A 576,716-nucleotide genomic window follows, 5' to 3' on the forward strand; every position below is an offset into this window, starting at 1 on the left:
TTAGAGTCAGTTGGCTGGGAAAGGCAGACCCACTGAATCTGGGTAGGCACCATCTAATCAGCTGCCAGTGGGGCTAGAATATAAAGCAGGCAGAAAAATGTGTAAAGGCTAGACTGGCTAGGCCTCCCAGCCTACATCTTTCTCCCATACTGGATGCTTCCTGCCCTCGAACATCAGACTCCAGGTTCTTCAGGTTTGAGACTCAGACTGGCTTCCTTGCTCCTCAGCTTGCAGACAGCCTATTGTGGGACCTTGTGATTGTGTGAGTTAATACTACTTAATAAACTCCCATATGTATATATATGTATATATGGGAGTTTATGTACAAGTTTATATATAGATATGTACATATATATGTATCCTATTAGTTATGTCCCTCTAGAGAACCCTGACTAATACAAGTTTATCTACATAATAGTTTATCATTCTATGATTATAACATATTTTCGTATCAGTAAGTATGAAAAAATGGTAATCAATACTTTGAAAAGCAATTGAACACAACCTTCACCAGGAGGTGGGAATTGAAAGTAGAAGATAACAGTCCACTTGTACATTTTGGGGGGAAAAAGGTTGAAGCAAGTGACTTTGTTATTGTATAATTGAAAAATACCTTATTATAATTAATATATATTATGTAATAGAATATTTCCTAAATACACAAACTAAAATGTACTGTTTTAAATGTGTAATTCTGGTAGGTATGTAAGCTTGCTTTATTTCATTTAATCCTTCTAAAAAGGTGGTCATTATTATATTAACTTTACAGGCAAGGAAACTGATGCCATGGCTAGGGCCAGCCCTGGATCTAACGGCACAACTGAGAAGATTTAGTCAGACACTTGGCTTTCCTGTAGCTCATTCCCTAGATTGTTTTCACCCAGTTCAAAAGCCCTAGTGCCTATTTTCAAGGAGGCTTATATGGCTCGTAACTGACCTTTGCTAACTCCTGCACCCTTCACCTGGACTCCTATACTGAACCCATACAATGCATTCTGCTACCAACTCTGCTCAGCCCAGCCCCTAGTTTCCATCCTGCTCAGCTCCAAGGCCCAGGAGCTTGTCCAGAGATCCACCACCATCTCCTCAGAACCTGGAGCTTTGCTGGTCAGTGATTCTTTAGGTAAGTTAATGAGGGGATGAGCAAATGAGTGTTGTGGGCTGGAAAGGGCTGCTTGTATCGTTGGTGTCTGTGTCGTGGGTTGCCCAAGGACCATGGGCAGGTCTGGAGAACTTTACTAGTTCTGGAGATAGAGAAATTAAAATAAAGTTGTAATTAATTTGCTTTTTCTCAGCAGTTGACTTTTAGAATAAGGAGATGTGAGTTGTATGAAAACAACTCAAATGAGCAAATATTTATTTTTAAAAAACCCAAACTCCAGAATATGTTTTAGACAGTTTTGTTAATACATAATTCACATATAAACAATTCACTCACTTAAAATGTACAGTTTAATTTTTTTAAGACTATTTATAGGGTTTTGCAACCATCCTTACAATCACATTTTGGAGCATTTCTGATTCCCTTAAAAAAAGCCTGAACACAATTAGCAATCACTCCCCATTCCCACCTCTCCCCAGCTCCTGAAAACAATGAATCTGGCTGGGTGTGGTGGCGCACGCCTGTAATCCCATTATTTTGGGAGACCAAGGCCAGTGGATCACCTGAGGTCAGGAGTTCAAGACCAGCCTGGCCAACATTTGATTTCTTTTGTTTGCTATCCTGTCTTCCCTCAATACTCTAATCTCAGTGATGTCTGTCTCTGTTAAGCATCTATACAGTCTAAGCTATCTATTTTTCATTTGCTGGGTTATTATATTAACTTTCTTAATCTCTCCCCACTACATTATTATGCCATTCATATCCCCACCACAACACAGAGTTTGCCCTGTGTAGCCCCTGTTGACAGTGTGCATTGCTTAGTCATCTTCAACATGATTTCCCTGCAGTAGTATAAGATTCAGAAGCCTCCGAAGAGAGTCATGGCTCTCAGAAGCCGGATGTGGATTGCATTCCAAGTTAGAAACTTTTCAGGTGCTGAAATGCCAGATGGAGGAAGCCAAGTGGAACATTGGTGGTGTGAGAAAGAAATAATAAGCACTCCCAGGATGACACTTGGGTTTGTCTCTGTAGCAGGATGCTTATCTCTCTGCAGTGGTGACTCACTGGCCGTAATTGACAGCTGGAACAATTGTGGGTAGGAGAGATAGGCTCACCACCCAGCTAGAGACTAAGCAGCTGGGTTTTGATTATTTTCAGGGAATGTGTGAGCAAATCTTATGGTTTGGTGAGTTTTATCATCAGTGTTTGTCGGCCTTTCCCTCTCTGCTGGGACAGTGAAGCTGCAGCTAAATTGGTTGTGAATTGTCAGCCGTCATTTTGGTCACAGTGTAGAGAAACATTTTCTTTTTCTTTTTTTCTTTCTTTTTTTTTTTTTTCCGAGATGGAGTTTTGCTCTTGTTGCCTAAGCTGAGTGCAATGATGCAATCTAGGCTTGCTGTAACCTCTGCCTCCTGGGTTCAAGTGTTCTTCTGCCTCAGCCTCCTGAGTAGCTGGGATTCGGGTGCCTGCCACTATGCCCAAGTAATTTTTGTATATTTTTAGTAGAGACAGGGTTTCACTATGTTGGCCAGGCTGGTCTTAAACATCTGACCTCAGGTGATTCAACTGCCTCAATCTCCCAAAGCGCTGGCATTACAGGCATGAGCCACTGCGCCTGGCCTGGATAATCATTTTCTATTGGAAATGATCACTGTGCTTTCAGCAGAGTCCTGAGTGAGCACTTGTGCAAGAATTGTTTTGTGGCTTAAGGCACTGTTTATTTGGGCCATTGTTTCTCCATTTTGAGGGCTTTAGATCTCAAGGATTTAGGTGTTTCTGCCAGATAAAGCTGAAACCAGTGACTTGGTAGAGTTGTTCTGGTCTCTCATGTGTCACCATTTTGAATTTTCCCTTAAATCTTCTCAGTCCCCTCTCTTGGCGATGGATACCTAAAGCTGACCAACCATTCTCACCATTGGATTACAAATATATGAGTGTGTGTGTGTATGTATACATTTGTAGCTATTATCCTTGCAGATGTAGTTGAATATAATTATTTTTTTCTTAGAGCGAGGAGATGAAGAAAGTGAGATCTAGGACAAAGCCTATTTATAGACCAAATACAGGCAAATTTTTCAATAGCATGAGATACTGGGTATTTTTTTTTTCCTTGGGTGGACCAGGCTGAGGGTGAGATAAAGATGGAGACAGAAAGGAAAGATCCAGAAGGATGTTGCTGTGGAGCTCTAGTCAGTGGAGCCATCGTGGATATCTATCATTTTTGCCTGCAGTATCTATTCTGGCTAGAGTACTCTGATTTTACTTTGGGAAAAACCACTGCCTCTCACTGCATTTATGTCTGGCAAGAGTCAATCACGGTGCCTGTCCTTCCCTGCTCAAAGCTGGAGCAAGTGAAAACACCCTCCCTATGTTTGAATCCTGGAAGAGATGCAAAGAAACAGCTAGGTCCCATTATCCCAAGGGCAGCTCCCTCCAGAGTCTCTTCATTAGGTCCTGACACCAGGATTCCCAGGGCTGCTCTGGTTCCTGTCCATTCTGAAGTCCAAGTTCAACTTTTCTTTAATTATGTGAGTTACCCCATATCCTTCTAGTTGTTTTTTTGTCTAAGTGACCCTGAATTGTTTTTTGCCAGTTGCAACCAAAGGATCTCACTGATGCTGGGGTGCATCTGTAGGAAGGCTTGGGTAGGCAGGAGGCAGCAGACTAGACCTCAGAGACGAAGGGCTCGGGGTGAGACACCCTGGGAGAAGGCAAAAGGCACTAAGAAAAGAAAAGGGAGGCACCAACGACACCCTTGTCCACCTAGAATTTGCTCCAGGTGACAATCTCATTTGCTTTTTAAAGCTTCCTCTTTGTCAATCAAGGAATCACTTCCATTTCTGCCTGGCCTGGAGTTTCCACTGTGGAAGTTCATCTTTTGAGACAACAAAACCTGGATTTCTACTAAAATCACTCATTCCAAAAATATTCACCCAGCACCTACTGATTGCCCACCCCTTGGCTAAGTACGAATGATTCAAAGGTGAGCAAAACACAGCCCTTGTGCTCAGGAGTTATAATGTCTAGACCTGCGTGGTCCAGTTTGGTAGCCACTGGCCACCTGTGGCTTTTATATTTAATTATATTTAAATATTGTAAGTTAAGTTTCCTTCCTCAGCTATACTGTCCACATTTCAAATATTCCAATAGCTCATATGTGGCTGATGGCTACCATTTTGGACAGTGCAGATATAGAGCATTTCTATCATGACAGCATTTTCCACTGGACATTGCTGGTCTAGACAGGTACAAAGAGAGAATGATATAGATGATATAAACCAGGGCATTGGGGATCACATAGGATCTAACTCAGACTTTTATGGAGTCAGGGTAGACTTCCTGAAGATAATGACATCAAAACAGACCTGGAGGATAAGCTGGAGTGTCCAAGCTAGGAGGAGAAGAAGAATTCCAGGCAGAGGAAACAGCATGTACAAGGGCCCTGAGTTGTCTGAGGACAAGCTGAAGTGTACTTAAGTGACCAGATGAGAAGAGAAGGCCTTTGCACCATCAACCTGCTCATATGCTTTGTTACTCAGATTACATTCTCTTGATTTCAGATGTTGAGGGGCAGGGACCTGAGGGGATTGGCCATAGGAGCCACCTATTCTGGCCGGCTAAATTAAGGGAGCTGTATGCCTCAATTTTGGAGCACTGAGGTCATATGAAAGATATTTGCTAGATGAGAGAAGCCAATGGATTTGGAGAGAGGCAATGACACATGAATAAAGAGGTCTAATTTAGAACTCTGAAGATTGGCCACTGTGACCCCAAGTAAACCATCTCTCACATCTCAATTCCTTTTGTACCTAAAATCAGTTCATCTTTCTGAGCAGAACCCAAGTTAAGGAAGCCAAGAAATGTGTTTTACACATGGTGGATTTCCTATTCCAGTTGAGAGGACATATGTTGAACATAATTGCAATCATATTTGGAGACAACTAGTCAAGTCTGGGCTAATTTGATAGCTCCATGTTATGTTTAAAGTGTAATTCTGTGCACATGGGAATATTAGATGAAAATGTGTGGCTCAAAAACTAGCTTCTGATTGAATAATACTCTCTTTAGGAAAGACTACTAAGAGGAAGACCCCCTGAACCCAAGGGTTGGGGCCCCTTTGTCAGGAAAGGATAAATGGACACTTGTTGGGCACCTCCTGTGCCCCCAAAAGCTTCATCAATTTTCTCTCTAATCTTCCCAAAATTACCCAGGGAGAGGAAGATACAGAGGGACTGAGTGGAGAGCTCACTTCTTCCTGCTATGTGTTAATCTTGTAGCTATGAGAGGATCAGAGAGAACCTGATTTCAGAGCCCTGCTTTGCTTAGGAGAACCAGAAGGCTGCCGGGGCAGTGGTGAGTGATGGGAGTACCTCTGTAAGTGACAACAGAAGGAAAGTGTAATGGTCAAGCCAATGTGTCAACTTTACCAGGCTAAGGGATACCCAGGTAGCTAGTATAACATGATTTCTGAGTGTGTCTGTGAGGGTGTGTGTCAGGAAGAGATTAGCGTTCGAATCAATAGACTGAGAAAAGAAGATCTGTCCTCACCATCGTGGGCAGCCATCATCCAATCTTTGAAGGACGCAAATAGAACAAAAAGGCAAAGGAAAGTCCTCTCCGTCCTTTTAAGCTGAGATATTCATCTTCTGTCCTTGGATATTGGAGCTCCTGGTTCTTGGGCCTTCAGACTCTGGGACCTAGCAGCCTGCCTGATATTTGGGACTTCAGCCTTGGACCGTGAGTTATACCATTTGTTCCTCTGGTTCTCAGGCCACTAGACTTGGACTGAATTACACAAGCAGCTTTGCTGTTCTCCAGCTTGCAGACCACATAGCATGGGACTTCTCAGCCTCCACAATCACATGAGCCAATTCCCACAATAAATCGTCACGTCTATGTCTATATATTCCTATTATTTCCATTTCTCTAGGGATCCTACTAATACAGAAGGGAAGGAGGCCAACCTGGATTTACAGATAAGGATCTTTCAAAGAGCAATTACAGTCAATGCCTGACAGAGCTCCTGCTGAAGAAAATGGTTCCTTAAGCCCTGGGGCTTTTCAACATCTCAGAGACCTTAAGTTAAACAGTTAATAGTCTTTTCTTAGAGGAAAAAAATGGAAATGAAAGATACATTATGTTATATGATGTATATATCTGGATCACAGAATTTTAGAACTGGAAGGGGTATTAGAGAGAATCTAATTTAAATGTTTCATTTTGCAACAGAGGCCTTGAGAGGTGGAAATAAATTGCCCAACATAGCTCGTCAATGGTAGAATTAGACCTAGATTTATTAATTCCTAATGAAATGCTCTTCATTTTGACTTTACTCTAGGTGTTTGTTTTAATTTCAATAGGATTTTATGGAACAGGTAGTGTTTGGTTACATGAAGAAGTTATTTAGTGGTGGTTTCTGAGATTCTGGTGCACCCACCACCCAAGCAGTGTACACTGTACCCAATGTGTAGTCTTTTATCTCTCATCCCCCTCCCATCCTTTCCTCGAGTCCCCAAAGTCCATTGTATAATTCTTATGCCTTTGCATCCTCATAGCTTAGCTCCCAAATCTAAGTTTTTAAATATTATATGTTTAAATTGTTCCTTTACTTAAAGGGTAATATTAGGAAACCACTATTTTTTAAATTTCTGGATTAAATGTAGGGAGACCTGAAAGCTGCTCTTAGTTCTCTACCCCCAGCAGGTGGACTGGCTCATCTGATGCTAGAATAGCAGGTAGAACACCTGGAAAGAAACAATCATGGATTGAAAATCTTGGCCTCTCTCAAATGCAACCCACCACAGTGCATTTGCATGCTTAAAGAGGCCACACTGTTCAGTGGAAAAAGCAGGGGATTTAAAGAAATCCCTGGTGTCAATACTTTCTGCTAGTTTTGTAATTTTAGACAAGTTATTTAAATTCTCTGTATCTAAGTTTCCACATTGGTAAGATATAAAAAATATGATCAACAGTCTTCTCCAGAGACTGTTCTTCTCCAGAGGTGGGTTTTTAAGGTCAGAAGGTCACTCTGTGGCTGGAATGGGAACGCTCTTCAAGTATGAGCTAAGTGCACATCTGAAACCCCAGCCCTGGCACCTGGCATCAGTTAGTGTTTGTTGAGTGACTGACCTACTGACTGAAAGATGCTAAAACGCCCACTGCAGAACCTGGCTAGGAGGCGGAGGTGTGGCTGTTGAGAAAAGAGGAAGCCAGAGAAGGCAACTAGCTCCCTTTCTCTGGGGTATGGCCTTAACACGAGACTAAGCCTCTTTCTTGTTCCCCATTTAAAAGAGTAAAAATTACTGAGGAAACAACAGACAAGTTAATAATGAAATGAAGTCAAGCAAATACAGCAAAAAACGAAAATGGTAATAAATATTCTGTTAAATGATTCCATTTCTTTACAAAGATCACTCAGATCTGTTGATGATAATGAAGATGGTTGAAGCTTGCCTACCATGACCTGCTCAAGCCACATGACTGTGATGGAGTTCTGGAGCAGGGTTACTTCTGAGGGCAGCACTGAAAGCCCAGAACCAACTCTGAGGCGCAGCTCAGTTTGGAGAGCTGAGGGCAGGGGTCCTGGTCTCCTGCCAGGGCTGGTCTGCTGGGGAGAAACCAGCAAGCTACCATGAAGGAGCACATACTTCACTGATTTCTCTCCATCCCTATTCCATTCTACTCCCTTTCCCTCCTACCTCCCCGCCAGCCAGTTCCGCAGCTAAAGTAGCCACCTTATAGCCCTGAACAAGCTGCCTACCCCACCGGACATTCTCTCATGTCACTGCCTCAACATTCCTGCAGATTTTGATGAGGGATGGACATTTAGAAGCCCGAGAAACTGCTGCTTCATCAAAGTTGTATCTCCTACTTTAGTTTGCTGTTGTGGACTAGAGTGAAAATGACAGAATTTATACACCTCAGTCATCAAGCTGGGACAGTTGGTCTGGAAGGGCTGTTACTCTAATGGTTGGCCTCTATAGACAGCCCAAGCTGAATGGGACATAAAAACGTGTGACCAGCCAGAAAGTGAAGTCTGAAGGCCAGGGGAAACATGTGGGCATGGTTTGTAGTTTGTGTAATTGACAGGGCATAAAAAGAAGACAACGTTGGCAACTAGAGTGAATAGTGGTAACTATAGTTTTCGCCTGCTCAACAAGCTTTCCAATCCTCTTCTGCTGCTTCCTTTGTTGAACTCCTCCTCTACTCCACATAGTCTGAGTAAGGCTGTTAATCAGAGTACATCTCTTCCATACTCCATCCTCACCCTGCAGCACTACAAAGCTCACAGGGATGGGCAGATGGCCATGCACCTAGGTCAGGCCAGTGTTCTCCTTGGAATATCTCTGTGGGAGTCAGCATGGAAGGCTGCTGGGAAAACATCACAAACAGCAGAGACAAATGGGAGAAAGAGAAATAGGTGGGTGGGAAGAGAGAGAGAGGAGACAAAGAGTGAAGTGATATTGACATGGTTAGAGCTTCTGGATCCAACCATGCTAGATCTACCTCTTGACTTCCCAGTTATTTGAATCAATAAACTTCTTTCCCCTTGCATAAGATAGATTGAGATTGATTTGGACCAAATGTGTCCTGATGAATTTACCAAGGTGGGCCAGAGGACAAATGGAGCAAGATTAGATGATTTAGGAACTGATGAATCAAATACTGGGTGTGTTTAGGAATCTCTACTGTGAATCAGAGATAACTCACCAAAGGAGCTCTACTTTTTCAGACAGAAACAAAGCTTATAAAACCCAAGACTGTGAATAAGGAAAAAAAAAAAAAAAAAAAAAAGAGGTGTTCAAAGCTTATTCAACTTTTGTTGAATTCTTCCAACAGTGAAATCTATCTATACCAACTGTCTGTGTCATAGGACATTGTTTTGACCTATCATACTGAAAAAGACCCAGCAAAAAAAACTAGGGCTGGTGTGGGATCTCTGGGTGAAATGGGTGTCATACACTGCTGCTAGAAGAATCAATTGGCTCACTTTCTAAAAGAGCATTTTGTACTATGTACTAAAATCCTAGAAATGTACCTATTTTTGGCCTAATAATTCTCATGTTTCAGGTCTAGTATAGGCTCCCATCTGCCCAAGAGGGACTTTGGAGAATGAATTTCCAAGTTAAAAGAATCCATTTACATAATGATAACAAGAATACCTAAGTTGAGAGCACTCGTGCCATTTGTTACCACAATTCCACTTCTATGTTGGAGGGATCCGGCAAGCACCGCTCCTTATTATTATAGCAAAGGTCATTGCTTTTGTAATTTTGGCTTGCACTTTAAGTACTAAATGTACTCTGGAGAAGGTATACACTGCAATCAAATGAATAAACTACGCCCACCTCCCCTCCTCAAGGACCAGGATTTGTGTTTAATTTGTTTACTATTTTGCCCCCATTACCTGGAACAGTGACTGCAATAAATATTTGTTGAATGAACTAATGAATAAGCATTTTTAGAAAATGACTGGGAAAGAAGAAAATCACTATTGTACTTCCTTTTTCCTGTGAGTGTTGTGGCTATACAGTACTATAAACATTAGTGCTTTATACATTTTAACTCAGAATTATGTATATGGATTAATACAGTAACAAGTAGAAGGTTAGAATTTTTGAACTTGACATGTTTCTGGAATGTTTACAGTTACTTATATGTTCACAATTTTTAGGAAAAAACTAAAACTCTTCCTCCTCTGCAAACATTTCTAGGAATATTATATTGGGTTAATAAATATGACAGGTTATTGTCCTTGATTGTAATTAGGGTACATGCCTCAGGCTTTTGTGCAGGTGCCAGTCAGTCAACAGAAGGCAGACAGTCGGCTCATTACGTATGCTCATTTCAGGGGAGCTGCTGATATTTCATAGGAGACTAAGAATCCAGTTTTAGGTGTTATGGATACCTAAGCCTTTTAGTTAAAGAAATATACCCTTAATGGCAAGCTTGTAGGTAGTCTAACTGCAATTACTGGCAGAAGTCTCTATTAAATGTTGAATGCCTACATTTATTTAATTTCAGTTTCAAATCTGCTTGGGCACAGAAAGTGAGATTCTATTTCTATTTAAGGCCTCTCCCACCCTGGTTCTATATATACAATGAGCTCTTAGTAAGTTGTAGTGGGTAATTTTACTTTGAAGCTCTATGATATTACAGTTTTCTCCACTTCCCAGACAGCTCTTAATATTAAGTGTAACTATATATTCTATATTTTGGGGACAATCATCAATAAGGTTCAAGTCACTCTCTTCCAAAAACAAGTTTCTGGGTGGTGAAGGTGGGAATGGGGCTGACTTTACCCTCCACTGGGGTGATCCAACACAAGGAACCTGTTGCCTTGGCCTGGCACTATCTGTGGATCTGAAAATCCAAGACAAGACATTTCCTGGCACTTTACCAAGGATGCCTGTTACTTTCTGGGCAGAAGAAATTTGAAAAATCATCCCATAAGGGGGAGAAAGGAATGACATAAATGGTCCCATTAAAGGGAAGTCACTATCTGAGATGATTGCAGAACAACTACAGGCAATCATCACAGAGATTAAACTCCTGAAGGCATAATACCACCGACCTCTTCACGAGCTCCTCAGAGTAAACAGCCTGCCCACCTCTTCCTCCTCCTCCAAATGTGTAGCGTATGCAAGATGCATTTTAAAAGACTGCAGTATAGAGAGAACTTCAATGTGATGGGGAAAAAAGTCCATTCAGCACCTATTCTGCAGATGAAGAAAGCATCAGGCAGCGATTCTTTACTTAGAGAAATAGTTGTTTCAATCTTTCTTTCTAAAGGTTGAGCAAAACATAGGTAAAGTCGATCCTTTCTGGTTGACTCTAAAGTGAACTGTTGGAATCTTGCTTGAGGTAGTGCAGCAAGAAAAACAAGTTGATCATCCCCATCTGTTAGGCAATCGGACCCGGGGTATCAGTAGCTGTCATGTTCATTAGGCATTCAAAGATAGCCCTAAAATAGCACAAATAAATTATTCTATTGATTCAAAAGGAAGCTATTTTGTAGCTCCTCCATCAGGACACTCCACATTCACCAGGGCCCCAAGTGCATCCTTGAGTCTGGAGCCTCACAGAAACAGTTTTGTCCGTCTAGTTTAGACTCTTTTTTTTATTTTATGGGGCACCTGAACTGATTCAATCTTATTCTCAGCTGTACTGATTGACTTGACTGCACTATAAGGCTTGTTGAACTGTTTTGATATCAACAATTCTCTCTTCTCAGTAGAAAGTCCAAGGCTTTTATTTAAAGCTTGCTTTCTCTGTCAGAGAACACCTGAGATATTAGGCTTCTTTTTTCTTTTTTTGTCTTATCTAGTATCAGTTCCCTTGTTCTTCAGACAACTGTAGAATCAGACTTAGCCTCACACAGACCCAAATTCTTGCCCTTATGGTAAATAGCATATTAGGAGCAGCTAGCCAGATGCCCTTTGTGCTGGCGTCAGGCAGTTCCTCACCAGTTTCTAACATGGGTAACTGCTTCCCTTTGGGCTTTCTGCTGGCCACCTGAGCTCCCAGGCTGCTAAGATCAATGCTTGATTTGTGCGTAGCTAGGGACTGTGAATTTGTTTACCATTATTCTTTGCATTTATTTGTATATAGTTTACAGTTTATATTCCATTTTAACCGCTTAATGTTAAGTATTTTTTATTTTATTAAAACATCCATAATATTTTAATTGGCTCAATTGATTTTTATCTTATGAATATTTAGGTGATAGCTTTCTAGTCTTTTCCTATGTACATAGTAGAATATTGTACAATGTGAACATGAATTTCATATAATGTGAATATTTTTGGTGTTAGTAAATGTTAGCTGGATCATTATTTTTAATGACTGCATCATATGGATGTGACTTACTGGTCTTCAGTGGTTGATATCTAGGTTATTTCCAATTTTTCACTATCATAAATAATACTATATGTATTATACTTACATAAAGTTTGCATTTCATATTATTATTTGCTTATGATAAGCTCAGTTTTGGAATTATTAGGTCAAAGGGCCTAAACATTTTAAAGACTTTTCATACTACATTGCCAAATGGCTTTTGGATAAATCATACATACTTTTGGGTAAATTATATATTACATTGTAATCTTATCAGGATTCATATTATTTTGATAATTCAATAAAGTAAAACCATATCTAATTAATGTTTTTAAATCACATTGTGAGATTGACTTTTCATTTATTTAGTGGATATTAAACTTTTCTCTTCTGTGAATTGCCTATTTAGATTCCTTGTCAATTTTCTGTAATGGCTTTATGTTTTTCTTTTCAATCATGAATGAAGTGTTTAATATTTTAAGAATACTTTCCCCTCAGCAGCAATTTCACTGCATATTTATTTCAGTTTGTTGTGTGTAGCATCATATTTTGCAATATGCTTTGATGTGCTAACAGTTTGAGTTTTTGTGTGTTTAAATCTGTCACTCTTATGCTTTCTTTTATTGCTTTTGCACTTGGTCAGTTATCCCTTGTTCAAATATAAGATAAACATTTATTTGTATTTTCTAATTATTTAATCACCTTGTACCTAATTTTTGGTAAATAGTAGCTCGAAGTTGATTTTTTTCTGGAAAATAAAAAGTTTTCCTAACAACTTACATGACATAACCTATTTTTCTGACACTGATCATTAATGAATTTATTTTTTTATATAGCACACATGCTTAGATCTGTTTCCAAGATATTTTTTCTATTCCATCAATTATTCTATCTCTACTTATGCCAGAGGCATAGCATTTTGATTATTATACTTTATAGTAGTTTTAAAGAAAACTTTTCATTATGGAAAATCTGAAGCATATGCAAACATGGTTATAAAAATTCACATATACTCATTACTCAGCTTCAATAATTGTCAACTCATGGGAAATCTTGTGTCATCTCTGTCTCTCCATCTACTTCTCCCTCCCATATTTTTTGAAACAGACCTCACACATCATGTTTCATCTGTAAATATTTCAGTATATATCTCTAAAAGCTGGATACTTTTAAAAAACATAACCACATCCTTTTATCACATCCACAAATTAATAGTGATTTTTAAATATCAATATCTAGTAGGTGTCCAAAATTCCAATTGTCTCATAAATATCATAAATGTTCTATTTATGTTATACTTTATCATTTGAATCAGAATCCAAAGTCTACACTTTGAAATTAATTAACATCTTAGGCTGGGCGCAATGGCTCATGCCTGTAATCCCAGCACTTTGGGAGGCTGAGGTGGGCGGATGACCTGAGGTCAAGAGTTCAAGACCAGCCTGGCCAACATGGTGAAACCCCGTCCCTACTAAAAATACAAAAAGTAAGCTGGGTGCGGTTTTACACCTGTAATCCCAGCACTTTGGGAGGCCGAGGTGGGTGGATCAGAAGGTCAGGAGATCTAGACCATCCTGGCTAACCTGGTGAAGCCCCATCTCTACTAAAAATACAAAAAAAAAAAAAAATTAGCTGGGCATGGTGGCGGGCACCTGTAGTCCCAGCTACTTGGGAGGCTGAGGCAGGAGAATGGCGTGAACCTGGGAGGCAGAGCTTGCCGTGAGCCGAGATCGCACCACTGCAACTCAGCCTGGGCGCCAAAGCGAGACTCCATCTCAAAAAATAAAAATAAAAGTAAAAAATAAAAAAAAGTCGTCAGGTGTGGCATTGTACACCAGTGGTCCCAGCTACTCAGGAGTCTGAGACAGAAGAATCGCATGAATACGGGAGATGGAGGTTGCAGTCAGCCAAGATTGCGCCACTGAATTCTAGCCTGGGCGACAAAGTGAGACTGTCTCAAAAAACAAACAAACAAACAAACAAACAAAAAACAAAAGAGAAGGAAATTAATTCACATATTTTAAATCTCTTAATCTAAAGGTTTCACTATCCATATTTCTCTCTTTTCTCCTTGAAATTAATTTGGCTGAAATTGGTTTATTTGTCCAGTAAAGTTTCCCTAGCACATACTAGTATCATAAGTTCTCATTAAGTCTCAGGTTCTTCTTTTTTCCATAAAACTTTGAAAATAATAATTCATATCACATGGTTGTTATGAGGATTAAAGAGATAAAACATGTATATCACTTAGTGAAATCTCAGGCAGATAATAAATGCCCAATAATGTAACTAACAAATGTAATTATAATTATTAACTCATTGATATGGTGCTGAGACTGTTTGGAAGATAAATCTTGGAAATTTTCTTTGTTTCTTGAATAGTTACTAAGAGCTAAGAGCTTTTTCTTGGATCTATTCTTTGGATTCATATTTCTTCATTTCATTTTGATTTCTATTTTTTCAGGAAACCATCAATTTCATTATGATTTTCAAGAGTTTTAGCAAATAGTTTAGCTATTTTGCATTATACTTAATTATGATTTCTTTTAAAATGCCTTTAAATCTGTCATTAAATCCATACGGTTTTATTTTTCTATTTTGGATTAAGTTATCCAGAGATAGTTTGTTCCCTTTCTTCCTCCAAATAATTATCTCTTTAAATTGATCAATTCTACCATCAGTTGCATTTAAGTGTCTATAGCAGGCAGCATATGCTACTTAGCAAAGTAAGCAAATGGAATATGCCTGCTATTAGAGCCATAGATGTGTCAGCTAAATTCCCTTTACTTCTTCCACACCTCCTTTATCTAGTTCTCTACTTACCTCTTTAAATGGAATGTCTAAGGAGTAACCAAATAGATGTCTTCAGTTTGAAATTTTCCATTTTTTAAGCAGAATCGGAAGTAAACCTTTTCATTTGTATTCTGGAATTTTATGGCAGCATAACTGCTTCTCAGAACAGTGTGGTACTATGAACATTATAATTAGATTAGAAATTGAATTGCTAGAGTTCCTTTCTAAAATATGTGTATTAGTCCATTCTTATGCCATTATGAAGAAATACCCGAGACTGGATAGTTTATAAAGGAGAGAGGTTTAATTGACTCACAGTTCTGCAGGGCTGGGGAGGCCTCAGGAAACTTACAATCATTGTGGAAGGGGAAGCAAACACGTGCTTCTTCACATGGCAGCAGCAAGGAGAAGTGGCAAGTAAAGGGGGCAAAGTCTCATAAAACCATCAGATCTTGTGAGAACTCCCTCACTATAATGAGAATAGCATGAGGGTAACCACCCCCATGATTCAATTACCTCCCACCTGGTCTCTCCCATGACATGTGGGGATTATAGGAACTATAATTCAAGATGAGATTTGGGTGGGAACACAGCCAAACCATATCAATATGTGTGTGTGTGTGTATGTGTTTGTGTGTGTGTTTGCATGTGTGTGTGGGGGTGTATTGCCCACACCTCAGGCTTTAAAACCCATTAAATCTGACAACAAATGAACAATTATCTTCCCATTTATTGCCTGTACTTTTTCAATGAAGTCTTGACCAAGTGCAAGTTATGACCATTGGGAATGACACACTAGTGATGGGTGTGCTTGGGCGATTGCTGTTGCCTGCAACCTAGGTTACAACCAACACATAGACAGATGGAACCTGTGGTTGTCCTGCTTGCAACAGTGAATACTCCCCATCTTTACTAAGATTCCTGATGTATTCCTATGTCAAGTACATGCCAAAGATCCTATTTATACTGCTGGAATCTGTGCTGGGCCACTCTCACTCTTCAGAGAGTGAGAAATGTATTTCAGATGCTCTTTTATGCTGACTGTCATGTAGAATAAGTTCTCCATCCACAGTTAAAGAAATTTTCTAGGAACCTGACAAAGGAGCAAAGATCAAATGCCCAATTATAGTGCTTCTGTCTAATTGAGGCCATCACCCAACTGGGTTACAAATTGGTAGACAGAGCAGTTCTTGTTTTATATATATTTGTTTTTCTAATTTTTCTTGCCAATCAATAAAGTTCTTTTGATTCTTTTAATTGAATAGTAAATAGTATACATTGGAGCATATATGCGGTGTTATTTCTAAAACCTATATATTCCTATTTTGCCTTCTTAATTTTAACTTTTGGTTCTCAATATAAATACATAGGAAAAAATATGCCAGTGCTAATGTTTAACATTTTCTTCCTCATAGCCTAGCCTATTAAGCATGAGGCTAACATTTTCATGCTATTTTACTTATCAAATCCAAACCTGAACTGCAAAGCAATAGAGTCACTAAAATGGTAAAATATAATATCTAGGACAGTGGAGCATTATGGGTCAAAGTAGGTAATATTCGCAATGGCTCTTCACCATTTGGACTACATGAAACTGTGGTAAACATTATTTGCTTAGCTTTTCTTATTTAGTCTGCAAAGGGAAGGTCAGAGTAGGGAGTCTGAAGCTCTCTGACTTACAAAAGTATCTATACAATTTACATAGTAGTGTGTTAGTTGACACAAGCTGGTACTTACATTTACAGTTTAAATGAATAACTTCTATTTCCTATAATGATCATCTATAGATTAAATGCCACAATGTTTTACAAGCTTTGTTGTTATTATGTGTGTTGCAATAGGAGGTTCATCCCTGGAAGATTAAACACTACTTTTGTAGTTAAAAGTTGATGATTTCAGGAGGTCTCTTGCTTCTCCATGAACATAACACAATGATAGAGTTCCTTCATGTTTACATTGTTTCCTCACTTGCCCAGTTTCTGAACAGGGCTGTTTGTTTCCTCTGGTCTGGTATGCAAGGGATGTAAATATTATCTAGCATTCTATTTGTTTTCTTCTGAGAGCACAACTAGTATACTTCCTTGAGAATTTAAAGTGCATGTAACAAAAGGAGTCTTCTCTCCTACCTTTTATCAAATATAACTCTAATTTGCAGTTTTAACACAGATGGAATCAAAGAATATATGCTTTATAATTTTTCTCTATTATCTCAGTCTTCTATTTCTAACTGTCTTCCTTCATTCAACCACAATTGCCCAGTCTCCAGAAAGGAAGGGCTTCTCTTTCTTTTTCCATCTAATTCATGGTCTCTTTTGCTCTAACTCCAGATTTGTGGCTAAGCTTTGGTGAGAAGAACCCCATACACAACTGGGAAAACTGTATCATCTTATTCTTCCTGGTTTGTTTTGTTTGTTTTTGTTTTGAGACGGAGTTTTGCTCTTTTTGCCCAGGCTACAGTGCAATGGCACGATCTTGGCTCACTGCAACCTCTGCTTCCCGGGTTCAGGCGACCCTCCTGCCTCAGCCTCCCATGTAGCTGGAATTACAGGCGTGCACCACCACGCCCAACTAATTGTATATTTTTAGTAGAGATGGGGTTTCACCATGCTGGGCAGGCTGGTCTTAATCTCCTGACCTCAGGTAATCTGCCTGCCTAGTCCTCCCAAAGTGCTGGGATTACAGGTTGGAGCCCCGTGCCCGGCCCCAGGCTTAGTTTTTAGTATGTTAAAGGAATTAAAGATATATTCTTCTGCCAAGGACCATTTTTAAGCATATGACCCTGCTCAGGCATGAGAGAGGATGTCTAAATCCTCTCAGTGTACCTACTTTATTCTGCGCTGGGTCTTTTTTGACTTGGAGTCAAAAGTGGAAGAATGAAGTGAAACACTTTTTTGAGAGGTAAAATGTATTGATCTATTGTTTGCTAAAAGATTCTTTTCTCAGCACTAAATTCTGGTGGTATTTTCATCTTGAAGACCTGATAAACATCATTCCTCAGTTCATCCCAATAGCTGTTTGGATTTTCATTGGAACTGTGCATGCCAGGGAAGGTTGTGCATTTGATGCAGGTGGCCCTTCTGTTCTCTTAATTACATGTAGACCAGCTCTGAAGAAGGAAACATCACTTGGGAGATGTGGGTGAGTCTAGGCCCATTTTACAAATTGGTGATCATTTTTGGTCCCCTAATAAATGTTTTTATCCTCAACTTCTTCGAAATGTCAAATCCTAGCATGATTTATATTAATATAACACTGTCTTAAGACTTTAAAATTGCCAGGCACAGTGGCTCACATCTGTAATCCCTGCATTTTTGGGAACCGTGGCAGGAGGATTGCTGGAGTCCAGGAGTTTGAGGAAACAGTGAGCTATAATCATGCCACAGCACAGCAGCTTGGGTAACAGAGCAAGACCCTGTCTCTTAAAAAGAAAAGAAAAAGACAAAAAATTCAAAATTACAAAATAAAATAGAGGAAAAAGGATAGTCAGAAGTAGTATTTCTAAATTATAGTATTCATTTCTAATTCTAAAATAAACTTTTTGAAATTAGATTGGTGTTAGAAAAACCACACATTTGAGTAATCTTAAGCATCCATACTAATTGTAGCATTCTAGTTTACTTTATGAAGTGCTCCTTTACTTGTTCATTACTTGGAAGACCTTTGGCATAATTCAAACATATTGTTTCCTCCAGAATTAGAGTCTTCAAATAGGAACCATTTTTGAAGAGCTTATCTGTGTCCATCTTGGGACATTAGTATTATATCCCAAGGGTAAACATAATATTTACCCTAACATGTATACTTTAACATGTATATTATACTTTTTGTTATATTTTAAAAATACTTTAGTTTGAGAACAAATGTGTCTAGAATATTTACAGTGAGCCGTGCCACAGAGACTGAGTTACCTGACCTTGTGACAGAGTCAAAATTCAAACTCACAATTTGTTAATCATGTGGTATAATTCAATTTTTGGCTGCTTTTGGATTTCTGGTTATTCGGAGGCTGTTTGATTGTTAGTGATGGCTACAAATTATAAACTGCTTTCATGCTTGACTATTAATCTGTATATGCACACAAGTGATATAATAAATCATCTATATCTGGAAGAGATAAAATCATTTCTCCAAGCCTTTTATTTTCTAGGTGGGGCTGTTGACATACAAGTGGTTAAATGAGAGGCCAGGAAGAGACTGAGCCAGGACCAAAACCCAGATTCCTGGTGTCTAGTCTTCATTCGTATACTCCATTCCCTCGTGGTATAGTCTAATTTCATTTGTTCATTCATCCATCCCTTTCTTCCAGTGCTCTTTGTACCCAATCTGGACTATGTGAGTTCAGATCTTCCTGTGAATTATTGGTGAACTGAGTGTGAGTTTGCAAAACATTTCTAAAGCCTTTGCAGTGGGATACCATTCTATCCGAATACATACAGGCAAAAGGACAGATATTCTTATGTTAAAGTATAAGTATAAAATGCTGAGCTTTTTTCCCTAGAAATTCAGCAAACAGATACAGGACACCTTTGGCAGTCCCGAGAACAGGCCAAGTCATTCTGCTCAGCTATGAGGCCCATAGGCCGGGCCTTTCCTAAATGTCTCCTGACCCGAAGGGCAGCATGGCTCAGTGCCAGCTGATCTCTGCTCCTACAAGGGTAATTCCCCAGCTTGGGGCAAAGTGGAGGGGAGGCCAGCTTCAAAGCCTCCTTTGGCTTGTGGAAAAGCACAGTCTGGAGTGGGACAGCTGCCAAGTTCACCATATGAACGTTCATTTCGTTTGGCTTATAGTCAAGCAACAGCAAAAAGAAAAAAAAAAAAAAAAACCAAAAAACAAAAAACCCACAACAGCAGCTTGGGAGTGAGTAATGGGTTACCCTGGCTCTTGGAGTTTGTCATCAGACTGGGAGAGATCTGGCCTGGAGTGCTCCATGGGAGGCCATAGGGTTCTCAGTTGTGGATTTGTTTTCCAAGCCCATTTGTGACCCTGAACATGGATGCTTTATTGATGCCTATCTGCAATAGATCTAAGGCAATGGTTTTAGACAGGCCCTTGATTCCTTCTTTGTGCCACTGAAAGATCACTTAATTAATATTCAACTGCAGTGTTACAGGCTGGCCATCTCCTCTGTGGGCTAGAATGGACTGAAATTTGCGATGGCAGAATAGGTCAGGGTATTATTATTATTATTATTATTATTATTAATTTCATTACTGATAGCAGCAGTGGCAACTGCAACAGCAATAGTATTAAAGAAAACACACAGTAGTGCAAAATGAAGGATTGCAGAGAAGAGACTCCATCTAGTACTGCACAAAACCATGAGGCTCTGTATTTTCAGCTGCTGCAACCCAGGTGAGCTCTCAGCTAGCTTGCTTTTGCTGCCCCCTTTAAGGAAACCTGGCCTGATGTTAACTCCAAGCTGCCCATCTTCTCCTATACTCCCTCACTATGGAAATTTAAACTTAGGGTAAAAAAAATTGCCCTCTTAAAATATATGTGGATTTGAGAGGTGCTCACACAAGGCTGAGGCAGGATAGTTGAAATCTAAACTTGGGATTTTTTTTTATTTATTTATTTGCAGAAAGGAAATAAGTCAGGTTTAAAACATGCTGACATTGTGTACTAACTCTTGTGCTAAGATAATGAGGTCTGGAGAGGTCTTTTATGAGAAGGTAGGAGTTAGAAGCTCCCAAACCATGACTGAAGAAAGAGGATTTCTTTTGAAAGAAACTTTGTATGCTTTGAGGAAACAATGAAATCCAAAAAGAATGTGTGAATGTGTAAAGGAAGGTAAAGGAGTAGAATGAAGGAGAGGAGTGGCTTCTCTCAGATCTTTTTGAATACCAGGAAAGAGGAGCTTTTTCAGAGATTTTTGAGACTCGGGTGAAATATGGGAAAACCATAATTTGGGATAGATTTGGTCCCAGATAGGAAAGACTGTTTCCGTAGTGTACAGGTGGTTAAACGAAATCACTCTGCTATCAGTGTGGAAATAGCAGTAAAGGTAGATTCACAAGGCAAGCCTTCCCTGTGAAATCCTCCCTTATTTTCCCACCCACATCCTCCTCTGTATTCCTAGAGCATCTTTGGTGTACCTCACTTATTAGAGGATATTATACTTAATTAGAGTCATATAGTACAATGTTCAGAGCATGCTCTGCAGTCCCACAGTCTGGGTTCAAATTCTAGTTGTGACTTTCAGATATTGATTTCTACAGACCATTGCCTACTAAAGGGAGTCAGAATTCTTTGGGGGAAGTGGTCAATTCCGGGTGAGGAGTATAGAAATATGCTTTTGGAATATATTATTGTGCTGGAAAGCAAGACATGCTCAGAGAATCATGAAGAAATGACCAATGGGTAAGGAACTGTCTTGGGCTCCCTTTGGTTAAATTTGGGAAACATTTAAGCTTAAAATAATAATAATAATAATGAATTGTAATATATTGATTTTTAAAAAATAATCAACAACTCCATAGGGATGTTCCGAAGAGAGACAAGAGAAGCAGAAAGAAATTTTGTTTTGTAAAAGAATGACAGCTGATAAATGTAAGAGAGATGATAGAATTTGAACATTTTCTATTTTTCAGCCATCAATATAATAAATTATTCTAAAAAGGTCAATGGATACTGAAACCATTGGATAAAAGATTGCTAGAGAACAGGATATAGTATTTCAAAACATCACCCTGAAGATTACTTGAAAATTAAAAAGGAGAAAAAGGTATTCTTGCAATTAAAATATCTGATGGACACTACTTCAACCAAGGAATTGGAGTTAACCTGTCCAGTATTGGGTCTAACTGATATTAGATTCCTGATGTGACATGAAATGAAATATACATCATTACTGTAAAAATTCTTTCAAAAATGAGATCATCAGCCATATCCAAAATGTAAGGAATTTTCCTAAATAACTATCCTAGATTCTTCAAATGATGCCAATGTCATGAAGGATTAAATACAAAAAAAGCAGGGGAGCTATTAAAGAAAACTAAAAGTGAAGGAACTTGATAACCACATACAATATCATGTTCCTTGATTGGAACATGATTTGTTGGAGGTGGGGGAACCGGCTATTAGGCTGTTTTTGAGTCAACTGGGGATTACAAAACATATTATTATATCAATGATAAATTTCTTGGATTTGATAAAGCTGTTGTGCTTATGTAGAAGGATGTCTTAAAAGATACATGATGATGTATTTAGGGATGATGTATTAACAATTGTTGAATCTAGATGAAGGCTATAATCATTGTACTAGTCTTTCAACTTTTCCATAGGTTTGAAATTTTTCAAAATAAAAAGGTGAAAGAAAAAAAACATTCCCAAGTTTGGGCAAGTTGTTGACCTCACTAAGATTACCTTTCCTGTAATATATGGGTTATGATGGTGAAAACCTCATTGAATTGCTTTGCTACATGTTATCTCATGTACAGGGAGCACATAGTAAGTGTTCAGTAAATACTGGTTGCATAATTCTCTTCTCTTCTCCTTCTTCTGGATTGCTGGTGGAGCATGAGTTGCAGAGGATGAAGTCTTTGTCATCTCAATATCCCCAGTGCCTGATACATGGTGGAGGCTCAGTAAATGTTTCTTGACTTAAGAAATGAAATAAAACTATGAATAAAATCACATTAAAATTTTGGTTTTAAATGGGAGATATCACAATAATGTTTGAAAAGATTGCACTGTAATAACCTTTATGATATATGGTTCATACCAGCAGATTGTTATTCCACTACAATAGTTTATTTTACTCCCCAAATGGCTGATTGTGCATGTCTGTACTGTAAAGCAGAGATTCTTAACTTGGGGCATGCACAAGAATAATCAGGGGGCTTATGACTCACTCCCAGAGGTTCTCATTCGGTGCCTCTCAGGTGTGTTCTGAGAATTTGCATTTCTAACAAGTTCCCAGGTGACGCTGTTGCTAATGCTGTTAGTCCAGAGGTTTTGCTTTGAGAACCATTACTGATGAGGAACTCGTGGAGTAGGAGGAGCCCAGCAAATGCAAGGGAAATGCTGTAGCTCCCTAGGCAGACTCTGCAGGAGAAGAGCTTCCTTGATCTTTGTGAATATGTCTTTGGAAAGTAACCAAAGAGGTGAAGGGAGCTGGTTTCTGTCACTCTGCATCAACATCTCCCTGGGGTAAAATGGCCTTTCAACATTTAGACAATAACATTGCATAGAGGAAGTGTGATTTTTTTTTTCTTTTTCTTTTCTTTTCTTTTTTTTTTTTTTTGACGGAGTCTTGCTCTGTTGCCAGGCTGGAGTGCAGTGGCGTAACCTCGGCTCACTGCAACCTTTGCCTTCCGGATTCAAGCAATTCTTCTGCCTCAGCCTCCTGAGTACCTGGGACTACAGGTACGTATACCAACACGCCCAGCTAATATTTGTATTTTTAGTAGAGACAGGGTTTCACCATATTGGCAGGATGGTCTTGATCTCTTCACCTCATGATCCGCCCGCCTTGGCCTCCGAAAGTGCTGGGATTACAGATGTGAGCCACTGTGCCTGGCCGTAAGTGTGATTTTTAAACATCTACAACATGATTGTATATTATATACTTTCATCATAGACAGTATACATACATATTCATAAATGTATACATAAAATCTAATTTCCTAGTTTGAACCTTAAAACTAGATTTAAAAGGTACAAGTGCCATTCCATTAATATATTGTGTAGTGGTGAAGTCTGGACTTTTAGGGTAGCTATCACCCCCTAGTTTGAGTCTTTATAAAGCAAAATAAGAGAGAAGGAGAGAGAGAGAGAGAGTGATAAAGAGAGAGAGAGAGAGAGGATTACCATTGCTGACTACAAGAATGTAACCACAATAGTAAATTCCCTGCATTAATGTACACTTCAACAGAGAGACAAAACCAAGCTCACAGAAGTTAGGACAATGATGTGGCCCAGATAGCAGCAAAACTAGAAAAGAATACCAGGTGTTTGGGTCTACAACTAGGTCACACTGCTTGCTGCAGTTCCTGGAGTGTGATGGCTTTTTCACTTCCTTTCCAGGTCTCTTTCAGTGCATGGAATAGAAATGCTGCCCTACTTTTCCTCCGAACCTGAGAACTTTGGGCAGAGTCCATAGTCAAAATTAATAACATTCAGAAATTAATTCTTATTGAAAATGCAATGATGAGAGTAATGAGATTTTGATTTTGAATTGTATAAAGGAATAGCCCTTATGAATTATAATACTTGCATTTACTATTCCACAAAGGAAGGAAAATCACAGTTTTACAGCCTTCCAAGACAATTTTAACTTAACTTCTGTTTTCTGGCTGTTTGTAATAATGACCTTTCTCCTTAAGATTTGTCATCAGTGAGTAATAGAATGGAGGAACAAAGAGTCATGTTCTAATAATTAATATATGCAATGTGTAGAATCCCTTTAAGCCTGTTGCTCCCGGTTCTCCTAAGAGGGAAATGTCCCTGGCATCTCTTAAAAGAATCATGTGTTCCAATCTGGCTAGACATCCAAAGTTCTTTTCTATGAGCCCTAATTTTAATTTTCCGATGCGCTAGTATTTTTTAAGAAAATCTAATAAAAATCATGAAAGAGTGAATAAGAAATGGAATGATCATTTCGTATGAAAGCATGTACCTACCATGAGTATTTTAATGAAAGGAAATGTACCTTCCAAATCCCAGGAGTTCCTGAGAATGTGAACCATTGTCCATGATCTGTCTTTGGGATCTGGACAACCTGAGAGCTCCCAGGACTGAGCACCTATCATTGCTAATTATATAGATTAAGTATATATTCCTCTTAACTTTGCAACACAATGAAAGCCACAAACTCCTTTTTCAGCTCCTAAATACAGCCTCCTTAATATAGCACAGTAAGGAAAACAGTATAAGTAGACCAGTTAGGTCACATGCTAATTCCATTACCTTAAGTGCTTCCCCATTGTATATTGAATACCGAACCCATATATGGGCTTTATTAAGTGCTAGGCACTGTTTGAGGCATTCCCACACTTCAGTTCTTTTTAATGTCACAAAAGAGGCTAAGTAACTTGCCTAAGTTCACATGGAGCCAGGATTCACACTTAGGAAGTCTAGCTCCAGATTTCATGCTCTTAATTGTTAATATCAGAGTGAAGTTCTGTGGCTTTGGTGTCTTGTCTCTTTTCTTTTCTTTTCTTTTCTTTTTTGAGATGGAGTTACGCTCTTGTTGCCCAGGCTGGAGTGCAATTGTGCAATCTCAGCTCACCGCAACATCTGCCTCCTGGGTTCAAGCGATTTTCCTGCCTCTGCCTCCCAAGTATCTGGGATTACAGGCATGTGCCACCACACCTGACTAATTTTGTATTTTTAATAGAGATGGGGTTTCTCCATGTTGATCAGGCTGATCTCAAACTCCCAACCTCAGGTGATCTGCCTGCCTTGGCCTCCCAAAGTGCTGGGATTACAGGCATGAGCCACTGCACTTGGCTTTTGTGTCTCTTTCTAATCTTGATTTCCACTACATTCCTCAAAGTCCTAATGCTGCACCCATACGGATTTACTGATTCTGGCCCACATAGATAGATCCTGTCACTGGGTCTGGACATATTGCTGCTACTCAAAAGCTTAGGCCTTCTTCCTTGTCTATACACATTTGCACACACATTGCCCCATCAAAGACCTACTCTTTCTTGAGAGCTCAGATAAAGTCCTATCTTTTCTGAGAAATCTTCCCAGATTCTTTAGACAATATTAAGTATTCCTTTCCTACAGTCCGGAGGCATTACTGTTAGAACCACTGTCATTGCACCTAGTGGAATTGTTTATATTTCTGTTTTCCTTGGTAAATGAAATAAGTGGTGTGCTCCTAGAGGGGCAAAATCCTTTCTTTTCTACCTCTATATCCCACTCAGCACCAAACACACAGTAAACATTTGCTATAGCACTGAATTGAAGGCAAATATGATGGGTATTGATGTATGAATGTTCAGTACATGTATGTTCACATCTCCTGTGTAGACTCTCTATGAGCATGTAGTCATTTGCCTATGGTTATGTTTAGTCACTATTCTGAATATATGTGCTTTTCACAAGGGAGGACTGCAGAGCAAATACCAAATACAATCTCATGTCCAGTGTGGAGGCTAAGGAGTGTTCCATAGATCATCACCTTTGTTTTAGCACAACTACTGAAATAATGAAAAAGTTAAATAATTCTTGGGGAATCCTGTAGTGCCCTGCTCATACTGACCATTGTTGCTTTCCTTTGGCTACCTTTGGCAGTTGTGTAAATGTCAGATTTCCCCTTGTGAGCTCCTTGGAAATGACTGAGTCTTTCTTTTAGGCATAATCACTATGCCTAATAAATATGTAATATTGATGAGTGTCAAGATGGTATCATAAAACATTGAAACATTGTATTTATGAAAATATTTATATTTGTTGAATGAATGAATTCATAAATGCACACCTCAGGCAAGGACTTGGAGATTATCTTATTCTAATTCATTATTTCATTGCTGCAGCATCTGATGCCAAAGACATAAGGTCTTGCCATTGGTCTCAAGGCTGACTAGTGATGGAACTGGGATTCAAATCCAAGCATTTTGCCTCATTGCCCATGGCAGTTCTTTTTATCTGCTGGTAAATTTTGGTGTTGGGAAGGAAATGATGTTTTCTTTTTAATAATTACATAGACTAACCTACACAGTCAAGGAACTATGTGATGGAGTTTTCTAGATAGTCCCTTCCCCCCACCAAAAAAAAAATCAACTTTTTTTAAAGCTTACTACCTAAAAACTTTGGGAAATGAGTACATTTCCCTGCCTAAGTAGGATATCCTAAACTTAATTGAATCTTTCCTCAATAATTTAAAATCTCACAATGCTTTGGGTTTATATCAGAAATCCTTGTTACAACAGTGTAATGGAATCGATTAAGGAAGTTAGGCTAATTATTTTACCTCATGGCAATTTAAAACATTAAAAACAATCACAGGTCCTAGTTGTTTTGTCACTATTTGTTATCCCTACAGGCTGAGAATGTGATGGTGGCAGAGAATGGGAATATGGTAGAGAAGAATCATTTAATTCAATATTTTAAATAGTTGGGTTCCAGCTAGTTTAAATTTAGTGATTGGTGACTGGGGGTGGCGGGGGGTGCAGCTTGGAGGCAGTCTCATTCTCTTACCCAGGCTAGAGTGCAGTGGTGTGATCTCAGCTCACTGTAACCTTTGCCAAGGTTCAAGTGATTCTCCTGCCTCAGCCTCCCAAGTAGTTGGGATTACAGGCATTCCTACCACGCCCAGCTAATTTTTTTTTTTTTGTATTTTTAGTAGATATGGGGTCTCAGCATGTTGCCCCGGCTGGTCTCGACCTCCTGAGCTCAGGCAATCCATACACCTCAGCCTCTCAAAGTGCTAGGATTACAGGCATGTGCCACCACACCCAGCCAAATTTTTCTATAATTTATGTATTACAGAGTAATCCCAGATACAGATGCATGTGAAGTAAAATAAATACATGCGAAATTTGGAATAGAAAGAACAGAGGTTTTGGAGTCAGACAGCCCTGGCTTTGAATACCAGCTTCACACTGTGAGACAGAGAACTGGTTATCTAATTTCTCTGAATTTTGTGTTCTTTCATACAAGGTAGAGATAACTATAAGAATCCCATAGATGCAGATGAAATAATATGCTCAGTTCACATTAGGAATTCTGTAAGTTTTGGTTCTTCAAATCCTCCACCCCTTGTCTTCCCAGTAAAAGATAAGGTAGTTTTACAATGTAATGCCATACACTGTAAATAATAGGAGTAATATCATATTGATTTTCTATATAATGGATTGCTCGACTAGAGTGCTCCTTAAATTAATATTGCTTGATTTTTTTTTATTTTTAAGGGAATTACAGAGACTTTTAGATATTTGTAGAATTAAGATGAAATGTTAATGGTATATATTCTTTTGGTTCCATTGATATTGTCATTGACTGAAAATGATGAATCTTACAAAATGGGAGATATTGAACAAAATTAATTCTACTTAACTTTTCTTTAGCAGATTTGAGGAGCTGCCCTTGGGAGCATGTGTGAGCTGCTAGCAGAAGTTTCAACGCTGGATGAAATGAAGGGTGATACATATTTTTACTACCAGGCACAACCATCCCATCTTGCTGTGACCCTCCATGGGTTGCCTCTTTCTGGAAAGGTGTTAAAGGCACAGGATTCCAGCTTGAGGGAGAAAGAGAGTCATTGGCAGCCTAATCCATCCTGGATCAGCCACGTGGAATTTCTATGTGGGGGAGAGAGGAGTCCAGTTTCTATGACAATCACAGCTGCTCGGCCAAGACTGCCAGTCAGGGTGCCGGCACTGCTAATTGCTATGCAGACATCCGTTCATTAGACTTTGACCTGGAATTACTGTTGTCTTTCACAAGGTAGGCAATGAATCATTGTGTTTGGCCCTTGCTTTGTCTCCCTCAGCCTAGGTTTCATTAGGATAAGAAATGCAATCTCTGCAGGTCCTTACCTATCTTAGGAATGTTCCTAAAGTGCATCTTTTACAAAAGGCTAGGGTTTTATTAGAAAACAGAATATTAGTTACCAGTCTAAGGGCTTAGAGGCAGCTGGTTGTAATCCAGCTTTGCCACTCAGTGGCTCTGTGATCTTGGGCAAATTGCTTGGCTCCTCTAACCCAATTATCTCATCTGTAAAATGAGGATAGCAATGTGTCTATTCTCAGGGGATTGCTATGAGGTATGAGCAGGGATGAGTTGGAAAGATTCTCTGATGCCTGTGTTGGCAACTAGAATGAGGAGGGGAAACAGGACAGACTGATACCTAGATAACTGGCACTCAAGATCCACTCATGGCCAGCCACCATTTACATCACTTGGCTCTCTCCATTAATGTTGCATCCTTAGTAATTCAGTTTACTTCTCTTCATCCTTTATCCCAATCTGTGAAGAAACTTGTGACAATCAAACAGCAATGTGAATTCAAAACAAGTTTTGTTAGTTCTCTCAGTAACCAACAAAAAAGGTTCATTTTATGTTTTTGTAGAACTCCTATTTTAGATTCCAACCTTACTCCTAGAATTCTAGAGAGAGAACTACAGACGTGGAGTGCTTCACTTTGGTTATGGAGTTGGAATACACCAGGGGGAGGTAAATTCAGGTGTGTCCTACTTAAAGAAGTAAAACCAATGACAAGAATAAACTTTTAGGGGGGCTTCTAATAATATGTGCCAGATACTGTGGACATAGAGAGAGTTATAAAAACTGGGGTCTTCATGATGAGGAAACACATTCGTCTAACTCTGTCAAGGTCACCTAAGATTTGCAAAGAAGTGGGTCAGGTTTGAATCCCAGCTTCTCTACTTACCAGCTCTCTGATGTGAACTTCTCCCACGTTTGTTATCTGCAAAATTAGACGACACCTGTAAAGTGCTTAGCACAGGGTCTGGGACTCCAGGTAAGCAATATTTTCTTATCCACGTACCAAATGTAAACATTGTTATGAGATTCATATATGAAGCCACTGGAAATGAGTGCTAGAGTTCCTCCAGGGAACTTTTAAGAGTGAGCTGAGAATTCAGCACCACTAACCTCCTGTGGACCATTTCTGGAGGGGCAATGTGACGGCAGAACAATTTCCAAGTGGAATTTTGTTGATGTTGAAAAAGCAACTGGACATGAGCATAGAAAAATATCTTTGGAAATTTCTATATTTTAAAAATTTAGTGCAAATACCCAAAGGAAGTTTACTTTTTTTGCTGAAGTTATATTCTGACTTTGAATGAAATCAGTTAATTTTCATTGTGTCCATCATTGTACCCCTGATGCTGGAGCCAACATTGCCCCAACCATGACTCGCTGGAAGCAACTGTACAAGTGGAGGGATTGAGCCTTGTGTTGCTAACTGTTGCAACTTGTGATTTTTGTTTTTCTCTGTGAACATGGATCTACTCTAAACATGAGTATTTTATCTTGCCATAATACTATATCTACCTAAATGTCAAATGTATCTTTTTCTCCAGCTGCATCAAAAACAATTTTTAAACTCCCCATACCCCTTTTCTTCTGCTGCTGTTCTCTGCCTCTTACGCAAGGGACCAGAGCACAAATCCTAAGAGTGCTAAGAAGAGGCAGCAAAGTCTCAACATGTTGATGGTGTGGGAGGAGATTCTGTGGGTGAGTTGTCTGCCACATCTGGGGGAGGCCTGGATGATGAAAGATGGCAGCTGTGATGATTAGAGAGGAACCAGTTTCTGGGAGGCAGGGACAGGCTTCTCTCTTACTCCTTCCACCTCTATCCAAATACCATTTGTGTGAATCAGCTGCCACTTGGCTTCAAGGGACGTCGCTGCCAGATGCTCCCATTCCCCCTTCTTGAAGCAACAGCCACCACCCTTCTGACCCCTCCACCTGCAGTAGAAGTCTTCTAGGGCCACTTGATGGTCTCGGGGTGCAAGCACAGCAGCAGGCTTTTTTCTTCCACAGAATGTGTACAGGACTTTGATAGTGACAATGAAGGAATTGGAGCAGTCCCTGGTTGCGTCAGTGAGCATCTTTGCTGGCACTTTCTCTAACTTTGTTGAGCACTTCATGCGCGTGGGACTCTGTGCTAAATGCATTATGTGCAACATCTCATTTATCCTCACAGCAACCCTGTGAAATGGCTACTGGGCATCTCTGGGCTTCGCAGCTGTGGCAAAGGGGAAAGGAATTCAAATTCCAGGCCGACTGTGCTGTATGGCTTCCCTTTACAAACAATTACTCCAGAATGTGAGGTCCTGGAAGATCCTGCTGTTTGTAGGTCTGAATATGGAGGTTGTAGAAGACCCCGAAGAGTCCTGAGATTAGGGTCTCTTCCCAGCGATTGGAAGTGTGAAAGTTGTCAGAATCAAAATGAAGTCACTTGTGTTGAAAAAACCTTGACAAATAGAGCTGGGAAAGGCTACAAAGAGAGAGAGTTCTCATACATAAATATTTGATAACCAAAACTATCACAAGAGACTCTGAAAAAAAACAACTTTGCACAGAGGCCATTGCAAACTCACACACGAAAAATTTCTATGAGAACATCTGCCCAGCGACTGCCTGCCCAAACTCAAACTGCTGTCACCCTTGTTATTGACCCTTTAGCCAAGGATAATTATCTCAAAACTATTATGTAATCATCTTCATTTTTCTTACCTCCCTGAATACACACATTGTTTACTATGGCTCCTGTACTGCAATGCCCTTTTCCTGAGTAAGCACTATTTTCTTTTAGAGAGGTGTTCTCTGTTGGTTATTTAGGTTGATAGAGGGTAACAGCAGTGACACAGAGGAGCCTCTGAGGCACCTGGATTTCCCTTAGAACACTCCCATTCTCTCTGGGAAAACAGCCTGTGAGGACACCAGGTCAGAAATGACAGAAAGCCTCCTGCAATGGCTGAGCAAGTAGCCCTCAATTCTGGCACGTGCTGCAGCCAATACTTCCATGTCTTCCCTGGTGGCTGCGGCTGGTTACTCCAGGGTGCTCTGCCTCATCCATCTTATATTGCCCTAAATATTTCCTGAATGGCACCTTAGAGTATGGACTCCACCTTATTATTCTGCCTTTTCCTGAGTCATGGCGGTGACTCAGTTTGTCCATGGTACTGCCCTCTGACTGCTGTGCCTTTCTCATAATGCTTCTTATAACCTGAATTAGTGCCCAAGAGAGCCTCCACTGGCACATGTTTGCAGGATTTTCCATTCTATACGGTCTTCCACTACCCATTTCCTCTTCCTCATATGCCATTTTGAAGCAACTTGCAAATTCTAGTGAGCTTTCTAGAAAGCTATAAACTTGGTATCTCTGTCCAGGTTCCCCTCATCTGTCTTACCCTTGTGGCTGCCCTCCTGATGGTTAAACTAGATTCACAAGATACTGAGATGCATGAACTGCCGTATATCATTTGGGATTTTTTTTGTTGCAAGCAATAGAAACTATTCCTGGCTAACTTAACACAATGAAAAGGAGACAGATGGAGGGAAAGAGGGAGGAAGAGAGAGAAAGAGTGAGAAATAGAATCAACCCCAACAATTTCCTATACTTCTGTCATATCCTACTCAATATTTAATTTTTAAGAAACAGAGAAGTTTAGCTTGATCCATGTGTCCTTGATAGGACACTTTTGCTGACCATCCCACCAAGACTGCATGCCATGAGGATAGGACACGCCCTAAAGGAGCCATTAGAAGAAGAGGAAGTGAGTGCTACACAAGAAACAACAAACACCCACCAAAGGAAAGAGGAGGTTCCTTGAGGACCTTTTAAAGCCTCTCTAGACATCACTGTGAAGCCTTCTGTTAGGTTTAGTTTCTTCACAGCCTAGAGTTCAACTTGGGTTATGAAAATACATAATTTTCTCTAACAACAAAAGTTGCTCATGAATCATAGTTGTAACTCAAATTTTAATGAGGCCAGACATTTGTTTTTATGTATTTATTTATTTTTATTTTTAACTTTTATTTTAAGTTCAGGTTGACACGTGTAGGTTTGTTACATAGGTAAACTCATGTCACGGGGGTTTGCTGCATGGATTATATTTCGTTATCCAGGTTCTAAGCCTAGTACCCATTAGTTATTTTTCCTGATCCTCTCCCTCCTCCCACTGTCTACCCTTTGAGAGGCCCCAGTGTCTGTTGTTCCCCTCTATGTGTTCATGTGTTCTCATCATTTAACTGCCATTTATAAGTGAGAGCATGCAGTATTTGGTTTTCTGTTTCTGTGTTAGTTTACTAACGATAATGGCCTCCAGCTTCATCTGTGTTCCTGCAGTGGACATGATCTCATTCTTTTTTATGGCTGCATAGTATTCCATGGTGTGTATGTACCATGTTTTCTTTATCCAGTGTGTCACTGATGGGCATTTAAGTTTATTTCATAATTTTGCTATTGTGAATAGTGCTGCAGTGAACATACATGTGCATGTGTCTTTATGATAGAACAATTTGTATTCCTTTGGGTATATACTCAGTAATGGGATTGCTAGGTTGAATGGTATTTCTGTTTTTAGCTCTTTGAGGAATTCCCACATTGTTTTCCACAGTGGTTGGACTATTTCACACTTCCACCAACAGTGTACAAGCGTTTCTTTTACTTCACAATCTCACCAGCACCTGTTATTTTTTGATTTTTTTAATAGTAGCCATTCTGACTGGTGTGAGATCGTATCTCGTTGTGGTTTTGATCTGCATTTTTTAATGATTGGTGATGTTGAGCTTTTTTCCACATGCTTGTTGACCACATGTATGTCTTCTTTTGAAAGGTGTCTGTTCATATCCTTTGCCCACTTTTTAATGGGGTTGTGGAACTGTACGGTAGCATCTATGTTCCGTAAAGAGTCTAGAAGAAGAGGGACTTGTGAGAACCTGTGCACTCCGGGGCCACATGCAGAGGGTTTTTGTGTATCCTGTTAGTTTAGATAGCATTAAAACGTTTAAACTGACATACTTAAGGCTGAGCCTTATACCTCTCTTAAGTGTCCATACACATTCATTTGCATTAGTACTTTCGCATGGGGCAGGTATGGCCTTATGCTAAGAAACTAGTAGGCAATTACCCTTCCTGAAGTCTCCAAGGATCTTGGATCTCTCCATCTCTGTTTTTATGAAGACCTCTGTTTCCCCAAGTCAATTATAAAAAGGTCTCTTTAACAGCTTGGTTTTTCCAGCTTTCTTCATCTGAGAAGGCAAGCATAGTAAGGTCTTATGTGCTGTATGTGTTGTCTCCTCTGAGGTAGCTATGGAATCTTGTTCTAACACATTTCATTAGGAAGTGAAATTTAGGCCGGGTGTTATTACACGTGACTCACACCTGTAATCCCAGCACTTTGAGAGGCCAAGGCAGGTGAAGTGCTTGAGTCCAGGAGTTCAAGACTGACCTGGGAAACATGGCAGAACCCCATCTCTACATAAAATACAAAACATTGGCTGAGACTGGTGGTATGTGCTGGTATCCCAGCTACTTAGGAGGCTGCAGTGGGAGGATTGCTTGAGCCCAGGAGTTAGAGGCTACAGTGAGCCATGATTGCACCACTGCACTCCAGCCCAGGTGACAGAGTAAGACCCTGTCTCAAAAACAAAAAGAAAAAGTGGAATTGAGCATAAAGTTTAAATTCTGCTAAGGGTCCTCATTAGTAAGATGTCAAAAGAATCTAATTGTAGGGTGGTTTCACCTAACAGGAGTGAGTTTTAGGGCAGCCTTCTTGGGAGGCTCCAGGTTCTTTCGTGGACCTTTTATAGTCCATCCCTGTCTGTCTTTCTGGCCATTTTCAACTGTTAGTTTCACATAAATCTCTCCCTTCACTTCATACATCAAAATTTTGGCCCCTCCACAAACCTGACTGATCTCTGACTATGTGTGTGTCCTTGGCCTTCTGACTTTTTGTGTGTGCTGTTCTAATAATACTCATCCACCTACTCTCCCCTGCAGGTGAACACCTTCTTGCACCCCCTGCTTTCTCCCTTCTTGTGATGATTAATACTGAGGGTCAGCTTGATTGGATTGAAGGATGCAAAGTATTGTTCCTGGGTGTGTCTGTGAGGGTGTTGCCAAAAGAGATTAACATTTGAGTCAGTGGACTGGGCGAGGCAGACCCACCCTCAATCTGTGTGGGCACCATCTAATCAGCCGTCAGCGGAGCTAGAATGAAGCAGGCAGAAGATGGAAGAACAGACTTGCTGAATCTTCCGGACTTCATCTTTCTCCCTTGCTGGATGCTTCCTGTCCTCAAACATCAGACTCCAAGCTCTTCAGCTTTTGGACTTTTGGATTTAAACCAGTGGTTTGCCAGGTGCTCCCAGGCCTTCAGCTATAGACTGGAGACCGCAATTTTGGCTTCCCTACTTTTGAGGTTTTGAGACTCAGACTGATCCACCACTGGCTTCCTTGCTCCTCAACTTGCAGATGGCCTGTCGTGGGATTTACTTTGTGATTGCATGAGTTAATTCTCTTTAATAAGCTCCCTTTCATATATACATATATCTTATTAGTTCTGTCCCTCTAGAGAACCCTGACTAATACACTCCTCCTCTCCATCCCAGGCAGCAGGTCCTTCCCTCCCTCTGTGCCTCTGTAGCAATATGAATCCACCTCTACCCTGCCACTTCTTTGTTTACAATCATACTTTTGGGCTGTCTTCCCCACTAATGAGCCTTGGCACATAGTACATGATTAGTAAATTTCAGTGACCATAATGAGAAGTCGTTTAGGGAAAATATCATCAGCATAAATTCCTAGAGGTTCTGAAGGATCCAAGTTAATTATCAGAACCTAAAACTATTGACAACAGTGCTTTGAACTGAGATGCTTTGATTATGAAGGGCTTGGGGTTTCCTGTGTTAATTTTTTTTTCTGGTAATAAGTAGCATTTATTAAGAACTCTGTTGGCTTATATCACATTAAATGAGTCTCTTGTTGGATCTGTGCTTGGAGGCCGAGAAACTAATGGAAACAAGCTCTAGCTATTGGTACCATAAAGGTCATGTTGATTATGCTAAAATCACATGTACTATTAAAGAGAGTGAAAAACATATTGTGATTGTACTTCTCACTCTGCTATTGGAGCTAACCCATCACTTTGTGGTTTACTACTGTGCTCTATGAAAGGAAAGAGAGCCCCTAAAAACTTGTTAGACAGAGACAGCTCAAAGCATGAAAATGCAGAGAGCCTCTGGGTTAAATTTTGAAAACTGCTTCTTGAAATTTATCAGAAAACCATAGCTTTAGATATAAAATTTCAGTATCCTCAAAAGGGAAGGAGAGATCTAGTTTAGGGATTTACTATAGCAAAAGGGAATTCAGAGTCCTGTTTTGTTGTTGTTGTTAATCTCTGATTCTCACATTTCTCAATATGACCTTCGGAAAATATTTTGTTGTCCTCATTTTAAAATGTAACCACTTTGAAAACACTAAACTATACCATTTAAAAAAATGTCATGCAAACTAAAAACACATTTATACTTTTTTAATTCAATTGTAGATTTCCTTCTCAAACTAGGAGATTCAACAGTTTGTTAGTTGGAATTATAACTTTTGAGTATTAAGACATCTGATGTGTGGCTCCCATTTGTACACTTGCTCAGGCCCCAAAAATATACCAGGCAAGTTTGCTTTACCTAAAAATATTTTCCTTCTAGTTGTTCAGACTATAGCAATTTTTCCATCTCCTGACATGTGAGTTTACTTAAAGCAGGATATCCCGGGATTTAAGAGCAAAGTGGAGGGTTATAAATAACCAGAGTATCTTGATGCTGCTAAACTAATTGTTTTTAAACAATGACTATTGAGACCTTTACATATAAGATACATTAAAAATACAAAATAAAACTATTGGTTTATATCACATTAAATGAGTCAAGCAGGTTTATATAATGAATAATAAAGATTATATAAATTGAAGAAAACTATAATGAATGTTAAATGAAAAACTAAGTTATAAAATAGGGTGTATAGTAAAATGCCATTTTTATTTTTAAAAGTATATATCACAAGAACAAATGGAAAGAGTACACACTAAAATGTAAAAGGTAATTATATTACAAAGATGGAATTCCTGGTTATAGATGGATAAAATATAAAATATATAATTATCTTTCTGCATTGAGTGTATGTTACTTTTGTACAAATGAAATTTAAATAATTATACAGGAGAAAAATATTTGATTGCTACAGTGGTAAGAGGCATTGGATTTCTTTTCAATCTTAACTATATGATTATAAAATGGTTATATTTTGTGCTATGTTCCACTCAAAGAAAATCTTTTTATAGAGTCAGATCTGTGGGATCCTAGGAGGTTTCTGCTGAGTTTTTATAGTGTATGTTTAATTTAATTTTAATTGTAAGGAAGGTCAAAGGATTGAGTCAACACAAATATGACAGAATAAAGAGAGCTTTTGCTTTTGTCTGGACCTCCTATATTGGGAGGTTTGCTTGCTTCTTTATGAGGAAGTTAGTGGACTCAGATCGAATTTCACATAGCATAAAGAATATCAAGGTTTCCATCATATTTTGTTAATCTTGTGGTCATTAAACAAAATGCTGAAACATTTTTAGATGGGTGTATTTTCTGTAACTGTTTCACAGATTTTTCTGAAATTTGGGCAAAGGTTATAAAGATGTTATTTATTGAGTTCTATAGTTCACAGACCCACTAGCATTTTCGTGAGTGGTTATCATAAACAGATTGTTCATCAGTTTTCCATTGTTTTTATTAAGGGTATTAAAATACTTAGATTTAAATTTTTTGACTAATCATCTCTACTGGCCCCTAATAGAGTTCATGCACCTTTATAAATTAGTAACATCTTCAGTCATTGCATTTATTGGCTAAATTATTTTTTATAAATTGGATTGTCTATGAACATAAAAGATTTGATTCCAAATAAACCAAAAAAACAAAAACCTGAAAAGTTCTCAAAATTTCCTGATAGACCCTTACACTGGCTCTCCTGTTAGAGACTCCTAAACTGGCTGACACATGGGAGAACCAAAAAATTTATTAGTTATTTAGTTTATTAATGTTGATCATTCCAAAAAAAAAAAAACATTTTCCAACTTCCCCTTGAATCATTGCAATATTTTAAATTGTCAGTACTTTCTTTTTAAGCAACCAGCTCTTTGTGAATATCTAATGTTCCCAAACTGGGCCTGGTTGGAGCTCTCAGTAGGTGTCGTGAGTACAAAGCAACAAGAGTCAATCATAAGGAGAAATTATGCATGTGTTGTGGGTTGATCTTAGATTCTGGCATCAGATAGACCTGGGTTTGAATGCCAGTACTGCTACTTACTGGCTTGGGTGCATGACTGTGGCCAATTTAACTAATCGTTATAAGCTTTAATTTAAAAAGCTTAATAAAACCCGCCTTCCAGAGTTGTAGTGATGAATCTGAATAGTGCATATGACTGCCTGGCATGTGGTTAAGGTAAGCCAGGCAGTGGGACCAGAATGAGAATCACATAAAATCAGCTATGGAGAGGGAAAGGAAGAAGAAAGGCTATGGTAAAAACTTAAGGCAGTTATAGTCAAACGTGAACAGCAAACAATTACCAGGGGGGTTTCAAGGGCACTTTGTATTTTAAAGATCTTTATGTAAGTAACTGTCATCTTTTCTTTTCTGGGGTTATTAGTCCTTGTTCGTTAGTCTTTCCTCCTAATCATCACTTTCCATACCTTTAATAATCATTATGGCTTCTCTCCACAGTTTCGTATTTCTCTCTGGTTGTAAACCCCAAGAGTTTGAACAGTACTCTGTGCCCATGAAGAGGGTGGGAATAACAGTGGTATCATTCTTGTTCTCCCCTTTACTTTCCAACTATTTAAGAGAGATAGAAGTGAGTGGTAGAGGACAAGTAAATACATGTGTCTTGGCCGACGCAGTGGCTCACACCTGTAATCCTAGCACTTTGGGAGGCTGAGGCGGGGGGATCACCTGAGATCAGGAGTTTGAGACCAGCCTGACCAACATGGAGAAACCCCGTCTCTACTAAAAAAATACAAAATTAGCTGGGTGTGGTGGCACATGTCTGTAATGCCAGCTACTCGGGAGGCTGAGGCAGGAGGATTGCTTGAACCTGGGAGGCGGAGGTTGCAGTGAGATTGTCCCACTGCACTCCAGCCTGGGTGACAGTGAGACTCTGTCAAAAAAAAAAAAAAAAAAAAAAACATGTGCCTTAATGTATGCCACTGACCAAGCATGCCACAGGGAGCTGGTGTATTGATGAATGCAAACACTTTTAGAGTGCCTACTGTGTGCTGGCCACTGTTCCAAGTAATTTACACTTATTAACTTATTAACCTCATAGTGACTCAATCCGCTAGGTTTCAATAGGGGTCTATTTTATACCCACTCTGTAGACCAAAGCACAGGGAGATTAGATAATACATCCGAATTTCCAGAACTAACAAGTGACAGAACCAGGAGTTGAACCTAGGCAATCTGGCTTCAGTAAAGGCACCTGTAACCACTATGCTATGCTACCTCATACTAGTTGAAGGCAGGAAGTCTTGAATAGTTGAATAAAGAGCTTGAAAAACATGCAGAAGTTTATTTGACAGGCTAAGAATGGAAGTGAGAATGAGTAGTTTTGAGATGAGAGACAACGGCAAGTAGAAGGTTGGAGTAGAGAAGAGTCAAGGGTCTCTGCTGTATTGGAGAAGTGCAAAACAAGGTCAGATTGATGAATTGGAGCCAAGTTATTTCACACAATGTATTATATTATCATCTTTTATGAAGAGTCTACCATAGGGTAGGCTACGGGGAACACTGAAGATTCAGAGTTAGGAAATCTGATGAGAAGTAGATGGCATGGGAAGAATGAATTTAACAGTTACAGACCATGCCTAAGAGGATAAGGCAAAGATGGAAACAAACAGACGATGCTTGGTGATAATTTGGATGAAAACAATGTAGTCAAATTTTCCATAGTTTTGAGTCTAATGGACTGAGAGAGAGTGGGAGTGCCTATAAAATCAGAATTTTGCATTGGGATGAACTTTACAAATAATCTAGTCCCATTTACTTAATTGGTAGAAAAACAACAAAACAAAACAATACAAACAAACAAAAACCCACCAAGATCCAAGAGATTATCCCATGTCACACAGCCAGATGTGAGGGAGGCTTAACTAGAGCCCTGGTTTTCTGCTCTCAGTCTCCTGTGTTTACCATTACATTGAGCTGGTGGACACTAGCTAGAACTTACGACATTGCTTCAGCAAACAAACATCATTAAGACCAGCTATTTGGCTAAAATGGGAGGGAAATTGAGAAGAGGAGCCATTTTGTGGGAAATTTCCTGGGTCATTTTTGGATGGAAAGGGTAGAACTGGGCTGTACACAATTATTTTGTACTTACAATTTCTCTGAATATAGAAAGGGAATGTCAACTGTGCTGTTAAAGTTCTTTCTCAGAATTTAGCAGATTTGGATGAATTCTGATAAAAACCAGTTTATTTTTAATTTGTATTTATTTGTTTATTTATTTATTTATTTGAGACACAGTCTCACTCTGTCACCCAGGCTGGAGTGCTGTTAAAGTTCATTCTTAGAATTTGGCAGATCTGAATGAATACAGTTTGTTTTTTATTTTTGTTTATTTAAATTTTTTTTTTTTTTTTTTTGAGACAGGGTCTCACTCTGTCACCCAGGCTGGAGTGCGGTGGCAAGATTGGAGCTCACTGCAACCTCGACCTAACGGGTTCAAGTGATCCTCCGGCCTCAGCCCCTTGAGAAGCTGGGACTACAGATGTGCACCACCACACCTGGCTAATATTTGTATTTTTAGTAGCGTCGGGGTTTTGCCATGTTGCCCAGGCTGGTCTTGAACTCCTGTGCTCAAGAGATCTACCCACCTCAGCCTCCCAAAGTGCTAGGATTATAAGTGTGAGCTGCTGCACTCAGCCAAAACCAGCTTATGTTTAAGGGACAGCAGTTTTCTTTTCACTTCCAGAGATTCTGAACTTTAGATATTATGCATGAAATTTCACTAAGAATCGAAATAATTATTCACATAGAAACTGTGCAAAATTCACTTTCATTTAGAGAGTACATTAATTACTAATCACTGTATATCCTGATAATTGTTCATAACCCTCTGTTGAATTTCTGATGCACTTTATATTCTGCGATAATTAGGTACAGTCAGAAGATAGCAACGTGTAATTTTTGTTCTATGGGATTAATTTATGACTTTCCTTCTACATAGAAGCCTCAGTGTTTAAAAAACTTCATAATTGAATATTTATTGCTTATTTAATTGAAGTTACAAATTCCGCATCTAAAATAAATCAAGATAAGGTAATCCATATTGACATGAAAGTTTTCTTTAAACATGTGTTGGTGGGAATTTGGGGGGCACTGGTTTTACTTTACGGGAACAAAATCCTTTTGCTCTCACTCCGTGAACTTTATACATTGTAACGTGAAAACATGTTCTTGATGAGAGCCTAACTGCTGTAGAGCCACGAGAGCTACAAAATCGATTTTTACATTTCAGTGAAATGGATTTTACTTTTCTTGACCATAGAGCAAATCTCTCTGTTCTACATTGAAATGAAATATATTATTTGGTCCCTTCCTTTTGCGGTTGAAAACATCTCTGCGTCTCATGAAAAGCAGTTTTGAATAGCAGAGGAATTGCTTTCTTATTATACAAAATGTATGAAAGATAAGAGGAAGAGAAAAAAGAAAATAAGATAACAGCAATTGCCATATACATTTTTAATAAAAGATTTAAACTTCTGACTCTCGAAAAATTAGAAAAAGAACCAAGCTTCAAACTGAGAGCAGCATTTATTTCTAATATTAAACATCATGTCTGTGGGTAACTCTTTTTCCCCTGCAAGCCTCAGGGAAGCAAACCATTTACTTTTCATCGGTGCTTCTTGAAAGGAAATATTATTTCTTTTGAAATCATTCATTTTAAAAATATTTGACTTGGACTTTAGCCCTGTTATTTTTGTACAATAAAATAATATTTTTAAAGAAATATTTTTAAGGTTTGATTTGATTCATCATTTTCATAATTGAAAAGATTCCTTATAATTTTATAATTAATGTTGGTTAAAAAAGAAAAGAAGATGTCTAGATAGCTTAAACAGGGAGTCTTCCCTAAATGAGGGTGAAATTATTAGCTCAAACATTATTAGGAAAATAATAGAAATGCTTATGCCTAAAAGTATATGACTCAAAAAATATCCCTACCAAAAGTGTATCAGCAGAGCTAGGTAGGTATCCCTTTAAGCACGATACTTTTCTTGAAAAAAACATTGTCTTAGATAAACAGAATCCAATTGACTACAAGTGGGAATATTTCTTTGGTTTTTAAAAAGGAACGTATAGAATGGTTTGCTCTAGCTTTTCATACATGACCGGGGACAGTGTGAGATGGCACCAGAGGACCTGCCAAAATAGAGGTGAGTTCTCTGAGTCCATCACCCTATCTTTCTTGAAATTCTCTCCTATCTTGATTTCTGAGCTACAGTGTAACCTGTATACTAGAGGAAAGAAATAAGTATTTTCTGTGCTGCTTGCAGTCATAATTTTGATTTTAAATTCTCCTCTCTGGGCTCAGAATTTGAGATGGGTTTAAAGAGAAGTGCAAATGCGTATGGAGATGGGCGAGAGTTTCTTGGAGGCGGGTGTCATTCTTCCTAGTGGCACTCAGAGAGTAAGACGAATTGTTCCAGCAGGGAATAGCGTGAGAGCAACTACAAGGGTCGGGGCCTTGGGAGGGAGGAGAGAGCACTGAGGTCTAATAGCAATGAGGGGGTTGGTGTCATCAGTCTTAACAGGAAGAGAGGCTGCTCAGGGAACTGGAAATGTGGCTTGTAATGCCACTGACCCTGTGGCTATTTAGATAAATCTAGGTGCTTTCCTTACCAGGTAGGGGAGAAAGTGCAGCTTTGGACACAAAGTTCCAATGTGCACATGGCCCAAAAGGCAATTACAAGGATAGCAAATACATTCTCTACAACTAGGAATAATAGCATGCTTTATTTTGGATGTGTACTTTCACAAAACATTAGATATTGAACAAAGTCAGAAGGAAATTGCGAACTCCATGAAGAATAAGATTTTTGTCTGTCTTATTTACTCCTAACTCTCTAGCAATAGAAAAAAAGGGTCATCTATAAATATTAACCCATAAATGAAGTAATTGTCACAAACTAATTTGGAATCCTAGAAGGGGAACGAATGGATTCAGACAAGGAAAATCAACCCTTAAAGCAGAATCGAGACCTGTTTATAGCTGCTGCTATCAGAGATCTGCTAATCTCTGCAGAGGAGGAATTATACTTCAACAAGACCACGCCTGTATGAAACCTATGTAATAGGCCTAAATAAATATTTCACGAAGCAGGTATGGTTTGCCACTAAGTTGCCTCAAATGTTTTTCACTTATTTCTTTTTTCCATTAAAGATCAAATTTAAAGAACAATTTTGGGCTCTATAAGTCAGATATTGAATCAGGATTGGCCCAAAGTGATTATCCAGAAATTGCTACAGAAATGACATGGCAGTGTTTTCTGCCCACTTAGCATCAGTCAAAGCCAGTTGTATAAAGGGCGTCCTCACAGGGACTGACACTAAATAATCCTCTGGTGGGCAGTGATCTGAATTAGGGTGACACCCAGTGACAATCCCTCTAGGGTTTTCATAGCTCCTCTGCCTCCTCTTCTCCTCTCACCCCTTCACTGTGAGCAATCCTCAGAATCTCAGTTATTATTTTCCAACGAGTCTTACTAACTTTGATCATGTGGCTATCACCGTTTCAACCATTTCCTATGCTGATGACGCTGAACGTAGCATCCCCACACTAACTCTCACCCAAGCACTGATCTCATATCTTCCACGATTTTCACTAAAACTCAATATTGCTGAATTCTTCTAGCTACCCAGTTACAAAACCACAGTCATTTTTAATTCATTCCTCCCTCTTTTCCCCACCACATCCAGTTGATCCTATGTCTCCCAGATCTTGATTCTTTTCATCTTATGCCTGATTTGGTGTAGTCATTTCTTAGCTGATCACCCTGCCTCTTGAATCTCTTTTCCAAATATACTGTGGCCAGAGTTTTCTTCTTTTTTTTCCCCCCCTGAAACGGAGTCTTGCTCTGTCACCTAGGCTGGAGTGCAGTGGCGCTATCTCGGCTCACTGCAACCTCCACCTCACGACTTCAAGTGATTCTCCTGCCTCAGCCTCCCAAGTAGCTGGGACTACAGGCACGTGCTACCACGCCTGGCTAATTTTTTGTATTTTTAGTAGAGATGGGGTTTCACAGTGTTAGCCAGGATGGTCTCGATCTCCAGACCTTGTGATCTGCATGCCTCAGCCTCCCAAAGTGCTGGGATTACAGGCACGAGCCACAACGCCCGGCCCAGAGTTTCTTTCTATATTACCACCTTGACCATATTTCTCTCCAATTTAAAAACTCCTGGTGACTTTCTGTTACCCTCATTCAATCTTGCCTTTGAGAGTTTATGTGATCTGATTCCCCAAGCAATCCAATATGGGCTTCTCTTGTCCAGCCAGTCTGCTTTTTATTCCTGAGCTCTCCAAAATTAATTTGTTGATTCTGAATATTATGTTTTCGTTCATGTTATTCTTCACTTGGAAAGACCTTCCTTGCTGAAGGTCCAGGTCAAGTTGTGTCCTCCATAAAGACTTTTAAAACTGTTGCATTCTTTGATCTCCTGCTTTTTAATATATGGTTGTACTTGTTGTCTACTTTTTTCGCCTTTTTTTAGAGACAGGGTCTTGCTCTGTTGCCCAGGCTGGAGTGCAGTCGTGGCATAATTGTAGCCTGCTGCAGTCTCAAACCCCTGGCCTCAAGCGATGCTTCCACCTTGCCTCCCAAAGTGCTGCAGGATTGCAGGCATGAGCTACTGTGCCTGGCCCTACTGTCAACATTTTGGTCCTTTCTCACAGGCCACTTTGAAATATGATTTATCTAGTTCATCTTCTTGTTTTAGTTCTCAGCTTAATACTATATGAACATGAAGGACCCCAATAAATATATATTAATGCAATGAATACAACTATGGTTAAATGGAAAGCAAACCCTACTTGGAGTTACGTATTTCAGATTTGGTTGCCAGCTCTGCTGCTCCACGGGTAAATGACAATGAGAAAGTCACTGTTCCTTACTGGTTCTCAATTTTATTATTTTAAAGAATCACCTGGATCAAGGGCAAAGTCTGAACAATTAAAAAGATACTGCAACTTTTGTTGATACCTGTTAAAACTGGGTGATGGGTACATGGGGATTTAGTAACTATTCCATCTACTTTTGTATAAGTTTTAAATTTTAATAATAATGGATAATAATAATAATCACCCAGGAGCACTAGTTAAAAATGCAGAAATTACGATTTAATAGATTCCTAGATAATTCCTGTAAATTCTGATTTAGTGGTTTGAGGTAAGGTTTCAGGAATCTTGTTTTTATAGCTACAGTGTTATAAACATTGTCTACCTCCCTGAACTTTTTTCCTAACCTGTGAAATAGGGACATCATATCTACCCTACAGATCTATTGTAAAAGAAATAAGATGTATAAAACATGTAGTTCAGTTCCTAGCTCATAATCTGAAGTCCAATACATGTTCAAAATAGCAGAAGTCTGGACCCTGCAGAAAGGACTCATGCTTTGATAAATAACTAGTGACCATTTATCCCTGAAGATGAATTTAGACACCTGAAGCCAAGAATGAAAAAGAATAAAAGAAGTGAAAGAATTTGATTAAGAGTAGTAGTGACACATCCTCTCATTTTCACGCTCTGCTAAGTGATTTGACCCCTTCTCGGAATGAACTGCAATGCTATTTAATTTAAAGAGCTCGGAGGTAACAAATTGCCAACAACCAGGGTATTTCATGGATGGCCTCACTAGACTGGTGACTAAGCTAATTTTGAACAGCTGGAAGGGCTTATCCCGCTCACACAAATCATGTATAGTTCAGGCATTGTGGAGAAAATCACTCTGAAAAGTAAACAAAACACACCTCTTCTAAGCAAAGTGTAATTTAGGATTATTGAAAAAGGAATTCTTAGACTTCTAGTAGACACATTTTTGTTTTAAGCCACATACATATTTGTTTATAGCAATTGCTTATGAATACCTAAATAGCATTTAACACAACAACTGCACTTCATTTTCTTTAGAATTTTGAAATGATTTTGTTTTCAGTTGAATGAATCATACCATTCTGAGTTATATCTGTCCCTTGCTTCGACCCACACCCCTGCCCCCATCCCACTTGATTCCTCATGGGGTCCTTCTTATACTCTTCTTCACACTGTCAGAGAAAACTGTTTCAATAAGGTAAAATCTGGACAGCAGAAGGTTAAATAAGCACAAGAATGCTGGAAATAATGCTACTTAATAAGTTAAGCTATTTTATGTGGCTTAAAATTGGAGGTAGCATTGGCCATAGTAATAGGTTTGACACCATTCATTGATTTGTTCATTCATTCAATAAATACTTAGTGAGCTCTTGGGAATTCTCAGATGAACCAGACACTGTATTTCCATAGGATACCTCTTAAGACCAATACAAATAAGATAAGGTTGAAAGTAACGCAGGTGGGCATGGGTGGCTGCTGGTGGTGGTGAAGCCAGCCAAAGTTATCACTCATCAGGATAGGCCTACCTGAGGACGAAGTCTTTTACCTGGGCTTGCAGGAGTCTCATGTGGGCTGGGGGAGCTGTCCTAACCTAGCTGAGCCCTCCCAACTACCCATAGTATGCGTTGGCTACAGATATGGTTTAGGTTAGAGCAATATTTTGTAGCCACAGAGAATAGCAAGACTTACATTAGCATGGCTGATGTAGAACCGAGTCCACTGGCAGCATGTATTAAACAGCTGCTCTAATTTGCCACAGTGTGGAACTTGAATGAGATGCTAATTTAGTTTTTAATCCTGTTGTAAATTGACCATTGCTTAGCTCATTCCTGACAGACCCTTTGAAAAGCAGAATTCAAGGCTTAGATTTTTTTCCAGTTTATCTGAAGAGTATAGGAATATTGCGAAGAAATTTTGAGTGGAGAATCCGAAGGAAAAGACAGATCAGACATAGACAATATCTGAAAACTCATATATTGGATAGGTTTTTCCAAACAGTAAAATATTGCCTATATCTTTAAATATAGAGCAGCAAAAAGTGGTAGTTAAAGCTGACTTCAAAGATAATTAATTTACTTAATTTCAAAAATAATTACATTATTTTAAATAATATGAGTCTTTACTGATACTAGTTTCTGGCTATTTAGAAATGATAAATGTTTTAAATCTATAATGAAACTATTGCCACATTCATATATGCTCCACAAGACATTTGTAAAGAATTAAGCTTTTAATGTCTGAATATGAAAGATGTAGTGAGCATTAGAAAAGCAATTATTAGATACATGCCTACCATAAAATGTTCAAACTGGATGTAGCAGCAAAGAAAAGACCTTTCTAACTACCCTCAGTTCAGAATCAGAGACCCACAGGCTCTGTGATAGAAATGTCTGTCTCCTTCTCACTTTTACTAAAAAGTAAACTGTGGGTCCAATGGAGGTGTTGGGGGCACATCCAGATCCCAGGGAACAGCCTTAAGAAGAAATCTCAGTCAGTGGCTACATCTTCCCAGACACTTCCAAATAAGAGACAGATCAAAATGAAAGGCATTGATAGCAGGCCAAGAGCAAAATCTCATTCACTTTGATGCCCGTAACTCAATTCCTCCTAAGTGTGATCAAGATAGACTGGGAGGCTACAACCCTTGTAGTGTGGGTATTGATCACCTGTCTTTCCCAGTGGCTTCTGGCAGCCCCTCTCCCATTGTATTGTGAGAGAGCTGAACCACTTGGGAGATTACTTCTGACACTTGGAAGGCAAGGGGCTTCATTAGTCAGGATTTTCAACATTTTGAAGTATTTTTCTCTCCCAGTTTTATTAAGGTATAATTGACAAATAAAAATTACATACTTATAGTGTACAGTGTGATGTTTTGATGTACATGTATATTGTGAAATGATTAAGTCAAGCGAATTAATATATCCATCATCTTACATATTTTTTGTGTTTGAGAACATTTAGGATCTACTCTTATAGCAATTTTCAAGTATGCAATACATTATTATTAACTATAATCACCATACTATACCACAGATCTCCAAAACTTATTCATTCTGTTATACTGTAACTTTGTACCCTTTGGCCAACATCTCCCCATTCCTGCTTCCCACCCTGCCTCAGCCCCTGGCAACCACCATTCTACTCAGTCCCTATGAGTTCAACATTTTTAGATTCCACGTACCAGTGAGATCAGGCAGTATTTGTCTTTCTACGCCCAACCTCTTTTACTTAGCATAATGGCCTCCAAGTTTATCCATGTTGTTGCAAATGAGAGGATTTCCTTTTTTTTTTAATAAAGGCTGAATAGTATTCCATTATTATTATAGTACATTTTAAAATCTATTCATCCATTGTTGAACTAGGTTGATTTTATATCTTGGCTATTGTGGATAATACTGCAATGAACATGGAAGTGCAGGTATCTCTTGACATAATGATATCATTTCCAGAAGTGGGAATACTGGATCATATGGTAGTTCTATTTTCAAATTTTTGAGGAACCTCCATACCATTTTCCATAATGGCTGTGCTAATTTATATTCCCACCAGCAATCTACCAGGTTCCCTTTTTACCACATTCTCACCAACATTTATCTTTTGTCTTTTTTATGATAGCCATTCTAACAGATGGTTTCAATTCCATTTCCTTGACAATTAGGTATTGAGCATTTCTTTCATATCCCTGTTGGTCATTTATATGTTCTCTTTGGAGAGATGCCTATTGTAGATCTGTGGCTCATTTTAAAATTGGTATTTGTTTTCTTGTTATTGAGTTGTTTGAGTTCCTTAGAACATTTTAGAGTTTTCAACTAACGCCTTCAACTCATTTTGCTTTATCAAATTGCATGGCTGTTAACATTTTTGTGCCTGGAGCCACCCCGGAAATTATTCCTGGTTCCTGGCACTTAGAGTGATTAAGTAGACAGAATGAAAGGAACAAGAATATAGATGTATTAGGATTTCAGAAGATGGTAGTTTTGATTTAGCTAGACGCCCTCCTAAGACTACAGTGGACTTTCTGTGTTCTGCCTGTCCAGCAATCCCTCCAGCTCATGCTGGTTCATAAGTTTCCCTGTTTCGAGTGCCGTAAGACGTTGACATTGAACACTCCCACACAGAAAGAGCTGGGGTGCCTATAAGTTTCCTCGTTTCGAGTGCCATAAGAAGTTGACATTGAACACTCCCACACAGAAAGAGCTGGGGTGCCTACTTTGTGCCATCTTTTCCTACTCTCATCTTTAAGTGTTAAATACATTTTCACAGGGATTTGGTTTGGGAACACTGTTTTACTTTCACGCTGTAACCCCACACAAAATGTAGAAGAGAGTTTTTATTTTTTGGAAAGTGCAAAATTAATATTTACTAAATGAGGTAGGTAAATCAGATTTTATAGGTTAGAGCAGATTGGGCATTTACATATATATGTAAATTTTCCTATTTTCTTCAGGCCTACCAATTTCATCCTATTCTCTCTTTAAAATAATCTGAATGATTATTGTTCTCCCAGAGATATCCTCTTTAGCCTTATCTCTTTCTTTCTTGTACCCCAATGATATATTCTGATTTAAATAGCCTGAGAAATTAGCTCCCGAGAAATGTCAGCAAAAGGAGAAACAAAGCTAGCAGAACATATGAGTTATTCCCTAAATCTAGGAAATTTCCGAAAGAACAGATGAAAAGTTGTAGCCAGTATCAAAACAAACGACGAAGCAAGAAAAGCTACTGTGTTTTCATCCTGACCAGATGAGAACTCTTGGTGTGGCCAGTGAATCTTACTTTTTCCATTCATGTGTGCAACAGAAACCAGTTTATGATTTTACAGGTAACCTAATGCCAAGATTGCAAAATGGAGCATAAATAGTCTGCAAAAATATATAATTGTCTAAGTGTCTGCTGTGTGTGGACATATGTGAGATTAATATGGCACATTAGATTTCCATTTTAGTGCTTTTTAACTTTGTCCTGTCAGTTCCCAGAAAAGCTGGTCAAGCTTTTTTTGAATCACTACTACACTGTTATGATTCTGATGATCAAAAAAGATACCCACAGGTTTTCTAAAGCACAGCATTTCACAACCTTATGTCAGTCTGAAACAAAATGAAACAAAACATAGCAAAATAAAACAAAATGCTTACGTCAGAAAAGAGTAAATGAAATGCTTAAAGAAATTTAGAAACATTTAAAACTGGAATATTTTAAGAATTAAAAATAAATTAAAACAAAATTGCTTTACCAAACAAATCTTGATTCTTTTCTTGCTATTTGAATAGCAATGGGGGGAAATTTCACTCATGTAAATAAAATGTAAAACAGTGTTTTGTTAATGACTTTCTGTAGGGTGTGGAATGTTAAAAATTGGCTGTGTATAAAGCCATCTTGTTGGTGTCTGCTCTTAGGGATCCCTCTGTCTTAAATCTCCAGGGAGGCAGAATGACATCATGGTTAAATGCGTGAATCTTGGCATCAGGATGTTCCAGGTCCAACGCTAGCTTTGCTACTTATTGGCAAAGATAGTTGCTACTTAGGAAAGATAGTTGAGCTTTCTTAGAGTCGGTTTCCTCATTTACAAAATGAGGTCAATAATAGTAACACCTCAGAGAGGTTACGAGAATCAAATAAAAGCATACATATGAAGTAGGTAGTTCAATAGCTAGTTGTCAGTGCTCATAATATACTCAACAAATAGGTAAACCCGATCTATCCTTCAGAATCACTTTATTTTTCCAAGGACATTGTTGGTGGCAGGAATAAATCTGAGTGACATGCCAAAATGGTAAGTGAAATTTTCTCCTCTCTCATCATTACTATAATAACATGGTTTACATCCCTTTTCATCTCATTTGTTCATCCACCCACCCCTTCATCCATCCAGTTATCCATCCATCCTCTACTAAGTGCCAGGCGTTGGAGTAATGACATGAATACGGTACCATCTCTGTTTCCAAGGACCTCAAAGATAGTCAGGGTTGGAGCAAGGAGGATGGTGGTAGTTGTGGTCTCAGACTCTTAAAGAGATAATTATTCTGCAAAAAACTTAGTCTAATGATTGTGATATACACAGGATTGTGTGGAAAAAGGGACATCAAGGACTTTCCACAAAAGTTTCTTTGCATTGGATTTTAAAATTCACAATCTCTGTATAAAGAGCTTTCTCCTTGGTAATTTGTTTATTCCAACATGCAAATGGATTTAAATATTCTGCAAATTAGATTAAGGTCCTTAGTTGTTGACAGGAATACATAGAGCTCTTTAGCTTTTCCCTGTAAGTTTAACCTCCTTAGTTATCTTTAAAACATAACATATGTGTGTATCACCGCTAATGTTCTGAAAATGGACTAATATCTAATCATGGCTTGAGAGCTGCAGAATGTTTAATGTGAACCAGACTTTGAAAAGACCCAGCTGAGGTGCAATTAGCTCAGTGAAGTAAATCTTTGGAGCCTAATTTTCTGTGTGCGTGTGTGTGTGTGTGTGGGGGGGGGGGGTATATACTCACAGAGTGGGAAGAACATTTGTATTTCCTTTTATTTCATTATTTCATTTATTTGGACATCAGTTAGTCAGTCTTTTATTAATCCATCCTTTGTAACACATAGACTTACAGTCATGTTCTAATCCTCCTTTTAAAGCTGCTTCTTTGGAAGCTTTTATTTATTTATTTATTTATTTATTTATTTATTTTTAATGGAGTTTTGCTCTTGTCGCCCAGGCTGGAGTGCAATGGCACAATCTTGGCTCACTGCAACCTCCGTCTCCTGGATTCAAGTGATTCTCTTGCCTCAACCTCCTGAGTAGCTGGGACCACAGGCAATTGCCACCACGCCCGGCTAATTTTTTGTATTTTTAGTAGAGGCGAGGTTTCACCATGTTGGTCAGGCTGGTCTTGAACTCCTGACCTCAGGTGATTCACCTCCTCGGCCTCCAGAATTGGAAGCTTTTTGTGTCATAAACTATCTCAAGTAAATTTCTTCTGTTAGATGGTAAGTGCCATTTAGAGTAAAGGTTATTGTCACTATTGTTGTTACTGTTATTATTATAATCAAGGACTTGAACATGTCAGAAGAGAAAAGAAATCCTGTGATCCTAACAAGACCCTGCTCAGTTGTACCTAATTCCAAAATCTTTAAATTCACACTGATTTGCATACATTTATTAAAGGAATGTTATAGAAATCTTATTCTATCCCTCCAATACTTTTCTGGTATTTACTCTAAAGACAGTATCAAATGACCAGAAATGTAAAGCCCACATCCCTAATGTTTATGTGAAACCAAACTACATTTGATTGTAGTTGAAGGAAATTAATCCAGCAGTCTGGATTTCAGTTTGCAGTTTACAATATTTATATTTCTGCATCTTTAATTCTTTCATAAACTGATTTATCTTCGATAGGTTATGTACCATCCATGATTTACTTATGACATAAAATAAGAAATACAATGAGTAATAAAGAAAAAGGCTGGGCGCATCGGCTCACGCCTGTAATCCCAGCACTTTGGGAGGCCAGGGCGGGCAGATAACCTGAGGTCAGGAGTTCAAGACCAGCCTGGCCAACATGGTAAAACTCTGTCTCTACTAAAAATACAAAAATTAGCCAGGCATGTGCCTGTAATCCCAGCTATTGGGGAAGCTGAGGCAGGAGAAATCACTTGAACCTGGGAGGTGGAGGTCACAGTGAGCTGAGATTGCGCCACTGAACTCCAGCCCGGGCGACAGAGTGAGATTCCGTCTCAAAAAAAAAAAAAAAATTGTTTTTCTGACTTTCCTGGTGGTAGGTAGATCTTAATGTCTTTGTAAATTCAAGAGTTGGAAGAATAATAAGAAAAAAAAAATCAGTAAGGATTGGAGTGACAATACACATGGAGCAGGCAATGAATTGATGTGGCTTTCAGATCCTTTACTTCACAGTTTTTTGGTACATTCGGCCTGATGTGGAACATCCTATGACATAGGACATAATTTTGAACATGGCAAGGGACCTAGTATGTGATATCCATAATCTGTTGTGCTTGTCTTCCTGCAGCTCAGGATGCCACTTACTCCATTTCCCGTTTCTATACAGTGTAGAGCTGAAGCCAAGATCCAAACAACACTGTGATACAACAGAGAAACAGAGGGCAGCCTGCTCATCTTGGAGGGCCCAGAAAGACCAGTGAGACACACACAAAAAAAGCAGGGCCAGGCACGGTGGCTCACGCCTGTAATCCCAGCATTTTGGGAGGATGAAGTGGGCGAATCACCTGAGGTCAGGAGTTTGAGACCAGCCTGGCCAACATGGAGAAACCTGTCTCTACTAAAAGTACAAAAATTAGCCAGGTATGGTGGCAGGCGTCTGTAATCCCAGCTACTCAGGAGGCCGAGGCAGGAGAATTGCTTGAATCTGGGAGGCAGAGGTTGCAGTGAGCCGAGATCGTGCCACTGCACTCCAGCCTGGGTGACAAGAGTAACACTCCGGCTCAAAAAAAAAAAAAAAAAAAAAAAAAAAAAGCAGATCTTTTTTCATGTTGCTCTTATGCCTTGTACAGGTAATGCTGGCAAATCCTTCCTGATCTTTTCACCGCCAGAAAGGCAGGATAGAAAGGCAGACAGGGGATGGAGGGAGAGCAAGAGGGTTAACATAGTTTATTCATTTATTTACTCACCAAACTAATATTTATTTTTTGTTATGTGACAGGCACCAAGGTTGGTTCTGGGAATTTGAAGATGAATGAGTTACCACCCCTGCCTTCAAGGTGTTTCAGTCTAGCAGGGAGAACGATGTTTAAACCAGTAATTAGGGCCGGGCGCGGTGGCTCACGCCTGTAATCCCAGCACTTTGGGAGGCCGAGGCGGGCGGATCACAAGGTCAGGAGATCGAGACCACGGTGAAACCCCGTCTCTACTAAAAATACAAAAAAAAATTAGCCGGGCGCGGTTGTGGGCGCCTGTAGTCCCAGCTACTCGGGAGGCTGAGGCAGGAGAATGGCGTGAACCCGGGAGGCAGAGCTTGCAGTGAGCCGAGATCGCGCCACTGCACTCCAGCCTGGGCGACAGAGCGAGACTCCGTCTCAAAAAAAAAAAATAAAAAAAAAAAAAAAAACCAGTAATTAAGCTTGATAAGGCAATTATTTTAATGGTGAGCCACAGCTCTGAACAGAAGCACAGATGTGGAGACACAAGCTCATCCTTTCATCGAGTTCCCTAATAAAGAGCAATATGCTTAACTCTGTTGATCTCTAGCTTCTTCATTAAAATGGGTGGGAGAGCATCTTCTCACTCGCAGACAGTGCGTGTAAAGTGCCCAGGAGAGTGCTTCACACATAGTGGGCATTCAGCAAATGATAGAGGGTGGATGTGCTACAGGGGCTATGAAGGACTCAAGGGCAGTAGGACCACAGGACGGGTCCTGAAGTCCACGTCAGATACGCAAGAAAGGCCCTCTTGCACGCCACAAGAACACTAGGTACTACGATTAGCGAGGAGTTGCCACTGACGAGTTGGTCTCTATTTCCCAACTTGCCTTCACTAGGTGGAACATTTCCTTTAAGATTGCAAAGGGAGGCCAGTGCGATGGCTCACACCTGTAATCCCTGCACTTTCGGAGACCGAGGTGGGCGGATCACTTGAGGTCATGAGTTCAAGACCAGCCTGGCCACATGGTGAAACCCCGTCTCTACTAAAAATACAAAAATTGGCTGGGTGTGATGGTGCATGCCTGTAGTCCTAGCTACTGAGGAGGCTGAGGCAGGAGAATCGCTTGAACCCAGGAGGTGGAGGTTGCAGTGAGCCGAGATCGCACCACTGTACTCCAGCCTGGGTGACAGAGCCCTGTTACCTGCACTGGACCCCACTCTCTCTCCCTTGTCCTCCCCAGCTTCTGCCTCCTGCTCTCACCTACTGCTCTGATGACCAGCCAGGGCAGACCTGGAGGCCAAGGTCAGTGGTTTGTTGGGACAAGGGCTGGGCCCCAAAAGGTCCCACAAAAATTAGCCAGGTGTGGCAGCATGCCTGTAGTCCCAGCTACTCAGGAGGCTGAGGCAGGAGAATAGCTTGAACCCGGGAGGTGGATGTTGAAGTGAGTCGAGATCTACTGCACTCCAGCCTGGGTGACGGAGTAAGACTCTGTCTCCAAAAAAAAAAAAAAAAAAAAAAAAAAAAAAAAGGTAAAGGGAAAAGACTGCAATTTTTTCCTTTAGTAAGGATAACTCAGGTGAGAAGCCCATTGCATTTTTATTGCACCAATTTCTGACACTTAAATGTCTTCCACATGAGTCACCTATTGGCACTTAGCTCCTTGTTTACATGAAGAATCCCGTGTCTCCACTAACCTCCTTTTCTTCTAGGCCTTCCATATATTTTCCTGTTCCCCTTCTATCAGCTCTGTGGTTTACTATATTTGAGAAGCATTATGTTTTGAAGTCATATATTATATTATATATAGAGAAGTGAAATAGAATATTTGGTCATTGTTGCCACTTGTGAATGAAAAGTGGCTACTATTGGGTAATATTTACTGAGCTCTTATTATCAGGCACCACACATTCTATGCATTGTATCAGTGCTTCTTAGGTTTCGATGGAAATACAGGGGATATGGAGATCTTAAAATTCAGGTTCTGGTTCATTCAGTATGAGAGTAGAGGCCAAATGGCTACAGTGCTGACAAGTTCAAGGTGATGCCACTGTCCACAGGCTGCATTTTGAATAGCAAGACCTTGTATCATTTGATCCTGACAACAACCCTATTAGTTAGAAATTACTTCTTATGGCCAGACGTGGTGGTTCACGCCTGTAATCCCAGCATTTTGGGAGGCCGAGGTGGGCAGATCACCGGGTCAGGAGATTGAGACCATTCTGGCTAACATGGTGAAACCTCATCTCTACTAAGAAAAAAAAGAAAAAAAATTAGCCAGGCCTGGTGGGGGGCGCTTGTAGTCCCAGCTACTCAGGAGGCTGAGAGGGGAGAATGGTGTGGAGGCAGGAGAATGGTGTGAACCCAGGAGGTGGAGCTTGCAGTGAGCCGAGATAGCACCACTGCACTCCAGCCTGGGCGACAGAGCGAGACTCTTTCTCAGGAAAAAAAAAAAAAAAAAAAAATTCTTATTTCATATCTTCGGAAACTGAAGGGTAGAGAATTTGTCCAAGGTCATGTTGCTAGAAAGCAGTACAGCTCCGGCTCTAAATTCAGATTTGCGTCCTGGGATAGTGTATATAATCTGGATTTTGGAAATATTCTCCAATATCCAAAGGTGATCTGATGCTACCTGAATCAAAATTCATAGTTTTAGTGTAAATTTCGTCCCAATTAATGAAATTTCTTTCTAATTTCTCTTTATGAAAGACTCTGTTAAGTGGTGATTCAGATGTGTTGGATTTTGGTTCTAAAGGTATGTAGAGTTTAGTATGATTTACTTGCCAAATTTATGGCCTAGGAAACGACGTGCTATTGATGGAATCCGCACTGAACACAAGAGGAAATTGCTAGGGAAGGATGCGTGTGAGGAAAGGAAATCCTCAGGCTGATTTATTGTTCAGCGCTGAGTGTACACAGTGTGCTATCCTTGTCACAGCCAAGTGAAAAAGGACGCAATCCCTGTCCTGAACAGATCATTCTTTTAAAAATAATATTTTGGCCTGCTTATAAAGTATGGTTCGTAATAAAAAAGTTGGGCTACAGAAATATAATTAAATTATCCAAAATCCCATCTTTTTTTTTTTTTTTTTTTTGAGACGGAGTCTGGCTCTGTGGTCCAGGCTGGAGTGCAGTGGCTCCATCTCAGCTCACTGCAACCTCCGCCTCACGGGTTCAAGCGATTCTCCTGCCTCAGTCTCCCGAGTAGCTGGGACTACAGGCGCGTGCCACCACGCCCGGCTAATTTTTTGTATTTTTCGTAGAGACAGGTTTTCAGCGTGTTAACCAGGATGATCTTGATCTCCTGACCTCGTGATCTCCCCGCATTGGCCTTCTAAAGTGCGGGGATTACAGGCGTGAGCTACGGCACCGGCCTATTTTCTAATTTTAAGTGAATGCATCTCAAAAGGTTGACGAAGGACCACATTCATATCGCACAGCAAGAATTCAATGTGGCAATATCTTGCCACAAATAATTTAAACATTAATTGTGGTTTTGAGGGGCAGTGTGCAGTGGGAGTAAAAGGGGTACGGTTTAGAGTCTCCAAAAGATTTACTTAAGAAACACGAATGCACTGCTTGTGTACTGCGCAAAAGTTCTCGGGGTCTACTTCCAACTTTCACTAAAGATCCCAGAACTGCCCGCCAGGAGCTGCCCAGGGCGTTTTGCTCTCAAACCCGGCCGCCAGTCGCCGACGCATGCGCAGTTTAGCACCGTGGCACAGGCCTTTCTCAGGCAGGTTTTTGTGGGGTCAGCAAAAGAGCCAGAACTGCAACGGCGAACGGTTCCGAGCCTGACAGGGGAGGGGGAAACCAGCTCCAAGTGAAAATCACCTTGCGAGGAAATAGGCTCAGGGATGGGGGCGGTTTCTGCAGGCGTCTCCACACACGCACTCTCACTCACTTTTAGGGTGCCAAAACACCACCAGGGGCAACTAGGAGGAATAGGTTGAGGAATCAGCTATAGAGAATGGAGGGGATAGAGCTGCAAGGGGCGAGGGGGCGACGATCTCTAAAACTTTAAGCGCCGTGCTCTACTGATGCTTTGGGCACTTTTTTCATTTCTCTGGGGAGTCTGGGTGCACCAATTAATCGGTCGCTCCTTTGAGCATTTGTTTATAGGGGTTCCTGGGGGACCCTATCCTATTCCAGTATTCAGCCACACTCCCCTCAAAGCCGGGAAACCGCCCCGAGAGAAGCCCCAGGACGCCGGGGGTTGCGTGAGCCCCGTGAAGCTGCAGGCGGGGGCGCGGGATCCCCTTTGTGGCCGCCGCCCCCCTCCGCCGGCCCCTCCCCCGCGCCCCGCCCTCGGCCACCGACCCCAGCCCTGGCCGCCGGCGCGCTCCCACCCGCGCCTCTGGGGACTCGCGGACCGCAGCGAGACCGGCCGGCGCGCTGGGCATGCTCAGTGGCGGGCCGGGCGCTGGAGTCGGAAGCCTGTGCGCGGCAGCCGCCGCCGAGCCGGCCGGGGCGCACGGAGAGCGCGCGGGACTCGCTGCAGCGGCGGCCGGGTCGCGGCGCACCCGGGCCGGGACCGGAGCCGAGCCCAGCGCGGCGCCCGCGACCCGCCGGCCGCGGCGCCTGCTCCCTCGATCCCGCTCGGGGAAAGGGCAGGCGGCTGCTGGCGTCGGCGGGGCGCGGAGGAACCGCGGCGGCGGCGGCGGCGGCCGCATCCTCGCCGCCCGCCCCGGCCGGGCCGCGTCCCAGAGCCGTCGGGCATGGAGCCGTGGAAGCAGTGTGCGCAGTGGCTCATCCATTGCAAGGTGCTGCCCGCCAACCACCGAGTGACCTGGGACTCGGCGCAGGTATTCGACCTGGCGCAGACCCTCCGCGATGGAGTCCTGCTCTGCCAGCTGCTTAACAACCTCCGGGCGCACTCCATCAACCTGAAGGAGATCAACCTGAGGCCGCAGATGTCCCAGGTGAGGAGGCCGGCGCGGGCGCCCCGCCTCCAGCCGGCAGCTCCCATTAATCATGCGGCTAATTTCTTTGTGTAAATGCAAACGTCTAGGTGCGCTGAGCTTGCTCTGCCTCCCAGCCTTCTGCTTTGGGACCACTTCGGCACCACTTTGGCTTTTCCTACCTTGACTTGAAATGGTTTAGCTCCTCAAGCTGAATGCGAAAGCCTTGCGTCCGGAGATGGTGTGAGGATTTCGTAAAGGCTTTCTGTGAGGCGGGAAAGAAATAAGTTGTCTTAGGGTGCCCTTCACCTACTCTGTGTGTGTGTGGCGCGACAAAGGGAATTTGATCAAGCTCTTCTATAATAACGAAGGGGAGGTGATGGGGTAATTTGCTTTTAGTCTTTTCTTTTGCTTTGCGTCTTGTACTCATGTTTTCTTGAAAGAGGAACCATGACATAAATGAGGACTCGAGGAAGTGAAGGGCGTTTGGTCCCGTTATCTGTCCAGGAGTGACGCTGGTCAAAGGGAAGAACAGGGAGCAGAACCCAGAGGCCGCCCCCAGGACCCCTGAGCTGGTGGCCAGACGGCAAGCTCCGGTTTACAGCTCTTCCTAAACCATGTGAGAAGGAGCGAGTCCAGCCTCTCTCAGCAGTGACAGGAAATGAGAAGTTTCACTAGAGATTCCGCTTTCCTTCCTGCAGTGCCCTGCTCAGGTGCTGTGGTGCCGGTCGGCTCCTGGGACTGGCGCTGCCTCTTTGAGGGGTAAGCCAGGCACCTCTGGAAAGTTGGGTGCACCCTAGAGTCAGCTCAGAAGTCACAGTTCAGTGGAAAAGTAGTTTATTTTTCCTGTCGGAAAATTTTTGTAGAGAAGGATGTTAAACTTGGTTCACAGCCTCTTTCTCTTTCAGAATGTTAAAACAAAAAAAACCAAACCGCTTTCAACTTAAAAGGGAGAGGACAGAGCCCTCTCCATGACACATTTCAGCACTAATCCTCTATGACGCAGAGCCTCAGCTACTTAGCAACCAGAGCAGTGCCTTTTAAGAAGGAACGGACTTTATATGATTTAATAAGTATGTATTTAAAGTTAGAGCACACACAGTCATCTCTGATTCTTGGTGTCAGTGTTTCATCAGGGTCTCTGCACTTCAGATTCTGCATTCCTTGCCTGTTTGCCTTCAACCTGCTGCTGGGCAGTCCCTAAGAAAGAACAAGCATGGAAGTAGGGAGAGCCATATGTATTTAAAAGTGAGATAAATTATTTTATACCCCCGTAAACCTCCATGGTGATTGCTACCTCTCGGTACCTCTTCAGAGTTGTCTCAACTCTGGATATTCCTTTGAGGGGTTTAGCAGACTTTTCTATTATGGTGGGAGCTGCAATCAGTTAGCTACTCTTACACATTCCCATTTTCCACTTGGCCTGTAGCCTCAGGAGGCATCGTGGGTCAGGATGCCTTGGCCCACCAAGCAGGGAATACAGTACTGTGCACATTTCCTGGAACTTGTTTCCCGGAACTCTCAGCAGTTGCTCTCAATAATCACGTTTTCTGGACAGCCGAAGAGCCCTTTTTAAACCTTGAAGCCTTTATTTTAATGCTAACAATGGATGAGAATTGTTTTGAATGTGTTTCGCTCTTCTCATCTTATAGTATGTTAGATGCAATTTAATCTTTCTGATGACCAAAGGTTGTCATTACAAGCATCATTAATGAAAATCGAGCACATACAATGCTCTAAGGGTTCTGTTCCCTACTGGGGGTAGGTAGCACAATGAGCAAACCAGGATACTTGCCCTAAAGGAATTATTACACTATGCCATCAGATGATAAATCACTGGGTTATAATAAGGTAAGTAGGACAGCTGATGACCTTCTTTGTGCCGTTGCACTTTTGATTTCTTAAGTTTGTTCAACCCTGAGGTTTCTGGTTCCAAATTAAGTACAGTTTCTCCTGTAATGTCCTATGAGAGGGTACTTCCCTCAAATGTGAATCCTAGAAGGCTAGTACCTGAACCTGGTGATGTCTGTTTTTGCTTTCCTCTTGGTTCTTGGCCTCATTGCAGAGAGGCAAGGCTGCTGAACAAGTGGATGCTAGGCAGATGAGTTTGTATCATGCAGGTTCTCATTAAATCCTTAAATGAGATTTATGAAATGATTTTATGAAACAACTTGACATATTTAACATGCTTATAGTGCCTAGCACATGTACTTAATATGTACTTAATAAATGTTTACTATTAGCAAAATTATGTAAAACATTTTTTCTGCTATTGTTATACTAAGAGTGATAGATTTCAATAGAAATTTTAAAAGAATTGTAGAGGCCTACCGGTTCCTTTGGGCTGATATCCCTAAACATTTTGCCTCTAACTACTCATAGCTTTCTTGGAACAGGTTCTAGCTGTAGTGAATAAGCTATTAACCTGGTACAAACCTGTCATGTCCCAGGAGAATGTATTCCCCTGGCATTAGAGATGTCATTACTAGTAGTTGTGGCTTTTTGGTGTGTCTGAGAGTCATTCTGTCTACTTGACTTAGGTTCTGTTGAAGGTATTAATTTGAAATAGACTGTTTTTTATAGCACATGATCTCCTAAGCTGAGAAATAACTGGAAGCTGTCACTTCAGACTTTTGTGACATATTGAGACTGTAAAGAGCAGATGTTGACAAAGGAAATTTTAATTTATTGATGTTTTGTTTGTAGGCTGTTTAGCTTTCCTGAAAGAGGCTATAAAATGACCAGGCTTTTAAAATGAGTGTTTATTCCAGTGAATGGGATGCCTTTCTATTATTTGTTAGCCTTCTGCCTTGTTTGCATTTAAAAAAATAAATAACTGCAAATAATGACTGCTCAATTATAGGTCTGATTCTTGGAATCTTAACAAGTTAGTTGATTATCTTTCAAAATAAAAGCATGGATGGGATCCCAGTTTTCTTATTTATTGTTCTTTCTGGCTGTGGACATCAGTTTGTTTTTGATCTTGCCATCCTGGTAAGAGGATGATCTTCAGTTCAAAAATAATAATTTGTTTTCATGCTGATTTAGCTTTTGTTTTTATTTATGATGGGTTAAAAAGGTAAACATTAATCACATTTAGTTATACATTTAACATGTTCTTCTTATTATAGAATACAGTTAAGTAAAATGCAGTTGGCCAGTAAATATCTAAGAAATTTGGTGTCTGAATACGTTAGATTTTAGTGTCTATATTTGAGATTTATTTTTCATCCCAAACAGTATTCTAGCCAGGACACAAAGCACGTGAATGATTCCGGAAGAGAAGAGCCTACTGGTGATAGCTGTACTGGGTGGGCGGCACATGCTGGGGTTGGGGCAGGGTGGGGGGTGTGCCTGTGGAAGAACATGAGTTATTGGCTTGATGTCACTTTTAGTGTTTAAGAAGATCTTCATGAATGCCTATAACCACCCCTAGATCTATCATGAATGAGAGTACCTTAGTCTTAGTTTGAAACTTAAAATTTTGCTTTATACTATGCTTTATAGTAGGGGTAATACATTCAGTGAGTTTACTGGCCACTGTGGACAGTATATGTAAACTATGAATTGTCTAAATGAATAATTCAGACTTCAAGGATTCCTTCAATGAATATTTACTTGTTCCTACTATGTTCCAGGGACTGTTTTAAACACTGTCTTGGACAAACTCAACAAAGTCCCTGCCCTAAAGGGATTTGGATTTTAGTAGAGTTGAACCATAAATAAATGACTATATAATGTATTTATATATTTATAATTTTATATATAATTATATATATATTTGTATATAATGTGCTATGAACCCATTTGAAGCTGAGTTAGCTAGAAAGAAATGTAATACAATTTTATAGAAGGTAGTCAAGAAAGTCCTCTCTGAGGGAGTGACAATTACGTGGGACCTGAAGTGAGTGAGGGAACACGGGAATGTCAATGTTTGGAAAAAAGAATATTCCTGGCGGAGGGAATACCAAATGCAAAGCTCCTGAGGTCATTAAATGGCAGGCATACTGGAGGAACAGCAGGGTCAGTATGGCTGGAGGAGAGTGAGTGTGGGAAAGAGTGGGAAACATGAAGTCAGAGAGAAAATGGAAGCTCGATTTTTAGGACTTGTCGGCCACTTTAAGGACTTTGGATTTCACTTTGAGTGAAAGGAGAGGTCAACAGAGGGTTGAGCAGAGGAGTGACATGGCCTGATTTACCTTTTCTTTTCTTTTTTGAGATGGAGTCTTAACTGTGTAGCCCAGGTTGGAGTGCAGTGGCCCGATCTCAGCTCACTGCAGCCTCTGCCTCCCACGCTCAAGTGTTTCTCATTCCTGAGCCTCCTGAGTAGCTGGGACTACAGGCACGTGCCACTACTCCTGGCTACTTTTTTGTATTTTAGTAGAGAGGGGGTTTCACTGTGTTGCCTGGAGTGGTCTCCAACTTCTGAGCTCAGTCAGTCCACCTGCCTTGGCCTCCCAAAATGTTAGGATTACAGGTATGAGCTGCTGCACCCAGCCCTGATTTACCTTTCCTACAGTTACTTTGGCTACCACATTGAGAGCAGACTGGAGAGCAGCAAGGATAGAAGTGGCCAGGCTAATACATCATTCAGACAAGAGATAATGGCAACTCTTACCAGAGCAATAGCAGGGCAGATGGTGAGAAGAGTAGGCTCTGAATATATTCCGAAGGTGGAGCCAGCAGGGATTTATTGATGGACTAGATTAGGGATGTGAGAAGAGAGGAGTCAAGTTTGTCTCCAGAATTTTTGACCTGAGAAACTGGATGATGAAGTTCCCATTCACTGAGATGGAGAAGACTAGAGGAAGTATGGTGTTGGGGTGTATGTGGGGAGATGGGAAGGAATATCTGGAGCTAGTTATGATTGAAATGCCTAGTAGACATCTAGATGGATATGCCTAGCAAGGAGTTGGAGATGTAGGTATAAAGTTTGAAGTCATCAAGGTGAAGATGGTATTTAAAATCATGAGACTGGGTGATACCATGCAGGAAGTAGTGAAGAAAGAAGAAAAAGTCTGAGTGAGCCATTGGGGCATGCCTATTCTTGAGGGTAGAGAGATGGGGAGAACCTGTGAAGGAGTTAAGAGGCAGTGGCCATGAGGTAGGAGGGAAACCAAGTGAACAGAGTATTTCTGGAAGGAGTGATGACATGTCAAATGCTGCTGATCAAGTGAAATAAGGACTGAGGATAGAAGATTTAAACAATGTAAGGTTCCTTGGTGACCTTGACAAAACCAGATTTGGTGATGTGGTGGGCAAACACCTGATAATAAGAGAGGGTTGAGACAGCAATATAGACATCTATTTAGGGAGTAATTTTGCTGTAAAGAGAACAGGAAAATGGGGTAGTGGCTACTAGGGGAAAAGAAATCAAGATATGGGTTAATTAATTAATTAATTAATTTTAGAGACAGAGTCTTGCTCCGTCACCCAGGCTGGAGTGCAGTGGCGATATCTTGGCTCACTGGTTGAACCCAGTGGCGAGATCTGCCTCCTGGGTTCAACCAGTTCTCCTGCCCTAGCCTCCCAGGTAGCTAAGATTACAGGTGTGTGCCACCATGCCTGGCTAATTTTTATATTTTTAATAGAGATGGGGTTTTACCATGTTGGCCAATCTGGTCTTGAACTCCTGATCTCAGGTCATCAGGCCGTCTTGGCCTCCCAAAAGTGCTGGGATTACAGCTGTAAGCCACTGTGCCCAGCCTAGATATAGTTTATTTTCTTATTACACAATTCTTATTTTATACCTATTAAAAGAGCTCCTTTAGATGGACAGATTTTCTCATCTGGTGCTCTTGTGTAGATGTGTATGTGTGTGAAAAGGTATCTCTGTGTATGAAGAATGAGAACACACGGGCACAGGGAGGGGAACATCACACACCGAGGCCTGTCGGGGGTTGGGGGACAAGGGGAAGGATAGCATTAGGAGAAATACATAACGGAGATGACAGGTTGATGGGTGCAGCAAACCACCATGGCACATGTATACCTATGTAACAAACCTGCACGTACTGCACATGTATTCCAGAACTTAAAGTATAATAATAAAGAAAATATAAGTAAAATTTAAAGTGTTTTAAAGTCTTCTTTTTGTTCAGATTGTGACTATTCTGAATACCACTGGAACTTAGAGTCATTGATTGCCATGTGTTTTCATAGTGTTGCCCTTTGAACACCTAGTATTGGTGATGCAGCATTTCTAAAATGATTAATCACTATTGCCTGTGAGATTTCCTTCTAAATTGAGTTTTGATGCTGCTGTTATTATTTTAAATAAAGGGTTAAATAGTTTCTGCTATACACAACCATACATTGTTTTAAACAACTATGATTATTAGTTTTAGCATTGAGGTATGCATTCCAAATACATGTCTACACACTCCCTCCTCCCATACAAGGTGGTGTGACTTACAGATTTTTGGGTTATACAAAAGGGAAGGAGGAAGAACTGTCATTTTCCAAAAAGAATGGTGTGCCTAGTAACATTTTTAGTCAGTTTGTTCAGAATAGTGTCATTCCTTAGTCTTCTCAGAAGTCAGTAACCTCTTTGCAATTTGTTAGGTTATTTTCTTGGATAATCTGCCAGCATAATTTTAAACTCAACACCAATCAGGATCTTTTCATGTAAAGTAGTTATGGCATCTTTAGGCATCTTAAGCACTTGTTCTGTCTGCACGATGGTTAGCTTAACCTAGATTCTCTAGAAAACAGAGCCTGGGGTAAGGCACTGAAGTACTGAAACCCTCTTGGTGAGGTACAATTCCATGGCTTGCCAGAGTGAGGAAATGAGACGGTGTCTTTTTTTTTTTTTTTTTTTTTTTTTTTTAAGATAGAGAAAATTATATCATGTTTGCAATACAAATGGAGTTGATCTAGTATAGATCACCACATATTTTCTAATTTTCAAATACAGTGGATTGTTTTTATTATTCTCGAATCCTCTGTGGCAATTGACGTTAGTGATCATTCCCCTTCTCCTAAAACTCTCTCTTCCCTTTACTCTCACCACACCATACTCTCCTGGTTCTCTTGTACCTCTTATTATTCCTTCTCAGTTTTTGTTTGTTTGTTTGTTTGCTAGCTTCTCTTTATTGAAAAATGTCTTAAACATTTTAGAGTTTTCTCTTTAGTTGTGTTTTCATTTCATATTCGCCTCCCTGTAGCATCTCATGATATCTGCGGTAGTACCTACCTTGCTGAATCCCAAATTCATACTGACAGCCTCAGTCTGCCTGTTTTACACCTCTGCCTCTATAGTTACAGTTGCTCCATAGGTATGAAGTCTGATCATTGTAGAAAGTTCACTCCCAATAGAGAGGGGGGGATTGGATGGGATGAAAGTAGGTGTGAGCAGGACTGGTACTGAAGTCATTCAACAGAAGATGAGGCCAGAGAAAGGAGGCGAATAGAGGGATTATGAGGAACAAAAAAGATTAAAGTGATAATTATGAGTTGGGATGGATGGGACTTTGCAACCTTTTAGATACAGGGAAAGACTGGAAAGTATCTAGGCTGAGACCCAGGTTTCAGTATCAGGTGACAGGAGTGCCATAAAGAAGGGGCACATTTTAGTGAGAAAGGGAGCACATTCTGTCTTGGACTCTGAGTTGGAAGTTATTACCAGTTACCCTCTCTCTTCTCAGTTTCATGCATCCCACTCTCTTAATACCCCTTTCTTTCGGGTTTATTCTACTAATATCTAAAACCCAACAATCCTTTGAACTCATTGCTTCTACCACCTCTTAACTGCCTGCTTCAGTTTTCATTTTCTTCCTACGTAGCTTAAATGCTATAGCCATTATAATTCCCTGATTTCCCTTGATTTGTCCTGCTTGTTTGGATAAACAAAACCCTGGTTAAATTCAACTTATTGAATTACTTATTTCCTGCTTTCAACTGAGCTGCTGAATGTAATGGAGGAAAACCCGCATTACACTTTAAGTTCACGATCCCTAACCTCAAGTGGGCATCTTGGGCCATCCAGTCATCTGATTACATTTCTCTAATGCTCCCAAATGGTCTAGAACTACTGGCAGTCCCTGAAATGCTTTTAGGGGTCCCACAATTTCAAAACTCTGTTTATAGTTTTATTTATAATTTAATAATGATAGATTATTTCCCCTCATTCTCATTTTGTAATGTGTGTATAGAGGAGTTTTCCAAAGGCTGTGTGATAGTGCCCATGCCGTTGCTGTGGTTGACTGTAGAATATATGCTTGTGTATGTTTCAAAGGCTTATCAGTTTAGAATTCCAATAAGTTAAACATTAATAGCTATGAAACCTCAAACAAAAGCTGCTGAGGATTCTCAATCACGTTTTAAGAGTGGAAAGGGGTCCTGAGGAAAAAAAAAGTTTGAGAACTGCCTGAGACCATTTACTTTTTGACTCTCCCAGGTCATTCTGTAGTACCTTTTTTTTGTTTCCTTAAACCTTCATCACCCATTTCTCCCTTCTTTCTCTCAACTTGTAACCTTACTTCCTATTCCACTGAGAAAAAACAAAATTGGAGGAGAGCTTCCTCAGGCTCCCACCTTCCTGCATCTGTGCTGGTAGTTGATGCCTTCTCTCCTGCACTATGAGTTAGTTAACAGTGCTCCTGGCCAAGGCAAGTTTCTCCTTCACTGTTACCCCGATGCTCTTCTGCATCATCACTTCTCTCTTGGATCTTTCCCATTTGCATGCAGGTATACCATTCTCCCCTTCATTTGAGGTAAGATATATTTTCAAGGTAGAGATAGAAACATGTGGATGAACATTGAGTGTGATGGAAAGTGACTAAGGATGCCTAGGGTTTGAACTGAGCTACTGGGGCAGGTGATCAGACAACCTCCTTATAACTTTAGTGGTTCCTGATGGACCATGGGATAAAATCCAGCCTCCTTAGTATGCAAGAGCTCATGGTCTTGTCCTGCTTCATCTCTCAAACCTCTTCTCCACTCTGTGCTCCTGAACTTTTTGCAGTTTCTTGAAAACACTATGCTGTTAAATGTCTCTGTGCTATTGCATATACCTTTTTCTGTACTTGAAGTTCCTTTTTCATTTGTCTACTCGAAGATTCAGTTCAAGAGTCATCTTTGTATTGTCTTCCCTGACTTTTCTCCCAGGTGTGGCTGAGCACATGCTGCTTTCTGCCACAGTGTCTGGTGGAATGCAGCATTTCTTGCTGTTTTGCAGTTTTTTTTCCTTATCTGTCTCCCTTCCAGGCTTTGACTTGATTGAGGATGCCATAGGCTAATTCCTTTATATACAGCAGTAGAAATGGACACAGGGAGTCATACTTAATAGGCGTACGTAAATAGGCATAGATTAAATTCATCAATGGGATGAAAATGGTGACACTTTATTTACTACTTTTTCAAACGTATACAAATTTAAAAAAAACACAGTCAGCACTGACTGTCATTAAAAACCAAAAATACTTGTTAAGTGCCATTACTAATAATAGCAGGTAACATTACTTCACCACTTACGAACTGAGTGACTCTCAGAAAGTGACTAAACCTGTCTTATCTGTCTGTTCTTTAGCTTCCTCATTGCTAAAATAGGCCAGATAAAAGAACCTACCTCCTAGGGTTCTTGTGAGGGCTAGCTGAATTAATTAATGTGACTGACTTAAAACAAGTGCCCAATAGATGTTAACTATTTTTTACTATAATGATTATCACTGCTTCTGTGGAAGCATACAAGGCAGTTACTAAAACCTTCCATGCATTGTCTCATCTAATTGTCCAACACCATGAGGCAGGCACTGTTATTTATCCCCATGTGGTGGATACTCTGAAGCTAAGAGGGATTTAGTAACTTGCACTAACAAATGGTTTGTAGTAGAGCCAAACTTAGAACATTAAGAGTGAACTGAATTCTTGTCACAAGGCTATCGGCACATCTGAATGTGAACTGCAATGAGGACTGAAATGAATTTTTCCCCTGCATTGTATTTTGCTCTCATGTGGGGCTCCCTTGGAGCAGTGTTCTGATTGGCCTTGTGGCTGTTGTTAATAGCACCTCCTTACTAGTCGGATATTGAGTTAAAATTTTGCCTCAGGACAGGAGAATAGTTTGAACCCGGGAGGTGGAGGTTGCAGTGAGCTAAGATCATGCCACTACACTCCAGCCTGAGCAACAGAGTAAGACTTCATCTCAAAAAACAAAACAACAACAACAAAAAATTTGCCTCAGGATACTGATCTGGATGATTTCATACACATTTATCACACTATTCAGTATAAAATGGGTGTTAGACTTTTGACAGGTATGTAATGGGAAAAGGAAAGGAAATCAGGAAAACTAAGGAAAGTTAATGAGGGGAAGAGACAAAGTGAGTGTAGCTGTTCCTTTTTGGCCTTTTAATGTTGTGCGTTGTGACAGCTGGTCTCAAGCACATGGTTTAATGCTCTATTCTGGAGTTAGGAGTGCCTACATTTCTCTGGGAAGCAGGAACACTGTTGTTTAAAATGATGTGCTTTGATATGGCATTTTTTTCTATTATAATTTTTTTTTTTTGTAAATTCACAGACAACCTATTGTTAGCTATTATTTGGAGCGTTATTTTATCATATTTTCATCCTCTGTTAACATAGACCCTGCATGGTGTTAAAGCCAGTCACAAGTTGACATTCTGGTTTTCCTTAATCTTGGGCATTTAGTAGATAGAACCATCAACAGCAAAGTAGTTCCTTTTGATTTCCATGTAAAATTATTTTTTAAATTGTATTTTGTGCTGCTGTCTGAATGTACTTTCAAAATCTGTGTTGCAAGAAGCGTAGTCAGCTTTCGAGTTGCTTGCTTAACAGGAAGCCAGCAGCGCATGCTACTCACATAAGAGTTCTTTAAAGGGTCAATTAATATGGAATATTTAATGATACATTTGATACTCACCTTCCATGGTTTTCAAAGTGCCCATCTTAAAATAGATCTGTAACAGCTGGTCTGAATAAACAAGCGTTGTGCTTCCCTATGCCTTTTCCTGGGAGCATGGGGGCAGCATGGTTTAATGGGAACACTTAAGGTCAGGAGTCAGGAGACTTGGGTTCTAGTTCCAGCTCTGTCTCTGACAGGCTGTGTGACCTTCGTGTTTCCTTCTCTTTGCCTCTGCCTTCTGTACTTATAGCAATAGCAGTGGATGCTTACATGTGCAATAATACACCAAATAGCAACTAAAATGTTTTATACATCTAGGCAGCATTATGGTTTCATGATCAGGGATCAGGCAGAAATGATTGAATCCCAGCGCTGGCACTTAACAACACTGTCCCTGGGAAAGTTACTTTACTTATTGAATCTGTTTTCTCATCTGATAGGCAAGAAATTGTGGAATTTCTTTGCAGGATTGTGGTGAGAATGAAAATATTTAAATGCCTGGTACATGGTAGGTACTTGGTAAGATTATTTCCTTCCTTCTCCCCACTGCCTCCCCAATCCTCATGTCTATGAGACAGGAAGAATAAGATCTTATCACTGCTCTACAGAGGAGGAAATGGAGATGTGCCCTGGCTAAAGGGCTTTTCTCAAGGTCACACAGACAGGAAGTGGTGAAGACAGGACTTCAGTCCAACTGTCCTAATTCCAAATTCGGCGAAGTTTCCCATTCCTGCTGCCAGATTCAGTGGATAGATGGCAAATTGCATGAGGAAATGACTGGAAGAGTGCTTTCAAAAAACAAGGCATGGCCTGGAAATGTAAAATGAGATTGTATTATTTTGCACTGAAAGTTGTTCTATTAAAATGAAACATCTAAAATAACAAAACTTGTTTTCTGTTATTTTATAGTCTGATTAGTTTGTGGATTATTTGCTTTTTGGTAATTTTATAGCCCCTCTACTTTCTGTTTGGTTCTGTTTTCATGGAAATTTGTGCAAGTGAAGCAGTTATTTAAATCATCACGTTGTCTGCTAAATGTTGGACTTTGCGGTAGATGCTGGGTATTCAAATGTGAATGAAACTCAATCTCTGACCCTGTGTTCCTTTTAGGCTATACAGTATGGGTTTTACTTCATATTTTCCCTTATAAAAGAGTGGATGGGAATGGAGCCATTTGTGTTAGAGTGAATGGGCATGGCTAAAGTTTGGTAGGTGGGTAATGCTTTTCTGGATACATAGTTAATTTTGCTGATGTGTACATTATGCCACTAATGTCACAAAACGAATTTTTTTATGTGAGTGCATGGCTCAAGGTATTTCTCTCTTGTCTTTCTTTTTTTTAGGTTGAATTATATATATATACACACTATATATATGTGTGTGTGTGTGCGCACATATATATATAACTTTTATTTTAAGTTCAGGGGGACATGTGCAGGTTTGTTACATAGGTAAATGTGTGTCATGGGGGTTTGTGGTGCACATTATTTCATCACCCGGGTATTAAGCCTAGTACCCATTAGTTATTTTTCTTGATCCTTTCCCGCTTCTCACCCTGCACTGTCTGATAGGCCCCAGTGTGTGTGGTTCCCCTCTATGTGCCCATGTGATCTCATCATTTAGCTCTCACTTATAAGTGAGAACATGTGGCATTTGGTTTTCTGTTCCTGCATTAACTTGCTAAGGATAATGGCCTCCCGCTCTATCCATGTATCTGCAAAAGACATGATCTCATTCGTTTTTTATGGCTGCATAGTATTCCACAGTGTATATGTACCACATTTTCCGTATCCAGTCTATCATTGATGGACATTTAGGTTGATTCCATGCCTTTGGTATTGTGAATAGTGCTGCAGTGAACATATGTGTGCATGTGTCTTTATACTAGAACAATTTATATTCCTTTGGGTGTATATCCTGTAATGGGATTGCTGGGTCAAATGGTATTTCTTTCTTTAGGTCTTTGAGGAATCACCACACTGTCTTCCACAAATGTTGAACTAATTTACACTCCCAACAGTGTATAAGTGTTTCTTTTTCTCCATAACCTTGTCAGCATATTTTTTTTTGACTTTTTAATAATAGCCATTCTGACTAATATGAGATGGTATCTCATTATGGTTTCGATTTGCATTTCTCTGAAGATCAGTGATGTTGAGCTTTTTTTCATATGCTTGTTGACTGCATGTATGTCTTCTTTTGAGAATTGTCTATTCATGTTTTTTGCCCACTTTTTAATGGTGTTTGTGTTTTTCTTGTACATTTGTTTAAGTTCCTTGTAGATGCTGGATATTAGGCCTTTGTCAGATGCACAGTTTGCAGAAATTTTCTACCATTCTGTAGGTTGTCTTTTTACTCTGTTGAGAGTTTCTTTCACTGTGCAGAAGCTCTTTAGTTTAGTTAGATCCCATTTGTCAATTTTTGCTTTTGTATTTCTTTCCTTTCTATAGACATTTGTACAGGGTACAAAAGCATAGAGATAAATCATATGAAATTCCCATTTTCAGGGGACAAAGAGAAAATGGGGTTCATCTGGGAGTCAGGCTTTTGCAAGAATGCAAAAATAAAGTTATTGGATGTTATAAGACTGGTACAAAAGTACATGCAGCTGGGTGAGAGAGATGAGACCAAGAAGAGGACAGAGACATGAATGGTTACTACAGAGGAAGAAGGTTTGAGAAATAAAACTGAGTGGAGAGAGAGTTATGTGAGATGAAGAATGTGAAAAGATATTCAGATCTCAGTGATGTCTCTAACAAAAAGCTATTCTGAACAATGATGTAGGACCCTTAATAACGTCAGTACTGGAAATCTGGCCGTACCATTTGCATTTGTCAGGAAAGATATTAAAGTACCTGTCTTTGGTGGATAGGCTGGAGCATGAGATGATGTTCTATTCTCTTGAATATCTTGAAAGTTCAGGGAGCAAAAACTATAGAATCAAAATGCTTAATGGGCATCTAAAGTGCTGAAAGTAAAGATGCTTGCTCTCTCTCCCTTCTCTAACCTCTAGACTTGCTACTTCTCCCTCCCTCACACCTACTGAGCCGTTATCCTCCCTATGCTCTTTAGTTGACTGATACCTCTCCTCTCCTGGTCCATCTGGTCTTGACTATACTCCTGAGTCCTGTCAGAATTTATGGTCAGCCTTTCCATTTTTACTCCAATTCCCTGCACCTTCTGTAATATGAGATATGCCAGTCACCGGACTCCTAGAGCACTCTCCTTCTTAGGCTTTGCTGCCCTTGCCCGTGAGCAGCAGAGAGCTGTTGGAGAAGGTGGCTCACCACCCGGCTTTTACTGTCCATGTTCACTGCAACTTGACGCTGCTTTCATTCACCTCTTTGCAGTGCCTCATAACAACACCCTCTTGGCTTCCTGTCATTCACCTGGTCATGTTCCAACCCTCCAAATCCCAGACACCCTGAATCCCTAACTCTCCCTTCGTACCAGCAAGCTCAGCTAGTCCTCATCATTACCACCCAGTCCTCCTGAACCCTGACTTGTCCTCAGTTCACCCCATTCCACACGCTACTATGATGACTATTTGTTACTAGAAGTAGCAGTAGCAACTGTGCCAAACTTTACAAGTTACATTTGTATGCACATTTTTGCCTTCTGATTCCCAGAGAGAGTTTTGGGTCTTGAAGTGGATGTTTAATAAATTAGAATCTCAGAACCAGGTGCTATGAGAACTCTAATTCTCAGAAGTTGGACACTATAGAGTAGAAGTACCTTTTTTTTTGGTTTCTAGTTTCCAGAAACCAGTGGTATGCTTGGGGAGCATTTTCGATGAACCAAAAGCTCTCAAGTCACATTTTTCAGTTCCCAGCAGCACCCAGGCTGTTTGTCCCCTCTTGCAACCAACTCACAGCATCTGCTTATTTTTGCAAGCCTGTTTTCAGTAATGTTGTGGTTCACTAGTGCAACTTTCTCTTAATCATATAGGCCATACCTCATAGAGAAAGTTGGTCTAGTGTAATTCCATCACTTATCAATACTCCAAAATGTAGGTTTAGCAGAAAACCTTCAAATATGAGAAAGCATTTGTTGGCTAAGGAAAGTTAGTAAACTTAGTTCAGTCAGCCACACAAGAAATGCATAAGTTCAGATTATTATGACAAATAGAACTGTGTGTGTGTCCATACGTGTACTTTGGGATTCCATAAAATATAGCGATTAATTCATCCTCAGTAAGGGGGAAGCAGGAATTGAGAGCTCTGGAGCTCAGAATGAGTGGTAACACAAAAGATTTGGGTGCTTCCAGAGACACTGTTTAAGAAAAGAATGTTCAGGCCTATAATCCCAGCATTTTGGGAGGCTAAGGTGGGCAGATAGTTTGGGCCCAGGAGTTCAAGACCAGCCTTGGCAACATAGAGGCTCATCTCTACAGAATTTTTTTTTTAATTAGCTGGGCACAGTAGCACATGCCTGTACTCCCAGCAGCTTGGGAGCCTGAAGTGGAAGGATCTCTTGAGCCTGCAGGGCCAAGGCTGCAGTAAGCCATGATCATGCCACTGCACTCCAGCCTGGGCAACAAAGCAAGACCCTGTCTCAAAAAAAAAAAAAAAAAAAAAAGATTTTTCATAAGTAATTGTTGAAAAATAAATGAATTAGATGTAAAAAAAAAAAAAAAAGGGAATGTGACATAAAATGTTTCTTAAACTACATATAAATGCAACAAGCTAAATTTCATTTATGCAAATGTTTAGAGAGTTTCTAGATTATGACTTTGAGCCTAAGGACTTTTAATTAATATGCTATTCTAATAAGCTTGTGAGGCAGCATGTTATAGTAGAAATTGTAGTTTCCATTTCTTTTCATTAAGCCTGTTTAAGTCTAAGGGGATATAGGTCATAAGTTAAAATGGGAATGAAGCATAGTTGAAAGCTAAGTTTGCAGTAGTAAATATTGTAAAACATGGGTTCAGTAACTAAAAAACCATATTAATCTTGGACTAGAATGGTCCTATTTGAATGAACCATTGTGGCAATTCAGTTTATTGTTTTGTTTTTTTTGTTTGTTTATTTTTTTGAGATGGAGTCTCTCTCGCCCAGACTGGAGTGCAGTGGCGTGATCTCAGCTCACTGCAACCTCCACTTCCTGGGTTCAAGCGATTCTCCTGCCTCAGCCTCCTCCTGAGTAGCTGAGATTACAGGCACATACCACCATGCCCAGCTAATTTTGTATTTTTAGTAAAGATGGGGTTTTGCCATGTTGGCCAGGCTGGTCTTGAACTCCTAACCTCAGGTGATCTGCCCACCTCTGCCTCCCAAAGCGTTGGGATTACAGGCATGAGCCACTGCGCCCGGCCAGCTTTATTGTTGAAAGAGTGATATACAATTATAGTGCTGAAAAAATCTTACAGATAATTCTAGTTCAGCAACTTGGTTTTAAAAATGAGCAGTCTAAGTCCTCTGATGTGTATATAATGGTTTGACCAAGGTCACTTGGTTTGCCAGAACCAGTCTAAATGCAGGTTTTCATTACAGAACACTAATGACCTGGGCCCTTAAGAGAGGTTTAAATCATGTTTATTCTCTTAAACTTTTTTTTTGTGTGTGTGTTACAAGATTAGGAAGTACTTCAGTTCAGAATTTCTCATGTGAAGCACTTATTATGAAGACCTTATTTTCTCTCACTCATGTATGTTTTTTGGATGCAGTATTTTAGGGGAATCTGTAAAGGGGGGGGTACAGGGTCTCAGACTTTGGAGCTTAGAATGTCCTGGGAGAATTGAAAAAGCATTGCAAAATGATTAATGAAAATTATGAAATCAAAGATCTGATGCTTAAAGGAGTAATTCCGCAGCTATCCAAAACTTGGCCATTCAGCATTATTCAGTTCCTAAGAGAGCTGTTTTGCTATTTTAAGCCGGATAACAAAAATGTGTCCCAAATTCCCAAGAGTATGAGTATTCATGTATGTTTAAGTGTCACCATAAGTTATTACTCCTAGGTTGTGAGTTCCATGAAATTAGGGACCGTTTGTTTGTCAGTTTCCTGTTCTTGGCTCAGTACCTGGCACAGAGTGACTGCTCCCATGAATGGCCATTGAGTGAATATTTAATGAGTCCTTCACATTGACCTTAATGTTGGTTGCATGAGAATGCTAGATGTTATTTTTTAATCATAGGATGAAAAAATTATGATATTCTGCCAGTTGTTCTGCAGTGGGTGGCAGCATGTTCTATTGGAAGAATATGGACTTTAGGATTGGCCAGACCTGGGTTCAAATCATGCACCATTAGGTGAATGACTGTGGGCAAATTCCTTAATCTCTCAACATATTAATTGTCTTTCTTATGAAGTGGGGATAATTCTTACTGCAGAGTGTTGTGAAAAGTAAGTGAGCTCAGATGGGCCAGATACCTAGCACAGCACCAGAGACGTAGTGGACAGTTAGTAATCATATGAGATTCTTTCCCTTCTCCTCTCCCACTCCATTACCTGATCTTCTCATAGTACAGGGCGTTCCCCACAGTTCTTTTGGAACTCTGTGACTTTGCTGGTCTATGGCAAACTTTTCTTCTCTGTTGTAGTCACCTTTGTGCAGATGTTTTATTAGACTCATTGAATATAAGACTTGAAATATTGTGGCTTTAAAAAATGATATAATTGGCATATTTTAAGCTGTCGATTTGTCTGTTGACAATTTCATATGTGTAACACTCTACCCAAAACTGGGAGACCTGCATTCCACATGGCTCCGTTGCCGATAAGCTCAGTGATCTCTAAGTCTCCATTTTTTCTGTGATCACGGGTGGCATTTTATAGTGAAAAGGATGTAGGCTTTAGAGTTCAAATTTTGGATCTGCTGTTAATTAGCTGGATGATCCAGGGCAGGCTCTTTTACTTCTGGGTTCCCTTGGCTTCCTCTGGAGGCCACCACTGTCTATGCTGTAGGCTGCTGTCATGATTTGATAAGATAAAATATGACAAATTCCTGCCTCAGAACTTTGAACGTTGTAAACTCTTAATAAAAGAGTGGCAAAACACCTTTCACTAAATACTATTATGGTTAGTATTATTAATGTCTATTTCCCTTAGGTAGCTGAGGGATCCAGTAATAGAACATAATTATTATAGCTGAAGAATTTTAGAAGACACTGAGCAATTTCTTCAAGGTCACATAGGAAGTGATAATGGAGTAGCATGTAGTTGTAAAAATGAGGAATAGTCTATCTTATTAATATGCTCTCTGTTTGTGGAATCAGTTATTTGGATTATTTCCAGTTCTTCTCTTTTATGGATAGCATGACTGTCCATGTCCGCCAAAACATTAATCTTATTAAGGGAACCCCTTTGTAACTCTTAGAATGCTTCCCCATGCTTGGAGTGTGGACCATGCCGCCCTTCCCAGCCTCAACTCCCTCCTCTTGCTCATTCCATAAACAGCCATTCCCAGAATTTATCACACAATTTTTTTCTTCTAGAGTTGGAACTTGCCATTTTCTTTTGTTTCTTGGTCTCCAAATACCCCTTGTATACATCTTATCCTTTTAAATATTGTTTTTGTGACTGATTTTTCTTTTCTTTCTTTTTTTTTCTTTTTTTTGAGATGGAGTTTCACTCTTGTCATCCAGGCTGGAGTGTAATGGCACGATCTCGGCTCACTGCAACCTCTACCTCCCAGGTTCAAGTGATTCTCCCACCTCAGCCTCTTGAATAGCTGGGATTACAGGTGCCTGTCACCATGCCCGGCTAATTTTTGTATTTTTAGTAGAGATGGAGTTTCACCATGTTGGCCAGGCTGGTCTCGAACTCCCTACCTCAGGTGGTCCGCTCGTCTTGACCTCTCAAAGTGCTGGAATTACAGGCGTGAGCCATCGTGCCTGGACGTGACTGATTTTTCTACTAGATCTAAGCTTCATGATGGCAGGGGCCACTTACATTTTTATTCACTGTTGATTCCTGGGGATCAGCACTAGTGCAATGACCAGCACTAGTGCTCAATAAATATGGAAGAATGTATAAATAACTATATAACCACTGTTATTAGTAGCAATAAACAAGAGGGAAATAATTTTAGATATTTGTTAAATGCCTTTGTAAGTTTAAATTGCTCTGAAATTAAATATGTAGGTGTTTTTCAAGGGCCTCTAAAAATTCAAATGTATCTTGTAATTAAATAAGACCTTGGTTTTTTCTTATATAATCTTTCATGTTAATGAGGGCAAGTCTGAAGAGAGGGCAAATAAACATAGTTTAATATCTGGCAGTCTTTCATCTTAGCCAACATTCTTCACCCAAGACCTATAATAACATTTACCTAAACTATCCAGGTGGCTGGGCACAGAGTCAATCTTGAGCCAAATAGCAGAAGGATTTAATGATGAAGTTGAACATTCTTAAAAGATTAGATTATGCCTGGTACATTTCCTTTCATCCGAGACCTCCTACCATTTTTGGTTTGCATGCCCCAAAAGTGCAAGCTATTTCATATTCCACTCTTCTGCAGGTTCCAAACTGCATTTTGTGGCTGGGCGCAGTGGTTCATTCCTGTAATCCTAGCACGTTGGGAGGCCGAGGCAGGTGGATTGCCAGAGCTCAGGAGTTTGAGACCAGCCTGGGCAACATGGTGAAACCGTGTTTCTACTAAAATAGAAAAAGTTAACTGGGCGTGGTGGTGCACGCCTATAGTCCCAGCTACTCGGGAGGCTGAGGCAGGAGATTTGCTTGAACCTGGAAGAGGGAGTTTGCAGTGAGCTGAGATTGTGCCACTGCACTCCCGTGTGGGTGACAGAGTCAGACCCCATCCCAAAACAAACAAACAAAAAACTGCATTTTGTTTATTCAGAAATAGAGTTCATTCTTTCATTCATTCAGCATTTATTTCACACCTACAGTATTCAAAGCCCGTATTAGGCACTGAAGATATAACAAAGAATTCAGGTTCTAAGAGAGGTATATTTTGGAGGATACACTCTCCCTATAGCTCATGTTTACCTATGGAAGAACTTTTGTTAGAGTATTAGTATATACCTGGGTGTGTATATGTCACTTAGTTTCTTCTGGGTCTTCTCTTTGAGACATACTTACCTGCAAAGAGGGTGGTGGTTTTCATTTGTATGACAAGCTAAGCAGAGTAGGTCATGTCTCCAAGGGAAAGGCTTACCACATGGGGAGAGGGTAGTAGAAGATGAGAGAGGGTCCTGCATCCTTAAGCCACGGTTTCCAATATATGTTAAGTTTTGTTAATAAAAACACCTACATTTCAATCTGTTTTCAGTATCTTTGCTCCTTGGGTTTTTCACTCAGGAGGAAAGAGGAGTATTTATTATTTTGCCCCGGGAGACTGTGAAGCTTATGGCAGCCTAGCCCACAGGCAAATGACTGTCAAAACCAGGCCCAGCTGTTTGTGATGGGTGTTCAGGCCTTAGCAAGTGCAGGATGCGCTGGTCCTGGCAAGTGGAGCCATGCTGGGCTTTGTGGGTCGGCTTTTTGGGTTTTGTGGGTACTGCTTAGACTAGACTCATGTTACAGGTGAGGCTGAGGAAGGGGTTTGACATTTTTAGTCATCTGGGGTGGAATAGCATTTGCTGTTTTTACTGTATTTCAGTCAAGGCTCTAGGCCAGGACTTCAAACTATAAAAGCCACAAAGGTTTTTTTTTTTTTTTTTTTTTTTTTTTTTTTTTTTTTTTTGACAGTCTCGCTCTGTCACTCGGGCCGGAGTGCAGTGGCACACCCTCTGCTCACTGCAAGCTCTGCCTCCCGGGTTCACGCCATTCTCCTGCCTCAGCCTCCTGAGTAGCTGGGACTGCAGGTGCCTGCCACCACGCCTGGCTAATTTTTTTTTGTATTTTTTAGCAGAGACGGGGTTTCATCATGTTAGCCAGGACGATCTCGATATCCTGACCTCGTGATCTGCCTCCTCGGCATCCCAAAGTGCTGGGATTACAGGCGTGAGCCACCACACCTGGCCAATTTTTGTATTTTTAGTAGAGATGGGGTTTCACCATGTTGGCCAGATGGTCTCAATCTCTTGACCTCATCATCTGCCTGCCTCGGCCTCCCAAAGTGCTGGGAAGTTTTGAGAGTGCTATTGTGCGAGGTTCTTTCTTTAAATTGTGAGAAACAAGCCAAGGAAATGATAAATTGGCTTCACCACGTTCACTTAATTTTGTTCTAGGCCAAATGAAGGCCCTGGAGGGACTAATCTTATGTAATTTTGTAGTTTATCTACAAGATCTTAATAGGCCACCTGTGATATGACCAACCTCAACTGACTAACCAAGAGCAGACCAAGAAAGCATCCTCTGTATACATATATCAAAACATCACTCTGTATCACGTAGATATGTACAATTATTACATACGAACTAAAAATAAAAGGGGGAAAAAAGATGGCCAGAAGTGACTGGCCACCAAGACTCTAAGAGTAGGCGATCTGGTGTGCCAAGGAAAAAGGAATTGAATCAGAACTAAGTCAAAAAGGAATGCTTCCTCTCTGCAGATAAGCAGGTCTCAAAGACAAGACCTGTGAGAAGCTGAACTCTATATTGCCTAGGGGGACAGAAGCATTTGTTCTCATACCCCAACAGAAGTTCCTCTACAAGAAAACATGAGTTTTATTTGCTCTGGATTTGATAACTAAGTTCTGGCCATTAGATCATGGAACTGTAGCTGTAAAATAATTGTTGGATTTTGTTATTTAGCAGATACAAAGGAATGGGGGTGACCCTTAAGAAATATATGGCATATTCTTGGGTTGAGATAGACAAACAAGTCAGTAAACTTATTGCAAACTAAAAAGTTAATAAGGTGAGTAAAAAGGCCTGGGCTTGGTATGGATTGTAGAGATCAGGTTTTCTTAGAAAATCAGGGAGAAACTAGAATTGGTTTGAAAAATATGTTTTTTTTAATGATCAGAAAAGAAGCAGTGGTAGACTGAAAAGACTGAGCTAGGAGAAATGTTCACATTTCATGAGAGGTATGAAGGGAAAAATGAGATCTTAAGACAGAATACACAGATATAAAAAGGAAAAGAAATTCTCTCTAATGATTACCAATTATAAAGTGTGATGGGCCTGAAGAAATGAGACAAGATCTGAAATTTTTTTACCAGGTTCAGAAAATGTTGACAAGTGTCCCTTTAAAGATGTAGTGAGAGTCTGAAGTATGATTTGTAAGACCAAGGGCTGGATATGGTTTTGCATTTTGTACACTGAGTAAAGATTTCTGCTAGTAGAGGTTGAATGCAACTGCTCTCTTCTCGCTGTGGGATCTCACCAGGGTTTACATCTGCCCTGGAGGGATACTTTCTCTAGTTTGTATAAAATATTCATCATCTCACTAGGCTAGTGGTAGTGACCCTTGGATAGCAATATCAAGTGGCTACAGAAAAGTTGCATTTGCAGGGGAAAGTCCAGAGATGCCAGCATAACATACTGAAGAATTCATTGAGTTTCAAGGTGTTAACATTACTGTGATTGGGCAGGCAGGTGTCACTTGCACCCTGAAGGAACATTCTCAGAGTTTTTTGGAGTTCAGACTCTAAGGGGAGGCAGGAAAAGATGAGGGGCATTCTAGGAGGAGACAGTCTAGGGCTGGCTGGATGTGGCCTGATGAGAGTCACCTCCTGGCTGGGATTATGTAACTTGGGAAGTGAAGGTTGACAAGATTTATTTAAATAATGAATGCTTTTTTTTTTTTTTTTTTTGGTAGGGGAGATCATATTCAAAATCTTAAAATTCTCTGTCATCTGGGAGATTTTATGATAAAACATTGAGGAGTATGTTAGAAAATCAAGTATCTGGTGCAGGAAGTTAAAGAGAAAGTAAGCCGTTTATTTCTACCCAACACTAATAGCTCTAAAGAGGAAGAGATGGGAAGATGGGAGGAGCCTCTGAAGTTTTCTCAAAAGAAAATGGGATCAGTGTATGAAAATTAAACATGAGGGATATACCCTACTTCTGGCAAAACAAACAAAACAAAAGTACTGAGGACCTGGTCATTAAAATGTACAGAAACTCTAATCTCTTCAAATGTCCATAAAAAGGTGTAGATTGTCACAGGCCCCCAAGGATATAGACCTCAGAAATGGTTCTGGAATCAAAAGAAGGTCTCGAATCTTCTGGAGTTCACTTGGAAAAAATGAGAAGGCTAAGAGATGACCTTCCTCAGGAAGCAGTTTTTACAGCCCAAAGCAATTACACGGCAAAAAGCCGTTGCAACAGATGCTGTTGCCCAAGACTAAAAATTTCTGCTTGTAAAAGATTGTGAAGATGATGACTGCACTACGCAGAGACCACATTCAGTTTAGTCCTTTAGTGCTAGAAACATGGGACTCAGAAGTAGAAGACAGGAAATTTAGAACATGCGGCTGGGAAAGAAAGGTTCTACAAATAGAGCCTGGAGGGACTAGGGCTGCCACCACTGCAGATTTCTGAATTTTGAAAGAAGTGAGTGATGCCCCAAATGCCAGACTTTGAGAGAGAAGACACTTTGCAAAGTTAGATTTTTTCCTGCCAGTATGCATGGGGCCACAATTAACCTCCTGCTTGAAGATGTCTCCTAGTTGAGGGTTCTTTTTAAAATTGTGCTAAAATATACATAGCATAAAACTTACTGTTTTAACCACGTTGAAGTATATTCACACTGTTGTGAAATCATCACCACCATCCATCTCCAGAACCTTTTCATCTTCCCCAACTGAAACTCTATACATTAAGCAACAACTCCCCCTCAAGCCCCTGGCAACCCCCTTTCTACTTTGTCTCTCTGAATTTGACCACTCTAGATACTGCATATAAATTGACTCATACAGTTTTTGGCAGTTTGTGACCAGCTTATTTTATTTAGTTTAATGTCCTGAAGGTTTATCCCTGTTGTAGCATGTGTCAAAATTTCTTTCCTTTCTAAGGCTAAATAATATTCCGTTGTACAGACACCACTTTTTGTTTGCTTTTTTATTCATTGATGGATACTTGTCTCCTAATCGAGTTTTAAGCTTTAGAAAATCAGCATAGTATTGCAGGCATTGTGGCACGGCTGAAACCAGGAGGACTTTGTTTTTATTTGTAGAGCCTTCTGTGTCTTTCAAATGTCCTGGAGTTTCTGCTGTTGTCTTTGGAAGCAATTACATGGCTCTGGGTTATGTCAAATTCTGGATTCTGGGAACACTGTCTTGCTTGTTGTGGTAGCTACTTCATGGCCTGAGGATTAACTTTCCTTTTAAATATGGTGGGTGTAGGGCAGATGATAGTCTTGCCTGCCCATGTAACTCTTTGGTCTCTTTAAAAGTGGAGGATGTCAAAGACTTGAGATAAAGTTGAATCAACATCTGAGGCTCTGAAGGAGCTATACTTTTTTCATTACAGCTTGAAGCTGTTTCAAAACAAACAAACAACAACAACAAAAACCTCTACAACTCTACGCAGGTATCAAGAGCTCCTCCAGCTGAGAATATAGAATAAGAAATTTGAGAGAGTAAAGTTGACCTTTAATATGGTTGGACTTTGTATTGGACATCTTTTGTACATCACTTCAAAATCCTCTTACTTGGCCTCTTGTTGCAACCACAGCTGCAGTAGCCAGTTCGGTGCAAGCTTCCAAGAACTTCACAGGTACACCTGGAGAGCACCTCACCTGGGGCCACACTCTCTACCTGTCCTGTCTTACTTTTCCTCCTCTGGGCTTCTCTCTGGTGCATGGGTTCGGGGGAGATATTAAGTATTCCCCAATAGCAATGGTCAGTTTAGTAATTAATCTTTGTATTTTTCTTCCTTCCTTCCTTCCTTCCCCATTTTTAATCTACTGCTGCTTAGGATCACTTCACAAACTAAATTCCTGCATTCAGGGTTTTGTCTCAACTTCTACTTTCTGGGAAACTCAGGCTAAGACAGACTATGTAAAGATGCTCCATGACTTAGATGGGGTTATGTCCTGGGAAATCCGTCATAAGTTAAAAGCATTGTAAGTCAAGACTGGGTGTTTTGTAGACATGATGGGATGCAAAACCAAAAAACACTATATCCAAAAAATGCCGGCATCACAGTTACATTGTAGAGTATCAGTTGTTTACTCTGATGATCACTTGGCTGACTGGGAGTTTTTGCTTGCTGCCGCTGTCCAGCGTTTCCAGAAAGTATGGAACTGCATATTGTTAGCCTGGAGATAGATCAAAGTTCTAAGTACAGTTTCTACTGAACGTGTACCTCTTTCACATCATCGTGAAGTGGAAAAGTTGTAAGTTGAACCATAGTAAGCCTAGGACCATCTGCGTAAAGGCAAGAAAATCTGAGTCCAGATTTTAATTCCTTTAGAATTTAACATTTCTGGACTTTAACTTGCAAGGAGATTTAGTTTCTAGTCTTTAATATCTTAATGGAAAACTAAGGTTTATTTTTTAAATTGGCGCTGTTATCTTAGCGTTTAGGAAAAAAAAAAAAAAAACCTGGACAAATTTAACATAGTTTAATGAAGCCAAGAACGATTTGCAAATTGGGGAGCCCCCAGAACCAAAATAGGTCCACGGCAACTCTGGGGCTGCCACGTGGGAGGATAACATTTATGGTCAGAAAAAGGAAAGTGACAGAAAATGGAAGTGAGGTACAGAATCAGCTGGATTGGATATAGCTCAGTGTTTGCCTTATTTGAACACAGTTTGAACAGCTGGCCACCTGTGATTGGCTGAAACTCTGTGATTGGTACAGGAGTAGGTTGTGGTCTATTTACACATCCCATTAGGTTACAGTTCACTCTGTCCATATGTACAAAGAAATCTTTAGGCAAAAATTCCTTTTTCATTGTTCTTTTGTTCTGTAAGTGTTCATTAAATGCCCAGTACATTAAGAGCCTTTGAGGTAATCCAAGCTACTTGGCTACGTGAGAATATTTGAGTACTTCATGGGTTTAGTGTCGTGAGATAATAGCACATAAACTGGGCTTAACCAAAACAGGAAACATGGAGAGAAAGGACAACCAAGTCATCCACTGGGCACATCTGAATTGTTCTGACATCCTAATTATGTCCCCAGGCTGCAAGCTCTTCCCTCCATGCCTGCTTCCTCTTCCATTTCTCCCCCTTTCTTATCTACATCCCTGCTTCTACAGGGAACAGATATTTCAGTCTTTGGGAATTTATCCCTATTCCCTGGCCCCCCAATAACTCACCCCCATTTTCCTGATAGTTTCCTCCCTTGAGAATCTAGATCCCTGAACACTCCTGCCTCTGGCCCTCACGGTCCCATCTGGCAGCTCCTTCCTCCTCAGCTTTCCTTGAGCTTAGGGCTGGCCCTTGGCCTTAGTGCCTGAAGGATAGAAGGTGGGGATTTCTCCAAGTTGGTAGCCAGTTTTCTGGCTCAGTGATCGCCTCCTCTTCTGTAGGATCATGTTTTCCCATTTTCATTCTTGCCTCTCCCACCACCTGTTTATATATGAAGGGTCCAGAATACCTGTAGCCCTGAGTCCATCCTCCCTGGGTCCCCAAGAAGGTTAGGCTCGATTCCATGCCAGGCATGTTGAGAAGACTGCAGACATGTTCTGTGTGACAGAGCACATTTTATGATGCTTCAAAGCAAGGAGGTAAAGCCAACATGATTTCATTTTTCTATTTTCAGCTTTTTGAGGTGAGGGCTGCTGGCCTATGAACTTGATCACAATAGCCTTATTTATTTGGAAAAATGTGTTCTAAGTTCTAAGGACTAGACATGTTAGTGTACTACATTCTAAAATTTTTCTTAAATTGGGGCCTACCTATAGTGTATAGGTATTAATGCAATCATTATATTGTGTTAATAATTGGGACATAAGCCTTAACCAGAGTCTTAGAATTTTATGAATTTTAATTTATAATTTTATTTTCAGGTTGCCACTAGAAACCTTGTGATTAAGGGGTTTTTGGCTGTAATGACTGTAATTAGGATAATTATGCATACTTTCTTTAGCATTATGTCAACATGGTAGTGAGGACATAAACAGCCAAGAAGCAGTTATAGGTATTCCCTGCTCATTTTGCATTCATCACACATTCATTGAATGTTTTGTACTTATCTCAAATAGTAGAGGATACCAATAGTGTCAGTTTAAGAATTACATGGTTCTTGTCCTCCAGAAACCATAGAGTCCAGCAGGAAGGAAATGACATACTGGTATTTGGCAGGCAGAGATGGAAGTTTGGTTTGAAGAAAACCTTTTGTGCTGATGTTACAGCTGCTGCAGTCAGTAGCCACATTCATTGTGCAAAGGCTGGAGGATTCCACAGTCAGCATGGAATGGACCAATTAGTCATGCGTGGGTTTCATCCTTGCCTCTGTAAGAAGTAACACCTCAATAGTCATGGTGGTGCTTTGAATTTAAATAATCACACATATTTCTTGGTATGTTTTTCAGATCTCCAGGTACTGTGATTTTGTGTCACATGTGCATTATTTGTTAAAACAGGATTATGGTGTGAATGATGGAGCTGTTTTTTGGGGTGGCGGTGAAGGGTGTTATGTTTAGACTCTGTCACTCTTGCTAGGCATCCTTGGTCTGACTGTGTGTAAGGTGTGGCAATCTGAGTAGTCACACTGGCCCTCCCATTTCCCGTAGTCTTTAGAAATCTGACCGGCAGCATTGAGAAGTAAGTAAAAGGGGTGCCCTCTGAGATGTCCCTTCCTTTTAAGGAATGATGTGTGTCAAGTCACGAGATCAATTGGGGAAGGAGCAGCGTGACACAGGTGTATCTTTTCTGTGGTTTGGGATGAGGCATAGGTGCATAAATTCCAGCCAGGAAAGGAAGTGCAGGGAATCCTACTCTCAGGACATCCTTATGGTCCTGACAACTTCTTTGGCAATGTCAGCAGCCCTTGGCATTTTGTCATGCATTCTTCTCCGACTTGAAATTCAGGCTTAGTGCATGCAATATGCCACAGTCAGGCTTGTGGCTCCTCCAGGAGGGGAGCTGTGACTCATTCTTGAGTCACTTGGCCAGCTTTGGTTTCTTTACAGTCAATTAAGCAAGTGAATGAAAACAATTAAAAACAGAAGTTGCAGACTAAGGCTAATCAAAGGGCAACAGTAACTTTTGTCTACTGTCACTGTTGTTTCTCTAGATTGTCATATCTTTAAAAACTCGGTAAGACAAATCTGTTAGTGTTTGATTTTAGATCTCTTGTTTATAATCTAAAAATCAGACCCAGAATCTGATTTACCTTTTTGGTTCTAATCTAGTTATATTGTAATTCTAATACTATGCACAGCTAATTTATGTATTAAATATAGAATTTTTCATTGTCTAAATGCACTTTCCTCAAATTTGTAAGAGGTTTTCCACTATTCAAAAGTGTTACAAGTTGCATTGAGGCATTGTTGATTATTCAAATTATTTTCAGATTTATTTTCCAAGTATTAAAAAAATTGTGGGTATATTTTCAGGATGTTTTATCTATCAATTCATATTTTTGAGCCCCTCCTCACCCTTCTCAATTCACATTTTAAAAATTATGAATCAAATCTAGGAACTGTAATAAATGTCCTACGTTTACTTTTCTCTCCAAATCATAAAATTACAGTAAAGTTTCCAAAAGGGGCATAAATGTGTCCTCATCTCTCACACACTAAAAAGCAAAATTCTTCAACTGATCGGGTATTTTCACCTCTTTGATGTCTGTGTGCCTCTGTCGTGGGTGTAGTTCAGAGCCTTATTTCCCTTCCATTAGGCCACGGCCTGATATACCATGGTTTCCTTCATCTCCTTGTCATTGTAATAGGAACACCTTTCCCTTTGCTGGTTAACTCCTATTTCTCTCCAAAATGCAACACAGGTAATGGCCTTGGTTGGCCCCTCTGTTTTTGGTGCCTCTCCTGTGTGCCTCCCTAGCACTCCCCCTTTGTCATGGTGCACACCACTGCACCCTGTTGTCCCTTTGCCTCTCCCTACCTGGCTGTGAACTTATTCGGGGCACAGATGGTTTCTTACACATTTCCGTAACTGCAATCGGTAAGTGAGTGAATGAAATGTTCGTCCTCATTATTCTGATGAGGAAACTTATTTCTGATTTTAGGGACTGAGAACCAAATTTGTGTATTTGTCAGACCCTGGTTTTTCATTTCCTCCAACCACTGAACATTTCAGTGCTTGTAACACTGTAGGAGAGGGTAGGCTCTGTGGTCTCTGTGCGATAGGTGCTGCTGCTCCTTTCTTCCTGGGGAATTATATATTTACTTCTTTGATATACCTTATCACTGTGAATTTTATTTGCTGACTGGCAGTGTAAACTCTGGCTTTCTAGAGGTTTATCTTAGGAAGAGTTCAGTGTTATCAACTTGAATGAAATCAAATAACATTTGGCTTAATTGCTTTAAAATGAAGGAATAATTAGAAGCAACTGCTTTGCTTTGGAGAACTATAGGAAACTGGAATCCTCCAGCTGTAATTGCCCCCAAATGGAGAAGACCTTAGGAATTTATGTTGAAAGTAGAACACTGCCAATTGTTCTCATTGGCAAATTGGCTGATATGAAAGTTTGCCAACCGGAAACTTGCCCTGTCGGTTCACTTAATCTGTGGGAGGTGAATATATTTTATGAAGAAAAGTGATAGAGGGAAATTAGAGGCTATTGTTACTAGTGTGTGGTGGTTCATGCACTACTAACTCTTCTCTTCAAAGCCGCAGATAGCCTGGTCATGCAAGAATTTGTTTCTTGTAGCATGTCTCCTCTCATTTGCCTCGGTGTGCCACTGTATTTTGTTTAGCATGTGCTTTTCTCTTAATAACAACCCAATGATTCACAAAATTCCCCAGAGTGTGTGTTCAGTCTGAAATTTTCTGAATGTGATAGATAAAAATGCTAAATGCAGCATATAATTAAAATTTCAGTGGTTACGTTTTCATCATAACTTATTTTTGGAACTTCGAGTTTCCTTTTCGAGACTTTTGATATGTAAAAGGGTACAGTTTTTAACAGAACTATCTGTGTTTGTTAGAACTATACTTTTTTTGGTTACAACTATACTTTTCATAGGAGCCATTCCTCCTGGAGAGACACATCTTTGTCTAAAATATTTAGGAATTCTTAAGTAATTGTTACTAATACTCATCTTAGTTAAATGGCTTAAAAACCAATTCTACATATGAAAGATACACACACACACACAGCCTGTTTAGTTCTATTTCTGTTTTCACAGGAAGAAAAAGTGTGGCAAAATATATCTTCTGCTGTGTTCTAAGGGTTTTGGTCCAGACCACAAGTCTCAGGATTCTTAGTAGCAGAAAAGTTTATGAGTTTAAGTAGAGGTGCATCTGTTTCTTGTTGTAATATTAATAGATGACATCCAGGAAAGTCTTGGGTTTTGCAATATTTTTGTCTAGCCATTTCACAGAATAACTTTAGAGAATTTATTTCCTTATTCTAAAGGATATAAATATTTAAAGAATAAACCATAGCATTCTTATAATTCCAAGATAATTTGCGTATAAGGCTGTTTTGAAATTTCCTTGAATAAATCCTAATATCTTGGATTAGAATTAAGAAACAGCTTTTTGAGTATGGTCACTGATAATGTCAAAAACTGTTTTGCATTCAACAAGGCAGGCCAGAGACCAGTGGTAGTGCTTTCATATTTTGATCTGATCACTGTTGTGAGCCAAGCTCCTGCTAAGGGCCAAAGAAGAAACTGTAACTTCTGCGCTCCTCTTAGGATTGTGGAAACATTGCTTTACCTACAGATAGCTTTTTAAAATCACAATTTTCAAGTAATGAGATTTAATTTTTTTTTATTTTTTATTTTTTTGAGATAGGATCTCATTTTGTTGCCCTTGCTGGCATGGAGTGGTGCAATCATGGCTTACTGAAGCCTTGAATTCCTGGGCTCAAGCCATCCTCCCACCTCAGCCTCCTGAGGAGCTGGATCTACTGGGTATGTGTCACCATACTCAGCTAATTTTTAAACTTTTTGTAGAGCTAGGGTCTCAGTGTATTCCCCAGTCTGGTCTCTAACTCCTGGGCTCAAGTAATCCTACTGCCTTGGCCTCCCAAAGTGCTGGGGAGATTCAATTTTCATATGTCAATTAAATTTGCAGAATTTGCAAATCCAATTGCAGGAAATGGGTAGACGAGCTTTAATTTTTTTTTTCCTTCTAATCGCTAAGTTTGAAGTGAGCTAATTAATGTAGATGGACTCTGAAGACATATTCAGAATTTGAAATGGTCAGATTTTAAAGAGCAATGAGTCTAAGATAACCTTTGCTTATAAAGTGTAGAGGAGGACAAAATAGTTTCTGGAGAAAGATTATCTTTTGTAGTGAAAAAGCAAACAAAACACCCCACCACACCTCCACCAACCGAATTAAACCTAAACCTCTGGCAAATATGAGTGTTGTAAGCAAAACAAGACAATAAACAAAATAACCCACAAAACTGAATAATTTAGAAAGAAATTGTTTACACTGTACTGTCATTTAGGCCTCAGAATAGTAGGAGATTTTTAATATAGTCACACACATTTCATTATTTGGCATAAATATGCCTATGTATAAGAAATTTACTGGGGAGATACATTCGTTAACATTGGGATATGTATTAGTTTCCTATTGCTGCTGTAACAAATTGTGACAAATTTAGTGCCTGATAGTAACCCAAATTCAGTATTTACCAGCTCTGGAGGCCAAAGGTTCAGAATCAGTTTCGCTGGGCTAAAGTCAAGATGTTGGCAGGACTAGTTTTTTTTAGAGACTCCAAGGAGGAAATTAATTTTCTTGCTTTCTTCAACTTCCAGAGGCTACCTGGATTCTTTGCCCTGTGGCCCCTTCCTTATCCTTCAAACCACATCACTTTAATGTCTGTTTCCATCATAATACTGCTTTCTCCTGTTCTGTGGTCAAATCTTACTCTGCCTCCTTTTTATAAAGACAGTTGTGATTATATTTAGGTCACACCCAGATAATCCAGTATAATCTTCCTATCTCAAGATCTTTCATTGTGTCTGCAAAATCCCTTTTGCCACAGTAAGATATTATTCATGGGTTCCAGGGTTTGGGATGAGGACATCTTTGGAAGCCATTATTCAACGTACTAGAGTACTTTTGCCAGGTCCTTGCAGCATAGTCCCTGTGGGGCTGTGTTCTGTAAATCATACTGCATAGTTATTGCTTTGTTCCCAGCAAATCACCTGAAGTCTGACATGTTTCTGCATAGTCTCTTCCAGGTGTTGTCCATGCAAACTACTGTCGCTCACTCCTGGGCAGAGGACTTCTGCCAGTTTCTCCATGATTGCTGCGTAAATCACTGAATCATAGTCTTCTCAGCTACAGCCTCTAAGGTGTCATTCACCTTGAACTCTTGAGAAGTATGTCTTCATGCCCACTCTTGAACTTGTGTGGCATCTCTCGTGCTGTGATTTGGGTGCCTTTTGTTAGGTGTTGTGATGAATTAACATTATTACCAGCACATAAAGTAATGTCAGATAAAGTCAATGAACCAATTGACATATGCCACTGAAGCCGAGGAAAACACAAGTGTGGGCACCAGGAATGCCCAGTGCAGTGCGCCAAGCTGGCTCTTGTTGCCTGTATGGGTATGAGAGCCATCGTTGTGCTGTGCTGGTTGGCCACAAGAAAAACATTTATTAGCTGTACTGTTAAGATTTCTACATTTTTCATATAGAACTGTTCTCAGATTAGTTACATAAGGACAGTGTTTAATGTTCAAAGCACAAATTTGAAATAAAATGGTGAGGTATTGAATTACTGAGAGTTAGTCCCTTCAGCAAACCCTCGAATCAATGGTATGGAATTAAGGCTACTTCTATGGTGTAATGCTAGTTGTTTTTACTCTCAGCATGAGCTGACTGTTAATAATGGCTGTGTGATTTTGAGCAGACCACTTAAGTTCTCTGGTCTTCATTTTCTTTATTTGTTAAGTAAGGAATCATTTGACTAAAATTCTTTATGACAATATTTCAATAATGTGTTTTAATATCCATGGATAATCTAAAATATGTAAAGTATAATCTGTACCATTTGAATAGTCTAAAGCTATTTATACTGGAAAATTTTAGACATGCACAAAGAGAATATGAACTCTCATGTACCCATCACCTGGATTCAACGGTTATCTAGTTTATCACATTTGTTTCAACTATACTCCTTTATTCTTTAAAAATGTATATATTTTTATTTTTAATTGGCACATAATTGTACATATTTGTAGGGTTCAATGTGATATTTTGATGCATATATTCAATGTATAATTATTATTCTGCCTGTGAAGGCAAATCCCAGGCATCATGCTGTTTTTGTCCTTACATGCTTTGATATGCATCTTTAAATTTTTAAACATTTTCTTAAATAGTCAGAATGCCATTATCACATCTAACAAAGGGAGCAATTTCTTGTTATAATCTAACATACAGTCTATATTCAGATTTCTTAGATTGTCTCAAAATGTTTCCTCTACATTTGGCTCCAAAGAAGAATCCAAACAAAGTCCATTTGGATCCTGATTGCATTTGAATTTTACCTGTGAGTCACTTTTAATCTAGTGGTCCTTTTCTCTAGGTAGTAATGTGATCAGGAAACCTGGTCACCTCTCGTAGATTATCTCACATTCTGTATTTGTTGTCTTGCTTTCTCATGGTGTCATTAACTTGTTTCTCTCTATATTATAATACTTTAAAATTGAATATTAGCTCTGAAGGCATGAACAGATTAATATTCAACTATTTTTGCTAAGATACATCATAGGCGATTCATTTCGTTCCACATCAGAGGTAAATAATGGCTGGTTGCCCCACACGTAGATTCACTAAGATTGATCAGTAGGTTTAGGTGGTGACAGTATCATCTCTTCAGTATAAAGTTTTTCATTGACTTTTCATCAGTCGTGTCATTTATTATTAATCTTTGCCTAAAACAATTTTTTAGGACTTGCAATATGGTGGTTCAAAAAAGACGTCCTTAGTTATTTAACATTTTTTGGCTGGAATTCTTTTGTAAAGAAGAATCTTTTCTTATAAGTAGGTAACCCTGAAAGTGTAATACATATGGGAAGGGCAGATGTAGTTAGGTAATTATTTTCCTTTGTTTACCAATTTTCAGAGTACGTCATTTCTAGTAATGACTAATTGATTGTTTTGGAGGGCAGGGGCAGACTTTCTATTGTTTTAAGTCTCATTCTGAGCCAGTGGGTCTTTATATATTCAATGTGTTTTTTCATCAAGGCTCATAATTCTTTAAAAAAATCTTAGTTTTAATTTTTGTGGGTACATAGGTATACATATTTACGGATTACATGAGATATTTTCATATAGGCATGCAATGTATAATGATCACATCAAGGTACATGGGGTATCCATCATGTCAAGCATTTAAGCTTTTTGTTACAAACAATCCAGTTATACTCTTTTAGTTATTTTTTGGTTTTTTTTTTTTTTTGAGACGGAGTCTGGCTCTGTCGCCCAGGCTGGAGTGCAGTGGCTGGATCTCAGCTCACTGCAAGCTCCGCCTCCCGGGTTCACGCCATTCTCCTGCCTCAGCCTCCAGAGTAGCTGGGACTACAGGCGCCCGCTGCCTCACCCGGCTAGTTTTTTGAATTTTTTTTAGTAGAGACGGGGTTTCACCGTGTTAGCCAGGATGGTCTCGATCTCCTGACCTTGTGATCCGCCCGTCTTGGCCTCCCAAAGTGCTGGGATTACAGGCTTGAGCCACCGCGCCCGGCCTTACTCTTTTAGTTATTAAAAAAAATGCACAATTATTTTTTACTATAGTTACCCTGTTGTGCTTGCAAATAGTAAATCTTATTCTTTTTTTTTTTTTTTTTTTTTGGTACCCATTAACCATCCCTACTTCCCCTCCAACCACCCACTACCCTTCCCAGATTCTGGTAACCATCCTTCTATTCTCCATCTCCATGAGTTCAATTACTTTAATTTTTTAGCTCCCACAAATAAGTGAGAACATGCAAGGTTTGTCTCTCTGTGCTTGGCTCATTTCACTTAACATAATGACCTCCAGTTCTGTCCATGTTGTTGCAAATGACAGGATCTCATTTTCCTTTGTGGCTGAGTATACCCCATTGTGTATAAGTACCACATTTTCTTTATCCATTCATCTGTTGATGGGCATACAGGTTTCTTCCAAATCTACTTTAAGCTGATAACAACACTGTTTGCATAAGCAAACAAATAAGCAAAAAGAAAACTAATAAAACTCTACACTTTAACTTCATCCCTCCATTTTTTAACTTTTTATTATTTCTGTTTATATCTTATTGTACTGTCTGTCTGGAAAAGTGGTAGTTATTATTTTTGATTAGTTCATCACTTAGTCTTTCTACTTAGGAGTAGTTTACATACTAGTTACAGTATTATATAATATTCTGTATTTTTCTGCGTACTTACTGTTACCAGTGAGTTTTGTACCTTCAGATGATTTCTTATTTCTTATTTATGTCCTTTTCTTTCTGATTGAAGCATTTAACATTTCCTGTAGGACAGGTCTGGTGTTGATGAAATTCTTTAGCTTTGTCTGTTTGTTTCTTTATTTCTCCTTCATGTTTGAAGGATATTTCCACCGAATATACTGTTCTAGGGCATAAGTTTTTTTTTTTTTTTTTTTTTTTTTAAAGACGGAATCTCACTCTGTTGCCTAGGCTGGAGTGCAGTGGCACGATCTTGGCTCACTGCAAGCTCCGCCTCCTGTGTTCACGCCATTCTCCTGCCTCAGCCGCCCGAGTAGCTGGTACTACGGGCGTCCGCCACCATGCCTGGCTAAAGGGCATAAGTTTTTCTCCTTCAGCGCTTTAAATATGTCATGTCACTCCTTCATGGCCTGTAAGATTTCCACTGAAAAGTCCACTGCCAGATGTACTGGAATTCCGTTGTGTGTTGTTTCTTTTTTCTTTCTACTTTTTGGATCCTTTCTTTATCTTTGATTTTTGGGAGTTAGATTTTCAAATACCTTGAGGTAATCTTCTTTGGGTTAAATCTGCTTAGTGTTTTAGAACCTTATTGTACCTGGTTATCGATACCTTTCTCTAGATTGGGAATTTCTGTTTTATTATCCCTTTGAATAAGCTTTTTGCCTTATCTCTTTCTCTATTTACTCTTTAAGGCCAATAACTCTTTGATTTCCCTTTTGAGCTGTTTTCTAGATCCTCGAGGCGTGATTCATTGTTTTTTTATTCTTTTTTTCTTTTGCCTCCTCTGTGTATTTTTAAATAGCCTGTTGTCAAGCTCACTAATTCTGCTTGATCAGTTCTGATAAAGACTGTTGCATTCTTCAGTGTGTCATTGCATTTTTAAACTCCAGAATTTCTACTTAACCTTTGAAAATTATTTCAATCTCTTTGTTAAAATTACCTGATAGAATTCTGAATTCCTTCTCTGTGTTATCTTGAATTTCTTGAATTTCCTCAAAACAGCTATTTTAAGTTCTCTGTCTGAAAGGTCACATATCTCTGTTTCTCCAGGATTGGTCCTTGGTGCCTAATTTAGTTCATTAGGTGAGGTCATGTTTTCCTGGATGGTCTTGGTGCTGGTGGATGTTTGTCTGTGGCTGGGTATTGAAGAGTTAGGTATTGTAGTCTTTGAAATCTGGGCTTGTTTGTACCTGTCTTTTTTCCAAAGGCTTTCCAGGTATTCAAAAGGACTTGGTTGCTGTGATCTAAGCTGTATCTACGTTAGGAGGCACCCCAAACCCAGTAACGCTGTGGTTCTTGTAGAGTTGTAGAGGCACCGCCTTGATGGTCTTTGATAAGATCTGGAAGCATTCTCTGGCCCACCAGGCTGAGGCTTTTGTTCTCTTCCCTTACTTTATCCCAAATAGAGTTTCTCTCTCTGTCTGAGCCACCGGGAACTGAGGGTGGAGTGACACAAGCACCCCTCTGGCCACCACCACCGGGACTGCACTTTGAAGCCAGTACAACACTGGGTCTCACTCAAGACCCACTGTAACCACTCCCTGGTTACTGCCTATGTTCTTTCAAGGCCTTGGTGTTCTACCATCAGCAGGTGGCGAAGCCAGGTTTGTGTCCTTCCCTTCAGGGCAGCAAGTTCCCCCAGGCTCCAGGTGGGTCCAGAGGTATCATCTGGGAGCCAGGGACTGGGGTCCAAAATCTTAGAAGTCTACCTGGTTTTCTGTTCTACTGTGGCTGAGCTGACATACAAACCACGAAACACAGTTCTTCCTACTTTTCCCTCCCCTTTCCACATGCAGCAGAGCCTTACCCCGTGGCCAGCACCACAGGCCCACAGGGAGTACTGCCGGACTACCACCAATGTTCCATTAAGGGCCAAGGGCTCTTCAGACAGCTGGTCATTAATGCTGCCTGACCTGGGAGTCCCCTTACAGGGCAGTGGACTCTCCTCTGTCTCAGGGCAGGTCCAGAGCTAAGCCTGTAATTGGAGACCCACTTGGTGCTATATCCCCCTGTGGGTGAGCTGGTACCTAAGGTATAAGACAAAGTCGCCTTTGCTATTTTCTCTTCTTTTCTCGAACAAAAGGCGTCTCTCTCCATAGCCATCACAGCTGGGAATGTCGTTGAGTCTCGCCTGAAGCTAGCAAGTCTCAGAGTCTGATCTGAGGCCCATGGTGTACTACCTGGGTACTGATGCTGGCTATTCGGGGACCAAGGGTACTTTAGTCAGAAGGTGATTGGTCCTGCCAGAACTGAGCCCATCGCTTCTTGGCAGTGGGTTCCCTTGTGGCTCAGGGTGTGTCTGGAAATGTTGTCCAGGAGCTAGGGCCTGGAAAGGGGACCTCATGACTGTGGTGTCCTATCCTGCTGTGGCTGAGCTGGTATCCAAGATGCAAGACAAGTTCCTCTTGACTCTTCCATCTTCTCTGCTGAAGCAAAGGGAAGGATTCTCTTTTAGAGCTGTGAGCTGTGCAGCATGGGGTTAGGGGAGGGGTGTGGTATAAGCACTCCCTTAGTCGCCCAGCTGGTGTTTCAGTAGGCCGTGTTCCCCCACAGTCCCCTGGCTCTGAGCCCAGTTCAACACTAGGAATCACCTAGGAGTTGCAATCCTTGTGGTCTAGACTGCCTTTCAAGTTTATGTTGGGCCCCAGAGCACTTTAGCCTGTGGTGGTGAGGCTTGTGGGAACTCAAGTTCTGACTGCTGAGATGGGCAATTCTCCTCTGGCCAGGGCTGGTTTAAATACTCCCTTCATGGGCAGACTTCAGCTGAGTTCCGCCTGGTTTGGATTTCTGCTGTGATGGGGCAACACTGAGTTAAATGCAATGCCTCGCCCTTGCTTCACTTTTTCTCTACCATGTGCACGGATTCTCTCTCTGTACCACACAGCTACTACCAGGAGATGGGGGAGGGGTGGCATCCATGATTAAAGACTGTCTTTCCTATCCTCTTCAGTGCTGCTTTCAGTGATGTGAAGTTAAAACCAGGTACTGTGAGTGCTCACTTGATTTTTGGTTCTTATGAAGGTGATTTTTTTGTGTAGTTAGTTGTTAAATGGGTAATTCAAATATCTTTGAAGGAGACAGTTGGTGGAGCCTTCTATTCCACCATCTTGCTCTGCCCCCTACCCATTATTCTTTTTGAAGTCCAACTTGTCCTGTGTTTGGCCAATGGGAGCCCCTTGTTGATTCTTTTTGTTTTGTTTTGTTTTTATTTTTGAGACCCAAGTCTTGTTCTGCCACCCAGACTGGAGTGCAGTGGCACGACCTTGGCTCACTGCAACCTCCACTCCTGGGTTCAAGCCATTTTCCTACCTCAGCCTCCTGAGTAGCTGGGATTACAGGCACCTGCCACCAAGCCTGGCTAATTTTTGTATTTTTTTTTAGTAGAGATGGGGTTTCACTATGTTGGCCAGGCTGGTCTTAAACTCCTGATCTCAGGTGATCTGCCCGCCTCGGCTTTCCAAAGTGCTGAGATTACAGGCGTGAGCCACGGCACCTGACCCCTTGTTGATTCTTGTAACAATTTTTTACATTAGTTTTTAAAAGATGTAAGAGATACATATCTGTTTATATATACATATATATGTTATATATAATGTATATATCTGTTTCTATATATTATATATAACATCCATTTATATATACATATATGGTATATATAACATTTTTCTTTGATCTATTTCTACTTACGTAGTTCAATAGCATTAAGTATGTGTCCACATTGTTGTGCAGTCATCACCACCATTCATCTCCAGAACTCATCTTCCCAAATGTAAACTCTCTAACTCTGTAACATTAAACAGTAATTTCCTATTCCCCCTTCCCCTAGCCATTGGCAGCCTTCATTCTACTTTTTGTGCCTATGCATTTGACTATACACAATACCTCATGTAAGTAGAATCATACATTTGTGCTCTTGTGACTAGCTTATTTCACTTAGCATAATGCTTTTGAGGTTTATCCATGTTGTAGCATATGGCAGAATTTCCTTCCTGAAATTTAAGATTGAATAATAGTCCATTGTATGTATACACCATATTTTATTCTTCCACTTATGTATTGATGAATACTTGAGTTGCTTTAATCTTTTGGCCATTGTGAGTAATGCCGTTCTGAACATGAGTATACAAATTCAACTTTTAAAGTATAATATTGGTGTACATACCTTCTTTAAATAATTATACAGCTCACTGAATTTTCACAAACTGACTCTCCTATGTAGTTAGCATAGGATATTACCAGCACCCTAGAATCCCACTTTGTTCCCTCCCTCAGGCCCCAAAGGTACTTCTCTCTTGACCTTCAACACGATAGATTAGTTTTTCTGATTTCTTTTTGCAATATCATGTTTTGAGACATATCCACATTGTCCCATGCAGCAATATTTTGTTCATCTTATAAATCTACCATATTTTATCCATTTTTCTGCTTCCAAGTTTTAGTATTACAAATAATACTGCCTTGACCATCCTGTACATATCTTTTGCTGAATGCATACATATCTTTTGGGACACATTTCTGTTGTGTGTAGAACTAAGAGTGGCTTTTAACTGTGTCACTCTAGCTGTATTACACAGCATTTGCTAGAGTTTCCCTAAATATTCTTAATGTCTTTGTGTTGTTCTGTGTTTCATATTTAATATGCCAGTGGTTCTCAACGTATGGTCACAGTTTTTTTTTCCCCAATGGCATCTGTAAAGAAACAGGATAAACATTTCACCATAGCATCAACTTTCAAATAGATATGAAGGCACTATTTTTAGCTACTGTCAGTTAAATCAGTTTGGTCATGTATGCAATACATTTACAGCTTCTTAAATTTTCTTAGTGTATATTGTATTTGCATGATCAGAAATTCTAAATGCCATAGATATTTTTGGTGGTGATATGCTGAGAAGTTGACAGAAGTTGAGAGGTAACCAGGAAATAATATTTCTTTTTTGCTGATGTGGCCACTTTAATGTCATTAAAGCCCTGTCAGCAACCCAGAGAACCAGCTATTTTTTTTTTAATTGAGTGTTTACAGGGTTTATATTTTTTGGTCATAATATTAACTGGAGGGTAAAATTGGTTATCAAGCTGACACCATTTAGTAACATTCAAAATTCTTTATGTGGAAAGAATTTATAACAATTGATTTGTAAGTTAGGCATGAACATTTAGTTTTAAAATAACAATGACATAGATTTACTTATTTTTTAATTTTTTGCCTTCAAAACTGCAATGGGCTGTTGACAAATTTCTGTCACTTCTCACCAATAAGATTCTATAAGGAACGAGAGAGAAGAAAGAGGTTGTATCCATGGCTATATCCCTTCTCCAACGTATGGAATTACATGTTCTAAAAACTGTTAAAAGCTCCGGAGTGAAAAGTCCCAAACAGTACTGTTTTAGTTGATTTGGGCTGCTATAACAAAATACAATAGACTGGGGAACATATAAACAACAGGAACTTACACAGTTCTTGAGGCTGGGAAGTCCAGGATGAAAATACCAGCAGATGTGGTGTCTGGTAAGGGCCTGTTTCCTGATTTATAGATGGCACCTTCTCAGTGTGTCCTTACAAGATGGAAGGGCAAATGAGTCCCCTTAGGCCTTGATATGGTTAGGCTCTGTGTCCCCACCCAAATCTCATCTTGAATTGTAATCCTCAAGTGTTGAGGGACAGACCTGGTGGGAAGTGATTGGAACATGGGGCAGTTTCACCCATGCTGTTCTCATGATAGTGAGTGAGTTCTCATGAGATCTGATGGCTTTATAAGCATCTAGCATTTCCCCTGCTTGCACTTATTTTTCCTGACACCATGTCAAGAATGTTTTTGCTTCCACTTCACCTTCCTCCATGATTGTAAGTTTCCTGAGGCCTCCTTAGCCATGCAGAACTGTGAGTCAATTAAACTTCTTTTCTTTATAAATTACCCAGTCTTAGGTGTTTTCTTTGATAGCAGTGTGAGAACGGACTAATACAGACCTATTTTGTAAGGTCACTAATTTCATTCATGAAGGCTCTGTTCTTGTGACCTGATCACTTCTTAAGAGGCCTCATTTCCTAATACCATCACCTTCAGGGTTAGGATTTCAACATATGAATTTAGGATGGGAGGAAGACACAACCTTCAAACCATAGCAAATTCTGTGGGCAGGAAGATCAGGCCTGATGCACTGGGACTGGTTATTAGTTGGGGGTTAAGCAATTCCAAAACAGAACCCAAACACACAGAAATATACCATATGAGTACATTTAGATAAAGCTTTATAAAATGCAAATTAACTTACAGTGACACAGTAGATCGGTAGATGCTGGGGACAGGAAGGGATGGATGGAAGACAGACATGACGAAAGAACATAAAAAACTTTGGAAGCTGTTGAGGGTGATGGAAATGTTCACTCCCTTGATTGTGGCCGTGGTTTAATAAATGTATACACCTGAGATAACTCATCAAATTGTGCTCTTTAATATGTGCAATTTATTGTACCTGAGTCACACTTCTATTAATAAACAGCAATGATGTAAAATGTTTCCTCTTAATATTCTTAAAAATTAACTTGGTGATGGTTAGGAAATTACTGTTTTTTAGGCCATGTTGCAAGAGCAAAAAGCTAAGCTAGTATACTTTATACAATATAACTTGTATAGATATGTATTCATATAAAACTTTAAAAAGTGAAAGTCACAATATAAATCTCACAGTGTACTCAGGATATTGCTATTTCTGTGAGATAATAGACTTTCAGTTTTTAACTTTGGTAAAATGTGCCTAAAAATCCCTTCTACTGCCTGGATAAACTGAGTGATTTTTTTTTTCTGGATACTGAGACACAGAACAAGACATTAATTTCCTCCTTATGGAGGTTTTTTTTGGCAGTCAGTTATATAAATATGTATTATGATACAGCTTGATGTGGACAGTACTCGAGGTGTGTGTAAGGTAGAGTGATGGATGAGCCCAGAGGAGGAAACTGTCAATACTCTGGCTGGAGTGGGGTGATGTGATATATGAGGGACTGGTTGTTTTCCTGAATACAGTTTTGACAGATCAAGTAGAAATATAATCTAATTCATGCATTTCACAAGTACTGAATCTTTCTCAGAAGAACTTAGTGTCTATTCCTTGGGTCATGTTTGTGAGGCAGGTTGAAGGCCTGGTTTACACAAAAAAGCTGAGAAGACATTAAATAACTAGGTTAAGGTTATCCTCCATGAACTAGTGTAATAGCAAGCAATAGCACTAATATTTTAATTTCTCATACTTTTAATACCTTTTTTCCTGGTTTTTACAGATTAAGAAAATCAAAACCATATATTTAATGCCTTCCTATTTGCAAATTTTCTTACAATGTTACAGTAGGTAATTTCACTTTAGGACTCAAGATTGGGAGGAGTTTTAAATAATAAGGAATTTCAGATGTTAAGAATGTTTACCACCATAATTTCCATTTGAAACATTTTCCTCTGGATGCTTTGTTGAAATTAGGAAATGCATCTCTAAGGGATGGCTGGTTATGGAGTGATGACTTGGTTGTCAGGCAGGTTTCATGTTTGGGTAGAATAAACTTTCCTACCACTTTCCAGAACTTTACTGTGTCTAGCCTTATGTGTAGTTTTGGGATGTAGCTTTTTAGGCAAACATTCTTGTAGGTGGTTTCTAACTTTTTATCACCAGGAACCTTCTTACAATTTAGAGGGGGAAAAATAGCCATGTTTACCTTTCCCCAGTTCCTTACGCTCTGCAGTATGAGAAGTGCTATAGGGCAGACGTAAGTGAAGTATTATGGAGTGTGTTTCACAAAAGTGTGTGATGCAGTTTAAAGATTGGAGTAGAGTGTTGATACATGGCAATTAGCCTGGTGGATCAGGTCGAGAGTGAAGGCATAGAGGAAGGATACATAGATCCTTAAGGCCAGGCTTTCGGATATCTGCAGCAAGAGATGAGAAAGCGAATGGGATTGCAGTAGCCATGTATGACACACAGATGAACTAGCAGGAAGCCACTGAAGGATTTTAAGTAGGAAAATAATTTAATTGGAGTTTTGTTTTAGAATAAGCTTGCAAGGAGCAGAGTGAAGGTGAATTGCAGTAGAGAGGGAAACCAGTTAAAAAGTTTTGTGATAGTATCTGTACAAAATACAATATTAATTGAAATACTAATAAGTTTTATTTTATGCTATTTATCTGTTTATTTTGTATATAACACAATGTGAGATGTGAGGAGAATCAAGTGTAAATAAACCTTTTGTCTGTTCTCAGCTAGCTTAAAAGCTACAAAGGAGATATATATATATATATATATATATTTATATATATGCGCCTCATTTATACACACACACAAATAATCGTAAGGGAAAATATGTTGATCACTGTAAAAGGTACAAACAAGGTTCTAGGAAATTCAGTAGGGGGAGGATCCCTTGTCACTGGAGGAGAAGGAAATGTTTGTATTTTCTTTGAGCTCACTTTGATTTTTTAAAAAAGTATTTAAGAAATTACATAAAACAATTTTGCAAGAAAATATAAGGAATAGGTGGAGAACTTTTTCATCAAAGAAAGGGTTTAGAGAATTCAAACTAGTAGGGTAGAATTTCCTGATTTGGAAACAGATTATCCAGCGATATATACATTTGTGAGATATCATCATTTCATAGTGTTTTAGATGAGCAAAATGCCCTCTCTCTCCCTCCAAGGCAATAGTTGGTAGACATGCTTACCACCCTTAAGTTTTTGTTTGGTTTGGTTTGGTTTTAGCCTCATTTAGGGGAAAAGAATTTTGTGCCTATTTGCCCCGAAGTTTCGTTAGTGGATGGTCATGTTTATATCCTGTGTGTGGTAATGATGAACTCCTATGCATTTTATCTAGCTTTTCAACTATTAAATGAAGCTTGGTTTAAGAAAATCTTTAGATGGTAGCATTGTGCCGGTCCTGTTCCCATTTTATCACATGCTATACATTAAGTCTACTTCAGCAGAGCATTATGCTACATTCCCTTCTCAGTGAATTATGGATCTTGAAGCTTTCACACACTATGTTCTGGAAAGTATAACTGTTTCCTGTTTGGTTGAAATGCAAACTAAAGATATTTCAGCTGCTTCTGTAATAAAGAGATAAGGTCAGACATTATGAAAGAAAAGATTACCACCGATTTTTTCCCTTTTATTCAAGTGATTTCAAGGAATTATTTAGTAAGAAAGTCACCTCAACTGATGAAAACCAGTGTTAATTTCCTCTTTCATTTTTTTTTAAAGTTATCTTTATTAAGGTAATGTTTTTCATGTTTCTGAGTTCTGTTTCTGGGACATTGATTCTGTTTTTTAAAAATTTTCTTCCTGTTCTTATTAGATACCACATGGTTTATGGTGATTTCTTAAGATAGTTTAACTGCTAAGAAATTGTTTTTCCATATTTATGTAAATATTCTATAGGTCTTTATATAACATGTTAGTATTTATATATTTACCTCTGTAACTGTGATAAAATATGCTTGCAATGTTTTATAATACTCAGAGGAAATTATGCATAATGTATATATTCCCATCTCTATCTTCCCTTCCTACCGGTCTGTCCGTCCGTCCATTCATCTATCCATCCATTCATCCATCCAAAGTTCAGGTCTGTCAGCTTGAGCAAGCCATTTAACTTCTGCTGGCCTTGCTTTCTCATATTTAAAACAATAGTCTTGTAGAAGATAAATTCTTAGACTTTTTGTACTTGAGTTGTCTGATTTATCCAGGGTTTTAGACAACTTTCCAATTTATATTAAGAATAGGCTAAAACGTAAACTATCAGAACTTATCAGCCACATGGAAATTTCATTAAAATAGGCTCACTGGAGCCATGTAATAGAATTAGTCCAGATTCAATGCATTTATATTACTTTCCTCTAAATGTAATCACATGCTTAAATTGATGAGCAATAGTATAATAATTCCATAGTGAATTTGATTCAAGCAATAGTTATATTAAATTTTCTCTACAAAAATTCATATCCATTCAAAAAAGCTTTAATATATTGTCATCTAAAGGTAGATATAAGTTTTGTTTTTAGAATAACTATTAAGTATATTTCAAGTCATTGATTTGTTTTCTTAATTACAAATTTATAACCAGTGACTAATGATTTATTAATTTTATGAATGGTAAATAAAACATACATCAGAGAATAACTTGAGTGGTAAACTATATCCAGTTCAGTTATAGATACAGGTAATTTGAGGCATAATTTTGGTATTTTTTCATTTGGCATATGTAACTGTGAAAATATATTTTAAAGTATGCCTTGGCCCAGCGGGGTGGCTCACGCCTGTAATCCCAGCACTTTGGGAGGCTGAGGTGGGCGGATCACCTGAGGTCAGGAGTTCAAGACCAGCCTGGCTAACATGGTGAAACCCTGTCTCTGCTAAAAATACAAAAAATTAGCTGGGCATGGTGGCGGCTGGGCATGGTGGCGTGCGCCTGTAATCCCAGCTATTTGGGAGACTGAGGCAGGAGAATTGCCCAAATTCGGGAGGTGGAGGTTGCAGTGACCTGAGATTGCACCATTGCACTCCAGCCTGGGAAACAAGATGAAACTCTGTCTCAAAAAACAAAACAAAACAAAAATACACACACACACACACACACACACACACACACACACACACACACCTTAAAAAGTATTTTTTACTTTATGGTTCATTTTCATGGAGTGGTTTATTTTTTCCATCAAAATACCTAATTAATTCAGATACTGTGAGAAAATGCTTCTGAAATAGAATGTGTCAAAATATTCTTGGTTTCTTCTGCCTCTTGCATCATTTATCCACAGTCCCTCCCCCTTCCCCCACCTTCATTGACCTCGGCTTGGTTTGTGACAGTCCAGGTTTACATTTTTGAAACATTAAATGCTCTCAGAGAGCTAAAGACTTGTCTGTATTGGGTTCAGATTTGTAGGGACCTCCTGAGCTCCACAGTCCCATTTACCAGGTCTGCTATTGGTAAAATCATTGCCACCTGCACTTTGGTTTTTAGTTCCACTGCTTTGTTGAAATCATGGTATTTGGGTTTTTCATCTCATTCTGTAATATTTTCATTTCCAGCATGTCCCTTTCTTACTGTGTTATTTTTCCCAACCTTGCCTGTGAGTGTTCCTATTCCCCAAAGGCGCTTTTCACACTGTATGTTCAGACCTGGACATATATTAATTCCCTTCCTTTTGGCCAGTCTGAAAGCTATTGGAGAGCAGAACCTTTGTTTTATTTCCTTCTCAAGTTAGCTTTGTGGTTCACATGGGAAAGGTATTCACAAAATATTTGTTGATTAAATAATTAACTGTTATTCTATTCTATTATTACCCCTTTTCAGTTAATTCCTGGGTCTGTGCATCTCAGCCCTTAATTCATACAGGTTGAGCATTCCTCGTCTGAAAATTCAAAGTCTGAAATACTCCAAAATCTGAAACTTGTTGAGTATCAATATGTGGCTCAAAGGAAAAGCTCATCAGAGTATTCTGGATTTCAGATTTTTGGATTAGGGAAGCCCATGCAGTATGTAATTTGAAAATATTCCAAAATCGAAAAAAATTCAAAATTCTAAACATTTCTGGCCTAAGCACTTCAGATAAGGGATACTCAGCTTATATTCCAACTTTGATCTTAGACTTTTTCATTTTTGACTGTCTGCCGGACAATTCTCCTTGACTACTCTTCTGTAACTTATAACATGTCTGAGACTCAATGTCTTTCTGGTGTTTTGTTTTTACTGGTGATATCATCATTCTTTTAGTCAGTCAGGTTTGAAAAAGTCTAGTATTTTTTTTTAAAGTTGTGGTGCCGCTTTATGATCCAGGAGTATGGTGGGTCAGATCTGTAAGCTGAGTCAGATAGACCGATGGCTAGAATTCTGGCAGTTACTTAACTTGTTGAATCTTAGTTTCCTTACCTATAAAATTCCTGCTTCTTGGACTTGTTTTGAGGATTGTGCCAGAATGTCCATGAAAGTGCTTAGCGTGGTCCCTGGTGTGTGATGAATGCTGAGTGAGCTGTCTGTGACTCCCAGTGTGTCATGAGGGGCTTCTGTGATGCTTTTCAACTGCCTCACTACTTTGGTGAGGCTGCTGCTGCTGCTTGAGTACAGGTTCTCATCTCTTGCGTGGATTCTTGCAGCAGTGACCTCTGCTCTAGCCCATGCAGGACTCCACCAATAGAATTTGATTATTTCCTTTGCTTCAGAAACCATAATGACTTTCTGCACCCAGGTTGATCAAGCCTGTGCATACCTCAGTTTGATATTTAAATTTTTGGACAATCTGATCTTCACCAACATTTCTAGCCTTAGTTTGGTCTCCTCTGCATGAATTTCCAGTCACTGTCTTCACACTTTCCATCTCCTCAACTTGTCTTGTGCGTCACATGGTTTTGTCTCCTCTCCTTTGTGTCTAGTTTTCTCTAACCATCGTTTGTGGCCCCTGGTTCTTGCTGTCCATGATGTTTCTCCTGAACCCTTTCTTGTGACATTGTTCTTCCTACTTAATCCATGAATCTTATTCATTCATTCATTAACTCACTGCCTTGTAAGGTAGTGATTCTGGACACTGTTCTAGTCATAGGCACTTGGATACACTAGTGATCAAAAAGAGACACTCCAACCATGCCAGAACTTATGTTGTTTGCCAATATTTATTTTACAGGGAATCATGTTTTGTGACATCTTTGTGTAATATACATTTATTTATTGAACTCCTATAAAATTTTTTTCCCTGTACAAATTATAAATTACTTGATAGCTAGGCATTTTATAGCTTTTAATATTTCCTTCAATGTCTTATTTGATATTTTACAGAGAGAAGGAACTCAAATATTGGTTAACTTCGGAGGGTCACATTCATGGCTTGAGGTTTGAAACTACACCTTCAAAGTAAAAAATATTACTTGCAATATATTTGAAATCAGATTTGTACATTATGCTTTAGGTATATGTTTCTTTTTAAAGACAGATCTGTAACAGCATAGATTGATTGTAGTAATTAAGATTTTTCTGATCAAAATTTGGCCATGAGTGAACAGTATGCTTCTATTCTTACCAATGGTAGGTAGAACACATTTGGTATCACTTGAACTTACCAGGAAGTTTTTTTCTTCTTTTCTTAATTATTTATTTTTTTGTGCAACACTCCCCTTCCCTTTTAATGTGATGTCTGAATCAACATTTGAAAAAAATTCTATATTTAGAGCAACAGGCAGTTAAGTATTAATAGTTTTTGTTACTGTGGAAAATAATAGAAGTAATTGATGATTGTTACTTGCATGGCTTGAAGGCCTTCTCTGACCATCTGTGCTGAGTTAAATGCTCCCCTCATTGCTGTTAACATGCACATCCCCTGTGCTTCCTGTTTTGTGATACTTTCCAGAGTTATTATGATTTGTACAGTGTCTCATTTTCTTACTAGACCACATACTTCATGAGGGCAGGAGCTCTTTCTGTTTTCTTCACGACTGAATTGCCAGGACATAGTAAGTCCACAGCACATATAACAAGTGCTCACTAAAGATGCATTGCAGTAAATTTGGCATTCACTCACTGATCAAAGACTTATTGCATGTCTCTAGATGTCAGGGACTGGGCTGGGCTCTGGGTTTGCACTGGAGAATAAAACATAGCCCCTGTCCACAGGGTGCTCATCAACTAGCAAAATGTGCTAAGTCTTTCTTATTTAACTGACATTTATATACTGCTTAAAGTTTCTAGATTTTTTTTTAAGCCTCAAAATAACTCTGTGAAGAGGTATTGTTTCCCTCTCTAGATGAGTACCTTGAGGAACAGATCAAGTAACTTACTCAGATTCACACAGGATTGGAACCTGCCTCTGTCTGATCTCCAAATCCTTCACCTGTGACCTGTGCTACTTCCGCCAGTAAATCACATGGGGATGATAGTTGTAACTTGCACCTGGCTTATCAGAAATTAAATCTGTTTCTCTTGGCTCATGTGTTTTTGGGTTTGCATTAAAAAATGGGGCAAGGAATTAAGATTTGGAAATGAGCCCACGACTGACTGAGGCTTTTGCATTTCATTGAACCTTTTCTAGTCAGTCTTACCCTCTTTTCTTTGAGACTCTTTTCCCATCACCACAATTTTTCATGGTGATATTTTTGTTTGACTTTGGAAACTCACTAGTCTATATTTTGGCCCTACTGGATTAAGTTTAAAAAATCTTTTCTTGGTATTTGGGTTCTCCATAGTCTGAACAATTTCTGCTCCTTTTAACCCCTCACTATTCAAGTGAGTCCCTAGTCAGGCCTGCAGATACATTCCTACCTTTATACCTGTCTTAGGCTCTCTCTGTCTGTAATGCCTTCCACAAACTTTTGGCTAATTAAAAAATGAGTTCTTCCCTTTAGGTTTCAAAGTTCCACCTGCAGAGTTTAGTCCTGTGCTAGCCTCCAGGCCTTGCTGCTGCTTTATGTGTGCTGGTTTTGTTCCCTAGTGAGACTTTTAATTTCTGGAGCAACAGGACCAAATCTTGTTTTTCTTTTCTGTCTCCCAGAGTGTCTTAGTAGAGTGCTGGGCATAGGACCATGCCTACTAAGTAAGCACTAAAATGTTGGTTGAAGTAAATTTAATTACGGAGTTTGTTCTTCCTAATTATAACTGCAAACCTCAGTGTTTTCCAGACATTATGGCACACTGGAGAAAGGCAGCTGGAGGAGGCACAGTCTTCTATGAGAACAGAGACACTTCCCATTTGTGTTGTGCATGACAGGTTATGGATTGCTTTCATGGGCATTAGCTCACTTAATCCTCAAGCTAATTTTATTGGAGAGAAATTGTTTAATCCTCATTGAGGAGTGATGGCATTAGGACTCAAATAATTCGCCTGTAAATCACATGGCTGGAGCTAGGACTTGGTGCCAACTCGTGTGACTCTAGTGCCCTGCCACAGGAGAGACAGGAGCAACTAGGCTGCGAGTTCCAGAAGGCAGGGCCCAGTAATGCTTATTGCACATCACTGTTGCAAGATAAAATTGAGGTTCTTGTGTGAGCTGCCCTTTGAATTTTCTCATGTGTACATTTCTGTCTGGCTCTGCTGGCACAGTTGAGTTTGTCTCCTCTATTGCTGGGATTTCTCTACCCATTAACCATTTACATTCATCTGTCTGTCATTGGTCTGCCTATCATCTCTTTGTATGCTTGTATATATACAATAAGACATTTGCAGTCATATAAAAACCAACCATCTGAAGTCTTAAAAATAATTTGTGCACTTTGGGAGGCCAAGGCGGGCGGATCACCTGAGGTTAGGAGTTTGAGACCAGCCTGGCCAACATGACGAAATCCCGTCTCTACTAAAAATACAAAAATTAGCTGGGCGTGGTGGCAGGTGCCTGAAATCCCAGCTACTTGGGAGGCTGAGGCAGGAGAATCGCTTGAACCTGGAAGGCGATGGTTGTAGTGAGCTAAGATCATGCCACTGCACTCCAACCTGGGCAACAGAGCAAGACTCCACCTCAAAATAATAATAATAATGATAATTATTTGTGATGTTGTAAATTGAAATTTTTGTTAGTGCCTCCTTAATACTCCACTCTGCCAAGGTTGATGATTCCTGTGTATATGTTGGTGCATAACTGTATTGGCAGCATTGGGCTAGATAACTCAAATAGTATGATTTTGAGAAAGAGATTCTTTTGTGTACTTATATATTTCATGATTGTTTAAAAGCCTTGATCATCTCTGGAATTTGTCCTTGGAAATTTATGAATACTTTTAAGGTCAATGCATTTCCTTCCTTTTGCCTCATGGGTTGAGTTCTTGCTATGGGAAAGGAACATATTTTTCCAGTTATCTGATTATAATTTAGAGCATTTAAAATTTTTATTGCTGTTGCTATGAGTGATTAGCAGTGTACTTTCAGTTTTGTACCCTTGGTTGTGTATACACCCTGGGCACAATGGCATGCCAGAGGACCGTCAAACTGGATAGTTCACACTTAAATTGACTACATCTTCCATATGGGCATTTTATGTCTGTGGCCTTCTGAGATTTCTCTGGGGAACATTAGCTTGTGGAACTCATCTTAAACATTTCCTTTGCTTTTGGTTTGTATAACCTGATGCCAGACCATTTAAAATATGATTAAAAATTTAAAACTTTAAATATAGATATGGATTGCTGTAGACAGTATGGACTCTACAAAGAAAAGACAGTCTTATATTTGTGCTCTTGATGGGATATAATCTTTTTATAGTTTTTAAAAAACCTACATGAAAAAGATTACAATAGCTTAGTTTAGAGGTAGTATAAACATGAGATTGCCATCTTCATATTAGCCCTGGAGAGAAATAAACAAGAAATACGCATGCTGACTTCCTTGATCCTAAGGATATGACCACTGTACCAAGTGGTTTTGATGCTGTGGAAAGTGTGGTTGTGGAAAAAGTGTCTGAGATTTTTTTTCAGTTCAACCAGAGATGAGTAGTTGAGACTTCTTTTCCATAAAGGAATTTGCTAGACAGATGTGGTTCCTAAGGGTCAACCAAGTTTGCAGTTGCCCAGTAGTGCACCTGCTATTCCAGAAGAGGTGCAGATGCAGGTATCTAGTCCCTGACCTGGAGGACCTAGTTTATATTTTGGTGAGAAAAAACTTAAGAAAATTAGATCTAACTTACATGGTGCTTAATGTTGGTGAAGTGAGAGATCAGAGAAGGGAGAGAGTAGTGTAGGAGGAGAAGCCAGAATGATAGGTTGGGAAACTGGATCTCAGGCTTCTCTCTCTGCCATTTGTCCCCGCAGGCCAGAGTCCTGAGGTCCTGTCCACTCTCAACACATGCCTTTAATACTCTTACAATTTTATTTTCTAAGACCTTTTCAAAAATCAGAGGCTAAGCCTTTAAGTTGCTGGTATAGGGTTGTTAGGGAAAAAAAATCAGTGATGCAAATATTAAATATTAATCACGATCTGTCTTTGGTGGTATTTTCTTATGCATTTTTAAAACCTGAGGTTATTGGAGGTTTCTTCCTCAAAACTACAAAACAAAAAAGCAGTAGTTTTGTTTAGTATTTTTTAACTGATACATTCTCTTTTGAAAACATTAGTTTGCCTTTGAAGTTTTTTTGTGTGTGTCAGAGATTTTTGTCAAATGTCTGCTTTTTAGAAAGTGATAGTCCTAGGTATGTTTTCTGTATGTTCTACAAATTTCACAAAGCTTTCATTCTTCATAGGAAACTAATGTGAAAAAAACAAAACAAAAAACACTTGGTATTTACTTTCTTTTAAACTTCCAAGTCATGTAGTCTCTGCCTGGCTGCTCTGTGTCATTACTACATCATGGCACTTGACACCTTTATCTATATGCACTATATTTTTGTTTAAATTAGTGCTGTTTGCAGTAAGTCTATTTTGTTTGCTTCTAGATAATGTAATTGATGGACAGAGGAATCTAAAGGACCTGTCCAATTGTCTGTGCTAAATTTGTGGGTCAGAGTATTTAAACACAGGCTGATATGAAGTTTCATTTTACATTCCCCTTGATATTATATCCCAGTTGAGAACCTGTTTCATTCTCACTTGGCCAATCTGCTAACAGTTAATTCTCCCCTGAGAGATAATAATGCTACTTCTCTTGCTCTAGCAGCAGTCTCTATGGTGGCCCACTGTCCCATAGAACATTTTCTCTTTAAAATAGAATGAAAATACTGAGCATACGTTTAAATGACTTGATTTATGTTTTATGTATTTATCTATCTTAATTATTTTGTAGATTTAAAAATGATTCAAACCATTTTCAGAGTGGGTTAATACCCTGCTATATAACACATTCAAAATTTGACTGTCTCCAGTAGTGTTTATGGGAGACACAGCATTTTTATTCTATTAAGCATCACTACATGGGTGACCTACTGTCATTTTGAATGTTTCTCCTGTGTTGAACACATTATTTCTTTGTCTGCAAGTTACTTGTATTAAGCTTATGTTTTATACATAGTTCGTAAGAAAGAAAAAGGAATACAATACACAGATATATACATGTTATTGTGAGTAAGGTTACAGGTAACTTTTGTTTTGTAATTGATGCTTCTTCTTTGTATTTTCCAACTTTTAAAAGCTTAGAAATACTCTTCTCATAATAAGAAAATAACTGTTTAAAGTTTCTAACCTTATGTGCTGTTTTTTTTTTTTGTAGAAGTTGGGAGGTGGCCGGGCGCGGTGGCTCAAGCCTGTAATCCCAGCACTTTGGGAGGCCGAGACGGGCGGATCACGAGGTCAGGAGATCGAGACCATCCTGGCTAACACGGTGAAACCTCATCTCTACTAAAAATACAAAAAACTAGCCGGGCGAGGTGGCGGGCGCCTGTAGTCCCAGCTACTCAGGAGGCTGAGGCAGGAGAATGGCTTGAACCCGGGAGGCGGAGCTTGCAGTGAGCTGAGATCCGGCCACTGCACTCCAGCCCGGGCTACAGAGCAAGACTCCGTCTCAAAAAAAAAAAAAAAAAAAAAAAAAAAAAAGAAGTTGGGAGGCAAATGGAGTCTGCTTTATTAAGCAATTGAATAATATTTTATTTGTTTGGTGGTGTTGAATAGAGAGAGATTCTGCCTAAGTAAATTTCATATGACTCAAACCTACCTTGCCTTTTTTTTTTTTTTTTTTTTTTTTTTAATGAGACTGAGTTTTCTCTGTGGCCCAGCCTGGAGTGCAGTGGCGTGATCCCGGCCCACTGCAACTTCCGCCTCCTAGGTTTAAGCGGTTGTCCTGTCTCAGCCTCCTGAGTAGCTGGGATTACAGGCGTGTGCCACCATGCCTGGCTAATTTTAGTATTTTTAGTAGAGATGGGGTTTTGCCGCATTGCCCAGACTGATCTCGAACTCCTGAGCTCGTGTGATCTGCCTGCCTTGGCCTCCCAAAGTTCTGGGATTACAGGCATGAGCCACCATGCCTGACCTCCAGCCTACCCTTTAAAAGCTGAGATTTTAAAGTTTTCAAACTTGGGATGAAAACCTTATGTTATTAGTATTACATGTTTTAAAATCCATTGTGATGAAATACAGTATACTGAATTGATTTTGACCTTATCCTGGAATCAGGATCATTACTGTGACCTTCATTATTGTTCTTTTGGCCTTTCCCTTGCTGTCACCTGTCACTGCAGCAATGCTAATTGGGGCTTTTAATCATGGAGCTTAGTGAAAACAAATAGCATATACTATTTTATGTAGACTGACTTACTAAATTCTGAAGACTCTTCTGAAAGCTTCCTTCTTGGAGTGAAAAGTATGTGGTTGTCTTCTTCAGGACACGGAAGAGGGGATTTTATCACTTATGTTCCTGTATTTGTTTTAATAACTGATGACCCATGGCGTATGTTTATTTTTGCTTTTATGTTCTTATCCGTGTATGGAAAAGCTTAGATTGGGTATTGGTAAGGCCTTGGAATTAGATAGGAGGCCTGGATACAAATTCCACTGATACCTCTTAGTAGCTGTGTGATCTTGGGCTTTCAGCTTAACCTCTTCAAGTTCATTTCCTCTTCTGTAAAATGAGGATAATCATGCTTTTATTGTAGAGTTGTTGTGAGGATTAGATGAAGATTTCATGCAATGTGCTAGCATAGTGTCTGCACATAGTAATTGCTCAATATTATCAATAATGATAACTATTTTCATTATTAATTTGGCTTTGACTGATGCCTGCCACTTCTTAATTTCATTGTTCAAATAACCTGTAACTAATTTGGAATGTGAAGCTGAGCAAGCTTGATAGTTGAAATAAAAGATTATTATGAACTATTTAATGTATTTTTCACTGATTAGAAAGATTTCTCAGCTTCCCATAAAGAAGGTAACACAATTAAAGAGTGTCTATATATGGCAGAGAATCTGGATACCCACATTACATTATGATATTTAAAGGAATCATTGCAAACTACCTGGAAGAATCCTGAGAGGTTAAAACTGAGTTTATAAATATATAGACTTGGTCATTTGTTAAATGCAGCAAGAAAAATAAGGTTACACCATAAGTTTTTAGGAAATTTCCCATGTTTTAAATAAAATTGTCAATTCTATACTTTGCCGTAGGTGACGGGTATGGAATTTGTCATTAATCTGTAGCAATTGGATTAAAATGGGTTCAGCAGGTTTTTAAACTTATTGTTGATAATGGAAATATAAAGCTTGGGAAAAATTGTGGCCAGTTTTTTTTCCATTGTCTACTCATCTTTCATTTAACTTTTATTGATTTAAAATCCTTTAGTGCAGTTAACTGCTATTATAAAGTCTATTGAAGTAAATACTCATATAACAATTTTTTACCATGACAGTTGCTTTTGGAGTAGCCGGAAGAGCTATGAGGTACTCATATTTCCTTTTTAACCATTTGGAGGATAGTTTTCTATGTGTTAAATGTTCACTTAATCAGTACCATAGCTCTTTTTGCTAAAAGTCTTAGAAATGAACAAGATAGTATAACCACTGAATGCAAGATTTTAAAGGTGTTACTCAGTGAAAGGTTTCTAAAAGGCAACACGTGAATTAATCTGAAAAAGCAGTTATTTTTAGAGAGCAGATAAATATTTTTCTTTCAGTTATTCATAGGAACATCAATCTATCAAAGCTTTTCCCTCATGTCTTTAACGGGATGTAAAGTATATAATTTAATGGAATAATTAATGTGTATAGCAGTTGTTGTACTTACGTAGCAAGTATTTGTTAATTTGCTGAGGTACAGAAGTTTCTCCCTATACTGAATACTTCCAGAATGTTTTATATTATGTGTGTGTGTGTGTGTGTGTGTGTGTGTGTGTGTGTGTGTTTGAGTGGGGCGGGGGTGTTGGGTGATGGTTATGTAAATTTTTTAAAAAACTGCTTTTTCTTACTCCTTTTCTATCAGCTATCACATCTTATTCCTGTTGTTACATTTTCTTCAGTAGCCCTTTCCTTTTAACATGAAAAACAGGGAATCAAGGTTTTTAAAATTGTGCAAGGAAAGTATGCATAATTTAGTGTTTACCAAAGGCCTGAAGAGTGAACTAAAATCTCGAAACCTCCTCTCATATTACAAATGCAGTACACATTTTAAAAAGCCAGAATATGTTAATAAGAATAAAAAGGTCACTTATCATCTCACATACTACAGATCATGTCTTTTTTGAGCTAAAACAGGAAAAGATAAATTGCTACAAGTATTTTAGCAGGAAGAGCATTAATACAGGGAAAGAAGATTGGTAATAACGTATCTTACTTTGAGGATATCAAGAAATAGTAGAATCATAGGAAGCCACCACCTATGATATCAGCCACCTATAGCCCTACAGTGGGTGATTACTAGGAGCTTTACCCAGAAGCCATGTATACATCACTGTAACATCTATCTCCACTTCTACCAGCCACTGCTGGGGGAAGAATGTGGTTGCTTCTCTCCAGTGTTCTTACTTTTACATGAGTGCCTTTCATCCACAGAGCCTAAGCCAAAATCCTGCCTACAAGGAATCTGGGAAATGTAGTTTCCAGGCTTCCAGGCACTGTGAAAGAGCTTGAAAGGATAGGGATGATGTTGACAATTCTGTCATCAACAGATAATATCCCCTGCAGCATCTTTCCAAATTCATTCCTCACCACACATATGCTACTTACAACTGAACACTTAATCAGGACCATAGCTAGATAGATGCTGTTTGGTAATTTGCTTTTATCACTTGATTTAGTGTAATGCCTATCTTTCTAAACTCTCTTGGTTTGTTTTCTGTTGCTGTAACAGAATACATAGACTGGGTAATTGTTAAAGAACAGAAATTTATTTCTTATAATCTAGAGGCTGGGAAGCCCAAGATCAAAGGGCTGCATCTGGTGAGGACCTTCCCATGGTGGAAGGTGGAAGGTGGAAGGACAAGAGAGTAAGAATGAGAGAGACAAAGAGAGTGAGAGTGAGAGAGAGGGAGGGAGAGAGCGCACACACGAGAGCAAGAGGGGTCAGATTTGCTTTTATGACAACCACTCTCATGGTAATGAATCCACTCCTTCGATAACAGCTTTAATCCACCCATGAAGGCAAAGCATTCATGACCTAATCACCTCCTAAAGTTCCTACCTTTCAGTACCGTTGCATTGGGGATTAAGTTCTCAATACATGAACTTTGGGGGACACATTTAAATGATAGCAGTTATACATATATCTTAAAATTTTTGTGTTAAAAAGGAATATATTAATCTTTTTTTGGTAAGCTGCTTTTATCACTTATGATGTTGTCAACATCTTTTTGAATGGCTCTTTAGAATTCGGTTGTTGGATTTATTAAATAAGCACCCAGTGCTAGACAATTTAGATAGTTTCCAACTTCTTGCTATTATATCAGTAATTTGCTATGCATCTTTATGATTAAAACTTTGTATATGCTCTTTTATTCTTCAGAGAAAATTCCAAGAAATATAATTTCCAACTCCTATGGCATAGTCCATGGCCTTTTCTGACTTGTATTTTGCTTCTTCCTGAGTTCTTTTTGCTTACTTCCATTTCTCGGGTAACTGGATACTAGAAAGTTGTTATGGAGATACAAAAATCCAGGGTTTTAACTCTTAGGCCCTTTTGCGTTGAGAGTCCTTAATCCTCAATCATATAAGATACTCGGACCTCCACCCATGCTTCATATAAACACTAAATGTGCCTTAAACTAAGAAAGCCTAAGAACTTCTGCTAAAGATTAATTCTAACTTTCCAAGCCAAAGAACAAGAGGCTGGACCAAGGGTCTCTAGAGACTTTACCTCTTTGATTTTACACTTCTTCTTTCCTTCTTCCTTCTCTCCCTGCTTTTCTCCCTTTTTCATTCCATTCTGTTGTGATCATAAAAAATCATTAAGGTATTTGGTATTTAGAGATGATCTGTTATTTTATACAAGACTTCCCAGTTTTGAGGCTTAAGTTGACATGTGTTCCTTGCTGGCCATTTCAGTCTGGGTGATAGAGTGAAACCTTGTCTCTTACAAAACAAAACAAAACAAGACAAAACAAAACAAAAAAGCCTTGGCTTAGGGTTGTGGCTTCTGGCTACAGTTACAAGCCTTCTGCATTTCTGTAAGTGGCTGTGATAAACAGGCGATGCTGGAAGATCTCCTCCTTGGGGGATCATCAGTGGATCCGCCAGTAATAAGGATTTCATCATTGGCAGGAAGACCTTAGGTAACTGGAAAATGATGAGCAACTTTAAATTTAGGAGATTTTTCTTTTACAATATAGGAATAGTTCCTTGGTAATCTCAACATTCTGGTGGTGCCCTTTCCTTCTGACCTTATTTAATAGACTCTTCACTTGTGTTGAAAGCAATTCTACAAATACCAGCTTTTATCTAGTGTTTATATGGGTGGTCCTGCTTGACTTTGAATTTATTTATTAGTTTTTTTGATTATTACATGTATCTTTAACATTTTCTAACTAGAATAGAATACTTTTTTCTTTTAGAAATGGCTTAGTTTTATTAGAAAGATAAAAGATTTTATGTCTTAGCAATATTGAAGCCAGCAGCAAAACTTAATTATCTGAAATGAAATACAGATGATTAAATTATTTCCTAAAATCAATAAAATTGAATCAACTGAAAAATCAATGTGCTATATAAATATGCCTTTTAAAGTATTCCCCATGTCTTTGTGGAATATTGGCTCAGAGGTTTGCAATCTGGGTGGCAATGTAAAGTTTCATTCATAAAAAGTATTCTGGATTTCTTTTTTTAAGATGTCAGAGGCCTTTAGCAGTGGCTTCCATAAACAGCTACCATGGGCCTACTATGTACAGGGCATGTTGACAGGCATTGGGGAAGCATTATGGCTCTAGAGAGATTTCCAATTTGGTCAGATATACAAGCAAGACACATAGTTAGAAGGAACAAATACTTGTAAATATATGGTCGCATATACCAGTCTTTAACCATGTGCAAACAGGAGTTTAGAGAATTTGATGATGGCCATTATTTGGAATGGGAAATATTCCTTGAGGAAGTGGTGTATGAAGTGAAGGGCAACCTAAGGCAAGTATGGAGAAGCAGGAATTCTAGGTGAGGCTGACTTACCAGGTTGTGCAGTACACATAGGTCCTGTGTGAAATATGGAAATGTTCTCATTCCTGCCAGATACCACAGACTTGTATACATTTTGTAACAGTTTCAGATAGATAATCTGACTTCTCAAGCCACCTTGGCTCCTTGATATTCCTTGATTATCCCAGGAAGATTTCTTCCTTAAGGCTTTTCACTGGCTTGTTCTTCTATCTGTAATATTCATCCCTCAGATATTTCGTATTTACTTCAAGCCTTTGCTTAAATGTCACCTTCATGATGAAACTTACCTAATGTACCCTATTTAAAATAACTATTTCCCTCACCTGCATATAACCATGCTATAGCATTTATCAATAAATATTGAATATAATGATAATTACATGTAATTAATAAGTTCATTATTGTGTGCCTCTCTCTACACCCTCTTACACCAAAAGATAAAGTCTCATGATGGAAGAGAAATTTTTCTTCTATGCATTTTTAGTTTACTGATCTATATTCCAAGTGCCTAGAATATCGCCTTGCTATATAGTAGGTACTCAGATATTTGCTGAATGAATGTGTGCATGAATGAAGATGAGTAACATTTATAGAACAGAAAGGGCAGGAGGCAAAACTGTCACACAGTAGTTGGGGGCAGGAATAAATGCAGGAGAAAATATTATCTGAAGACTGTAGAAAAAGACAGTGACCACAATGCAGAAACATGGAGCAGTCAAATAAGAAAATAAATTAAAAAATTCAGTCATCAGATTTGGCAGTTGCGAGGTCATTGGTGATTTTTGTTTCAGTTGGATAATGTAGATGATGAGATGCATACTAGAAAAGAACCAAAGAAATGAAGACATCATTCTTACATAAGATTGTTCATGTTTGGTACCCACCTGCTGGACATCATTCAATCACATCATACATATACATTTATCTAGAGTGACAGCTTGGCATCTAGCAGTAACATGGCATTCTTTAACGAAATCAGCATTTTAACTCAATTGAGGAAGGAAGGAAGGGTGCCTTTCTTGATTGATACAAAAGGGTCATTTGGCCAGTGTCTACTTAGTGGCCCTGAGTGGAGGCAATTCCACAAGCTCTTTTGGGAACTGATGTTTGATGGAGGAGGAAGAGGAAATGATGGAGGATGTAAGGTGGAAAGTTATAGAACAGGTAATGGGTAGGATAGGTTAGCCAGTAAGAAGCCAAGGACAGAGAGACCAAGTATTAGAGTATCCAGCTGCAGATTGACAAGGGCATGGGAATGGCAGGCAAAGGAGTAGTATGAGACAGGCGGCAGAGGGTTGAGAGGAGCTGCTGATGGATTGGGTGTGCCCAAGAGAACAAGGGGTCAAGAATGACTTCAAGGCCATAAGGGTGGGAGGTGAGGCAGATTATTTACACAAATGGAGGTGTCAGTTCTCAGAAATATAAACTTAGTTTTAACTATGCTTAATTTAAGATGGCTGGGGAATGTTAAGATAGGAATTTCTGGTAGATGGAGTTTTTCAACAAACGTAAAGGGGAGGACTCAGTTTTGTTCGGTTTTAGTGAAAATCATGCAGTGCGGATAAAGATGCATACTCAGCTTCTGTAGTGAGTATCTTAGGTGAATGCCCTTATTACTCTCTTTGCCACCCTGTGAGAATGGTATTGTTATCATTTCTACCTGAGGTTAGAGAGATCTCATCATTTATCTGGCATCTTGCAGCTTATGAATGATAGAGTTGGAGGTCAAATGCAGGCCTCTCTGCTTCCAAAGCCCTCAATCTTAACCCATATTCCATTCTACTTTCTGCTTGCACCTTCAGAGGTCGCATTTGGGGATGACTAGGAAGTCTGGGATTGAGTAGCACATTCTGGCAAATATGGTATTTTTTTATAGCCTTTGTTTTACATTCATTACTTCAAAGATTATTTGGTCTACTTGGGTCAAACATTTGTTCCAGCTGCAGAAGCTTCCTGCTGTCTAAATCCTTTTTGGAGGTGCTGGTTTTCTTCTGAAAGATTTATGGTGCTTTTTTCTTACAAACCAACTGTTCAGATTTTTTTTTTTAAAATCAAATATCCTGCTACCTCACTTTTTTCTCTATATCACACTCCCATGTCTTAACTTTGATGTTTTTCTTTCCTTTTTGTGTATCACCTGACTTTGTTGAGAAGGCTGGAGATACATTTTAAGCCCTTCCTAGTCACTTAAAATTATTTCTTTCACACTAGCAGATTATCTCATTTCAATTCTGCCCTTACGGTTTAACCGAAACCTAGTTTAATAATCCAGCAATGTTAGCCATTGGGATTTATCCTTTGGTATAATAACATCAGTATCCATGGCTGGGAAATTATTAGGTTCTCTATTTGTTATGGCAAATACAGGTATAGATATAGATAAACGAGTTGCCTTATATCAAGAGACTCCACAAATAAGTCTGTAAGGTTTTTTTTTTTTAATTCTTTAATTTTATTGGTATCCTACTGGCCTTCACTCTACCTCCCCTCTCTTCTTGATACATAGATGCAAGATTTATATCCTCGTGGCAGGTGTCATACTTTGTATAACTTCATAAATATTTTCTTAAAGGTTTAAACATGTAGGACCTCGGATTATTCTAAAATGTGTAAAAAAAAAACAAAATCATAAGTAAATGTAAAGAATAATGCATACTATGGAGAAAATTCACCTAAAATCCCCTACATAAGACTATCTAGCAGTACTTCTTAGGTGCATGGCAATAGTGAAAGGGCAGAAAACAGGGGATGGTACCAAAAATAGGTATGTTATTCTTCCTGAATGTGAAACATTATATAATTGCTTACAAAGCAATCATCATATGTAGACAAATGACACAGAATGGAAGATGAGTAAAGTCAATGTAAGATTAAAAAAAAAATTGAAACAATTACATCTCCATCTGTTACATTGATAATGTAAAAAGATATTGTACATTCAATCACAGATGGCCTTTTAATCACTTTATAAACTTAGCACAGAAAACTAGGCAAAGTCTGTAGAGACCCTTGGTCCAGCCTCCTGTCCTTTGGCTTGGAAAGTTAGAATTCATCTTTAGCAGAAGTTCTTAAGCTTTCTTAGTTTAAGGCATGGTTAATATTTCTCTGAATTTTTTTATTTTTTATTTTGCAGGCCAAAACAATAACAGGTTTTGTTTTGTTTTGTTTTGTTTTTGAGATGAAGTTTTGTTCTTGTAGCCGAGGTCGGAGTGCAGTGGCACAATCTTGGCTAACTGCAACCTCTGCCTCCTGGGTTCAAGTGATTCTCCTGCCTCAGCCTCCCGAGTAGCTGGGATTACAGGTGCACACCAACACACCTGGGTAATTTTTGTATTTTTAGTAGAGATGGGGTTTCACTGCATTAGCCCGGCTGGTCTCCAACTCCTGACCTCAGGTGATCCACCCGCCTCAGCCTCCCAAAGTGCTGGGATTATAGATGTGAACCGCTGTGTCAGCCCAGTTTTGTTTTTAAGTAGTTATCTCTAAACAATTTACTAAATATTTATGTCCCAACAACATAGTAGTTGGTTGAAAGAAAATAATACAAATACATTGAAAGGAAAACTATTTTTATTTTTATTTTATTTTTAAATATCCACAATTATTACTAATGGGATGTGTTTTCCTGTTGGGCACTACATAACTTCTCAAATCTTGGAATAAGATTACATACCACCACACCCTCATTTTTTGTTTTACATTGATTGTTGTACCGTGTTGTTAATCATAGCATCTGCTGAATATCTAGCTTCACAAAGATACACTATTGAAAGGAACTTAGTGGGATGTAATGTTAAAACTACACAGTAATTTGAGCTAGTAATTCATGCAATATCAGATGCTGAATATTCCTGTGACTTTCTGGTGAAAATTTAAAATATCCTGCAGTGTCTCTGAGTTTGCTATGGTGTTCCAGGATACCTTGGTACATAATTTAGGAACCACAAACCAATACTCTTAAACTAGTAGATTATGGGACACAGACTAGAAATTGTTTGCTTCCTAGTGCTTTTTAATAACATAGGTAAATTGTCAGCCACAATACCTGGGACATAGCAGCTCCCCAGCTGATGTAAATTATTTTTCCCTTGCCATACTGTCAGCTTTTATAGCCATATCTTTCCATGGTGGTCTGATTTATATTTACAGTCCAGTAATCTTTAGTAAGTACAGCCTTGCATATCTGATTGCCAATTGTTTGATTTTATGTGGAAGTGGACGACACAGTTATTACTGAGTCTCTTTATAAAAACCTTATTTACATAAAACATACAAGGTGAGGAAATGCATTCATTCACAACTGAAGACTGAGTGAGTAAAGAATAACTTGTGGACACTATTTTCTTGTATAATTAAAAATTATACACCACTACCACCACTACCACAAATAGTTTTGTATAAGATACGTCTGGTAAGTTCACAAAGACCACAAAGTCCCTATTGTTTTGCTATAACCTCGGTTAACTGAGCACATCTTCTCCATGTCCTGGTGAGGACAGCTATTTCAGAAGATCATTTATAGGACCATTTGCAAAAATACAGTATCTATCACACTGCTTATTTTAGCATATTTAGAGGCAGTGATCTCTCTGTAACTGGACTGCACTTATCAACATGCTCTCATGGTTTACAATGATCTTGACAGCAGATTTACCGGATTGAATATGGGTCTGATATGATATGGCCTCCTCAAAGTCTAGACTTTATAAGGTGTAACATTTCACTTTGCATGTGAAAGAGAAACTTCTCATGTTCTCCCTGTTAGGAGTTGAAGGCCTAAAAACAATTTGCAAGTACTGTGTTGATGATTTAGTTATTAACATATTTTCCAAAAGCATGTAGAGAAAATATCAAATTTGCATGCAGTGGTGAGAGGTGCATAAAGGTAACTTCCTCTTGACATGTGGCTACAAAGTATACCATGGATATACTTTGTGACTGCACTGTACCATGTTTTCACTTCTCATATCCTGTTAATTTTCAGTGGATTTCCTAAGTGTTGAAGCTTGTAGTCTCTGTAGCAAATGTATTTCTATCCATGTATAACTGTTTCAAATTATTGAAAATATCCAACTTTGAGCCTTGAGCTTTACTTTGTAATGTTTTTAGTGCAGGATTGAGTTCCTTGGAAAGTGAGGAAGAAGAGATAATTTTAGTGAGTTACAAATGCCTGCTGATATATATTAAGTAGGCTGAAAGTGTATGAATATGAAAACAGGAATTTTATGGAGAAAGAATAGTTGAAAGACCTAAGGAGATTCTTGAAGAGGTCAGGTTTCAGGAAACTAAAGAGCCGCCCAGCAAGATACAAATCAAAGTAAGCCTTATGTTTATTGCTTGTCTGTTCTGGGAGAAGCAGAGGCAGCCAAGTAAGACTTCTGATCTGCTTTCAAAACCTAATTCACTGGTTATTATTAGTTTGGCTTTAGGCAAGTTACTTCATCCTCTAACCACATGTACCTCACCTAGAACAATACCCAGGTGGGAATGGGAACAATACCTATTTCATAAAATAATCCTGAAGACTAGATGAAGTAACACTGCAAAGGACGTAACTCAGCCTTGGTACATCATGCTGCCTTAGAGAGTTCCAATGAATGCATTCTCTTTCCTGTCCTACGGAGCTCACGTGTGGCTGGCTCCTTGTTTATTAAACCTTCCCTCAATGTGTAGTTAACTGTGCCATCATCTGTGGCTTTGTAGCCATTTGCAATGTATCCCATTATAGCACTTACCAAATTGTATTATTTATTCCTGCTTCTCTTTCCTAGTGGGCTATAAGGTCGTTGAACATGAGGGACCACATCTTATTCAACACCTTGCACAGAACCTAATAAGTGCTCAAAAATTGATATGCAGTGAATGAGATGATTGGATGGCCGCTTACTGCTGTTGGCTCAGTCCAGACTTTTTGTTATTAATATATCTCTATGACTGTGCCCTTGACACTCTCTTCTATGTTTCTAGATGTTTAGTAAAATAAATAGGTACTTTCATAATTTATTTTTAGGAAATAATAACTACATTGTGAAAAAAGTCATCTAGAGAACTTTTCTGGCCCCACCTTTCTAGGTAGGACAACCATTTTTATTCTTTGTGCCCTCTCAGAACCAACCACATACATACTTTCATCATCTTCATCGTATACTTGAGCCATTTATTGAACTCATTTGTTTGTTTTTCTAATTTATAGTAAGCTTCTTGAGTGAAGGCATTGCATCTAGTTCATCTCTACATCCTTAGTACTCAGAGGTGTTCGTTGACGGACTGGATGTATCCCTTTCTTAGACTGAAATGTTATTATTTTTTAGAATGAAGAATCTTTCCATTACTTAAATTACTTTGTTTTTAAATGGAACTACATTGCTTAGAATAGTTTAAAAGGTGTTTTGTTTTTTATATTCATGTATAGTATATAATCTGTTACATGAATATTTTACTTTCATATTTTATGGGAGATGTGTTTTCAGTAGATATGTTTTTATAGGAGATACATTTTTAAATACTTACAAAACTCCCAGTACTGTGAAGTATCTGTGTCATTAAGTGTAATAAAACGTATTATAGTAACAGTAATCTGCTGAATGCTTCCTATTACCCTGCAGGGACCCTAGAGATTGAAAGCTTTATTGTGGAAAAGTCATCTTTATGGTAATAATGTAAATGGACGTATTAAATAACAGAGCACTTATAAAGAGATCCTTGTCTAAAGGCTGGGTATGTAGGGCAGAAAACCATGCTTCACTCAGAGGGCCACTGGCCATGGTGGAAACTCGCTGTTTCTTCATGGAGTTGATGACAAATGTTTTTTCATCTGATTTTTTCTCGCATTTATTTTTCAAAGTAAAAACATTTATTTTTCATATTTGTAGAATTCTTCTATTTATAAAAGTAATTTCTACTTATGAAGAGAGTAGAAATAAGAGGAAATCTCACTACCCAGAAATAACCGTTGTTGAATTTGTTGTGTGTAATTCCCTAAATGTATACATGCAAAATATATATATGTATTCACGTGATGACACTTGTTTCCCCATATTTTCCAAAATGAGGTCATAGAACAGGTGCTGAGTTTTGATCTGCTTTCTTGTTTTTTTTTTTTTCAATTTAATAATGACATTCTTTAACCAAAGGAGTAATAAAAGCTATTTTTTATCTAAAATCTCTGGAGAACAAAACATTTTACCTAATAGTTCTCAAGTTAGGTAAAGGTTTTCATACTCATATTTTAAACTTTTTAGCTTTTAATAAAAAATCTTTTAAGATGTGGCACACTCTAGTGGTTATGAGACTGGGTTTTATTGAACAGTGTAGGGGAAAGAGTGAGAGGGGATTTTAGAAAGTAAGGACAGCGATAAAATTTCATAAAATACATCTTAACGTGTACTATACCTTTCATTTCATAAAGGAGAGGACGGATTCTAGCACCATACATGAAGGAAGAGTGTAATCTCAGAATGCCAGGCTGCCATTCAGGAAGTACCAGCATGCTGTCTCAGATAAGCGGTTCTGAGGAACTGCAGTCCATGGTTTATGCACTTACTGAGTTACTGTGGTGTCATGGGCAGGATGAATGCGCATGAGGTGGTACAGGAGGCCAAATAGTGTAACTACAAGTCCCAGAGGAGGATAAAGCCTTCTTGACTTAACTGCGACTGTGGGATCCCTGGTGCTGTGTGGGTAGCTCCTTTCCTGCCTCACTTCCTCCCTTTCCTTCCCTCGTGGCATTCTCAGCTTTCCATATGCTTTTGCCGGGTCCTGGTTGCTCCTCTTCGCTCTCCTGTTGCTTCTGATACTCACCTCTTCTTGTCTTTTCTCTCTTTCTCCCTCTGCTTTTTCAATTCTCTTGATTTTCTCTGTAGAGAAAAGCTGATCTTTTAAGACACAGTCATCTTTTGGTATGAAGTATGTCTTTGACTACTACATACATATACCTACATATGAAAGTAGTAGTAGGCATATGTATGTAGTAGTCAACGGCATTTATTAATTTAGTTGTTCATTCAATATATATTTACTGCTGTATCTCTAGGCAACAGATGCAAGGCCAAGCCAAACCTCCTCCCTTGGGAATTCTCAGGACAGTGGCAGTTCCTTTGGGTCTTTAGCACTTATGGCAGGTGTCAGTGCTGCTCTGGCTCCTTGTGTTGCCATCTGGGTACTGTTTAAACTTTATTATGGACTGTGGATTTTTTTTGGTGAGAGTCTGTTTTTCTCACCCTTCTATCTGTTGAGTGCTGAGCAGAGTCTTGTACAGAATCGATTTCTGTTCCTGTCTATTTCTGGAGAGGGGCTTTTTTTTGAAGATCTGATCAATGATTGGAGTCAAACTCTTTAGTCCCACATGGTCGTTTGTAAACTAACTGGCAAATGTTTCAGATTTCCCCTCTAATACGTAACAAGAACATATAGTCTGAAAAGTGTATAAATGGAACAGAACATGACATTCCTGTAGCCATTGTTTTTTTAAATAGAGATTATATCCCTGATTAATAACAAAATGCCAGTCTTTTAAAAGATGAAATTACAATGACCATATAGAATCACACACCTCCAACTTCTGCTGATCTTGATCTTAGTACATTAGGCTTGGGTTGTGTTTAGATTTCTTGTGGCAGGTTTTGTGTTTGAGGAACTAAAGGACTTTCTAGTAAACATAGATGCAGGAGAGCAAATTTGTGAGTAAATACCTTAAAGTCTTTATATAAGTTTTATTGTTGTTAAATTCACTAACATAGAACAATAATAACAGTACAATAAATACAGAGAATGTACATGACATTTTAGATATCAAGTTGGTAATAATGGCTGCTGTGCGATTAATTTGGTGAAAGAGGGCAGTGATGATCCTGATTGGAAGATTGATAGTTCTTGGGTGGGGTGGGGATGGGGAGAGGCACTCCACTTGCTTTTCTTCTTCTTAAGGCCAGTTCTTAAGGACTTGCTCAAAGTAAGTCTGTCTCTAAGTGGAGAGCTTTATCAATTGATTTCTTTTTAACATTTGATATATGTCCAGTATGTTCTGCCAAACGTAGGTTGTCAACCAGTAATTTACAGAAATGGCTCCATGGTTCTGCAGTGCTCTGGCTTCCTAAATTGAACATTATGTATCTGTGCTGTCCTGATGGAATTAGAGTCCTGCAGGTGCTTGTGGCCATGGAAGAAAGTGTGTAGCAGCACCTCTCGCAGGGAGAGTTACTTCCTGCAAGAAGTCCAGGCTGAAAATGGATCCCCGCTGGGCCACGTTTCTGATGCCACTTCATTGAACACTTTCTGTGTAGCAGCAGTTTCCTGGTGTTACTGCTGAATTATTTCAGAGGTAATTTCCTGTGAGTTCCATATGCATAGTAACAATAAAGAATTTTTATATTGCTATATGATTCATGTTTATTAAGTATAAAATTTCACAGTTGTGTAAAAATATGCAAAATTTATAAATATTTGATTTTTGAGCAAGGACACAATATTGGGGTGGGATTACTATTTAATAAAAATGCTACTCTATTATTTATTGTAAATCTTTTACAGGTATACCGAAATCAGTGACATGGCCCATAATACCAGTTTTTCTTTCCCGTGTCATTGGGTAGTCTAAAGGTATAGTGAGGTGTTTAGTAACTTCATAGTTTAGTAACTGTGAAGCCAGGCTCCCTCAGTTTGAATCCCACCTCCTCTAACTATTGGCTGTATGACATTGGGCAAGTATTTAACATCTCTCTGCCCCTGTTTCCTCATCTGTAAAACGGGGATAGCTGTGAGAACTGGATAAGATTGCTTAGAATAGTGTCTGACAGAGTAACACCTTTATAAGTGTTATTTCTACTAATTATTATTTTTCAGATTCCTGCATTGTTTTTTATAACAGCAGATGACAGGCATTGTGAAAAAGTACCTTTATAAGTACAATGTAAGTGGAATACAAACGTTAGCCATGATTTTCTACACTTTTGAGGAAATAAAATTGGCTTTTGTTCCCCACTCACGTCCTGTGGGTGAGAGTCCAGTTCCTTTTCCAACAAATTTCTGAAGGCTTGGGGCTTACATTGTCATGGTCATTGCAGCCCTGTGTTCCTGCTCCTGCTTCCCATAGCTCTTTTTTTTTTTCCTCTTGGTCCCAAACTGACTTGGACAAGAAACTCAGTCTCTTCCTCTTGATTTCTCCTCACTCCCCCAGCTTCTCTCATTAAGCATTTGGGTGGACAGCGGAATTCATGGGAGGCTTTGGCAGTGGAGGTGAGAGGGGCTGAGATCTGTTGTAAATGATTTACAGCACCTTTTGTGTTAAAGCACACATGACTACCTGATAGAATAGTAAGCAGAATTTACATATGATAAAGAAATTCTAGCTGTGTGATAGACCAGGCCACTTCAGGCAACCAGAACACCAGGAATGCGCATTTATTCTCCTCTGTTATTAGGGGTACTTCTATGTGGGAAATGTTTGGGGAAGTACATTTGATAATTGCATCAAATAGTGAGCAAATAGTTTAAAATTTGTCTTTCAGTCACTGTTCTACAGTTTGCAGGTAACACCCTGTAGTATTTATATCTGCCATTTTTAAAAGTTAAGAATTATTAGGAAAGCATTTATTGTCTTTAATTATAGAGAGAGTAATATAACCATATTGTCTCTTTATGTCTTTCTTTTTGGGAGCTGCCTGCCAAGATTTAGGAATCATGTTGTTTTTCTAAACACTTAATTTCATCATAATGACATTTCTTGTCTAATGAGATTTGTATCACTTCCCTTATTATGAGATTTCAACTTGTTTTAATTGTGATGTCTGAGAACTTATACTGAAACTTGCTGTAGTCAGGAAGATATCTGTCCTAAGAGAAAGACATTTTACTTAATAAATTGTTGCCAGTTTACATTTCTGCCTTTTTTCCTTCTACCTTTTCTTCTTTGAGTAGTGAAAATTGCATTTTTATCTAGCTTTAAAATTTGCTCTCTGCAGCGAGATCTACTGAATGAAATCTTTTCTCAAAGTGATCTGCATGAAAATTTAAATTAATAAACATATACCATTATTTGGAATATGAGCTTTAATGAAAATTCTTGCCTAGGTAAGGAGTGTCCATTTACAGTCAATTATAGGAAATAATGTAACTATTTACAAGGATGCTTTTGAGGGATGGCATTGGTAGTCATTGATTGTTGCAGCCCCAATCAGTATTCTGTGTGTGCTTTGAGTGATACTACTTACCTTCACTTGCCAGGAGTCTTTCTTTACAGAACTGATGTGTTGATGGCAAATCATGATGCCCTGTTCTTGCACAGAGGTAGCCCTGACATTTATTTCATGAAAGAGTTTTCCTGTTTTGGGATCTTATGGGGATATTCATGAACATAATAGCCTACCTAGGAAAAAAGTTAGATATGGTGAAGAAGAACAATGCCATATTTAATGCTTGATCTTTAAAAAATAAGTTTCTTATAACCTTGCTCAGAAGAACACTAATATAGTTTGGCTGTTTCCCCACCCAAATCTCATCTTAAATTCCCACATGTTGTGGGAGTGACCTGGTGGGAGGTAATTGAATCATGAGGGCAGGTATTTCCTGTGCTGTTCTCATGAGAGTGAATAAGTCTCACGAGATCTGATGGTTTTATAAAGGGGAGTTTCCCTCCACAAGCTTTTTTTGCCTGCTGCCATCCATGTAAGACGTGACTTGCTCTTCCTTGCCTTCCACCATGATTGTGAGGCCTCCCCAGCCACTTGAAACTGTAAGTCCATTAAACTCTTCTTGCTGCATAAATTACCCAGTCTCAGGTATTTATCAGCAGCATGAAAACGGACTAATACAAACACACAGGCTTGTAAAAGTAGATTAGTTTTAAGTAAACACTTTAACCCTGTGATTTTTATTATAAAGTTGGAGATGGGTTCTTTGGGGAAAAGTATTTTCCTAGATGTGTAAAAATCAAACTTTAAAAAGGAGCAAATGTTTAAAATTGAGTGTAGCAAAGTATTTATAGAAAATCATTTTAAATGTTATATAATCTTGCTGAAAAATAAGTCACTAAATAAAGTTATACTGCTAAAAATGAAAATGTTCGTGACAGAATAACTGGCTATAGGAACATCTCACTGTGTATTGTTATTTTTGTAAGTTGACACTGGAGCTTTAGCAACTTGACCAAGTTTTTTACTCTGTGTATATTTTTAATTCTTGCATTCTCTGATTTTAGTTGACCTATTTTAACTGTTTCCAGAATCATCTAGAGGATGATTTTTATTAGTCATGAGCTGGAGGCCAGTTAGTGCTCAGCCTGATGTTAAACCCCATACAAATGGGCACATGGGAAAGGAGTGGGCAGTTATTGTTGAAATATTATTGCTGAATTCAAAATGGATATAGGAATAGGGGGAAATCTAGCCAAGAAAAAGGTTATCTTTGTCTTCTTTAGACTTGAGGGCATGGAGACTATGACATGAGCAAACTTAATACTTGATTTTCAGAAATTCAGGGAAAAATATTCACTCACAAAATAATTTTAGAATGCCTATAATTTTTAACGGATACATGATGATGTAGCAAATTTATTGTAGTCTTTATATATAGATATAGAGGAGTCTACATCATTTTTTTTTGTAACTAATTTTTTAGTTTTTGCCTAAATTCAGGTATCTAAGATGAAATGTTGGTTAAAGAAACTAAAAATAAAAAAAATAAAAAAAAGGGCAAGGAGAATCAGAAAAAATCAGAAAAGGAAATTTACAGGGGAGTGAGGAGATGGCAATGATATTTGCATTTGTACAACTCCTTCAGGTTAAATGCTGCTCGTTGGACTGTGAACTCCTTGGGAAATGACCTATCTTCTCTTTGTATCTTTAGCATCTAGTCTTGTACTCAGCCTATGCTTAAAGTGGCACCTAGTACATAATGGGCACTTAGTCAGTGCTTAATGAATGCAATCAATTAATGAAACTTAGATTTCTCATAGGTTATCTCACCTAATATAAGTCCTTTAAGGAAAATGTAATTTTCCCCATATTATAAAAGGATAAACCAAGACTCTCATGGGTTAAACGATTGCCAAATAGTGACAATTCTGCTAACAATGGCATGCCATTATAACATATTAGTCACATAAAATTAGAGATATATTTTTATTTCATGATTTATCATTTTATTATCATTAGCAATAAGTAATATTTAGTGAAAACTTACTGCTTCTTAAAATTACGCTTGACATTCGTAATTTCACTAGACTAAATACTATCCTATGAGGAAGAGAGAATCATCTACATTTTATAGTCTGGAGCTTAAAAGGATAGGTTACCTTTCAAGTTTACCTAGCTAGTGCATGAGTGACTTGAAAGCAGCCTGGTCTGACCCCTGAGCTCTTTTTTTTTTTTTTTTTTTGAGATAGAGTCTTGCTCTGTCCCCCAGGCTGGAGTGTAATGGTGCGTTCTCGGCACATTGCAACCTCTGCCTCCTGGGTTCAAGCAATTCTCCTGCCTTAGCCTCCCAAGTAGCTGGGCTTACAGGCGCACATCACCACATCTGGCTAAGTTTTGTATTTTTAGTAGAGATGGGGTTTTACCACGTTGGCCAGGCTGGTCTTGAACTCCTGACTTCAGGTGATCCACCCGCTTTGGCCTCCCAAAGTGCTGGGTTTACAGGCATGAGCTACCGTGCCCGCCCCCAGTGAGCCCTTTCTTAATGACTATGCTAAGTTACCTCCTTCTAGTCACACAGTTCTTGGTGGCAGAGCCAGGATTTGCATCCAGGTCTTTTGTTCCTAGTTTTCTTCACCTGTATGTTGTGTGTGTGTGTGTATGTATCTCATTTACCTTGTAGTAGACCATGATCAGGACATACAATAATGACCAAAAACCTCAATTCTGTTAGTATAGAATTTGGTAGATTTTGTGAAAGATATTGATTAAAATGATACAACATCTGAGAGGAGAGAATGACTATCGCTACCTGGAGTTGCCATGCAAGGCTTAACACAGAAATGTAACGGCATGAAGAATAAGGGATACTCCAGGTAGAGAAAAAAGAATTGAAGAATGACTATGCAATTTATTGTCCAAATGAGATTTTTTTTTTTAAAGAAAGGGACACTAGCAATAATTGTGGTAGGACAACAGGGTTTGAACCAGGACCATCAGTGGAAACTGGGACAGTGGCAACAACTGATAATACAAGCATGGAGGGTATCTAGGCTAGAAATGGACTGCCCTTCCAAGGCAGAGGAGCTTCAGAACGGCACACCAGCCAAGAAAACAGCTCCCTATGAAGCAGGAAACAAGAATCGCCATGCATGCCTCGCCCCAGGAGGAGGGGAGCTGGGGTTGTTCCTCATTAGTGGGGTTGTTACTCATTAGGGTACAACATTCAAAATGAGGGAAAAGTCTGTGGTGATACATAAGTCTGTCGCTTTTATTTCTTTTATTTTTATTTTTTGAGATGGAATATTTTTCCTTAACTGGATAATACTGCTATATGATATGCTAACAGCAGACTAATGCTAATGCTACATCAATTCACTAAATGAATTCTGTTATACTGTAATTTGAACTCTCCTCACCACAACTTTTTTAAAAAGTACTGTTAAAAAAAAAAGAAAAATACAGTAAAAAAATTACATTTTAATTCCTCATGAGTAAATTGATAAGTAACTGGAAAATCATCACTGGGAGAACATGGAATAGTCAAGCATAACAAACCTACAGAAAGATAATTATCTACAAATGTAGGAGGTACATTTACCTGCCTACCCACCTCTTCAAACCTAAGTCTCTTCCTCCTCATTTAACCTGCCCTTGTCTTGTAACAGTACTTACCTGTATCAGGTAAGTACTGTTACAATTCCCATTTACAGACAAAGCCACTGGGGCACAGCCAGTTAAAACAATTGACCCTACGTCACATAGCCAGTAAGTGATGGGGCAAGGTTCTAACCCAGGCTGTTGGCTCCCAAACCATGCCTTTAACAACCATGTCTCCTATATGGCAGACTGTCCCAAACTAGGGAACTGGGAGCTACAGGTTCTGTCCTGAAGGGGATGATAATCTTGTGAAGGAGAGAAACACATGAGCAGGACATGTCAATCCCAGTGTAACACTAGGTTTAGTTCCAATGAAGGAAGATTCATATCTCCAAGGAAGTGGCTGAACTGCACATCCAAGGAAGAACAAAAAGGTCATGAGAAACAGTATGCTGAGAAGCAAGGGGACTAACACATGCAAAGGCCTGGCCAAAATTTTGGAGGAAATGCAGTAATTCAACTGGAAGTCAGAATTAATTTCTCCATAAGGACAAGGTAATGCCTCACAGCAATGACCCTGCCTCCTGCAAACAACTTACAGTATTGACATATGTCCCAGGTATGACACTAAGAACTTGCCATGGAGTATCTCAGTTAATACACATAGTCCGATGAAGATGACGCCATTATTCCATTCTGTCCATAATGAAACTGAGATGCCACAAATAACCCAAAGCTATGGAGCTAATAAGTGTAGAGTCAAATCCGCTGCCCCTGCCGGCACCCCTCCCTGCCATGCTACACAGCCTCTCAGGGAGGGGTTCTACAGCAGCCTTAGGACTGGACTGCAGGCACCTGCCACTTATCCAGACTTGTGTTCCACTCTAAGAAACGCCTGGCAGGGCACCATTGCTTGGGAAAACATGCTACAACCAACTTAAATTGTTGGAACAAACAAAGTTGAGGACTTCCTTTATTTGGTGTTACCCCCCAAGCTTTAAGAATTCTAAGTGGATGGGTTCTGTATAGTGGGTAGTTTCCAAAATAGCTTTTCTCTTCCTGTGAATCTTATTCATCTACATTTGTACAAACTTGTACTTTCTTCCTTCAATTCCACTCATGCTGGAAACGTCCGTCAAACTCCTCCATTCCTCACCCTTTGCTCTCCCCAGCAGCACACCCCCACCCAGGAGTTCATGCTTTTATATCTGCTGCTGATCTGCAGTGTTTAGAATAAACTCAAATTTGCAAAATAAAAATGAAACGAAAACCTACATTTGTCATGGGAAAGAAAAACTATTAGAAAAAGTTTTTTTTTTTTTTTTTTTAAATACAACAAAAACACATCCAAAAGCATTACATTAACAAACGTTCTGCCAATTGTATTTCTATTCAAAGGCAAGGAAACAAAGTAAGTCTGTAAAGTAAAACAAGAAAGTAAATATAAGTTGTTAAGTTAAACTAGAAATAGATGAAACACTTGTTAGTATGTTTTCACTAGTCAAAGAGAACTTCTCCATGGTTTGCTCTCAACTCTAAGGCTGTGGGCCAACCCAAGCCCCAGGCCCCACCCTTTACTCGCGGAGACTCTGTCCAACCTGGCAGGGAGCAGTAGCCATGAGGACTGCGCTCTTACCCGCATGGCAGACACACTTCAGTCAAACTCCAGGAAGTCAACTTTGATCTTAATGGCTTCAATCATGGACTGAATTTAGTGTTTTCTTTTGGCTACAGTGACCCACCAGTGCATGTTGTTAAAAACAGCAATATCAATAATACTCTCATAAATAAATGTAATCTGATTTTAAATCATTGCATCACAGTTTTATCAAATATCACAAGAATTATTCTTTGGGATAGAAATCTGCCCGATACGTAAAATCAGCAACCATTCATTCTGGCTTTTTATGAATCTTCTATGAAATGTAAATTCCACTGTTTGGTCCTTCTATCTCCATGATAAATGCCCCCAGAATACCCATATTTGAATATTCAAATTACATCCCTCATATTGCCTTTCATATTCAGAAAGTTTAAAAAAATCTTTTATTAAGCATGTGTCTTAATTTTCAGTTCAAAACCCTCGGTTACTGTTCACAGAAAGCCAGGGTGTATAAGTGCCACTTCTGAATGGTACCACTATGATACCCCAACCCATACACCAACACCAACCCCTGCTCAGATACTTGGCCCTCTCTGATGTTTCATGACCCACAGGTGCTTTGATCTCCTTACCCAAACTAAATACATAATAATTTTTCTGGCACATATTTAATTTTTTCTAGTTCATTTTCTGCTTTGTCATTTTTGTTACAGTTAAGTTGGAAAGATGCATCATTAAACTTGAAATAATTATTAATTTTACAAAATAACAATTTTTCTGGCCTCCAGCTGGGCTGTTTTGGTTCTATCCAAAAATTGAGGGGGGGTGGTTATTTTGTAAAGTATCATTAAGATCAGACTTAGGAATACTATGTTAATTCTTCTATATAAAGTAAAATGAAAGGATTAATAGTTACTTTATAATCTTGTATTATTATGCCTACTGGCATAATCAAATACATCAGAGAATGCTGTTATTAACCCTATACTGTGATATCTTCTTTATTGAATGAGGTAATCTGTAGTCAACTAAAAACAAAGTGCAGCATTCCCCACAAGTGATTTCAACTTCAGAAAAAGTTGGCCTGTATAATTTCTATGTAGAAATAACCAACGAAACCAGTGTTTAAACTGCTGCTCAGATCAGCAAAACACCTAGCACTAGACTAGGCAACCTACCCTCCCCTCTTCCTTCTCCCAACTACAAAGGAGAACACTACTTTCTTTCTCAATGCCTTTCAGCAGGCTTCTTCTCTACCCTGTTACCCTGAGTCACTTTTTTTTTTTTTTTTTTTTTTGGAGATGGAGTTTCTCTCTTGTGGCCCAGGCTGGAGTGCAGTGGTGCAACCTAGGCTCACTGCAACCTCCACCTCCCAGGTTCGTGCAATTCTCCTGCCTCAGACTCCCGAGTAGCTGGGATTACAGGTGCCCGCCAACACACCTGGCTAATTTTTGTGTTTTTAGTAGAGACGGGGATTCACTGTGTTGGCCAGGCTGGTCTTGAACTCCTGACCTCAAGTGATCCAGCTGCCTTGGCCTCCCAAAGTGCTGGGATTACAGGTATGAGCCACTGGGCCCGGCCTACCCTGATTCACTTTGAAACAAAATTATTTCATATATATCAGTCACTGTTTCTCTGTACTAAATTACATTCTATTTTCTGTCTGTATTTCTACCTAATTGATATTCTCTCTGCATGCACACGCCTCTGAATTTAACATCATCTCCAAATTTTATGTAAATTTAAAGATAGGACCATCTACATTTTACAATCTGGGGCTTAGAGAAGGTAAGTAACCTTCCTAAATTCACCTACCCAGCACCAGTGGGTGGGTCTGACTCCTGGGCTCATTTTTAATGACTACAGTAAATTACCTCCTTATGGCCCACAATTCTTGATGGCAGAGCCAGGATTTGCATCCAGGTCTTTTGTTCCAAGTTCTCCTGTGTGGTGTGGTGTGGTGTGTGTGTGTGTGTGTGTGTATGTGTATGTGTATGTCACTTGCCATGTAGCAGGCTATTTTCAGGGCATATAACAATGCCCAAAAAACCTCAGAAATCTGTTACTGTATAATAGTATGCAATTGGGTAGATTTTATGAAAGATGTTTGATAAAAGTAGTAAATATCTGAGAGGAGAGAATGACTATCACTACCCATAGTTGCCATGCAAGGCTTAACACAGAAATGTAATGGCGTAAAGAATGAGAAATACTCCAGGTAGAGAAAAAAGAAATGAAGAATGACTATATAATTTATTGTCCAAAACAAATGTTTTTTAAAGAAAAGGACACTAGCAATAATTGTGGTAAGACAACAGGGCTTGAACCAGGACCATGTGTGGTGAACCAGGACAGTGATCTTCCTACAGGAAAAAAACTGGTTTAGGCAGAAGGAGCTATATATACTGTTATGGCTGTTTAAAAATCAGATTAAAAGCCTTGCATTAATCTGCTACTGCTAGTCCAATTATTACCACTACTTCTATTCCACTGTTATGTCTATTGCTGACATTACTATTGCTAGTAATTATTACCACCACTGCTAGTCCAATTATTACCACTACTTCTATTCCACTGTTATTTTTACTGCTGACATTAATATTGTTAAACCACCACTATTTCCACTGATACCAAAATCCTCACTTTAGTCACTGTATTCTACTACTTCCTTATCGCGTGTGTAGAAAGAAATGCTTATTTTCCATACCCTAAGTAGCGAACCTTGCAAGCTTTCTTTGGAATGTAGATTGTGCCATATTTTTAAAAATTTTTATATTTTTATATTTTTTATATTTTTAAAGTGACTCAGGGTAGAAGGGTAGAGAAGAAGCCTGCTGAAAGGCATTGAGAAAGAAAGTGGTGTTCTCCTTTGTAGTTGGGGGAAGGAAGAGGGGAGGATAGGTTGCCTAGTCTAGTGCTACGTGTTTTGCTGATCTGAGCAGCAGTTTAAACACTGGTTTCATTGGTTATTTCTACATAGAAAGTATACAGAAAAAAATTTTTATATTTTTTATATTTTAAAAAATTGTTTAATTTTTTGGGCCAGGCATGGCTTATAATCCCAGCACTTTGGGAGGTTAAGGTGGGAGGATCATTTGAGCCCAAGAGTTCAAGGCCAGACAGGGAAACACAGTGAGACCTCATCTCTACAATAAAATAAAAAATAAATTAGTGAGGCATGGTGGTGCATGCCTGTAGTCCCAGCTAGTCTAGAGACTGAGGTGGGAGGATCACGTGATCTCATGAGATCAGATTGAGGCTGCAGTGAACTGAGATTGCACCGCCACTCCAGCCTGGGCGAGAGAGCTAGAAAGACCCTGTCTCAATAATAATAATAAATAATTTATTTTTAATTTTGGGGGGTACACAGTAGGTGTATGTGTTTATGGGGTGCATGAGTTATTTTGGTACAGGCATGTAGTGTATAATAATGGCATCATGGAAAATTGGGGATCTGTCCTCTCAAACATCCTTTGTGACATAAACAGCCCAATTGTACTCTTCTAGTTATTTTAATATGTACAGTTAAATTATTATTGACTATAGTCCCCCTGTTGTGCTATCAAATACTAGGTCTTATTCTTTTTAACTTTTATTTTTTTTTTCTAAACTGGGCCCCATCTCTGGCTTGCTTTGAGCTAGCTGTCTTCCGGCTAACAAAATAGTTGAGTGCTACTTTCTTTCACTAAAGGCAGTGATATGCACCACTTTCATTAGCAGGTTAATTAACTTAGGAAAATAGATGATTCAGGCTAACTTTGACCTCTGCACTTCCCAGGTATTCAGTTTTTTAGTGCAAAGACTGAAAACACAAAAGGAGGAGTAAAGATGTTCCTTGTTTTCCTTTTCTGTGTCCAGAGGCTAATGCAGGGGTTGACAGAAAAACCTTTGAAACTGAGTTTCTAAGTTTCTGCCAAGGGAGAGGGGTGCAGTGCTCCCTCTTATAAGGACAAGGGCTGTTGAAAGCAGCAGAGGGCTTGTGTGTGTGTGTTATGGTGACTGCTGGCCAAGGGCCCCTGAAAATCAGTTGGCAACTTCCCACTGAACACACACCAGAGGCAGGAAACACAGATTAAAGATCATGCTTATGAATGTAATTGCCTAATAATTTAAAATCTTTATTGATATTATTTATCAATATTAACATCACTTCTAAAAATGTTCTTAGATAACTTTAAAAAGACACATTGCTCTATTAACATTGAAATAAGAGGATATGATGACAATTTAATGTGAAATTTTACTGAGTTCCCTGACTACTAAGGAATGGTTGCATTTAATTTTTCCTAGAGATAAACTGCATCAGGATTCATTCATCAATTTATTTGAAAACGTGTATGTGCTATAAAAGCTTTAGGATACAAAGACAATATAGATGTATTCTTTACTCTCAAATATTTACTATATCATAGGGCACTCTGTGGTCAGACAGATATATTATAGTCAAGTACACTTATTACCATAGCAGGTGTGAGCCAAGTGCTGCAGAGCAAAGGGGGTGCATGCGTTTTTACAATTTAGCCCTGCATTTATGAGCTTAGCCATTTCAATATAATTACGTATAACTCATGAAAGTACATTATCATTGAATACTGTGAAAAATAAACCTGTTAACTTTATGTGGTAAATTACTGTATTTTTGAACGAATGACTTAAAAAATTACCCATTAGAAATGAGTTGTGGCCTGGACAATAATCAAAACAGAAATATTGGCTTTTAATTTGCTGAGAATAGGGAGGTTTTGGTTTAGTGAATTGATCACAAGATTAGCGCTAAGGAACAACCCTTCTCCATTTATGTCCTCTCTGCATATCCTTTAGGGTCGTCATTTACTGTGATATGAGCATCAGTATGAAAATAATTTGAAGCTTCATATTGTGCAGTCCTAAACTGATAGCACGTGTAACATACTTATTTTGTAATTCAGGGGACATCTGAAGATATGATTTCTTAGAATGAGGATTATGATGCCCCTTCTGTTAGGACCCACTGATTCACAGGGGAAAAGGACAAATAAGGTCCTCATACAAATAAAAATTCCTTTTCTTTTATTAAATTTCTAGGAGATGTACGATTTAGCTCACCTAATTTTCAAAGAGAGATATAGAGAAGATATGGTGAAAGGGACAGAAACAGAAAACTCCAGTAAGAGAGAAGCTTGATGTTATTATGTTCCTTCCTCCCCTTCCTTCTTACCAGTTAAAAAAAGAATGTTCTGAGCCCTTTGGAGAGGGATAGAGGAGGAGTTATGATGAGAAGAGGACTAATGAGAGGCTTGATAAAGTCTAAGCTGGGACTCGGCTAAGAAGGAGAATTCTTCTTGTACCTTAATGTTTGTAAATCGGCTTCATGGTCGTCTCTTCTGTGCCTTTCAAAACTGCCAAATATTTTATTATAATGGCCACTCATAATCTGAATTATGCCAGACCCTCAAATTCAGGGCCCATCCTTCAAATGCAATAGCAAGTGTCCTACTGAGAACTTCTTTCTTCTGAAACCCTGAGAACTTCTTTCTTCAACACACAGCTTGGCTCTGGGTGGTCCTTGCCTCATCAAATTTAAGTTAGAAAATCTACATGGTGTGAAGGTCTATTAGGACTCACCGACCTTCTCATGAAATGTCATTTCTCAGTTGGGATTGAAATAACTCATCTCACAATAAGCTGTAGAGGTTTTTCCTCTTCCATTGCCTCAGTTAACACAACTAGTCCATTACTGCTAGCAATTTTGGAGAAGTTGGTGTTTATTTTTTCAAATAAAAAAAGGAAAGCCATCCTGTTTGCATTCATATCTTCGAGAAAAGTCAAGATGCCTTTTGCACGTAGAGAAAAAGGAAACCATACACTTTTAAGGGGTAGAGGAAAAGGAGTGAATCAGAGTTTTGTAGTGAACTTTAGCAGTCTGACCTTCAAATGTTTCCTTTTTTAAGCATCAGTATTGCTAACATTAAAGTGGTAACAGGAGGCTGCACCTTGAAAAGCTACTCATGCCTTGTCTGTTGCAGTAGCTACCTGGTTATGAAACATTTTCTAATCCAGAGAGCTTTGGCCTGATGTATAATTTTAGGATGTTTTAGACCTTGATGGTGTTAAACTTTCTTCTTCATAAGTTATGTGCATCGATATTGAGTGTTTTTCTACCATTTTCCTTCCTCACCTTGAAATAAGCAAGCTATTCATGCCCTTCTGAAGAGGCAGAGAGGCTAAGCATGGTTGTTGAAGACACATGGCTTTGTTGTTAGAATACATCACTTTTCACTGGATATACCTGAGAGAGAGGCTAGGTAACATCTAATTACTGGGAATTCGCTTATGTGGAGACAAGAATTAACTGACTCCCTGGCCTCCTTTTTACACACTATGTCCCCCAATTTGCTAAGTTACCAGTTTCAGGGAATGCCATGCTATCCATCCAGTGCCCAAGGCAGAGAGAGGTGCAGTTATAATTCTCAGGTCTTCTCTTTTCTCTCCCACTGCTTCCCCACACACAGTCAATCAATTACCAAATCTTTCTTTTCCATGTAATCTCCTAGAGTTCTTCCCATTTCTCCTTCTACTATCCTAGTCTAAATCCCATCATTTCTTGTTAAATTATATGATAATGTCCTGATTGTCCTTGTCTTGTCTTCCTATGCCACATCATCTCTCTAGTAAGAAGAAAAACATTTAATTCTATATGCTGCAAAAATGGAGTTAGTATAACATAGTAGTTAAGGATATGGGCTCTGTAGCCAGAATATCTGGATTTGAATCCTGACTCCATTACTTTGGCAAAAGCAGTTATGTAAATGTTGATAAATCTCTAAGCCTCAGTATGTATTAAAAAAAAATTAAAACTTTCCTGATTGGATTGTTGTGAGGATTGAGTGGCATAAACATTTAGCATAGAGCTTGACACACAGCAAGCACTTAAACGTCACTGCAACACCAATAATCATAAAATGCAAAGCTGAGTATTCCACTTTCCTTTGGTGCTTTTCTTTTTTTTCCAGACAGAGTCTCACTTTGTTGCTCAGGCTGGAGTACAGTGGGGGTGATCTCAGCTCACTGCAACCTGCATTTCCCACGTTCAAGAGATTATCATGCCTCAGCCTCCCCAGTAGTTGGGACTACAGGCGTGCGCCACCACACACAGCTTATCTTTGCATTTTTAGCAGAGATGAGGTTTTGCCTTGTTGGCCAGGCTGGTCTCGAACTCCTGACCTCAGGTGATCTGCCCACCTCAGCCTCCTGAAGTATTGGGATTACAGATGTGAGCCACTGCGCCTGGCCTCTAGTTTTCTAATTAAGACCTTTTAACCTCATCACTTCTAGGATAAAGCCAAGATCCCTTTGGCATGCCATGGACATCCCAACTCCCCTCTCCTGTTCCTTCTCTCAGTGCTCTTGTCCAGAGACGTGTCCATCTCAACCACTTCCACTGCCCCAAGTGGTCCATGCTTTCATGCACATTCTTTGCCATTTACCTGGAACACCCTCTCACTACAAGTCTGGAAATTGCCTTTCTGCCTTCTAAACACCAGCCACCCCTTCTCTTTGTGTAGGTGACTCCCACTTATCCTTTCTTACCTCATGTATCAGTTATTCTGGAAAGCTGTCCCTGATACCCTAGGGCTCTCAAGGAGCATCTGAATGTATTCTTCATTGCACTTGCCAAACTGTTGTGTAACCATGGACTCACTTGTCTGTATGTTCTGTCGGACTATAATAAGCCTTTGAAGGTGGAGTCTGGATTGTGTTTGTTTTTCTTGTACCCAGTTCTTGGCATTTTTATTCAATTAACATTTGTTTAATATATTAATAAATCACTACCCAATTGGGGATTTGTTTTATGGAGTTTCATTATGCCTAGTGCAGAGGAGGCACCTCATCAATATTTGCTAAATGAGGATGCATGGCTATTTAAACTTTTGTGTATCCTTAATTGGCAACTCCTATATGGATACATTGAATACTTAAAGAAATTTAAAGTTATTTAATTCTAAGTACTGAAATTCCAAATTCTAACATATTCTAAAGTTAACTCATGTAAATAAGTTAGATGATTTAGCAAAGTTGTACAACTTTTTTTTGTGTCAAAAATAGATATGGTTATGAAACAGTGAGCTGGATTTGCCCTTGTGAGTCATAAACTGTCTCAGAAGGCAGTATATTTGAAGCTGCTTCAGATGATTCAAAGGTCTAGCAGATAGCTTCTAATCTCAAAGAATGAATAGACTGGAAAAAAGACTTACACTCGAGTAATGTTGTGCCAAAACACCATGGGTAGCCATAAAATCATACATTCATCAGTTTTCTTCAGTTATCTCAATTTCCTTTTTGTCTGAACACAGTGAGATAAGAGTTGGCTTATTACGCACTCCACAAAGAAAATTATGGAATTTTCTGAGAGGAACATTAGATGACACTTAGGCCAATCCTTTGTATATGAGCCTTTCTGTTGCAAGTGATAGATTGCCTAAGCAAATGGTGGAGGTATTTGTTCTTCTCATGTAATTGGCTCTTGTATTCTAGGAGCAGCGTGGTGGTTTCCAAATACTATTTATTGTATAAATGAAAACAAGACTCACTTGGAGAAATGGCTGATTCCAGAACCACAGTAGCGAAAATGTGAGATGTGCCTGGGACAACTTGATATAAGAAAGCAATTAAACAAAGATTAATGTAATTATTAATTATGTCAAAAGGAAACATGAACCAATTTGAAGGGACTCCCAGTGGCCGAATGTGGGACAATATGAACATTAAAAAAGTAATCATGGCAATTGATTATTACACAAAGAGAAAAAAGGGAGGTCAGGGGAAGCTTTTTTTTTTCTGTTTTTTACAAAAGAATACTAGCATATAAATGAGAAAAGAATGATAGAGTTAGAAAAATCACTATTTTAAAGTCTCATGTGGAATAATTGAAGCAAGGATGATCAAGGAATACTAATCCCATTGTGAAAAAGTATTGGGAAATAGGACAGCCACATGGTACCACATCTTCACCCCTGCGTTACTTACTGCTATCAAGGGGGGACACGTACATTTACAATAGAGAGATGTGACAGTAACCATCTTAACTAAATGATTGAGTTTAGCCTCAATAACGATGGGGCACCCTAACATTTTGTGTCTTCTGATGTGATGAAATATGAAGTTCACAGTATGAGGTACTTTTATCAAAACCGTTTAATTTGAATCTAGGTTTAGCTTTCAATTCACAGGACATACAAGTGAAAGAATAATAGGTTTAATGATACCATGAAGAAACAACCAAGCAAATGCAGAATTTGGGACATTTTGTGAGACAACCAGCCTGGACTCTTCAAAAAGTCAGTGTCATTAAAGAAGAATAAAGGCAAAAGGATTTTTAGATTAAAAGATACTGAAAAGGTAAAACCACCAAATGCAGTGGGTAAAACATGACTGGATCCTAGGCTGGGGAAAAAATAGTACTAAAAGTGGGCAATTGAGGAAATTTGAATATTGAATGGATATTACATAATATGAAATTATTGTTAATTTTTTTAGATATAATGGTATTGTTGATCTGTAGGAAAAATGTCCTTATTCCCAGGAGTTGCATGTAGAGTCAGAGTATTTAGGAGTCAAGTGTTATCTGTAATTCATTTTCAAATAGCTCAGCAAAATAAATTTTGTAAATATATAAAGGGTATAGAGGCAAAAGCATATATAGCACTGTTGCAATTGTTGCATGTAGATGGAATGTTCATTGTATTATTCTTTCAACTTTTGTTCTGAAATTCAAAAAAATAAAATGAATAAACTGGAAAAAAATCAGTATGGTAAAAGCAAAGGAAAAGTCCTGGAGAGGACTGCTGGCAGGCTGGCAGGCTCACTTTCTCTGTTCCTTAGCTCTGCTCCTGTATGTGCGCAGAGCCAAACACTTGTGAGCATTGAGTGAAGTGTGAGCCTAGTATTATTACTCACATTTTGGAGCACTGGGAAAATCTCTTGATACATTTAATAGAGAAGCTCGAGGAAGAGCTTTGTCTTGTTCATTTTTAACATTTCTAATGTGTGTAATGTTGTAGGAATTCAAAAACTGTTGACTGAAAAATACATAAATAAAGGGGTGACCAAATTTGAGGATTGCCTGGAAAAGTGAGAGTATATAAGTGACTTTCAAATTCAGTAAATATTTGTGGAATTTAGTAGAACTGAACTAGTTAAGGGACAAGTACGTTTAAGATGAATTCCAGAAGTAAGGGGAAGGCCTCTTTTTAAATCTTCTGTGCATGTAATATTTCAGATTGTTTTAACTTTTAGTGATAATACTTGCTTTTCTGAATTAGTGATCAAAGCCCTTTAGTGGAAGTCCTCTGCAGCTTTCCCTACAGGTGGGGATAGTTTGAGTTTGGTGAGAAATCTTCGGAGGGTGGCATGTGCAATTATGCTTTGTTCCTTGGTGAGCTATGAGTTGGGCACTTAATTATGTAAACGATATTGCAAGAGAGCAGTTGCATAATCCCCAAGAGAGTAATTATTATCTGTCCTGGCAGAATGCAAGGCTCTTAATCTGTAAATAAGCAATTCTGTGTGGAAGAGCTACATGCAGAGTGATTCTGTGTCTTAAAGGTCACTTATGAATTTTTTAAAGTGAAAGCAGTAACTGCATGTGCTGATTAACTGCTGCCTTTGTGTTTCAAAGGGTTTATGATGCTTCCCTTGTGGTTTTAATCCCTCCTGAAATATTTAAGCCTCTGAGAATGATTCCTGTAAAGGGTAAAGTGTGTCTAAGTTAAGCCTATGAATAATCCGAATGTTTCAAATGTATTAATAGATGAAGTAAAAAAGATGCTTTCTGCAAATTAAAAAAAATAAAAACAAGATAAACAAAACAATGAAATAAGACACTGGCAACACTTTTAAAAAAGCAGAGACACAATAATTAGCTAATATGTTGCTCACTTTTTGATGGTTAGTAGTTTTTTTCCATTTTTTAAACTTTATTTTGGTATAACTTACATATAATAAAATGCATTTATTTAAAGTTTTCACACGTGTATATTTTTAAAAATATGTGCCAGTGCAGTTAGGGTATGTGTGTATTTTGCTTAGGTGGATCTGAGTCTTTTAGACACTGAAAGCAAATTTTAAATTTTGTTTTTTTAAGTAGTCAATAGCATCTGCCTTCCCTCCTGTCTCCCTGTTAATAGTGTGGATGAGCTGACCATGCTCTTCTCTAAGATCAGCTGCTGCACTTCAACACTTGATCTCTCCCCACTTCGCCTAATTAAGACTACATTTGGGGAACTGTCCCTCTTTCCTTTGTGACCAACTTTCCCTTCTCTATCGAGTTATTCCCATCAAAACAGAAACATGTCATGGCATCTTCAGCTGTTTCTTAAAACTCTTGACCATTTCTCTGTTCTCCTCTGCAGCAAAACTCAGGAGTCTATATTCTGTCTTCACTTCCTTTTCTCTCTCTGTCTCTGAAACCAGCTCCAAGAAGCCTTTCACCCCACTCCTCCATATAGAGCCTGCTTTTGTCAAGGTACCCGTGACTTTCACACTGCCAAAATCCACGGGCAGCACTTAGTCTAAATCCTAGTTGGCCATCTGCAGCATCTGATATAGTTTTTCACTTCCTTCATCTAGAAACACTTTCTTTAGTTGGCTTCAGGAAAACCCTATCTCCTGGTTTTCCTACTTCCTCACTGGTCACTCTTACTAAGACTCCTTTGTGAGCTCCTCCTCTTTTCCTGATCCTTTACAGTTCTTGACCCATGTAGTCTCTTCTTTGCTCTTTTCCAAAGTCATTTCAGCCAGTGTCATGGTTAAACTGTTCTTTGTACACTAAAGACTCCCATATTTCTGTTTGAAGTATACACCTATCCCCTGAACTCCACACTTACTGGATGACTAATAGGCCTCTCAGATTTAACACAGTCAAAAAGTGACCACACTCTGGTCTTCCCACAGTTGTCTCTCACCTGGGATATTGCAAGAGCCTTCTGTCTGGTTTTCCTGCCTCCACCCTAGCTGCAGCCCCTTTCACTCTATATTCAGCACAACAGGCCAAAAAGATCTTTTTAACCCATCAGATTATGTCCTCCTTTTGGCCAGGGCCTCCAATGACCTCCCATATCAGTCAGAGTAAAAACTGTCCAATAAGGATCTTCATCATCTGACCCCACTAGCTTTCCATCTCTCCTCCTTTTTCCCCTATTACTCACTCTGCCTTGCTGCATCATCCCCTTTCTCAACACGCTCAGAGGCCTCTATGTCAGGACCTTGGTATGGGACACTTCTTTAGGCTGGGCTGTTGTGTGCTACGGTTCTCCATGGCTTGCTCCTTTTGCACCTCAGATCTCTGCTCCACCGTTCTCTTCTCTGTGAGACTTTCTCTAACCATCCTGTTTAAGTTCCCCCACCCAACCCCACCAACTTTCCTGATCCCTCCTCCAGGCTTTATTTTTCTCTGTTGCGCTTACCGTCATATGAAAGTAAAAATACTTTTTTTGTGTTTGTTGCTCTGTCTGTTTTGTCTGTCTTTTCATATTAGAATGTAAGTTTCATGAGAGTAGAATTTGCCTTGGTCACAGCTGTATCACCTGTGCCCGAGAGGGACTGCATGCTCAGTCAGTACTGCTGAATGAGTAATTGAAAAGTAACCTCAAAGGCTGCTTGATGCTTTCTTGTCATTTTTAGAGCAGTCTGAGTGTTCCAGAGGATAGATAGCTTTCAGAATAATTAACTATGTGCTAACAGCTCTTTTCCATTCCTCAGTTTCTCTGTTTGAAGAACATAAGGACATTTCTCACGGCCTGTTGTGAGACATTTGGAATGAGGAAAAGTGAACTCTTCGAGGCATTTGACCTGTTTGATGTTCGTGACTTTGGAAAGGTAATTATACTTCATTTTTAATATTACTTTTTCACTGGAAAGCATATAAGTAAATCGTTTCAAATCTAGAGGTAGGGCATGTGACTTAAGTGGCTTATGTATCTGCATTATATAGTTAAATTTCACATGTAGATGGCTTAGGAAAACCAAAAAAAAAAAAAAACCACACACGTACAACAACACTACCAAAAAATTAGCATCTACTTTCCAAATGAGATTAGAATTATTTTGTAATTAAAATCATACACAGGTGGGAATCTTTTCTCCAGAGGTAATTTTTTTCTGCTGGTCACCTCAGAGGGTAGGGTTACTATTATCTGCCCTTTAGGTTGATCCCTGGGCGCTCAGGCCTAAGAACCAGTATTCTCTTCCTCCAGTCTTCTCTATATCTGAAAGCTCCTAATTTTTGGAAGTTGAGAATGTTATGTTGTCGTTTTCTCTATTTTGACACTTGGTTAGGTGACTCGGAGAATACATGAATCTCAAGTGTTCGAGATTGTTGAATAATTTCTGTTGCTTGAATTTCAGCAGATATTTGTTGGATTTCAAGGACATTTTTCACATGGAAATTGTTTTAATATTTACTGTTATTATCTGTATGCACACTAAACACGTGTATAATAAGTGAAACAAATCATCCTTTCAGAAATTACGGTCATTTATTATGAAGTGAATGGACATAAACCTCTCACAAGTAGCTAGCCATAAAATAGGTAATTAAGGTGACAGGACTTTAGCCCATGCTGATGTAATTGCATTATGAAAATAAGCAAATAAGGAGGAAAAAGCTAGTGCTATTAAGAAGTTTGTCCTTACTCTTGTAATTCAGGTGCTAGTGTCTTATCAAAAGGCTGTTTGAGAGTACACATTTTTTGATCTCTGAGATGTAATATTTTCATTAGAAAATAACCAATGGATTGCTCTTTGCTAAACAGCATAAACTTGAGACGGAAATATAAGAAATTTGATGCTGAAATACAGTGCATATGGGGAAGCCACTCTACCTGGGGAGGGGGAAGGCCCTGGTTCTCTCTCTGGTCTTAACCTGTGGTCATTTTGCGATCTAGAAGTCACCAGCCTTCTCGGGTATCAGGCTGCCTGCCAGCTTGGAAAGCTGTACAAAAGGAAGGGGGAGGGGGTAAGAATGTGGTTTCTAAGATTCCTTTAATCTCTGGAAAGCTGTGATTTAACTGTCTTGGGGTTCTTGGGGTCCAAAAAGTGATGGAGGATAGAAGATGATAATGAGTACAAGGAACTGAAAGCCAAGCCCCTAGTAAGGAAATGGGAGCACACTTGTCTGTGGCCACGAAGCATGAGTGAGGTGGACACTTCTATAAGCTGTTGGCCCTGAAAAACACTGGAGATATTTCTGGCTTTATTTTTCTTTTATCCTTCCCCTATTCCTCCTGCACCTTTAAAAAATTCTTCTTTGATTTTCCTCTATTTTCACCCTCTCTTTTGGGGAAATGAAAAATGAAAATGAATTGGGGAAATGAAAATTGAAAAAGTCTTGGCTTTTTAAAGCTCATTAAGGAACTATTTATTTTTCATTTAAATTTGCAAGAAATGGTGTTGATAAGTGTCGGAAAAATATATAAATACTTTAAAATGCATGGTATTGTTCTACTGGAATGAGATTGCATGCTAGATTGATTAGAAAATGGAAGCTTTGTAGGAGAGTTGATAATACAAAAAATTGAATGTGAAAGCACAAACTGTATGCTTCTCAAGGATAAATGTATTTTTGACTGCTTAAAATATTTTAGCAGTGGTAGATCTGAAACAGAATTAAACATGAGATTGTGGTTTAGAACTTGAACCTATATTATAGTCACTTACATTTTGCTACTGCCAAGATTGGAGTAGCTATCTCTTTAGAACTGTATGATCTAAAGAAAACACTGAAAGTTAAAGAATTTGTGATATCACTTCATAATTTACCGACACTGATAATATTAAGCATTATATACTCTAAGTAAAAACTGCCAATACCAACACTATTTAACACTTAAAATATGCAGTTTCAGTCTTCATGTATAATTTTTAAAATTGTGACATCATTAGGAGGTAGGTATTACATTTTGTTTTCATTGTACAGATGAGAAAATCTGCATCCCAAATCACATATCTATTGGGGATTGAAGCAGCAGTTTGAACTCAAGTCTAGCTGATTCTCTACTACTACTGTACCATAGTGCAAACATTCACATAGCACATAACATGTGCTTTGCGTATATTGAGGGAATCAGCACGTCAATCCCAACATGTGGGTACTATTATTTTTCCCATTTATAGGTCCTAGCTTGTGGGTAACGGAACTGAAATAATTCTTGTAGTTTTAAATTTTGAAGTTGAAAAAATGTGAATAGAGTGTTAATTCAGCAGAAAAATGATTTCTGATGTCGTGAATATATACATTTTAACAGGATGTGGATAGGTTATTTTCCTCCATTCCTTAGGATTTAATTAAATTTTCTATTAACTTAAAATGAAAAACATCTATGTGTGCTCTTCTGTCTGCCTCAATTCCTACATTGGTAAATCTGGAATTCATGTGTATTTGGCACCTTTTTTCCAAAGAATGTATTAATTATGATAGCAGCACTTAGTGTTTTTATAGCATTTGAAGTTTTCAGAGTGCTTAATATTACTGACTTCATTTGATTCTCATAATCTTGTGAAGACATTCTTCAGATGAGGAAGCTAAGACGTGAGGAAGTGCTTAGATAGTGATTCAAGGGTCTCCTTGCTTGGGAAGAGGAACAAGATCTGGAGCTCAGGCCTCTGGCTTCTCAGTCCTGTTTTTCTTGTCCACTGTCTGTGTTTTGGGTCTCACTGCTCTGTGGATGGTCAGGGAAAAGGATGAACTTATAGAAGAAAATTAAAGGAATTTATAAAATTAAAAAACACAGGTGATGTGTTACTTGGCATCTAATTATACTTTAGAAAGAAAGGAAAGATTTAGGATAATGCATGAGTCTGCAGCCCGGTGGTGGTTAAAGTTGTTAACTCTAAAGAGGCATGTGATTCACCGATTCTCATCTATACACATGCAATCAATTCTTAGCTACATTCTCCTCCCCCTTTTCTCATTGTGGTGTTTTCTGCTCACTAATCTTTGTCCAAGCTCTCCCTCTCTTTGGGGTTTAGGAAATTTGTTTTGAATCTTAGGCTTGATATGGATGTGTTTTCTTTTGGAAAATCCTGGAAACAGTGTTAACACAAATAATAATTTGTATTTTGTGAGATGGTGAAGAGCATCCATTTGGGCTCCTCTGGAAGAGCTTATGATAAATCTGCCTTTCAGTGCTGCCTTTAATTCTTAGCATTGAGCTATTTCCTCAGTAGTAATTCACTTCCAACTCCACCAACATCAACAAAAGTTAGAATAGTTTGAAATGCTTTCTACACTTTTTTTTTTTTTTAATCATACAGGAAAGAGGAGTGAGTTTAGTAACTTGAACTCATTGAAGAGTCAGCAGAGGCCGTGAAGTTAAATACGACTGTCACTCTTCAGGGTTGTTAAATACTGAAAAAAGTTCCTGAAAGAGGGAGACTTCTTGTCTAAGACTGCTGAGGCCTAGTCGGGACAGAGCGGGGAATGGGGGATGGGGGGTGTTGAGGGTTTATGTTTTGAAAAACCATTTACTGTCTTACTTTTGAAAAAAGATGAATCTCTTTCTGGCTTTAACAAAAATAAGGAAAATCTTGTTAGTTAACTTATTTGCTTAAGAAATGTAATTAAAATGTTTTTCCTGGAATAATATTAGAAATACGCTGTATTTTTTTTTTTGACGTTGTGACAGTATCTGTAACTTTGTTCATTTCCATACGGTATATAAATAATTTCCCATAACTGTTTCAATCATCATTTTATGATTAACTCACTTTTTGGAAATGTTTCCTACTGAGCCGTCTGTTGGCACATTTACCGTGCAGAAGCACATGGGATTTTTTTCTTTAATGAGACAGTTTCTAGAGGGTAATAGAAGTCAGGCTGACACTGTCCAGATGAGTGACTAAAGTCAGCTCCTTACCCTGCCTCTGGGTGAGTGTAAAGGGCCTGCTTCCTATGACACACAGTGTAAAGTGATATGTTTTCTTAAATCAAAGAGTATCCACACCTGGCCAGTGGTAGGTCCAGTTGATTTGAATTGCAATAGGATAGTTTCATCATGTTCAGGTTCAGCACAGGCACTGTCAAAAGGAATTCAGAGCATCAGCTTAGGGGTGAGTCAGGGATATAGGTAAGAAAATTATTGTGAGAGAGAGAGAGAAAGAGTTGTATTTTAGTTAAGAATTGAACTAAAGAGCTTCTTCACAGCAAAATGAACAGTAAGCAGAGTAAACAGACAACCCACAGAGTAGGAGAAATTCTTCACAATTCATACATCAAACAAAGGACTAATATCAAAAATCTATAAGGAACTCAAACAAATTAGCAAGAAAAATAAAACAAACAATTCCATCAAAAAGTGGACTAAGAACGTGAATACACAGTTCTCAAAAGAAGACATACAAATGGCCAACGAACATAGGAAAAAAATGTTCAGTATCACTAATGGTCAGAGAAATACAAATCCAAACCACAACGGGATACCACCTTACTCCTGCAAGAATGGCCATAATTGAGAAATCAAAAAATAATAGATGCTGACATGGATGTGGTAATCAGGGAACACTTCTACACTGCTGGTGGGAATGTAAAGTAGTACAACCACTATGGAAAACAGTGTGGAGATTCCTTAAACAACTGAAAGTAGAACTACCATTTGATCCAGCAGTCCCACTACTGGGTATCTACCCAGAGGAAAATAAGTTATTGTACGAAAAAGATACTTGCGTACCCATGTTTATAGCAGCACAATTCACAATGGCAAAAATGTGGAATAAGCCCAAATGCCCATCTATCAGTGTGGATAAAGAAATTGTATGTATGATGGAATACTACTCAGCCATACAAAGGAATGAATTAATGGCATTTGCAGCAACCTGGATGGAACTGGAGACTACTATTCTAAGTGAAGTAACTCAGGAATGGAAAACCAAACATTGTATGTTCTCACTCATATGTGGGAGCTAAGCTATGAGGATGCAAAGGTGTAAGAATGATACAGTGGCCTTGGGGGCTCAGGGGAAAGTGTGAAAAGGAGGTGAAGGATAAAAGACTACAAACTGGGTTCAGTGTATACTGCTTGGGTGATGGGTGCACCAAAATCTCACAAATCACCACTAAAGAACTTACTCATGTAACCAGATACCACCTGTTCCCCCAAAACCTGTGGAAATAAAAAATTAAAAAACAAAACAATACATGGTTTCTGAGTTGGATCTTGGTTTGGAATCCAGTTAGCTCCCTGTTAGTAGATAGTCTTGGGCAAGTAACTTAGCTTCTTTGAGCTTCAGTTTCCTCATCCGTGTATTGAGTTTAGGTGGGTATTAAATGAAATCATGTATGTTAGGTGCTTAACAGAGTGTCAAGGTCCAAGGTAAGTACTCTTGTTGTTACTGTTATTACCACTGTTATTATTTTTAATGGTTGTGGGATTCGTTGGTAAACATAGGTGTCGAATTTTGAATTAAGTGCAAGAGATCTAATGATATTAGAAGGGTGAGATAAGAAATAAAATTTATTCTTTCTAATGCTGTATAGCACTATTCTAGTTTATTTTGCACAATCATCTTTTCTCTTTCCTTCTGTGGCCTTGGATCTTCTTTGAGAAACCGCACTTTCCTCCTTCTCAATTGTAGAGTTTGGATGGTTTAATCAATTATATCCCATGCCTTTGACCACATAGTGATGGTTCAGGAATGGGGTGAGTCACTCAGTTGCGACCAATAAGACATTTGCAAGGGTAGTTTTATTTTTCTCTAGTCTGAGGCTTCGAGGAGCTGTAGCCATCCGGGTACCATATGGAGTTTCAAAATGGACCCAGTTCAGAGGAAATAGGGTTGAAGATGAACCTAGTGACACCATGTGAAGTGGGAATCAATGCTGTGCCCAAAGCTGAATATTTATCTATAGGTTTTTCCATGAACCAATACATTCCTCCTTTCCTAATTTTTGAGCCAGTTTTCACTGGTTCTCTCAACCAAGACTGAGAGAAATCTAAGTGATTCACTGTGTTTCACCAGTTAAATGATTTCAGGTTTGTAGATATGTTAACTTTTATTACCCAAGTTCCAGGTAATTTGGAGACCATTTGTTAAGCCTCTACATCTTCTATCTTATACTCAGTAAAGACAAAGTCTCAATAAAGACAAAGTCCCAGAACCTATTTTGCAGCATGTAAATAAGAAGTACAGTCCCAGTTTCATAGTAAATGCTTTCTTTTCCTTACCGTTGATTCCAGAAATATCATAGATCTTGAGGTTGAGAAGGTCACTGCAGGCATCCTGACAAGCTATTTGAGAGCCTGCAGTGGTTTACTACTACCTGTCTAATCTTTGTGAAATCTGCCTGGCTTTCCCTGTCACAAGAAAACCCTCCCAAGCAAAGGCTCCTGAGCCTTTCTTGGCTACAGGTGGCCCCAGGGACCTCACCTTGGCATGGCTTGAAAGATCCTTATTATCTAGTACACACACATTAATCAACACCTGGAAACATTTTTTCATATATACATATGTAAGCAGGAAGAATTATTTTAGTGTGTAAATCTTTCTAGGTACTTGTTTGACATAAAACACGTTTGACATTTCTCTCTTGAAGTATTTCCCACTCAAATTATCCAGAAATCTCTGGGCTTTCTATAGTCCATGGGGCTTAAATCAGCCTTGCCTTAAAGCCCCACGGAAGCTTGATCTCTCTGTCTGCTAGTGTGGTGCTGCTGCACAAGACTGGTTCTGTGGGACAGCTTTAGTTCTCTGATGCTAGCAGTGCCCTTGTATTTTCATCCCTTCTCAACCCCATACTACCCACACAACTTTCCTTCATCCCTATAGCATTTTCGCTTTTGCATTGAGCCTGGCCAGGCCATATCTCCCTAGCTCTGTGATGAATTCTATTCAGGGACTCCTTGTATTCTGTCAGCGAGGTTGGGTCACGTCCTCCTCATTCAGCCCTTACAGGGTACCAACTTCCAGTCTCAGAGTGGCATTTGGGATCCCCAGTATTTTTCCTCCCTCAAGGGTCTGGAATTTTCCCACAAATGAGCCAACTTTCAGCCTAGAGCTGGCTCAGCTTGGCAAGGAGTACTGTCAGGAGTCAACCTCCACTCACCAAGGCCTCCTTTGCTTTGTCCCCTTGAGCAGTAGGAGGCTTGCCTGTATTTACATAACTAAGGGGGAGCTTTGCAGTGATTCCTCCCTGAACAAAGATAGCTTGTTCCAAGGCTATCTTTTTTTAGGCAGAGGAGGAGGGAACAACTTTCTAGCCTTCCCTAATATATGTGTCTGGCTGGCTGTTAACACAATTCCCGGATCATTAGCACTATTCCCCTCCTTTGTTTTTGGATCGAGTTGACCTTTTTAGCAACCTTCTCATCTTTTTCCCTTTTGTAGGGGTATTTAATACTTGGCAGATTTTTCCATTCTTACCTCCTCTTACAGAACCTTAGTACCCGAGCCATGCAAAGACATTTTTTATACCTTAGTGATTATTCAAGTTCATTTTTTAGTCTGCTCTCAATTATTTTTGAGTCAGTTCAATAAACTCTTTACTCTTCTCTAAACTAAAGACTGTTGAAAACTTCTAGAATAATATTTCCCAGATAACTTTGCAAAGAATCCTATTGTCCTAAGAAATGGTAATAGGAAGACTGGAGAAAAATATTCTTGTTCCAGTGAGTTCGGTAAACACTGCATATTGTATTTATGAGATACAGCATAGTAAAGGAACTGAAAAGTCCTGCAGTGAGAAAAACAAACTTTTGTTTACTCCAGAATTTCTCATATTTGCACATGATATTAGGTATTTAGGTGTCATGCTATTCAGGTATCACATGATTGCTTCAAACTTATTATGTAGAAAACTGAAGTACTTTTTTTTTTTTTCCTTTGGAGACTTATTTCTATTTTGGTAATGTTCCTTGTTTTGTTCACCCTGCCAGGAACTAAATGGTTACAAATGCCTTTTTTTTTTGGGATGGAAGTCTCGCTCTGTTGCCCAGGCTCGAGTACAGTGGCACAATCTTGGCTCATTGCAGCCTCAGCCTCCCAGGTTCAAGCGATTCTCCTGCCTCAGCTTTCCGAGTAGCTGGGGCTACAGGTGTGCACCGTCAAGCCTGGGTAATTTTTTGTATTTTTAGTAGAGGCGGGGTTTTGCCATGTTGGCCAGGCTAGTCTTGAACTCCTGACCTCAGGTGATCCACCCGCCTCTGCCTCCCAAAGTGCTGGATTATAGGCGTGAGCCACCACACCCAGCCTAAATGCCTTTTCTTTAACCCTCCTTGCTTTTGCCTTTAGTTGAGGTACTTATCACTGGGATTATTGAAATGGTCTTCTAGGTGTCTTCTTGCCATCAGTTTTGAATAGTTTCAAGCTAATTTTCAAGATAATATTCCAAAAATGTAGATCTGATCATTTTACTCGTGGGTTTGTCACCAGGGGAAGGTATCTGAGTTACCAGTGGCGAATCTGTACAGGTCAACAGGAATCTCAGTTCTTGCCTCCTCAGAAGAAATAATTCGACTGAGGGGCATAAGGCAGAAAAAGAGACCGAGGCAAGTTTCAGAGCAGGAGTGGAAGTTTATTTTAAAAGGCTTTAGAACAGGAAAGAAAGAAAAGTATGCTTGGAAGAGACCCAAGCAGACACCGAGGTCAAGTGTGGTGTTTAACCTTGATCCTAGGACTTTAGAAGCTGGCCCCTTTCCCATAATTCTTCCTTTAGGGTGGGTTGCCTGCGAGCCCAGTGCCCTCCTTATCCTTGGGAAGTGAGCACACACACTGTGTTTAGGATGTTGTATGCATGCCCATCTGAGACGTTTTTCCTTTTTCTGGTGGAGTGCCCCTGGAAACTCATACTCTGCCATCTTGTCTCTTACTGCACACGCCCAGGAAATTGCTTCTCTCTGGTGCCTGCATTCAGTTAACACTTTAGTGCAACAGGTGTGGACCATCAGGAAGTGGCTTCCCCCACCACTCCCCCCCAGCATCAGCTGCCACATTATCACTTTTAGAGAGGCAGTGTGATAATTGCCAAACCTTCACCTGACAGTCCTAGTGGCTGGGAGAACCCTTTCTTGCCCACTCTTGCCTGTCTAACTACCTGTAACGGGTTTAAAACTTGATAGTGGATCCCTGTTTTTTATAAGAGAATAACATCTAAACTCTTTTACAAGCCACACAAGATTCTTCAAGATCAGGCTTCTGCCTACCTTTCTAACATTATTTCTTACTTTCCTACTCCCATAAACTTGCTTGCTTAAGTCCTTCCAAATTACTAAATCATCATGACTCACCAGATTAATATTTATTAATATTGTTTCCTTTGCCTGGAATGCCCTTTCTTTTCATTCCCTTTAGTCTCTTGTCGGCAGTGACTCAATTCAAGATCATGTACACTCATTACACTCATACACACACTGACACACTGCTTAAAATCTGAGAATATGTGCTTTATCCAGAGCTCTGGACTTAGTTGGTTCTTGGATATATTGAGTCTTCTGAGCCTGGCTTTGCTACTTGTCTCTGCTCATTCCCTCAGTTTCAACTGGGACCTTCCCCCTACTTCTCTGCCCCACAGAAATTGGACCTTGACACATTACATTGGCTCTTTTCCTCAGCTCCTCCTGAGACTTTGAGATCAAGTAAAACTGACTTTCACCCTAACCTGCCCCCAGCCACCTGTGTACAGGAAAGTTGCTTAGCCTCTCAGAGCCTTCACGTTTTGATCTGTAAAATGGCCCTGATGAGGATCCCTGCTTCATGGAATTGTGGTGAAGACTGTGAATTGAATTCTGTGGGAAAAGCAACCAATGCAGTGTGGGGTAGGGGGTAAGGCTCAGTCAGAGGTAACTCCTGAGTAATCCACCTGTCACTTCCTCATTGGATTCCTCATACAAGTATTTGTATGCCACGTGCTGCTTTATCAGGGTGGAGGAGCAGGTAGTCAAGACCCCCTGCTCTCAAGGCACTGTCACTGTCCATCACTGTCCAAGTTAAGGAAACAAATTGGTAAAACATAAACAAACAAGATAATTACAACCAGCGATAGGTGCCACTGAGGAAAGAAACAGAGTACAATGATGAGCAGCTGGAAGAAGCCACTTTAGACAGACTAGAAAGGAAAACCATTTGAAATACTGACAGCCCAGGGGGAAGAAGATGCTAGTACTACCACGCATTTACTTCTTATTTTTTGAGACAGGGTTTCACCCTCCATGCCTAGGCTGGAGTGCAGTGATGCAATCTTGGCTTACTGCACCCTCCACCTCTCTAACTGAAGCGATCCTTCCACCTCAGCCTCCGGAGTAGCTGGGACTACAGATGCATGCCACCACAGCCGGCTATTTTTTACATTTTTTGTAGAGACAGGGTTTCACCATGTTGCCTAGACTGGCCTCAAACTCTTGAGCTCAAGTGATCCACCCACCTCAGCCTCCCAAAGTGCTTGGATTATAGGCATGAGCCACCATGACTGGCCCTTGCCCTCTTATTTAAATTAAGTTTTCAATAAGTTATAAAGCACATTTAAGTAGATTCTGTCCTACCTCTTCCAGTAGATCCCCTTGGGCTAGTCCTTTAACTTGGCCTCAGTTTGTTCAACTCTGATATTCTTCTGATTCTAAAATGCCACTTATTGGTAGATGTAATACGTATACATTGCATTTAAGTAATGTTTTGCTTTGATGATTGTTAGTTGTGTAATCCTCTCTGAAAACATCAAGGCTTAGGCTCTCTCATACATTTTAGGTTGTTTATATATAGGCTCTTTTGCAGGGGCTTTTAAACCTGGGTATGCTTCATTTTTGGTAATATTGACATTCCTTTAAAATTGTAAACTTTTAGAGAGAGAAAAAACTTGACTGTACATGTACTTCTGGAGAGAAAAAGGCATCATAAAGAGCTAAAAGCATGATAAAGATATCACCTAGATTTTACGTCTGCATTTGGCATAGCTACTGAGTGTATTTCCAAAACTGGAAATCTAGTTTGAGAACTGAAATCGAACTTCTCTTTGCTGTTTCAAGGATTCCTTAATATACGTATCTATATACGTAAGTAGAGGGAAAGTTATTTAGGAAGATGCTGAAGTAATCCACGTGGAATTTTGGGGTTCCGCTGATAGTCCTCATAGCTTGAGCATCAGATGCAGCAGGGGCAAGCTGGATCTTGAGGTCCAACAGAGATTGGGGCCGGAGTATGAGGGCCCCTGAGGTCTTGCAGGGTCTGCACTGATTTTGACAAAGGGCCAGTGAGTACTTTTTAACAGATAGACAGGAGATGACCTGCTGAGTGCTTGCTTGAGCTAAGCATTCTGTCAGTGGGGGAGGCTATAGTGGACAATTGTAATGCCAGTGGTAGGAGGAGCAGGCTTGAGACTGAGGCAGTCTGGTTAAAAACTGATGCAGACCTTTACTAGAGCAACTATAAAAGAGGCCTAGAGTTTGAGAGATTTGGGATGTTTAAGAGTTGAAGTGAGTGGTGAGAGGATGAGAAGAGAGAACAGTGAGGCCGGGAAACCTGGCGGGGGAGCAGGGAAAGTAGGGTTTATTGCAAGGGAAATAACGGAGCAAGAGCAAGAGAAACTTACAGTGTATTTCAAGTTAATGTAGGAGAATTCTAGTGGCATTTACTCTCACTTTCTGTAAATATATTTTACAACCAAGTAGGTATGTTTCATTTTTCTATGATTTTTGCTGTATCGTGCCATCCTAAAGTTTCCCTTTGTTCCTTCTTTTGATGTTCAGTTGGTTGCTTGGTTGGGTTTTTTTGGTACTTACTGATTATCTAGTGGAAGCTTGGTCCCTGGTAGAACACTTAGAAATTGTGGGTTTATAGTTTCTATTAAAAATGGAAAATATTTTCTTTCTGTGTAATAGGAAACCTTCTAGGAATATTTGTCTGTATTTCCAAGGCTATGGTACATATATGCTCACTAATGCACATATTCTAATTCCTAGCCTTAGTTGTTGGGCCATATCCTATCTGAGCTGTGTTCAGAGATCCTTGACCTTGTCACTTTGGCTTAAGGGTAAGATGTAGTTTATCCAAGTTATGTATGGAGGTCATTGCGTCTTCATTTGCTTACAATAAATTGTTATTGTAAATATGATGGATGAGAAATCTGTAAGGAGAACTGGTTAATTCCAGTGCATGAAATATTAATAGCCAATTTACTTTTCTATACAAACAGCAGCGAGGCAGAACTCTTGGCCTTTGACTGTTGTGCTTGTGTATTTCCTATCAACAAGATCTCCTAGAAAAGGAGGATGGCACTTTCCATGTTTATTTTCTGTGTCTTCTTTTTTTTAATGGCTTATGCACATCTGTAGGAATAAAGGAGGCTGGTGTTTGCTTCCCATGCTTAGTGAGATGGGTAGTGTGGGGGTGGAACTGGATGAATGCTCTCATTTGCACAGGATTAGGCAGAGGAAGTGTGCACCAGTAGTGGTATGAGCACCAAACAACTACAGGGAACAATGCTTGGCAGTCACTGCAGCTGTGTGGAGTCTGGCTGCGCAGGCTTCCTCTGGATAGAGTTTAGTTTCTGAGTCACTTGTTTTCCACCTAAAGCACCTGTGTCTTTGGAGAACTGCATTGAAGAAATATTAGCCGATTACGGCCCTTTCTCTGATTTGCCTCAATGCCAATTATAATGCTCTTTGGACATGAAAAGTTGTGCTAAATCAATATAGTGTCTGAGGACCAGTGGTGTCAGGATAGGCCAGTGCGTAGAGCGGTCAAAAATCATTAGGTTAGAATAAGTGAATGGTTTTTACATCTTTCAGAACACTCCCCACTGAAGTGTGTATGCATGTGTACACACAATTAATTTTACACAGCAATGTGCTTGGTGACCTTAGGTGTAGGGTTTACCTTGCTATTCTCATTCTTTGTTTCTGTGTAGAGGAAATGAAGGATGCTGCTTGCTGCTTCTGAGTAAGCAGGTGCCTTATAGATTGTGTGCTGAATCATTTGCACTCTTTGAGTTGTCTTTTAAAGTAGCTGCATATTTATAATTCATCTTAGACAAGATGATCAAACTAGAATGGTTGTATTAGGATATGGGCAGACACTGGACACTATTTTTATTGGTCAGTCTAGGTCAAATTTTAATGATGATTGATAGCATTGGATATGGATTGGGTAGAGTAATAAAAACATACATAGAGGGCTATAGATTCATGTTAGAATTAGCTATGCATCTGTTCCTTATATCTATAAAATTTAACAAGGATTCTTTACCAAAATCACTGCTGATTTTTCCTAATACCCTTAGGCTTTTGGGAAGAAGCAGCAGAAAAATTAGAATTTATTGGCTGCTAGATGATAAAGTATAGTTTCCTGGGGAGACAGCCATTTAAAATTTTAGCAAAGTTACTATGAAGTATAATGATGAAAGGGAGATGACATTAATTAGCATTGGCTTTTACAAAAAATTGTTGAAGTATTTTTAGCTTTGTTTACTTGGATTTTGTTCAGTAGACTGCCCCCAAGATTTTCCAAATAAATAGATGTGTAGAAAGATAAATAAGCAATCAAACGCATATATCCCTTTTTTTCTATACCATTTTGGACTCACGGTTGGAATCCCTTCTGTAGTATTTGAACAATTCCTAGAGATATAACAGAAATTTCTTAAGTAGCAACAGTTCCAATTATGGATCCAATTATGGTAATGAATTGTCTAGAAATTCATCACTAATAATAAAGCATAATCTATCTTTCTAAATTTTCTAACATTGGTTTTAGAGCAGCACAGAATTTCTACACCTTCTGTAGGACAATCGTTCAAATATTTGAAGATTGTTATCATGTTTCTGTAAGTCTTTTCTTCTTCGTTGCCTTCTTTTCTTTTGTAAAAGATAGAGTCTCACTGTGTTGCCCAGGCTGGACTCAAAGTCCTGGGCACAAGCAGTCCTTGTGCCTCAGCCTCCCGAGTAGCCGAGACTGCAAGTGCACGCCACCGTGCTCGGCTTCTCTTCTTAAAATGAAATAAACATAGTCTCCTCAGTTCTTTCTTTTTTGATTATAACTTTGTCTTCTGTGGGTCATTTGAGATGTCTGATTATGATAACACATATGAAACAGTACAGTTAAAGGTCGAGAAATTTAAAATTGAAGGAGAATAGAAGCCATTTAAAGAAAGGAACACTGTCATCATACCAAGTAGTCTGAGGATTGCAGTGATCTCTCAGCAGCCTTGAGTCAAGTAAAAAAGAAATCCACCAGGTTAATCCAGAAATGAGTTCATGAACTAGCTTAAAGCCTTTGTTCCCAGTGGTAATTTGGAAAATGCTAAATTAAAAGCCTAAGAACTTAAATTATCATAGATACCTAAACATATAAAACCTAGAAAACTACCACAATCACCACTCATACACCTACTATTGAAAAATTATTTCTGTCTCTATAAAAAAATACAAAAATTAGCCAGGTGTGGTGCCATGCACGTGTAGTCCCAGGTACTTGGAAGGCTGAGGTAGGAGGATGGCTTGAGTCAAGAATGTGGAGGCTGCATTGAGCCAGGATCATGCCACTGCATTCTAGCCTGGGTGATAGAGTGAGACCCCATGTCAAAACCAAAAACTAACATGTGACCATGTTTGAGTCATCTACTATCTATTATAAATACATATATACCACCATTTTTGCTGAACAATTTAAAAGTAAATATAGGTAGGCATCATGACTTTTGTCTCCTAAATACTTCAAACAATGCAGCTCTCAAAATAAGCATATTTTTCTCTATAACCATAATATCTTTATCACATATAACAAAGTGAATAATACTTCCCTGATACTATTTAATATCCAGATATTTAAAATATCAAATTTTACTAGTTTTCCCCATAATGGATTTTATAGCTAGTTTCTTTGAATTTGACATGATTGAATAAAGGTTCAGACATTACTTTTGGTTGCCATGTCTTCGTGAGTCTAAGAAAAATGTTTTCTTTAGCAGTTTTATACATATCTTGATTTGAATTTAATTTTCTGATGATCTACCAAAGGCGATGATATTTTTGATGTATTTATATTGGATTTATACTGCTCCTCTTTGGGTTTGAATAAAGCTTTAGTTTTCTATAATTTAGGGGATTTTTAAAAGCCTTGGCTTGCATTCACTGTAAAAGGGACTCAGTAAATATTTTTAAGATTTAAATAAGCCCTATAATGTTAAACAGTTTACAAGTATTTTAGGACTATTACCAGCTAAGCACTAAATCAATTATCTAGAATTATTCCATGTTTTCATACAGAGTTTAAATCCAAGGAATGTACTCTTTTAGACAAATAGATCCTAAAGCATGGTTTTTAATAAAGAAATGTCTCAAGGGGCTAGGTGTGGTGACTCAACGTCTGTAATCTTAGCACTTTGGGAAACAGAGGGTGGAGAATCACTGGAGCCCCAGAAGTTTGAGACCAGCCTGAGTAACATAGTGAGGTTTCATCTCTACAAAGAATTAAAAAATGAACTGGACTTGGTGGTGTGCACCGGTAATCACAGCTATTCAGGAGGCTGAGGTGGGAGGAGGTCAAGGTTGCAGTGAGCTGTGATGGTGCCACTCTACTCCAGCCTGAGTGACAGAACAAGACTCTGTCTCCATAAAAGCAAACAAACAAACAAACAAAAAACACTCCTCAAGAGTCTTTGAGAGTTTTGGAGTCTTAGGTGATTGAACGCTAAGATTTTTATCTGGCTAAACAACCACAAAAAAGAGAAAACAAAAACACCCAAACCCCAAACAACAAATTATTTAGACAGTATTTAAGCCATTTTTACTTTGTCAAAAATGTTAGAGTTCTGATTTATCCCTGCCTAAAAGAACTGTATAGTTTCAAGAATGTTTAAAGAATGAGATGTCATATTCTTGCCCATGGGATTTCATTTCTGTGGAGCATTTACCCAAATATTATTTGCTGTGACTCACATTTCCAGGATACTCTCATCTAGAGCATCAGTCCCCAACCTTTTAGGTACCAGGGACTGGTTTCATGGAAGACAGTTTTTCCATGGACTGGATATTGAGGGAATGGTTTGGGGGTGAAACTGTTCCACCTCAGATCATCAGGCATTAGATTCTTACAAGGAGTGCACAACTTAGATCCCTTGCATACACAGTTCACAGTAGGTTTCGTGCTCCTATGAGAATCGAATGCCCTTGCCGATCTGACCGTAGGCAGAGCTCAGGCAGTAATGCTCACTCACCCACTGCTCACCTCCTGCTGTGTACCAGACTGTACTGGTCTGGGGGTTGGGGACCCCTGTTCTAGAAGTTTCACTGCTTTTTAAATTTTTCTTAGATGGTATCTGACTTAAATTTTTCTTAGAGTTTTGTTCTAAGAAATATAGTTAAAATTTCAAAAGCAATAGTTTTGAAGGATGGTTTAGAAGAGAAGAAACTGTTTTTAGAAAATCTTGTATTATTTTCAGTGCTGTCAATATGTTGATCTCAAAATGAAGATCACATTTTTAATCTTAGCCTGCTAATAGAAAAGCAATGGAAAGAAAGCAAGGAGATTTTCTTGTAGTTGAGTGGATTTTCCTCCTTTAGTTTAAACTGTGGTGGTGTTATATCTTTAAGAGTGGTTAACTCACTTAAGAGTGACAAGAATTCCCTAAACTCAAAAAGTATAAAATGTATAGGCATATTCTTTATTACATTTATTATTGCCAGAGTTGTTGTAGTTTGTTCAGGATAACATTTTCTTTACCTGTGTTGTTATTATATACTACTTGTTACATAAATAAAATCTGCCCCAAAGTTGGGTCTTGTAAATAATATAACATTTTAATCCTCTTTTTAATGAAAAATTTCCCATGTAGTCGGTATAGCTTTATTCCACATTTTTTCTCTCTCAAGCTCCAGCTGATCTAAAAGGAATCTAGGAAGCATTCTTCATTCACCCTTTAAGAGGCCCAGCAAAGTCTTTTGGTAAAGTTGACAATTCTTTTTCTGAGACAGGAATCAGGCACAGTCAGTCGATAACTTCCCCCCTTTCATTCTTCATTCATTCTGAATATTTTATGACAAAAGCTTTTAGTTTTGTTACAGAAAAAGATACAAAGCCCAGATTTTTCCAAAAGACCTTACCCACAAGAAGGTCTACGGTGGTAAAACAGAAGTTGAAAAATGTTGAAATTGAATTTTTTTCCTTATTTCATATTCTCCATTGTCCCTAAATCTGTACCACTCAGTGTCATGGAAAATGTTAGTACAGTCTAAAAAGTTATTACAAAATTCAAAATTTATATTTAACTTAGGATTTTTAATAAGGATAGTAAAACAATAGGGATGGTGTTACTATATTATTTACGTACTTTAGTACTCCTTTAGGGGATGATTGATTTATTTTTTGGCTAAAAGTAATATATTAGCAATGTAACAATACCAAGTAAATCTTTACTTTCACGGATAGCTTCTCTTTGATACATATGTTTATACCTCTGAATGTTTAACTTTTTGGATTTTGATATGAGTGAACACAGGCACATAGGATCATAAAATCTCAAGGCAGTCAAGGTTTCAGTAATGATTTCAGTTAATTAAGAAAATCAATTTAAGGAGAAAAAGAATGGTTCCATAGTTTATTCACTGTAAATCAAATTATTTTATCTACTTTGTACAGTTTTGGGGAGGATTAAAACAGACAATGCCATATGTAAGGTTTTCAGCATACTGCCTGCCATGACTATGTGCTAGAAAAGTATCAGTTTATAAAATATGTGTTTAAACTGGATTTATGGAACAGAGGCAGTTCTTTGCATATTTCTACTTACATATTTTTCTTCTATCTTAAAATGAAACCTCTCTTCACTACAGTTGTATTGAATAAATTGCATCAAATTCAGATTAAAGATACTTAATCTTTCTGAGGAACTCAATAAGAGTTAAAGAGGGATGGAAATAAAGAAAAAACAAAATACATAAAATATTTACTACTGATTGCTCAGTAGTTATCAGTAGTCATGTAATAATTTATTACCCTTTTAAAATTAGATGATACATAGGCTGTACTATATGAAATTGCTAATATTTGACAAAAATCGTAATTTTTTGTGGTTTTGAAAAATGACTTGCATATTTAACCCAATTCTTTGTCTCTGGCTTACTAAGAAGACAAAGTATTTGTCCTAAAATGAGAAGATCTGTCAGTATGGATGGTGAGTTGATGTTTCTGCCTGGCATTTTTTGTTCCTGTGTGTGTAAAACGATAGCCATATGAGTGTATATTGTAGAGCGTCAGATTTTCCTATAAACATTTTCCTTTAAGTTCCAAAGAGGAATTAGAAACAGAGTTGCGTGTAATAGAAAAGGTTCTTGGAATGAGTCAGGGGACCGGGGTTTGCATAATAACTGTACAGACTTTTTCAGCTCTGTCTCTGACTGCCTGACTTCTCATTTGTTTAATTATCTTTTGACAGGTCAACAAAAATTTAGTGTTGACTATTTGGAAGTCTGAATTATCATTAATTGGACTTGCTTTCAGCAGATTATATGTGCTAACTAATATAATGTCTGTACTCATCTGCCTGACTCTTTGCAAAATTATATTTCTATAGTGGTAAATGATTGTCCTTAGTAATTACTGCTTAATATTGTTTTGTCTGACTTACTGCATTGTAATTTTATCAAGAATTTTAATTTGTGGTAGTAAAGCTAGACAGATGTAAGTTTTTTTTTAGACATTTATTCAATTTCTGGAAAATAAAAAATATCTGAAGATAGGAATTGAGGATAAGAACTTGGGAAAACATTTTTTTGTTGTTGCTCCTTGTGTTCACAAATAGTAACATGTGGAGTAGCTCATATCTGGCATCCTTTTTAGTAACACATTTCATTTTGCAAAGATCAAACATTACTCATTACCTCAAAGGATGATGTTAAAACAAATAAACCCTGAAAATCAATGAAGAATATTCTACAGGTCTTTGAAATCTCATGCAAATATATCAAGATCATCTGCAAAGAAATTTATGGTTTTGCATTCCGTAGTAGTCTGTCACAGTCTTTGAGAAAGTCTAGGAAGAGCAAATCTAATGATGATTTATTCTTCTTTGAAGATAAACCTCATGAGTGCATGGGAAAGTAATGACATAAGTTTATAAACATTCCCTTTGCTTAATTCTGTTACCTTGATTGTTCATGGGGAGAACGTGAAGTTGACAGGTGTTCCTTTTTTAGCATTGTAAAAATCAGCTCAACTAATCTTGTTTAGGTTGTTGAATATTTTACTTAATACTCCTGTCACTTTAGCATGTATTTTTTTAGAAAGACAATTCTGAGACTGTTGATTGACCTCCAGAATATGGGGAGAAATTTGTGGCCATTTTTATGATGGATGACAAGGTTTTATACATCTTTAGAATGGATGTCATTTTTTTGAAAAATGACTTGCATATTTACCTTCATTACTTTTTTGTTTTTTAGATACAGGATCTTACCATGTGTATTGGTCGTGGTTCTCTAGAGGGACAGCACTAATAAGATATATATATCTCATATATATATCATATATGATATATCTCATATGAATTTATTTCATATTTGAAACAAATATATGAGATATATATGAGATATATCATGTATCAGAGATACATCAGATATATGTGTACCATTCATTGTCATGGAAAATGTTACTACAGTCTAAAAAGTTATAACAAAGTTCAAAATTTATATTTAACTTAGGATTTTTAATACAAATAGAATATATATCAATATATATCATATATATGATATATATGAGAGTTCATTAAGTAGTATTAGCTCACACCATCACAAGGTCCCACAGTAGGCTGTCTGCAAGCTAAGGAGCAAGGAAGCTAGTCTGAATCCCAAAGCTGAAAACCTTGGAGTCTGATGTTTGAGGGCAGGAAGCTTCCAACATGGGAGAAAGATGTAGGCTGAGAGGCTAAGCCTTTTCATGTTTTTCCGCCTGCTTTATATCCTGCTCATGCTGGCAGCTGATTAGTTGGTGCCCACCCAGATTAAGGGTAGGTCTGCCTTTCCCAGCCCACTGACTCAAATGTTAATCTCCTTTGGCAACACCCTCACAGACATACCCGTGTTCAGAACTTTGCATCCTTCAATCCAATCACGTGGACACTCAGTATTAACCATCACACCATGTCATCCACAGTGGAGTGCAATGGTGCAATCCTAACCCACTGTAACCTCAAACTCTTGGGCTCAAGCGACCCTCCTGCCTCAGCCTGCCAAGTTTTAGCTAGGACTGTAGGCACACACAATACTACACCCAGCTAATTTTTAAAGTTTTTTGTAGAGATGAGGTCTCACCATGTAGCTCAGGTTGGTCTTGAACTCCTGTGCTCAAGTGATCTTCCAGCCTCCGTCTCCCAAATTGCTGGGATTACAAGTGTGAGCCACCATGCCTGGCCTTCCTTCATACTTAGAAATTACATGAATCATCATATTTTTATAGTAAAAACCAAAAATCTCATATTTGCTTTATTAGATAGGTTTCAGCCAATTTTCGAGAAGCTTATTAACAAGAGAATTAAACTTGAGAACAAATAAAGTGCTATCAATTAGTTATCATAACTTTGATAGGCAATTTAAATTAACTTTTATAACAGTAATACTGATTTTTTTATATTTCTGTCCTGGGGGAAAAGTACCATTTAAAATTTCCTTTTGATCAGTAAATCAGCATATTGGATAGCAATTTCAGCTATCTACTCATAAAAAATGTTATATCCTGGTTTGACTTTGGCTCAAAGCAGAAAATTGCTATGTAAAAATTTACAGAATAATGCAATACCCTCTACTCATTAGCTCCCAACTACTAAGAATATTATAAATGTAAGCAGTTTTCAGGAACATAGCAATGTGGGATATTTTCACTGGAATGACATAACCCATAATTAATCATATTTCTATGACTGCCATCAGTACCATCACCTTCCTTCAGTGTCTTACCTTGTATTTTGGAGTCCCAGATTTCATGTCAGCTTTCGAGTAGTCCTGCTGCTGGCCATAGGCTTTTCTCTCATGTTGCTTCTCACCCACTCCACCTGTGTCACAGTGTCATTTGTGAGCTTGCTTATGAGTGTGCATGGGGTGGTCTCCTACTCAGAACATGCCCGGCTGTGCTTCTGTTGCTTCCTAGCTGCCTCTGCAGCCTCTGTGAGGGAAGACTGTTGGGCACTACTATGGTAGTGAAGCCTTTGGACCTCCAGCGCCGCTCTGTCTTCTGGGTAGAAGTGGAAGGAGCCTGTGCTCTCAGCTCTCTCCGCACATTTTCCTTTCCCTGGACTCAGGAGGTGTTTTTCTAGAGTTAACACAAAGGGAGAGCTGTGAGACATCTTGCTGTATCTTGCCTCTTTTTCCCCTGGTTGCTTTGTTATTAGGCTGAATTCTTTTTCATTAGGTTTTGTAGTCCCTCATACTGTTAGATTTATTGTGGGTCACCCTACCAGTCCTAACAAGGACAACGGTCAGATTTGAAAGGCATAGATTTGGGGTAGGCTCCAGCTGTTACACAATTCCTGCCCCTGCTCTTAACAAATTTAACATATAAATGAAATTAACAGGCCTGGTGGGGTGGCTCACTCTTGTAATCTCAGCACTTTGGGAAGCCCGGTCCTGTGGATCCCTTGAGCTCAGGAGCTAGAGACCAGCCTGGGCAACATGGCAAAACCTCATCTCTACAAAAAAAATACAAAAATCAGCTGTGTGTGGTGGCATGCAGCTGTAGTTGCAACTACTCAGGAGGCTGAGGTGGGAGGATCACTTGAACCCAGGAGGTTGAGGCTGCAGTGAGCCGTGATTGTGCCACTGCACTCTAGCCTGGGTGACAGAGCAAGACCCTGTCTCAAAAAAAATAAAATAAAATAAATGAAGTTAACCAATACCAGAGATTTCTTGAAGAGCCTTTTTTGTGACAGACAGTGGACTGCTGTTCACCAAAACCCATTTCTTCTTGTTTCGGGGTACATAGGCAGATTGTATTTCCAAGCCTCCTTGCAGTTAGACTTAGCCATGTGATCAAGTTTTAGCCAGTGGATTGTGTGTAGCAGTAATGTGTACCATTCCCAGACCTGGCCCATAAAAACATTCGATGTGCTATCTTCCATGCTTTTGTTTTTGTGTGTTTTCCCCAAACACCAACTGAGTACAGAGGTCTTGGCTTTAGAAGATGGCAAAGGCACAAAGGGATGAATGCTGGGTCGCTATGTAGGGGAATTTCGTCTGCTAACCAGGAACACCATTGCTGGATTATTATGTGAATGAAATTAAACTTTAGCATGTTAAAATACAGAATTTTAGGGTTTGTTATTGCAGTTAGTGTTAGGCTTTCACATCATTTTTCAGCTGTATTCAATCTTTTTCACCTTCACATACCTGAGAGACGAGACAGTCCCATCATATTCATGATTCACTATGGCAGGGAAAGATAGTCTCAAGAAGGTCAGGGAGGTCATTATAATGACACACTGCAAAAGTGGTTGGGCAGGAAAATTGCAGAGAAATGTCATTAGATTTAGCAACATCGAGAGCACTGTTAAAACAGTTTCAGTAGAGTGGAAGTAGCAGGAGGTGAGATTGCAGAAGCATGAGAAGTAAATGGTAGATGAACACATGGAGACAGTGAATGAAGTTATCTAATATATTAGATTCCATCAACATAATCATAAGATTGCAAAATTTGTGGAAAACAAGGGATTGTGTTTTATTCAAGCCATTTGTTAAAAGATTTTAAGGTGAGGATCTTCAGCAACGTAGTAATAAGGTAACTATGTATCTGTTTGCCCAGGGTGGTGTCAGCTTATGTCTTAACCTAGCATAATTTTATTTTATTTTATTTTTTTTAGGCAGAGTCTTGCTCTGTTACCCAGGCGGAATGCAGTGGTACAATCTCGGCTCACTGCAACCTCTGCCTCCCAGGTTCAAGCGATTCTCGTGTCCCATCCTCCAGAGGAACTGGGATTACAGGAGCACGCTACCATGCCTGGCTAATTTTTGTGTTTTTTAGTAGAGACGGGGATTTGCCATGTTGGCCAGGCTGGCCTCAAACGCCTGGCCTTAAGTAATCTGCTGGTCTCAGCCTCCCAAAGTGCTGGGATTACAGGTGTGAGCCACCACGCCCGGCCCCTAGCATAGTTATTCACAGTGACCTTTCACTCTTAGCAATATCCCAGCTTAGGAAAAAAAAAAATACAGTTACCCCTACACTGTGACAACCTAATCTGCATACACAGGGGGTTCAGATCTGAAAGAGTGGCTGCTAAACACATAGAAAGTCAGCTTATAAATAAGTTGTCTGTGGAATATTCTTTAGTTACCTCTTATGAAGGAGTTAAAATACTGTTTCTTGGTTTACTTAAGGACATTGTCAAATTAGCCCTAATATAGGATTGTGTTTAGGAAATAGAATGTTGGATAACCTTCATTGATCTTGATTCTCTTTTGATCTATTTTTGTTTCTCTGGCTTTTCTCTTTCTGTGATGGTCTTTCTGTGTCCTGCTTTGTCATCAAAAATAACTTTTTGTTTTTTTTTTTAAAAAGACATTAAAAGAACTTGCAGCGCTATAAATGAATTTTTTTTTTTTTTGGTTCTTGAGGGATGGGGGAGGATCTTTCTGAGTATAGAAACAAGAACTTGTACAGAAGGTGATACATTTTCATTTATGAAAATGGAAAACTTATGTATCTCAAAAAGTACCCCCAAATAAAAGGCACATATGGCAAACTTTGACAAAATACATATTATTTATGGAAAATATAGTGTTAAAAGTTTTATTCTCCATAAAGGGTAAATAATGGATTACAATAGAAAACACTTGTCTTGTATGTTGCTGCATAGATTATTGCATTTAATATTCCCAGATCCATTCTGTTATTATCTCGGTTTCACAGATGATGGTTAGGTAACTTGCCATAGCCACGTGACTATTAAGTGGTAGAGAAGGAATTTTGAACCCATGTGGTCAGATTCCAGAGCACAAGCTCTTAACCGCTGCTCTCCTAGATCAATACATAAATGGAAAACTCAAAAGAAGAATGCTCATAAAACAGTTTTCACCCACATCCATGTGAACATACTTGCATACACTTATTAATATGAGTGACCAGTAAACATGCTTTTAAACCTGTTGAAAATGATGGCAAAATCAATACAATTTTTTTTTAAAAACTACAAGCCTTCGTTTTTGTCTATTAGATTTGCAAATCTTTTGTTTCCTATGAAAATACTGAGAATTGATAAAGGTGAGTGAAATGTTGGTGATCCTATCCTTTTAATAGCATTTGCCTGGTGAAATACACTCTTTAGGTCACGAATAGAGTGCTGATAAACCATTTTTGGTTAGGATTTCCCATGGTGTATATAACATCTTAAAATTGTTTATCATCTTTGACCTAATAAATATGCTTTTAAGACATTAATAAAATAAATATTCAGAGAGTCTTACATACTTAAGATATCGGTTGATATATGTAATGTTAATTTAATAATTTGCAATAAAAACTAACACCCATTCAATAGAAGAAAGTTGGTTAAGTGAGTTTTCAGAACTTCATAAAATGGAGAACTCTGTAGCCATGTAAATATTTTTGAAAAATAATGAAATGAAATAAATCCTCACAATTAATGAAAAGTATCTAATAAAACAGTATGTAAACCATGGTCCCCAGTTTTATTAAGATTATATAAGTAAGCCTGGAAGGAAGCTTACCAAAATGTTAACTGTGTTTGTTTTTCAGTGGCTAGATTCGAGTTGATTTTATTTTTATTTCTTTTCTATTTTACAAATTTTTGTATACAGTGACTTTGTCTTCCTTAATTGGAGACTCATTTTATTTTAAAAATACTTAAGATTTTGAAGAGTCCTTTAGGAACATACCTGTGTCTTCAAATTGTTTTTTTGGAAGGTTGAGAATTATGCATAGAAAGGAACAGGGAAACTAAAAAGGGAATTTCATCATCCTTATAAGGGAAAAATATGTAGTCCCATTGAAAACTTGTATGAAAGATACAGGTACGGTCTTAGTTCCATTTTAATAAACAATTCAAACCTCTAGTAGTCATTCCTCTGGCCTCAGTTGCTTAGCCTCAGAATCCTTAGTTGGAGGTATGATAACTTATTTGTGCCTCTGAACATAGCCTTTCCAGGAATCAGTTCTGCCTCAATGAGGATTACAGATTAAAAACAATCTCACTGTAATGTAATTGAAATTGAGAATTATATTTCCATTTTATTGCATCTAGTAAAACCTGAAACTCTTGAAAAACTTTTTTAAAAAAAATCAGCAAACTCATAAAATAGTATCAGTTACTCTATTTTCTAAAATATAAACAAATTTTCTTATTTTCTAAAATATAAGCACTCTACTGAATTGATCACAAATTTTTCTAAGTGGGTAGGTTCATATATTTGCTGAAACACATTTAGCTGATTATGCCTAATGGTGACATTAGATACATCTTAAAAAATCTTGTCTATAATATGTTTATTTCTAGCAACATCCTGATTTGGCAAGAATTATTTTTCAGAGCCTGTTCCCTTTGGGGACAGCATCCTGTGGGAGCACTTCTGTTTCCCTTTGACTTCCTGTGTATTTAAAGAGCTCTTAACAAGTATAGGGTATGTGGTGACTTTTTTATCTTGCAAATAAATATGAAAATCTTGTTCTGTGGCTCAGGATAAAATGAAGAAATGCTTTCCAGCTTAATAGGCAAGAACATTTAAGATTAAAGGGAAAATGAAAATAAAATGAAAATTCGCTATTGAAACAAAAATTTGTGTTTTTTTTTTTTTCTGAATGTTTTTCTACTTCAAGTAGGCTGGGTGTTAGCAGTCAAATTAAAACTGAATAGATATGGCAGTGATGCTTTTATAACACATCTGTTTAAGGCCAGATGATACAGATGATTACAAATGGTTGTAAGCCAAGTGATAGCTCTTCTCCTTTCCCTCCTCTCATGAATCCCTTTCCTCTAGCTTTGGGAATGAGGGCCAGCTTTCTTGTTCGTGTGGCAGCTGCTTCTCTGCACTTCTCAGCTCTGTCTTGTTCTCAGCTTCACCTTGGGCCCCTGCTGCTTTTGCAGCTTATCGCCACCTAGAATTCAGGACAGCTTTTCTCCCTTCAAGTTCTGTTGGTGTGGAGGGCAATGCCAAGGGCACACTTACCTTTACTGTTGCTTGGTTTCCCACTATGCAACTATCCAAGAGGAATATATATATTCACACACACACACACATATACATATATAGATGTGTATGTGTGGTAGCCTTTGTTAGATGTTTGCAGATAATAGGGAGGAATGACAGTTAGGAAGAGAAACCTTAAAAATAGGTGATCAGTCTGGCTCTATAAGTTAAAAGGGGGAAAACTTTTTTTTTCTTTTTTTTTTTTTTTAATTATACTTTAAGTTCTGGGATACATGTGCAGAACATGCAGGTTTGTTATACAGGTATACACGTGCCATGGTGGTTTGCTGCACCCATCAACCCATCATCTACATTAGGTACTTCTCCTAATGCTATCCCTCCCCTAGCCCTGCCACCCCCTGACAAGCCTTGGTGTGTGATGTTCCCCTCCCTGTGCCCGTATGTTCTCATTGTTCAGCTCACACTTATGAATGAGAACATGCTGTGTTTGGTTTTCTGTTCCTCTGTTAGTTTGCTGAGAATGATGGTTTCTAGCTTCATCCATGTCCCTGCAAAGGACATGAACTCATTCTTTTTTATGGGTGCACAGTATTCCATTGTGTATATGTACCACATTTTCTTTATCCAGTCTCTCATTGCTGGGCATTTAGGTTGAAATCTTTGCTATTGTGAATGGTTCTGCAGTAAACATACGTGGGCATGTGTCTTTATAGTAGAACGATTTATAATCCTTTGGGTGTGTACCCAGTAATGGGATTGTTGAGTCAAATGGTATTTCTAGTTCTAGATCCTTGAGGAATTGCCACACTGTCTTCCACAATAGTTGAACTAATTTACACTCCCACGAACAGTGTAAAAGCATTCCCATTTCTCCACATCCTCTCCAGCATCTATTGTTTCCTGACTTTTTAATGATTGCCATTCTACCTGGCGTGAGATGGTAGCTTATTGCTTATTGTGGTTTTGATCTGAATTTCTCTAATGACCAGTGATGATGAGCTTTTCTTCATGCTTGTTGGCCCCATAAATGTCTTCTTTTGAGAAATATATGCTCATATCCTTTGCTCACTTTTTGATTTTTTTTTCTTGTAAATTTGTTTGAGTTCCTTGTAGATTCTGGATATTAGCCCTTTGTCAGATAGATAGATTGCAAAAATTTTCTCCCATTCTATAGGTTGCCTGTTCACTCTGTTGATAGTTTCTTTTGCTGTGCAGAGATCTTTAGTTTAATTAGATCCCATTTGACTATTTTGGCTTTTGTTTCCATTGCTTTTGGTGTTATAGTCATGAAGTCTTTGCCTATGCCTATGTCCTGAATGGTATTGCCTAAGTTTCCTTCTAGGGTTTTTATGGTTTTAGGTCTTACGTTTAAGTCTTAAATCCAGCTTAAGTTAATTTTTGTATAAGGTGTAAGAAAGGGGTCCAGTTTCAGTGTTCTGCATATAGTTAGCCAGTTTTCCCAACACCATTTATTAAATAGGGAATCCTTTCCCCATTGTTTGTTTTTGTTAGGTTTTTCAAAGATTAGATGGTTGTAGATGTGTGGCGTTATTTCTGAGGCCTCTGTTCAATTCATCTGTACCTCTGTTTTAGTACCAGTGCCATGCTGTTTTGCTTACTGCAGCCTTGTAGTATAGTTTAAAGTCAGATAGTGTGATGCTTCCAGTTTTGTTCTTTTTGCTTGGGATTGTCTTGGCTATACGGGCTTTTTTTTTTTTTTTGGTTGCATATGAAATTTAAAGTAGTTTTTCTAATTGGGTAAAGAAAGTCAATGGTAGTTTAATAGGGATAGCATTGAATCTACAAATTACTTTGGGTAGTATGGCCATTTTCACGATACTGATTCTTCCTGTCCATGAGCATGTAATGTTTCTCCATTTGTTTGTGTCCTCTCTTATTTCTTTGAGCAGTGGTTTGTAGTTCTTGAAGAGGTCCTTCACATCCCTTGTAAGTTGTATTCCTAGGTTTGTTATTCTCTCTGTAGCAATTGTGAATGGGAGTTCAGTCATGAGTTAGCACTCTGTTTGTCTATTATTGGTGTATAGGAATGTTTGTGATTTTTGCACATTGATTTTGTATCCTGAGACTTTTCTGAAGTTGCTTATGAGCTTAAAGAGATTTGGGGCTCAGATGATGGGGTTTTCTAAATATACAATCATGTCATCTGCAAACAGGGATGATTTGACTTCCTCTTTTCCTAATTGAATACCCTTTGTTTCTTTCTCCTGCCTGATTGCCCTGGCCAGAAATTCCAACACTATGTTGAATAGGAGTGGTGAGAGAGGGCATCCCTGTCTTGTGGCAGTTTTCAAAGGGAATGCTTCCAGTTTTTGCCCATTCAGTATGATATTGGCTGTGGGTTTGTCACAAATAGCTCTTATTATTTTGAGATACGTTCCATCAGTACCTAGTTTATTGAGAGTTTTTGAGGTGTTGAATTTTATCGAAGGACTTTTTTGTGTCTATTGAGATAATCATGTGGTTTTTGTCGTTGGTTCTGTTTATGTGATGGATTGTGTTTATTGATTTGCGTATGTTGAACCAGCCTTGCATCCCAGGGATGAAGCTGACTTGATTGTGGTGGATAAGCTTTTTGATGTGCTGCTGGATTCTGTTTGCTAGTTTTTTTTTTTTTTTTCTTTTTTCTTTTTTTGAGACGGAGTCTTGCTCCGTCACCCAGGCTGGAGTGCAGTGGCATGACCTCGGCTCACTGCAAGCTCTGCCTCCTGGGTTCACAACAGTCTCCTGCCTAACCCTCCTGATTAGCTGGGACTACAGGCTCCTGCCACCACGCCCAGCTAATTTTTTATGTTTTTAGTAGAGACAATGTTTCACCATGTTAGCCCAGATGGTCTTGATCTCCTGACCTTGTGATCCACCTGCTTTGGCCTCCCAAAGTGCTGGGATTACAGGCATGAGCCACTGCACCTGGCTGGTTTCCCAGTATTTTATTGAGGATTTTTGCATTGATGTTCATCAGAGATATTGGCCTGAAGTTTTCTTTTTTTGTTGTGTCTCTTCCAGGTTTTGGTATCAGGCTGATGCTGGCCTCATAAAATGAGTTAGGGAGGAGTCCCTCTTTTTCTATTATTTGGAATAGTTTCAGAAGGAATGGTACAAGCTCTTCTTTGTATCTCTGGTAGAATACAGCTGTGAATCCCTCTGGTCCTGGGCTTTTTATAGTTGGTCAGCTATTAATTACTGCCTCAATTTCAGAACTTGTTATTGGTCTATGCAGGGAGTCAACGTCTTCCTGGTTTAGTCTTGGGAGGGTGTATGTTTCCAGGAATTTATCCATTTCTTCTAGATTTTCTAGTTTATTTGCATAGAGGTGTTTATAGTATTCTCTGATGGTAGTTTGTATTTCTGTGGAATCAGTGGTGATATCCCCTTTATCATTTTTTATTGTGTCTATTTGATTCTTCTCTTTTCTTCTTTATTAGTGTGGCTAGCAGTCTATTTTATTAATTTTTTCAAAAATCAGCTCCTGGATTCACTGATTTTTTTGAAAGATTTTTATGTCTTTATCACCCTCATTTCTGCTCTGATCTTAGTTATTTCTTGTCTTCTGTTAGTTTTTGAATTTGTTTGCTCTTGCTTCTCTAGTTCTTTTAACTGTGTTATTAGGGTGTCAATTATAGATCTTTCCTGCTTTCTCCTGTGGGCATTTAGTGCTATAAATTTCCCTCTCAACACTGCTTTAGCTGTGTCCCAGAGATTCTGACACATTGTTTCTTTGTTCTTGTTGGTTTCAAAGAACTTATTTATTTCTGCCTTAATTTTGTTATTTACCCAGTAGTCATTAAGGAGCAGGTTGTTTAGTTTCCATGTAGTTGTGGGGTTTTGAGTGAGTTTCTTAATTCTGAGTCCTAATTTGATTGCACTGTGGTCTGAGAGACTGTTTGTTATGATTTCCATTCTTTTGCCTTTGCTTAGGAGTGTTTTACTTCCATTTATGTGGTCAATGTTAGAATAAGTGCAATGTGGTGCTAAGATTGTATATTCTGTTGATTTGGGGTGGAGAGTTCTGTAGATGTCTATTAGGTCCGGTTGGTCCAGAGCTGAGTTCAAGTTCTGAATATCCTTGTTAATTTTCATCTCATTGATCTGTCTAGTATTGACAGTGTGGTGTTAAAGTCTCCCACTATGATTGTGTGGGAGTCTAAGTCTCTTTGTAGGTCTCTGAGAACTTGCTTTATGAATCTGGGTGCTCCTGTGTTGGGTACATATATATTTAGGATAGTTAGCTCTTCTTGTCACATTGATCCCTTTACCATTATGTAATGCTCTTTTTTGTCTTTTTTGATCTTTGTTGGTTTAAAGTCTGTTTGGTCAGAGACTCAGAGACTAGGATTGTAACCCTTCATTTTTTTTTTTTTTTTCTTGGCTTGGTAAATATTCCTCCATCCCTTTATTTTGAGCCTATGTGTGTCTTTGCATGTGAGATGGGTATCCTGAATATAGCACACCAATGTGTCTTGACTCTGTCCAATTTGCCAGTTTGTGTCTTTTAATTGGGGTATTTAGCCCATTTACATTTAAGGTTAATATTGTTATGTGTGAATTTGATCCTCTCATTATGATGCTAGCTGGTTATTTTTCCCATTAGTTGATGCAGTTTCTTCATAGTGTCGATGGTCTTTACAATTTGGCATGTTTTTGCAGTGGCTGGTACTGGTTTTTCCTTTCCATATTTAGTGCCTCCTTCAGGAGCTCTCCGAAGGCAGAACTGGTGGTGACAAAATCTCTCAGTATTTGGTTGTTTGTAAAGGATTTTATTTCTCCTTTGCTTTTGAAGCTTAGTTTGGCTGGATATGAAATTCTGGTTGAAAATTCTTTCCTTTAAGAATGTTGCAAATTGGCCCCCGCTCTCTTCTGGTTTCTGCAGAGAGATCCACTGTTAGATCTGCTGATGGGCTTCCCTTTGTGGGTAACCCGACCTTTTCTCTGGCTGCCCTTAACATTTTTTCCTTCATTTCTACCTTGGTGCATCTGATAATTACGTGTCTTGGGGTTGCTCTTCTTGTTGAGTATTTTAGTGGTGTTCTCTGTATTTCCTGAATTTGTATGTTGGCCTGTCTTACTAGTTCGGGGAAGTTCTCCTAGATAATATCCTGAAGTGTGGTTTCGAACTTGGTTCCATTCTCCCTGTCACTTTAGGGTACAGCAGTCAAATGTAGGTTTGGTCTTTTCACATAGTTTCACATTTGTTGGAGTCTTTGTTTGTTCCTTTTCATTCTTTTTTCTCTAATCTTGTGTTTATGCTTTATTTCATTATTTGGTCTTCAATCTCTGATTACCTTTCTTCTGTTTGATCGATTCAGCTATTGACACTTGTATATGCTTTACGAAGTTCACGTGCTGTGTTTTTCAGCTTTATCGGGTCATTTATGTTCTTCTCAAAACTGGATATTCTTGTTAGCAATTCCTTTAACTTTTTTAAGGTTCTTAGCCTCCTTGCATTTGGTTATAACATGCTCCTTTACTTCGGAGGAGTTTCTTATTACCCACCTTCTGAAGCCTACTTCTGTCAATTTGTCAAAGTCATTCTCCATCCAGTTTTGTTCCCTTGCTGGCGAGGAGTTGTGATCCTTTGGAGGAGGAGAGGCATTCTGGTTTTTGCTATTTTCAGCCTTTTTGTGCTGGTTTTTCCTCATCTTCGTGGATTTATCTACCTTTGATCTTTTGATGTTGGTGACCTTCGGATGGGGTTTTTGTGTGGACATCCTTTTTGTTGATGTTGATGCTGTTCCTTTCTGTTTGTTAGTTTTTCTTCTCACAGTCAGGCCCTTCTGCTGCAGGTCTGGCTGGAGGTCTACTCCAGACTCTGTTTGCCTGGGTATCACCAGTGGAGGCTGCAGAAGAGCAAAGATTGCTGCCTGTTCCTTCTCTGGAAGCTTCATCCCAGAGGGGCACCCACTAGATGCCAGCCGGAGCTCTCCTGTATGAGGTGTCTGTCGACCCATGCTGGGAGGTGTCTCCCTGTCAGGAGGCATGGGGGTCAGGGACCCACGTGAGGAGGCAGCCTGTCCCTTAGCACAGCTTAAGCACTGTGCTGGGATATCTACTACTTTCTTCAGAGCTGGCAGGCAGGAACCTTTAAGTCTGCTGAAGCTGCGCCCACAGTTGCACCTTCCCCCAGGTGCTCGGTCCCAGGGAGATGGGAGTTTTATCTATAAGCACCTGACTTGAGCTGCTGCCTTTCTTTCAGAGATGCCCTCCACAGACAGGAGGAATCTAGAGAGGAAGTCTGGCTACAGGGGCTTTGCTGAGCTGTGGTGGGCTCCACCCAGTCTGAACTTCCTGGAGGCTTTGTTTACACCATGAGAGGAAAACTGCCTACTCAAGCCTTCCTCCCCTCACCAAGCTGGAGCATCCCAGGTCGACTTAAGACTGTTGTGCTGGCAGTGAGAATTTCAAGCCAGTGGATCTTAGCTTATTGGGCTCCATGGGCACGGGATCTGCTGAGCAAGACCACTCAGCAACCTGGCTTCAGCCCCCTTTCCAAGGGAGTGAATGGTTCTGTCTCGCTGGTGTTCCAGGCACCACTGGGGTACGAAAATAAACTTCTGCAGCTAGCTGGTGTCTGTCCAAATGGCCACCCAGTTTTGTGCTTGAAACCCAGGGCCCTGGTGGTGTACCAGAGGGAATCTCCTGTTCTGTGGGTTGTGAAGACAGTGGGAAAATCATAGTATCTGGGCGGGACAGCACTGTCCCTCATGGCACAGTTCCTCAAGGCTTCCCTTGGCTAGGGGAGGGAGTTCCCTGACCCCTTGCACTTCCTGGGTGAGGCATGCCCCACCCTGCTTCTGCTTGCCTTCTGTGGGCTGTACGCACTAAGCAGTCCCAATGAAATGAGCTGGGTACCTCAGTTGGAAATGCAGAAATCACCCGCCTTCTGCATTGGCCTCGCTGGGAGCTGCAGACTGGAACTGTTCCTATTCAGCCATCTTGCCCAGAATCCAGAAAGAAAACTTTAAAAGTTAAAGTCTCTTATAGGTTAGTTAAAATTATGTCTTTTCTAAGATAGTCCCATCATGAATACTTCTCAGTTGCGAGTTTTGTTTCTTTGTCATGAAGTTCATTCTTTTCTCCCTTTTCCAGGAAGAATCCTCTTCTTTGACCCCCCCACAGTGGAAAGCTCCACACTCTGTAGGGGGCCGTTTTACCCTAGGATTATCTGTCACAATTGAACAGGCACAAGACTCCCCCAATAATGCATTTTTCTGTGTCTGATTTTATCAGTCTAGAATAACACCACAGGGGGAGAGGGTGAAAAAACTTGGTGCAGACAGTATAGGATGAAGTTTGGCTTTCTATATTCCAGCCCCTTCTGAATATTCCTTGGTAATGTGGAGGTTTAAATATGCCTCCTCATTCTTCAGCAGATTGCTAGTGAATTGAACCACCTTCCTCATATATATATATGTGTGTGTGTGTGTGTATATGTATATATACACACATTTTTAATCTCAAACAGTGTAATTCTAAGACAAAAGTCTGAATCTATGGATGAATAGTGAGAATTTAGAGTTGTAAGTGATAGAAATCCAATTTGAGCTACCACTAGAGCTAATAATAACTAATGTTTATTTAATAAACTAATGTTTATTAAGTATTAACTATATATGTGTGTGTGTGTGTGTGTGTGTATTTGTGCTATGCTAAGGGCTTCACATATCTAGTCAAATTCTAATGACAATTTTATTAGTAGGTACTCTTATCATCCTTATTTTATATATACAAAAACGGAAGCACCAAAGGTTTATAGGCAACTAACTCAGGATGTGTGTTTAAGGGTCAGGATCTGAATCCAAGTAGCCTGATTCCAGAGCTGTCGGTTGTAATGCTCACCCAGGAGCATTATGCCTTAGGTTGAGCATAATGTGGAGAATTTGACTTATAGTTTTCACTATAAATTGGAACAGCGAAACTATTGGGAAGGGCAGAGTAAAGGTGGACTTCAGGAACAAATGGAACCAGGAATTCAAATAGCATTCTCTCTGTCTTTTATCTCTACTTTTTTCTCAGTAGGTCTGCTTCTGCTCTCATCATAGACAAAGTTCCTCATCACGATAGGAATACAAATACTTGATGTTAATATTTCCATATTAATGAAATGAACCATCATTAATTTCCATATTAATGATGTTAATATTTCTCTCATTGGAGAGACTGTTTTTCAGCTACAGTTATAAAAATCGGGAGAAATTTCTAGACTGATAATGATATCTGCCTAAGTCTCTGCCCCCACCAAAATATCCTCCATACAATACAGAACAAGAAGAAAAATGAAAATGTGTAAAAATGACACCCTCTGCATAACCAGAAAACCAAGGACCCCCAAACTTCAAATTAACTGTAAGTTTTAAAAAAAGAAGAAATGAAATTGCATTGAGCTATTGCTCATACCTTGCCTCAAACTTTTGCCATGAACAAGAACAGTTTAAAAAGCTGCATGGGAGAGAAAAGAGGTGCCCAAGATTAAAGTGAAACTACTACCACAGAAGTTCCCCAGATGGGTGGAAGTACTGAAACAATTGCCAGTTTGGCTCAGAAAGGCCCAACTATACACTGTTTATAAGAGACATACCTAAAATAAAATGATTCAGAGGTACTAAAAATCAGTGGGAAGGACTGCAGTTGCCTCACCTTGGGTCAGCTGTTCACTCCTGGGCCACTCAACTGTGGCCAACAGTGTAGAGTGCCTTTTGTTTTTTTTTTTTTTAGCTATTCATCTCGCAACTCCCTTGCCCTTCAGCTATGTCCAAGGTAGTGGACTCGTTTTAGAATTTGGGAACTAAATGTTTAAAGCAGTGTCTTTTTTTTTTTTTTTTTTTTGAGACGGAGTCTCGCTCTGCCGCCCAGGCTGGAGTGCAATGGCCGGATCTCAGCTCACTGCAAGCTCCGCCTCCCGGGTTCACGCCATTCTCCTGCCTCAGCCTCCCGAGTAGCTGGGACTACAGGCGCCCGCCACCGCGCCCGGCTAGTTTTTTGTATTTTTTAGTAGAGACGGGGTTTCACCGTGTTAGCCAGGATGGTCTCGATCTCCTGACCTCGTGATCCGCCCGTCTCGGCCTCCCAAAGTGCTGGGATTACAGGCTTGAGCCACCGCGCCCGGCTAAAGCAGTGTCTTAAAGAAGAGGGGTTCCAGACTCAGAAGAGGGAGGTACTAGGTAGACAATATATGTATTAAGGTAAACATTTGCTAGAAATTGTTTCTCAGTATTCTCTTTGATGTTCTCACTAAATTGATTTTTGTTTTTGAGTAATTTGGGGCATGAGCAATGGTAGTATAGAAAAATTTATTACTAGGTAATGAAACTGGAATAATGCTATCTAACAGAAATATGAGACCCATAAATGTACGCCATGTAATTTAAAATTTTCTAGTTGCTACATTTAAAAAGTGAAATTTTTAATAATATATTTTATTTAACCCAATGCACCCCAATTATCATTTAAATATATAATCAATATACAAAGTATTAATGAGATATTTTCTGTTGTTTTCCTTATTCTTCCAGACCCAGTTGTGTTTACACTTATAGCACATAGCAATGTAGACTAGCCTCATTTCAAGTGTTTAAAGTGATGGACAGCTCAGACCTAAAGAGAGGAACAGTCATTTAGTCATTTTAGCTTAATAAATGAAAAATAATACTTGAATCCTAAAATGTGTTTTATTTCTACTTCCCATCACAGTTAAAGTGTGCCCTATCTAATGCTTTTATTTTGTGTTTTTGTATGTTAATGATACCTATTTTAAATTGGGGCATATTTATAACTTGATCTGTGGCAACCACAAGCAGTGATGGAGTGGAGAGATTGTTTTCTCACCTCCTTTAGATCTCTGTTCAATATCCTTGTTATAGATGCTTTTTCTGAACATTTGAAACAAAATAGCAACATCTACCTTTTCTCCTCAGCCTTCTGACAATTTCTGTGCCCTTTATATTGCTTTAGTTTTTTTCCCCATATTTCTTCTTATCCATCTGATATACCATTTATACTTTAAAAATTGTTTCTTTTTCTAGCCCTCCGCCCCCTGTATACACTAGAATATGAGCTTTGTTGAGAACAAGAACTTTGTGCTGTATTCACTGCTATGTTACCACATCCTAGAACAGTACTGCACACAGAAGGTGCTTAGTATTTTCTGAGTGCATGAATGAATGAATTTAAGACCCATATGGCATTCGCTATTGGTGTATGTAATGGAACTGCCATCATCATTCCCCTGAGTGGTGTCCCTTTGGTACTGGCCAACTCTTCCCCACCACACTGCTGTCAGTCAGCTTAAACCTCAGTTCTTCTAGCTAAGACCATGTCAGTAGTCTCATTGTGGTCTCACTGCCTCCAGCCTTCCTGTATGAGCTATTTGATTGCCAGATGAATTTTTTTTTTTTTTTAAAATAGCATCTCTGAACATGTTGATCCCTTGCTCAGAGTTTTCACTTCCTCCCAGTGGTTTATAGTTCTTCACACTTGCTTTTAGGAGTCTCTGAAATATGCTGTACTTACATCTTGGTCTGTGGCCAACTAGACAGTTTGCCTTTTATTTTTAAAATGCTTTCAGTCAGTGCTTTCTCCTCTTCTTTTCCTTTGTATCAACTGTGCTTTATTCCTAGACACTTTTTTTCCTATCCTGCCTTGACCAGAACCCCTGACTCAGCTTTTGTTGCTTCCTTTACTTTTCTTTGGGCCACGTTAAGAACTTTAACTTTGAGCACTTCCTGGTGGATTGATCATAGAAAGGCTGTGAAATATGGATAGACAATGAAATGTCCTCAAAGCAAGACCCTTGGCATGTGTGCCGATGGTTAAGTACTCTGGAATGGAGCATTTGTGGCCGAGAGGGAAATGTGTATATCTGTTGAAGTGCAGGGACTGTCTAGAAAAAAAAAAAAAGGCACTTTATTAATAAACATCCTTTGATAACCTATTCCCTTATTACCTTGTCTTTAAGTGGTACCAATCAAGAAAGGTCTTTGCACAACTTCTTTAAAATATACATGTTGTTTTATAGCAAGTAAAAAGTGACCTGAATGCTTTCTAGCATATTGAAGCACCAACTTTTTATGGATTGAATTTAAAGCAGTGATGCTTATTTTCCTAACAGCAAAACATTTACAAGTTTCTATAGAGAACCTTAGGAAGTATTCTTTCTGATTCTATTTTCTGGAAGAAATTGTGGATTATATTTTCCTTGAATGTTTGGTAGAATTCACTAGTAAAACCATCTGGACTTGATGTTTTCTTTTGGAAGGTTATTAATTATTAATTTGACTTCTTTAGCTGATACAGGGCTATTGGTATTATCTGTTTCTCCTGTGTGAGTTTGTCTTTCAAGGAATTGGCCCATTTCACCTAAGTTATCAAATTTGTGGGCATAGTGTTGTTCATGGTATTCCCTTGTTAACGTTTCAGTGTCCATGGAATTAGTAGTAATGATCTCTCCTTTATTTCTGATATTGGCAATTTGTGTCATCTTTCTTTTTTCTTGGTTAGCTTAGCTGGAAGTTTATCAATTTTATTGATCTTTTCAAAGAACCATCTTTTGGTTTTATTGGTTCCTCCTGTTGTTTACCTGTTTCCAATTTTATTGATTGCTGCTCTAATTTTTAGTATTTCTTTTGTTCTGCCTGCTCTAACCTTAAATTGTTGTTTCTCTAGTTTCCTAATGTGGAAGCTTTAGATTATTGATTTTAGATATTTTTTCTGGTTTAATATATGCATTTGATGCTATAAATTTTTCTTTAAGGATGGATTTTTGCTGTATCTCATGCATTTAGACAATTTGTAGCTTGATTTTCATGTAGTTAAAATATTTCAAAGTTCATTTGTGAATTTTTTGACTCATAAGTTACTTAAGAGTGTGTTGTTTAATTAACAGATATCTGGATATTTTCTAGCTATCTTTCTGTTGTTGATTTCTAGTTTAGTTCCATATTGTCTGAGAACATAGTTTATATGATTTCTATTCTGTTAAGGTATGTTTTATTCAGTAATTATTTTTATAACAAAATATGTTACCACTTTTGTATTTATTTATAAGCTTGAAGAAGACAAAGTCAGTTTACACAGATGAATTAAATCAGCCTCTACCCTATAGAGCTGAGTAAATTGGCAAGAAATGCTAGCTCACGCATTTTACTACTGCAATATTCTTTTAATTTTTCCTTTTCTTTTAAACTTATTTTAGATTTGTGGGTACATGTGCAGATTTGTTACAGAGGTATATTGTGTGATACCAAGATTTAGAATACAAACGAATCTGTCACCCAGGTAGTGAGTATAGTACCCAATAGGTAGTTTTTCAGCCCTTGCCTTTCTCCTCTCCTTGCTCTAGTAGTCCTCAGTGCCTATTGTTCCCATCTTTATGTGTACATATACCTAATATTTAGCTCCCACTCATAAGTGAGAACATGCATTATTTGATTTTCTGTTTCTGTGTTAGTTCACCTAGGCTAATAGGCCCCAGCACCATCTATACTGCTGCAAAGGACATGATTTTATTCTTTTTATTTTAGGGCTGCACATTATTCCATGATGTACCACAGTTTCTTATCCAGTCTCCCACTGATGGGCACTTGGGTTGATTTCATGTCTTTGCTATTGTGAATAGCGCTGCAGTGAACGTACAGGTGCATGTGTCTCTAGGTAGAATAATTTATTTTCCTTTGGTTGTATATCCAGTAATTGGATTGCTGGATTGAATGGTAGTTCAGCTTGACTCTTAGTTCTTTGAGAAATCTCCAAACTGCTCTCCACAGTGGCTGGACTAGTTTACATTTCCATCAACAGTGTAAAAGTGTTCTCTTTTCTCCACAGCCTTGCCAACATTTGTTATATTTTGTCTTTTTAATAAAAGCCACCCTCGTTTTGATGTGCATTTCTCTGATTAGTGATGTTGAACATTTATGTTTGTTGGAGACTTGTATGTTGTCTTTTGAGAAGGGTCTGTTCATGTCCTTTGCTCGCTTTTCAATGGAGTTATTGTTTTGGGCTTGTTGATTTATTTAAGTTCCTGATAGATTCTGGCATTAGACCTTTGTCAGATGCATAGTTTGCGAGTATGTTCTTCCATTCTGTAGTTTGTTTACTCTGTTGATAGTTTCTCCTACTGTGCAGAAGCTCTTTAGTTTAATTAGGTCCTATTTGTCAATTTTTGTTTTTGTCACAATTGCTTTTAAGGACTTGGCCGTGAATTATTTGCCAGGTCCCATATTGAGAAGAGTATTTCCTAGGTTTTCTTTTAGGATTTTTACAGTTTGAGGTCTTACATTTAAGTCTTAATCCATCTCAAGTTGATTTTTGTATATGGTGATAGGTAGGAGTCCAGTTCCATTCTCCTGCATATGGCTGGCCAGTAATGCCAGCACCATTGATTGAAAAGGGATTCTTTTCCCCTTTTCTTATTTTCACTGACTTTGTCAAAGATCAGATGGTTGTTGGTGCGCAGCTTTATTTCTTGGTTCTGTATTCTGTTCCATCGGTCTATGTGTCACTTTTTGTACCAGTACTATGCTGTTTTGGTTACTGTAGCCTTGTAGTATAGTTTCAAGTTGGGTAATGTGATGCCTTTGGCTTTGTTCCTTTTGCTTAAGATTGCTTTGGCTATTTGGGCTCTTTTTTGGTTCTGTATGAATTTCAGAATAGTTTTTATCTAATTCTGTGAAAAATGACATTGCTAGTTTGATAGGAGTAGTGTTGAATCTGTAAATTGCTTTGGGCAGTATGGCCATTTTAATGATACTGATTTTTCCAATCAGGAAATGTTCCTTCAATGCCTAGTCTATTGAGAGTTTTTATCATGAAGGGATGTTAGATTTTATTGAAAGTTTTTTTCTGTGGCTATTGAGATGATCATATGGTTTTTGATTTTAGTTCTATTTATGTGGTGAATGACATTTATAGATTTGCATATGTTGAACCAACATTGCATCCCAGAAATAAAGCCTCCTTCATCATGGTAAACTAACTTTTTGATGTGCTTCTAGAGTTGGTTTGCTAGTATTTTGTTAAGGATTTCTGCATCCATATTCATCAGGGATATTGGCTTGAAGTTTTCTTTTGTTTTGTTTTTCAGCCATAGTTTCTATGCCAGGTTTTGGTATTAGGATGATGCTGGCTTTGTAGAGTCAGTTAGGGAGGAGTCCTTTCTCCTTGATTTTTTGGGAATAGCTTCAGCAGAATTGGTACAAGTTTTTCTTTGTATGTCAGGAAGAATTTGGCTGTGAATCCATCTGGTTTTTTTGTTGGTAGGTTTCTTATTACTGATTCAATTTCAGAACATGTTATTGGTCTGTTCAGGTTTTCAATTTCTTTCTGGTTCGATCTTGGGAGGTTGCATTTTTCTAGGAATTTATTTCCTCTAGCTTTTCTAATTTGTATGCATAGAGGTATTCATAATAGTCTGAGGTTCTTTTATGTTTGGTGGGATCAGTGGTAATGTCATTTTTGATCATGCTTATCAGCATCTTTTCTCTGTTTTTGTTAATCGACACAGTGGTCTAACAATCTTATTTATTCTTTCAAAGAACCAACTTTTGTTTTTGTTGACTCTTTAGATGCGTATTTGCATCTCAGTTTCATTAAGTTCTACACTGATTTTATTTCTTCTCTTCTGCTAGTTTTGAGCTTGGTTTGTTCTTGTTTTTCCAGTTCCTCTAGGTGCAATGTTAGATTGTTAATTTGAGATCTTTTTAACTTTTTGATGTAGGCATTTAGTGCTATAAACTTTCCTCTTAACACTACTTCCATTACATCCCAGGTATTTTGGTATGTTGTGACTCTGTTTTCATTAATTTCAAAGTTTTTTTTTTTTTAATTTCCGCCTTCATTTTGTGTTAAAATAATTCAGGAGTAAGTTGTTTGAATTTATTGAGACTTGCTTTATGGCTAAACATATGGTCAATCTTAGATTATGTTTCATGTGTCTGTGAGAAGAATGTATATACTGTGGTTGTTGGGTTGAGTATTCTGTCGATGTCTATAAGGTCCAATTCGTCAAGTGTTAAGTTTCAGTTCATAATTTCTTTGTTAGTTTCTGCCTCAATGATCTGTCTAATGCTGTCAGTGGAGTGTTGACATCTTTCACTATTATTTTGTGCCTGTCTGTCTTTTCATGGGTCTCTAAAAACTTGTTTTATGAATCTGGATGCTCCAGTGTTAAGTGTATATATATTTAGGCACCATGCCTGTGTTTCTCTAGCCCTAAGGGATGTCCTAATGGGCTGTGCTTCCCCTTAGAGGCAGCCTGAGCTGAAGGTTAGATTGCCAGGAGACCTGCAGAACTCTGGAGGTCTGCTGGTCCTCTGTGCTTGGCACAGTCAGAGTGGGTTGTGGAGTATGTCTGTAGGTGGTCTGTTGATGTAAGAGGTCAAGGGTGGGGGATCTTTGGGCAGAGCAGTGATGCTGTGGGTATGCAGATGGTATGGTGCCTATGGCCCAGGGATTTTTGCCCCACAGACAACTGTGGGGACCTCCAGCTTGCTCTCCATTGACTGGTCTCCTTCTGGTGGCTGCTGCAGAATCTGTCCCTACCTGCTAGTTTTTTCCCAAACTTTCTTTGCCCAGATCATTGGGCTGTTAAGTGTTCTAGGCCATGAGGCTACATTGGACAGAGGCTGCAGCTAGCAGATAGGACACACTGTTCCCAGACCAGCCCGCAGAGGGAGGCATGCCCAGCTCTCACACCAGCCCACAAACTGCACATCTCACTCTTTTCAGTATTCAGAGTGGGTGCTCTTTCCCTGCTTGAAGAACAGCCATATATCTCAGCTTGCCACTCCTGAGCCATCTGCTCTAACCTGGGGGGTTGGGACAGGTCTGAGGCTTTGTCCTCTAGCCAGTTGGCACCAGCTGTGTCTAGGGTAGCCATAGTGCTCCTAGGCCTCCAGGAAAGCACTTATGTGGGGCCACTGGCAAGGCACTGAGGCTGGGTAATGGAACCTGTGCTGTGTGCATGCTCTTGTGGGAGCAGCCAGGCAGGGGCCTTGATAGGGGCTGGTGAACAGGGGAGCATGCAGTACAGATGTGCCCTAGTCCTGCAGAACGTATAGCCCTGCTCTCTCCTGGCCTAGCAGTCAGCAGGGGTTACAGCTACTTGGAGGAAGATGGAGAGCCTTGAATGATGGGTGCCTATTAGAGCATTTTGCTGTAGCTGCCATATGTGCAAAACCCCTGCGTTCCATGCAGGCTGGAGCTCTGTCTGTTCCTACTCCCTGGATGGATGCCCCTGTAAGTTCAGAAGCCTGTGGGGGTCATGGGATCTCCTGTAGCTAGGATCCCAGAGGTCCATGGTGAGAGTAGGTTGTCCCACAGTCACTTCACTCACTTCTTCCTTAGGAGCTATTCCAGGCCAGGAACTAGTCCTGGCATTCAGAAACCCCATGCAGGGTTCCCAGCTTCCTTCCTCATCAGTCTTGGTGTCTGCATTGCTTCTCTATTGACTCTCAGTGCTTTCTCTCCAAAGATCTGTTCAAAGTATGTTGGTTTACTCAATATTTTGGTCTCTCTTGTTGGGAGAGGGGCTTCCTGGCTACATCACGTTGGCCTTCTTGTCCCTACTCCTCCCGTTAAGGTATGTTTTGTAGCCTGGAATGTGGTCTGTCATGATGACTATTCCATGTGAACTTGATCAGAAAATGTATTCTGCTATTGTTCAGAGTTATCAAATAACTTGATCTAATTGACAATACTCCAGATTGTCAATCGACTATTCCACATTTCCTATAGTTATTTTCCTGTGTTCTTACTGATTTTATGCATTGGAACATTTTAAAAATTCCTGCCTTAGAGCACTGCACAGGGCCCAGTGGTTTAAGAGTTATGAGAGCTAATCCTGAAAGGGGCTAATTTATGACTCAAGAACATCAGAGACATTGGGTACGAAAGACATTTACAACAAGTATATTGGTGTTTGAATCATTTACAGGTGTATCATGCATTTATTTCCCTTTAAGGGATGTTTGTTTTGTGTGTGTCCATAAGGGTGCAATTTTTAAATGTAAAATGGGTTTATATATGGCCACACAAAATTGCATAATGAGAAAACAAGAATTATTTACACCAAATTATTGACTATAGTTAAAACACCTGGTTCTTCTTTAGTTCCCTATAGTTTCTAAATATCTTAAAGTGAGTGAAAGTGTTTTACTTTTGAAAAAGAACTAAAAGTATATTATGGTTTATTGAGATCTGATACTGTCTCATGTGAGCAATGAACCTGAAGAGTGGACACAGTGAACAAAATTACATGCGAGTAAGCATTGCCATAGCTAGTGCTTGATTACTTGTAGTAATCAAGGAAGAACTTGAATGGAATTATTAATTAAGAGTCATGTAATAATTCTAGCACCATTTTTGAAGCCACCCTTGTCATCCGAATGGCTCCCTAGACCTTTGCTAGCTTCACAATAACAAGAACGTTTCACTATTGCTTGGTGGGGTTACAGAGAGTGAAATAGGCACTGACCACACATAATAAACACACTGTATAATTGATTCCCGGATATTCAGAACTCATCCCTTGCAACAGAGTATGAACTTTTGGAAAAGATAAACCTAAAATGTTGTAGGTAAGTATAGATATACATAAGTACAAATTAGAAAAAAAAATTCTAACATTTTGTCAGTCTCAGATATAAGTGAAGAAGCATAGAAGAGAGATTTAAACAAACACATGATAATATTTTCTTTAAAAATGGTTGGTCTATCATCATTTAAAAATTATGTTATGAAGATGACTTCTTTCTTAAAACCTTATGAACCAACCTCTGTTAGCTTCAGACTTTTCTTCTACAGTTTCCTCACCTTTCTCAGCCTTCATAGAATGGAAGAGAGTTAGGGCCTTGAGTTATGCTTTGGCTTAAGGGAATGTTGTGGCTGATCTGATCTATCCAGACCACGAAAACTTTCACTCTGTCAGTAATAAAGCTGTTTCACTTTCTTATCATTTGTGTATTTACTGGAGTAGCAGCTTTAATTTCCTTCAATCACTTTTCCTTTACATTCACACCTTGTCTAACTGGCACAAGAGGCCTAGCTTTTGAGTTGCCTCAGCTTTTTACATGCCTTCCTCGCCACGCTTAATGTAAATGTTAATGCTTGATCTTCATAATTATTTTATCTTTATGATTTTTTGCTACAATTTTGTAGTTGCTAAAAAATACCATGTATTTCTCATTAGGTTTTCACTGTTACATCAAACTTTTTAAAGCTTTTGATAGTGAAAATTCCAAGCACACAAAATAGAATAGTATGGTTCTTTGAATCATAGTCCTTTTTCTAGCATGAATGCATTCAATTACCGATTTATGTATGTTATATACTCTTCCTAACTTATGATTCAGCAGTTTACATTTTGTGCAATGTAACCCATGGCTAACATTTTCTACAGCGTTACTGTTTTTAAAATTTCCATAGCTTAAATATGAATGTCAAAGCATCAACACTTTGGAAAACATAAATTAATTGCAAGGTAGACACAAGGGAAGCCATTTCTACTGAGGTATTAAAGACACCTATTATACTATATCCTGGATATTAGACAGTTGGAAGAGTTCATAAATTAAAAAAACCTTAGTAATTTAGAGTTTGCATTTTAAATTATTTTATAAAAGACTCAGATAAAAATGAAAATGATTATTTTGAAAATGCTGCCATGAAGAAACAGGAGGCAGTCAGTGGGTCTGCCTTTTGGATTGCTGTGAGACTTGCAAGTCATTGTTCATACTGTTAAAGACCCAGTCCACGAATTCCCAACATTTTCAAAGGTTCTTCGTGTTCTTATCATTCTAACTGCTCTGCTGATGCATTTGATGACTCTCCAGGCACCTGCTTGTTCACAGGCAGTCTGTATGCTTCCTCCAGCATTGTATTTAGAAGCTGAAGGAGAGAGACATCTTTAATTACCATCTTCTAATTTCCAAGAGGAGAGCACTAAGGTCCATTAGTCCATTCGATCATTGGCAACGTTTCCCTGTCCATTCTTGTGTTGCTCTCATAACCAGATCAGTTCCCATGGCTGCCAAGTCCTTGCCATCCCTTCACGGCCACTTCCATGGTTACTTGCCAGATCAGACTGACTTTACTTCACACCTGGATGATTGCATTTGCTTCCAAGCTCATCTTGTTGTTTTAAGTCAATCCTGTGATCCAATTCAATACGTTCTTATGGGTTGAATAGATGTTGTAGGCAAGGCTGTGGTTTAGGTTCTGTATCAGTGACTGGTCAAGATTCCACAAGGAGCTTTTCCAAATGTGGGGTGATTTTACATACCTAATCTCAGCAGAACCTTTCCACTGAATTGTGAAAACAAATTCTGATTTTTACTGTGGTTACATGAGAATATGTCTAAAACGAATGTAAAGCTATTAAGTGTATATTGAGGTCTGTTATATAATAGTATGATGCTGGGAGCCAGAATACCCCAAAAATAGAGGTTTAAAACATAAGGTCTGCTCTGAACATGTGTACATTCTCATTGTGGATAAAATATACTCATAAATGTGCAAGGAAGGATATCTCCAAATACTCAAATGAACAACATGAACAAAAGGGCAGAAAAGCAATGGAGAGAAAACTATTTAAGAGATTAAAGATGAAGTAAAGCTTGAGATGAACTATTAAGGTTAAATATGAATTGTGAGGAGAGGAAAGATCATTCCAGAGAATAATATTGGGAATAAACATTGTAATAAGCATGGAAGAAAAATTTCTACTTACTCAGATTTGCCTGTAAAACTGTACTTATCTTTGCTCATTTTGCATTTCTCTGTCAATTTTGATAGCCTTTTCTGAAATGATACTAAAACAGTTTCAATTCACTCAGTTCCATTGACATCGAGTTGGTAATATCAAATTGGTATTATTGTATAGAGGTATATTTCATATATTATTTTAAAGTATTTTCCACATATTTTTTCATGTATTGTTTATAAAAACAATTTAAAAGACTATACCGAAAAGTCCTAATATTATTAAAAAAAAAAAACTCACAAAAACCTAAAATTTTTACTATCATTTACCTACTGTTTTAGCAAGACCTTATTACTGGTTGAGCATCCAAAATAGAAAATCTGAAATCCAAAACACTTCTGGTTCCAAGCATTTCAGATAAGGGATACTCAACCTGTAGAAGTATTTGTGGTTATTCCTCACATCTGAGCTTTACTTATATTGAGTGAAGATTTTAAGTGGAAGTCACTATCACAAGTTTTGGGATAATCAGTTAGTTTTAATCAGCTAGTTTTAAACTAATAAAGATATGACGTGATATACAAATTAAACTTAATTTGTATAAGCCAGTTGCGGTGGCTCACTCCTGTAATCCCAACACTTTGGGATCCTCCTGAGGTGGGAGGATTGCTTTAAGCCAGGAGTTCAAGGCCAGCCTGGTAACATAATTGTCGCCCTTTGATTGCCTGGGGCCAGCATTGCAGGTGGTAAAGAATTTACCAAGACAATCATAGGTAAAGAAAAGCAGATTTATTAGAGAAAGAGCAAAGGTATGTTCGAAGGGTATGACAGGCAGCACAGCAGAGAAGGGGATGTCTGCAAAGAGGCAGGGGCTGGAGGGATGTTTTATAGGGTCATGCTGGAGGGGCTGTGTGCAGAACGAGGTCATGCTGCTGGGGCTACCTGTGGAGTGAGAGGTGGTTGTGCCAGTGGGTTGTTTGTGATAAACTGTCTCTCAGAGCAATTGTTCTCCCCACCTGGAACCCCTACCTCGTTGTTGCTTACTTATATCATCAGGACTCCACAATAGTGAGACCCATCAGTATTTTTTAAAAAGTTAGCTGATCATGGTGGTCCATGCCTGTAGTCCTAGCTTCTCAGGAGGCTGAGGCAGGAGGATCTCTTGAGGCCAGGAACTGGAGGCTGTAGTGGGCTATGATTGCATCACTGCCCTCCACCCTGGGTGATAGAGCAAGACTTTGTCTCAAAAAAAAAAAAAAAAAAAAAAAAAAAGAAAGAAAAAAAGTCTGTAATTTTTGTCTTATTCACTAAATAGTGCATGGTCTTATGTGCATGAGAAACTCATAGTTTCTAGAACCTCTTTTCTGGTTGTCAGACTTTTGTGACAATGGCCTTTAAAGCCTGCTGAATTTTAAAAGGTGAAAGGAACTTTTCTTCAAAGGAGAATCTAAATCTTTGGTTAAGGAGTTTTAAGTAGTTTTGCTCATTAACATGGAGTGCTTCTATATACTGTTTCACTTACATTTAGTTCTTTAAATGAAATAAAACTTTTATATACTGAGTAAAATAGCAGATATCTTATCTCTCAGTTGCTTGTGGGAAAAATCATTCCAAAGGGATGTATGAAAGGCCCCTTGTTTGTTCTGATTAAATGATATGGAGCAAATCTGTGATCTATTTTGACATTGAACATGTTCATAATTAAAAGCAATGTAAGCCAGACTGACATTGTAAATTTTGATTTTACGATTTAAAAATTGAGGTTTCACATTTTTTAGTTCTTATACATGCATTTGACTTTCTAGGTGGATGTCTTAGGCTAAAGTAAATAAAGTCAACTTTGTTAGGCTTGTGACTGCAGCTGCCAAATGCCCCCATTATGAGGAAAATAAAAAACCTGTGGTTATTTTACAGGAAATACTGTACAGGACTGTGGTCTGTGCAAAGGAAATGCCCACACAGAAACTAAAATACTGTTAGTACTTAATGGTGTACTTTATGCTTGAAGTAAAAATGAGTTGGTATAAATAAACTTTACTCTTCTAGGTTTTATGTTCAGAATTAATTCTAATATACTTTAATGTAGAGCATGGTAATGACTTTTTATTTTTATACGGCTTGCTGACAGAATGCAGCTAGGAGAGGAGCCCACATAAAAGCTATATAAATCAGGGGAACAGATGGTTGAGGGACAATTGTTTGACTTTAACTATATCATACAATGAGTCAACCCAGATTTAAAACACAATAGTGCTGTAGTAAGCAGCACTATCATCCCCTTTCATTTGCTCTGGAGACTAGCAGTAGATTTGTAATTGTCCTATTGTAATTCTTTTCACAAATCATTTAGTTTATTTTCCTAACATCTCTCTGTGTAATTGACTCATCATGGCAAATGGACCAATTTACATGGCTGGAAAGGAGAGCAGAGTGTGCATGCTGCTCTCCAGCATCTGTAATTTGTTATGTGAGAAGCTTCTTGTTAGAATTCTTGACATTTACTCACCTGCATAAAATAGGGCTAAAAGGGGCTTTGCAAATGATGTAGTCTAGACTTCTCATTTTGCAGGTGTATCCCAGAAGTAAGTTGATGTTTTCGACATTGATCATTTGTAGACAGGATAATGGCCTCCCTAAGATGTCCATATGTTAACCTTGAAGCTGATGAATATGTTAACTTACATGGCCAGAAGGACTTTGCAGATGTGATACAGACAAGGACCTTGAGATGAGTAGATTATCTTGGATTATCTGGGTGGGTCCAATGTAATTATATGGGTCCTGAAAAGCAGAGAACCTTTTCCACCTGGCTCAGAGAGAGATGCTCCATTGCAGGCTTTGAAGATGGAGGAAGAGGGCTATGTGTCCATAATATCTGGATTTTGGACAGTCTCTGGAAGGTGGAACAGGCATAGAAAATAATGATCCGATAGAATTTCCAGAAAGGGATACTACCCTGCCAACCCTTTGATTTTTGTACGTCAAAATTTCAACATTCGTGATTTTCTGACTTACAGAAATGTAAGATAATAAGAGTTGATTTAGGCCCAGAGTTTGTGGTAGTTTGTTACAGCAGTATAGAAAACTAATATACTCACTATGTTAGAGGATAAGCCAGGCCTAGACCTCAGACCTTCTGCCTTACAGCCTAGGTCTTTTCTCAGGTGGTAAGTGCCCTTTATGTCACTGAATCTTGTACCCTTGAAAGGCAGAAACAACTTCAGTCTTCTTCCCCAATATTTAATGCAAGAATAGACAAAAGAGAGCCACCCAGAGAGTGCTTTTTAGCTGATGTCTAAGCACCAGATGTTCCAGAGAGGAACTAAGTGCCAGAATGAATCTTGCTGTGTGCTATTTAGCCCTTCAACTTGACTCACCAAAACTGTCTTGATTCAGGAGTATCCAGAATGCTGCCCTGAATGCCCAGCAATTTTGTGACTGCGTGTCTTGGGGTGTGTTTAAGGGAGGAGACCACCCCTCATATTGTCTTATGCCCAATTTCTGCCTCCAAAGAAAGAAAAAGTAAAAACTAAAAGGCAGAAATGAAATCCACAAGCAGACAGCCCGGCGCCACACCCTGGGCCTGGTAGTTGAAGATCGACCACTGACCTAATTGGTTATGTTATTTGTAGATTACAGACATTGTGTAGAAAAGCACTGTGAAAATCTCTGTCCTGTTTTGTTCCGATTGAATTACCAGTGCATGCAGCCCCCAGTCACTTACCCCTGCTTGCTCAATCAATCACGACCCTCTCACACGCACCCCCTTAGAGTTGTGAGCCCTTACAAAGGACAGGAATTGCTCACTTGGGGAGCTCGGCTCTTGAGACAGAAGTCTTGCAGATACCCCGGCCGAATAAACCCCTTCCTTCTTTAACTCGGTGTCTGAGGAGTTTTGTCTGAGGCTTGTCCTGCTACATGTTGAGTCTGGTCTTGACTCCTGTGTCTCAGATAATCTTTGGGTAGATGTACAGTTGTTAGGCCCTTCCAAGTAATTCTCAAGCCTCTAGTTGGTCTAGAATAGGAATTGACCGTTAACTAGTATGAAATAAATTCAAGATACTAATAAAAACATCTTTTAGCTCCCATTTGAATTTTGATTCTGAGTTCTCATAAGGTCCTTTATTAAAAATTTTAATCACTCACAGAAATAAGACTGTTTCAAATAAAATCAATGGTTAAAAAACCTGAAATCGGATAAGAGCAAGGACATAATTCCTCAGAAAACCTAATCCAGGAACTTCAGATATGTTTGGTGTCATCTGCCAATGCTGATTTGTTGGTAATAGCTTTCTGGAACATTATTGGAAAGGATTCTGTGGCCAAGTTCTTGATCAAGTAAAATGAGTTCTTTGATCATGTCTGATTTGGGCAGCTGGGGCAATGCTAATCTACTTCCTAGAGTTTTCTCTCCTTGTATCGATCAATTGTTAATCACTGTTTCTTGGGTGTGATATTTCAGCCAGTTATAAATCCATCTAAATGAACTATATCCCACTCACATTTTTTCCTAGGATCTAGGTGGGAGATATACACCCTGAGCAGTGTGATGCAAGTTTGAAAATGTGAAGTACAGGGAACAGTGACCTCATTTGTAGGTTGTTCTTTAAACTCACACCTGGGGAATAAGGAAGGAAGAGGAATTTGAGAGAAGGCAAGAACTAAGTGTCAAATAGTGCTGTTCTTTCCATTCCTTAATAGTAGTAAGTAGTTCTTTCACGTTACCTCACTGGCTTAGTCACAGAAAATTTTGTTTAGCTGAGAGGACCCTTGACTGAATGTTGTCATAGATAGTTCAGGTAGAAAACAAGTAGATAAAACTAAAAATATATGCATATTAAAATGTTGGGGAGAAGACAAGAAATACACAAAAGGAAGTATGAGAAACCATTATGGCATACTAAGTTTTAGGTCATTCATATTTTTTTACTAAACATTTTTATAAGATTTATACAGCAAATGGTAGATACAATTAAAATATTACAATTTTTAATATAAAAACTGACACAAGTGATAGTATTTAGTGCTTAGATATTAAGCTGTTTGTCTGCTTTAAAAAATATAGACTCAGTCTGACATTACGCCCTTTATTTTCTGTTTCTTTCTTTCTTTACATTAATACTGGTTTCAAATTCTATCAGCAAAATCAATTTGATTACTGCAGACAGGAGTTCGAAGACTTCACCTTTGTAGCCTCTGTAACAAGGCCTTTTGTGAGAGCACTTTGGCTGTAATGATCAGTTGACCTGGCTGTTGAGTATCATAAAGCTTAAGTGCCTGGAATAGCCCTTGACTTTCACTAACATTGGGAGTTCATCAGTGAACAGTTTGCCAACTGTTTGCCAGTGAACTGCAGTACACTAGAGCAATAATGAAAATATGACCTCACACCTTTTGTGGCAATTTTCATTTTTTCCAAAAATGACACTTTTTTGCATTGAGCTCTACTGTGAACTATAAGGCAGGAGGGCTCATATTCTTATTATCACTGTTTACAAATATAAAGCTCAACTCGGAAGGATTGATGACTCTCTAAGCCTAGTAAGCAATGAGGTAAAGAGAAACAAATATTCAGCCTTAGGAATGTGAGTTATAACTTACAGTTAAGTAAGTATTTTCAGTCTTACAGGTTTCAAATCTGTGTAACAAGTAGCATAATGGAGCAAATGATTCCTTTCTTCCAGCTTGCCTATTATAACCTAATCGTGTAGATAGGGATTTACAATATAGTAAACATGTAGATAAATTTACAACATTGTAAGGCAGTATTTGGTAAGTAGTGGAAGTTAGTAGATTTAGCTCCGTAAGTTAAATCTATTAACCTTAAGACAATCACAAGATAAACTTGTACAAGTGGAGACCTTGTTATTGTTGATTCCACATTTCATTAAGAGTACCTACACCTCTCTATGCAGTCTCATCTGTCACTGTTGCTGAAGGGGATAAAGGATTATAAGAAATGATTGCTTTCCTCCAGCTTGCCTCTAACCTAATGGTATAGATAGGAATTTACAACACAGTAAATTTACAGCATTGTAAGGCAGTATTTGGTAAGTGTCTTGACAGTGTCAGACATAATAACCTGGTTTGTCCAGAGAAATCCAAAATGGAGGGTCAGCTTTGGCCTGAATAAGCAGGAAGAAATTCAAGTAGGAAGTAACTTTTAAGTTGAGCTTTGAAAGGTGACTGCGATTTGGATAGGCAGATATTTTGTGAGAGGGTATTTTATTGTGATGGAAAGCAGAGGATTTTATTTGGACAGAGGCATTGAGGTAGGAAAGTTCAAAGCATTTGCAGGTAGGGGATAGACCAGTTTGACAGAATATTTCTGTAGGAGACTGGTTATAATCATTACTTCATATGGGAATTACTTCATATGGGAATTACTTCATATGGGAATTACTTCATATGGGAATGAGAAAGTACTGGATTTTTCTCTGTCATGAGCCTGCCTATATTTCCTTCCTCTTCAATTTGTTAAGGAGGAATAGGGTCAGGCAGTTTTTTTCCCACGAGGGTACTATCTTTGACATTAATCCAAATATTTGGTAAAGGGTAATCATATAGATCATTTTGGTTTTTATCTTTTTTTTCTTTCTGTTTCTGCATTCCATAATTGTATTAAACAAATTAAAACCTGTAGAAAAGGTACAAGCATGTGCAATAAAGACCCGTAAGTGTGATGCTACTTGCTACACAGCCATTTTAGATCAACCTATCTGTACGTGGCAGCCCCGCCTGTTTGCATATAATTTAGATCAAGGGTCAGCAAACGTTCTCTGTAAAAGGTAGGACAGGAAATATTTTAGGCTTTTTCGGCCATATGGTATCTGCTGCAGCTACTGACATTTATTATTGTGGTAGAAAGGCAGCCATAGACAGCATATAAATGAGTGAGCATGGCTTTGTTCCAATAAAGCTTTATTTATAAAAATGGTAAGACAGACTTGGCCCACCTGTGGTAGTTTACTGACTTTTAGTTTAGAGACATATGGGATCATCTCATTTCAAATAACGGGACCCTAGATTTTTTACCTTCCTCAGCATCTGTGGGTTCTTTTACTCTTAAAAAATAGTGTTCCTGTTCTTCTATTTCTTTTGGTTAATGTTGCATTTTATATTATTATATTATTTCCAATTCTTAATAAGATTCTGCATAGAGCCTAATAAATCATTGTGGCTAACCACTTAGTTATTACTAGTGATTATAAGGAATACATTATATATGTTTATAGTTGAGCCATACTACCTTTTACAATTAATATATTGAAATATTTTTAAGCCAAAATTTTGACTGTTTTATTTAACTGAAAATGCTGTGTACATAAAATGTCCTCTTGCTGTAAGTACAGATATAGATAGTATATATGTTCCAGTATTTTTAATTAAGGAACACCTGTAGGTTGTTTTATTTCTTTGGGGTTTGCTTGCTTCCTGAGAAGGCTGGCCATATTTATCTGTGGATCCTTTTAAGTATCGAGCAGAATACCTTGTATGTTGATTCTGAAAATGTACATGCCATTATCCATTTGAACCTCTGTATTGGGCCATCCTCATCAATATACACATGTATAATAGTTTCCTTCATTGTAAAAACAAACAAACAAAAAAAGTTCCTTCCTTCCATATTTCCCCTTTAGTTATCACCTTATTCTCATTTCCCTTTCTCAGAAAAATTTCTTGAAATAGTGACGCTATGTGCATATCCACTTTATCCCATCTCCTTTGTTTTTCAGTCTATTCCAATCTGGCATTTGTTCCCATCATCACATTAAAATTACTTTTATCAACATCACTCATGACATTCATATTCCGTATACTGGGACACTTCTCTGCCCTCATCTTAATCAGCCGTTTGCCAGTATTCTACTCAGTTCACGTCTCCCTGCTTCTTGAAACTTTCTTCTTCCTCTGCTGCTTTGCAATGACAGTGGATGAGTCTGTTTGGACTGCCATAACAAAATACCATAGTTAGAGTGACTTGAACAATAAGAATTTATTTTCTCACAGCTCTGGAGGCTAGAAGTCCATGATCAAGGTGTTTGCAAATCAGTTTCTTAGAGAGCTCTCTTCCTGGCTTGCAGATAGCCACCTCCTCACTATGTCTTCTCATGACCTTTCCTCAATGCATGGGCATGAACAGGGAGCAAGTAAGCTCTCTGGCTCCTCTTCTTGTAAGGACACTAATCCTGTCAGATCAGGGCCTCACCCTTATGACCTTGTTTAACTTTCATTACTTTCTTAGAAGCCCCATCTCCAAATACAATGGTACTGGGGTTTAGGGCTTCAACATAGGAGTTTTGTGGAGATACAAACATTTGGTCCATTAACAGACAGTCTCCTGACTTTGCTACTACCTCACTGGCCATTCTTCTGTCTCTTTGCTCAGCTTTTCTTCCACTGCTTGATCTCTAAAATTTGGAGTTCTCCAGGCTCTATTCTAATCTTTATTATTTTTTTTTAATGCCACCCAGCCCACTTGGGCAGTCTCAGCCATTCCCATTGCTTCACTTATTTCTATACAGATTCTCCAAGATTTTAATCTGCACGGTAGGTCCCTTCTCTAAGTTTCAGACTCACAGTCAATGCACATCTCATATGAACTCAAATTTTGTATGTCTAAAATGGAACAGTTAATTTCCAAATCCCCATCCTTCATTTTAGAAAATGGAAGAATTTTGTATTTGTCTGCAGTTGCTAAAATCATAAACCTGGACAATATTCTTGATTCCTTCATGTCTGTCATCACTGTTGTAAGCAAGTTTTTCTGATTCTGTCTTCAAGAGTCACCTTGAATTTTTTCACCTTTCTCCTTCTCCTCTGGGCTTTTAGGAACTTTCTCATCAATCGGATAGTGGGTAAAAGATTACTTTTCTGGACTCTGCAGCCTAAGTAGCATCTCTGGATCTCCATTCCCACAGTCTTCCCTATTATATCAACTTGTTTTATTGTCTTCCTAGTATCCTCTCATCCAAAATTTTATGGCCTATTTATTTGCTTACTTGTTTTTTGTCTCCTCCTTTGAGAATGTAATATTAACAGAACAAGGAAGGGTCTTGTTAACTTCCCTCTTCCCATGTCCACATTACCTAGAAAAGTGCCTGGTATGTAGTAGGTGTTCGAGACATAATTATTATAGAAGGAATGAACCTCTTTTGCTACTATTTTAGTTCATGCCAGCATCATCTTTTGCCTGGACTATTACAGTAACCAAGTACCCCCAGTTTTTTAAGAGATCATTTAATTATTTTTTTCCCTCTTTTTTCTCATTCCTCCAGTTCCTTACTTCCCACTTATCCTTTTGGAAATGCAAATATAGCCCTTTGCCTTTCCTTCACCATACATTCCCTACAGGGCAAGTTCTTCTAACCATGGACTCCAAGACTGATCTCTCCTCCAGAGTTAACAATTTACAAACCAAAGCATGCCCACTATGGAACTCTCATCCACCAGGAGTTTTGCCTCAAGAGGTAACAGTCAAAAAGTATGCCTGCTGCTTTCTCCCACCTGGTGGGGTTTTGCCCTAGTCCTGCCCACAAAGGCACCAGCAGTCACCAGCTCAGCCAGTCAGTAGATATGGCACTGGAGCTGACACAAGGACCCTAATCCCCGACTTCCTCCCCTGCATGCCATTTCTCTTTAAAAGTGCCTACTTTCTGCTCCAAAAGCAAAGCAGTGCACGTAAAGGCAGGCAACCTGTACTTCTTCCCCTAAGATAGCTTTGGAATAAATCACTTTCTTTATACCAGACCTTGTTGTTAATCGGACTCTGCAAGCGGAGAGTGAGGAAACCTGCAGTTCGGTTACATTACTAACTAATCAGGTCTCCCTTTTCTGCTGTTGCCTTCCTGCAATCTATTTCCATAGAGCAGCCAAAGTATCCTCCAACAGTGCATCTCACACTGTGCACTCCCCAGCTGGAAGCTTGTCTTTGGCTTTTCCTTGCATGTCCTGGCCACTCCAACCTCCTCTCTCTTCCACTCATCCATTTTACCGTGGACATGTCAGGTGTCTACCAGCTCCTAGAACACGCCACACACTTTCTCCCACCTCTGAGTCTTTTACTTTGCTGGTGCTCTTCCTGGATTGTTCATGATCTTCACATGACTGGCCCCTTCTCTTTGAAGCTTTTATGTCACAGTGTAAATGACACCTTTTTAGAGAGGCTTCTTCCATCTGAGTTGGGTTTTCCCTTCTTCATTGGCCCAGCATCAAGAAGAATTTCTTCACAGAACTATTGTCTGTAATTGTTTTATATCTTCGTTTACTGTCTTTCCCATTTTTGGCTTCATGAGGAAGGACATTCTTACTCTTTATTGTATTTCAATGTCTATCATACTTCCGGACAATCAACACTTATTTGCCAAATCAGTGAATACACATGCTATAACATTTATATTTTTCCTTAGGTATCTGAAAATACTTAGTCTTCAGAATTTTGTCTTCTAAGGATATAATAACAACAACGATTATTTAAGGAAACTTGAATGACAAGATTAGTAACGTTTCTATAATATCGTCTTCTATAGTAAATCTAAAGTGAGGAGCTTGCTTTTTTATATTGTATTTATCCAGAGACAGCTTCATGAGTCAGAGGTACCTGTCAATATATGACTCACGTAAGACAATGGATTTATACTGTCAACTGCCTTTTTATACCTTCAGTTATCTAGGTCATTAGGCAGTTTGCATTCTTTTCTCTTGGTTATATAGGTATTAAAGAAAACTTGCCCCTTCTTATACATTAAAGAGGGGGTAAGCTACTATTTTTTCTTCTAAGAATATGGATTGGAAAGACTTTTAAAAGTGGGTGATCAGAGAAATGAAGGTCAGTTTTTCCTAATTTTTAATTTTTATGGGTACATAGTAGGTATATATGTTTATAGAGTACATGAAACATTTTGATACAGACCTATGAGGCTTAATAATTACATCAGGGTAAATGGGGCATCTGTCATCTCAAATATTTATCATTTATTTGTGTTATAAATATTCCAATTATACTTTTAGTTATTTTTAAATGTACAATGAATTTTTAGTAACTGTAATCACTCTGTGTGTTATCAAATACTAGATCTTATTCATTCTATCTAACTCTATTTTTGTACCTATTATCCATCCCTAGATCCTACCCCCCAACTCCCCTTCCTAGCCTTGGTAACCATTCTTCTACTCTCCATCTCCATGAGTTAAATAGTTTTAATTTGTAGCTCCCACAGATGAGTGAGAACATGTGAAGTTTATCTTTCTGTGCCTGGCTCATTTCACTTAACATTATGTCCTCCAGTTCCATCCATGTTGTTGCAAATGACAAGAATTCATCATTTTTTATGGATGAATAGTACTCTATTGTGTATATGTACCACATTTTCTTTATTCATTCATCTGCTGATGGACATTTAGGTTGCTTCCAAATCGTAGATACTGTGAACAGTACTGACATAAACAGGGGAGTGCAGATATCTCTTTGATATACTGATTTCCTTTCTTTGGGGTATATACCTAGCAGTGGGATTGCTGGATCATATGGTAGTTTTATTTTTAGTTTTTTGAGGAATCCTCTTACTGTTCTCCATATTTGGCTATACTAATTTACATTCCCACCAACAATGTATGAGGGTTCGCTTTTCTTCATATCCTCGTCAGCATTTGTTACTGCCTGTCTTTTGATAAAAGCCATTTTAACTGGGTAGAGATGATATTTCATTGTAGTTTTGATTTTTATTTCTCTAATGATCAGTGATGTTGAGCAGAGGTCAGTTATTTTTGTATGGCAACCCCAGACTTGAGAAAAGAAAAAAGCAGTTGTTATTTATAACAACTGTTATCATAGATTTTAATCCCACAATCATCATACTTCCTTGATGATAAAACAGTTTGAAGGAAGTACTCGGCAGTGTATATATTTTTAAAGGCATTATGAAATGCTACATAAATTCCCCTAATCAAATTTTTCCATTTAAAGGTTTGAAAAATAATATATTTTCACTTTTTTCAAAAAGTGCAATTTGAGACATTCCTATTCTCATCACCAAGATTTAAGAGATATTTAACACTTTGTCATATTTGTGTCATATCATTTTTGAAAAAAATTTTTTTTTGAGACAGAGTCTTGTTATGTTGTGCAGGCTGGTCTTGAACTCCTGGCCCGAAACAATTCTCCTACCTTCAGCCTCCCAAGTAGCTGGGATTATAGCCTTGAGCCACTGTGCCTATCTCTAATATCATTTTCTCTTTTTTAAGAATAAGAATTAATGTATTACGTATGTAACCGAAGCTTTCATTTGTTATTATATGAGGTTTTGACCCATGATTGTTTCTTCTCTCCCTCCCCAGAGTTGAATATATATATTTAATCTGCATGATAGCAAGGGAAGAAATAATTTCTGTTTCTAAGAGGTTGACATTGATATAATTGGAAGGGGAAAAGATAGAATGTTGTTAAAGACAAAATACTTGGTTTCCTGGAGGCAATCTATTTTGCTGTTTCATCTGGAGCCCTATATGAAAGGTTCAGAAAAGTTCATAGCTTATATATTGTTTCCAAACTTGAGTTAAAAACAGGGCTCACTAATATTTAAGATAACAAACAAAAAACCCTACAAAGTGATACTTTTTTCTTTTCGGCAATTCTTGTGTCATAAAACTGAATTGAATATATAATTGAAAATATATAATTTTGACTGTGAGAATCAAGATTCTCAGGAAAGTCAGGCAATTGAGTGAGGCCTATACTGTCAAGTTTTTAAATTTTTTCTAAATGATGGTAGCATGTCGACAGGGGAGGGCTGGATCCTGTGGGGAGACTGAATAACCAGTTATCTAGAGACCTGGCATCATGAGAATGTTGTCAGCTTTCACCTATATGATATTGCTTTATATTTTTACTACTTATATATATGGTCTTAAACATTATTTATGCCATTTGTGTGTTTTACATTCATGTATTATTATTTACATAAATGACAAAATCCAGCTTGTTTTTTAAAAAAATATTTTTGAGAGTAATCCCTTTTGGAGATGAATCCCTGGCGGTACATATAACTTTAATTTATTTTAACTGTTCTAAATAATACCAACATATTATAGTTTGTTTTTCTAACATGCGTTCCTCCCTCCTTTCCCCTCCTTTCCTGTTTCCTTTCCTCTCGTTCCCTCTTTTCCGGAATTTGTGTCTGTGTGATTCCTAGGTAATCATTACTGAAAGCATGATCAGCATTTTATGGTTAAAAAAAAAAAAAAAAAAAATCTGTGCCGGGCGTATTTCCACTGAACGTATAGAGAATATATCTGAGGGTACTCAGTAGAGCTCCATGTGGATACTGATTGATTGGTATTGGGCCCGTGGAGACTGCTAGATTAAACAGGAGGCGGATGGTCTTTCCTCTGGGAGTCTTGCCTTTGGGTGTGTCCATCATCTGCTGAATTAGCACCACATTCACGTCAGCTCTAGGGGAAGGTTGCTTCTATCACGTGGCCCAGATGAACCTACCCTTTTCTCCTCACTCTGGAAACTTGGCTGAGGTGGGAATCTCATCAGAGCACTTGGCCCAGTTAGGAGTCCCCATGTGCCCTTTAATGACAAGTGTGCTCCCTGGTGTTTGTTCCAAATTAATTTCCTCTGTGTGAATGGTGTCTACAGCTTGTGGAGGTGGCCTTGGGGAATTAGTCTCCTTAGTCTCTGGTTGCCAGATGAAATTGTGAAGTTGAGTCCAGAGAGCAAACTCAGAGCAGTAAATTGCATTGTTTTTCTACTCTGAAAACCACTTGCCTACTGTGAGTTTCTTGCCTTTTTTTCTCTTCTCTCGAGTTTTTGGCCTTGGCACAACTATAGGTTTATGGTAGCTCTGATTGATGTGGTCCTGTCTGGTGGTCAGCACCCTCTCATCCTCTGCCAGCCACATGGGAGGGACTCTCCTCCTTGCCTCCTCATCCCCTGCCTGTGGGTATCCCTCTTCTCTTGCAGTCTGGGCCATTGTTGGGCATCACTTAACTTACTTGGTTTCCCTGATTCCTTTTGTCTGTTTCCCTTCCATCTGAGTAATTTCAAAGGTTAACCTGATTCTGCCTCTCCTCTGCTCCTCATAAACTTTTGATGGCTCTCCATGCTGCAGAGAAAACGGCTTATTCTCCTTAACATAGCCTGGATGATTTTTTATAATTTGACTGTAACCAGCTTGTCCAGTTTCATGTCTTATCTTTTCTAACACACAGCCTTGCTGTGGTTGATGATTCCTTGCTCCCCAGACCTGCTGTGCACACCTCATGCATCTAGTTTTCCCTCTACCTCTCTACCCAATGCCCTCCTCTGATAATGGAAATCCTCCTCTCTCTCTTCAAGCCCAGCATGCATGATCCCTTCTCTGCGAGGTGCCCCAGTACCATCAGTAGGAGTTAACCACCTGCGCAGTGGTGTTCCTTTAGATCTTTAGAACTTTTTGTCTGCCTACTATCGTGATGTGTCAGATATGTGTCTTTCCCCATTAAGTAGTGAACTCCTTCAGAGCAAGAGCCATGAATATGTCCTTGGAAAGATACCTTAGCATCTTTAGAGTCTCTTGCATCTTTTAGGATTGAATAGCTGTTACTGGAGGAACACTGTTGTGGGTGCTTGGTGTGAGGGTGTGTGGTATATTGAACTGGAGTCCGGACACCCAGGCTAAAGCCAAGGCTCTGGCCCTATTCAATGATGCTGTTGCCTACAAATGGTCAGTAAAGGCTTATTGATATATGAAATGATGAAATGGTATTCTGTGTGATTTGAGGACCATCCCTGAACCTCTCTGTGTTTTAGTTTGCTCATTTGGAAAAGAAGAGGGTTTGAGTAAACATTATTATAGATTTCTTCTAGCTCTAAAAGGTTCGTATATTCCTTCTTTTGTGTACGTTTTGTATTTTCCAAATTATCTACAATGAGAATTTACTACTTTAAAAATTTGAACTGTCAGGTTGAAGTTCTTATAACTCAGAGCAAAAATAAATGAGTCAAAAGACGGAAATGAGATTGTGTAAGCCAGGACTGCTGAAGACTGTGTAAGACTGCGTGTGGCCACTATTAATCAATTAAGAAATCGGCCGGGCGCGGTGGCTCACGCCTGTGATCCCAGCACTTTGGGAGGCCGAGGCGGGTGGATCACGAGGTCAGGAGATTGAGACCATCCTGGCTAACACGGTGAGACCCTGTCTCTACCAAAAAAATAGAAAAAGTTAGTGGGGCGTGGTGGCAGACACCTGTAGTCCCAGCTACGCGGGAGGCTGAGGCAGGAGAATGGTGTGAACCCGGGAGGCGGAGCTTGCAGTGAGCGGAGATGTGCCACTGCACTCCAGCCTGGACGACAGAGCAAGACTCTATCTCAAAAAAACAAAACAAAACAAAACAACAACAACAACAAAAATAGTGATTTAATTGAGCACCACTATATGCTTGGCACTAGATGAGCGCTTTTGCATCACCTATCTCATTTAATCTTAAAAATCACTTTGTGGAATTGGCATGGTTATCACTTTATAAGAGAAAATAGGCTCAGAGAAGTGAAGGAACTTGTCCAAAGTCATCCAAGTACTCAATTTGCAAGTCATTATTCAAGTATAGATTCATCATTTTTTAAAGCTCATGTTATTTTGTTAATACATCACATTGCCTTTCTGTTAGGCCAGAGGTCCTCAACCCCTGGGCCACAGACCAGCACCAGGTCCATGGCCTGTTAGGAACCAGGACACACTGCAGGACGTGAGGGGTGGACGAGCGAGCATTACTGCCTGAGCTCTGCTCCCTCTCAGATCAGTGGCAGCATTAGATTCCCATAGGAGTGCAAAGTGTATTGTCAACTGCACGTATGAGGGGTGTAGGTTGTGTGCACTCCATACAAGAATCTAACTAATGCCTGATGATCTGTTGTAGAACAGTTTCATCCTGAAACCATCACCCCACGCCCCCCTCCACACCCCGTCACAGGTCTGGAAAACTTGTCCGTCACAGGTCTGGAAAACTTGTCTTCCACAAAACTGGTCGCTGGTACCAAAAAGGTTAGAGACGGTTGTGTTAGGCAACTAAATTAGCGCATATATGTGGCTAAGGAAGATACTGGGAATTGGGAGGTATTGCTACTAGGTACCTCATATTTTAAACAAATAGTGCCTTAATTATTGATAGTGCTTGAATTTCATTCCAAGTATCCTATCTTCTTTAAAGAAGCAGTTTACTACTGTTTTATAAGCTATTCTCATTAGCATCTCTGTCAATCAGGATTCTTAGTTGTAAGCCACAGAAACAGACACTGGATGATTTAAATAGGAAAGGAAGTAATTTAGAGCACATTGAGTAATTTACAGAATCTCTGCAAGGGCCTTAGAACCAGGCAGCCAGGAATAGTGCCTAAAATCACATCATTGAATTTGGTGATGAGAGTTGGCCAGGGGCACTGTCCTTGTCACTTGGCAATTATCCTGTACTCCAGCCCCTGCTGTGGAACTTAGATTTAGATGCTGCTGCCAGTTGCTGTGAGAATGCGTCTTACATCCCTTTCACCTCACTAACTTCCAAGTTAAAGTCTGGGGCTGGTATGCCTGATTGACAGAAAGCAGGTCTTGAGCCAAGGTCATAGCTACAATGGAATCTAGAATGTAAATGTTGGGTATTTTTATTTTTAGAGTGGGATATGGGATTTTCTTCCTAAGATAGACACTATTCATACATGGGAAGGTGATTCAGATACACAGGAGCCAAAGTGAACGGCAGATGCTGTAGCATCTATGTATAGATTGTAGTTCATTTCAATAACATGAGTTTTCTCATTTAAAAATAAGAAAACTGATATGGAATTTTCCATTCCTTTGGGCTAGGAACTTTTGGGGACTCTCTCATTCAGTTTCTGGAATCAATTGTCACCAAGTTCTATTGATGCTTATAAATCAGGCTCAGGTATACCACTTCCTCTCTATTACTAAGGATATAAACCCAATTTGAGTTTTCAAGATGTGGAAATTGGAGTTTCTCAATAATCTCTCCTTGTTCTCTCTGCGTTTCTCCTCTTGGATATGTCCTGCAAATTGCTGCTAGAATATTCTTCCATAAGCACTGTTTTCATCATACCTCTACATTGCTCAAAATTATTATGGCTTAGGGGAAATACTGTAGGCCACTAATCTAGCAAAAATTTTATGGCTAAGACCTCAAGCACAGGCAACAAAACAAAACTAGACAAATGGGATTATATTCAACCTAAAAGCTTCCAAACAGCAAAGAAAACAAAGTGAAGAGACAACCTGTTGAATGGGAGAAAATATTTGCAAAATATTCATTCCACAAGGGACTAATATCCAGAATGTACCGGGAACTCAAATAACTCAACTGCAAGTAATCTCATTAAAAAGTATGCAAAAACATGAATAGACATTTCTCAAAGGAAGACACAAATGGCCAACAGGAACATGAAAAAATACTCAACATCACTAATCATCAGGGAAATGCAAATCAAAACCACAATGATACACCATCTAATCCCATTTAGGGCGGCTGTTACTAAAAAGAGAAAAACTACCAGATGCTGGCGAGAATGTGGAGAACAGGGAAGTCTTATACACTGTTGGTGGTAATGTAAACTAGTATAGCCATTATGGAGAACAGTATGAAGATTTCCCCAAAAATAGAACTATCATGTGATAGTTTTCATTACTGACTGGGTATTTATTCAAAGGAAAGAAAATAAGTATATCAAAGGAATACCTGCAGCCCCAGGTGTATTGCAGCACTGTTCACAATTGCCAAGATATGGAATCACCCTAAGTGTTTACCCGTCAACAGATAAATGGATAAAGAAAATACACACACACACACACACACACACAGAGAGAGAGAGAGAGAGAGACAATGAAGTATTAGCCATACAAAAGAATAAAATCCTGTCATTTACAACAACGTGGTTGGTTCTGGAGATCATTACATTAAGTGCAATAACTCAGGCACAGAAAGACAAATATCACATGTTCTCACTATTATGTGGGAACCAAAAAGTTGATCTAATGGAGGTAGAGAGTAGAATGATAGTTACCAGAGGCTGGGAATGGTGTATGGGGGTGGGGACTGAAGAGAGGTTGGTTAGTGGGTACAAGCATACAGCTAGATAGAAGGAATAAGTTATAATGTTCAATAGCAAATTACAGTGAGTATAGTTAATAATGCATTATATTTTTCAAAATAGCTAGAAGAGAGAACTTGAAATGTTCCAACACATAGAAATTATCAATGTTTGAGGTGATGTTTATTCTGAATACCATGGTTTGATCATTATCCATTCTATGGTGGTAACAAAATATCACATACATAAAAATGTAAAAATACTATGTATCAATAAAACATTTAAAAATTATTATGGTTAACCATAGCAATTCGTTTATTCAGGATTTAGTGACCTATAGTAACTAATATGCCAATATGCCAATTTGGATCATTTCTGATTTGGATCCCTTTGCTGCTAAGAGGCAATACGGAGGAGTAAGTTTGCTTTGCTCATGCTGTCTCCTGTCTAGAATGCCATCTCTGTTCTTTCAGTTGTCCAAATTCTACCTTTTTTTGAGTGTAGCTTGTCTCTCCTTTTCCATGAAGTCCCCCTGCCTTTCCAGACTTACTTATTGATTTTTCTTTTTGATACTTAATTATTTGTAATATGCATTTCATAGCTTATTATTTAGTGGCATTTTCTAATTTTATCAAGAGTTTTTAATTCCTGTGTTCTTATATCCTTTCCTGCTTCAACCCTTATGCCAAATCCTTAAGGGAACAAAACATGACATAGACCTATTTTTATCCTATTCCTAGTACTTGACCCTTAATAGGTTCTTGGTTGATGATTAATTGAATGGGCAATAAACCTTGGATGTAGATTTCTAGTAGGTGTTACATTTTGCAACGTGATTGAACAGTTCTAGACCAATCGTTACTTGGGCTTCTGAGCACTATACATTATTCTCCATACGGAATTGAATGCTGTTGAGTACATTAAAAATAGTCCTGTATATATGACTTGAACCACAACTGTTTCCATCTAGTATTGAGTAGGTACATAGTTAACCTCCACTATTCCTATTCTTTGGAAATCAGCTTAAAAATGATAATAAATAAAACTGAAGTTATCAGAGTTTTTTAGGTAATAAAAACGGGCACACGTGTGATACAAATAGGAGTTAGCAGGATGCTCTTCCTAATATTTTTCTCCTTGTGTCTATTGTAGGCTTTTCCATTATATATTTCTGTGGCATCTCTCCATCGGGATTCTCATTGTGCATGAATCTGTCTCTGCACAAGAGTGTCAACTCTGCCAGCAGCATCTAACAGCATTGTAATTTAATGTATTCAGCTGCTGTGCTAAGTTTCAGGAAGTTTCCTGTAAGCCAAAACTTGTAAAGCTTTCTTTCCTTTTAAACTTTTGTTAATGATATTATTTAAGCATTTCTTTTTTCAGTCTAAATTTTCTAAGAAAATATGATTTTGTTTACTTCAGTGCTTGCCGTTAACAGAGGCCGTTATTTTTTCCCAAACTAGACCTTATTGTGAGGTGTGGCATGCTTAATTTGTCCACTTGTAGAAAATGATGGGAGCTTATGGCTGCCTGTTGCAACTTGAAAAACCTTAAAACCAAAATCTCAGGCCATATTATTTAATCTGTCAATTATCCTTCTTACATAGGAATTCCTACTAGAAGTCAAAAGGCAGTTCTCAGAGGAGCCCTGAGTCGCAGAATGTTTATCACCTCTTAGTGTTTTCCTTTCATTTGTTCTTTTTCATCTTGCTTTGCAGTTGTTTGTTTTGTAAGAATTATTTAGATATTAAAAAGCATTAACTGTTTTTGGTATGTTTACTTTTGTTTATTATGTTGCTATATAATAGTTCTGCTTTTTTGAACTCCAGTTATCGAAATGATCTATTGTGTTTTCTTCCCATATTTTAAATCTTACAACTTTTGAAAAAATTTTAATAACCTAGAATTGTTCTGGTGTAAGGTAAGGAAATAATTGATTTTAAAAATGTGATAATTTCAGCCAGTTTTGGTAAGCATTACTCCCAGTTCTCTTATTTTGGGTTGATGCCTAGCAAGATTTTCCCCTCATTTGCTTTTCTATGTGAGGGTTTTCCAGAGCATCATCCTATTTTAAAATAAAATGTCAGCCTGCTTCTTTCACTTTGCAGATTGCCAGTCATGCCCAGTATCATACCCTGTACAGATCTGGTGGTCGGGCTCATTCTTCCTTTGCCCAGGTCATCCGTGAGCGTAAAGCATCAAAGGAGTCCTGTAGGCATCACTTGAGGTGATCCTCTCTAAGAGATACCTGTTCAACTTCTAACCAGCTTTAGAATGATACAACTTTGTTTTCTGAGTGTGGAAAGTGATTAAAAACTAACAAAACCTGTCAGCGTTATTTCTTTCATCTTCTCTGTGCCTTCTGTGTCTGTTTTAGAAGGAAATTAGACTGTCTGTTAATTTAGAGCACCTTCATGAGTAGAGAGAGGACTTCTAAAAGTTGAACTATACATACGTGCCCAAAATGAAAAGACCTTTTTGAGAATATCTTCTAGTCTGTTATTTTTGATTGTTTGTTTCTTACCACTTTTTGACCTTTAATGTTTCCTTTTTCTTTTAATTTTCTTCCATTGTCTTGGTGGTTCTCTATGCTGCCTCTGCCTTACTTTCCATCTTCCTTTCCTAACAACTGGTCCTGTTGCTTATTGTTTCTGTTTCTCACCCAGTCTTCTGCTGTCTTCTTACTGTTGTTCATTGTGGGATGATCTCAGGATATCCTGGATGAATGGAAAAGATGTGTTTGGAGCTTTGCTGTAACATGATTACCTATTGGGTGATTATGCTTGGGTAGAAAAATAAGATCGTTCAGCTGAAACCCTGAGGGAAAAACTATCTCCTAGATTTCTTTACTAAAAAATCCCAAATCATAAGAAACATATTTTAATCTTGTCCTAAGAATATAATGACTAAGGCAAAATTCAAATGGGACTGTGATGTTTTATAAATTTTCATGAAATAGTAAAACTCCCATGTCTCATAGCAATTTTAAAAATCGTCATAATTTCTATAGTTATAGATATAAATAGAGTATGTGGAATTGAAAGTATGACTGGAAAGGGACTTGCTTAGTTCCCTGGGCAAGAACTTCACTTTCTTCTGGTTCTGAGAAGAAAACATACAACTCCTGTCACTCCTTTCTGTGTATGTCTCTTCTGTCCTCATTGCCTTGTGGTCTTGTGTGGCTCTGAATGTGTAGAAAATGCTGATGGAGAGATGTGAACTCTCCCGTAAGAGCAGTAATACCTGAGTGACACCCCACCTCTATAGTGAATCTTCCCAGTCCCCAAAGGCAAGGTTGAAAATCCTGGTCTAGGCTGCTGCTGTTCAAGTCCAAGTATCTCTAGGATTTACCTAATCAGTGGCATTTTATCAGCAGAATTCTAATCAATCTTTTCTTTTGTTGAAAATCATTTGCTAAAAAGGAAGAAGTTATTTCAGAATACATGGTCTTTATAAACACATAAACTTCTAGAAACATTTATAATTGAAAATGTGTTGTTTTTACTACAACATATCATTTTCTAGTAGCAGTAAGTTATGCTGTAGCTCGACTATTCTTGAAACCTTCCTGGCAATGTTTCTCTAGGAAATTGAGATCCTTAAAATTTTTAGTTTTCTTAGCTATAATGTACAAAAAGAAAAAGTTGTTTTGTAAATTCTGTCATTCTCAATGTCATAATGTTTGGATTATTTGAGAAAGAACTACAGTATGAGTGAAAATTTGGTATTCTAAGGTATAGAGTAAAATGGGGTTTGCCTACAAAAATGCATTACAATTTGCACAGTGTAGTGCCTTTGCATAGTGATTTTATGCTGTTGTTTTGGAATGTTGTTTGAATATCTTCTTTCATCTTTCAGTGCATTTTGAATATATTTTTCTGGTCCTTTCCCTTAATGTATAAGTTCATTGGTTTACAAATTTTTGTTTTCTCAAAAATATTAATAACAGGGTTTTGCACATTATAAATGCTCATAAAATATTTGCAATTTGACTTGACTATAAATTAGAGCTATATTAAGGATCTCCAGAATCCAGATGATGCCTGTGCCATGCTGACTGTACTATCCAAGGACAAAGAAATGGGTGCTGATACAGTAATGCTCTTTTCTCTCTGGAAATGTGATCTTCCTTGTTGAACATGTTAAATATTTTATTCATTCTGTGTTCTTCTCATTGGGAGTTAGGTAGTGTTGATTTCTCCGACTCTTAGGTTGTGTCTAATTATAGTGCTGATTCCACCTCAAAATATTGCTGAACTGACAGTGGTCAAAGGAAACCTTCAAAAAGTAGTTCAAAGAAAGAAATGATAAGCTTTGCTTATTTTTCAGTTGCCAAGAATAACATAAAAATCTCTTTAGGTGGGAGAAAATCACAAGAGCATCTCACAATTCTTCTTAAGGAGCAGATGCATAATCTGATAATATAATAATACCCTTCCCTTTGGGCAGGTTGCAGTCAGCCTTGTGAATAGTTTAGAATAACTTATTTCTAGGGAAGTTATAAAAAAATGCCCTCATCAATTGGCATTATTATTATTATTATTATTATACTTTAAGTTCTAGGGTACATGTGCACAACGTGTAGGTTTGTTACATATGTATACATGAGCCATGTTGGTGTGCTGTACCCATTAACTCTTCATTTACATTAGGTATATCTCCTAATGCTCTCCCTCTCCCCTCTCCCCTCCCCCCTCCCCACAATGGGACCCGGTGTGTGATGTTCCCCTTCCTGTGTCCAAGTGATCTCATTGTTCAATTCCCACCTATGAGTGAGAACATGCAGTATTTGGTTTTCTGTTCTTGCGATAGTTTACTGAGAATGATGGTTTCCAGCTGTATCCATGTCCCTACAAAGGACACGAACTCATCCTTTTTTATGGCTGCATAGTATTCCATGGTGTATATGTGCCACATTTTCTTAATCCAGTCTGTCACTGATGGACATTTGGGTTGAGTCCAAGTCTTTGCTATTGTGAATAGTGCCACAATAAACATACGTGTGCATATGTCTTTATAGCAGCATGACTTATAATCCTTTGTGTATATCCCCAGTAATGGGATGGCTGGGTCAAATCGTATTTCTAGTTCTAGATCCTTGAGGAATCACCACACTGTCTTCCACAATGGTTGAACTAGCTTACAGTCCCACCAACAGTGTAAAAGTGTTCCTATTTCTCCACATCCTCTCCAGCACCTGTTCTTTCCTGATTTTTTAATGATTGCCATTCTAACTGGTGTGAGATGGTATCTCATTGTGGTTTTGATTTGCATTTCTCTGATGGTGAGTGATGATGAGCATTTTTTCATGTGTCTGTTGGCTGTATGAATGTCTTCTTTTGAGAAGGGTCTGTTCATATCCTTTGCCCACTTTTTGATGGGGTTGTTTGTTTTTTTCTTATAAATTTGATTGAGTTCTTTGTAGGTTCTGGATATTAGCCCTTTGTCAGATGAGTAGATGGCAAAAATTTTCTCCCATTCTGTAGGTTGCCTGTTTACTCTGATGGTAGTTTCTTTTGCTGTGCAGAAGCTCTTTAGTTTAATTAGATCCCATTTGTCAATTTTGGCTTCTGTTGCCGTTGCTTTTGGTGTTTTAGACATGAAGTCCTTGCCCATGCCTATGTCCTGAATGGTATTACCTAGGCTTTCTTCTAGGGTTTTTATGGTATTAGGTCTAACATTTAAGTCTCTAATCCATCTTGAATTAATTTTCATATAAGGAGTAAGGAAAGGGATCCAGTTTCAGCTTTCTACTTACGGCTAGTCAATTTTCCCAGCACCATTTATTAAATAGGGAATCCTTTCCCCATTTCTTGTTTTTGTCAGGTTTGTCAAAGATCAGATGGCTGTAGATGTGTGGTATTATTTCTGAGGGCTCTGTTCTGTTCCATTGGTCTATATCTCTGTTTTGGTACCAGTACCATGCTGTTTTGGTTACGTTTGGCATTATTTATCAGGAACTTCAAAAATGTTCATACTGTGGTCCAGAAAATTATTCACTTCTAGGAATTTATTATCAGTAAGTAATTAGGCATATGGATAAGTATTTCAATACAGAAGTATTATTTTCATTGATTGTAATTGTTAAAAGTTGGGGAATAACTTCATTTGTTCAATAACAGGGTATTGACTAAATGCATTGTAGCCTCTTATACTATGGAATATTGTGGAACTAGAAAATCATCTTATGTGGCAAATATACTGTGAGTCATTGGGGCAACACCTCAGATTATAGAAGATTTAGTGTCTTGTCTTGCATTTTAGTGTTTTGGGTTTGAAGGTGACTTGTGAGGGCAGCTGATCTTTGATGGGTATTTGGATCATGAATTGAGATTTAGGATCAAAAGTAACCTTCCAATTTAATTAAAATAAGAGATTGTTTCTTAGTTTTTAGTCTATAAAATTTCCTTTTTTCTGGTAGTCATGAAAATATATATACCAACACAAATATTATATTGCAAGAAAATGATGTTTGGAGTTTGAAAAGCAATTTGAAAAAGGGTGTGACTCTTTTGAGTTTTAGTATTCTATGCATATTCATTACTTTTGCCTTGTCTTTCTTAATCCCATTTCATTAAAAGAACTTTCTTCTTAGACCTGTCATGTTCACTTCATTCATATTTGTCATTTCTGTGTTCAGTAATAGCCCATTTCATGAGCAGTTTCTAAGCATTGGCATTACTTAGCCCACATGTATCCCATATTTCTACTAAAGATGGAAATTTTAGCATTAAAACCTTGAGAAATATGTCAGCAAAGCTTCCCAGGACATTGTATAAAATATCTTTGTTTTGAGACTTCATTAAATACATATGTAGGAAACATTGTTTCTATGCAAGCATTTGGATTCCAAAATCAACCATTATGGGTCAGGTTTATGAAAATAGCCACAATTATTATGTTTTGTCTGATAATCTGAGCACTATGTTTCTGTAAATTGTTAAATCTCAATACTTGCTACTTATTTGTAAACATACAAGTGTCTTTAGAGGAACAGTGCCATTTGATCAGTTTCTGTTCCTGCTGATCCTGGACTTGTACACTCAACATATTTGGCCTTCACTGCAAAATAGGAAAAAAGATGTAACAAGCATCTTACATTGCTTTTAAAGTAACGTGTCATTATATTGAATTTCAGGTTAAAAGGTCAAGGATGTATATGTATTGCTAGTATCTTTTCGGTCTCAGTTGTTTGCAAAGCTGAGTCAGATGTAGGAGGTAGGAGTGTGTATGAAGCAGAGTGGGGCTGGGCTATGTGCTGGTTATAAACTATGAAACCCTAGGGGTATGTTGTGCAGGGATTTGCTACATGCACATTGCATAAGGCCATATGCAGTGGCCCTGGAGCACTCCAACCCTGCTCTTGTTTCTGGCTTGTTCCCCTTGAGGAGTGAGTGTGTTATGTGGAATCAAATCAGTGCTGCTAATCAAATCTTTTATGAGTATCTCTAAAAGTCCTGTTTCAAATGTAAGGGCAGAGGATAAATCAGATTCTTTTAATGTGGAGAGTAATAACATTTTCTGCTGTATAAGAGAAGAAGCAGCAGAGTTGGGTTCTAAATGTTGAGCCTAACTACAAAGGAAAGAAAGTTGCTGTGGCTTCCAGCTCTACTCTTTCAAATACCTATTTTAAATGAAATATTTGACAAAGGATCAAGAGGAAAGGATTAGAATTCGCAGTGGAATGACCTTTCTTAGAGAAGTACCCTGATTTGAAATGATCATTTTGACACCTGAAACCAAGAATTTCTGTGGCTTTAATGTACAGTCATCCTTCTATACTGAACTCTGGGTTTTGCATTCATGGATTCAACCAACCAGAGGTAGAAAACATGAGGAAAAAAGCATCTGTACTGAACATATATGGCCTTTTTCCTTGTCATTAATCCATAAACAATTCAGTATAACAAGTATTTACATAGTAGTTACATTTGCATTGTATTAGGTATTATAAGGGATCTAGAGATGATTTAAACTATATGGGAGTATGTGCTTGCTTACATACAAATACTATGTCATTTTATATCAGGGACTTAAGAATCTGTAGATTTTATTATCTGAGGGAGGTCCTAGAACCAATCCTGCATGCATTCTGAGGAATGACTGTAGTTTTTTTTTTTTTTTTTTTTTTTTTTTTTTTTTTTTTTTTTTTTTTTTTTGGGGGTGATGAGCACTAGAAAATAAAATGCACTGTACATTACAACATTTGTAGTTATGTTAGGTTTGGTCTACAATGTTGGACTGAGCAGCACCTCATTCGAAGAAAACAGTGGTGGTTAGGATTGTTCACTGTGCTTTATTATAGAAGATTTACACTCAAAATATTGGTATTTTCACAGCAAGAAAAATTGTGCCAAATATGCCAAAGTATGTTCTTACCCTCAAGGGTTGAAGATAATAAAAAGCCATTATTGGAGACTTAAGTTTCAAAATGGTGGCATAGAAGCGAACTGGCTTCAGTGACCCCACAGAAAACCAAAAACAAATGTACAGCAGCAAGACCAGCATCAGCAATACCCCAGAACTCAATATGAGGATGAGTGAGTTCCTGGGGCCACAGAGAAGTAAAGACACTCCTAGCAGGTGGTAGACTATAACTTCCATATCTGTGATGCCTTTTCCCCTGGTCAGCCCAGCAGCAAGCACATGGAAAATATTCCACAACTCATAGTTTCTAACACTAGAAAAAGTGAGATTGAGGTGGACAGCCATCTTCCCTATTGTCTTGTGTTCCCTCACAGGAGACCTGCCCTGCCAGACCCACAGAAAGCAGCGCAAGGGCCTAAAGGGAGAAATATGCCTGAGGACAACTGGAGACAAAAGGCAGAGGCAGGGCTACCATCTGTAGCCCTGGAAACTCTGCTTTGTAACTTGGCCAAAGGAGATGCCAAATCAGAGTGGCTTTTCAGTACCATGCTATAGGCAGTACATTCCACAGATATCCTGGGCACAAACCCTGAGCCAGCGTCCCCACACTGCTGGTATCCTTTTTGAGACCTCCCCCATTTGGGACTAGTAGCACACTAATTGTTTGCTTGAGCCAAGGAAAACCCGGGTTTAAGGTGCCATCTAATGCTGAAAAGGAGGCTACAACCTAGCAGGAAAAAAAAAAAAAAAGTAACTGGTAAATTACAAAGAATCTCTAAGCAAACATGCCCAACAAAAAACAAAACAAGCCAGACAAAGAAGACTGAAATAAACACACAGAGGTACCTCCACAAGAAACAATAGCAAACAGGGAACCATGACCTCCCCAAATGGACAAAGAAGGGAACCAGTGACCCAACCTAATGAAACAGCAATATGTGAGTTCTCTGAACAAGAATTCAAAATAGCGATTTTAAGGAAAGTCAGTCATCTCCAAGATAACACAGAAAAGCAATTCATAAATTTACCAGAGAAATTTAACAAAGAGATTGAAATAATTTTAAAAGATCAAACATAAGTTTGGAACTGAGAAATACATTTGCTGAGCTGAAAAATTTATCAGAGAGAGACTCAACAGCACAACAGCTCAAGCAGAGGAAAGGATCAGTGAGCTTGAAGATGGGCTATTTGAAATTACATAGTCAGAGGAGAAAAAAGAAAGAATGAGAAGGAATGACAGATCACCTATGAGATATAGAATATTAGCTCAGAAGATGAAATATAAGAATTATTGGTGTTTGAGAGGGAGTTGAAGAAGAGCGAGGAGTAGAAAGATTATTCAAACAAATAGTAGAAAACTTTTCAAAACTTGAGAAAGAGGTAAATTAAGGTACACAAAAATCAGAGAAACACCAAACAGATTCAACCCGAATAAGACTTTACCAAGGAGCATAATAAACTCTCAAATGTCAAGGACGAAGAAAGGATTTTAAAAGCAGAAAGAGAAAAGAAGCAAATAACATACGAAGAAACCTCAGTTGGTCTGGCAACAGAATTCTCAACAGAAAACATACATTTTCAAAGTGCTGCCGGGGGGGAAAAAAATCCAACTCCCACCCCACCCCCGCTGCCATCCAAGAGTATTGTTTCAACACATCTATCCTTCACATATGAAAGAGAGGTAATCTGCCAGACAGACAATAGTTTAAAGAATTGACCCCACCAGACTTGTCTCACAAGAAGTGCTAAAGGGAGTTTTTCATTCTGAAAGAGAAGAGTAATGTTCAAAGGAACAAACAAACAAACAAAAAACCCCCCAAAACATTTGAAAGTATAAAACCCACTGGTAAAATTGAAGTTCAGATACAACCCCAGAATACTTTAATACTGCAATTATGATGTGCAATACACTCTTAACTTTAGTATGAATCCTGAAAGCCAAATTTATCAAAAAGAGTAATAGCTACAGAAATTATTATTTCTGTTGAGATAGTCACTACAAAAATGTGTAAATTGAGAAAACAAAAATGTGGAGAGAATGGAGTTAAAGATTAAAGTTCTCTCTTGTTTCTTTTTTTGGGTGATCTGTGATAAGTTGTCATCTCTGTAAAATGACTTGTTATGTCTACAAGATGTTTTTGTAAGCCTCATGGTAACTTACATGTTAAAACCTATAATAGATTTGCTAAAAATAGGAAAAGCAATGAATTAGAACATGTTACCAGAGGAAGTCACTTAACCACAAAGGAAGACGGTAAAAAAGGAAGAAAGGAGTTACAAAGCAACCAGAAAACAAGCAACAAAATGGTACTTGTAAGTCCTTACCCATCAGTAATAGCACTGAGTGTAAATGGATGCAGTTCTCCGATTAAAAGACATAGGCTGGATGAATACATAAAGAAACTCTATGCTTCCTAGGAGAAACCCACCTCACCTATAAAGACACATATAGGCTGAAAGTAGTGGGATAGAAAAATATGTTGTATGCAAGTAAAAACCAAAAAATGGGGGGAATAATTATACTTAGATAAAATACATTATTAGTCAAAGACTTTAGACTCTGACTAATAGAGACAAAGAAGGTGACTATATAATAATATAATGGGTCAATTCAGCAGGCAAATATAACAAATATAAATATGCATCCAACACTAGAGCACACAAGCATATAAAGCAACATTAGTAAATCTGAAGGGAGAGATAGATTGTAATAAAGTAACAGTCATGGACATCAACACTCCACTCTCAATAATGGATTAATCATCCAGATAGAAAAATCAACAAAGAAACAGCAGAATTAAACTACTACACTAGACCAAATAGACCTGAGTGACATTTACAGAATGTTTCACCCAGCTGTTGTAGAATACACATTCTTTTCATTAGCATATGGAACATCATCCAAAATACACCGTATCTTAGGCCAGGAAACAAGTCTCAGCAAATTTAAAAGAGCAATATATTACATATATTTTTTACTGCAATGAAATAAAACTAGAAATCAATAACAAGAAGAACCTCTCTGAAATGAGACAAACACATGGAAATTAAACAACATGCTCCTAAACGACCAAAGGGTCAATGAATAAATAAATTTTAAAAATTGTTGAAACAAATTAAAGTGGAAATACAACATACCAGAATCTATGGGATACAGCAACAGCAGTACTGAGAGGGAAGTTTATAGCAATAAATACCTACATCAAAAAATAGAAAGATTTCAAATGAACTAATGCACCTCGAGGAACTAGAAAAGCAAGAACAAACTAAAGCCAGCCTTAAAAATGAAAAGTTGGTTTTCTGCAAAGATAAACAATATTGACAAACCTTTAAATAGACTACCAAAAAAGAGAGAAGGCCCAAATGAATAAAATCCAAAACAAGAAAGGCAACATAACAACTGAGACCACAGAAATAAAAAGAACCACTAGAAACTATTATAGGTATAGGCCAAAAAATTGGGAAAACTAGAAGAAACAGATAAATTCCTGGACACATACAACCTGACAAGATTAAGCCATGAAGAAACAGAAAACCTTAGCGAACCAATAAGGAGCAACAATATTGAAGCTGTAATAAAAAGTCTCTCATTAAAGAAAAGCCCAGGACCTGATGGCTTCACTGTTAAATTCTACCAAACATTTAAAGAACTGATACCAATTCAACTTGAACTCTTCCAAAAAAAAAAAAAAAACTAAAGAGGAAGAAATACTTTCAAACTTATTCTGCAAAGCTAGCATCACTCTAATACCAAAACCAGACAAGCACACAACAGAAAATAGACTGCAGGCCAATATCACTGATAAACACAGACATAAAAGTCCTCAACACAATATTAGCAAACACAATTTAGCAACACATTAAAAAGACCATTCACTATGATCAAGTGGGATGCATCCTAGGATATGATGATAGTTCAACATATGCAAATTAATAAATGTTATTTATCAATGTATCCTCTTTACCTAACCAAGAACAAAAACTATATGATCTTTTCAATAGATGCTGAAAAAATGTTTGAAAAAATTTAACATCACTTTATGATAAAAAACCTCAACAAACATTTAGAAGGAACATAACTCATAATAATAACGACCATATATGACAAACCCACAGTCAATATCATATTGAATGGTGAAAAACTGAAGGCCTTTTTGCTAAGATCTGGAAAAAGAGATGCCCATTTTTATTCAACATAATACTGGAAGTCCTGGCCAGAGCAGTGAGGCCAGAGAAAGAAAGAAAGGCCATCCGTATTGGAAAGGAAGAAGTCACATTATCCTTTTATGCAGATGACATGAACATATATTTAGAAAAATCTAAAGATTCCACGAAAAAACCCTGTTAGAACAAAAAAAGAGTAAGTAAAGTTGCAGCATACAAAACCAACATGCAAAAATCAGTACCATTTATATAAGCCAACAGTGAACAATCTGAAAAAGAAATCAAGAAAGCAATCTCATTTGCAGTAGCTACAAAGAACATAAAAGAACTAGAAATTAATTTAACCAAAGAAGTGGAAGATCTATATAATGCAAACCTTAAAATGCTGATGAAGATATGGCACATGTATACCTATGTAACAAAATTGCATGTTCTGCACGTGTACCCCAGAACTTAAAGTATAATAAAAAAAAGAAACACATAAACAAACAAAAAAAAGCTGATGAAAGAAATTGAAGAGGCACGTATCAAAAAAGGAAAGATATTCCATGCTCATGGATTAGAAGAATTAATATTGTTCTGTTAAAAGAAAAACTTCAGGCAAATTAAATTTAAAGGAGTTTAGTTGAGCAATGAACAATTCGTGAATCTGGCAGCCCCCAGAATCACAGCAGATTCGGAGAGACTCCAGGGGTGCCTTGTGGTCAGAACAAATTTATAGACAAGAGAAGTAAAGTGATGTACAGGAATTGGAGTGAGGTACAGAACAGCTGGATTGGTTACAGGTTGGCGTTTGCCTTATTTGAACACAGTTTGAACACTCAATAGTCTGTGAGTGGTTGAAGTGTGGCCTCTGGGATTGGCCCGCACTCAGCTATTGTTACAGGTGCATACTTCTAAGTTAAGTTTTCCATCTTATCTACCTATTAATTTAGCTTGCAGTTCATCTACAAGGACTCAAATATAGAAGTATGAAGTTCTTCTCAGGCCATACTTAGTTTGCTTTAACAGTTCAAATGACAGTTCTACTCAAAGCAATCTGTAGAGTCAATGTAATCCTTATCAAAATATCAGTGATATTCTTCACAGAAATAGAAAAAATAGTTCTAAAATTTATCTGGAACCACAAATGATCTTGAATAGCTAAAGCAATCCTGAGCAACAAGTACAAAACTGGAGGCATCACAGTATCTGACTTCCAAATATACTACAAAAATATAGTAACCAAATCAGCATGGCATGGAAACAAACATGTAGACCAATGGAACAGAATAGACAACCCAGATACAAGCCTACACATTTACAGTCAACTCATGTTAGACATAGGCTCCAAGAATATATAGTGGGCAAAGGGTGGTTTCTTTAATAAGTAGTACTGGGAAAACTGGATAACCATATGTAGAAGAATGAAACTAAACTCTTATCTTTCATCATATACAAAAAGCAAAATGGATTAAAGACTTAAATCTAAGACTTGAAACTGTGAAACTACTCGAAGAAAACATTGGGGAAATGCTGCAGAGCATAAGTCTGGGCAAAGATTTTTTGTGTAAGATCTCAAAAGCATAGGCAGCCAAAGCAAAGATAGACAAATAGGATTCTATAAAGCTAAAATGCTTCTACGCAGCAAAGACAACAATCAACAAAGTGAAGACACAACTCACAGAATGAGAAAAAATATTTGCAAACTATCCATATAACAAGAAATTAACAACCAGAATATATAAGGAACTCAATAGCAAAAGAACAAATACTGATTTAAAAAATAGGTAAATGGGTACTATGCTCACTACCTGGGTGGTGGGATCATTTGTTCCCCAAACCTCAGCATCATGCAATATTCCCTTGTAACAAATCTGCACATATACCTCCTGAATCTAAAATATGAATTGAAATTACAAAAAAATAGGTAGAATATCTGAGTAGAAATTTATCAGAAGACATATAGATGGCTAATATTTATATGTCTTCTGATATGTCTTCTGTTTGGCATCACTAATCACAGAAGAGCAAATTAAAACCACAATGAACCATCATCTCACTCCAGTTACAAGGGCTTTTTATAAAAAGAGCAGGGAATAATGGATGCTGGTGAGGATATGGAGAAAATGGAACCTTCATAGAAAACTGTTTGGCGATTCCTCAAAAAATTAAATATAGAACTATTATATGACCTAGCACTTCCACTACTGACTATATATCCAAAATAGTGGAAATAAATATATTGAAGAGGTATCTATCTGCACTCCCATGTTTAGTGTAGCACTATTCACAAGAACCAAAATATGGAATCAACCTAAATGCCAACAATAGATGAATAGGTAATGAAAACATGGTATATGGACACAATGGAATATTATTCAACCATAAAGAATGATGTCCTGTCACTTGTTGCAACATGGATGGGACTGGAGATCATTATGGTAAGTGAAGTAAGCGAAGCACAGAAAATCAAATAGTGTACGTTCTCACTCATATGTGGGAGCTATAAAAGTGGGTCTTATAAAGACGGAGAGAGATTGGTGGTTATCAGAGTCCAGGAAGGGAAGGAGGGAGGGAGGGATGAAGAGAAGTTGCCTAATGGCTACAGATATACAACTTGATAGAAAAAAATAGCCTGTGATAGATCACTAAAGTGACTGTAGTTAACTTGACTCTATTATACATTTCAAGATGGCTGGAAGAGAATAATTTGAACATTCCCAGCATAAAGAAAAGTTAAATATTTAAGGTAAGGTATATGCCAGTTGCTCTGATTTGATATTTACAAATTATATTAATGTATCAAATTACAGCATGTACTCTGGAAATATATACATCTAATATGCAACAATAAAAATTTTTTCAAGAAAAAATATTGGTGGAAAGTAAGTTACTATATTAATTTATGTATTATTCTATGTTTATGCCAGACAACAATCCCCCACCTTTTTTTTTGACTTTGTTCATATTTAGTTACCATTCTTACAAATATGGATATGAAAAGAATTAAATTGGGGAACTTTGTAAGTTATGTTTATGTTACTTCAATTTTAGATATTTTTCTATGTGATAGAACCTGGTGTCTTTTTTTTTTTTTTTTTTGATATGTGAACACTAAAAACAGAAAAGGCAAATAAAGAAACTGATTTTGAATTAGGAAGCTTTTTACAATTAATTGAGTTTTTAGTATATGCCAGGGGACTACCCAAGGTACAAATACGAAAAGATGTAACCAAAAAGTGAAATCCACTATTTCCATAGCTAAATGAAAAGTACTCTTCCAAAGTTCGGTAATTATCATAGGAAAGAGTAAGGTTGCTATTGCTCAAAGAATTTTGGGGTCTTTTATTTCTACATTACCCTTTTTCCTGATAAGCTGTGCTTTCATCACTTAAGTTTTGGACTTCTGATAGTATTTTGTTTGAACAAAAGGCTGGTTCCACAGAGCAATAAAGACAAAAAATTGAAAATCATTTCTGCTTGTACAACTCTAAAAACATCTTTGTGTTAAAAAAAATCTTCTTCTGAATAAAAGTTTACGTATACCTATCAGTAAAATTTCTAACAGTATAGAAATGTTAAAAAATAAATAGAAAAGTGCAGTTTCATAGAGGTTTCACTTCCTAGATAGCCACCATTGTTCACAGTTTGATGCATGTTCTTCTTGAACCTCCTGCTTGTTGGAGGCACAGGCAGCCACCTGCCTGGGAATTGGCCCCTGGGAGCAGGGGCCACCCTGGGCAGTGGCCAGGTGTGAGAACACCCTTCCCATTTTTAAACAGGCGTCATCCTCTGTACAGAGCGGGGGAAGGCCAAGAGACTTTCTTGAACAGTCTAGCTTTTGGATGTTGAAATGAGAATAAATATTCAAAAATTCATGAATTATGAATTCAGCCTTGTTAGAATTTTCCCTTGTCGGTTTGTGTTCATTCCATAAGATTATTTACATCTAATAAACCTGTATGTATTATTAAAGTTACTCTTTATTTTTTTAAAGTCAAGGTATTAACTAGATTAATATTTAGGGGAAAGCAGAGGGCTAAAAGTAAGTAAACTTTGAATCTATGGTCTTGTGTTAATCTCTTCATGGCTTACTGCTCTACGTCAGTGGTTCTCAAATATGGTACCTGGACCAGCAGCATCAACAGCTTCTGAGAACTTGCTAGAAGTACAAATTATTGGTCCCTACTGAGTTGGAAACTCTTGTGGTGCTGAAGCCCAGCAATCTGTTTTAACAAATCCTCCAGGTGATATTGGTGCAGGATAAGGTTTGAGGACACTGCTCTATATAAAAGTCAAAGATTAAAAATAAAATCAACTTGGTATTTCTCCTCTCTCATTCTCTGCTAACTTTTACCCCAACCTAAAGGTCATGATGTTACTGAGGCATAACATGATTTTTCTTAAGAGCTGAGATTTTTTTTACATCTCTGCTGTTAGAATGCCATTCTCCACCATTGTCTGCACAACACATTACTAACCATTCTTTAAAATTTTATCCTAGCATAACTCACTGGAGAACCTCCCTTGACCCAGAAATCCAGTTGGACTTGACTCTTAAGCTTTTTGGAGCCCTATGAATACCTGTTTGTAGTTCTTCAAATTTGATTGCAGTGATTTGTTTACATGCCTCTCTCTCTTTTCCAGAGTATTGAGAACTCCCTGAGGAAAGGGACTACATCTTTTCCTTGCCCTTTCATCCCTGACACCTAGTGGAATTTATGGCATATGCAGCTACTCAATAAATGTTTAAGTGAAGGATGAAATGAAAATAAAATCATAACTTCTCCAAGACTGAGAATTACTAAGAGGCAAACTAGTGTTATAAGAAAGCTGAAGTGGCTTGGGTTTGAATTATACTGACTGTATGTTAGACTGCTTGGGTAATTTTTCTGACACTATATAGTTTATATAGTTTTTTACTATATAAAATTGGCATAGTTCCTACCTCACAGGTTCACGTAGAGTTCCTGACACACAATTAACACTGAAAAATGGTAGCTGATAATAAAATAAAAAATAGTAACTTCTTGCATATTCTAGTAATTTGAGGACTGTTATCTTATTTTGAAGTCATATAGTTATTATAGGAGTAATTTTCACTTATTTAAAAAAATATTTTACTCATTAGAACCAAACCAAACCAACTTGATTGAATTAAGCTATTTAATATTTTGAGGAGAAAGTAACAAAATGATTCAGATATATGGATGGCAAATGTTTTAATCAGTATGCACTTATGATTTTAAAAGGTCCTTGTATGGTAAATTTGTATATATTCTTTACAAATAACAGCACGTCCATTTCTTGAACTCTACTTGTGAGACGACCACATAACTTATTGAGTCTGTCATGATTCCTAGGAATTTGTTTTGTGAGTTAAAAGAATTTATACCTGTGAGCATAAGTACTCTTACAAATATTTGATCCTTATTTAGGCCCAAAACAGATGCATATATTTTTAAAGGAGCCAGGTGTCAGAAAATTGTTGCCATCATATATTGAGAAAATTTAATATTTGTACATTTTAGTAGGAAAAAATATAGTGCCTTTTCCATCATATTAGGGATGGAATCTATAATCTATCATCAACTTCTGGAATATGAGTATATATAGACAATCAAATGCCTTGGCCCCAGTATACGTGTCTTAGTTTTTCTAAGAGAACTGATCCCTAAAAATAAAAATAATAACCAATGAGGCTGGTTCGCTGTTTGCTCACTGATAGGAGTAGGCAGCTGTGCAAATTGGTTGGGTAGAGTTGAGGTTAGAGATCCAAATAACCCATGCCACTCAGTTTAGAGATGAGAACCTGTGGCCCAAAGAGCATGTGGCCTGGCCATTGTCTTACTGCAAGTCAGGGCTGCAGCAAAGATTAGAACCTCTGTGCAGTCTCATGCTGGTTGCATGGCATTTTGAGGCAGTCATATTGGCAAAGCAATTGTCCAAGGAGTCACTTTGTTATACTGTTTGATACTAGGGACTTTTTCATGTGACCTGAAAAAAAAAAAAAGAAAAGAAAATTAAGCTTTTCTGTTTTACTTTGCTGTAATTCAAGTAATCAGTCACCCCACTCTTGAGCTTTTACGCAGTCTTCTTCAACTCTGAGAGTTAGGATTTAATGGGATGGGCGTTAGCAATGAGGTGAGATCAGTATGGGAATCAGGAATTTGATGGGGTCAGGAATATCTTTCGGTTCATTACCTTCTAATAAGCTCAACTCTTTTGACCTGGCCTCATCAGAATGGTTGTTTTGAAACTTGAAAGTCAAAATGTCCCTCTGGCCAAATCAAAAGGATTCAAATATTCTTTATATAGGGCTCTTTGCATCAGCTCACATTTCTGTTTCTAAACTATTAAAGACCTAATGACTCATGCAAATGTTTATAACTGGGTATAAGTGTTTGAGTCTGGGCTGCCCCTGTAGGGGGTTTTCCCTCTTGATTCAGGTTGTTATCAAGTATTCTCTGGGGGAAATAACCTTAAAAGATGATTCAGATTCCAAAACGTCTTACATATGCCATATTTTGACAGGGCATTCATTTTTTTTGGGGGTGGGGAGTTGGGGGGCGGGGCAGATGGGTTAAGAGAGAAGACAATAAAAACAGACAATAGCAGCAAAACAGAAACATTGTATTAACAATTAGATCACAACATATCACTGCACAGAAGCCAATATAAGGTAGATCTACCCTGGTTCTTTCTGTCCAAAGAATTTCATTGTTTGATAGTCCTGTAAGAGTTTTTATATAGCACCGAGGATATGTTAAAGTTGCCATTATGGCAAGGGTTTAAAGGACATAGTTTACTAAGTTATTTAGACGTGAGTTATCTTGGTAACTTCTTCTGTATACAAATATTTCCTCATTCAGGATTTCTGTTCCATTCCTGGAGACTGGCAGGAGGCAAAATGGCTTGGTGGATGAGAACAAGCATTGTTGTCTGCCTTCAGAGAGTGGCTGGCGAGAGTATCTCAGAAGCAGTTTCTGAAGAAGGGGATGGTGGCCCCCAAATAACTCTAATGAAAGAATTTGGAACTTTAGTGACCTCCTCTCTTTTTGTCAAGTAAACTGTATCCATTCTTCTAGGTGCAATACTTCGTCTGAGGTTAAGCTGAAATGAAATAACCATGGAAAACTGTCAGAGAACAATGCTGAGTACTCTTCCCGACCTAGTGCAACAGTGTCACACCCCACACTCATTGGTGTCATTTTGCCCATCAGGGCTGAGCTACTTATCTACATCCGTTGAGAGGATTATTTTCTCTGTTCCAGTTCTTGGTAAATACTCAGACCCTAAGGGAAATTCAAATTATCCTGGATTAACCACATACACTCAGAGGAGCTAATGACTGAAAACTGTCCCTTGTTTGTTGCAAATACCAAAGACCTAGAAAAAGAAGTCTTCCAGGGCTCCTAATGTAGAAATTCCTTTTAGGATTTTAAGGCCACAAGTAACAGAGTCCTAAAGCAGTAGATTTTATCACACTGTTTCAAAAAATAGCTATGTAATTCAACTGCAGTTACTCCTTAAGAGGAAATCAGCAAAGACTTAGAATGAAAGAGAGAAGGGAATCTCAACATGAAATTAATCAAAATAAAAGTCATTCTTAAGCTTTTTTCTTAATCAAAATCAAGTGAATTTTTTAAAGCTGATTAAATTTAATGTATGTAGGTTGAAAGGAAAAAATGTATCATAATTGGCCATAGTCCTCAGCAAAGGCTGAAAAGGGCAAAAGCAAGATGAAGGAAAAAAATGATGAATCAAGCCAATTTCCATTATCCGATTTTATTAGTACTGACCCATGGGTGGTACAGCACACACAAACCACAAATAGTTTCAAATTCCTCAGTAGAAACCAGGCTACTCCTGGAGCAGCCCAGATTTGTGGATCTTGCCTGATACCAGTTCAGGGTAGCTAACTTGATGTGGCATGTCCCACTTAGACATAGATCTTTGAGATTCTTGACGGTTCTGGGTCAGTTTTCAACCATTGTCAGCCAGAGCTATCTTTGGTCCCGTCTGGAACAGAATGAAATTTCTAAATAATGCCTGGATTTAATTCTTCCTGCAAAGCACCTTCTGTGCAGTAATTAACTAGAGTCAGATCAGATTTTCTAAAGTTTGCTCAAGCTAGATCTGCCTCTCTGGAATTTGGTGTGTCCAGCAGTACACAAGTCAAGTTGATCCCTTTTTTCATAATGCTTGTCCTATCTGCTTCCTTTACTATCTCCCAAATTTACCCCCTGATCAGTTGAGAGCTGACTATTGTTTAAAACAACTTCCTCAGTTTAGGCTTCTTTCTCTGATATAGCTACTAGATTAGGGTTCACAACATACTCCTGTTTGACAGTTCATTCTCCAGCTAAAAAAATCTTTATTGGCTCATCATAATATAAATAACAAAATCTAGACCCCTTAGCCTGGTGTTTAAAGCTGTCTACCTCCAACCTGCAACTTCAACTCTATGTCACATCCCTCATCCTAAATCCAAGCTCCTTACCTCCAAGTATTTGCTTGCATTGTGTCTGCCACTCAGCCGTTCCCTCGTTCAGATGTAGTTACTGAGCATCTATGTGCCGTGTGGTGGTCTAGGTGCTGCATATACTGCAGTGAATAAGGCTGACACACTCCCTCCTCTCATGGAACTCGTGCTCTCGTTCTAGGAGACAATAGATAGATAGGTGATATTTCAAATGTCAGAAATTAGGACAAGTGTAAAAAGGTGATGGAGTGGAATGCAGACACCCTTTCAACTCTCATAGCCCTACCTGGCTCTGTAATTTATGTAGCACTCATGACAGGCTGTTTTGGTTTTTGTGGCTTTAGTTACACACTCTTGGGCAGATCACCCTTGATGCAGGTATTGACCCTACTACTCACTGCCTCGGTGACTATGGGCAAGTTTCTTTTCTCTTTCTCAGTTTAGCTGTCTCTAAAATGAGGATAATGTCATTATTCTGTTCTTAAGGTTGTCTTGAGCATTCTGTAGTGTCTGTAAAATGCTCAGCACTGATTCTGGCGCGTGTGTGTACATGTGTGCATGCATGTGTATAACATATAATGAGCCTTGTTTATCATTGTCATTTTTGTTTGGGTGAGGTAAATTTTAAATAATATAAATATTTGTACTGATAAACAGAGAGATAACTTTTAAACCAGAATATCATTACAGTCCTGTAATGTCCTGTACATTATTATAATGTATAATTGAATTATACATTATTGTTTCCTTACAGTCTACTTAATTGCAAACCAGAAGGAGGGTACAAGCTGGTAGCCTCTAGGAGCACCCATACACTTCTGAGTTCAGTTGTGTTAACTGTTTCTTTCATATTCAATTTGATAGTACAAAAATATTTTACATATACATTATATATTAGTTATTTCTCCTAAACACTAAGTCCCTAAGTTTCAAGCAAATACGATGTGGAAATAGATTAGAATTAACTGAGATCATAGGAATTTTTTGACATTTTATTTTACATAAATTTGAACCCAGATGCTACAGATTCAACTTACTAATAATGTTTTCTTAAGCAATTAACACTATTACGTAATGGGCCTTCCCACTCTAGTAAACAGTACTACTGGCTTTGTTACCTGTTGAAATTTATATGCATAGTTGCTGGTAGCTGCAGTAATAGTAACTGTTTCTGGTGCACACCTGTAGTCCCAGCTACTGAGGAGCCTGAGGTGGGAGGATCACTTAAGCCCATGTGTTTGAGGCTACAGTGTGCCACTGATTTGAGCTGTATTTTTAAAGGAATTATTTTAGGCTGTGAATGGTCAGCATTTATATTTCCATAATACTTAATGTATTTTAACACTGAAAAATTTTCTTATAATAATACAGTTAAGGTTTCTATTTTTGCAAAATGTAAAAAAAAAACAACAACAACAACAAAAAAAACCCAACACTTGCTTTAGCAGTGTGATGGTGAAGTCCGCAACAGATGAGTATAGATGCTATAGTTGTTTACAGGGCCTGAGACCCAGCAGAGGGTTCAGTGGAACGATGGGGAATGTTAGCTATTGAAATACTTACATTCCTTGGAATTCAAGATATCCAAGGATTAATGAGTGCTATAAGTCAAATTATAATTAAAGGTTCAAATCCAAAGGTGCTGGCAGCATTGTCTGCTTTTAGCAGATCTGAGTATTGAAAGCTGGGTTCAAATGTAGGTTGTCATTTGCCTGCCATCCTCCTAGAAGTCAGTTTACTTCTCTGACCCTTAGAAAGTTCTCATTTCAAAATTAAAATATGTAAATCATGGGTTTTGTGATATTATATAAAGCTAATCACTTAACCTAGTGCCTGATAATCATAAGCACTCAATAATTATTTGCTGACTTCAAACTATACTACAAGTCCACAGTAACCAAAACAGCATGGTACTGGTACCAAAACAGAGATATAGACCAATGGAATGGAACAGAGCCCTCAGAAATAATACCACACGTCTACAACCATCTGATCTTTGACAAACCAAGAAATGGGGAAAGGATTCCCTATTTAATAAATGATGCTGAGAAAACTGGCTAGCCATAAGTAGAAAGCTGAAACTGGATCCCTTCTTTATACCTTATACAAAAATTAATTCAAGATGGATTAGAGACTTAAATGTTAGACCTAAAACTATAAAAACCCTAGAAGAAAACCCAGGCAATACCATTCAGGACATAGGCATAGGCAAGGACTTCATGTCTAAAACACCAAAAGCAATCGCAACAAAAACTAAAATTGACAAATGGGATCTAATTAAACTAAAGAGCTTCTGCACAGCAAAAGAAACTACCATCAGAGTGGACAGGCAACCTAAAGAATGGGAGAAAATTTTTGCAATCTACTCATCTGACAAAGGGCTAAAATAAGAACCTATAAAGAACTCAATCAAATTTACAAGAAAAAAACAAACAACCCCATCAAAAAGTGGGCAAAGGATATGAACAGACACTTCTCAAAAGAAGACATTCATACAGCCAACAGACACGAAAAAATGCTCATCATCACTCACCATCAGAGAAATGCAAGTCAAAACCACAATGAGATACCATCCCACACCAGTTAGATTGGCGATCATTAAAAAGTCAGGAAAGAACAGGTGCTGGAGAGGATGTGGAGAAATAGGAACACTTTTACACTGTTGGTGGGACTGTAAGCTAGTTCAACCATTGTGGAAGACAGTGTGGTGATTCCTCAAGGATCTAGAACTAGAAATACCATTTGATGCAGCCATCCCATTACTGGGTATATACCCAAAGGATTATAAATCATGCTGCTATAAAGACACATGCACACGTATGTTTACTGTGGCACTATTCACAATAGCAAAGACTTGGACTCAACCCAAATGTCCATCAATAACAGACTGGATTAAGAAAATGTGGCACATATACACCATGGAATACTATGCAGCCATGAAAAAGGATGAATTCATGTCCTTTGTAGGGACATGGATGCAGCTGGAAACCATCATTCTCAGCAAACTATCACAAGAACAGAAAACCAAATACCGCATGTTCTCACTCATAGGTGGGAATTGAACAATGAGAACACTTGGACACGGGAAGGGGAACATCACACACTGGGGCCTGTTGTTGGGTGGGGGAAGGAGGGAGGGATAGCATTAGGAGATATACCTAATATAAATGACGAGTTAATGGGTGCAGCACACCAACATGGCACATGTGTACATATGTAACCTGCACGTTGTACACATGTACCTTAAAACATAAAGTGTAATAAAAAACAAACAAAAAGAATGGAATAAAACAAGCTGATTGTCTTGGACCTCAGGGTTTCAAAAAGGGATTCTATTCAAGCCTGTGATTTTCAACCCTGGCTGCATACTAGAAGCATTGGAAAGCTTTAAAACAATCCTAATGCTAAGGCCCCATCAGACTATTTGAGTCATATTCTCTGAAGGTAAGGTCTAGACATTAGTGTTTTTCAAAAGCTCCACAGGTGTTTCTAACATTCAGCCAGGGTCTTTGCCATCTGACAACCATGTTTGTGCAGTTATCTATCTTGCCCTAGTTGAGTATGCTCTGAAATGCCCTTGAATGTATCTCCTCCTTTACCTTGTGTTGCCTTGGGCTCACACCAAGGCTGTACTCTATCACCTGAACAGTGTGCATCTGTTTTGCTTCCCATTGTGTTCTGGGTACTCTGAAGGGTTTTGTATAGACTTCTACCATCCAGTATGGTCGCTATTAACCACATGTGGCTAGTGAACACACACGTTGTCGCTAGTCTGTACTCACATGAGCTGTAACTGCAATAGATACATGGGATTTTGAAGAGTTAATATAAAAAAGCTAAAATATCTTGATTTTTATATTGGTGACATGTTGAAATGATAATATTCTAGGTATCTTGAATTAAAATATATGATTAAAATTATTTTCACCTGGTTTTATATTTTTCTAATATGGCTTTAAAAATATTAAGTTATGTATGTGACTTACACATTTCTATTGACTAGCTCTGGTCTAGAAACTACATTTCTTGCATCATGAATTCATTTATGTGCATTTCATTTGTTCAGTCACATATGAAAGCACTTTCAAGCAGTATATGAAATGACTGCTGTTGCCAAACCAACCAGAACAGAGACTTTAAGGACTGTCATTGTATTCTCCTAGTCTGGTAGGCAGTCATAACTTCTGTTAGATGGTTTGAAATGTTTGCAGGTGCTTCATGATTTTCTTTGAGCAGTCCTGAGGCTGGGACAAAAGATGGAACATCTTTGGGCTGGAAATCTGTGGAATGTTCCCCACGACGAGATCCTATTTTCTTTCTGAGACTTTCTGCATTTCATCCTTTAAAGTGGTAATAGCTATGGACAACATTCAGGAAGCAGTGATCTTTGCCAGTGAGCTGTGTGACTTTGACAGCAAGCTGAGTTTGGAAAATGTGTTGACTTTGCCCCAGCTGTGTGATTTGTGGGCAGCTCTGAGCATTCATTAAACTTTCTAAGTCCCTGAAGTCATATAGAACTCTCCAGTTCTATTTTGGATCACATCAACAATTTCTCCTCTGGCCTTACATGAGCACATGGGGCATGTCCATTCAAAGGGAGTTCATGTGAAAGTTACAGTGGCTTTCCAATGAGCTGGTGATGATGCTGTCTGCTGTATTCCCAGCCACTCTGCTGGGGTTGCTACTGTAATGGTTCAGTGAGTAACTGATGTTTACCTACAGAGTCTGTAAATAAATTCCCATTCTTGGTATTGAACATATTAAAATTGCCATGTAATCTTTGTAGCTTATTCTGTCTACTCTGCTTAAAGGCAGAGAAGGATTTGCAAATATGATTACATTTTCAAAATGAAAGTGTTTCTTTTATGGTTGTGTACAAACAATTCTTTATCATTTGCCTACTAAGTTTAACACACTCTAACAGACCAGCATAAATTTAGGCAGAGCAGGGAATATTTCTAACTAGAAAACTGGGCTTTTAGGCAGCTAACTCTGCATGGATGAATTCCAAGTTTTATCTACTTTGCTGTTCGGACCAGGGGATGGTAAAACAGTGTATGAGGAAAGTTTCTTACCATCTTTTACTTGGTGTGAGAAAATTAGCATTGCTGGTCCCAGTTTGCTTTTTTCTGCTTGCTCTTTAGTGGGAAAGTGTTAATTTTGAAACTGCATCTGTAAATTTTACTTATGTGAATTTTGTGCTCTGCTGGAGTTTCTATGTGTAGGCCTGGAGTCTGTCTGGAGCACAGCAGGCAAAGCAGTTGGGTGTGGCTGAACATGGGAGTGTGTGGAGAGTGGGCAGAGTGAGGGTGGAAGGGGCAGGGCAGCAGCTCCTGGGGACTCCTCGGAGTGTACTGCTAAGTAACTGGCACTCTACATTTAAGAATTTTGGGGCGGGCATGGTGGTAATGGTGGTATGATCACATTAATAGTTTTGAAATGTCATACAACCTCTATGGTAGCCAAGTAGAGGATGAAATTGAAGGGAGTGAAATTGCAGGCCTGGAGACATACTGGAAGCTGTTGCAATAATTGAGGCAAGAAATAGAGAGGGCCGAGACATAGCAGAGGCATGGGAGGAGAGAAGGGATTGGATCTGAAAGAATCTGAAAAGGATGAATTGATTGATAGGATTTAGACCTGGCACTTATGTCCAGAAAGTTTCCCCAAGTGCAGGAGAGGAGTGGGATTGTGGGGTCATTGGGAATGTGGGGGGAAAGCAGAATGTGGGGGAAAAGATGCTCTGTTTGGGGTCTTCAGAGGCAGAGTGCTGAGGTCAAGAAGGCAGAGATGGCAGGACCATAGTGATGTGGAAATGCCTAATGAGGCAAGTGCAGGTCTGTTTGCTTTAGAAAAAATTTGCTCAATGACTTTCTCTCAGAATCTGAAAAATATCTACCTTTAATCAAATAAGAAATATATCATTCAGAAAATGGCAACTACAAAAAGCTTCTCAGAGAATAAGGTGCAAGTGAATCTGCTTAGAATACACAAGTATTCTCACTGGAGTGCGAGATGATGATGGGAGGGGTGGGCCAGAGACTGGTCATTCTTGCCCATCAAACCTATATTAACCTGAAGAAAGAGAGTCTGGCAAATGTCCAGGTGCCCATCAAGATGCAGACTAGGATCACCTCTTTTAAAGATGCCTTTGAACCTCTCTAGCTGCCTCTGCCCACCAAGGGGTGCAACTGGCCTTGCTGTCTCCCCTGGGCTTCAGATGTTGCTTGTCATACTAGTCTGTGTTTTCCCTCAGTACCCTTCATTGTTATGGTCTTTCCTAATAGACTGTTGGTTTTTCTGAGAGCAGGAAGCATTGTATCTTCATTTTGTTCCGTGCAGCTTTTGGAATGTGTATCTGGTGTATCTAGCACAGAATGAAGTGTTCAGTAAATACAAGAAACTTATAGAAAGGGTAGTGAAGTGGAAAGAGCAATAACCAGGACAGAAGAAAAGGGACCTGATACTAACCCTGCTACTATCAGTTGTTTGACGTGGGGCAAGCCAGTTTTTCTGGGCCATGGTATTCTGATAAGCAAAGGAAGAGATTTAGAGATTTAGTGAGAATCTGGAAAGTCCATAAATGGTCCTTCAGAGGTCCCTGGATTTCTTGATATTCGATGCAGACTGTGTGTGTGTGTGTGTGTGTGTGTGTGTGTGTGTGTGTGTGTGTGTGTAAATAGTGGGTTTAATTTTTTGAGTAAATGAGTGAGAGCTTTCATCATACTCTCAAAGGGATCTATAACTTAAAATAATGAATCACCACTGAATAAAACATGGTATCTTTAGAATTTCTGTATAAGATAGAGTTGTGGGGCCTGGGCATAGGCATTCAGCTAAAGGACTTGTCTGGAAATTGCTGTGAACAAACACACCCTAGTTACACAGATTTTTGTGTTTATTTGGAGTAGAGAGGTGTGGCTTCTCTGAGCCCATCCTGTGTACTATCCCTTCTTAGAATTCTTTCAGTTCTGTGTGAGGTCACACTCACATTTTGTTTTCTGAAGTACTTTATGAAGACCAAATCTGACTTTACCGATGATGATGAGGCTGATGACAATGACAACAAAGGTGATGATGACGTTAGGAAATAGCAGCAGAAGTATAGGACGTTCTTCTGTGTGCATATATCTGTCTGTCTGTCACCTCTTTAACTCTGAAAATAAACTTGTTTGATAAGTGATGTTTTAATTGTAATTTCTTAGGTAAGGGAACGAAGGCACAGAGCATTGATCATCTTAACTCCCATCCTTACCTAGCTAGTAAGAGATGGAGCTGGTATTTGAACCCAGAAAATCTGACTTCTGAGCCTGCACTTCTAATCGCGCCAGTATATGACTTTTTTTTAAAGGAAGTTCTTGTTCTCTGTAGTTTCACTTTTGAAGATGCAAAAAATAGTAAGTATAGAATAATTCTTAAATTTACAATTGTAACCAAGGACAGCACAAACTATAATTTGGATCCATTTAAGCTATATAGATACTCTACTCTCTTGAACAATGGAAATGCATTTCCCATAGTTTACAGTTTTCCTGACATAGAAATGTTTTGTTGATCTTATCTGGCTGTACTTCTTTGCTTTGCCCATAGAGGAGGTGCTAAGGACATTTTTCAACAGCATCCCACAGATCAAAGCAACAAGCAGGTGCTTCAGGAAATCTCTAAGATGTGTTGCTGGAAGTGACACTAAGCTGCAGTGTGTCCTAATGGGGGTAATTTAATGTGTGAAATTAGAGTTTCAAAGAAAATTACAATAATGAGTTCTGTTGATTTCCTAGGAGAGTTAAGGTGAAACATGTTGTTACTCTGAAATTTACCATCTGGTCTGGTTTAGAATTAGGCTTCATTGTCAGAGAACCTCATGTCTGGGATGCCCGGGTAGTACCAAGTCTCTGGGATGCCTCTGGCTTGACTTGCAGCTGACCTGGTCTACAGATTATGCTTCTGCCTGAATTTCTCCACCCAGCACTCTCATGCCCACACTCCCGGTTTCCTCTTCCGGGGCCCAAGTTTTTCTCCACAACCCCACAGGGTACTTGCTCTGAGCCTTCAGGAACCAGGATGCAGCATCTGTGCCTTGAGCCTCTGCTGCTAGATGGCGACCTAATGCTGTAGGGATGTGGTGCTGTGGACCCCTTCTTGAACCCCTAAGCTCATCTTGCATTTGGGGCTCAAGCATGCAGCTGCGTGATTGCCCTTGCAGAGCCCACCTCCCTGCAAGTACCTTTTCCCTCGGAATTCCTTCTGAACCCAGGTTGTTGTTATTGAACCCAGCCTTTCCATTTGGGTCTGGTTTGGGTTAAGAGGTGAAACTTCAGAATAGAGAACTCAAGAAGATAAATCCATAATTGATTAGCAACTTTTTGGCAGACCTGCATGTTGGTCTCATGGCTTCCTCTGGTTACTATGGCTGTAGCTTTCTTAACGCAGGACCTTAAAAGTAGCTATAACATACTGCTCCTGCATAGATGACTTGTTTTAATTACAGTAACATCAACAGCACTGATATGCTAGAGAAGCAGAGTGGACATTTGCCAGAATGTCTCATGAAGAGAATAGTTTAAAATGGGTAGTTTTATCAGTGTATCACCATTCTGTCTTCAAAAACTGTTTTATTTTGTGGTTTTTAAATTGACTAAGGGACGATAAAAATAAAGAGCTTAAACAAAATAAAAATCATCATTGGGTGAAAATGTTTCATAGGGGAACATGTCAGTATGTTTGTTGGCTCTCGGTTTGAGTAAATAAACAACACTTTCTCATATTTAATGTTTAATTTTCACAATGGATTCTTCAATTATTTATTCATTCCCCACTTGTGCCAGGTTGAACCCTTTACATATCTGGACACCTATTATCCCTAATCTTTAAAACAATTTAGCAAGGTATTACTCTTTTATTTGTTTGAGCCAGAAATATTTTTTTGTGTTAAGTGGTTGCTGTGAGCCTGGCTGTGAACTAGGTGATGGAAATACAACAGTGAAGAATCACTTTTATTTTCCTGCCCTTAAGGAATTTTCCATTGTCAGATTGAAAGACCAACGAACAGATCACTGGCACGGCTTATGTTTTTATATACTCTTCAGGGGTGTCTAAATTTATGCATATATTTTTCATATTGAAGCAATATTTATGTAAATATATTGAATATCATGCCTTTGGTCCTAGTCATTTAAAAGTCATGGTTTAGACTAGTCATGGTTTAGAATTAGGCTTCATTGTCAGAGAACCTCATGTCTGGGATGCCCGGGTAGTACCAAGTCTCTGGGATGCCTCTGGCTTGACTTGCAGCTGACCTGGTCTACAGATTATGCTTCTGCCTGAATTTCTCCACCCAGCACTCTCATGCCCACACTCCCGGTTTCCTCTTCCGGGGCCCAAGTTTTTCTCCACAACCCCACAGGGTACTTGCTCTGAGCCTTCAGGAACCAGGATGCAGCATCTGTGCCTTGAGCCTCTGCTGCTAGATGGCGACCTAATGCTGTAGGGATGTGGTGCTGTGGACCCCTTCTTGAACCCCTAAGCTCATCTTGCATTTGGGGCTCAAGCATGCAGCTGCGTGATTGCCCTTGCAGAGCCCACCTCCCTGCAAGTACCTTTTCCCTCGGAATTCCTTCTGAACCCAGGTTGTTGTTATTGAACCCAGCCTTTCCATTTGGGTCTGGTTTGGGTTAAGAGGTGAAACTTCAGAATAGAGAACTCAAGAAGATAAATCCATAATTGATTAGCAACTTTTTGGCAGACCTGCATGTTGGTCTCATGGCTTCCTCTGGTTACTATGGCTGTAGCTTTCTTAACGCAGGACCTTAAAAGTAGCTATAACATACTGCTCCTGCATAGATGACTTGTTTTAATTACAGTAACATCAACAGCACTGATATGCTAGAGAAGCAGAGTGGACATTTGCCAGAATGTCTCATGAAGAGAATAGTTTAAAATGGGTAGTTTTATCAGTGTATCACCATTCTGTCTTCAAAAACTGTTTTATTTTGTGGTTTTTAAATTGACTAAGGGACGATAAAAATAAAGAGCTTAAACAAAATAAAAATCATCATTGGGTGAAAATGTTTCATAGGGGAACATGTCAGTATGTTTGTTGGCTCTCGGTTTGAGTAAATAAACAACACTTTCTCATATTTAATGTTTAATTTTCACAATGGATTCTTCAATTATTTATTCATTCCCCACTTGTGCCAGGTTGAACCCTTTACATATCTGGACACCTATTATCCCTAATCTTTAAAACAATTTAGCAAGGTATTACTCTTTTATTTGTTTGAGCCAGAAATATTTTTTTGTGTTAAGTGGTTGCTGTGAGCCTGGCTGTGAACTAGGTGATGGAAATACAACAGTGAAGAATCACTTTTATTTTCCTGCCCTTAAGGAATTTTCCATTGTCAGATTGAAAGACCAACGAACAGATCACTGGCACGGCTTATGTTTTTATATACTCTTCAGGGGTGTCTAAATTTATGCATATATTTTTCATATTGAAGCAATATTTATGTAAATATATTGAATATCATGCCTTTGGTCCTAGTCATTTAAAAGTCTTTCATACAGCAATACCTGCACGTAATTGAAAAGATCTTTGGCAAGAAAGATAATTGCAGATTTTGCAGAAAAAATGTTGAAAAAGCTCATTGGCAAGAGAATGGCTAAATCATTGCTATTTATATACACTGAAATGTTACATAGCACTAAAATGAATAAAGTAGATGTATACATATGACATGACTCTGCTTTATTGTTAATGACAAAAGCATGCTATAGAAAAATCTGTGTAGTAGGAATACATCACTTAATAAAGCAAAGGAAAAAAGAAAAATTATGCCGGAGTCACAGCAGATTTTTAGCTGTGGTCCTGTTTAGGCAGAAGAGAGAGGAGTTGTATGGAGGGGCATCTTTTATGTATTACTGTGTTATTTCAGTCTGACAAAGTAAACATGTATTCCTTTGAAAAATAATTCTTTTTTTCTTTGAGACGGAGTCTCGCTCTGTCGCCCAGGCTGGAGTGCAGTGGCACAATCTTGGCTCACTGCAAGCTCCGCCTCCCGGGTTCACACCATTCTTCTGCCTCAACCTCCCAAGTAGTTGGGACTACAGGTGCCCACCACCATGCCCGGCTAATTTTTTTTTTTTTTTTTTTTTGTATTTTTAGTAGAAACGAGGTTTCACCGTGTTAACCAGGATGGTCTCAATCTCCTGACCTCATGAGCCAACTGCCTCAGCCTCCCAAAGTACTGGGATTACAGGTGTGAGCCACCAAGCCTGGCCTGAAATATTTTTAAAAGCCAATAAATTTTCATTTCAAATGAGGTGATAGATGCTACAGCAGAGTTATGTCCGGGGTCCTATAGGGACACAAATGGGACACAGACCAGGGGCCGGAGAAGGCTCCCTGGAGGAGTGGGTGGCCTTACTTGGTTCAGGATGGTACGTGTCCACCATGTAGAAGACACAGAGAGAACAAAGGCTTCTTGCTCGCAAGCATCCTGGAGGCTTTCCCGGTAGGCGACCTTGGGGGTGGCCACCTCCAGAGCCTTAACAGCTTGCCCAGGTCATCCTGGGTTCTTCTTCCTTTAGCCCTCACAGAGCGTCAGCTACTATTCCTGAACGCTCCTCTCCTTTCCACTACTTGCCTGTCTCTCCTGTAGCCATCTTGGTTCCAGTGCCTCACTTCTCACTTGGATGGCTGAGACAGCCCCCTCGGTTGGTCTCCTGGCCCCTTGTCTGTTCCCTATGTCCTCTTACCCCAGTCTACCCTTCACTTTACTTTAAAAATGCAGTTTTGACCCTGTGATTGTCCTTCCCACACTTTCTCAATGGTCCTTCCTAGCTTCTGGAATGTAAGCCACCCTTCTAACGCAGGTTTGCAGAGCCCTTTGTCTACCTTTCCCACCTGCCTCACAAAATAGCTCTTATTTGTGTTATCCAGGATCATTTTCATTTCTTGACAGCTGCCACTCTTCTTACTCACCAAGGGATAGACAAAGGGAAAGAAAGAAAATTCATGACACGGATTTCCTCTAGTTGATTGTTGGCCTATTGACTTCCAGATATTCTTACTAGCTATGTCTGTTTCTGGGAGTTAATGTACCTCAGAATTTCCTATTGTTTTGTGGTAACAAGTTAGAAATTAATACATTGCAGGAAAATAGTCTTCTTGGTGTCCTTAGATATGTTTTCTTTTGTAAAGGTTCTTGAATGGGTGTTTCCAATGACAAGTCAGAATCCCCACAAAGAGGATTTAAGAATCTGGCATTAGTTTGTATACTTGTCTATTCCAGATCCGGATACTCTCCGCCTTTATAGAATACACATTGTTCTAAAAACACCACATTGACTAAACAGTCTTTATTTGCTTTGGCTAAATGTAGAGTTAACGGATGGACTCAATGTACAATAGGATAGACCCAAAACTGAGTGCCAGTTCTCAGACTCACTTTAGGATATACTGCATGCTGTCTTTCCATTCCTCCTTATCTGCTGAATTTGTATATTTGTTATTTCTCTATTAGTGAATACTAATAAATAACCCCTGTTAAGCAGAAAATGGGAGTTGGTCTCAGTTTGTTGATTTTCAGAAATGTTTGTCCTTATAAAACACATTCAGGGCTAAACTAATAGACTATCATCTGGCTCCCTCTAGTGGACACTCATGAAAAAAATCAAGCTATAATTTTCTGAGAGAGGCGGTGTGTAGGGGAGGGGTTGTTATTGTTCTGGTTGTTGGTGGGGGAAAAGGAATAGAAAATGCATTCTAATTTTGTAGATACATCGTAGTTATTGTAGAAAATATCCCTAAGGAGTAAAATGCATTGCTATATAAAATATGTAATAGAATAGTAATAATAAAAGACATAGCTGTAGTACTGCTATTGCTATTTTTCGTGTTATTAAGTAGTGATATATGCTGGGATCACAGTGTAAACTAAAATCAGAGGCAGATTTCACCCCGTAGCTTTCTAATAGTGATATATTAGGATAAGATGTATGCTAAAGTAAAGCAATGTAGTTAATTCAAGGGTCTGGATACTGTACTGATTATTCCAGAACCTCCCCAAAGTTAGACTTTTTGCCTAATAGTGAATAATCTTGGTATTTTAGCAAGCAACTATTTTTATTTTGAATTAGCGAATTTTGATAAATGTGTTAGTATTCATTCTTGATCTTCTGAATTTACGAACTCACTGACAATGCTTTGTCTTTATTATGGGGAATTAAGGGATATCAAGTTTTATCTGATTGGTTGTGTATGTTTTGACATTAGATGTTCAACATAGTTAACCAGGAAGAAACTGCATGAAGGGTTTCAATTGTATTTCCCTTTTCTTTTTCTAGTGTCACAGCAGGGGGCTAGAGTTAGAATATAGAATTTTGGGGTCTGTAAATTAGCTCATCTAGTCACCATGTCCTTTGCTTCTTTCGAACCCTTTGGAACCATCCTAAAGAGTGTTGCTCCCTTCTGTTTTGTTTGTGTAACAAATTTTCTTAATTTTTTAAAAAAATTAACAAATAAAAATTGTATGTTTTGATCTTGTGTAACATGTTGGTTTGAAATATGTATACATTGTGGAATGGTTAACTGGAGCTAATGAACATATGCATTACATCACATATTTTTTATTGTAATAAGAACACTTAAAATGTACCCTTTTTGCAGTTTTTAAGAATGCAATACATTATCATCTATATGTAATTCAATTAAGTATTATCTTTGTATAATAACTTTATTTTACATGGTAATAAAAATTCACATTTACTGAGTTAAGCATATGATGGGCATGATTGCATTTAATTCTTTCTGTGACTCCATGAAGCAGTTAGCTATTGTCTGCATTTTACAAAGGCTTGTAAAGGTGAGCATAGCTGAAAACTCGTGAGTCAGGGTTCCAAGTATTCTTACTCCAAAGCCAGGAGTTTCTAACTACAACCATATATATATGGTACCACTTCTTGAAGTGGGTGAGATATAAGTGTATGTGTGGCTAGTACTCTCATGAACCTTCTACAGAGTGCTGGAGACTTCATTTTTATGTTCCTGTCTCTGAAGTAAGGAATTAGATTACCTTAATTTGGAAACAGATTTTTGCCTTTTCTCGTTTTTTACTGTCGTTCTGAATAAGCCTTATGGTAGAACCTCTTTAAGTTTTGTTTGTTAAAATTTTGAGAGTTAGGATGCATTATATCTATTATCTTAAAAATAGACTTTATGGCCAGGCATGGTGGCTCACACCTGTAATCCCAGCACTTTGGGAGGCCAAGGCACGTGGATCACTTGAGGCCAGGTGTCCAAGATCAGCCTGGCCAACATAGTGAAACCCCATCTCTACTAAAAATACGAACATTGGCCAGGCATGGTCATGTGTGCCTGTAATCCCAGCTACTAGAGAGGCTGAGGCATGACAATCGCTTGAACCTGGGAGGCAGAGGTTGTAGTGAGCCAAGATGGCACCACTGTACTCCAGCCTGGGCAACAGAGTGAGACTCTGTCTCAAAAAAGAAATAAACAAGAACAAACTTGATGAGAAAAATACATTTTAGATAAATGGCTTTCTCACTAAGTCTTTGAAAGAGACAATCTTAGGACAAAAGATTGAAGGAAGGGTGAAGTTGCTAGCAGGGCACATTTAACATTTAGGTTTAGGTACTGAAGATCTTTATAAGGAATCTTTGAAGCAGAATTAAGGTTAATTTAGAAAACTTTTTCTGAAAACACTCAGAATTAAATTAAGGCAATTTCCTTAAAGTTGGTGATTAAACAGAATAGCTACTATTTAAATAGTTTACGTGCTAGCTTATTGAATCCTCACGATAATGTAGTGATTGTTAATAATCTACCTATTATTGTAGGCATTACCTAGATGATGAAACAAAAGCTCAGAGAAGTTAAGTATTTTGCCCAAAGGTACCTGGCCAATAAATGGTAAACTGAGAATTTAGACTCAGGTGGTCTGGCCCAAGAGCCCACCCACACTCTCACCTGCTTTGCTATATAGCAGGACTGTCCAATAGAACTTTCTGTGATGATGGAAATTTTTTATCACTGTGTAGTTCATTACAGTGGCCACATGTGTGTGGCTACTGAACGCTTAAAATGTGGCTAGTGCAATTGCAGAACTGGGATTTTTGTTTTTAAAATTTAAATTAATTTAAATAGCCTCATGTGGTTAGTGGGTACTATACTGGAGAATACAGCTTTCCAGAATCTTTCAGATTCTGTAAAAGTAGAGAGAGAAGTTGCTTGGGGTCACCCAGGCTAACTTTGTGTTATACTCATAAAGAATCTGGAACTCAAATGGGTTAGTAATCTGCTTAAAGTAATAAAGAAAGGAACAAAATTATAATCTAGATGTTTATACTTCCCAATCACTGCCCTTCTCATTCTGGACGTCTTTGACATCTGCAAATTTATGTTTCTGCTGCTATGGTTAATATTAGATTGAAAAAGTTTTGGAAAAAGAAATCTTATCTTTTCTGAACTACATGTCTAATTAGTATTTTCCTTTTTTCTCAGGTTATAGAAACATTATCACGACTTTCTCGAACACCTATAGCTTTGGCCACAGGAATCAGGTAAGCTCTGTTTTCATTGTTCATGTGTCCCACTGAGTTCAGTATAATGATTCATTATTAAATGGTTACTATTTGTGAAGCACCTTGCACACAGGTACTATGTCTCATTCATGAAGATTGCCTGGTATTAAGTATCCCGTACACATTTGAAATTAATTGAATAACGCATTGGCTAAACATTGTTCTAAATTCACAGGTGACTGTCACTGGTGTGGTTCTTTTTTTTTTTTTTTTTAACTTTCCTCTAACATTTCTGTACATATGATTCATTAAAGTAGACACAAATGCTTAAGTAAATAAATATTTTAAAAGATGTTGTAATTTGTTTTTTCCTATGGAGTAGAACATAATAACTCATAGCTTTTAGGAGTTTAAGAAATAATCAGACAAGTATAAAACATGTGTACAAGAATGTGTATTGAAAGTTCAGTAGTAAATTAAAAACCTGGACGTAAATTGGTTAAATATAGTATGGCATCTCCTTGCAATGGAGTATTATGCAGTTGATAAGCATAAAAATATAGATGTGTATGTTGTGTTGAGCCTTTTCTGTTTCAGATATTACATACTTAAGTTAGATCAGTCAGTGAAGATGTATTGTATAAGTAACATGAGGAAATAAGGAAAAATAGTCTCTACACAGCCAGGATTCATGGAAATGGAATGGATTTGTTTTTTACCTTCTTTATGCAGTGCTCCATATTTCTGTCTCTAGCCATCACAGTCATTTTTCTGGGTCCAGCTCACATTCACATTCTAAGGGAGAGGGTCCAAGCAGGACTTAGCGGGATTCTCTGCACTGGCTACAAAGCACAGTGAGCTCAGGGAAGATGCCCTGCTGGTACCGGACCTTTCTCAGAAATGGGCCATGAATTTGGCAGCTTTCTATGTGTGTGGTCTGTCAGCTGGATAAGTGTTCAACTCCTTCTAATTTGCTCTTCAGTACATTCATACCTTCCATGTGAATATGTATTTTATGTTATTATATGTAAACATTTTTTAAAAGCATCACATTTTTATGTATTCTCAACTCTGAAAAAATGTAAGTCAGAAGATTTTTCTCCTTTTTAATTTTTCTCTATATTTTCTACGATGAACTTGCATAGTAGAATGTGCCTTAATTTGTAAAAAATGATTTTGAGACTACATTTCTCACACGCTGATTGATTTGAAAAACCTAGTCTCCTCAAATGTCTTCAGTATTAAATTAATCCATAAGTCAATGTGAAACTCTGCTTTTTAATATAACTAGTAATTATTTAAAGCTTATTTATTATTTTGATGGATCCTCTTGTTTTAATGAAACATGTGATACGCTGGCTGCCTGAAAAGAGTAGAATTTTTGGCACAGTATACTTCCTGTGATTTGTTAGACATAAATTAGGGCGGTATACCGGTGTTATGAACAGAGGACATAGTACCATGATGCAAACAAGGAAGCCACACAGTGGGAATAGGAGATACATTAAAGTGTGATTTTCTTGAATAGGGAACAAAGAAAACACTCTGTTCTCCCCAAGGTCTGGTTGACTCATTTGTCTAAGAAATGAAAATAAAAAATACAGCTTAAATACCCTAAAGTCTGAGCAGAAATGTCAGGGTCAATGACCATATATGTAAAGGGCACAATGTTTTTGTCTTCCACTAGTTTTCATTTACACTAGTGAACGGAGCCATGGAAGGATGATTGTTACCAAATTATTTGTTGTCAGATCCCATAGCTGAAAAGAGAGGGTGCTGAAGGCAAGGGTACATGCACAGCTGTTTGTTGTCTGACTTGGGGTGCTTCAGTGGGTGAGATGACCCTGCAGGTATGTGGCAAGTGGGAGATCAGATAAGCATGTTATTATGACCCCCTGCACATGTGACTGTGGTGACCCGCTGTAATTGCTTCAGATGATTTCAGGTGGCAGGTGTTACAGCCTCCCTCGGGGAACCCCAGACACAGCCACTGAGCAGGCACTTTAGGGAAAGCCCTAGGCATTGGTAGACATGGTGACTGATCTGACCATTTTGGCATCAGACAACTTACATATTTAGCCTGATTGTTGCTCATTGACTCACGTTTTTTTCCCCCCACTTCCTAGGCCCTTCCCAACAGAAGAAAGCATTAACGATGAAGACGTCTACAAAGGCCTTCCTGATTTAATAGAGTATGTTGAACATTTTGAGGAAAATTTAGCCACTGCCAATTTATGTGTCCATTGTGGGTTTTAACTGTGGATGTTGAAGTAAGCTATCTGAAGGAGGAAAAGTGGCTTAATTCCTGATTAACCTTAAACTGGCGATGGAAAGCTTTACAAGAAAATGTACTTCAACTGGTCTTTAGTTCCTGTTTTGTGTCCCCATGAAGAATAAAGAAACTTACTCTAATGAAGTAAAATTTCAAAGTTTCTCAAAGTTATAACAGAAGTAGTAGATAAAATTGGAGTTGGACAATTAGGGAACAGTTTAAAAGAAACAGAATCTGCTGCTGGAGTTGTGGGACACACAGTGCATGCCTTATAAGTTCAAGGAAGGGAGAGATAAGTGTGGGTTGGAGCTATTCGGGATGTTTTAGTAGATGGTGTTTATTCTGAACAGAGAATCCTTTTGGGCTTTATTATTTAATAGTCAAGAGAGGCAAAAGGTCCTTGCAGCTGATTATCTTCTGCTGATTGAGTGACTTGTACCGATTACAAATAAATATAAGCGTGATCCTTACTCCTCAAGGAACTGATGACATAGATCAGGCATGTTTGCAAGGAATCATAATAAGAAATAGATTATTCCCCAAAACAGATTCAAATGCTATGGAACTTCATCCATTCATTCATTGATCCTTCCTCATACACACAACACACTGGGCTTGTCTTAGCTTTGTGACCTTTATACCTGCTATTCTTTCTGCCTATTTGACTGACCCCTCAGCATTCAAGTCTTTGCTCAGATTTCTTTCTGCAGAGAGGCCTTCTCTGACTACCCTGTCTAAAATTGCCACCACCAACTCACATTGCTGTGTTTTTACAGCATTTGCGAATGCCTGAGACAGTCTTGGTTTGCTTCATTTATTGTGTCTCCTCATTAGAAGGTAAACTTTTGTGAGGTGTGGGACTTTGCTTTGTTCATGGCTATATTCCTAGAACTTCACAGTGTCTGGCATATAGTAGGTACTCAATAAGTATTTGTTTTCTAAATTAACAAGTCAAAACTGCATCTAGCATCTACTGTTTGCCAGGGATTACCTGGCAATAATAATAAGAGCTTACTGAGTTTCCATTGTATGCTAACCAGGTTATATGCACTGTCTTATGTAATACCACAATATTACTAGGTTGTTATTATATCTTCACAGTTTGAAAGTGAGAAAACTGAATTTTGAAAAGTCTAGTTACTTGCTGAAGGTAATATTGCTAGTAAATTATAATCTTTGGATTTGAACTCAGACACCTCTTATTCTAGAGCGGAGTTTGTTAGTCACAGTCCCAACTTCCAGGTACACCCTGACTTGCCCCTCTCAGAGGTTTTAGTAGAAGAGCAGAGGGGGTGAGCGTGCCTACTGCAGCCACACGGATGGATGGCCAGCAGCTCCTTCCAGGGTAGGTGGTCTTCAGAGTGACCTTTCAGTCTTATATTTTAAATATCTATTAAGAATAGTTTCTGATCTCTTAAAATCTCTAAGAACTCACCAATAGTAAGCAAGATAGTGCCAGTTGTTTTACTGAATTGGTTGTAGTCTTCATAAAGTGACTAAGATTATTGATAATGTACTCAGATTGTTTAAGGAAAAATATTTAATTTCTAGTGCTGTGATACTATATACACACACACACACACACACATACATATATATATATATTTGGTAACAGAGTCTTGCTCTGGCACCCAGGCTAGAGTGTGGTGGCATTATCTCAGCTCACTGCAACTTCTGCCTCCCGGGTTCAAGTGATTCTCCCTCCTCAGCCTCCCAAGTAGCCAGGATGACAGGTGCCTGCCACTGCGCCCAGCTAATTTTTAATTTTTAGTCGAGATGGAGTTTCACCATGTTAGCCAGGATGGTCTCGAACTCCTGACCTGGTGATCCACCCGCCTTGGTGTCCTAATGTGCTGGGACTACAGGCATGAACCACCACACCCAGCCAATATTCTTTTTTAACCCATACCAGTGGTGACTTACACCTATAAATTTTTATAGCTTCCCTGTCTTGTTCTTTTCACTGATGTTATTTAGGCAGAATTGATGTCAGGATAAATCCATTGAGGATGCGTTCCTAGCTAAATTTGGAGAAAACTGAATTGGCTTCCTGAGATGCCAATTGGTTTTCTGAGATGCCAATTGGTTTCCTGAATTGGCTGCTCGGAGATGCCAGCCCTTGCTCTGTGAGAGGCAGTCTGCTTTAAATTTCTACTTGGTGGCTGAAGGTCCAAATGTATTTGCAGGATTTAAAAAAATTATTTATTTAATATGTCCAGACTGTTCTCCAACTCCTGGGCTCAAGCAATCTACCTACCTTGGCCTCCCAAAGTTCTAGGATAAAAGGCAAAGTAGGGTTATCAAAAAAAAAAAAAAAAGAGCAAATGTATTATCCGTAGAAATGCTTGGTTTTGAGTTTGCCATGACAGCTTGATTTTTATTCTCAGCTTTGTTACAATTTCTATGGGTAAATATACTTAACTCTAACTTTTGGGACTGAAATCACCCAAGTGGAAGCCTTTGGAATAAATACTGGTCTGGTCCCTACTGTGGAGGCAATCATTGTTTCCTAAGTTGGAGAGAAAGCCACATGGTGGAGTGGAGAGGGCAGGTAATGACCACACTGTACAGTGTCCTTTTAGTGTCAGGGTGCCAGACATGCCCGTATGTAGGTGGCCCTAAGACAGGAAAGCTAATGTCGATTGTTGCTGATTTATTGACCATTTGAAAAATATCACAGCTTTTTTCTTTCCTGGCTCAGAAATCAGAAATTGTTGACTGAGCTATTAGCAAGAAAAGCAGCTTTAGTATAGGATTGAATAACAAAAGCCAAACAGTTCTAGACCAGTCTTGTGTGTGTGTTTGCAGTTGTGCACTTGGATGCACGCATGCACTCAGACATGCATGTCATTCTTACAGGTCTTAAAACAGAGAAAAGTCGGCCAGGTGTGGTGGCTCACGCCTGTAATCCTAAGATTTTGGGAGACTGAGGTGGGCAGATCACCTGAGGTCAGGAGTTCAAGACCCTGGCCAACATGGTGAAACCCCGTCTCTGCTAAAAATACAAAAATTAGCTGGGCATGATGGCGTGTGCCTGTAATTCCAGCTACCGAGGAGGCTGAGGCAGAAGAATCGCCGGGACCCAGGAGGCAGAGCCTGCAGTGAGCCGAGACTGCGCCACTGTACTCCAGCCTGGGCAACAGAGTGAGACTCTGTCATGCCTCTCCCCCAACAACAACAACAACAACAACAACAACAACAACAAAAATAGAGAAAAGTCTGTGTGAATTTATGATTCATTCCTTTACTGTCATGGGAAGTAGTCAAATGTAGGGCTTCAGCAAGGTTGACTTTTTTTGCAGGGCTGGCGATATTAGGGATCAGAAGCAGGAGTGCTGGGATTAGGAGTGCCAGATAAATGAATTTCAGTCTATTTTTCTTCAGAACAGGATCCCCTCCAATGCAGAAGCTGTTTTTTCATCATTTTATATCTTAGCTGCCTCATGAACTCACCAGACCTTCCTCCTCTGATGTGGTACAGAGAATGTGCAAACCGATTTACCTGCCCTAGTGTTCTCTGGCCAGATTGCCTGCCTAAACCCCTCAGTATGGAAATTATGTCACTGCCAATACGGCTGACCATCTTCCTAGTGTCCCAAAGTAGAAAGTTCGTTCCTCTTTGTTCCTTCTCTCTCCCCTTATTCTCAGTGTTCACCAAGTCTGGTTGCTTCAGTATCCTATGTCTGTCTGTTACCTTAGTTATGGCTCTGGGATATAAAACAGATAGAGGAAGGGTCTGGTTGATGGGGGACTGGTGGGTTTCCTCTGAATGGGCTTGAAAGAGCATGGTTTGAAAACCACTGGATTAGATGCTGATTATAACACTGCAGTAACATGCTTTTATAAGACCACTTATGACATATTAGATACAATGTAACTCTCCTATCTTCTCCATATTATACCCTTTAATACAGTTGATGAAACTAAGGTCTTGAAATACAAAAAGTGGGAGGCAGTATGATAGAGTGGGTAAAACACTCAGAGTTAAGAGAGACTCGGTTTTACATATTGGATCTGCTGGTGACTACCTGGGTTATTTTTAAAGTCAAATAGCCTTTTGGTCTTTCAACTTCCTCATCTCTTTAATGGATTAAATAATAATGCATACCTGATAATTAATGTTGGATGAATTATGTAAGATAATATATGTGAGTAATTATTTTTGTGCTTATACATTGTAACTACCCAGTAAATGGTAGCCGCCACTGCCCTCATTGTTAGATTCTCGAGTTGCTTATCATTTTACTTGTTAAGAGGGACAGAGTTGTAATGTAAACCTTTTGAACTCTTCCCACTAATTCCATTTTATTTCCTTTCTGGATTTTCTACTAAAATCCAGTAGGCTATTTGTAGCTCTTGCATTTACTGCATAATAGAAAATGACCTTATATCATATCCTTTGTTGTAGTGAAACCCTTGTGGAAGATGAGGAAGATCTCTATGACTGTGTTTATGGGGAAGATGAAGGTGGAGAAGTCTATGAGGACTTAATGAAGGCAGAGGAAGCACATCAACCCGTAGGACTTTTACTTGTTTTTAATGTTACTCTGAATATTTTATTAGGAAAGACTAATTAACATAATCATTGATGGAACCTCTGCTGGGATTTTTTTAACCTTTGCTTGCTTATAACTATATAATTATGACTTGTTACTGCATTTGCAGACATATGCATGGCCTTTCAGGGTTCAAAACAACCATAGGGAATCTTTGGTCTAATCTTTTCATTTTGCTAGTAAGGAAACAAAGTCTGAGAGAGAAATGAAGTGCCACCCAGCTAAATAATGGCAGGGTGGTAGTAGAATAGAATTTTAGGGAATCATGAAATTATGCCCTTATAAAAGTAAATTTCTTACAACACAGGTAAATTTTTCCCTTTAAATTTGATATAAGATAAAATATATATTAAAGAGTATTTCTTCACATTTGGTAAGTGTTAATACGAGGTACCATTTTTCTTTTGTTTCATGATAAGTCTCCTGGCTTTCCTACTCATTTATAAATTTAGTTTCAGATATCATCATAGCCAATATGAGCCCTCAAAACCTTATCTGCCATTAATATATCCAGAACATTCAGAAAGGATTACTTTGGTTTATTTTCTCATTTACAATTTGAAACAACAACAAAAAAGTCAGTTGCTTAGGTTCTTAATAAATTTTTCTTGTATATTAAAGACTTTTCTTTACCAGCTGCTTGGTAATTTTTGTTTCTGCAGTGCTTTGATGAATGTGCTTAGCTCTGTCTATGTTCCTACTTTTAATAAAAGGCTGGTGGGTTGTCCAGTAGCTTCTGTGGAATGGAAACAAGTTACCTGCCTATGTTTGGGAAATAAAATGAAAGTGTGGTTTAACCATCTCATAGGCTGACAGCTCATCTGTGGCAGCATTTTCCGAACATTTTTAGGTGACTGAGTATCATGTGTGCCTCCTATAATTGTTAACTGCATTGAGTGCCAGCGCATTCTTCACTGTCTCCCCCAAGGGCAGTCCTCAGTTGATGGGGTGAACAGTGATAATAATTTAGATGGACAGGACTCTTCTTGCGCACTTGGAAAAGTGCTAAGCGCTTTACACTGTTTATCTCATTTACCATTCCTTGGGGTTGGCGCTGTGATTCTCTCTGTTTCCCAGATAAGAAAATGGAGTCAGAGAAATTTAGTGATTCATTCACAGTTAGAAAAGCTAACAACAGGCCGGGCGCGGTGGCTCACACCTGTAATCCCACCACTCTGGGAGGGCGAGGTGGGCAGATCACGAGGTCAGAAGATCAAGACCATCCTGGCTAACACGGTGAAACCTTGTCTCTACTAAAAAATACAAAAAATTAGCCAGGTGTGATGGCGGGCACCTGTAGTCCCAGCCACTCAGGAGGCTGAGGCAGGAGAACGGAGCGAACCCGGGAGGTGGAGCTTGCAGTGAACAGAGATGGCGCCATTGTACTCCAACCTGGGCAACACAGCAAGACTCCGCCTCAAAAAAAAAAAAAAAAAAAGAAAAGAAAAGAAAAGAAAAGCTAACAACAAAACTGGTATTGAACCCAATTCCATCAGACTCCAGAATCTTTGATTTTAGTGTTGTGCTCTACGAGTTCCAATGTTAAATACTTAGTTAAAAAGTCAAGCGGTAAGATGTTAATGTTGGAAAAAATATTTGAAGGTCTTTACTTACTTTACCAAATACCCTTTTTATTGTTTTTGCAGTTATTTCTATAGCATTTGTTAAGTGTGCTGTACATTAAGGGAACAATCATACACCATTTATGGTGTTTCCAACTTTATGAACATTTTAATAAAAGATGTTTTAACTTAAAGAGAGTGTCCACATTCAGAAGCTTATTTTTTAATCATCTAAATCTTTTTCATTTACATTGTTCAACATTTTTATAAAAACAGCAAAGCTACCTCACAAATGCAGTTAGATGTCTTTCAATTATGTGTTTTATTAGAAAGGAAAGTTTAAGAAAGTCAGCAATGCTTTTGATCTCTCCTTCCTGATAGGTTAATGTATGATTTTATTAAATTACTTTATTTTGATAATTCTAACTGCAGAAATGTCCAGAAAATGATATACGAAGTTGTTGTCTAGCAGAAATTAAGCAGACAGAAGAAAAATATACAGAAACTTTGGAGTCAATAGAAAAAGTAAGTCATCAGGTATTATTTTTGATGCCCAAATACTGCCTGATATAGCTAATGTGTTAGACTCACTGTTTCTTCTGAATGTGTGTATGTGTATTATAATTTTTAGGAGAACTTTGTATTTAAAGATCTCAAAGCAGATTTACTCATTTTACAACTATTTATGGATGTCTTAGTACCTGAATGGCACTGTTTCAGGGACTAAGGATATAGTAATAAATACAAAAATATTCTGATTCTCTTGACACTTTTTTCCATGGGAGGGTTTAGAATGTAAGCAAATAAATATGCCAGATGGTCATAAGTTTTCTGAAGAAAAATAAGGTGGGAGTATAAGATAGAGAGTGATGTTGGGGAGGGCTGGTGGCATTTTATAAAGAGTGGGTGCAGAAGCCCTCTGTGACAAGATTAAGCAGGCAGCTAAGTGAACTGAGGGTGTAAGCTGTGTACATATGCCAATGAAGATAATTCCTGCAAGAGAGGCCCTCTGATTGGAAAGTGTTCAGCACGTGCTTCAAGGACAACAGCAGTCCAGTGTGACTGGAGCAGAACAAGGCAAGGGGACTGAGCATGAGGTGGGAGAGCCGGTGGGCCACCAGGCCATGCAGGGACATTGGAAAGTGTTGTAAGCAGGAGTCACATGATATGATTTAAGTCTTTAACCTCTCATTCTGGCTCTTGTGAGGCAAGAGTGGTAACTAGGAGAAGAATTAGAAGAAAATTGTGTTAATCAAGATGACAAAAATGGTGGTATGGGTGGTCAGATTCTGAGTAAATTTTAAACATAGAGCCAACTGGATTGGATGATGAATTAAGTAAAGGATGTGAAAAAAAGAGAGGAGTCAAGGATGACTGGTAGGTTTTGGCATGAGCAACTGCATGAATGGTGAAGATTATACAGATGAGGAAGAACAGGCTTGGGAATCAGGAGTCTGTTGCAACATATGAAATTTGTGATACCTATTAGACTTTGAATGGAATTCGTTGAGAAAGGTGTTAGGTATATGAATCTGGCATTAAGGGGAAAGATTGAATTGACGTATAGACCGGGCCATTATCATCGCACAATGGCATTAAGGCCCTGGGACTAAGTGAGATCACCCTAGTGAATGCATGTTAGGGAATAGGTTTGAGGCCACCTCTCCAGACTCTCACATTTAGAGGTTAGGGAAAGAAGTGAAGGTATGCCAGCATTGTTTAGAAGAGTAGAAGAGTAAATTGACTAGGGAACTGTAGTAGCGCTATGTAGCATTACAGGCCCAGTTGAGTTTTGTGGTCATATTTAAAATTAGACAATCAGTAATGTCCATGCTTAACTTCTTAGATACAGTCACAAAATATGTGGCAAGCTAGACTTGATCAGGGTGTTTGTTTTTCTAGAAAAGCGCAATGGAAGAAAAGAGGATTTAGAGGGAATTGATTCATGGAATATAAACTGGATTAGGAGGGAAATGAGGACATGATGGAGGTGGGATGGTTACAGGACTGGCTGACCCAGTTCCTTGAAATTAGTGCTATGGAGCATATGAAGTTGTTGATAATGACAAGGCCTGTGAGTATGGCTATAAGGTTTAGGATTTGAGCTAGAGTGGAGCACAAGATTATTTGTGGTCAAGGAACTGAGAGACCAGTACTGGAAGGATCTTCTGCACAGATACTGAGAATGCCGAGAATGAAAGAGATACGGTAGGCCAGAAACTAAAATTCTCGAGGAATAATTCATAAATTGCACACATAGATTATTGACCTCAGCGATCTAGAATCTCCACAAAACATTAGGGAGATATTACTGTGTAAGTCTTCATATACATCTCCAAAATGTTGCCATTGTTTGCCAACTCAGACAATAGTGTTCTTTTCTTCCTTCCTTTTGGAAGCATTTGTTGTCTAAACCATTTTGTTTTATACTTTAAATGTATTAATATTAGCTTGTATTCGTGTCTTTATATATCTATTCAAGTGTGAAGTCTTTAAGTTAGAGAAAATAGTTTCTACAATTTTGGTGTTTATAATGCTGATCAACAATTGACTTTCAAAAAATATTTGTGGTTGACGAAAAACTATTATATATAGATTAGGACAAGCTATACTTAATTACTGTTTTCTTCTTCTTTCCTGGTAGTATTTCATGGCACCACTAAAAAGATTTCTGACAGCAGCAGAATTTGATTCGGTATTCATGAACATTCCTGTAAGTAAAAATATGCTAGCTAAAACTGTGGTGTACTTCAATAAAATCCTCATTTCCTTGGGGGGTTCCAGATCCCTTTTTTTAACACTCTTGTAGTCTTTAAGAATATTGGCCCTATTTATTTACTTATTTATTTATTTGTTTTTCCTGTTTTTATATCCTTATTTCTTGAAATAACTGATGTATCCTGTCTTCAACCAAAAGTCAGTCAACACGTGTGAAGAACACAAATGGAAAAATAACTTTCATGTGTTATTCTTAACTGTTTGTCATGAGGAGGTAGTCTAAACTAATCCGGGGTCCCCTTCCATCCCCACACTTCCCTGTGGAGCTCTGTTGCTCTTCCAGCCCCTCAGACCTTGTCTTGTAGATGATGTCCTCACCATATCAGTTTCCCCTACTTTCCTCCATTCCTCCACATCTTTGGCCTCTACTATTTGGTGCTTTCTACTTCCAGTTGTATCAAATGTAACTCCCATATCTGAAATAGACTACTTCCTTATGATTTACCAGACTATTTTAGTTGTAAAATTTGAGGAGATTTTTTTTGTTTACATTATGTAAGTTTCAGGGCACCTTACCAGAACCTTACAATCTTAAAAGGATATTTGCCCAGAAATCTAGAAGCAAGCTAAATGCCATGCCAAGTGAGGTAATGCTAGGCAAGATTCAAGTTCTCAGACCTCTAGGACTTGCTTTGGTTTATACACCCCCACCCCCATGCACGTGCGTCCACATACACTGATACATGTATTTAAGCCTTTACGCACAGACCTGCTTGTGTTACCTGAGCAGTTCTTTATATTTTGATTCTGTTGTGTTCTGTGTTGCTCAGTAGCAGTTGGTAAGCAATGGCATGTCATCCTTATCCCGATTTTGGCCGAATGAAAGACATTCTTGTTGATTTATAACATGTACAATATCTGATGAAGGTTTAGCACTAAATAAACTGCACATTTGGGGAAGATAAGGATCTTGAACCACTTCAGTATGGTCTTTATAACTTAGAGCCCACATCTTCATGTTTACTTTCTACCCCACTAAGGAAAGAGCATGCTGTGGAGTCAATGCGTGCTCCAAGGTACACAGGATGAGATAATGGGAGAATTGGCACCTAGTTCAAGTTGCCTCATATCCTGGCTATGACATGTATTTACTGCCTGACTGAAAATTAGTTGCTTATCGGGAAAAATGTGAAATTCTGACATTTTGAGTTGCTCCAGTAAACTGTCGAATACAATTTATTTGCTCCTTATTTATGCCATTAGTTGTCTGGTTTCAAGTAATTTAGTCTGATTATTGTTAGCTTAGCACCAGGACACCACTAATTGACCAAAGTACAAATCTACATTTCTGTGTCACAAGGACATGAGTCATTATTTTTTACTGTCAATAAAACATTAGGCACTTGGACAGTTTTATTTAAAAATTTACAGTGATTATAAAACAAAAATAAGCTATACATATTTTTACACAAGGAATAAATTATCCTTTAATAACTAGTGAGATAATGTCTTTTTTCAGAGGACACTGACATTTCAAGTGAGATATGAAATTGCTGTTTCCCATCTACATGGCCTGTCTCTCTCTCTTCTCCTCCCTCTCCTCTGCTTTCCTCTTATCTTCCTTCTTTTTTCTCCCTTCCATCCCCTGCTCTCCCTCCTCCTCTTCTACCCTGTCCTCTCCCTTTGCTTCCTCCCCTTACTCCCCCTTTCTCTCTCCACTCTCCTTTTCCCTCTTTATTGGTGGAAGCAGTTTTATATATTGAAAGCATTCAGCATATCCCGAGTGGCAAATTTAGCGACAAAAGGGATTCTGGGTTTGGGCTGTATTTTTTGGTTGTGTTTCCTACTTTCCTTTCACATTGTTTTGTTTTTTTAGGAACTTGTAAAACTGCATCGGAACCTAATGCAAGAGATTCATGATTCCATTGTAAATAAAAATGACCATAACTTGTACCAAGTTTTTATTAACTACAAGGAAAGGTAACTTTTGAAGTTTAAGTTTTGTGGATCTTAGTTTGTAATTATAGTGAGGATTAGTATTAAAATAGCTAACAAATAGCTATTACTACTGTTGATTACACTACTACCTGAACAGTAATTAGAACATGGGAGAGTTACTTTGAGTAGTAACTCTCAAAGAGAGTTTAGTTTGAGGGGAGTAGTAGTTTGAGTTCTATATATGTAATTTAAAAAGAAAAAAGAAGAAAGGGGGGAAGAAAGGACCTAGTATGGTGCTTATTTTTTTGCATTGTAAATCAAAAGACTAAGGTTCTTTTATAGACTTTATCATTACTGAGCAATGTAATCTTCAGTAAGTCATTTTAACTCTCTGAGCCTCTATGTCCCCATCTGTAAACACTGGAGATAGATTAGCTGGTACCTAATGCTTCTTCCACTTTTCTTCCAACTCTAGTATTTTATGACACTCTATTTCAGAATATTAGATTCACAGAGTTGGTTTCCCTTTCTAAGTTAAAAAAAAAAAATCTCCTGACAACCTATATGAATTGGAGTATCAAGAAATTTTGCTTAAAATATAATTATCTCTCTTTTCAAATCAAGCAACGTATTTCCTAGTACTAAGAAGTGGCTAATGAATTGCTTTGCATCAAGTCTTCGATAAATATTCATATCTTATTAGTAGTGTTTTTTTTTTTTTTCCAGTGGAGAGTTAAGAGAAACAATAAACCAACTGACCTCTTTGCAAAATATTTGTATTACTACAGAGATACGTTCCCTGAAGTGGGTCAGATTCCATGTGATATGAGTTACCTTCTGTCCAGCACAGTTCCGGTCTCTCATTTTCCTCTCTTCAGATGATTTATGTTCCTTAATTAAAAAGTAGCAAGGAGTAGGAGGTTTAATAATGAAGGAGTTGTATGTACTGATTGGCATAAAATTGTAATAGAAAATAAAACTTTCTGAGTGTTTAGAGATGAAGTTTATTTCTAGTAAGAGCTTTAACAGAAATTTTAAATTTTGTTTTTGGAATTCATTTATGTCTACTCAAATAACATTAACAGTCATCAAGCCAGTTTGTAAATTCTACCTGCTATAAAAATGTACATAGAATTAATCTCATTCAAAGTTGGAACTAAAAATTCCATTACTATAAAAATGAGTGACCCTCATTCTAGGACTATGTATGTGATATGTATTAAAAATAATTTTTACTGCTATTTTGGTTATCCCTAACTATGGTTTTAAAGAGATGAAAATTCTGCTTGTTTCCCCCTCCAGTTCCTTCTTGTTTTTTGTCTTACAGATTTCTTCTCTTTTTCCCTTTCAGATTAGTTATTTACGGGCAGTACTGCAGTGGAGTAGAGTCGGCCATCTCTAGTTTAGACTACATTTCTAAGACAAAAGAAGATGTCAAACTGAAATTAGAGGTGCCTATTTATTTTTTGTTTATGATACAAAGCAAAATAAACCTAAAAGCAATGTATTTCTCTTTATGATCAGTGCAGCAGTACATTTCCCATTGTTTTAAATACATTTTCATGTCAATTTTATAAAATATTTAAATCGCTCTATAAAATAGTAATATGGTAGTAATAGTAACAGTCGTAAAAATCTAACGTTTATGGTCCTATGTTTTACGTGCATTATCTCATTAGGTCCTTCTGACTCTATGAGATAGGTACAATTAATTTTCTCATTTTATGAGAAAGCAGAAGTTCAGAGAGATTGTAACTTGCATAGACGGTAGGAAGTACAGGACGAGTAAGACAGGTTAGATAACGTATATGTAGATTTAAAATGTTTACTAGTTAGCTGGGCGGGGTGGCTCATGCCTGTAGTCCTAGCTACCTGAGAAGTTGAGGCAGGAGGATCACTTGAGCCCAAGAGTTTGAAGCTGCAGTGAGCTATGATTGCACCATTGCACTCCAGCCTGGGTGGCAAAGCAAGACCCTGTATCAAAAACAACAAAATTAAAAAGGTGTTCACTAAAAATATGACATTTAGAGTCAGATGTATTAAAAGGGCATGGATATTGCCCACAAGAAGGAAGAGAAGACAAACACAAATATGATAGGATTAAATAACATGTGATAAGCCCTGTACAATAGGGCTCTGTGAGACTGAATCTACCCACTTCAGTGTGGAAGACTGTAGAGGATTCATCTGAAGAGGCAGCATTTGAGATAGGTCACCAAAGAATGGGATGAGCTTTGACAGATGAGATTCTATGGAGAGCATTCCCGAACAATTGGTATGTCTTGACCAGAATAGTTGGGGAAGTTTGAGAAATGGCACGTAGGCCAGTATAATCAAGAGTGCATGATCACAATAGAATATAAGTCTAGAAACCTATGTTAAGTCATGTTTTTTTTTTTTTTTTTTCTGAAGAGGAGTTCGAGGAGTTCATGCTTTCAAAGAACTTTTGAAGAATGTTTGTTATATCAGTTACTGTATTATCCATGTATTTGAATTTAGTTGTTGTATTATCCATGTATTTGAATTTCATTAAATTTCAGGTAGAGATATATAGTGAGCTCTTAAATAACAGTGTGTGGCTTATTTGCCTCTTTAATGTCCCTTTTCCTATTCTTTGTTCAGTGTAGCACTGAGGTCAGGGGGGACGGGGCAGGTGATTTTCAAATCAGAAGCCCTTCATTGTTTTGCCTCTCTGGCATGATTTCATAGCCCACAACTCCCACAAAGGGAAACTATTGCTTAGACAGTTTTCACGTTAACAGGCTACCAAATAACTGTACTAGATACATGATCTTTTTGCTTTATATCTTAATATTCCTTCGTTATGTTGACTTTAAGACTGGAGGTAGTTTGAGTCACCACTAAATATCATCCTTGTAACATTGTTGGTGCAAAGACTTCCTGCTCCTCTTTGGAGAATAGAGCCTACTAAGTGTAGAGCTGTGAACCAGTGACTAAAAATATGATGATAAAATTACATTTTACAACTCATACACATACTTCCTAATAGGGCAACATTAAAGCAGTTTTTCTTAAAATAAAAATATAAAATTGTGCTTCCAGATAGGAGTCAGCAAGTTGTCAATCACATCTCCATTATATTCTCAGTCTTGTTTGAATGTTGTTCTTCCTTCTTTCAGAGTTGTTGTCAAAGTTTTGCCCAATGACCGTACTCTGGGACTCTAAATATGTAGTTTTTGCAGTCAGTGCTCATCTTAGGGAAAGAAAGGACATCAGGCTGAGTCTGAAAGGCACAGGGTGACTTGCCCCTGCTGTCCTTTCCTCAGCTTGAAAGCTCCCACTTCTAACCATAGTCCTGATTTGGAAGTATTAAGTCGGATACTTAATGTTAACACTTCAACAAATGCTCAGTTGGAGCTGCCCGCCACAAGCCCCAGCATGATAGAAGGAAAACTGCCTTATTCTTGGTGTCTCTCTGTCTTCTTTGTGTCTTCTGTTTTGTGGTTATTTTTGTTCTTGTTGATTTTTTTGTCTTTTTCTTCTCTACTTTGGAACCAAGGTAACATGGGGTGAAGGGCGATGAATCTCTTTATCTTGCCCTGTAAGCCTGGCTCATCCTACCCCATTTTATTTTCCTTTACAATTGAATTGAGGCTAAGCAAGTGACTGGATGTTTTGGAAGGATTCTTTCTAGCCATTATTTACTTTCAACACGAATAAGCATTTTACACTTCAGTCTCTATCTCCCAGGTGTAGCTAATGCCAGCAATGTTGGTTTCTTTACTTCCTGAGCCTGTAACTTAGAATGTAAAGGAACTCATTTTTTTCCTTCAACATTTGGACACTAATTTCCATAATACAGTGAATTCTAAATGTATATTTCTGTTCCTAACACTGTGTTGGGATGGCATAACATAAGAAATATAAGCTACACCTTAATTCCAAGGGCCTTAAAATGCAGTTGAGGAGATAAGATCCACTCATTACAGTAATATTAACAATTTAACTTCCTGTTTGAGATCCATGATCCAGAGCTCTCTGTGATCTGTAGAAGTAAGAAACCGGTTGAAATAGTTATCCTTCTAATGAACTGCAGTAATTGATGACACAGCTAACATGTCAGGATGTGTCCCCAGTTCATTTTGCCTGATTAGTCACTGATCATTAGAGTTAATGGTGTTTGTTTTGGAGCTCCTGATAATATATCATTCCACGTGCCAGAAAAACTAAGTGTGGGCAAAGAAGAAACAAACGTATGAGCAAAAGTGTATTTTTTAAAGCACAGCTCCATCTCTGAACTGGAAAGGTCCTTGTACAATTGATGATAAAATTAAATTTTACAACTCATACACATACTTCCTAATAGGGCAACATTAAAGCAGTTTTTCTTAAAATAAAGATATAAAATTGTGCTTCCAGATAGGAGTCAGCAAGTTGTCAATCGCATCTCCATTATATTCTCAGTCTTGTTTGAATGTTGTTCTTCCTTCTTTCAGAGTTGTTGTCAAAGTTTTGCCCAATGACCATATTCTGGGACTCTAAATACGTAGTTTTTGCAGTCAGTGCTCATCTTAGGGAAAGAGAGGACATCAGGGACACAGATGTCCCTCTCATCTTAGAGAAAGAGAGAACACAGAGTACAATTGTGTGAGGATTTTGGACTTATGAAGTTGCTCACTAATAATAATATTTGTATGGCCCTTTGTTTTTTTTGAAGAACACCAGTTATGTGGGAAACGGTAAAATCAGAAAAGTGACTTGTCTAAAGTCACACAGCCAACAGTTGCCAAATCTTGGTTTTAAGTGAATTCTTTGACATGTCAAAGTAATTTTTTCAAAGTCATAGTTATTATCAAAAGAGCAAACCAGTCAATACTATTTTAAAATAAACCTTTAGCAAAGAAGAGGGTGAAATTAAAATAAATACAATCTGAGTCTTCTAAATCTTGGAGTTTCGTAGTAGGTTTATACTTGAGCAAAGTTTTAAAGTCAAATATTCCATTTCATTCAGTTCAGTAAAATACTTATTAAGCAAATACTACATTCTTAGGGACATACAGCACAAATTATGTTGGGGTAGATATTACATATGATAATAATTAAAAGACCCACACGACAGAGAGTACACACGATTTTGATTGTAATTGTTATGAAAGGCCTAGGATTATAGTTCTTAAACAGGAAGATGCATTTTGCTGGAGGCTGGACAAAGCACATCATAGTTGAGGGAACTGAATAAACCAAGGCATGAGAGTGGGAAGACTAATGACAGTTTTGATGAGTAGGGATGTGTTCTTGATGCCTGTTCTGTAAGTCCACTGGGGGAAATTGGTGGGAGGTACAGCAATAAAGATAAACTGAAGAAGACACTGGGAGGCCATGATTTTGCACTAGAGAAAATGATTTTCTTTTTTCTTTTTCTTTTTTTTTGTGACGGAGTCTCACTTCGTTACCCAGGCTGGAGTGCAGTGGTGCCATCTTGGTTCACTGCAAGCTCTCCCTCCCGGGTTCACGCCTTTCTCCCGCCTCAGCCTCCTGAGTAGCTGGGACTGCAGGCACCCGTCACCATGACCGGCTAATTTTGTTTTTGCATTTTCAGTAGAGATGAGGTTTCACCATATTAGCCAGGATGGTCTCGATCTCCTGACCTTGTGATCCGCCCACCTTGGCCTCCTAAAGTGCTGGGATTACAGGCATGAGCCACCACGCCCGGCTGAGAAAATAATTTTCGTACACAAAATAGTTCTATTTGATTCATATTTGGAGTTAAAATACTACAAGATTTTGTTTTAAATTGAAGATACTTTCTGTTATTTACAGAGAAGGATTGTTAAGGAAACAGACACACGCATTTACTGTAGAATAACTGTTCTGCTTATGGCCTTTGCATCTTTTAATGTTTATGACTCTCTAACAAAGTGTTTTTAAAAACATTTCATTAGGAATGTTCCAAAAGAGCAAATAATGGGAAATTTACTCTTCGAGACTTGCTTGTGGTTCCTATGCAACGTGTTTTAAAGTACCACCTTCTCCTCCAGGTATGTAACTTAAAACAGTTTGTTTATTGTCCATTTATTCACTCAACAAGATATTAACGAAGCATCAACTACATTGCAGATATTCCATGTGTTGGGCCCAATACCCTTAACATTTTGAATTATTATTATAGTTAAGTGGGAAATAACAGAACAGCTGGACATTTTTTCTTCCTTTTAACAAAGATGATTCAGTAGCTGCCATAAATCATATTTTGTGTCTTTAAAACAGGACTGGCTAGAAAATAATTAAAAACAAGTCAAAACAAATAAAAATATTTTTTCAACTAAGTCTTCTATAGTTATCAGTATTCATTTATGAGCATCTCAATATTGCAGTGCACTTGAATTTTGGCAGATTAATCAAATTAGAACTTTTGCCTTATAACAGCTAAAGAGAATTGTGTCACATTCCATATTGCTTTCTACTATACTAAATTATAATAAGACTACATTTATTTTGAAGTGATTCTTGTTATAACCCACAAAGCTATGGTTTCCACGGTTAGTCTTCTAATGAGGGTGGAGAGTCTTATAAATTTAATTTGATAGCTATACCAGGAGACTCATTAGTTCTGCTCCAAAGAAATGTCTTACTGTATTAGTCTGTCAACTCTGCTGATGCTTGTGAAATGTCATTTTAAAAAGATCTACTACCTGTATGTGAAATACAATTTTGTGTTGCCTGTGCTTTGTATATCTTGTATATTAAATTTCTTGAACTGTAGCTGCAAAATTATTAGTCATCTCTATTTTTGTTCTACTGAGAAATCAGAAAAATTCAAACCCTGATTATTCCTTAAAAATGCATTAAAACATTTATGAGACCTAAACTCAAGGCAACTTAATCAAATTGGATTTTATGAAAAAATAATAAGGACGACTCAGGCAATCAGTTTCCAAGGCATCCTGGAACTAAAAATGTGTCCAAAATAAGATAATAATTTATTTTGTAACTTTGGTGTAGTCAAGTATCGATTGAAGATTTTAGAAGGTACAGCTTTTAGAAAATACCTATTTTGGTCCTTACAGGGTTTTACACAGACTCATAAAAGTATAAAATACAACCATACTTTTTTGAAATTCAGTAAACTTTTCCCCCTAATTTCCCTTGGGTGGTTTTATATTTACAATTTTAAGAGTATGTTTAGTTCCATGATGACTTTTTAAAATAGGAAAAGTTTTATTTTGGATTCTACACATAGATAAAAATTCTAGAAATGTTCTTCCCTCTCAAAATTCTATGGAGTAAAATTTATTTGTTGTCTAGAAATTTGTTGAACAAATGTGGTTATCAATTTGGACTTTTTTACTTACTACTGTACTTTAGTGGGGAAATCACTTGAAATGCTTGATGATTTGAAATCACAGATTCATAAGGGTAGAATATTTTATAGTGGGTGATTGGGAACTTTAATAACAATTTTTATTTAATGAAGTAAAAGTAACTTTTAAGGAATAAAAGAATATAATTTTGATGGATTTATTATACTTAATAGACTCGTCTTTGGGTCCTGTTTATAGCAGAAACACTGCTAGTATTGGATTCATTAAAGATTTTTGTGTGGCTTCTCTGTGCCAAACATAGTATTAGGCACTCATGATATATGACAGACAAAGCTCATCATTTAGAAAGGAAAAATGAAGTGTAAACTGCCAAGTATAACACAATGTGGTAGGAACATATAAGGTACAGAACCGGCACAGATAAAGGCCTAAATAATAATGTATAAGGAAGCTGGGAACCTGAGTAGAGGCCTCTGCCATAGAAGACACCCCAGAGGAGTAACTCTTGAGTTGGGCTTTAAAGGAAGAGTAAGGGGTCAATAAGTAAATCAGAAGGGAAGAAATTTGTAAGCAGAAAAAATAATATTTCTAATGGGATTAGATATTAGAACATATTTTAAAATTGCAATTAATTTAGTATGAATAGAATATAAGTTGTTTGGGTGGAAGTGGAAAGAGAAATTGAGAGAAGTTTGCAGAATTCAGATCATGCGGCATCTAGGAGGTATGGGTGACAACCTGAAGCTTTCTTGGGGCATCACAGAAGTCTGAGTAGGGTAGAGACAGGATCTGATTCATATTATGGAAACCTATCCCTGATGACAATAGAGTGACTGGACTGTAGTGAGGAGAGACTGCAAGTCGGAAGGCCAATCAGAAGCTCATTATGATTACCTGGTTTTGTTGTTTGTTTGTTTGTTTTAAGAGACAGGGTCTTTCTCTGTTGCCCAGGCTGGAGTGCAGTGGTGTAGTCATGGCTCACTGCAGTTAGGCTCAAGCTGTCTTCCCGCCTTAGCCTCCCGAGTAGCTGAGACTACAGGCTCATGCCACCTTGCCCAGCTAATTTTTAATTTTTTTTTTTGTAGAGATGGGGTCTTGTCATGTTGCCCAGGCTGGTCTCAAATTCCTGGACTCAAGTGATCCTCCCATCTCAGGCTGGAAATGTGCTGGGATTACAGGTGTGAGCCACCATGCTTGGCAAATAATTATCTGTTTGAAAAACGGCAAGGATCTGAACCTAATTAGTGGTAGTGAGGATGGTTCCAAGGGGGCAGGATCAAAGTTAGCATCAATAGGACATAGTGAGGGAGAGAGAACAGGGAGAAGTCTGGGACCTTTTAGGTTTTGGCTTAAGTGATTACATTGATGGAAGTGCCATCATTTAATAAAACAGAAACAGGATCTAAGAATAGGATTCTGGGTGAAGATGGATTAAGTTTAGGGAATGTTGGATTTGAGGAGCCTTTGAAATAATGAGGTAGAACCATTTAGTTGGATGGATGAGTCCGGGACTGTGTGAATTTTGGGTTGAGCACGTACATTTGACAGTGATTGGCCCATGAGGTGATAGTTGACATTATGACAGTGGTTGTGATAGAATTTGTAGAGTATGTAAAATAAGGTAAAATAAAGAGGACTAGGGTGAAAACTTAAGGAACAATAACTTTCTAAGAAGCAAATAAAGAAGAAACTATGAAAGACTGAGGAGTAGGCAGAAATTTAGGATGGACAGACAAGCAATTGTAACAGCAATAACAGCAACAAATAGAACATCTCGATGTCCCTGAAATGAAAGGAGGGATGCAGTCAAAAGAATCAAAAGCTATAGAGAAGCCAAGAATAATAATGAGTAAAAAGTATGATTTTAATCATTATGGAATCTTTCATAACAGTAGGGATCAATGTCAGTGTAATGGTGGTGGATAGAATTCAGATTCATCTTTGAAAAGAAAATGTCTCATGATTTTTTGGTGTCTAGTTGGTCTTACAGTTTGAAATTCTTGATGGAAATGGAGCCCAGACACATTAGATTTATCACATTATAGAGAGAAAACCAATAATAATGGTTTATTTGTAAAAATGTTTTCTTTAGTATGTCTTTGTTTTAATTTGAGAAAGTAGTACTAAACCATATCTTCCAAATAGGAACTGGTCAAACATACCACTGATGCGACTGAGAAGGCAAATCTGAAACTGGCTCTTGATGCCATGAAGGTAGGGCAGATTCATCAGTAACTTGTTTATATTTTTTATTCTTGTCTAAAGACTATGGAATTCAAATTGCTAATATATATATGGTAACATATATGTATAAAATAATATATATGAATAATATGATATCCTAATGTATAATACACATTTGTTTTTAGTGGGGACAGCTGGATATTTTGTTTGTTTGTTTGTTTTACTGGAATAGGTATCCTTGCATGGATTTAATTGTTAGACAACACATAAAACAAGAAGTGTATTAAAATCACTTAGATACAAGTATAACAACTTTCATAACCATGAGGAATTATTTAATATCATGGTATTTTTCCCATTCTTTTCATGGTGACTAATAGAAAACGTTGGCTTGTGTAAGTCGTAGGCCAGCTGGTGGCTTCAGAACCCCATGTGACTATTTTCTTCATATGAGGATATCTGCTAGGTTTATCCTTGTGGATGCTATGACTTAATACAAGTGAATTTCAGTTTGTTCGGTTTTCAGGTGAATATGAAAATTAAGAACTATGAATAGATAAAGACAGACATTTTGAACATACTGGGGAATATATAAAACCTCAGTTTCCACATTATGTTGAATAAAAATGACTTTGAAATGAGATATTTGCCAATAACTTAAAGTGTAGGGAAATATTTGTTCTTAAAAACAAAATGGCAAGGTGACCCTGCTCAGAGCAGTGCATTAATTACTTAGCTGTGTCCTTGTACCAATTCGTGTTAGCTTTGCTGTTTAGCTGATTGTCTGTCACTAATAGGAAACACCACACAATTATTTATTATTACTATTAAAAAGTCAAACCAAGTTCCAGTTTTTAAAGAAGTCGTTTATGAATCTATCCTATGAAAAATCAGACTTCCATTTAGAACAAAGTTAGGAACTGCTTTTTGCAGAGTTCTGTCCCTACTGTTGCAGATGAATTTAAGAGGGTAGAGAAAAAAGAAAAAGAGCTCAGAAAACAGGAAAATCTGGAGCGCATGTAACAAAAATAGCTAGTTACAGTATGGAAAGATTAGCTAATGTTTCCTCAAATATGAGAAAAGACATTTTAAAATAGGTGAAGGCACATGGAGAGACACGGCCAGCATTTTTTATTCACTTTAATTCATGAATTAAATTTAGTTCCAGCATGTTGTGCCATTTAGTTCCTCACCTCTCCTTTACTTCTCCTGAATCCATATTCGGGTTAACTCTTTAAAATTGAACTGGTTTCCTTGACTGAATGCTCTCAGGAACTAAGAAGACTTTAGCTGGTTGCAAAAATAAAACAGTCTTGCTAGATTCATTTTCTAACTTTTGGTTACTTTTCTCCCTGCTAATCGTTCATGATTGCCCTTCTTCTAACCTGTGTAAAAATATCATGCTCTCAAGGTCAGTAATTAACGTGCTTGGAATTTCTATTCTTCCGACCTAGTTTCCTTTTTGTTGCTCTATTGCGGTATATTTTGTTTTGTCTTTTAAGGCAACAACATCCTGACTCTTCTCAGTGGTGTGGCAAATGACAGCTCTTCAGTCTTCCCAGCTGTACTTCAGACATTTTAAAATTGCCTCTGTGATGCAGCTTTGATTGACTGGGCATTCATTTTATTGTCTTTGAAAAGTTACAGTGGTTACTTTTACCACTAATGGAATTAATGATGTGTTTTCTTTCAAAGCAGTTTGCATCTCTAATCTTAGTGTGCCTTCTTTTTCTACCCCTTTCTTTATTGTCTAGGACTTGGCACAATATGTGAATGAAGTGAAAAGAGATAATGAGACCCTTCGTGAAATTAAACAGTTTCAGCTATCTATAGAGAATTTGGTATGTAATTATCTTTCCATCTCGCTTCCCCTCACCCCCACATCAACGACATTCTAGGATTTGTTGTTGAAGAAAACATAGTTTTTACCTTCAAGTTTCTACTGTTGGATGTTGTTGCCAATCCCTTTGTTTGGTAGTGTTCATGTGGGTGTCTGAGGGCACCTGCGACCTGTTCGTGTCTAGGGACTGTGTGATGGCTTGCCCCTCTTACCTTAGTCACGCTCTGCCTCTTCTCCCAGCAGTCTGAATCTAAACATAGGAGTCCACTTTTTTTTTTCTTTTCTTTCCCTCATCCCCATACATACTCACGGCTGATTCCTATTCATTTATTCATTTTATATATATTTGCTGTGTGACTATTATGACCCAGACACTTTGCTTGGGTCTGGGACTGTAACTGTGAACAAGATGGTCTCAAGATTGAGGAGACAGTTTAAAATAAAAAAAAGAGTTAAAAATGCCATATTGAGATTAGTGCTGTGAACTGGCTGCTATAACTGAAGATTATAAGGGGAGTCCTAGTTTAGATAAGTTGGTTGGAAAAAGTCCTTTTAAGTCATTTGAACTGAGACCTAGAAGATAAGAAGCAGCCAGCCACACGAAGATCTAGGGGGAAGTGACCCAGGCAGAAGTCGTAGCAGGTGAAATGCTCAGAGTTGGGGAAAAAACAGGTGTATTCAAGAAGCTGAAAGGTAAGAGTGGTGGGAAATGGAGAGTGAAGGGAAGGATGGTGGGCTCTGAGCCATGAGGGATGGGCAGGGCAATTGCGTAACACAGCCTTGTAGGCCAAGATGCTGAATTGGGATTTTACTGTGACTGCAGTGGGAAGCTATTAAAAGGTTTCTATCAGGGAGTATTACAACAGACTGATTGACATTTCAAAAAGACCCTGTAAGCAGGCAGCCCAGCCAGCAAGCTGTTGAAGTGGTTTCAAGAGAGGATGCAGCCTTGGATTAATCTGTGGGCAGTGCAAATAGAGATGAGTGACTTTAGGATACATTTTTGGTAGAGCGATTTCATCGCTGTTTTCTCTGAAACATTGTGAACCTGTCTCTTTCTTTTCACACATGCAGCCACATGTCCATTTCAGGACACCGTCATCTGCCGCTTTTCCAGTCACAGTAGCCTCTCATCATCTCTTCACATAGTTGCAGTTCCAAAATGTGGATTTCTCAATTTACTTTCTTTCTCAAATTTATCAAGATTTTTTTTGTTATTGTCTTCAAGATTCAGTCAGTATTCCTTGGCATGATATTTAAGGTCCTCAGTGATCTGGACTTAAGCTATTTTCCTGAACTCCTCCAGCTGATAACTGTCCCTGCGCTTTACATTGTGGATATTTTGTTGTATTATAAGATCTCCAATTTGACATACATTTCTACAGTTCTGCCTTCGATTGTAATCTCAGAGCCTAGTATGCTTTTTCCTATTATTCCCTATCAAATTTATTCAAGGTGCATCTAAAATAAATCCCTTTTCCTAATCTATTATTTTTCCTCTTTAGAATTCCATAGCATATTTCTTGGACAGCTGTGTAGCCTTTAAAAATTGTGGTAAAATATATATAGCATTGGCTGGGTGTGGTGGCTCACACATGTAATCCCAGCACTTTGGGAGGCCGAGACGTGTGGATCACCTGAGGTCAGAAGTTGAAAACCAGCCTGACCAACATGGTGAAACCCCATGTCTACTAAAACTACAAAAATTAGCCAGACATGGTGGCGCGTGCCTATAGTCCCAGCTACTGGGGCGGCTGAGACAGGAGAATTGCTTGAACCTGGGAGGCAGAAGTTGTAGTGAACTGAGATTGTACCGCTGCACTCCAGCCTGGGCAACAGAGCGAGACTCCCACTCCATCTCAAAAAAAAAAAAAAAAAGTGTATATATATATATATATATGTGTGTGTGTGTGTGTGCATGTGTATGTATATATATGCCATTCTAATTATTTTGAAAATTTATAGTTCTGTAGCATTAAGTGCATTCATGATGTTGTGTGACCATCTCTGAAACTTCATCTTGCAAAACTGAAACTCTGTACTCATTAAACATGAACTTCCCGTTCTTCTCTTTCCCTGGCCCCTGGAAACTACCAATCTACTTTCTGTCTCTATAAGCTTAACTACTCTGGGCACCTTATACAAGTGAAATAATACAATATTTGCCATTTCATGACTGGCTTATTTTACTTAGCATAATGTCTTCAAAGTTCATCCTTGTTGTAGCCATGTGTCAAAATTTTATTTTTTTGATTTCCATTTGTTTAAGGCTGAATAATATCTAATTTTATATAAATACCTCACTTTTTTCATTGATGAACATTTGGGTTGCTTCCTTCAGCTATTGTGAATAATACTATTATATTATTATTGTCACAGGTGTACCAATATCTATTCAAGTGCCTGCTTTCACTTTTAGTTATGTACTCAGAAGGAGAATTTCTGGGTTGTATGGTCATTATGTTAATTTCTTGAAGAATCGCTATACTATTTTCCACAGCAGCTGCACCACTTAACATTCCTACTACCAATGCACAAAGGTTTCAGTTTTTCCACATCCTCACCAACACTTACTGTTCGGTTTGTTTGGATAACAGCCATCTTAATGGTTTTAAAGTAGTATCTCATCGTGGGTTTGATTTGCATTTTCTTAATGATTAATGATGTTGAATATTGTCTTTGTGTGTTTCTTGGCCATTTGTATATCCTCTTTGGAAAAATGCCTATTCAAGTGCCCATTTTTGAATCAAGTTGTTTTTTGTCATTGTGTTGTAGAAGCTCTTTTTTTGTATCCTGGATATCAGTCCCTTATAAGACACATGGTTTGCAAATATTTTCTTGTGTCTGTCGGCTTTTCACTCCGTTGATATTGTCTATGATGCACAAAAGTTTTTAATTTTGACAAAGTCCCATTTATCAATCTCAAAGAAATCATTGCTGAATCCATTGTCATAAGGTTTTCCCCTGTTTTCTTCTAAAAGTTTTATAGTTTTAACTGTTATGTTTGGGTATTTGAAACATTTTTAGTTATTTTTTATTTATGGTGTAGGTAATGAAGGGTCTACTTTTATTCTTTTACATGTAGATATCCAGTTTCACAGCACCATTTGTTGAAAAGTCTATTCTTTCTCCATTTAGTGGTCTTTTCATTTGACCATATATGTGAGGGCTTATTTCTGGGTTCTGTACTATTCTGTTGGTCTGTATGTCTGTTTGTATGCCAGTACCACATGATTTTGATTATTGTGGCTTTGCAATAAGTTTTGGAAAGAAGTCAGTAAGTATGAGACCTCCAGCTTTGTTCCTTTTCAAGATTGTTTTGACTGTTCAGAATCCCTTGAGATTCCATAAGAATTTTAGAATGGAGTTTTTCTATTTGTGCAGAAAACATCACTGGGATTTTGATTAGAAGCATTTATTTTTATATTTATAGTGTTAATCACACATCTCTGCCCTTTATTAAAATGGAATTTCTGGATGTTAGTGATTTTCAGTCAGTTCTTTTTTCCCCTAGCATGTACAGGAAGTGCTCATAAGCACTTAAAAGTAATTTTGTTATCAGCCTCTGGGAAAATAGCTCATTATTTTAAATCATTAAGTCAGAGCTTTTCATCCTTGAGGTCCTAGCTCAAGAAAGCCAGTCTGGACTTTATAGACCAAATTAGCACCCACCCCCACCCCCCAACCCCTTTCTGTACTCCTTCATGGCAGTGGTGCATTTATAATTTCTTGCTTCTGTGAATATTTGTCCCTCCACTGGGCAGTGTGCTTCACGAGGGCAGTGTCTGTATCATTTTGCTGTACACCTGTTATGGTGGTTGGCACACAGAAGATGCTCAATAAATATTAGTTGCCCAACTGTCTTGTAATTTGGACCCTTCCAGTTGAGTCTTTCTTTTCATAGCTAATTTCCCCTTTATGACTATATAATAATTAAAATCAACTGATGTCCTTGACATGCCCCCTGGCATTACAGAGGACAGACTTCTTTATCATGTAGGTCTGAGCTTTTTAGAGTAAATATGCTTTAAAAGTGTAAAAAATGATAAAATTTTAATGTAATAAGGTAGTTGTCTTGAGTAAGTATCTCTACTGACATTTGTTTTTATTTTAATGTGATTATGAAAAACTCTGACATGTACATTTTATATTTTAGAACCAACCAGTTTTGCTTTTTGGACGACCTCAGGGAGATGGTGAAATTCGAATAACCACTCTAGACAAGCATACAAAACAAGAAAGGTAAGAAACGGAGAATTCTATTTTGAAAATAAGTAATTAGTGTCAGAAAACGGAGAAAACCTTACAGACAGTTCTTCCAGTGTGAAGTAGGGGAAAAAAGGAAGAAGTACAGGGAGAGAGACCAACCCATGATTTCTAAATTTTTAAAATTTAGTTTATCTTAGGCATTCCCACCTGGGTTCTGGTATCTATTAATTTGTCTAAGTTATTAAGAAGGAAGTAACAAGTATAGATGATCAGCTGGGATACATTAAAATGAGAAGAGCGATAAAGTAAGAACAGGTAACTACCGTAAAAACATCATTGAATTTTTGGAATATATTTTTAAATAACTGAAAATAATAGAAGAATGCCCTAAGAAAGAAGACCAAGTGAGAATCATGTAGTAATATTTTCTTGAGGGAAATTTGCAGATGTAGTTCTCGAAAATTAGTAAGCTTGGCCCAGAGTCCTTAATTATGTATATATGTGATCGTCAAACAGGTTTTTGTGGTTGACAGTGATCATTTTCTGGAATCTTTGGAGAAGCAAGAGCCAGCAGGGGGCAGCATCAGCTCTTGCTTCCACCTCGATAACCCTGGCTCCACAGGTCCTTTAAACCTCTCTGGTTTAATAGACGTTAAAAGTGATGCAAGTGTTACAGCCCTGTGAATGTGTCATCATTGTGTATAAAAAAAGTGTGTTAATCTCTGAGAGTTTATAAAAATACACAAGTATTGGTACTGGGTGTTGCAGTTATAAGGTTTATTTTCTCCCCCAAGTTATGTTGTTCTTAATAAGAAAAAAGTATTAACATGGAAATTTCACCGTAACTTCTTCAGTTTACACTTGGCTCATATACCATTCAGTTTGTGTTTTTAGGTGGTCAGTTAAATCATGAGGAACAACATAGAGGGTAAAAGCACAGTTTCCAAAATTAGACCTGTTTGTGAATCCCGTTACATGCGTCACTAGCCGTGTGACCTTGAGCAAATTAACTTCTCTAAGCCTCAGTTTCCTCCTCAGTAAAATGAAGATGGTAAACAGTACCTACCCAGCATGTGGTCTTGGGGATTTAAATTGAGTCATGTTTGTAAAAGGGATGAACAACACTTCTCAAGGCATTCTGGCTGATCCCTAGTAACTTCAGTAGAAGCTGCTACTGATGTCATTAATATTATTCTATACGTTTTTAGCTTTTAAATTAAAAAAGAAGGCAATTGCTCATGAGCAAACTTTATGGCTTATCTCATTTGGCCATTTCAACAACTCTGCAGTGTGCGTTTTACTCTTATTATGAATTTTGCCCATTTTTAAAATGAGGGAACCAAGGCACAAAGGCACACTGAGGCCATTTACAAAGTAAAGGGAAGTTCCAAGATACACACAGTTCTTATAACCACAAATCCCCCATTGTTTTCAATGTGTGATACTACCTGTTGTCTTTAATGCAAAGAAAAAGACATTGGTTGCTTTAATTTTATCTTACCAAAAAAAATTAATACACATCCTTCTAAACCATTTAAAATCAATCAATTAATCAGTCTCTCTTTCACAGGCATATCTTCTTATTTGATTTGGCAGTGATCGTATGTAAGAGAAAAGGTGATAACTATGAAATGAAGGAAATAATAGATCTTCAGCAGTACAAGATAGCCAATAATCCTACAACCGATAAAGAAAATAAAAAGGTGACTTTTTGGAAACTAATAACTGTAATTTACTTATAATCTTGAATATTAAGGAAAAGTATGATAATACATTAATGTGAGATGTGGCTTATCAATCCAGATGTTTTTGTTTCTAGAGATTGATTAGGTACATACCTTTGTGAGAAATAACTGGAAAATGCCAGATCTGATCATTTCTAATGCCCTAATGATCCAGATAGTAAAAGGCATTTGGCATAGAAATTGTTATAGATATGAAGTTGACTACAATCAGCTTGATTGTGCAGTTTGTACATTGATAATATTGTGAGGGGGTTTTGGATAGTTATGGTGGTATTCTTGTGAATTTAGAAACATAATGTTGTTAATGACACATATTAATCTGAAGAATATTAATTTTAACAGTGGTCTTATGGCTTCTACCTCATCCATACCCAAGGACAAAATGGGCTGGAATTTTATTGCAAAACAAAAGATTTAAAGAAGAAATGGCTAGAACAGTTTGAAATGGCTTTGTGAGTATTTCTATTTTTAAAAGTGCTTTTATTTTTACTACTTAAATCACTTATGAATAATGAACAACCAATAAGTGTGCTCTAATGCTTGTAGCATGTGTCATGTGTACAGAGGCAGGGGAAATGTTTTGCTGTGATCAGGAGTGCTACTAGGCTGCTGGCTGCTTGATAACTTTGGTCTCCTAGGAGAGGAGTTTTGTTGAATTCCTTCAAAAAGAAGAAAGAGGGAGCTCTAATCTTCTGTTTGACTTTCTTATAGGCCTGTTTTAGTTCTTTAGCTGTCAGCAGCCCAAGAAAATATTAATTATTCTAATGATAAACTTTTTATGTAATAACTATATTTTTAAAATTATATACCTTTAAATAGAAATACCTGCATGTGTACTTACACAAACAGACATGTAAATGTATATATCTTATTTTTAATAGAAAGATTGAATTATGCTCTGTTTTCACTCACTTATCATTTGAATCTTGGCTAAAATGCTTCATGTATTTAAGGAATGCTTTATGGGCTTAATTTCTTTAAGTGGTTTTTAGTTCTATTGAGGAGGAAGCTCAACAAAGAGGTGGAAAATAAATCAATTCTGTTTCAAAAGGAATGGCATACAGAGATGTAATAACCAAGAACATGCCATTATAGGTGTTTCTTTTTAGTTTTGATGTTTAAGGATTGAAAGGTGCACAATGACCCTTTTCGTGGAAATATATAGGATGCCCTGAAATAAAACTGTTAGCAAAATGTGAAATTAAGGAAAACTACATTTGGAATTTGTTTCATTTGGGTTCTAAGATTATTTACCATTTGTTGACAAATTCTATCAGTTTTTTTCTTTAAGAAATGCTCATGTTAATGTAAACTAGAGGTAGGAATAGGATGTTTTATTGTGGTTCTGAAATTAGGAAAATAAAGATTCTCAAGGTTATTTTATCTAACATTTTGAGATACAGGATTCTATAGCCAAAATGTTTAAGCTTATAGTCAGTTCTGCGTTCATCTATTATCCCTGCCATGAACTGGCTGCATGATGAAAGCTAAGTTATTTAAACTTCTCACAGCCTCAGTTTCCTCATCTGTAAAATAGGGATGATACTTACTTCAAATTCTAGGTAATATGTATCAGCAGAGTGCTAGCCAAATAGTACGATAGCAGCCATGTGATACTGTACAATAGGTGATACCTATTGTTATTGCTATTATTATTAATAATGATTGCATTTGGGATTCTAGCATACTTATGAATACTTATAAAACTACATAACATCTTCCAATATACTAATTTTTCTTTTTAGGAAGTCACTTGGAGTTGAATAATTTGAATTGGAGTGGTAGGATGCTGGGGTTAGTGGTAATATGCAAAGACAGAGCTGATCTCGAGCCTTTACTGTTATATGCTAGGCTATCATTTTTTTGATGGGTTTTGTTTGCCTTTATAATCTTCAGGTGAGTGAAGGAATGTCTGCAGAGGAGAAAACTTGAATTTCATGTCCCAGAGCAGACAGGTTCCTTGGACTGTATGATAGATATATCAGTCACTATTTTGTTCAGTTGCCATAAAACAAACAGTTAATTTCTAGATATGAGAGACTTGATGGCCAGGCGTGGTGGTTCATGCCTGTAATCCCAGCACTTTGGGAGGCTGACTTGGGCGATTCCCCTGAGGTCAGGAGTTCGAGGTCAGCCTGGCCAACATGGTGAAACCCCATCTCTACTAAAAGTACAAAAATTAGCCAGGTGTGGTGGCGCATGCCTGTCGTCCCAGCTACTTGCGAGGCTGAGGCAGGAGAATCGTTTGAACCCAGGAGGCAGAGGTTGCAGTGAGCTGAGATTGTGCCACTGTACTCCAGCCTGGGTAACAGACTGAGAGTCTGTCTTGAAAAAAAAAAGGAGAGAGAGAGAGAGAAATTTGACAAGATAAATTTCTTGTCAGCATTTGGCTTCTCTCCTTAAGCGTGGTCACCTTGTAGTCTAAGATAGCTGCTAGAGCTCTAGGTATAAAATCTATGTTCTAGGTAGCAGAAAGTAATCCCACTTTTATGGATTCCTTGTAGAAATACCACCCGCTTCTGTTACATAATACTGACCAAAGTGTAGTCATGTGGCCACACCTGCCAAGGGAGGCTGGCAAATAAAACCTTTATTCTGGGTAGGATTCTTCCTGGCTAAAAATTAAGGTTCTTTTACTATGGAAGAAGGGAGGAATAGGTAGTTGTAGGCAACCAGGAGCCACCGCCTTACAGGTTTATACATATAGTACGTATGGATTTAAATTGTTCCACCACAATAAGGATGGCTGAAGCACATGCACAGAACCTGGGATTCTTAATCTTTGATTATTTTCCAAGCACCTCAGCAATATAATAACACACCAGTAGAAGTAGTTTTTGTTATTTTAGAGATCTGTTGAATGTCCATGCAGGTAGTGAGAGGGTAGAAGTATCTTTTTGGAGAATTGCTCAGAGTTGAAGTTGAGGGCTTCTATAAATAAGGGTTATATTATATATGGTAAAATAAATTCTGAGCAGGCATCAGAATATTCCATTGTTTTATTTCCTTCTTTTTTGAAGTTCATCATGTAGGAAAGCCCTGATAATGTCTGCTTCCAGCTTTATAAGACAGATTTTGCCTGTCTGATGCTCATAAAAATAGAATAATGTAGGTAAATCTTGAAGTTTGATTTTGCCTATGGTTCAAATTTTGCTGCTTATCCATTATTTTATCCATGTATTAAATCTGTATTCATTATTAAATCCTTTTTGATAAGTCACGGAGAATAAAAGAAAATAACTCCTGCGCATCAGTGACAATGCCTGATGAACAGCAAGCCTTGTGTATCTCCACAGGATGGCTTCTTCCCAGTGTCTTTAGCATCAACACGAGTCCCTTGAGTTCCCTTAGAGCACTCTGGACTATTGCTTTAAGGAATTCTGAAAAGAAAAGGGAGGCATTGGTGAGAGGGCGGAGGGAAATCAAGGGAGCTGATATTTTTAAGAGTGTTGAAATGCTTGCCATTTCTATTTACAGAAGATGGCAATTCTGTTTATAGGATGATTGGATCATTTTTATTTAAAATTATTGCAAATCACTGTTAAGGCACTTAAAATACTACATTAAGCCTCTAAATTAAGGCTCTTAATTTAGAACATTAAATAAGGCCATGGAAAAGCATGAACACTAATAAACAATTAGTATCTGGTGAACCCAAATATTCTCCCCAGAGGTGACCTAAATCTCAGCCTCTGTCTCTCCCAAGCACATCCCCATCCTTGTTCAGCAGTCATGTTCTCTGACCTTCTTTGACCATAACCACTTCCAGCATTTAAAATACACAGTGAACCACATTAGAACCTGGCAAACCTCCATAGGAAAGGCTGAACAAAGAGAAAAGTAGCAGTGACCCACTTGGATAGGGCAGGAGGATATTTTTCCCTTTTTTTAAAAATTTTTGTGATAAGTGATAGCAGGACTGATATGTTCTTGAGGTTGTTGGAAAAATTACTTAACAAAATATACCAAATAGAGTGCAAGGGCTGTAGTTCTGGGGGCCATAATCTAAATAAGGTATTTAAATCTTTAAGAGGCTGATCAATATGCCTTGCTTACTTTTATTTTTTCCAAAAGGGTTTTCTTTTTTTTTTTTTTGGTCACTAACTGTCTCTCACAATTCCATTTAGTCATCTGTGAAACAGAATGGCAAATAGTTTTATTGGGTTAAGCTGGTTTTCATAATGATGCTGGAAAATATGGATATAACTGCCTATAGCAATGTTCAAAATTTTGTTAAGAAGCTATGGATATGTTTTCTCCAAATCCAATATAACCATTGTGCTTTTATGAATTTTTCTGTAAGATTTAAATTAATAAACCTTGTCATACCCATTTTGTAGCTCAGGAAACTAGCAGTCACAGGAGCATTTGAGCAAATGCGTACAAGTTTGATGCTGTGTCATTTACAGTACAGTTGAAGATCTCAGTTCACAGGAGTTTCTTTATCCATAACGATGCTAAAATAAGCAACTGGACTCAGATCTTGGCATCTAAAACTGGAGTCTGGGTTTTTTGTATTTTTTGTTTTTGTTTCCTCACTGTGAATAGGATCTAGCGATCAGATAGTTTTCTTAAATGTCCCAGGAGTAAGTTAAACCTGAGTAAAAAATAAAGAAGTATAATTATATTTAAGTTGGTGCAAAAGTAATTGGGGCTTTGCCATTACTTTTAGTGGCCAAAAAGGTTTTTTTTTTTAAAAAAGAAAAGTTAGCAAAAGGATAGGTAAAATAAGAGGCATACCATAAGCATCACATATGGTAGTAACGGGTAGATTCAGAATTAGCCTTTGTAGTGCTTTTTTGAAGGGAAATGAAAGGTGCTCTTGCCTAGAATTTCTTCTGACCGACCTTGGCCCAGTTCTTGAAATTCTAACAATTCTCATTTACGCCCTTGAATGAAGAAAGACCCTTTGAGATGCATATGCCGTCACTACTGCGAGTATCTAAGATGTCTTGACTGTGTAATAAGTGCCTGGCACAGTTCTACATGAATTACCTAAGAGAAAATAGCATAGAGGTCAGGCATTGTCTACTGAAATATTAGCCCAGGATGTTTATCTTTTAAACACAAGGACTAATGGTAGTGGAAAGAAGAGAATGAGAATGGGAGATGGAGATTCTAGAGCTCCAGAGGGACTCTGGGACCAGGATGCACTATCCTGTTGGTCATCCGGAAGGGCAGCCCCTGCCTGCGCTTTGCATTTCCCAGAATGAGCCCTGAGAGGAGCTTCCCTGTTGGGATGGAGCAGGGAGTGAGAGTGTAGCCGTTAAGCTCCACAAATCACGTTTAATCTGAGGCACAGTGTTTCTTTCTAATTTATTCCCCATCTACTTCCAGAAGGAATTTGAAGTCACTCACAATAAAAAGCACACATGCTGCAGAATTAAAAAGAAAAATTTAAATAATCAGAGGTCAAATAGAACAGTGTTTCCAAGTATTATCTTCAAACTCAGGCTCCACTAGACAAGAATATTTTCTTGAAGTTTAGTTTCTGTAGTTTATATGATAAAAACAAAAAGCATGTTTCTCACATTTCAAACCTAGAGTTATATTTCATCAAACATAATTTGTTTTAATCTAAAGATATTGCTCAGATACTTTGAATACCAGAGAGAGAATTACCAGAGGAAATTTTATTCATTCTGCAAATATTTATCGTGTGCTTGCCTTGATGCCAGACACTGTTGGAAGCCCTGGGCTTATAACAATGAGGGAGCTGTTGCAATTGAATTTAAGTATTATTATTTCTAAATATAATAATATTCTGTTAGTATATAATGGATTAAGTTTCAGGACTGAACTCTTGATATTTCTATTCAAATCATCTCCTCCTTTAACCTCCATTTACTTAAGGATCAACATATGGAGTCACAAGAATTGCGCTTGATACAGCTCCCTCTCGCCACTTGTAATCAATCTCTCACTAATCACTGCACATCAAATCTGAACACCTGCCTGAACTCTCTCTTGCCACCCCTGGGTTACATCTTCTGCATGTCTCTTTAGCTTCTGCATTCCCTACTTCTTCCCCACTAGTCCTTCTTCACAAGCATCAGAGTCATCCGATGCTAAGACTACCCCACTTAGAAAGCTCTGGTGGATATTTATTGTACTTGCTATAACATCAGAGTTTTCGCTAGGATGGAAGAAGGCCCTGACTGGTTTTATCCCACCCATCTTTCCAGCCCCATCTCCCATCAGTTTTTCCTGTGCTTGTTTCTTTTTTTTTCTAGTTAAATTGTGTGTTTCAGTTCTCAGAGAATGCCCAGTCCTCAGATATTCACACATAAGCTTTCCCTGCCAGGCCTTATCTTTCCCCCTGTTCTTTGAGTACGTGGTTCTATATCCTGCAGGTCTTGGCTGTAAATGTTACTTTGTGAGGGAGATCCCTCCTGACCCCTATGCTAAGTGAGTAATACCACCTTTTCTATATTCTCTCACAATTGTATTTATATTGCCAGACAGAAATTATCCAAGCATCCTGTTTACTGCCTTCTCTTAATCCAACAATCCCTCTTCTGTTAGAATCTGTTAGATGTCCACTCAGTTTTACTTCTCTTTTCTCCTAAAGAATAAGGATTCTGTTTTGTTTATTAGAAGAGAAGTTAAGTTGAACCATATGGTTAGAGATGTAGGAAAGGGGAAAAGAAAGCCTCATGGATCAGGGAATGGAAAGAAAGTATTGTGTGTGTTTGGTGTGAGTGAGGCTCTGGGATAGCTATGGCGTCTGAGGGATTTGAGAAGGGGAAAAGGCCTTTTGAGATGCAGGTGTTTGGAATCTCAATTTAGCTTCCCTTTATGTTCTTTGAAATGTTAAGTAAAGAATGAAATTATTTTTTGTTTATTTTGATGTACCTTTAGCGGCCCAAGGCTGAACTGCCTGGGTCCATGGAATATGGGATTGCTGTTAGATCTATTTGCCTATTTAATGTCTGTTTCTTGTATGAGGGCAGGGATCTTGTCCCTGTTGTTCAAATGCATGATCTGTCCTAGCATAGTATCATATTTTTGTTGTAAATGTGAAATTTTACTCTGTAAGTTTTCTGACAATGAAGACAAGGGAAAAAAAAAGACTTGATGAGTTGTGGCATTCTTATTATCTGACAAAATATTACAATGGCCCTTTGCGGGAGAAACTTTTTCCAGTATGGTAAGAAGGCTATATAGTGTGGATCCTTAGGTAGGAGACATTGAAAAACATTCTCTACCAGCAACATTAGATTTGTTGAAATTCTTGAAGTTGATGACATAGATCAGTATTTCTCTTTTATGTAAGCCTTCAACTATGTAATTGCAGTTTTGCTAAGGCATTTTTATGGACATCTAACCTGATGCTAGCCCTTCCAGATGTTTCTTTCTAGTAGTCTGGCTTGCTTGGATAAAATTTTTGGAACCAAACAGGATGGGCAATTATCATTTTATCTAGCCTGTCATTTAAGTAGCACTGATCTCATTCATTTATATACTGAAAACTGTAGAAAAATATGCAACTCATATGTTATGTGGGGCCTCCTTGCTCCTTGGAGATGTAGACAGAGGTTAGCCCAGATTCCAGTTTTAGGGTCTGAGGTGCTCAAGGCTCACCTACATTCTCACATTTCTCTCTCTCTCCATGTTCTTGATTCATTGTGGCTTTTTTGGTTTGTGTGTGTGTGTGTGTGTATTTTCTTTTTTAATTTTCCCACCTGTCAGACCCAGGAGAAAAGATCTACGCCTTTTCCATTTTCCACCTGAAATCCATTCACAGTCTATTTTTTGTCATGCCAACAGGCGTCACAGTGGCGCTTATGTCATGCACCTGTTCCCTCTGCTGTTTCACTGGTCTTTGACACCCTCAGCAGCACCTGGAGCATGACCCTCCCCACCCAGCACTGCTCCCTGCAGAGGACGAGCGCCCCTTGCCTCACCACCCCTTTAGGGAGTGGCTGGTCAGGCCAGACGGAGTGCCTCCCACACCTGTCCTGGGATTTAGAGGATAAAACCATGTCATGTTACCCATCAATTCAAAATTAAGCTCTCCAGTGAGTGTTTCAGGAGAAATTGGTCTTTGTTGTTAATTTTTGAAAGACCCATGTTTCTATTATTAAAGGTTTGGCAACAAATTTGACATTCAAATGTGAAAATTTAAAAGATTCACTTTGTTAATATTGTTGCCCAGATGGAGATGCCTACAGTATCTGCATGAAGCTGTCAGAGTTCTAAAGCAGGCCTAAGAAACAACAGCTACTACCACTATGAGTACTGCTAGGCCTGTCTTCCCTTCCTATCCCCTCCTCTCTCTCCTCTTTCGTTTTCTTCATCAGAAGGTTTGTTTGGATCTTCTCAAATGTATAAATAAGTTTCTGTTGAGACAAAAGATTTCTTCTCTTAGAACAAGGGCCAGCAACATTTTGTTGTAGGGGGCCAGAGAGTAAATGGTTTAGGCTTTGTGGGCCATATGGTATCTGTCAGAGCTACTCAATTCTGTCATAGTTAACTACGAATGCGGCCATAGATTCACATAAATGAATGAGTGTAGTGTGTTCCAGTCAAACACTTGGTGGTTGTATTTGGCCCGTGGGCTGTAGTTAGTGACCTCTGTCTTACAGCACAATAAGATGACTTACGCCTAGAGAATTAGTCAATATATGTTACCACAAAATGATCTCAGCTATAATGAAACCATGATGTGGCCTTTTGTAGAAGTGTCATTTTTTTTTCTTTTGTTTTTAGTATCCGTGATTCCTGTTTAGGCTATCATGATGATTTAGCTCCAAAATGTTTTTTACTTCACCAAAAAAAGAAAATAATAAACCTGGATGAATTATCTATATTTGTCATTATTATTTTACTGTCTAATTGAATATTAAAAATGTCTGCTCACAGAACAGACTGTATCTATTCAATTTCCAGTTTCATTAAGTTTTATTACATGGTTTATTGAAAAGGACAGGTCCCACAGAGTCCAGGCCAGTAGCAGCTATGTGGTAACTTTTTCTCTACTCAGTAGTCAGCCACATCAACAAGAAGCTTTTTTCTTTTTCTTTTCTTTTTTTTTTTTTTTTTTTTGAGATGGAGTCTCGCTCTGTCGCCCAGCCTAGAGTGCAGTGATGAGATCTCAGCTCACTGCAACTTCCACCTCCTGGGTTCAAGCGATTCTCCTGCCTCAGCCTCCCAAGTAGCTGTGATTATAGGCACATACCACCACACCCAGCGAATTTTTGTGTTTTTAGTAGACAGGGTTTCACCATGTTGGCCAGGCTGGTCTTGAACTCCTGACCTGAGGTGAGCCACCCGCCTTGGCCTCCCAAAGTGCTGGGATTTCAGGCGTGAGCCACCATGCCCAGTGAAGAAGCATTTTTTAATCAGTGATGCTGTTTGTGCTCTTGATGCATTTTCTTCCCATCAGCAATACCATTTGTGCCTGTTATTTATTCTGAAATTTCCTCCCTGGAGAGCATACTAAGGAAAACCGGAAGGGGCAGAGGAAGCCTGTGGTGTCAAGAGTTGGCCAGAGGGGGAGCCTTCCTGGATGAGCTGGATGTGGGGATGACATTTTGTCACCTGCTTTGGCATTTTCTTAGTGTCCAAAGCCCGACAGTGTCTGTTTGGAAACTGGAGGCCTTACTGGCATAATGGCCAAAATATCAGTCTATAAACTGTCTCTGTATTTGTCTGCCCTTTTGGATTGTTTTTGTTTTTTTTTTCTTGAGAAATTATTTTCTCTAAAAACCTCACATTCTTCCTCCTTAAAAGGCTTGCATGACCGTTTTTAATGTGAAGAATTTGTTTATGGGTGCGGAATCCATGCCGGCACCATCCGTTGCCTCTGGGCTGTGCTGAGTCTCATAGTGCTGGCCTATTCACATTAATCTCCCAAGTTGAAGCCAGCTCAACTCTCCCTGAATCTAATGTATTGTCTATAACCTTTCAAAATTGGCAGTTAAGTCAGAATAGGGGACTATACTGGCAGCAATAAAAGGAAGTAGGACACGGGACAGTGCTCAGAAAATTCACAGCTGTCATGAAATGGAGTCTTTCAGTAGCCTGTTTGATCCAGAAACATGCAAAAGTATTTCATGCATGACAAAGCATTAGTAAATATTAAATAGTATTCTTGTTTTGTTATTGCCTAGTGAGGATCAAGCTCTCTCCTTTTTCTCTGGTTATGTTTAATACGTATTTGACACTTTTTGGCATTCTTGAACATGCTTATGAGAAAGGAGAAGTCACAGGCAGGTGAAGAGCAAAGGACAGATATTGAAATTTCCATCAGCAAATAAGCATTACCCTGGTTAAAACTAAATGCAAATAAAATTAGTAAGCTGAATTAGTGTTTGTTTCCCTGAGGCTTTATAACAGAGCCTTTCATCTGTTATTTTTTTTTCCTTCTTTTTAAATGAACAATAATAGTACAGCCAGAGAGTTTAACCTGGCAGTGGTGGTCACTGTGCTACTGTCTCCAGCTTGTCCGGGTAGTGTAGATATTTACTCAAAGAGTAAGATTGTTTTGGAGTTGTTTGTTGTACTAAGTCAACTTGGTATATGGTTTCCTCCAAGTATATGACAAAATCTCCACTACAGTGAATTCTATGACAATAACCAAGCTTTAACCTATAAGTCTAAACCTAACAGTTAGTGTGACATATACTGTTTTTATGCTATTTCTTGATAAGAAATGATTAGATCATAAGAATTACTACTTTGGGCTATACAACACAAAATAAGCTGTGATTGGAAACTGGCAATCCTTGCAGTGGAAACAATGGGAGAAACTTAGTTTTTCCTCTTCATGGGGGAGTAGGCAATAGCAAGCTAGTTGGGGAGATGGAAAGGAAGTCATACTTGAAACAATTTTTCAGTAAGACTATGTATTGTGCATTTCACAATATATGCCCAGGAAGTGTTTTACGCATTAGGGATACAGTGATAGACAAGTTCACTTCTCTTGTGAAGTTTGCATTGTAAAACTACTTATATTTTCTTTTTTTCTTTTTCTTTTTTTATATTATACTTTAAGTTCTAGGGTACATGTGCACAACGTGAAGGTTTGTTATATATGTATACATGCACCATGTTGGTTTGCTGCACCCATTAATTCGTCGTTTACGTTAGCTATTTCTCCTAAAGTTATCCCTCCCCCACTCCCCCACCCCACCACAGGCCCCAGTGTGTGATGTTCCCTGCCCTTTGTCCAAGTGTTCTCATTGTTCAGCTCCTACTTATGAGTGAGAACGTGCGGTGTTTGGTTTTCTGTCCTTGTGATAGTTTGCTGAGAATGATGGTTTCTAGCTTCCTCCATGTCTGAACTCATCCTTTTTTATAGCTGCATAGTAGTCCATGGCATATATGTGCCACATTCTCTTAATCCAGTCTATCATTGATGGACATTTGGGCTGGTTCCAAGTCTTTGCTATTGTGAATAGTGCCACAATAAACATATGTGTGCATGTGTCTTTATAGTAGTATGATTTATAATCCTTTGGGTATATATCCAGTAACAGTATCGCTAGGTCAAATGGTATTTCTAGTTCTAGATCCTTGAGGAATCGCCACACTGTCTGCCACAATGGTTGAACTAGTTTACACTCCCACCAACAGTGTAAAAGTGTTCCTATTTCTTCACATCCTCTCCAGCACCTGTTGTTTCCTAACTTTTTAATGATCTCCATTCTAACTGGTGTGACATGGTATCTCATTGTGGTTTTGATTTGCATTTCTCTGATGATCAGTGATGATGAGCGTTTTTTTCTCATGTGTCTGTTGGCTGCATAAATGTCTTCTTTTGAAAAGTGTCTGTTCATATCCTTTGCCCACTTTTTGATGGGGTTGTTTGACTTTTTCTTGTAAATTTAAGTTCTTTGTAGATTCTGGATACTAGCCCTTTGTCAGATGGGTAGATTGGAAAAATATTTCCCCATTCTATAGGTTGCCTGTTCACTCTGATGGTGGGTTCTATTGCTGTGCAGAAGATCTTTAGTTTAGTTAGATCCCATTTGTCTATTTTGGCTTTTGTTGCCATTGCTTTTGGTGTTTTAGTCATGAAGTCGTTGTCCATGCCTATGTCCTGAATGGTACTGCCTAAGTTTTCTTCTAGGGTTTTTATGGGTTTAGGTCTGACATTTAAGTCTTTAATCCATCTTGAATTAATTTTGTATAAGGCATAAGGAAGGGATCCAGTTTCAACTATCTACATATGGCTAGCCAGTTTTCCCAGCACCATTTATTGAATACGGAATCCGGGAATCCTTTCCCCATTTCTTGTTTTTGTCAGGTTTGTCAAAGATCTGGTCATTGTAGATGTGTGGTGTTATTTCTGAGGCCTCTGTTCTGTTCCATTGGTCTATATCTCTGTTTTGGTACCAGTACCATGCTGTTTTGGTTACTGTAGCCTTGTAGTATAGTTTGAAGTCAGGTAGCGTGATGCCTCCAGCTTTCTTCTTTTGGCTTATGATTGTCTTGGCAATGTGGGCTCTTTTTTGGTTCCATAAACTTTAAAGTAGTTTTTTCCAATTCTGTGAAGAAAGTCATTGGTAGCTTGACGGGGATGGCATTGTATCTATAAATTATCTTAAGCAGTATGGCCATTTTCTCAATATTGATTCTTCCTATCCATGAGCGTGAAATGTTCTTCCATTTGTTTGTGTCCTCTTTTATTTCATTGAGCAGTGGTTTGTAGTCCTCCTTGAAGGTGTCCTTCACATCCCTTGTAAGTTGGATTCCTAGGTATTTTATTCTCTTTGTAGCAATTGTGAATGGGAGTTCACTTATGATTTGGCTCTCTGTTTGTCTGTTATTGGTGTATAGGAATGCTTGTGATTTTTGCACATTGATTTTGTATCCTGAGACTTTGCTGAAGTTGCTTATCAGCTTAAGGAGATTTTGGGCTGAGACGGTGGGGTTTTCTAAATATACAATCATGTCATCTGCAAACAGGGACAATTTGACTTCCTCTTTTCCTAACTGAATACCCTTTATTTCTTTCTCTTGCCTGATTGCCCCGGGCGGAACTTCCAACACTGTGTTGAATAGGAGTGGTGAGAGAGGGCATCCCTGTCTTGTGGCAGTTTTCAAAGGGAATGATTCCGGTTTTTGCCCATTCAGTATGATATTGGCTGTGGGTTTGTCATAAATAGCTCTTATTATTTTGAGGTACGTTCCATCAATACCTAGTTTATTGAGAGTTTTTAGCATGAAGGGCTGTTGAATTTTGTCAAAGGCCTTTTCTGCATCTATTGAGATAATCATGTGATTTTGATCTTTGGTTCTGTTTATGTGATGGATTATGTTTATTGATTTGCGAATGTTGAACCAGCCTTGCATCCCAGGGATGAAGCCAACTTGATCTTGGTGGTTAAGCTTTTTGATGTGCTGCTGGATTCAGTTTGCCAGTATTTTATTGAGGATTTTCGTGTCGATGTTCATCAAGGATATTGGTCTAAAATTCTCTTTTTTTGTTGTATCTCTGCCAGGCTTTGGTATCAGGATGATATTGGCCTCATAAAATGAATTAGTGAGGATTCCCTCTTTTTCTATTAATTGGAATAGTTTCAGAAGGAATGGTACCAGCTCCTCTTTGTACCTCTGGTAGAATTCGGCTGTGAATCTGTCTGGTCCTGGACATTTTTTGGTTTTTAGCTATTAATTATTGCCTCAATTTCAGAACCTGTTATTGGTCTACTTGGGGATGCAGCTTCTTCCTGGTTTAGTGTTGGGAGGGTTTATGTGTCCAGGAATTTATCCATTTCTTCTAGATTTTCTAGTTTATTTGTGTAAAGGTGTTTATAGTATTCTCTGATGGTAGTTTGTGTTTCTGTAGGATCGGTGGTGATATCCCCTTTATCATTTTTTGTTGCATCTATTTGATTCTTTTCTTCTTTATTAGTCTTGCTAGTGGTCTGTTTTGTTGTTCTTTTCAAAAAACCAGCTTCTGGATTCATTGAGTATTTTGAAGGGTTTTTTGTGTCTCTGTCTTCTTCAGTTCTGCTTTAACCTTAGTTATTTCATGCCTTCTGCTAGCTTTTGAATGTGTTTGCTCTTGCTTCTCTAGGTCTTTTAATTGTGATGTTAGGGTGTCAATTTTAGTCTTTCCTGCTTTCTCTTGTGGGCTTTTAGTGCTATAAATTTCCCTCTATACACTGCTTTAAATGTGTCCCAGAGATTCTGGTATGTTGTGTCTTTGTTCTCATTGGTTTCAAAGAACATCTTTATTTCTGCCTTCATGTTGTTATTTACCCAGTAGTCATTCAGGAGCGGGTTGTTCAGTTTCCATGTTGTTGTGCGGTTTTGAGTGAGTTTCTTAATCCTGAGTTCTAATTTGGTTGCACTGTGGTCTGAGAGACAGTTTGTTGTGATTTCTGTTCTTTTACATTTGCTGAGGAGTGTTTTACTTCCAACTATGTGGTCAATTTTGGAATAAGTGTGATGTGGTGCTGAGAAGAATGTATATTCTCTTGATTTGGGGTGGAGAGTTCTGTAGATGTCTATTAGGTCAGCTTGGTGCAGAGCTGAGTTCAAGTCCTGGATATCCTTGTTAACCTTCTATCTCATTGGTGTAATATTGGCAATGGGGTGTTAAAGTCTCCCATTATTATTGTATGGGAGTCTAAGTCTCTTTGTAGGTCTCTAAGGACTTGCTTTATGAATTTTGGTGCTCCTGTATTGGGTGCATATATATTTAGGATAGTTAGCTCTTCTTTTTGAATTGATCCCTTTACCATTATGTAATGGCCTTCTTTGTCTCTTTTGATCTTTGTTTACAGTATGTTTTATCAAAGGCTAGGATTTCAACCCCTGCTGGTTTTTTTTTTGTTTTGTTTTTGTTTTTGTTTTTGTTTTTTTTCCATTTGGTTGGCAGATCTTACTCCATCCCTTTATTTTGAACCTATGTGTGTCTCTGCACATGAGATGATTCTCCTGAATACTGCACACTGATGGGTCTTGTTTCTTTATCCAATTTGCCAATCTGTGTCTTTTAATTGGGGGATTTAGCCCATTTACATTTAAGGTTAATATTGTTATGTATGAATGTATGTATGTATGATCCTGTCATTATGATGTTAGCTGGTTATTTTGCTCATTAATTGATGCAGTTTCTTCCTAGCATCGATGGTCTTTACAATTTGGCATGTTTTTGCAGTGGCTGGTACTGGTTGTTCCTTTCTATGTTTAGTGCTTCCTTTCGTACCTCTTGTTGGGCAGGCCTGGTGGTGACAGAATCTATCAGCATTTGCTTGTTTGTAAAGGATTTTATTTCTCCTTCACTTATGAAGCTTAGTTTGGCTGGATATGAAATTCTGAGTTGAAAATTCTTTTCTTTAAGAATGTTGAATATTGGCCACCACTGTCTTCTGGCTTGTAGAGTTTCTGCTGAGAGATCTGCTGATGGTCTGATGGGCTTCCCTTTGTGGGTAACCCAACCTTTCTCTCTGACTGTCCTTAACATTTTTTCCTTCATTTCACCTTTGGTGAATCTGACAATTATGTGTCTTGGGGTTGCTCTTCTCAAGGAGTATCTTTGTGGTGTTCTCTGTGTTTCCTGAATTTGAATATTGGCCTGCCTTGCTAGGTGGGGGAAGTTCTCCTGGATAATATCCTGAAGAGTGTTTCCCAGCTTGGTTCCATTCTCCCCATCACTTGCAGGTACACCGGTCAAACATAGATTGGTTCTTTTCACATAGTCCCATATTTATTGGAGGCTTTGTTTGTTTCTTTTTACTCTTTTTTTCTCTAAACTTCTCGCTTCATTTCATTCATGTGATCTTCAATTACTGATACCCTTTCTTCCACTTGATCGAATCAGCTACTGAGGCTTGTGCATGTGTCATGTGGTTCTCGTGCCATGGTTTTCAGCTCCATCAGGTCATTTAAGGTCTTCTCTATACTGTTTATTCTAGTTAGCCATTATTCTAATCTTTTTTCAAGGTTTTTAGCTTCCTTGCAATAGGTTTGAATATCCTCCTTTAGCTTGGAGAAGTTTGTTATTACTGACCTTCTGAAGCCTACTTCCATCAACTCGTGAAAGTCATTCTCCATCCAACTTTGTTCCATTGCTGATGAGGAGCTGCAATCCTTTGGAGGAGAAGAGGTGCTCTGGTGTTTAAAATTTTCAGCTTTTCTGCTCTGGTTTCTCCCCATCTTTGTGGTTTTATCTGCCATTGGTCTTTGATGATGGTGACCTACAGATGGGGTTTTGGTGTGGATGTCATTTTTGTTGATGTTTATGCTATTCCTTTCTGCTTGTTAGTTTTCCTTTTATCAGTCAGGTCCCTCAGCTGCAGGTCTGTTGGAGTTTGCTGGAGGTCCACTCCAGATCCTGTTTTCCTGGGTATCACCAGCAGAGACTGCAGAACAGCAAATATTGTAGAACAACAAATGTTGCTGCCTGATCCTTCCTCTGGAGGCTTCGCGTCAGAGGGGCACCCAGCTGTATGAGGTGTCAGTCGGCTCCTACTGGGAGGTGTCTCCCAGTTAGGCTACACGGGGGTCAGGGACCCACTTGAGAAGGCAGTCTGTGTTCTCAGAGCTCAAACACCATACCAGGAGAAGCGCTGATCTCTTCAGAGCTGTCAGACAGGGACATTTAAGTCTGCAGACGTTTCTGCTGCCTTTTGTTCAGCTATGCCCTGCCCCCAGAGGTGGAGTCTACAGAGGCAGGCAGACTTGTTGAGTTGCAGTGGGCTCCATGCGGGTCGAGCTTCCTGACCTACTCAAGCCTCAGCAATGGCAGATGCCCCTTCCCCAGCCAGTCTGCTGCCTCGCAGCTTGATCTTGGACTGCTGCACTAGCAGTGAGTAAGGCTCCGTTGGCATGGGACCCGCTGAGCCAGGTGTGGGATATAATCTCCTGGTGTGCCATTTGCTAAGACTGTTGGAAAACTGTAGTATTAAGGTGGGAGTGTCCCGGTTTTCCCGGTACAGTCTGTCATGGCTTCTCTTGGCTAGGAAAGGGAAATCCCCTGACCCCTTGCACTTCCTGGGTGAGGTGACACCCTGCCCTGCTTCAGCTCACCCTCTGTGAGCTGCACCCACTGTCCAGCTAGTCCCAGTGAGATGAACCAGGTATCTCAGTTGGAAATGCAGAAATTACTCGTCTTCTGCGTTGATCACTCTGGGAGCTGCAGACCAGAGCTATTCCTATTTGGCCATCTTGGAACGGCTGCCCAAGACTTATATTTTCAAGTCAGTATTATAATGCTAATGCAAAGCAGTGATAAATTGCAAGGTATATGAAATAATTTATACTACACATTATTTTGATCTGTGGAGAATGGGATTCGAAATTTCAGTGTAGAAAAGTCTATGCATGTGATGCTGATGGACAAATTTTCAGAGTTATTGGGCGCCTGGGCATCTAAGAAAGGCATTTGCAACTGAATATTTTTTCTCTTCACTTAGAAGTAAGTTGCTGTAAGTTAAGTATATGTGCTTTTTGCTTCAAGTAATTAGAAAAAAGATGCCATTTGACACCAATATATAATTTAGAAAAATTAATTTGTCATAGTTGTTTTTTCCCATAGATTCTGAATACCTTTTCATAATGATCAAAATCTTCAGAAACTATACAGTTTTATAAATTCATACATTCTCTGAAGAGGAGAGTAAAGTTCCTCCTTTTTAACAATTCATGGCTTGAGTCTTTCATACAACTTCTTTCCAAGTATATCCTGTGCTTGGATGCCTCTTGTGATGAGGGACTAACTACCTCTGAAATTGCTTGTTTTATCTTTGGTTAGCTTTCACTGTAGAAGATTCTTCCTTATAATGAAGAAGATTTCATTGTAGAAGGTTCTTCCTTATAATAACTGAAGAAGATTCTTCCTTATAATGAGTAAAAATCTCTGTCTGTTAAAGTATAATTTCCTAATATCACTTCTTGGGCCCAAATAGAACCTGTCTAACTCTTCCTTACCTGGAAATCTTTCAGATATATGAAGATAGCTATCCCTCTAAGTCTAGGGTTAAAACATATTTTTATGAATAAATGAAAAGAAACTTAATTTAGGAAGATTCTTTCATTAACATAGCTTACCAGTGCTAATGAGGATCAGGTAAAAGTGTGGATACACTGAAAGTTTCATTTCACTTCAGAATTATAGGCAGGGTACAATGAATGTTAGACACTGTTGTCCTCACACACACAAAAAAAGTAAATAGAACAGTTTATCTTTTTGAGATGTTCGGAAATCAGTTTGGAGACTTCTGATTGAATTGTGCATAGCATTTTAATATTCTGCTTTTGAGTATTTAAATGATGACTTCAGATTTTAATACTCTCATGTTAGAGTATTTAGAGTCTAGGACATGTAGCGATAATTCTTTGCTCTTATGTAGTGCTTTACAGTTTCCAAAGCATTTCTGGATAATGCCCAATCTGATTCTTAAAGAGTCTGGTGAGGTAGCTAGGAAGGTATTATTCCTTTTAAAAAATGAGAAAATAGTAGAGAGATTAAGTATTTTTTCATTTCCTTAGCAAGTGACAGAAGCTGAGCTTGAATCTCAATGTGGGGCTTTTTCTGTCATACCACACTGCCTCATTTGTAGCAAGAACACCTATTATTGTTCTCTGAAGATGAAAGTTTCCCTTTCAGTTTGTTTTATAAGCAAGAGGTATTCCTGTGTAGCGTATTCATTCACTAGATGAAAAATATGATTTAGAGTTTAAATACTTACACTTATTTTTCAGTGATTGCTGTTGGATAAGAATTTGATATTTTTACAAAATCAAATAATAAGCAACATTGTGTATATTATTAACGACCATCTGTAAGGATAATTTTTGCTTCACAGAATTTCCTTAGAGCAAAGTAAACCAAATCTTAATTTGCAAGTTAATTTATTTCAAGATATTTTGATCACTTTATTTTATCACAGGTTTGAGCCTAATATGATTAATGGAACGGTTTGATTTTATTGGGTTTTGTGGTGGTCTCTTCTCGCAGTTATTTAGATAAGATTTCAGTCTCAGAGTTTAAGTTTGTTTTTAGAAGTAAAGGAACTGGGAAGGAAAACCTCATGGTCTGAGACTTAAGCCCTGGCCAATTATCAGGGTGGATTCAGATGAGTGTTAAATAAATATGTGTGTTTCTTTTCTTCCAGAACTTTGGTAACAGTTCTGGAAAGTTTGGAAACAGTGGATGTTTATTACATAAGTTGCTGAAGGTATGGACACAGTATGATAGTGCTGTCATCCTTCTCCTTCAGGATAAACTTTAGACCGACCATTGACTAGCTTCTCCTTCCTGGGGAGAACCAGATTTGAAGTGGTTATCTAAACCACCAGTTTGACCCGTCACTTATTAAAATAGTAGACTTTCTTCCAAAATGTTCCTCAAAGAAAACACTAAAGTTTGGGAGTTCAAGTTTTTGCCCTCAAAGTAGCCAGATTATTCCACTGGTCGATGGTGGTCCCTGATTGTTTAGCCCTGTCCACATATTGATATTTATCTGTAACATCACTATCTGTACAAAGCAGCGGGCTCTTTGAATAAAGAAAGGTAATTTCAAAAGCCACAGTGCCCTACATTAATGATCTCTAAAATAAAATTTTCCACTAAAAACAACACTCTTCATAGTTTGTTATGGTAAACAACAAAAAATAAATTTTGTATTTATTATTTTTCCAATCTTTTCTTGTATCAGTCCAATGAGATAATTCATATTTGCTGACGTTAGCATTGTATTCCAAGCACAATGGTATGCCTTGGATGCTCATCTTGTTAAATATTCACAAAATTATGATGGAGCAGTTTATCCTGTTTTAGCAAATGAGAAAACTCAGGACCAGAAGTGTAAGAAACTTGCCTGAACCACACAGCTCATCGCCGAACAGGGATTCTGCCCATGCCCTTCAGTGCACCATGTCGTAGGACATGCTTTTTCCATCCTTTTCTTCAGAGAGTTTCTTGTCCAAATTGCTGGTAAGGAATAAAACTCATGTTTGTTTAAGCTCAGGTTTTCTATCCCCTAACCCGAAAATATAGACTTTCTGCATTTTCTTTGTTTCTTTTCCCTTGGATAACTACAGCAACCAGAAACACAATTCTCTCATCTATTATCATATACCAAATTCGCCTTATGTAGTCTTTGACTAATGACTTGTTGGTCAGAATAAACTCAGGGATCTGTTCTCTGATAGTACATTAATAATATATATGCCTTAAAGCTTCTTCTCAGAGAATATTTGAGCTTTGACATATTGAACACTGGCATTTTAAATTAAAGCTGTTGCTGTCAGTGCATTTTAAAAACTAGATAGCTTCGAAATAGTGTTTCATACATAACAAAATGGATCTGAGGTCATATATAGTTTACTAAGGCAAAACTATGCCTGGCCTGTTTAATTGTAGTAGGGGTTTGAATAGAGTTTTCCAATTATCATGACCTAAACATCTTTCAGACTGAGAAAAAACTAAACTGCTTTGCAGGGCTTTGATTTACTAGAAGAAACACCACAGAGCAACCTAATGGATTTTCTGCATACTGTAGGAGCTAGGAATAATGAATTTAAAACTATTCTGAATCCTTCAAGACAGGAGAGTATCAAGATTAAAATGATGCTTGGTGACAATTATAATTCTATAGTTGTGCCCTTGGCTTGCATTATTGTTTCTTGTCTTTAAAACACTTTTGTATCAGGTTTTATTAGCTAAGCAGTCTTTTTGCTTGTGGCATTAGACTCATGCAACTTTATAAGTAATGTGGGTTAAGCCTTTCCCTTTGTATAGTTGATCTGGGGACATAATTTTACACAATACATATGAATATGCATATACATATACATATACATATGACTGTCCTCATGAAGATTTTTTCTGTAGGGCAGTGTAATAGAAAGAGCCCCAGATTGGGGAGGTCATGAGCAACACCCACCTATCTTCACTCCCACTATTTTGTAGATAGATAATTAACAGATTATTTTTCCCTCAAATGCCACTATACTGAATGGTTTCAGACTTTGCATCCAGTCAGACTCAGAAAACTTCCTCTACAGAGTAATTTGCCCAAAGCCACAGGAGTAGTTTAGTGGAACTGAGACTATTAAAGGAACCAGGTCCTTTAATCCCTGATGATTCCTCTTCATTCAGAACAGATCTTGTGTTAATGAGTACCTTTCCCTAAAATGGGGGTCTGACTCTTTGCTCTATATCTTTGTCATGAAAACCTGCCAGTTCGCTGTCCAGGGGCCAGCGGATTTGGGATAGAGGAGGAAAACTCAACTAGCCTCCAGTGGATGTTAGCAATAGGACCTGTTTTTCCACCATCTGTTTGACATTAATGTACTGCTTGCTGTTGACATTGCAGATTTATTTCCAGCAGGCCACTCCTGACTCCTGAATACTTGATACTAGCATGAAACCTTCTAATTGCAGGATACAGTGAAATCCAAAGTGAATTAGAAATTTAATTAAATTTCTTGCTTGTTTAATTGTTTAATGTGTCGCACAGTCCAACTTGCAATTCCATATTAAATTATAATGAAACTCCCCTTAGATTGAGTTTGTCTTGGGGTTTGATGGTGACTCTAAAAAGGGTATTGATGTTTTAAGAGAATCCTTGGTTTTATAAAATTTCAGTGTAAGGGATTGAGTGTTTTAGTATTAGGTTTGTATTGACTCTTGATATTGACACAAGTCTAAATGTGCAAAGCCCACAAAGGCTAAATCCCATAGGCTTATATTTAATTTAAAATATGGCTAGCTGGCCATTTTGAATATACTTGCTAGGTTGACAATCTGAATACTTGACTGATTGGGAAATAGTCAAATATTAATTTTAAATGTTCATTAGTAGACTGTTTGTAATTGGTTTATAAATTCATTTGGAAAATGGGAATTCATATTTATTTAAAATTGCCAGTAAACCTGATTTCATAAAGGTGTTTGGAGGTTAAATGCCTAATAATTAATTTATGCTTTAGTAATATTTTTAATAATTTGGAGGAAAGTTAAGGCAGCTGAGAATAATGTTAATGATGAAAAGTAATGAAGGCTTCAGGATTCCAAGATTTAATTGTGGAGATCATATTCATCATCCTAAAAACAGAATAGGAAACTGGATGGAAAAGACATTTTAGTGGAGCTTAAAGAATTGTTCAAGGAGAACAAAATTAAGAAAGAACCCAAGCCCTATCACTGACTTGGCCTTGGGACCCAGGCAGGCCTCTCTTCTTCTCCGGAACATAATTCATCCATACTTGAAGAGGGGTTTGAAAACTATTGGTAATCTGTTTTTGTTTTGCATGGCAAAAGAAGGTAGAGGAAGTGTGGAGGTTAATTTAATTTAATTGTGATACAAAATAATGGTGTAATCAAATCCTCTTTTATTTCTACCCAACCATTGTTATGTTGTTTTTCTCTTGGGCTTATTCTTTTTTTGTTCTCAAAAATAATGTTAGATGGTTATTACTCATTGTGTGAGTGTGGGTGTATATGTGTACACATCTGTTTTTGTGGATGTACACACTAGACAATGATAGCATGGTCCCTTTGGGAATATTAAGGTTTTCATGACCTAAAGGTGATGATATGCTTTAAACTTTGTGTACCCACTCTGTAAACTATCAGGAAAATTCAATTAGCAGGGTTTATTCCATCTGTGGAAATACAATGATGCTAAAATAATAATCAAAATCTATTTAATCAGTTTCATTATAAATGAAGAGATTGCTTACATTCAAAATCTTAATAAGGGAAATGAGGTTGGTAGTCTATGCTGATTCAGTAAAACATATCGTATCTTGCAAAGCCAAAGAAATTAACTGTAAACCCTTGATCAAAAAGCACAGATAGTGTGTGATCCAGAGAGCTTGATTACTGCTAGCTTTTAGTGAAGAAGGCTTTTTGATGTTACAAGCACAAGAAGCCAGAGCATTATTATGTAGAGAATTGATTGATTAATTTAATCAATGACTTTCTCAAAGATGGTTCTGAGACATGACTGGGAAAACTGAAATGAGCCAGCTGGCCATTGGCGGTCAGCACCACTCCATGAAAAGTACCTGCAGAGCGTCTCTGCCCGAGCACAGAGGACTTTCTGGCGGAATTCCTGTAGCTTGCGTGAGGATCAAACCTAAGCAGAGTTTAATGAAATTCTACTTTGGAGTGATTTGTTTATCTTCTGTGAGCAATTTCTTTCTTTCTTTCTTTTTATAGGTTGATTTGTTTATCTGTTTGTGTATTCCTCAGTGCTTTTCCTCATCTGAACCAAAAGTACTTTGCAAATATCACAGCTCAGATTTTTAAAAGAGCATTGATTTTTTTCAAGCACCCTGAAGGTAGACTGTCACACATTATTATTTATTTCTGAGATACGGATATTGATAGCATAATATTAAAATCTTTCATTAGATAATTTTTTTTTTTGGTCTAGCAATAACCTAAATTCAAAGGAGTTTTGTTTACCTTCATCTATCAGAATTGTTATTTAAAAGTACCTACTACCCAGGACAGTATTGTTACCTTGTTGCTATCAGGAAAGGGAATAGTATGTCAGTAAAAATTGTCATTGGCTTAAAACATTCTACTGTGACTGCTAGATATTATAGTTGCCCAGGAGACCCAGGAAACAGGCCTTCAATAAGCTATTGAAATTTGCCATCTGGGTGTGGTGGCTCACACCTGTAATCCCAACGTTTGGGGGCGCCGAGGCAAGCAGGTCACCTGAGGTCAGGAGTTGGAGACTAGCCTGGCCAACATGGTGAAACCCCATCTTTACTAAAAATGCAAAAGTTAGCTGGTGTGGTGGCACATGTCTGTGATCCCAGCTACTCGGGAGGCTGAGGGATGAGAATCATATGAACCCAGGAGGCAGAGGTTGCAATGTGCCGAGATTGTGCCACTGCACTCCAGACTGGGCAACACAGTGAGACTCCATCTCAGAAATAATAATAATAATAATAATAATAATATGATGATGATGATGATGATGAATATGCCTAGCATAACCAGCTCTTCAAAAGTTTAGTCAAAAGCCAGTAAATGCTGAGTATTGTGTAGATGTTCCAGTGTCCCTCTCGCTTTCTTTACTTTCGGCTGCATACTTCCACTTGTTATCACCATCTCTATGGAAAGCTCCATTCAGGATCAGCAATCTTCTTGATTCAGAGGGCATGATGTTAAGGACCTGCTAGTGATGACGCCAGTCACACAGAACAATCATGAGGAGGAAATATATGGGGAAGTCTTTACCATTTCCTCCTGGGCTACTGTTAGCTTCTTACCTGGTCTCCCTGCTGCCATTGTAGCCACCTGACTCCCAACTGACTGTTGTAAGAGTGACCTCTCTAAACTGTTTTATCTCTAAACTGATATGCACCTCTCCATGGTTTTATCATTTCTGACTCCTTTATTCACTCCTGATGTCACTGTCTTGCTTTAGGTCTTCAGGCTCTTCTACCGAGATTGCTATGGTCATCTCTCTGTCTCCCTGTCTCTCATCTCACCCCTTCAGCATGGCTGCTAGAGTTTCCTAAATACAAATATGTTCTGGTTGTCTGCATTCAGTCCTTCAGTAGCCACTCCTCGGCCACAGAACAAGATCAGATTTCTGGACTATGCACAAATGGCATTTACTGCCTGGCCTGTGCTCAACTCTAGCCTTTTTTTTTTTTTGTCCCCCACCATATCCAGTGTTGCAATCAGACTGAATTCCTGGCAGCTTCCAGAACATGCCAGGCTCCTTCATACCTCTGCACCTTTCTTCACAGTGTTCTTTACTGGCTTGGGATCTGTTCTCTGCTGAGGTCTTCTAGGGAACATCTATTTATCTTTTAAGACTCAGATTGAAAGCAGCTACTCTCTTTTCATGTGCCACCCCCCATCCTGTACTATAGGACTGACTGATCTCTCTTTTATTCTCCACCATATCTTATACCTTTGGGGATCACTTTATTAGGTTCGCTTCTTTTCATGTCTCTATCTTCATCCTAGATTGAAAAAACTGTAAGGCCAGGAGCAGTGTATTTTTTTGTCCCAGTACAATGCTTGATACACATCAGGCGTTTAGTAAACACTTATTGAATAAAAGAACGTCTGAAGCAGCAGAATAATAGTATAAGACAATTTTCAGATTGTAAGTGCCATATAACTTCGGAGAAAGGACAGATCATTATACACTACAGTAATCTAGGATGGTCTCAAAGAAAAAGTGGGGACCTATGTTGCAGGGATAGATCACATTTGGAGTGGTAGAGGGAAGGAAGACTATTCATGACTAGGAATAACTGTTTGGGGCTGAGACTGAGGTGAGCATTTAAAGAGTACCTTGAATAAATGGGTTTCTTTACTTATGATGAAATACTAAGATTGGATATGCCATTTTCCTAATTAAAATGTTGCTGTTGTTCTTTATGACTCACATATTAATTTACATACTCCTTAATATTGGGCTAAGAGTCAAATCAAAGTTCACTCTGTTAATTGCTTCATGAGCCTTGGACAAGTTGCTTGACTTTTCTGAGCTTCAATTTAGAAATGAAAAAATGGAGATATAATATCTACTTCAAAATATGTATTGTAGCATTTACCATTTATTCTCTATTTATCCAATGTCAGATATAGTACAGGACACTTAATGTGTATTAACTCTTATAACCTTTATGTCAGCTCCATTTTAATTAGGTTATTGTTGTGTTCTAATTTACAACAGAGGAAAAATAATGGTACCACCAAAAGAAATATGGAAATATGGAAGACATCTCAAATTGTTTTGGAGGTTGGGAAGGAACAGCTCCTCTTTGTAGGGTGGCTGGCAGCAGTAGTTAATGGTACTAGTGCAGCTTTGGGTTCAAGGGAGAGTTGGGTCTGCTAAGTTGTGGGCTCATCCATGAAGTTGTTTGGTGCCCTGTGATCTAACATAGCTTTAACTCAGAAGCTGGAAACATTACTCTGGAATCCTGTGAAAAACTGAGTACCTCTTTCTGGAAACTGGGATGGGATAGTAAGAGTGAGGGCATCACATGGTTGGAGCTCTGAGCTCAGTGGGTTGAATATAAGCCTGAGCTGAGGGCCATGCCCTGCTGTAGAATGTTCTTGTGGGCTGGGGATGCTTTTCTTATCAGTGTCCCATGGATGGGCCAGATGGAAATTCCCAGAAACCAAGACCCCTAAAAATTACCTCTTTTTTATTGAATGCAAGGTCATAGAATATAGAGTTGGAAAGCATTGGCTTTGGAATTCAACAGGCGACATTTGAATCACGGTACTTAGATTTTTTATTCAGATGACCGTTGAAAAATTACTGAAACTCCGTGAGCCTCAGTTTCATAATCTGCAAATGAGGATAAGAATATTATTTCATGAGTCATTGTGAAGTTAAATGAGAAAATGCATGTAAAACATGTCACCATGCTCCAGGGACCCCAAACACTTGGAATTGGCTGGTGCTGATAGTTTTAGTTTCTCCTCCCAGGTGAATGCAGGCCCAGGGTTCTGGCCCCAGTTAATGTGCAGTGATTGGGCACCCGTTTGGTCATTGGCCACAGAGTCTAATGCATGAGGCGAAAGGCAATCTCTTGGGAATAAAAATAAATCAAACTAAGTATTCTATACAAGATAGGAAGTAAACCAAAGTGATACCCTGTACTTTTTTTTTTCATGAGATTATCGCTTTTTTTTTTTTTTTTTTTTAATCCTTTAAGTTCTAGGGTACATGTGCACAACGTGCAGGTTTGTTACATATGTATACATGTGCCATGTTGGTGTGCTGCACCCATTAACTAGTCATTTACATTAGGTATGTCTCCTAATGCTATCTCTCCTCCCTCCCCCCTCCCCACAATAGGACCCGGTGTGTAATGATCCCCTTCCTATGTCCAAGTGATCTCATTGTTCAGTTCCCACCTATGAGTGAGAACATGTGGTATTTGATTTTCTGTTCTTGCGATAGTTTGCTGAGAATGATGGTTTCCAGCTGCATCTATGTCCCTATAAAGGACACGAACTCATCCTTTTTTATGGCTGCATAGTATTCCATGGTGTGTATGTGCCACATTTTCTTAATTCAGTCTGTCACTGATGGACATTTGGGTTGAGTCCAGGTCTTTGCTATTGTGAATAGTGCTGCAATAAACATACGTGTGCATGTGTCTTTACAGCAGCATGACTTATCATCCTTTGGGTATATCACCAGTAATGGGATGGCTGGGTCAAATGGTATTTCTAGTTCTAGATCCTTGAGGAAGTGTCACACTGTTTTCCACAATGGTTGAACGAGTTTACAGTTGCACCAACAGTGTAAAAGTGATCCTATTTCTCCACATCCTCTCCAGCATCTGTTGTTTCCTGATTTTTTAATGATTGCCATTCTAACTGGTGTGAGATGGTATCTCATTGTGGTTTTGATTTGCATTTCTCTGATGACCAGTGATGATGAGCATTTTTTCATGTGTCTGTTGGCTGTATGAATGTCTTCTTTTGAGAAGTGTCTGTTCATATCCTTTGCCCACTTTTTGATGGGGTTGTTTGTTTTTTTCTTGTAAATTTGTTTGAGTTCTTTGTAGGTTCTGGATAGTAGCCCTTTGTCAGATGAGTAGATGGCAAAAATTTTCTCCCATTCTGTAGGTTGCCTGTTCACTCTGATGGTAGTTTCTTTTGCTGTGCAGAAGCTCTTTAGTTTAATTAGATCCCATTTGCCTATTTTGACTTTTGTTGCCATTGCTTTTGGTGTTTTAGACATGAAGTCCTTGCCCATGCCTATGTCCTGAATGGTATTACCTAGGTTTTCTTCTAAGGTTTTTATGGTTTTAGGTCTAACATTTAAGTCTCTAATCCATCTTGAATTAATTCTCATATAAGGAGTAAGGAAAGGATCCAGTTTCAGCTTTCTACTTATGGCTAGCCAATTTTCCCAGCACCATTTATTAAATAGGGAATCCTTTCCCTATTTCTTGTTTTTGTGAGGTTTGTCAAAGATCAGATGGCTGTAGATGTGTGGAATTATTTCTGAGGGCTCTGTTCTGTTCCATTGGTCTGTATCTCTGTTTTGGTACCAGTACCATGCTGTTTTGGTTACTGTAGCCTTGTACTATAGTTTGAAGACAGGTAGCATGATGCCTCCAGCTTTGTTCTTTTGGCTTATGATTGTCTTGGCAATGCGGGCTCTTTTTTGGTTCCATATGAACTTTAAAGCAGTTTTTTCCAATTCTGTGAAGAAAGTCATTGGTAGCTTAATGGGGATGGCATTGAATCTATAAATTACCTTGGGCAGTGTGGCCATTTTCACAATATTGATTCTTCCTATCCATGAGAATGGTATGCTGTTCCATTTGTTTGTGTCTTCTTTTATTTCACTGAACAGTGGTTTGTAGTTCTCCTTGAAGAGGTCCTTTACATCCCTTGTAAGTTGGATTGCTACGTATTTTATTCTCTTTGAAGCTATTGTGAATGGGAGGTGATTTGGCTCTCTGTCTGTCTGTTACTGGTGTATAAGAATGCTTGTGATTTTTGCACATTGATTTTGTATCCTGAGACTTTGCTGAAGTTTCTTATCAGCTTAAGGAGATTTGGGGCTGAGACAATGCGGTTTTCTAAATATACAATCATGTCATCTACAAACAGGGACAATTTGACTTACTGTTTTCCTAATTGAATACCCTTTATTTCTTTCTCTTGCCTGATTGCCCTAGCCACAACTTCCAACACTATGTTGGATAGGAGTGGTGAGAGAAGGCATCCCTGTCTTGTGCCACTTGTCAAAGGGAATGCTTCTAGTTTTTGCCCATTCAGTATGATATTGGCTGTGGGTTTGTCATAAATAGCTCTTATTATTTTGAGGTACGTTCCATCAATACCGAATTTATTGAGAGTTTTTAGCATGAAGGGCTGTTGAATTTTGTCAAAGGCCTTTTCTGCATCTATTGAGATAATCATGTGATTTTTGTCTTTGGTTCTGTTTATATGCTGGATTATGTTTATTGATTTGCGAATGTTGAGCCAGCCTTGCATCCCATGGATGAAGCCTGCTTGATCATGGTGGATAAGCTTTTTGATGTGCTGCTGGGATTCGGTTTGCCAGTATTTTGTTGAGAATTTTTGCATCGATGTTCATCAGGGATATTGGTCTAAAATTCTCTTTTTTTGTTGTATGTTTGTCAGGCTGGTATCAGGATGATGTTGGCCTCATAAAATGAGTTAGGGAGGATTCCCTCTTTTTCTATTGATTAGAATAGTTTCAGAAGGAATGGTACCAACTCCTCCTTGTACCTCTGGTAGAGTTCGGCTATGAATCTGTCTGGTCCTGGACTTTTTTTGGTTGGTAGGCTATTAATTATTGCCTCAATTTCAGAGCCTGCTATTGGTCTATTCAGGGATTCTACTTCTTCCTGGTTTAGTCTTGGGAGAGTGTAAGTGTCCAGGAAATTATCCATTTCTTCTAGATTTTCTAGTTTATATGCATAGAGGTGTTTATAGTACTCTCTGATGGTAGTTTGTATTTCTGTGGGGTCAGTGGTGATATCCCCTTTATCATTTTTTATTGCGTGTATTTGATTTTTCTCTCTTTTCTTCTTTATTAGTCTTGCTAGTGGTCTATCAATTTTGTTGATATTTTCAAAAAACCAGCGCATGGATTCATTGATTTTTTTGGAGGGTTTTTTGTGCCTCTATCTCCTTCAGTTCTGCTCTGATCTTAGTTATTTCTTGCCTTCTGCTAGCTTTTGAACGTGTTTGCTCTTGCTTCTCTAGTTCTTTTAATTGTGATGTTAGGGTGTCAATTTTAGATCTTTCCTGCTTTCTCTTGTGGGCATTTAGTGCTATAAATTTCCCTCTACACACTGCTTTAAATGTGTCCCAGAGATTCTGGTATGTTGTATCTTTGTTCTCATTGGTTTCAAAGAACATCTTTATTTCTGCCTTCATTTCGTTATGTACCCAGTAGTCATTCAGGAGCAGGTTGTTCTGTTTCCATGTAGTTGAGTGGTTTTGATTGAGTTTCTTAGTCCTGAGTTCTAGTTAGATTGCCCTGTGGTCTGAGAGACAGTTTGTTATAATTTCTGTTCTTGTACATTTGCTGAGGAGTGCTTTACTTCCAACTATGTGGTCAATTTTGGAATAAGTATGATGTGGTGGTGAGAAGAATGTATATTCTGTTGATTTGGGGTGGAGAGTTCTGTAAATGTCTATTAGGTTTGCTTGGTGCAGAGTTGAGTTCAATTCCTGGATATCCTTGTTAACTTTCTGTCTCGTTGATCTGTCTAATGTTGACAGTAGTGTGTTAAGGTCTCCCATTATTATGGTATGGGAGTCTAAGTCTCTTTGTAAGTCTCTCAGGACTAGCTGTATGAATCTGCGTGCTCCTGTATTGGGTGCATATATATTTAGGATAGTTAGCTCTTCCTGATGAATTGATCCCTTTACCATTATGTAATGGCCTTCTTTGTCTCTTTTGATCTTTGATGGTTTAAAGTCTGTTTTATCAGAGACTAGGATTGCAACCCCTGCCTTTTTTTGTTTTCCATTTGCTTGGTATATCTTCTTGCATCCCTTTATTTTGAGCCTATGTGTGTCTCTGCATGTGAGATGGGTCTCCTGAATACAGCAAGCTGATGGGTCTTAACTCTTTATCCAATTTGCCAGTCTGTGTCTTTTAATTGGACCATTTAGTCCATTTACATTTAAGGTTAATATTGTTATGTGTGAACTTGAACCTGTCATTATGATTTTAGCTGATTATTTTGCTCGTTAGTTGATGTAGTTTCTTCCTAGCATCGATGGACTTTACATTTTGACATGTTTTTGCAATGGCTGGTACCTGTTGTTCCTTTCCATGTTTAGTACTTCCTTCAGGATCTCTTGTAGGGCAGGCCTTGTGGTGACAAAATCTCTAAACATTTGCTTGTCTGTAAAGGATTTTATGTCTCCCTCACTTATGAAACTTAGTTTGGCTAGATATGAAATTCTAGGTTGAAAATTCTTTTCTTTAAGAAGGTTGAATATTGGCCCCCACTCTATTCTGGCTTTTAGAGTTTCTGCCCAGAGATCTGCTGTTAGTCTGATGGGCTTCTCTTTGTGTGTAACCCGACCTTTCTCTCTGGCTGCCCTTAACTTTTTTTCCTTCATTTCAACTTTGGTGAATCTGACAATTATGTGTCTTGGAGTTGCTCTTCTCGAGGAGTATCTTTGTGGCATTCTCTGTATTTCCTGAATTTGAATGTTGACCTGCCTTACTAGGTTGGGGAAGTTCTCCTGGATGATATCCTGCAGAGTGTTTTCCAACTTGGTTCCATTTTCCCCATCACTTTCAGGCATACCAATCAGACATAGATTTGGTCTTTTCACATAATTCCATATTTCTGGGAGGCTTTGTTCATTTCTTTTTACTCTTTTTTCTGTACACTTCTCTTCTCGCTTCATTTCATTCATTTGATCTTCAGTCACTGATAATCTTTCTTCCAGTTAATCGAGTCGGTTACTGAAGCTTGTGCATTTGTCATGTAGTTCTCGTGTCATGGTTTTCATCTCTATCAGTTCTTTTAAGGTCTTCTCTGCATTGATTATTCTCGTTATCCATTCATCCATTCTTTTTTCAAGGTTTTTAGTTTCTTTGCGCTGGTTACGTAGTTCCTCCTTTAGCTCTGAGAAGTTTGATCGACTGAAGCCATCTTCTCTCAACTCGTCAAAGTCATTCTGTGTCCAGCTTTGTTCCATTGCTGGCGATGAACTGCGTTCCTTTGGAGGGGGAGATGCGCTCTGATTTTTGGAATTTCCAGCTTTTCTGCCCTGCTTTTTCCCTATCTTTGTGGTTTTATCTGCCTTTGCTCTTTGATGATGGTGACATACTGATGGGGTTTTGGTGTGGGTGTCCTTTCTGTTTGTTAGTTTTCCTTCTAACAGTCAGGACCCTCAGCTGCAGGTCTGTTGGAGTTTGCCTGAGGTCCACTCCAGACCCTGTTTGCCTGGGTATCAGCAGCGGAGGCTGCAGAAGATAGAATCTTGCTGAACAGTGAGTGTTGCTGTCTGATTCTTGCTCTGGAAGCTTCGTCTCAGGGTGTACCCCACCGTGTGAGGTGTGAGGTGTCAGTCTGCACCTAGTGGGGGATGTCTCCTAGTTAGGCTACTCAGGGTCAGGGACCCACTTGAGCAGGCAGTCTGTCCATTCTCAGATCTCAACCTCCATGCTGGGAGATCCACTGCTCTCTTCAAAGCTGTCAGACAGGGGCATTTATCTTTGCCAAGGTTTCTGGTGCTTTTTGTTTAGCTATGCCCTGTCCCCAGAGGAGGAGTCTACAGAGGCAGGCCGGCCTCCTTGAGCTGTGGTGGGCTCCACCCAATTTGATCTTCCTGGAGGCTTTGTTTACCTACTTAAGCCTGAGCAATGGTGGGCACCCATCCCCCAGCCTTGCTGCTGCCTTGCAGTTAGATCTCAGACTGCTGTGCTGGCAATGAGGGAGGCTCTGTGGGCCTGAGACCCTCTGGGCCAGGTGTGGGATATAATCTCCTGGTGTGCCGTTTGCTAAGACCCTTGGTAAAGCGCAGTTGTGTGTCTCAATTTCCTTTGGCTAGGAAAAGGAATTCCCTTCCCCCTTGCACTTCCCAGGTGAGGCGATGCCTCACCCTGCTTCAGCTCTCACTGGTCGGGCTGCACCCACGGACCAGCGCCAACTGTCTGACATGCCCCAGTGAGATGAACCCGGTACCTCAGTTGAAAATGCAGAAATCACCAGTCTTCTGTGTTGCTCATGCTGGGAGCTGGAGGCTGGAGCTGTTCCTGTTCGGCTAACTTGGGCGCGCCCTCCACGAATTTCCTTTTTTTTTTTTTTTTTTTTTTGACAGAGTCTTGCTCTTTCACCCAGACTGGAGTGCAGTGATGTGATCTTGGCTCACTGCAACCTCCACCTCTGGTGTTCAGGTAATTCTGCCTCCACCTCTGGGGTTCAAGCGATTCTCATGCCTCAGCCTTTGGAGCAGCTGGGATTACAGGTACCCATCACCACACCCAACTAATTTTTGTATTTTTAGTAGAGACAGGATTTCGCCATGTTGGCCAGGCTGTTCTTGAACTCCTGACCTCAAGTGATCTGTCCTCCTCGGCCTCCCAAATTTCTAGGATTACAGGTGTGAGCCACCTCATCCAGCCGATTTTGTACTCTTACACATCACTTAAAATGGAATATTTCACCTATGGGCCCCAAATCTGTGAGTCACCTTCTAGGCACTTCTCTGTGCTCAGCAACCTGGAAGATCCCCAAACCCTGTCCTTTTGGGTTTTTATGGAGGTTTCATTAGGAATGATCGATTAAATCTTTGGCCATTGGTGATCAACTCAACCTTCAGGCCCTTTCCATGCCCAGGAGGCTAGCGGGGTAGAGCTGAAGGTTCCAGCCCTCTAATTACATGTTTCTTGTTCCCCTGGCAGTCAGCCCCATCCCTGGGCTATCCAGGGTCTCATTAAAATAAAAGATACTCCAATCACTCAGGGAGTTTAAAAGGTCTTAGGAGCTCTGTGTCACAAACCAGAATCAAAGACCAAATGTCACAACAAATTATTCTAGAACCCCTATCTACAAGGATTTTAGGAACTCTATGTCAGGAACTGGGGGCAGAAGTAATGTATATATTTCTTTTTAAAATTTTTAATTTAATTAATTTAATATTTTTGAGACAAGGTCTTGCTCTGTTGCCCAAATTGTAGTACAGTGGTATGATTATAGCTCACTGTAGCCTTGAACTCCTGGGCTCAAGCAACGCACCCCCCCCTTGCCCCGCCCCCATCTCACCTTCCTGAGTAGCTAGGACTACAGGTGCATGCCACCATGCGAGATAATTTTTGTTTGTTTGTTTTTTGTAGAGGTGGGGTCTTGCTCTGTTGTCTAGGCTGCTCTTGAACTCTGGGCTCAAGTGATCCCCCTACCTTGGCCTCTCAAAGCAGTGGGATTTCAGGCATGAGCCACCACATCCAGCCTATATTTCTTATTATTTGACAACTATTTCACTGAGCTGACAGTGTGTCAAGCAGCCAGGCCCAGATGGAGAATCCAGGTGTATGTTGGCAAAAAACAGGGTAGGTCCAACTAGAGGGTGGTGGCAGACTGTGGAGAACTTACTTGAAGGCTGAACTTGTGGCTGCAGTATTTTTAGGGGATGTTCCCTATTTGTGTGGGAAGACAACCCTGAAGGTGAGTTTGTGTGGAGAGAAAACACAGAAGGGCACCACCACAGCATAAGCACAAGTCAGGGGAGGCTGTGACATCAGGTGGGCGCTGAATGCTTGTGGCTGGAAGGACAGGCAAGGTCCACAGGAGTAGCTCTCTTGCTGTTGTTGTTTTGCTCTTCATGGATGAATTTGTTCTACAACAGTTTTTAAGATTCTATTATGTGTCAAGTACCATTTATGGGGATACAAAATACAAATAAGAGGATGTCCTCAAGTTGGATACAGGTAGCGAAACAAATTTACAAATAATTACCAAATAATATGACAAAGTCTATAGTGGAGCCAAGCAAAAAGACTACAGGAACACTAAGGAGTAAGCTAAAAATCCTGCCTGAGAGAATTAAGAAAGGCTTCTCAGAGGAGATAACATTGGAGCTGGGTCCTCAAGAATGAACAGGAATTCTCCAGTGGGAAAGGTCATTACAAATGCAATGATTAGAACTACTTAGTAAGCGTACAAAAAAAAAAAAAAAAAAAAAACAGAGGATAATAGGACTTTCTGCAACTACTTTTCCAGATTCGAGGGTATCTACTTTATCTCATCACTCTTTAAAAACAAGCCCAAGGTATCTTAAAGGAAGAAACAGCGCCTCGGTGCTGCTCTTCGTCATAGAACCTCACCTCATGCCGGGGCTTGGAAAGCTCTGCGGGCCCAGGCATGTCCTCTTATACTCAGAAAACAACCCTTCAGGGTCAGCGATTCCATTTGTATTCTTACTGGACATTGTCTGGAGCATAGTAGGCATTCAGTAAATGTTTTTTGAAATAAATCCATTTGTTAGAATGTCTTGAAAATATTTTTTGAGGGTGGTTGTCTTTTCTTTCTTGAGACAGACTGGCACATGTGTCTGTTTCAAGTCAGTGAGGCTGTTCCAATTTTTGTCTTAGGAGTAGCCAATTGAGTTTTACTTTCTGTATGCTTTTTTGCCTCATTTGGGAGTTTACATTATTTCAAAATGGATAGAGACTGTAGAATAGAGAATCCCAAAGTCACAGGACAATTGAAGTTCATTGACAAGGATAGTGAGAAAAGTGTGCTCTGCAGAATATTTTACTGTGAGTTTTTCTAATGTAATTTGTTTTGTTGGGGGAAGAAAACCCAACATTCAGCACAAAGGCAGGAATAGAGGATCAATCTAATACTTCACGGGGGAGAATGAGGCTGCGTTCAGGCCATTCTGCATACTCTGAAACTCTTAAGCACAACTGACTCTGCAGAAAATACGTCTGTCTCAAATCCCCGTTTACTGTCAGTTCTTTTGGACACCCAGATAGTAACCTCACCAGAATATTTAAAGTCCAGCCCAAATCTCAGGGTTTCTGGACTGTAATACTAGTTAGCTCCATTAATACTTGCCTTCATCTGCCAAGAAGATATTTTAAAAGTCATTTGCAATTATGGGTCCATCTCAGGTTTGGATGGATTCATATTCTTAAGGGAAGTATTTGGGACTACTATCACCCCATATTGTGAGGTGGAGACACAAAGCAACAGGATAAGTGAATGGTGGCCCTCAGTCATGCTGAGTCTGGAGGAAGCGGAAAGCTAGGCTGAGATTACTACTTAATGTGGGTAGTTTGATGTCAAAACATCATCATGTGTTTTTTTTTTTCAGGCCCAGGAACAGGATTTAGAAACTTCAAGTTTTCCTTTCCTGTAAGGTAGCCTTAATACCTAGATGGTGTGATTTCCTTTGTGGAGAGAAACAAACTTCTGGGCCTGTTTCTCCCCATCTGCTGTTGGGTGGAAAGCACAGCTTTCATCATGTTTCTTTCCTTCTTAAGTGTCTGATGTGTTTCTCTGCGGCCTCTACAAGCACCCATTTTCCTTCTGTATCCAGCCTTGTGGCCCTTATGCCTACCCTGCTCTGGTTCTAAACATGGGAATACCTCGTTTTCTCAGTGCTTTTCATCCATTCCTTCCATCTCAACTGCTGAAAATGTCTCAGAAGTCCTAGACCTTGATAAATGTTATTGGACATGTTGTTCTCGTCTGTCCGCTCCTGCTCTGCTCTGAGCAGTTCTGGAATACTAAGACAGCCATATAGTGCAGCTGATATCTTTGGATCAGTCTTCTTACTTTAATTATTCTGCTGAATGGACATATGCTCGCCTCACTTTCCTCCCCCACCATACCTGTCCAAATCTATTTGAATTCCATTAACTTCGTGTTTTCTCATGCCCTGATTCAATCTCTTATGCCTAAACTTAGTCTTGAAGCATGAAACCATAAATGATTCTCTGGTCTACCCTAGAACTCTGGACATTAACTTAAAATCTGTTCATCCATATCAAGCCTGTGCTGTGCTCAGCTTATACCTATAAACACAGATCTCTTCTCTCCTACTCTAATACAAGTTTTATTTGTATCAGCTCTGCCGTGGGTACACCAAGAATAGGATAGCTGATTATCCTCTCATAGCTTATCTTCTCTGACAGAGAAATCAGAGTTCTTACATTTTGGTCTCCACTGAGGAAGGCAGTTCTGCGACTGCTTGCCACATGGCTCCCCAAGTCCTGCTCAAGTTCTTAGCTCCTTCACAGATTGTTGATGTATGTGAGTCTTGTCTCTTCAACTTTATGGCAGGCTTGTAGAGGACATGTATCTTCATAACCTGTAAGTCCCACTGGGCCTAGAATGTTACAAAAGCACTGCACTTTTTTCTTGAGATGAAGTTGTGCTCTTGCTGCCCAGGCTGGAGTGCAGTGGTGTGATCTCAGCTCACTGCATCCACTGCCTCCTGGGTTCAAGTGATTCTCCTACCTCAGCCTCTCTAGTACCTGGGATTATAGGAACGCACCACCTGTCTAATTTTATATTTTTAGTGGAGATGAGGTTTTTCAATGTTAGTAAGACTGGTCTCCAACTCCATTTTTTTTTTCAAGCAATATTAACAGATGGAGCTTTTATTTATTTATTTGTTTTTGAGACAATGTCTCGCTTTGTCACCCAGGCTGGAATGCAGTGGCATGATCACAGCTCACTGCAGCCTCAATATCCTGGGCTCAAGTGATCCTCTCACCTCAGCCTCTCAAGTAGCTGGCACTTCAGGCATGTGCCACCATACATGGCTAATTTTTTATTGTATTTCATTTTTATTATACTTTAAGTTCTAGGGTACATGTGCACAATGTGCAGGTTTGTTACATACATATACATGTGCTGTGTTGGTTTGCTACACCCATTAACTCCTCACTTATGTTAGGTATTTCTCCTATTGCAATCCCTGCCCCATCCCCCCACCCCACGACAGGCCCCAGTGTGTGACATTCCCTGCCTTGTGTCCAAGTGTTCTCATTGTTCAGTTCCCACCTATGAGTGAGAACATGTGGTGTTTGGTTTTCTGTCCTTGTGATAGTTTGCTCAGAATGATGGTTTCCAGCTTCATCCATTTCCCTACAAAGGACATGAACTCATCCTTTTTTTGTGGCTGCATAGTATTCCATGGTGTATATGTGCCACATTTTCTTAATCCAGTCTATCATTGATGGACATTTGGGTTGGTTCCAAGTCTTTGCTATTGTGAATAGTGCCACAATAAACATACGTATGCATGTGTCTTTATAGTCGCATGATTTATAATCCTTTGGGTATATACCCAATAATGGGATGGCTGGGTCAAATGGTATTTCTAGTTTTAGATCCTTGAGGAATCGCTACACTGTCTTCCACTATGGTTGAACTAGTTTACAGTCCCACCAACAGTGTAAAAGTGTTCCTGTTTCTCCACATCCTCTCCAGCACCCGTTGTTTCCTGGCTTTGTAATGATCACCATTTTAACTGGTGTGAGATGGTATCTCATTGTGGTTTTGATTTACATTTCTCTGATGACCAGTGATAATTAGCATTTTTTCATGTGTCTGTTGGCTGCATAAATGTCTTCTTTTGAAAAGTGTCTGTTCAAAAACCAAACACCACATGTTCTCACTCATAGATGGGAAATGAACAATGAGAACACTTGGACACAGGAAGGGGAACATCACACACCAAGGCCTGTTGTGGGGTTGGGGGAGAGGCCGGATAGCATTAGGAGATATACCTAATGTAAATGACGAGTTAATGGGTGTAGCACACCAACATGGCACATGTATGCATATGTAACAAACCTGCGCATTGTGCACATGTACCCTAGAACATAAAGTATAATAATGAAAAAAAAGAAAAATGTCTGTTCATATCCTTTGTCCACTTTTTGATGGGGTCGTTTGATTTTCTCTTGTAAATTTATTTAAGTTCTTTGTAGATTCTGGATATTAGCCCTTTGTCAGATAGGTAGATTGCAAAAATTTTCTCCCGTTCTATAGGTTGCCTGTTCACTCTGATGGTAGTTTCTTTCACTGTGCAGAAGCTCTTTAGTTTAATTAGATCCCATTTGTCAATTTTGGCTTTTGTGGCAGTTGCTTTTGGTGTTTTAGTCATGAAGTCCTTGCCCATGCCTATGTCCTGAATGGTATTACCTAGGTTTTCTTCTAGGTTTTTTATGGTTGTAGGTCTAACATTTAAGTCTTTAATCCATCTTGAATTAATTTTTGTATAAGGCATAAGGAAGGGATCCAGTTTCGGCTTTCTACATATGGCTAGCTAGTTTTCCCAGCACCATTTATTAAATAGGGAATCCTTTCCCCATTTCTTCTTTTTGTCAGATTTGTCAAAGATCAGATGGTTATAGATGTGTGGTGTTTTTTCTGAGGACTCCGTTCTGTTCCATTGGTCTATATCTCTGCTTTGGTACCAGGACCATGCTGTTTTGGTTACTGTCGCTTTGTAGTATAGTTTGAACTCAGGTAGCGTGATGCCTCCAGCTTTGTTCTTTAGGCTTAGGATTGTCTTGGCAATGCGGGGTCTTTTTTGGTTCCATATGAACTTTAAAGCAGTTTTTTCCAATTCTGTGAAGAAAGTCATTGGTAGCTTGATGGGGATGGCATTGAACCTGTAAATTATCTTGGGCAGTATGGCCATTTTCACAATATTGATTCTTCCTATCCATGAGCATGTAATGTTCTTCCATTTGTTTGTGTCCTCTTTTATTTCATTGAGCAGTGGTTTGTAGTCCTCCTTGAAGGTGTCCTTCACATCTCTTGTAAGTTGGATTCCTAGGTATTTTATTCTCTTTGTAGCAATTGTGAATGGGAGTTCACTTATGATTTGGCTCTCTGTTTGTCTATTATTGGTGTATAGGAATGCTTGTGATTTTTGCACATTGATTTTGTATCCTGAGACTTTGCTGAAGTTGCTTATCAGCTTAAGGACATTTTGGGCTGAGACAATGGGGTTTTCTAAATATACAGTCATGTCATCTGCAAACAGGGACAAATTGACTTCCTCTTTTCCTAATTGAATACCCTTTCTTTCTTTCTCTTGCCTGACGGCCCAGGCCAGAACTTCCAACACTATGTTGAATAGGAAGGTGAGAGAAGGCATCCCTGTCTTGTGCCAGTTTTCAAAGGGAATGCTTCCAGTTTTTGCCCATTCAGTATGATACTGACTGTGGGTTTGTCATAAATAACTCTTATTATTTTGAGATACGTTCCATCAATAAAACAGACTTTAAACCAACAAAGATCAAAAGAGACAAAGCCATTACATAAAGGTAAAGGGGATCAATTCAAAAAGAAGAGCTAACTATCCTAAATATTTGTGCACCCAATACAGGAGCACCCAGATTCATAAAGCAAGTCCTTAGAGACCTACAAAGAAGCTTAGATTCCCACACAACTTTAACACCCCACTGTCAATATTACACCAGTGAGATAGAAGGTTAACAAGGATATCCAGGACTTGGACTCAGCAATGCACCAAGCTAACCTTATAGGCATCTACAGAACTCTCCACCCCAAGTCAACAGAATATACATTCTTCTCAGCACCACATCGCACTTATTCCAAAATTGACCACATCGTTGGGAGTAAACAACTCCTCAGCAAATGTAAAAGAATAGAAATCACAACAAATTGTCTCTCAGACCACAGTGCAATCAAATTAGAACTGATAATTAAGAAACTCACTCAAAACCGCACAACTACGTGGAAACTGAACAAGCTACTCCTGAATGACTGCTGGGTACATAACAAAATGAAGGAAGAAAGATGTTCTTTGGAACCAATGAGAACAAAGACACGACATACCAGAATCTCTGGGACACATTTAAAACAGTGTGTAGAGGGAAATTTATAGCACTAAATGTCCACAAGAGAGAGCAGGAAAGATCTAAAATCGACACCGTAACATCACAATTGAAAGACCTAGAGAAGCAAGAACAAACAAATTCAAAAGCTAGCAGAAGGCATGAAATAACTAAAGTTAGAGCAGAATTGAAGGAGATAGAGACACAAAAGACCCTTCAAAAAAATCAATGAATCCAGGAGCTGGTTGTTTTGAAAAGATCAACAAAATAGAAAGACTGCTAGCAAGACTAATAAAGAAGAATCAAATAGATGCAATAAAATGATAAAGGGGATATCACCACTGATCCCACAGAAATACAAACTGTTATCAGAGAATACTATAAACACCTCTAAGCAAGTAAACTAGAAAATCTAGAAGAAATGGATAAATTCCTGGACACATACACCCTCCCAAGACTAAACCAGGAAGACATTGAATCCCTGAATAGACCAATAACAGGCTCTGAAATTGAGGCAATAATTAATAGCCTACAAACCAAAAAAAGTCCAGGACTAGAGAGATTCACAGCCAAATTCTACCAGAGGTAAAAGGAGGAGCTGGTACCATTCCTTCTGAAACTATTCCAATTAATAGAAAAAGAGGGAATCCTCCCTAACTCATTTTATGAGGCCAACATCATCCTGATACCAAAGCCTGCAGAGACACAACAAAAAAGAGAATTTTAGACCAATATCCCTGATGAACATCGATGTGAAAATCCTCAATAAATACTGGCAAACCGAATCCAGCATCACATCAAAAAGCTTATCCACCATGATGAAGTTGGCTTCATCCCTGGGATGCAAGGCTGGTTCAACATATGCAAATCAATAAATATAATCCATCACAGAACCAATGACAAAAATCACATGATTATCTCAATAGATGCAGAAAAGACCTTGACAAAATTGAACAGCTTCGTGCTAAAAACTCTCAATCTCCTAACCTCAGGTGATCTGCCTGCTTCGGCCTCCCAAAGTGCTGGGATTACAGGCATGAGCCACCACGGTGGCCCAGCCCACCAAAGTACTTTTAAAAGTCTTTACTGGCTGGCTGGCTGTTCACAATAATGTTTATAGTGAATATGCCTTTTTCTTTAATAAATACATTTAACATTTTAAAGTTCTTTTTCTGACTAGTGATTTTTGGTTTTGATGGTTGATAGTGGCCTTGATTCATGCCAAATTTACTGAAATCCTGGTCAGTTTATACTGAGCTTCTGCACATAGAGTTTTATATAATACTGAGACTTCATATTTGAAGGATTGAATGTTGATTTAAAACCCTTTTTTGTACATAATCATTTTAGAATTTGAAGAGGAAAACTTCACGAAGCTTGTCAGATTACCTTTCAGATTTCTTTCTTTTGTTCCCTAATATTACCTTGTAACAATACCATCTCCATCTCCATCTGCTTCTAAAACACATTAATTCCACAGCAACCTTCATATGATCAGACATAATTTAAAATGTAATACAACTTAAATTCACGGTGCCAGCTCAGCATTCCTAATTCATGTTATCTGCAGTGTTTGAATTATAGTTCAGATTTATTGGACCAGAGAATGAGATAATCCAAATTCTCTAGAATCGATTTCTTACATGGAATGGCTGACACAGTGGGAGACATGTTGCTGTTTAAAACAGAACTTTGAGACCTCCCCACCCCCATTCAGTGATAAGAGAATGAACAATACATTTTAAAGGAAAAATTGAAGCAAAGCAAGATAGTTCAAATTAACTGGAGAACCATGATTGTTGGTTCCAGAAAAATTCACTGTTGTATTCCCAGTATTTGAAAACGACTGTCCCATAATAGGCACTCAATTAATTTGTTGAATGCATGACTAAGTGTATTATAAGCCAAGAGAAGTTTTAATATATTTATTACATGCTTAATAGAAGAAAAGCGTTATCTCAATTTATTCAGGGTATAGTAATAGATAGATGATCATTTATACTTCTCTACCTTGATGAGGCCTCTAGCTTTCCACTAAATGTTTGTCACTTTTGATAGCGATAACAGTAATAGAAGTAGCATCTAGCATTTATGTAATGCTTTTCATCGTTTAGTAAATACTATTTGTTTATGAAAATGCACACATACATGTTCTCAGTTGTCTTCAGAACAAATTTGAGTGCTCGGTGGAACAGGTTCTAAACAAATGTGAGATCCCTCTTCTCCCACTCCTGGATGTTGGCCTTGTACAGCAGGAAGGGCAGATATAATTCTTTGATTGGTGAGGAAACTAAAAATAGAAAGAATAGTTTCTGTGCCAAAAGCCACACTTTAAGTTTGTAATAAACATAAACCTAAGTTACAGATAGTCTGACATCTTTTCCACTTTAAATTTATTATAGATTTAACTGACTTTACATTTCATTCAATAATTTCTTTGCAATGTCACTGAAATGCAGTGATGGATGTATATTTAAAATTACTATAAAGCCAATGTTGAATGAAATAAAGAGGTGTAATATATAGTAGATAAGAAAATACTGTTTTTCAGAGCCAAGCACGATCTGATTTTTATCAGTATTTTGAAAGTATTTATTCATTTCCCTAGATAAAAGACTATACGTGATTTGGAATATAAGGAATAAGGTTTGGTTGTGATTTATAAATCTCTTTTGTTTTCATTCCTTTTATGACTCCTTAGGAATAGGTGAAGATGTCCCTTCTGACCTCTGTTTTCTTTAAACTTGGTTTTTGAAGGACCTGTTTGTTTTTCATTTTCTTGCCCTTTCAAATAACCAGCAGCATAATTAGAATGCTATGGTGTTATGGGAACAAATTATGAAAAAACAAGGATTTAGGATAGTTTACTGAATTACTTATTTGGAGGATTTAATTTCACAATATAAGATGTTTTAAAAATAAATACTTGGGTTTTATTCTGGAGATTTTCATATTAATGAAAGAAAGAAAAACCTATTTAATGAGTGCTTTAAGATTGTATCTTATGGAAAAGTCTAACTTTGAGGTATATAATGATCAGTTTTATTTTGAGATTTTTGGCTAAGACTTTACTTAGTTAAAGATTACTTTCTCAGAGCTGGAAATTTTAGGAGTGCCTATGACTTGACAGAAACAACTGGGATAGACTATTCTGATATTCTTTAATGTTTAGTTGGTAATTCTAAGGGAATAAGAAATATTTTGGTAAGTTAGGTGCATGGTCCAGCTAGCTTAATCATCTGTCTTGCATGCTGGGGACTATATGGGGAGTGATTCCTCTCCATCATAGTATTGGTCTCACAAGATCAATTTCTATTTCAAACACCTTCAGGTCTCCTTTGATCTCCAGGATTTGCGTATTTATCTGTTTTATCTTTAGTTTTGATGGAAAAATAATGTGTATAAGCGAACATCTATTAAGATAATGGCTTTTTGTTTTATAAATTTCTCCTAAATTATAAGGCCTGATACTTCTAGAGGTAGTATTTGAACATTTGCCACAAATGTTAAATTTCATATGTTTAGAATAATTAGTTCTTAAATTCAAAAGATATTTGACTAGCCTGAACGTGATGTCTGACTTTTCAGGAGATGATAAGTGTTTAAGTGAGGATATATAAATGAAATATGTCCTGAAAGGCCTGAAAGGCCTCTCATAGAATTACTTTTACTGAGTAATACTTTGGTACTATGTCCTTGGCTCAAATCAAGAAAGGATAGAAAGGGAAGGCACACAGTTGTATTTATAAGGATGTCGTTGAAGACATTGGTTATATATCACATAATTTCCCTTTTATGAAAACCCTTCAGAGTATCTTTTTTCTTTTATCTTTTCCTTTTTTTTTTTTTTTTGGCCAATTTGACACGTGAAATTATGTCTTGTTATTTAAATGTACATTTCTTTTGATTGCTAGTACATGTTTTATGTATTGATTGTTTTTATTTTTGTTTTTTAACAAATTGCCCTGATAATTTTCTTGCTGTTTTTCCAATTGGGGTGTTCATTTTTTTCTTGTGGACTTTCAATAGCACTGTGTATTGCAAAGAGATTAATCTTTTACCATACATATTCTAAACATTTTTCTGCTTTCTCTAAGTTTTTGTTTTTTTTTTATTTAAATAAAACTTTGGATTTGTTTTTCTAAGTGAAAATGAGGCCAGCCATCTTTTGTTTGCTTTTATTTCCTTTGAAGATTATGTAAGTAGTTATCAATATTTTCTCCAAATACTTGTATTTTTGTTTTTTGTTTAAAATAAATATCAGGTTCCTATCTAAATTTTACATTTAAATACAAAATATAAGCCTCATGAAAGCAGCAGTTTTGTTGATCTTACTCCTTGTCATTGGCTGTGTTCGTGGCACATCATAGGCATGTAATATATATTCTTCAAATAGTATAAATCTTTATCTAAACTTTATATTGTTATAAAAATGTGGTAGAAATCTAACTTTCTTAACCTTTTTAGAAAGCTGGACATGTACTTTTAAGTTATATTTAAACCTGCTGTTTTTCCTCTGTCCCGACATTCTTCCTCTTGCTTTCCACCTATTTATGTGGAAAATCCTTCTGTGGTAATACACTGACAAGGTCATATTCTATGTTTCAGGTTTTCCTAACGTGATCTTTCTTTGTAGCACTTGTCATAGCTGCAGTTTCGCGATTGTTTGTGGAATTATTTAAATGTTCTTTTCCCTGTTTCCACCCTACAACCCAACATTAGTCAGGGACTTCACTTATTTTTGTTCATCATCATATCCCACTGCATGGCACATATTAATTACTAAGTTTTTTAAAATGAGTATTTGTTTTTTTGAATAGACTAATAAAGTGCCACAAAAATCACATACCAAGTCCTTGCACATATTTGGTCCCCTTCAAGACTTTTACATTTTATATTAATCTGCCTGTTTTGCTATATTGATCTGTCTGTTTTGTTATCAGTCCCATACAAATTTAATTACTATACTTTTAAAAACATTTTAGTATTTCTTAGGTTATAGTGACTTCCCATATACTCTCTACGACAGGGGTGTCCAATCTTTTGGCTTCTCTGGGCGACGTTGGAAGAAGAAGAATTGTATTGGGCCACATATAAAATACACTAACAATGACGATAGCTGATGAACTTAAAAAATCACACAAAAAATCTCAATCTCATAATGTTTTAAGAAAGTTTACAAGTTTGTGTTGGGCCACATGTGGCCTGCAGGCCATGGGCTGGCAAGCTTGCTCTACACTAATTCACAGTTTAAAACATTTCCCAACTATCCTCACACATTTATCTTCCAGTTATCTTTTATAATCATTTGTCAAGTTCAAAAATTCTCATTGTATATTTATAAGTGTGTGTGTGTGAGAGAGAGAGAGTATGTTTGTGTGTTGGTTTGCAGGAAAGGAATTGTTTTAAATTTGTAAATTGGAGAGAGGTTGTGTATTTATAATAAAATATTCCATTTTCTTATTTAGTAGCTTGCTTATGTGGCTTTTAATTTATTGAATGTGTTTATTTCTCTCAGTTAATTTAAAAACTTTATTTATATAGAACCTAAACATTTCATGTTAGGATTTTTCTTAGACATTTTCATGCAGAAACTTGTTAACATAGCAGGCTTGAATTTGCTATCTTTAGAAGGATTTGCTTGCAGGGTTGGCTTGTCCTTGGCTGTCATCTGAGAACTTGACTTTGGAATGTTCCCTGTGGTACTAAGTGATAAGGTTATTCGGTGTACCAAGGGTACTGAATTTCATTGTGCCAATCTGCCTAGACTTAAAAAAAAATGTGATTTATAGTGAGCACTCACTTCCTTCTGAGATTTTTAAAAATATTGCGTCTGAGTATGTAGGCAGAGAGTGTCTGTGTGACCAGTCCCTCCAAAATCTTTGAAGTTGGAGTCTCAAGAGGTTTTTCCAGACAGATGCTACACACATTACTGCATTTCTTTGCTAGAGAGCATTAGAAACTCACACACAGATCTCTTCAGGTGCCACTTGATGTCCTCATCTCTCATTAGTTTTATCACTTTTAAGTATCTTCTCTTAGTTTTTCCCAATAGTCCCAATATTGTCATCTCCAAATGAAAATTCTGTGTACTTCTTTTTTACAATGTTTATCATTCACATTCATTTTTCTTGTCATATTACAGTGATTAGATCTTCCAGAACAATATTGAAAAATATAGTTGACTTCAGAAACTTTATTTTCAATATAATTGTGATAGTGTTTTGTATTAGATATGTTTTTTATTATCTTTAGTTTGATATTCTTTATCATAGTAAGAAACTATCCCTCAATGTCTAGTTTATTTAGTTTCATTAGAAGCACACAATACGTTTTATTAAGTCTTTTTTGATATGTGTTGAGACAACCCAATTTTTTTGTTTCTTTATTAATGTGATAAATTGTTACACATATTTTAAAAGCCTTATTTAAAAGAGTCATGATATAGCTAACTATCCTGATGATAAACTACCCATATTATTTTAAATGATTTTAAAATCTTGCTATGGAAAATAAAATTAACTTAAGTAGTATGCTTATTGTAATTTATTGCCACTTAAATAATAGAGGTTAATAGAAGGATGCAAGAAGAGATCCAACTTGTATCATGGAGAAAAAATAATTGTATGTATTAATAATAATACATAAAAATAAGAATATTTAGCATGTTTCTAAAGGACATTCTCAAATAAGTAATCTGTATTTGATATCTGTTTGCCAAAATGTATATTTTTTGTATTTTAGCAACACACATAGAGCTATGTGTGTGAATACATTTTTATACAATGTATTCTTGATACAAAAAAGCCTGTTGCATTCAGATAGTTTTTTCTGAAGCACTGACATTTGCTTCCAGCTCTCTTACTTTTACTTTCAATGTAATATGATGAAATAAACCATTTTACGTATACTACATAATTGCCACAATGTCCATACTGGTAATACTTGATTGTTAATACTGATAGAGCGTGATACAGCATGAAGTCATAAATTGGTTCTCATCTTATTTCCTCTGTAATTGGTCGTGATCATTATGGATGATTTCATCTTGCTAGGATTTGCTTCCTTTATTCTCTAACTATATTACTAAAATGATATAGGGATTTTAAAATTTACAGTTCATTTTAAGCATGTATGTTGTAAAAATAATATGTATTATTATTTTAATGGTATTACTAACTACACTATCATACTTACTACTGAAATATATCTATGAGTACGATTACAGTTTTTTGTAAAAATATTGTATTAGTCTGTTCTCACACTGCTAATAAAGACATACCTGAGACTGGGTAATTTATTAAAAAAAGAGTTAATTGACTCACAGTTCAGCATGGCTGGGGAGGCCTCAGGAAACTTATAGTCATGGTAGAAGGGGAGACAAACATGTCCTTTCTCACATGGCGGCAGGAAGGAGAAGAATGAGTGCCCAGTGAAGGAGGAAGCCTCTTATAAAACCATCAGATCCCATGAGAAATAACTCAGTATCATGAGAACAGGATGGGGGAAACCACCCCCATGATTCAGTTATCTCCACTTGGTCCCTCCCACAACACGTGGGGATGATTGGAACTATAATTCAAGATAAGATTTGGGTGGGGACACAGCCAAACCATATCGGAGGTTAAGTATTTTCTCACAATAAAGAGAGGATATATGTAAGTAAACATAAATTCTGAGATTTAATTGAAATTTAGTGAATCATGTTTATCTTCAGTGTTCTTTCACATAAGAAATTTTTTTTTGGCTTAGTAAAATGTTTCTATCTTTTCTTTAATTCTTCCATCTTTCTGATAATGTGGCGAAAGGCAGCTTTTGAAAACAAATGAAGAAAATGCTACAGTAAAAGCATATTTTTCTGATGTCTATCAGCTATGAATATCTAGCATTAATTTTCCTGTTAGAATGTTTGATGATTATAAAGAGGAGACTGGAAAAAGGAGAAGATGCACCCTCCACATAGGTCAGTGGGGAGGCAGACTTACAAGTACTTTTAATGCTACTTTAAGTCAGTACAAAGTTACTGAAAGCCTAGGAGGTCTACTTAACTGGGCATCAGATGTTGCATAGTGTTATGGAGGCTGATGTATCTGAATTTCAGCATTGCTTCCATCTCCTTCTCTGGTAAATGCCCCCAGTAAACCTATCTAACATTATTTTCCAGTGTGTCTATATTAGGATTCTTTAGAGAAACAAAACCAATAGGATAGGGTGTATGTGGGTGTGTGTGTGGAGGGTGGTGTACAGGTGTGTATATGTGTTTGTATGGAACCTGAGTTTTTGAGGAGGTGTTTTTAAGCCTGAATTGACCGAAATTGATCATAATTTCAGGGAAGAAAAAATTGAATCAGAGGAAAGGTTAAGAGAAAGTGAATATGTAGAGGGTGTGAGGGAGAGGGAAAAATTCATTGTGATTTTGAAGTTGCCAGGTTGGAAGATGGAGTAAATGAATCAGATAAGTCAGGAAATGCATGGAAATTGAGTTTTAAATGTGCTGCATTTGAGATGCCTGAGGAGCAGTTGTGAATGCATATCTGGAGAACAAAGAGGTCCAGGCTAGGGGGAAAGTAGGGTGTTCAACTTAGGGCCTGTGATGGAGCCAGGTAAGAGGAAGAGAACATCTAAAGACAATATGTAAAGCTATATGAAGCCCTAAGTGTGTCAACATTCCTTGCCCTATAAATATTTGATTGCCTGATTAGTTCTATTCATAATGAGTTCTATGTGAAGCAAAAGAAATGGGAACACTTGATTAATCTACAAGATTCCATTGACATTCACAAAAGTAAATGGTCATATGTTAAGGCAGATTACTAAAATGGAATTCTTTATGTATATTAGCATAACTGAGCAAGTTAACTAATCTGTTTGACACTCAGCACCCATCTATAGACAACCCAACCCCGTGATTGGTCCTACTATATCCACGCTTGTCTTACTATAAGGAAATCTCTATGTGGTAGCAGCAGAACTTTTTTTTGTTCTTCCTCAGTTAAATGTGATGTCAATCCTGTATAAAATCTCACTTCTTTCCTTGGCCCCTGCCAACCTATCTCATCTCTTTGCTCATGTGGCTCCAGCTGAAGGAGGCTTCTTTCTGTTCCTGCCCAAGGGGCTGTGCATATGGTAGTTACTCAATAAATACTTACGAAATGGATGAATGACTCTGCCTTGTAGATTTGTTCTGAGAAGTAAATGTGAAAAAGTATACGAAGAGCCTAGTGATGTACCTGGTACATTAGAGATGTGAAATAAATGCCTCTTGACCATTTTAATGTTTTGTTTCTCCAAATCCATAATCCTAACATTTCTGTCTTCTTCTGATGCAATCTACCTTCCCAACCCTTCGCATCCAGCCAGCTTACTATCTTTGGTTTTGGCACCCCCACAGGCCATGGACTATGTGTGATCTCCTCAGTTTGTACTTGGTATGGCTTCATTGAATGAATGAAGCCATACCAGTGCGAACTGAAGCGATCACAGTTTCATACATGGAGTTTTTCATACATGTCATCTCTTGAGTAACCTTCTTATTACACTTAAATAATTATGTATGGATTCCTAGTCCCAAGGACACTGAGCATATAAGTCGTGCTGGAGATTCTCAGAAGAATGGGTGTCCTCTGGGGACTTGGACACAGACCTAAAAAGGGACTCTTTACCACTCACAAAGCACTATCATGATCACACTGTTACTATATGGATTTGGAATCAGCACTTCATAAATTGTAGCCAACATTGATTGAACACCAAATATGGGTCAGGCAGTGTTTTAAGCACGTTACATATATCACTTGATGAGTTTGGCTTTATTAGTATTCCTGTTTTATACTCACTAACTTGCCTAAGATCACGCTGCTACTGATTTGCAAGTTAGGATATAAGCCCAGGTGGTCTAGTTTCAGATTCCTGTCCTTACCTATGCTTTTTATTCAGTACTGACTGCCTCAGCAGCAGTTTCGGGGTCATAGAATTAACATCTATTCTTTAGTGTTTGATTCTAGATTTTAAAAATAATATGCCATTATAGTTTTCAAATAATTCTAATAGTTTCTTTCTACTCTTTTACCTACCACTTTAAGTCTTTATTCCCATAGGGCAGCTACTGTCAACAATATTTTCAGAACCTTTTTCATCATAATTGTTTTTGTAAAACGTCTTAGTAGCTTTGTGATTCCCCCTTTCAGTTGTCTGTTTCTGAAAGTTCAGCTTATTCTTAGTTTGTGAAAGTTTTAAATACTGGTGGTCCAAACACAACTCCGGCATGTTTGTGTGTGTGCATGTGGATGTTCCGTCTGTGTCCAAGGCAGATTTTTGAAATTAACTTCTTACCTGTTTGGAACTTATTTATATGCATTTCTGCCTGAAACTCATGTTTGAAAACTCCAGGTTGATGAATTTTTGAGTTGCCAGGACTCAAACTTATTTGACAAATCATCTATGACCCTATCACCTTGATGCTCAGAAACAAATGAACCAACAGCCGTTCCTGACTAAGGAAACGAGTTTTGATGGAGTTTTCAATGCATGGCTTTATGAACTCAAGAATGAAACTATTTTCTGAACAATGTGAAGAAAGTTTTGTTTCTAGATCCTTATATTTTCTCTGTGTCTCCTTTTCTGTAGAAAAGCTCTGTAATTTTTAATCAGTAACACAAAAATGCCTCTATGGAAATGTCCATAATTCTCAGCATGCAGTGGAACATTTTCCGAAAAAGTGAGGTCACCAGAAGCACAGAGCAGAGAAATCCCAGATGGCACTAATATTTGATTTCATTTTTAGCACGCTCATATTCAGCAGATGGATTGGAAGGCTGACCTCTCTGACACTTCTGCATCACTGCCTGCTACTCCAATTGCCTTTGCGAATGTTTTTTTATAAGGCCTCTCCTGGTACCTCAGAGATTGATGCCTGGTCGCCTGCCTGTGTTATGCTTCATTTCACCAGGGTTCTGTGTGGTTGAGAGTTGCTGTATTCTATAAAAGGGGAAATCCTGGCTCATCAGTATCTCAAGCTTTTCCTACAATCTCTCAAATTGCGTGTAACGTCTTGGAGCATATCATTTTAGCTTTCTAGGTGTACCCCTGATTTGTATCCATCTTTAACTTATCCCAGTCTAATTTTTCTGCCTTCTTTTGCCACTGAACAGAATAGCAAAAACCTCAGTTACTTTTGCAGCAACCTAAATAGCTAAGCCAAGAATAATGTTTAAAAAAAAAACAGTTAAATGTTTTCAAAATACCTGCTAAGCACAAAAATTTGATTATGTTAATATGAACGTTGCTGATCTCCTCCTTGAGCTATAGTTTCAGTGGCCAAGAGCAAAGACCTGAGATAGAGTTCCCAATCATGCCATTTTCTTTAAGGGTAAGCTTTACTTTAGAGTAAGCTAGTGATATTATTCTTGCCAGGCAGTTAGGATTGGTGTGAAGATTAAATGAAATAATGAATGTCATATGGTTGTCACAGTATCTGGCACAGAGAAAATATACAAAGAATATTAGTTTGTAGTGTGCAAAATAACTTTTGTATATATAATATACATAAAATATAAAATTGTAAAATTATTTTGTTTCATTATTACTTAGATTGTGAGTAAAGTGAAATATTAAGAATTTTTTAACGATCACCCTAATGCTTTATTTTCAGACTTTCTATAAAATTACTGTATTCCTTGTTATGGACCATTATGTTGTCCACAGATCTATTTAGGGATGACCCTCTTCTCCCTCCTACCCTCACCTGCTAGTTTGTATTTCAGTTGCAAGGCTACAGACAAGGAACTATCAGATAGCATGAGTATCCAGCGGGTTTTTTTTTTTTTTTTTTTCCAGGCAGGTTGACCTACGTGGCCATTTGTTAAAGTTCTCTGAGAATGCTCAATTCTGAGGAGGATTAGTTTGCTATGCCCTTCCAGGTTGCTTGTTCCCACACAACCAGATTCTAGTACATATTTTAATGCATAGCATACTTTTGGCTTAGAAAACATTGCACATTTAATAGTCATTTTGCTTGAACCAGATCTCTACCTGATGTCATTTTGATGAATTTAGGGTTTAGATGACTAAATTGCAGCTTTGTTATGAAACTTTCTATAGAAAGTTGTTTTTATCCTTTTTATAGGTCTAACATAAGGCCAGACTATGCAGACTCCAATTTCCACGACTTCAAGATGCACACCTTCACTCGAGTCACATCCTGCAAAGTCTGCCAGATGCTCCTGAGGTAAGCCTGCTCAGTCTTGGTTTTCAGTTTAAAGCAACTGCTATAATTGCTAAGTGTTTCAGACTTTTCTAACCTTCTAGCCAATAGGTTCGAAAGTGGGGATTTTGCCTTAGCAGTCTGGATCCCACAAATCTTTGCCAGGCCTTCTGCCTGGACAGTCCTTTCAGAAGCTCTGGCAAGCTCCTCTCCCTCTACTGAGGGAGTATCTTGAAGAACACTGTTGATACTTTTTTTCTCTTTTTTTCTCCTTCTTGCACTAATTTCATATGGGCAGAATTTTGCACCGTTTAATATACCACTCTCTTATTTCACCTTTCAGGGGAACATTTTATCAAGGCTATTTATGTTTTAAGTGTGGAGCGAGAGCACACAAAGAATGTTTGGGAAGAGTAGACAATTGTGGCAGAGTTAATTCTGGTGGTAAGTCATGTTTATTGTTGCGATTCTGTTTTTAATGAGGACATAAAATTTGCTAAACATAATTAAGGCCTAATTTACTCTGAATATGTGTTATTGTAACATATCTGCTTTTGAAACTATTATTTATAAGCACAATTAGAAAAATGCTTAAAATTTACATGAGTTTTCTACATAACTTTGTTTTAAATTATTTAAAATTTGTGTGACTTTCATACATACCTTGGAGACAGAGGTCTTCAAGAGGGAGTTGGATGGTTTCATGTCACTCATTTCATTAAAAGCCCTAAATAAATAACTAAAACCATACAAATATAGCCAAAAAAATAGAGTAACAAAAACAACAGAAAGAATATATTCTTCTGTCTTTAGTTCTTAAATTTCCTTTCTATTCTTTTAAATATTTAGCTCAGGAATGCTAATGACACCGGAAGTAAACATCACACAGACTAATTCATGAATTAATGAATTGAATACATTGTCATTTTGCAGCACTTAACAAAGAGCATATATCTTTTGGGATTTTTTGTAAATATTTTCCCCTTGGTTTTTAAAAATAATGCTGTATGATTGTTACATGAGCTAGTTTCTAAGACTGCTGGCAATTATGCATTCAGTAGCCTATTGCCTCTCTCTGCTCCTCTTGGGCTCTCTTCCTTCTCTTTCTTTTCTGGCTTCTTTATTCTTTCTCTTTCTTCTTTTTTCTCTTTGTCCTTTTCCCCTGAGTTTCTCTGTGTTTTTATCAATAAGACCTTTCAAAATCAGTAAAACTTTTGAACACAAAAAGGGATCTTTAACAGCTTGAGTTCAAAAGGTAGCCATGTCAACCTTTGATTTTCCCAAAGGAAAAGGTGGACATTGAATTATTTTGGATAATGTGAAAAAGAGTGAAACAGAGAATAGCTCATTTCAGAGCTGAGTTCAGAAAATAGGCAATTGTAGGAAAGGTGAATCCTAAGAGAAGACTGAGATCATAGCATATTCCTCTCAGACATTTTAAAAGGACCCTGTGTGCCGTTCTCTGTGCTAGGCATGAGCAGCTGGAAAGTGACAGATCTTGGCATGAGTTGAGCACCTACACTGTACCTGTCCTGCCTGGGTGCTCTACTGGGCATCTTCTTGCATGAACTCATTCCGTCTTCAGAATGGCCCTGCACATTTGCTGATGGGGGTCAGATTGCTTATGCAGTTTACTCAAGGGCTGTTAAATAAACTTACTTCTTACATCTGTCGGAAGGTCAGAAACAGTTTACAATGTTGTAAAATATAATAGAAATAAAAATTATTGTTGTTATTCTTTAATTGTCACCCTGATACAATTTATCACTTGAATTTTTGTTGTTCCATCTTTATATGTCCCATTCTTTAATCTCTTTGGAGACAGTTAACATGTTATTTGCTTATAGTAGGCTAATGTTTATGTAAATCCCAAGGCCCTGTCTTGATGAGATGATGCCTGTGAAGAATGTAAAATGATCCCATAGTTGGCATGGTTCTAAAGGAAATAGTATATAGAGTCGAGCAGAGATGGTTGAAAGCCTAGCTTTGCCATTTGCTAGCTATGTGAGCTTGGGGAATTTACTTAAATATTCTGAGCTTTTGTTTATTCATCTTGTAAATTAGACAATTATTATGAGGATCCAGTGAGAGAATGTTGATTCTTACACAATACCTGAGCAAAGTAAGAACTTACTATTTTAATCTAAGGTGATATAGTGAAAAGTCATTTTTTTCTTTTGAAAGACATGGGGTTATGTAGTATTTTTGTTGTTTTTATGATCTGGAGTACATGTGGATGGGAAAGTTAATGAGCACCAAACTTTAAAATAATATACAAGTATGGCATGGAAAGAACATAAAATTTTTTAACTTTTACATTATGAAAGTCAATAGGAAATCATTGAAAATTCCTAGTCTAGTCAAATAGAGGAGTCATATATTCCCAGTGTCTGTTCCTAGGTAATTATTTCAATGTACTCTGTCCTTACATAAGTCATTTTGTCTATGGCAGTAAAATCTACCAGCTCTGGAGTCTTGGTCTGTTTGAATCCTAGCTTTACAATTTACTCCCTGGGTGACTTTGAACTCCATTTACTTACCCTTTGTAAGTATTAGTTTCTTCCCTCATGATATGGTTTGGCTCTGTGTGCCCACCCAAATCTCATCCTGAAATGTAATCCCCATAATTCCCACGTGTCAAGGGAGGGACCAGGTAGGAGGGGATTGGATCATGGGGTTTCCTCCATGCTGTTCTCATGTTACTGAGTGAGTTCTCATGAGAACTCATGGTTTTATAAGCAGTGTTTCTTGCTTTTTCTCTCTTGCTTGCCACCATGTAAGATGTACCTGCCTCACCTTCTGCCATGATTGTAAGTTTCCTGAGGCCTCCCCAGCCATGTGGAACTATGAGCGAATTAAATCTCTTTTCTTTATAAATTCCCCAGTCTCAAATATTACCTTATAACAGTAGGAGGATGGACTAATACAGTAAATTGGTACCAGGAGTTGGGGGCACTGCTATAAAGATACTTGAAAATGTGTAAGCTATTTTGGAACTGGGTAATGGATAGAGGTTGGAACAGTTTGGAGGGATCAGAAGAAGACAGGAAGATGTGGGAAAGTTTGGAACTTCCTAGAGACTTGTTGAATGGTTTTGACCAAAATGCTAATAATGGTGTGGACAATAAAGTTCGGGCTGAGGTGGTCTCAAATGGAGATGAAGAACTTGTTGGGAATTGGAGTAAAGGTCATTCTTGCTATGTTTTAGTAAAGAGACTGGTGGCATTTTGCCCCTCCCTAGAGATCTGTGGAACTTTGAACTTGAGAGAGATGATTTGAAATTGGAACTAATGTTTAAAAGAGAAGTAGAGCATAAAAGTTTGGAAAATTTGCAGCCTGATGATGCCATAGAAAAGAAAAACCCATTTTCTAGGGAGAGATTCAAGCTTGCTGTAGAAATTTGCATAAGTAATGAGGAGCTGAATGTTAATTACCAAGAAAATGGGGAAAATGTCTCCAGGGCATGTCAGAAGTCTTCATGGCAGCCCCTTCCATCACAGGCCTAGAGTTCTAGGAGGGAGAAATGGTTTTGTGGACCCACTGCTGTGTGCAGCTTAAGGATTTGGTGCCCTGTGTTCCCAGCTGCTCCAGCCATGGTGAAAAGGGGCCAATGTACAGCTCAGGCCATTGCTTCAGAGGGTGCAAGCTCCAATCCTTTGCTTCAGAGAGTGCAAGCCCCAGGCCTTTGCAGCTTCCATGTGGTGTTGGACCTGTGAGTGCACAAAAGTCAAGAGTTGACGTTTAGGTATCCATCTAACAAAGATCTGATATCCAGAGTTTACAAGGCACTTAAACAAATTTACAAGAAAGAAACAAACAACCCCATTAAAAAGTGGGCAAAGGACATGAACAGACACTTGTCAAAAGAAGACATTTATGCAGCTAACACACATATGAAAAAAAGAAGCTCAACATCACTGATCATTAGAGAAATGCAAATCAAAACCACAATGAGATACCATCACACTACTCAGAATGGCAATTATTAAAAAGTCAAGAAACAACAGATGCTGGCGAGGCAGTGGAGAAATAGGAATGCTTTTATACTGTTGGTGGGAATGTAAATTAGTTCATCCATTGTGGAAGACTGTGACAATCCCTTAAAGACCTAGAACCAGAAATACAAATTGACCCAGCAATCCCATTACTAGGCATATACCCAGATGAATAGAAATCATTCTACTATAAAGACACATGCATGCATATGTTCACTGTAGCACTATTCACAATGGCAAAGATATGGAATCAGCCCACATGCCCATCAGTGATAGACTGGATGAAGAAAATGTGGTACATATATCATAAAATACCATGCTGACATAAAGAGGAATGAGATCATGTCCTTTACAGGGACATGGATGGAGCTGGAAGCCATTATCCTCAGCAAACTAATGCAGGAACAGAAAACCAAACACATGTTCTCACTCATAAGTGAGAGCTGAACAATGAGAACACATGGATACGGGAGGGGAACAACACACACCGGGGTCTGTCGGCAGGATAGGGGAAAGGAGAGCATCAGGAAAAATAACTAATGCATGCTGCACTTAATTCTTACGTGATGCATTGATAGGTGCAGCAGACCACCATGGCACACATTTCCCTATGTAACAAACCTGCACATCCTGCACATGTACCCTGGAACTTAAAATGAAATAAATAAAATAAAACTTTAAAAAATGCTCATTGCTCATGGCTACTTGTCTTCAGGCCACAAGGAAGATGAAAATTGGCTGCATAGACCATGAAACAATATTCAATCACTTTGGCTTTTGTAAGCTCACCTTTTTAAGAATACTTATTGACAAAATTTGATTTTAAAAAAAGGATTCTTATCTCTAGAGTCTTCCTAGCTATTTAACTCAGCTTTGGCATGCTGCATTGCCAACAACTCACTTGCACTTATAATTTAAATGTAGTGACATAGACAGCAGATTTTCAAAGAACCGAAGGTGATTTTTCAAATTCCTCATCCCCATAACCTTTGGTATGTGATCATTCTGACCCACCTTCACCAAGAATCCTGTCAAGTCAGTTTAGCCAGAATCCCCCTTATATCTGATGTTTCCTCTCAGTAATTTTCCATCCACTCACCTCACCCTGCTCCTTGGTTATAAATCTCCACTTGTCCATGATGTATTTGAAATTGAACCTGGATTTCCTTCTCCTTTGCAATTGTTCCTGAATAAAAGCTGTTATCACAACTTAAAAAAAAAGAGAGAGAGAGAGAAAGAATCGAGCTTTGGGAAGCTCTGCTTAGATTTCAGAGGATATATGGAAATGTCTGGATGTCCAGGCAGTGGTCTGCTGCAGCGGCAGGGGCAGGGCCCTCATGGAGAGCCTCTGCTAGGGCAGTACAGAAGGGAAATGTGGGGTTGGAGCTCCCACACAGAGTCCCCACTGCCACTGCCTAGTGGAGCTGTGAGGAGAGGGCCACGGTCCTCCAGATTCCACAATGGTAGATCCACCCACAGTTTGCACTGTGTGCCTGGAAAACGTGCAGACAATCATTGCCAGCCCGTGAGAGCAGCCAGGAGGGGGGCTATACCCTGCCCAGCCATAGGGGCAGAGCTGCCCAAGACCCTGGGCACCTACCTCTTACATCAGTGTGACCTGTATATGAGACATGGAGTCAGAGGTGACTGCCGTGCTGGATTTCAGACTTGCATGGGGCCTGTAGGCCCTTTGTTTTGACCAATTTGGAACCATCTGACCATTTGGAATAGGTATATTTACTCAATGCCTATATCCCCATTGTATCTTGGAAGGAACTAACTTATTTTTTATTTTACTGGCTCATAGGTGGAAGGGACTTGCCTTGTCTCAGATGAGACTTTGAATTGTGGACTTTTGAGTTAATGCTGAAATTAGTTAAGACTGTGGGGGACTGTTGGGAAGGCATGATTGTGTTTTGAAATATGAGGATGTGAGATTTGGGAGGGGCCAGGGGCGGAATGATATGGTTTGGCTGTGTGTCCCCACCCAAATCTCATCTCAACTTGTAATCCCCGTAATCCCCACATGTCAAGGGAGGGAGGCGATTGGATCATGGGGACATTTTCCCCATGCCGTTCTCATGATAGTGACCGAGTTCCCAGGAGATCTGATGGTTTTATAAGGCAGTTTTCCCGGCTCTGGCTTGCTCTCTTGCCTGCCTCCATGGAAGACTTGCCTCCTTTGCCTTCTGCCATGATTGTAAGTTTCCTGAAACCTCCCCAGCCATGTGAAACTGTGAGTCAATTAAACCTCTTTTCTTTATGAATAACCCAATGGCAGTGTGAGAATGGACTAACACCTTATAAAACAGGGCCAATAATAGCACTTAGATTTTAAAATCTTTTAAAATAAATACCCCTATTTAGTGCCAGTTACTATTCTCAGTACAGATGCTCCTCCATTAATGATGGGGTTATGTCCTGATTAAGCCATTGTAAGTGGAAACTATCGTAAGTCAAAACTGCATTCAGTGCACCTAACCTATTGTACATTGTAGCTTTGCTTATCCTACTTTAAACATGCTCACAGCACTTGAAATACAGTTGGCCAAAATCATCTGGCAACACAGTACACTGTATTGTTTGCTTCCCCTTGTGATTTCATGGCTGACTGGTAGCTGTGGCTAGCTGCTGCTGCCCGGCATCATGAGAGAGTCTCATTGGACATGTTGCTAGCCTGGGAAAATATCAAAATTCAAATATTAAAGTCTAGTTTCTACTGAATGCATGTGACTTTCATACCGTTGTAAAGTGGAAAAATCATAAATGAAACATCCAAAATTGGGGACCATTTGTACTAAGTTTACCACTGTTAACTTATTTACTCCTATGTAAATTCTGTGAAGTTGGTATTATTGATATACTTATCTTACAGATGAGAAACCAAGGCACAGAGAAATATGCAATCTGTCTAAGTTGCTTATTTAGTACAACCAAGATTCAAATCCAGGCAGACCAGCCCCTGAGTTTGTTCTTACCACTGGGCTCTGCTACCAGTTATGTGAATAAGCTGTGATGATAATATGTCAGATGTGTCAAAAGCCCAGTACTGAATCCTAGTAAGTAATCATGTGCTTGCCTTTCTCAGTGAAAGGGAGTGATTTTCTAATGGTTTTTTAGGCAAAACACTTTTAAATTAAATTAGTAACTACCAAATGTTTTTAGGTTTGAATGTTCTATAGTGCTGCAAGAAGTCGTGCATCCCTGGGTACCATACCTACCTTCTTCCCATGGAAATTCTCAAGGCCGCATGGACTTGAGACACATTCAGTTCTAGGGCCCCTTATTTTAAGATGAAGAAACAAGGTCATAAATGTATGAAAATAAGATAACTAAGAATAATACTGTTAGTGCCCTGCAGATTGTAGATAATGCTTACTTAGATATCATCAATTGAAAAGTAGCATCATTCTCTAAACTTTGTTATGTAATTCATTACAAAGCAGGAAAATGTTTTTTTTTTTTAAACCTCTGGCTAAGTTTGCTTTTCGGAGTCTGTAACATATCCCCTTGCTTTTTTGATTCTTTCCCTGCTTTGCATATTTCCGTTGACCTCCATTCCCACCAAGGGCATTGGTGCCCTTTCTCTCCCTCTCTCCTTCTTTTAAGTTCTTTCCTGCTCAAGATTTTGAGAGACCAGTAACACTGAATGCTTATAGTTCATTAGTGGTATGAAATGGTAAGGACCTGCCTAGGAGGCTTCCTTTTTTTACTGTCAGATCAGAGTTTGCTGGGTAGCCCTTATAAGGGGCCGTGTCTTCAAGGGGAAGAAGAATCTCTGTGTCGCTCCATCAGTAGCCTGTACCTTCTGAAAACTGGAAGCTATGGCATCTTCTCTTCACACTCATTCCTGTCTCGCTCTGGTATAGGTGGTAACTGTGGGGAAAGTGTGAGTTTGAGCTTGGTAGGTCTGATGTGAGTGTGGTAAAGTAGGTACTATTTTGAAGTCTTCGGCAAGCTAGACTTTATGAGCTGCTTCTCAGCTTCTCAAGCTCAACATTGACTTAAGCCTTGTGTGATCCTTTGTTTGGGCATCCAGGAATAATTGCTTGCTGCAGTTCAGTAATATAGTGTTTCATGACTGGCATAGGATTTGGGGGAAATGTGGGTTTAGGGGAAGGCAGGAAAGATAAGATATATCCAGGGGATGGAGACATAGTTTACTTGAATAGGGCTTTTGCATGGAGAAGAGTGTAATATGATTTCAGCAGAACTTGACTTTGAGGGAAATCATTTCAACAGCCAAATTGAAAGCAAGTAAGTACTACTGACTTAAGACAAACTCAAATGTTTAGTTCAGACTCCCTCATAACATTAAATCATAGGTGGTTTGAAATTCACCCCTGCTTTACAGAACTTTATAGCAATAACGTTTAACATAGTCTGACTATACTCTCAAGCAACAAAAAGAGATCCTTATTGGATCAATGTGGGTCAGGAGTCCACTTGTGATCCAGAAAGCTGTGACTAGTAGGAGTTGTTATAAACATTGGATAGTTGGCATGAAAGGCAGTTCCAAAAAGGGGAGTAGGCAGAGGTTGGTTAATGGATACAGAAGTACACCCAGATGGGAAGAATAAGTTATAGTGTCCTATAGCACTATAGGCTGACTATAATTAACAACAATTTATTGTATATTTTCAAGTAACCGGAAGAGCAGATTTTGAATATTCCCAACACAAATAAATGATAAATGTTTGAGGTGATAGATATGCTGATTATCTTGACTTGGTCATAACACTTTGTATACATATATTGAACTATCACATTGTACCCCATTTACGTGTCATACTGTTAGTTCCCTGCAGATTGTAGATAATGCTTATGTATACAGATATCATTGATTAAAAAGTAGCATCATTCTCTAAACTTTGTTCTGTAATTGATTACAAAGCAGGACAAAAAATTTAAAAACCACTGACTTTGAATGTGTCAATTAAAAATAATAAAAAAATTTAAGAGGGGGAGCATGCTATCTTTATTCAACATCAGACTTGTTTATACAAAGGGATGGTCAAGTGAAGAAGAGGCACTAGTTGTACAAAATGACGAGGTAACCTGGGGGCTCAATGAGAGGTAGATAGTCTTTTACTCTACCTTTTAATGGACAGATCCATAGGACATCACATTTAGGCCTTATCTTACTTGACCTTTCTCTTTCATTTAACACTGCTAATCATCCTCCTTGATGCTATCCTTCACAACCCATCATGCCCCCATGCCATCTTTTGGAAATCTGATTGACTTTCCTGGCTTAGCTACACCCCACACTCGAAGTAGATAAAGGTCCATCTGTGCATAAGACTTCTTTCCTGAAGTGTGGATTTTAAATTTCCATCTTCTCCTTACATATCCCCTCCCATGCGTCTTGCAGTGACCTCAAATGTCTCATAACTAAAATCAACCTCATTAGTTATTCCTGCAAACTTCCCTCTCCTATGCCTTGTCTTGGTTAAAGGCCCACCATCCAAACACTCACACAGACCTGGGTGTCAGCCTCTTCCTCATCGTGATTCACCTTTCTGTTCTTCTTAGCTCTCCTCCTAAGTCTCTCTAGAATGCATTGATAATGGTGTTGATATACACAGAAAATCTCATTGTCTCTTGCTTGAACAACTCAAAAGTTTCCTAACTCCCTGCTCTTAATCTTATTCTTATGTAATTTATAAAATTATCTTCATTAGAATTAAGTCTGATGGTTTCACTCTTTCATATACTGTAGTTTATATTTCTACCAGAATAATGTCCAGACTTTCCAATATGGCCTACAAAGCTCTGAGTAATTTGTACAGCCCATTTTTTTTTTTTACCACTTCCTCCCATCCCCCCAACCTATAACACAACTCTGTTTAACTACTCACACTTCTCCAGCCACTTTTTTTCATGTCTATGTATCTAAGTGTATTTTGTTTTCCTATTTTACTGTCTTTTCTTCTCTTTTCTGTTTAGTAAACTTAATGCTCATTTTTAAAAACTTAATGCAAATGTTGCCCCCACTTTGAAAACCTTTTCTGACACTCCTCATGCCTGGGTTTTATTAGTCTGTCAGTCCTCTGTGCTCCCCTGACATCATATATTTACTTTTATCACATTTATTATAATTGACTCTATGTTCATCTCTTCAGTTAGACTGCAGGCCTCTCAATGATAGGAACCATACGTAATTGGTGTTTTGACGTCAAGGAAGTAGTAGGGAATGGTTGAGTGAGTGGATGGATCAACAAATGGACAGACAAATGAGTAGAATTGTAGTGCAGCAGGGCTTCTGGGCCCTGAAGATCACTATAATCTTAGAATCAGAAACAGGAGAGTGTGGGGGATTGTACAGGTTTTGGTTCCACCTTCGTAGAGACTAGAGCTTGACTAGATGGTGGAAAAGTGGAATAAAAACCTTACCTGAGTCCTTGGCTGGTACTTTAAGAATGAAAGATAGAAAATTAGGTGGACCTTTTAGATTCCTTTTTAGTATTTTTGCAAGGAAAGGCTCATGGCCTAAGCATCGATCGTTAGGCCTTTGAGAGGAGACACCTGGGTTAGGATAATAAGTAGCAAGCAAATGAAGCAATTCACAGAACAAAAATGCCTCCCTTTCAGAAAAAATCTACTCCTCATCCAGTTGATCCAGTTGTTAGAGTTCTCACTTGGCTCCTGCTATTTCCTCTCCCTGAAACATGCTCCCTTTTCTCCAAACAGTTCCAAGGACCATCCTTTCATTACTTTCTGTCCAAACTCTTTGCCAATCATTAACCTTACCTTGACCATCCAATGGTAGCCTGAATTAAATTGTTCTCTAATTAGTTTCTGTGTAGGCTTTACACATTTGCCAAGGTTAGGCTGTGTTGTGGCAACTAACAAACCCCAGGTCCCACTGGCTTTAAGATAATAAAAGTTTATTTCTCACACATGCACTGTTTACTGCGGGTTCAGTGGCCCTTCAGAGTAGCTCCCTTCTAATCAGGGAACCCAGATCAGTTTGATCTTTTACTTTGCCAACTTAACACATGGGTTCTAGGGTTGCTGATTTACAGACCCGTAGCCTGGAAGTAAGCAGTGCCATTTTTTATCAAGTCCATTGGCTAAAACTAGTCACATGGCTTCAACCTCACTACAAAGGAAGCTGGGCAATGTAATGAAACACATGGACTATTTGGTGTCTGTCTCTACCCCTGTTAGATTATATGCTCCTTTGCTGTTTGGAATATATTTCTCATCTTTTGTGTCCACGCCTTAGTACCAAGTTCAGAGGAGTGGCACTTAATATCAAGTTGTTGTTGCTTTTTCCCATAATAGGACTATTTCAACCAGAATATAATTTTTAATGGTGTTATAGGATGTGACTAAATATTATTAAGCATTTGAAGTACCTCTTAACACTTCTTTTTATACAAGTTAGCCCTTTTTGGATGTTGTCTTCCTTGGGTTGGAAAACCTTTTATATTTCATGCTCTATATCCCTTAAATTTATCTAGTCTGGAAACTAGATCCATCTAGTTTCACCCTGGAAATGATAATTACTTGACAAAAATGCAGTGCATTTCTGAATGAAGCATCTCATTTGTATTAAAATATGATTATGACAGATTATTAACTCAAGTACATTTGAAGTATGAAAAAAAGATACGTTAAGTTTATTTTGTTAATAAGACAAACTGTGCAACTTGGAAACAAATTTGAAGGTTGGGTGATTAGTTTATGTCTTAACATTTGAGGATTTGCATGGATATAAAGGGCAGGCAGTTCCACTCTCCTTTTCCCTGAACTTGAGTTGACTTCTTCACATTCACTATGGCAACCTCAATGATCAACACATACAGGAGCTCTGAAGTGCATGCCAAAACTTTCCAACGTTAATAATGAATAGGTGTGAACTCCACTATGCAAGCTTCTCTGAACAAGTCAATGCAGAGCTAATGTAATTTTAGGGTGTCGTTTCCTTCTCACAGTATACCACCGTGAAGGTCTAATCCCAGACAGCAACCTTTGTGGACATTTGCTTTTTCCCCCACTATACTACATGACTCAGCACCTTTGATCCCCCCTTCTTACTCTGACATTGACCAATATAGCTTGATTTGCATCCTCTCAGTTTAAACAAAGTAACATTGGAAGGCAAATGTTGCTGGAGCAAAAGACTTTGGTATAATGCATCTTTTCCTTTAGTGAGAATGCAAGCCTCAGCTGCCCTAATATTTAACTGAAGCAGATCCCCATTTGCTTATCTGTTTAATCGCACTTTTATCTAGGCCAGCTGCTGCTCCTGCTGCTGCTATAGCCACTCCTAATTGGAAGGACGTTGCTCTGGTATCCTGGTGGTTTAAAACTGAGAGACTGCTACCTAGAACCTGCACCCACATTGGTATCTGAATCGGGCTGCTTTATAAATCGCATTGTATGTTTTAGCATAAAAGATAAGCTTTCAGGATACAATTTTATTTCAGACTTCTACTGCTAGGCATTTTATCACAGTACTTTTACGTGAACTGAAGATTGATCATTGATTTCATAACCAAAAATGACTTTAGTTCTGCATAATATTACTTAAAACTCATAAAGACAATTTTATACTTGAGTAGTTATTATTCCTTCCATCTATTTGGGTCAGTTTAATGGTACATTAATAATTATTAATGTGAACTGGAATCTATTATGTGGTTGTATTCCTATTAGAGCCCCTGAAAAAACTTGAAATCAAAGCTTCTTTCCAAGTATTATTCCAAGTATAGTTTATGGTTTGCTTTATTTTCTTTTTGAAACATTGCTGTGTATCTGAGTAGTGAACATAACATTTGTGAAAGTGAACTTTCTCCAAAATTTGATCAGTCCAACCGTTTTTTAGTTGTAAAGTCTCAGAGAAATAGCACTTTAGTTATGATGATAGGGTACCTTCAAAAACTGTTCTGGTAATTACTTTTCTGTGGCCCCTGTTGAGACAGGCGGTCTTACTGGACATTGATTTGTTTAGCCTGAATAGAACTTCAGATAAGAGACAGAGCAAATTATGCAATAATGTATGAATTGAGAGCCACTTGTGTTGAAAAACAAAATAGGACTGAGTTTTATATTTAAACAAGTGAAAATTGTTTAAATATTCACTTGAAATTTAAAGCTTCTGTGAAAATTGTTTCTCTTGCACCAATAATGTACATTGAGCTCTGTGCTGGCATTGAAGATGGAGTTCTGCAAAGGCTCCAAGCACCTCAGTAACACCACTTCTTAGAATTATGTTAAGCCAGTTGGGGCATGATGAAAGAATGCAAGGTATAAACCCCTTGAGGGCCCATGAGTCACCATCTAGAAAGGTTCTTGAAAGGGGAAGAATGTTTTATAGTTTGATCAATAGGAACCTGAGAAGTAGGCTGCAGTGTAAATATAAGTTGAGGATTAAAAACTTTTGGAAACTTGAAGAATTGAATTATAATCCTAAGAAAGTTCCCAGGAGAAAAAGAGAGATACAGAAAGAGACTTTTTCATCCCATCTCAACCAGCAGCCAACCTTTGTTCTAGGTCAGAGTACAGCCAAAATAGATTTGATGATAATCGGCCTTAATTATCTCAGCGCTATTGCAGAACTAAGGCATGAAAAGAGTTTTCTAGAGATCCAAGTGCCCACTATAGTAGTTTCGGGTGGATACCAAAAGGAAGTAAAAATGGGGTTGCAGGCTGCAAAACTTAGAGCAACTTTTCCATAGAATACTTCATATAGAAAGGTTTCTTATTCCATTTTCCCAGCCAGAATGAAGCTTTACTTTGAAACGTATATGTATTTTCAGTGTTGCAGTTGGGTTTTCCTTTCTCTCCTTACTATTATTTTAGTGTCAGTGAACAGGCTATTGCATTAGTGTGGGTATGACAGTTTAGATTGTGTTTATAAAGGAGGCAGTCTGTTTAATGGTATAGCCACTGTCACAAGCACAAAAGCATAAATACAGGAGCCTGGCTGAGAATTTCTGAAGTCAGCAGATTGTAAGAGTTACTGATACTCCTTTGGCTTTTGCCTTATTCTTAGAAAATTTACAGAACCCTCCCATGAAACATGATTGCATAAAAACAGACTTCCAGGAGCTACTATTTATGTGGTACACTCAGCATGATCAGATCAGAGTACAAACAGCTCTATGCCATATCCATGAATGCAGCAGGTCTCTCCTTGGCAGAAGGTAAATGTGGTGGCCATGAGGACAGGAAGGTATGGCAGTGAGAAAGGCAAAGGGGAAGCCCTACTAAAGGACTCATGCCCTTGGAGTTGCATGCAGCGCAAAGCCCCTTTTCAATTTTTCCTGTCTGGGTTACACAGAGGAGGCTTTGTGTAGAGCATTTCTTAATGCACCCAATCAGAAATATGACGGAAGTTACTCCTCTTGATGAGACACTAGAGGAAGAAAGCAGGAGATAATGACAAGGGAGGAAATAAAAGAGGGATAGGTGAGTAAGGTAGACAGCTAAGTCTAGTTTGATCCCAGTGTTGTACCAATCTCATCAGTGCCGTGTCTGGGTCTCACAACCTCTGGTGTTCTATGATGGATCCTCATTTATGCCAAGAGCTGGCTACCTGGCAGCCAAATCCTGCACAAGATACGAAGAGCCTGGAAATGCAGGACTTCTGTTCCTGGATCTGCTCCTCTGATGAAGAGGTGCAAGTGTCTGCGTAGCTACTTGACCACCGTAAATACCATTGTTTCCTCTTCCTGGAGGTCACCCAGAGAACCCTCATGGAACATGGTGTGACAACTACTGACACATGGGGTTATCATAGGTTTTATGCCACAAACAATACATTTAAAGCATGTGTAAAAGACTTACTTCGCAAGGACCTAAAAACACTTCTTTGGGAAGAATCAGAAAAAATAAATATTTTTGAATTGAAATTCAGGTGCACACTCATTTATGAGCACTGAACCCAAAAGAGCTGAGGTCTCCCCAATTTTGGAGCTCATGTAAAAAGTTTTCCTCAGTCTCCTTGGATGGAAAACTTAAACTGCCCCCCCTGTTTAGTGCTTCCTGCAGTTTATGACTCTCAATTCAGGCTCTAACTCACCAGTAGGGGAATAGGGATATTCTGGTATATATAGGTCTTTTTGGGCAAACCAGTGAAGCAAGTCTCACAGCTGTTCTTTTAAGAACCCAAGTTCCCCTAACTTGTGTTCTAAGCCTGGGCCAGGCAAATGGCACTTGTATAGAACCTCTTCCCAAACCAGTGCTCTTGGGCAATCTTTCTTCTGAAACATTATGTGTTTCCGATAGGGAGGAAAAGAAGAAATGAAGTAACTTTTTGTCCAGGAATACTCCTTTGTAAAGGTTGATTTCAGGGCTAGCAAAGATGCCTTCATAGAAGGCAGTTATTTGTGAAAGCCGAGGTGATGGGGTTTGAAATTGATGAAGGGATGAGGACTTAGCTTTTCTTTTGAAGGTGACTTTCTGCCCATGGATCTTCCATTTCCATTAATCAGAAGTATTCCTTAAAAAAAGAAGAAGAAGAAGAAGAAAAAAAAAAAAAGCTGGAGAGAAAAGAAAAACACAAACCAACCTCCTGTTCCATGCCCCAGGCAATCTTCTTGTGTAAAGCAATCTGTGGCAGCTAGTCAGGTGTCCTGGCAGGAGTTTTCCCCTTCAACTCTGGCTGGGCGCTTCTTAGAATCTCTTAAAGAAACATCCTGCAGAGCTCCCACTTAGGCCTGCTCTTTCTCTCCTGATGTCTCTCTGTGGCATCTTTTCAGATGCGTTTTTAGAAGATCATTTTGGATGGGGAAAGTATAGGCCTGGGCTTATGATGATGAGGGATTTCCTGTCAGTCTGGAGAAGCTAGAACATATATAAGTGCTCCTGGGTGTGGGGAAAGGAGGCAAAGACGCTGCCTACCAGTTTTCCAAGTGCTGTGTGCGCCCTTATCCCCAGAACGATCCTTTGCTCTTCTACCATAGCACACATCTGAAAATCTCAGGGCCCTTATAACCGTTAGGCATTTACAGGGACTGAAATGTAATGAAGGAATTGTTCTTCCTATTTCTGGAGGTAAACTAAATATGAAAAGGAAATTAGCATTAGAATAAATCCTGACTCAGTTTTTTTTTAAGTTCCATCTTTAAATCAAACTGTATTTCTCCCAAAATTAAAAATAAAAGTTATGGCCACGTAACAAAAAAGAATTCACACAAAATGTTGTACTGTGTATAATTTGCAATTGTTACACTATGTACTACATAGTCAATGCAGTACCTTTGTTAGCTTAGTGTTTTTAGATTCTTAAAACGAGGTATATTGAAAGAAAGGTTACATTTATCTTTCTCTCGTGCATATAAATTTAGTGCAAGCCCCTGTTTTAAGGAGCTTTATGTGGTAGAATTGACATTGCTTAGTAAACAATGGGAAAAGTTAAGCATAACCTAGAAGTCATTTAAAACTGTGAGTCACTTTCCTGACAAGCCAATAGGGTAAGAGAACCAAGGTTGCAAAATAATTACTAGCCCAGCCTGAGGGACCATGGAAATATATTACAGGTATCAGTTAAGAAAACAAAGCAGTGGGTGTTTTACCACTCTGCAGAGAACAAGCTAAGGTTGCTAACCAAACAAAATAACTTTACACTGACAATGCCAATTTTTACATTTCTTTCAGAACAAGGGACACTCAAACTACCAGAGGTAAGATTAACATTTTAAATATTTTTTATAACCTTTGCATTTCAAGTTGTTTGCTAACTGAACCAGGCTTGAGCTTTTACACTGTTAAATGCACCTTTTAAAATAAATAGAAATAAACAGAAACAGAGGGAACAACCAAGTGATTGTGAACAAAATGCAAAAGTTAAATCAAGGAATTTTCACAGTCACTGTCCGAAGGTCTTAGGTAGAGAAAAAATGTGAATATTTAATCAAAGACTGTGTATGAAATGGGACTGTAAGTACAGAGGGAAGGGTGGCCCTTATCGCCTGAAGTTGGCAGATGCGTCCCCTGTCATGAAATGTTGTGTCACTGCCCGACATTTGCTGAATTACTGAAATTTCGTAGAATTACTGCAAACTCTAACATTGTGCATCTAAGATTGTGGTTCCATGTTTCTAGTACTTTTCCATTAGAGCAGAAAGATGATGATTATCACGTCCTATTGATCAAATCAAGATCTGGTAACATTTCCTTTTGGTTTAACACAGAGTCTCCTAATGGCTTAGAAGTATGTAATCCATGTTAACTCTCGGAATAAAGTTACTTAAAAAATACAAAAAAGAAAGTTATTTTAAAAAAAACCAAAAAGATGATGGGATATGTAGGAAGTAAATAGCAAGTTGCGTATCATTAAATACTTCCCTGTTGAAAATACTGTCAATTGTGTTGTTCGATGTTGCTATGTAGAGTTCCCCAAAGTTATAAAATTTCAGACAGAAAAGATTTTAATGGTTCCCAAACAATCATTGCCTTGGCCTTCAACCAAAAATAACAGATTTCTTACCTGACTGCCCCCGCCCCCTGGCCCCGGCAAATGCCCATAGTGAAACATTTTTTAAAATCATAGAAAAATAAAATACAAACTATGTGTGATTAGTTATATGAACCAAAAGTACAGTAATTTGACAATTTCAAAATAACAATGACAAAAATTATGATTTGTAAATTAACATCTAACAATTAAAACCTCTCTTTAAAAGTGATATTAGTATGTTTTTAATCTAACATCTAGTAAAATAATAAAAAGTACAGCAAAATATAAGAGGTGCTTGTCTCTACTTTCTGCTTAAGTACATAATTTGAACATACAGGATATCAAGAGTGTGATATAAAGAGGCTCATATGTACCTAATCAGTGCATCTGTTGACTATATTTTAGAACCTAAAGTCTAGACCAAAGAATGTGTAACAAGGTGGTTTTTTTTTTTTTGTTTGTTTGTTTTTAATAGGCCTTGTGAGTTTTTTTTAGAACTAAAATAAATTAACCAAAGAGTTCCTTTAGTGTTTCATTGACAGGTAAGATTTTTCATTAGGGCTATCAGGGTTCTTCCAGCAGTGCCAAGGATCTTGCAAAGCAGCCTTCTTTCGCTTTCTCATGCTATTATTATATTATTGAGACAGAAACTTTGTAGAGTTCTGAACTTTAACTCAGTGTTACTTAACACTTATCCTTTTAGATATATGTATTATTTTTCCCAAGGAAGATGGTTTCATTTTATTTTAATTAAGTCATGTGAAATGGGTGTGCTTACAGAAAGAAAATATGCTAATAAGAAGTGGGTGATAATTTTCATGTGATACTAAATAATTCTCACAGGCAATTTTATACTTTTTAAATTACACATAAGCCTATGATGCAAGGAATTAATTTTCACATTGATTTTTTAAGATATATAATATCAGTTTTTTAGTGACTTGTTTCACTCATCAATATAATTTTTATTTACTGTGTCACTGTACTAAAAATCTCTATTTTGTGTGGACGGAGGATTATAGTAAGCTCTGAGGCTAGTCAATCCATTTGGAAACTTGAGTTTGTTTTAAGGGAGCAGTATAGCAAACTAATATTAAGAAGCAGCTCTCACCCCATACCAGGTGTGTTCACTCTCCAAGGCAGATGATTGTATTCTGCTTAGGAATCTTCTCATAAGTAAATAATGAAGCACTTCTGTAATTTGTAAGCTCTGTGATTTTTATTTTTTCTCCTCTCCTGAAGACCTTCTTTCCCTCCATGTACCAGTTTATAGGCCTCCTCTGCTTGCCTTTCAATTGTTATGATTGTGAATTTTTTATTTTTAATTTTGCACTTTATTTGCAAGGTATGTCAGTTTTCACTAGTCGCAGGATCTGTGGGGCATCCATAACCCTACCTGGGCTGTTCATCTCACATCCCATTCTGGAGTGAACCTTCGGAAAGCTCCTCTGGCTCCAAGAAGCAAGTTTATCATTGCATACATATTTAATTACTTTAAATCCATTTTTAAGAGGTAAAGAAAGATAAGGTAATAGGTAATGAGGCAAGAAATAACTGCCAAGTACTTATAGAGCTGAGTTTGTTTGATCCTTCCCCACACAAACACACTGTTAGGTAAATCAAAGGAAACTGAGAAGGTCCTGGAGACTGATTCTCATGGTAGTGTGAGGCTGTAACTGAGAGCTCCAGGAGTGGCTGCTAGATATGTCCTCTCCTCCTTTCCCTTCTTTTCCTGCTGGGGACGAGGGCCTGTCCAGCTCCGTCCTAGACTTTTGAGAATATAGATTGGGGAGGGGAATATAGGCACAGAGATGACAGAATAACAAATGAAATTTGCACTTTAAAATTGTTCAAAATATGATCTGTTAAACATCTCCAGGTTTTTCAATATAAAATACTTTTTAGGTTCTTTTAAAGTATGAAAAAAAATCTTAGCCTCTCCAATTGCATTTGGTTTAGGGAGCTGAAAATTCCTCCTATGTTTATTTTTTAAATACACCAGATCATAGTTTATTCCACTGCACACCCTTCCTGTAGAAAGGTTTCTGTTTTCAGAGTGACTGATTTTCAGTGGATTTTCAGGAGGAAGAACCTAAAGTGTAAGTAGTAAGGCACCAACAGAGTAGAATTACTTTGTGTGAATTTAAACATTTAAAATAACAAAAAGCTAATAACCTATCACTTAATAATCCTTACCATGTGGCTGTAACTGTTCCAAGCATTTAAGGTAAATTAACTCATTTAATTCTCACCACAAAACCTGTGAAATAGGTGCTTAGTATTGTCTCCATTTTATGGATGAGAAAACAGACACAGAGATGTAAACTTAACTGTGTTCAAACTGAATTTGAACTTAGTGAATATTATTCTAGAATCCGTTCTCTTAATACTTGCAATGTGTAGCCTATTTTAATTCTAAATTCAAGGTATGAGAATACAGAGTTGCTCTTGAAGTCAGGGTCCCCTTTTCACATTTTAAGTTTATAGTTCCTACATGGGACTAATTTAGGGATTCTAGGAATCAAACCAAAGAGTTAAATTCCTTTTTTGCGTTCCTAGTACTTTGATAGTAGAAGGTATAAGATCAGAAGAAAGACAACTTCTATTGTGCATTGAGAAGATGATGGGATATGTAGGAAGTAAATAGCAAGTTGCCTGTCATTAAATAATTTCCTGTTGAAAATACTGTCAGTTTTGTGTTGTTCGATGTTGTATATATAGAATTATATAGAGTTCCTCTAAATTATAAAATTTCAGACAGAAAAGAAGTTTTCTTTAAATTAGTGTTCTTTCACATTATCAGACATGAGTCTGTAACTCATCATGCTTCCAATTTTTGTGCCTTGCCTACCAACAAATCTAGAGCAAAATTTTCCTTTCACTCACAATGACTCTTGTTATAACTTTTCTAGTGCAGCTATCCATCTTGCTCACATAGCTTCAATGCTGATTTTAATGATCCTAGCAGTCTTTTACAAATCCATGTTGAAAGTAGTTGGGGTAAAAACAAAAATCACATTTAAAAAATTTCTCCAATTTGCTTTCACCTGAGAACCCTGCAAGTCTGCTGGATATGACTTTGAGGCCCTCAGGAAGGCTGGAAAAAAAAAAACAAAACACATTTCATCCATTTAACTTGTGAATGAAAACAACAGAAAGAACCCTGAGAGAAATCCATGGCTAATGTGTGCTTAGCACAGCCAAGTATGCTCTGAATGAAACCAAGTCTTCACACACAGATACAAACCCCAACACATACAAAAAGAAAATATTGCTTTTATGAAAAATCTAGATTGTATGATAGTCATAGACTAAGCATTTCATCCAGTTGCATAATAAAGAAGTGAAATCAAGCCCTTCTTAATTAGTGAGATTGCTGTAGTTATTAGGTGGGAATGAGTTTAATGCTTAAGAAATAAAATATGTAACCATGCATTTTCATAGATTTAAAATCTCTTGTTTTGTATCTCATCTGTAATTTTTGTAATGCAAAGTTGTTTTCTTACAGTTTTATTTTCTATAATAAGAATTCATTTTTATGATTCACAAACTGCATGTCTGTTTTGTTTTTTAAAGTGTTCAGATACAACTGGTCTGTAATTAAAACACTTTTCTCATTTAAGTGTTGGCTAAAATCAGAGCTTCAGATCTTTGTTTTGAGGTTGTATACCTTCTTCAGTCTGGTCTGTGAGGCCCCATAAATAGCTGAATTAGAGTTTTAGGAGATCAGTTTAAAGCTATTGCTCATATGTCCTGGCTGGGAACATATTCTAACCAAGGTAGCTGCTGGCCTTTGTTCTCTCCATCGTCACTATGACCTAAAAAATTTAGTCCCAATATTTGGAGTTGGCAACCAAAAAGATTTTTTTTTCTTACTGTTATAAGGTACCAACGACTTATCAAGTGTAATGATATACAAGTGGAAGACTTACTAGAAAAACAAAAAGGTTAAATTGTAAAAAAAAACTTTAAAATCATACTCTAATCAAATTTAGTCATGCTTTTAATTGGAAAATGTGCAACATTCATTTGCTTTCCAAAGTGCCAATAGCAATATAATTTAATAGTGCAAAATTACCAACACATAATTTGTTTTGCTTTGTTTTACTTTTCTGCACAGAAACGGACCAATGGACTGCGAAGAACTCCCAAGCAGGTGGATCCAGGTGTGTTTCTGATTAAACCTCCCATAATCATGGTTTCAGCTAAGTGCTTATGAAAGTATATGGGAATTGCTGTGGAAAGTCAGGCATACTGTTGGCCTTTGTTCCTCATAATTTGGTGACCAGGAGGTCACGGTCTAACGTGTAAATCATTCACAGGATGAGTAACTACCAGCAACCACCAGCCTTGCACTCTTTCCACAGTCAGCAGTTGAGCTGGTTATTTGCTTACTGAGCAGCCTCAGGGTGCCTGGTTAATGCTTACATATCCAGCACCCTCCCTGTGTTCCTTTGTAAATCCAGTACGGAAACCAACCATCTAGCTGGCACTTAAAAATTACTGTTTTCTTAGTAAGTAGGGGAGAGGATAAACCAGGCAACTGGTACCCACCCCCATTGGAGAAAATTTTTTTATTCTATATCTATACTATTTTATAATAGCAGCATTTTTAGGGGGACTTTGTGACAAGTTTCCTCTCAAGACCAATTATTTGTCTGCAGAAAACGTTCAGTTGTTTTCTATTTAGCATTGTGAGATTTGCCCTGTCATTATGTTAGCATAATTATTTTTCATCCATTATGCAATGCCTTCCTTCCACAGTTTAATTACCAAAGACTTTTTATGTATGTGATCCTTTTGTTGTGAGTAAAAGGTATTCACAGTTAAAGGATTCCAAATACACAAACTTGATAATACACCAAGGGGAACATGAAAAATAGAGTAGCTTTGCTGGAAAATAACCTGGACTATGTGTTTCATTTTGTTTTCCCATCATAAGTGGTATTCAGCTAGTTGTAAAGTTTAGTTTTCAAAGCATTATAGTTTATAACTGAAACCACACCCATGGTAGCCTTGCCAATTTATGAGCTGTTTAAGATTTATAGGAGCTTTGTTGCCTCTGGCTAGAAATTGCCTCACTTGTGTCCTGAGACTAATTTAAATCTTTTAACTACAGAACATATTTGAAGCCATTAAAAAAAAAACAGGGGCTCTGGTTTACTTTTTAATAGTTCTGACTTTCCCAAGACAATATCCTTTGCAGAGGACTCCCTGCAATATTTCGAAGTGACTTTCTCTATTATATTTAGTAGGGATATATGACTGTGAACATAATATTTTTGTCTTATTTTGTGTGAATTATAGTATTGCTATTTCAGAAAAATTACTTAACCTTTATAAATTTTATTTTTTAAATGTATTTTTTCTTTACCCCTCAGGGAAATGCATTTTTATATTTGTAGTGTGTCAATAGGAACATATTTGACTCAACAATTTATAGCCAAAATTTTCTAGAATCCTTTACATTATTTAGATTAGTAAATTCACAGATTATAAATATGGCAAAGTAGAACAACAATAAAACAAATTTATACTCCTTTATCCTAAAGGTGATGGCTTTGCATAGGTACAGTTTTTTGTTGTTGTTGTTGTTGTTGTTTTGTTTTTCTATTTGTCCAAAGACTTTAGAACTTCATGAAGAATAAACTTACAGGAGAATTGCTGTTGTATGTTATGTTTGTAAGAACATAGGTGGCCGGACACAGTGGTTCACACCTGTAATCCCAGCACTTTGGGAGGCTGAGGCGGGTGGATCACGAAGTCTGGAGATCAAGACCATTCTGGCTAACACGGAAACCCCGTCTCTACTAAAAAAAAAATAAAAAAATTAGCCAGGCATGGTGGCAGACATCTGTAGTTCCAGCTATATGGGAGGCTGAGGCAGGAGAATGGCGAGAACCCAGGAGGTGGGGCTTGTGGTGAGCTGAGATCCTGCCACTACACTCCAGCCTGGGTGACAGAGCGAGACTCCATCTCAAAAAAAAAAAAAGATTATAGGTAATAGTTTTCCATTAAGTATAATAAATGTATGTGAGTGTATTTTTCCTTTTTCCATATTTTTGGAAATAAAGCAAACACTTGATGATCTTGCCTGTTGAAGCTGCTGATATAGTAAGGCTATTTCTTCCCACAGCTGTATTTTGATTTAGGCTTGACTTATGTATTTAAAGTTGCTTGACTTTTGCATCTTTGCCTCTTTCTGCTGGTTAGTTGCAAAGCTTCTTTGTTCAAAGTTAGCCCTTGCTTGATGACCAGCGTGCCTTGATCCTTATGTGGCTATGTTTAGAGATTTTCAGACAAAATGTTTAAACAAGGGATCAGTAAAGTTGAGTCTGCATAGACAAACTGCTTCCACGATGCATTATTTGCTGTTAGTATTTCTACCATGGAAGTTCATTTGATTTTTTTTATCCTATAGTTAATTTACTTAACATCTCCAAGTGCCAATACATGACTTTGTAGGGCCTCACTTAAAGTGGCTTATAAAAGCAACTAATTAAAGGGTTTAGGAGGCCAGGTGTAACCACCTCACCAGGTCCAAATTTCAGAGCCATGTTCAAAGGTATATTATATATATTCTCCATAGCCCTTTTGCGTTGGAAAGGAACTTAATGCATAGTCTAATGGGTAGTAGGTGCTTAATAAATGCTACATGAATAAGTGATGATACAGTTTTTTATGTATGCATTGGCATTCTGTCTTTTTAAATTACTCCTGCTGATGCACTAATGAAACACGGCATAGTCTAGTGGTAGGAAGCATGGCTCTGAGCCATGTTGCCTGGGCTTGGGACAGGCCTTATCTGTTTCCTTGCTGTTTGAACTTCGGCAGTTTGCCTCCTCTCTCTGTGCCATAGTTTCCTCATTTGTAAAAGGAAATTAATAAAAGAACCTACCTTACAACGTTGTTGTGAGCATTACGTGAGCTAATATATGTAGGCCAGGCATGGTGGCTCATTCCTGTAATCCTAGCACTTTGGGAGGCCAAGTGGGAGGATCACTTGAAGCCAGGAGCTTGGGACTCTGGTGAGCTGTGATGGCACCGCTACATTCCAGCCTGAGTGACAGAGCAAGACCTTATCTCAAGAAACAGAAGAGCATGTAAAGTACTTTCAAAGGTGCCCAGTATATAGTAAATGCTAAGTATAGCAATTCCTATATTAACTAGTTTATATTAGAGCATGTTCTTTAATATTGGACATTTTGTCATGTGAAGGAGAAAAATATTAAACAGACCCTGAATTTTATGATGAATTTCTGTTGAAACAAAAAACTACATACACAGTCATTTTCAGATTTGTTGTTATTCCCCGTTAATCTAATGGCGTTCATGATCTTTTGCTTATGTTTACCAATAAACATAGTCAATTGTGATAGTTGAGAGGTTTTTTTGGTGAAATTATTACTGTTTGCTATTGCAATAAAGAAACAAAGAAAAACTCCCAATATTGAAAACATATATTGTGGGGTTTATTCAAATCCAAGAAAGAGGTGAACTATAGGTTTGCATTGTAGCTCGTTAGCACATTTAAATCATTTACTCCTTATTAATAATTGTGATTAATCTTTATTGACAATATTTCAAATGGCTTTGCTCCTTATATTTTCGTGTCTTCTATTGTGTGCTAATAAATGTATCAATTTATAATCTTGACTTTTATAAATATAGTAATGTATTAGATGCAAATTCTGGTAGCTCTTTTGAATTTCTTAAATATAGCAGGGAATTTTCATCAGTTTGTACTATTCTTCCTAAGACAGATGTTGGTATCAGGAAAATAACACTTGTAACAGACATATCAATTATTTCAGGAACACAGAGGTGCTAGGCCTTTTTCAAGAACATGAGATCATAAATCTCAAGAAAATCTGAGCACTGATGTAATATTTTTCACCTAAAGTGGCAGTCAAGGTCAAAGTTACTAATTAAATTTTAATTCTGAGCTTTAAAAACTTCCTTTTGTCTCAGTGCAGGAGACACTAGATTAATTTCAGTTTGCATGTGGCAAATCTGTATACCAGGGCATGTATTGTTTTCACTGGGTCCATGTTTTTAGGTTATTGCAAAATTGTCTTATATTTGTGGAACTCATAGCATCCTGCATTTAAGCCTGAAGTCACTAGCTTTTAAACATTTCAGGCCATCATTCTGTGTTGTGCTGCCTAAAGATTATGTGGAGTAGATGGGAAATGTTTAAATAGCTTACACCCTTTCTGATCTTAAGTTACTCTTGTGCTTTGTGATAACCTTGAGTAATAAATGAATAGATAATGGTCAAATTGATAAGACTCCTTTCTGACAACTCTTGTTTTTCAGATGCTCATTGTTAAACTCTTGATTACAAAGAGATGCATGTGGCTTAGAAAAACTCTTTTCTTATTCACCAAGGAGACGCCTTACTGTTTCGTAGCAGAGACATGTTCAAAGATGGTCACTTCCTCTTTCAGGTGGATAGGATTAACATATAACGCCATTCTTATTTGTTCTTGTGTGAAGAAAGGAATCTAAGAAATCTTTCTTTCATTACCAATTTCATTTCTTAATATGACATTAAGGACAGGATTGTCATTAATTATAAAAGATGGCCCCTTTCCACGGAAGAATTTATATTCTTCCTAGGAAAGGAATAGATACAGACACAAAGTTCTGATTGCATAAATGCATGTCTATAAATGTACATGTAAATTTTTTTAATGTTATATACTATTTTTATGCATATTTATTACTGTATAGCAGTGTCTTAAAATAGTTTGAGTAGTTTGATAAACATATAAAAAGATCTAGGATTACACAATACATACAAGAAAGCAAAACAAATTGGGAAAGATAAATGTCTCAAATTGCTTTTAAGCTGGGTTACATATGAATGTTTTCCTTTATATAAATAAAATTTTTTATACTGGTTTACTGTATTGAATTACAATTTAATACCATAGTTTTTAGTGTTTTAATTTCAAAGGATTGTGAAATGTATTCCAAGTGTAAACAGAATTGTTTCTTTTAGATTTGCTTTTAAATGTAATATCAATATGCTCAATAGAGAAATTTTATATTTTTGTTTCCAAATAGAAAACATTGAGAAAAATAGCAACACAGTGTTTTTAAATGCACTTATCTAAAAATACATTTCATCTCTTTTCTTTTTTATGCGGGAGACAAATGCATATGCCTGAAGGTTTTAGTACATGAGCTTTTGTCTATAATAAATAACAAAGTTTCTATAGATTAGAATATTTCCATATTAATCAGTCAAACCTGCTTCTGTCTTTTCTGTCACCTCCAAAACTAATTTCTCATCAAATATAAATCCTAATCTAAATATTGGGAGCATCATTGTAAATGTGTAAAAATATATTTCACATTGAAAGAAATGAACTTGAAAAAACTGGGACAGTAAACCCAGTGATTAAGATTCATTGCAGAGAAATGAGAAATCCAAGCTGTGAACAAATGCTGAGGAGCATGCTCTGGTTTTTAAAACAGCTGACTTCTTTTCAAGCTTCTATTAAACCACGGACAATAAGACTAGTTTGCACTAGGACAGTTGATCTTCTTGTAGTTATTTTCAGGATACCTTTCTGATTCGCTTTACCGCGATAACAGATTTCTGAAATGAGCACCACAGCCCCTTGCTCACATTTCTTGGTTGGAGGAGGGTTTATTTCTCCCCTTCACGGCTCATTCTGAGTTCACAAAGGATCACTACTGCTGTTGTCTGGCAGGTCTGTGCATGCCTTGCCAAGCCCGACTTTTATACTGGTCAGGCACCTTCAGAATCAGAACAAAGGTGAGGTGAATATCTGGAGATGTGCGTGGGGGTGCTTTTAGATGGAAAATACACATCAGTAATATGACTACTGAAATAATAGAATGTTTGAATTATATTTAGAACCTACTCTGGGCCATTTATGCACTTTTAACAATTTATATTATTGTAGTAGTTATGTTTTAGAAGATAAAGTGTGTATCTGAAAAGTGTGTATCAGAAGAAAATCCTGAAAAAGAAGTAATGAACCTAGTGAGTTACTTTGAACATTTATCACAATAAACTGTTCCCTACTTACAACATCAGATATGGAGTGGACTTCCTTTGCCATAGGTATGGTTATGCTGGTTGAATACCATTCCATTTCAGGAAAGGGAGGATATGTGCCATGTAATGCAAAGTAGATAAAGAAAATTCAGTAATTTCTTATGGGCCAGCAACCTCTGAAAGGCAGATAATTTTGTTTCAGCACTTAGGTCTGAAGTAACTTAAATGAAAGGAACCAACTGGGTCAAAACATATTGACTTTCTATAATAATATTTGATGCAAATGATATCCAATTGGTTTCAGGAGAGGACATTGATAAAGTAATTCTTAATCTAATTTATGATCTTATTTATACTACAGTTCTGTGTACAAATAGCAAGATTATTATCAAATTAATTAGAACCCTGGAGTGCTCTTTGTGCAATTTCTGTCAAAATGATTCATACTGGCAATTAGTTATCTTTCAGTTTATTCAAATCAAGTTGATTTCTAAATTTTTAATTTCAATGAAAATAAAAACTTAGGTTCTTATAATTGCTTTTATGGATCATTTTTCTTTTGAGACTCATTCATTTTCTTCTGTATAGGTATTAGAAATATGTGGAAGTTCCTCTGCCTTTGAGGAACTTGGAATTTTGCTGGGGAGTTAAGACATACAAACATAACATGTCAAAGTAATATTGTATAGTACGTGATGAACTACCAAAGTGTGTCATATAGGTTATGAATGATCTGGTTGACTGTGAAGGCAGATGAGGAGAATTTTTTGCAAACTGAAGGACACAGGACAAGGAAACAAAATATCTAAAACAGACATCAGTAAAAGTAAATTTACTAGAACTACATATGTTTGAATGAAGTTATCAGTCTGTTCCTAGGTTTGGATCTGTTCAATTATATACCAACCAATATGCTTTTGATTACCAAGTGACAGAAACCCATTTCAAACTAGCTTAGGAAAAAAAAAAAAAAATTGAGAGTTTCCTGACTTAGGTAACTGGGAATTCCGAAGCATTTTGGCTTCAGGCAGAGATGGATCCAGGGACTCCAGCTGATATCATTAGTGTTCAATTTCTTTTTGTGTTTCAGTTCTCCTTTCTCCTCTGTTGGCTTCTTGTCAACATGCATCTCACAGAGGTTTTTCTCATGTGGAGGCAAAGTTGTCGGTTAGCAACTTTCGTGTACATTGTCCCCACAGCTGGTTAATTCAGAGAAAATAAAACACCTTTTCTCTCAGTAAATCCAGCAGAATCCCAAGGAGGGCTTTAACTGGCCTGGCCTAGACCATGTGCTCTTCTCTGAAGCAATCACTGCAGCCAGGGTGCTCTGTTGATTGGCCATCCTGGCTTCTGTGCTCACTTCTGAGATGGGAAGTGGGACTGAACTAGCTTGTCCACATGGAATTTGTTTTCTGTAATTCTGTTTACAAATGAATAGGAGAGAGGAAAAAGAAGCTTGGTTTTCTCAGATTATAATGTACATCTATTATTGTGGGCAACAAGTTTCAGACAGTTTTCATCCTTGGGCATACTGTGGCTAGGTTTTCCACCTCTCCTACCTTGTCCTTTTTCCATGTGTAGGATCCTCTGATAGTTCTCTGGTATCTAAAATGGTTGATCTGGAGAAGTGAACCTAAAATAAGAACTGGAGATTCCGAACAAAGGTTTATTCCAACTGGAAGCTTTTAGTTTGCAGTGATAAAATAAAACAATAATTTTCTTGCCACGTATTTGATCTTCTTTTAGCCCTGTCATGGTACCTCACTGTTTTTAGACAGTGATCATCTTTTTTTCTACTGTTGTCTACTCACGTGTTAGTATAGATTGGTTTATCTGATTAGAGAACTGAGGAAGCAGAACCTAATAACAGCATGTTTTGTGGGGACAGAATTGAAGAAAGGTGCCATCCTTAAAGGAAAGGTCAGGGTAAGAATGTGGGAGAGCCAGATAATACAGCTCTTAAGGCATTAAATTTAAGTCACAACCTGCTTCACAGCAATAAAGGAGTAATGAGGAAAGAAAGAGAAGGAAAGATCTTTTTAAATTTTATCTGTATTAAACATAAAACATATTCATGCATAACAGCACTTTTAATCTCCAGCGGTAGCCCTGCGTGGTAGTATAGAACGAGGGTTCTGCAGTGGCACAGATCTGGATTTGTGTCCTGCCCCTGTACTAACTAGTTATGTAATCTTAGGCAAATAAACCTGCTTATCATCTCTAAAATGGAAGTAATAGTAGCAGCCATCTCCTAGTATTATTATGAAGATTTAATGAGATAATAAAGTATCAACCAAGTTTAGCACATACTAAGTGCTCTGAAAATTATGATGATAGTGGTGGTTATTGATACATATAGATACCTGTATTTTCTATTTCTATGTAACAATTTACCATGAATTTAGCAGCTTAAAACAACACACATGTGTTATCTCAGTTTCTGTGAATCAGGAATCGAGGCATGTCTTAGTTGGGTTCTGTGCTTCAGTGTTTCTTACAGTACTTCACTTAAGATGTCAGCCAGGGCTGGATCTCATCTGAAGGCTCAACTGGGGACAGGTTCACTTCCAAACTCACTTATACTGCTTTTGGCAGGATTCCATTCCTTTTGGACTGTTGAACTGAGGGCGTTATGACCTAGAACACTTGGCCAGAAGCTGTCCTCAGTTCTTTACTACATGGACCTAATCACCATGGATGCTTGCTTCATCAGAATATGTACACCAAGAAGGTGATAGGGTTTCCTTGCAAGGTGAACATTAAAATGTTGTATAATATAATCACATAAGTGACATTCCATCACCTTTGCCGTATTTTTTTAGCTACCCACATTCAGGGAAGGGATTAAGTATGTTAATACCAGGAGGCGAGGATCATTGGGGTTTTTCAGCAGAGGGAACCAAAGTTCTGAGAGGTTAAGTACTTCAACCAAGGTCACACAGCACTCTGTGGGTGCCAAACTTAATTGCAGCATATTTGGCTTTAGAGACCTTATCCTTCTAGACACCTTCTGTATATTTTATTTATGTCAAGCTTTGGAGAGAGAAAAGCTTATTTCCTGTGGTCTAGCTACAGTTCTGTGCAAATTAGCAGTGGGATCTGGTCTGATTTTCAGAGTTCATTAGTGACTGCTGTTACCAAGCAGATTTATGGGTGATTTTATTTTATGCATTGTTAATTTTGAAAATGTTAATCTGAAATTGCTACAGTATTTCAATTAATTTGGGCGATTAAAACTTAGCACCAGAAGAATCCCTACCAGAAGATAAGGCAGCTAATTAGAGGTTCTGAAACAAACAACTGTAGACACTGGCACTGAAACACGCCATGTGGATGACACCCAGCAGAACGCACTCTGCTTAACAGTTTGGAAATGGAAAGAATAATTTCTGGCAGTCTAAATATTAAACTTGAACGCAGTTGAATTTTTTAAAAGCTATCTTAAGGAGTTAACTATTTAAATCAATGTATAATTTTTAAATATCATGCGGTTCTGAAAAACTACCTTCAGATTATTTTGCAGTGTTGACTTTTGGATAACTGCAGTGGTGACAGAAATACAATAGATATTTGTCCTCCAGGTATTATTTAAAAATGAGGCAGCATACACTTTTTAAAATATAACACTTGAGCTTCTTTGCTAGAGTTTTGCATTTTTAAAAGTTTATTGTAAAATATTCGGAAAGTATAAGGAAGTATAGGAAAAGTTCTCTGGACAAATTACCTATAATCCTCTCACTCAGCTAATCACCCTTTATACTTTTGTTATACACTTTTTTCCTCATATGTTTCTTTTTTATGTGCGGCCACCTGTTTATTAAATGCCTGTGTTTCCAATTTGATATTCTCCTTTTATCACTTAATTTTGTTTAATTGAGCATATTTGTTGATTCATTTATTCTTTCAACTGTTTGACAAGTATACTGACTTTGTGTTAAGTGTACAAGAATGAACAAGATGCGTTTTCCCTCACACAGCTCCCTATGTCCTGGAGCAAAGGTAATGGTGAAGATTTGAGATCAGGGAGATACAGAGGGTATGCTTGAAAGAGGCATAGACTTTACATATGTGGGCATCGGGAAATGATGTCTAACCTGGAATCCAGGATATGAGCAGGGATCAACAGCATCTGAATGGAGAGAAGAGGGTTGCAGGCAGAGGGAACAACTCCAAGAAAGGCCCTGAGTTGGAGAAGGCACAGGATGGTTAGGGTTGGAGCGGGAGAGCCATTCACGAAGAGAATGGAAGGAAAACCAAGGCAGGATCTTGGTTGATGCACATCAAGGAATTGGACTTTATTCTGAAGAACAGATTGAGCCTTTGGAAGGTTTTATCCAGAGGAGCGACATGGGCAGCTAGGACTGGTTGAAAAGATCATCCTAGCCATACTTGAATCTTGAATCACTAAATATTGTTCAGAAAAAAGGAAGTGAGTTTTAGTATAATTTGTTGTTGAACATTAGTCTTTCTAATTTTTATTTTTATAAATGCTTTGAGGAACATCTGTGCATGAACATACTTTTCCATATGGCCGATTATTATTTAACAATGGCGTCGTAGAGGTACAATATCTGGGTCAAAGCATATGAACTCCTAGATTTTGGATGTAGATGTTGCCAAGTTTACCTTTCAGAAATATTACGTTGAATTATATCCCCACATATTATTTGGGTATGAAAATATGTCTTATTTTATGCCCACCAACCTTGTATTGTTCTTTTCACTATAAGTCATTAGATAGGCAAATAATAGTATCTTACTATCATATCATAGTAGTTGATACCATAACATGAACTTCCTTGATTTTTAGTGAGATAGATTATTTTAATATTTTTGGCTATTTGTGTTTTTTTCTGTGAATTATCTATTATGCTTCCCCCTTCTTTCTATTCAAGATTTGGTGCTTTTCTAAATTACTTGTAAGAGTATATGTGTGTGTGAGAGAGATATCAATCTTACATTTATTGCAAATATTTTTATATTTTTTTCTGACTTATTTGTTTCTATATAAAGTTTTAAATTTACCAGGGGTCAAAGTTACAGACATTTTATTTATGGTCTCTTTTACTGCTTTTATGCTTAGAAAGTTTTCCGTCCTCTGACTTCTATTAAGCACCTACTTCTAATTTTATTGTTTAATTTTTGTAGCATCTGGCTGTTTAACTTATTTTTAAGTAATAACTTATTTTACTTATTTAACTTATTTTTGTGTAAGGAATAGATTTTAATTCTGTGAATAATTCCAAATGTACACGAAAATGTTTTTCAGGATTTATATTACAAGATTTTACGGAATTTAAATTTATCTTTTATCTTTTTTTTTGAGACAGAGTCTTGCTCTGTTGCCCAGGCTGGAGTGCAGTGGCGCGATCTTGGCTCCCTGCAACCTCTGCCTCCCAGGTTCAACCAATTCTCGTACCTAAGCCACCCAAGTAGCTGGGATTGCAGGCGTGTGCCACCATGCCTACCTAAGTTTTTGCATTCTTAGTAGAGACAGTGTTTCACCATGTTGACCAAGCTGGTCTCAAACTTTTGGCCTCATGTTATCCTCCCGCCTTGGCTTTGCAGTGTGCTGAGATTACAGGTGTGAGCCACTGCACCCAGTCTAAATTTATCTTTTTTGTTGTTGCATAACAACCACAATTATATTGTGTACTTTTTGTTTTGTACTTTATTATACACATGGCTTGCTAAAATTATAAGTTATCTTGTGCACAGCATGTCACAATACATGTTCTGTATAGCTAGGAAATTACATTTTAAACAAATGTAAGTACTTAATATTGAAATAATCAGTTTTTTTTTTTTTTTTTTTTTTTTGTAAAATATGACAAACTAAGCCTAACTTCCCCAAGGATTTTTAGAAGTAGGAAGGAAAATATTCTGTGGCTCTGCCTTTTGAGTTCAGAATAGCTCCTCCCATTGATCTTATGCAAAGCATGTCACAATACATGTTCTGTATAGATAGGAAATTACACTTTAAACAAATATAAGTACTTAATATTGAAATAATCAGGTTTTTTTTTTTTTTTTTTTGGTAAAATATGACAAAGTAAGCCTAACTTCCCCAAGGATTTTTAGAAGTAGGAAGAAAAATATTCTGTAGCTCTGCCTTTTGAGTTCAGAGTAGCTCCTCCCATTGTTCTTATTTCCTTTTGTACATATATGTCTCCCTTAATTTTACAAATCTTCCTCATCTTAATTTATTCTGCTGTTCCTGGGAGTGAGACTAGAAATATTATTTTAAAAGAGCTTTAGTTTTAGTAATTTTTCATCACAGTATGAAAATTTCAACTTGTATTTTATTTGGAGTATGCAGTAGATATGTTCTCATTTCAAAAAGTGTGGAGATTCTACACTTTCAAGTTCCAATTTGGAAAGTCTTATATGTCATCATGGAAATATTAGGTGTTTAATAAATAGACTTTCTTGGAGAATTCGGTCGTAAGCAGGTAGAATAATGACTTTGGATTCCTGCCTGTCATGTTGCCCCTTATGATCTGTTCACAGAACATGCTTCTGGATGTCCAGATGTTAACAGTTGTGATCGTAGCTACCTATTATATTAAATGCCCCAACAAAATTGTGTGATGTCTTCAGTTCAGGACAGAGCTTTCCTTCTTGGGAGTACGAATTACTCTTTCAGTTTGTCTAGAGGACATGAACATGAGAAGATAAACAAAACATGAAAGTGTACATGTATTTCTCTACCTCCACCTACCATTGTAGGGCTAACATTACAGCTTTTCACTCCCAGAGGAAGAAACTTTGCCATTTCAAAAAACTGAAATGCCAGGCTTTGGGGATCTCAGATTTAAATACTTTGTGCATCTTTCATTTAAATTCAAGCAGTATCCAAGAACAGAATCTGGCCAATGATTTTCAGAAAACGAAATGACAACACCTTCTTGGAATCTCAGACTGTTCAAGGATTTTTTTTTTCTAGCAAAACAGGAAGAAATTGGGGAAAAAGCATATGGACTCAGGTTGAGCATATGATGTATTTTCAACTCGAGTCGGCACTTTACTCATATTTGTAGTGTGACTTAAAATTAATTTGGGTGAAGCACTCAGATTTGAGGGAGGAAAAAAAATCCCTATTTGGGACTTAGTCAACATTTGTGGCATCTCATTAATCGCTGCCTTATGTAACTGCTTTCCCCACCTAAAGAGAAGCTACTGGGATGAGAAAAGTTTATAATATTAATGCCAAGTACAGATCTTGCCTCTCCCAAAAGGAGTTCATTAATCACCATCGAAGCACAAGAACAAATATACTTCATGTCTCTTGCCAATTTTTTTCAATAACATTTCTGAAAGGCAAAAAAAAAAAAAATATTTAATCTTCATTTGAAAAGGCTTTAATTTGGCTGTTATTTAATTTGTGATAATGTTATGTAAATTTAACATGCACTGAGAATGCCCAGGCGTAGGGTATAGAAGTAGAGTGCGTTGGTTAAGAGTTTGGGCCCGTGGATCAGAGAGATCTGGATCCAGATTCTTGGCTCTATTACCTCCTCTCTGTGTGGTCATAACACAGGCAAAGCACTACAAGCACAGTGCTTGGCACAGGATAGCTGGCCAAGAGCCATCAGTGATGGAAATTCTTACTCTCACTGGTAGGAAGCAGTATGGACATCAAGTTTGAAAACATGACTTTCAGTCCAAGCTGCTGTGCAAATCTTTGGACAATTTAATAAGCCTCAGTTTTCTAATCTGTAAAATGGGGATGAAAATACTCACCCTACCCACATACGCTGGCACAAATGATATAATGTATTAATCAAGACAGAAAACTGAACCTAGCCATGGCATACAAAATCATGTAATATAATTTTGAAAAGTGCCAAGTTGTGAAATCATCTTTATTTTGCCATGTATCTCAGATTCTCAACTGTACCATTATTTGGGTGATCAGTATGTAGTATTGATTATATTTTAGTGTCACTCTCTCCTCTAAGGAGTTTTTTATTACCATTCACTGGAAAGTACACCGCTTTTTCTTTGCAACTCTTTCTTTACCTCTTTTCTTCTGCCTTCCAATTTAAAATTCATGAGTAATACAGCACCTCACGAATAGATGAAAGGGATGACAATCTAAAAAAAAAAGAAAGAAAGAACTAATGTAAACCTCATGCTGGAAAACAGAAACACCAATTTAAACAATCATAAACAGGAGAAACAAAAAAACCTGTTGTGCAAGAAAAGGAGGCTCCAGTCTACCTTTATTTACAACCATCAGCTACCGAGTATCAGAGATAGGAATGGATCCATGGTGCAATTTTCAGGCATTCTTGAAAATGTGTTTCTTTCTTTCTTATCTCTATTAGAAGATGTGCCCTGTCTCCTTCATTTCTTTATTACCATGGCCTCTGCTATGAGAAGCATTGTCAAAAGCCAAAAGAAGAACAAGAAATTCTAAGGACATGGGTGAAAATGCAGGCTTGAGGTTTCTGAAAATCACAGGAGACAGACAAGGCTGGTGTCCAGCAACAATACTGGGTAGCTCTTTTTGTCCCCGCTTACGCAGCGAAGGATAAAGAAGAGATCCTGTGGACACTTAGTAAGGATTACTTCATTTTTTAATTCAAAGTAGTTTAGAAAGAAGATACTGAGCAGAGTAGAATAGCAGGAGGTTTTTGTAAGGTGAAATAGAATGAAAGTGGCAGCCAAGAATTTTTCTGTCTTCAATTTTAAAGAACACCAGCCTAACTCGTTTTTCTTTTTTTTTCCTGTGTTCTTTTTGACCTTCTTGTCAAGCTCCTGACTTTCTCCCTTGGGGATTTTTCTCTGTATAGTCAGCGCTGACTCCCTTAGAAATCCTGAACCCCACACCCTCATCACGAAAGAGTTTAAGAGAATTCAAATAAACACGTTGAGATAAGTAGCTTGTGAGCTAACTGTTACAGGATGCCTCTGTAATAAGATACTGCCAGCTGGAAGCTAAAATAAAGTGAAATTCCATTTAACACGTGAGAGTCAAAATTGTATGTTTCACCTAAAAATATAAACTAAAGTTAATATTAGACATTAGGAATTCCTACTGAAACATCGACTTTCATTTAATAGTAAATTTCTTTAGAATTGTGAGTTTCCTCCTCTTCAGACTGTCCAAACATAGTTCCTGGCACCATGTCTGTGGTCTGTTTCTATCACTACAATGAGGAAAAAGTTTATGGTTTGCTAATGTCTTAGTCTACACATTTCATTGTACTCCATGACTGCAAATTCATCTTTGTATGATTTATATGTCAATCAGCACGTTGGTGAAGTAGCCATGGAATGAATATTAGAGTGATATTTGTTGTACTAGAGGTTTCACGTACTTTATTTTTAATTCTCACAACAAAACTGTGAGAGATATTATGCCCATTTTACGGTTGAGGAAGCTACACTGAGAGTTGTGACAGGTGTCCAAATTCATGTAAGTAATAAACGCTGAAACTGAGCTTTTAACCACATCCTTATAAAACGTCCATATATGTGTTTCCATAACTAGCAGAAGCATTTTATGTTCTTAACTAATTTAGGAGTCTTGTAGGAATGCATTCACTAAATCAGTGCACTTTGTCAGAAGATTTATTTTGTAGCCAGGCTGGCTACAATTATGGATCATGCCAGATGCTCAGTGGAGGGAGGAAGTGAGATGAGGGAGACTAAAGAGAAATGATCTTGGTCAGACTGAAGAAGGACAAGCACTCTTAATTGTCAATATCAAATGAAAGGAGAAATATGACCTTGATGTGAGGGCTTAAGGCAGGGTTGCTATCATATGACTGTCTCATCCAGGTCCTGGATGAGAGAGGACCAGCTGAGGTGATGGGAGAGCCTGGGAAAGAGCTTCTCGGAAGGGCCCAGTTGGGCAAAGGGCAAGCAGACACTGCAGATGGTCCCTCAGGTCTCTGCCAACCTTGGGGTGCTGCGATTCCAAGCAAGGAAGGAAGCTCATTCCACATAGCATTTTAGATCTTTCATTAGTGTGCCTTTGATTTTAACATCATTAGAAAATACAATCATAGCAAAATATCAGGAAATGACCCCAAACTAATATAATAAATACTGCTTCTGTTTGTTCTTTATACTGTCTTTTCCCTTAATGTCTTCATTAAGATTTGTGTAGAGAACAGGGTTTTAAGCATGATGCGCTATTTTAAATAATTTATAGAGGATGATTGTTTTTCCGTGTTGTGATTTATTTGTGTGTGTGTGTGTGTGTGTGTGTGTGTGTGTGTGTATAATAATCCTAACATAAACCATCATCAGAGAAACCATCACTAGTGATATCAATAATCAATACGACCTAGTAGGTATGCAGCAATTCTGACTTGGAGAGATCTCTCCTCCCTCTGAATCAGGTTGGGACAGAGTGATTCTAGCATTGGCCTGTGAAACACTGGCTCTGCCCTCATCTGGGATGGCTGTGTGCAGTCAGGTATGTAAAACTAGTTGGCTCCCACCCTTGAGCTTGTCATATGACTGATCATATGAAAGTGTGTGTGTGAGCTATAATTATTGAGGTATGTGCCTTATCTCCCTTGCTAGACTGATAGCTCCTTTGAAGACAAACACCTGGTCTTTATCTTTACAGTTCCTAGGGAGATTTAGTGCAGGACCCTTCACACAAAAGTGTTCAGCAGTGCTGAGCCAAGGAGGGTGGATACCATGGGAGTAGTCTACCTATTAGTGGGGAAGGATATTTTATCGCTGACATTGCTGAGAATTGCTGGCCCGTGTGATAAGAAACACCAAACCAGCTTTGATTAAAAGTCAGTTTTATTATTGTTTTTAAATTATCCCCAGACAATGCACCCCTTGTCGTCCAGCCTGGCATGGACCGCTCTCAACCGCCATATGTTCCCACAATCTAACCCTTCTTCTACACCACTGGTATTTAGTAAATTATTATTCAATTTGTCGACTGTTGTAATAGTCTCCCAACTGTTCATCTTGCCTCCAATCCTGACTTCTTTTATTGACTCCTCCAGACTATCAGAAGAATGATTTACCTAAAGGAGAGACAGCATGGCCTCTCCTACTTAAACTCTTCAGCCCATACTCAGAACCAGTCTACAGTATATTAACTATAAAAGGCCCCCAACATCTGATTCATACCTAACTTATTTCTGCTCCTCCAGCAATAGCAGAGATCTGGTAATTTTCCACATGTACTGAATTCTTTCTTGCCACTATACCTTGGCTCCTGCTCTTGTTTCTGAACAAAATAACTTTACTTCTCAATTTACTCTACTTCTATATCTGGTTAATTCCTAGTTATCTATCATCCATCCATCTAAACTTAGTTCTAGTATTCCCTCTTCTAAGAAGTCTGCTTTATAGTACTCCATATCTGGTGTGCATTGTGGGCCCCTCTCCCATGACAGCACTCTGATAGTATTTTTTTTTTAATGATCTGGGTACACATCTACTTTCTACAATCTTTCATAAGCTCCTTAATAACTGGAGTTTCATCTTTTCATATTTATACCTGTAGTATCTGGAACATAGCAGGTGATCAGGAAATATATGTTGAATTGAATTGGAAGCCCAGCTTTATAAAAGGGAACACTGGTTTGTGGTGTGAAAATTTTTTACCCTCTGAAAAGTCGACCTATGCTGCTGCTTTTTATACTTTGAAAATTAAGAAAATGGTTTGTTCAAGCACTGCAAGTTCTCACTTACAAGTAGGAACTGAACAATGAGAACATGTGGATACATGGTGGTGGCAGAGAACAACACACACTGGGCCTTTTGTTGGGGGTTGTGGAGGGAGAGCATCAGGAATCATAGGTAATGGATGCTGAGCTTAATACCTAGGTGATGGTTTGATCTGTGCAGCAAACCACCTTGGCACATGTTTACCTATGTAACAAACCTGCACATCCTGCACATGTACCCTAGAACTTAAAAGTTGGAGAAAAATAAAATAGGAGGGGAGGGCAAAGAGTGATTGTACAAAGCAAGGTGAAAAATGTAGTAAACATTATGTAATAGCTAATGTATGCTTATTAAACCATTAAGAAAGAGAAAAAAAAAGAAAATGGTTTGTTAATGAGCCAGCAGTCAGTCCTATTTTACTTATTGTTTATTTTTGAGACTAATGTACAAAAATAATGAAAAGCATTACATTTGAGTATTGGTGTGCCCATACCACCTTTGTTACTTTTTTTCATATCATAAGAACAATTAATAAAATATTTCAAACCCACAGCATCATAGGACACAGACATGTCTTATAAAGTGATATTTTGATAAGTTTTGGAGGAATCTTCAAGTGAAAATCATTTGTCTCTAATATCAACCACTTAGAGCCAAATTAGAACAATAGGAGTTTCATTTAGGCTCCATAAGTAGCTGCAGTAGAATATTACTATGATATTAGTTGCTGAAATTATAAAGGGGAATTTGCTGGTACCAAAAGGCAAGGCAATCAAATTTTTCAGCAGAGGTAAAATACTACCAAACACTTCATTTTGCAAATTGGCATTTTTTTCTTTGAAGCTCTGACCACTTTATAGGCAATTATCTTGAATCATGTGGCATGTAAGTCTGCCTATTACATTCTTCTAGCTATAATATATTTGGTGAAAGAGGTTATCAAAGCATTTGTTTTCATTATATTCATTTTCGATCCAAATTTACCTAGGATTCAAAAATCTAGAGAAAGTTTATGGAGGTTACAGAAGGCCCAGAGATACTTTCAAAGCCCTTCCAATAAAATATTATGCATATTTATTTTGTGAAGAGTAATATTTGGACCAGAAATACGTAGTTTAGGACAGACATTTCTCAACTTTCTTTCATTATAAAAGTTTTTTTAATGACCCAAATTTACACAAGCCTGTACAACAGTATAGAAGTCTGTATCTTAAAATTGCATTTGAATATCTGCAAAGGGAAAGTATATTTTTAAGTCACTGAATACACTTTGCATTAGGTAATTATCACCCTCAGATGCTTCCAATTAATCCTGACTAACCAGATGAACTAGAGTAACATAATATTCCAGTCTTAAATACATTTTTTGGTTTATACAAGAATGTGGATTTACCACATATATTCTTAAAACATAAATTCTTCAGCATATTTAAAATATGCTTAGATTTGTAAAGAACTGTAATTGAAAGCCCAGGGAAGCTTCAGGGGGACAAGACCAGCCTGGAGCAGCCCAAGAAGTGAATGTGCAAGTCATTGCTGTGGATAGTGAGGGTTTCAGTATTGGGGAATTTCTGCTCTCTGATTGACACCTGCCCCATTCTGAAAGTGCTTTCAACTGCTGGAATTGGATAGGGTTACCAACTTTTAGCTTCATTGCTTTGCCCATTACTCATATGACTAATATGTCTTTTTCTACCCATTAGGCCCACAGAGAATTTGCTTTTGTTAGCATTTTTCTGGGAAGTATGGTACCTCGCAGAGCTTTCATTTGGTTCGTAAATGTTCTTGCTAAAATGTCAGCACATAACCTGTCATTCCGGTTGGATTTGGGCTATAAGAAGCTTTAAGACCAGTGGCCTTGAATAAAATCCATTCAACTCTTAGTGCTTTTAATGAAATAGAAAAGATAACTATTGGGCCTCTAAAAACATTGATCATTGAGAAGCAGCAGCATTTGTGCTCTGGAAATGCACTGTGTGTGTGTATGTGTGAGATAACTTATATCCCTGTGACATTATTGTTTCCACTTCCGGCAAATATTTTTTTTTCCCCTATAGAAACCCTTTCAGGAAAAATCCAAACTGAGCAGAGTAAAAATTGAGACAGTATTATTTTGTGCATGTTTTTTGAGCTTCCCTAATGTTTCAGCTTTATAGCTTTTTTATAAAAACAATTTGTCATATTTTAAAATGTAATTTTAATCACTTGGAGGAAGGGGACTAGGTACATTTGTATTCATGTCGTGTGGGGATATAAATTTGTTGACAGTCTCATTTTGCAAAATGGATTTAATGCTGGAAAAAATCATAGCAATTCATTTTTTAAAAATAACACAGCCTCTTTAAATACAGTGCTCTAGTTTTCAAATTTTAGGTCTATGCCATGTAAATAATTATTCACATTATGAATTAAAATTCCATTTGCTTACAGGGCAGCTTAATTTTTTTGCTTATAGGCACATAATCACTTGAAAATCTAAATAATAATTGTTCATTTAGGAGAGAAAAATACCTTCCTCAACTAATCTGTAATACCAATGTAATTTTCAGTGGTGGGTAGAGAAATTGGGTATCACCAAGTCCCATAACATGTTAGATATACAACAGAACCACAGTTGTAATGATCTTGTTCTAAGGACTTACAATCTAAAGCCATTCCTTATTAGAAATAGAGAATTTGACAACACGTATACACACAGAATGGCCGCATATTGTCATTATATTTGTACAAGCAAAGTTAGTCAAGAAATGCAGAAACATTATTTTGGTAAAATTATTTTAAAAATCTATAATGATAAACATGCACGTATGCTTTCATTTATTTAACAAACTATATTGAGAGATTATTAGGCACCGAACACTATACTTAGGATAAACAACTGAACAATTTTCATGATCCTTGACCTTGTAAAGCTTATGTTCAAGTGGGGAGAAAACAAAACAATTAACATATAAGTTATGTTTAATAACTATAATAAAAATTCAGAAACAATTGAACAAAGGAATGTATGGTGTATCTGCCTAGGAGGGTTGGGAAGACATTGCAGAGGAGGTGCCCTTGAGGGATTAGAATGATCCAAAAGCATAGCTTTGCACTGTGGAAGTGTGGAAATGAGTGGTTTACTTGGTGGAGGACGGTAGCAAGCACTTTGGGTGCGTAATGGGTAGTGCAAGAGTGGTGCCTCTTGTGTGTACGTGTCACAGAGCTGCCCTGTGAAGGAGGCTGGTGGGGACTGAGCTCCAAGTAGCAGATCCTGGCATGGGAAAGTGTCTATCCAGGGGAAGAAACTTTTGTTAAATAATATGATAGAGTTAACTACATAAAGTTTATAAAATCCATATAAGGAAAAAAGTTCTCATAATTTTACACATCAGATATAAGCATTGTTAATATTTTGGCCTATGTCTTTATAGATTTTTATATATATATATACACAAAAATGAGGTCATCTTGTGTACACTGCTGCTTGTAACTTGATTTTTTCCCTCAACAATATGTTTGAACCTTGTGCCTCCCCGAACACTTGATGAGATTATGTCCTTTTGGTTTGTGCTTCCGTAGCATTTGCAATTTTTCTAATGTAAAACACATAATGCTTTATAATATTTGCCTGTATAATTTTCATTTTCCCTGTAAGACTCTAAGGTTTTTGAGGATAAGGGAAAGGGTGCCTTGTTTATTATGTTATTCACATTCTAAGCAGAAAATAAGCATTTGGTGGGTTTTTAAAAAAATTAATATGCCTAGGGATGAATGAATGCCTTAGGTAAAGATGAACAAACAGAAACTGAAAGCTGAAATACCAACAAATTATCTCCTAAGATCTCCTTCACTTTGCAGCCACAGTGAATGATGCGTTCCATAAAAGGGAAAATGGGTGTAAAGTGAAAGCTTCAGTCTGTCAGACAGGGAGGCTGTAAGGCCACTGGTCTGCCTTGGCCTGGTGCGTATTTCCGTCTTTCTTTCTGTGAAGAAATAGATGGATGTCTATAGGAGCTGGCACGTGAGTTAGTTTCTTTTCTAGTTACCTTGTTTCAAAGCCAAGGGAGCCAAATCTCAAAATGCCTTCCCACTCACTTGGATAATTAAGATGAAAATAACAATTATATAACTCTGTGTAGCAGAAAAGAAGTCTTCAAGTTTGGCACCTTGAAAGCGGTGTTCACTGTTGCCACTGGTACTGAAGCGTAATGACTCTGTGGGAAAGGTCTGCAATGAAAGGAATCTCCCTTTCTGAGCGTTGCAGGGGTTCAACATGCTATGACCTGCAACTGGAACAAGTGAGAATAAACTGGGAAAGAAAAAAACATGGAGTGGGGAAAGAAGTGAGTAAATTAAAGGTGAATCAGATTATCTGTGGGAATACTTTTTAGATGTCCAGGAATTTTCATTTCAGTTGTAGGAGAGATTTCCCTGATACATCATGGCATTTCTGAAGCTTTCCTGTGTCTTGAGGTGGGGGAAAGGGAAGTATAAATGTTTGCCCTTTAGAATTTGGCAGTATTCTGGTGATTTGTTCATGAAGATTATGAGGACGAGGGATGGAAAAGGTCTAGTTTAGCCCTCACCACTCTCTTTTTTTGGTTCTCGTTGGAGACTTTATTAGCTAATCAACAGATTTTACAAAAAACTATTTGCATGTTTTATCTCATATATAAAAAGAAGCCTTCAACAAAAAACAAATGCAGGTAACAGCATGTCCCTAATACCCAACATAATAGCTGATGTATAGTAGAAGTCAATAGGCACTTCCTAAAAACTGTGACTACATTGGGATATATTTCTGTAGATTCCAAGAAGGTTATGTAAAAATATAAAATATTTTTATGTTTATCTACATATATAGTTATAGAAAAATAAAAGCACTTCCTCAGAAAAAGAACAATCACTTTGTCAGTGCTCCTGCATACTTTAAAGAATAAACTTTGGAATCCCAGGTGGTTCTCTTTTTGGACATTGTAAAGAGCTGAAGTCTATAAGATTCATAGAAATGTAAGTAGTTTTAACAAGAGCATCTGCGGCCATTAATTTATTTAGTCAGGTGAATTTCCTTCGTTAATTTATCTAATCTCCATTCGCATTTCCTATGTATGGTTTTGAAGTAACAAGTCAGACCTTTTATTCTTTAGCTAAATATAGTATTATTGTATGTTTCACACAGTAAATTGAACATACTTTACTGAGACCATTAATTTGAACAGAAGTACAGTTTTCTTGCATTAGAAAGAGATGTTGAAGTATTGTGCCCAGTAGGTAAATTGAGGCAAAATGGCATTTATTGAAATGCTTACATCCTCATGTAAATTCTAGGCCAAAATCAAAGCTAAAACCTACATTGCAGATTTTCTAGTTATATTTCCTCTCGTGTGGCTGTACTAATAGCAATTAGTTAGCAATTTCTCTTCCATGACTGTACTCATGATTAAGTTGTTGGACATAATTTTTTCACAATACCAGTGAAGCACCTGAAAATGCAACTGAGTAACAAGTATGAAAATGCTGTTTTAATATCCTGTTCTGTTTTATGTTTATAATTAATAGAACTTTAATCATAATATGTGTTCTGTGTCCCAGAGAATATTTTGCCACAATCTTTGCATGGAATCCTGTGTTTTGCTCTCCCGATGGTAGCTGTGTGGAACTTCAGTTGACCTCTGTGGCAGTGTCATGCTAGATCAGAGGTAATACATCCAAGGTGATATGAACCACTGTGGTGTCTAAGACAATATATACCCAGAGGCAACTCTCGGGACAAAATGTCAGAAAGGATTAAGTTCGTGTGTATAACAGTTCTTTCTTAGCCGTCCTTTTCTATAGTGCTCATTATTTCCTGAGATAGCCAGAAAGGGGAAATTAAGAGAACATAGGCCATAACATTTGAAATTCTTCTTAAAAAGTAAAAACTGATTCTTATTTGTAGGCCATGATTTAATACATGTGGAATTTTCTTATAAATCCCCTTTATACTACATTGACCTAACTGCTGTTAGATTGTTTTGTTTCATAAGCTGAAGTCTTACTTTAATTATTCAAGATATAGAGGCTGGGCACGGTGGCTCATGCCTATAATCCCAGCACTTTGGGAGTCCGAGGCGGGCGGATCACTTGAGGTCAGGAGTTTGAGACCAACCTGGCCAACATGGTGAAACCCCATCTCTGCTAAAAATACAAAAATTAGCCAGGCATAGTGGTGCATGTCTGTAATCCCAGCTACTTCGGAGGCTGAGACAGTACAATTTCTTTGAACCCGGGAGACAGAGGCTTGCAGTGGGCTGAGATTGAGCTACTGCACTTCAGCCTGGGTGACAGACTGAGACACCATCTCAAAAAAAAAAAAAAAAAAAAGAAAGAAAAAAGAGAAAGAAGAAATAGAAATGATCGTCTTGACTGAAAATGGAAAATGTGTAAATGTGTTGTGTGTTGTTGCTTATGCTGAGGTCAGAAGTTAGGCTTATATGCAGGAGTAATGTTTTAATGTTTACTCTTTTTCTACTCTCAGGAAAGACTGTCATAGGTGGTCAGAGAGGAAAGGACATTGCAGGCAGCACAGAGAGCTAGGATAATTTCTTTTTTATATTTTTACTTATTTGTATTGATACATAATAGATGTATATACTTTTGGAGTACATGCAATAATTTGATACACTGATATAGTCATATCAGGGTTAATTGGGATATCTACCACCTTATGTATTTGTCTTTTCTTTATGCTTGGAACATTTGAATTGTGCTCTCCTGGCTATTTTGAAATATACAATGGATTAATGTTAACTGTAGTCACCCTACTGATCTATTGAACATCAGGTCTTTCTGCTAAGTATATATTTGTACCCATTAATCTCTTCATCTGCTACCTACTACCCCACTTCCCAGCCTCTGGTAACCACGAATATACTGTATCTTCATGAGTTCCACAGTCTTACCTCTCACATAGGAGGGAGAATATGCAATATTTGTCTTTCTATGCTTGGCTTATTTTACTTAACATAATAACCTCCAGTTCCATCCATATTGCCGCGAATGACAGGATTTCATTCCTTTTTATGGCTACGTGTATGGCTGAATAATATTTCATTGTGTATATATGCCACATTTTCTTATCCACTCATCCATTGATGGACACTTAGGTTGATTTCCATATTTCAGTTATTATGAATAGTGTTACAATAAACATGGGAGGGAAGGTATCAATTGAATATATTGATTTCCTTTCTTTTGGCTATATACCCAGTAGTGGAATTGGTGGATTTTTAGTTTTTCCATGAGTGTCTATACTGGTTTCCACAGTGGCTGGACTAATCAGTATTACCACCAATAGTACATGCAGGTTCCCCTCTCTCCACACCCTCACTGGTGTTTGTTATCCTGTTTTTGATAAAAGCTATTCTAAATGGGGTAAGATGATATCTCACTGTGATTTTGATTTGAATTTCCCTGATGGTTATTGGTATTGACCATTTTTCATACACCTGTTGACTACTAATATGTCTTTTTTGAAAAATGTCTACTCAGATCTTATCTCATTTTTAAATTAGATTATTTGTTTATTCTGAGTTGTTTGAGCCCCTTCTATATTCTAACTATTAATTCCTTGTCAGATGAATGTTCACAAATATTTTCTCCCATTCACTATATTGTTGATTGTTTCCCTTGCTGTTCAGAAGCTTTTTAGCTTAATGTAATCCTGTTATGTTTTTGCTTTTGTTGCCTTTGCTTTTGAGGTCTTACACAAAAAACCTTTTCCCAGACCAATGTCCTGGAGCATTTCTGTGAGGTTTTCTCCTAGTAGTTTCATAGTTTGAGGCCTTAGATTTGAGTCTTTAGTACATGTTTGTATATGCTGAGATACAGGGGTCTAGCTTTTTACTTCTGCATATGGGTATCCAGTTTCCCAGCACCATTTACTGAAGAGATTACCCTTTCCTCATTGTATGTTCTTGGCACCTTTATCAGAAATGAGTTGGCTGTAAATGCATGGATTTATATCTGAGTTTCTCTTCTGTTCCATTGATCTATGTGTCTGTTTTTATGCCAGTGCCATGCTGATTTGGCTACTATAGATTTGTATTATATTTTGAAGTCAGGTAGTGTGATATCTCCAGCTTTGTTCTATTTGTCCAGGATTGCTTTGACTTTATGTTATGTTCAGGTGCTTTTATAAACTGTAATTGAACAGTTGTGCATGTGAACTTTGTGCTAAGTGTCACTGGTGTTTTAGTTGAGAAATGAGGCAGAACTGAAAGTTTTATTTCAGTGTGTCTTTTCTAGGTATAACCCTAATTTTACCAGTGTAACTGCCTGCCAGATGATTTATAACTTCTTGGCACAATTTGGTATTATTTTAACATTCTTATTTTTCTTTGTAGTGTACAGTTTACATTTTTATTGTTGTATATTTTTATTATACTTTTAGAATGTAGGTACTGTTTCATTATTATTTTCATATGACTAGAAGCCACCGTATGTCTAACATTTTCCTTTTCCCTGTTAGACTCTAAGCTTTGTGAGGATAAGGGAAAGGCTGACTTTTTTGAGTAGCTTATTATGCTACATTTGAATAAGCGAAAACCATAATATAATTTTGGTACTTAAATAAAGTTGATGAAATAAACTCTTTATGTAGAAAAAAGATGGAAAAGTAAAAATTTGGGGAGATGATTAGACTAATGATAAAGAAAGTAAGGGAAAAAGGAAGGAAGATCAGGGAGAGAGTTAGTAGTTTTCAGATGGATGGTTGGGGGAAAAATATTGAAGTATCGAAAGGACAAAGCAATACCAGTACTATTCCTACAGTTAATATTCACCTATATTTCAAACATTTTACATTGAAAAATTGTAGATGACAAAAGCTTATAGGATAATGCCTTTAATTTTTAGTATTCCCAATTAATTTATAGGAAGGAGCAGAATATATATTTCCAATATTATAATCCCAGGGTTGTAGAGATTTTGAGACTAAATCTCTGAAATTCCTGTAATAATCTTAAGGATTTACTGTTGCCTATAAAAACTATCATTCCCACTAGAAAATTTTGAATCTGATTTCTTTTCCAGCTTTCTTGGAAAAGAGTAGTGATGCATTCATTAAGTATTGAAATCTGAAATAAGTACTTGTGACCTTTCTGTAATCTAATCTAAACTTATTTTTCTCAGTCAATCAAGGATTCCACCCTTAGTAGGTAATAAAATGCTTCTAGAAAGAACACCACTTTTGCTTTTAGCTAGAATATGCAACTGGACTTAAGTTGCTTCATATGTAAATGAAAATATTTGGCTAAATAAGAACCTTCTTTGACACAGTCGCTATACTGTAAGCATATAGTGTTTTCATGGTCAGAACAGTATGACTTCAAAAGAATACACAACTCCGCGTGGTTTCTGATGTTTTCCCCTCTCTTTATTATAGACACTGTTAAGAAGGAGTGTTCCTGGGAAGGGGGCAATTTTTTCAGTTAATGTTGGTGGTTGACACTTGGCCCCAGTGAGAGGGAATTTAGATGAAAAATTTTACCTATTTTCAAAAAATGAAGACACATAGTTAGCCTCCTCCTATGAAACATTGGTGGCTTTGAGTAATACATTTGAGTATACATTTGAGTAATACTTTGAGTATACATTTGCTTGATTTTAAACTGATAAATGTATATATTCACTCTGCTCATGTGTGAATCCATAGATTGTAACTAAATGGTTCTATCTGACTTGAATTCCTTTTTTCACTTCAGAAAAAGGTTAAGGAGGAAAAATTCAAGTAAAAATAAGGGAGGGACTAAACCTTAGAGTTACCTGTTAGACACTGTGGTGATTGTGGATCCTCAGAGTTTGAAAGTGGACTCATAGAAGTTTTCAAAGACTGAGCAGGTTAGAAATTCTTCCAAGTAAATATTTTAATTGTAGCACCATTTTATAAATAAAAGACTACTCTTCTGCGTTCCCTTGTTCTGTTTCAGAAGTTTGTTACGGAAGACTGTTTGTAAGAAGGGTAGAGAGATTGTTCAATTTATGTGCCTTTTTCTGTAGATATGTTGACAATTGGTCTCTGACCTAAGGGCTCCATAGCCTCTTAAGAAAAAAAAAAAAAATCAGCACATCAAAATGATGGTGCAGAGTCATTTGCGTTCTCTGAAACTTTGCCAGTCAGAAATACCAATTGCACATGCTCTTCATTTTAGCTTATAAATCAATAAACCCTGTCTGCATGAATCTGAATCTTTTGGGAATGCATCTGAATATGCTCTCTACTACTCGAGCAAGATGATCACAGGAAGGAGGGAGGTCAAGAGAACAGAGAAAAATTAAAGCAAGCAAATAATTGAGTGTATAGGAAATAAAAAAGTTGGGTGTTTTTCTTTAACATAAGTGATGCAAGTCATCTCATTTAAAGTGTATTCAGAATGAGTGTAAATAATTAAGGGGGCCTTAGTAAGAACCTTTAAGAAATATATTAGCAGTTTTACATGTCAAAAACAATTTTATTTTTTTGGAAACTTTCAGTTACACATAGCATATTGATAGTTGGGTAGAAACACAAATAAATAAAAGTAGTTTAAAAGCAAGTAAAAACTAATGATCAAGTGGCAGTTTGTTTCTGTAATACCAATAATAACTGAATATTTGTATCATTAAAAGCTAAATTTGGCTATGAAAATAAATGTTTATCATACAAATTTAGGCAACATAAATATATATATGAAAGCAAGAGGAGAGAGATACTAACAAGTAAACAGATAACTGCGTGAATTGCAAGTTCATAATGTAGACTGCCTTGACTGGACCTGTTACAGGAAAGGGGTCCCACTCCAGACCTCAAGAGAGGGTTCTTGGATCTTGCACAAGAAATAATTCAGGTGAGTTCATAGAGTAAAGTGAAAGCAACTTTATTAAGAAAGTAAAAGAATAAAATAATGGCTACTCCATAAACAGAGCAGCCCCAGGGTCTATTGATTGGCCATTTTTGTGATTATTTCTTGATGATTTGCTAAACAAGGGGTGGATTATTCATGCCTCCCCCTTTTAAACCATGTAGGGCAACTTCCTGACATTGCCAGGGCATTTGTAAACTGTCATGGCACGGGGGGAGTGTAGCAGTGAGGACTAGGAGAGGTCACTCTCATGGCCATCTTGGTTTTGGTGGGATTTAGCCAGCTCCTTTACTGCAATCTGTTTTATCAGCAAGGTCTTTATGGCCTGTATCTTGTGCTGCCTTCCTATTGTATCCTGTGACTTAGAATGCCTTAACTGTCTGGGAATGCAGCTCAGTAGGTGTCAGCCTTATATTACCCAGCTTCTATTCAAGATGGAGTTGCTCTGGTTCACTTGTCTGTGACAGACCTACTTGCTCCAGGTATTTAAGGAACCATAAGAAAGTCAGCATGACTGAAAAGAGTGAGCAAGTGTGAGGCTGGAACAAGATGAAACTGGAGAGTTATCAGGGACCAGAAAATATATAGGGTCTTGTATGCAATCACCAGGAGTTCAAATTTAATTTTAAGTGCAGTGAGCAAGTTTTTAATAGGAAACTTATTGTATAATTTATTGTTTTTTTAATCAGGCCTTATGTGTAGGATAGTCAGACATTTTAAGATTGGATGAGGAAAAGCCAGTTAGAAAGACAGTGCTTGAACTGGGAGGTAGAAATGAAGGTGGGAAGAAATGGTTTGATTAGAGAGAAATTTTGGAGATATAATCAAGTGTATGTGCATGTGTGTTTGCACATGCATATTTGGAAGGGTGGCCTTTGGGAGAGAAAGGGTCCCTCCCTCCCTGCCTTCCTTCCTTCGTTCCTTCCTTTCTTCCTTTTCCAAAAATAATAATAATAATAATTGAGATAAAGAACACAACCTATGGCACCGTGGTGTTTGGTCACAGTCTAGTAGATATAAACTCTGTACCAAGACACAAAGAAAGGTGCTATAGTGTGGTACCTACACTTTATACCAGCTAAATAAATACTGTTGGTGTATTGAGTGGTACTGAAGCAAGAAGATTGAGTATCTAAAGGAGTGTATGTTTAAGGCACTTAAAATGCACTTAAGGGAATGTTGGTAGGTGTTTTAGTCTGTTCAGGCTGCTCCAACAAAATACTGTAGACTCTGTGGTTTATAAATGACAGCTGACAGTTCTGGAGTCTGAGAAATCTACAATCAAGGTGTCAGTGGATTCAGTGTCTGGCAAGGGCCATTACAGACGGCTGTCTTCTCAGTGTTCTCACATGGTAGATGGGGTGAGGGAGCTCTTAGAGCCTCTTTTACAAGGGCAGGAATTCTGCACGTGGGGCTCCACCCTTGTGGCCTAATTACCTCTCAAAGGCTCCATCTCCTAATACTATCACGTTGGGAATTACATGTCAGCATATGTATTTGGGGGTACATAAACATTTAGTCTATAGCAATGGGTTTATAAGTAGAAATTATATTTGAGTTTTAACGAGTGAGAATAGTAGTTCGGATTATTTTTTCCCTTGGGTTGGGGGGTGAACTGAATATTCAGACATCAGCAAGTATATGCCAGGAAGAAGGTAGAGTATGTTAATGAAAACTTGACCTGTTCAATAGATTTCAAATAATTCACAGAATGAGTGTAGGAAAGGAGTGTAGGAAATGGGCCAGACCCTCAAAACTGCATATTATCAAGTTTAAATTTTATCCATTGCTTTCATGCAGTGTCACTGACCTTTTTTCTGTCCCTCAAGTACTTTCAAGTTCATTCCAGTTTCAGAGCATTCATGCATGGGGCTCAGTTTGCCTGTTAAATTTTTCCTCCCAAATACCTACTCTCTTCTCCTTAGAGAAGGTGATAATACTTAGTTAGACTAGGTGATAATACTCTGTAAAATTGTGCAGTTGTGTTCTTTTTCTATCTTTAAAGAAGAGGATAAGATAGCTCAGGGCTATGCTTCTGAAACTGGATTCCTTAGGTCCCTGGGAATAGCTGTTTGCCAAGGGTCTGCCAAGTACATGGCATTTTCTCCTGAAGCTTTGACCTTAAATATTTTAGGGAAACATTTTTTTCCAATAAAATGTACATGTATAACAGAACAGAATGTTAAATTTGCATGGATTTTCAAGTAACACGTGAAATTTTATAGTTATTTTATATTTGGTAGCCTATAAACACCCTTTTAATAAAGGTGAAAAAATCTTCCAAAGACATTATCATATCTTTCATCCTTGATTCGTGATTCACTAATACTCCAGTAGACAGTGCCAAAGAGTGACTAGTCAGTGGTTATGAAGTTGAAGGAAGGCATCTCTGCCTTATCCTTGTTTTTATATGAGCTGTGACAGTGCTGTTTCCATTATTTGAGTCATCGTTGTTTATAAAAATAATGTAGGCTTCTCTGGTGAAAATTTTAAAAATTATTGATGGGGAGTGTTCCCTTTGTGAACAGTCAGTTCTTTAGACCAGTTTGTTTTCCACCAAATTGCCTGCTTCTGTTGTAGCAGATGGTTTCCATGCTGTGGTTCCTTTTACTCCTCTCTGAAGACCAGCAAATCGATGAAAAAGTCATGCTTTCTTAGAAAGAGCCTTGCAAGTTGTGATGGCAGGGGAATCCCAGCACCTAGCATCCCAGGCTCAGCCTGGTCATGGGGACCTGATTCTTAGATTGTAGACTTGTATCAGGAAAGGTCCAGATGTTAACTTATAAAGGGTTTTTTAGTTGGGAAGATGACAGGCAGCACTTATTTCACTGTAATTTTCTCAAAAACAAATTTGGCAGTGGTAGGTGTTGGTCATGGTGTTTTGCACATGTACCCACAAGAATGTGATTCTCAAACTTGGCTAGAGTTTGGATGTCACACCTAGGAAATTTATAGAAAAAAATAAAGTACACATTTTAGGGTCTTAACCAAGAATTATAAAAGGAAAATTTCCTAAAATTTTTATAGATATGAACATTTTTTTTTTTAAAGTTCCCTCTGGATGGAAGTCCATGCCCAGTTGTGTTGTTATCTTAGAGTTCACCTGTCTGTCTATTCCATAGACTGACTATAGGCTGTTTGAAGGCAGGATACTTTCCCTTGCTTTCCTCTGAAACTGCCATGCCTAGCACTTATGGAATGCTGAAGTCACATTTGATGAATGAATGAATATGTTATGCTTGTGATCAGTTTCCCAGGATAAACCATCTACATTTTCTGATATCTTGTAAAACTAATTATTTTTTAATGTGGCTGTGTTTAGATTTTAAATTGGGCCTCAGAGGTGAAAGGCTAGCATATTACTGACAGCCCATTTATCTAGTAGGCAGCACTCTCCTCTAAGTTATTGCCTCAGGGAAGCCCATTGCATTAGGGCGGTGTAATCAGCATCATGAATAGATACTAATCTATATTGTGGCAATCGCTCTTCTTGCCCTGCTTAGAAGACACAATGGTTGATACTCCTACAATTAGCTGTTCAGTTCATTGAAGTTTGAAAATTTATGTGAAAATTATTAGTGAAACAGTTTATATCTAGAAAATTTTCTAGTAGGATTCTACTTAGAATTAACTTTTTAAAAAAGTACATGTGTCACTTGGCCTGTGTCACTCTTAGTGGTACTGAATTCAGATTTGAAAGGAAATTTTGTTACAGGTCTCCCTTTTAAAAACACTTCTCTATTGTTTTGGGAAACTGAAGCATTCTATGTACCTACACGTAGCTGTAGTTTTATTCAACCAGAAACACATGACTATTAGTAGAGTATAACTATCATTTTAATATTGCTAATTTGTTTGTTAATTCCTCCTGCGTAAGTTTGACTTGGGGATCTTGTCTGATTTAAGACCAAGCACAAGTACTAGTGTGAACAAAAGTTAATGAGCAAAATTGTCAAGTTATATATTAAGGGCATAGTTAGCTGTACAACAAAGCTTTTGTTGTGGGGATAAAACAAGGTAAAATAATTAAACATCTGGCAGGAGATCTAATTTTGGCTTAGTATTTTAATCATATTCCCTTGGATAATTATAATTGATTACATAAAAGTTTTAGGAACTTCTAAGATTGCCCAAATACATATGTTGAAAGTACATGTGACTATTTTGCATTTAATGTCTGAAGGTAGTTGCAATATAAATATTCAGATTTGGGTGAGCAACACTGTAACTCAGCTAACATGTCTGTTGTAAATAAAGTTCTGGAGTGGAGAGAAACTAAACAATTGTTGGGTCTATATTTTCCCCAGAAGAGAGAAGCAACTTTCTGGGATTAGTTGTGAGTTTATAATATAAGGAAATGTGTATTTCTTGTCCCTTTTTAAGGAATATGACTGTCTGTTTCCAATTAATCACTGTCAGTGAGGAAATTTAGAATTCAACTTTTGTAGTTTACACTACTTTGCACCTCAGCCTCTCTTGAAGTGTGGTAGCCAAGGGAAAATATGGAGTTTTTTAAGGAACTGGGGATTTTAAGCCTGATCAAATTTTGAAAGACTAATCTAATGAAAGGAGATTTGCTGCCTTCAGCATAATTCCAGATGGAAGGCAGTAGGTCAATGGAGAGAAGTTACATAGAGATTTATAAGTAAGTTTCAAGAAGACCTTATTAATAAACTCTATGCAACAATAACTGAGTTGTCATGGGGGCATGTGGTAAATGTTCTGCCCTGGACATTTTTAAACAGAGGTTAAAACCTATCAGAGGCATATTTTCTAAGGGAAGAAGAAAACCTACATTGAATTAATACTAAATGGCTGTTCGAAATATAAACATCTGTAAGTCTAATTTATTCTCCGTTCTTGATCTCATTTGTGAAGAGTGATGCCTGCTGTGGCAGTAAATTGTGTTAAGAATTGTATTGATGATTGAGCGCTGACGTCAAGTTTAAGCCATTTCCTCTTATTTTAATTGCAATTTTTTATCTTTCAGTTAATGCGAGTGTGTTCACGTCCTTAGCAATGTAATGGTGCCTTTTTCATAAGAGGAAGAATATTAAAGGACATTTTGGAAAGCAACCATTTATCCCACCTGTATTGTAGAACACCTACTATATGCTAAAATCAGAAGCAAAGGGCAAGGTGTTGGAATTCATTATATCGCTGTGCCCTTGTTTCATTCCTTTTATCCTTTGATCTCTGTACTCCTGACAGCAGATCATGCTGAAATGGGAAGTGCTGACTATCAGAAATAAATTGCCAAAGATAACCCTAACAAATGACCAAAAAACAACAACAACAAAAAAAAAAAATTCTATTATATCGTAAACTCACAACCCATTCTGCAACAAACCGTATGAGTTGAAGAAACACTGTACTTTGTAAGTTGATGATGGCTGAATAGAGGTTAATAACAATGTCCTAGTGGGTATTACCTGGGCTTAAGCATAATTCTTGGCACGGTTTACACATTTTTGCTTTGGGGATGAGGTCAGCAACATACCTATAGTAGTGTGCTACTAGGTGAACTTCCTAAATGAAGCTCATAACCAAGAAGAAAGCAATACCAGAAGAGACAGAGTAAATAAAACACTTAGGAATAAGTGGGACTACAAAAGCAGTATATCTTTCCTACTTTGTAGCATAGCTAGGTCCTATTATTTGACTGGAGTATACTCGCGTATGTACCCTTCGTAATGTTAAATTTTACATGTTATGGGCATGTTGTGGGCATTCCAGTCCATCTACAAAAAGACATATGAGGCAGCATTGCTCCATCCCTAACACCTTACAGCCTCTTATGGAGCCTGGGCATTTCTGTATTTTAATTCCTAATATATATTTGGGTGGTGAAATGCCATCAAAGTTAATTTTTTCCTAAACACTCTATGAATTTTCAGTTGTTTCTTCTTAAGAATGATTGACTTGGGCATGTTGACAATAAAGGAACTGCTCTTTCCATCATTTGTCACATGGCGCTACTTGCTTTTATCCCTGTGGCTCTTGGCAACGGAAAACTGCAGTAAAGGCCAGGGCTCAGGACTGGCCCCTGTATTTGAGGCCACATCAGCTGTTTGAGGTTTAAAAGATATTCTTTCTTGACTTCCGCCTCTATTTAAAACTGTCAGAAAAACAAAATTACCCAGGCAGTCTACCACATGAGATGCTTTCCTTGCCCTAGATGTGCTCAATAAAACAGAGGTGAACTGCAGTTCTCTCCCTTAAACATGGAGTTAACTATCATGCAAACCAGACTCCATTTAAAAAATTATTCTGCTTTACATTACGTCCTCTTCCACCTGTTGGAGTTCTTAATCACTTGTGTGTATGGGATATTTAGGTTTCATTTTAAATTAGCAGTAGCAACTTAATAGAATGTGTAAAATAAACTCTCTATACTAAAGGCATTTGCAGTGTATTGAGAGCAAGTCTGTTAAACATTTACCTGAGAGGAGTTCTCTTATAGAGTGTTGTTCAGGGGAAAGTCAATGAAATCTGCTGTTGCTGTTAGGGTGAGAGCTTATGACATCTGGTAGGGAAATACTCCCTGAATGTGAGATTAAAATCATCCCTCTGGGGGTTCTGCGGCACAAGAACAGAAGCAAAGGAGGATGTAGCAACTCCTGACAAGCCTCAGCAGTCCCAGCAGCTAAACTGGGGTGAAGGGCACAGTGTTTTTCAACCTCTGCCTCCTGATTGGATTGATAAACAAGTGTTGACTAAAACTTTTCTAGTCTGTTCAGTTTATAACCACACTTGTTTTTCTCCCTCTGGCATGGTTGTTCAAAAGAATTTTGAGGACTTTAATAAACTGTTTGCTGAAGCATTCCATGTAGCTTTTGAGATTTTTCTAGGTAACTTAGACATGTAGAACCGAATGACAGTCATTCATCCTTCTTTATATGTGTAGTGCAGCATTTTCAGCCAGTTACAGCTTCACCATGGTTAATCATTAGAATAAAAAGTTCTGAAGCATAATAAAGGCTTCAGTCCTTTAATGTGCAAAAAATATCATGTTTATGAGTGGACCTCTCTTAGCTGGGAGCAGTTTCACCTGTAAACGAATAAGTGACTGTGAGGTTGTTCATTGTGACCAGTATTGCTGCACCTAGACCCATGTTCATTTGAAGCTGCTGTTCTCTCAAAAATGAAATATTGAACTGAGGCCTTCATTGTGCATTCAAAGAAATACAAAGAGAAGGAATGGATCTGTATTTCAAATATCATTGGTGCTATTGGCTTAGACATGTTCCCTTTATTGGGTCTGTTTTGCAAGCCTAAATTTGAGCCTGAAGAGTTTCTCCATATAAATGTCTTGAGTATTGCAGTGGCACATCCATCACCTTTTTGCTTTTGAATTACAAAGATAACCTTAAGATATGAAACATATACTGGGCAATGTGATACATACACAGAAAGGGTGAGCCTCCTCAGTGATGAAATCAGCCAGTGCCCAAGAGGAAAGTAATAGGCAGAAAGGATAGAGTTGATGAAAAAATTGATTCTTTTCCATTAAACTGTACGTGATGTGTTTTTTATGAAGCAGGTATCAGCTGAAGGAGAAATATTTTTTAAACTAAAAAGAGATTGATGGTAAGGGAGAGGAAAAGTATGTCAGAGATCACGGGATAAATATGTGTCTTATTCTATTACCATCTCGTATAATGAGAAAGTTGAAAAGCATTCTATTGTAGTTACTTAAAATGTTTACTTGGACTTGGTGGTATTAACACTTTTAATGTTAATAATGGCTTTTTTTTGTAAAGTACATGTAGACTTCACACATCATTGTTTTTTCAATTCTAAAACTTGTTTGGCTTATTTTCAGGTTTACCAAAGATGCAGGTCATTAGGAACTATTCTGGAACACCACCCCCAGCTCTTCATGAAGGACCCCCTTTACACCTCCAGGCCGGGGATACGGTTGAACTTCTGAGAGGAGATGCACACAGTCTGTTTTGGCAGGTACTATTGTTACAGGAAAGGAGTCCTGATCCAGCCCCAAGAGAGGATTCTTAAATCTTGTCCAAGAAAGAATTCAGGGCAAGTCCACAGTGCAAAGCAAAAGCAAGTTGATTAAGAAAGTAAAGGAATAAAAGAATGGCTACTCCATAGACAGAACAGCCCCGAGGGTTGCTGGTTGCCCATTTTTATGGTTATTTCGTGATGATATATTAAACAAGGGGTGGATCATTCATACCTTCCCTTTTTAGACCGCATTGGGTAACTTCCTGACGTTGCCATGGCATTTGTAAACTGTCATGGCGCTGGTGGCAGTGTAGTAGTGAGGACGACGAGAGGTCACTCTCGTGGCCATCTTGGTTTTGGTGGGATTTAGTCAGCTTCTTTACTGCAACCTGTTTTATCAGCAAGGTCTTTATGACCTATGTCTTGTGCCAACCTCCTGTCTCATACTGTGACTTAGAATGCCCTAACTTTCTGGGAGTGCAACCGAGTAGGTTTCAGCCTCATTTTTACCCAGCTCCTATTTAAGATGGAGTTGCTCTGGTTCACACGCCTCTGACACTATCCAACAGTTTGTCAGATTTAGTGCATGATTTATTACTGCTTAAAGAAAAATGACTCTTGTCTTTAGAAACTGCATGCTTTCAGCTTCAGAAAAATTACATGATGTGCGGAAAATATTTTTTATTAACCTTTTTTATATTTACTAATGCCAAAGTGGCAACAAAAATTGGAACGCTAGAGAAAAATACTATCAGTGCTGTGGGGTCATAATTATCATTTTTATTAAAAATTCCTACTTTACCAGAGCATTTTTTCCAAACCTAGGACCTGTGGGTATGATCTAATTTGCATGGCTTTAATATATTAACAGTTCACTTCAGGGAAACTACCTAATTAGCTTGCCTGTGGCCATTTCTGACCATATTTGCTTTTTGCCTACCCACGGTAATACCTGGAGTTCTCAGAGGTGCTCTGGGCATTATTCATAAAATCTATGAAATGTAAAAAGTAAGTGAGCATATTGATGTTTGCCCATGATGAAATCTCTCTTGGGCCGTGGACCTTTTTATTTGGTTGAAACTTTTTTTGAACTTAGGTAAATATGGTATCATGTTAAGATTGAATAAAGCTGTTCATTAAATTCCTGAATTTCATGTGTATGTTAGAAATACTTCCCAATGATGTTGAGGAAAGAATTGGTTAAAAAATCTATTGTGCATTGAGGGAAAAATAAGTGAGGATCAACAGATTATCACGAGTGAAATGTGGTTAGAGGTAAAAAGAGAGAAATCAGAGAAAAGACTGTTGGATAATAATCAACTGTGCACATGTGGAAGGGACAGCTATTTTATTTGCTTAAATCTATTTTATTGTCTGTCATCTTAATATAAGAATGCCCAAAGATTGAACATTTATCTCTAACCACCATTTCAACTGTGGTAGCCAATGAATTTTCCAAAGCTCCACCATTCTTCTTAAGTATCCCACTCCTTCCGAACTTCATCCTTCCCAGAAAAGGAAAGGTCGCCTTCAGACCACTTCTGTGTCTGTCAGCCTAACCAGAAAACGTACCTGCCTTTGTAGCCATAAGGTTCCTCACATTCAAGACTTATCTTTCTTCTTGAACTTTTTGTCCTGTATTCCATCAGCTGAATTTTGACTCCTAAATTTTCAACTTCATTCTCTCCACTGGCTCCTTTTCTATAGCATATAAATATTCTCAGTCTCCTCCCATATTAAACACATAACTCAACCTTTTGTCTGGTTATGCCAGACACTCTCTCACCCTCTTCCTCTCCACAACCAAAGCTAAGCTTGTTGGGGAAGTAGTCTATGCTCAATTTCTACCGCTCCATGTCCTAGTCATAAGCCAACCTCTTGCAGAAACTACTCCTTCTTGGATCATTAGTGCAACTTTATATAAAAACTTTGAGATGGATGGTAAATTGTGCATAGTTTAAGTGTACAATTTGAGAAGTTTGAACACACACACACACACACACACACACACATATATATGTAAGTGAAACCATCAGTATAATCAGGAGAATAAACATATCCATTATCATCCCTAAAGGTTTTTGTGCCCCTTGGTAATCCCTCCATCATGCTTCTGTCTGTTGCTTTGTTCCGTCTCACCCAACAACCCTCAGCAACCACTGTTCTGGTTTCAGACTAGAGATGAGTTTGTATTTTTTTAGAATTTGATGTGCATCACATAGTATGTATAATTTTTTTGTGGCTTATTTCACACAACATGATTATCCTGAGATTCCATCGTGTTGCTATGTATAACAATAGCTCTTTCTTTTTATTGCTGATCATCATTCCATGTGTGGAGCTAGCACAATTTGTTTACCCGTTAGCGTGTTGATGGACTTTCAGGTTGCTACTAGTTTTTGGCTATTGCGAATAAAGCTTCTATGAACATTCAAATATAAATCTTTGTATGGACATAATGCTTTTATTTTTCTTAGGTACTAATGCCAAGAGAGGAATGTATAGATCATATGTAGATAATTGTTTTTCAAAGTGCCTATACCATGTTACATTTCTCCTAGTTGTATTTGAGAGTTCTGGGTGCCTCTTATCCTTGCCAACATTTGGTATGGTCATTCTTTTTTTTTTTTTTTTTAAATACAGGGTCTTGCTCTATTGCCCAGGCTGGAGTATAGTGGTACAGTCATAACTCACTGTAGCCTCAAACTCCTGGGCTCAAACCATCTTCCCATCTCAGCCTCCTGAGTAGTTGGAACAACAGGCATGTGTCACCATGCCTGGCTAATTTTTTAGAGATAGTGTCTAGCTAAGTTGCCCAGGCTGTTCTTGAACTCCTGGCCTCAAGCATCCCTCCCACCTCAGCCCGCCAAGTAGCTAGGATTACAAGCATGAGCCAGTATTTTAAATTGTATTTATCCTAGCAGGTATATAGTGGTGTCTCATTAGTTTTGATTTGCATTTTGTTAATCATTAATTCATTAATAATGCCGAACATCTTTTTGTGTGCTTATTTACCATCTATATAACTTTGCTGGTGAAGTGCTTGTTCAAATATTTTGTCAGATTTTTTAATGAGTCATGCATTTTTTTATTATTTGGCTTTGAGAGCTCCCTAGATATTTTGGGTAAAAGTCCTTTATAAAACATTTTATTTCCATATATTTCTCCTAACCTGTGACTTGCTTTTTTTTTATTTTCTTGATAATGTCATACATAGAGCAGAAGTTTTTAGCTTTTATGTAGTCCAATTTGTTAATTTGTTCTTTATATGGATCATGCTAAAGGTATTACATCTAACAAATCTTTGCCTACCCCAAAGTTACAAAGACATTCTCCTTTGTTATCTTCTGGAAGCCTTATAGTTTTAGGTTTTACATTTAGATTTATGATTCATTTTGAGGTTTTTTTTTTTTTTAACTCATTAGGCCACTTTATTTTATTTTATTTTTTCATACTTTAAGTTCTAGGGTACATGTGCACAATGTGCAGGTTTGTTACATCTGTATACATGTGCCATGTTGGTGTGCTGCACCCATTAACTCGTCATTTACATTAGTTATATCTCCTAATGCTATCCCTCCCTCCTCCCACTACCCCATGACAGGCCCTGGTGTGTGGTATTCCCCACCCTGTGTCCATGTGTTCTCATTGTTCAATTCCCACCTATGAGTGAGAACATGTGGTGTTTGGTTTTCTGTCCTTGTGATAGTTTGCTGAGAATGATGGTTTCCAGCTTCATCCATGCCCCTACAAAGGACATGAACTCATCCTTTTTTTATGGCTGCATAGTATTCCATGGTGTATATGTGCCACATTTTCTTAATTCAGTCTGTCACTGATGGACATTTGGGTTGGTTCCAAGTCTTTGCTATTGTGAATAGTGCCGCAATAAACATACGCATGCATGTGTCTTTATAGCAGCATGAGTTATAATCCTTTGGGTATATCCCCAGTAATGGGATGGCTGGGTCAAGTGATATTTCTAGTTCTAGATCCTTGAGGAATCGCCACAGTCTTCCACAATGGTTGAACTAGTTTACAGTCCCACCAGCAGTGTAAAGGTGTTCGTATTTCTCCACATCCTCTCCAGCACCTGTTGTTTCCTGACTTTTTAATGATTGCCATTCTAACTGGTGTGAGATGGTATCTCATTGTGGTTTTGGTTTGCATTTCTCTGATGGCCAGTGATGATGAGCATTTTTTCATGAGTCTGTTGGCTGCATAAATGTCTTCTTTTGAGAAGTGTCTGTTCATATCCTTTGCCCACTTTTTGATGGGGTTGTTTGATTTTTTCTTGTAAATTTATTTAAATTCCTTGTAGATTCTGAATATTAGCCCTTTGTCAGATGGGTAGATTGCAGAAATTTTCCCTATTCTGTAGGTTGCCTGTTCACTCCCTCAGAGTTTTTTTTTTCATTTGCTTGTTTTTTTTGTTGTTTTTTTTTTTAATATGGTACTAATGGCAGGGATTTTTTACATATGGATATCTAGGTGTTCCAGCAGCATTTGTTGAAAATGCGATTATTTCTCCACTGGATTGTCTTTGTACATTTGTAGATAATGTGTTGTCCATACATATGTGTGTATTTATATCTTTATGTGTGTGTACACATATATTTATGTATATGTATCTATATATGTGTGTATATATATCTTTATATATGTGTGTATGTGTCTTTGTGTGTATATTTTATATGTGTGTGTATATATATCTTTATATGTGTGTGTGTATACATATCTTTATATATCTGTAGGTCTGTTTCTGTATTCTATTTTGTTACATTGATTTCTTTCTCCATCTTTATACCAATGTGATGCTGTCTTGATTACTGCAGCTAATAAGATGTCTTGAAGTCAGACAATGTTAGTCCTCCAAATTTATTCTTTTCCTTTTTTCATAGGTGTTTTGAGTTTTTTTGGTCCTTTGCGTGTCTATGAATTTTGCAATCACCTTATCAACTTCACCAATAAAAAAAGCTTGTTGAGATTTTGATTGGGATCACATGGAATTGTAGATCAATATTGGAAAATTGACATCCTAACAAGATTGAGTCTTCCAATCACTGAACATACTATACTCCTCATTTATTTAGGTCTTTAATTCTCAGAAGTGTTTTTCAGTTTTCAGAGTTAAGGTCATATACATCTTTTGTCATATTTATCTGTAATTATTTCGCATTTCACTTTGATGCTATTATAAATGAGTTTTAAAATTTTAATTTCTATTGTAAATTGCGAGATATAGAAATACAGTTGATTTTTGTATGTTGATCCCTTATTCTTTAACTCTTATTATATTCACTTACTAGTTCTTGTAGCTTTCCTTGTGTAGATTCCAACAGATTTTTTAATGTAGACATCACGTTGCCAATGAATACAGAGTTTTACTTCTTCTTTTGCGATCTGATTGCCTTTTATTTCTTTTCCTTGACTTGTTGCAATGGCTAGAATGTCCAGTAAAATATCAAATAGAAGTCATGAGAGAGTATATCCTTGCCTTATTCCTGATCTTAGAGAAAAACATTCAGTCTCTTACCATTAAGTATGACATCATCAAGTTGAGGACATTGCCTTCTATTCCTAGTTTGCTGCAAGTTTTCATCAGTAATAGATGTTGGATTTTTGTCAAATGCTCTTCTGCATCCATTGAAATGATGATAAAATTTTTTTTGTTTTTATTAATGTGGCAAATTTGATTTTCATATGTTAAATCAACATTTCTTTTCTATGATTAAATCCCAAATAGCAATTATATATTACCCTTTTTATATTTTGTTTTATTTTCATGTAATATCTTTGCCTGGTTTGGGTAATAATGTAATGTTCAAGGAATGAGTTGGGATCTAGTCCCTTCTCTTCAATTTTCTAAAAGAGATTTATAGAATTAGCATTATTTCTTCCCAAAGTGTTTTGTGGAATTTACTAGGGAAGCTATTTAGGCCTAGAGTTTGCTTAGTAGAAGGTTTCGTTTTGTTGTTTGTTTATTTTGAGACGGAGTCTCGCTCTGTCGCCCAGGCTGGACAGGCTGGAGTGCAGTGGCAGGATCTCGGCTAACCACAACCTCTGCCTCCTGGGTTCAAGCAATTCTCATGCCTCAGCCACAGGAGTAGCTGGGATTACAGATGAACGTCACCACGCCTGCCCAGCTAATTTTTGTACTTTTAGTAGAAACGAAGTTTCACCATGTTGCCCAGGCTGGTGTCAAACTCCTGACCTCAAGTGATCTGCCCTCCTCAGTCTCCCAAAGTGCTAGGATTACAGGCGTGAGTCAGCACACCTGGCCTAGAAGTTAAAAAAAAATAAAATTATAAAACAAACATAGGGCTATTCAGGTTATTTGCTTCCCCTTGAGTGAGTTTGGTAGTTTGTGGTTTTCAAGGAATTTGTCCATTTTGTCTAAGTTGTCAAATTTAATGGCATGAATTTTTATTCATAATGTTTCTTCATTATCCTTTTAATATCTGTAGAATCTGTGGTTGTATTATCTGTCTCATTCCCAATATCACTAATGTATCTTTTTTTGCCTGGTCAACCCAACTAGATAGGTATACATTTTATTGATCTTCTAATAGAACCAGCTTTTGGTTTTATTGGTTCTATTGTTTTTTTCTCCTGTATCATCGATTTCTGCTCTGATTTTTATTACTTTCTATCTATTCTTTTGGGCTTAATTTGCTCTTCTTTTGCTAGTTTGTTAAGGTAGGGTGTTTGCTCACTGATTTGTGTACTTTCCTTTCTTTTGCTAATATAGTTAGTACTGCAAATTTCTTTCTAAGTGCTACTTTGGTGCCTTCCCAAAATTTTGCAAAGCTCTGTATTTTCATTTTCAGTCAGTCCAAAATACAGATGGTCCTTGACTTATGATGGTTCGATTTACTGATTTTTCAACTTCACGATGGTGTAAAATGATACACATGCAGTAGAAACTATACTTGGAGGACCCATGCAACCATTCTGTTTTTCACTTTCAGTACGGTATTCAATAAATTATATCAGCTATTCAGTACTTTATTATAAAATAAACTTTGTGTTATATTATTTTGAGCAACTGCAGGCTAATTGTTTTGAGCATGTTTAAGGTAGGCTAGGCTAAACTATTATGTTCAGTATGGTAGATGTATTAAATGCATTTTTGATTTTCAGTGTCTTCTAACCAAGCAGAATTCTCTCTTATTTATTCTTTCCTTATAGTAATGATGACAACAGTAGCACCAACAACTGATATTCACTGTACATTTTTATGTACAAGGTAGAGTTTTAAGAATACCTTTGTTAATACATATCATACTAATGAAAATTATATGAAATGAATTACTATTATTATCCTCATTTTATGGATGAGTGAACTGAGCCACTGTGAGGTTGAATAGCCTGCCCAAAGACATATAGCTAGTAACTTAGCAGAGCTGTGATTCAGACATAGGAATTCTGGCCAAGAGTCCAAGCTCTTTACTATTACACTCTAGCACTTGTTTTACAATCATGTTGTTTATGATGAAGCTCATGCTGCCTTCCTAAACTTCATGCACCTTAGGGATATTGGGATGGTGGCTGTCTTTATGCTAATTAAAGAAACTAGGTTTGTGAGTTTCTTTCACTGTCATCATCAAACTTGTGACGGTGTTTCAGTTTTGTGATTATTGTACAACAATTTATTATTTCTCATAATGCTATGGATGATAAGGTGGTTCTTCTGCTTCAGTTCATGGTTGGGGCGCTGGGAGCCGCTGAAAGATCCCAAATGCCCGTGTCCACAGGATTGGCAGTTATTGTTAGCCTTTGTCTAGGAACTCAGTGGAGGCTCTCTGCACATTGACCTCTTCAGTGGCTCCTTATCTTCCTCACAGCATGGTGATCTCAGGGTACTTAGACTTACTATATGGTAACTGGCTCCCAAGAGTGTAAAAGTGGAAACTGCTGGACCGTCTTACACCTAAACACCAGAACTGGTGCAGAATTACTTTTGCCACTTTTTGTTGGTTAAAGCAAGACATGTCCAGCCCAGATACAAGAGGAAGGGGACCATACCAATCAAATCCCAGTAGATGTGGTTCACCAGGATACCAAAATAACAGTGTGCCACAGACAGAAAACATTTTGAAGCCGCATGAGCAGCCCTAAGAATAAACTGGTTTTCTGAGCTCTTCCAAGGGCACTGAAAGCCAATCAGTTTTTCATAACAAAGAAAGGGACAGGAAGTAGTCAAGCAAACCACAAAATGTTGAAGATCTTGGTGCATATAAGTGGCTTGAAAAGTTTGATGTTTGAGATCACTCTGAAGGTCACGCAGGAGTCCTAGAACCTAGCCAAATGTGTGCTTAGAGGCATTTAGCTTTAAAAAGATAATTTTGGAATTCATATTTTTCTAACCAAGCTCTGTGTTCCTTTCCATCTTTTCTTCTTAAACCTTAGATTTGTAAAACTTAATTGTGTATAGTATCTTTTTTTTCATTTATTCACTATTTTTTCCTATCACACTAGGTTTAGATGGTGCTTTCAATTATTTTCATGTTTTGAGATTCATTATTTCCTTCATTCCTCACAGCCACATAATGTTAAAAGTAGAACTGTAATTGAGATTCTGGGACAACTAGCCCAGTGCCATTTTTTACTGAATGTTACTGCCTCCTATTCTTTCTAGACAAAAAGAAAGACATTATTAGTTGTCATTTCCTTTCAGCAGCCTATAAACTTGAAGATTTTCTGGCATAGTATTAGAATGATTTTGGAGACACTTAGGAGAATCATAGGACAAATGAGAACCCTTGGATGACAAGATATGTGGGTATGTTTGGGGTATATGTAATGATCAGAAACAAATAAGGCTAATGTTTAGAACAGAGAAAACCAATTAACACATTTATTTCAGATAGCAAGTGTGCATTGAGTGCCAACTCTGTTCACTACTCAGACACTGCTCACACTTCAATTATCAATTCCTATCATTGGTTTGTCATTAGGTCTCCTGTCTTTAGAAGAACCATTTTTGCTTGCCAGCAGCCAGTAATATGTTTGACTTTTTGCACATATATTAAAAGTTCATCTCATGTTTCCCACACAGATGTAACTTGGATCAGAATTGTGTTACGGATACTTCTAAACCAATCAAATAATTTTTCACCAACAAATGCTAGTTTTATTGAAATGAACCACTGGCAGTATGAGAAAAACTAAATCCAAGTCATGTATCTGTAGCCAAATAGCTATATGGCTTCGGTCAAGACATTTAATCACTGTATACCTTAGTTTCTTCATGTGTTACATGAGTGGGGCTATACCAGAGCAGTGCTTACCCGCCTGACTGAATCACCTGGGGAGCTTTGCAATAATGTCGACACACAGCCTCACTTCCAGAGATTAAGACACAGGTAGCCTTGGTTGAGCCTAGGCATAAGTAAGTTGTATAAAACCCCAGATGAATCTAATGTGAGCCGTTGATTTGATGATCTAATTGGTAAGATTCCATAGTAATTTTGACATTATCCCCAGCTCACTGGTTGATAATTGGTATTATTAAGCGTAGCTACAAAATAAGGTGTTACAATACTTTGGCTTTGATAGTTACCAAATAAGGGGTAACTTTTTGACAAATTAGTGCATGATTTAAAAAATCACTTGCTAAACAATCTTTGTAGTGAACTTGATATAGTCTTCTCTAATTGAAAAAGCACTTTAAGATCTTACAGTGTTTCAAGGCTGTCATGATTAAATTAGCTTTTGTTTCATAGACTGGACATATGGAAGGTACATGTAGGAAACTGGGTTGAATCTGCACTTACTCAATGGCGTGATCTACAATGCCATGTTTTTTAAAAAAAATTCTGAACAAAAACCTTTCCTCCTTATTGGGTCTAAATGTGGAGTCATGGACTGGTTGATCCTTTGAAGCCATGTGTGTCTTTAGGCATGTTTACAGTGGTCCCTTTTATGTCAATTTGCTGATTTTCATACTCAAGACATGTACTTTATGACTTGAATCCTAAAATATGTGACTCCCTCACTGGGAATGTTTTTTAATTGTTTTCGAGAACATAGTTTTTAAGCACCTCTTTCTGGTTCCTTCCTAATCTTCAGAGTGTACATATTTAGCTCTGGAGAAGCCAGTTACGTGTTTAGGAAATGATAGTTTATTTTGCTGAATGTTACTGACTCTGCCATCTATTAGCAGTGTGACTTTAAATAGATTACTTACTCTGAAGAGGGCCTCAGTTTTATCTGTATAGTGGAAGTAGCAATCACCACATACAAAATAAAACAAATACACAAAGGAATTCTAGCACAGTGCCCATTAAATAATGGCTCCTATCCATCCATCCATCCATCCATCCATCCATCCATCCATCCATCCATCCATCCTCCCATCCATTCTTCCATCCTTTTATCCTACCATTCATCCATTCAGATACTTATAAAGTGCCTACTATGTGACTGACTGTGTTTCATGTTGGGAGAACCAGAAACTAGAGAACCAGTTTCTAACCTGGAGGCCTCCATGATGTAAGGAATGATCAGAACTCAGGAGAGGTGATGCACCTGGTTTTCATTTTGAGTTTTTTTTATTAAGGTTTTTGTAACTCATATTGTTGCAAATATATCTAGCATTAAACCTATAGATAAAAATCTAGAAAACTTATTGCACTGTTACAATGGCTTTGTATTTTATTTCAAAAATGTCTTTTGTACTAGTTAGGTCCTTTGGCTTATTTGGAAATTTTTGAGAAGTTATGCCTTCTAACCTGTTTTCTCTGTTTTTGCAAGTGAATGACTTCACTCATTAGTGTGGGAAGTCAGATTTTGTAGTAGACTGTCATGTTTTCCACATATGCTATGTCAGGAGAATACAAATTATCCTCTACTATATATCAGGAACTTTCTTTCTTTGAATAGCTATTAATTTAGTCTGCATTATTATTATAACAACAGTAATTTCTAATGCTATTGAATGAATGGGCTATCGGCATTTTCATTATTACTTCTTTCAAACAATGAATTATCAATTGAGCTGTAAAAATGTACTCTGTTCAATCTTTGCATTGAAGGATTCATTTTGGCAGCATTTTCTTTTCTTCTTTGTCGTCTTCTTTTTTTTCTTCCTCTTTCCTTGAAAGCTCTATAAAATTGTCTTCGAGTGAAATGAATATAAAATAGGAAATTGGCCGTTTGGGGCACATTTTCTAGTGCAGGTGTAAGGCATAGTTTTTACTGAGCGTAACAACATACAGGACAATTCTGATCATGTCATCCAATTGATGATGATAAACATGTTGCTTTTAAGTCTTTGTTACAATATGTGATAATAAAGTCTTAGTAACTCCTGAGAATATCCCTCATACTGGAAGAAATTATTCATATTACAAACTTTATTTTTCCAGAAAAGATAAACTATACTTATCACAAAGGAAGAGAGGGCAAGACAGAGAAACAGGCAAATGTAAAATTAAGCCGCATCATCTATGGTTTCTACTATAATAGAATGCTTTACATGTGTTTTCTTCTTAGAATAAAGGCTGTGAAACAATGAGGACTCTGTGTCTTATATCATGGGGTTTTATTTGCTCCATTGTCATTTACAAATATTCAAATGTTCCACAGGGAGAATTTTGTAAGCTAATTGGAACCAAAAGGCAATTATAAGCAGTAGAACTGTAATCAGTGCCAAAAATAATATATATTTTTATCCACAATGAAAGTTAAATAACTTAGAAAATAGTTGTGAAACTTCACGCTTACTAATCACGCATCTACATGATCTTTATTCTAAGGAGTGAAAATGTTTTTACCCACATTCTGATTAATTCACAAGGTCTTCATAAAGAGGGTAAATGGAAAATCGTGTTACCTCCGTCTAGAACTGTGACTTTAAAGGGCCAAATTTATCACCTGTTTATAAAATTGCAGTTGTAGAATTAAAACTAAAGTCCTTTTCAGACTTTTCGGTCTCCTACTTTAGTTCTATATGTTAGACCATTGTACTTTGTTTTAGGAGAGTCATTTAATTCTCTAACACCTCTAAGGAAAACACACTTTTAAAGGCAGTTTTGTTCTTTTTTGGTAGAAAAATTAGGAAACAAAGCATCACTTTATGTATAACTTTTTGTGTAACAGGAAGAGTCACACAGAAAATAAAAAGTCAGACAGTAAGTTGAGCTTAGAGAGAACTTGGAGGTTCTCAGGAGGAAGGAAGCATTTCTAGTTGTGCTGATTTCAGAGGCAATGAACCTGGGGGGTGGTGGGCTCTTGACTTGGCCAGGGGCAACCAGGTGCTGGGTTCCCCACTACCATCCTCTCAGCCATCCAGACACAATGGTGATGAATGTTCTGTAAACTGGCCCTTGTCTTAGTTTACCTTGTCAAGAATTTTTACCTCCCAAGGGACTGCTGTATTTGGTCTTCAAACAGTCCGAGTGACTCTCTTTTTTTACAAGTATTTTTTTCTTCATTTTAAGCTGAATAAAAAAAATGAAGGGCTGATTAGGGGGATCTTTTTCACAGGAGACCTGTTTTCTCAAAGCTCCAACCATTGGTGTATATGTTACCCTCTTCCTGGATTTTCCCTTTCGCCCCCATTCTGTCAGCTAAATCCTTCTTTACCATCAAGGCACAACACTGGGTCACCTTTTGTGAGGTCTTCTCAGAACCAAAAGGGTTTCTATCGTAACACCCATCATACTGTGTCCTAAGGGTCTTTTTATCCTTCTTCCTGCCTGGTTAGAGCACTCCAGAAATATAAGAGCTATGACTTTCATTACTTTATCTCAGTTCCTAGAATGAAATAGGCATTCAGTCCATAGGTCTGGAATGAATAAGTCTATTCAGAGTTATGATCTCCGTAAAGTGTTATTTACAAGTTTTAAAATGAGTTGTTTATTAAATTATACTTTATGGTGTCATTTGAAAGACCATTAAAGTATTTATTCATCTTGTCAGATTTAAATGTGTCTTTTTTCTCTCAGAATAACATTGTTTCCTCAAATTTCTCATCTATAAAATGAGATTTTAATTCTTAAATGACTCATGGAGTGTTGTGAGAATCATAGGAAGTAAAGTTGAAAAGAGATTGAAAAGGAGAAAAAAGTGTATTTGGGTATAATGATTAATGATTTTGAAAGATATGCTTTATTTTCCAGAAATGGAAAATGATAATCAGGTATTTTTTGATTCTGGTTTTGTTTTTAGGTTTCCTCTTCCCCGTATTTAATGTGAAGAGTCTCACTGGCACATATGGTCTCATGGAAGACTATTCTGCCTTCCCAATTCTCATACCCAGTTTTTGAAATTTCTTTAATCAGAGATTAAACTTTTTACTTCATAATTAGACATAAAAATGCAAATGATCAATTCTGAAGAGATTGATTGATTTAAATAATCATCAGGGTAAAAATCATGAGCCCTTTTCTCAGAGCAGGTTTGATTGAGGAAGACCCAAGATACCTCACAGAGAGTGATGGAGATGGGGAAGGAAAGAGTGAGATAGGGGTTTACAGAAAACAAACGTTGCCTAGGGAATGTGACTGAGAATGTAAGTGATCTGTGCAATAACGCACAACCCAGATACCCTCTGAGCCTGGAGAAGGGAGGTGCGGCTGAGTAGAGTTAGTAGATCTTTCCTCCAGCACCTCTCCCTGAAGCTTCAGAAGTCAGTCACTTCAAAGGATTCTTTTCCTTTGCCCTACATTAAAAGGAGACTTCTAATCCTTTCTGGACCACACAACAATATTAGCTCCAGTAGAATTTTCGAAAGCTGTGTATTTTTCCTTCTGATCTAAAAATTCAAGTGTTAGTATGCATCATAGTCAGAGGCAAATAAGAACATTACAGAAATGCAAGAAAGAATCAGATCTCCTTTGTTAAGAAAACTGATTCTGGACACCACAAGACTCATTGCTTTGGGTTATAAACCAGAGAGTAAACGTCTCTGGGAACTGGTAAGCGTTTTTCCCCTTCAGATTCCTATCCAAGGGCATTTCTTCATAATGTCTCAAACTTAGATTTTATCATGGCAATGATCCTTTTAAGGCAGTGTTGGAGCTTGTTTTCCCGGTGTCCCACTGTTCATCTTGGCTTTTCTTCTAAACTGCCTCTCACCACTGATGTATTAGCCCCATCCCTTGTGTAAAATCAGTAGAAGCCAAGGCAGAATTGAAATTGTGGCCATGGGGATAACAAGCTATGTGAAAGCGTAGAGGTGCAGTTGGCATTAATATGTCCTGTAATCATGAGACCTTGATTTTGACAGGTATTTGCCTGTAAATACTGAGTTAAATCAGAGTCCCTAATTACAGGAAAGGAGAAAAAGGCAGTGTGTGACTGCACTAGAACAAGGGAGGCCTTGGGAGAGATGATTATAGAAGATAATAGGCATTAGTAAAGGCCTGTAAGAAACATTTTCCCTGGGTGATTGTCAACTGGCTTTGATTAAATAGATAATAAACTGAGTTTGCAGGAATGTTTCCAAGTGTACAGACTGTATTATGGGAATTGGCAGGCCTCCTGACAAAGTGGGTGAGGTCCTCATTGTTAATTCTCAAGATGGATGTTTTTGGTTAACAGTTCTTGTATTTTTCCAATACTTGGTATAGTGCAATGTAGGTTATAATGTACCTAGATGAGGACACTGCCATCTAAGTAGAAGTTCAGACAATGAAGTATTATCTCTTTTTTTCTGGAGAGTAAAGGAGTAACATTATGGGAGAAAGTTCTGAGAAATTCTGTTGTGGTCCTTTTTCTTCCATTATTTTATTACTATATAAGCTACATTCTGCCATAATTACTAAAAGTTTGTGTCAATCACAGAATACTTTCAGTGGGCCATGAATTTGGAATTCCATCTGACATGATTATTGATTTGACACCGCAAGTGGTTTCAGTAGAGTATGCACATGCACATGCCCCTAAGAATTGTGGCCAAATAATTTATCAAATTATAACATATATTGAATTTTAATTATTCATGATAATTTGAATTCCTGAAGAATGAATTAATGAATGCAATTTCTAACAAATCAACCTTTATGTGCTTTGGAAAATAGACCGCTTCACACTGAGTTTAAAAATGTCATTAAGAAGCTGAAATGTCCTTGTCTTCTGTAAATAAATGCTATCAGATTAAATTACTGGCCTGGCACGGTGGCTCATGCCTATAATCCCAACATTTTGGGAGGCTGGGGCGAGTGGATGATTTGAGGTCAGGAGTTTGAAACCAGCCTGGCCAACATGGTGAAACCTTGTCTCTACTAAAAATACGAAGATTAGCCGGGCATGGTGGTGTGCGTCTGTAATCCCAGCTACTTGGGAGACTGAGGCAGGAGAATCGCTTGAGCCTGGGAGGTGGAGGTTGCAGTGTGCAGAGATCACACCATTGCACTCCAGCCTGGGCAGCAGAGTGAGACACCATCCCAAAAAGGAAAAAAAAAAAAAAAAAAAAAGATTAAATTACTGGCACACATTGTCCCTAATTAAGAATTTGTGGGTCAAATATTTTTTGACCAACCATGACTGAGTGGAGTACTGTGGGGGCATTGCAAAAGTGCTTATATAAGCAAAGAACATTGGTGGTAGCCGAGACATTGGAAATCCTTAGGTCGTGCGCTCTGTTTCACAGGTGAGGATAATGAAGCCAAGAGGGGTTGAATGACCTACTCAAGATCAGAAGGCCAAAAATAAAACCCAGGCACCCAATTCCCTAGTCGTATCAAATTATCACCTCACAGGTTTTTTCCTCATCAAAAATACCACAAAAATCTGTGGAAATAACCAAAGCTAAAGTGAATTTAAGGAAATGACATTGTCTGAATGAGATCCTTGAAGATCCTGTCCATGTCTATTCATTTTTAATTCCTTAGTGTGTAACACAGTGCCTTGTGCATATTAAGAAGTCAGTAAACTTTTCTTTAAAGCACTACTTTTGCTCTTAGTGGAAAAGTAACATTCTTTAAAAATATCTCATGCTGCCATGAGCATTTAGTGTGTGTGGTTCTATGACTCAGAGTATTTTCTTTTGTGATTAGTTATGATTAAAATTGCCAAGGATAGAAAAACATTCATTTGTTGTCTGCCAGTATTAGAAAAGCAGATTTCTTTGGACCTTTGTTAAGCCTGGATTGGTTTTGGGTTATATGGCTTCTCACCAAGATGTGGTAGAACCTGGTTCTTTCCAGATTTTGTATTGAGTAACAATGTGGGCTTTGACTTACCTACATGTAGACTGGTTTTTGCTTGCCCCAATTTTTTTTTCTATCATTAAAGGTATTCTCTTGTTTACTTCACACACATACACACACACACATACACACACACACAGTCATAAGACTATAATTTAGGATTGTATCATGTACATCCCACCCAGTGAGACTTTGGAGAAAAAGCATTCAGACACCCATAATCAGAGGATTCCCTTTCTTGCTGCAGGTCTTACACAGGGACCTCACCAAATACATTTTTGAATAACAGGAAAAACACTTGGTAAAGTCTCGTTCCAGTGTTGTATTCATCTCAAATCTAATAAGTGTAGATGTACAGCTTATGGCTTTTAGTGGGTTTTTTTTTTCTCAGTATACATTTCACAACTTTTAATTTTTAAGGGTTTTTGACACTTCCATCTGCCAAAATTTCAGAGATGTAGTAAACACAATTTTGTATGAATTGGAAAAACCATCAACTATAATCGAAGCCTTTGTCATATGTTTTGATGACTCGATGCAATTATAAACCCATACAAATTGAAGGTAAATTTAATTTCAGAGATCCTGGACCAAGGTACAAGTTTCTTAGACTTATTCAAAATTCTAAGCCAATGACAGTCACTTTACAAGAGAAATATGCCAGAGATATGGATACTTTATATTGTCTTTTGAACAACCTCATGAACTTTCACTGTTTATACATTGGACAAAAGTTAAGGATCATATCCCCTTTTGACTAAGAAATAACAAAAATACATAGCTTATGGTTTTGTATGTGTGCATGAGTATTTTGGAATTAATGGTAGTGGCCATCATATAACCATATGCAGTTATGCTTGGCAAGTTTTCAAGGTGTTTACTGGTAGAAAATGCATATCTTACTCATCATATAGGAGGCAATTAACAATGAAAGAATATGTGTACTGCCAAGAAAGCATCTGAGTAAAGGAATGGACTATCAGGAATATAATAGTTCCTGTTTAGATGAAAGTGATATGAGAGTCTATGTTCCTTGCGGCTTAGCAAGTTTACTGAAATATGAAGAGAGTGGTAGGATTATACACAGGATTAGACATTTCTATTTTAATAACACATGGATGGGCCAAATAACAAAGGAAAACTTAGAAATGAAATAACTGATTGACAATAATCAAAAAGCAATATTATGGATAAAATAAAACAAGTATTTAGCATTTGCAAAGTACTTTCATGCATATTAATTCTTTGATCCTTGTAACAACCTGGTGAGGCATGTGTGGCAGATCTTGTCATCATCCTTGTTTTACCACTGAGACTTGCAAAAGGTTGCGCATCTTTTTATAGCAGAGCTAGAAATAGAACAAGCTCTTCTGATGACACATCCTATGATACTGCCTTTCTGTGTTTTCCAAGAACTATCCCTTATGTATATGTAACTGATGATGGTTACAATATGGCTGCAGCTGTGATTAAAAATCTCTCCTTACCAATGGCCAGTTTCTGACTGGGTCTTTTCCTGATCGCCTCCTCTTTGCTGTTTTTTTTCTTTTATTGCTTGTCCTCACAAACATCATCAGAATAATTCCAAAAGCTGTGTGTTCATCTTTCCGTCCATCCTTCCTTCCTTCCATCTGCCCATCCAATCAATAAACTAATTTGTGTGTACAGTGTATTCACCTATATTCCTATAATTCATGGCCCTGCTGTACATCTTCTTTCCCCAAACATTCAACCTGTATATTTCTGACAGCGGGAAGTGACTGGGCAGGGTGACAGTTGCTCTGGCCATTACCCATGTGTGATAAATTGCTTAGTAATCTCCACAGCACCGTCCTGCATACATTGAGAGTGTTTAGAGCATTGTAAGTTGGGAGAATTTCCAATCATTCATAAATATCCATTAATCTGTCCCTTTTACATTCAGCTTTCCACATCTGTTTCAAATTGTTCAGTGCTATTCCAGGAGTGCATTAAAGCTCCAATCCAGGTAGTATTAAGGGGATAAATGAGGCACAGGGAAGAGACACTGTATTTTTCTCAAAGCAATTCTTTCTCCTTTTTACAGAGTTAGAAGCCAAGCAATTTACGATTAAGATTTTCAGAAGATATGCTTTGTCATTTTAAGCCATCCTTGTCTGTGGGTTTAAAAACGAGGTTTTAGCTCTAGCATCCTGGCATACCTTAATGTATTTCTCTGTACAGGTAGATTGTGAATATCATTTCTACCAGCAAACCAAAGTAGTTTTAATTCATTATGATTCAGTGTGGATTCTTATTGAAGAAAAATGAAGAATAGTTAAAACCTAAGGTCAGTTAGAAATAAATAAGTGCCTGAGTATGCCTTTATGTTTGTGATGTTCAGGAATGTCAGAGGAAGTTGTCAATAATTTTAGTTTGATACATTTTCTACAGGAAAAAAAAATTGTTTTTCAGGAAAAAGGCATTATTTTATGAATTATAATTTAATATGATTTGGCTTTATGTCTGCTCTAGGTGATTGAATGAAAATTATAAAGGTGGATTTTTTCTCCCCATTTACTACCCATAAGCTATTTTCTCAGGTGCTTTCCAAAGAATGTATTTTCATAAGAATGACCCAACCTGTACTGTTAGATTTACGGAAGTCTCATCACATAGTACAGAGATGCCCTGCAGAATAAATGCATATAAAGACAGCACCGTATGGTATATCAGATGACACGTGAGTATGAGAGAGGAATGTTTTCAAGTTGACCTTGAAGATGTTAAGGGACTTACAGAACAAATACAAGGCAGGAGGATAACTGAAAGATGATTCCCTATCTTTGGCATTTGTAATACTCATAAAAGGGATGACAAGCTTATTATCTGACCCAGAATAAAATGCCCACACAGTAATGTAAAGAAGAAGGAAATTCAGTTGCATGTCTCTCACTAAGATTAGTAAAAACCTCATATCATCACATAAAGTGCACTAAATCATTGCATTTGAAGTTGTTCTATTTCATAGTTACAGTCTGCAATTTCATCCATGCGTAGGGGATTGACAGCTGCTCCATCCATTAGTATTAATGAATTACCATACCAACATCCCACACACATCCACCAAGAAACCAAAGAAACCCCTCCTACACACTACTTTGTTTTGAATCCTCCAAATGTTGTAGGATAGCTATATTTTTAATAAGTAGAAGTTATTGAATATAGCACATATTATAGCTAAAAGTGATGAGACTAGGAATTAGTAAGTAATTGTAACCTTATTCATATATTAAAGTAGGTTAAATTATCTCTCATCACTCTGTCATCTAAGGAATGCCTATGACCATTTAAGAAATGGTCCTGAACTTCTAGGGCATTTTATTAAAGAAAAAAACAATTCAGAATGACATTGGCAGCCTGTTTAGTGAAATTTTTTCCCTCCTGAAGGACCTCCAAGAGTGTCCTTTAAACGAGGTGAAAAGAACAAAATGAGTTTTGATATGATGACCATGTGTACTTGTTTACCCAGAACAGTTCAATTTATACCGTTTGCTCTGGCATAGTTATTAGTAACTACCCGTTTACTCTCAAAAGGTCCTGATTTGAATGGAAAATTATATGTTCATCTAGTTTTAGAGCATTTCTTATACAACCGCGGTCTCTTCCTCTACCGTCTAGTATGCTTCCAGTTCCCGTTTATGTCTTTTGTGTGTAACACCTGTTTCTACAAAGGAAGAAAGAAAGAAACAACTATGCCAGTCCATATGCCTTCACCAGCTAAAAAATTCATCTCTTTTTCCCACTCTTTTATTCTTTGGGTTCTCATCCTCTTTTCTCTGCTTTGTGACATTGCACTCCCCAACACTGTCCTTATAGAACATGTCAGGGACAAGTCAAAGAATGTCACTGTATGAATATTTTCCTATAGAAACGGGCAGCTTAATCCTTTTCAGTGCTTGCCTGTGTGAAAAAAAAATGTGACATATAGTCATGGGTTACTTAATGACAGTGATACATACAATAAATGCATCATTGTACAAGTGTTATGGAATGTACTTATACCAACCTAGATAGTGTAGCCTACTACACACCTAAGCTACATGTATAGCCTCTTGCTGCTAGGCTACAAACCTGTATAGCATATTACTTCACTGAATATTGTAGGCAGTTATAACATTTGTGTATCTAAACATAGGAAAAGTACAGTAAAAATATGATATTATAATTTTATGGGACCACTATCATTATAAGGTTAGTCATTGACTGAAATGTCATCATGTGGCACATGGCTGTATTTTATTATTTTTAATGAGGAAGAATTTAGGGCCATGCTCCTCAGTGACAGGGAACTCTCAGATTGAGTTATATCTCCCCTTAGAAACATTTGTTAAGGGCCTACTCTGTGTCTGACATCTTCTTATACAAAAATGACTGAGAGATTATCCCTTATGCCAGGAACTCACAGTCTATTAATAGAGAAGACCATGTTGAACAATAATTACATATACTACTAGAAGTGAATACTACCAAAGCACTAATACTTTATGTATTACCAAGCGTATGGAAAGGTGCGGTGGGAGAATAGGCATGGGATTCAATCTGGGATCTGCTCCTTGGGGAAGAGATGACAGAGTAGGTAATGTGCGAACTGAGTTTTGGAGGAGGAACAGAATGAAGGTATCAATGTACATGAGGGGCTCTGCATCAGGTTTGCTCTGAGAAAGTAGATAGTATTGCATTGGCCAACATACCCTGTCACAAAATATCACTTATTCTCGTGTACTCTGCATTCTATAGAATAAAGTCTTTTGTTGTTGTTCTGAAGAAGAGTGGAAGTTGGCAGTTTACTATTTTTATAATAGCCATAATTTTCCAATTTGTTGATACGTCTTCAAATGTACTTTGGAAAGACTATTTCAGAGCTCTCTCTTTGGACTTTCCTCTGCAAAATAGACTTCTTTCCTTTGTGTACTCTCAAAGGTCTTGTTTGTTTTTTAAAGCATTCTTATTCTTTTCTCTTCTGAGCTTAATCAGTGTGTGGTTCCCACCACACACCCTTATATTTTGCACTCAGGTAGCATTGCAGTGCATTTATATATAGAAGTCTGGCTAGTGGTATAGTCCCAAATACCATATTTATTTATTTGTATCTTACTGCCATGCTGAATATAAACTATTATAGAGCACTTGATAAACACAGCTGAATGAAAGAAACAGTTCTTCCAACCTTGCAGTTACTGCTGCCATCCCTGCCAGGTCTCTGATTCCTCTCTCTCCTTATCATTTCTTTCTGCCTTGTTATTTCACTAATTTCTGTAAATTCTGTCTTCTATCTTCTCTCTACATTTTTTCCAAGTGATGCAGCCTTGCTCCAGTTTCCAGATTCCGCTCTAAGTCATCTAAGTCTGTGTTGTTTGGATGGATTCTCTAGTCATCTCCTACCTCCATTCTTCATTCTTTTTCCAGTCTTTAACTCAGAAACAGATCATCTTCTCTTCCCACATCTAATCCACTGGCCAGTTCAGCAGACTCCGTTATATGGTATCTTCAGCATGTGTTTCTCTCCCTCCAATCCCTTTCCTTACCATGGTATCAGTTTCCTTGTGATATTCACAACTCCAAAAGTGAGACTCATCTAGGAGCCATATTCCACATTGGTGCAAGTTTAAGTCTTCTAAAACATACAACACCTTTAAAGAAATGCCATCACCAGTGATAGAATTCAGCTATCACTGTCAAATTGTTTCCTAACTACTTTTTATATTTAAGTCCCACTGTCCTTTTTCATGAGTCTCTATTATGCTTGTACAGAGAGGCAGTGCAGAGCCCTGAAATTAGAACATCTGAGTTTGATTTATGGCTCTGTACTTGTTAGCTCTGTGACCATGGACAGATTATTTACCTTCTCTGTGTCTCATTTTCCTCATCTGTAATGTGGGGATAGTAATTGGATCTACCATAAAGATTATAGCAAGGATTAAATAAAACTCTCAGAGCAGTGTCTAGCACATATTAAGGATTCAATAAGTATTAGTATTTTTGCAATTTAATGACAAAAACCACAATTACTTTTGCACCAACCTAATAGAGTCCTATTCTCCAAAATCTTATGGTCTTCTTCTGTTAATAAGTATCCTATTTCTTTTTACATTTGAAAATCATCCAAAACTTACATTGTTTTCTATTTTCACATCTTGAAATTTCATCTTGCTAGATAGACATTCTCATGTTTTCTGTTAGACCAATAGCATCCATTTATATGGAATTCATAATTAATATATGCCTTCACAAAATTCATATGATCTGCTTATGCCAACGAATATAAAGGTGAAAGATAGAAACTGCTGTTATCTCTCTATCATAGGGGTCCTCAACCCCCGGGCCACGAACCGTGGCCTGTTAGGTACTGGGCCACACAGCAGGAGGTGAGCTGCTAATGAGCAAGCATTACTACCTGAGTTCCACCTCCTGTCAAATCAGTGGCGGCATTAGATTGTCATAGGAGTGCAGATTTGACTGTGAACTGCTCATATGAGGGATCTAGGTTGCACTCCCTTTATGAGAATCTAATGCCTGAGGTGGAACAGTTTCCTCCCGAAGCCACCTGTCACGCCCCCAGCACCTACCCCACCTCAGCCCACATCCCTAGGGCCAAAAATGTTGGTGTCCAGTGTTCTACAGGATTGAGAGATACAAAGCTAACAAAATTGAAGGGTAGATTGAAAAATAAACTTGAATTATTTTATGATCATGACTTGAAACCACATGTAAAGTTGAACAACCAGGAAAACTATCTCTGCTTTTACTTCCTTTTCTGAACCACAGTAAGTTAATGCTCAGGACTAGATATAACACATAAGGAATTCTAAGGATCCTAAGTAACAGTGCTATGTATGGGGTATCATGGGGTTATCATTTGTGGTAAATTTTTTTCAACACTGGCTTTTTTTTTCTCTTAGGGCAGAAATTTAGCATCTGGAGAGGTTGGATTTTTTCCAAGTGATGCAGTCAAGCCTTGCCCATGTGTAAGTATCTTAATTTTCTCTTGCTTCATTTTGTTTTTGACGCTGTGATTAACTGTGCAAAAATCTACAAAGAATGCTGGCCAAATCGATTATTCATTTTATTACCGTTTTCTGGAAGAATCATTATTTTCAACATCACTATGGTTCTATTGTCAGAATATGTTTTTAAATATTAAGAAAATATATAGAAGAGGCAAATTTTACTTAGCAGAATTTATAAAACTAAGTTGTCTAAAAGGTTTTAGAAGAAATAAACCACAGCCACAAATTAGATGCATTGTACAAGTTTCCCCTTTCCCACTGAACTGAGAATGGTACGGTCTGCCTCCAGTCACTTGGGTTACAGGGCGATATTACACTTCAGCTGATGTCTTTGAAAGCTTGCTAGAAAATGAAAAGTCCACAAATTTTTCAGCCAAAGGTCTACATATATTTTCTATAGTGTGTCATTACTTTTTATATAATGTCATAATGGAATTTTCTGAAAATATAAAACACAGCTAAAAGGAGAATAAATGAACATTTGCTCAATTAATATTATGGGTGAATGTAACCTAAAATGTACTCCTTGGTGTGTTATGATACTGATAAATTTCTGTTTAGGGTAACATGATTTTAATATCACCATTTGGTAATATGGGTGACGTTTTCCACACAATTTTTTAAGTTATTGACTCCAAAATAAATGAAATTTGTTTACTAATATGATGGAGATGATTGCCTGAGGGGAACTATCTTGCTTGCTGTATTTCAGTAGTTACTGAATTTCCAAACTGGACATTCTTTTTAATGTTAGAAACATGAGAATCTGCCATCCTTGGCTCTAGAATGTGCCCTAAAGGATAATTTACTCCACTCATTCAAGCTTAATTATTTTCAAAAACAAAGAGAATAGAAAAGTCTCTGTTACTCTGTGGTTCTGTGATCTAATATCACATTTTTTTAACTTTTATTTTAGGTTTAGGGGTACATGTGCAGGTTTATTATTTGGGTAAATTGCATGTCATAGGGGTTTGGTGTACAGATTATTGTGTCACTCAGTTTCTAAGCATAGTACCTGGTAAGTAGTGTTTAGATCCTCACCCTCCTCCCACCTTCCACCCTCAAGGAGGCTCCTGGAATCTGTTGTTCCCTTTTCATGTCCATGTACACTCAATTTTAGCTTTCACTTATAAGTGAGAACATGTGTTACTTGCTTTTCCTTTCCTGTGTTAGTTCACTTACGATAATGGCCTCCAGCTCCACCCATGCTGCTGCAAAGGGCATGATCTTATTTCTTTTTATGGCTGTATAGTATTCCATGGTATATATGTACCATATTTTCTTTATCCAGAAACATATGGGCATTTAGATTGATTCCATGTTTGTGAATATTGCTGGGATGAACATACGCATGCATACCTTTATTTGTAGAACAATTTATATTTCTTTGGGTATATACCCAATAATGGGATTGCTGGGTCAAATGGCAATCCTGTTTTAAGTTCCTTGAGAAATTGCCACATTGCTTCCACAAAGGCTGAATTAATGTACATTCCCACCAGCAGTGTATAAGCATTCCCTTTTCTCTGCAACCTTGTCAGCATCTGTTATTTTTTTTTTAATAAAATCCATTCTTACTGATGTGATGTGGTATCTCATTGTGGTTTCAATTTGCATTTCTTTAATGATTAGTAAAATTGAGCATTTTTTCAAATGCTTGTTGGCCGTGTATATGTATGTCTTGTTTCCAAAAGTGTCTATTCATGTCATTTGCCCACTTTTTAATGGAGCTGTTTTTTGGCTTGTTAATTTATTTACATTTTTTATAGATGCTGGATATTAGACCTTTGTCAGATGCATAGTTTACAGATATTTTCTCCCACTCTGTACGTTGTCTGTTTACTCTCTTGATAGTTTCTTTTGCTGTGCAGAAGCCCTTTAGTTTAATTAGGTCCCATTTGTCAATTTTTGTTTTTGTTGCAATTGCTTTTGGCATCTTAGTCATGAAATCTTTGCTAGGTCCTATGTCAAGAATGGTATTTCCTAGGTTATCCTCCATGGGTTTTGTAGCTTTATGATTTACATTTATGTCTTCAATCCATCTTGAGCTGATTTTTCTGTATCATATAAGGAAGGGGTTCAGTTTCAGTCTCCTGCACATGGCTAGCCAATTATCCCAGCACCATTTATCAAATGTTTAGCTCCCACTTATAAGTGAAAACATGTTATTTGCTTTTCCTTTCCTGTGTTAGTTGACATATGATAATGGTCTGCAGCTCAATCCATGTTGCTGCAAAGGACATAATTTTGTTTCTCCCCATTACTGAATAGGGAATCCTATCCCCATTGCTTGTTTTTGTCAGCTTTGTCAAAGATCAGATGGTTTTAGGTGTGTGGCATTTTTTCTGGGCTCTCTATTCTGTTCCATTGATCTATAATGTTACATATTTTTGTCTTATATTACATTACAGTCTTGAAAGATTATTGAAGTTTGATATCACTCTTATTTAATTAGATAAGCTAAAATGATTGTCTATCTAGTTTTTGGACTTTGTAAGAACAAGATTCAGGCTTCCTATCTGTAAAGGAGTGATGTATATATGTAGGCAGGTGGCAGGATATTATACATTCTAACATTAAGAAGTTTGGGAACCTAAAGACATCAAATCAAGAATATTAAGCATTGAATATACCATGTACTGTTTTCTGTTTACATCCTCTTGAATAAGGCTGAAAAATGAGCATTTGAAATTTTAGTGATAGTCTGGCACAAAGTCGGTGTTTAATAAATTACTGTTGAATGAATGAACAAAGGAGTGAAAAAGCAAATGCAAGTCCCTCGCTGTATATAGAACATTGCCAATGGTAGATACTAATTAAGACAGCCTATAGAATCCTATGGAATGATATTTGCTGACCCAAGAAGTGGCTAGAAGGAGAAATATGTTCAGAAATTTTAAGATGACAGAGTTGTAGGGTAACTTCTAATTGTAAGCAGGACTACTAAATATGGTTGTTTTATATTAGTAAGTAGCTACTTAAAATTTTACTGCTTAATGAAATTATAGATTCATTTTTTTAATTATAGGGCAAGTTAAGTGAAGATACATAGAGGGGAATTTGAAGGGGAGAGGATAGTTTGAGGGAGTTTGCAAAATGGTATTGCTTTTGATTCTGGGATATATTGTTTATCAGGGGTCCATGAGTAGTGCTGAATGTTCTATTCTGGGCTTAAAATTTATTTTCCTACATGTGCTACATCCTTCTCCTCAAAAGTTCTGAAATAGGCAGGTAGAAACCTAAAACTGAGGAAAACACAGGCAGTTCATAAATGAGTCAACTTCATTTCTGGCAATATGGCAACTAGAGACAAAGCCTGGAACTGCAGCACAATGCGAAATTGGGTATACCTCTGATTCCAGGAGCCCTCGGTGGATGAACTAGGAGAAAATCCATCCCACTGATGATGATATGCCTACCTTGGTATTGGTTCAGGATTGGAGAGAAAAAAGGAAAGTAGTCTCCCCTGAGAATTTCTAACTTTAAATCTAAAACCATCTAGATGAAGGGCTGAAATTCATACCAGCTTTGCTACCTAAATAATTCTAAGCTGGAAGTGTAGTTTAAAATTATTCCAGATTATTCCACTGCACTCCAGTCTCCAGACAGAGCAAGACTCTGTCTCAAATAAAAAATTAAAATAAAAAAAAAATTCCACATTAATTATTCTCCCAATGAAAATTCAAATTCTCTCTGGATCAGAGCCTCTTTGCACATATTTCCCAAAGGACTTTTGTAGATAATGTCCTAGGGAACATACATTCACAATTTGGAATCTTTAAATGAATCCAGAAACAAACCACCTTATGCCAAGATCAGCAGAAACAATAAAATATATAATTAAACTGACAAATATAGCAAATATTTGAATTTTAGATACTAAATTCAAAATTTTATACTTAATATAGTTTAAGAAATTAAAGGGAAAAAATCTAAGAGGAAAGCAAGACACTAATTGGGTATTTATGAAAAAGATTCAGGTATAGTAATTGAAATGAAAGCCTTAGTGGACATATTACATGGCATATCAGACACAGTTGTGTAGGAAATTGGAGGAGAAATCTGAAGAAATTTCTCAAAGAACAATTCAGAGAGATTAAGAAATTAAAAATAAAACAGAAAATGGAGTGATGAGATGCAAATACATTTAATAGAAGGAGAGAATAGATAATTGTAGAAAAGCAATATTCAAATAAACAATGCCTGAGAACTTCCCAGATTCTATAATAAAACTAATCTTCAGAGTCAAGGAGCATACATTAAAATTAATCAACACCTGGATGCATTGTAATGAAACTAGAAGACATTAAAGACAAAATATTAAAACTAACTGAGACAAAAGATAGGTTATCTATAAAGGATTGATTATGAGACCCAGCTAACAACAGCAGTAATAGAAGCAACAAGAGTTTCCACTTCTGGTAACTGTTGAATAGCTCCTATTTGGCCAGTCCTCCCACACATAACTACAAGTTGTGGACAAACTATCAAAACAAAACTATCTGAAGGCACTGCCCAGGAGAAGACTGACACTTGGAAAAAGGAATGGTACTAGGGTGAGTTTCTTTGTTTTATGACTAGCTCTAAGATAGGCACAGGATTGTACCATGCAGGGTGGCTAAAATTCAGATAGAAACTTTATGATATTTCTGGCTTAAAGAACCAGACTAAGGAGTGAGTTTAATGCAGTCTCAGCAGCTGGAAAAGGATGTAGGAAATCTTAAAAAGAGTCAGAGAGAGGAAACCTCAAATTCTGTGTATAAACTTTAAGGAAAGCCAGGTCTTTGTAGGAACATAAGAAAATCCAGAGCCTCTGCAGTAGATCATTCATTCAAATTGTCCAAGATACAGGATAAAATTACTCAGTATACAAAGGAGCAGGAAAATGTGAACCATACTCAACAGAGAAGAGAATGAAGGGAGATCAACCCTGTGATTTCCCATATGATGACTTAGAAAAAGATTTTAAAAGCAGCTATTATGGTGCTCTAGGACACAAAGGAAAACATGTTCATAATGAATGGACAGAAAACCTCAAAAGAGAAATAGGAACTACAAAAAAGAACCAAATAGAGATTATACAATGTGAACCTACAGTGTCTGGATTAATATCTGAAACAATAAGAATATGTTAGAAGTTGTGAGAGGAAATTACTATCCTCTTAGAAATTTCTCAAAAAAAAGATGAAATAGTGAGAGTTTATTCAAACAAACACAAAGTTCACTTCTAAGTGTGTCATCTAGCTTCATAAGGTATATACTTCAGGAAGAAGCACACATAGATAGACACACATATATATTTATTTATATATATTTAGACCCATATAAATATTTCTGTATGTGTGTATGTGTGTGTGTATATATATATATAATTTTGTATGGATTCTATATTCTCAATAAAATGTTTTTTAAAAACTATATGTTCATAGCTGAAGTTTAGCAGTGTTAATAGACTATGGTGCTGACAGAAAATGGCGTTAGGGAAAAATAGTAACCGTATGCTCAAAGATGAAAAAGTTCCCAAAAGGAAATTAACTATAATCTTAAATATGAAGTATCTGTCCAGACAAAGACCCATAGTACACAGAAGAAAGTGCAGAGGGCCCATGACTGATGGAAAAGGATAGGGTCCACCTGAGTAATAGGGATCATGGCTGGGAAGGTAGTCCTGGATCTTCACATGTCATAATGCACCCACTGGAGAGAGAAAAGCTCTAGTGGGACACTTCAGGGTGGAACAGCCTCAGTTACCTGTTCTGTTTTAGAATCTTATGTCACTGTTTCCTTTTTTGGATCTCCAACCTTTTTAACAGCCAAAGGAGTCCACAGCCAGAATATTTTGAAATTCTTTACTCTCCTCCTTCCTGTCTCCTTTTTTTTTTTTTTTTTTTTTGACTCTCTATGGAAAGCTTGGTTTAAGAATAAATATACATTATACTTTTAAAGAACAGGGAGGGGGAAAGAGTAAATATTTTTCCCATCAGATTTCAGAAGCCATGTATATCTTATTATCAAAGGGGAAACTATTGAAGATCAATTTGTTTGTGAAAACAAAATTTGTAAGAAACTATTTGAATGATTAGAATGGGTATAATTTACCTTCAGTATTAATTGCTGCTTATCAGGATTTTACAAAGTGGTTTTTTAAAAAATGTAATCCATAGGATAAAAATATTTGAATATTAATAATCAAATGTTCTGATTAGAAAGATGATTTTTGATACAGTTTGAGTATTCCTCATTTGAACATCTGACATCTGAAATGCTCTAAAGTCTGAACTTTTTGAGTGCCAACATGAGGCTCAAAGGAAATGCTTATTGGAGAATGTAAGATTTTAGATTTTTGGATTAGGGATGCTGAATGTAATGCAAATATTCTAATTTTTTGTAAATCCAAAATGTGAAACATCTCTAGTCCCAACCATTGCAGATAAGGGATGCTCAACCTGTAGATAACTCTTAACCTGGAAGGGCAAAATAGTAACAGCACATTATGAAGACTAGCATGGCTAGAGACATGTTCACATTGGCTAATCTCTGAAATACTATAGTTTTTACTGTTCCAAATGAGGGAACAATATTTTCAATCTCCTAATATAAAAATCGCAGTAATAGCATGGGATGAATATATCAGAGATTTGGACATGAGACAAACTATCTCTACTCCTATTCGTAGGAATTTTTAAACTTTGTAACCCTCTCTGTACAATGTATTTTATTTCTTATTTTTAACATTAATATACCTGCTCTGTCTTTGTTCATTTTCTGTTTGATCATCAGCTGCTACAAATTTTCTTTCTTTGTTTGAATAGAAAATGCAGTATTTTTCCTTGTGCAAAGTTCTATGAGAAAAAAAAAGGAAAAATAAGTATTTTTCATGCCTTTTTTCTGAATAAAGATTTCTAGTTGGTAGATTTTTAAATCAGAATTTGGAATTTATTACAAAATAAGAGTCTATATCCAGTGTATATTGTTTATTTTGCATGTTTTCCCAATGTCTTGGAAAAATAAAGTGCTATTTGGTTTTCTTAATAATGTTTTCACTTTAATTTTCTTTGATAAGATTAAATTACCTTCATAATAAATAATAAAATATTAAAAATATTAAATATCTACATCCACTGTATATTGTTTAATTTGCATGTTTTTCCAAGGTCTTGGAAAAGTAAAGTGCTATTTGGTTTTCTTAATAGCGTTTTCACTTTAATTTTCTTTGATAGGATTAAATTGCCTTGATAATAAATATTAAAAGTTTCCAGTTCATATTTGCCTGCTATCTCTCCTCTTAGAGTTACAGTGGCAGTAAAATGAATGAAAGAATGAATTAAAGTGAAATGAATTATTTTTTACTTATCTGACATATACTATGATTCACTCTGTATAAAATTGCCAGTGGATAGTTCCAGGACTGTGCTACTTAGGGTTTTATAGAGCTGAGTCAGCTGAACTGAATTAATGATTGATTTCTAAAAGCTTCCCTTAAGTAAACTTAATCTATTTTTGCCTTTTTATATCCTAGGTGCCCAAACCAGTAGATTATTCTTGCCAACCCTGGTAAGTATTAAAAATGTTTATGTAGCTAGGTTGAAATACCATACCCTTAGCTCCAGGATGCCTTAAATGTGGGGGTAGTAAACCATATTCCATTTCCATTTGTCTCGGCTAAAGGTGTTTTCAGATGTAACAAAACACCATAATGAATTCTTGTATTGCTGACCTTTCCATATCTTTATCTGAGAGGGAGGTGTGTGTGTATGCATGAGCACCCAGTGCCCTTGACAGATAAAGTTGATACCAGCCACAGAAAGGAATGGAACATATGCATGTGTATCTTATATTTTATGTATTTAATAAAGCAGAGAGAAAAATATGATTTCATTTTCTAAAACTAAAAATTAGCTCAAAAGGGACAACAGTAGATTTTTTTTTTTACTTGTTATAGTTTTAAAGATGGGGTCTTGCTCTGTCACCTAGGATGGAATGCAGTGATGCCATCATAACTCACTGCAGCCTTGAATTCCTGAGCCCAAGTGATCCTCCAAAGTGCTGGATTACAGGTGTGAGCCACTGCTTGTGGCCGACACTAATAGCTTCTAAAAATAAAATTTACAACATATAACATGGCAGCAACAAAATATATCATAAAGATAGGGGCACCCATACCACTTGGCAGCTGGCAGTATCATTAACAAAACCTAGGAAGTGTAGTGGATAGTAATTATTATTTTCTAGATAACTCCAACTATTAAAAAATATATTTAGGATTTAGTATAGTTATGGTTATCATAATAACTAATACATACTATTTGTTATATGCTTTGTACCATACATGTTTTGTTTTATTTCTTCAACATTTATATAAGAAAAATGGTGGTGACTGTTGTTATTTTTATGGGTGGAGAAACAAAGAAACAGAGCGTGCAGCTAGTGAGTGGTAAAGCCGGAATTCCAAGTTATGCCATCTGTACATTGCTATACTGCCCCCAAAATACAGAATGTGAGCACATTACTCATTTCTATTTGTTTTCCTGAATTTTGCATTTGACTCCTCTTAAAAAGACTGAATCTATTTTTATTTTCTTGATATTAAAATACATGCATAGAAACGAGAGATCAGAATACATATATAAATATAATATTCTGGGAATGTATAGTACTAGTTGGGTTTGCATGTTACCATATGAGTTATCTGATATTTTTTTACATATTCTGATTATTTTCTGTTCTATAACAAAAGCATGGAAAATGCTGAGTTACTTTTCAAAGTGTAGGAATCCATTGTGCAACGTATGGGATTCTCCTCGGGCCCTCCTACACCTCCCCTCCTCTGGCAGTCACTCTGTCTTCTGTAGTTACTGTCTGCCCTTCCTGATATCCCTCCCTGGGCCTCAGCACTGAGCTTGCTGAAGAAATTGCAGCAGGTTTGTGATAGAACTGGGAATGTGCTTCATTTTTACCTGATTGAAGACAATTTGAAGTCATTAGTGTCTGTGGAATTTTAAACTATAGTCCTGAAAGAAATTAAATTTGGAGACTAGAGCTGATAGCATTGACAATCAAACTGAAAAACATCAGGAACTGTTAAAAATCTTGAAAGTGTGATGATTAGGTTTCTTCTCTTATACCATTTTTCATGTAACTGGCATTATAGTTACAAAGGTAATGATTTGAGAGATGAAATACTAATACCTCAAACTGCATGGATTTTATGAAATAAACTTATTAGGTACCTGAGAACCATTCAGGGCACCCGAGGGTAGGCTTTGTACCCTTAGTTTTAAAATGTACCCTTGCCAATAAGTAAAATCCTACTGAAAATATGACCAGTTAGAATAATATTATTATTATAAAAGCAAGATGTTCAGGCAAAGGGAGAGCCTTGAAAATAGCAAGAAATAAGGATGTAGTAGAATTTTTAAATTACCTTTCTTTTTTTCTTGAGCAACCTGGACAATCTATTTAAACTAAGCAGGCAGTTTGATGTGAAATGTCTTCTGCTAGGGAACAAAATGATCAACTACCCCAGAAAATAGAACCTTCAATTTTAGAAATACTAAACTATTTAGAGAAAATTACTTTGCATGATGGCATGGTAGTTCTCAAGTCACTGAGAAGTTAGGTATCACCAACTATATTATCTACTCATTATTTCTACATTTAAAAGTAAGTTGTTTGCACAAGGTAAATTTTGTCTCTTGCATACATAATGAAATAAAATAGAAAATTAAGATGATTATCTTCAATAATCTATGTTTTGGGGTATTAAAAGACAGAAATGAGATTTGGGACTGCAGACTGGGGAACTGTCCTAGAATCTGCACACAGAACAAGAGATAGATGTCAGGGTCCCTGCCTTTTCCCATAGTCGTCTGAACAAATTGCCGTTTCCTGCAGCGGTAGGAGACACTGGAGTTAGAAGCTGTATTATGTGGAAAAGGTGAACCCTATAGGGCCTAGATTTGGAAAGATCAAGCCTAGCAGAGACTGCGGAGATGCCATAGTGAAAACAGAGGGCTGTGTATACTGAGTGATGATGCTCTCCAGTTCTCTTGTGTAGCTCAGTTTTAGCACTATGACAGCTGGGTCCCATATACACATACTACTGTGTCTTGGTATTCAGACAGGAATTTGGAAGATTTTTGGCCAAAGAAACGAAATAGAGTTAAAAATCTAAAATCCAGACCTTTGGGTGTTTCCCAGCTCGGTCTTCAGGTTCTTGTCAAATGATCAGATTCAACTGGGCGTAGTGGCTCATACCTGTAATCCCTGCACTTTGGGAGGCCAAGGCAGGTGGATCACGAGGTCAGGAGTTCTAGACCAGCCTGGCCAACATATTGAAGCCCCGTCTCTACTAAAAATACAAAAAATTAGTCAGACGTGGTGGTGGGTGCCTGTAATCCTAGCTACTCAGGAGGCTGAGGCAGGAGAATCACTTGAACCCCAGAGATGGTGGTTGCAGGCAGCTGAGATCACGCCACTGCATACCAGCCCAGGTGACAGTGTGAGATTTCATCTCAAAAAAAAAAAAAAAAAAAAAAGATCAGACTCCTACCCAGTGGACCTACTTTGGTGCTCACACACACAGAGCTTCCAGTCAATGGTGTATGCATCCCTCTTAAGTAGGAACAAACAACAAAAAGCAACCATACATTTGAGGAAACCCTTGAACTGAAAAAAAAAAAAAAAAAAAAAGAGAGAAACTTGAAAATAGATATTAGAGTGAGCAGACAACTTAAAAAAAACCTTTTATTTACATCTTCAAAATTAAGAGAAAACTTAAGTTCATTGGATGTAAGCTCAATGTTTTAGAAAACAAATCAAAAAGGAGCTCTTTTAGGTTGAATATTGTAGAAGACTTGGAAAATAAAGTTGAGCAAATCTTCCAAAAAGTCGGAGATAGATAATACAGGAGAAGCGATGTGGAAACTAGGCTATTGACCCAGGGGATACGGCATTCAAGTAGTAGAAATTCCAGAAAGAGAAAACCAAGGACAGCAATTATCAAAGAAATGATACAGACATTTCTCAGAACCAAAGGACATGTGGCTCCAAATTGAAGATACTTCTAAAAGGCCAGGACAATATATATATATAAACACACACACACACACACACACACACACATTTTCATGAAATTTTGCAGTATAGAGAATACAGAAAGAATTTGAAGGTTTCTAGGAGAAAAAAATCAGGTCACATACAAAGAATTAGAAATGGCATTGAATGGAAATTAGAAGACAATGAATCAATGTAGTAATATTTGAGAGCCAAAATAATTTCTCACCTAGAATTATTTACCCAATAGCCAAACTATGAATATTTCAATAATATTCATAGCCAAGCTATGCGTTACTAGGTAAAATAAAATATTTTCATAGATGCGGGACTTTAGAGTATTACACACTGTGTATGTTTAGAAAAAGCTGAAGGGTGAGCTAATCAAGGAAGGGGGAGATATAGAAACCAGGAAAGGGGAGCAAAGAGAAGTCCCAGGACTACAGTAATTCAACAGGCTTAGTAGATCAAGCAGTATCAATTAGAAGAGTGTGGAGGGCTCAGAAGAAAAGGCTCCAGAGAAAATTAACAGGTAGATTATGTGATTGTCTTAATTCAGTTAATGCAGCTGTAGGTTGAGTATCCCCTATTCAAAATGCTTGGGACCAGAAGTGTTTTGAATTTCAGATTTTTTCAGATTTGGGAATATTTGCATAAACATCATGAGATATATTCAGGATGGGACCCAAGTGTAAACACAAAATGTATTTATGTTTTATATATATCTTATACACAAAGCCTGAAGGTAATTTTATATAATATTTTAAATTTTGTGCATGAAACAAAGTTTTGACTGCATTTTGACTACAATGTAAATTTCAACGTGGGTTTTAAGGGGACATTCAAACCATAGCAATGGTGTTGAAAAATGTATTATTGGGAGGTATATTTGGAAGGAATCTGTGATAGAGACAAAGAACTTGAACAAACAAAAACATAAGCAATTTTATTTTGGAGAGCAGATATTCTTTGAATGAACACCATGCCAAAACTGGGCCAGTTGACAGCTTGGCTTTGTAGAGGTTACAGAAAGACAAGAGTGAGGAACAGCACTATAAAGGAGTGAGCACAGGTGGTAGGAAGAAGATGATTTTTCTTCCTTATGTCGAAAATTGATAAGAAATTGTCATATAATTGTTTAGAAATACACAAGTAGAAATAAAAAATAGGTACAATGTTTGAAATGGGACTTGGAGTAGAATGCTTGTCTGTTGGAATACTGCTGCTTTTTTTGTTATTATAATGTGAATGGACTTTTAAAACTACGTTAATGCATAGCTTTGATAAAAATGCATACACTAAATACTAGTTGTGATAAGTGTCATGAAAATAGGGATATTGTAATGAGAATATGGAGTAGGTAGTACAAGATGCAGGACAACATTCTTTAGATGGTATGGTCAGAGAAGACCCCTCTAAACTTTAACAATGAGAAGGAATATTGTGTTGATAGAGCATGAGTATTTCCAGACAAGAGTACAGTCTGTGAGAAGACTCTAAGCTCAAAAGGAGCTCGAGAAACTCCTGGATCTGAAAGAAGGCTGGACACTAGTGATGAAGGCAGATATAAGAGATAAGGTTGAAGACAGGTAGGCATGAATGAGTCAGATTATTACTAGGTCCTAGTAGTTTCTGAGTTGTTATAACTTTTCTTTTAACACAAGGTACCATCTGCATAAAATGCCCTTAATTCCTCTTTTATACTAGATGGAAACCTAACATGTTCTCCATCAACAAACTTTTATTGAATGCCTGCCATGTGCATTTTAAATGAATATTAAGTTTGCATTGGAGGTGGATGTTTATACTGAGTTACATGAGTCTATATGTGAACCAGAGGATTTTCAGGTATATTAATTATTGACTAGCTTTGAAAGAGAACCAATCTAAACAGAATTTTTCTTTTACATTCTATTGACTAAAATCTCTGATGTATCTTGCCAGGAGATTTTACACCTATATATGACTTGAGGGGTCATTAAAGATTATTTTAAGATTGAATTTGGGCCTTTTGTTTTTATAGTTATTATGGAGCTTCTATATGCTTAAGGCCAGCAAAATCTAGGGAGATTGAATTCTGGTTTTGAAAAATATCTACCTTTTGAAACTAAATTTTACTCATTATAACTAATTGCTTAAGAAAATTTGTTATCAAAATTGTGGAATATATGAATTAATCTCATATCAGAAAAATAATTATTTAAAATAACATTACTAGAATTTTTTTAAAAAAGATACTTAAAGGAGATTTCATTTCATAGTATATATAGAAAAGCTAAAATAAGTGTGTCTGTGTATCTTATACAGGGCAGTCTCTCCCTACAAGTCTTTTTCCTTCCTATCCTTAAGCTCCCACAACTGTCTTTTTACCCAATACACACTGACTCCTCTTTGTCCCATTTGTTTACTAGGTGCTTAGGAGGTATTAGGCACTGTTCATTTTGCTGTTGTTAGCTTTGTAGAGCATTTGTGTTTGGACGTATTAAAGGACCTTTTACTGATTTATTTTTCTTAAACAATGTAATTAGTACAGAATTACCAACAGCTCAGCTCTACCACTAAATTAAATATTGAGAGATACTTACTTTTAGCCTCTGTTCTCTTCCAGGTATATTATCCAAATTTTCTGTGTCATTGTTTTTTACAGGTATGCTGGAGCAATGGAAAGATTGCAAGCAGAGACTGAACTTATTAATAGGGTAAATAGTACTTACCTTGTGAGGCACAGGACCAAAGAGTCAGGAGAATATGCAATTAGCATTAAGTAAGTAGGACAAGTACTTTTACAGAAATAGATTTCCTGTTTTCATAATTGCGTAGACCATCTGACATGTATAACACTGAAGTTGAAAACCAAAGTTCTAATTGCAGAAGAAATAATGCATCTATCCAGACAGTTCATTAATACTTGAAAATATCTTTGAAAAACAGTAAAAAGTGTTATAGGCTGCTAATTGGCATATTAGATTTCTTTCATAATATTGTGTTTTCGTGGTTTAATGTGTGTATATTTCTAGTAAATACTAACAGTATAAATTTCTAGATTTTTGTCTTATTTTTCTACATTCTCAAACTGAACTTACTAAGTAAATTGCACATAATGAATAGTCAAATCCAACCTCCCTTCTCACTTCAAATATTGGTTGTATCCTCAACCAATCCAGTAAATATATTTTGTTAATTAGCTGTCACCAGTGTATTGGCATAGGTATATATTTTGTCTGCAGAATTAATTCCTATAATGTTATTGGGGCATGCCCTCTGGTAATTATTGATTTCTACTGATTAAAAACACATTTATATTCATAAGTTATTCATTGCCCACAGGTACAATAATGAAGCAAAGCACATCAAGATTTTAACAAGAGATGGCTTTTTTCACATTGCAGAAAATAGAAAATTTAAAAGTTTAATGGTAAGCATTGATTATTTCTTTTCAATCTGGGATCCTTATTTTTCTTTTGTTAGAAAGGTCATTTTAATTCTATAGTTTCTTGGAAATTTTGCTCACTGAAAAGTTAAAGAGAATCGTATTCTAATTTTGCAACAAAATCCTGAAAATTCTAATTTAAAAATCTCTAAGTTTTATATTGCTCAAATCATATTCTTCATTGTAAATTGTTTGCAGGTTTTAGATACAGTTTTGGTTTGTATTTAAATGACACAGCAGATTTTTAATATAACTTTCTTTCCTCTTTTTTCTTCCTTTGCCTCTGTGTCCTGATTCAGGCAGAGGACAGTATTTTAAATTATAACACAAAAAGTTGTATTTAGGAAAATATGTCTAACATTTAGGTCCATTTTTTATAAAATGCAATATAAAGTCAAATTGAAAAGATTATTGTATTTTCTGCTATTTTAAGTGATCTCTACCATGGTTCTCATTCATTACCTTGGATAATTATGCATTAACAAGGTAACATTTTTGCCACTTAACAGTTGATATTTCATAGGAATTGTATATTTAAATGGAAATAGTATATTGTCAAATCACATCAAATGAATAAGGATTATTCCCACAGTTTTAAAAAAATACAACTGATTCATACTTTTGTTAGCATATAAGAATATTTTGTGTATGTCATTTAAACAATGTGTATATGTCATCATGTACGCATTGCTAACAGTAAACTCTCTAAGTTCACATTTCCTTAAGTGGTCTCAAGTATGTTTCTCAAGTTTGGTAGTTTCTTGAGATAATGAAGAGTTTGGATATAGGACATAAGATGCATTTGTACTGCTAAGTACCTTGAGTAACATTGGGAAGGACCACTCATTGACTGAACCATCAATCAAATGATACATACTGCATCCTTCCAGAATACATCTCAAAGCACTTTGCAGATGTTAACTTTAAAGTTAAACTGAGTGTAATGGAGCCTTACAAAGTAGGCCAGCTTGAATACCTTATCCAAAAATTTAGAGCTCCTTCAAGGCGGGTGTCAGTGTTTTAAAGAAATTGAAGCATCCTGAGTTGAAAGAAAAATAAAATCTCTATGGATGTAAAGATCATTCCCAGTTCAAAAGCTAAGGATGGGCAGCAAGGTCGTGTCCTGGAAAATGTAAACTCTGTCAAATTTGTAACCAAGATCCAGGCATCCTTCCTGCTGGAAGTAACTTACATTCTGTTGAAACAAGCAGGCTGAGCACAGAGAGAATTGGACCAGAGGAGGTTCCTCATAAAACGAAAACTTGGAGGGAGGTGGCAAGTGGATGCACAAATAATGAATGACAGACACAGCTGAGACATGATAAAAGCATGCACAGGGGCTCTCCACATCTCTGCAAGACACACCAGCTTGAGCTTTCACCTGCAGAACTTCCTTGGATGCTAATGAGGCTGCTCCACAGTGCTATAGTTACTATGGGACTTAAAAAACTGCTGCAGGGCCAAAGATAACTGCCAGCCTTGCAGACTTTGAAAGTAGCAAAAGTAACTCCCATCAGAAGAGACAAGCAAAGAAGATGAAAGGAATAGGCGCTGAAAAGGGCCAATCAATTTAGCTTTGTGTCACCTGGGTTCAACTCAAGGAAGTTCTTCAGAAGCCAAGGTTAGATGTGAAAAGCCAGTAATACCAGTGACCTGGATTAGTAGACATAGATGCATGAGTTCCTATCTGCATGTAAAGCTGTGATTATAGTGAAAGCAATAGAGACCTAGCATTAAAAAAAAAATTGTGTCAGAGAGCCTTAAAAGTTTCTACAATAATATTCTCTGGAAAAAGAACTAAAAGTACTTCTCACGGTAAGTACTTTTCGTATATGTTATGTATAAAATCTCAGCAATGTCACTATTAGAGACATGTGCATATGTGGTTTTTTCTCCATATCCGGGCATCTTTTGTAAGGAAGCACTAATAACAGCATGTTAAAGGGAAGGGACTAAGAATGTTAGCAAAGCAAAATGAAACTAATAAACATTAGCAAAGGATGTAATTGTGGAAAGAAAAACAAGGAGCTGGAAAAAATCTCAGTATCAGAAAAGCACTTTTGTCAGGTTTAGCAAAGAACTGTAAAAATTACTGAAGAGGCAGCTGAACTAATCTGAAGTTACCCCTCCTTTTTGTTTCTGTTCATTTGTTGAGCAAATTTATATTGAGTCCTTACTATGTGAAATGACTTTCTGGAGAACTCAAAAGGACTCAACCGTTCTAAAAAGAAGCTTTAAGAATCGGTAAGTATGTCTACACCAAGAACTTCACCATAGACCACTCCTTGGAACCTAGGCTGGGAAATGCCACATGAATACTTGGTCAGAAGGGATGGCTCATGTTTTAGCAACCTGAACTTCTGGAATGAGGTAGAAGATGATTAATTGGTGTGAAGACTTCTCAAAATCAAGATCATACTAACTTCAAAGAGTTACCCTTTACCATGTTGGAGTCAAACACACTTCTCTATTATAAGTAAGGAGTGATCTGTGGAGTTGTTTCTTAAGAATAGTTCAGTATCCTCTTATTATTGTTATTAGTATACTCTTCTATCTGTGAAACACAACAGGGCCTGGAATTACATTTAAATCTGGAAAGCGTGTAAAACATAAGCAAACTCCAGAGCTGCTTTTACATTAACTGGTTTCTCAATGAGAAGGTTGACCTTAGGTGGTTATGACCTAACCTTTTTCCCTTGAGTTTCAATAGCTTGGTTAATCAGAATCTTTGTTTTTCTTAGTCATTAAATGCAAATCCTAAATGAATTTCTGTATCCAGATTACAAGGCATTAATTTTGTTCTAATTTTCATGTATGCCAGACAGTCCATGTCCAAATGCTGTTTATAAACCATCTCCATTGCCTGTTTCCTTGGTAATTGGAATGACTGGCTCTCACTCATTATTTTTAAGAGACTTGAATTGTTGACACTGCTGTGTCAGTGTGAGATAAGGAAAGCTTAGCGATTTCTTTTGTTTAGAGTCTTCTTATTTACTTGTTGTACCTGAAGGTCAATGACTGTTAAAGCAGGGGTGGATTAGACTAAAATACAGAAAGCATAAAGGCAAATTGGAAAAGATCCATAGTGACACTATTTAATTCTACCCAGTTAGAAACATGTAGGAAGATTTACCCTCATAAGACTGTAAAAATGGAACTAAAATATCTTCCATGCTTAGTGAAGTGATAAAGAGTGTTTTGCATTTTACTAAGCCGCATGACCCTAGGCCTTGGAAAACTCATTTTTTCTTCCATAAAATTTGGGAGTGGGCGAGTGTTAAATAATCACCAAATCCTTTCTCAGTATAATAATTGTATGGTTTCTAGCCAAATTCACATAAATTGTAATTCATAGCAAAAATCATAAAATTCATATTACCTATAACAAAATTATGTCGAAGTTCAAAGCTATAGCTTATAATTCCTTTCAAGTTTGTTTTCACATTTGCTAAAGAAAATAACACATTTTACTCAATTTAAGTAATAAGACTAGGAGAAAACTCTTCGGTATCATTTGTATCAGTGGCATTATGTGTGTGTGTGTGGGGGTGTGTGTGTGTGTGTGTATTTCTTCCAGAGACCTCACAAAATTTTGCTTCATATTTAAAAAAAAAATAGAAATATTGGTCACTAAGTAGAATTTAATTATATGCCTTGTCTGTGCAAAACATGTTAAAATTCACCAAAATACAAATGCATATTCTGATCATTGAAACCATTTTGGAGATACAAATTTCTACAGGGTCTTTTGTTTCTTTTTCTCTTTTTTTTTTAAAGGTCAGTCTGATTACAAATTTCTTGCTTCAACAAGGACCCACATTATCTAGGCCCAAGGAAGAAAGGAAGAAATACGTATTTTTCAAGTTATAGATATAATATTTGCAAGACCCTAACATCTTAAGTCTTAAGAAAATAAAGTACCTGGTACATCATGAACACATAGCAAAAACTACTTCACTTTTGCCTCCCTGTTTTTTTATGTGTTTTTTGGTGTTTTGTTTTGTTTTGTTTTGAGACAGTTTCATTCTTGTTGCCCAGGCTGGAGTACAGTGGCAAGGTCTCAGCTCACTGCAACCTTCACCTCCCGGGTTCAAGTGATTCTCCTGCCTCAGCCTCCCAAGTAGCTGGGATCACAGGCACCTGCCACCACACCTGGCTAACTTCTTTGTATTTTTAGTAGAGACAGGGTTTCACCATGTTGGCCAGGTTGGTCTCGAACTCCTGACCTCAGGTGATCCACCTGCCTCAACCTCTCAAAGTGCTGGAATTACAGGCACAAACCACCATGCCCGGCCCTTGTTTTTATATTTACATTTGTTAGGCACTATTTGCTAATAGTATGATATAGTTAAGAGCACAAACTTGGGAGAAAGACGCTAGCTGTGTGACTTTGCGTAAGTTCACGCAAAGTGAGATTTGAGCTTCAATGGGAATAAGGCCCATTTCATAATGTTCTTGAGTGAAGGTTATAAGAAACTATGTAAAGGGCCTGGCACATGGGATAATGTGGTAGCTGTTATTTTTCACATGTATTAGGTACTTTATATATTCTTTGTTGTCATCTGTGAAATGGTTTATTAGCCCCATTTTGTAGGTGCGATTGAAAAATCGCCATTTGCCTTATCCAATGCTTTAGCCAAACTGTGCTGCTTTTAGCTTGTGAAAGGTGATCTTTGTTTATCACCTTTGTGTCTGTTTCCAGCCTGCCTGCTCTACCTAAAATGATCTTTCCCTGGTTCCTGGCTATTGTAATTTTACTAGTTCTTCAGTTTAAGCCAAGCTACTTGTATTACAAAACTTTTCATCATCCTTCTCATTGGATACACAAAACCAAGTTCTCTCTCCTGCCTTTGAACTTTCCCTTCCCTTGATGAGAACTCCTCAAGGGCAGGAGGCTTAGCTTTATAATCTCTGTGACCCCTGAAGCTCCTGGTACAGTGCATTCCGCAACACACTCAAGTTTTGTTTTAAATAATAAATCATCGATGATTCTCTTTTTCTTGTTTCAGCTGATTTCTGGACTCATTGATTTGTTTGGGGAACTTTGAACATAACCACTGAACACAGATATTAAGTTGATGGCTGTGGGATTTTTAGAAGAATCGAGTGGTTTTTTTTTTTTTCTGTTTTTTATTTTTAAACAGGTGCTCTAATAGAAGCATTGAATAATTAAGTTAAAAGTGATTTTTCTTTTATTTTATTTCAGATATTTATAAAAACTTTTTATATCTGCAGTACTCATTTGATGATAAGATACATTTTTATTGTGAATTATTATTCAGTTTCAGTTTACAGTAGAGAGATTCAGATTTCTGCAGAATCTATGAAACCAACCTGTGAAATTTTCTGAAACCATAATTTGAAGGATGGCATGTGGTTATTACATTAGGCTTAGATGTATTTAAGACAAATTATTTATGAGAGAAAATTGGAAAGAATTACATTGACCTCTATGAGTAGCAGATATGCGGAGCTATGACGGGTACTATACTTCATCAGAAACTAAAAACAATGTCAAGTACCATTTGTGCTTTATCAAGTTTTGTTTACCATGAAAAAGTATAAGTTTGTTTTTCTGCCATTTTGAAAGAAAATAAGTGCAGGAAACTAGAAATTGCTATATATTCAGCAAGCAGCTGTTCCTTTTATTTTGGTTTAGAAAGGCAAGTATTTCATAAATAAGAACAATAATTACTACTCTGAAACTGAGATTTAGTGTGGTTTCTTTTCATTTTCTACATCTGACTGAAGACTAACAGGATGTTCTCCATCTGTGAATAACAACAGGGGGTAACTCATATTATTAATGGCTTGAGTAACAAGGACAGCTATTAGGTAGGTGTCATGTACATCCAGACAACAGGGAGAGATTATCATTTACTTAATCTTCCATATACATATGGAAAATTTAGCATTAAATTGGTCATCCTTATATTGTATTTGTGTGCTGAGGAGTTCATGTGTTTGAGAACAAAAGTATCTTTATCAAAAATATGTTTGCTTATTTTTTCCAAAGGAACTTGTGGAGTACTACAAGCATCATTCTCTCAAGGAAGGGTTCAGAACCTTAGATACAACTCTGCAGTTTCCATACAAGGAGCCAGAACATTCAACTGGACAGAGGGTTAATAGAGCAGGCAACAGCTGTGAGTATTATACTTGATAATACAATTTACTGTCATGTAAAAATTAGATGCACAATAACATTAAACATCTTCATTCCAGATTTTAAAATGTAACCAATGGATGTGCTAATGCATGAGCAAGGACTTTTTTTCTGGAGTTCAGTAGAGTCAGATGGACCAACAGGCTTGTGAACACATCTAATTATAGATCTTTATGGCAAATTAAAAATTATGTTTATGTTCAAAAATCCATCAGAAATGTAAAAGATATGCTAATATTTACATTTTATACTTTTCATTGACTTTTATATTAACTAAACTCTTTTTAACTTACATGTAATGTATGTGGTCATAATTCTGTTTGAGTAATAGTATTTAAGCAGGGCTGGTACACAGCTCTCCAGTTCACCTAGTATCTCAAATCTGCTTATGGTCTATTTCAGTGACTACTTTCAGAATTTTGATATTACTAATGTGTTTTTTTGGATGCTAGTATTTCTAAAACCATACATTAGCCACTTTCTTTCAGAATGAGCCCTGTGCCACAACTAATCACAAAAGATTAGCATGCAAACAAAAGCATGTTATGGTTGGACTGTGAGTCTAAGTTGAAAACATTTTTTCTCATCGTTTAATGTTACATAATCTTCCTGGAGATAGATACAGCATGTAACAAAAAAAAAAAAAAAAAATTGAAAAGTGTCAGGCCGGGCGCGGTGGCTCAAGCCTGTAATCCCAGCACTTTGGGAGGCCGAGACGGGCAGATCACGAGGTCAGGAGATCGAGACCATCCTGGCTAACCCGGTGAAACCCCGTCTCTACTAAAAAATACAAAAAAAAAACTAGCCGGGCGAGGTGGCGGGCGCCTGTAGTCCCAGCTACTCGGGAGGCTGAGGCAGGAGAATGGCGTAAACCCGGGAGGCGGAACTTGCAGTGAGCTGAGATCCGGCCACTGCACTCCAGCCTGTGCGACAGAGCGAGACTCCGTCTCAAAAAAAAAAAAAAAAAAGAAAAAGAAAAGTGTCATCAAGAAGGTGTGATTTTATTCTCTTAATTTGGTATCATTTTATTTTTTTAAATAAGTGTTTTGGGGAAGAAATGAATACAATTTCATTACTCTTAGAATCTTTAGCCTAAGCAAAACTGGGATATCTAGAGGTATTTGAAAACAGAATTTGCATCAGTTTAATATAACTTAATATTTTTTCCCTAAAAGCAGAAACTAAAAGGGGAACAGGTAATGCTCTGGGTTTCAACAACATCAATGAAGTTTTATACATTTCAATTTAAGTAAACAAACAATCTGTCACATCAACTGACATGTTTTTTATTCAAGTAACTTAATAGATGTTCTCCTCACAGTGATCAATGGTGTATGCCTAAGCTCGTACAATGAAAGTAGAGTGAACTTTATGTTAAATTTAAACAGCTATGACATTTTATCTTGTTATTTTGTAGCCCAAGATTACCTGATTATTTTAGATTCTCAAATAGGCATAATTTTTGCTCATTCAAAAATGGAAGTTTTCTCTAAAAACAATTTTCCTACAAATTTCTTAAAACTCTGTTGAATCTATGACATTTCCCCCAGCACGAAACATGTAATTTTCAAAGCTCTGTTTCTTTGCCTTCCCAGCAGCAAGAGATAATGAAAGTTGCCAGGGAGTTTGGTTAGATGAAAAATCCTGTTTGAGTCGTTCTAGAGAACCTAGGAGGGAGAAGTGGGTAGACAGGGAGAACAGATGTCCCATGTTAGGTAGGAAGGTCACTAACCCTCATATTTCACTCTGTGGTTCACTCCCAACCAATTCCTTAGTGTTTAATACATGGAAGTACTCAGAGAATGTCGCCGGCAATGAATGAAGTTGCCTAACTTAAAATGTTGTCTCATGTTTAATGAAGTATTTAATGCTCAAACTTGTTTGATAACTAAGAAGGGAATTACAGGGCATTTTAAGCATAGGCAGTAGAATGTCTTTGAATATCCATGCTAGCCCCAGATAAATTTTTCAACTAATAAAGTCATGAGTTCAAACTTCCCTACCCAGTCTTTTTAAGAGATTCTGACAACTTAAGTCAAGCCACTAAAACTTTTTTTTTGTAATTGTGAAGGGAAAGGAAACAATTCATTTAAAATTTTATATTTGTTATAGTTTGGTTTTGTTCATCAATTATTCATTCGTTAAACAGATATATATTAAACACCTAACACATTCAAGGCACTGTTCTGGTTCTGCGATATAGCAATTAAGAAGACAAAGTTCCTACCTTTATGGAGTTTACATTTTAATGGGGAGACTCAGGCAAGTCTAGCTTGGAGGAGTTTCATATTTTTATATAGAGTGGTCAGGGAAGATCTCCATCATAAAGCGGCTTAAAAGGAAAGAAGGGGAGTGGGTTAGTAATGATTGCACTGTGGTTAACACTCCAAGATTAGTCATTCATTACTGCAAAGAGGATTACAATCTTAGATCAAATTTGTGATACCATCCCAATGATTTATTTACTTTACACTAACTTTGTATAAAATTAGAGGAAGACTAAGATGGTTCTGGGAACTAAAGGAGGTGTTCTATATAAAGCACTTAGCATAGTGCTCTTACATGGTAAACAGTAAAAGTTACTGCTGACTCTACAACTTCTACTTCCTCTACTACTGCTGCTACTTCTAACTCTTATTCTAACACAGCACTTTCCTATATTTCTAAGACTTGAATACATTTACTAATTATGACTCATAGCAATGTACATCTTTGCCTTTATGATATTTTAAATATAACTTGCTTATTTTTATACCAAGACTTGATAAAAGTTCACCCTTAAAGAAAGACTGCTTCTGTTTTTATGCATTTTATACATCCCAGGAAGTAGCATGTTTGTATAGAAAGATTGTGCAAGATGTCTTCATATTGCTTACTTTTGGTTCATAGCTTTAGGTATGCTGCTATCATCTAAAAATAACGTTCGCCAAGCAGTATTACCTTTGGATACTGGGTTGGACAGAAATGGCATCTCCATTACTTCTAAAAGTCCTTGGAGGATACAGAGCAGGCAAGGTAAAGCTTGGAACCATTCTGTGTTCTGAGTAGAGGTTGAGAATAGAATTCAACTCCTGAAACCTGCTGTTTTTTATTCTTATTATTTTTAAATAATCTAGTCACCTTGGAAAAGAAAGCCCCAGGGCACTGTAGAGGCCGCTTACTTTTGGGCTACTCTAGGTTAGAATGTCCTTAGAATGTTTACCAATTATTTTTTCAAGTATGTACAATGTGATAAGATTATGACAGGACTATCTTATGCAAATGCAAAATAACATTTAAAAAGATGTTGATTAGAATTAAGCAAGTGTCCAAAGTATTGGGCAAGGAGCATAACATTTTAAAGTTAGGAGCCCATTGTAGGCCATCTGTCAGCCTGTCTCCCAGAGAGATAGGATTTTATCTTTGTCTTTGGAATGACTTAAGAGCATTTCTAACTGAGAAGAAAAGAGAGAAAGAAAAAGAACAAAGGGAGAACTCAGGCATAGCAGGGAGCTATTGGGCTTCCCCTAGAAACTTCAGTGACTCCGTGAAAGTTGTTCTGTGGATCTTTGTAAAAATCCCATTATTTTCCAAAATGGTCATCTCAAACCTGCCTTAGATTGCTTTAGGTTCACCTGTAGGGCTTGCATATTTGTAGGGCATTAAATTGACTTTTGCCTTTCTTGCTCTACAATGAACACTTAATTATTTTCAGGTCTGCCAGAGTAGCTATCTGACCTTAGGCGAGTCACTTAGCCTGTCTGGGCCTTAGCTTTCTCATCTCATAAATGAGGAATGAGATTAGAGATTTTATAATGTTCTTTTAAAAATAGCATCTTAGGTTTTTTCCTTTGTGTGCATGAGAGAAGCAGGTAAGGTAATGTTATCAGATTGATGCATCGGGAAAAGTTATATGATTAGCTATTTGTGACCCATAAGCGGAACTTAAATATTTTGCCTAGTTTTTATTTGTAGAGAATTAGTTGGGCCGCAGAGTAGAGTTGGGTAATTTTTTTAAATAGCTGTCACTGTATTTATATAATATCTAAGGGTCTTCTGTAAGAACTTATTAATTACAAAAGAGTAATAGTAGTAGTAGTAACCAAGTGATCAAAGTTAACATCACTAATAATGGGACAAATAAGTATCATGTACCTCCTAATATAATGCTCCCAGTAGGACACACCAACACTTTGGTGATATTATTGCCCCCCAAAAGCGTAAGTGGAATCTAATCATGAGGAAACGTCAGACAATTCCAAACTAAAAGACATTCTGCAAAATAATTGGTCTATATTCTAAAAATTTCAATGTCATTCAAGATAAAAGAAAGTCTGAGGAACTGTTTCAGATTAAAGGAGACCAACAGATGTGACAATTACATATAACATGTGATTTGGACTGAATCCTAGAACAGGGGTTGAAAAGATACATATATATACACACATGTGTGTGTATATGTGTGTGTGTGTGTGTAGTAACATATATTTTGTATATGTTATAAAACGTGTGTATATATGTTTCTATAAAAGATGTGGTACAATTGGCAAATTTTGAATAAATTCTCTTAAGAAATAGTAGCGCATCAAAGCAATTTTCTGCTTTTGATAATTGTACTGTGGTTATACAAGAGAAGAGAATACCTCTGTTTTTAGGGAACGTGTGCTGAGTATTTAGCAATAAGGGGCATTATGTCTGCAATTTATTATCAAGTGGCTCAGGAAAAATGCATAGGTTGATAAAGCAAACATCATAAATTGTTAACATTTGGGGAGTCTGAATGAAAAATATGTGGGAATTCCTTTTGTTATCCCTGCTACTTTAAGTCTGAAATATTTCAGAATAGAAGTTTTCAGTTGTGGAGATGATCCCGTTTGCTGGCTATATCTGAAGAATTGGGAGGTAGTGACAGTGTCCTTCTTTTGCCTGCTTCAGACATGGAAGGGTCTGGTCCGTTAATGTGGAACACTAGCCTGTACTGAACAGATCATATTTGAAGCCATCTGTTCCTTACCTGGGACCTCACTGGATCTGCTTCATTCATTCATTCATTCATTCATCCCTCTATCCTGCAAATATTTTCAATACTTAGCATATGCTAGGCCCTGTGCTAGATACTGGAATTATAATAGTGAATAAGATTCACAATCTGGAGAACAAGAACAGACAAAAACAAATGCCTTCAATAATCACAATTTTGATCATCCTTATGAAGCTGAAGCATAAGTACAATGAAATGGGAGCAGGGCCATTTAGCCTGTAGGGTCAGAGAAGGACTTTTTGAAGAAGTGAAGTCAGACTAAACTTAAAGAATCTATGAGAGCTGGCAGGGTGCAGAGTGGTGGCCAATAGGGAACCTGCATAGCGAAGAGGTCACTTGTGTGAAGGCTCATAAGCAGTAGAGAACTTTGTATGTTTAAGGAACTGAAAAAGGACCAATGTGTTTGTTGGGAGTATAGTGAGTGGATTCTGATATTTGCAGTAGGAAATTATTGAAGTTTTACAGACAGAAAATGGCATGAACTAATTTACATTGTTTTAAAAGACCGCTGACTGCTCCTGAGGAGTGGCCTGGAGGGAGGCATGCACTGAGGGGAGATGAGTTAGGAGGCTATTGCAGATGTCCCCGAGAGGAATAAGCATGCTTTGGACATGAGTTGCACAGTGACAGTAGAGAAGGACAGTGGCAGGTTTGCATATACCTTAGAGGTTGATTTGATTGGATAAAGGATTTGAAATCAATTTAGTGCAATTATGGTACATAAGTATTTGCTTTGGACAACTGGCAAGTGATAAAACCATTGACAAACCAGGAAACAGAAGAGATAGAACAGATTTAAGAGAAAAGGTAATATATTCAGTTTTGCAGTGTTTAGATACCTGCAGATATTCAATGATTCAGGATGCAGCTGGCACTGAGGAGAGTAGTCTGAATTGAAGGTAGAATTTTATGAATCATTAGTACTTCATTTCATAGTTCACATAGAATATAGTGATGTGAGAATTATAGGCATTTGTATATAGGCTTAATTTCTTCTGGTGCATTGTTCTCTGGAGCCCTAGGAGCCAGGACCCTTTGCTTGTCATTCTCAATTGTACTTTTGCACATGCCTTGCATGAAATAGCCTCAGAAGGGGCTAAACAAGTGAAGTCAGAGTCTAAGGTTCACAGGGGCCTCAGCAGATATTAGAGTGATAAGTTGATACTGGAAAAGCATGGGAATATGGGTGAGTTTGAAAGCAAAATGTAGATCAGCATGTTCCTTTCAATGTGGTGACAAATAGTGTAGAAATTCTTCAAAGATTGACAAAGGCTACTTTTGTCATTGGAGCCATAAGGTTGACCTTGCAGGAAGAAGTAGAAGGCCATCAGAGAAATGCAAATCAAAACCACAATGAGATACCATCTCACACCAGTTAGAATGGCAATCATTAAAAAGTCAGGAAACAACAGGTGCTGGAGAGGATGTGGAGAAATAGGAACACTTTTACACTGTTGGTGGGATTGTAAACTAGTTCAACCATTATGGAAAACAGTATGGCGATTCCTCAAGGATCTAGAACTAGATGTACCATATGACCCAGCCATCCCATTACTGGGTATATACCCAAAGGATTATAAATTATGCTGCTATAAAGACACATGCACACGTATGTTTATTGCGGCACTATTCACAATAGCAAAGACTTGGAATCAACCCAAATGTCCATCAGTGACAGATTGGATTAAGAAAATGTGGCACATATACACCATGGAATACTATGCAGCCATCAAAAAGGATGAGTTTGTGTCCTTTGTAGGGACATGGATGCAGCTGGAAACCATCATTCTTAGCAAACTATCACAAGAACAGAAAACCAAACACCGCATGTTCTCACTCATAGGTGGGAACTGAACAATGAGATCACTTGGACTCAGGAAGGGGAACATCACACACCGGGGCCTATCATGGGGAGGGGGAAGGGGGGAGGGATTGCATTGGGATTTATACCTGATGTAAATGACGAGGTGATGGGTGCAGCACAGCAACATGGCACAAGTATACATATGTAACAAACCTGCACGTTATGCACATGTACCCTACAACTTAAAGTATAATAATAATAAATAAATTAAAAAAAAAAAAAAGAAGAAGCCAGAACAGAGCCTAGGCTGCCTTTCTGGGTGTGGTCTCTTTCCTGCCACCCACTGTCCCCATTATTCTATTCACCATCCAACAACATGCTTATCCTTCATTTTTAGTCTGTATTTTGGGCAGAAACAGAAACTTGGATAATTTGTGTCATATTTATTTAACTCAGTAGAACATAAAGTAGCATTCTTATTCCTGATAATTCCTTAAACATCCTAATAATTCCTCAACTACTATTTATTAGTTACAATATAATGGAGACAATATTTATTATCTCCTTCATACAGGTTCCCAAACATCCACTTAACTTAGTTTCTCCCTTGCCCTTTTAATTCAGCATTCCCATATTCATCTGCCTTTATTTTCTGATTTTATTGTATCCTCAGTTTTTTGTCATCTTTTCCTCAGTCATTTTGCAATTGGGTTTGATATGATCTAATTTTATTCCGGTAATTTAAATATGTGTTTTAATCTCATTATATTAGTTTCCTGGAACTGCTATAAAATTACCATAAACTGAGTGGCTTAAAACAACAGAAATTTACTCTCTCACCTTTCTGGAGGCCAGGAGTTGAAAATCAAAGTGTTAGCAGGGCTAATTCTTTCCGGAGGCTCTGAGGGAGAATCCCTCCCAGGCTCCTCTCCCAGTTTCTAGTGTCAATCCTTGGCGTGGCTTGGAGTATAGATGCACTGCTCCAGTCTCTGCTGGTCTTCATGTCACCTTCTCTGTGTATTATTGTCCCTTCTTTTCTCTTATGGACACTTGTCATTGGATTAGGGTCCACCCAAATACAACTTGATCTCATTTTGAGATCCTTAACTGAATTACATCTGCAAAGACCCCTGTTTCAAATAAAATCACATTCACAGGTTCACAGGTTCTGGGTGGGAATACCTTTTTGAAAGGCCACCATTTGACCTGCTGCAGTTTCGTTGTATTAATTTTTAACTTTTCTCTAAAATGTTCCATCCTTATTCTAATTTTTCTTTTTGTCATTTTTGTAACTTGGAGTTATAAGAGGACTCTACATTATTAGAGCAGTCAGGCAGTCAGTGAATAGGATTTATAAAAGAAAAACACTACCTTAATACAAAAAAAAAAAAAAAGAGTGTTTTCAGTGAATTGTATCGCTTTTCCATGGTGAAATGCGTTATCTTTCTGAGAGACTGCACTTCCTGCCAATGCAGGCTCCTAAACAATACTTGCATGACCATTTGTCTGAAATGTTGTATTAAATATTTGATATGGAATAAGAGTACCTAAGAATTCTGAAATTTAATAATTTGATGATTAGCAGGATACTCTTACTTTTCAAACCCCTTTTACATATATTAGATCAATATCTCCAGTGGAGTATTCCAGGAATCTCTAGCCCTGTGACAAGTACCATGAAAATATTTCTTTTGTCAAACAGTTATATGAGAAATGCTGCTAGTATGATATATTCCCTTCTAGGAAAGTGACAGTTTATCTAGAGTTTTCCCCAGTTTATTTCATCATGCAACACTGTCTCGTAGTGTTTAATGCTCATGTTAGGAGCCTTAAAAGAGTTAGTAGGTGTGAAATACTGAGAATAGCATCTCACATGTGGGAAGTGCTATGTGTTTTGCTCCTGCTATTACCATTGCTGCTCCTGCTACCACTTCCAATACTGTTACCCAGTGTGAAGTGTTACATTAGCCTCATTTGACAATTTTTAAGTATATTTATAAAGTCCTTCTCCTTTTTGCTGATACTTTGGTTTTTACTTCTGTTTCCTGGGGCTTGGCTCCTCTCTTCCAGTATACACACTATTCTATGGACTAAGTTAGTTATAACATATTGCTGACATTTTTATATTCTTCTCTCTCAGTACGTCTGTGGTGCCCACAGAATTTACAGTTCTTGGGCAACTGATCAACTGCAATTGTACATCTTCATTAGTAAGTGATGCTGGGCTTCTCTTTTTTTACTTACTTACTTCAGGATCTTTACCAGCTACTCTAAGGCATTTTTATTCTGAGCCTGATGGCTTTAAAAGTTAGCAACCGGTATCCAGGATCCCTTCAGAATATGGCTTATAGGTGTAAATTCTACAGATTCAGATACCTCATTCAATGCTATCTTTTAAATGTTTCAAGGCTCAGAAGCAGTACTTATGATCTTAGAATTTCTCATCTTTTATACTGTTCATTAATACTTTTATACTGTCTCATATAACCTCATCTTCTAAATTGAAAACTGATCTCGGCCAGGCTCAGTGGCTTATGCCTGTAATCCCCAGCACTTTGAGAGGCTGAAGCAGGCGGATCATTAGAGGTTAGGAGTTTGAAACCTGCCTGGCCAACATGGTGAAACCCCATCTTTACTAAGAATACAAAAATTAGCCAGTTGTGGTGGCAAGCATCTGTAATCCCAGCTACTCGGGAGGCTGAGGCAGAAGAACTGCTTGAACCCAGGAGGCGGAGGTTGTAGTGAGCCAAGATGGCGCCACTGCACTCCAGCCTGGGCGACAGAGGAAGACTCAATATCAAAAATACATACCTACATACATACACACATACATACATAACTGGTCTCAATGCAGTTAATATATGTAACATTCCCTAATTTACCATAGTGCTTTCATATAGCAGCCCTGATCCAAGAATTGGTTTTACTAGTCTCTTGCTTGAAAAACAAACAGAAATTCATCTACATTGGAAGAAATTCCCATTTTTTCTTCCTAAAAATTTAACCAGGATCCTAGTTATGAGGATCAATGCTGATATCTCTTTTTTTCCTGATATTGACTGATATTTGACTTTCTCTGCGGAATCCCAAGTCTGCATAAGGTAGCAGGTTTTAACTCTGCAACTCTCTTGCTCTTAATAGCATTAATAAACTGACTACATATTCAGCTAGGGTTTCCTTTCATTAAGTCATGCTTTCATTCATTGCTTCGTGCATTCAACATTTGTTGAGCCTCTGCTTGCACTAAATACTCTATCACACACATGTCTCAAGTGTTATATACAATACAGCTTAACATCTGAACAATAGCTAGGAATGCCAGAGAAACTCTTCTTGTATTTCGGCACTTCAAACTTACCATCCACATTAGCCATAACACAGGTTTTTTTGAACAAGTATGTTCTATAACACTCCTGAGAAGTCATCATCAGACTTTGCTTGAACACTCAGGGGACTTTATGTTCCATACCACACAAAACATGCTATTTTCTGAACAAAATTAAGTTTTTTTCTTATATTGATCTAGAAATTTGATTTGCTATAGCTATTTGCTATGATTAGTTCAAAATAAATATATATTCTTCCTACCAAGGTAACCCCAAATATACTATAAAATAATGTACATTCAAAATAAATATACTATATACTCTCCCTCTTATGATAACCTTTCATCTGGTATGTTCTTTCCCCTTCCCCACGCTTCCTTCCTGCCTCGTCATTCCTTCCTTTTCTTTTCTTTTCTAAAATAATTAATCAATTCCTCATATAAATGGTTGTCAATCTCTCACCATCCTCTGACAGATGCACTCCAATTTGTCAGACTGGGCACAAAAATTTCAATATTGCTTGACTCGTTGGCTCAGATTTTTCTTTATTCAACACTCATTCTTCCCCAGTTAATTTCCACCCTTCTCTTTCTCCTTCCTCCTCAAAGGGTACAGTTCTACACATTTGAATCGAATCTAAGCACTTCTTTCCTCATTTATTCTTTAGTTGTTGCATCCTCACCATTAACCTCCTCCATAGTTCCCCACATTCATTCATTCATTATTCATTAATGCATTCATTCAACAAATCTTAATTGAGAGCCTACTTCAGGGCAGGCACTGTTAAAATACAGCAGTGAATAGCATGGATAAAATTCCCTGCCCTTATGGAGATTCCACTTGCCAGTAGGGAAGGTAGCTAATGGATTTAGAAAAATAATTAAGTGTATTATGTTAGGCATTACTGAGTGCTCTGGGAAAAAGAAACCCTACTAAAGGAGTGGTACTCATGAGTGCTGAGGGATGGCTTACAATTTTTAACTGGGCTGGTTGGGTGAATAAAACTATAGTCTCATTTTCCCTCTTTCTGGAATCATAGCAGAAAGCCGGTTCATCACTTCTGAGTTAGTTCAATGGTAGAGCAGGCTGACAGCAGCCACTGGCTCTAGAAACTCCCCTTTCTAACAGGCCACTTGTGTGACCGGGGAGCTTCTGTTATTATTAGCTTGCATAAATATCCAGTCAATACATAGAGCAGGATGCTGAAACTGTAACCACAGCGTGTGCAGAGCATTTGTGCCTCACCTCAGCGGTAGGACAATGGGAGTCTGGGAGATTGCAGGCACTCTACCTACTTCTCTGCTTGTGTGTTGTTCCCACAATAAGCTCTGTTTCTGTCAGCATCACATGGCACTAGTGGTACGGATCCATGACTGTTTTATAGGACATGACAGCAGGCCTCATTGTGAAGGTTGCATTTGAGTCAAGACTCGAGGAGGTGAAAGAGAGAATTGCCAGTGCTAAGGAAGGGGTATGTCTGACTGGGCAATGTGGCCAGAGCAGAAGGACCAAGAGGAAGAGTAGCCGGAGATGAGATTCAAGGGACAAGTGAGGCCAGATCACTTAAGGCCTTAAAGCTTTTACCCTTGAAGAAACAGGAAACCATTGGAGGGATTTAGGCAAAGGAGAAACATGGTCTGCCTTTAAAGTTTTAATAGGATTATTCCAGCCTCTGTATTGTAAAAAAGACCATGAAAAAGAGATGACAAGGTAGGCGCAGGAAGACCAGTTAGGCCCATACAGCAATCAAGGTAAGTAATGATAGTGACCTGAACAGTGCGTAGCCATATAGGTGACTATATTTATATTTTGAGGGTGATCCAAAAGGATATTATGACACATGAGATGTGATGTATAATAGTAAGAGAAGTCCTAAGAATAACTCTAAGGTTTTTGCCCTGAACAACTGGAGTTTGAAAGGTTTTGTTTTGTGTTGAGGGCTCCAGTAGAGCCTAAAGTCTAATCATAGCATTCTCAATCCAAAATGAATCATTTCCATATCTCTACCTAATTTCTGTGTCTATCTCTTCACTAATTTCTGAGCTCCTTTGATGTCAGAGGCTCTACCTATCATTGTATCTCCTGTAATATCTTAGCACAGTCTTTGGCACATTAGCAATATAATAAATGTCTGCCAAATATTTTTTAAATATGGATTTAGAATTAACATCTTGATAAACCATATGCATATAAATAATCTGAAATCCCTAGGCAGTTTCCCATAGCAATAAGAAAGACCTTATACTTACTTTGTTTTCTTGTTAATAGCTTTATATGTTTATACTCTGTAACATTGAATACTAAATAGTGGTTTATTTTTTACAATAATCCTAGACATAAGTTTTCCTTGTTACAACTTTGGATTTTGGGTTAACAGAAATTTGTCAACTTACCATTCAATTAAATGAAATTAATCTAAATTGTTCCTAGTTTTTTTCAGTGACAATATATAAAATATACAATAAGCACTAAACAATGGGGTTTTAGGTCATTTTGTTTGGGAGAGATTGGGAGCAGTTAGTTGATACTCTGTCTATGAATTTTGCAGGGCATCTAAAACAATATGCCTGAGTTCTAAAATAAAACCAGGGTAAGGATCACAAATTTAAATTAAGCATTCATTAAATTCTCAGCATGTTCTCTGCTGTTAGGCCATCTGTAGACAATCTTGGCAAAAAGAACCTCCAAGACTGCTCATCAAAGCATCCCACTTAGGAGTGCAGTTCTTCAGGAAAACATCTAGGGCCACTGCTGGGCAGCAAACGCAATGATCACTGTGTTAACGGTACCATTGGCCCAGTCTTCTCATATTCTTACTAACAACTTTTTATTACCGAAGTGAGTGAGAACACATGTGCTTGTTACAACTAAAAGCTGAGTGTTGAAGAATGTCTATGGCAGATAATACTTAGCAAATAACTTAGGGTAATGTTCTCTGATACATGTAAAGGATAATTGTTAGTTCAAAAATACTTAGGATTTGATAACTAGTACCTGAAGGAAGAGTGTCAGTTGAGGTTGGTTTCCAATGTGTAAAAATTTCAAATATTACTGAAAACTGAGTAAATTTTCATTTGCTCATGAACATTAATAGCACGATCAAGGCAGAACATAATACTTTAAAGCAGTCCTTAGCCTTGGCAACAAAAGTATAGGCATCAAATATCCAGTCACTAGTACTTTTTTATCCTACCATAAACACTGTGTTCTTTTTCTTTTTAATTGACATTATTCGTGTTTTGTGGCTTTATCTTCTCAATCAGGTCTCAGAACTGAATAATAACCACTAATGATTTGCCAGTCAGTTATTATGGCTATGCTGATAACTTCTATTCCCAGTTTATTTATTTAACAGATAACTTCTGTTCACATTAGGTAATGTTAGTACTTCAGGTTTTGCTTAACTTGGAAAACTTGATAAATAATATTTGACTGTGCTCTTAATAGTTCCTAATTGGAAACATTAAGTCACTAAATTATGAGCCACTGAGGCATTTGCTAATAATGCCCCATGAATGTTAGCTCAATTGAGAGCCAGGTGTCATACACATGCAAAATAACCAGATACCTACCTAAGTGTGATGGTCTCTGTAAGCAAGGTGTCCTCCCTTGTCTGTGCTAATATGGAGTTGAAAGTGTTGTAAAAGGCGGAAAGTTAGGCCCTTAAATGAAGCATCCAGTTTGCAAATGATTATCTATTGAAAAAGGTCACAGTATTGGTGTAATATTATCTAAATGGATACTGATGTGCATAAAAGGGTTCTCTCAAGAAACTTCCAGAATAACATGATGCAGGTAGGTTATCTGTAGTGTTAGTCAGTGAATGAAGAGTCTAGGAGATGATAATCACCTCAACATCCACATTTAAAAGTCACTGTTACTGAGCTCTTTTTAATTCTATTCCAGGACATGCACCTACCAATAATTTTTGCTTTAGAAGTTTCTTGGTATTGTAGGAGGAGTTTGATGATGAAACCATGCATCTGTATATATAGAAACATGTGGATATATTGTCAGTATGGATGGAAATATATTTTACAGGTTAAAGCATTCTAAAAATATTTTTATCAAATACCTTATTCTGATATTGCTTGCATCTGGGTTTAAATCTATACTTTCCTGGAGAAACATGTTATCTTTTACTCTTGTCTCAGTAGGTGCCAGGCATTCAAATGCTGTTTTCCCAGCTCAAAGGAACTAAGGACCCAAAGGCAGTTACCACTGATATATAGGAAGAGTGACAACAATAAGTCACGCTACAGTGTGTAGAAAAGTAGAAAGCATCCCTACCAATCCTTAAAATGTTTGGCTGAGAGCTATACACTGGGTGGCAGGAGAAACTGATTAACCTTTTACTCCTAAGAAGATTCCTCAGGCATAGAGTATAGTTAATGCCATGAGACATACAGTATTTAATAGGTGTTCAGCATCTCAGAAAAAATAAAATAGTTATTGTAGGAATATCACTGATAGATTGTGGCTCTCAGGAAGCCTGGGGAATAGGACCTGAACATATTTCACTCTTTCCTTTGTGTTTTGCTGGCCTTTGTTGGAAGTCTTATGGAGCAGTTTAAGTGAGCAGATGATGAGCTGAAGGAATGGAAGGAGGAGACATAAGGAACTTGCAAAATTAAATACCCTGCCGAGATACTTGTCCATTCAGCAGCCTCAGTTTCTTAGCACTGGACCTGATCCTGTGGAGGATGCAGAAGCATATAAGGACTGGCCCCTGCCCTCCAGAATCACCATCTAATTGGGGATACAACACAGAACCTACAGTAATTAAATATCAGAGCCATGAAGTGCCATGATGCAGATGCCTACCAGAGGGCTAGAAAAGGTCAAAGAAGGGGCCAGAGTGTTGTCTGGATTGTCAGGGAAGGCTCCTGGGAGGGGTCTGGGCTAAACTTTTGAGACAGGGAAGTTAAGGTTAGCAGAGGCCAGGGAAGGAGCAGCATTCCAGAATGAGCAGATATTTGGAGTTGGAAATGTAGCTGAGGGCCTCAGGAGGTAGTAGGAAGCTGGTCTGGGTAAAGAGAACACATGTGGAAATGTATGCAAATTTCATTAGAGAGGCAAGAGTGGCCAGATTATGAATTGTTATGAAATTCAGGTCAAGGGTTTGGATTTCCTAATTTAATAAATAGTACGATGGACTCTACATCAAAGGTGAGTTGCTGCGAGGCAGTATTTAGAACAGAAGAGAAAGAAAGCCAGAAGAAAGAAGACCATTTGCCTGGCAGTTTTCTGATGGTAGGAATGATATAGATGCCTGAATTGGGATGGTGCAGCTGAGAAGTACTGAAAGATTAACTTCATATTGCAGAGGAAGAAAGCACTTTACTTAGAAAAGGGACAGGAAGAGCTGAACGGTGTACTAACTTTGCAAGGGTAGTTCACAGAGAGAACAGGGGAGTTCTTGCCGAGGGGAAACCTGGGAGTTTGAGCTAGATTACAGGGAAGAAGATGAGGAATTTGGTTTCAGACACATTCAATCAGACGTAAAAGCTAGTCTTTGTAGTAGTGTCATGAAAACATTTGAAGCCATTGACTGAAATTCAGTTGAGAAGCCAAGTCATATCCAAGAATCTCCTGCATTCATCAGGGAAAAAATTAGTTTAAGTGAAGACAGCAGCAGGGCCAAAGCCTAACTGTGGGGACTAACTGCTGTTTGGATGGAATTATAATATTTTAGATAAGATTTAAGAGGATTCTAATTCTAGCTACTTGATAGGAATGCAAATGATGATAAGGCTTTTAGAGTTAGATAAGAGAGACGGCTAGCACCCTGATATTCTGTAATTGAAACAGAGATTCAAGTCCTTTGGTGAAGCATTACCCATATTCATTCAGGAATATTAGATATTTTAAGATTACAGATAGGTTATCTTATCTAATTTATCTACCTATTGTTGAAATTATTTAATTTGCATTTAACTGTGTTTTCACTGGCTTATCATTTCTCTCTTCTGGAGCTAACTTATCTCTTGTTATATTCCAGACTCTTGGTGTAAATTACCTTCATTGGAAATTTTGGAGAAATATAGTGTTTTATTTATTTATGGATAAAATAGTCCCAGAGAGAGAGAGAGACACAAGGATGGACACTTAGAAAATAGTCCCAGCGGCCGGGCGCGGTGGCTCAAGCCTGTAATCCCAGCACTTTGGGAGGCCGAGACGGGCGGATCACGAGGTCAGGAGTTCGAGACCATCCTGGCTAACACGGTGAAACCCCGTCTCTACTAAAAAATACAAAAAACTAGCCGGGCGAGGTGGCGGGCGCCTGTAGTCCCGGCTACTCGGGAGGCTGAGGCAGGAGAATGGCGTAAAAACCCGGGAGGCAGAGCTTGCAGTGAGCTGAGATCCGGCCACTGCACTCCAGCCTGGGCGACACAGCGAAACTCCGTCTCAAAAAAAAAAAAAAAAAAAAAAAAAGAAAAGAAAACAGTCCCAGCTACTCGGGAGGCTGAGGCAGGAGAATGGCGTTAACCCGGGAGGAGGAGCTTGCAGTGAGCCGAGATCGCTCAACTGCACTCCAAACTAGGTGACAGAGCGAAACTCCGTCTCAAAAAAAAGAAAAGAAAACAGTCCAAGGAGAGAATTCTAATGCCCAACAGAAGTAACGTTTAGAATGTTAGAATGAGGGCTTCTAACTACAGTTTTCACAGACATGGGATAGGAATCTTAGCACCAGATTTTCTACCAGTAATAGAGTTAGATGTATCATTTGCTCATTAAAATGGAGGTGACATCCTATCCTCTAACAGTGTATCATGATCTCAAGAAAATGAAAATGTGCCATTTCTACTGCATGACTGAACATGACTTGGGCTGATTATAAAAATTAGTTGTAATGGCATATATCAGTATACTTAAAAATAATAAATGTACTGCAGAATGTGCAACGGAATAGAAAAGGACTTTGATTATCAACAAGAGTATACTTCATGGTAGGTGAAAAGTAAATATGAGGCCATTTGTGAGAAAAGTCTGTCATGAATGCATCAGTGTGTATATGAGGGCTCCAAGGCCATTGATTCTAAGAATAACTAAACTCCCTCCAATTCTCTTGGCCAGTCTGCTTGAGTGGTGTCTGGGAATCTCCTTAATAAGTCCCTGCTATCCACAGATATACTTAGGACCCTTTCATGTCAAGAATATTAACTCTGGAAGAATTCTGTGGCTGTCAAGTCAAGCGGTTACCTGAAGAGAGGCAGAATATATTGGAAGATGATGTGAACTCATTCCCAGTTGTCTTAGCTCACTTTTTCCTCATCCTTGGCTGTAGAAAACTTTTTGTCACAGTTCAGATTAGGCCATGGTACAAGTAACAGCAACCCAAAAACCTTAAATAGGCTTCAAGAAGATAGTTATTTCTCTTTCCCAAAAAATCCTGGAAATACTCCAGGGCTGGAGAGCAGGGCTGGTCATCTCTGTTCCAGGAAACCTTTAGTGATCCAGGTTCCTTCAGGCTCATACTCCACCATCCTGAAAGGGAGGCTTTCCTCCTCATGGACCAACATAGTAGCTTTCACATTCCAGACAGCAGGATAGAATGAAGAGCCAAAAAGAAAGGCAAAGGCCTGTGCCCACTGTATTCTTAGGAAAGGTCCCTGAACCTGTCTCATGACACCGTTGTTTATATTCCACTGGCCAGAACTTGGTTGTATGGCTCTACCGAATTGCAAGGGAGGCTGAGAAATGTAGCCTTCTCTCTAGGCAAACACAGCCCAATGCATAATCTAAGACATGAAAGAAGGGGAGAATCAATACTGGGAGAAAGTATACAACCACACCTTCCTTTTCCATTGCAGTGGCACCATGGTATCAGCAGGTCACGTTATATAGCTGCCTGCGGAGGTGCCTGAAGCAGAGCGGCAGTTGCAGAGTAGTCCAACAGTCTCTAAGAGCAGGTACCCTGGAGTCACATCACTTAAGTTTGATTCCAGATTTTTCTCAGATGTAAAGGGGAAATAATATTAGTACCTTCCTCTTAGAGTTGTGACAATTAAGTGGAATACTGAATATGGCACTTTCAGCATGGTATCTAAGACTTCAAAACCATTTGATAAGTGTGATTTAGCTCTTGTATTAACAGTAAAATGAAAAGTTTTACAGCATCCATATACATGTAGCTTTTTTGTACATCTCTACAATTTGGAGGATATATTTGCTTTTTTCCAGCTATAAGAGCCAGAGTGGTTTTCATTTCTAATTGCACTTTTCTCCTTTTGAAAATAAGCTTACATGTGCATGCTTGGTTGGGAGGATGGCGGTAATTTCTAACAAATTGTATGAATGATTTTCTTGAATTTTCCATGGGTTCTGCATGTTTCATTGATACAATCTTACAGGCTTTTCTTTATAATGGTTTTGATGTGAAGGATTACTTTACAGTAAGCATCTACAGGATACCCCTTTCCACTGATGTAACAAAGTGGGAATTGGGCACTACCTCAAGAGGATGAGGCCATTGTTGGCCATCCTTGGATGGATGGGGTTCAAAGATGGCAATGTGGAGTGGGTATTCTCTGTGTTTGCCTATAAAAGGATAGACAGCTCTGAATTGCAAAATACTATTGTCTATCAAAATGTAAAAGTTCGACTTGTTCTTCATTTAGAAATGGTGATAGGAAAGAAGTGGGTGAAAGTGAAGCTTGGCATTCCAACTTTGATGTGACAGTTTTCTCATGATTACAGACCACAAAATAGTTGTGTTGAGATATTTTTGCCAATACCTAAATGCTCTTTTGCTTCTCTCTTTTTCTTTCTTTCTTGAAGCCCCCTCTTTGTTCTGTGGCTTTTCTTTTGTAACTCCTCCAGACTACAGCTTTGTTCCCCCTTCTTCCACTCCTTTCTGGTCAGGTACTGCTTTACTACTTTTATTTGTCTCTTCAACTTGCTTCTGCTTGCATATAAAATATTTGAGTTCCATGTATGGCTTCTCATATGGATACATCTCCTCACAGACACTCCCTCGAGTTCCATTACCACCATGCACTTTACTCTTCCCCGTCATAAAGTCACTGTTCATCATGACATTTCACTCCTCTGGTGTTTGTGTGTGTGCTCATGCCATGAGACATTTTATAATTTATCTGTTGGGGAGAGTTTGCAGAGGGATGGGGCTGAAAGTATAAAGAGGGATGAAAATCTATGAAATCATTATTTTTCTTGAAGACCAGAAAGTTTAGTTGAAAAAAAGCCAATGTTTATGTATTTTCATGAAGAAAATAAATAGAATTAAAATCCCAAGTTTGTTTTCAAATATAAAAGTAAAATACAGTGCACATTACTTGAAAAGATGACTGGCGCCCATGAATTCTGCAGTTCTTCAGTTTGTGTACGGGCATTTTGGTCTTGATTTCTGTCATTACCCAGAGAGTTTAATGGCTGTTTACATGACATTTAGGGTGTACATTAGATAAAGTCTGTTTTTCTGATAGATTTTTAAAAATTAACCTGCACATCCCAATAAAAATCATAGAATTTAGAACTAGAAAAAACTTACAAGTCATCTAGTACAAACCTTTCATTTCGTAGATGAGAAAAAATGTGGCCTTGAGGGGTTAGGAGACCTGTGCAAGGTCACACAGTTAAGTTGATGATTGGTTTTTTCCATCACAGGGGTGTTTTTATGTGCACCGACTCTAACAGTAGTGCCCCAGTAATGGGACAGTTTTCAGTGAGAAAGCTATTAAAGTGGTTTGTGTCCTGAACAGTAAAATAAAATGACCTATTTTTACTCCCTTTACAGTTCTGAAATCTACAGTATTGCCATTCATTTATCTCATGATGGACACCTGGAGTCTAAAAACATTTCTGTCATTACAAAGCCATGAATAATGGTTCAGAGATCCCTGTGGCCAAGTGGGCAGGCTCTTCCAGGGTAACACGGGTCATAACTTCTGCTGCCTGAGCCCTGGGAACTGTTAAAAATACAGATGGATGGTGTTTCCCATTTGTCTCTTTTTCTCACACTTAAGTTCCTTTACCATTTAAGATTTATAAAGTTTCACCAACCTCCGATGAGTGATTCTCAGAATCACTGAACATATAATTGAAAACACTTTATAACCCCAAAGAGCAACAGGTAGAGAAGTTAATATAAAATGTGCTATGAAACACTAGAGACTAACAAACATGAACCACTGGAATGGAGTTTTGTTTTCAGAACAGGGCCAGCAGGGGCAGGGAGAAAGTTAGCTCCTGTTCTGCCATTGAAAATTAAAGACACACACACACACACACACACACACACACACACACACACACAGAGAGAGAGAGAGAGAGAGAGAGAGAGAGAGAGAGAGAGAGAGAGAGAAAGAGAGAGAGAGAACTCAACTCTGAACTGAACATGAATACCCTGACATCTTATTTTTGATTAGATACGTCAGTAAAGTTTTTCGGTAAGGCAGTATTTGTTTCAAAGAAAGAAAATATATGGATGGCATTTATGTGTTCCTTCTGTGAGACCTGATTCACACCTCTGAATTATATAGAAAACAATAACTAAATTTATCCCCAAATAGTTTTAACGTAGAAAGCTTCATTAGGGAAGAAAGTGCCACTTAACCAGAAGTGATAACATAGATTTGATAGGAGACTTACATCAGAGCAAACTGTTTCGTTGTTTTGAGTGTTAGTTGAAGCAGTTACTGGATGAAATCATAAAGCTTTACCTTGGAGGTGCTAGTTAGATTACTGGGCCATCAATAGGAAATTTATGATGAAATTCTTTTAGAATCTATCTCCTTAGATACTTAGATATTAACCAGTTTTTTTAATTTTTTTTTCTGTTTTGTTTCGTTTTTATAAAAACTAGTCCTAACTTTGAAGTTCTTATGAAGAATGGAAAAACAGGACAATGATTCTTTAAACTTATGAAGCGAATTTGCCTGCACCTGATTGAATTGAAACAGCAATTTTGCTGCTTTCAAGCTCCTCTACCATTATCGCTGGTCTGTACTGAAATCACGACACTGCATTTGATAGCATCAATAACAGTCATCTGATTAGGTTCTTATGGTTGTTAACGAACTGCAAACGTACTCTCACTCCTTGTCATTTCTTGACAGTGTTAAGTCCAAAAGTGCTGGGCATTGCCATCGCTCGGTACGACTTCTGTGCAAGAGATATGCGAGAGTTGTCCTTGTTGAAGGGAGATGTGGTGAAGATTTACACAAAGATGAGTGCAAATGGCTGGTGGAGAGGAGAAGTAAACGGCAGGGTAAGTTGGTCCTTAAGTAAAGAAGTAAACGGCAGGGTAAGCTGGTGCACATGAATGAAGGGGACCGAGCAGTTGTTGGCACCTATTGTGGTGCCAGGGAGAAGCCTCCATCCTGTATTGCAGCTGTCAGCCCACAGGCCCCTGCCCTCTGGAAACTGGTGCTATATTTTGCTGATACCAGGGACTCGCTGAAAATATTTGAAATGAATATGATAGTGACATATGTAAAATTCACTTGGGCAAGTGGGACAGCTTCCTGCTTGGAAAAGAGTTGAGGAGCATTTCAGTTCTTTTTAGACCCTGAGCCATAGAGCTAAACTTTATGTGTATTGCAAAATATCTGTAAGAGCTGCTGATCTAAATTGGAAAGAATGGGACATAGTACCTCTGTCTTTTCATTCTGTTCTACAGCAGAAATAGGAATCATTATGCAGCAGAGCCCCCCGTATTATACTTAATTTACATATTTATTTGTGTGCTAGTGGATTAGAACACTGTTTATTTTATTCCTCCATTTCGATCATTCACTCTATTAGGCTTCTAAGAGCAGTTAAACCAATCTTCTCACCTACAATGGGCATAAAACCCCAGTTTAATTGGGGTGTTATGAAAACAAAATGCTCTGTTTGTAGAATCCTTTGAAGTGTCAGATACAAAGTCATGTTGCTATGTTGGTTGTTTTTCTTTTTTAGGTGGGCTGGTTTCCGTCCACGTATGTGGAAGAGGATGAATAAATTCAAATCCAGCATCGCACCCTGCACCAAAAATTTCAGAGAAGGGATAAGTTAAAGCCTGCACAGCGTTGTGAATTAACTGAAGTGTTTAAAAAGCTGCATTTCTGGCTGTTCAACATCCTCCCTCCTTAGCCCCTCCTAAGTCTTAATGCTGAGATTTCTAAAGATGCTGGTACTGACAGATTAATGGCTTGCCTAGAGCTGTGCAAGAAACAGCCTGCCAGTCTGTCATTGTCAGGGACCAGGGCAAAACCAAGAGCTGTTCTTCCCAGAAGAGCCCTGCAAACACATTGGTTCATGCTTCCCTTTACTTCATCCGGTCAGATACCATGAGTGCCAGTCATCAGTAAATCTTTAATACACTTTTGCTTTATTCTCACATGCCATTCACCAGATTATTTGATGGTACAAAGAAGCAGAAGTGTAATTTTTATTTTCCCAGCATGAAGAAAAATTGGAGTTCTGCCATTTGAGCAGCTTACTGGAAAGATCCAGCCTTACTTGTCTTAAATTGTCCAACAAGGTGACTCATTGCCCGGGAAACACTTTTACCCTCAGATGTTACTCATGATATTATAAAATATGAGGCCAATGCTCAGGTTTGCCTCATAAGTGAGATATCCCTGAAGGAATTTAATTATTCATGTGGTGTCCTGATTATATTTGCAAACTTCTTTATAAAAGGTGAAAAAAGCACATAAAAGAGAGGGTGTCTTCATATTAAACCTTCACAACCTTCATGATTTCATAGGATTATTTTGGAAATATAGTACTTGACTTTATGAAAGAATGTGGGCTAGGTATATTAGGAGTAGTTGCCAATAATCTGAATAAGGTGGCATTGTTTACAGAAACAGATCAAGGGCTATAATTTATGTCATTTTATAGCAGCAGTATCTATTAACACATGCCTTTTCCTCCCATCCACCTCCCCGTCCCCTCCCCTTCCGTCCCCCACAAAGATGATCTGGGACATGACTTTTTTATTCCCACATTTTCTTGGAGCACAAACAACCTTGTTGAGGATTTTGGAAGGAAAGCACAGCTGGGTCCTTTATTCATTTCTGGGACAGAAAGAGGGTCAGTGGGCTTTTGTGGGCTTCCAGCTTCTCTCAGAGTCTCCCCCTCTGCAGCCCATCCTGGGAGTGTATTAACTGGAAGGAATATGAGTCTTGCAGTACATTTGTTTTGCCAAGCCATCACTCTTTTATGTGAGGAGCCTAAATACATTCTTCCTGGGGTCCAGAGTCCCCATTCAAGGCAGTCAAGTTAAGACATTAACTTGGCCCTTTCCCGATGAAATATTTCCTCCACAGCAGAAGTTGTGTTCTGACAAGATTCAGAGAGTGTTTCATGTTTGGAAAAAAAGAAGCAGCATTAACTTAGTAGAGCTGAACCAGGGCATTCCGTTCTGAAATTTTGAATCATCTCTGAAATGAAGCGGGTGTGGCCTGCCCTCTCCTCAAGCTGTTTGGGTGCCAGAACTCAAGGTTCAGTGGACACATCCCCCTGTTAGAGATCCTCATGGGCTAGGACTTTTCATCTAGGATAGATTCAAGATCTTTACCTCAGAATTATGTAAACTGTGATTGTGTTTTAGAAAAATTATTATTTGCTAAAACCATTTAAGTCTTTGTATATGTGTAAATGATCACAAAAATGTATTTTATAAAATGTTCTGTACAGTGAAGTTACACCTCAAAGTGTACTCTTGGAATGGATTCTTTCCTGTAAAGTCTTATCTGTGACTCTGTCTCGGGAATGTTTTGTCTGTTGCCATCAGCTGAACTTTGTTATGGAGGGAGCAGCCTCACACAAGCAGAAACACTCCTGTGGATGGTATTGTAGCATGTATTGTTTATTTTAGTCAATAAACCCTCTCCTTATAAATGGTGTTTAGTCTTCCTATTGCATTTCATGGGCCTGGGGGTTTCCTAGCAGAGGCTATTAGAGCTCCTTTTTGTGACATTACCAATTACATTTTTGTCTACGTTTAATACTTTGTATTGGAAACTTTAAATGCTGCGGATTTGTGTAGAGTTCTAATACCAAAGACAGAAGTAAATGTTTTCCATATACTTTGTCTTGCCTGTATGCAGCCCTTGTGTAATATGGTGAATTAGAGTGGTATTTCACTTTGTATTATTTTGTAAATATGTCAATACAATAAATAGTGACTAAGTTGATTTCTAAGAGTTGGAGTCTTTTTATTGAATGATCCCTGTATTAGTAAGCGTTCCCCTGAAAATGGATGACACTGGATCGTCGGGCCTGTACCCGGTCATTGCCAGCAGTCCAGAGAGGACGGGAGCCGTGTATGTGGGGGGATCACCCCCGCACCCCTGCAAGCCCCGCCGACGCTATGCGTCTAGTAGGAGGGCCGCTGCGGTGAGTCTTGAAGCCCAGGGCTGGATCCGGGCAGAGCCGCCGCAGGTGCAGATCTTGGTGATAGTAGTAAATATTCAAAGGAGAACTTCCAAGGCCGAAGTGGAGAAGGGTTGCATGTGAATAGCAGTTGAACGTGGATCAGTCGGTCCTGAGAAATAGGCAAGCGCCGCTCTGAATGGACAGGCGATGGCCTCGTTGCCCTCAGCCGATGGAAAGGGAGTCCCGTTCTGATCCCCGAATCTGGAGTGGCGGAGGTGGACGCCGCCAAGCATCCAGCGCGGTAATGCGAAAGATCCCAGAGAAGCTGGCGGAAGGCCCGGGGGAGAGTTCTTTTCTCCTTGTGAAGGGCAGGGCACCCTGGAATTGGGTTGGCCTGGAGAGAGGGGTCCCTGCCTTGGAAAGCGTCACAGTTCCAGTGGCGTCTGATGAGCTCTGGCTGGCCCTTGAAAATGCGGGGAAGAGGGTGTAAATCTCGCACCAGGCTGTACCCATATCCGCAGCATTCCTCCCTCTGAACTAAGACCTCTAGGCCAGCAGAACAGAATGTCACGTGAACAGGAAGCAAAAATTTTGCTAGTGGATCACTAGGAGTGATGGTGAGTGGTGCGACTTCCACCCCGTGATTCCTGGACCCCTGAATCCTGGCTATGGGAGAAGCAGTACCATATATTGGACACTGATTCAGAGCATACACGGCCTTCTAAAGAATTTTGTCCCATCCCTGCACAGTATTGTCACCTAGTTGGCGTAATTGTGACTTCAAAAGGCCATTCCACCTATCGATCCAGTTGCTTCAGGATGATGGTGAATTCCATGAACATGAGCCCACTGCTGTATTTTTTTGACCCTAAAGCGAGTGCCTTGGACAGAGGCAATGCTGTGTGGAATATGACGGTGGATAAGGCATTCCGTGAGCTCATGGATGGTAGTCTTGGCAGAAGCATTGCGTACAGGATGGGCAAACCCATATCCGGAATGTCTATTCCAGTGAGGACAAACTTCTGCCTTTTCCATGATGGAAGAGGTCCAATATAATCAGCCTGTCACCAGGTAGCTGACTGATCACCCCAAGGAATGGTGCCATATCAAGGTCTCAGTGTTGGTCTCTGCTGCTGGCAAATTGGGCACTCAACACTGGCTGTAGTCAGGTCAGCCTTGGTGAGTGGAAGTCCAAGTTGCTGAGCCCATGCGTAACCTCCATCCCTGCCACCATGGCCATTTTGTTCATGGGCCCATTGAGTGATGACAGGAGTGGCTGGAGAAGGAGGCTGAGTGGTGTCCACAGAACGGGTCACACTAACCAGCTGATTATTAAAATAATCTTTTGCTGAGGTCACCCATTGGTGAGCACTCACATGGGATACAAATATCTTCACAGTTTTTGGCCACTCAGAGAGGCCCATCCACATACCTCTTCCCCAGATTTCTTTGTCACCGATTTTCCAATCATGCTTCTTCCAAGTCACTGACCACCCAGCCAAACCTCTGGCTACAGCCCATGTATCAGTATATAATACACAACCAGGTGCAGTGCTCGACTTTCTGTCGTCTGGGAAGATTTCCCTTCGGTGCTGTCCTTCAGGGATGTCTTGGAAAGGGGCTGTAGTGCCGCAGCTGTCCACTTTCAGGTGTTGCCTGCATATCATGCAGAACCATTTGTGAATCAGGCCCTAGTCTTCTCTGTGAATTCATCATAGAGTGCTCCTTATGTAGCCATTGGTGCAGGCTAGGGAAGAGAAAGCAGGGTGGCAGGGGTGGAGACCAGGGGCATTTGAGCCACTTCCTCATGTAACTTACTTGGCCTTCAGGACCTGCTCGAGCCCGATCACGTATATATCACTTTCATTTGATGATGGACTGCTGCTGTGCATGACCCACTTTATTGCTAGGTGGGTCAGAAAGCACCCAGTTCATGATAGGCAGTTCAGGTTGCAGGGTGACTTGATGACCCATAGTTTCCACCAAAGCCCAGTAACAAGCCAAGAGCTGTCTCTCAAAAGGAGAGTAGTTATCTGCAGAAGATGGCAGGGCCTTGCTCCAAAATCCTAGAGGCCTCCACTGTGATTCACCTATGGAGGCCTGCCAAAGGCTCCAAACAGCATTCCTATCTGCCACTGACACTCAAGCACCATTGGATCTGCTGGGTCATATGGCCCAAGTGGCAGAGCAGCTTGCACAGCAGCCCAGACCTGTAGCAGAGCCTTCTGTTCTGGACTCCACTCAAAACTGGCAGGCTTTTGGGTCACTTGATAAATGGGCAGGACTAATACACCCAAATGAGGAATGTGTTGCCTCCAAAAGTCAAATAGGCCCACTAGGCATTGTGCCTCTTTCTTGGTTGTAGGAGGGGCCAAATGCGACAACTTATCCTTTACCTTAGAAGGACTATCTCGACAAGCCCCACAATCCCATAACTCACATATACCAGCCCAAAAATTAACATGGGAATTAAGCCCTAATTTTGTTTAGGTTTAGCTCAGGATTGCTGCCTAAGTTATGAACAGTGAACTACAAAGTAAACTCAGTAGTTGCCAATAGCATTTATTGGCGTGCTTACCATGTGCCATGCTCTGTACTAAGTGCTTCATTTGCACTAACAACAACCCCCAAAGGTAGAACCCCATAATATTTTCATTTGTACATGAAGAAACTGAGGTACATCAAGAGGATGCAGTTTTCCCAAAGTCACACAGCTGCTAAGTGTCAGAGCTGAATTCTAACTTGGGTAGTCTGGCTCCAGAGTCCATATAACCACTATCCTATCCTGTCACGCTTTGTAGGGCAAGAGAGAGATTTCATACATTTTTAAACTTACATAACCAAGAAGAAACTATTTGATACTATACAGTGGTTTGAACAAAGGAAGAGTAACACAGAATTAAGAAATATGCCACTATTCCTGCCACCTAAAAGAAACCCGAAAAAAGATATTCCCTAGAGAGATTGGTATCAGATTGAATTTTCGTTTCTACTTTGATGCACTCTTGCACTAGAAAATGGCTGCTAGTCCAGAGAGGCTTGGAGTCAAGATTCCCATGGTGGAGCAGGCCAGCTGATAATCCACAGTGATGGAGTCTGTCTTAGGGAGAGGCTGGAATCACTTCATTCCTTCTAAAGACCAGGAAGGGCCATGGTGGTAGCTTCTGCTTGACTTTACCATCACAACCTTGCTACAAACACAAAATTCCTGCCATTTTCGTTATAATACAGTGGGTTATACAGCCCTCAATCCATTATTTGAGGAGCCAACTCCATTGGTATCTTTTTCGCTTCTCTTTGACATACTAACATGTGACTGTTAGACCTCGTATCAGTTCATCACCATCCTCACCACTATCAATTGTACTCACCGTTGACCCCTTTATTTGGTAGTTAACATGGGAACATAGTTTTGTAACAAGTATTTTGTCTTCCACCAAACAAGTGAAGTAAATATGCTGGTAGTTAGTTTTTTGTTTGTTGTTTGTTTTGAGACAGAGTTTTGCTCTTGTCACCCAGGCTCAAGTTCAATGGTGGGATCTTGGCTCACTGCAGCCTCCACCTCCCAGGTCCAAGCAATTCTTCTGCCTCTGCCTCCTGAGTAGCTGGGATTACAGGCACCCGCCATCAGGCCCAGCTAATTTTTGTATTTTTAGTAGAGATGGGGTTTCACCATATTTCCCAGGCTGGTCTCGAACTCCTGACCTCAGGTGATCCGCCCACCTCGGCCTTCCAAAGTGCTGGAATTACAGGCGTGAGCCACCGTGCCCAGCCACTGGTAGTTAGTTAGTTTTGAGGCATCTTGCTTTGTTCTACTTAATCTGACAGCTGTATAGAAGAGCGAAAAGGCATGGCCCTATAAGTCAGACTGACTGTCTCGGTTTATGTCTCATCTGTACCATGCAGAACCTCTGTCAATCAGTACCGCAACACCTACTTCATAGAATGGTTGTGTGACACAACTGAGATCATCCATGTGAAGTGGAATGATGCCTGACTTATACAAAGCCATATTTGTCATTATCATCCTTGTTGTGATTGTCAGATGGATTTGCTGACAAGTTTGGATAGTTGCCATCTCAATATTTGAATTTCTTTAGCATAAGTTAGGCTCATTTATCGGATTAAGGAGAAAAACTCTGCAGATTCTAAATTAGCCTCTCTAGGATGGGAATTAAACTATTTGGTTTCATAGATAGAAGGAGAGTTTTAGCATCAGTCAGACCGGGGTTCAAACCCCAACCCTGCCACTAACTTGTATGAGCATCCACTACCTCTTCTGTACTGAAGGATCATTAAAAGTGCCTTAGAGAGCTGTTGTGAAGAATAAATGATAACATATGAGAAAGGTCCCTAGTACAGAGCCTCACACATACTAGGTATGCAAGAAATGTTGATTTCCCTCCCTTTATGAAAGATAAGATACTCAGGCACCAAATTATGTACTTGCTGCCTTTATTTTGAATATTATTGAGAGTTCATGCTTTGTTTTTTACATATAGTTTAATCTGCACTTAAATTATGGACAGAGTTAAAGGTATACATGTTCAGGAACATTAATATGCAAACCCACAAACAATCTCAGAAGTTGAATTTAACAGCTCTACATTATTTTGACTAGGAAAATGGAATTTTTACTCAGCTCATAATCATTTAGACTCTGTCCATTAGTCACTTCATTTTTCACTGAAACTTGTTTGCTGTGATTGGTTGGACTCTGATTAGAAATGTTATGCACCCACATCTCATCTGGCACCTTATTCTAAGTAATAGGTGGTTTGGAAGCCACCTTATTCTAAGTAATGAACAAGTCCCAGAAAGGATATCATAAAGGAATTCTGTCTCATTCGGTGCCATTGATTAAACCAGATCGAGGGAAACTGTGACAGAAAACAAACTCCTTTGGAAGCACTCTGGACACTGGCTCTCTCAAAGTCCCTGAATTTCTAGGCACAATGCAACTACAAATGATGACCCAGGCACACGGCCAGATGGGAAGAGGCCTCAGTACAGAAACACAGTGTACACAAAAGTCACTCCACACCCTGTCCTCTAATGGACGTTGGGGTCCACGTTGAGAGTCGTGAATAGGAGGGAAGGTGGACTCCAGAAGAACCAATGTGTCCAATTCATGATCTGGCTTGCCCAAGGTCATGATAGAAAATACTGTCAAGGTAAAGACTCAAACATGGGTGTCTCAGCTCTAAGTCAAATAAATGCCCTCTATTCCTCTGTCATACATCAGTACTCAAGACCTTCTGACTCCAGAATTATTTCCTCCATTCTTAAGGCCTTTCTTCTGGGAATCATTCTGGGTGCTATAGCTGTAAAATGTTTAGGAGAGTGCCTGGCAGAGAGTAGACATTCAGTAAACAAGAGAGTTTAAAATTGCATTTTGGCCACTACTTTAAATATACATACAAAAATAAGTGTTACAAATTTTAAAAACTCAGATATGTTAAAAACTCTCTTTGAATATATATTAGCCTTTGGAAGAAACCTCTTAATTTTTTTTTTTTTTTTTTTTGAGATGGAGTTTCGCTCTTGTTGACGAGGCTGGAGTACAATGACGTGACCTTGGCTCACTGCAAACCTCCACCTCCTGGGTTGAAGCAATTCTCCTGCCTCAGGTGCCCGCCACCACTTCCAGCTATTTATTATTATTATTATTTTTAGTAGAGACGGGGTATTACTGTGTTGGCCAGGCTGGTCTCGAACTCCTGACCTCAGGCGATCCTCCCTCCTTGGCCTTCCAAAGTGCTGGGATTACAGGCGTGAGCCACCATGCCCGGCCTTGAGTTAGCTTTTCACATTAGTAATCCTTTCAAAATGATGCACAAATGGAGCCCAAATCAAACGCTCTACCAGAGCACCATATATCAGTTATCTACTGCTACCCGACAAATTCGGTGCTCCCAAACTTCGCAGTTGGGTCCAGCAAACATCTATTATTTCACCATTTCTGTGGGTAAGAAATACGGGAGCAGATTCACTGTGTATTTCTGACTTCAGGTCTCCCATGAGGCTTCTTTCAAGGTGCCAGCCAGGCTGCAGTCATCTCCAGGCCCAACCCGGGGAGAGTCTGCTCCTGAGTTCACTCCTGTGGACCTCTCCACATGGCTGCCTCACAACATGGCAGCTGGCTTCTCCCAAAATTAGCATCCAAGAGGGAAAGAGCAAAAGCACTGGAGATGAAAGCTAGTCTTTTTATAACCGTCTTAGAAGTGACAGCCCAGCACTCAGCTCTATTCTATCCCTTAGCATTGAGTTACTAAATCCAGCTCATGCTCAAGGGGAGGGGATTACACAGGACAAACACCAGGATGAAGGGATTGTTGGGGGCCATCCCACTGGCTGCCTACAACAGATGGGTGCAATGAATGGTCATTGGAGCCAACAATGGGGCCTGTCTGAAAGGCATGGGTTACTTCAGAGAAACTTAGGTGAATCTAAAATGCAGTTCTTCATAAAAAACAATTTCCTGTTGATTCCTTTAATCAGTGTTTACTGAACCCACTCTATACCAGCCTCTGCAGGGAATAAAGGGATGCATAAGAGAAGGAGCTGTCCCCAGGGGAACTCATTTTCTTTGCCCCTTTCCTCATTTAGGAAATGCCTTTCCTGAGGCTCAAATTGTTGGGATAGAGAAAGGGGGAGAGAGGAGTGTGGGAGAAGTGTCCAATATGTGAGATGCTTCATCTCACAGGATCACGGGGAAAAGTGGAAACGGCAACCAGGCATGCCCTGGAAGTAGCTGTTGGGAATGTAAAACTCTAAAATCCCAGAGTATGTGGCCAATCATTCATTCCTTCATTCTTTCATTCATTCCTTCAACAAATGTGTACTGAGCTCCTTCTACAAACTCTATAATTCTAGCCTTTGAGGATACAACAATGAAGCTGACACAATTCCTACCCTTGAAAAGCTTATCTGCTTGCAGGTGGTGACGAGCAAGACACAGGTACATAATGTTAGGCACTGGTAAGTGTTATTGAGGGGAAAAAAAAGCAAAATAAGCGAGGAAAATGTTAGTTGAATATGGTGATCAAAGAAAGCTTTATGAGGAAATGATTTTTTTTTTTTTTTTTAGCAGAGACCTAATTTAAGTGAGAATAAAAAAAAATATGTGAATATCTGAGTGTTTAGTGTTTGGAGAACTACAAGGACCCAGTGTGGTTGGAGAGGGTGAAAAGGAAGAGAGCTTTCTGGAACAGATCTGGTAGATCTTATAGACGGGGAAAGGAGGGTGACAGGAGCCACTGGAAGCTGTTAAGCCGTGATGTGAGGTGATCTCATTTACATTTCAGAAAGCTCACACTGGATGCTGTGGACTGAGATAGAGCTAGACCCGTGCAATCAACACACTGCCATTCTTTGATAATAGCTCCTGTATTTGTTTGCCAGGGATGCCATAATAAAGTACCACAAACCCAGTGGCTTAAATAGCAGAAATTTATTGTCTCACAGTTCTTAAGGCCAGAAATCCAAGATCAAGGTGCCTGCAGGGCCATGCCCTCTCTGAAGGCACTAAAGAAGGATGCATTCCAAGGCTCTCTCCGGGCCTCTGTAGTCCTTGGCTGCAGCAGCATAACTGTAATCTTCACATGGCATTCTCCCTGTGTGTGTTTCTGCGTCTAAGATTCTCCTTTTTATAAGGACACCAGTTATATTTAATTAGGGGCTCACCCTCCACCAGTATGACCCAGTCTTGACTAATTACATCTGCAACCACCCCATTTCCAAATAAGGTCACATTTTGAGGTACCAGGGTTTAGCACTTTAACATTTAGCATTTGAAGGGGACACAATTAAATCCATAACAGCTCTCTTCCTTATATTCTCGTGTTATTAGAGTCCACGCTAAATGATACAAATGCTTCAGCAGAGATTACTAGGGACAGGGTGCAGCGTGGGAAGAGGGAAGCGAGCCAGAGAGAGGCTATACTTAGGGACAGATGTGTCCACAGCCTGTCTCTGTCCTGCTCAACCTCAAGGGGCGTAAACAAAGGTCAAACTTTTGTAGAAATTCAAGTAGCTGCTGATAGAAAAACAATACCATTTCCACTCATGTATTTGTCATCTTCTCAGGCCATCAGCCCCAAGTGAATTACCTTTTTTTTTTTCTCACCCTATGTGTCAGAATCACACGTCTTCCCGCCGGGAGAGGAAAGCTCCTAGGTGCTTTTGTGTAGGTAAGCTCATTAGGAAAAAGCAACCTATTTAAGTGAATAAATGAAACACTTCTGGATTCTGTGCAAATTAGGCCTGCGTAATATGAAGAAGGGAGAAAAAAATGTGCTGTGGTTTTATAGAGAGGTGGGAAATGCCCTCAGCATTTATTATACTTAATGATGAGATATTGTTGCTAGGTGGTTTGAAGGATGAAGTTTACATTAATAATATGTGATGCAATGCATCTACATTAGTGTGAAAAAATTGTTTTATTTACCTTTATGCAGCCTATCTGGTCTACTCATTATGTGGTTTATTTTACAATGTCCTTAAAATACTGGACATAATCCCATTTATAAATTCCTGCCTCAAAGATGCCATTGAGTGGATATTTAGGAGGGGCATCCAGGAAAGGGGGAGTGGATAAACCCTAAATTAATAATCCTGGAATGATATATTGAATGCTGCACTATTAGTTTGAAGCTGTTGGGTGGAAAGATGCAAATGAAAATATATTGTGTCCTCTTGGGACTTCGCAGCACAGCCCAAAATACAATTAAAATTGTGCAGGAGGCCTAAGTTGAACTTTTAAAATCATATGGCAAGTTATTTTTACAACAATTAGCAGTTTCAAAGTTCTTAATACGTTATAAGTACATATAGTTTTTCCAGACTCATTTTGCAATGCAACTACTGGGGAAGTGGAAAGAGCACAGGAATGAAAATAAGACAAACCAGATTCTAGTTCTTGATTCTTCCACTAATGAATCAAGAGGCTCTGGATGGAACTCCCAACCTCTCTGAGGCTCAGTTTTCTTATCTAAAGAATGAAGACAGCAAGCCCACTTCCAGTTCTAACATCCTATTATTCTGCATGAAGACATTCAATAAATGTTTGGCCATGATACATCTGCATGGAATCAACTTTGTAAATGGAACAGAGAACCGAGGCTCAAACAAAAGTAGGTGGACAACTTTGAAGGGCATAAATCTTGCATCATTCTCTTCTTAATATGTCCACTTCTTTCACCTTAGTCTCAGGCAACCTCATGTCACCTAGATGATTGCAAGAGCCCCTAACTAGCATCCCTGCTTCCATTCCCACCTCCCTCTAATCTTTTGATTATATTATTTCATTTCCTTTTTCAGAACTCTTCAACACCTCCCATTTATTTAATGCATTTGTGGAGTACTTAACCCATGGCACAGGTGCTGGAAATACATGATTAACAAAACAGACAATTCTCTGCTCTTACAGAGTCTTCTTTATATTGGAAAGAACAGGGAGATAGACAATAAATGAATATACATGACATAATATCAGGAAATGATAAATACAATGAAAAAAAGCAAAGGAAGGAGAGTGTAAGACGAAAGTGCTACTTTAGACATGCTAGTCAGGGAAGACCTCTCTTGGCATAAGATGAGTTAGAGAGCTAATCTTCAGCCAGATCATTTTGGTCCAGGATGACCTTGTAGGTCATTCAAAATATAAAGATTTTATATTTTGAAAAATCATTGGAGAGTCTTAAGCAGTGGTATGGTTTGGATGTGGTTTGTTGCAGCCACGACTCATGCTGAAGTTTAATTGCCAGTGTGGCTGTGTTAGAAGGTGGAACCTAGTGGGAGATTTTTTCATCATGGGAGTGGATCCCTCATGAACAGAATAATGCCCTTCCTTGGTGGTGAGTGAGTTCTTGCTCTCTCGAAAATGGATTAGTTACCATGAGAGCAGGTTGTTGAAAAGTCTGGCTTCCTTAATTTCATTCTCTTGCTTTCTTTCTCACCATGTGATTTCTGCCTGATCTTGGACTTTCCACCCACCAGAATCATGAGCCAAATAAACATCTTTTCTTTATCTGTTACCCAGGTTCAGGTATTTTTTCTAGCAACACAAAATGGACTAAAACAAGCAGAAAAGAGAAATGATCAGATTTGCCTTATTAAAGAATCACTGTGGATTCTTGGTGGAAGTTTTACTAAAGAGAGACAGAAGTGGAAGCAGAGAGACCACAAAAGTACTATTAGGTAACACAGGTGAAAAATGTTGGTGGCTCACATTAGCATGATATCAAGGGATGTGTAAGAAATATTGGGATTTCAGATGTATTTTGAAGTTACTGCTGGCCTAGCTTATGGTTTGAATGTAAAGTGACAATGGGAGAAAAAATCATTATGTGAGGTGTCAACATTTTTGGCTTAAGCAACTCTGTGCATGGTGTTATACATACATGGTTGAGGATGAGCAGCTTATTTGGGAAGGAAGGTAAGAAATCAATTATTCAGTTCTAGACACATTAAGCTTAAGATGCTCATTAGATATTAAACAGATATTAGGTAAGCAGTTGGGTCTGGGTCTGGAGTTTGAGGAGAGGTTGGGTCAGGAGAAAAACATTTGGAAATGAGTAGCATATTTGAAACCATGAGACTAAATGATACCATCTTAGCAAATGAGTATAGGAGAAGCAGCAAGCTAATACCTGAATCTTGGGGTTCTCCAGTGTTTAGAGTTTGGGTAGAAAAGAATACTCCAGCAATGGGGATAAATTACAGGAGACTATCTACAAATATTCCCCACCACACCTACTGGTCTACTTGCACCAATATCCTTATCTCCTCTTGCTCCACGAACTGGGCCTGTGCTCTTCTCCAAAGTCCACCAGTTCACCTACCCACAGAATCCTATTTCTTTTCCTGTGCTCAAATACATCACTTCAGCAATTATCCCCTCTCCATTATTCAAATTCAAACTTCATTTACCTATCAGACCCTTCCATCAGGATACAGATAATCCTTCTTAAAAAACAAATACACAAAAAGGGAAAGCTTCTTTCCTCTTGTATTTACCTTCAGCTACTGTTCATTTTATGATCTCCTAGAAAGCAACACTCCTCAAAACAGCTGACCAAAGTTGCTACCATTAATTCCTCTTCTTCTATTCTCTTTTGAACCCACTCTAATCTGACTTTTGACCTTAACACTCCATACAAAACCTTCACCAAAAACTTCCACATTGCCAAATCCGGAAGTCAACTGTCCGCAGCATTTAAATCGCTGATCACCCTCTTCCTTCTTGAGATCGTTGTTTCACTTAGTTCTCAAAACATCATTTATTCTTGTTCCTTTTTCTGTCTTACTAGCTGCTTCTTCCTGGACTCCTTTAATTCATTCAACAATTATGTACTGCCTATTTTGCGCCAGGCATTGTTCTTGGCACTAGAGATACAGCAGTGAACAAGCCAAAACCCTTGCTCTCATGGAACATATCACCTTCTATTAGGTAGAAACAAACGAGGATGCACTGGGATCCAGGTGAAGGCAGGATTTCAACAAGGCAGGGTGTTCATCTGGTGGAGGTCAAGTGAGATGAGGGCCGTGAATTAACCACTGCACTTGGCATTTAGGGAGTTCAGCACAGCCTGACATTTTGAGTTTTAGTGAAGAAGTAGAAACGAAACTCTGCTTGAAGTGGGTTTAAGATAAAATGGCAAGTAAGGAAGAGGTTGTTGCAAGTGTACTCAGCCCCTTTCAGGACATTTTGAGATAGATAGGGCTACTTGCTTTTTTTTTTTTTTTTTTCTGGAGTATTTTCCTGCACTCTTCATTTTTTATGTCTCAGCTTACATGTCATCTCTCAGTGAAGTATTCTTTACCACTCAATCTAACTTCTTCCTACTTCGTCATTTTCTCTCATGGGCCCATGTTAATTTTCCTTCATAGCACTATCATGTTTACAATTATAGACTTCAATATTTGAAATGTGTTTATAATGTCTGTTCCGCTATGTTTTAAACTCCACTAAGTCTCTTTGAAGCTCTGCAAGCTGAGTGCCTAGAGTGTTACTGGCACAATGTACTTCTTATCTAAATGAATGAATGAATGACCAGCCTTTTTCCTCTGGAACTTTGCTGAAGTGTGCCATATCACTTGGTTAAAGTGGAACTACATTTCCCAGAATCCCATTCCCTTTATGTCTCCTGAACACAATTGATATGGGAGGAATTCGTACAAAGTTTAGAAAGTAGAAGTAAATCATTAGTCATAATCTTGGAAGGTCTAGTAGTCAAATATATGGAGAATAGACAGATTCAGAAGTGCCCAGGAGATTCAAACTTGTCACTTATCTCCTGCATTCCTTGTCTAGCTCTTCTTTATGACTACTAGACCTGGCTTCAAAACCAGTTTCAAAGCCAGATGTTTGGCTGTTTCCCAGAGGTGGAACTAATCAGAGGCCATAGTTTCCCCTAGCCCTATTAAGGACATTCCCTTTGCAGTCTCAGTAAACTCTTTTAGATTTCCCTGTAAGCCTATGCTTGTCCACCCTGCACCAGTTCTTCAGAAGGACCAGATGGTGACTCTATCTCCTTTCCTCCAACTCTCCCTTCTACATATTACTTCCCTAGTATTTGCCACCATTAGATAGGTATAATTCTATAATAAATCTCTTACCCAAAGTCACAGTGGCTCTAGTTTCCCAACTAACCTTGGTTGTTGGCATTGCTACTTCTGAGCTTGGATACATGAAATTCTCTTCTTCAGAACTGAGTGCTTTTCCTGTGTATTTTATAGAATTATATCACATACTGTTTGATAGACTACATAAGCTGTGTTAATCATGGTCCCAATGAGAGAAACATGGCACATCCGTAATGGAGAGTTTAATGAAGGGATTGTTTACAGAGCCTAGAGCAGAGTTAAGGATTAAGTGAAACCAGTGAGGCTTGGTAAGACCTCCTGAGCTAGGAACAATGAAGAACAAAGACCTAGTCCAAATAAACAAGGGGACCGAGCAATTTCAGAAACCTGGAAAGCTGGAGGAATCTGTAAGAGAGGGCCTGAAATGAGTCATGGCCAACCCACAACCCCAACGAGAGAGATCTCTGGAATAAATACCTTGACTTCAGGGTCTCCCATCCTCCCATCCCTGCCAAGGCCTCCCATTGCCCAAATTCAATCATAAGTCAGAGGGCAAGGGACTGTGGTTGGCACAGTCCATGAAGATCAGCCTTCTAGGGCCTGCAGCAGGGGGATGGGATGGTACAGAGTGCACAGAGGGGCAAACGGAGAATGTCCACCAGGCTGTTGTATTCAGATTTATGTGAGAGTAAACTAGTGTTCTTCCTCCAGATGCAACAACCATGTTATTAGGAATCTCATTCCTGCCACAAATATGCCTGAAAGGGCACTCTTAACTCAGGAGGACACTGTCTAGTTCTTTATCTGGTGCATATTAAAGTGAGCAAGATAACAAATGTTCATTCAGGTGGAAATCATTCGGCTGAAATGTTTCAATGTCTCTTTTGTATTTTTGTCTTTTTTAAGAATCATGAAGGCATAGATTTTTAATTTAGCTGCAGTGACCTATGTATAAAAACTTACAGGCCTGTTTTGGGATTTTCACATTTGGGATTACCAAGAAAAAAGTCATAGTTTTATTGTCATTAGGAAAATTAATTGAGAAGCACAAAAACCTTGATGATGGCTTCACAGTGACTCAAATGAATTTAATTGGATATTGCCTCATCCTCATTCAACATTAGAGGTTTCCTTGAATGTCACAGTATTCCAAATACCAAATGATTTGACAGAGCAAAACAAGTCATTTTAATCAGAGAAATGACATTCAATAATCACAAAAAGTCTATGTGGAATGACTTGTGCTGGGAATTAACAGGTTTTCCCTCTAACAGTGGGGCATGTAGCAGCCAGGCCTATCTCCTTGGCCATTCGCTGGCAATAGCAGGCTGAGATTTCCTGTGGCTGAAAGAAGGATCTCTGGATTCTGTCACTGGCAATGGTAGGCCACTGCCCTATCATTAAACCTCTGGGGTAATTTATTTGTCCTTGATGAAACTACTTGGTTACTCTCTTCCATGCCAGGTTTTAGTATCTTCCATGCCAGTTACTCTCCACGCCAGATTTTAGTATCTTCTATCCATTTGCTTTTTTTCAGCTTTATGCCACTGAATAAGATTCGTACTCACATTCAGGTCCATCATTGTTTTCTTTCATCTTCACATCTTTATTTGATGAATTATTATATTAGGTAAATCCCAGTAAAGAACAATTTGTTCTCAAAATTTCTACCAAAGTTTACCTACTGCAGCAAAAAGGGAACTTGTACTTCTGGGATTTGTGGGAAGGAAGAGAAGACAGGTGCATCCCATTGTAAACAGGAAATCTTCTGTTTCTCATGATTGATCAATACAATTTATATGGATTTTGTATTCTGTGTCATGATATCATAAAATGTAAACATAACAGTTTTCTGTGAATCTGAAAAAATTGCAGTTCCGTGGAGATGTGCCATATTTTTCTGCAGCCTCACACACCCCAGCGCCAGCACACCACTGTGGCATGTTATCCGAGAAGAACAAACTTTTGCCTATCAAATTAGCACACACAACTCCCAGTATTATGTATATGAGGATATTAGTTATGGGAAACAAACTTACTGGAAGAAAATGTATCAAGACCAGTCAAACATGCATATACTTTGACCCTGAAATTCAGCATTGAAATTTATCCCGGATAGGCACAAAGACAGAGCCACAAGAGTGTCTGTCACAGGACAAGGTGTAAGCATGAAAGTCCGAAAGAACATGAATGTCCAACAGTAGTGAACTTGAATAAATTGTGCTGCATCCAAACAGGGACTATTGTACATTTGCTTCCTTTCCCTTCCTAACAGTATCCAGCTTTTGTTAGGGTATTCTCCTCTACTACTCCCAACTCATATACTTTAGTCGAGGAGCACACTCTCTGCTCAAGGAATAAGCCTTGATCACTTTCAGCCAATCAGGATAAGCCTGTTCTTTGCACTACAGTCATTGGTTCAGGTAAACAAGCCCAAACCAATAGGTACAATGTCTTTCTCTCTAGGGCTTCCTACTAGAATTGACTTTCTCACTACCTCTATTCTACCCTCTTTGGGTTCCTGGAGCTAGAAAATTAAATATTGTGTTTAATATGTTCAAGACTCCTTGAAAACAAGTTTCTCCGATTAAGTTCTCCCAGTTGAGTACAGTCATGTGAGACTTGGAAGCTGGCAGGAGGGTGGACCCATCTTTCTATGACAATGTAGACAGACTTGAATGCTGGCAGTTGCCAGCATCCCTGAACCTGTTTCTTCATCTGTAAGGCAGGGGGAACATTGAATACCTTGAGTGGAAATGTGGTAGATGCCTTTATGCCCTCTTTTTCAATATTTCTTATCTAGACATTGCAATGGCAGTGTCGTTCACCTGAGTGGTCTGAGAATTCTTAGATTCTTGGATACAGATGACTATGATCGTGACTTTATTATGTCCAGAATCGGGGTGTGTTTAAGAACTTAAGCAAAGTAGGTCACTGCATTCAGGGCAGGAAGGATCTGCTCAGACCCTGGGTTTTCCACACCATGCCTGTGGCTTCTTTATAAATGTATCCTGGACCACCCTGAAAAGAAGAATGCAATTTAAACAATTTAAAGATCAATTTACAATAGATACTTGGTTTTTCCATGGGAGAAACTGAATAGGATCTCAGGGACCAGAGAGTTGTTCTTGGCTCCGATATGTTCTAATTGACCCTTGGTAAATAAATTCACCCCTCAGGACCTCTGTTAGTTCATCAGAAGAAAGGTTTGAAATAAACTCTTTCAATTTTAACAGCGTCATGTATTAGTAAGACAAAATCATTCAAAGTTTTTATGTAAACTCAATGTTTATGTAACTGAAAGTCAGCCCTGAAATGCCTTTATTTCATATACATCTTTTAAAGCATGCCCTTTAATAAATCTGTCCTGTAGTATAAAACATAAAAAAAAACAATAAATTGTGTTGCACAGAACAGCAAGGTCCAGGACATATTATAAATTGACACGTATGAAAATTGCTGATATTTTATCTTACTTTACCCACAAATGGGCAATTTCATGAGAGTCAACCTAGTGATATTATAATAATTTTTAAATGTGTTTGTCTTGAGCATCAGCAGATTAGGAAAAACAAACCTGACAATAGTCACATCAAGGACTGTGAGTTTTAAGTGAAGGGGCATAGTCATTTGGGGGAATTGATATTGGGAATCACATTTTTCTTTGACTTCACATGTTGATGCCAAAATCTTTTCAGTTATTTTATTTTTTCAGAGGTGGGGAGTATGGTGGAAGAGAGAAAGATACAATCATATTTTAATTTCTATAAAATACAGAAAGGTATCTGAATACCCTCTTGTCCTCTAGCCAGAAAGCCCTCCCCGTTCATTCTCTCCCACACACCAGAGCCTAAAAATGTGCTCCTGAGCTCTGTGATAACCCATCGTGCCCTGCTTTCCTGGGCATCCTCATGGTGGCAATCATCACAGGCTCGTGGACACTATGGGAAACTTGTTTCCTTGTGTTTTTAAATCCAGTTCTTTGGCAGAGTGGGCAGAGATCCCATGTCTATATCAATAATGCTGGTAATATTACAATGGCAAACACTACATAGCACTTATTATGTGCAAGGTACCAGTTGAAGTGAGTTCTCTTTACTTGCCCCAGATCACAACTAGCAAGGCCCCAAAAATGACCCCAGCCTCTGCTGCGACCTCATGCTCTGCTACATTTCTGGTTGGTCTTCCAAACACATCATTAGCATGTCAGTGCTGCAGGCACAATTCCAGAGTAAGTCTCAGGAAAGAGTAACTGCCATCTACAATCACAATTTATCTTATGATGAATAAACTGACCATTCATTCCCTTTGTATCTGTGTGGGGATGGAGGTACAGGCCTTGTACCCGTAGCAGGCTAGAATTTCCAGGTGAAGGGAGGGCAGTGTAGTTTCTACAAGTAACTTCCCTCTCTGAGATTCGGACGCAACCCTGTAGACTCACCCCCACTTGAAGCTCTGCCCTAGATATTGATAGGGCACAGAACCTACTTGAACTATTTCTATTGCTTTTCAAGGTTTAGATTGATAAGAAAGTATATGCTATTTAATACGTTTTAATAAAATTACTTCATTTATTCCTATTTACCTAGTGCCTTACTTATTTATCTACTTTAGATGAAATAATTTTTAGACCATAAACCTATGGTATTTTATATTCAAATGTATGTTATTGTCTTCACAGTACTCCCTCAGGAGCTCTATTCCCACTTCACTGATGATGCTTTTTCTTTTCTTTTTTTTTTTTTTTTGAAGAGGTTGAAAATCTTGATGATCAGTCTTCAGAGCTATTTCGCAGACCGAGAAACCAAGCTGGTTCTTGATAGATGCTCCTTGTCCCTATCATGGGACAGTATGAGAACAGCAAGTGAAGCACTGTTCAAGACTGCCCTAGGAATTCAACTGGAACCCTTACCCCATGGGTCCTCCAAGAGGGGACAACTCATTCCAAATTGAGACATTAAAGTTTTAACCACCCCAGGGTCTGTCATAAGAACTTGCAGGTGGATGAAGGACGGTCTTTAGAGCTTGGCTGTTTTCCTTGGATGCACTTTTGAGTCTGAGAAATTTGCACATCTTTTCCCTTAGCAAGCAAGTTATTTTAAGAAAAGAAAATGCACTCACCCATTTAGCATTGTAGATTAAAGTTAAAACTTTTGTCTTTCAGCAGGTTGAGGTTTGGTAATTTTTTTTTTTTTTCATTTTATTCATAGGGTAACATCTGTTCCCAATTTACATACAGGAGTTTTCTTAGGGACTTGTTGGGCTTGAGTATTCCATCCTTGGGTCAACAGTGATTTCACTGGTCTAAGAAGGCCTGAAGGGACATTATCTGGTGATGTCCTTGGTGGCTCAGGCACAATGATTTGAAAACATGCCCACCGTTATCCCTTTGCCTTCTCTATCCAGACTAGAGTCCTTATACAGCCCCATCTGGAGCTCTTGGCTCAGTGTTACCGAAGGACAGATTCCTAGCAGATGGTTCATCAGAGGACCTGGCACATGGTTTGGCCAAGAAAACCTTATCTAATACCTCTGAGTTTGGGAAGCTTTAGAGTGAAGAGTAGCTCCGAGCCTTCTGCACAACCAGGAATGTTTTGCTTATTAGATTTTTTAAAAGATGCTCAGAATAAATATCTAGACAGCAGTAGTTCTGGAGATCTGGTGCCACAGATGGCACCAAACTAATGTAATATCCCCTTACGCCAGTTTTACGACATCTATGAAATTTGGGATAGGACCAGAGTCTTGGGCTTGAAAGGAATGGGGCTAATCCTAAAACATTTCAGCCATTTTGACAAGTGATATTTTAATTTAAAAAGATGCAATTCTGATCAGCATGAAGTGTCTTGGATGTCTACTAGCCTGCTTAAAATTAATATGTTGTAACCTACTCCTTCCACAGTCTTTTCATTTCGGTTAATAGTAACTCCATCTTTCCATTTGCTCAGGCCAAACCCCTTGGAATACTTCTTGATTCCTCTCTTTTATATGGAACATCTAGTCCATCAGTAGGTTTTGTCAACTCTACCTTCAAAATATGTTCCTCATTCAACATTTCTGCTACCACTCTGGTTGGAATTGCCATTATCTTTCAACCAGATTATGACAATAGCCTCCTATCTGGCATTTTGCCTCCCATCTTTTCTCCTCCTCAGTCTATCCTCAACAGAGCCATCTCAGTGAGAGTGCTAAAATGTATGTCCCACTGTGTCACTCTTCTGCTAAAAACCCTCCAGTGACCTCCTATTGCCCTCATTGTGAAAGTTCCACAGGTCTGCAGGGCCCTGTATGATGAAGCCCTGGTGTCTCTACTCTCTCTGCAATAACCTCCCACTGGTTCATTTATCCAGCCATATTGGCCTCCTTTCTGGTCCATCAACTCACAAGGTACCAAGGTATATACCTGGTATTGTTTGGCTGTGTCCCCACCCAAATCTCATCTCGAATTGCACTCCCATAATTCCTTTGTGTTGTGGGAGGGACCCGGTGGGAGAGAATTTGAATCATGGGGGTGATTTACCCCATACTGTTCTCATGGTAATGAATAAGTCTCACAAGAGCTGATGGTTTTATCAGGGGTTTCCGCTTTTGCATCTTCCTCATTTTGTCCTGCCGCTGCCACATAAGAAGTGCCTTTCACCTCCCGCCATGATTCTGAGGTCTCCCTAGCCATGTGAAACTGTAAGTCCAATTAAACCTCTTTTTCTTCCCAGTCTCGGGTACGTCTTTATCAGCAGCATGAAAACGGACTAATACAATACCCTTCTAGGACCTTGAACTTGCTGCTCTATGTGCTGGAGCACTATTCCCCTAGACATTCACCTAATGTCTCCTCTCTCTCTCCCTCCTGTTCTTCCTCCTTCTCCTCCTTCTCCCTCTTTGGATCCTTTATCAAATGTTATCTTTGACCTTTCCTGACAACCCAAAACCTCTTATCACATAGTTCCCTTTTCCCATTTGATGTTTTTCCATAGCGTTTATTACCTTCAAGTGTACTACATTAAATATAGTATGTTAAATTATATTAAATATACTATATATACAAATATACTATATATACACAAACATATATATGTATATATGTAATATATATAAATATATACATATTTTCTTATTTGTTTTGTATATTCTGTCTCTCTTCACTAGAATGTAACTCCTTAGGACAGAGAGGTTTGTCCCTTAAAGCAATTATTATTGTTTCTGTATCACCAGCACTGGGAATAGAGCCTGAGACAGAGTAGGCAGTCAAAAAACATTTTTTTGAATAAATGAATCATATATTTTGTAAATATATGTCAGGCACTGTGCTACTTGCTAGACACACACTGGTGAACAAAATAGATAAAGATTCATGACCTCATGGTTCTTAAAATCTAAGGGGGATGGCCTATGGTCATTTTACAATTAATGAATTAAACAGAGAAGTAAGAAAGAGTTGAAGCATTTGAGGAACTGAAACATGTTGAATTGAGCTGGAGAGTAAAGTTTAAGAAATAGCATTGTGAGACAGATATCAAGCCCTGTTTAGGTTTGAGGTGTCAGCCTAATCATGGGACACCATTGAAGGATTTTAAGCTGGTGAGTGATATTGTCCCATGTGCATTTTGTAAAGTACCCTCTGGCTGCCATGTGAGAAGTGAGAATGGTTGGGAAGGGGTCAAGAGTGGATGCCGAGTGATGTGATAGGAGGTGATTGCTGTAGTGAGAGATGGGGGCAGTCTGCATTAGAGAGACGAACGAGAACTTAGAGCCTGTTTGAATAGGACTGGGTGGATTTGAGGAATCAGGGAGTGAGAGAGTCACAGATGAACCCCAGGGTTCTTCCTTGAGCAATAGCTGTATGCCATTTCCGGGGAGGCATACTACAGTAAATGAGGTTTGGGATGCAGAGTGATGAGAGCAAGAATGGGAAGAAGGTCATGAGTCAGCTTCTGACACATCAAGTGTGACATATACACATGTAGCATCCCTGCGATGACATCTTGCTTAGGAGAAAGTCTGAGTAGGAGTAATGAAGTCATTAGTTTGCAGATAGATGGTGATCCAAGTCATCAGGATGGATGAGATTACAAGGAGTGAATTAGGATGAACAAGGAAGGAGGTCTGGGACAGACATTGCCTGACTCCAATATTTCAAGGCCTGATAGCATAGGCAAAAAAAGTCCATCATGAAAGAAGGAGACAGTGTGTCAAGGAAGCCAAGAGAAAGGAGGATTTTGCAGAGGAAGGTATTGTCAATTGTACTAAATATTATCAATAGATCAAGTAAGATGGGGCCTAAAGTTAAACTTTATAATTAGCAACATAGAAGCCATTGGTGAGAGTAATTTCAGGGGAGCTTCGAGGACATAAAACAGATGAGGTAATGATAAGAGCAGAAGGGAAGGTGAAGAAATGGAAGCAGAGGGTGGACATTCTTTGCGAAATTCATCTGTGAAAGGGAGAAATGGAAACTGTCAGAGCAAAAAATGGTGTCCGGACAAGTACATTACTTTTAAGGCAAGTGGAACTTAAGCAGGTTAATTATGTTTGGAGGAGGCAGTGGTCAGAGTGGCTGCATACATGTTGGCAGCCATACAAGGATCAGAGGGGACGTATTCCAGCTAGATGAATGGCTGAGGCTTAAGGTGGGAGTGAGTTTGGCACATTTGAGAAATTGAAAGATCAATGTAGTCAAAATTTAGTGTTGAAGGGATGGGGGTAACTTTGGGGAATTAGGCTGCTCATGGAGTGCCCTGATGGCCATGGCAAGAAGTCTGTATTTTATTTATTTTTTCAATAGCTTTCAGAGTACAAGTGGTTTTTGGTTATACAGATGAATAAATTGTACAGTGTTGAAGTCTGGGCTTTTAGTGTACCTATGATCTGAGTTGTGTACATTGTACCTAATAGGTGATTTTTTTAAATCCCTCACCCCCATTCCCACCTTCCCCTATTCTGAGTCTCCATAGTTCATTATACCACTCTGTATGCCCTTGCATACCCGTAGCTTAGCTCCCAGTTATAAGTGAGAAGATGTGGTATTTTGTTTTCTGTTCCTGAGTTACTTCATGGAAGATAATGGCCTCCAGATTTTCAATATGACACTAAGCCATGAGATGGCTTCAGCCAGGGATTTATGATATAAATGCATTGGAATGAATGTTAGGCATGCCTAGGCAAGAGAAAGCAGCCGTTCCTTGTCCTGCCGCAGAACAAAGTCCATGCCACCTTCTGATCTGCTACACTGCCTTTAGTCTAACTCCAGTTCTTTATTGTGCTCAGATATTCTCAATACCACGCCTTAGAAAGATATTAGAGACAGGAAATAGGTCACATCACCCAGGAAAGGTAGATGGAGTGACTAGCAGCACACCATCCCTGAGATGGTGGCACATGAGTTCACAAAAAAATGTTCCTAGTAACATGAGTCAACTCCTGTCTCTCCTCTTTCCAAAAGCCCCCAGTATCTCTGTCTCACTGACTATGAAAGTCAAGGCCCTCATTTTGATGCATAAAGCCCAATGTCAACTGGCCCCACTCTGACCTCATCTCCTTCTACTTCTTTCTTTGAGCCATGCTTGCCAGGTAAGCTCTTGCTGCCAAGACTTTGAACCTGCAGTTTCCTCTGCCTGGAATGCTCTTCCCCCAAGTATCCCCATGGTCCTCTCCCTCACCTTATAATGACACTTACTTAAATGTCACCGTGTCAGTGAGGCCTTCCCTGAATACCATATCTAAATTTTCAATACCTTCAATATGCAGTAGCAATTAGTTACCATATGACATTCTGTATATTTGACTTAATCTTGCTTATTGTCATCTTCTCCACCAAAATTAAAGCTCCAGGAGGGCAGATGGTTTGGTCTTATTGAATCTCTAGCATCTAAGACAAGTGAGTGAGAGTCCATTGTATTTGAACATTTTAGGAAGGAGACAGTGATCAGGCAGTAGCTGTACTGGTCAACCTTGCACATAGTGGACACTCAGTAATTAACTGTCGAGTGAATGAATGTCTAATGATTGGTCTTAGGTGGGGAAAAGACCTCTTCCATTTTGACAGGATGGGAGCAAGAAGAATGGGTGCTTGCAGATTTGTGACAACTATTGGAGGCTGTTCCTAGCTGATGGGGTCTACTTTCTTTGTAAAGTGGCAAGTGAAGGTTGGAGTATGGGTAGCAGTAAGAGGTAAGGACCATGCAGGGAGGGGCTTTGCAGTGGTTATCATGGAGAAAAGAAGAGTGAGCTTACTACAGAAACAGTGCAATGTTAACGGGAAGTGTGCGGATGAAGCCGAGTCAGGTGACCAGGAGTTCATAGCAAAGCCAATATCCTTGTGGAAAAATGTCTGCCGTCAGCAGTCAGTAGGCCAGGTGCAGTCATGGAGAAGGAAGGGAGTTGAAATTTTCCAGCTGTTGTGATGGTTAGATAAGTGACTTGCCCTATTGGAAAGAAAGTAGTTGAAGAGGTGGACCCTGAATCTGAGCTGGATTGATAGGAGGTAAACACAGAAAGTGGATGGACTGGGGGCTGGTGGAACAGTCCATGGACTGAAGTCATGGCTGTCCTGCCTGTGAGAGCACAGCTTTTTCTGCTCACTTTATCAGAAGGGTTTGTTCTGTATCTTATTCTTGGCATCCTTGGGGTTGGAAGGGGAAGCTGCTTTCCTCAAACCATGATGCAATCTTTTTCTGTATTCCTTCCATCATGTCTTCATGGCAGGCACAGATTAGGAGTAGGAATCGAGTGAAATGGAAAATTCTAGGATAACTTCTGGGTTTGGAGATTTGATCATTAGAGGTAGATATCAAAGAGGTAAGAAATACAGGAGTGGGACAGGGTTTGTGGGAGTGGACAGTGAATTCAGTCTTCAACATGTAGAATAAAGATGCTTATAAGATACACCGATGGAGATGATCAGTAAATCATTGGATCTATGGGTCTGAAGTACAACCACCTAGCTGTGGGTTGAAGATGGGTATTTCTAAATAATGCATATGTAGGTAGTGATTGTAATCAAGGGAAGGAATATGTAGAGTGAGTAGGGAGACAGGGCCAGCCCATGCCATAGGGAGCAGTGTATTTATGGGGCACGTAGAGGAACATCCAGCCAAGGAGATGCAAAGGAAACCAGAGATGTGGGAAGAAACTGGGAATAGTATTGCAAAGGCCAAGGGAGGAAAATTGTAAGACCGAGGGAAGAGTCTACAAGGACGATGGATACAGGGGATCAGGTCACATGGGGACTGAGAAGAGAGGCCCCAGGGCCGCTTCATGAGAGGGCCCAGAGGCAGGGACTACCTAGAGCTCTAGGCAGTGCAGCCTCAGAGGGAACACTGGGAATATTCTCTGAATTTCACCTCAAGGCTTGAGACGGCCTTCAGTTTTCACAAGTCAAATGAAGAGGTTGCACTAGATCACTGTTAAGTTCCTCCTGGTTCTAAAATCATGACTCTAAGATCTTTTACAGGAGCGAGAGCCAACAACAAAAGATTACCCTTCCCCTGGGGAATGTCTTAAAGTTTGGCTCATGAAAGAAGCCACATAAACAGCCTAAAGTCTTGATCTCACCAGAAGTCTTTTCTGTAAAGCACAGGACTATAAATATACCACCTGGATGGAGGAATATGTTAGATCCAGACCTCAGTATGCTGCCCTCTGCCCACTGGAGGCCTGCCCCAGGATGTGCTGGGCCCCACAGGGGCTTTCTGAGCCTTCACACCATCAGAAGGGGCTGTCACGTGGAGCACTGAGCTGCTGGTTGCAGACTGGAGGACTGCTTGTTCAAAAATTTGTTGAAAATATTCAGGCAGTTGGTGGCAGCTGGATTTGATGACCTTGTGGTTATTTTCAACTCAACGATTCATGTATCCTCTGAGGGAGGCTTCATTCCTGTTACTAATTTTGTCATGTTTCCCCTGGGGATTCTGTTGCAAAGTATTTATCCCCTGATCTCCTCTCAGGGGTCCCTCAGCCGGCTTCCCTTCTCCGCTTTGAGATCCTCCTTGTGATACTAGGAGAGGTAAGGCCCCTGACCTTGATGTGCCGGCTGAGATGAGTTTCTGCCTCCAGGTAGGGTGTTGGACCCTTTCCTTCCCCAAGGATGTGCTGCATGTCTCTTGTCACCATGGTGGGGCTTCTGGGGTCTGGGACTGGATCTCCAAGAGCGGCAGCAGAGGGAAGATCCAGGGCGTAGTTTGAGAGGAGGCATCTGGCTCCTGCCATGCTCCTTCTTCACACTTGCTCAGCCTCAAGCACGCCTTGCACTGACTGAGGCCTCTGCCTAGAGTTTTCTCCCCCCAGATTTCCTCGTGCCTCATTCCTCCTTTCCATTCAGGGCTCTGTGCGTACAACGGCTCTCAGAGAAGCCTTCCCTGACTTGCCTATCTAAAACAGCAACCCCGGTGTGCTCCATACCCATACATTGTTCTGTAATTTTTTGCTACTGAGCTCTTATCAATCCCTGTTCTATTATATACTCACTTCTTCACTAGTATAGCTCTGGCTTCACCAATTAGAACATGAGATCCTGAGAACAGGCAGTTTGCCTGCCTTGTTCACCTGTGCATTCCCAGTGCCAGAAACAGTGCCTGGGGCATGCAGAGTAGTTGCTCAGTAAATATCTGTTAAACAAAATAATGAATGATCGGCACAAATAATTTCTAAATTACAGTGAGTCATCACTTAACATCATCAATTGGTTCCTGGAAACTGCAACTTTAAGTGAAATTATGTGAACAAAACTCTTTTTTTCCTCATCAACATTAAAACAAAATGACATTGAAGGAAAGGAAGTTATCGGAGGCACTGCTGTAGGTTGTCATTTCATTTAAACTCACAGTTTCCAAGAAGCTATTGATAATGTTAAGTGAGGACTTCAGGGGACAGCTATGAGCAGAGCCTCAAAGGAGAAATTACAGAGCACTATTAAAGCGCATTTCGAAGGGTGTGTGCAGACCTCAGGAAATAAGCAGGGGGCCTGAGGCATCTCTTTAGATGGGTCATCGTGGCAAGCAGGCTGGTGGGTGTGGGGCGTCACCTCTGTTGCTGAGATGCTGGACCTAGTTTCCATTGGGTCACTGTCATACTTAACCACTTAACCTCCTGAGCGCTGTTTTTCCTTTTTCTTTTTCTTTTTTTTGAAACAGTCTCACTCTGTCACCCAAGCTGGAGTGCAGTGGTGTGATCTCAACTCACTGGAACCTCTGCCTCCCATGTTCAAGCAATTCTCCTGCCTCAGCCTCCCAAGTAGCTGGGACTACAGGCATGCACCGCCACGCCCAGCTAATTTTTGTATTTTTAGTAGAGACGAGGTTTCACCATATTGGCCAGGTTGATCTCGAACTGCTGACTTCGTGATCTGCCCTCCTTGACCTCCCAAAGTGCTGGTATTGCAGGCACGAGCCACCACAACCGGCCTTTCTTTTTCCTTTTTTTTTTTTTTTTTTTGAAACAGAGTCTCACTCTCTCGCCCAAGCTGAAGTGCAGTGACATGATCTTGGCTCACTGCAATCTCTGCCTCTCTGATTCAAGCAATTCTCCTGCTTCAGCCTCCCCAGTAGCTCAGCTTCCCGAGTAGCTGGGATTACAGGCACCCACCAACATGCCCAGCTAAGTTTTGTGTTTTTAGTAAAGATAAGGGTTTGCCATGTTGGCCAGGCTGGTCTCGAACTCCTGACAAGTGATCCTCCTGCCTCAGCTTCCCAAAGTGCTGAGATTATAGGCATGAGTCACGAGGCCCGGCCCTCCTGAGCTGTTTTGTTCACTACCATAACCATGAGCCATGTGTACATATTTAATTTTACATTAATTAAAATTAAAGTTTTTAAATGCGCTTACTTAGTCACACATTTCAAGAGTGACTTAGTCACATTTGAAGTGCTCAGTGGTCACAGGTGGCTAGTGGCTACCATATTGGGCAGGACTATTAGATAGAAACTATTTTCGTCATTGGAGAGAGTTTTTACTGGGCAGCACTGGTGTGGAGTGTGTTTCCAATAAGCAGGCCAGTAGGCATGGCATGAGCTAAATTCCACATTTGGTGTCTGTTTCCACTCCTGTTAGCAATACCAAAAGGAAGAGAGGGAGAGCGAGAGAAGCAAAAGACCTGCTTCCTAATGATTCCCATGAAATCCATGTTACGTTTCTTGTGAACTTGCTCTTTTCTCTGAACCACAAAATAACCTCTCCCCTATTATCTCTCCATCTACACCTGTTCCCTGAGAAACCTTCTGTTATCACAATGCCGGGCCTAGAAAAAGAATCCAACAAATGGTCGCTCTTATTCATATACTCACTTTTCCTACTGGGAGGAGAAAGATGAGACACTTTTGATATTGTCTGCAGGGGAGGAACAAAGGGAGAACTCACTCAGACTTTGGATGGAGGTTCCTCTGTAGTGACTGACACCTCTGCTGAGAAGCAAGGAAGTGGGGTGCTTTGACCCCTTTTCAGGTTAAAATATAACATCCTCAGGAGAAAAACTGAGGATGGGAAGAGAAGGGCCCTTGAGCTTCCAGAGCAAGGTAGCTAGGGGAGGGTCAGATATGTGTTCTTTGTAGGTAGGCTGTTTTAAGATTCTTACTTTCTCGGTTTATCCTGTTTTTGTGCACCTTTTGTACCTTAATTTTTTTTGACAGAACTAGCCAGGATAAGCTGTGCCAAAGATAAACAGGGGGAGAGGTTTTTGTCCCCACCTGTGCCAGAGCATTCAAGGAGTTGCAGCCATTTCTGGGGCAGCCTGGTTGCAGAGGAATTTGATATGAGCAAGTCCCAGGGGGAAGGTAAAACTCTGTCAGACAATATTGGATCCACTTGGTAAACTATTTCTTCCTGCCTGGAGCTTCATCTTCTAGGGCAAAACCTTGGATGTTTTAATAAGAGGAATGATGACAGCAATAGGATCTAGACATGAGGTCTGCTAGGGCATAACACCTGTGCCACGTGCACCCACAGCAGCACGTGGAAATCACATATTTGCATATCCTCCAGGACCTGGTTATATGAACAGAAATGAAGAAAACTCAAAGGTGGAATTATTAATATATGTATGAATGATTTGTCATCTCCCATTTGTAAAAAAGAGAAAATCTTTTACTAATATACCTCTCAAGATTGTATGCTAATTTTAATTCCTTATGGCCCTTTGAATAAGTGCAAAATAAATTTTTCCAAACCGTTCTGCATGCGAGTTTATTGGTGACTATGTGTCAATATGCTCATTTCTAGGGATCATTTATGAGCAATGAATTCTGTGTCTGGAATAGCCTTTGTTATAGCTATTGTCTCACACACCTCTAACTAGACAGCCCTCCTGGTGTCACTCCAATGACCAAACAGCAAATAGGAAAAATAAACCATCAATCAATTTAATACTAGCCTTTTCTTTCACACAAAAACCTCCACTCAGCTGATGATGACTGACATAAAAACTAAATCCATCTGCTTTATCACTCCTCTCCAAAAGGACAAGTCTGAGAGGCAGAGAAGAGAAGAAAATATGTCGGATTAGTCTTACCTTTAGTCACCGGCCTGCTGTTGTATTAACAATCTGTGCATGCGGGAGAAGGAAGTCAATTGTTAAAATAGTCCCCTTGCTATTTAGTGTGAGTTGGGTATAAAACGTGGAGATGTGAATCATAAGCAAGGTCTTTGAAAGCAGGATTTTTGCAATATTGTTTAATGTTATGGAAGCCATCTTAAATAGGGTCTGAGAATATGTTATTTCATTCATTATTTATTCATGCATTTAACAAATATGTATCGAGTACCTATTGTGTCTCAAATGCATGTGGGACATTGAAGATACAGTCTTAAACAATACAAAAAATTCTTGCCTTCATGAAGCTTACAATCTTGTGGAGAAGACAGACATTTAATAAATAAATAGGGGAGAGAAATGTTACCAGAGGGGAAGCACAGAGTGTTTGAGAGCATATTACGGGGACTATGACAGGCCATGGCGGTGGTAGTGATCAGTTCTTTCCGAGGAAGACACATTTAAGATGGGACACAAAGGGTGGGTGGGATTCAGATAGCTGAATGGGCAGTGGGCTGGGGTAATAGAGGGAAAGCCACATATGTAAGCCCCAGGGCAAGAGCCACCAGGGGAGACTTGAGGGACTGAAATAAGAGAGGGATGGCTTGTGTAGAGAAAACAAGGGGGAGAGGCATGTGATGAAACTGGAGAAGTTGGAAAGGATTAGATCCTGAATAACCCTGTAAACCATGATGAAAAAAATTAAAACTATGCAAAGGAGAATGAGAGAACAAAGTGTTTTAAGCCCAGAATGCAATGCTTTAGAGAGATCTCTCTGAGTGTAGCAAGAATGATTATATGGGTGTTAAGACCAGAGGCACAGGGTCCAGGAGGTGGCTAGGCAGTAGATGACAGTGATGATGACAGTGCCTTAGACTAGCACAGAGGCTGTGAATCTTTAGAGAAATGGTCGGGTTCAACAGATACCTAGAAGATAGAACTCATAGCACCATGCTTGATCTGATGAAGGGAAAGGTGGGGGCAAAGACGGAATCAGGGTGACTCTCAGGCTTCTGGCTCAGGTGATGGGATGGATGGTGACACTTCAGTGAGCCAAGGGGCCGTGGAGTAAAGGCAGATTTGGGGAGCTGATAGAAACATGACAAGTTTAGTTGTAGAAATGTTTCATTTAGAATACCTATGCAACATCCAGGGAGAGAGGTCCAGTAAATGATTTTATATATAGCTCTGGTGGTCAACAGAAACAAGGGTGCATATATATTACACCTTTATCCCCAGTTCTCTCTACTCATTTAAACAAAGAAACACATAAATAATGCCTGTGGAAAATTACTTATAAGTTGTAAAAAATGAACCCATCCTTTAACCTCTCAATTCAATCTTTGGGAAATTATCCCAAATAAATTATCCAGAAAAAGAAAAAAGCCATATGCGTTGAGTTATAGTTTATAATACCAAAAATTTAGAAAACATGTCCATGGCCAACAGTAGTTAAATAAATTAAAGTTAAATAAATTGTAGTATAACAACAAAACAGAATATTGTACAGAGGGTAAAAACCATAATTTTGGGTATTTTATAGCGGTGTAGAAAAAGTGTTTGTGGTTTAAAGCTAAACAGCAAAATTCGGAAAACTATGCTCTGATTATAATTTTCTAAATATGATTACACATGGGCAATTCATAAAAGGGCACTTGAATAAACTAGAAGAGTTGACTTGCTAAATGTTGGAATTATGGTGATATTTTTCTTTTTGATGTATTAAAATGTTGTTTGTAGAGTAAATATGCTAAACAACTATGATAAATAGGATTCTGTTCTTTTGTTTTTGTTTTTAAAGCAAGCAAGTTTCCAGCTTAGATAATCTTAAGCACTGTCTTGCCAGTTGGAGACATGGAGTTCAATAATTGTGTATGGCTCGATGGACTTTGTCAACCAAGATCACGTCTCCCACATCAGCCCACAATTACACAAAAGTCTCATTTCTGGGTATGTCCTCATTTCTCCACCAGAAAAAAGTCAGAGCACCTTGGAGAATATGTGAATCTCCACCAGGCTTCCATGGATGCAGTCCGTTAGCCTCAAATCTTTCCTTCCAGTTGCTTTCCAGTCTTGGGCGACTGAACACATGATTGATCTGTTTCTCTATTTCTGATTTGCCTGAGGACTCTAGTAAGAATTAATGATCAAATGTCTGAGACAGGTTTTTCTTCATTTTGTTTAATGTTTTCATCATCTCCTTCATCAAAGGGCCCCTCATTGAATATTTGCAAATGATCATGAAGATGAAATGCCAATGATTTCCAAAGGAGAGGGGCTCAGTAGATACTGGATGGCCATTGTTATCCTTCTTATCTATTCGATTGTATGCTCTTTATGATCCACATGGGGCACAAGAGTCTTTGCTCACTGGGAAATCTTGTATAATAAACAGTGCCAGGAACAACTGAGCCAGAATGCAAAACTCCTGGGTCAGGTGTCATCTTGAAATAGTTTGTGAGCAAGATCACTGTACAGGCAGGATTCTTTGTTTTTCCAAAAAAAGCGATGCCTGAGAACTAGTATAGAAAATGAACTCCAGTGGCAATGTATAGCAAGGACAGATTTCACACTTTTGAAATAAGCTGGGCTACGTGGCAAAGAAATCAATGCCAATGAAATAATGGAACATAAACCCTCAGAGGTAAAAGAGCTCTTTTCATTCTGGGAGGAAAAAATAAAACCAAGCAAAAATGGATTTTAAATGTCCTTGTTGTGTGTTTGTGACAAATGGAGAATTAAGCAGATTGGATGAGTGGGTTCTCTTGAAAGAGATAAAATGGCTGAATATTCAGATGCTCCCTTTCTTCTCTAGGGCAGCCAACAGGAAAGGTGTGATGAATGCCACAGTGGGATAGTCATGTGAGAGCGAGCTCAACAATGGAGCCAGGCAGGGCATTGCTGCAGATAGAATTCCTGTTTCAGCTGCTCTCTTACCCAAGCAGGGAGCGATTCCATCCATCTTCCTAGGATGTGATATTCCCTTGAGAGATGGTCAAACTGAATATTGGAAGCTTTGAGAATTTTGCATCTTCTAGGATAGAATGCAATGCCATCATAGAACAGCTGCTTGGGTATATGATTCACAGTTGGCAAAGGAATGACTGAGTGCTTTTGAATGCCCCAAAAATGCTGTATAATAATTTTATTTTTATTTTGAAAACATTTGAGATTTACAGAAGGGTTGCAGAAATAATAAGAGAGATCCCATATACTCTTCCTTCAGCTTCCCCTAATGTTAACATCTTATCTAGCCATGGAACATTTTTCAAAACATAGAAATTAGGCCAGGTGCGGTGGCTCATGCCTGTAATCCCAGCACTTTGGGAGGCTGAGGTGGGCAGATCACCAGAGGTCAAGGGTTCGAGACCATCCTGGCCAACATGGCGAAACCCCATCTCTACTAAAAATACAAAAATTAGCTGGGTGTTGTGGCAGGTATTGCAATGAGCCTAGATCACACCATTGCGCTCCAGCCTGGACGACAAAAGTGAAACTCCCTGACTGAAAAATTTTTTTTAATGTTTCCTTTCTCATTTTAGAAGCCCTCGCCTGGGAGGAGAGCATCCGGCCAGTGACAATTAGGACTTATTTCCCCTTCAGCCCTGGGAGAAGCAGCAGAGCCAGGTTGTGAGAGTCTCTCCATCTTTCTCTCTCTGCCTGGTTCCCCGCTCTGTCAGGATACTAGATGAGGGTAAAGAGGAACAAAACAATGATTATGTTATTGAGGAGGTTTGTGGTGGGGAATAATCATATAACTCTCTGGGTCTGGAATTAACACCAGGGCTTGGATGTTAAGCAAAGGAAAGGGCCAAACTAGAGTCCTGATATGTTTTTAAACAATGTTTTGACAAGAATAGCCATTTCTCTTGGTTTTTGGATGTGTTTTAGGGTTATCCACAGGAACCATGTGAGTGGCAACCTAGTTGTGGCTGGAACACATCAAAATCACCTGGGGGCTTCACGTGTAGCTTGCTGAGCTCCATCGCCAGCATCTCTGATTCAGTAGGTCTGGGGTGAGGTCCAACCAGTTGTATTTCTAATAAGTTGCTGGGTGATGCTGATGCTTTTGGCCCAGGACTACACTTTGAGAATGACTTCTATGGACCAAGCTATTTGCATAGATTAATTTCTGCACAGGTTGCAGTGCTGACTAAGGGGATGTGATGAACTAATAAATGCAACACCAGGACAAAACAAAATTTAGTCTGCCTTGCTCCAATTTTATTCTAATTAACATCTGCTCTCTCGGGCTCCCTGAAAAAGACTTTTGATGTTTGTATTCGTAACCGCCACCAAAATGAGTTTGATGCAAAAATTCATTCATTTGCTAAACATTGTATTTGTGATGACAAACAATTTTTATTATTTCTCTAATTTGAGAGGTATTCTGTTTTGTCTTCCATGGTGGCTTGAGCAGGTGCTTCTTTCTCTCTGACATCTGCCAGGCCTCACTGACTAAGTGTTTTCTGATCTTTTCTCACTCTTTACTCTTCAGAATCATGATGTTCTTGGGGCTGGGACCTGCTTTGTGTTTTAGGGGTCTTTGACAATTTAAAATGTCACTCTTTTTTAGTCTCAGATATAAATTATAGCTACTGATATCCTGAGTCATAAGGTGGAATGAAATAGTTTGGAATATACTCCAAGACCTTGGCACCCTTCAGGGATATGATCCAAGACCTTCATCAATTCTCAAACTTGAGAATTTCTAATGCAGTCTGCCTCCCTCATTCTTGCCTCAGTGAGGCACTCTGAAATGTAGTTCCAGGGAAACAAGCCAGACAGCACAACAAAAACACCTTAAGAAAGCAATACAAAGAGTTCAACAGAGACAGGAAGAAAGGGCCGAAGAGGTTTTCTGGATTATAACATCAAAAATGAAATAGTGCAAGTCATTAAATGATTCTTTGCTTGCTGGATGATCACTCTTTTAGAGGGAAATGAAAATGAGGACATGAAATAGACAGGACTAAGTTATTACTTTTATGTTTTAGTGCATAAGCGAAACCGGCACCCATTCTGGCAACTGAAACAGCTGGTGTCGAGCCAATGGCGTGGTTTGTTATGGGGTTGGGCTGGGCTGGTGCCCAGTGTAAATTATCAGGCATATAAAGCTGAGGCTAGAAGTTGGTCAGACAGGTAAGAACAGGACTGTGGTTAGAGACTCTCAAGTGAAGCAGACAGGTGAGGGTGGGAAAAGCATTAAGTTTATTGAGCATTCACCATGGGCCTGCTTGTGCTTGGAGTGCAAATATGAGTGTACGTCCAACGGGGGAGTGTAGTTAGATAGTCACGTCAGAGAACAAACAAGCAAAGACCTGGTCAGGAGGAGATACCAGATAAAATACAGAAAACGTGGTTAAATTTAAATTTGAGGCAAGCAATGAATATTTGAGACACACACTAAACAATTACTTGTTGTTTATATAAAACTTAACTAGGTGTTTTGTGTTTTTATTTGCTAAATTGGACACCCTAAATTCAGGAGGCAAATGTCAGATAAGGCAGGTTGCAGCAGCTGAGCTGCACTCAGAAGTACCCTCTGGGATTCCGCTCAGGAGGCGGGCTTGCTGTGGGGTGCTGCATGGGGAGAAATCAGGGTGCCCACTTTCACCAGGTCAAGGGGAAAGCTGTAGGGAGCACTTCTGCGTCCAGCCAGATGTTTTTATGTTGTTGTTTTTTGTTTGTTTGTTTTTTGTTTTTGCATAAAGTGAGAGAAGGGTAGGAAGTCCTAGGAGACAAGGGGTGACTTCAGGCAGAAACTCTAACTGTGAATTCTCCTTAGCTCGCTGGTAAGTGTGGCCCAGTAGTGGCAGAGGAAGAGAGGGAACTGATGAGCATCTGCCCTGAGCCAGGCATTTTCTGTTGGCCACTGTCTATATTTTCATAGCAACAACTGTGAAGAAGGGGAGTAGTGGTGCCTATTAATCCCCCAGCACCCCGCTCCTTATTGAAATCTATTTTACTTCACTCTTTTCTCTTCCCCGTATACACACATCCAAAGCCTGGACTTGACAGCTTTATTTTCCATGTAAATCTTATTATTTAAACAGGACCAATAAGAAACTCTCCTGAAGCTTTGAAATGGGAAGAAGCAACTGAGTCTCTTAATTTCAGGGAAAAAAGTTAGAAGGTTTTGTGGTCTCAGAAGACTGATTTGCCATTTTAGGTGGCCACATTAACAAGTGTATGCCATTAATAGTGCAGAGAAAGCCAGTGAAAAGGGGGAGAAAGTCAATGTGAAAGACAGAAGCAGAGACGGCACAGAGGGAGAGAGACAGAGGTGGACTATTGGCAGCTTTCCAGTTCCTGTTAGAGACAGCTGTCCTCCTTACTGGCCTGGCCTGGCCGAGCCACCCCTTTATAATTCATCCCAATTTTGTATTTTATTGAGTGGCTTGTTGTGCTCACAGCGTGCTGTAAACCAGGAATTATCATTAACTCTCCTTTATAATACATCACATGGCAAATAAATGGTAGAACCTGAAATTGACCCCAACATGGCCAATTGCAACTGCCCTTGCCCTGCCCGGTTTCTAAGGTGCCTGCTCTTTCTTACTTAGCATCCTGCTGGGTCCCCTTCTCCTGCCATGGCATATGATGGACATTAGGTGACTCATCTTCTTCTATTGGGTAGCCCATAGAAGTGGCAATGGTTTACCCACAGGCAAGGACATGGGAAGTGGGGGAAATAGGCGTTGAGGTCATATAACTGAAAGTGGAAGGCTGAGCAGGGCTTGTCCAGCAGGTAAGACCAGACTCCTCCAGCCACACGGTCATCAGAAGGAATAGAGCTGCTAAAGAAGGTGTGGCTGACTGGGTCTGGTCAACTCAGGAGGCTTAAGTGAGGCAGTAGCAGAGTCAGTGCAGAAGGTCAAAGATTGGATGGTTCCCAAATGGTGCCATTTACCTAACAGGGTTGGCTAACTCTAGATTTCCTACAAAAGCTGAAGAGCACCTACTGTGCAACCAGCCCCATGCCAGGCACTGGGGATTCAGTGATGACACAGGCTGAAATGATACTCCTGCTCCTAGGAACTTACAGTCCAGTGAAGATGGATATAGTGAACAGAGAATTATAACTAATTAAGTTAATTAATGCAGGTGAGCAATACAATATTAGGAGAAGTATAATGTGTAGGGGAGGCACAGTGGGGCAGTGAGCTGATCACCACAGCAGCTTAGGATGGCCCAGTCCAAGAGGGAGTCCTGTCCCTCCAAGAGCAATAGCTACAGACCCTTCAGATAGGGGTAGAATTTGTCTTGGGAGTCAGTCAGAGGATACCCACCACTAGGGTCAATGGTCTAGTCCACTCAACGGCAAGGGAGATGAAAGCGAAATTTTGCAGATTCCCTTTGGATTTTATTTTTCAACTTATTCATTGGTTGGTTACAGTGCTTAGCATCTTGGTCAAATCACTGGGAATCACTTTTTCAAATCTAATTCATCTAACAGCTAGCTTGCTAAATTACTAAAATTACTATCGTGGTCAGATATGGATTTTAACTGGACATAGAACAGCTTGTCACAGCCATTTTGTGGGCAAGGGCAAGCAAGGTGAAGGGCAAAGACGGGCACAAGTTAGGAGTTGATGAAGTGGAGAAGTAGACAGAATATGGCCACACCTCCCGAATCAGAGAGGGAGCAAATGGCATCAAAGAGAAACTCATCCAACTGATAAAGAACTTCTACACTCAGGACACCCTAGGCACTGAAGAAGTGAAATCTAGAAGAAATTGACATTCAACTTAGAAGAATCTGACTGACATCATAGCTAAATGAGAAAAATGCTAAAGTAGCCTCAGACAAGACATGGCTAAACGAAGGCGTGGGGACATTCTGTTTTGTGATGAGTTCTTTTGGCAAATACATTATTTGAGGAACTTACTTTTGTCAAATTGGTTTAATCAGAGAGTTGGCTTTCAAAATCATGGTGATTCAGGGTACTGTCCTGTTCCCCTTTTATTTGATCCACTTATTTGTCTGAACTCTTTTAGATGCAAGTGACAGAAACTCAAAACGGCCTTGGCACAAATAGTAAATTACAGGAAGGATATGGGAGCATCCTGTGTAATTGAAGGAAGGATCTGGCAGCCAAACAGGAAGGTAGAGCTGCAGTGGGTCCTCAGGGGCCCCTGACTCAGGTCCATGCTGGATCATTGCTGGTGTCTGCCCATCCTCACTGGAGCACTCTGGCTTCTCCCACAAGATATTGGTGGGTCCTGGGCCTCACACCCCACAACTGCCTCTGCTGGAGTGGAGCTCACTGTCTGCCCAGCAGTGGTTTAGAAATTGCAGAGAGGTTCTCTGATTGGCCAGCCTGATCAAGGTACCCAAGAATGGCCGGAGGCAGGGTTTCCCCAAGAATGGGATGATGAGGGCAGATAAAAGGGATGTCCCTTACAGGCCTCATGAGAAGCTGGGAAAGGTGCCTTTGTCTCTTATATCCACATGGCAGTTCTTGGTGATATAAAAGGACAATGCCAGCCAACATCCCTGATGAGCAGCCCTTCAGTCTCTTTCCTCTACCTGCTGGCTTAAAATTGTTATCCCTCTCCACCCTTAAGTCAGAGGAGAGCAGAGTGCCCCCCAACCCTCCACTCAGCAGCAATGAGAACAGAAAAACTGTAGGCCAGGTTGAGCCTCACTTTAAACACGGCAATGACTGTTTAATAAATGCCACAGGGGCTTCTTGTGACAGGGATGAAAAGAGGGAGAGGGCCAGGGATGCTGCTGAGGGGTGCTGGGGAGCTCACCAGGGCCCTTCAGGAATTGAGGCTGCATGGCTTCCCGGAGCCTGGCCCTGAGAGTGGGCAGGTGTGCTGCCTGTATAATGCCCTTGATTTCTAAGAGAAACAGTGGTGAACCAATCAGACGGCAGCCTCCTGCCAAGGACTCCATTAGCCCACTCTGGTGGCTGCTTCTGAAGTGGCGGCTGTTGGCTCCACTGGCTCCCCTGTTCAGAAAGGACATATGGGCCAGGCAGGGATCAATGAGGGAACATCTGGCACAGGAGCAAATCAAACAGCCCCGATGACTAATTTAGGAGTGTTGCCTTGCCATTGTTCTTTCTGTGGCCCCATGCAAAGGTTACCCAGTGCGGCAGGCTCAGAGAAGCTGCCGCTTCACCTTCAGCAGTCCCCAGGATCCAACTTGTTTGCCTTAAAAATGAATCGATAGCTTCTTCTTTGAGGGCTGAAACAGCAGCTCCCTATCACTGAATCCTGAATTCTCATGTGCATGGTCAGCTCCCTCCTTGCAAGCCCCTAGGCACCCCTGTTTCTTATTAGCCATTTATCATCTTGTCTCTCAAGTCTCTCTCAAATAAAAAAAAAAAGAAAAGAAAAGAAAAAAAAAAACACTCTACTGAGTTCATGTTCTATTTCTGCCGCTGAGATTTTTCTCCTTTGGGTTCAAATAAAAGAAATAGCAAATATTAAAGAGCATGAGAGAAAAAGGCACACATGCCTGGCCCGTGAATAGACAAGATTGCCTGTGGTTCTGATTTTGGTGGTTTATATAATAGCTTCAAATGCTGGTGAAGACAGGTCTCAGCCCTGCCAGAAATGATCTCTAAATTAAACAGCCATTTTCTTTTAAATTATCTTTAATGGCACATTAGAACCACATAATTTTCAGCCTTGAAGGAGGATTTGGTAGGGCATTGGGCGTTATTCATTTCCTCTTTTTGGGTCAGGAACGCACATCAGACAGTTTATGTGTAAAAGTCCTCCATTGGAAATGATACACCTTTTCTTGAGAATTTATTCTCGTGTGTGAAAGGTGTGCTCTGGGATAAGCCATGTCTTCTGTGATTGACGGTCTGCGTCCTAGCTCACTGATAACACCCAGCTGGCTGTCATGGTGGCAAGGCCTCCTGCTTCTCCTTCTCATCTGGTATCACACACTCACGGGGCTGGGGTTGCGCAGAGTCATGGGCTAGAAGGGGTGGTATCCTACTGCTGCCGAGTCACAATTACTAATCTCTCAGAAACACCTAGAAATAAACTGATCCTCTTCCCAGTGGAAAGAACATGTTCTATTCCCCACTCATTCAATTCCCAAGGGAAGCGAATGCTCAGTTTCTCTGCTGTTTTATCCTTCAGTCATCCAGGTTCTGAGAGTGATTCTGGAGTTGCCTTGCTGATTATCTCCATCGGATTTCTTCAGGACAACACTAGTCCCCTCCCACCCTTCGTTAACGTAGATTGGCATCCTTTATAAGACAAGCAGCCCAGGCAGCTGGGTGATCATTCAAGTGACAAGAGAAGTGGATTCTAGTCTAGCTTAGTCACAAACTCGCTATATGCCCAGAGACGAGTTACAACCTCTCTGGGCCTCAGTAGCTACACCTTTCAAGATACACGAATCTAGATCTTCTGATTTGGTGATAACCGAAGGTGGGGTGGATAACAGATTCAGGGAAAAAGAGAAACGGGAAAACTATGCTTCATCTACAAGGCAATAATGGTGAACCAACGTGTGTTTAGAGGCCTTGTATGCTTGTGTTGAGAGTATTCCATTGTGTCTTCGCTATTCGAAGCTGCTCAGAGACGTAGTCATGAAACAAGACTTCCAGTAAATGCCTCTGGAACGTGGAGGAATCGGAATCTGGCAGGAAGATAGTGCAGGGCATTGTCTGGAGCTCGCTGCTCTTGGTTGCGTGACTGCCCATTATGACTGTCTGATGACGGCAATGTGATCATTTGTCTAGTAATTACAAAGCATCTTCATTTTACTGCTTCTTTTAATGTTCCCAATAACCCTGTGAAGTAAATATTATTCTCCTTACTTTAGAGATGAAAACCCTGAGGTTTAGAAAGGTTAATGACTTGTTATATGATGCTCAGGTACTAAAGAGTAGAGTTGAGATGCAAAGCTAAGACTTCTGATTTCACGTATAATACAATTTCCATCTTTTCAACAGTTGTCAGACGGTGCCCTGAAAGGTCTGGGTTTGGAGGTTATGTCTGAAGTGGTGGCGGGGGTGGGAGAGAAGAGCTAAACCAGTGGCGCTCAGACTCTCTGCTTCAATCAAAGCACCTTTATTGTTTGGTGCTATATTTATATAATGCCACACTAAATTTGACTCTAAACAAAATGTTTCTATTGCTAAAAAATCAAGTTTATGAGACACAAAATATACCATTGTGGGGTTGGAGATGAAACCTTTTTTCAGTCCCTTTACTCGGAGGATTTGGCCTTCTTTGTTCCAATAATCGCGGTTCAAAATCCTCTCTCTCTCAGAGGAGCTGACCACAGATGCTCTTACTTTTCTCAGTCCAGTGAGCCATATTCTGTTTTTGTGGGTCTTTCACAGGAAAAGTGTTCTGTGGCCAAGGTAGTTGCTATCAAGCCAGATGTTCACCCCAGATAGAGACCCCATTCCTTTTCTTAGAAGAAATGACCCACATGTTCCAACTTGCCTCATAAATATAAAAAGAAAAGCCAGGCTTCCATTTTAATTAGATGAAATAATTACATGTCACACATCTCTTAAGCAGTTTTGTACTCACTCTGACTGTGATGCAGGGATTAGCATTCAAAGACGCTGCTTGCCCTGCGTACAGATGTTGGGTTTATAGACTGTCATGTTCCTTGTGGCCACAAGATGTCAGGCAAATATGACCGTGGGATATAGGTGCAGGAAGGTGCCTTGGCTCCTGAAAACACCACTGACGAGTTCATTAGCTGATGAAAATCCTTCCAATAAGCTTGTTGGAAGAACCTAGGGAAAGTCTATGAAATGTGTCATGTTGTTATCCTGTTGATGGAGATGCTGAACACGACTAGGTAATCAGATTAAGATCAACAAATATTGATTGTACATGCTTGCACGATTAAATCCTGAATAATTAAAGGCCACTGAGTTTCCCAGCTCTCACTTTAGTGTGTGTTTCCATAAGCAACATGTGCTGTGTTTCCAAAGTACCATGAATAGTTATGGCTATAGGAAAGAAATGGGATCAGCCAGAGAATCAGTTGCTTTTAAAAGTTTCAGTTTGAAAATCTGATGAAATAAAGAAGTGGGTTTTAAGTGAACAGCTATCCCATAATCATGAGACATTCTATAAACCAAAATATATTAAATTAAATAAAGCCATACACTGAAACTTGTGCATACCGCTAGTGTAGATTTGTTTACTCCATGATTTGAATGATTTGTTAATTAACAGCTGATCTGACGCACCACCCCTCACTATTCTTTTAGTCTCTGGACTGACTTTCTATAGAAGCTTCCTTGGGGTCTGGCAGAAGGAAGCAGTAATGACAAGCAAAGGTTGAGCTCAATCGATCTGTGGTTATTGAGTTCCTACAGAGAGCTGGGTGCTGCTGAGGCTGCAGCAGACCTAGAGGGCATGGCCTATGCCTCACTGTTTCTTCCCTTTCATTTATCTCTTTCTTCTAATTTTCTGTGTTCTACGTCTTAACTCTTCAGATGCTTCTTACTGCCAAGCTAGGTGAGGGGATGAGCTTTTATTTATTTACCTTTGAAAACATGCTGATCCCCTACTATGTGCTAGACTTTGGACTGGAGATTCAAAGACAAATTTTAAAATGGTGCTTACCTTGCTCATAGAGCAGGCAAGCCAAAAATCATATTACAGCAGTATGGCGTTGGCAATGCAATCAAGTAAATGTCCTCTGGGGTGCACAGGCAAGGAGGGATTCATCCTACTTGGTCCTGAGGTCATTGTGGTACTTCACAACAATTTACATTGTTGTGAAGTACCACAATGTGAACAGGGATGGTGCAGCCTGAATAATTAGAATATGTGAAGGCAAGTCTGTTCTGGTAAAAGCTAAGCTGCTGTGACAAGGAGATCTGTAGTACAGTAACTTGAAAAGACAGAAGTCCATTTGCCTCTCACATAATAGTCTCAAGGTAGGCAGTCTGGTGGGGCTGCCCTGCTCCATGAGGTCATTCAGGGACCATCGTCCTTCCAACTTGTTGGTCCTTCCAACTTGTTGCTCCACTGTCCTTTAGGCATTTTTCACACTGCTGGAGTATCAGCTGGCTTGCTATGTTACAGCCGTGGGAAGAATAGGGAGAAGCAGTCCAGGGTAAGTTACTTTATTTTAGTAGGGAAGACAGAAATTTACTCACTTCTTAATATTTCATTGACTTTGACATGACCACGTGTAGCCTCAATGGGGGCAGGGAAATATGCTTTTAATAAGGTGGTTCTGTACCCATGAAAAGAAAAAGGAAAAACAAGTTATGCGGGGGGGTCAACTAGCATCTTGCCACAGCAGAGGCACGTAGAAGGGAATAGTGTGTTGCGGAACTTGCACACAGTGCAGTGTAGCTGGATCATGGCTCACGTGACTGGTCAGGTGGGGCCAGGGTGTGGAGCAGTTTGAATGTTACATTGCTAAAAATTTTTTTTCATGAAGCCGGCATGCTGAGCTTCGTGTTTGGGGGTAAGTCACTCCAGCACGTGAGGGTTGAGAAAGCATTTGGAATGATTAGACTGAAGGCTGTTGTCATTGTAGGCCCAGGTGAAAGAAGGTGAAGGCTTCTCTCAGGAAAGGAGGAGAGCCACGGGTATGGGGAAAGTAGATTTAGGAGACATTTAAGCCATAACTAGAACTGAAACTGGCTGGTAAGTTCTACAGGTCACCTCAATTAAAAACTGTTAACGAACCACACTGATAGTATTTTTATTATTAGCAAAGTCTTTTCCACAGAGAACAGCTAAATGTTTCCTTGACCCCTGTCCTCAGCTTTTGTCAAATGTGCACATTCTAGAAATCAAGGGAGCACAGTGGGGTCTTTATGGTTTAACAAGTTGGGTCCATGTTCACTTCTCATATATTCTCAAGACAATCTTGTGGGTTCAGAACACAGAATGATATGTCATTACATTAAGAGTGTCTCTGCCATTTGCCCCTCAGGGACTGGGACACATAAACCAAGTTCATAGAGACTGACATATATTAGCTAGAACACCAATTTAGTCATCTGTAATTAGAAGAGCTACTGGCAGGCAGACATATGTCAACTTGGCCTGCTCTCTGGGGGGCACTCTATGTGGGAAGTCAAATTATCAGAAGATTGCTTGAGGGGTGTGGAACTGAATAAGGGGAATTATGCATTTGAATATTAAATGGTGTTAAGATTTGGTAGCTTGATGCATTCATCTCCAAGGTGGGAATGTGGCTGTCAGGAACACTACTTCTTTGTTTGGACTTATCAGGCATCTGGTCCTAGACAAATCTAGGAAGAAATTTCCAAACTTGGAAACTTTGGCATTTCCATCAGTATAACCACACTAGGGGGTATGTATAATTAAGCACCGCACATGGAGACTCTGATGAGCACCAAAACCCCCCCTGCCCTAATGTGAAAACTGTTGGGAGTATGGTTTTTTCTGGAGATAAGCCAGAGGAGATCAAACACTGAGAGATCAAAGACTGATTGGGCCTAGCAAACGTTTTCTGTAAAGGGCTAGGTAGTAAATACTTAGGTACTGTGGACCACATGATTCTGTCATAGCTACGGAACTCCGTCATTGTAGCACAGAAACAGGCTTAGACAATATGTAACCAAATGTTCCAGTGAAACCTTATTTACAGAAACAGACAGCAAGCTGGACTTGGCCCACAGGCCATTGTTTGCTGACCCCTCGAGGTGCCAGTCCTAGACTATCTATTCACAAAACCTTTCTCCAAAGAGGATTCAATACTATTGATTTTTTTTTCTACTGACTAGATATTAATTATATTCAAGTTTGCCATCCCTGGGTTTGCTCCAAGATCACCCTGACTAGAATTTGGGGTGTTTCTAAAGCTACAAGGCGCAGATAATCTCTTGATTTACTCCCACGATATGTGTCACATCTACTGTGTGACGGGTTGAAGTTTCCAAAGTCCATCTTATTTCTCTCCAAGTTCCAGAGTAGCAACTCACTCTGCATCTATGAACAAAACGCATTTTACAGATGAGCAATCTACCTTAGAGTGACCCAGGTGAATGGCAGAGCTGAGACTGGGTGTCAAGTCATCCACCTGCAGGCCCAGCATTTGCTCCACTTGGTCGTATATTCCTGGGTAGATTCTAACTCTGTAGGCATACAATTTGGACAGGGAGGTAAATTGATTTAACTCAGTGCAATGACAACAGAGAAATGTGGTAGTATGGGTACGGCAGAAAATGATTAGGGCTTGGGGGCTATAAAAGCAAAACAAAACTGAAATGTAAACCTGAGCTCACTGCCTGACATCTGTATATCTACAGCAAACATGACCTTTTTGGAACAAAGAAAAGAGGTGATTTAGTCATCAAAGCTAAAGGAGTTTTATGTGACTGTGTGTTTGGATTTAATCTCTATACTTCATGAAGGATGCAGTGGTGAACAATGTCTGCTTCCCATTGTACTGATGAAGGGAGATGAGACCAGAAATATCCTTCGGTCACCTGTGAGTGGCTTTTGGTGTTGCCAGACTTGGCAGATGGAATTCAGAAAAACGTTGATTTATGTATCCCTCATTGTTACAGCAGTGGTATTATAAATTGGATGTCCTTATTCTGACTGGTGGCACTCCTATGATACCCTTCTTGACCCTGAGACCCACACCCTGTAAAAATCAACTACTCCCTCTTCTCTGTAAGTCTGGCTCCAGTAAGGCCTACAACACTTTAGGGATTTGTCCTTTTACAGGTCTGTTCCTCTGTTTCCTTTGAAGGCAACAATTAGGTTGAGTCTACCTAGCACAGGGTCTGGCCCTGAATAGTCATTCTATAAATATTTGATGAGAGAAAGAGAGCTTCCCCAAGCAACTTACCCCAACTTCCATCTGTGTATACAGCCTCCGAATAATGAACGTATGGCAAGACTCACCTTTCCTTTCCTTTCTCAGAGTTGGTTCTATTCCCCTTTGCATTGAGTCTCACCACATGCTAGGCAGTGTTTTTAGTGCTTTGCAGGCCTTAGCTCCCTCAATCCTCTTGACACTACTCTATACCTTACAGTATGTCAGCTCAAGAATTTGGCAGCTTGGGTTGAGATTCTGAATTCTCTACTACTCCATTGTGCAACTTCCTGTGTGACTCTCTCTATATGTCTTACCTTCCTACTCTGTGAAATCATCAGAGAAATGATAACACTCAACTTATAGGTTTCATAAACTTTAAATGAGACAACAAGTATAAAGTGATTAGCACAGTTTCTCGTACATAGAGTTCTATCTATTTTAGCCCTTCGCAAATGAGTTTGTTTGTCTTTTAAATGTTTTATACTGAAGAATGTAATTACCTACTCAGCACCCCCTTCTCTCAGTAGATCTGGGAATGCACCCCACAGACTTGTACAAGGAAGAGCCACAATTACATGGAAACAGGGCTGTGGGAGGCAGAGAAAAGGAAAAAGGAGGAAGGAAGTATGGCAGGGCCTCTCTCTGAACCCAAGGAGAACAATGAAGATACTATTCGCAGCATTCTCTGGACCTCAAGCTTGTTTGTGATTGGCTAAGAGTAAGATTGGATTCTCTCTGGTAGTGGATTGCGTGGCTTTCCAGACATCGCATAACGTAATGGCAAGATTACAAATGTCTTACTTGGGTGGTTGAGCAGTTGATCAATCATTATTTATTTCATCCCTAACAAATCACTGTCCTGAAAGAATATGTTCCCTCCCTTAAAGGTGGTCACACATAATCTTTTGTTATAACGTTAACAAGAGTGGACTGAGGAGTGGTCCCCGTGTACGTGAGGAAGGAACGGCTTCCTGCCACAGTGACTGCAGGGTGCAGTTCATGGGCCTGAGGCAGACTGTGGAGAGGACATGATGACAAGGGTAAGACATTTCACCACACTGAGATCTTCTGACATATACCGTTCAAATGAAAATGAAAACCATGACAAATTAAAGAAAATTAAAGGCTCTTCTTCCTCCTTCCCCTCACAAGATGCTTTCTGTGGTGCGAGGCCCAATCAAACAGATCAGAGAGGTCAGCATTTCCCACTTCCAAATATACACCAGAGTCACATTCACGAGGAAGCAGTCTGAGTGCTTCGAAAAGCTGCAGCACCCTGAGCAGGCCCTGAGACGAGAGGGTTTTGCACACACATCCTGAGGATAGGGACTTCCCAGGACCTCATCCCTACTCCTCCCATCTCTGATTCCTGTCAAATAGACACCGCTTTCCTAAACTGTCTCTTGCAAGTGGAAAAATCACCCTTTATATCATACGTGGGTATTGTTAGGAGGAAGTATGCCTCCCTCTCGGCTGTAGAGTTGTTTGTTACAATATGTTATAAATAAATAATGTTTCTATAAGAGAAAAAGAAGACAGAAGGGGGAAGGACAATGTTTGTCAGACAGAATGTGTGCCCGTTAGGAGAACCTGAATTGGAACGTTAACATGGATTAAACAGGAAAACATGCTGCTGGCAAGGAAAGCTCAAGCATAACCGGCTTTGACTGGGTGCTGAATTGGCATTCACCAGGTAGCCGGCCTTTGAATTGAAGGTGGTTGCTGTCTCAGGCAGGGGGCATGAACAAGCTCCAATTAGTGCTGCTTTGACAATTACAGGCAGCTCTGTGGGGGAAATCGTTCCTGCAAGGAGACAATGCAGGATTAAGGGACCCCTGGATCTCTTTGAGAAGTATCCATGCGGGAAAAAGCAAAACAAAATATACTTTAGTAACTCTAATAGTAATAAACTGGTAACAGTTTGAAAGGCTTAGTTGTACCATAAATCTCAGCATAGGAAGCATATGCATCCATCTTCATCAGTTCCTGACTCTGTCTAGGGATATGTTCATTCATTCATTCATTCATTCATTCATTCATTCATTCATTCAATAAAAACTTAATGAGTACCTCCCATGTGCTGCTTGAGCTACGTCTTTGAATGAGATAGGCAAAGGAGATGAGGGCAGAAGATAAATAATAAACATATTAAGTAAGGGAAGTCTACACTCTTAAAGATAAGTATGATGGCACAAAAACAGAAGAAATAAAGTGAGGGGAATTGGGGAGAAATAGTTGACATTTTAAATACGGACAGGGTGAGCCTGATGGGAAAGGTGACATTTTAGCAAGGACTAAAGGGCACAAGGAAGGCAGCTGCATAGGTGTTTATCATTGTGTTTCAGGCAGAGGAAACTGGCAGAGCAAAGACCCTAAGGTAAGGGCAGGCCCAACTTAGGAACAGCAGGGGGACTTGTGTGGCTGGAGCAGAACAGGTTGGGGTGGAGGAGTGTGGTAGGAGACTGAGAGACTTGTCCAACTTTGTCTTAAGCCCGTGATGAGAACTTTGGCTTTTATGCAGATGGTATGAGTAGGAAGTGTCAGTGGTTGTCACTGAGGAACTGCTCTCTCACCATCTGACATAGGATTTCTGAGATGACAGCAAGCCCAGGTCCTTGCTGCTACCACAGTAGAAGGCTCAGAGTTCTGTAGAGATCAAGGTGCCTGTAGCTGAGTGCGGTCAGTCATCTTCAAGCAGGTTCAGAAAAATCACTGTGATGTAATAGCTTCTAACTGTTCCGCTCCAAGGGGGATTTTCTTTTGCACTTCAATTTGTCCTAGAAATAGGTAGTAACATGTTGAGTATAAAGAGTAATGGATGAGGAATCAGATGTCATATGGATCTGTCAACTCTGCCGCCTTGGATAATCTTGGACATTCTCCCCCCTCATGTTAATAGGAGTGATCAAGCCCTACAGAGCTTACCTCACAGGGTAGATGTGATCCATCATATAAGATACGCTCTTGAAGGAGCAAGAGAAAGGGAAATCATATGTCATATACTTACTGCATGCCAGGTGCTGGGCTGGGAACTTGGTCCAGTTTATTTTTAAGGATTTTCTAGCAGAAGAAAACCTATTGAATATTGAAAGATTTTTTTTTTCCTTGAACTGACAAAAATAATTGGGCTGCACTATGAAGAGAGTTTTTTTGTGTAACTGACTTGAAGATTGGGATCCCAACCTAGGAAAAATAAACCCAGGATTAATGCAAAAACAAGAAACTGTAGAGACCCGGCATATTTTTCCCAAACTGGAAATGATTATATTCTAGACAGTGAATTCTTTGACAATAAGATCTTCATTTTATTGATCTATTTATATCTAATAATAATGCCTTTGTGGAATAAATAATGAATAAATAGGAATTGGTAAAGGAGGAAGAAACTAACAACAAACAAGTAGATAAAGAACGGTTGGTTGGATAGATGGATGGATAAACTAATATTCATTATTCTCTGCAGGTCATAGCTTTTTGTTTGTTTTGATGTAACTTTCTCAATTATGTAGGCCTCTCTGGCTTAAGAAATTATTTGTCTACTTAAAGAGTGAGAATTACAAAAAAAATAGATTCTGAATATATGGAAAAAGTGATGGGAGACATGACAGCATCTGCTCCACTGATTACAGTCTTGGCCACATGGAAAGTTTCCTGAAGCGTGTCCTTCAACTTGAACTGAAGACAAGGCCAATGCTTTTCTCCCTCACTGAAGTTCATCTTTCAAAGTCATAATAAGAATGTGAAAGGCACCACCCAGGTCCAATTTTACATTTGCAGAAGTATACAGAATGCTTGGGAATTTTCCCTTATTTACTTCTCTTTTTCACTTCTTATTTTTCTTCCTTAACCTCTTCAACTTCTTTATCCTCTGCTTTTTTCTCCCCCCCCCCCCCCCTTTTTTTTTGAGACAGAGTCTCGCTCTGTCACCCAGGCTGGAGTGCAGTGGCGCAATCTTTGCTCACTGAAGCTCTGCCTCCCAAGTTCACGCCATTCTCCTGCCTCAGCCTCCTGAGTAGCTGGGACTACAGGGGAGCCCAGCTAATTTTTTGTACTTTTAGTAGAGACGGGGTTTCACTGTGTTAGCCAGGATGGTCTCAATCTCCTGACCTCAAGATCTGCCTGCCTCAGCCTCCCAAAGTGCTGGGATTAAAGGCGTGAGCCACCACGCCTGGCGTCTTTCCTCCTTTTAAAAAAAGTATTGACATATGGCATACTTTGCTCTAATATGTACCCCTTCCACAGTACATCATCTTATATTGTTTTTCCTATGGACCGCCATGTGTCTGATTGACCTTTTTGAATACCTCTAAATGTCTCTTGCTCTGTTCCACTTCAATTTTTCACGTTCCTTAACCTCTTTTTTAGTTTTGTGTGTTGCATCTTTTCTATCCCACCCTGTATATTAACATTTTTTTTTAAAAAAAGGAAAGCAGTAAGAAAGGTTGAAGTATCACTGACTTTTTATTGATGTCCATGTGACCCCAGCAATCTTAACTGCTTGGAACAAAACCTTTGTGAGATAAAGGTGAGATTGAAGAATGCAGTTACATGTTCCGATGCTAAGTGTATTGGCTTTAGGGTAATCTGTGCAATTCTAAGACATGTTGATTTATGAACTAATTAATAGCACACAACAAAAATACGTATGGAAACTTGTTCTACTCTGGGCCTGAAAAATCTCTAAACAACAGGAAAATGGGTTTTGCATGTTAGGAAATTAAATTCAATATATATTTATGAGGCCATTCAAAATGTGGAGTCCTTTTCTACTAAGTCCCGAGTAAGCAGAAATGTCCATGTATCAAACCCTAATTGTGCTGGAGTCCAAGGCTTGGGGAATAAATTAAGTCTTAAGCTACAAAAGACATTGGACATTAATTTTAAGGCTTATTATAGCTCTGATGATATGGGCATTAATAAATCCAACAGGAAGATAGAATAAGGCAAAACGACAAATAAGACATACCTATTGCTTTCCTTGGCAAAATGTTGATTGTTGATAATTCATTTAAAGTTACACAGGTGTTTCCACACTCTAGAGTCATTGTTCCAGCAGCTTATTAATAGGGACTGAATAGGGTGTTGAATATTTCATGGATTCTTAGAAGTTCATTTCTTGTTCCTGAGGTGGGGAGGGAATGGGAAGGATTTTATACTATGTAATACATTCAACATTCATCCCACAAACCTTTATGGAGCACTTCGTATGATGAAGTGGTAATATAGGCTTTAGGTAAAATTTGGTAGGCATCTGAGGAGGGAGACATTATTTCAGGCTGGAAAGAGAATTGTCTTTAGAACTGCCCATTGAAATACCTGTAGATCTTTTTCAAAAATCTGTAGGATTTAACAATAGAAAAATGTGGTTAGGGAGGCTTCCAAGATAAGGAAGCAGTAAATAATGGCACAAAGGTGGAAAAATGTGGAGCATATAGTATAAATAAGAATTATTTTAATAAGAATTGTTTGTTTAAAATAAGGTTCATGAAGTCATATAATGGGAGCTCATGCCAGAAAGATGGTGGGAGCTAGGTTATGGTTAAGCCAAAAACATTGGGCTTTATGTGGTAAACAATGCATTTATTGAAACAATTTTTATTGAGCAACCTATTAGATAGGTGGCCCATTGAATAATACATGGTACTTATTCTCAAGGAGGCTTTAGTTTTTCAGAGTAATATCACAATTGAAAAAGCAATTTCAGACTGGTCACCGAGGCTCACTCCTGTAATCCCAGCACTTTGGGAGGCCAACATGGGTGGATCACTTAAGCTAAGGAGTTCAAGACCAGCCTGGCTAACATGGTGAAACCCCGTCTCTACCAAAAATACAAAAAAAAATAGCTTCGTGTGGTGGCAGGCGCCTGTACTCCCAGCTACTCTGGGGGCTGAGACAGGAGAATCGCTTGAACCTGAGATGCGGAGGTTGCAGTGAGCTGAGATCATGCCACTGCACTCCAGCCTGGGTGGCAGAGGGAAACTTCACCTCAAAAAACAAACAAACAAACAAACAAAAAAACAACCCCCCCCCACACACACACACAAATAATTTCAGTACAAAATTTAAAATGCATGATAATAAAGTAAATGCAGAGTCTATGCAAACACATTACCAGGGCCTCTAATACATTTTCGAGGATTCAGAAAAGATTTATTGGTAACATTATTACTGTTCGCTGAAGTCCTTGCCTTCCTTTTCTGGTCACTGGGAGAACTGTACTTTTATATGCCTTGAAATTAGGCATGGTCATGTGACTTTTTTTTTTTTTTGGCCAGTGAATGTGTGTGGCAAGAAACGTTTAATTTCTGGTGTTCAACTGTATAACTGGTTCTCCTGCCGCCATGAGATTGTGAAAATGTGTTTGATATAGAAGTGCGACATTGAGGCAGCACATGGGAGATGGCTTCCTGAGAGCCACTTGTAGGGTAAACACCTGATAGCAATAACAAGCATGGCCTTAGAATGACCCTGTATGGCACATGCACCTGAATGTGTGTTCCAAGCTAGGGAATTCAAGAGTGGTCAACATAGAGATTCATTCCTTGTCCATGAGGACCATCTGAGCCCCCTGACTTGCCCTGTGGAACACTGACCATACAGGGGATTGAGGTCCTGAGTTTTGGGTTAAATGAAGATTACCAGGTGACGGTCGTTAAGGGGAGGGTGTTAAGGGAAAATGCTACGTATCAACCACATGCTGTTTGCAAGATGTTTTCCTGCCCACCCCGCTGCCACTGGACTCTCTCCCCTACATGTAAGCCCTGAATAAAACCTCATGTCTTGTTTGTTGACTCTGGGACTCTTCAGCCTCTTGAACCTGGCAGCTTCCCTACTGAGGTTAATGGTGTTTGACACAACATCATTTGAACCTATATTGACTGCGTGAATGAGATATAAATGTGCTATTTTAAGACATGGAGATGGGATGCTTTGTAGCAAATCCTAGCCTATACTGGTTGATACATAAGCCATGGTAGAGTCTGTATTTCATTATGGGGATAATGAGGACTTATTGGGTTGTGTGTGTGTGTGTGTGTGTGTGTGTGTGTTATTATAAAAAACAGTACGGTGGTGACATATATTCTCAGAGCTTAAATTTTTTAAATACTACTTTTATGTCAATTAATATGAGAGCAGAAAGTTCCATAATCTAGGCAGGAGGTAATGAGAGTAAGAATTGGAACAGTGGCAGTGGAATAGAAGATATATGATACCTAGGAGAAATATTGTCAGAATTGAATCCACGAGATTTGTTGAGCGATTAGCTGTGAGAGGTGAGGAAATAATCTAAAGGACATCTCCCTTAGACTCTTCTAATGGACTAGGTTTTTACCTGGAGTACTAGAAGAATTGTGGTTTTCTTAATAGAAATAAAAAACATAGTAGCAGAAATTAGTTGGGATGGAAAGAAGAATATGGTCCATGAACGAAGTGGAATTGTAGCATTCAAGACCGGGCTTGGGATTTAGGAATCTACGTACTTCTAGGTGGTGGCTGAAGCAAATAGAACGACTTCCTAGAGAAGAGGGTTGAGAACAGCAACTGGATAACTTATTAGGGGGCAGGAAAGGAAAAGTGTCCAGTAAAGGAGCATAAGAAGGTGCAATGCTGTGTCACAGAAACTAAAACAGAAGAGACTTCTGGGAGGAAAGGGTATTAGATGTTATGGAGACATTGAGGTGAGTGAAGACTAAACAAATCTCATTAGAATTAAAGTTTCAAGAAAAACTATTGAGAGCAGAGAATAGATTTTGAGAGATAGGGTAAGAAGGTGTTGGGAATGGGGAGGTAATGAGTAAAAATGAATATTGTAACAAGTTTGCCAGTGAAAGGATGTACAAAAATTGGAAAATTAAATTGGAAAAAATAAGAATAAGTAACAAGTAAAATGTTAAAATTTCTACAGAGAGTTGATTTCTAGTAATAATCAGGAATGCATTGTAATTGTGAGAGTTTGGTCTGTGGGGTCAGATAGGCCTAGATTTGAGTCTCAGCTATGTCAATGACAACTTTTGTGACCCATTGCAAGAGGACCTCACAGGAGTCTCCAATCCTTATAAATAATTTTCTTCCTGATCTGCCCCCTATTTATCTGTTTAACCTCACCTGATACCTCTCTGCTCTTTGGTTACTAAGCTCCAACCATACTGGCTTATATTAAAGGGCACAATACATAAGAGCTGTTAAACAGCCCCTCAGATGTGGGATCTTTTGAACAGGGTTTAGAGTGGGCTTAGAGAATTTCTGGTCTTGGACTTCACAAGTCTTTCTGAATATTGCATTCCAGCTGATGTCTGTGGTTTGAGGTGATGGTGGCCAAGACAGCATCTGAGGATGCAGGGAATTTATCTCAGTAACAAGTTTAGGTCCTGGCCTGCGTGAGGAGAAGGTAGGTCCTTAGAGAGGCACTGGCCTTGTCATGAGAATATGATAAGCACAGGCGAGACACCATGTGCAGCTTCCATCATTGTCACTAGATGTAGTGCTACCCGGGGAGCATTTCCCTTATCTCCCCGGCTAGACTTGTAAGTGGCAGACACAGGCCAGCCACTGCAGGGCATGGAGAGGCTCCTAAACTAGTGTGGGGATGATGGCAACACTTCTCCAAAATTAAGTTCGAGGTCAATATCTATGCTTTTAATATATGAATGCATTTTCCCACCTTATTATGTGTCCAAGGTTACAGCAAACAGCAAGAAGTGATAATTTAATAATAAAGATTTCAGGAGTATCCCCGGTATCTATGAAGTGCATCATTGTTTTAAAAGGTACAGTTTTTTTTCTTAATAACAAATAATTTGTGGCAGCCATGGCTTCAGGAGCTGAGATTAAGGACTTAACTGGGGAATGGAGCTATGCGGATGCTTCTATACACACTGACCTCTCTGAATCCACTGTGGTCTTAGACAATTTGGGGAAATGAAAGTAACTTACTGGTGGCCAAAGCTGGAGCCCACCGTGGAACTTACTTAGTTATTACACCTCTGATACATTGGAAAGCATCCTCTTCACTAAAAGAGATATTTCTAAGAAGATGGCATTACAGGGATAAGGAACAATAGTTTTAAGGCCGTCCTCTTAGACATGTAAATCCTTGGTCCCATTTCTGCTAAGCATATATGACTATCTTTAGTCATTTTTACAAAGTATATGTATGCAAATATATGTATCTATGCCTGATAGTTGGGCAGATAAGGTTGTGCTCTAAATATCACAAACAACTTCCTAGAGGAACACAATAAGTGTGTCTTAAAATTCAGGCTTGCTGACAAGGAGAAATACATGTGATCATGTCAGAGAACTGAAAGTCTGTGTGAGGACTGAATGTGTTGCTCCGAATCTCAATTTTGGCCTCAAACTGGCCCTTTCACAGGGAGAAAGGAGCTTACCTCACAAAGAAAAAAAAAGTGTTGCCTGTCTTGTAGAAGAAGGAGGCTTCTCTGGAAACCTTAGCAAGTCAGGGTAGAGATCCAGACCTGCAGTGGAGTAACAGGTGTATAGGGACTTGTCTTTTTCTTTGGTTTCTGCTGTTCTGGCACAGCCTATCTCATTGACTGTTCCTGACATCAGACCACACAAGTGGCACATCCATTCATTCACAAATACTTATTGGTCACTTGCAATGCACTGACCACTGTTCTGAGCACTGGAGATAAGCCAGACAACAAAATGAAGCTCCTGATTTCATGCTGTTTACATTTAATGAGGGAGGCGATGAGAGCTAGATGGGTATATGCCCGTTCGCATTCATGCATGCAGGTAGTGCTAAGCACTATAAAGAAAAAACAGAGGAAGCACACAATGGAAAGAGGTGCAGTTTGGTCAAGGTTCTCTTTAAAGAGATGACATTTGAGCAGAAACCTCAGTGAGATGAGGAATAAACCATGTGGAAACCTAGGGGAAAAGTGTTCCAAGGCAAAAAGACATCAAATGCAAAAGCCCCAAGATGGGAATACTCTGTGTACTTAAGGAACAAATAAGGAGGCCTGAGTGACACAGCAAAATGAGTGCATGGGCCAGGAGCTGGGAGGAATACAGCTTCTCACAGCACATGCCATCCATGAAACAGGACGTGTTCGGGATTTTGTTCTTGTTTCTTGTCAATTTTTTCTCTGTGAGGACATAGACTTTGTTTACTTCACCTCTACATCTGCTGCAGTGATCACTGTGCATGGTACATAGTCCAAAACTGGCCTTGGAGTCAGAAGGTCTTTATTGCAAATGCTACTTTGCTACTTAATATCTGTACATGCTAGGCAAAGCATTTACACTCCTTAAGCAGCAGTCTCCATATTTAGATAGAGTACTAAGGATTCCAAATATGAATGCTGTCAAATGAATTAAATGCAATACATCATGTAAAGTCCTTTGCCTAGAACCTGTGAATGGTAAGTTCTCAATAAATGGTGGTTACAGGTAGGTTATAAATGGGTGACAGGGTTCTGGTGACTATATAAGTAGATTCAGGAACAAGATGCTGATCTCTAATTTGTAATATTTAGAACATTTGCTTGGTAGATGATTAAATTTGGGGACTGTTCTTTCTAGTTTATCAGTTCTTAAAAATCTAAAAAGATTCCTTCACCAATTACTCTCACTCTCTCCCCTGTTACCAGCCGTGATGTGGACCATAAACTAAAATGCTGTTCAAACTAGCATATACCCTTTGGAAAGGTCCTTTATTTGGCCCTAAACTGCTGGCTTTAGTAAACTGGGACTGGGTTCTACTTTTTTTTCCTCTCTCTTTTTTTTTTTTGAGGTGGAGTCTCTCTCTGTCACTGTCACCCAGGCTGGAGTGCAGTGGCATGATCTCAGTTCACTGCAACTTCTGCCTCCCAGGTTCAAGCGATCCTCCTGCCTCAGCCTCCCGAGTAGCTGGGAACACAGACATGTGCTGCCATGCCCAGCTAATTTTTGCGTTTTGGATAGAGACAGAATTTCACCATGTTGCCTAGGCTGGTTTTGAACTCCTGAGCTCAAGCAATTTGCCTGCCTCCCAAAGTGCTGGGATTACAGGCGTGAGCCATTGCAACTGGCCTCTACTTTCAGTTATAACCAATTTCCGTTATTCCTTGATACTGGGTGAGGTTTGTCTTCTGTGTGTTTTCACAAGTGGTCCACATGCTTATTATCTATGTCAGCAAATAACACATTGTATGGTAACAGCTGATTCACTGATGTATACTGAAAGCCACTTGATGGTAGAGGCTACTTAATGTTCATTATTGAATCCCTGCCACATGAAGTACATTTACCATGAAGCTAGTGCAGTTTAGCTTTTAAGTCCCTAGGTTGCACTGTCCCTTTACTTAGTGAAGAAGGGGGTTATCTTTAACAAAACTTCATACGGTCATTTACTTTTGGTAAAATTTGCATAAGTAAGATATTTTAACCACCACCAATTAAACTTACAGGCCTTTCCCCACTGAATTCTCCTCAGTCACACTCTCCGTCATGTTGAGTAACTGTTAATGTGACCAAAGGTGCTATTTGAATTTGGCTAAGAGAGAATTAAATTGAGTATGTATTTCATTTCAGTTTGATGATACATATTTCTGTCATTCACATTCACTACTTTGTATAGTTAAGTTATTGCTTTGCTTGCTGATTCAGTCCAAGAACAGCTTTCAGAAATAATCATATTGTCTCCTGTGCCAACTCATCTGGTGTTGCGATGCAATGATAGGGGACTAGAGGCTGTCCTTTGAAATTGCCATTCCTATGGCTCCAAGCAGGGGAGGTATATAGGAAGTAGCGGAGAAACAAGGTTCAAACTTTATGGTGGCAGAAGTTAGTTTATGAAAAATTCTTCCAATTATTAGCCGTGTGAAATCATAGAAGATTTGATTTTCATTGCTGGAATCAAATCAAAAGAGAAGAGCTCTCCTTTATAGATGTTCCCTCAAATTTGATAGCAATTCTGAATTTTAAATTACATAACCAAAAATGAGTGATGAAGTTTTCAAAAACCATTTCAAACTGCCAATTAGCAGAAATAAACTTTGATCAATGATGCTGAAGGGTAAAATAACTTTCCTTTTTGTCTATAGAAAATGATATTACCAAGTCCTTGTCATAGAAAAGGTGATCAAGAAGTATGTAGCCAAAATTATCAGGAAAAGATACTATAGGCTTATCTTGGAGATACTGCAGGTGTCATTCCAGATCATTTCAAGAAAGTGAATATTGCAATGAAGCAAGTCACATGAGGTTTTTTATTTTCCAGTACATATAAAAATTATGTTTATACTATATCGTAGTCTGTTAAGTATGCAATTGCATTATGTCACAAAAACAATACACATACTTTAATTTAAAAATATTTAATTACTATAGTGCTAATGATCATCTGCATCTTCAGCAAGTGATAAACTTTTTGTTGGCAGAAGGTCTTGCCTTGATGTTGGCTGCTAATTGATCAGAGTGGTGGGTGCTAAAGGTTGGGGTGGCTGTGGCAATTTCCTAAAATGGGGTGTATTAGTCTTTCTCACCCTGCTATGAAGAAATGCCCAAGACTAGGTAATTTATAAAGGAAAGAGACTTAATTTATTCACAGTTCCACAGGGCTAGGAGGCCTCAGGAAACATAATCATGGCAGAAGGGGAAGCAAACATATCCTTCTTCACATGGCAGCAGCAGCTAGAAGAAGAATGAGACCCAAGTGAAGGGGGAAGCCCCTTATAAAGCCATCAGATCTTGTGAGAACTTGCTTACTATCACAAGCATAGCCTGGGGGAAACTGCTCACATGATTAAATTACCTCCCACTGGGTCCCTCCCACCACATGTGGGAGGTAATTTAATTATGGGAACTACAATTCAAGATGAGATTTGGGTGGGGACACAACCTAACCATATCATTCTGCCCCTGACCCCTCATGTTCCCTTATTAAACTGAATGAAATACATACTCAAATCTCATGTTCAAAACACAATAATACCTTTCCAACAGTCCCCCAAAGTTTTAGCTCATTCCAGCATTGACCAAAAGTTCAAGTCCAAAGTCTCATCTGAGACAAGGCATATTCCTTCCACCTATGAGCCTGTAAAATCACAAGCAAGTTAGTTACATCCTAGATATAATAGAGGTACAGGCATTGGGCAAATACACCAGTTCCAAATTGGAGAAATTGGCCAAAACAAAGGGGTACAAGCCCCATGCAAGTCTGAAATCCAGTGAGGCAGTAATTAAAATTTAAAGCTCTGAAATCTCCTTTGACTCCATGTCACACATCCAGGGCACACTGATGCAAGACATGGGCTCCCGTGGTCTTGGGCAGCTCAACCTCTGTGGCTCTGCAGGTTACAGTTCCCCCTCTGGCTGCTTTCACAGGCTGGCATTGAGTGCCTGCAGCTTTTCCAGGTGCACAGTGTAAATTGATGGTGGATCTACCATTCTGGTGTCTGGAGGACCATGGCCCTCCTCTCACAGCTCCTCTAGGCAGTGTCCCAGTGGAGACTCTGTGTGGGGGCTCCAAACCCATATTTCCTTTCTTCACTGCCCTAGCAGAGGTTCTCCATGAGGGCTCCACCCCTGCAGCAAACTTCTGCCTGAACATCCAGGTATTTTCATACATCATGTGAAGGCAGATGGTTCCCAAACCTCAATTCTTGACTTCTGTGCTCCTGCAGGCTCAACACCATGTGGAAGCTGCCAAGGCTTGGGACTTGCACCCTCTGAAGCTGTGGCCCAAGCTCTACCTTGGCCCCTTTTATCCATGGCTGGAGCAGCTGGTATGCAGGGCACAAAGCCCCTAGGCTGCACACGGCAGGGGACCCTGGGCCCTGCCCATGAAACCATTTTTCCCTCCTAGGCCTCTGGGCCTCCTGATGGGAGGGGCTGCCATGAAGGTCTCTGACTTGCCCTGGAGACATTTTCCCCATTGTCTTGGCGATTTGCCTTTGGCTCCTTGTTGCTTATGCAAATTTCTGCAGCAGGCTTGAATTTCTCCCCAGAAAATGGGTTTTTCTTTTTTATGGCATCGTCAGGCTGCAAATTTTTCAAACTTTTATGCTCTGTTTACTCTTGAACATTTTGCTGCTTAGAAATTTCTTCTGCCAATTATCCTAAATCTTCTCTCTCAAGTTCAAAGTTCCACAGATCTCTTTGCCTCTTTGTAGGGGAAAAATGTTGCCAGTGTCTTTCTAAAGCATAACAAGAGTCACCTTTGTTCTGGTTCCCAACAAGTTCTCATCTCCATCTGAGACCACTTCAGCCTGGACTTCATTGTCCACATCACTATCAGCATTTTTGTCAAAGTCATTCAAAAAGTCTCTAGGAAGTTCCAAACTTTCCCACATCTTCCTGTCTTCTGAGCCCTCCAAGTCTCTAGGAGGTTCCAAACTTTCCCACATTTTCCTGTCTTCTGAGCCCTCCAAACTCTTCCAACGTCTACCTGTTACCTATTTCCAAAGTTGCTTCCACATTTTTGGGTACCCTTATAGAAACACCCCACTCTACTGGTATCAATTTACTCTATTAGTCTGTTCTCATGCTGCTATGAAGAAATACCTAAGACTAGGTAATTTATAAAGGAAAGATGTCTAATTGACCCACAGTTCCACTGGGCTAGGGAGGCCTCAGGAAACTTACAATCATGGCAGAAGGGGAAGCAAACATGTCCTTCTTCATATAGTGGCATCAGGGAGAAGAATGAGGACTGAGCAAAGGGGGAAGCCCCTTATAAAACCATCAGATCTCATGAAAACTTACTATCACCAGAATAGCATGGGGGAAACAGCCCCCATGATTCAATTACCTCCCACTGGGTCCCTCCCATGACATGTGGGGATTATGATAACTATAATTCGAGATGAAATTTGGGTGGGGACACGGTCAAACTATATCATAAGACGACAGTGAAGTTTGCTGAATTGATTAACTCTTTCATGAAAGACATCTCTGTCACATGTGATACTCTTTGATAGCATTTTACACACAGTAGAACTTCTTTCAAAATTAAAGTCAATCCTCTCAAACCCTGCTTTTGTTTTCTCCATGATGTTTATGTAATATTCTAAATCCTTTGTTGTCATTTCAACAGTGTTCACAGTATCTTCACTGGGAGTAGATTTCATCTCAAGAGCCACTTTTTCATCCACAAGAAGTAACTTATCCATTCAAGTTATTTTTATTGATACAAATATCTGTACATATGTATGGGATATATGTGATATTTTCTTACATGCATAGACTGTGTAATAATTAAGTCAGGATATTTGAGGTGTCCATCACCTCAAGTATTTATTATTACTATGTTTTGGTAACATTTCAAGTTTTCTCTTCTAGCTATTTTGAAATATACAATACATTGTTGCTAACTGTAGTCAACTTGCCTTGCTATGGAAACTTATAATTTATTTGTCCTATCTAACTGCATGTTTGTACCCATTACCCAATTTCTTTTTATTCCTCCATTCAAGTTTTATCATGAGATTGCAACAATCCAGTCACATCTTCAGGCTCTGCTCCTAATTCTAGTTCTCTGACCATTTCCACCACATGTGCAGTGACTTCCTTCACAGAAGGCTTGAATTCCTCAAATGTATCCATGAGGGCTGGAATAAACTTCTTCCAAACTTCTGCAAATGTTGACATTTTGAGCTTCACTCATGATTCAGAAATGTTCTTAATGGGATGTAGAATAGCGAATCTTTTCCAGAAGGTTTTCAATTTGCTTTTCCCAGACCCACCAGAGGAATTATTATCTATGGCAGTTATAACCTTACAAAATGTTTTTTTTAAATAGTAAGTCTTGAACATTGAAATTACTGCTTGATCCATAGGCTTCACAATGGATGTTGTGTTAGCAGGCATGAAAACAACATTCATCTCTTCGTATATCTCCATCAGAGCTCTTGGGTGACTAGGTGTATTATCAATAAGCAATAATGTTTTGAAAGAAATCTTTTTTCGAGCAGTATGTCTCAGTGGTGAGTTTATTCAGTGAACCATGCTATAAACAAGGCACTGTCATCCAGACTTTGTTGTTGCATTTATAGAGTAGATTATAGAGGGAGAGTAGATTTAGTCTCATTCTTAAGGACCCTAGGATTTTCGGAATGGTAAAAGATCATTGGTTTAACTTAAGTCACCAGCTGCATTAGACCCTAGGAGAAGAGTCAGTCTGTCCTTTGAAACTTTGAGGCCATGCACTGACTTTCTGTCCAGCTATGAAATCCTAGGTGGCATCTTCTTCCAACAAGAAGCTTTTGGTCTTCATCAAAAATCTATTGTGTAGCATATCCATCTTCACCAATTATCTTAGCTAGATCTTCTGGGTAACGTGCAGCAGCTTTTACATCATCATTAGCGGCTTTACATTGCACTTTTATGTTACAGAAATGGTCTCTTACACTCTACGAACCAATTTTTGCTAGCTTCAAACTTTTCTTCAGCACCTTCCTTACCTCTCTCAGCCTTCATAGAATTGAAGAGACATAGAGCCTTGCTCTTCATTAGGCTTTGGCTTAAGGAAATGTTAGGCCTGATTTGATCTTTTATCCAGACAACCAAAACTGTCTTCAGATTAGCAATAAGGCTATTTAGCTTTCTTATCATTTGTGTGTTCACCAGAGTTGCACTTCTAATTTCCTTCAAGAACTTTTCCTCTGCATTCACAGCTTGGCTAACTGTTTCATGCAAGAGGGCTAGCTTTTGACTTAGCTTTTGAAATGCTTTCTTCACTAAGCTTAATCATTTCTAGCTTTTTATCAAAAGTGAGAGGCATGTGGCTCTTCCTTTCACTTGAACACTTAGAGACTATTGAAAGGTATTAATTGGTCTAATTTTAAAATTGTCATGTCTCAGGGAATAGGGAGGCTTGAGGAGAAAGAGAGACAGGGAATGACCAGTCAGTGGAGCAGTTGGAATGCACACAACATTTATGGGTTGATTTGCCATCTTACGTGGTCATACTTCGTAGTGCTTCAAAACAATTGCAATAGGGGCATCAAAGATCACTGACCACAGATCACCACAACAGATACAATAATGATGAAAAAGTTTGAAATAAATATTGCAAGAATTACCAAAACGTGACACAGAGACATGAAGTGAGCACAGGCTGTTGGAAATAGACTTGCTTGACTCAAGGTTGCCACAAACCTTCAATTTGTAAAAAATACACAGTATCTGTGAAGCACAATAAAGCAAAGCACAATAATATTAGGTATGTATTTATAGAGGTGTGTGATAGGTAGTTACTTCATATAAATATTATGCTATTTTTCTGGATTTTATGATGCTTGTGATGATTATTGGCTTTAACATTTTTTGTTTTTTCCATTATTCTACAAAAGTGTTCCTCTTTTGACCTACTTATGCACTTTTATCTTAAAATTGTATAAGATTCTGGATCTGCAAATAGAGATCCACCCCTGCCTACCATTTAGCATTGCACTGGGTTCATCAGAGTTGTTCATTAAATGCTTATTGAATGAATAAATAAGTAAAAAGTATGACCAGAGAAATCACTTTTACTCTCAGGCCTTTGGTCTCTTTATCTAAGAAATAATGGAGCTGAGGTAAAAGGGCTGGAGGTGAGATCTAACTCAGTCATTTCAGGGCTAGTGTTTCCAATTCAGTGGTTTAAAGTTTTCTTTGGCAAGTAGGAGTCATATTCCCATGTTCTCAGATTTTTAGTGCAATCTTTGCCCTTGGCTGATCACCTGAATGCTGATCTCTATTTTAGTGTTTTGCCATTAAATTTAGTGCAAAAGCTGTAATTACTTTTGCAGCAACCTAATAGAATGGTCTCATGCAATCACACGATCAGATTTTCTTATTCCCAAACAATTTTGGTCGATTCCATATCTTTAGGACATTGCATTATTTCCCCCAAAGAGAGTTTTAAAATCATTTCTAACAATCCTTCCTCTCCCACATGACTTTCTTAAAGATGACCCACAGGAATGTAATATAATAGCTGAATGAAGACTGACTTTATATCTTACTTCCCATTAGCAAATTAAAAACAAAGAGTCATACCATGAAGAAACCTGGCTGGAAGCTCTTTTTTTTTTTTTTAAATTTTTTAGAACAGGATTTAACTCATTAAACAGTCTTTACATGTTGAATTTCTCATCAGCTAAAACATCCTACACACTGTTGCTGAGAACATCTGTGACAGTCTGAAACGTGTTTTTCCCAGTGTTTGACTTCATGCTTACTCCAAGTATCAGACACTTTCTCGGATCCTGTGATATATTTGAATACAGTATTATTAAAGAGATGTCAGTTATACCTGCATCTTGAACAGTGTCAAACTGAAATGAAAATATACCATTTTTCTCTCTAACAGAGCTCTTAATTCACTGGCTAAGGGTGACAATAGTGTTGTCCACTGAAGGTTCAAAAGCTGTAGCTGAGTATGTCTTCTTTCACTAAAAGTCTGTAGTTTCTTTAGAACTACACAATTATTTTAAAAGCAAATGAGAATTTCAGAAAGAGTATAAAAGTGATTGATTCAAGTTTTTTCCTTGGTATGTACCTATCTGCCTCTTATCAACTCCAATTCCATTAATAATTTATTCTAAAATGTCAGTATTTTTCACAATCTGTGTTCATGTCATGTTCATAAGGCAACAAATAGTTTTAGAAGGATGTTTTGGGGTATAACTATCGTGCTATTTTGTTTCATAGAATTTTAAACATATATGCATTTAAATAATTTAACATTTCTATTAATCCAATTCATTTACTGGGGAAAAGGTCATCTGCCCACACATAGGCCAACATACCAAGAACTTGTCCCCCTGATGTGATATAAATCACTGTGCTTTCAGGCCAACATAAGTTGAGAAGCAGTAAGGATTTTTTTCTCCTTGTATGATGTTTTCCAGTAAACTTGTTGACCATCATTTGGTGCTCTGAGTAACAAACACATGTCAGAGGTTGAAAGGGCAGAGGTGAGATGTGGGGAAGAAACAGGTCTCTGAAGAAAAAGGCGGGAGAAAAGAAAGATATTTTATAATTTATCAGAATAGGAATAGTAGAACAACAGGTCTTAGGAAGAAATAGACATTGCTTTTTTAAAAACTAAAAGGTGAAATTCACATTTTACGTAGATTGAAATAAACTAAACATTGCTTTTTGTTTTCACCAAAAATTAAGACTGTTTCTCTAATGATCAGTGATGCTGACCTTTTTCTTAATATGTTTGTTGGCCACATGAATGTCTTCTTTTGAGAAGTATCTGTTCATGTCCTTTGCCCACTTTTTAATGGGGTTTTGTTTATTTTCTTGTAAATTTGTTCCTTGTAGATGCTGGAATTAGGCCTTTGCCAGATGGATAGATTGCAAAAATTTTCTTCCACTCTGTAGGATTCCTGTTTGCTCTGATGATAGTTTCTTTTGCTGTGCAGAACCTCTTTAGTTTAATTAGATCTCGTTTGTCAATTTTTGCTTTTGTTGCAATTCCTTTTGGTGATTTCGTTATGAAATCTTTGCCCATGCCTATGTCCTGAATGGTATTGCATACATTTTCTTCTAAGGTTTTTATAGTCTTGAGTTTTATATTTAAGTTCTTAATCCATCTTGAGTTACTTTTTGTATAAGGTGGAAGGAAGGGGTCCAGTTTCAATTTTCTGCATATGGCTAGCCAGTTCTCCCAGCACCATCTATTAAGTAGGGAATCCTTTCCCCATTGCTTTTTTTTTCAGGTTTGTTGAAGATCAGAGAGTTGTAGACTTGTGGTCTCATTTCTGAGTTCACTATTCTATTTCACTGGGAAAACGGTAATGAGATACCATCTCACGCCAGTCAGAATAGCGATTATTAAAAAGTCAAGAAACAACAGATGCTGACAGGGTTATGGAGAAATAGAAACACTTTTACACTGTTGGTTGGGATGTACATTAGTTTAAACATTGTGGAAGATGGTGTGGCGGTTCCTCAAAGGTCTAGAACCAGAAATACCATTTGACCCAGTAACCCCATTACTGGGTATATATCCAAAGGAATATAAATCATTCTGTTACAAAGATATATGGGTGTCTATGTTCATTGCAGCACTATTCACAATAGCAACGACATAGAATCAACCCAAATGCCCATCAAAGATAGACTGGATAAAGAAGATGTGGTACATATACACCATGAAACACTATGTAGCCATAAAAAGGAATGAGATCATGTCCTTTGCAGGGACATGGATGGAGCTGGAAGCCGTTATTTTCAGCAAACTAACATAGGAACAGAAAACCAAACACTGCATGTTCTCACTCATTAGTAAGAACTGAACAATAAGAACACATGGACACAGGGAGGGGAACAACATACACTGGGGCCTGTTGGAGGAGGGTGTGGGTAGGGGAGAATACTAGGGAAAAGTGCTAATGCATGGTGGGCTTAGTACCTAGGTGATGGATGGACAGGTGCAGCAAACCACCATGGCACACATTTACCTATGTAACAAACCTGCGCATCCTGCACATGTACTTCAGAACTTGAAAATTAAAATAAAAAAAAGAATATTATTTTTCTACTACCTGTTGATAAGCTACAAAACCATTTGTTTTTAAACAAAACTCATATGCTTTAAAAAATAATTGTGTAGTTCCAAAAGTCTCTTCCTCCTGACTCGATGTGTCAAGGTAGGGCATGGCAAAAGATGGCACAAACACCTACAGACGAGTGTCAGTGGTCAGAGACTTGACTTCTGATTCCATCATGATTCTAAAGCAAGTATCAAATACACACCTACATACAAACATCTAGTTTGTATGTAGACTCAGCAAGGAACTAAATGAACTAGCAGCATCCAGATTCGGATTTGTCTCTGCTGGATACTTGCTGAATGCTCAATAAATATTTATTGAATAAATTCAGTGACCTAGAAATGGAGGTTGTGTCTCTTCCTTGATGCTTGATCATAGATATTTCCAGCTGCTCATGCTGAAACACATTTATTAGTCTTTGTGCCCCCTAAACTCTACTATACCCAAAAGTTTGTTTCTGCTGTGGGAAAGCTGAGAACTCCTTACTTCAATATTTTATAGTCAAATGACCCAAACTGCTGTTTACTTCAGGAAAAAGAAGAAGCACTGTTCCGTTGGCTGTACTTTTGGATGTACTCTACTCCATTAATCATAAAGAAGAATCAGACTATGTGGAAGGCAGAGCTACCTGTAACTCTGACTTTGCAATTTTCACTTGGAAAGGGAGGTGATGGTCAACCTTATACAACTTAGGTAGTACTAGATACTCTCTTCCTCAGTTCTTTGTCTCATTGCATTAGTGGTTGGGTGTTTAGACTGGTGTCTCACAGGCGGTTCCAAAGTCATCTTTTCTGACATCACTAATGATAGCAGGTGTACCATAGATGCTCTGGGGGTTGCAGGGGTGGGTTGAGGGAGGGGGGCGGGAATATAGAGAAAAAAATTGTGCAAGATCATAAAAACAGAGTTGTAAGGATGTTTTTCTGTAGTTTTTGAAGCTCACATATAATAAATAAAGCACTAGATATCCAACCCCATAAGTTGAACATATGTTAGGAACAAACACCTAATTCCTGTGTTATGGTTAAACACCCATTCAGGGAGTCTCATTAGCAAACACGTTGATTAGGATCCTGTTTACTTTTCTACTGAACAATTGTTTGTTTGAGCTAGACTATTCTACCATCATTAGAAAGTAGCACCAGTCAGCTCATGAAAATTTGGTTTAATTTTTATAAGAAATTTAGGACCCATACAGGGTTTACATTTTTCTGTGTATCTTCTGATCATTCAATATTTTAAATATATGAACAAGGCATAAGGTTTAATTTCGGTTAACAAGAACTGCAAATGGAGGTATAAACTATATTAGTCTGCCTGTGGATTTTTTTTTCTTTCTCTTTTCTTCTTCTTCTCTTTTTTTTTTTTTTTTTTTTTGAGATGGAGTCTTGCTCTATTGCCCAGGCAGGAGTGCAGTGGCGCCATCTTGGCTCACTACAAACTCCACCTCCTGGATTCAAGCAATTCTCCTGCCTCAGTCTCCTGAGTATCTGGGATTACAGGCGCCCGCCACCATGGCTGGCTAATTTTTTTTTTTTTTTTATGTTTAGTAAAGACGGGATTTCACCATGTTGGTGAAGATAGTTTGAACTCCTGACCTCAAGTGATCCACCCACCACGGCCTCCCAAAGTGCAGGATTACAGGCATGAGCCACTGTGCCCAGCCTAATTTCTTTATTGTTTGATTGATTCATTCATTTATGCAATCCTGTGTAGTAAGGATGCCCAGACAAATAAGACATGGCTTCTGTTTTCATGTGGCTTACAGTCTAAAAGAATTCTGGAATGTCCGCACATAGCACGAATGTCGCCAGCCTCTCCATTTGCAGGTACAAATGAGGGCAGAAGTAGATGAATACCCTAAACCTGTGCACCAGGAGTCAACTGCTGCTGGAAGGCCAAATCCAGCCTACCACCTGTTTCTGTAAAGTTTTATTCGAACGCAACAACACTCATTTGTTTACTTGTTATCTATTGCTATAGATATGCAGCAATGACAGAATTAAGTATTTGCAACTGAGAACAAGCAGCCCATAAAACCTAAAATATTTACTTCTTGGCCCTTTATAGAAAAAGTTTGCTGAGCTGTATTCCGATGTCTGAGATTTCCCTGGAGTGTTTACATATCAGTCCTGCACATCGCTCCGAGGAGTCCCTTGTTGAGGAACTGGGAGTTTGCATGTATCCTTATGAGGTCAGGCTCTGACACTGACGGCCCCTAAGCATCCTGCATCAGTGCCACTGCAACAGGATCATCCACTCCAACTGGCCTTGGGGACTCAGGCCATAGCTTTCACTGTCTCTTCTGTACTGGCTTCCATGCTAGAAAACAACCTAGTTGCATTTGGTAGAACCAGAAACTTCTCAACATTATAGGGAGCTGCAAGCCAAAAAGAACATGCCCTGACAGTCCCTTGGAGATATGCCTAATACACTTGGGTTGACTTCAGTGAAGACTCTCTCATGGACCCAGTTGGCCAGTATCTTGGAGGAGTAAGGAGAATGATGCTGTGCATTCTCCATTTGTCCCTGGAAATGCACCCTCTAGGATTCCACCTGCTGAGAGCCTTGGACAATCCTTTATGTCTTCTTCATGGATTACATGAGCAGGCTCTTTTGCCCTCCCGATCCCTGTTGAGTTTGGCCAATGAGAGACTCTGGCAGGAGACTCAAGAGCAGAGGATGGGAGTTTATTTCCCAGGATTCTTTTCTGCCAGGATGCAAGTTGGCATAGGCTGGTTTCTCTACCAAAGCCCACAGTTCCCATAAAGCTGCCAGTCTCTTCAGGTTCTGGTGACAGTTCACATCCTCACCTTTTAGGCCTAGGGACTGGTATCTGTTTCCCCAGCTCAATACTTTATCATTTTTTAATCCTTAGCTTTATTCATCGTCCCTTCGTTATATGCTCCTCAATTTCTCGCCCTCCCCAACTTTTTAAGACAAGGTCTTGCTCTCTCATTCAGACTGGAGTGCAGTGGCACGATCATAGCTCACTGCAACCTCAGACTCCTGGGCTCAAGCAATCCTCCTGCCTCAGCCTCTCAGGCCTGAACCACCATGCCTGGCCAATTTTTTTGTTTGGGTGGGAGCACTGATTACACTCAGAGCCACTTCCCCAAAGTACCCTCATACCATGAGGATGACTAGGTTGCAATCTAAACCTCTCCCCTGCACCTGAGACTGTGGCACTGACTCCAGAGTTACCTTCCTCTTATGGCTCCTTACGTCCTTTCTTGTAATTGGTCCTGGATTTGATCCATCCCAGGTCAGTGTTCTAATAAATTAGAGATGCAAATGTATACTTGGTGTGGGGAGGAATGAGGGGTGAGAATCTTACTCACTTCTTGGTAGCATCTGAATCCTAAACAACCTGAGTGGGAGAAGGTGCCTCTTAACACCATCTGTGAATAGCTTCCACAATAGCTGAGTCCCAGGGCTAGAGAGGAGTGGCCTCCCCTTCTCCCCAGGTACATCTGAGGCCCAGATCCTGCTTAGCCTAAATGGCCCATTTCAAAAGAAGTACGTCTAAGTATCACGAGGCCATGAGCCTGTTTTGCCTTCAGTCCTGACACATATGCATAGCTGGGAGTTTTTACCTTCTAGGTATAGTTTCAGAGAACAGAAACCTGCCATAATTACACTGTGGTATTAACAAGGCCATGGCACAGAAGCAGAAACACAAAACGAAAGTGAAATACTCAATTGGGAAGCCACAGTCTGTCAGCAAGAGAAGACTTGGCAAACTCAGAAACACCTCCCGATTCTACTCTTAACTGCTCTCTCAGGGGAACCTCAATTCTCCTTGATTTCCCAGACTCGCCCTCTGCCCTGCTGCTGGAGGTCTCAGTCAGGAGGTGCCTCTCGGGTTCACCATTCTGACTGATTTAATTTAGAGAATTTCTCGCTCTTCACATGGCAGCAAAGGTCACGTGGCTTAGCTATTATGTTGTTCAGGAAACAGCTTCTTGACTGCTGTGGTTCTGTAATATTGGTTAAAATTCCCTTTTTGTGCTATTAACAAAATTCTTGGCCCCGAGATTATAAGGTCCTACACAATAGTTTTATGGCCACATGTTGAAAAAGTACATTTTTAAAAGGCTTTATTTCCAAAAGAAGTGAAAATGTGTGTATGCAGTTGCAAAAGTAGATAGTTATCTTCAGAACAATTTCCCATCCTATAGTGAAAGTGAATTGGTGTTATCTGTAGAGAGCTCTGTCAAGGAGAACGTGGCCTGGATAAAAAGAGGGGAAGACTTGGAAACCAAAAGAGTCCAGGTGCCATTGCTTATGATTTCATCTTATGTGAAAGTTGAACTCTGCATATAATTGGGAAATTAAGGTGGTGTCAGTAACCCTTCTATGGTCATTTCTTGTGGCTCTATGGTTTTTCTTGATTTAATAGCACTCCTGTAATGGAAAACCAATTCTACATTTGTGAATCCCACAGGACTCTATGGGGTAGCAATTGTTGTGTTGGTTTCCAGAGCAGAAGACTGAGGCTCAAATAATTTGTGTTACTTGTCCAAAGACACGCAGCTCCTTCAAGGTGATGGAACAGCCTCTAGGATGCGAAGGCTCAGGATCCTTGGCACTTCTCACCCGACTGGGGCAGTTTGCCAATGGCTTCCAGTGGGCTGATCCTGCCCTGCGGAGCTATTTGGTTTGCCACAGAGTTTTGAAAGGAAATGCACTGTGAATGAGCTTAGGCAGGGCATGAAGTCCCCATCACTCCTTACGGTTTTACAAGCCACTCCTTGTCTGACTGCTAAAGGTATTTAAGTTATGACCCCTATTTGTTCTATTTGTCTTTCTACTGTTGACCCACTTGTTCTCCATTCTCTTTCAGATTTGTCAATTTAATAAAATGATTCAGTGATTAATGAAATAGCTCCATATTGTTAACATTTTAAATGAGAAGACATCTCCAAGCAAGCACTGCCGATCAGATGTGTCAGATTGGATCCTTTCCACTTCTTTCTGACACATATCCCCGTCGGTACCCGCCTGTCTCCCCTGCTATGCCATGACCTCTTGGCATTCAAGGACCAGCTGTTCATTCTTGCATGCCTAGTGCCTGCAATGGTACTGAAACGGAGAGGCTACATAATACATGGTTCATGCATACACAAGACTTATGTGTTCTGGGGACAGCGAGCAGCCAGACTTGCTAGTGAACATTAGAAAAGGATAAGGTCTGTGGATTTACTAAATGATAAAATGAGCATCTCTAAGAATTTTGTTATAAGGGTAGAACTGGAATTTTCAGAGCGCATTTTGTACAGATCCCCTGGCAGCAGGCAGCAGGATGAACTGGCTGGGGAAAGCTGGAGGCAGGCTATTGTAATGGTCCAGGTGGCAGAAAAAGAAGGTCTGAAATGAAATGGGGCAATGAGAATGAATGAGGGAAAGCCAAGCCCAAAACACCTGGTGGCAATGGAATCAATAGGACGTGTTGATTGAAACTGAGCGGGCACGTGAGGGAGGAAGCAAACATGACTACAAATTTTGTGACTGAGAGGAACAGATAATTCTCTTTTCATCACTCCCCTCACCTATCCTCCCCACTACCCACATCCCCTGCCATTTCTCTGTTTATTAGCTCCTGTGTCTCTTGCTTTTTCACTGGCATTGGTTTTTTCTACCCATTTAAACTTGAAAAGGAAAATGTTCAGGGCAAACTTTGATCCTTCAGAATCCTGTAAGAGAAAATTGGTGCATACTTTTTGGCCATTTAAGGTCAAGATTATGCCAGGATCACCCTGCCTGACCCAATTCCTATAGGACCAGGTCAGCCAGCACTGGCTATTGGCTCCCATTTGAATCAGACCTGTGCTGGCCACTCTGAGAAGGGGGTAACACAGAGGGAGAGAGTGAGGAGTGCCCATGTAAAAGTGGAGGCTAAAACAATGGGAGTAGATGATACTACTGAAGGAATTTAATAGTAATACACATGATAATGGTAATATCCAATATTTAGTAAGTGGTTGTTATGTTCTGAGCTTAAAACATGTAATGATACATTAAATTTCTTTATCAATGTGATGTAGACATAACTAAACTGTTTTATAAGGAAGAAACTGGGGCACTAAGTTTAAGTCAGTGTTCAAGATCACATAGCTTATAACTGGAGGAACTGGGCTTTAAACATATGCGATTGGACCTCAAAGACCACACTCCAAACCATTCTGCCAAACAAGGAAAGATGCTTGAAATCTAGATGGGTATTGGAGTCCTCTTGGCAGTGAGGAGGCTACTGGAATAAGAATGGCTAACCCCAGCAGACTTTTTCTCAGAGCTTAGCATCTCGTGACTCAGGCATACTCTCTGCAATCCAGGAGGGCCAGCCTTCTACCCTCCAGGGGTGCTAGAATAGTGGGGAACTGGAGTTGCTGGAAAGGAGGGTGGTAATCCCTTCCCTGGCCTGGGGATTACAGCTGTAGGGGATGGAAAGAGCATCAAGCCTGGTGTCTGAGACCCAGCTCCCCCTGTGTCTTTAAGCTACAGCTCTTTCCTCTGTAAGATGAATTGTGATGAGACTTGAAGGAGATCAAGCATACGAATGCACCTAGTGCAATGTCAGGTGCATAACTGGTGTTTGGTAAAAATGTACTTGCTCATGTTTCCACTTACAGAATGAATGTCTGAGGGGTAAGGGGCAGCCTTCCCCCTACTCCCAGGGGAAACTCTTACATCAAGCATTTTCATGCAATAATGTTAGAACATTCAGCCATGGCCCAGAAAGATGCTTACAATCGTCCTTTATATTTCCTCACAATGATGATGCTAATGTTTTAACTCTAGTTAGAGGAGGAGTGAGGATCTAGAGGAGACTATTCTTGTACTTGATGCCTTCTATGAAGTATCGTTTCCTTTTATTTGTCTTATGTAATGTGCTGGTAATTTCATTGCATAAGTTGGCATTTCCAACCAATGTAATTACATTTGGAAATAGTTATAAGAGGCTATTACTAAAGAAATCAAATGTTTCTCCTCTTTATGTAAAGTGGAGATAATAATTCCTCTTAATGCTTGTACTGTGCTTGGAGAGCCTTGGCTGAAAGAAGTTTTGCAAGCACAAAACAGCACTCCCTGTCTCATTTTGTCCTTATTTAGCACTTATCACAAGAGTGCCATTCTGGCACAAAGTAATGCAGAAAGCTCAGTCTCTGGGGACCTATCAAATGATCATGCCACCTGAGTGACTGGAGTGACTGGATGTTAACATTAGGAGAGAGAAAATGTCAAATGTAAATTAAGGGCTCCTGTCACAAACATGAACAATATTGTCCTTGAAAGTTACAGATAAACACAGGCTAAAGTGGCACCGTTTCTTCTCTTCCTGTGATCCAGGGGGAGATAACAGCCCAGAGTGACTTTAGGCCACGCCAGTTCGAGAGGCTGGAGGAGCAGGCTAAGCTGAAGAAGGTCATAGGGCTCAGATGCTTCTTGGATCCAGCTGATTAGTGGTGAACTGTGCTTTCTCTCCTTCCAAACCCCCAGCTGAGCCATGGAGGATACAGGGAAGGAACACAGACTGTAAGGCACAGTGCTTGGCATATTGAGGGTCAATAAAATATCTGAAGAGTTATTTTAGGGCTACCATATCACCAGTTAAGTTTTACACATAAGCCACAAAGCCATCTACCGTACTTTTACTTGTCTACTGAGCATCAGTTTGGCAAACAGTTAACAAATGCCTGTTAGGCCCAGAAACTATTAGTTTCCAGGAACAAAGAGACAAATAAAACAGTCCTTGCTGGAGAGACAAAAAACAAAAGCATCCCATGGTTTAATGCAGGGATGGCATGTCATTTTCATTTCTTGAACTGAAATTCTTTTCCAGTGCTAGTGGTCCTTGGGAGCACTGCTCAGATGGCTCCTAAGGCCTCCTCTGGGTTCTGCAGACAAGGACGCTGCGATCAAAAGCGTTTGCTCATTTATTCACTAATTCCACAGATATTTGTTTAGTGCTTTCTATAACGTCAGACACTGTTCTGGGTGCTTGGGATTCAGCAGCGAACACAGCAGATATTCTAGTTGAAGGAGACAGGCAATGAACAAACAAATAATATAATGTCAGTGGTGGTAAGTAGTAGGAAGAGAAAGCAGGATAAAGGAATAGAAAGTGATGGTGAGAAAGAGGGGCCTCTCTGCTGAGGTAACATCTGAGCCAAGTCCTAGTTGAATTTTGGAGAATATCTAGGGAAGACGATTCCAGGCAGAGGAAACAGCAGGTACAGAGCCTCGAGGCAGAGTGGGCTTGAGGGAAAGGCAAAGAATGTGTCCAAAGGGGAGTCAGGCAGGGGTGTTTGAATTTTCAGAGAAATTTCGCTGGAGAAGTAGCTGTGGGCTATATATGGAGGGTCTGTGAGCCTCAGTAAGCCTTTCATACTTTAATCTACATGTGAGGAGAAATCATTGGCAGGTTTGAGCAGAGGCAGGCATGACCGTATTTTCTTATTTAAAGGGGAGATGGAGTGAAGAGGGGTAAGACTGGAGGAAATGAAACCAGTAAGGATGCTGTCTCAGTAGGCCAGCGAGGAGAGGTGCCGGGTTTGATATGTGACTCAAAAGTGGAGCTGGAAGGGCTTGCTGACTGCATGTATGACCGAAAGAGTAATCTTCAGGCTTCTGGGTCTGAGAAACCGAGTGAAAGGAGATGTCACATCGTGACATGGGGAAGTTGGAGAGCAGGTAGGGGCTGGAGGAGGGGAGCATATTAGTTTGGTGTTTTAGACATATTGGTTAAATACTCCTATTAGACATCTAGGTAGGCATCTCAGAGACCACTGGACACGAAAGACTGATTCCAGGGAAAGGATGCCTTTGACATCCCTGGAGAGTGCTTCTAGTTCTAGTTCGTGAAGGCTAGATAATTCCTCAGACACAATTTCCAGGCTTTGCAGTTTCTCTTTTGATTGTGTAACAAATACCGGTTACCCTGGAAAATTTATTCGCCATGTTTTCTGAATCGAAACCCAGAATCTATGGTTTGATAAACACCAATAGTTCAAAGTTGAAACTGATCAGAATGTCCAGATGCATTATTGCTGAATTGGCTAATTCATGCATTTTTGAGTTCCTTCATTCCACAAGCATTTATTGAACACCTCCTACATATACTTTGGTACTTATTAGCAAAACTGGCAGCACAGAAATACATCTAATTAAAGCAGAACCCTCTAAGGGGGTTAGTTTCCTCATTTTATTTCCTATGGGCACCAGAAATCCTCACTGAAATATTTGCATAACTTCATCAGCATAAAAGATGACATAGCCCAGGCCATCTCTCTCACTTCTTGTACCACCCTCCTCTTTGCTTGGTCTGGTCACCCTCTTGGTGCTCCTCACACACACTCTTGCCCCCAACATGTGCCCTTGATGTATCCTCCGCCTGCCAGGTTCTTCCCTAGGATATTGGTAATGCCTATTTCCTTACTTAATTTAGGTTTCTGCTTAAAAGCCATTGTGTCACGATGCCTCATCTCATCTCTATCTCAGGTGGCCTCAACCTACTGTTACTCTCCATTCCTGGATCATGTATCACCATCTGTGCCTCTGCTCTTGCCAGTCACCCACCACCAGAATATGAGCTTTGTGAGAACAGGATCATATTGTCCTCCACTATATCTAGGTGCTAGAATCAAAATCATTCCTGGCACATACTACGTTCTCAATGAGTAACTGGAGAATGAACGAACAAACTTAACAAGAGCTTTTTGTTTGTTTGTTTGTTCTTGTTTGAACTCGGGACTTCAGATGGTGTATTACTTTACTACTGCTAGGTTAAAAGTCCAAGATCAATGTGCTGGCATGGTTGGTTTCTCCTAAGGCCAGCCTCCTTGGCTTTCAGAAGGCTGCCCTCTCACTGTGTTCTCACATGGCCTTTTCTCAGCACACATGCATCCCTGGTGCCTCTTCCTCTTCTTGTAAGGACAACAGTCGTATAGGATAAGGGTCACCCTCCCACTGCCATATGACCTCATTCAACCTAATTACCTCTTTAAAGATTCTATATCCAAATCCAGTCCCATTGGGGGTTAGGGATTCAACATATGCATCTGGGGGAATACAATTCAGTCTGTAACGGATGGAAAAAAAAGGGACTTTTTACCCTGGCCTCTGCAAGGAGATGAGCTTTGTATAACAGCGCTTTTAACAACAGGAGCCTATTCCCTCATGCTCAACCCAGGCCTGACTGTGCTAACAGCAGATTTTGTATGGCATCCCATCTACAACAGTCTTTTTTCCTGTGCCCCGTATTATCTCTGGCCCTGATGTCTTGCAGTGGGTGGTCTTCTCCTTGCCTGGGGCCCTTGGCTTGATCATGGTTGGCATTTGCCTTTGATCACTCACCTTTGGGAAGGTGGTGGACTGCTGTAACCACTGATAATCTCCCTGAGAGGTCTGAGTGTACATTCTCTGGGTCACCAGGTTCTCCATTCAGAAATAGTGTGCTTCCACACAGCGCACAGAAATTGGGCTTGGTGTGACGGTTAGATACCCTTTGATAGAAGGAGTCTCTGTGTGCTTGGAATTCAAACGTACAGACCTTTAATTTGGGCAATGCTCAGGGTGACTTAATTTAAGTACTTAGTGTCCAATATCATATGTGTGCTTTGCCAGACCTGCATATACAATGTCCATGAGGACATCAGGTCTAGTATGGAAGCCACATAGCACAGTCAGAAGAAGGTGTTGATAGAGGTCGCAAAGTACTGTGTGGTCAAAGGAGATAGTGTCCACCCTATCTGGGAGGGGTGAGAGAAAGAACAAGATTCCAAATTCGTTGACACTTCTCCCAGTGAGAGGCAAAATCTATGTCCCCTCCCATGAATCTGGGTTAGCTTCTGACTGTGTTGAGTGATGGAGTTCTGAGGCTAGGTCATAAAAGGCATCTTGATCATTGAAATGAGACGTCTGACCTCTCTGCAGCTGTGTCGCCAGCCAGGTATTGGCACTCGGATCATGTGGAGAGTGGATCCTCCAGTCCCAGCTGCCAGTCATGTCAATTGCCCCCAGCTGAGTCACCAGACATCACAGAGGGAAGATGAGAAGCCATCCTTTCTTGCTACCCACTAAGTTTTGGGGTGGTTTGTCATGCAGCAATGGTAACTGGAACAGGGCATCAAAATGAAGGCTCCTCAACCAGGTCCTAAGGGATAAGCTCATCAGATAGGCACAATGAGGAAGCACATATCAGGCCAAAGGCACACACACGTGAAAGCATACGGGATATCAGAGTCTGATGTCTTCAGGGAAGTGCAATCACTTGCATTTAGCTGGAGCACAGGCTGGCAAGAAAGATGAGACTGAAAAAATATGCAGGGACCAGATAATAAGGAGACTTGCATGCCTTGCAAAGGCCTTCATCAGGCTTGGTTCCATTCAGGTTAATCTAAACTCGCTGCTGTTTCTCCACTCTTGATAATTTACTCATGCCCTGCTGACTTCTTAATGAAACCAATTGTTGGGCAGTCTTTGAGATGCTATCCATAATATATAAACTAAAGAAGCTCTTTATTTCCTATGTCACCGACCACAGACTTCCAATTTTACTGTTTCAGCATTTTAATTGTGAGTGTAACAATAAAGTGTCCATTATGTTGCCCCCAAAGAAAGGGTGTGGGTGTCAGCCTCTGGAATGCTATGATTTCCAGGGCATAGAGTGGACTGGGGTTTGGAGCGGGGGTCTCTGAGGGGAGAGCTAGGATTGCTCTACTTCTTGAAATTCTCTGTTCCCCCAGAACACCTCCATCACACTTTTTCTGAAATTAGAATTTCCTTTTACTTTTAATAGGAACAAAAGCTTTTTCCTTCCTTGGAAAGGAGGATCCCCATTCTGTATTCTTGTTGAGGCAATTTTAGAAGTAACTTCTCTGTGCTGCAAGATACTGTAGTGCGTTTCCATAACATATTTAAAGGCTCACTCCTCAAAACTGTCACGTCTGGAGAGCCCTAGATAAGTCAGCAAGGACAAAGACGTGATGACTCTCTCCTGCCCCTAGTATTACAGGCAGCTATCAATTCCAGCTCATTTAGGCTGATCCAATCCCGGCACCAAAAAGCCATTTCCATATTATTACACCAAACTGAAAATTACAGAGGCTGTGTATTCCTCTGCAGAGTCTCCAATTTAAGCTTGTAACTTAGCACTAAGTTATTAGTGACATGCATCATTATTCTCAAGACATATTCTATCTGCAAAATTTTGTTCTCCAATCCTTTGGAAGATGTCAGCTGTGCTGCTCAGACTCTCCACTAGGCAAGCTGCACTGTTCATGTTAATGTGCTCTTACCACAGGCTTTAAAATTAATTTTTGATCATTGATTTCTTACATTAACAGCCCCCTGAGCCCTTCTAGTGGGTAGAGAAACATCACAGAGCGAGGCCACAGAGTGTGTCAGTGGGCAAACTGGAGTTAGAACGAACCAGGCTTTAATTAAGTGGGCTCTCACAGGGCCTCAGAGCATCCGTTGGAAGCTACAACCATGAGCTGACAAGAAAAACGAGAATCTCATTTCTATTTTTCTTTTAGTCTGGAAGTAGCTTGTTTTGGTCAAATAATTCAATTTAGGAAAAACCAAATATTCAAGTTGAGAAATGATACATGCAACCCATTCAATTGTTTTGATTGCTTTATTGAATCAAGAAAGTAAACAAAAAAGGTTTGACTATTTACCTGCTCCAAAACATTTAACTGCTCGCTCCAGAAAATCTCTAAGGTCTTGGCCAGCTGTATGATTCTATTATTTTATATTTTTGTCAGTAAAAATTGTTGAATTTAGAGAGCAGAATTTCCAATAGCTGTAATTGCTTGAGTGGGAGAATCTAGTGAAATACATGTGCTAGCCATATTTTATGACTAAATTGAAAATGTGTAGTTTTAACTCACATTTCATAAATGTGAACTTCAGATGAGACAGTTTCATGTACATTATCTCATTTAATTCTCACCACAACCCTTCTGGGTAGGAATAATGATGCCCATTTTAATATTAGTTAACCTTAGGGAAGCGGAGTTTAGGTTAAACCCAGTGAGCTTCTTGTTAAATTGCAGTGAGGTTTTTAATTAGCTTAAGCCAATGGTTCTCAAAGTCATGTCAAGATCAGCAGTTTTCAGCCTCCCCTGGGAACTTGTTGCAATCACACCCTTTACCTCCATTTCAGACCTACTGAATGAGAAACTCTGGGGGTTGGCTCCAGCAAACTGTTTTACTACAACCCTCTGAGATTCTGATTCACACTCAAGGTTGAAAATGGTTAGCTCAAGGGCCAAATATATTTTTCTTTTTCTGAGACAGAGTCTTGCTCTTTCGCTCAGGCTGGAGCGCAGTGGCACGATCTCGACTCTCTGCAACCTCTCCCTCCCAGGTTCAAGTGATTCTCCTGCCTCAGCCTCCCGAGCAGCTGGGATTACAGGCACAAACCACCATGGCCAACTAATTTTTTGTATTTTTAGTAGAGACGGAGTTTCACCGTGTTGCCCAGGCTGGTCCTGAACTCTTGGGCTCAACTGATCCACCCGCCGCGGCCTCCCAAACTGCTGGGATTACAGGCGTGAGCCAGCGCGCCCAGCCAAGGGCTAAATATGACGAAGACTGAAAAATGCAGATGTTTCTGTTTTAAGACAAGGAGAAATATATCAAACTCTGACATTAGAAAAGGTAAATTGGGATATATTGATACCATTAGAAAAGGTAAACTGGGATATATTGATCACTTTTTTTAAAAAAGAATGAACCACAGGTTTTAATTAGGAATATTCCCTAATGAATTTAAAATGAGATTCAATTTGCAAATCTTGAGTGTATATACATTTTCTTTTCAGGAACTCTCTTTATTTTAGCTCTTATTTATATTACTTAATACAGCAATAGATTTATATTACATTATTTAACTATAACGAGGGGCACACAGTCTCAAATGTGTATTAGACTCTGTTGCTGCAATCAACTAGAGCAGCACTTAGTACGTTACTAGATGCTCAACAATTGCTTGTGAATGCACATATAGAGCCTTACTACATGCAGGGTCCTCTGAGTGTGTGTGTGGGCATGTGTGTATGTGTGTATGTGTCATGTCAGTATTAACACTGATAATCTAGCAGGAGAGAGAACAAGTCACAAGGTAAGTCACACATAGGAGGAACTAGCTGTTAAGTCAAATCTTTAAGCAGGGATAGAAGCAGTGAGATGAATTGGCAAGGTTTCTTGGAAAGACAGAACCTGATGTGGGATAGGGTTTTAATGGGTGAAGAGTGTTGAAAGGCATTCTAAGTTTTTACAAAAAGACCTAAATACAGTCGAGAAGATGAGAATGGGTAGAGCATTTATAAGGCTCATGGGTTGGGCAGGTGTCCTGGGGCCAGTGTGAAGATGGATTTTGAGTCTGAGGTGTGGAATGATAAGTTGATCCTGTAAGATTGTTAAACGGGGTGATGAGATAACAGTAATACTATCTCATGAATATTATCCTTTAAACTGATAAAATTTAAATTAATGTGAGGTTTAACACTTGAATCCAACTATAGAAATTTAGGCACCTTTTACATACTGTATCTCTATTATGCAACCATATATACATATGGTTGACTCAAATTTTGCTTTGTTCATTTAATTGTTGCTATAAGTCACATTTAGCCATCTTCTTGTTGTTTACATATATAACTTATCAGAAGCAATTAAGTTTCAGAAAGCAAACTACAAGTCAACTATGTGTTCATAAACTGCATTAATAGAGGTGTAGTGTATTATTTAGAATAAAGATGGTAAAAAGAAATACTTAACATTGTACCTGGCTCAAGACTTTTGATAAAGGTTGTTAATTACTCATCTTTTTATTACCATTAGTATTCTCCTGTTGTCATTGTTGCTGATGTAAGCTCCACGTTCAGGTCATGTGTCACATTCAAAACTTTGAAAGTGTTGCATTTATTGCATTGGAGCACTTTCAGAGAAAGTTATGGCTGGAAACTTCCAGAAAAATCTGCAAATGTGGAACAGGAGCCTGAACATTTTATCGTGATTATCACTATCATGAAAAACTACAATTTACTAAGGAATTTCATATTCAGTAACTCATTTTGATTTTCATACTAACTCTGGGAAGTGAATATTTCTACTACTTAAATGTTATTAGTCCCATTTTAGGGGCTAATCAATGGGAAAATTAGGTGTCTATAGCAGTGTTGTTCAACAGAAATATAACGTGAGCCACACATGTAATTCAAAAATCTCTAGTAGCCATATTAGAAAAGGGAAAAAAATAGTTAAAATAAATTCTAGTAATATATTTTATTTTATCCAGTATATCTAAAATATTATCATTTTAATGTGTAATCGATATTAAAACTATGAAAGAGATAATTCACATTTTTTGTTTTTGTACGAAGACTTTGAAGTATGGTGTATCTTTTAAATTCACAAGACTTTGGACTGACAACATTGATATGCCCAGTGGCCAGAGGTGGCTAGCAGCTAGTGGCGGGTACAGGTCTAGAGGACTGATTAGGAATGTAAGTCCTCCCATAATCAGAGTAGTGCCCACAACTCAGGGAGCCATAAACACAATTAGAAAGACCTTTGCTCCTGATCTAATGTTTGTAAGCTAGAACAGCCATACAAATGAAACAAACCAGTCAAAAAGGAAACGACTTTGTGCCATTCAATCCACGTGTGTTCCAGTGTCACACATATATTATTTCCTTTTTTATAAATTTTATGAGTAGTGTGGGAAAAAAATGGTTGAAGCCCTTTCTAGCAAAGTGTCTGCAATAAAGAAAAATCAGAGTGGGTTGCTTCTCACCACCCTGAAAACAGAATCAGAGCTCACACTATATCAGACTTTTTCAGAAGGTAATATATAGAGACACTCACACACACAAGAGGGACTACAGATGCCCTTAGCAGCTCAGGTAGAGATTAGTATGAAATAAATTAATAACTGATTGTAGGAAAAACATGTGCTTTCATATACCTGAGTCATTATCATTCATCCCCTGACAACAATTTAAAATGTAACGCGACTTTCCACAGTTGGGGTAAATTGTAATCTTAGGATCTCGAGCAGTCATTCTTATACTTTTAGGCCTTTTATAAATTAAAAAAAATAATTTCTTTCTTTATTCAGAAAAACAGTGTCATATATATGGGAAATCTTACACATAATTTTAAACATTTCACTGATAGACTCCCCACAGTGCCCTCCCCTAACCTAGTTTGAATTCTAGGTGTAGAAGTCCTGTTTTGAAGTCACTTACTCTAATGTGTTGTGTGGGGTCTACTTGGCAGCCTGAGAACCATTGATCAGAATGCATTTATATTTGATTGCTTTCCCAATTATGAATTGTAATTACACAGGATGTAAACATGAGTTTAAGTGGTTGTAAAGCTCTCCAATACTTGTCACGCTATTAATTTAATAAATGGAATATTTAGCTGGGGTCTTTATAATTAAGCATCAACTGACTGAAAGATTCTTGAAAACATTGTCATACTATATTTGGACACCCCCCCATCTTTTTTTTTTCCCAAAGGGAGAGAAAAAGAGACGGAGAGTAATGACACTAATCTCTTTGCCTCTAGGTGTTTATCACACCATGAAAGCCAAAACAATTACTCAGGGCTTCATGGGATAGTCATGACTGGTAAATAGCAAAATGCGATTTCCTTGGAGAATGCTTTCCTGCGGTGTTTCACACTGGCAGAGGGAAAACCATTCCCCAACAGGAGCAGCCCTCCTTCAGAGTGCAAATACAAATGAACAAAAATGACATTATGTTCTTGCCTGCCTGGGGCAAAAAGAATCACCTATTCTTAACAGGACTTCAGGTGTGTGATTTTCTGCCATTTTCTGTCTTTTATTAGATTAGAATGACTGCCCCTTGTAAGAGCAAAGCTGTAATGTGGTACTATCAGGGCGGCTGGAGGATACAGCTGTGGTACATTATGTCTTCAAGGGAACTTAACACATTCTTGCCATGCAGGAGTTTCAGAATCTATTCAGATAGATGTAGGAGGGGTAGTAATTATTTTTTCTCTTTCCAGTCATTTTTCCCCATAGAATTCACAGTTCACTAATTTAATAATACTTAAAAGTAATGTCTATGAAAAAATGGGACTAAGTTAAGAAAATGAGGATTATTTTTACTTTCAATCCTCTGCAGTTTGCTTCAGCCAGGCAAGCTAAATCTTTAGTGTTAACATAATTAGATTTTGCAGAATAATGGCCCATTTTACCACCTATCATTTTAGGTTAATAAAAACATCACATAATTTTAAATGTTACTACTCCATTTTAATTCATCCTTCAATGAAAAACAGCTTTTGGGTGATGAGAGGAGGCAGAGGGGGATTCCGGCACTTAATAAATGCTCAATTATGTAACTCTAAACAACACCCCCTAACATCATTTAGGCCTTCTTGCTAGACTTGTTTCAAAACCTACTCTGAAAATGTATTAGGGACAGAACTTTTCTGTCATAGTAGATCTCAAGTAACTGCATTTTATTCATTATCATTATGAGTTTTTCACAGATGTTATTTTCTCATTTCTAGTTCAATGCAATAATATGTTTTATACAAGCGATATGTCTGTTTCTTAGTTAGTTGATTTTTCAGATGCAAAATGAAGATAATAATATGTGAGTCACACCTCACCAGGTGTTGAGAAGAGTAAAAGTTCACTATGTTCCCAAGATTACTGGTGAAAATTCAAAACATAATAGCTGGCATTCTTAATTTTTTCTGACATCATATTATGTTTATGTGCAGTTTATTCTGGGAATTTGTTGGCATCTGTGTTAGGTAACTAAAGGAGAAAGCTACTTTTAGTTAAAGAAAGTAAAAACATAAAGTATAAAATCATTCTATATGGAAACGGTCAGAACTGACAGAATATTTATGTCAGATGAACATTTTATGTTTCATAGAAATAAAATTGATTAGAATGTAATCCTTCTTTCCTGAGGCAAAGAAAGACTTGTGCATGGCCAGCTACTTAAATCAAAACCATGAGAGTGTCCCTTACCTGTATTTTCATTCCTCTATATTATTAAAACTTTCCAATTGGACTTCCTTTAAAAACAAAAAACAAAAACCAAAACCTGAAGTTTTACCTGGTGGCTCATATTGTTCTCCGATACAGCTTAGCCATGCCACCTTGCCATCCTTCTCAATTAAGGCTGGGAGTAGGAAAAGTAGGTAAGGAATTCTAGTTCAGATTTGGGAAGCTGAGCTCCGAGTTGTACCAGATTAAAAATACCTACAGAGTTTTCACATAACAAATATATAGAAAATGTAGTTCCCACATATCTTGGTCAATCCTGTGAGTGGAGAGTCTGTTAAATAGGTATTTTATTTAGTGTTTAACAACCGGTAAAGTACAACAACCCATTTCCCATATAGTACAGAGCATTCCATTTCAGAATGCTGGGTCTTTACATCCCAGTCATATTGGATTATTGATGGTAGAGCATAAAGGAGATGGAACAAAACATTCGATGTCAAGATTTCCTCACAGTTGTCCCCCAATGCATCCAAAATTTCTTATACTCCAGTCAGACCACAGGTCCAAGAGAAGGTGAGGAGAGCATTAACTACAGGGTCAGCTGAACTGTGGAGCAGATGCCTTCTTCCAACCTGGACCTTTCTTTGTGTTACCTGGTGAGCAGTTTGTGCCAACTTAGGGATCTGACTCAAGGGCACCTCAGGCAGATCGACCCCAAATGTTGCAGGACCTTGTGCAAAAGTACCAATGGAGGACCCCACGCCACATGTCTAAGTATTTAAAAGTCATGCATAAAGCTAACAAATTCTTAAATTATCTTCCGTCCTGCCACTTTGACACATGATGCTTTCTTAACCCTTGGAAGCCCAGGTATAGATTTAGAATTCTTAGACTGTTCAGTGTTCTGTACTGGCCCCCAGCCTCATGGTAGCCCTTGTCTATCTCCTTCCTACCCTCATCCCCTTATTTTTCAGCCCTGGACTCTTGTTTTCACTGTAAGTTGTTTCTCCTTGTTTGTGTGTAAATTCCACAGTGAACACTCCAGGCCCCAGGCCCTAATCCACCCACACAGATGCACCCTTTGCCGCTCCCTGTGCCCAGGTATATGCACTCAAGATGGTGCCTGCCTTCAGGAGTTTAAACCCCCAGAGGGGGGCCACATTTGGCTTAAAAGTGTGTGTGGGGGGTTATCTGAGTAGGAAACTCTAGGTTCCTGATATCTGGGAGAAAGCTAGAGGAGAGACAGAATGGGTCTCTCTAAGGAAGGTCCCCTCTTTGCTGGACTAAATTTTTCCTCTAGGCTGTGTACAGGGTCAGAAATAAATAACTCTTACATCACAGCAGGGCATGTCCATTATCTTCCTATAAATAGCAAATCTTGCTGGATAGCTGAACCTTTGTCCCATTTTTTTTGAAATGTTATGCCCATCAATAGTATTGACAGAAGGAATTATATCAGTTCCATGTGGGAAAGTTGACAGATTAACTCATATGCAAGACTATATTAACCGACTTTAAGGGATCTATCAAAGGGAAAAAATAACAAGAATTAGGACCTCAAATGTATGAACAACTGAGTACCCGCTTTTCACCCCAATCCTGTTCTTAGGGCGTAACATTGTAGATGGAACCAGCTTTGTAAGAATGCTGGCAAGTAACAGATGAATCAAGTCCACTGAGTTGAGGTATCTTCAAAGGAGTAGCTCCTTTAGAAGAACTTGAGAATCCAGATTTAAAAAGAACATTTCATTTCCATTTGCTGTATACCTAAAAGTGAATTTTTATTAAAAGCAGATCACATCGCTTCAGGAAATTCAGAAAACTATATCTAAATACACTGAAGGAAAGATATTCCTCATCAATTTAGATTCTTATAGCCTCATAAAGATAAAATGCAGATGAATCAGTTTAAAGCAGGCCTTCATTAAATTTTAGAATTAGCTTTTGGAATCCCAACTATTGAGGTGTGCAGTGTCTGATTCCTGAGCATTGCGACAAAGCCATGAGCAGATAACGGTAAAGTGCATCGTTGCCAGAAATAACACGGGCTGCCTTTGGTTTGTGTTAATAAAGTATAAGACAACTTAAACTCCAATTTTAATATCATAAATCCACCTCATTATAAATAATCTCAAACTCCCTATGTTATCAGCATTTTCCTGTGTTTCTTTGGTGAGCCTGAAATGTAATTTTCTATTTATGCTTCCAATGTAAATCTCCAATTTCTAGTTGGCCACTCTGGCACTAAGCCTAAGCTCTAATTTATTTCCATCTTTCCTTATTTCTTACATCAAAAGAGACTGTTGGTTTGAATAACAAACATTCAATAGACTTAGACGTGGGGTGGCAGGCGGCACAGGCATTACCTGTTTACCTTTTATTGCCTTCTTTGAATTGGCTTTTCTGGGAACAAAACCAATAAGACATGCTGTTCCTTCATCTAGTTTTTACCCAGGTTATTTATCAGGAGACATTCCTCCCCCCTTCCCTGTTTCAGCAAGGAGTGGCAGCAGGGTGAAGAATTTCAGACTGGAACTAGGCTTCTGACCTGACATTATCATAGGTTATTGTTCTACCAAGTCATGCAGAATTTCATTGTCCTTAAGATTCTGGTTCGGGCTGATAATTGTTTTTGATTCCAGGAGATGCTGCTGCTAACACATTTGTAACCTGTAGGACAACAGTGTGCTGGGAACAAAATGCACCCTGTTTTAGCCTCTTTGAAACTTTGCAAAGGTTCTTCCCCACCTGCCTCCCCTTGCTGTCTTGCACAGTAATTGGCCTAATAAAAGGCAGAAACAAGAATTTATTACACCTTGGGCAGTACTTAAAACAAACTTTATTCTCAGGAACAGCAGTTATGTCTACTTGCTGCTTTATATTTTGATATTTCCTCTAAATACTTAAGTCTGAATATATTCAAAGTCAAATTGCAAATCATTCAATTTCCCTGCTCCTTTCCTGGTTCCCCAGGTTGCCTCTTATGATACTCCATGTAAACACTGTATTTGGAAAGATACATAGATCAGCATCCCTAGAGTCACATGATCACCATCAATCTGTGAAAATAGCATGACTTAAAAATAAAAGTCTCTTAGTACTCTGCCAACAGGCTTTGGCATAATCTTGGCAATCACTTAGATTTTTTTTTTCCTGTTGTAATTTTTCCCAAGTGGAAATAGTCTCATATTTTGCAGAAGTTGTCCAAGCTAGTGAACATCAATCCATCTTCCTGGGTACTAAATTCGTCAGCTGAATGTATTCAGTCCACACAGAAATCAGTAAACTGAGTGTGAAACTGCTTGGTGGCTGCTTCTTTCATCTTAAGAAATTGCAATACAAATTCCTGAAATCGTTTATGCAGGAATTTTTATTCTTTAAATCTTCCAGTGTTAAAGCAACAAGAAAACATTTAGAATGTCCTTTGGTGGAATCTTATTACACTTGTTATATATGTAAACTGATATTCTTTGATGCCAGCACGTTCGTTGCCCTTACAGAGAAATCTCTGCACAATGAAACAAAACAGAACGAAAGAGGACAAAATAAAATGTCAGTCTTTGCTGATTTGAATTAGATACATTAACAGATTGTCTGGTAACACAAATTGGCAATAATACAAAAAATCTACATATTACAGTATTTCAAGAAAAATAACTTCATTTGAATACAAAAGGATAGATACACTTTCTTTTTTCCTATAGCCACTCTTGTATAGTGGATGTGTGCTCGCACTGGACTCAGTGCTGCTAAGATATACAGGGGTATGACTGGCTTGCGCTTTTGGAGGGGGCTGTTACACATGTGCATCACTAACATCGGACAAAGAAATCTTTCAACCAACAAGGGTTACAGAGCAACGTTCACTAAAGCACAGGTTGGAAGGGATTCAGGGACGGAAGCAGGCCAATATGGCAGCTTGTAACAGATTTCCTTATGCCCACAATGCACCTGACAGCAAAGAATGCTATTTGGTTGGTCCACACACTGGGCGGAGTCGTACTAGGGCGCACCACGCTAGAGTAGCCAATGTTTTTAGGTCGGTTGATTTGTTTGTTTTTTGTCTTTCCTGTTTGGGGGTTGTCGCAGCCTTAGCAATCCACAATATGCTCTACAGCTGGCAATGTGATTTGCAGTGATAATATCAACAGCTGCCAACTCCTCTGGAGTCAGAAATTAACAGTCTTGACTCGGATGTGCTGTCCACGGGTGATAAATATGGCTTAGTTCAGTTAGGCCTTCTTAGTTTGTACACTGTCTGAGTGGGGGTGTCTGTATGTGTGTGTTTCCTATGTTAGTAGCAAATGTTTGGGTTGTGTCTGCTTTCCCACGGCACAGGCCCGTCCGGTGTGGCTGGAGGTGACAACTAGAACACCAGGGGGCTGGCGGTTCCCAGCAGCGTGGTCAGCAGCAGCAGCGCTGGGGAGCCGTGCGGGGGCGCACCCTGGCCAGAGTCGGAGCCGCAGCTGCCAGCCTCCTCGCACCGCAGCTTCTCGCAGAGGATGCCCGTGTATGCGGCCGGGCACAGGCAGCGCACGTTGTTGTGGCACGTCCCTCCGTTCTGGCAGTGCAGGAGCTCGTTGTCGCAGACATTCGCTGCAGAATGAGGGGGAAGGTAGGGGTGGGTGGGCGCGGGGAGGAGAAGCAGAATCAATTTAAGTTCATCTGGTACATCATGTTTTCAGCCTAAAAAAAAATCTCTATCGATCTTTGTGCTCCCCCCTCCCCTCCACAAACGAAGCCTGTGACTCCAATTTCCAAACAAATGTAGTTTTCTGCCTTTGTTTTTATCATATTAGTCTTTTTCATATAATATTTTTGCTGCAATCTTGGATGTTATCACTGTCCGTTTGAGGCTATAGAATACAAAATAATGCAATAGTCCTGGTTTGGCAGTATCTTTTCTTCATGGAACTGGGACCTGTTGTGACCTCTTGGGTTTTTAAAGGACAAGTGCCCGATGCCAGAGTGCAGATCTTTGAAACCAGATGAATGGTATTTAAAATGCAAAGCAGTATTCTTAAAATGACCAAAATCCTCTAAGGGGTGGGCCATTCTCTCGGTGCGTGATTCCAGCGCTGCATGCATGAAGACAGAACCCACGGGGAGGCATGGGGATGGGGGGGTGGGGACACGGGGAAAGTAGCATGCACCAGGCAGGCAGCAGCCAGATGGGAAGAGAGAAAGCTTGTTTCATGGGAGGAGTGTGAGGAAAAGCAGTCACATTTGTCCCTGACAGCCTATTAAGGATTTTTATCACCTTGTAAATATGGGAAGTATAGCCCAAGGTTACCTTGATTTCTGGGAATAGTAATAAATGCAGTGGCGAAACCCTGATTACCAAAATTCATTATGTCCATCAATTAACAGAATCAGTTTGAATAAATCAAGACAAGCAACTTCAGAGACTAGAATTCATTCACAGACCCTGTTATGTAACTTTCACCTCTAATAATTTCTTATTTCTTCAAAATTCTGACTAACCTCATTAATTCCATGTCTTCTATTCTTTTAGACAATCACTGTTTCACTGATTTAGCAGAATGTTAAATAGAACCCAGGGAAATTAAAACAACAACAAAGAGTAAAAGAGCCAAGAATATTTCCCAAGCAACATATGCTGCTTAAGCACCCCTCTGGAATGAGAGGTGGGGGACAGAGCAGAAAAAGTAACTTTTTATAAATTGTAACATTTTCCATTTTAAAAAAATGTCATGGTGAAATTTCCCCAGGGATGCCACATGAGTTCAACAACATACTACACACTCATATACATATACCTAATATTAGTATTAAGTGCAAAGTATTAAAACAACTCTACCCTCCAAGGAGTAACTCAATAGAGAATGTTGCCTTGTCCATTAATTATGTTCAACAGTCATGTCAGCTTCAAAAGAAGCTTCTTACACACAAACATGCCAGTGCTTTGTGTGCGAATGAGCTTAGGAAAGATGGTGGTGGATACTCACATGGTGAATAACAGAGTGCCCTAAATAGTCCACTGTTTTACTGCTTTCCTCAACATTTGCTTGGTGACCTCTAACACAGTTGCATAGTGTATTGGAATAATTTTCAAATGTATCCACGCTTGCTATCTGTAAATGTCAGAAGTGACTATTAAGGCCTACTAAATCCTTCAGGCTCCAAATACTGATATGCAACGCAGTGTTCCATGGTTTCTAATGATTATATAAGCTACCTCTTATTGAGTGGCTTAGAAGTCATAATAGTAGAACCACATTATTTTATGAGTCATAGTTAAAAATGTCAAGATCTATAGCTGTGAAGCAAAGTCCACAAGTGTAGAGTGGTTAGCCTCATGGTCAAAACTGACAAAAGCCCTTGTGTTTGGCTTTAGTTAATTTGGAAAGCATATGTAGGTTTTCAGGATTTTATTTTGCTTACACTTGAAGAAATATGTTTAATTGGGGCAACATGGAATAAACAGATCCAGATAACTGTTTTCATCTAAAGTTAAAGATCCTCAGCATTTCTTGTTCCAGGCAGCAGAATGCTGAATGGGATATTTCCTTTCATTTGGGCACTAGAGGTAGGGAAATATCTGTTCCATCAATATCGATAATTGCTTGCCTTGAATAATTGAGAAGAAATCAATAGTTAATTACATATCACTCCCCTTTAGAAAAAAAAAAAGCTATTTTTCTTCTTCTTGGATGTGAATATAAATCAGCTGTTGAACAGAGGTTTCTTTTTTCAAGAAGCTGGTGATTAAGTTAAAATTCAATATTTTTCCTACATTTAAATAATTACCAGTTGATTTTGATAGTTGTGAGAAATTTAATAAATACACTAGGAACAAATATAGCCCAGAATTAGTAATCTCATGAATTGGCAGGATATATTTTCTGTAGGAGATAAATAGAGAAAAATAAAACCTATAATATATTTCATTATTTATAATTCACTATAAAACATATTACATTTGGTCTCTTGATTGTGCTAGTCCTCCAACAAACACAGAACTTTACCATACATACAGTGCTCTCTAACTGTTGAAATCACATGCTAGAAGCACATCTAAACCTAATTAAGGATCTTACCTGATAATTCATGCTCCATCTTCATGTCATTTTGAACCAAAATTGTGGTAGTTAATAAACAACTAGGTGGTTAACAAATATCACTAAGCTCTTTTTCAATATGCTCAACCTTGTACTAGACCCCACAGAGAAAATGAAAGAAATATAAAGCATGATTTCTGCTCTTACGGAGTTTAAATCTGGCTTGGATGATAAAATATCTACAAGAAATGATCTAAGATTAATTTCATTAAAATGCCCTTATCAATTCCATCCAGCTTAATCAATATCTGTTGTATGCCAGGCACCCTGCTATATTTTATGGTTAACTAACTGCCCTAAAGGAGTACATGGTTTGGCAGAAAATAAATGGAAAATAAACAAACACACAAACACACATTATGATACGATATAAAAAAAATCTACAAAAATGTCTTTACAAATTACTAGGGAAACTCACATGATATAAATAATTACTTTTGGGAAGATTAAGGGAGATTATAAAAAAGAGATTGTATTTGAACAAAGGCATTCATCAGGCAGATACTGGTAGAAAGGCCATTATAAGTAGGGAAACTGCATGAGTAAAGGCAAGGAGACGTGAAAGTGTATCATATTGGTTATTAAGCAATTGTCTCTCAACACTAAATCCACCCTTCTGATGTTGAACTCTGCAAGTTGTCTGCTGGATCCCACCAACAGAGGGCACTAGAGGGAGCAGAGAAGGTAGGAGGCATGGAAGATCCTGTTTCCTTGATGCTGTTTGATGGTGCTTCTAACAGTATTGCCCATCAATGGTCCTTCACACCAACAGCAACATGTGGTTCCAGTGTTAAGCTTTATTCATAACCAGCTTCATCTCACCCTTAGAGGTTCCTACACCAGCCTGGAAGCATCCCTTCCCTAGAGGTTTAAGCCTCAGCTCCAAGGAGGTTCTATTCAGCATTTCAGAGGCAGCTGCAGCAGCCAGCCATTATCCCATCTTAAAGGTGCAGGTTTCAGCTCTGTGGGGGTCCCTTTTATCTAAACTTTTACTTTCTGATAGCTCCATCCTCTTTCCTATAATCCCTCAGTCCCAGAGTGATAGATAGTTCCTGCTTACTTAACACAGGAATTACTTCAGTATTCTGTTCTCATTTTAAAATTTCAAATGCTTTTTAAACCATTTGTTTTAATAAATTCTCTCTGTTGAAATACCTAGAAATGGTTTCAGTTTTCTGCCTGAAGCCCAGCTGAAAGACACATTAGTGAAGGATGCATGGACTGGTATGGCTGGATGTTGTGGGAAGTCAGGGACCTCGAACAGAGGGACCGGCTGAAGCCATGGGAAAAGAACATAAATTGTGAAGATTTCATGGACATTTATTAGTTCCCCAAATTAATACTTTTATAATTTCTTGTGCCTGTCTTTACTGCAATCTCTGAACATAAATTGTTAAGATTTCATGGATACATCACTTCCCCAATCAATACTATTGTGATTTCCTATGCCTGTCTTTAATCTCTTAATCCCATCATCTTCATAAGCTAAGGATGAATGTCGCCTCAGGATCCTGTGATGATTGTGTTAACTGTACAAATTGTTTGTAGAGCATGTGCTTTTGAACAATAGGAAATCTGGGCACCTTAAGAACAGGGTAACAGCGATTTTCAGGGAACAAGGGCAATAACCTTAAAGTCTGACTGCCTGTGGGCTGGGCAGAACAGAGCCATATTTCTCTTCTTTCAAAAGCCAATAGGAGAAATATCACTGAGTTCTTTTTCTCAGCAAGGAACATCCCTGAGAAAGAGAATGCGTTCCTAAGGGGATGCCTCTGAAATGGCTGCTTCGGGAACATCTGCCTTTTATGGTTGCAGATAAGGGATGCAATAAGCCCCCAACTCTTGTAGCGCTCCCAGGCCTATTAGGATGAGGAAATTCTCACCTAATAAATTTTGGTCAGACCGGTTGTCTGCTCTCAAACCCTGTCTCCTGATAAGATGTTATCAATGATAATGCATGCCCAAAACTTCATTAGCAATTTTAATTTCGTCTCAGTCCTGTGATCTTGCCCTGCCTCCATTTGCCTTGTGATATTTTACTACCTTGTGAAGCATGTGATCTCTGTGACCCACACCCTATTTGTACACTCCCTCCCTTTTTGAAAATCACTAATAAAAACTTGCTGGTTTTGCAATTTGGCGGGCATCACAGAACCTGCCAACATATGATGTCTTCCCTGGACACCCAGCTTTAAAATTTCTCTCTTTTGTACTCTTTCCCTTTATTTCCCAGACCAGCTGACACTTGGGGAAATAGAAAAGATCCTATGTGAATTATCAGGAGTGATAATTCAGGAATGATGGATGTGCAGAGGGAAAGGCAGATGTGGCCTGATTGTGAAGGCGCCACAGAACACATTGTGGAGTTTAGTAATAAGGAATGGAAAGCTGTCAAAGGCTGAGAAGGAGGGTGGTGTTTAAAAGAGAAAAGGAAGGTGAACCTACAACAGAAAAAGGGCAGACTGGAGGGAATGAGACCATACTTCAGTAGAATGGACTTGGACGAGGTTAGAACAATGGGGAAGGGAAGGAGGGAAAAGATTTGGAGACAGTTTATAGGAATGGATAAGAGACATTCTAAGGTTCCTGTTTGGGGTAGTTAGATGCACAATAAAGAAATTTATTGAGAAACGAAGATAGGAGGAAGAGTTTAGTTAGGAGAGAAATAAATGTTTTTTGGACCTCTTGACTTTGAGAGCTGTCTAGGTTCTTCTGTAGCTGTTCTGTATTAGTTGGAAAACTATTTAATGGAATAGGAGATAGGTCATCCTGGAGACACAAATTTGGAGCTGGGGTGGTGGTGATCATTGTTGCAAAAGATGAAGCAAAAAGAGTAGAAGACCTCATCCTATGAGAATATAGACCAAGTAAAAATGAGGACTGCAGATAGAAAACTGAAGAACATCACCATTTAGGCCACTGGAAGAGAAAGAGCATAAAGAATTCTGAGAAGAAAACAATGTCAAGAAAATGCAGTGATCCTATGAAGGTATGAAATTAACCATAGACATCTTCCTGATGTGAATGACTGTATCTATGAATAGACAAACTGGAAAAGTATGAGAGGAAGGGCACTTTGAGTTGGGCAAATGAAATATGCAAAATAAACATTGCATGTTCTTGCTTGAATCTGTCATAAGGGGTTCTTGAATAATTGGAAAAAGGATTGAAAAATTTTGAAGAATTAACATTTAATGGATGTCTTTGGATGTCAGTCTAAAGTAGTGGTTCTCAACACTGGATGATTTTGCTCCCATGGTTATTTGACAACGTCTGGAGACATTTTTTAGTTGTCACAAGTGGGTAGGGAGGGCAAACTACTGGCCACTGGTGTGTATAGCAAGGCCAGGAATGTTGCTAACATCCTGCAGTATACAGAACAACCCCCTACAATAAAGAATTACTTCTCAATTAATGTAAAAGATAAAATGATAAGGCCTGGGTCAGGGCATCAGTCATAGCAATGAAGATGGGCAGTTGTCCCTGATATATTTTGGGGAAAGTAGAATAAAGAAACTTTGTCATTTCTAGATCAGGAAGATAGTAAGTTTTCACGTGCTGAACTGTGGGAATTAGAGGTGACTCTAAGTACCTGAATTGGAAATATAAGGGTGGATTATCTTCTTCAGGGAGTAAATGCAGGAGATTGGGATCTAAGACAGACCCTTTAGTACTCTTCACAATGAAAGGATGAGAGGAACCAAAAGCACCCCTGTCATGTAATTTGCTTTCATAGAAGCAGTAAAATCAGAGCTTTCAAGAAGCTTTAGAAACCATCTAGATGAGCTGTAGCTAAGAAAGCTGTAGATAAGCAATTGAGAGTAGAACTGGGACTAGAATCCAGGTCTCCTGATTTACAGATTACTGCTCTTCACGTAGAAAAGAGCGATCAGGAGAAATATAGTAAATAATGTTGCACAGTGCCACATTCCATGCTCCTCAAGACATAGCCGACTTTCCCACTTACCAGGGAGACATGAAATAACTCTTATATAGATACTCAGTAGATTTGCCACTGTATTGACTAAGTGCTCTGCTTTCATATCACACTATGACTAGGCAGAGGCCTTTGTTGATAGCATCAATTGTTACTCATTCTAGGGCTTTACCACATTTTGGTGGAGCTCCAAGTACAAATCAGCTCATACAGAAAATAAACCAGAAATACCAATGTCTAGGCTGAAAATGGCAAATATGCCTGCATTTATACTGTCCTTTCTTCTTCCCCTGTACCTAGGAGACTGCTACGGTTTGAACATGTGTTCTCTCTAAAACTCTTGTTGAAATTTACTTGCCACTGTAACAGTATTAAGAAGTGGGGCCTTTAAGAAGTGTTTAAGTCATAAGGGCTCCACCTTCATGAATGGACTAATACTGTTATTTTTGGAGAAGGTTTGTTATCATGGGGTGGGCTGACCCTTTCTTCTTCTCTTTCTCTCTCCGCCCTTCAGTCACAAAATGCCTTCTGCCATGTTATGGGGCAACAAGAAGGCCCTCACAAAATGTGAGCCCCTTGATATTGGACATGTCAGCATCCAGAATTGTGAGTCAATAAAAATTTCTATTCACTATAAATTACCCAGTCTGTGGTATTCTGTTATAATGCATAAGATGGAGTAAGTCAGAAGTATAACTAGTTCATCATGGGACTCTCTTGCACTGAACTTCAAATGCTTCTCAACACAAGGTTCCAGGCACCTACCATGAGTTGATAGTACTGGCATGAGGATAAACACCCATTTACAATCCTGGCATTATCTCATATAATCCTGCATAGAGTTGCAAATTAAAGATCCAAGTGAAAATTTCTACCCAACAGGCATCTTTCAGGGATCACTCTCTTTACTTAGTGCCCTGCTCTGTGGGTTTGCCTCAGACTGAAAACTCTAAAGTTATTCTGTGGGTGTATTCATTTTAAGCATGTCTTAACTCTCTCTTTATTGTTATTGACAGTTTAAGAGTGTCCTATGTCAGTAAACAGAAAGGTTCATTTTAAAATCCCTTATACAACACTTGATCCAGTACTGGATGCAAATAGTTATTTGCTAGACAGAATTCTTTTTGTTATGGTAAAATATGAGCCTTAGATGCCAGAAGAGCTAATACCGCTTTGGTAATAGCTTGACTATATTCTAAAGGATTCCTTTTAGTATTGATAAATATAATCCATTTATGGAGTAACCAATATCACATAATATAATCTCCTGATGTTTTGATATTAGGAATGATTTCAAATAGAGCAACCAAGATAATTTGTGGAATTTGACAGATGAGGTTAGAGTATTAACGTTAGGTTCAAACAGAGTTATGTGGCAAAAAGATGAAGTGTAGAATCCTGGTGGAAAAGCTGAAGTCAGTAAGGTGTTGTAACAGTTCTGATCATAGCTTTAGTAAGCAAGCCACAAGGTAGATAAATAAGCTCTCACAATTGCCATGAGTTTACAAAAACATTTAGAATTTCCACAGTGAAAGAATAAATCAAGCAGTATTTCTTCCTCTCTTACTTCTATTTATGTTTCTTGCACCATCTTGGATGAGGAGCGACACAGGGATATAGCTAAATTATTTAATTCTTTCATTTTTTTTTTGGCGGGTTTCTTGATTGTCACATACATTTCCTCTTCTCAAACTGCAATCTACTGTCAAATGTGACTTACGAGACCTTGATTCCTTTCCCCTCTATGAGTTCTTTCTGGAAGGTATGGAAAAACTGACCACAGATGACTCCTTATGGTGAGAGGGGATTAGCCAGGACTTGGTGTTACCACTTGTTCTATTCTTTTATCTTTTATGAGCTGAAGGATCACTTATTCCCATAAGGTCATGGTGATCCATTACACAACCAAAGGGAAGTTTTCTTTTCTCTGTTTGGGTTTTGTTCAACGTTATACATTTAGGTTCACGCTGTCAGTGAGCTGCTATGCTTGAGCAATGCTGGGCCTGTATTTATAGACTTGAAAGTTTCTCTTTTTGGCTTTGTCTCCTGCACTTCAAGGAATCGATGCAATGTGTTACCATGACAGCTTTTCTTGATGGTTGTATTAATAAAGTGACCTCTACCTTTACCACCTGAAAGAAGCCCAGGATTGCTGAGAGAAAGATGTTCCAAATTGTTCCCATCCTTTTCAAAGAAACATCAAAGAGTGAATAACCTCCACCAAACAGGCTAATAACAAAGGTATGTGTGCTACATTCAGGTCTGATTTAGGCATTCGAGACTGTGTGGCAGGGAGTTGAAGAGCTGTGATTATGACCCATTTATACAGCTTTTACAGTTATTTTGCTAAGTTGTGATATGTGAGATGGAAAACTGAACCTACAGGTTAGCTCCTGGGCGTGGAAGAAACTTTATAGACTGTTATCACTTTTTGTTGTGGTGGTTGGAATTCTAGGTACACTAATTGCATTCCACCCCCACCCCACTACATTTTTTTCCCCTCACTTATGGTCCGGTCTGGCCATGAGGGGTAGTATGGTGCAAAGGGAAAACACATTGGCTAAGAGTCATAAAACTGGAAAACCTGAGATCTAGGTCTGACTAGTCACCCATTTACGACAAGGCCTTGGACATATGATGCAACTACTTCGTGACATTCATTCATACATTTGTCCAACATCCACCCAGGCACTGCTCTAGATGGTGGACATGTCGTGGTAAGCTAGACCCACAATGGAGCTGCACATGAGGGGCTTGTATTCTAGTTGCAGCTATAAAGTTAGGCTACAGGCTATAGGTTTGATGTTGGTATTTCTAAAGTTTTCTCAAATTTCATGATTTGCATGAATATTTTTAATGGAAAGCCTGTCATTTTGAAGGCAAAGTGTTAGGAATCTCTCCTCTTTTTGACCAAATATAGGATGACGGTTGGCCTTGTGTAATAGAGTTCTTGGTGATGACTTAGGTGACTGTTTCTGTTTGATCTGTTTTGGTTCAGTCTTATCTGCTACCCCATGGAACAGGGATAGTTTTTTTCCCTCATATGCGCTAAAAGCATGAGGTGGTATAAAGAGAATTAGGCTCAGATCCTGTGATTCAAGTCTCATCTCTGTAGTTAATGGGCTGGGTGAACTTGAGGAAATCACTTAACCTCTTTGTGCCTTTCTTCACTTCACAAGCGGGATAATAACACTTGTCCTATTTACCCGCCTAATAGTTGTTGGTAGCCTCAAGATGAATTATGTGGAGGTGCTCTAAAAAATATAAAACACAACCTAAGTATACTTTGTTAAAGTTTAATTTCTTCCTCAATCCACCCAGTGCTAGAAGCTGAGGATGGAAGAATGAGGTGCTAATTCCTATCTCTGCCAGAATAATGAATTAAACACTACCTATTCAATTCAAGCTACTTGAAGTATAAAAGGAAGCAAATGTCCTTCCTCAAAGACAGCATCTGTGCATGTCTTCTGCTGGTATGAATCTTGAGGTCAAAACATGCAATTCTCAAATATTTGTATTCAACTACTGCGTATTCTACAAAGCCTTGCAAGGTCACCTTAGAGTGGCAGTGCCCATTTTCTCAAAGACAACTTTTATATTCTCATTCAATGTACATTCTCCTGTATCAATCAGAGCACATAAATAAGTGTTTCCAGAGTAGCAGGGAGGGGCTGAGCTGCAGACCATCAACCTGCATCCACTGCTCCATAGCCCACCTTTTGTCTTTTGCAATGTTGATGGTGTAGGGGACCAGGGGAGGTACAGATGCAAACAACAGACTGAAACCTGGTAGTCATCATGTGAAGACACCCTTGCTTTCCTGCTTTTAATTTACATTCAAGTTTGTCTGTATCCATCTGAAGACAGTGGTACTTTGGTGGCATGACCCTGTGTGACAGCATCCAATGTACTTGGTTTCAGCATAATGAAGCCAAGGGGCAGAGCTGAACTGGCTGTAGGGAACAATGTGGAAGCTATTGGCTGAGTGGTTGGACACATGTAGGTAATCAAGTACAGCAAGTTCTGACCTTAGTGAGCAGCCATTCTATTCTTACTCATCTAATATTAAAGCGCCTGTTATGAGAGTGACACTTTCTCTTGCCAAATCATAGAAAAAACTGCTTAAAACACCATTAAAGAGCCTCACTCATTTAGAAGGAGACTATTCTGCAGTCCACAGTATCCTGGCTAGCATGAAAGAGGTGACGGGTGACTCTGATGCAGGAGCAGAAGGCCCTGCCCAAACATCCCTAAAATTTTTGGCCTTTGCAACCTGAAAAAAGCCTTTGCTGATATTGAGAAGGAATTAATTCACTGAGAATCCTACAAGCTGAAGGCTGGGCACCTCTCCCAAAGTGATCGTTAATGATGTATTGAAATCCTATTTAGGTCGACACCTTCAGACACAGACACAGGCAAGGATCTCCTGAAAATGGTGCTGAAAAGTCACAGACTTTCTCATCAGGTATCAGAAAATGCACTTGTCTAGTTTAATAAGAGTTGCAACCTCTACTCTTAGCTGAAGGTAAAAGATGGAATTCATAGGGAGGCATATTCACACACAATGGCAACACATATCAGGGTAAAAGTCATCCTTTCAAGGTACATGACATTGTGTCAGGATGAAAGGCAGATACAAAATGTTTATCCAATATAATCTCCATAAGTACAGACATGTAACTCTACACGTACCTGTGTAATATAAACCTTAGCAAAAATACTAGAATCAGTTGTACCAAAATGTGAACAGTGTTTATTTATGGCTGGTAGGTTTTCACCTTTATACTTTTCACTCTTTCCAAATTGCCTAGAATATAGTCCTTTGGTGATATTAAAAATGTTAATAAAATAAATTGCTGTTTTTTTTGAGAAATATGTGTCTTTTACTGAGATAATAAAGATAATTCAGTTAAGAAAAGAATCATGTAATTACATTTTATCAAATTTCAGTATTTGTGTTACTAATACATATTTCAGTAGAACTACCGATTATCTCAGAAAAGGCATGTGTTTCTACACAATCCCATAACCATGAAGGGGTCTTAGACCTGATTCCTTGGCTTGCCAATGACTCCACAGCCTCAGATGTGAGTGGAACCATCAGAGCTTCCTGAGTTAAGGGGATCTCCAGCCCATTGGATGGCCATCTTGTTGGTAATTAGTAGAGACCGGTGCTAAATGAGTGGACATTTTTACATTTGTAGATTGAGCCACAGTGACAATTGGCTGAATATCTCACCACCTTTCTAGTAGAGGGGATCAAAGTTGAATTTAAACTAAAAAAAAAACAAACACAACTATTTCATGTAACTTGAGTTTGTGAAGCACTCTAACCTGCTGCCCTTGTATGTACCTGCACTATGTCTTTTACCTGTTTATTGTTGTTATGTCATTAGTATTCAGGCATGGAATAGATGCTAAATAAATAATAAACAAATAGGCCAGGTGTGGTGGCTCATGCCTGCAATCCCAGCACTTTGAGAGGCCAAGGCAGGAGGGTCACTTGAGCTCAGGAATTCAAGACCAGCCAACATGGTCGAACTCTGGCTCTATTAAAAATACCAAAAAATTAGCTGGGCATGGTGGTGCATGCCTGTAGTCTCAGCTACTTGGGAGGCTGGAGCAGGAGAATTGCTTAAACATGGGATACAGAGGTTACCTGGGAGGTTGAAGCAGCAGAATCGCTTGAACCTGGGAGATGGAGGTTGCAATGAGCCAACATTGGGCCAATGCACTCCAGCCTGGGAGACAGAGTGAGACTCTTGACTCAAAAAATACAATACAATAAAATAAGATAAAATAAAATACATAAAATTTTGTTGTCTACCTGTTTCTGAATGGTGGATGTCTACCTATTCTTAGTAGCTAGCTAGCTAAATGGGAAAATAGATAGAAAGCTTACAGGTTGGAGACGAGGAAGTGGAAGGGATTTTTCCTTGCCGGCTTCCCAGTTTCCGGGAAGTAGAAAATAAGGCTCTCTGCTGAGCATGAGGAGGCAGAGGTAGGGTGGATCTTGAAGGGAGAGGTGAAGTATTTGGCAGGGAATGAGAGAGGAAGCTAACTAGGAACACATGGAAAACTTGCTGAGAAGCTTTGACATGCCAACTCAGGTTAGATACTATGATTGTCAAAGATTCCCATACACATGATTTTATAATGGAAATATTAATAGGAAGAGAATCGTGACTTGTATTAAGTCATTCTTCATGATACAATATACACCTGGGGAAAGGATGGAAGAGAGGAGAAGCAGCAAGGGTGACTGGAGTTTTGAAATAAGAGATCAGGAACATTCCTTTCATTTCTTTTTTTTTTTTTTTTTTTTTTTTTGAGATGGCGTTTTGATCCTGTCACCAAGGCTGGAGTGTAGTGGCATCATATCGGCTCACTGCATCCTCCGCCTCCCAAGATTCAAGCCATTCTCCTGCTTCAGCCTCCTGAGTAGCTGGGATTACAGGCGCACACCACCACGCCCAGCTAATTTTTGTAGATTTAGTAGAGACGGGGTTTCACCGTGTTGGTCAGGCTGGTCTTGAACTCCTGACCTCATGATCCGCCTGCCTTGGCCTCCCAAAGTGCTGGGATTACAGGCATGAGCCATTGAGCCCAGTCTTCCTTTCATTTTTCGTTAAGCAAAATGTATTAGCTCTCATTATAATCTGGGCATTGTTAGTAATAGAAAGGTGAAAACAACATGGCCCTGAGGACCTGAAGGATCTCATTGACATTTTTTTTTTTTTTTAATTGTGAAGGTGATTAGTTAACTCTGGAACATAGGGTAAAGGAAAATCCACATGGAGCTGTTCTTTGTGGGAGTACAGCAGAGGTGAGAGACCATTATGGGAACACAGAAGAACTCTAGTAAAAGGATTTGGTGTTCTTTGAAATGATGTTGGAATTATGAAAGACAATCTTTCCAACCCCATACAGTGCTAAAGACAAATTTTTAAAACATTCTACATTCTGGCTAGGAGGTGGGAAAATACTACAGGACTTTGATATCCCAGCATTAAGAAATGCAAGTATCTGCAGCTGAAAGGAGATAATTGTGTCATTAATTCAAATACGCGTTTTTTTAAAGGCAGAATTTCAATGCCTTTGAGCACTTTGTAAAGCTAAAATATAATTTGAGGTTCCTGTTTGTCAAGCTATAGCCAAATGTCTCCTTAGAGACTTAATTTTTCCTATATATACTTGGCAGGAGTGTTCTAAATATGGTCTAAGCCCTCTTAGGATTTTTAAACAGCAGGGATATTTAAGTATGAAAAATAGCTACTGAAATCACACAGCAGTAACTTTTCTTAATGATTTTTTTTTTTTCCAGGGAATCACTGTAATTCACTCTTGTCTGCTGTGGCATTGCTGTCACCATAACCACCCCCTGACAATGTCAAACCAAGTCTTAGGAGGTGATTTTATAATGTCAGGATGAAACAAAGCCATTTTCCTGTTAATGCCAATGTCAAGGCAAAATGAATTGGTGTCAATAAATTCAAGGTGAGGAAAACAACATTATGGAATCACGAGAAGGTGCAAAATGATGACAGGAGTCATTTAGGGATGCCTGATTCCAAATAAAAATGACTGCTAATTTTCAAAAGTATATTTGCTACTGCACTGGAGACCAAACATTTAAATTTCCTAAAATACATTAGCAAGGCTAAGAAAGGACAAAGAGGTTAAGATTATAGACAAGTCCTAAGCATACCTTTTCCATGAAGTTGATGCTGACTATTGTAACTCACACCATCTTTTCCACTTACAAATTCCTGAGACACTCAACATTTGAACCCCAACATTTAGTACTTAATCTTTTACTGTGGTGGTGTCCAAAAGTCTGGATTTGAATACTGAGATTACCACGCATGGCTCTGCAATCTGGATTTCTGAGCCTCTATTTCTTCATCTGTAAAAGAGGCCACTTCACAGGGCTGTTGTGAACATGAGAGGTCATTCAACTCAATGATTATTATTAAGTGCTTTGTAAGTGCCAGGCACTGCTCAAAGTCCTACAATAAAAGACAGACTGTCAGAGTCACAGAAATGGTAATTGTTAATATAGGTTCATGCTTTTTATGTCTCATTAGGTAATGAAGTTTCACATAGTGCATATTCCTGTGTTTTCTAGTTCACTTTTATCATTAGCAAGTTCTAGCTTAATGAATACTTGTCAATTGAAAAAAAAATTATCTTTCACTCCTACAATTTCTTGGATGAATCAATAGCTGCTTACCTGTTGAAAAGATCTATTTGTTCATTTTTTTTTAATGATGAGAAAAATAAACAAGAGCCCTTATTAAAAGAAAGAAAACATTTAGGTAAAGACAGCGATGTCAGACAAGCTCATGAGTAACATTAAGTAATTCTGTGCAGTATAACTTTTACTAAAACCAAGCTTCAAACATGAGGCAGAAAGGGATGTACTGAGTTCTTTCCTCATATCCAAAGAAATCCTTTCTTAATTGGTTAAGAAAAAGGTATTTGGGTGAGAACAGATCTGCTTAGTGGATCTGAAAAAGTAGGAAATGAAGTCATTACAGGCATGCAGGAGGGTATTTTACAACTTTTCTGAGAAGAGCAAGGCTGTTGTGTCTCAGGAGAGAGGTGAGCTACTTAAACCAAAATCAGAGTCTGGCAAAAAATGTGTGGAAGCTATGCCTTCAGGGACTTTCAGATCCAGCAGCAGAAAGAAAAAAAATTATGAATTGGTTTGGATACAATTGGGAGGCTATGCATGGTATTTAAAAGACAGGGAAAAGATGTTAGAGCTTCTCTTTGAAGCAGACTAAGACACACCCAGGTTAGATTAAGCAGTGATGAAAAAAGACTTGGGTGGACTCGTTAAAGACTAATCATGTGACGTGCTTTAAAATATCTTGTCCTAACACATTTTACTTTCCTCGATATTTCTTACTCTATTTTCTGAAGATATGTACTTTTATATGAATAGGGAGTTATTCTAGAATAAAAGCTCCATGAAGATAAGAATTTTGACTGCTTTCTACATTGCTGTGTGTGCAATGCCTAGAACAGCGCTTGATAACAAACTGTACTCAGTGAATATGAGTATTTTGAGTGAATGAATAAATGAATTTCATAGAAAAAAAATGACATATTCCATATCCATTGCTTCCTCTTTACTTCTAAAATAGCTTCTCAACTGTGTCTATTCTATATCCCGTAAATTAAATTGCACAGACATGCTACAGCCAGATGGGGCTTCCTCACAAAGTGTTGACACAATACTTCTCACTCATTCTCTCCCTCACAATCTTCCATGGCTCCCCACTGCTAACTGCAAATACTGTAGTCAGGACCTCCCACAGTGTGTTCAGGATCTCCCCATCATGTGCTTTTACTCCACAACAGAAAATGTCTACTCCTGGATCATATACTCACTGTCTTAAACATACATACCTCCTTCCTGACGCACATATGCATACACGCACAATTAAAATTAACAAGTTATAATTAAAAGACCAGAAACATTTACATCTGTTATCTAATTGAATATATCTAATAATCTGGCAGATAGGTTTTATTGTTATTAGTATTACTTCAATTTTATGGGAGACCTGTGGATCTTACGTAAGTCCCCCTGGCGACTGAGCAGCAGAGGCAGGATCACAGCTGAAGTCTTTCTGTTGGCAAAGCACTGTCCATGCTCTTTCCGGTCCCTGGACTGCCGCATGCCTGCCCCTGTAGAGGTGTCTCTGTTCTAGATATGTCCTTCCCTAAACTCTCCACACATTCTTTAAGGTCTTGCTCATGGACAACCCCCACCATGGAAATTTAGTAGCCTTCGGATACTATCTTTACTTTGAAGCCTTATGGCAGATGATCATGATAAAGATATAGACATAGATAGAAACGTAAGCTTTATTTGACTCTGCAACATCTACAACAAACACTCTTTTTCCATGTGCATTTCTTGTCTCCTCAACTAAAACACAAGCAATCTGAGGGCAGGTCATTGTCTTGCACCTCCTCTCATTGTCCACACAGAACAGTATGGTGCATGACAGAGCAGGCCATGTACAAGCACTATTCCTTAAAGGTAGCAGACACCTCTTTCATCTTTATAGCCTCAGATATCTATTTTATGTTTGAATCCTATGTATCTGTTTTTTTTTCTTTTTCTGGTACCTAACAGGGGATTCTCAATGATTTCTTTTCCAATGATGATTTTTCACATGACTTCTGCATTTCTAAGGTCATGGAAGGATTCAATCATTCCTGAAACTGTAATTGGAAATAACCTGGGTTTTCATTAACGCCTCCAAGTACTGGTTTCAAAAAAGTCCCTTCGCTAGCAGTTTTTAAAACTTTGCACTTCTGTTTCTTGTATTGTGGTGAGAAGAGCAGTAGAGGGAGACAAAGAGGACAGAGAAGGAGAGGGAGTGTGGGGTTGGGCCGACCTGGCGACAAATGCCACATAAGCCTATGGAGAGACACGAGGCCTGCCATTCCCGGTGGGCATCTCAGCTCCGCTTGTTTAGGGGTAGGGATCACGTTTAAAATTTAAAACCTTCAAAGTCTTAAACTAAAACTGTATCTTGGATTTAGCTTCTTGTATCAGAGTGATGAATGAATCTCACGGACTTCCCATAAAAAGGTGCAGGAGGGTGGAAGGCAGATTCTCCACCTATTGCACTCCCATTACCATTGGAACTTGGCCTGAGGCTGAAGCTAAGACCCTGCAGGGACAAACACTTTCCTTGTCACTGGATTCGCTGCTGCTTGGTATGCTGTGTGGCCTCACTTGGATCACTTTATCTGGTTTTATCTTCCAGGGTTCTAATTGTTTTTCACTTGTTCCAGGCAAGCCTCTTGGTTAATCTAAAGTTCTTTGCTCCCATTCACCCTTTGTTCTGTGGGTTCCTGCTACCTGTCACTGCTGCACTAGCCCCTTCATATATGTCTGAGTTACTCATTTCCATGCTGGGCTTGCTTTTTACACCCCAGGCCCCAACTAGGCAAATCTTTTGAACATCCCTTTAGCCTATCAGGATCTGTTTCAGGCTGGTCTCTGTCCTGTTTAATCGGGCAATTCTTTTGTGCTAATGATGTGACTGATTATAAATCTTTACGCTTGTCAAATCTACCTATAAAGTTTAAATACTGTAGTCTAAAGGCCAAGGCTACGGCTGGCCTGGCTTTAAGAAGACAAAGCAAGGCAATTTATTCACAGATTGCAAAGAAAGAAAAGATTCACAAGGTGGGAAATAAAGGTTTTCTGAGGGTGTAAAGCTGATGCCCCTATTTATGTTAACTAAAGGGGAAGAAACACACAACTCAAAGGATATTGAATTAAGGACAAGGTCATTACAGCAGACTTGAATACTGAAGCCTTCACCCTAACTGCCACTAATTGCTTTTAATTTTTAGTAAATGATTACTAGATGCCTCCTTTTTGTATAGTCTAGGAAATAAATGATATATTTTTAAAATAACCTCCCAAATCCACCAAATGAAAATGTATCTAAAAGTGAATACATTGCATTTTTCTGTATTGTGGGCACATGCTGATTTTTAGGGTCACTGTTGATATGAAGAAGAAACAAGGATTATCATTTAGTAAACATATGGAAATGACTCCTAAGGACATAATCAGGGTTCTTGTCTTGTATAGACAGGTGAGTAAACTGAAAATAAATCTTACAAGCCACAAGTACATTTTGGTTCTCAATAATTTTCTGATAAAAACTCTTACATTTTCTTTTGATGTAATAAATAGCTAAAAATGCTTTAGTTAATATTATAGATTATTCATTTTCTATTTTAAATTTATTGCTTTATTTTCTGGGAACAAGTGAAAAAAAAAAGGTTATTACGGAATGAAATTGTGTCTTATTTTTTCTAGCATTACATAACTAATAAGACAAAAATTTTGACAATTCAGCCAGTAAAGAATTACACCAAAATCTTAAGAAAAATGGAGTTTTATTACCAAGTTATAAACAACATGATATAGATTGAGTTTACAATGCTAACATCAATAGATCCTTAACTATATTGACAAGAGCAATAAAGTGAGAATAATGGGAAAGATTGGATGACCACATGAAAAAAGAAAGGGTTTTCAGTGATTTCCAACCTTTATCAGTTAATTTCCAAAGAAGCATATAACGAATTCATGTTGATGATGAGTACTTGCCCAATGACATCCAAATGCATGATCAATACATGCTAACTAGACTAGGAATCTATCACAGAACATTCCTAATTGGAAGTTAGTCAAGGTGCAATGAAAATCTGAGCTGACATGAGGAAAGGGAGGGGAGAAACCTAATTTCCTGGTTTGTTTGATAATGTAGCTAAGAGTCCATTGGAGGTAGGCTGGTATAATTTGTCTCTTCCCTACTGTATGGAGAAATTGCAAGGACTGTGGAGTCACACAGATCTACAGTCCCATCTTGCATCCTCAACTCATTAGCTGTGGGGCGTTGGCAAAGCAAGTAACCTCCCTGAGTCTTGGCTTCTGTATCTATAAAACAGGCACAGCATGTTTTCACTATAAGACAGTTTTGAAGATGAGAATAGGTACCAACAAATAAAAATCCTACCAACAAATGGTAACTCTGTTGATTACAGAGAGGTCTAAATGAGATATATATGAAACATCTGGCAAATAGTAAGAACTTCTTAAATGTTAGTTCCTTTTCTCCTTAGAAGAGATATTTAAAAACAACAACAAAAAACCTCTACATTGTTTGGCTTCCTGTTTGGGAAATTAAAGGAAAAGCACATGTTGATATGCCATTTAATGTATCACATTTGGTGGTGGAGGTTGAGGTTTAAATTAAAACAGGATAATAATAATAACAAAAGCAAACATCTATTTATTGAGCACTTGGTTTGGTATCAGGCATTTTTCTAAGTGCTTTTCGTGTACTGGTTAATCCTTTTAACAATCTTACAGGAAAAGAACTTTTAAGAGTTTGACAGGTGAAGAAACCAGGACTTGAGGAGGGTAAATAATCTCTCTAAGGTCACACAGGTAGTGGGTAGAAGAGCCTGTATCCCACCCAATTCTGTGAGCTTAATCACTTTGCTATTTTGCCTGATTGTTCTGTTCTGTTCGAGGTCTACATGCTGGAATGCTGTGACTGCTACTACTTTTGCCCTTGTTTCTTTCTTCACCAAACAGAAACTGGTAGGAACCATTATACAAGGCATCCATGTGACAAGGGCAATAGAAAACAGAAAAAGTTCATCCCTGCTTCAGATCACCTGAAAATTTAGATTTAACACTTTTTCAGCAAAGGCAGGCAGAGACTATGACAGATCCCAAATCCATCTATTTTCATTACTTGCGTTGCTCCTAATGGTCCAAGCCACTAACACCCCTTACCTGGTCTACTGTAATCTTGCTAATTACAAACCTTTCCCTTTCCTTCTTGCCTCTGCTTGCAATCCATTGTCCACAAAGTAGCCAGTGTTATTTTTTAATTTAAACTCCTACGTCATGGCACTCCTCTGCTCAAGGCCCAGTGCACTTGGAATAGAATCCTCGTCTCTAGACCAGGCACAGTGGCTCACACCTGTAATCCCAGCACTTTGGGAGGCCGAGGTGGGTGGTTCACGAGGTCAGGAGATTGAGAACATCCTGGCCAACATAGTGAAACCCTGTCTCTGCCAAAATACAATAAATTAGCTGGGTGAGGTGCACACACCTGTAGTTCCAGCTACTCAGGAGGCTGAGGCAGGGGAATCGCTTGAACCCGGGAGGCGGAGGTTGCAGTGAGCTGAGACTGTGCCATTCCAGCCTGGCGACAGAGCAAGACTCCACCTCAAAAAAAAAAAAAAAAAAAAAAAAAAAAAAAAAGAATCCACATCTCTAGTGTTGGCCTTCAAGGATGGGTGACCTGGTGTTTATCTCCCTCTTCGCATCTCAGACCACCTCTCCCTCATCAGCACCCTCCAGCCGTACTTGCTTCCTTCCATTTTCTGAACTGGCCTAGCTCCTTCCTGCCTTTCAGCTTTTGCAGGAGGTGTTTCCTCTGCCTGGAACACTCTTCTTCCAGAAATTTCCATGGTGGGCTCTCCTTAACACTTGGGTCTCAGAGGAAGCTCTCCCTTCTCAGAAAGACCTTCAATGACTATGCAGTCTACAGCGGTCTTTGCTCACTGTTTATTTCCTTCCCTGTTTTCCATGTGCCTCCCACCAGTGTATGAGCTCCTTGAGAGCAGGGTCTATGTATGTCTTCTGACCACAGTATACTCAATATCCAGAGCAGTGGCTGGTATAGAATTCACGCTTGTTACACATGTATTGAATAAATTAAAGCCTTCTCCGTCTTGTTTCACCCAGCACCCATCCTTTAAGGGCCTAAAAATAGGGTAGGGATAATGGATTTTGTGGAGGCTGTCCTGGCTGGGATGGATTTTAATTGCTCTCTTACCCTAGGATTAGATAAACTCTTCTGGCCTTCTGGGCTCTAAGACCCAGTGATAACTATTGAACACCATTAGCAGCTCAGTACACTGGGCTGCCAGACCCTCTAGAGTTAAATATCTCAGGATGTGTCACAGCAGTGTTGTTTTATGCAGCCTTGCTCCAGGGGAATATTATGCACATGGCAATCCAGCAGCAAATTCCCCTCAGAGAAAAGATCATTCCTCGTGATGGATGGACAGTTTCCAGCATCAGTTTTCACAGCTAGGCTACCTCCTAGTTTCGAGTTTGGTATAAAAGTGAAAGCTGAAGGATGTACTGCTGTCAAAAAAAGAAGCTATCAAATAATTACAGCTCTTATTTCAAAGAGCAGCCTCTTTCCCTGGCAGTGCAGCCAAGTTGCTGGGAATATAAATATTCGTAAGAAGTCAATATTAAACCATGGGCCATAGAGGAAATAATTTCATTTCCTAAATAGAAAACTATTGGATTTCTTTGTGAGATTTAATTGCCTAAGTTTTTCCAAAGTGTAAAATCTGTCCTGCCTGGTAAAATATTATCTGTGAGGGCTCAGAAGGAAAGCTGAGGAGAAATGAGCTCACCTCTTTCTGACAATAAGAGCAGAGGAACGACGTCATGGTAAATGAGGCTACTAAAGACCCGGGAGTGCACTCATGATGAACTGTCAGCTCAGCACTGTGCGGGGCATGGTTTGATGGCTTTGCACTGGGGCATGAGCTGAGTTTCATGAAGCTCACAACGAGAACCCAGACTAGCCATCTGTGACTCTGAAACTCTGCCCCTGATGAAACGGGCCTTAGCCTGCATGCTCATTGTACTGAGAACTGTTTTCTAGAGGTTTTCCTTTCCTGACAAAGCAAATTATTTTCTAATCTTATCTTAATATTTTAAAGAAAGGGAAAAGAACAAAGTGAGAAATTAGGAGGAAGAAAAAGAGAGCCACAATTGCACTTTTATACTTCAAAAATTCATTTGCTCTCCCTGAGTGTACATCGGGCTAATTGGAAAAGCTAGGGATACTGAATCGTGATTTAAATTTCCCCACTAGAAAATCCACAAGCAAATCATTTGCCCTAGGAGTACCCGGCTGGTTCCATCTTATAATGCTGCTGTGAACGCTTGTGTTAAAACAGTCCAAAACCATGTATTGGGACAGCTAGTTTGAGCAACGTTCTAGGTTGAAGTGCTCTATTCCAAAGGTGTTTTAACAAACTCTCTCCCGCTGGCTTCCTGCTAGCATCAATGCATAATAAATTTTTTCAGGAGAAATCAGTGGTGATGCTGCTAAGTCCTCCCCTCACCTGTAAAGAATCATTAATTTTGACTGAAAATAATTCCAAATGACTTGAATGAATAGAAATAACCTCAAATTGAACTGAAAATACATTTTTTTTTCTTTTGGCAACTTTTTATTTTTTACCCCTGCCTTTTTTCCTCCTCCATCTTCTCTTTCCGTTCTTTAGGCTGACATCTCTGTATACCGGCAAGGGTATTTTCAAAGACTCTCCAACAGCTGTGAATGCAGAGAATGAGATCTTCTGAAAGTATGTATTCTATTTTGAGGCTGAAGAATAGCATAACCTGAAGCTAGTGGCCTTTATGTTAGGAAAGCAAAACAAAACACAACAGAACCTGAGTTTTACAAAGGATATATGAATAAAGTTATCCTAGGTTTAGGACTCAAATAAAATTAAAGGCAGTTTCTGTCTCTCTCTTTTTGAACAATATGCTTATATATCTTTGCAAAGTTACAAAAGAGGAAAAGCAGTGGATTACTTTAACTTTTTCCTCTTTGATATACTTCAAGTAATAATAGATAGTGTGAATCTAAGCTATATCAAAATCCAGTAATGCCATTTTTCAGTGGTAAAAGATAATGATTAAAGTAAAATAAAATAAAAAACAATACATATGGAAAATGACTTTAAAACAGCATCTGTTCAATGTCCTAAACTGTTTTGATCCCTTCTGAGATTGTAGGAAGTAGAACAAAACTAGGAAAACATTAAGTTATATTCCTTATCAGAGAATAATGTTTCCGATTTGAAAAAGGAAGTTCACATCCAGAAAATAAGACTCCACATACAGAAAAACCATAGAAATTTTCATGACAAATTTGGTCCACCAGTTTTTGGTATGCAAAAATGTTATGCCAAGGAACTATCATATGGAAAGCAGTAATTATGGAATTATGGTAATGGTAATTAATGGTAAGACATTACATGTTTTTCTTCGTCTTTTCCTGAGTTGTTCAGCTTCAGAAAGGCCATCAGGCTAATTTTCGAATAATTGTTTCATGAATATTGTTAATCTGTGGATTAACTGAATTTGCAGGACTTTAAAAAGGAAGCAGTGCACACTTTGCTCATTTCTGTCCATGTCTCAAATGATACCTATTTTTTAGTTTTAAGCCAGATGGTCAATGAAGGCACCGACCTCAGTAATAGCCAATGTAATTACCTACTTTATTTTCACTGAAATTCAAAATTCATTGAAAATAATTTTGCCTCTCAGTTTATTTATGGTGAAAAGTGCTTTTTACCTTTTGAACTTTAAGACTACTGGGCTAAATTTAATGGCTAGAGATCTCCTTTAATCGCCTCTAATGACTTCAGAGTAGGCTGGAGTTAAATTTAAAATGATATAGAGTTCTTTTGCTTCCTCCAGATTGGCAGTTCCTAATTTTAGAAGATTGCCACTGGAGTAGTATAACAGTGGAACTAATGTGTCATCCCCATTAATCTGACTAACAGATTTAAAGTAAGGGGATTCTGGATCAGCTTTTTATTGTTCTGTGTGTTTTAATATTTGACATTAGGCATATGGTGAATTACACTTCCAAACTTTTAGATGCGAACATGTTGGAATTGAATATATCTGCACTTGGGCTATTAGAGGAAATGAGAGCAACTTTTAATGGGAAACAGCCTTTTACTCTAACATGATGGCTAAAAACACACCATGCTGAGGACGGGCTCATTCTCTAATATCTCTAACTAAGGAATCTGGGATATGCAAATTAAAAAACGTCTTCAGAAAAATTTCCTTACAGTACTCATAACACAAAAAGCTCCCCAAAATTTATGTTCTTTTTCTTAGATGTTATGGCAAAGTATTAGATTCATAATTTTCTAATACATTAGGAGGCAAACGCATCCCCACACTACAAACTCATAAGTCTACTGGCGTAAATAATTTATTCCAGCGGCTTATGTATGATTCAAACTGTAATATTTATAAAAGAATGTGGCAATTTTCTTGTTATAAAAAACTTAATGAAAAATAAATTATTATTAAAAATGCATAAGATTTTCTAGATCATTAATGAAAGGAAAACAATCCCACTCCCAAAAAAATCTATTTGTCTTAGAGCATTACATGAATATCGGATAGACACATGCATGTTATAATTTAGCATGATATGAAACTATATTCCAAAGTTCTATATTAATTGAGCATGACACAATCAACATAACTGTGTTGGGTGAATGCTCATATCTGTATATCTATAGCATTGAGCACACTGCCATGCACATGGGTAAATGTAAAAGGTGCAAATGGAATTCTAATGCCTTGCCTCTAGACTTTTCCAAATATGTACTGCTCTTCTAAGCTGAAGTATTAGATTGGGGATTTAGTATCAAAACAGCCAGAAATTCGTACTACAAAATAAGCTGAATGATAGGTGTATGGTGTTTTCTTTGTATTTGGATGATGCCTATTGGCTTCTATTTCTCTCCAAGAGTGATTTCCTAATGAATTGGGACAATTCTATATTTTTACACCTAATGCAGCACAGAGAAGTTTGCATTGGCCAGGCAAGCTTGAGGTTTGAGATTTGTGTTTTCTTCAGATAATATAACCTAGATGTGCTAGTTGTTAGAATCGTGATAGAATAAAAAGGAAGCCATTTCCTACATGTGTGGATGGTGTTGTATGTTTCATTTCTGCAGAAGAATTATTAATTCATCAGTATATTAATTTATATGACACCACACTCCAAATGTATAATTCCATGGCTCTAAGACCCGGCATTCCAGTATGGCCTTATGGAGAAAGATTTTATGGCAGAGTGTCAGATAGTAACGGTCCCTCTAAGCACGAATGTCATCTAGCTTGGGGACTGAGGTCTTGCATCACGTTACATTAGCAACAATATTGCATTGCATAGCCAGACAAAGGTCTTTGTAGACAAACATGAAGCCAAATGGAACCACTAGCTCTGGCTTCCCTACTTGCTACCCAATACTTTAATCTACTTTCAGAATCAAGTATTAAATAAGATGTAGTGTGGAATCTGCGGCCACATCAGAGGCTATTCTAAAATCCAGCTAGGAGTACTGATAAGCAAGCAGGCCTACCAAGGGTTCTACTTGCTTCTAGTGGGAGCTCTGAGAGAGGCATGGCTGATATATCTGAGTGAGAGTGATCCTCCAATACTACAGTCTCTGGGATTAGGCATGGACTCACGAGAGACTCCAAAATCAGATAGCGTGAGACAGAACTTGCTCATGCTGTGTACAAACCCCACTCTCTCTTCAAAAGATTAAAAGTAGGAATGTAGACATCTTCTTGGGATGCAAGGGCCTTCATCTTGTTAAAGCCAGCTGGCTCACAGTCAGGTGAGCCTGTGGCTTATCAGACTAGAGATGGAGGGTGTCAATGTTTCCTATGCATCACTTTATTATCTGACTACTCACTTTAAAAAGATCCATCCATGAAATTTAAAGCCCTAAGTGATTCCAGGATGCTTTTCACTGCTCCTTCATGGCCTTTGTCTTTCATTGCTCATCCCTCTCAGCATGTGATGGTTTTCTGTTTCTAAGATGAAATGACCTGCCTCCCATCATCCTGGGTCACTGTGTTATGACCTGGGGGATTTTTCTATCCCTTCTCGAAATGGGCGCATCCTTTCAAACCTCTTCAGGGATTATTTCATGGCACCTCTCCATGTTTTCAAAGATCCTGTTTTTAGCATGTGCAGCCACTATATCGAGCTATCTTTACTTTTCCTCATGCACCATTCTAGAAGGAATGACAGGCACAGGACATGGAGCTGAGACAGGGTGTCTGCCACTGGCAGCTAATGATTTGATGATGAAGAGAATTCTTGCCATTCCTGTCTCCCGGGCAACAGAGGCAGCCTGACCATGTAGCACTGACACGACAGCATGAAAGTCGCTACCACAGTAAAAGGCTCATCCACGTATTGTTCTTGCCACACTCTCCGATGCTGTCACCTCATTTCACAGAAATAGCTGCAGTACAACAGCAGTTACCTTCCATCTCACCACAGAGCTGTGGAGTAGAGTCACTTTGTGGTTGCCCTGCCTGTCTGAGAATATTGGGCTCTCAGAGTGAGTCAGGCATGTATTACTTTTTACACACACTAATACAGCTGTTGAAGAAGAACAAACCTGCTGCTTTAGAAAAGATGGGCACCTTCCTGCTTCCAGCATCCAACCCTCAGGTTCACTTGATCCTGAGTGCCACATTAGGCTACTGGACAACACTGTGCATAATGACTTTTTATTGCTTTTAAAAGTCACTATGGGCTGGGCGTGGTGGCTCACGCCTGTAATCCCAGCACTTTGGGAGGCCGAGACGGGCGGATCACTGGAGGTCAGGAGTTCGACACCAGCCTGACCAACATGGTGAAACTCTGTCTCTACTAAAAATACAAAAATTAGCCGGGCATGGTGGCACACGCCTGTAATCCCAGCTACTTGGGAGGCTGAGGCAGGAGAATCTCTTGAACCTGGGAGGTGGAGGTTGCAATGAGCTGAGATCGCCCCACTGTACTCCAGCCTGGGCGAGAAAAGCAAATCTCAGTCTAAAAAAAAAAAAAAAAGTCATCATGTAAGGGACTAACATTCAAGAATCTTCCTCATTCTTGCCCCTGCTTCCCTACAAGGCTTACCACAGAGCTGGCACAGCACTGTGCTCGCATGTAGCACCTGAACGATGAATGTATGTTTGTGTGGGCTGGAAGGGAAGAGAGCTGGGTTTGAGCCTCATTTCTCTTCTAAATTCCTGACCTCAAATGTGCATCACCTCTGTAAGCCTTGGTTTCCTTATCTGTAAGATGCAAAATGTGATATCTTCTATTATAGGGATATTGCATAGATTAAATAAAATGATGCGAAGAGCCTGCCATGATAATGATGTTGGAATAAGGTTACTTCTTTTTCATATGTGATCCAGTGACTAAATATATGATAGCTATTTATGCATGCTATTTTCTCCTTTGGGTATTAATTTGTGAAGTGACATGGGGTCTGCTAATTGGGCCACAGTTTGATGTTTATTTATCTAAAGTTTTGACAGGTTTGAGGAATTGGTCAGAGTGTTTGTTTGTTTTTTGTTTTTTTTAAGTAAAAAGACACAGGATATTTGGCTTGAATTGCATCTTTTGCATCCTTGGAATGACAGCCCGTTCTTTCCGTTAATGTCTTAGGCCTATGAGAATATGTAGGGACTATGTCTCAGCAGTGTCTACTTTATGGTAGGGTCTCTTCTATGCATGCAAGTAAACACTGTCCTTGTGAGTTGGTAATCTGAGTATAACTTGCTCGTGCAAAGTATGTATGGGTGCAATAGTTGTTGATTCTGAGAAATAAATTCACTGCACACAGAGGGCAGTGAACAAACATTTGTTCCTGATAGATGATAAAGAGATAGAAAGAATTGGTAAGCCTTGTCAGTCGCTGCTTGTTTTTATCCAGAAGTCTCTTTCTCTGTTGTGCGGTATTGTTTGTATTTACCAACACTCCCATTAATGAGTACTAAGGGCTGTTTTCATTTCACTGAAAGCAAACTGATCCTGTAGCTGGGCTGTGGTCCAATATTAGAACACTGCAAGTTCCTATTACTCTCCTGGTTCTAAAGGAGGGTTGGGCTTAAGATGGGTTTATTTTGGACCCATCACAGTGAGTTGGTGTGGCATGTGGGGCAAGGAATCAAATCTGTATTTTGATTTTATAATAGCTCTATCAGCTACTAGTTGTTTGCTTTGAGCATATTAAATTCTCTGAGACTCGGTTTCCTCATCTATAAAATGAGTATATTAGCACTTCTTTGCAGGGTTATTGGAAGAATAAATAAAGTAACATGTGTGAAATGTCCAAGCATACTGATGGCACAAAGTGTATTTATTACTGAAAAAAATTTAAATTTAGTTTAATTTATAAAGTGGTTACAACATGAGAGTTTTTATGTGTAAGAGTCTAGCCCACTTCCCTACATGGTATCCATTTTCCTCTTTATTAAAGTCATGGCAGTTTGAAAAGAAAGACATAGTCAGCAGGAAAATCTTAAGTACATTGTAGAAAAAAATCCAGGCTTACGCTGGACTGAAGAAACCCCCTGGGAGGCTTTGGTCATGATCTCTATTCATATTTTCAAACACACTCTTCAGTAAGTAATGCATACTCTTGTAGCTGGAAACTAGACACCTGCTGAGGGAAAGAAAAGATCCCCAGTGAACTACTGTCTTCTCTTAAAAGGAAATGTCTTTGTAGTGTCCTTTTTGACTGTCAGTTTCTGGATAAAGTCTTAGATGAAAATCCATATCCTAGAGGAACATTATTTTCTGTACTAGTGTTAAAGCTGGAGCTAGGAATAGGTAGTGCTTTGCCTTCTTGATGAAAAAGAAGTAAAAGACTTCTTTTGCCTCCACATTTATTAACAAACTTGAAGTTTACTGTGCTGCTTTACAAAATAATAAAATTCTACTTTGAAGTCAGACACAAGAGAAAATTCTTTCTTTCACTAAAACAAAGGATTAATGCTGACCACGGTTGAGACACTGAACAGTCTCAGTGCCACTGAACAGTCAGGAAAGTGAGCCACAGTCAATGGAGGATCCATACTCCACCTCAGCATACTCAGAGGGGAGTATTTAGGAATCCTGAGTGATGCTGGGGGCCTCAGGCACTCTCTAGAAGTTAGTCACCTCCTTAGGGCCAAGGGAAGAGACCAGGGATTGTCACGTACCTCCTCAGTGAAGGACGGACTTTCAATTCTTTATACTTCTACTCCCCTTTTGTTTTAGTCCATTTCGTGTTGTTATAACAGAATACCTGAGACTGGGTGATTTATAAAGAAAGGAATTTTATTTAGCTCATGGTTCTCAGGGCTGGGAAGTTCAAGGGCATGATGCTGGTTTCTGGCAAGGTATTCCTGCTTCATTGTATCATGGCAGAGAAGGCCAAAGGAGAAGCAGACACTTGGAAAGAAAGAAAACCCAAGGGGCATCCTGCTTTTATACCAACCCATTATCAAGGTAACTAATCCATTCCCATGAGAATTAATCCAGTCTCACCATAGGAGAACTCACTAACTACCACTAGAATGCGCTAGTAGCCATTCATGAGGGATCGACCCCAGTGACCCAAACACCTCCCCATAGGCTCCACTTCCCAATACTACCATGGTGGGGGTCAAATTTCAATACAAGTTTCTGTGGGGACAAACTCAAACTATATTTATACCATAGTGCCATTGAATTTCAGAGTTTTAAGGAATCCATAGTAAGTGTACTGTTCACCATCCAAGACTTCCCATGTTTCCTTGATGGACACACATAATTTACTGCTTTGTCAAATACTCTGTAAAAACCAACATTTATGATCAGAATTTCCATATACAGGTTTAATGACTCATTGACAGATGCAAATCCTTCCCAGCACTTCATCAAGGTTATCTACCACCACTTGATTATAGTAGAGTAATATCAGTAATAGCCATAATTTATGGAGATTATTTTACTGCAGGTGTTGTGCTTAGTAGTGTACAGGCATTTCATTTAATTCCATAACAACCCCAATTAGGTGTAATAATATTTTTTAGAGAAGCGAAATCTTAGGTCAGAGAAGTTATATAATTTTCTCAACAAGACACACTTAGTAAGTGGCAGAGCCAGGATTCAAACCACTATATAAGAGACAGCTACTCAGCTGGAATAGACCTTAGAGTTTTCGGTTGCCTTTCACAACCAGAGCCATTAGAAGTTCTCTAAGTACTCTGGACAGGAAACTCGGTTTCACTCTACGATTTCACATGTTTTACTACAATCTCAAGTTTAGCAACATCCTTAAAGCATGGGCTGTGTTAAACTTGTTTTGTATCTTATATGGTACCTATGATGTTGCAGGATTCAAACAGTCAATACATGTTTGGTTACTGATTAATGAATCCCTCAAACCAAGGTCTCTCTTCCTGCCATACTCCTTCAGAGTGGTATTCTTACACTGTTTCTCTCTCTCCTGAGGATCCTTCAATCACCATCTAGCTGCAACGACTAGTATATTCATGTCAAAACATAAAATAATACACTGATATAGTGTGTAGGAGGACAGCACTTTACAAATGCAGACTAAACCAAGATGACTGACCCCCTGGCAATGAGTCCATGCAGTGTGCTGCTGATGACAGTCACACAGTCTCTTTACTCTTTGGAGGTTATGTTTCCTTCTCATTTTTACATTTTGGGTTAATGGTGTTAGAGCTGCAGAAGTATTAACTCATCCTCTGTTCCTCAGTGCCTTTTGGTTTACTAGGAAAATTCAGCCTTACTTTTTCAAGGGCAGTCTGACATGTGGTGAAATTGTTAATCATACTATTTTTAAAAAATATTTTTACAGGAATAAACAACCTTATTCTCTTCAAAGTTAGAGTCTCAATTTTAGTCTTTCTAGCATAAGAAGAGAAACCTTAACTTTGCTGAAAAATAGCACGTAGCATGAACTTGCTAAGAATAGCCAAATAACCCCATGGAAAGCCCCCCGAGGAGTTCTAGAAAAAAATAAAATAAAATAAAATAAAAAGGGAACTGAGGAACTGAGTGCTTGTTTCAGACATACAAACCCCTAAGGGTATTAACAGTCAAGCTGATAATAGTCAAGTCTCCAATAGGTCTGATGGTGACTCTGTGAATTGTGACTGCCCAGTAATCACTCCTGGATAACTGGTTTCTGCCCAGGTAGAGAACCCCATCTAGTTTTTGGTCTGTTTAGGGGTCACCATAATTTAAGACCCCTCCAGTAGGCAGGTATTTTAGCATTACAGGGTAATATCCAGGATTTAGGATGATCCTAAAATTGATGAAGAATTGCTGCTGAGGTTAGGATGAATTCACTGAATACAATTTATCACAGGTTGCTTTATTTTCCTATTTGGAACCTGCAAGACTAAATGGCATTGATTTTGGACAAAATCTTAACTTAAAATTCACGTTTACAGACGGGAATTAGTATATGAAATGACCACACAAAAAGTCATAATAGGTATTAAATCTCATAATTTTGTAGCCGCCTTCTTTTTTTTTTTTTTTTTCTGGGAAGGAGCCCAGAGGATTATCATAGCTTTCATTTTTATTATGTCATTCATTTGTAACTTGATTTCTTAAATTTGTTGATCCATTCTTCACCATTTTCAATGAAACTCTGAGGGTGGGTACCATCATTTATACTTTTATTATCTCACTGTGTGCCCATACTCTGATAGAAACTGGGTTAAACATTTTAATTCATTGTGTAATTTAATTCTCACGGATAGTGATGTGAGTCCAATTCTTATCTTCATTTTACATGCACAAACTGAGGCTGAGGCTGCATTTTTCAACACTAAATATTTGTGTGTGCAACAATAACAGACATATACCGCTAGCTGATTCTATAAGAACTTAGGCACATTAGCTTAGGTTGCAAATACTACATTTGGTTTCATTATTTTTAAAATTCTGTCATTGTCCAAAATGTTCTTACTTCTTTATCCCAAGTCTTTAAAAATTAACAGGTGTTAATATATTTTTCTAGTTCTATTCACTTTTAAAAACATAACTGAACATAACTGAACATAAACAGGAATTCTTGAAGAAATAGGATAAAGCTATCAGTAGGAATAAAGCAGTCATACATTTTTATTTATACCTACTTGCTTTCTCCCTGTCTAGAAATATTTTATCAAGACAAGTATGCAATGAAGAAGTTGGTTTTAAAAAATGGTAATTGGGAACCTGGTAAAATATATTTTAGTGCAATGCTAATCATGTGTGTCAAGATAAAGGAAATTAAGGTAGCTTAAGTTTTCAGTTCTCTTCAGAAAAATCAATTATAAAGCAGTTACGCTGCTGACACTAAACAATAAATCCCTGGATTTAGTTAATAAAAAAAGCTTCTACTTTTTGAAGGTTTTTTTTTTTTTTTAAAATCCAGCAGAAGAAGCTCATAACATTGATTTTTGAGAGAGAGAGAGAGAGAGAGAGAAAAAAAAAAAAGACTCTTTAAGTCAGGTATTTTTAAATCCAGACATATTCTTGGTCTTAGCCTGTTGGGATCAGAAATCACTGACCATCTAGGGAACATGTCTTTATAAAGCTTCCCACAGTCTGCAATGCTCTTGGCATTAGTTACCTTGAAGTCTAACTAGGAGTGGCACACTGGAGGCCAGCTTGCATCTCACTTGGGGTTCTGAATATCTTGAGTCAATTCACGGCTGGATTAAATCTCTCTGAGAATGTATAATTGCTAAATATGTTGTCCTCAATCCTGGTCGCAGGTTATCATCACCTAGGGAGTTTTGTAAAATACAGATGCCTGGGGTCCACCCCCAGAGAATCACACTTAAGAAGGTTGGAGTGGGGCCAGTGATTACTATTTCATTTCAATCTCAATTAACCTTTATAGAGTCACTGAGATGTTCCCTGTCTTGTCACTTTCTAGTTTTGGATGATTAGGATCTTGCTGTCATTCTTTCCCTTTTGTTCTTATAAAACCAATGACACAAAGGTTAGCCACGGAGAAAGAAAGTTTTTCAACAAGTACAGTTCTGCTCATCTCTTTTCAAATGAGCAATTAATAATTCATAACAATTAAACTGAGTTATGAGTTTCTTTTTCAATACGTTTCCAAACATGAATAGATTAAATGGTAATTGCCATCAAATTTTATGTTCTGTTTCATGTGCTCAATAAAAATTTATCTTTTGGAGCTCACTTTCTATTTCCTTTTGATATATTCATAACCAAATGCAATATACTATATTAAAATATTTATTATTAACCTATCAAATATTAACCACTTTTAAATGGTAGGGATGAAAGAAAACAAACAGGCTACTTGTTTAAGTTTTCATGATTTTTCTTATTTTAATATGATTTGGATTTGTAGAATACATAAAAATGGATGCCATGAGATACTATATGAGTTCCTGCCCCTTATATAAAATTTTCCAAGGTATATGTATGCCCTTGATTTCCCAGCCACCGTTATTCTATAAACTCAAAGTGATAAAAAGCAACAACAAACCCCCTTGGGCTTAAGAGTCAGTTTATCCTAAGTTAAAACTTTCATTTATTATCTTGTCCTCTGCTTCTCAAACTTCACTGTGCATATGAATCACCTGGAGATCTTATTAAAATGCAGATCAGTCAGTCTGCAGGTGGGTCTGTGAATCTGCGTTTCCAACAAATTCCCAAGTGATGCTGAGGATACCCACTGAGGGATCAGACTTTCAAGCTGCAAGGATCTACATAACTTTGTGCAGATTACTTAAGCCTCTGTGGGCCTCAGTCCATTCATCATCTGTTAAATGGGGATAACTGCCAATGGGGTTTATAATTGGCAGACTATAAATGGCTTGGCATAGTGCCTGGCACATGACAAGCATATAATTAATAGTGTCCATTGTCATCGCTATTACATATTAATAAGGAGAGGTAATGTATGACTTAAATGAGTGGCTAAACCAGAACATTGTTAAGGTTCCTGCTCAGATATAAAATTCTACGGTTATAAGTCAGAGATAACTATGATCAGAAAAGCAAGCTAGAAAAGTGGTACTAGAAGTCAATCGTCTCAGATTTTGACAAGAGAAAGGTACTGTTAGACTGGAGACCCCTCTTGAACCGTGGCCCTTGGATGGCAGGAATCCCATTTATCTTTTGGTGCCAAAACTTAGCACAATGTCTGGCATGTACTAGGACTTTAATATTTGTTAAACAAATGATTTGTGAATTAATGAATGAAAATAGAAGTGAATGCATG

The 576,716-nt window shown here is 38.5% G+C and overlaps 2 protein-coding genes across 22 annotated transcripts in view; one reads left to right on the forward strand and one right to left on the reverse strand.

Annotated features, from left to right (window-relative positions):
- The first annotated feature begins 57,382 nt into the window (after nucleotides 1-57,382).
- On the forward strand, nucleotides 57,383-455,675 carry VAV3 (vav guanine nucleotide exchange factor 3). 6 transcript variants are annotated; one of them, XM_065548736.1, is made up of 29 exons: nucleotides 57,383-57,897; nucleotides 146,165-146,281; nucleotides 246,828-246,886; nucleotides 248,974-249,039; nucleotides 253,528-253,636; nucleotides 255,670-255,762; nucleotides 257,882-257,950; nucleotides 259,832-259,935; nucleotides 261,245-261,344; nucleotides 265,797-265,892; nucleotides 268,262-268,354; nucleotides 269,322-269,390; nucleotides 271,115-271,201; nucleotides 275,357-275,442; nucleotides 276,980-277,112; nucleotides 277,497-277,606; nucleotides 329,532-329,633; nucleotides 329,953-330,053; nucleotides 346,217-346,242; nucleotides 351,139-351,184; nucleotides 387,397-387,533; nucleotides 410,617-410,682; nucleotides 418,244-418,278; nucleotides 424,427-424,543; nucleotides 425,107-425,194; nucleotides 431,226-431,355; nucleotides 450,307-450,390; nucleotides 452,604-452,755; nucleotides 453,448-455,675. In XM_065548736.1, exons 1-29 carry the CDS (start codon nucleotides 57,694-57,696, stop codon nucleotides 453,487-453,489), a joined length of 2,721 nt encoding a protein of 906 aa, XP_065404808.1. In that variant the 5' UTR covers nucleotides 57,383-57,693; the 3' UTR covers nucleotides 453,490-455,675. The 6 variants fall into 6 exon arrangements, with proteins under 6 accessions (XP_065404808.1, XP_073856626.1, XP_065404812.1 ...); XM_074000525.1 differs by lacking the exon at nucleotides 450,307-450,390 and having other exon boundaries at nucleotides 452,604-452,791; XM_065548740.1 differs by lacking the exon at nucleotides 450,307-450,390.
- Nucleotides 455,676-541,051: 85,376 nt separating this feature from the next.
- The window catches only part of NTNG1 (netrin G1), a 352,207-nt gene continuing 316,542 nt past the window's right edge, over nucleotides 541,052-576,716 (reverse strand). For all 16 annotated transcript variants that reach the window (XM_005542553.5, XM_045366166.3, XM_045366139.3 and 13 more), the window contains one exon: nucleotides 541,052-542,828. In XM_005542553.5, coding sequence (XP_005542610.1) covers nucleotides 542,599-542,828 — 230 coding nt within the window. In that variant the 3' untranslated portion in view covers nucleotides 541,052-542,598. The remainder of the gene's footprint in view (nucleotides 542,829-576,716) is intronic.

The sequence above is a fragment of the Macaca fascicularis genome, chromosome 1 (genome assembly GCF_037993035.2).
Source record: "Macaca fascicularis isolate 582-1 chromosome 1, T2T-MFA8v1.1".
Classification (NCBI taxonomy): Eukaryota; Metazoa; Chordata; class Mammalia; order Primates; family Cercopithecidae; genus Macaca; species Macaca fascicularis.

Excerpts from the sequence above, each read along its gene's own strand:
- VAV3 (XM_065548736.1), top strand. The coding sequence starts at position 57,694 with ATGGAGCCGTGGAAGCAGTGTGCGCAGTGGCTCATCCATTGCAAGGTG. Across the intron at positions 249,040-253,527 it reads GGCCTTCCTGATTTAATAGA|TGAAACCCTTGTGGAAGATG; the intron begins GTATGTTGAACA and ends CCTTTGTTGTAG. Across the intron at positions 257,951-259,831 it reads CGGTATTCATGAACATTCCT|GAACTTGTAAAACTGCATCG; the intron begins GTAAGTAAAAAT and ends TTGTTTTTTTAG.